The following is a 576,716-nucleotide window of genomic DNA, read 5'->3' on the forward strand; positions in this document are numbered from 1 at the left end:
CTCACCTCTCTGCACTGAAATTTGTTCAAATCAGCTGTACTTTCCACTTGCAAAAGAGTATTGTTGGTGCCATCTAGTGGGACTGTTGGGAATCTCAATCTTGGGGTGGATCCTGGAAGTCAAGATATTTGTCTGTGGCCTGTATTTACATTTGGTCTGTTGTACTGGTTTGTTGACTTTTCTCCTCAATAACTTTTTTTTTGAAATAATATTTGTTCACAGCATCACATAGATTTCCGGGTAACAGACTCATACGGCTGTACATACTTCATTGTCAACATCACTGAGCAGCACAAAGATGCAGAGGCCCAGGCCGCTATGTTTATGTTTAATTCGACATGAATGCTTTCCTGGGATAATTTCAGAGGAAAAATTTGTTATACCAATAGAGGATCTTGGCAATAACTCATTTAATAAATGAACTTTCCTTTTGAAAGGTAGTTACATTTATTTATTTATTTATTTATTTATTTTGCCTCCAGGGTTATTTCTGGGGCTCTGCACTTGCACTACGAATCCACTGCTCCTGGAGGCCGTTTTTTCCCTTTTGTTGCCCTTGTTTATCGTTGTTGTTCTTATTGCTATCGTTATTATTGGATAGGACAGAGAGAAATGGAGAGAGGATGGGTAGACATAGAGGGGGAGAGAAAGACAGACACCTGCAGACCTGCAGGTGGGGAGCTGGGGTTCGAGCCAGGATCTTTACCCTGGTCCTTGTGACTAGCACCATGTGCGCTTAACCCACTGTGCTACCACATGGCCCCCACATTTATTTTTAAATGAGAGTGAACAAAAGTAAGTGATGTTCTACATTCAGATGTTCCCCCCACCGCCCAAAATTTACCAGCTTGGAGTTGTGTGCGTACTCTCTTAAGACTGTATTTCATGAAACACTTATGTAGATGATTTCTGAGAGATTGCGGGGCCTCCGGGATGAAGGGCCTTTTGAGACCCTGATCTCTGTGGCACCAGTGGTTCATATGCAGAAGGTGTGGGCAGCACAGGATGCACATTTCTAGCCTACTCCCAGGCGCTGCTGCTGCTGCTGCTGGGAATGGTGGCGGCTGCAGAACACACCCTAACACAGCCTTTCCTGTGCAGTGAGGATGAGGAAACCATCTAGCTGGAGTTTCCAAGGCAGCTAACTTGCCCTCTTAAGAGTAGGGCTGAGACAGAGTGACTCTTTGTTGCACCAGCATAGTTCACTGGGCAGCAGGTCATAACACAAAGAAGTTACTATTTCCTCTACCTGACTCAGTCCCCAAGAACTATTAATAAATATTCACATGCCAGTCCTTAGAATTAGCCATGCTATTTTATGTTTGTTTTAGCTGAGAGACTTTAAGAAGTAAGAGGTATTTTTCTCTGCTTATCACAAAGAGACCCACTGATTTATATTTGGCATTGTGAAAGACAAGAGGAAGATAGTAGTGTTTTATGTAAACTATTATACATATGTATGTATAGGTACATTTTAAATATAGTAAGTAATTAGTGCTAAATAAAATTAAAGTTGTACACACTAGTAACATAGCTCACCATCCTTATTTTGGTATAACTACAATCTGGTTTTGATTCCCTGTGCATCACCATAACAAAAGCTGCTTTTTCAAGCTGCCATGCTGAAATGGAGCTTTAATGTTTCCACTTTGATTCAGTTCACACAGCCGCACACTGCCAAAATCACCCTGAAGCACTCCTGTGCTCCCCACATTCTGTTCCCTGTCCCAGACACACTCACTTTTGATGTCACTCTGGGTCTCTCTTCCTATCTGATGGAGAGAGAGAGAGAGAGAAAGGGAGGGAGAGAGAGTAAACTCCCTTTTCTTCAGTGTTCTCAAAGCACTGTTTCTTTTTTATTATTTTATTAGTGCCTTAATATTGATCCACAAGGTGGCTCACCTGACTGAGCACACATTACAGTGTGCAAGGATCCAGGTTCAAGTTCCCAGCCCCCACCTGCAGGGGAGAAGTTGTGAAGCAGGCCTGCAGGTCTCTCTCTCTCTCTTCCTCTCTCTATACCTCCCCTTCCCTCTGTATTTCTCTTTGACTCTATCCAGTAAATAAAATAATTTAAAAAAATTAAAGAATATATTAATCCACAAAGTTAGGAGATAATGGGAATAATCCCACAGTGTCCCCACCAGCAGAGCTCTGTGTCCCCAGTCCCTCCATTGCAACCACAGCAGTTCTCCCAAGGTTGCAGATATGGGATGACTATTATTTCTGTAACTACCTGTATATATTTTTGCCCATTTTTTTCTATGGTCCTGACTTCTCTTCCTTTCTAAGTCACACCTACACCTATTACCACTTCCAAATGTCCTTACTTTTTCCCTCTTTTCTCTCTGGGTCCTGAAGGAAATGGAGTTCAGAACTCTCTGGTTATCTTCCCCTATCGTGTCTCCCACTCCAGCAGTATGGGCCAAAGTGTGTATGGGGTGCAGAAGGTGGCAGTTCTGGCTTCTGTAATTGCTTCTTCACTGGACATGGACACTGGCAGGTGGATCCACACCCCCGGCCTGTTTCTATCTTTCTCTAGAGGGGTAGGGCTCTGGAGAGGTGAGGTTCCAGGAAGCATTGGTGAGGTTGTCTGTCCAGGGAAGTCAGGATGGAAGCATGATAGCATCTGCAACTTGTTGACTGAAAGGCGGTAAGATCTAAAGCAGGACAAACTGACTAATACGTAGGAACCAAAAAGTAGTAACAGAGCAGATGAAACTGGGGATTTTAGGGAGGAAAGAAGCTAGGAAGTCTATTTTAGGTATGGTCTTAGGAGTCCATTACTTGTATAACTTTTACCTGAGTTTGATAGCTAGCATGGAGGTGGACAGAAGTATTGTCTAGGAAGATGGTGTCAGAGTTGAGAATAGGGTTAGAAAGTTGGATCAGGGCAGAGGGTATCTCCCAAACTTGAAGAAAATCTATAAGTAAAATTAACTGTTTACCCAATCCACCTGACCCAGGGCCAGTATCTGTTCATATTTAGCACAGAAGCCTGTGCAACCGCTGAACCCTTATAGCTCTGAGCTCACAGTTCATGGCCACAGCTGGGACCATTCCAGGCGCACTCATCGCAGGGCTAGTCTTCCTGGAGTGGTAGGGTGCACTGTTTCTTTTCTTTGTGACATTTATCATAGCAATAATTTAAGCTTATTTGAATAATGTTTGTGTCTTCACCTTGAGTGTGAGTTCTGAGAAAATAATGAGGTTTTGTTGTATCCCAATATCTGTTTAGGTCACTGACACAGAAGAGGTGCTCAATTAAATTAAGCGCATGGAGGGAAGGATGGAGAGATGAATAGGTGGACTGTGTTTTGCCCCTGTAAGAAACCTGAGAAATTAGAAGTCCTATTAAATTCAGAAAGAAGGTGAAAAGTCTCCAGATTGACTTTGGGGGTGCTCTGGTAGAAGAGTTGGATCATTCTCAGTATCCACAGCAAATGCTCATCGCTCCCATGAAACATACTTTACTTACTAAATTCTAACTATTTTGTCTCCTTAGAATATTCTTGTGGGTGGAGACCCTGTTTTTCAGATTCGTTTCAATTTAGATTCCTGACATTTAAAGGTCCATTGATGACATGTTTGAGGATGAGCAATGATTAGGACAATAGGAGGGAGCTCAGTGGAGCCTGAGGGTCCTCAGCAGAGCACTGTGCTGCTCACATACGCAGCCTCATCAAAGCTTCTCATTTTGCATAATCGGAACAATAAGGCCAAAAGGGATAAAGTGACCAAAGTCATATGTCATTTTATCACACAGAAACATAAAATTCAGTTGTCTTAGCTCCAAATCCATTGTTACTTCTACTTCATGACGGGGAGTGGGGGTGGGAGAAGACATTTCTCAACAGAGAAGATTCTGGAATTCGTGTGCTTTGTCTAGAGAAGCCAATCCAGAAAGAAGGGGCAAAGGGGCTCATGAGCACCAGGTGAGCCAGAGTTTCATGAGAGCTTTCCTTGGCATAGCCTGGCACCACAGTGCTGAATTCTGAAATGAGTCTTCTTGCAAAAACAACAAAAACAGTGGGGGAGCCACTTCACCAAGAGACTTTGGCAAAGAGAGGGAATCATTTAAATGGGCTCTCTGTGTGTGAGAAAAAAACTTCAAATTAGACTGGAAGACAAAATATGCCAGCAAACAGTTTGTTGAAAATATTATTTTTATTATAAACAATAAATTTGCAAGTATAATATGTTTTATTTTCTTTGCCTGAGATTTTATGAGCAAGATTTCTTAGCACAGTGGTTTTTCTCTTGGTGGTCATTCATATATTCAGTAAATATCAAGGGTGAACCCTGTAAAAACTGTTGAGAGATCTTTCTAAAAAAGAGAAAAGGGGCAGAGTGCTACATTTTCAGGAGGGCGAGAATCAGCAGGCTGCTCATTCTAGATACCTCTGAGTTAACATATGCTCTTCTGATTCATAAATAAAACTTAGTCTGAGAATCAGCAGACTGCTCATTCTAGATACCTCTGAGTTAACATATGCCTTTCTAATTCATAAATAAAACTTAGTCTGAGAATCAGCAGACTGCTCATTCTAGATACCTCTGAGTTAACATATGCCTTTCTAATTCATAAATAAAACTTAGTCTGAGAATCACCAGACTGCTCATTCTAGATACCTCTGAGTTAACATATGCCTTTCTAATTCATAAATAAAACTTAGTCTGAGAATCACCAGACTGCTCATTCTAGATACCTCTGAGTTAACATATGCCCTTCTGATTCATAAATAAAACTTAGTCTGTATACTGAACAAAAGTTTGTTTATTCAAGGTAATTTGTACACTTCAAGTAATTACCTAGATACAAAGTAAGTTAATACACTACTTCTCATCTTAAGCAGATGATATATGAAAAAGTGATGTTTTGGTCTTAGATTCTTTTGACAACTATTTTGATTTTTTTATCTTGATATATTTGAAAGGCCTGAAATGTCATAATGCAAAGAGATATCACCTTTCTTTATTGTCTATAAATAAATATTTGAAGAAGTATTTATTTGTGTTCTTTGTGGGTAGCCCTTAAGTCTTTGTCAACAGTGAAAGGTAAGTGGAGTTCAAAGACCATATCTATTGTCCCCACCATTAGTCTTAGTCTTCCATTTCGGTGCCTTTGATGGTTCTTTACTGTCTATAGAAAGAGGGGCATTGGCAGAAGCTAGATAGCATAATAGTTATACAAATAGACTCTTATGCCTTAGAATCCAAAGTCCCAGATTCAATCCCCTGCACCACCATAAGCCAGAGCTGAGAAGTGTTCTGGTAAAAAAAAAAAAAAAAAAATTCTTAATGAACACACCAGAAAGAGGAGCATATGCATCCAAAAAGTTTCTGTTCAAAACCCAAATTCCTTTGGAAAGTTGTATACGATATGTTTATCTCAAACAATCCCTTTTGGTTTATCTTTATTCACATATAACTTGCAAAAGTGCCTCTCCCCACCAGCTCCATTTTATAGTACTTAATAAAGGTGGTTCATTAACTATGATAAATTACAGTTTTTGGAAAGTATTGTTATAAATGTATTTTTTAAAATTATGTCCTTTCGTACATCATTCATCCCATTTTTATGCAAAAAATATTGTAAATTACTGCTTTCTACATATCACACAATAATTAGATGATTCCTAGAGGTACTGTATTTCATTCCTTTAAAAGTCAGTGTGGGTCCAGCCACATACATGGTGCATAGATAATACCTGTTCAGAGTTAACTTACTGATGCCTGTTCACAGAACTAAGCGATTCCCTGATGTCTCCCCACACACACACATCTCATATCTCTGGAAGCACTATCCAAAAAGACTTCCAGAATTTAAATGACAATGTTTAAAAGACACTTAACACCACAGTAGGGAATTTGTTGGCATAACACGAACAATACGGTTACTCCAGATGCTGTATTCAAATTGTATGTGCCCATTGAAAAAATAGATGTAACCTATGAGAAAAAGATTAAAAAAGTTTTAGAGTTTTACTACAATAAGGCAAACATTAAAAATTCAGTCTATACCCACTTAAAAAAGTTCCAAACTTTGTGTTTATAAACTCTGCAGTGCTTTAATAAAGTGTTTCAAGTTTAAGGTGGGAAAGAAAGTTTCCCAACTCTTCTAAATTACTGTCTCAAAGTAATTGTCTTGCTATGAGTCCCAGTTTTGATGTTGGATTTTCTTTGGTATTAGTTATTCGTATTCTAGGGACGATCTCCTTCTAAATAGTGAAAGCCAAAAAGCATCCTATCATCAGCATAGTTATTAGTTTTATATAGAAGTCACTGTGCATCCCACTCTCGCTTTGAGCTACAGCAACCATCTCTGCGTCATGACATCCTCAAGCATAATTTAAGGTAGTCTTTACTCCGAACATTAAATCAGTACTTTAAAATTACCATTTATTCTAAGGAATTTATTCCTTGCTTATTATCTACAAAGTAGTCATACAGAAATGGCCAATTTTAAAATATATTCATTTGTTATAAGTAATGCAGAAGAGAAAGATACAAAGAGAGAAGGACCAGTGCACTGCTCATCTCTGGATTATGGTGGTGCTGGGGATTGAACCTGAGACCTCAGAGCCTCTGACTTGCAAATCTTCTGTATAGCTATTATGCTATCTCCCCAGCCCTAGAAATGACTAATTTCTTAACTGCCATGTGCAAATATATCAGCACACTTAAGCCCTTTATAAAATTCTTTTACAAAGAAAATGATTTTAAGGGGATCCAGAAACCTCCACTAAAGTCAATGCAATGAAACTAGTTACCATTTTTCTCGTAGACAGCATCTACCTTATCACCAATCCCTGGGAAGTCTTCTTCTATTAGCCTGGGGGAGTCTTTATCCATTTTATGGTTAGTATCATCATAGCTGTTTAACAAGAAAAACAATGAAGTAGGATGTATTTCGTGCAATTATCTTAGATTTTATACAGAGAATATAATGACACTTGTTAAAATTGGAAAGAGCTTTGAATTTTCAGGTACATTAGAAACATGTGATGCTTTAGTTTTTTTTTTAATTAAGAATCACAAAATGCTGAATACGTAGTAATTGTTCTTCTTGTCTGCAAAGATGTAGGTTATCTTTGGAAAAATAGTCACAAGATCTTTTCCAACTCACAAAATTCACATTTTCTGTTGTAATGATATGCTATTAGGAAGATATTCTTAGGCTGAAATAAGTACATGTTTGTGCTTTGCATATTTTTCTTTTTTTAAATTTTTTTGAATATTTATTCCCTTTTGTTGCCCTGTCATTTTATTATTGTAGTTATCACGGTTGTTGTCATTGATGTTGTCATTGTTGGATAGGACAGAGAGAAATGGAGAGAGGAGGGGAAGACAGAGAGGGGGAGAGAAAGACAGACACCTGCAGACCTGCTTCACCACCTGTGAAGCGACTCCCCTGCAGGTGGGGAGCTGGGGGCTCGAACCGGGATCCTTATGCCAGTTCTTGCACTTTGTACCAGTACCACATGCACTTAACCTGCTGTGCTACCGCCCAACTCCCACTTTGAATATTTTTCTATTGATCTCCCACTATGTATAAGACCACCTACAACATAAAGTTATAGTTACAGAAATATTTAAGATTTAATGTCTCTCCTGAAAGTTATTGTAATTGTGATGGTCAATTTAGGAAGAGTGGCTTATCTTTCTCCTCCAACAACTACATATTTAAAACCCCTCCTCTGCATACAAAACACGCTAGCCAACCACACACATTCTGAGATTAACCTGAGAAAAAGAACTGTGTTCCATAACATACTATTGCCAGCTATGGATAAGAGTCTCTATAGTCTTGAAGTATATTCACAAGGTAGGAGGTAAGAGCCACTGAACTGTTGATATCAAGGAAGCAAAGACATATACTCATGAGGCAAATGGGAAAAGTCTTGGAAGTTTCATGAGAGGATAGATAACCTCTGAGTGGAGTGATCCAAGAAAGACTTTGTAGACCAAATGGAATTTCAAGATGGAGGGTGAGGCAAGGAAAAATATTCCAGAAAAAACAGGTGCATGAAGGAAGGCTAGAGAGAGGTAAGAGCTTGGTGCATTTGTGATTTGATAGGCAATACATCTTGACTGAACCATGGGCTTCGTATAGGGGAACATGAGCGTAGTAGCAGGTAGAGTTTGGCAGTAGTTTTAGAGAGTTGGAAATGCCATTACCACAAATAAACAAGTCAGAAGGCAAGATGTGTGTGTAGGTGCATCTTTTTATGTCCTCTCCTGCTGCAAAAGATGATGGAAAAAAAAAAAGAATCCAGGAAAAAGTGTAGAAGACTTTAGTAAAGATATAAAAGTAAAATAAATGGGGGGGGGTCAGAGGGGTAGTGAAGCGGATTAAGCGTAGTAGTGCAAAGTGCAAGGACCGATGTAAGAATCCTAGTTCAAACCCCTGGCTTCCCACCTGCAGGGCGGGTCGCTTCACAAGCAGTGAAGCAGGTCTGCAGGTGTCTGTTTTTCTCTCCCCCTCTTTGTCTTCCCCTCCTCTCTCCATTTCTCTCTGCCCTATCCAACAACAGTGACATCAGTAACAACAACAATAGCCACAACAACGATAAAACAATAAGGGCAACAAAAGGGGGGGGAGTAGCCTCCAGGAGCAGTGGATTTGTGGTGCAAGCACTGAGCCCCAGCAATAATGCTGGAGGCAAAAAAAAAAGTAAAATAAATGGGTTTGTCATGGTTGAGGTACAGAAGATGGCTAAAAAGAAGAGTGAGAATTCATGTACACAGACGTAGTCCTAAGAGCGCTTGAGATATTTAGTGTGTATTGGTTCACCTGAAGAAGGTAAAATGGATCAGAAATGAGTGTGGTTGGTCTGACATTTAAAATCATGTATTAAATAATAATCTGAAATAGTGAGAGCTGAGGAGGGACAGGAAACAGAACTTTGGTAGTGGGTGCAGTGTGGGACAATAGTCCTGCCATCTTATAAACCATTATTAAAACACTAATAAACAATACAACCCTGTTGTACTGTTATATGGAAAACTGGGAAATGTTATACATGTACAAACTATTGTATTTACTGTTGAATGTAAAGCATTAATTCCCCAATGAAGAAATTAAAAAAAATAAAAGTAAAATACTAATAAAGAGGAATGAAAAAGGGAGTGAGAGCTGTTGTAGGCACACTTTGCTCTGACACAAAACACAGAGTCAGGAAATGTGATTGCTATACCTCCAGACTTGATTTTCTGAAAAGAAGAGAGTCTTCCCTCTGTCCTCAAAGTGAACAGCTGCACTTATCTTTTTAACCTCTTTTGGAAATCCAAGTTCAGATATTTTTTTGGGATAACCTTCCAGAATGTCATAGCCATTAAGAGCCCAAAATTTTCTGCCTGGAATGAATAAAAGAATGGTTTCATTACCCAAATCAATCTATTAGGATTCAGATATGAATATATTTATTCTTCAAAAGATTTATTTTTAGCAATGACTCTTTAACATAAAAGATGCATTTGGAAACAAATTAGTCTTTCTAGTTACCATGTTTGCAAGGCATTTAAACACATAATAGGAGTTAGGGTCCTGATTTCCTCTTTGTGAATATAACAAATCAAATATCACAGTTAATTTGGCAGTTAATACTTATGAGCTTGAAGCTAGGTGAAACAGATAAAGATTTCTACATAAGTAACTTGGGAATTGGCACTGTGGATAAAGCATTGGACACTCAAGTATGAGGTACAAAATTCAACCACTGGCATCCTATCTGCCAGAGTGATCTCATCTGGTTCTTTCTCTCCCTACTCCCTTTTTAAAAAAAATAAATAAATCTTTTTATGAACACTGAGATAGAGTAGTAATTCAGACAGATTTTATGAATTTATATAAAGGGGAACAAGTAGAAAATTAAAATGTGGAGGCCATGAGGTGATGCCTAGTTAAGTGCACACATTACAATGCACAAGGACCTGGGTTCAAGCTCCTGGTCCCCACCTGCAGGGGAAAAGCTTCACAAATGGTGAAGCAGAGTAGCAGGTGTCTCTCTGTCTCTTCCCTCTCTATATTCTTCTTCCCTTCTCAGCTTCTCTTAGTTTCTGTCAAATAAATAATAAAAGTTTAAAAAAAGAAAATGAAAATGTATTTATACTGTAAATATAAATATTTAAAGGCATAATTTCTATCTGTTGAAGGACTAGAAAGAAAATAGGAAAATTAAATCAATTGAATTTTCAGAAAAGGGAATTACAAACACTAGTTTTTCAAGTTTTCAAAATGCATTTTGTTAGAGCATTTTTTCAGTAAATATTTTACAGAGTAAATAAGTGATAAGATGGGCACAATGGCTCTGAGACAGAGTGGATAAAGTGGGACTGTGGCCTGTTTCCCCACCAGGTAGGAAGTATAGCAAGTGAGGATACTTGCTATAGGAGTTTTAGGTGCTCCTGGTTTTCCTTTTATAATACGAGCTTCTGAGTTTCAGCGCATTTTCAGTTTAGGGCACCTTCAAGCTCATCACTGCCCACCCTGGACATGCAGAGGATTCGTACCTCTAAAGATGAAGATACGGTCTTGAGAAGGATGCTCATAGGCAGCGTCAATGTGGTTGGGGAGCTCTGGCCAAAATGATTTTGTTAAGTGCAGGTCTGCGTCAACCTGCTGAGGATGCAGACGCCAGAAGAATCTAACACAAAAGTGAAAATACTGTTATTTCTAAGTGTCAGTCACCTCTCTCCACCTAAGTGCAGATAAGTGAGACACAACAGCCTCTTCGACCTGTGAAGAGAGAAATGCCGTTTCCCTTTGTAGGAGACTTGGTCATTATTACTTAATTGTGTGCAAGCATACAGAAATTGGAAATCTCCAGAGCCATGTTGAAAATGCTGAGTTCTAAAATAAATATTAAAAAAATAAAATAAAATAAAATAAAATGCTGAGTTCTTTGTGGGTTGAGACTTTGTGCAAGCTTGCTTATCTTACAAGCGGCAAGTGAACGTGCCAGGAACTGTGTTGTGCCATGGAGAGGAAGTTGAATCATACAGACGGCCTGCTAACAACTCAGCCTGGGAAAACTGATACGTGAGAAAATTCCTAGAATACAATGTAATTAAAGATGTAGAAGAGCAGATCTATCAGATCACTGAGAAGGAGCCTGTTAATGATGAATAGGGAAATAAGCTTGCTCATCTCAAAATCAAAAAGTGGTCAGGCATCAGTACAGTGGGTTTAAGCACACATGGTGTGAAGCGCAAGGATTGGTACAGGGATCCGTGTTCAAGCCCCTGGCCCCCCACCTGCGGGGGGGGGGGGGTTACTTCACAAGCGGTGAAGCAGGTCTGCAGGTGTCTGTCTTTCCTTGTCTCTGTCTTCCTCTCCTCTCTCCATTTCTCTTTGTCCTATCCAACAACAATGGCAGCAACACAACAATAATAACAACAACCATGATAAACAAAAAGGACAACAAAGGGGAAAAAATAGCCTCCAGGAGCAGTGGATTCATTGTGCAGGCACCGAGCCCCAGCAATAACCCTGGAGGCAAAATTTAATTTTTTTTAAAAAAATAGTGTTTCAGGGGGCCAGGCAGTGGCACTCCTGATTAAGCACATATAGTACAAAGCAGAAGGGTCCTGGTTCAAGCCCCCAGTTCCCTGCCTGTGTGGGGGGATGCTTCATAAGCTGTGAGGCAGGTCTGCAGGTGTCTCTCTATCTTTCTCTCTGTCCTTCCCCTCCTCTCTCAATTTCTCTCTGTCCTATCCAATAAAGTGGAAAGAAATGACCTCCAGGAGCAGTGGATTTGTAATACCAGCACTCAGTCCCAGCAATAACCCTTGAGGTAAAAAATAACAAAAACAAACCCCAAAAAAGTGTTTCATCTAGTTTTGACTGTAAAATACTCACTCTTTCAAATCCTAGTATGTTTTCAGAACCAGAAGTTTTTCCTTAACAGGGTCAGAGAGGTGCTGACTGGGTAGCGCTTGTGTCTTACCATGATCAAGTCCTGCCTCCACATGGAAGCTACCATGACACCAGAGGAAGATCTAGTTCTGTGGTATGGTGTCCCTTCCTCTGTCTTTCTTCACAAAAGAAAAACAAAACAGTCTTTCCATACCAAAAGGAGTTCATGTAGAAAAGGTAATTGATACCAATGTGTGAGTGTGTTTGAAGTAAATAAATTGGAATACTATATTTACTTAGTTCTTGGCACAGGAAAGACTATAACCAAAGATGTAAAAAGAAGGATACCCCTGCACAATACCAGGGATATCCATTGAAAACTATGACAGTTATTCATTTCTTTTTTTTACAGTTATTCATTTCATCTGATGTATATATAAAAAAAAACTACACAAAGGTCTGCACATTTCATTATTAACTTATTTTAGAACTGTGAGCAGATATTTTAATATTTGTAGACAGGATTTCTCAAATGTTTGTTACATGCAAATTTTATGAAATATACCTGTCTTTGAAGATAATCATTTCTCCTCGGAGGCTGGTAATGGCATCAAGAGATAAGGAGGGGTCACATTTCTCTGGTGTTTTGGGATGTTTAGGGTTAGGGTCTTCATCTCCTGGGCCTGCAGTCATGAAATAAGTGAAAGAAGTTACCAAGGAAGACCTTCCTGATGGCCTCACCTCACTAGCGGAGAGCAGGAGAAGCTTCCTCTGAAGGGCAGGCCAGCTGCTCCTGCCTGGTCATCCCAACACCCTGCCATCCTCTCCCCTCCTCCCTCCAGGGAGACTGAAGTCTTCTAGGTGGGACTTCTCCCTCTGCCTCCATCCTTCAGGTCTCCTGGAGACACATCTCAACTACAAGTTTAGGTTTTTCAAAGTTGGCTATAGAAATAGGAAGTTGGGGAAGCAAAAGGCCAGAGGGAATTCTCTCCAAACGTCATGCAAATTATTGTCACATACTGGTTTATGTTGTGGGTGCGCTTGAGAACCTGCCCAGATGCTTGTGAGAAACACACTTTTAAGATGACATGTTGTCCGTGTGCTAGTCCTCATGGCAGTTCCTCCTCCTGCCTATTTTAGCCACTGTCAATATCAGCTATTACTTTTTTTTTCTTGCCTCTAGGGTTACTGCTAGGGCTCGGTACCTGCACCACAAATCCACTACTCCTGCAACCTTTTCTCCTTTTTATTTATTTTTTTGGATAGGACAGAGAGAGAAAATGAGAGAGAAGGGGAAGACAGAGAGGAAGAGAGAATGATACCTCAGACCTGCTTCAACATTTGTGAAGCAACCACACACACACACAAGTGGGGAGCCAAGGGCTCAAACTGGGATCCTTACACAGGTCCTTGTGCTTTGTGCCATGTACGCTTAACCCAGAGCACCACTGCCCGGCCCCCAGCATTAGCTGTCATTGCTTCACCACACTGCCACAGTGCATGCAGTTGCATCTGTGACAAGTTAGACCTTCAGCAACTCCTGGCCATGCACCAGGTGCTTATCAACTCTCCACCAGCTTCAATTAGTGCAAAGAGTGCCGTGCATAGTAACAATGTCTAACTGTTTGTCTCTACCTAGCTCGTGTTCTTTCTGTTATCAAGTCTTTCAGAGCCACAGTATTTAGAAATAATAGTTACAACATTCTTATGTTGTTACAGTGGATATAGATGTTCTGTTTTGAGCAAGTTTTTCTGTTCTATAGACACTTGTGGTGATGACTATGCACAGTGACTTTAACTCTATTTACAACAGATAATTTTACTTGTTTGAATTGAGGTTAGTTATGTTGTAGATGTTTTTGAAAATGTGATGGGAAAAAAGGAAGGTATTCTTACAGTAGTCACTCTAGGTGTTGACTGAAATATGACAGCACATCACTCAAACGATTTTTTTCCTGTGCTGTGTGGGAGTGGTTCCAAAAATACCCAGAATTTATAAAAGCTGATTAACAGCTCACTTTCATCCTCAATTGTGTTACATTAGATAAAGCAATTACAGGCTAGGTTTAGTTTCTCCACCATTTAAATAAAGAGGAAGATAGATCCCTTCCTTAGGTCAGACATATTTGAAGCTAACAAATGGACCTTGCAATATTTAAATTCTAGTAAGACTAGAATTCTGCAGAAACTAATTTAGAGAATACACTACCTACTAGCTGAGCAGCGAAAAAATGGTTCAATAACAAAGGCAGTAGAAGGGCCAGTGGTAAATTCATTAGTAATTAAAAAATAAGTGTCCCTGTCTGTCCTTCTTTTAAACCAGTAAAAGAGTTACCATAGAGAGACTGGATCCCTTGCACATCATCATCAGGAAGCATAAAGTGACTTTTGCCAGTGTAGGTGTAGATGGGAAACATGAGAGCTCCCGGGTCCTTGGAGTGTTCCAGGCCCAAAGAATGGCCAAACTCATGGGCAGCAACAAGAAACAAATTGTAGCCTGTAAGAAAAGAAACAATGAGAAAACAAGGTTCTCCGATAGCTACCTGGTAAAAGGAATGTTAATTCTTGGTATGTTGTCATTTCTGTTTCTTGGTACTTTGTGTGTTACTGCATTGCTATTATTAATAGGTGTGCTTACACCCTTTTTAAAGTTAGTATTCAGTTATTTAAATGAAAAATCAGAGTATGGTTTAACCCCTATGAATAATTTATCACCTACTTTGATTAAAATTGCTGTACAATTATAATGGCAAAGATTTGTTCTTACTGACTAGTAATTAAGGATTTGCTGTGAGCTCAGTACAAGTCCGGCCTTCTTTTTTGTCTTCTTGGGTCAAATGGAGAAAGTAGGGACTGGGCAGTAGTGTATTGGGTAGAGAGCATATGGTACTATGCACAAGGACCCAGGTTCAAATCCCTGGATCCCACTTTCAGCGAGGAAGCTTCATTAGTGGTGAAACAGAGCTACAGGTTTTTCTCTTCCTCTCTCACTCACTCCTAATTTTTCTCCATCTCTGTAAGAAAATGAAAATAAATAAATAACCACCAGGAGTAGTGGAGTCATCGTGCAGCTAATTAACCCCACAGATAACCTTGGTGATAACCCTGGAGGCAAAAAAAACAAATGGTGCAGGGGGGGTGGGTGATAGCATAGTGGGTTAAGCGCACTTGGCGCACAGCACAAGGACCTGCTTAAGGATTAAGGATCCTGGTTCAAGCCCACAGCTCTCCACCTGCAGGGGGGTCGCTTCACGAGCAGTGAAGCAGGTCAGCAGGTATCTATCTTTCTCTCTCCTTCTCTGTCTTCGCCCCCTCTCAATTTTTCTCTGATATGCATTGATAGTACAGTGTACTTCTTCAGTATGCCAAAACGTAATCCAGAGTACAACACCTGGTTAACAAAAAAGGCTTTTTGTTTCCACTTCAAAATTAGTATCCCTCAAGCCACTGAACTAAGATTTTGGCCATTTTTATTATTTTACATTGGTTTGTAGACTGTTGCTTGCAGAGATTAATCAACTTAAGATAAACATTTTTATTTCTTGGAAAATATAATCAAATAACTAAATATAGGTTACAGTTTCTCCATTGCACTTATTAGTGGGTACACTAATATAATAAATAACCTTCATAAGACATACTACCTTTAGAACTACTTGTCCAGGTCTCATCATCATCAAAATGGGCATCTCCTCCATAATTTGGCCCTGGAGGAAATGCATGAGCCAGCAGGCCAGAGGGTCCATCAAATGGGTAGAAGTCACCATGTTCTATATACAAAAGCAAGAGTAAGTATCTGGTTATACCTAGTGATGCCAAGCACAGGGACCTGGTTAGATTTTGTTGAATCCTGTGTAGTAGTAATAGATAACTAAAATGAGCAAGAGAATAGAACCAACTAAGGAACAGAAAAGATGATTCTGAATCATTACCTTTAGTTCCAAAAGAGATCATGATGTCAGCAGTGTCATTGTTAATTCTGGTGAAATTCAGAGGTGTAACATCAGACCAAACTTTTAATGCTTTCTTAATTGCCTTTTCGACCTCGGAGTGAGTCAGGTCAGGGGTGTAATTCACAATTCTGTTCAGTAAAGAATGTTTCAGTTAGCTTTTTGGAAGGTAAAAATTACCTGAGAATATTTTTTTCCTAGGAATACCAGTTTTCAACTGCACTTTTTTTTTTTAGAGCGCTATTCAGCTCTGACTTATGGTAGTGCCAAGGATTTACCCTGGGACCTGGGAGCCTCAGATACGTAAGTCTGTTGCACAACTATTGTGCCATCTCTCCAGCCCCTCAAAGTCCTACTGTTTCAAATAAATTATTAACTGCAATGCTTAATGAAAATTTTTAAATGGAGCTGGCAAAAATGGCTAAGCTAGATGGTGTGCCTGCTTTGCCATTCCTATGGCCCAGGTTCTAAGCCAACCCACACTACAGTGGAGGACACCTTAGTGCTGTGGTATCTTTCCCCCTCTGTATTCCTGTCTCTGTTTCTCTCTATGTGAAAAAGTCAGCCCAGAGCATTGAAACCTCAGCAATAAAATTAAAAGTGGGGAATTCAATAAAATATTTGAATATTTCTAAATAATTGATCATTTGGTACCTTAAATTTTAAATTTTGGGGGCCAGGCACTGGCACAACAGTTTAAACACAAAAAGTACTAAGGACAGGGACCCTAGTTCAAACCCCTGGCCCTCCACCTGTAGGAGGTCACTTCACAAGTGGTGAAGCAGGTCTGTAGGTGCCTATCTTTCTCTCCTCCTCTCTATCTTCCCCCTCTACTCTCAGTTTCTCTCTGTCCTATCCTATAAAAATGGAAAAAAAATCCCACCAGGAGCAGTGGATTTGTAGTACCAGCACCAAGCCCCAGTGATAACTCTAGAAGCAATAAATAAATATGTAGGCATTCAGTAAGAACTTATAATGCTTGCTGAAAGCTTATAATTGTATTAATACAGCCCAATTAAATTAACTAACTTTGGACAATTCCTAGAAAGAGTAAAACTCCCCACTTTTAATCCTGCTATCATAAATATACCTCTTGTATTATATTTGCAACTTATTTTTTTATTTCTGCTAGAAATACTTTAAGATTTCAAATGAAAAATAATATGAGGTTAAAGTACAAAGAATAGATGAGATATTCTCATTGATGGTATGAAAGTTATTCCTAGATTTAACTTCCAGCTCAGTATTTAAAATCTGCCAACGAAGTGTGGTCATACTTAATCTGCCTGTTGCTTATGCATGTTCACCTGTAGCTTTTCCTAAAATTAGACATTTTATGCTGTTGAAACACACACATACACATGCACACAACACATATTAGAGAGAGTGGGTGACTTACCTGTATGTTAAATTTGTTTTGGACCATTTGAGAGTTCTAGGGAAAACATTGTATTCACCCACATCTGGGACCCCACATCTTGGTTTTTTCATGATGTCTAATGTGTTATCATCAAGTTTGCCTGTCACCTCCAAGCCAAAAAAAGATTGCATCTCTCTGAGCCTGTCACCCATTGAGTTTGCTGCTGACTTCCTCAAGATTCCAGCAGGATTCTGGGGGTGGTAGTATGATCTCAGGTAGCGCTAGAAAAGAGACCAAGGCCATCAACTTTTAAAAGGGAAGGGGATTTTTAAGAGTCATGATGCCACTGAGACTGATAGGATACCCTACCTCTGCAAACTGGAAGTCTTCCTCAGACACATCGGCATCATCATCATCATCAGGCAGGGGCAGGGACCAACAGCGAGTCCAGCTCAAGAAGAGGAAGGTAGCCAGGATACCTGGGTGCATCTTGAGTGGCTGTGCCTGCAGGCTGCTGTGTTTCCACAGCAAAAGCCCTTTTCCTTTTATAGGCAGCAGTGATGAGTCAGAGCTCGAGGGCAAGTTTCAGCACCCTCGTCAGTTAAAGGTAAACATGCTTACATGGGGACTTTTTTTTTCCTTCTTCTTCTTCTTCTTCTTCTTCTTCTTCTTCTCCCAAGAAGTGTGGTTTGTGGTAGAATTGGAGGGTAAATGTAAAATGAGGGCATCTCTCATTTCAGCAGGGTCTCAAACCATCTGGCAAAATAAACAACCTCAGCATATTTAAGGATACTGTGGAAAGAAGCAAAGAGTATTAAGTTTTTTACTTTTCTTGATGAAATTGTTTGTTTTTTTTTTAACTCCTCTGTAGGGCAACACATATTTTTTTCTTTTCCAGAAAAGAGAATTAAGCTGTTGCTTCTATAAAGAGAAGCCTAGTCTTCCAGAATGTTTATTGCCTGGTAAGTTCTAAATTTCATTCTCTCCAGACCTGTTCCAGAGGGTGATATTATGTCTACCAAAGGGCCCTGGAATTGCGCTACAACCAAGCTTGGAGATTCAGAAACTCTGTAGCATGTCCACAAAGCTGAATGTTGCCCCTGGGATTTATAAGCAACATTATGACCATTTAACAAATAAATATAGCCTTTTGTACAAACTTCTCACAGGTCTAGGCAAAGACAGAGGAATATATTAGGGTACATTAATGTTGTATTATAGTATAATGACTAATACCTATTATAGGACTACTACTACTATGTGCTAGGTTAAAAGAGGCTTATATTTAATACTTACAAAAGCTTTATGAAGTAGGTACTCTTGGTAGGCATGCTTTCACTTTACATATGAATAATCTAAAGCAAAGAAATTGCATACGTTATTTTTGATATAATAATCATCGACAAGATTGTGGGATAATGGGTACAATTTCATACAGTTCCCACCACTAGAGTTCTGTATCCCATCCCCTCCATTGGGAACTTTCTTATTCTTTATCCCTCTGGGAATATGAATCCAGGATGATTATGGGGTGCAGATGATGGGAGGTCTGGCTTCTCTGCTGGACATGGGTGTTGACAGGTTGATTCATACCTCCAGCCTGTTTCTACCTTTCCCTAGTGGGACAGGACTCTAGAGAGGTGAGGTTCCAGAACATCTTGGTGAGGTCGTCTGCCCAGGAAAGTCAGGTTGGCGTCATGATAGCATCTGCAGCTTGGTGGCAGAGTATTAGAGCTGAATGGTTGACATCCTGGGCCTGGCATCTCTGGCCACAGTCAGAAGTGAAACATGTCAAGGTGGCACTGGCTGCATTGATTTGGTTGAGATCAGCAGATGTAATATCAAATGATATGAATCAAGAGAAGCATGAAGGGAAATGAGCAAAGCCCCAGAGGTTCCAGAACTGGGAGAAATATGAGTTTTCACCTTCTGTATCCCATAATAATCCTGGGTCCCTACTCTCAGAGGGATAAAGAAAAGGAAAGCTTCCAATAGAGGGAATGGGATACAGAATTCTGGCGGTTGGAATTGTGTGGAATTGTACTCCTCTTATCCTATGGTCTTGTTGATCATTTTTTAATTAATAAAGATTTTTCTAAAAAAAGAAATGGAGTAAAAAAGAAATATAATTTTTTAGAGAAAGAGGAAGGTTCCTTGCTATCTTAGAGTTTAAGATAGCAGTAGATAAGTATTATAACCAAGTTATTTGGGAACTTGGTGGCAAGTTTTTTTACTTTTACTTTGAAAATCCCATGTTTAGGATTTGCTGTACCATACAAGACCTTGTCATGATTTATGCCATTTAATGCTATTTACAAATCTTATATATTGACAAAACCAGTTGCTTCTGGTCTCCCTGGTCTAAGATTATAGGTGATTGAATATTTCAAAAAATTATTATTAGAAATGCATAAAAATTTAAGCCCAGTGTTCAAATTCAATCAGTTTACTATTTGAAACCTTAAGTGCTTAGATTGAAGGAATATTACATACTTTTTAAAAAGGTTATGTAGTTAATTAGTAGTGCCACCAGCATTTGAAATGAATCAGCATGACATCTGCCTCTACCTTCTCAGATATGTTTGCAAGAACTGACTTTCTTGGAGTATACAAAAGAGTATTCAGGAAAACTAGGACTGTACCAAGGCTCAAGACCAATTTCAAATTGCACTATTTGTATTTATTTAAATATTTATTTCCTTTTGTTGCTTTATTGTTGTAGCTGTTATTGATGTTGTTGTTGTTGGATAGGACAGAGAGAAATGGAGAGAGGAGGGGAAGATAGAGAGGGGGAGAGAAAGATAGACACCTGAAGATCTGCTTCACCACCTGTGAAGCAACTCCTCTGCAGGTGGGGAGCCAGGGACTCAAACTGGGACCCTTACACCGGTCCTTGTGCTTTGCGCCACCTGCAGTTAACCCACTGCGCTACAGCCCAACTCTCTTTTTTTTTTTTTAATTTTTTATTTATAAAAAGGAAACATTGACAAAACCGTAGGATAAGAGGGGTACAACTTCACACAGTTCCCACCACCAAACCTCCGTATCCCATCCCCTGATAGCTTTCCTATTCTTTAACACTCTGGGAGTATGGACCCAAGATCATCGTGGGATGCAGAAGGTGGAAGGTCTGGCTTCTGTAATTGCTTCCCCACTAAGCATGGGCATTGACAGGCGGATCCATACTCCCAGCCTGTCTCTCTGTTTCCCTAGTGGGGAAGGGCTCTGGGGAAGCGGAGCTCCAAGGCACACACTGGTGGGATTGTCTGTCCAGGGAAGTCTGGTCGCATCCTGCTAGCATATGGAACCTGGTGGCTGAAAAGAGAGTTAACATACAAAGCCAAACAAACTGTTAACCAATCATGGACCTAAAGGCTGGAATAGTGCAGATGAAGTGTTGCTATTGACAAAATGGAAGACCCCCTAATACTTCATCTATTTTTATTTTTTAAATTTAAGTAATAGACTACCTTTTCCCCATAAAGTAATAGTTCTCTAGATGCCTTTAGTCTATCATTTCTTTCAGAACTTCTCACACTTCATACTGTGCAATCAGAGTGTCATTTGAAGATGTAGATGATGGAGCAGTATGAGTCATGGTCTTCATAGTGATTGAAAATGTACATGATTAAATCAACCAGAAACACAGGTTGGAACATACCACAACAAGGAAGCATGAACCCAGACTAGAGCTGTTGGGAAGAGGATGTCCTTATATGTAGGAATAGTTAATCTGCAATAAGTAATGCCTTAGAGAAAACCAGAAAGGCCTATGGAATGTAACCGTTTATTTATGGGTAATTTATTATTACTTTGTCCAGAATAGAATCAAGTATATGATCATAATGGATTATTTCCTATGAGTTCAAGACTAGACTTTGGTTAAGGTAACTATAAAAACATTAATTTTTGAGGTCACTTCCATGTACAACATTTAAATTTGACATTAAGTAAATATTACCCAGAAATTTGATTAATCTATTAAACTTGGGCAGTTAGTGCATAGAAAAGTACTTATTTTTAACCAATGAGTTTTCATAATCTTTCAAAGTTTCTCTAGACAATAATTCCTGAAGAAGTTTAAAGAGCAAATAAGAGTTCAAATAGTCGGGAGTCAGGCGGTAGCGCAGTGGGTTAAGCACACGTGGACCTGTGTAAGGATCCTGGTTCGAGCCCCCGGCTCCCCACCTGCAGGGGTGTCACTTCACAGTCAGTGAAGCAGGTCTGCAGGTGTCTGTCTTTCTCTCCTCCTCTCTGTCTTCCCCTCCTCTCTCCATTTCTCTCTGTCCTATTCAACAATGACATCAATAACTATAACAATAGAATAACAAGGGCAACAAAAGGGAATAAATAAATACTTCTTAAAAAATAAAATAAGTTTTAAAAATTAAAAAAGAAAAGAAGTATTCTTATATCTACAGGGAAGCTTTCCCTTCATGAAGAAGGGATTTCAGAGGTTGACCTGGATGTTTCCACATGGAAATGTATTAGCAAACTGCCTGTAGACACACGTCCTTATCTCAGGTTGTTGACTATTAAAATGAAAACCAGGACTATATGGGTCACCACTAGTGGAGTGGTTTGTAGCTTCAAAGGACACCTTTAACACAGTGAGGCTGCATTGGTATTTATAAAAAGGTTCTAACAAGCCTGCCAAATCACTGGGAAGTCATTAAGTCTGTGGAATGGATAAACAGATCTGTAGACTAAAGAAAGGATGTGTGTCTATTGCTGAATCAGACACAGGCAATATGGGACTTTTTGAAAACTATGTCATCACCAGTGTTTAAGTTCAAGACATCATCCAGGAGGGAACCAAAACTGTCCAGACATAGCCCTTGTGTAAAGCACAAGAGGACCCAAACTTAGACCAGGGACAAGAGAGCTTCGGGCTAGAGTTAAACTGAGAAATGATCTATAAGTCAAAGAACATTTGAGATCAAGATTTCAGTTTTAGCTTATAGTCTCATATGTGATCAGGGATAGCAATAGCAGCATATTTTTCTGCTAATTAAGTGATTTAACTGAGAAAGGACACAAGGATTTTTGTGAACTCTGATAATTGATTTGACTTAATTTCTATTTTTCTTTATTCATGTGAAGTAGACTTAAATACACTTTTTTTTGCTTTTATTTCCTTTTTGCTGCACTTGTTTTGTTGTTGTTGTAGTTATTATTGTTATTGATGTCATCGTTGTTGGATAGGACAGAGAGAAATGGAGAGGGGAGGGGAAGACAGAGGGGGAGAGAAAGATAGAAACCTACAGACCTGCTTCACCGCATGTGAAGTGACCCCTTTGCAGATGGGGAGCCGGGGGCTCGAACTGGGATCCTTATGCTGGTCCTTGTGTGGCTTAACCCACTACACTACCGCCCAACCCCCAATTTAAATACTCTTAAAAGAGAACTACTAAACTAGAATTTTAACATTCAGTCATGTTCAAACTCTAGAATAAGGTGTAAGTGTGCTCCTCCTAACTTACATATACACAACCATGGTTTCATCTACCAATTAGGTACAAATCAGAGGGACCCATTTTAGATACTGCAGCTTTGTCAGGGAGCTCAACAACTTAGGGGATCTTTTACTACTTTGCTTTTACAATTTACTCTAAGTAATTAGAGATTTAACAATGGTTTACAAGACTGCAACATTATAGGGGTGTGGTTCTGCACTACAGCCACCACCACTCCCACTCCAAGGATGACAGCTATCATTTTCACAAAGTCTTAGAGACAATTTGGTTACTTTTTTTTTCTTTTTAAACAAGTTTATTTTTTTCAGTTCCCCCATGTAGTTGTCTTTCAGAAAGATGCAGGTCATTTGGTAACATATAAGCTATAACAATAAAAGTCCTTAAGCATAAATTATTTTGCTTTTTGTGTGATACCAAAATGAGTCCAGGGCCTTATGCATACATAGACCCACTGAGCCACCCCCCAACCCAATTTTAGTTATATATGTATTTTCCCCACTAGGCTTTGTACTGCGTGATTTCATGCCCATTGAAGTCCTTCCCCCCCTTTTCCAGATAGAGTTTGAGAGGCAGAGAGAAGCTACCCCACAGCACTGCTCTACTGCTTATGCAGTTTTCCCTTCACATGTGCTCCCTGTGTGGTGATAGGGGGCTCAAACCCAGGCTGTCACACATGCAAAAGTGTGTGTGTGCACTCAAACAGGTGAGTTATCTTTTGGTCCCTTTATTCTATATGTCTTTAGAAGAAGAGAAAAAGAAATAATGGGTCAGGCAGTGAGTGGGGCACCTGGTTAAGCATACATAGTACGAAGTGCAAAGACGCACATAAGGATCTCAGTTCAAGCCCCCACTCCCCACTTGCAGGGAGGATGTTTCACAAGTAGTAAAGCAGGTCTGCAGGTGCCTTTCTCTCTCCCTCTCTTTGCCCCCCCCCCCAGTTTCTCTCTGTCCTATCCAATAAGATGGAAAAAATGGCCACCAGGAGCAGTGGATTCATAGTGCCAACACCAAGCCCCAGCCATAACCCTAGAGGCAAAAGGAAGGGAAAGAGGGAGGGAGGGAGAGAGAAAAAAAGAAAATGAAAAAGAAGGGGCCAGGTAGTGGTGCAATGGGTGAAGCGCACATAGTACTAAGTAAGGACCAGGGGCAAGGATCCCAGTTTGAGCTCCCAGCTCACCACCTACAGGCGGGTTGCTTTGTAAATGGTGAAGCAAGTCTGCAGGTGACTCTTTCCCTCTCTCTCTATCTCCCTTCCCTCTCAATGTTTCTCTGCCCTATCGGAAAAAAAAAAAAAAAAAGAAGAAGAAGAAAAATTGGCCACAGCAACAGTGCAGGGACTGAGCCCCAGTGATAACCCTGGAGGTAAAAAGAAAAGAAAAGAAAAGGAAATAGCACACATGTACTACTCCACCATCCGTGGAGTTCCCAGGATGCCATCACAGGTGCTGGGGATGTGGTATTGATGTGGTACTGGGGATCAAACCTGAGGTCTGAGGCATGGTAAGGCATGTACACTACCCACTGAGTAACCTCTTGGGTCTTTGGGGACCACTTACTGTTAACATCCAAGTCACATGCTCTTTAGAGCTGCTGTACTCATACTAAGATGATCCAGTGAAGAAAGAGATACATCTGCTAGGGAAAAACGGATTTTTTCTCAGTTCTTAATGTAGTAAGAAATATAAAGATCAACAAAAGAAATAAAATATATCTAGGAATAAACATAACAAAAGAAGTGAAAGACTTGTATACTGAAAATTATGAGTCACTACTCAAGGAAATAGAAAAAGACACAGAGAAGTGGATATTCCATGTTCATGGGTTGGAAAAATTAACATCACTAAAATGAATATACTACCTAGAGCCATATACAAATTTAATGCAGTCCCCATCAAGATCCCAACCACATTTTTTAAATTTTCTTTATTGGGAGATTAATGTTTTACAGATGACAGTAAATACTTGACAGTATTGTACATGAATAACATTTCTCAGTTTTCCACATAACAGTACAACCCCCACTAGGTCCTCTGTCATCCTTTTCTAGGACCTGTATTCTCCCCCCATCCACTCCAGAGTCTTTTACTTTGGTGCAATACACCAACTCCAGTTCAGGTTCTACTTGTGTTTTCTTCTCTGATCTTGTTTTTCATCTTCTGCCTGTGAGTGAGATCATCACATATTCATCCTTCTGTTTCTGACTTATTTCACTTAACATGACTTATTCAAGCTCCATCCAAGATGGGCTGAAAAAGGTGAAATGTCATTTGTAATAGCTGAATAGTATCCCATTGTGTATATAGACCACAACTTGCTCAGCTACTCATCTGCTGTTGGACACCTGGGTTGCTTCCAGGTTTTGGCTATTACACATTGTGCTGCTATGAACATGAGTGTGCACAAATCTTTTTGAATGGGTGTGTTGGGTTCCTTGGGAGAGGAATTGCAAGATCATAGGATAAGTCCATTTCTTGCCTTCTAAGAGTTCTTCAGACTGCTCTCCACAGAGTCCAACAACATTTTTTAGGAGAATAAAACAAATGCTACATATGTTTATCTGGAACCACTTCAGACTGTGTCCAGAGACTTCAGGTGTGGAATGTCAACCCATCAGCCTCATTACTCCAGTGAGACGTTTCCATTCACAGGAGTCTCTAATTCCATTTCAGGTGGTTCACTTCTAACAAAGTCCCAAAACCAAAACAAGGTCCCATGAGATAGGGCATATGTTTACATGTATCTATAAATTAGGGTAAAAAAACATACCTGAAAGCAAAAGTGCACAATAGTCTGCAGTGATTCAGTGTATGCAAGCAAGTAGAAAGACCTAAAAAGAAACCATAAAGTTCCTAATGAAGTCGTTTCTACTTAGACTTAGATGCCCTCCTCACCTACTTCCTATTACACTTCCCTCAGTCACTCCAAAGCTAACCTTATCAAAGCAAGGACTGCAAAAGCTGAATAAGGGCAAGAGTCTGGCATATTTTAACGATGACTCTTTAGTCACTATCAGGCCACCCCATCAGCTGGGGTTTAGTCAGGGAGTCCTGAGATTCCCAAACAGATATGATGGGCCTAGACCTTGAATAAATCCCTCTCCATTGTTTCCTATCATCTCTATCAGGAACAACACAGTAGACCCCTGTCAACCCCCATAGAACCTTGCCCTCAACATAGATCAACAATGGTAGAGAATGTTCCATCCTCCAAAGGGAGGCTGGACAATATACTCTATGCTACACCTGAGGAAAATGAGTTCTGAAATTGAGACAGCTTGGAATGTTCCTAGGCATGACCACAGAATGTGAGCTCAGATCTATAGGGATGCAGAGGTCACATAGGCTCCTAAGCCCAGATCAGATCGAATCGTTGGGGTTTACAGTCAACAATATTTATATACCTTTCCCATATTTGGGAGCTGCTCTCTTCCCTGATACAGATTTTTGGTCTTTTTTCCAGTCATGACGTCATCTCCCCAGACAATAACTTGGGTCCACCTGCATATCATATGTCAGTCTTGGGATAAAAAACCAAACAAACAAACCCACTAGTATAATCATGGACCCTGTGGGCTATATCTAAAATAGGCTTACTAACTATCTACAAAGTGGAGACCCCAACTCTTCATCAGCACTATTCCAGCCTTTAGCTTCATGATTAGTCAACAATTTGTTTGGCTTTATATGTCAACTCTTCTTTCAGCCACCAAGTTCCAGATGCTATTGTGATAACGAACCTGACTTCCCTGGGCCAACAACCCCACCAATGTGTCCTTGAACTCTGCTTCCCCAGAGCTCTGCCCCACTAGGGAAAGAGAGAGACAGACTGGGAGTATGGATCGACCTGTCAACGCCCATGTTCAGCAGGGAAGCAATTACAGAAGCCAGACCTTCCATCTTCTGCATCCTAATGTCCCTGGGTCCATGCTCCCAGAGGGATAAAGAACAGGAAAGCTATCAGGGTAGGGGAGGGGATATGGAGTTCTGGTTGTGGGAATTGTGTGGGGTTGTACCCCTCTTATCCTATGGTTTTTGACAGTGTTTCCTTTTTATAAATAAAAAAAAAAAATTTCAAGTGTTGGGTAAAATGAGTTGAAACATAAAGAAGAATAAAACTGAATCCCTATATTTCACCAAACACAAAAGTTAATTCCAAGTAGATCAAGGACATGGATGTCAGACCAGAAGCCATCAGATACTTAGAGGAAAATATTGGCAGAACTCTTTTCCATATAAATTTTAAAGACATCTTCAATGAAACAAATCCAATTATAAAGAAGGAAAGAATAAACCAATATAAGGCAAGAATAAACCAATAGGACTACATAAAATTAAAAAAACTGCTGGACAGCAAAAAAAAAAAAATGACCCCTCACAAAATGGGAGAAGATTCACATGCCATACATCAGTCAAGAGTTTAATAACCAAAATACATAAAGAGCTTGCTAAACTCTACACGAAAATAAATGACTCCATCCAAAAATGGGGAGAAGACATGGAAAGAATATTCACCACAGAAGAGATCCTAAAGGCCAAGAAACATATGAAAAAATGCTCCGGGAGTTGGACTGTAGCGCAGCAGGTTAAGCGCACGTGGTGCAAAGCACAAGGACCAGAGTAAGGATCCTGGTTTGAGTCCCTGGCTCCCCACCTGCAAGGGAGTTGCTTCACAAGCAGTGAAGCAGGTCTGCAGGTGTCTGTCTTTCTCTCCCCCTCTCTGTCTTTTCCTCCTCTCTCCATTTCTCTCTGTCCTATCCAACAACAATGACATCAATAACAACAATAATAACTACAACAATAAAAAATCAAGGGCAACAAGAGGGAAAATAAATAATAAGTATATAAAAAAAGAAAAAATGCTCCAAGTCATTGACTGTCAGAGAAATGCAAATAAAAAGAACAATGAGCTATCACTTCACTCCTGTGAGAATGTCATACATCAGAAAAAGTAGCAGCATCAAATGCTGCAGAGGTTGTGGGGACAAAGGAACCCTCCTACACTGCTGGTGGGAATGTAACTTGGTCCAATCCCTGTGGAGAGCAGTCTGGAGAACTCTCAGAAGGCTAGAAATGGACCTATTCTATGATCCTGAAATTCCTCTCCCAGGGATATATCCCAAGGAACCCAACACACCCATCCAAAAAGATTTGTGTACACTCATGTTCATAGCAGCACAATGTGTAATAGCCAAAACCTGGAAGCAACCCAGGTGTCCAACAGCAGATGAGTGGCTGAGCAATTGTGGTCTATATACACAATGGAATACTACTCAGCTATTACAAATGACATTTCACCTTTTTCAGCCCATCTTGGATGGAGCTTGAATAAATTATGTTAAGTGAAATAAGTCAGAAACAGAAGGATGAATATGTGATGATCTCACTCACAGGCAGAAGATGAAAAACAAGATCAGAAGAGAAAACACAAGTAGAACCTGAATTGGAATTGGCATATTGCACCAAAGTAAAAGACTCTGGAGTGGATGGGGGAAGAATACAGGTTCTGGAAAATGATGACAGAGGACCTAGTGGGGGTTGTACTGTTATGTGGAAAACTGGGAAATATTATGTATTAAATACTAATTAAAAAAACTTTAAAAAGAAGTCAGAATATTTTGGAAAGCTATAGTTAATTTCAGAATATTATCCATAGGAATTCATGGCCAAAGCCATAAACCAAGCACTGCCTACAAAGACTCCTCTCTCTCTCGCTCTCGCTCTCGCTCCTGGGATTATGTTGTCCCTTTGCCGTGAAGAAGGTGGCCATCCCCTTCTGGCTGGAGCATAGGCAGAGCATCCATCCCTGGGTGTCTCACGGGACTCCCAGCTCAGTCGCCTCCTTAGACAGCCTTCAGCACTAACTGTAGTGGAGAGTGTGGCTGGACCAAAGGGCACTCAGAGCACCAGTCAGTCAGCACTGCAGATGAGAGAAGACCAGCAGCCTCCTTGCTGTTAGGAGCCAGAGAAAGCATTCATCTCTGAACAGGAACAGAGGCTCTTTCGCAGGGTCTTCATAACTATCATCATTTCTGTGTGATCAAGGCAAGTTTAAGAAGTCAGCAGTGGCTTTTCCTCAGGAAACTGGGAATGGCCATGTCAGGAAAAAAAAACTTAACTTTTTTTTTTAAAATATTTTATTTTTATTTATTTATTCCCTTTTGTTGCCCTTGTTGTTTTATTGTTGTAGTTATTATTGTTGTTGTCGTCGTTGTTGGATAGGACAGAGAGAAATGGAGAGAGGAGGGGAAGACAGAGAGGAGGAGAGAAAGATAGACACCTGCAGACCTGCTTCACCGCCTGTGAAGCGACTCCCCTGCAGGTGGGGAGCCGGGGTTCGAACCGGGATCCTTATGCCAGTCTTTGTGCTTTGCGCCACCTGCGCTTAACCCGCTGTGCTACAGCCCGACTCCCAAAACTTAACTTTTTTAAAAGCAAGGTAATACAGTTATATCAGTTGTCAGTGAGAGGCCATCCTAAAGCAATAATAGAGTTTTGCAGCAAAAAATGACATTTTAATTTAATAAGGTCTATTAAAATTGTCATGAGAAAAGTCAGAAGATATGAATGGTTATGCCATTAACAGGAATGAGTCTACTAGGTTCTAGGAGTTCAACAGCAGCAGGTCTGAATAAGCATGATGTATGAAGCTGTGAGCCAGTTCCTTTCCTGGATGAATTCTCAAAGCTTCATGGCATCATGGAGATCCATGGGTGTGTGAGAGCTTGGAGTGACCTCCCCCTGGATTTTGAATACTTTTCATATTTTATTTTATTTATTTTAATACTTATTCATTTATTGGATAGAAACAGAGAGAAACTGAGAGGGAAGGACGAAATAGAGAGAGAAAGAGACACCTGCAGCACTGCTTTACCACTTGTGAAACGTCTCTGCTGGTGGGTCCTCATGCACTGTAGAGTGTGCGCTCTACCAGGCTCACTACTGCTTGGCCCCCAGCACTAGATACTTTAGGCCACATGTATGTGCAGCAGTAGCACATAGGTTAAAGTCTATAAAGAAGTGACAGTCATGATTCAGTAAGTGCCACAAAGTTGGTTTTTCTAAAATAATTTTTAAACAGATTCTCCAGACCTTACTAATTGTACCCCTCCTCTCTTCCACATTTAAGGAAGAAGGACAAAAGTCAAACTCTATAAGAGTATCTTCCTTGGGGATCACGCAGTAGCACAGCAGGTTAAGTGCACATGGCATGAAGCGGAAGGACCGGTGTAAGGATCCCAGTTCGAGCCCTCGGCTCCCCATCTGCAAGAGGGTTGCTTCACAAGTGGTGAAACAGGTCTTCAGGTGTCTGTCTTTCTCTCCCCCTCTCTGTCTTCCCCTCCTCTCATTTCTCTCTGTTCTATCCAGCAACAACAACTTCAATAGCAACAATAACAATAACAACAAAGGCAACAAAATGGCTAAAAAAAAAAAAGGCCTCCAGGAGCAGTGGATTCATGGTGCAGGCACTGAGGCCCAGCAATAACCCTGGAGGCAAAAACAAATAGAGTATCTTCCTTCCTCAGGGGTTTGGGGCAAATAACCCTAATGCAGGACCATGCCCAGTGGCAGAGAGAACCACTGAGACTCCAACATTGATTTTTGTTGCGTTCTTTGTCTCCTTGGTTCTTAGGCAATAACAAATATGAGAAAATTGTGGTTACTTACTTTTAATGGAAAAGTGGCATGTGTGAATATAACACAACTGTACAATTATATCAAAAAACTTAGTTATTTTAGAATATGTAAGAGAAATAGACAGTCCCACACTGATTTGGAATATGGCTCTGAAACCAAACAGACTGGAGCTTGTTTCCTTGTCGTGAAGTGGGGATAATAAGATCGGTGCTACAGGTCTAGGAAGAGACTCTGCTTATAAAGCACGGCCCATATAGGAATTCAGTAGCAATAGTAAAGAGTAGTTCCATTGTTGTTTGTCTTAGTGAAGTCAAAATTGCCTGTCTAAGCATTAATGGGATAATAGCTACAAAGATTAAAAGCTGAGTTAATGATGATGGAATTCATCCAGAGTTTATTTTGCCACTATGAAAACAGAGCCACAGGCAATAATGGACACTGAAGGAAATTTGAATTTGAAGCTTTAGGTTTGTTTAGGTAATATTTTCATAAAACAATAAACATGTCAATTGCAGTCATCCTTGTTGATTCAGCAAAGCCTTCTGCCAAAAAACACTTGTCAAACCTAAGTATCAGTGTGTCGTTTGTATGCACACATACTCCATACCAGTTCCACAAATTCCCAAGTAAGGCAGATGTGGAATTAGAAGCAAGTCCTTCTAGTGCTCATTAGATTACTATGAGAGATCTATTTCTATTCTAGATTGAAGTTTAAGTAATATATTCTTTTTGTTTTATTTTACCTTTTTGGTGCCCTTGTTGTCTTTTTATTATTGTTGTAGTTATTGTTGTTGTTATTGATGTCGTCGTCATTAGCTAGGACAGAGAGAAATGGAGAGGAAGACAGAGGGGGAGAGAAAGATAGACACCTGCAGACCTGCTTCACCGCCTGTGAAGCAACTCCCCTGCAGGTGGGGAGCCGGGGGCTCGAACCGGGATCCTTCTGCCTGCCGGTCCTTGCGCTTTGTGCCATGTGCACTTAACCCGCTGTACTACCACCCAATTCCCAATAATATATTCTTTTACTAAAATAAATAAATAAACTGCAGAGAAATATGTGGTGCTTATGCTAATATATTTATTACTATAATGTTTAGTCAAAATATCAGTGAAGAGCTGGAATATGACACAGAATCATTAATATATAGTAATATATGTTAATATATGATAATATGTTACAATGCTATATATAGCATCTGATAAGAATAGCATGTAGAGCAATGTGATATTGAGAAAGGGGTGCTCCAGGAGGTGGCGCAGTGGATAAAGTATGAGACTCAAGTGTGAGGTCAACCCCAGGCAGCACATGTACCAGAGTGATACCTGGTTCTTTCTCTCTCTTCCTCCCTCCCCCTCCCTCTGACTATCATTCTGCATGAATAAATGAATAAAATCTTTAAAAAAAGAAAGAGTATAATACATAAGAATATAATATAGGGCAAACCATTAAATAAATATTATTGTTTTGTACCTGAAGAGATGATAAGGTGTTTTATTTTATTTTTTATTTATTTATTTTTGCCTCCAGGGTTATTGCTGGGGCTCAGTGCCTGCACCATGAATCCACTGCTCCTGGAGGCCATTTTTTTCCCCTTTTGTTGCCTTTGTTGTTGTAGCCTTGTTGTGGTTGTTATTGTTGTTGTTGATGTCATTCGTTGTTGGATAGGACAGAGAGAAATGGAGAGAGGAGAGCAAGACAGAGAGGGGGAGAGAAAGACAGACACCTGCAGACCTGCTTCACCGCCTGTGAAGCGACTCCCCTACAGGTGGGGAGCTGGGGGCTCGAACCAAGATCCTTACGCCAGTCCTTGCGCTTTGTGCCATGTGCGCTTAACCTGCTGCACTACCACCCGACCCCCAATGAGGTGTTTTATATGTGAACCACTATACATCATTTCTGCCAAACTGAAATTTTAGTGGTCAGCAATTGACAGTCTTGATTACATTTTATTCCCAACTTCTAGGGAAGAAAAACTGAATCAAGTCAGCTTTATAATGTTATCCAACCCCTGTGGGGTCAGCTTAACCCTCCAAGACCTCACTAAACATCTTGTTTGATTCTGTTTTATGGCCTCCATGGCTAATTGTATATGATATGGAAAACTCAGTATTTTCACAATATATAGTAGTTTTCTTCAAAAGGGGGGATTTTTGTAACTTTGCTCTTCACATTCAATGATTACATAATTTCAACAATCATCCTAACTGGAGAATATTCACTTTTGCCTTTGAATGATTTTTCTAGAGTTCATCAGCATCAAAGTGAACACTGCTTCTCACTCAGCACAGAGAAAGCATTAGCCATCCATCCAAAGGATCTATAGATGGAGAGGAATTGCCTCAAACTACACTGGAAAAGGAAAGGAAAAAAAAAACAACATTCACTGCTTAACTGGGAAACTGACCAAAACAAAACCTATCACTTCAGGTGGAATGTCTTAAAGATGGTAAGTCCATAATAATAGAATGTTTTCTTCTGTATTTCCTGCACATCCAGAGATCACTGTGTCAGAAGTGTCCCAGAAAACACTAATGACATTAAATTGTTTCATCACTCCAAACACGAAAGCTAAGTGGACAGTGTGGTCCTCAGTCTCGGTTTCTGACTGGGACACTTCCACACAGGCATTTCAGTAAGCACGTCTTTACCTTTCATTACTTTTTTCTATAAGAATTATGACATTTTTGGGGACCAGGTAGTAGCATAGTGGGTTAAGTACACATGGCGCAAAGCGCAGGGACCGGCGTAAGGATCCCGGTTCCAGCCCCCAGCTCCCCACCTGCAGGGGAGTCGCTTCACAGGCGGTGAAGCAGGTCTGCAGGTGTCTATCCTTCTCTACCCCTCTCTGTCTTCCCCTCCTCTCTCCATTTCTCTCTGTCCTATCTGGCAATTATAACAACAATAAGGGCAACAAAAGTGGGAAAAAGAGGTCACAAGGAGCAGTGAATTTGTCACTCAGTCACTGAGCCCCAGCGATAACCCTGGAGGCAAAAAGAAAAAAAGAATTATGACATAGCATATCAAATTTCCTTTAGAAATAGCCGTAAATTCTGTGAGTCTACAGGTACTCTCAGCTAAAAATGTAGGCTGGGCTAGTGGTGGTGCATCTGGCTGAACACATGCATTACATCACAATCTGGGGTCAGCAAGATAGCTCACCTGGGAAGGGGACTGCTTTGCCATGCATGCAAGCTGGGAAGGAAGGAAGTATATCATTCAGCCTATGCCATGTATACTACAAGATTGAGTTTGTGGCTCCATAATTCTGAGGCACAACATTAAGGCAATATTTTAATCCTTTATTGGTTGACAGTAGTATAAGATTTAGGAGTGTAGTTCCGTGTGTGTGTGTGTGTGTGTGTGTGTGTGTGTGTGTGTGCAATTCATCATACCCACTACTAAAAGTCCTGTGCCTTCACCTCAGTTGGAAACCTCAGCCTATCCCCCACACCCCCTCTCCCTTTTCTTGTTGGTAGCCACCATAGTTTTAACAACCCAAGAGTCAGTTTGGTTAATGATGGAGGGGGGCCAGGTAGTTCAGGCGATTTATTTATTTATTATTTATATCACACAGATGAGTGAAACCATCTGGTAGTTCCTTTTCACCTCTTATTTCACTTCATATAGCCACTTTTAGTCCCATCCCAAATAGTGTGTGTGTGTGTGTGTGTGTGTGTGTGTGTGTGTGTGTGTGTGTACATGCACATGCACAAGAATAACTAAGTCAGTAAATCTTTGGGGGAAAGCCAAGCATGAGATCCCAAGTTAGATTCCTAGCATTACATGTGCCATCTTGACTCTCTTTACTGTCTTTCCACCATTAAACTCTTTTTTTTCCTCCTTCTGTTACTGAGGGGGGTTGAAAAGTCAGTCATTATGACTATGTCATTATTTAACTACCAAGTCACCCCATTTTCATGATTCAGGGCCCATAGTAAGTTAAATCCATCATCAGAATAGCAAGTATCTAGTTTGTATCTTCTGGTATATGTAGTCTGTGAATTTTCCTAACTGCCAAAGAAGTTTGCTTCCAGTTGACAAATTTATACTACTATTTTTTTTTTATTGGAACAAGAAAACACAGAAGGAATCTATCTTTGAGAAACTGAGGAATGTCTAGTAATAAATAGATCTTTAAAAAAAAAAACTCTTGGAAATCAGTAGCTATATTTCTCTAACTTTAGCTTTCATTTAGTTATTAGTAAATCTTAGTTCAGGGGGTTGGGTGGTGGCACACTGGGTTAAGCACACATGGCGCGAAGCACAAGGGCCGGCATAAGGATCCTGGTTCGAGCCCCCAGCTCCTCCCTTGCAGGGGTGTTGCTTCACAAGCAGTGAAGCAGGTCTGCAAGTGTCTTTCTCTCCCTTCCTCTGTCTTCCCCTCCTCTCTCCATTTCTCTCTGTCCTATCCAACAACAACAACAATAACAATGACAATAACAGTAAACAACAAGGGCAACAAAAGGGGAAAAAATAGCCTCCAGGAGCAGTGGATTCATAGTGCAGGCACCTAGTCCCAGCAATAACCCTGGAGGCAAAAAATAAAATAAAAATCTTAGTTCAGAAAGACATTAATGTATTTTTCTCCAACATTTTTGCTGAATGAGACCTATGTACACTATAAAACATTTAACTACATCAGGGCCTTTATTATTTAAGATGTATTTCTAATGAGTGAAAGGAGGAGGAGGAAGAGGGAGTAGGAAAGGAAACCAGAGCATCTGTCACATACCATGTCAGGGAGCCAAACTCAGGACCTCATGCATAAGAGTTCAGCACTTCAGATACTGTCCCATCTCCTGGGTCATTACCAGCAGTCTTTAACTCAGTGGTGTTTTATTTTAAAAGACATACACTTGGATATACCTTTCTGTTGTAGTTGAGATTGAGTGCAAAATTGTTGCCTACACATTTTTATATCCATAATGGTTAGATCCAGGCCTGTCATATGGTGACACTTAACTAAAGTGAGTTCTGTGGGGTCAGAGATGGGCAGCAGCAGTGCACAGGACTTGCTTAGGAGAGATCCCAGGTTTGATTGCAGACATGACCAACAAGCAAAGTTGAGTGGTACTCTGATAAAAAAATAAAGAAACAAATAAATATCAAGTGTAAGAAGGACTGGGCCTCCCCTCTGCCTTAGTGAGGGATTCCTGTTTTCTGAAGCAGATGTCCTCAGCTCCAGCAGACAAAGAGACTCCAGGCCAGAAAGGTCATCTGTACCAGGTAGTTGCCTCTGCTCAGGCATCTGCTGTCACCTTCATTTGGGGGGCCGGGGGGAGTAGGGCTTGAGGGAGATCATTTGAGTCTATCTTGTTGAAGCACATTTTGTTTGTTTGTTTGTTTTGCCTCTAGTGTTATTCCTGGGGCTTCAAGACACCACTACAAATCCACTGCTTCTGGAGGCCATTTTTTCCATTTTATTGGGTAGGACAGAGAGAAATTGGGGCGGGGGAGAGACACCTGCAGACCTGCTTCACTGCTTGTGAAGCCACCCCTGCAGGTGGGGAGCCAGGCTCAAACCAGGATTCTTGAGCTTCCTACTATGGGCACAACCATCCGGACCCCTGTACTGTTTCCTATTCAAGAAAAGAATGAGTGTAATAGATCATCTTGTCCAAAGTAAAAGTTTGTAAAGAATGTAACTTTTGCTTTTTTGTGGGGAGGGGTTAATTTTCATTTGAGCAACAGATAATTTGTAATTTGCCCTCCAACAGAGACAAGAGACTGAGTAGAAATGAAGGGAGAGAGGAAGGAAGAGAAGGACGAAAGAAAAGAAAGTCTGGAGAGAGATAGACTAGAAAGAAAATAGCATTTATTCTGGCGTAACAAAGGCTCAAACTGTACTTTTTGTACTGTCCTGTCTCTTATTTACACTCTTATAAGAGTGTAGCAGACACCCAGAGGAGGGTATGATGAAGGGCACAGGCAGAATGTCCCCAATGGGTCATGATTCAAGAAACCTCAGTGCTGGCCAGGGAACTTGCATTTGGGAACCCATCTAATCACCTGGTTGTCAGGAACATGTCAATGATGCATCCAACCTTAAACGGGATAATATCATCCAGATGTAGGAAATGAGCCATTTGCCTGGCAACACATCACTGAAGATATGTGTCAATTTTTTCCAAAGCCATAATTCTTTCCAAAATTTCCAAAACTTTGACATGAAACACAAATGATCAAGCAGATTTGACTCTTGGTGCACAAACGAGCAAGCTGCTGAAGCTGATCAAGCAGGACATTAAATGCAGAATTTGTCATCATCCTTCTGCAGTGGTAAACTCTGTACATATTTTGAAAAACCCTGCACCTGCCTGTTCTGGGATTTCAGAGTGCTTTCAGCCTGGAGAGGGAAGTTCAGTGCACAACTAATAAGAGCAGAGGCAGTAGGCTTAAGGTTTCATTTGTTTTCAGGATATTTTGTCCAGATTTAACAACTTTGAAATGATTTGCTCCAACATTGATCACCTTCTTATTATAGAGTCTAGTCCATCTTCTAAATTAAGATAACCCACCCCACCCCACCCCCACCATCACCCCTAAATTTAGGTATCAAATCAGGAAATGGTTTGGCCAGATGGTCTGCTAATGGAATCTAGGGAAATCCCTCCAGCTCAACCTATCATGACTATCTCTAGTGATGGGTAACATTCACATGCAGTGCACATGTCCTTGAACTTCACCAGGTACCAACTGCAATTCCACCTCTTCTCTCCAATTAAAAAAAAAAAAAAACAGGTACACCTGGCACAAGGACCTGATTTCAGGCCTCTGGTCCCCACCTGCAGGGGGAAAGCTAGAGTGGTGAAGCAGTGTCTCTCTATTTCTTTCCCTCTCTGTGTCCCCCTCCCCTCTAAATTTCTCCCTGTCTCTATCCAATAAATAAGTAAATTATTTTTTTTTAATTTTCTTTTTTTATTATTTTTTTTTATTTAAGAAAGGATTAATTAACAAAACCATAGGGTAGGAGGGGTACAACTCCACACAATTCCCACCGCCCAATCTCCATATCCCACCCCCTCCCCCGATAGCTTTCCCATTCTCTATCCCTCTGGGAGCATGGACCCAGGGTCATTGAGGGTTGCAGAAGGTAGAAGGTCTGGCTTCTGTAATTGCTTCCTCGCTGAACATGGGCGTTGACTGGTCGGTCCACACTCCCAGTCTGCCTCTCTCTTTCCCTAGTAGGATGGGTCTCTGGGGAAGCTGAGCTCCAGGACACATTGGTGGTGTCTTCAATCCAGGGAAGTCTGGCTGGCATCCTGATGACACCTGGAACCTGGTGACTGAAAAGAGAGTTAACATACAAAGCCAAACAAATTGTTGAGCAATCATGGACCCAAAGCTTGGAAAAGTGGAGAGGAAGTATTAGGGAGGTACTCACTGCAAACTCTAGTATACTTCTGCTTTCTTACTTTGGTGCCATACTCCAAAGTAAATTATTTTTTTAAAAGCAGGAAAAAATGTTAGAAAGTAATGAGTGGCACCATAGGAATAACCTTAGAGTGTGATATAACCCATTTTACAATGTAAATCACACAGTAAGTAATGCAAATTATTGAGTTATTACAAGTGGAAGATTTTTCTTAGGTATAGAAAATGACTACTGTTCAATAAGTTAATACATAAGGTTTTCTATAGGAAACCTTTTTTTAAAAAACTAAAGGATTTTTTTTTTCTGTTTTGTTTTGGTTGCCACCAGAGTTATCCCTGGGGTTCACTTCCAGCAAAGTGACCCTCCACTACTCTTATCAGCCTGTATTTTTTTCTTTGATAAAGAATGTAAGACAGGAGAGGGAGGGGGAGGGGGGAAGGAGAGAGAAGTAGGGAGATAATGAGGGAGAGAAGGAGAGGGGGAGAGGAGGAGAGGGGTAAAAGGAGTGAAATGCTTAATTGTTATCATTGGGGCTCAGTGCCCACATGTTGAATCCAGCACTACTAGTGATCCTTTTTTACTTTTTTAATTACTTTTTTTATTTGATAGGACAGAGAAATTGAAAGGGGAAAGGAAGACAGAAAGAAAGAGAGGAAGAAAGACTTGCAGACCTGCTTCACTGCTCGTGAAGCTTCCGCACTGCAGATGGGGAGTGGAGGCTTGAACTTGGGTCCTTGCTTATGGTAACATGTGCTTTACTGGGTGCACCAGGTTTACTGGTGCCGTCCAGCCCCTCTCTGCACAACTTTAAAATTAGGCTGTTTTTTTTTATTCTTCAGTTGTATGAGTTGGTTATATGTTTTGTTGATTAATTCCTGGTCTGATTAATGACTGGCAAATATCTTCTCCCATCAAACAAGCCCATTGCCTTCTAGTTTTAACAATGGCTTATTTCATTGTGCAGAAGCTTTTTAGTTTGGTATAGTATCATTTGCTCATTTCTCTTTATGTTTGAGAGATGACTATATAGAAACATCACTAAGGGCAATGTCAAAGAGTTTCTTACCTGTGCTTAGTTGTATGTATTTTAGTGTTTCCAATTTTATTGTCAAGCCTTTGATTCATTTTTGAATTAACTGTTGTATACAGCCCATGCATATGGCTCTGCAGTTTTCCCATGACCACTAGAAAGATTCTACTTTCTCTAGAGTGTGTTCTCAATTCCTTTTCCAAAAACCAGTTGTTCATGTGTGCGCAAGTGTACTTCTGAACTCTCACTTCTGTGCCATTGATCTGTGTGCCTGTTTTATTTCTGTACCATACTGTGTTGATTACTGTAACTTTGTTATATTTACATAAAATATGATATTTGATAGGCACCAATATGATTATTAGAGAATCATTTCTAGTCTATGTATTATTTACCACTGAGAGAACCTGTTGTGAAAAGTATAATTGGGCAGAATTTTCTTAGATTATTTGGATGCAGAGCAACAGGTCCTGGGTCTTACAAGTGTTTTCTTCAGACCTACTTTGTTCCACATTTCTTCCTTGCCAGCTAGCTGTCCCAAACAAGAACATGCTAGGGAGTGCTATGAGCAGATTCTGGTTCTTACTGTGTTGGAACTATACAAAAGACATAAAAAATGCAAAAAAATACAAGATATTTAGGAATATGTATTGCTAAACACTTGAAAATAATCAACACATTTCAGAAATGAACAAACTTATAATACCGCTGTGTTGGTATGTATTTTATGAAATTATGTGTGTTGCACTAGTATTTTAAAAAAGGAAACACACTCAGTTAAGAGTGCAGTGGCATTCTTTACAGAAATAGAGAAAAGAAAAAAAAACACTAACTTTTGTATGTCACCATGAAAGACCTCAAATAAACAAAATAATCCTCAGGAAAAAAAATGACCAGAAATGGTGGCATCATTTGTTCCAATTTATGATGAGCTGGGTTCAAGTCTATAGCCACCACATGCAGGAGGGGACTTTCATGAGTGGCAGGGGGCAGCTGGTGTCTCTCCTTCTCTTTGACTCTCTCGCCTCCCCTTGTCCTCTACCTAATAGACATGTTTGAGTTGCAAGAAAACAGTTGAAACTGTGTCATCAGCAGCTCCCTGATCAGAATATAATTAAGAAGTGTTGAACTTTTTTTAAATATTTATTTATTCCCTTTTGTTGCCCTTGTTTTTTATTGTTGTTGTTGTTGATGATGATGTCGTTGTTGTTGGATAGCAAAAGAGAAATGGAGAGAGGAGGGGAAGACAGAAAGGGGGAGAGAAAGACAGACACCTGCAGACCTGCTTCACTGCCTGTGAAGCGACTCCCCTGTAGGTGGGGAGCCGGGGGGCTCAAACCAGGATCCTTACACTGGTCCTTGTGCTTTGTGCCACCTGTGCTTAAACCCACTGTGCTACGGCCCAAGTCCCTGAAGTTTTTTTTTTAATTTTTTTTATTATTTATTTTCCTTTTTGTTGGCTTGTTGGTTTTTAATTGTTGTAGTTATAATTGTTGTTGATGTCATTGTTGGATAGGACAGAGAGAAATGGAGAGAGGAGGAGAAGATAGAGGGAGAAAGACAGACACCTGCAGACCTGCTTCACTGCTTGTGAAGCGACTCTTCTGCAGGTGGGGAGTGGGGGGCTCAAACCAGGATCCTTAAGCCTTGCGCTTCACACCACTTGCACTTAACCCACTGCACTTATCACCCGACCCCCCGAAGTGTTGAAGTTTTTTTTGTTGTTGTCTGGCAAAAGTTCTTTTGATGTTAACTTTCTTATAATTTATAAATTTTCTTTCTGGCATCATACTATATGTAATTTTAGACATTATTTGTGGGAGCCAGGAGGTGGTGTACCCAGTCAGGTGCACATAGTATGGAGCACAAGGACTTGTGCAAGGATCCGACTTCCACCCCTGCTGCCCACCTGAAAGAGGAAAGTTTCACGAGTAGTAACACAGGTCTTCATGTGTCTATCTTTCTCTCTCCCTCTCTGTCTCTCCTCTCACACTCAATTTCTCTCTGTCCTATCCAATAAAATGGAAAAAATGGCTGTCAGGAGCAGTGAATTTGTAGTGCAGGCACCGAGCCCCAGCTATAGCCTTGGAGGGGGAAAAAATGCATTTATGGAATCAGTACCCAAAGTCTGCTGGACTGATGGATAACTTAGACATAAATGTAACCAATGTTTAAGTTTAATTTAAATTATATTGCCATATTCAATTAAGAAATTAGTGACCTAAATATTACTAGATGATTGGCATTAGTTCATACAGTCTTTAAAAGTTATGTATAGGGGGCCGGGCGGTAGTGCAGCGGATTAAGTGCACATGGCGCAAAGTGCAAGGACTGGCTCAAAGATCCCGGTTCAAGCCTCCGGCTCCCCACCTGCAGGGGGGTCACTTCACGGGTAGTGAAGCAAGTCTGCAGGTGTCTTTCTCTCCCACTCTCTGTCTTCCATTTTTCTCTGTCCTATCAGCAATGGCAACAATAACAACAACAAGGCAATAAAATGGGGAAAATGCCCTCCAGGAGCAGTGGATTCATAGTGCAGGCACTGAGCCCCAGCAATAACCCTGGAGGCAAAAAAAAAAAAGCTATGTATAATCTCTTCTAAATTGATAATATTATATGGTACAAAGAGTCTCTAAATAATGTGAGTCACATTGTCTGGCTTCAACTCTAGACACTATTTGTGGCTTAAGCTGAATGAAAATGTAAATGATCTAAAGAGTTGGTGAGCCATGGCCTTGGGGCAGGGAGGAGGAAGCTGCATACCTTAGTACGGCTTGGAAATTGATTTTCCATATATGAATCACCACTGGACTTTCCACAGCTGTATGCACACAAATACAAAGAACTGTAGATAACAAATAATTTAGTGACTTTTCTTTTCCTTAAGAACTATTAAGGAAGAAAAATACTCATTCAGAAATGCAAAGTATTTCAGAAATAAAGTAGAAAACTCAAACCTCACATGTCAAACTTTAAGCAGTAGTACTATTTGAAACAGTGTCCCAGTCTCCTCAGTATTATACCTGAAAATAACCTTGAGTGCACAGTCCTGAGTTTAATCTTTGAATTTAATTTAATTTAAGTAGTCCCACCTGGGTTATTGCTGGGGCTCATTGCTGGCACTATGAATCTATTGCTCCCGACGGCTCCCCTCCCCCCCGCATTTTTGTTCTTTCTATTTGTATTAGATAGGAGGACAGAGAGAAATCGAGATGGGGCGAGGTGATAGAGAGGGAGAGAGACAGTGACACCTGCAGCACTTGACTCACCCACCACTCGTGAAGCATCTCTCACTCATATGGGGAGCAAGGGCTTGAGCATGGTAACAGCTGCGTTCAATGAGTGTGCCACTGCCTGCCCCCACACCCCAGTCTAATCTCAGGGCTGGACTTCAAAACTGTGTGACTTTGGCAAACTCGTTTAACTTTTTCTGAGTTTCTCTTTCTTCATCTGTAAACTAGGAATGACAACTGTTCTCCTTCAGTATCAATATAAGAGAGGATGTACTGCGCCAAAGCAAAAGATTTGGAGGGTTGAAAGGCTGGGAGGTTGTGAAAACAGTCTTGCGTACTGATGTTCCCATATGTCAACAACTGTTTTGTGAATCATTCAACGCTGCCCCCCCACCCCGTAAAATGAAAGAAAGGGAAAGAAAAAGTAGAGACAATATAAGTTAAGCAACAGCATCTTACCGGACATGTCACATGTACTCCACACCTGCTATCATCCAAGTCAGACATGGCTATTACTTGTTGCGACCAAAAATCAGGCAACGCTTACTGACTACAGTTATACCTGAAGCATAGCACCTAATGTTCAGAAGAGATGAGAGATTACTGTGATATTTTTGACACAAAGTCAACAGGATCCTTAGAAAGCATTATTTTTCTTGCCACATACTAATATAGAATAGCAGAAATTATAAAGAGCTAAGGTAGTTGAGGTTGAAATGTGTCAACTGGAAACACTTCTAGGAGGCTGCGAATTTTATGAATCTCTGCAGAAATTTGGTGAGGAGCTTAGAGCAGTAGAAAAGGTAGAGAGCACCTTCGGTAGAGGAAATGGCCCTGTGGCAGATTCAGAGGTCAACAAGCTGCTTCCTGGTGGCTACAGCACAAACTCTTCTTATTTCAATGCATACGTCACATAGGTCTTCTCCTTGACCTTTCTCCTTGCCAAACATTAGTTTTAAGTGCATAGCGCATTGGGACTCTGTAATCAAGAGCAACCTAAAGGGTGGCTGAAGGTCTTGGAACACAGGAAACTTGGGTATAGAGGCTTATGGCTGTTGTCAGACTTTCTGACAGCTAAAGAGAAAGTCAGAAAAGGTTGAGCGATGAGGCAGAACTTGAATGCTGTGGCTCAGCTGGAAGGAGGACTGTTTTGTCTTGCCAACCATCCAGGTTCTAGCCTAACCCCCACTGCCATGGGGGAACCTTCAGTGCCATAGTGCTATTTATTTATTTATTTATTTATTTATTTATTTATTTTGCCTCCTAGGTTATTGCTGGAGCTCGGTGCCTACATTACAAATCCATTGCTCCTGAAGGCATTTTTTCCCCATATTTTTTATTGGATAGGACGGAGAGAAACTGAGAGGGGAGGGGAAGACAGAGGGGGGGAGAGAAAGATAGACACCTGCAGACCTGCTTCACCACCTGTGAAGTGACCCTCTGTTGGTGGGGAGCTGGGGGCTCGAACCGGGATCCTTGTTCAGGTCCTTACACTTTGCACTATGTGTGCTTAACCAGATGTGCTACTGCTACTGATGCTATAATGCCTTTCCCTCTCTCCTTTTGTCTCTCTGCTTCTCTCTCTTTCCATCTGAAAAAAGTTAGCCCAGAACTGTGAACCCTAGCAACAACAAAACAAAGCAAAAATCACTTTCTGTTTATTGTTAATAGTATAAACTGTTACTCAATAACTTGTTTGCTTTGAGAAGCCCAGGTTAGCATTTAACAACTATCCTCAGGGACAATCTAGGAGAGCATGTGATATGTATAATTTATTCCAAATTAATGTGGCTTCCCCAGTAGTTTTCACCCAGAATGCACTCTAAGCACTTTAACCAATTACCAAATACACTTGAAAACAAAGTATACTCTTAGTTATATTACATAATTCTAAAACTGATTGTGTCTTTACTACTACAAATTTTGTCTTCTATAAAGTCAGATTTGTCCATATAAAGAATAAAAGTCCCAAAGTGTGATTATATATATATATATATATTCGACACATGTTTTCAACACAACTTTTGGATAACACTACCCTAAGCAATTCCTGGGGCAGAATTTTTAAAACCTTAGGTAGAGAAAAATTCCAAGGCAAATTAAAGAAGACTTGTTCACTCAGATCCTGTTCTTTCTAAAATCACCAAGAATAAACTAACCAGGAGACAAACACAAGGTTACAAATTAGAGGACTGGGAAATTAGCATAGTGGTTCTGTGAAAATGCAAAGCTGATTAAAGGTTCATCCAGTTCCCATTATAAACTTAGAATATTATTACGGAGGGTCAGTGAAATAGCTCATTTGGATAGTGTGTTTCTTTTCTATGTGTGCAACTCAGAGTCAACTCTGGCCCCCACCTCATTGAAAGTTGTTTCACTGCTGTGGAGTTTCTCTCTCTCTCTCTCTCTCTCTCTCTCTCTCTCTCTCTCCCTCCCTCTCTCCCTCCCCTCCCTCTCTCCCTCCCCTCCCCCTCTCCCTCCCCTCCCCTCTCCCTCCCCTACCCCTCTCCCTCCCCTCCCCTCTCCCTCCCCTACCCCTCTCCCTCCCCTCCCCTCTCCCTCCCCTACCCCTCTCCCTCCCCTACCCCTCTCCCTCCCCTACCCCTCTCCCTCCCCTACCCCTCTCCCTCCCCTACCCCTCTCCCTCCCCTCCCCTTTTCCTCTCTCCCTCCCCTACCCCTCTCCCTCCCCTACCCCTCTCCCTCCCCTCCCCTTTTCCTCTCTCCCTCCCCTACCCCTCTCCCTCCCCTCCCCTTTTCCTCTCTCCTTCCCCTCCCCCCTCTCCCTCCCCCTCTCCCTCTCTCCCTCCACTCCCCCTCCTCCTCCCCTCCCCCTTCCCTTCCTCTCCCCCTCCCCCTCTCCCTCTCCCCCTGCCCCCTCTCTCTCCCCCTCCTCTTCCCCCTCTCCTTCTCCCTCTCCTATCTTTCTTCTCTCTCACCCCTTCTCTGTCTCTAGCTAGAAAAAAAAAAAGGAGGATATTATTATAGAGCCAAATACTTTACTGCTTCTGTTTTGAATAAAAAATCATTAGGAAAACAGTTTAAACTAATATTTTCTTTAGGTTCCTGGAAACTGTAGTAGTGGTACCAACTAAAGTTGGCTCCACTGTGCTGTGGGATGCACTGCCCTCCATTTACGGCTTTTTCTCTTGCTTCCACCACAGCCTATAATTCTCACCATACAGACGTTGAGCAATGCATCAGGTCTGTGTTTGTCTGGTGAGAAACCTGATGAAATTGCTATATTTTATAAATGCAGAAGTGGGAAGGTTTCCCAAAATTTCTAATTCCAGAAAACCCATGAAGTTAATAGGAATAGGAAGTGGTGGTGGTGGTGGTGGTGGGTTAACCACACTGCAAGTCTCTCCTTGACATCTTGCCCTCCCCAGCCCCTATGAAGCAGCATTTTTCAAGCTTTCGTTTTTTTTGCCTCCGGGTTTATCACTGGAGCTCAGTGCCTGCACTATGAACCCACTGATCCTGGAGGCCATGTTTTGTTTTGTTTTGTTTTTGTTTTTCCATTATTATTGTTGTTATTGCTCTTGTTGGATAGGACAGACAGAGAAATGGAGAGAGGAGGGGAAGACAGAGAGGGGGAGAGAAAGACAGACACCTGCAGACCTGCTTCACCGCCTGTGAAGCGACCCCCCTGCAGATGGAGAGCCGGGGACTCAAACCAGGATCCTTGTGCTGGTCCTTGGCTTTACACTATATGCTATATATATGTATATATATATATGTATATATATTTATGTACTACTGCCCAGCCCCCACCCCCCAGAGTTCCTTTTTAAGCTTTAAAGTGGAAGAGTCCAATATAGCCACTAAACTGACGTCTTGACCTCATTCTAGCCCTTGCTGATTGTGATAAATAAAAGCCTCCAGCCCTGAACCTTCACCATTTAAACCTGGTTGCCTCGCCTCCCTGCACAGGGCCACAGAGACCCATCCAGCTGCTGAGTAGGAAAGTCACCACGTTAAAAAGCCACAACTTGAGCCATTGATCAGGAGACAAACCCTGAGGGTGGCAAGTCATTTCCAGGATACTGAATGCGGGGGTGGCAAATGTATAGAGCATTGCTCATTACAAGTCTAAAGCTGGAAAACCACTGCATGGCTGTGCATGGCTCAGGGCTGGCCAGTCCCATTGTGATGGGAAATAAAGGCTAATGAGCAAAGTAGCATGATCCACCTCCTGCTCTCAACATCAGACAACACCTCTGACTTCATTAGGAAGTAAACAGTAGACACTGAGACAATAGCGAGGTACATTTTTAATTTGCCTTGGGAAGGTGAACATATTCCTTTTTCGTGTGTGTGTGTGTGTGTGTGTGTGTGTGTGTGTGTGTGTGTGTGTGTGTGTGTGAGATAGGATAGAGAGAAATTGAAATGGGAAGTAGGAAATAGAGACAGAGACAGAGAGAGAGAGAAGAGAAAAGAGAAGAGAAGAGAGAGAGAGAGAGACCCACAACACTGCTTCACTATTATGAAGCTTCCTTCCAGCAGGTGGGGATGGGGATTTGAACCCAGATCCATGTGCATGATAAAGTATGCACTTAACCACCACCTGGCCCCAGACAACTCCTTTTTTAACTTCCCTGTGGCTTTCATTGAAGACACTGTATTTACATGCCACATGGTCTACTATCTAGTTCCCTTCTCTTCCTGTGCTCTTTCCCAGACTTGAACTTAGGATGGACACGTCTATTACTCTGCCTTTCTTGTCTTCCCTTTTGCCTGCTGCACCATCTGTATGTCATATTGCATCAGGTATCTTTCATCATGATTTTAAGTTCATATATTTTCTTTCTTTGGCCCAAAGAGGCTGTGATTTTTAATGTTTTTGCCACTGCCTGTAATTTTCATATAACATGTTAAAACAAACCATGCAACATTGCTTTTATTTCTTTTTGTAGCTCAAAAATGTTCAATATTGGCAATTTCAAATGAATCACTTAGTATTTGTATGAGTGTGCTCATTTCTTGCATAATGTATATATGGGGAGCAGAAGCACTTTATATATCTTACTTAAATTAATTTTTATTTTCTATTTTATTTTATTTTATATTTTGCCACCAAGTTTATCACTAAGGCTTGGGACCTGCACTACTAATCCACCCCTCCTGGCAGGCATTTTTCCTTTTTTTTTTTTTTTTGCACCACCTCCTGGACCACAAGTGTTTTTGTTTTTGTTTTGTTTTGTTTTGTTTGAATAAACATAATAAGCCCTTGCCAGTGCTATTTTTTAAAATAAGTTTGTGGTCTTAAATAACTAGCACATAGACTGGGCATGAAGCAGTTGGAGGGGATTCACAGCAGTGACAACTTCAGCATTCTTTTTTTTTTTCCTTCTATTTTTATTTAACAGAACAGAGAGAAATTGAGAAGGGAAGGAAGATAGGGAGAGAGAAAGATAGATACCTGCAGACCTATTTCACCCCTTATGAAGCATTCCTCCTGCAAGTGGGGAGTGGGGGCTGGAACTTGTGTCCTTGTATATGGTGATATGTGCACTTAGCCAGGTGCACCACCTTCTGGCCCCCTGCAACTAATTTTTACAACATTCTATAAAGTAGGTCAGTTTCTTTCAAGAACACATAAAAAGAAGAGCTAATAAAATGGGATGGTTGGTCTAGATAAGACCTTCTGAGTTTTTTTAAATTATTATTATTTGATAATGATTGACAAGGCCATAGAAGAAGGAGGGGTGCAATTCCATACAATTCCACAAGCAGAGTTCCATATCCCATCCCCTCCATTAGAAGCTTTCCTGTTCTTTTTTTTTTTTTCTTTTTGCCTCCAGGGTTATCACTGGGGCTTGGTGCCTGCACTAGGAATCCACTGCTCCTAGAGGCTACTTTCCCCATTTTGTTGCTCTTGTTGTTGCCCTTGTTGTTATTGTCATTGCTGTTGTTGTTGGGTAGGACAAAGAGGAATAGAGAGAGGAGGGGAAGACAGGGGCGGAGAGAAAGATCGACACCTATAGACCTGCTTCACCACTCATGAAGTGACCCCCCCTTGCAAGTGGGAAGCCAGAGGCTGGAATTGGGATCCTTACTCTGGTCCTTGTGCTTCACACTATATGCATTTAACCTGCTGTGCTACCACCTGACCCCTAGCTTTCCTATTCTTTATCCCTCTGGAAGTATGAACCCAGGGACATCATGGAGTGCAGAAGGTCGAAGGTCTGGCTTCTGTAATTGCTTCTCCGCTGGACATGGATATTGGCAGGTTGATCCATACTCCCAGCCTGTCTCTGCCTTTCCCTAGTGGGGCAAGGCTCTGGAGAGGTGGGGTTCCTGGACACATTGGTGAGGCCATCTGCCCAGGGAAATCAGGTTGGCATCATGGTAGCATCTGCAACTTGATGGCTGAAAAAGCATTAAGATTTTAAGCAGAACAAATTATTTAATAATCAGGAACCTAAAGGCAAGAATAGAGCAGATGAGATTTGGGGTCTCAATTTTGGAAAAAGCTTTTAGATCTATTTTAGGTATATTCCAAGGACTCATGACTTTACTGATTTTTGCCCGAGTTCAACAGCTAACATGCAGCAGGTGGGCCTGGGGAGATGATGTCAGAGTTGGAAATAGGACTAGAAAGCTGGATCAGGGAAGAGCGTAGCTCCCAAATATAGGAAAACTGTATAAATATCATTAACTTTGAATCCCATTGATTTGATCTGGGATCCATATTCAGCACAGGAGCCTGTATGACCTCTGCATCCCTGTAGGTCTGAGCTCATGCTCTGTGGTCATGGTTTTGGTCATGATATTCTAGGCTGTAATTGTGGGACCCATCTTCCTCGAATGGCAGAGTATGTTGACCCAGCCTCTCTTTTGAGATCTAAATCTCAGCTCAGGCTCCCCATTTTTGAGACTGCTTGGTTGAACCATCTTGACTTCAGAGTTGTCTTGGGAAGAGAGCTAGCCTAGTGCTCCCAAGCTTGCAGATGTCCTTTCTTTCCTGTCCCAGGATGTGGTACAGCACAAAGGAGTAAGTCAGCATGTTTTGCCTCTGTTTGCACTGGGAACACTACTTTCAGATACTTTAATGGTTGTTATACTTATTTCTACAAGAAATTATTTAGACCATTTGGAAGTTGGAACAGGTTTGGGCATGTTTTTCCATTTATTTTGGAGGATCGCAAGTTTTTCCCGGAAATTTGAAAGGCAAAATGTGCTTATAATGTAGTTGAGCAAAGGTGTCCAAACACAGTGAAATCCTGTTCTCTCCTCTTCTAAATTATAGAGCGTGAGAAGTGCTTGGCTGGCTTTCCAGTTCCTACTCTGGGCATTTTGGGAAGTGAGACCACAGCAGTCTAGATTTACATTGTTGGGATTTTTTTTTTCAGTAAATGCTTATGCAAATCCATCCTTTCCTGTTGGTCTTTGACTGGTTTGTTTTCAAGTCACATTCTTGGTTGAACTTATTTAGGGAAAAAAAAAAAACTTTTTGCAATTATGAGGACATTACATTAAACCCTGCTCACAACACGTGTTTTTGGTGACCAAGAACAAGAAAGGAAGCTGACTTTGGGTAAACAATTACAGCTTCTTCAGGGTTCTTAGAGAGGGGAGCAGGGCATAAAAAAGTCAACATAACACAGAAAAGCAAACCAGAGTGAGGTCAACAGGAAAATATCTGTCCCAATGTTCCAGCTCATTAACCGAGGAGGAAGGGCCAGGGAATATAATTCCCAGTGCAGACCTCACCAGATGGAGGCCGCTGGGAATGCGCTTTGCTCAGATGGAGAATTCTAGTGCTTGGTAGTTTTTACATGTGTCATCAGGACTCTGCTAGGGTCCCGTGAGATTTTTTTTTTTTTTGAGTCTTTATTCTAATGGGCACTTAACAATAATAGCATAAGCATTTCTTGAATTGTTTGGATGATCACCTTGTACCCAAAAACAATGGTACACGATTTCCAGTCCAGCAATGGCCGTTGTGTTTATAAATTGTTGACAATTGCTGGGGCGTGGGGTGGGGGAAGAACAGGCGAGTACTGAATAAACCAAGTAAAATAAAATAATGCCATCGGATTTATGGAGGTAGGTTCAAGAGTGGAAGGAGAGTGGCATGGTACCCAAGCTGACTCAGAGTAGCTCATGGAAAATCTGTTAGATTTATAATTTTAAACAAAATGTATGAGGCCTGGGAATCTTTTTCTTTGATGGCTGAAAATAACTGCAGTTCTATGGAATATAGAACTGCTACTGATTTCCTCAAATGTAAGTGGCTTAGTTTGGGAAGTTAGAAATCCCAGATCAAGGTGTCTGCAGCACAAGGCTTCCCTGGAAGGTGCTAGAAAAGAAGCTGTGCCAGGCTTCTCCCCGGCTGCTGCCATGTCTCCACTGCTGGCAGCACAGTTCACTTGTTGTGCTCCCTGCCCACATGTCTCCATCCAGATTTCCCCTTTGTGAGGGCACAGTCACAGTGGGTTAGGGGCCCAGTATGAGCTCATCTTTTTTTTTTTTAATTTTTTAATTTTTTTATTTTTTAATATTCATTTTATTTATTTATTCCCTTTTGTTGCCCTTGTTGTTTTATTGTTGTAGTTATTATTGTTGTTGTCGTTGTTGGATAGGACAGAGAGAAATGGAGAGAGGAGGGGAAGACAGAGAGGAGGAGAGAAAGATAGACACCTGCAGACTGGCTTCACTGCCTGTGAAGCGACTTCCCTGCAGGTGGGGAGCCGGGGTTCGAACCGGGATCCTTATGCCGGTCCTTGTGCTTTGCGCCACCTGCGCTTAACCCGCTGCGCTACAGCCCGACTCCCATGAGCTCATCTTAATCACTTGCGTCTTTAACAACACTGTTTCTAAACTAGAACAGACTTTGCAATACTGTGCTTTGGCATAAGAATCAAGAGAGAAGGGACACAATGCAATTCGTAACAGGAAACAATGGTAAAAAAACACTAAATCATCATTAAAGAGTCATTTTCTCATTAAAAAATGGTCTGCATATAGCCTAGTTTTGAGAGCCATGCTCAAACGTGCATCATTTTTGTAAGAACCAGAAAATAGAACTTCTTATTTGCCCATGGGAAGTTTTATAATGTATTTTTAGCTATTAAAAGTAAATTCCTGATGGCTCAAAGCATAGAAAAGATAACATACACAGAGACACACACACACACAGACACACACACACACCCCACATACAGCACACACCACACACACACACCCCACACAGCACACAGCACACAGCACACACACACACACAGACACACACACACCACACACAGCCACACACACACACACACACACACACACACACACACACACACACACACTAGACTTCCGAAAAAAGATGAAACTTTCAGCCTAGAGGTAAAAGAAGAAATCACAATGGAAATCACAATGAATAGGTGTGATTTCCAGACTGTAGGGAAGATCATGCACAGCTGTAGAACAGAAGATACGGTCTGTCTATCTTGCCAGGAGGTATCTCCCACAGGAGAAAGCATGTTCGTGTGCGGAAAGCTTGGCTTTGAGCCCCCACACCACATGGGAGCAGCACGGCATCAGCAGGGGCTCTAGGAGTAGTGGGGCAGTTTATGTGGCATCACATCCCTCCCTCTGCCTCTCTGAGATCTAGGGTTAAAAAGTCAGTCTGAACATGCAGAGGGATCCAGTCCAAAAGAGAAAGAGAAAAAGAAAGGGAAGGGAAAGGAAGGGGAGGGGAGGGAAGGGAAAGGAAGGGGAGGGGAGGGGAGGAGAAGGGAGGGGAGGGGAGGGGTCCGGGAGATGGCACAGTGGATAAAGCATTGAATTCTCAACCATGAGGTTCCAAGTTCAATCCCGGGCAACACATGTACTAGAGTGATGTCTGGTTGTTTCTGTCTCTCCTCCTATCTTTCTCAAGAATAAATAAATTCTTTAAAAAGGGAGGAAGGAAGGAAAAGAAAAATATATAAAGATGGCAGCTGGCTCCTACTGATTCTACATCCCCAAAACAAAATTAAAAGTCGTCTAAATAAATATTTTCTACGGGATTTCAGATGCTCGCACCCCCTCCCTCACTAAAATCTTTCAGTTGTTTTCCAAATCAATCAAAATGAGCTCTGCTGGGTCCTACCTACCGCAGCCGCAGCCTCCTCTCCACCACAGCCCTTTACTCCCTCAGCCCCTGGCTCCCTCCTGGGGCCGTCCTCCAAGCTGGTGTCCTCCTCACTCAGTCACTACTGCAAGCTGGCCTTTGCCCTTTGTTTACCACATGACCAAAACTATACTCTGGAAATGACTCATGGAAATAATGTTAGGATAAATACCCATATGCACAAATCTTTATGAGGATCTCAGTGGAGAGTCTTAAAAAATTCCTAACATAGATGGCTTGAAACATCTTTGTGCTTTTCTGTACAAGCCAGTGCAAGAAATTGTTATGAATCAGGCCTTTATCTCTGGCCACCTTCCTCCTCCCCGCTCCCCTTCCCTAGACAAAACCTTTTCCAAAGTGCAGACAACTTTGCACCTCTGCTCTTGTCTTTGAATGAATGTGTTTTCTTTGTTTGTTTTTTGCATGGTGACAAAGTGCAAGACAAGACGAGGACATACCCTGCTCTGTGAACCCCTGGGTTGGGGAGGCAGTGCCCTTGCACCTTTGCGTTTATATTCACGAGAAGCTGTAAACGCAGAGAAAGTTTTCTGAAATGACTAGGCCAAATGGGCACCAAGGAAACATCTCCCATTCTGGATTCACACTATTTTCTAAATTCCCCAAGTGGGCAGATAGCATAATGATTAGACACAAAGACTTTCATGTCTGAGACACCAAAGGTCTCAGGTTCAATCTTTGGCACCACAGTAACCCAGAGCTGAACAGTGTTCTGGCAAATGATGACGATGATGATGATAAGAGGCAGATTCTCAGTCACTGGTGGGAAGCAGGTGTTGGTGAAATCCCGGTGTTAATGTTAACATGCTCTCATGCACCTGTAAGTTAGTGAAGCGTGGTACCTTCAGGACTAGGGAGAACCATAGTTCTCTGGGTCAGAGACTGGTGGTGACTTGGACACCTGACCACTCCTGGGTCATACAGAAACATGCAGAGTAACTGTGGACTCTGATGCTGTTTAATGCCAGCAACATACAAGGAAGTAGAGGAGTGAATGTCCATCACATTCACCTCAGTGTGGGTGCCGCTAGAGGAGGCACAGAGTGGTGCCTAGCCCCAGGTAAGAATGCAGTCAGTGCTGTTTCTGTCATGTGGTACCAGAACTCAAGGGTCTCACACACAGCAAAGCCTGTGCTCTGCCAGATGGGCCTGTGACCTGTGTTGCCTCTTCGATTTGAAAATCATTTCACATTTTGATCCAACAGGCTCTTCTTTTTTCCTGGCTGTGATGGAAAGTATTCAGACCAATTACTTAGATTTCCAAACAAACAGCATATTTTTTGTTTATTCAACCCCAATAGGCCCAGATGTGGAAAAATAATCAAGAGTTGACCTTGGTGTCTGTGTTTACACTTAGAAAACTATAGGTTAGCATGTCAGAGGTTTTCCTTTTGCCAGGAATCAGAACCACAGTCATTGTAAAATTGTGAAACATACTTGGAAAATAAATGAGAGAAAAGTCTCTCTAAAAGGAAAGGGGTGGAAGAAAGAAGCATATACCAAATGAGCCAAGGAAAAGGACAATGCAGTACAGAAATTAGTAACAATTAAGTTACCTAAAGAGCTTGTGAAACAACTGCTACATTGGCATGTGGTCATTCATTCATTCTTTAATTCACTTTTCAGATATTTAAGTCATGACTATAGTAACTCAGGCATTATTCTAGCTACTGGGGTTAGAGCACTAAATTAAAAAAAAGCAAAACTATTTTTTTTATTTATAAAAAGGAAACATTGACTAAACCATAGGATAAGAGTGGGTAAACTTCACACAGTTCCCACCACCAGAACTCTGTATCCCATCCCTTCCCCTGATAACTTTCCTGTTCTTTAACCCTCTGAGAGTATGGACTCAAGGTCATTGTGGGGTGCAGAAGGTGGAAGGTCTGGCTTCTGTAATTGCTTCCCCTCTGAACATGGGCATTGACAGGTGAATCCATACTCCCAGCCTGTCTTTCTCTTTCCCTAGTGGGGAAGGGCTCTGGGAAAGCGGAGCTCCAGGACACATTGGTGGGGTTGTCTGTCCAGGGAAGTCTGGTTGGCATCATGCTGGCATCTGGAACCTGGTGGTTGAAAAGAGAGTTAACGGGGAGTCGGGCTGTAGCGCAGTGGGTTAAGCGCAGGTGGCGCAAAGCACAAGGACCGGCATAAGGATCCCGGTTCGAACCCCGGCTCCCCACCTGCAGGGGAGTCGCTTCACAGGCAATGAAGCAGATCTGCAGGTGTCTATCTTTCTCTCCTCCTCTCTGTCTTCCCCTCCTCTCTCCATTTCTCTCTGTCCTATCCAAAAACTACAACAACAATAACTACAACAGTAAAACAACAAGGGCAACAAAAGGGAATAAATAAATAAAATAAATATTAAAAAAAAAAGAAAAGAAAAGAGAGTTAACATACAAAGCCAAACAAATTGTTGAACAATCATGGACCTAAAGGCTGTAACAGTGCAGATGAAGAGTTGGGGGGGGGTCCTCCATTTTGTAGATAGCTAGTAGGCATATTTTAGTTATATTCCAAAAGGCCTGTGGCTATACTAGTGTTTTTTGTTTGTTTGTTTTGTTTTGTTTGCCTGAGCCTGAAATCTGATATGCAGGTAGATCCTAATTATTGTCTGGGGAGGTGATGTCATTGCTGGCAGAAGGACCAGAAAGCTGGATAAGGGAAGAGAGTAGCTCCCAAAAATGAAAAAAGTATATAAATATTATTGACTATAAACCCATCAATTTGATCTGATCTGGGCCCCATATCAGCTTAGGAGCCTATGTGACCTCTGCATCCCTGTAGGTCTGAGCTCACATTCTGTGGTCATAAGTAGAACGTTACAAGCTGCCCCAATATCAGGACCCATCTTCCTCAGGTGTAGCATAGAGTATATTGTCCAGCCTCCCTTAGGAGGATGGAACATTCTCTACCATTATTGATCCAAGTTGAGAGCAAGGTCCTATGGGGGCCCATAAAGGAGTCTATTGTGTTGCTCCTGATAGAGATGACTGGTAACAATGGAGAGAGGGATTTATTTGAGGTCTAGGCCCATCATGTCTGTTTGGGAATCTCAGGACTCCCTGATTCGGGCCCTAGCTGATGGGATGGCCTGATAGTGACTAAAGAGTCATCATTAAAGTATGCCAGTCTCTTGCCCTTATTCAGCTTTCGCAGTCCTTGCTTTGATGAGGTTAGCTTTGGAGTGAGTGAGAAAACTGTAATAGGAAGTAGGTGAGGAGGGTATCTAAGTCTAAGTAGACACTATTTCATTATAAACTTTATACTGACTCACTACAGACTATTGTGTATTTTTACTTTCAGGTATATATTTTGCCCTAATTTATGGATACATGTGAACATATGCTCTCTCTCTCATGGGACCTGGTCTATATCTAGGTTTTGGGATTATGTTAGGAAGTGAACCGCCTGGAACGGAATTAGAGAATACTATGAAAGGAAACGTCTCACCCAAGTAATGGAGCTGAAGGGTTGACATTCCATGCCTGATGTCTCTGGACACAGTCTGAAGTGAAGCATGCTGAGGTGGTACTCGTTGTGTTGATTAGGTTGGGATCGGCAGATGCGATGTCATTTGATATGAATTGAGAGAAGCATGCAGGAAAGTGAGCCCCACCCTAGAGGTTCCAGGACTAGGGGAAATATAGGCTCTATAGAGGAAGAGGGAGGTTCCTGCTGTCTTAGGGTTTAAGAAGGCAATAGGTAGTTATTGCTATAATCACATTATTTGGTGACTGTGTTAACTTCGAAATATCCCTTTGTTAGGATTTGTATCATACACAATATCACCATAATTTATGTCCTTTGACATTATTTGTATATAGCTGTGCCACTGGTTGCTTCTGTTCTCCCTGGTCTAAGCTTTTAAGAGAGCCAACATATCCTCTCTCGAAAGCCTAGACCAGGGAGAACAGAAGCAACTGGTGGCACAGCTATATATAAGATGTTGGGTATTATACAGCAAATCCTAACAAAGGGATTTTTCAAAGTTAACCCAATTACCAAATAATATGATTATAACAATAACTATCTATTGTCTTCTTGAACCCTAAGACAGCAGGAACCTCCCACTTCCTCTATAGAGCCTATATTTCCCCTCGTCCTGGAACCTCTAGGATGGGGCTCACTTTCCTGCATGCTTCTCTCAATTCATACCAAATGATATTGCATCTGCCGATCCCAACCTAATCAACGCAACGAGTACCACCTCAGCATGCTTCACTTCAGCTCGAGCCAGGATCCTTACTGCGGTCCTTGTGCTTTGCGCCACGTGCGCTTAACCCGCTGAGCTACCGCCTGACTCCCGAGACCTTTCCTTTCATAGTATTCTCTAGTTCCATTCCAGGTGGTTCACTTCCTTACAAAGTCCCAAAACCTAGATATAGACTAGGTCCCGTGAGACAGAGCATATGTTCACATGTATCCATAAAATAGGGCAAAATATATACCTGAAAGCAAAAGTACACGGCAGTCTGCAGTGAGTACCCCCAACACTTCATCTGCACTATTCCAGCCTTTAGGTCCATAATTGTTCTACAATTTGTTTGGCTTTGTATGTTAACTCTCTTTTCAGCCACCAGGTTCCAGATGCCAGCATGATGCCGACCAGACTTCAGACTTCCTTGGACACACGACCCCACCAATATATCCTGGAGCTCCACTTCCCCAGAACCCCACCCTACTAGGGAAAAAGAAAGGCAGGCTGGGAGTATGGATCGACCAATCAATGTCCATGTTCAGCAGGGAAGCAATTACAGAAGTCAGACCTTCCACCTTCTGCATCCCATAATGACCTTGGGTCCATGCTCCCAGAGGGATAAAGAATAGGAAAGCTATCAGGGGAGGGGATCTGGTGGTGGGAATTGTGTGGAGTTGTACCCCTCTTATTCTATGGTTTTGTTAATGTCTCCTTTTTAAAGTAAATTTTAAAAAATTTAAAGTAAATAAAAATATTTAAAAAATAAAAAAGTCAACATATCAAAGACTCAGCCTATGTATTAAAAAGACACAGTCTGATTTAAAAAGTTTGAGACATTCAATCCATTTTTCCCCTCTCGTATTAATTAGTGATTTATACGACTACAAATTGATAGGAGTGTACAAAACACCATTCCCACCACCAAAAGACTGTGTCCCTTCCCCCCACCCCCCACCCCCGCCCTGTGAAGCTGAACATCCACCCTCACATCCTCAACCCAGGGTTTTTACTTTGGTGCCCTACTCCAATATGTCTAACTTTCATCAGCTGTATAGTCTTGGGTCAGTCATTTAACTTCTCTACACCTGAACTGTTAACTACATAAAGCTGGTAAAGCATATTTCTTCTAGATTTCTGGAGAGTTTAAGCACTCTGTGCATTGCAAGCATTGTCATCTTGTACTAGGAAGGGTAAAAGGCAGGCAGAAACTAGACATAAGCTGACAAGAGAATATGTAAGCAATGCAAGAAAAAAGCGAGGAAGGAGGACTGCGAGTCTGTGTGTAGGAAAAGGTGATAGAAATGAAAGAGAAATGAACTTTGAAAAGAAGAACATAGTGCATGATTGGAGAATATATCTGACGGTGATAGCAGCGAGTTGAAGCGTAAACGCTGAGTTTCTGTAAGTGAAGGATGAATCTCGACACCATGTTTGCAGGCATGCCCTCTCCTCTGTGTTCTCTGAGCACTCCACCAGTACTCTGAAGTGTGCCCTCCTCCTTGCTGAGGCCTTGGCTCAAAGCCCTTGCCACATGAACTCTTGTCTAACCTCTTAGGACAGACTAAGATCTTCTTTCTCTACTGCTTCATCTCAAGTTGCTTAAGGACTAGGCAGGTAACTGTGTTTTATTCCTAAGGTTTTAGGTCTGATTTGCCAATCACTGTCTAGTTTTAAGAACCAAATCTAGCCTGTTTTCCCCATTATTTCCACCAAATGGTCCATGCTCACTCACTGCTTTTGTGACCTAATATTAAATGTCTCTCTTTGTTCTGGACTGCCACACAGTAAAAGTAGAGAGGTAAAGCAGTAATGCAGGTGTCTCTCTTTCTTCCTCTCTGTCTTGTCTTCCCCCTTCTATTTCTCTGTCTCTATCAAATTAATTAATTAATTAATTAATGGGTTTTTTTAGTAATAAAAATAGGGATTGATAGAAAAATTCCTCAAACTTGTCAGGTCTATATACAGCATACCTACAGCCAACATTATTTTCAATAGAGAAAAACTGAAAGCTTGGAGCCAGGTAGTGGTGCACCTGCAGACCTGCTTCATCGCTTGTGAGACTCCCCCTTCAGGAGAGGAGAGGAGAAGAGAGGAGAAGAGAGGAAAGAGGAGAGGAGAGGAGAGGAGAAGAAAGAGGAGAAGAGAGGAAAGAGGAGAGGAGAGGAGAAGAAAGACGAGAGGAAAGGAAAGAGGAGAGGAGAGGAGAAGAAAGAGGAGAGGAGAGGAGAAGAGAGGAAAGAGGAGAGGAGAGGAGAAGAGAGGGAAGAGGAGAGGAAAGGAGAGGAAAGAGGAGAGGAGACAAAAGAGGAGAGGAGGGGAGGCGAGGGAAGGGGAGGGGAGGCGAGGGGAATCCGAATGTGGTGTGTGCATGAATGCTAGAGGAGATTGTTGAGGTCTGCATGTCAGAGAGCTGGGGCTTGAACTGGGCTTTGCACCATGTGCACTTAACCCGCTGTGCTACCGCCTAACTCCCTATTTAAAAATATTTTATCTATTTATTGGATAAATACAAAGAAGCTGAGAAGGAAAGGCAATAGAGGGGAGGCTCCCCACCTGCAGGGGAGTCACTTCACAGGCGGTGAAGCAGGTCTGCAGGTGTCTGTCTTTCTCTTCCCCTTTCTGTCTTCACCTCCTCTCTCCATTTCTCTCTGTCCTATCCAACAACAACAACAACAATAATAACTACAACAATAAAAAAAACAAGGGCAACAAAAGGGAAAAAATAAATACTTTAAAAAAGAAATATAAAACTCTTTGACTTCCCCACCCCTCCCCCCACTTAGTTTCGTTTTGTTTTAATGTGGAATGGAAATATTAGCAAAGAAATTTACAAGCTAGGATATGATCAGGAAAATGACTAAAAGGAAGGGGTGGATGAGTCATGTACACAGGCTAGCAAGCAAATTCTCCTGCCTTCTGTGGGAAGAACCGTCCCAGCAGGAAATGGGTATATAGTTAGTCAAGATAGGGCCAAATGATGAAGTATCTTGTATGAAATATGCAAAGATCATAAATTTGTACTTGGGACAGAATCTTTGTCCAAAAATTTTCTTAAGTTTGTGCAGACAAACGAAAAGAGAGGAAAACAGCCTAGGATAATATAATATAACATAACATAACATAACAGGGTCATTGCTTTTTTAATATGAACTTTTGAAAAAGAAATGTATGGAATAGGAAGTTGCTGCATAACAGTATATAAAAATCACCTGACCAAAATTAATGTTTTGCTGTATATGTATTACTCAGTGAGAGAGAAAGAGGAGAGGAGAGGAGAGAAGAGGACAGGAAAGAGGAGAGGAGAGGAAAGGAAAGAGGGAGGAGAGGAAAGAGGAGAGGAGAGGAGAGGAAAGAGGAGAGGAGAGGAGAAGAAAGAGGAGAGGAGAGGAAAGAGGAGAAGAGAGGAAAGGAAAGAGGAGAGGAGAGGAAAGGAAAGAGGAGAGAAGAGAAGAAAGAGGAGAGGAGAAGAGAGGAAAGAGGAGGAGAGGAAAGAGGAGAGGATAGAATAGAGGAAAGAGGAGAGGAGAGGAGAAGAGAAGAAAGAGGAGAGGAGAGGAGAAGAGAGGAAAGAGGAGAGGAAAGAGGAGAGGAGAGGAGAAGAAAGAGGAGAGGAGAGGAGAAGAAAGAGGAAAGGAGAGGAGAGGAAAGAGGAGAGGAGAGGAGAAGAAAAAGGAGAGGAGAGGAGAAGAGAGGAAAGAGGAGAGGAGAAGAGAAGAAAGAGGAGAAGAGAGGAAAGAGGAGAGGAGAAGAGAAGAAAGACGAGAGGAAAGGAAAGAGGAGAGGAGAGGAAAGTAAAGGAAAGAGGAGAGGAGAGGAGAAGAAAGAGGAGAGGAGAGGAGAAGAGAGGAAAGAGGAGAGGAGAGGAGAAGAGAGGAAAGAGGAGAGGAGAGGAGAATAGAGGGAAGAGGAGAGGAAAGGAGAGGAAAGAGGAGAGGAGACAAAAGAGGAGAGGAGGGGAGGCGAGGGAAGGGGAGGGGAGGCGAGGGGAATCCGAATGTGGTGTGTGCATGAATGCTAGAGGAGATTGTTGAGGTCTGCATGTCAGAGAATTGGCTTTCTAAAAAGTGGTGGTTGGCATATTGTCTTGATTTATTCCCAGAATGTAAAATGATCTGACCTGATTTACCAAATGCACACATTTCTTAAACTTTGGTTCACCTTCTGGAAGTCTTAGCCAGGAAAAAGCTCTTTGACCAAGAGGGATAAGATTGATGCAGCTCTATGAATTTTTCGGAAGACAATTCCTCTTCTGAGCTCCTAGAAAATAGCAGGGGTATTACAACCTGAAATTATAATAAAATGATTAAATTTTTAATAAACCACATAGGATAATTCTATTCAGATGAGAAATGTTTTCTAAGTAAGCCCATCATGAACATACTCATACTTACCTCCTATGCTCCTGTTTCTGAAACTCATTTCCTTTAATGATAAGAAATGACACAAGGCACATCTAAGATTGGGGTATTTTCTGAGCAGAACTGAGGAAGTGGCTATATAAGAAAAGGGTGCAATTTGAGTGTGTGCCATGTGCCAAGCACTGTGCTGGCCACTTTACACACATCATTGAGCCATTTTAGTGCCCTACACATGTGAACAGAGAGCCTCCAAGGTATTCATCTGAGCCACTCATTTCATGAAATCAAGCCAAGCATTTGCCATGTCTATCAAATTTCAAAATCAGGTTTTTGTTCCACCAGTTGTAGATTCATACTACTGATGACTCTACCATTCCAATAGAAAGAAAGGAGATCCTATCAATTACAAAAAATGGGTGATAGTGAAATATTTTTACAAGAAGTGTGACTACGGGGTCCAGGCCGCATAAGGATCCCAGTTGAAGCCCCTGGCTCCTCCTCACCTGCAGGGGAGTCACTTTACAAATGGTGAAGCAGGTCTGCAGGTGTCTATCTTTCTCCTCCTTGTCTTCCCCTCTTCTCTCGATTTCTCTCTGTCCTATTGAACAACAACAACAACAAAAAATAAAACAACAAAAACAGCAGTAACAACAACAGGGGCAACAAAAATGGGAAGAAATGGCCTCGGAAGCAGCGGATTTGTGATTCAGGCACCGAGCCCCAGTAATAACCCTGGAGACTAAAAGGAAGAAGAAGCGTAACTTACAAGAGATATTTAGAATCAGTTCAAAGTATGTGTAGCCTCATGTAATTACATTAGGTGTAGGGTTGTGCTTGATCACTGAGCTACCCCTCTGGTCACCTGACCTTGTTATACTTTTTGGGTGACAAAACTATATCTGGTTATCCTGTTATCAGATGATGGATGTTTGGATTGTTTCCATTTTTTAATCATTATGAATAATGTGCTTATGAACATTAATGTAAAAAATGTCTTTGTGCCCATGTGTTTACAATTTATTTATTTATTTTGTCTCCAGGGTTATTGCTAGGGCTTGGTCCTGAAGGCCAATTTTTCCCATTTTGTTGCCCTTATTGTTGTTGTTATTGTTGTCCTTTCCTATTGTTGTGTAGGACAGAGAGAAATCGAGAGAGGAAGGGAAGACAGAGATGGGGAGAGAAAGACCTGCTTCATCTCCTGTGAAGCGGCCCTCCTCTAGGTGGGAAGCCGGGGGCTCCAGCTGGGGTCCTAGAGCTGGTCCTTGCACTTAGCCTGTTGCGCTACCACCCGGCACCCGTTTTCAATTCTTTTGAGCAAAAACACAGAACAAGAATGTATGGGTCATAGATAAGTCTGTGCTTAACTTTGCAAGAAACTGCCATACTGATTTCTACATAGGGCACTAGTCGTAATCCCAGTGGTGATGCTCACAGGTTCCGATTTCTCCACCTCTTCTCCAATGTCGGATGCCTTTGTATGTACTTACGTATGTATGTATGTATGTATGTATGTATGTATGTACTAAAGTACCACTAAAGTGTGCCAGTCTCTTACCCTTATCCAACTTTTGTAATCTTTACATTGTCTAACAAGGTTAGACTTTCAAACCATGGCAATAGACACATACTAGCTACAGTGAACAGACAAGACATCAGCTGGAGAGACCACAAGGCAGCAGCCAACTGAACTCATGACGCGCTTCTCGCTGGGCCTCATCTAACTTTTTCACTTAGTGCAGTTTGAAAGGAAATCAGGAAGCATTTCATGAACTTTAGCTATCAGAATTTCAATTATTTTCACTCATTGCTGCTTCTTTTTCTTATTGTTATTTTCAAGATAATTTTTTATTTTTACATTTGGTTCATTTAATCTCTGGCATTTAAAGAGTTGCTCCCCTGGGGCCGGGTGGTGGTACACCTGGTTAAGCATACACATTACAGTGCACAAGGATGTAGGTTCAAACCCCTGGTCCCCACCTGCAGAGGGAAAGCTTCACAAGTGGTGAAGCAGAGCTGCAGTTGTCTCTCTGTCTCTCTCCCTATCTCCCCCGTCTCAATTTATCTCTGTCACTATTCAATAATAATAATTAATAAAAGACTTGAGGGGCTGGGTGGTGGCACACCTGGTTAAGCGCACATCACAGTGCACAAGGACCCAAGTTCTAGTCCACAGTCCCTGCCTGCAGTGGAGAAGTGTGAGCGGTGAAGCAGTGTGGCAGGCAACTCTGACTCTCACACTTCTCAATTACCCCCTTTCCTCTCAATTTTTGGCTGTCTCTATCCAATAAATAAATAAAGATAATACAAAAAAAAATTTTTTTAAAAAGTGGGTTGATCCCCTTTCTGGTAAAGACATCTTATTGATAGTGTTGCCATTTCAAGAGGAAGGTTCTAGAAGGTTTTTCTCCTGAAGCTCAAGGGTGCTGGTGCCCACTGGCCCAGGTCCAGGTAGTCAAGGAAAGCGGTGCCATGCGCCCCTTCTATGTGGGATGGCAGCATCTCTTGAATGACTGTGTGGGAGGCTATCTGGCAGTGGTGGCTGGTGCACTGGCTAAACTCCAGGAGCACCTGAGTTGTCACGAGCAGGATATAAAGTGGTGGTGGCTCTTGCATAAAGGAAGCAGGCTGGAGGTGAGGGTCGTGGGTTGTTCTGAGCAGAATGTGCAGAGTCCTAGGGAGGTAAGCTGAGGATGGTATATTGTGGCCATAGGCTGATGGGGTTGAGTAGTGACTGAGCAGACTGCACGTTGGCACCTGGGTAAGGCAGGTCAGCAGAAGTTGATGATGGAGTGTTGCTCCCAGGGGCTGGTATAGATGACTGGTCCTGAGCAGATTGTAAATTGAATCCTGGCTCACTGATGCTTTCCAGGGAGGTTTTAGTTGTTTGTTTGTTCTTCTTTTGTCATTCTGGGACTTCATTGCTCCAGGTGATGTTTAGACAGACAGAGAAAGAGAGTCTGGGAGAGAAAAAGATAGCACAACATCACAGCTTCCCCTAGCTCTTAGCACCAGGCTCGAAACTAAGTCACACACATGGCAAAGCAGGCCCTTTCTCAGGTGAGTATCTTGCCAGTCCTCTAGGGAATTATTTCCCAGTTCTTCTGCTAATTCCATTTGTTCATTCATTCAATAAATACTTAATTCTGTGCCAGAACTCAAGACTCAACACTTTTCTGCTGAGCCACTTCCCTGACCCAACACTTACTTATTAAACTGATGTTTCTGGTAAAGAGTGATGTGGTAAGTGAGGATCTTTTTTAATTTTAAATGTTTTTGTATTTATTTATTTATTTATTTATTTATTTATGTGGGTAGAGACAGAGAGAAATCAAGAGGGGAGTGGGGAAATAGAGGAGACAGAGAGACACCTGCAGCAATGCTTCACTACTCATGAAGTTTTCCCCCCTGCAGGTGAGGGGCCAGGGGCTTGAACCCAGGTCCTTGTGCATTATAGCACGTGCACTCAACCAGGGGCGGCGCCACCACCTGCCCCCTTGATTCCTTCCATTAATGGGTTTATAATCTTATGAAGGAGGTAGAAGATAAATTTCCATGATAATGATGGTACTACTGTTTTACAATTTTTTAAATATTTTCTTCATTTATATGAGACACACAGAGAGAACCAGAACTGCTCAGTTCTGTCATATAGTGATGCTGGGGATTGAACCAGTGGTTTTGAGGCATAAAACATAATATTTTGGTGTACTACCTCTCTGCTATTTCCCTGACCTTAGTTTAAGCAGTTTTAAAGTATTAATATGAGACTTTTTAAAGATTCATTTATCTATCAAAAAGATGAATGAGTGGAGAAAGATAACCAGAGCATCATTCAGGCATACGCGATACCAGGGATTGAGCTCAGGACCTCATGCTTCTGAGTCCAACATTTTATCCACCACATGGCCTCTTGGACTACTGAATGAGACACTCTTAAATGTTCAATTTGACCTATTCACCATTTAACCATTTACTGAATATCTACCGTATACCTAAAGAATATACTGGGAGAATGATTAGAAGAAGCAGGTTTTCTGACCTCAAGGAGCTTCTCTTAGAACTGTATCTTGGTAGCTCATGTGTGTGTGGGTGTGTGTGTCTGTGTGTGTGTGAGTGTGTGTGTGTGTGTGTGTCTGTCTGTGTGTGTGTGTGTGTGTCTGTGTGTGTGTGTGTGTGTGTGTGTGTGTGTGCAGCTCTTCTTCGTTAGTTAGACTGTTTTGTTCAGCTATCTACTGCTCACCCTCACTGAGTGTTCCACAGGCACCTAAACCTTGCAGATACCAAAACAAAATCCAGTATCATTCAACCTAAGTATGGCTCTGTTCTGTTACTGGCCTACTTGCTTACCCAAACCAGAAGCTTGGAAACAGTTCTTGAATTTCTTTTTCTTCTTAAATTTGTATTGCCACCGGAGTTGTTGCTAGGACTTGGTGCCGGCACTATGAATCCACCACTCCCTGTGGGCGTCTTTCCCATGTTTTCTTTCTACTTCTTTTTTAATTGGATAAGACAGAGAGAAATCGAAAAGGGGGAATCGAGAGGGGGAGATAAAGATAGACACCTACAGCCCTGCTTCACCACTCGTGAAGTGTCCCCCTGGCAGGTGAGGAGTTGGGGACTCAAAGCCAAATCCTTGCACTTGTGAACATGCGCACTTAGCCTGGTGCACCACCACCCAGCCCCCTGGTTCTTGAATTTCTTTCTCTCACTATCACTGTAAGTGTTAAGAACATCTGTGAGTTTTTGTCCTCTATTCATTTCTTCATTCTGTTCCTCCCTCACTGTCCATGCAGCTACTACATTCATTCTTCAGCTTGTCATCTCTGACTTAGACAACCATGACCTTCTTTTCTGTTATCCTTGGTGACAGTCAACTCTTTTCCTTAACCTTCTCCTCATTACTACTGAAAAAGTGGCCTCAAATGCAAACACTATCCTCACTCCTTACTTCCCTGACATTTTATTGACTCCTAAATTCATAGGAAAACATGCAGACAAGACACATGATGACATGCACACATGAATCCTGCTCTTTCCTGATTTTTCTTTTTGTTTTCGGCCCCCAGGGTTATTGCTGGGGCTTGGTGCCTGCACCACAAATCCACTGCTCCTGGAGGCCATTTTTTCCCCATTTTGTTGCCCTTCTTGTTGTTGTTATTGTTGCCATTGATGTTGTTGTTGTTGGATAGGACAGAGAGAGAAATAGAGAGAGGAGGGGAAGACAGAGAAGGGGAGAGAAAGATAGACACCTGCAGACCTGCTTCACCACCTGTGAAGCAACACCTCTGCAGGTGGGGAGCTGGGAGCTCGAACCAGGATCCTTGTGCCGGGTCCGTGCTTCACGCCATGTGTGCTTAACCCTCTGCACTACTGCCCCCCGCCCAGATGATGCAATTCTTATGTGTCTCTTTTTGCCATTTTATGTCAGTATCTCTTTCTGCACTGGTAAGTGCTTTGAAACTGTTTTATGTGTCTCTAAAATAGAGGACTATCACCTTTCTCGAGCTATCATCATCTCTTGCAATTGATTCCAATTCTCCAGCCTCTGTGCTTTCACTGTTGCCTCCTTACACAGATCTAGAAATATACACACAACAGAGGGCAGGACAATGAGTGGTTTGGCCTTCTTTGGGGGACTAGACTATAAATTATTATTTTTTATTTACTTAAGAGGGAAGTGGTAGAGAAAGATCTGAAGCTCTACTTCACCCCTCTTGAAGCTCACCTCATGCAGGTGGGGACCAGGGGCTCAGACCTGGGTCCTTGAGCACTATAATATGTGTGCTTAATCAGGTACACCACTGCCTGGCCCTTGGGAATAGACTCTAAAGAGAACAGGCCAGATGACTGAAAGAGAGCCTGATGATTTCTCCACAGCAGTGAGTCCATAGGAACAAGCGAGATTATGGAGAAAAGAGAATTGCTGTCAAAGCACTAGGCAGAGTCAGGCAAGTAGGCTACTTTGTCATATTTACAAGCCAGTTTTGAGCCCAGCCCCATCACATTGTAGGAATTTTTGTGGTCTCTTTCAACCCCTCTCTATATCTATCTAAAAAATAAAATAAAATGTAGCAAAACAAAACTAGCCAGAGTCTGGAATGTCTGATGCATTAGAAACCAGAATAGATGAGGAGAGGAGAGGACTCAAGAAGATGTTTGGTGAGCAATCAGATGGATGGCATACAAGATGGTGACAAAGACCAAAAGAACATTTTTGCATTTGGCTTAAATGATAATAATAATAACATCAGTCTTTACTTTTGATAGAGCTTCATGAGAAGATTATCAGAACCAAGGAAGAGAATGCCAAGGAGTAAGTTACAATAGTTATTAAAAGCAAAAACAACTTTGTGCTCAGTTTGGGATGTATTTTTGAAGAGTTAAGAAGTTAGATCGCTGTTCACTGATAGACATCCTGCAACACCTCTTTGTACTAAGAAGAAGCTGCCATATTTTGAAAGTAAAGACCACATAAAAATGATTCTAATACCTGGAAAATAGTGTTTTCATAAACTTTTGCCACCTTTCATCACTTATTCAGATGAATATTTGCAGACAGTTATTTATCTGAATTATATCTGTAATCCCATCATTACAACATGCAAAAGGCAGCTGGCTGCTTCCTTCCTGTTGACGTTTTGCTCTTGAGTAACTCAGAGCCCCAGTAGCCTCTTCTCCAGCTATATCTCCAAAAACTTCTTAAAGCTTTAGTGAACAGCCAAACTCTTAGCCATTCATCTGAAATGTCTGTAGAAGCTTGTTGTTTCCTGGAAATGACTTATTCTCAGAAGTGAAGTAACTGTGTCCGACAACCCCCATTAACAGTCTCTGAATTCTGAATGTGCTAGACATGACAGCTTCTGAAAAGATTAACAAGTTCCTGGTCTCAAAAAAAGTCTCACTTTGATTGGAGACAAACCTATTATTTGTCCTTCCACTGCCTTTTCTCCATGAGAGCTGTGTTAAAAGCCCTAGCTCTGTTTATTATAGGCAGGGGAAAAGGGAACTTCATATCTCCTATACCAAAAGAGAAACTCTTCATTATTTTCCCCTGGATCTTACTTTGCATTACAATTGGTAAGTAGGATGTGGACAAGAGAACCAAAGACTGTGAGATTATTAACTTCTTCACCTGAAGAGGGGCATGGCTTATACTTTGTTCTTTTTACTTTGGATGGACATTAATCTTTTCCTCCTGGTTACTGGAAACCTAATTAATATGTTTGTTCTAAAATATGCTAAAATGAAGGTTATGCAAGGGGAAAATACTTGAAAGGTTTTTTGTTATTGTTCTTTGTTTTTGCCTCCAGGGTTATAGCTGGGGCTTCGTGCCCGCACTGCGAAGCCACTGCTCCTGGTGGCTTCCTTTTATTGCATAGGACAGAGAGAAATTGAGAGAGGAGGGGAAGAAAGAGAGAGAGAGAGACCTGCAGACTGCTTCACATCTCATGAAGCTTCCTTCCTGCAGGTGGGGAGCAGGGGGCTCGAACTGGGTCCTTGTGCTTAGTACTATGTGTGCTTAACCAGGTGTACCACCACCCCTTGAATATTTATTTAAACAAGCAAACTTATTTCTTCTTTTAAGTGAAATAAAAAATTAACTCAATTACAATGACCTGGTGCCTCAGGCATGAATTTCTCTTTGCATAACCATTACAGTAGCTCCCCAGCCTCCCAACTTTCTGTGGGGAAATTTCAAGATGAGGAAATCTAGTAAATTAAAAATACATATATTTATCCAACCAGAAAAATTAATTCAGAATCTGAATTTACTGTGCATCTCACTTCACCTCATATAATATGAGGAGGATGCAATTTGAGATGCCCAGGCAGACATTTTTATTCTCTCTGTGGACTGTAGCCTTTCCCGCAAATATGAATCTAGCCATTCAATGTATTAATATCTTTTTTTTTTTTTTGGCCTCCAGGGTTATTACTAGGGCTTGGTGCCTATACTACAAATCCACTGTTCCTGGTGACCATCTTTTCCCATTTTATTGGGTAGGACAGAGAGAAATTGAGAGGGGAGAGGAAGATAGAGAGGGGGAAAGAAAGACACCTGCAGATCTGCTTCACCACTTTTGAAGCACCCCACCCCACACCCACCCCCACCCCCCCGCAGGTGGAGAGCTTGGAGTCTGAACCAGGATCCTTGCATGGGTCCTTTTTACTTTGTACTATATGCATTTAACGTGGTGTGCCACTGCCTGCCCCCCCCCAGTATATTAATAATGACTATGATGATGCCAATACAAAAAAATGTTCTAAAGCTAAACTTGGTTATTATTGGTTAGGTTTTTTCTTCATATGTAATGTACAGAGAAAATTTTATGTGTGAGAGAGAGAGAGGTGGGGTGGGAGTGGACCAGACTACCACCCCAGTACATGTAGTGCCAGGACAGAAACCAGGAATCTGATCTGCAAAGCCTGAGTTCTGCAGCTGAACTATTTCCCTAGTGCCTGGTATTGGCCAAGCTTTCTAAAAGTTAATTTTTATGTGTGCATTTTTAATTTGCTAGTCTTTTGCAGCTTCAAGCCTCTGAATTTCTGTTATGTTCCTGCTCTCGGTTTCGAGGCATACAAAGTACAACTTTGTCAATGGCAGCAAAAGAAATTTTGTTCTACCTTCTTGATAGAATGTCTACAAATTAAAGGTCCATTAGGAACTCTTTAAATTTTTTAAATTATATTTACTTATTTGTCAGATAGAGATAATCAGAAATCGAGAGGGGTAAGGAGATAGAGAGAGAGAGACAGAGAGACACCTGCAGCACTGTTTCACCACTTGCAAACCTTTGCCCCCTGCAGGTGAGGACCAGGGGCTCAAACCTGGGTCCTTTTGCATTATAACACCATTGTAACACTACCCAGCCCCCAATATGAATTCTCTAATAAGAAATACTGACTTTAGGGGGTCGGGCGGTGGCGCAGTGGGTTAAGCGCATGTGGCGCAAAGCGCAGGGACCGGTGTAAGGATCCCGGTTCGAGCCCCCGGCTCCCCACCTACAGGGGAGTCGCTTCACAGGCAGTGAAGCAGGTCTGCAGGTGTCTGTCTTTCTCTCCCCTTCTCTGTCTTCCCCTCCTCTCTCCATTTCTCTCTGTCCTATCCAACAACGAATTGCGTCAACAAGGGCAATAATAATAACCACAGCGAAGCTGCAACAAGGGCAACAAAAGGGGGAAAAAAAAATGGCCTCCAGGAGCGGTGGATTCATGGTGCAGGCACCGAGCCCAGCAATAACCCTGGAGGAGGAAAAAAAAAAAAGAAATACTGACTTTATTTGTAGCTACTTTTCTTTACCTGTATCATGTTAGTTTAAACAGATCCAAGCTGTCATCAAATCACTCAGTGTTTGTTTATTAAGAAAGATAGTACATTTTCTTTACCTGTATCATGTTAGTTTAAACAGATCCAAGCTGTCATCAAATCACTCAGTGTTTGTTTATTAAGAAAGATAGTATATCAGCTTTATATCAAGCTGACATAAAGGTCAACCCACAAACTCACATTTAACTTTTTTGCCAGCACCAGGTTCTCACACATGCATGGCATCACCAATGAGTGGCCTCCTGGGGCCATTATTTTTTTAATTCTTTGTTCTGAAAGAGGAGCACCCCTAATGCTCCTATGTTGGTGGTAGGTCTCAGATTCAGGGTCTCAGGCATGGGAAGGCATGTTGTGAGTTATCTCCTGACATAATTGACTTCCAAGTTGAGCCTTTGTAAGTGAGATTTCAAGCTTCTTTGTCTTCTTTTTAATCCCCCTTAAAAAAATACCTTTTATTGTCACCAGCGTTATCACTGGGGCTCAGTGCCTGCATGATGAATCAGTACCATTTCCAGCAGTCGTTTCCCTCCTTTTTTCTTTCTTCCTTTTTTCTTTTCTTTTCTTTTTCTTTTTTTTTAATATTTGAAAGGATAGAGAAAACGTGAGGGGCGGACGGGGAGAGGGAGAGGAAGAGAGACACGACCTGCAGACCTATTGATGAGTGGGGTGGGGTGTTGAAACCAGCTCTTTGTACGTGGTAAAGTGCCTTCTCTGCCAGCTATTCCACAGTCTGCCACCCAAAAGTTTACAGAAATTATTTGAAATGTTCTCTAAATCATTTATTCTCTTGGGTAACTAATAGGGAATCAGTATTATAGAATATTTAAAGTCACAGAATAGGAGAGTTGCACTTTATATAGGAGATAAAAACAGAGGTTTAGGGAATTGAAGTAAGGACTGATGAACTGAAGGAAAATATTAGTGGGAGGAAGATCAAACAGACTGAAATCACAGAATTTCCCTACTGGTAATGCTGTGATGATTTTTCCCACTTACTCAGCCCACAGAAGTTCTCTTTTTTTTCCCTTCCCCTCTGGAAACTTTAGCCCAGGGATCTGGGTAATGATAATGAAGTCACTGATTTCAAGTATAGACAAGCAGTTGGGTCCCAGGAACTGATGGTGTTTGCCCTGACTCAACCACAAACGAGACAGGAACATTTTACTCCAACTATGGTTGTCACAATCATTTTCTGAATAAAAATTCTTTGATATAGTGACTAATTGCTTTCAAATGTAAAACCAGTTTCAAAATATTCTCCATATTAAGGTCTTCCTTGTCCCATGCATACAAGATTGCCTGTGTTCCTTGCCACTGTTGTAAGGTGGAAGGTTGACAAGTGCAGAGTCATCAAGGTACAAGAATGCAAATAGGAACTAAAAGTAGCCTGATCATATAAGAAACTAGAATCAGTGTTGGCAGTGCCATCTCCTTCTCCCCCTCCTCCTTTTTAGCAGAACATGACTAAGCTCTGGCTTCTGATATCGCTGGGGATTGAACCTGAGACCGTTGGTGCCTCAGCGATGAAGGTCCTTCTGCATAACCATTATGTGTTCTCCCCACTCTAGATCATTAATATTCTAAAGAGAGAGCACAGTAGAATTTGAGAGGTCCTCGAGAGGAAAGGGACATTGGAGATAGTTCAATCCAGTATGTCACTTTACAGATGGGAAGTTGACACCCTGGAAAGATAAGTGATTAAAGTTTAAAGTTGCACAGCTCCATCCCTCACTCCCCACCCCCTGTATGAAATCACTGCACTAGATCAACCATTGCCTGAAGTGAATTCAGATAGTTAGATCAGAATTCTTAGTGAAAATACAAACATGATATCCAAAGTATAATCTGTAAGACCAAAGGATAAATGGAGAACAAGAATTTCAGTTGCTGGAGCACTGGAGATGGACATACAAGTTTTGTTTTGTTTTCTAATTTATCAAACATGAAAGTAGTTTCTTTAAGGTACTGCCTGGTGAAACCTCTATCTTAATTTAAACAAAATACACAACAGGTTAATGCATAATAATAAAGAGGTGATAACAGAACCCAGCATGGAGATACAATTCAATTGCAAACTAACCTTTACTTTTTAAATATTTATTTATTTATTCCCTTTTGTTGCCCTTGTTTTTTTTTTATTGTTGTAGTTATTGTTGTTGTTGTTGAATAGGACAGAGAGAAATGGAGAGAGGAGGAGAAGACAGAAAGGGGGAGAGAAAGACAGACACCTGCAGACCTGCTTCACCGCCTGTGAAGTGACTCCCCTGCAGGTGGGGAGGGGTGGGGGCTTGAACTGGGATCCTCACACAGGTCCTTGGGCTTTACGCCACATGTGCTTAACCTGCTGTGCTACCTTTTCTTTTCTTTTCTTTTCTTTTCTTTTCTTTTCTTTTCTTTTCCTTTACTTTACTTTACTTTTCAACATGGCAAGGAAATTTATGCATTCCAATACTCATTTTTTTCATCATACCAAGAGATGAGTCTGATATTGAACTAAGCATATCTAGAAGTTCAGAATAATACATTGTGCATGACCAAAGCTGTAGAAATTAGAGAGAGTTTTGGGAATGGATGTCCTGAGAAAGCCTTCTCAGAAAAAGCCTCTGTTTCAGGATTAAGTGTATTAAAGGATGTAGGAAAGTTCTCTAAGTGCGCACATTCAGAGGTGGAGAGAATACATTTAAAGGGATTTGCAGAAACCGCATGTAGTGTAGTGCTATCCTGTAACTAAACTTTTTTTTTTTTTTTTTTTTTGAACAGAGCACTGCTCAGCTCTGGCTAATTATGGTGTGGAGGTACTGAACATGGGTGGGACTTCAGAGACTCAGGCATGAGAGCCTCTTTGCATATCCATTATGCTATTTACCCCCACCCTAACTAAACTATTTGTATGTCTGAATAGACAAAAACTATATAGTAATCTGTGTGTATCATGTAGTAGGTAAATAGATTACTAACACACTGAATGGTCCCTCTCCAAGAATAAAGAGCAGGAAATTATTATAGAAGGAGACAAAGGTTTCAATTCACTTTGTCAGATTTGCACACGACCGGTGTAAGGATCCAGGTTCGAGCCCACTGCTCCCTACCTGCAGGGTGGGGGGAGTCACTTCGTAAATGGTGAAGCAGGTCTGCAGGTGTCTGTCTTTCTCTCCCCCTCTTTGTCTTCTCCTCCTCTCTCGATTTCTCTGTCTTATCCAAGGACAACGACAACAGTAACAACAATGATAAACAGCTAGGGCAACAAAAGAGAAAAAAATAGCCTCCAGGAGCAGTGGATTTGTAGTGCAGGCACTGATCCCCAGTGATAATCCTGGAGACAAAAAGAAAAAATAAAAATAAAATAATAAAATTTGGGGATGGGGATGGATAGCATATGGTTATGCAAAGTGACTCTCATGCCTGAGACTCCAAAGTCCCAGGTTCAATTCCCAGCACCACCATAAGCCAGAACTGAGCAGTGCTCTGGTAAAAAAATAAAAATTAAAAAATAAATAAAATTCGGGGGGGAGGGAGTGTGGGGTGGTGCACTCAGTTAAGCAACACATACCACATACCACAACACATACCACATACCAAGTGCAAAGGACTGCTCCCCAGGAGTGGTGAAGCAGGTTGCCAGGTGCCTCTCTTTCTCTCTTCCTCTCTATCTCCCTTCCTCTCTCAATTTCTCTCTGTCCTGTCAAAAAAAAAAAAAAAAAAAGGAAAAATGATGCCCGCTGTGGAGCAGTGGATTTGTAGTGCTGGCTCCAAGTCCAAACGATAACCCTAATGGCAATAAAAATAAATAAATAAAATAAGATAAAATAAAATTCGGGGGCCAGGCGGTGACATACCTGGCTGAGTGCACATGTTGTAGTGCTCAAGGATGCGGGTTCAAGCCCCCGTAAGTGTTGAAGCAGTACTGCGGGTGTCCCTCTTTTTTCCTTCTGATCTCCCCTCCCTCTCTACTTCTGTCGCTGTCCAATAAATAAATACATAAAAATATATTTAAAAATAAAATTCAAAATCCAACTGGCCTTCTAGAATCTGGCTGTTACCCTTAGTTCCTGAACCACAGTAGGACCACAATAAGTGTGTTTTGAGTGACTAAATCAGTGCTATTTCTGTATAGCCTTTGTCCCATGACTGCCATGGGCAACAGAGATAAGCAGGTAGGAAAATGGTCAGCTGTAAATATGTCCAGATGAAAATATGTTTTCTTTTTATTTTAACTTCTAAGAAAATTTATTTATTTATTTGTTAAATTATCTTTATTTACTTACTGAGAAACAGTCAGAAATAAGAGGGAAAGGGGAGATAGAGAGGAAGAAAGACAGAGAAACACCTGCAACAGTGCTTCACCACTTGCTAAGCTTTCCCCCTGAAGGTGGGGACTGGGGGCTCAGACAAAGTCCTTATGCATTGTAACATGTGTGCTGAACCAGGTGCCTAGCCCCCCAAATACTTCCTCCTTCTTCTTCTTTTACCAGAGTACTACTCAGCTCTGGTTTACAGTGATTCAGGGGATTGAGCCTGGGACTTTGGAGCCTCAGGCATGAAAGTCACTACGGAACCATTAGACTATCTCCCCCACCCTACATTTTAATGTTATATACTGGGAAATTGTGTATGATTAGCAAATGAGAACATATGCTTCTTTTCACAGCTTTTATTTATTTATTTTTAATTACAAAAGTAATATATAGCCAGTGAATGCAGAAAACCCAGAGAATGAACAAAAAACCAAAAACTAGTAATTCATTATTATCTTCCTGACCTGATGCCTATCCATGCAGTCTTTTCCCTATACATCTGAATATAAACTGGTGTCCCATAGTGAACATAAGTGTTTTCAAATCTGCCTTGCCTGCCTGCACAGTGCAGCACGGATTTTTCAGGGATATACACTTCATTGCATGAACCGTACCCCATTATATACTAAAATTTTATACAATCATTTTTTAAATTTTATTTTATTAGTGATTTAATAATTATCAAAAAGATAGTGGGATAAGAGGGGTACAATTCCATACCATATAATTCCCATCACCAGAGTTCTGTATGCTGTCCCTCCATTAGAAGGTTCCCTATTCTTTATCTTTACAGGGTGCAGAAGGTGCAATGTCTGGTTTCTGTAATTGCTTCTTCACTAGACATGGGCATTGATCAGTTGATACATACCCCAGCCTGTTTCTATCTTTCTCTAGTAGGTAGGGTTCTGGGGATATAGGGTTCCAGGACACATTGGTGAGGTCATCTGCCCAGAGAGGTCAGATTGGTGTCATGGAAGCATCTGCAACTTGGTGGCTATAATGAACCTGCCTTCTCTGACCCATCTTGGACGGAGCTAGGAGGAGTTTTGTTAAATGACATAAGCCAGAAAGAGAAAGGTAAGTACAGGATGATCCCACCCATAAACAGAAGTTGAGGAAGAAGAGCAGAAAGGGAAACACAAAGCAGAATTTGACTGAGTTTGGAGTTTTGCACCAAAGTAAAAAACTCAGGGGTGGGAAAGGGTAGATTTTCAGCTCCACCGTGGGTGGGGGTGGCAGTAGGGACACAGACTTGGTGGTGGGAATGATGTTAATGATGATCCGGAACTCTGGTGGTAAGAATGGTGAGGAGTTGTACCCCTCTTATCTTGTAATTTTTATAAAACTATAACTTAATTGGAGTGTATATTAACATCATTTTATATGTTGCTGTTAATATATTGCTGTAGCTCTTTCAGTATATGTTTGATGTATTTAAATGGCTTCTCATTGGGTGCATAGATGTTAATAATTAAGTCCTCTTGATTGACTGATCCACTGAACACTAAGTAGTGTCCATCCCTATCTTTTTAAATTTTATTTATTTTAAAGTATATCATGCCAGATATAAGAATAGCTGCCCCTGCCCTTTTTGTGGGCCACTGGCTTGTATGATAGTTTTCCATCCTTTCACTTTGAGTCTCTGTCTTGTTGAGTTAGGTGGGTTTCCTGTAGAAAGCATATTGTTGGGTTGTGTTTTCTGATCCATCTTCCTACTCTGTGCCTTTTAATAGGTGAATTCAGGCCATTGACATTTATTGATATCAAAGACTAAAGATATTTTAACACCATTCTTGTAGATTTTTAGAGTGTCCTGACATATGGCATATTTATGGTGGTCTGACTGTTTATAGGAGACCTTTCAGAACTTCTTTCAGGTTAGGCTTGGTGATAGTTGTTTCTTTCAACTGTTGCTTGTCTGAGAAGGTTTTTATGCCTCCATCTAGTCTGCATGACAGTCTAGCAGGATACAGTAGTCTTGGCTGAATGCCTTTCTCATTGAGCACTCAATAGAATATCATTCATCAGACACAATAGCAACAACAAATGCTGAGGAGATTATGGGGACAAAAGAGCCCTCCTGCACTGCTAGTGGGAATGTAAAGTGGTCCAACCTCTGTGGAGAACAGTCTGGAGAACTCTCAAAAGGCTAGAAATGGACCTACCCTATTACCCTGCCATTCCTCTGCTGGGGATATATCCTAGGAACCCAACACACCCATCTAAAAACATCTGTGTACACATATGCTCTTAGCAGTACAATATGTAATAGCCAAAACCTGGAAGCAACCCAGGTGTCCAACAACAGATGAGTGGCTAAGCAAGTTGTGGTGTATAGACACAATGGGACACTACTCAGCTATTAAACATGGTGACTTCACCATTTTCAGCTGATCTTGGATGGACCTTGAAAAATTCATGTTGAGTGAAATAAGTCAGAAACAGAAGGATGTTTTCTCTTCTGATCTTGTTTTTTCAACTTCTGCCTGAGAATGAGATTATCCCATATGCATCCTTCTGTTTCTGACTTATTTCACGTAACATGAATTTGAAGAACCCATTTCACTAAACTGACATCACATTGATAGGACAAGTTATTGAGTTCCTGGAAAAATCATGATTTATTTCCGTTTTTCTGTACCAAAATGTGTCATGACTTTTCTGACAACCCAACAGTTTATATTACTGACAATTGACACTCACTTCCTAGGAGACAGGAATTTCTAAATATTGAATTAACCTTTATTCATTTGATTTTTTTAAGAACAGTTAAAGAACAGATTCATCCTACAAAATCCAGTTGATATGCTTTTCTGACAAGTCTAGCTTATATTTATTACATGCATTACTTTATTTCATTCTCAAAACAATCCTGCAGCAAGGACCATTACTACGATAGACAAGCTAAAGTAATAGCATGGATAAGTCAGGACCCTAAATGGATGAGGGGAACATGACTCTATGTGGACAGACTTTCTGGGTGATAAGTGAGAAATGTGTGTCTTCATTGCAGGAAAGTTCCATTTCACCATCTATCAACTAGCAGTTCTAAATTAGTGAAAATTGACTATTATTTTATGTCTTCTCTCAGCAATAGAAAAAACATAGTTGATATATGTCATTTGAGAAGCAAGTGCATTCATAAATTAGGACCGAATGTAGATACCATGCACGGCTAGATGAATCCATTTATAGTTCTTCACAATCTAGAAGCAGGCCTGCCCTCTAGTGTTTTAAAATGGTGTCACACGTTAGTCTAATTGAATCAGACTATACAAGTACCAAAGGAATTAGCACTTCAGATATATTCTTCCATGTTTTTCATGAAGTTCCTCATTCTTTTTCTCATACCCTATATTCAGTCTATCAGCATATAGAATAGGCTCCACTATCAATATAGATTGAGAATTTTATCACTTACTACTTACATTTCTGTCTCATGCAGGTTATACCATTTCTTACCTGTGGTATTATCTAATTTTCCTAATACTTTCATTTTTTCACTTTCATTTTTTTTTTTAATCAGAACTCTTCTTTCCACCTCACTGAAATTCTGGCAATTCCTCTCTGTGATTATCTACAATCAGGCGTGGTTATGTGTTTTCTTAATCTCTCTAAATTCACTTTCTAACCATCATAGCCAGTGGTTCTCTCTGTTCAGTGTTTTCAGAAAGCAAGCACATAACTACCTCAAGGCCTTAGTGCATCACAGTCCTACTGTCTGGAATGTTTTTCTCCCAGATATCCATATGGCTCAACTGCTCACTCCGCCAGTGTTCTGCTCATTTCATCAGTACATACTTCATTTAAAACAGCAACTTTGTATTCACACACACTTGATACCCTTTCCCTTAATAACCTTTTAAACCGTGACAAACTATGTATACTAACCATTTAAAATGAAAAGCCCCATGAATGGAAACAAAAATATATGTTTTGCTATATACTTAGATCTAGAACCCTTCCTGACATATAACTGGGAATTGATTTATTGAAATAGTCTATGGAGTAAGTTAGATTATAAAAACAAGTAGTACATAAACAAGAAGTCCTTGTTTGTTTTTCTGTTTGTTTTTTGTTGTTTGTTCATTTCGTTTTTTTCCTCCATGGTTATCACTGGGATTCAGTGCTGGCACTATGAATCCACTGCTCCTGGCAGCCTTTTTTTTAATTTTTTTTTTTTTATTGGATAGGACAGAGAGAAATTGAGATGGAGGGGAATATAGAGAGGGAAAGATAGATACCTGCAGACATGCTTCACCACTTGCAAAGTGACCTCCTGTATGTGGGGAGCCAGGGGCTCAAACTGGGATCCTTGCATGGTCCTTGTGCTTAGTACTATGTGTGCTTAAACCCTGACCACCCCTCCCTGCTGTTTGTATGAGTAGAATTGAAAAGCTTGGGAAAAAAACAAAAGTTTATTTTAAGTAATTATTCAGATGTCAAGATTTATTCATTTAATATTTGCTTGGTTTAGCTGTAGATAGGGTCCTACTTGAACTTCAAAGCAATATTAATATTAATTAGTATCATTATTGCTATTTTACAGCAAATGAAACTGAAGATGAGAGAAATGAAGTGACTCGCCTAGATAAAGATACGGCAGAGGAAACCAATGGAGGTTTCTTCTACTATGTATACTCCTTCTGAATATTCAAAGTACTTTCAGAGAATGCTATTAAGTTCCACACAGGTAAGTCTTCTACATTTGCTGATAAAATTAACTAGCTATATGCAATTTTGTTTGTGTAGTAGACAAATAGGTAACATACTAGAGGTAAACAAGCTTAATTTGAAATTCATAGCTAACTTAGTTAAGACTACTATATCTAACAACAAATTGATAAAAATAAGGTCTTAGTTAACATCTTGACAGCAGTCATGTGAAAGAAAATTTTCTTCAGACCTTTAAGATGTATGAAGTTCTTTTACCTACCATCTATTTTTTACATAAATTATGGGTTAATGCCCTGGTGGCTCACCTGGTAAAGTACACAAGGACCTAGATTAGAGCCCTGGACCACCACCAGGAAGCGCCTGTGGGGAACTTCAGAAACCTTGTCTCTAACCCTTCTGTCTACAGGAAAAGAAAGAACAAGTTGCCAGCAGTGGTAGAGCCATGCAGGTACTAAGCCCTGGCAATATTCCTAGTGGCAGAAATAAAATAATGTGGGGGCCCGGGTGGTGGTGCACTGGGCTACCGTGCACAAGGATTTGGGTTTGAGCCCCCACTCCCTGCCTGCAAGGGGAAGTGTCACTGCTCTGAAGTGAAGGTATCTGCAGTTATTCATCTCCCTCTTTCCTATCCCTCATAATTTCTCTCTGTCTGATCAAAGGAGGAAAAAAACCAAAAAATAGCCACCAGGAGCAGGCACTGAACCCCAGCAAAAATCTTAGTGGCGGAACATAACAAATGTAAAATAATGCTCAATTTATACACACTGTTGAGTTTTAGAGGATCTGACTTTACAGCATATGCATTGTATCCATTGCACTTAGTTTTATTAGCTTTTGAAAATAAGTGTAAGTATAGTATTTCAGTATTTCACAATATAAATTTAATAGTTAAACAGTTTTTCAGTTTGTTCACCCACTTTCACTAACTTTTTGAAGTTGAGAAAGTCCAAAACTTCAAAATGATGTAAATTGGGGTGAAACTGGAACTTTTAAATAAAACTACTTACTAGTAACTCTCACTTATGGACTCTATGTCCATCTTTTGTTTGCTTTTTAAAAGTATTTATTGGGGGAGGAGCAGGCGGTAGTGCAGTAGGTTAAGTGCACATGGTGCAAAGCACAAGGACTGACCAGAGCAAGGATCCCAGTTTGAGCCCCCGGTTCCCCACCTGCAGGGGGGTCGCTTCATAGGAGGTAAAAGCATGTCTGCAGGTCTTTCTCTCCCCCTCTGCCTTCCCCTCCTCTCTCAGTTTCTCTCTGTCCTATCCAACAACAATAACAGCAATGGCAACAATAACAAGGGCAACAAAATGGGGAAAATGGCCTCCAGGAGCAGTGGATTTGTAGTGCAGGCACTGAGAGCCCTCAGCAGTAACCCTGGAGGGAAAATAAATTTAAAAAAAGTATTGGATAGAGATAAATCAAGATGGGAGGGGAAGACAGATGGAGAAACACCTTCAACACTGCTTCACTATTCATGAAATGCTCACTCTGCAGGTGGGAACCTGGGACTTTGAACATGCCAGCTCTACCAAGTGTGCCGTCACCTGGTCTGTATTTGCTTTTTAAGCAGAGCGCTGCTCAGATCTGGCTTATGGGGGTGCTGTTTCTGAACTTGGGACTTCAGAGCCTCAGTGTGAAAGTCTTCTGCACAACCATTATGCCACCTCCCCAATGGATTATGTATCTATAACACAGACACAGTAAAGTCCCAATAAACTTGATATTGTGGCTAGATTTCATGCTCATTCTAAATCTAACCTTATAACTGATTATATATATATATATATATATGTATATATATATATATATATTTTTTTTTTTTCCCTCCAGGGTTATTGCTGGGCTCGGTGCCTGCACCATGAATCCACCGCTCCTGGAGGCCATTTTTTCCCCTTTTTGTTGCCCTAGTTGTTGCAGCCTCGTTGCGGTTATTATTGCCATTGTTGACGTTGCTTTGTTGTTGGATAGGACAGAGAGAAATGGAGAGAGGAGGGGAAGACAGAGAGAGAGGGGGAGAGAAAGATAGACACCTGCAGACCTACTTCACCGCCTGTGAAGCGACTCCCCTGCTGGTGGGGAGCCGGAGGCTCGAACCGGGATCCTTACGCCGGTCCCTGTGCATTGCGCCACGTGCGCTTAACCCACTGCGCCACGGCCCGACCCCCATAACTGATTATATTTTAAAGACTATTTTATCCATGATGAATCAGAATCCATGAAAAAATGAATTATAATAAAAAAAGGTTCTGCTGGGAGTCGGGCGGTAGCACAGCCAGTTAAGTGCAGGTGGCACAAAGCACAAGGACTGAAGGTAAGGATCCTGGTTTGAGCCCCCGGCTCCCCACCTGAGGGGAATCGCTTCACAGGCGGTGAAGTAGGTCTGCAGGTGTCTTTCTCTCCCCGTCTTCCTTTCCTCTCTCCATTTCTCTCTTTCCTATCTAACAATGATATCAATAACAATAATGACTACAAGAATAAAACAGGGCAACAAAAGAGAATATTTAAAAAAAAAGAAAACAAAGGTTCTGCTATATTACAAACCACATTAAGATAAAAGAATGAGTCTGGGAGACAGTTCACCCAGTAAAGTGCAGTTTACCATACTGAGAACGAAGTAACCACCTGGGAGTAGCAGCATAAGCAACAGAGCAGTACTAAGGATTTTGGATAGGACAGAGAAATTGAGAAGGGAGAGGAAATACAGACACCTGCAGACCTGCTTCACCACACAGTGCTGCAGGTGGGAAGTGGGGGCTCGAATCTGGATCCTTGAGCTTAGTACTCAGTATATGTTTAACTGGTACACCACCACGGCTCCTGAGTCTTTGTCTTTACTCCACCACCACCACCTTTTACTTAAAAACAGTAAACAAATCTGCCAGGAGTAGAGGAAGCATACAGAGCCCCCAGAAGTAACATGGTCATGAGAGAGGGGGTGAGGGGAGAATGAACATAAACTGTAACAACTGTTCTGGAAAAAAGCAAAGGGGATGTTGGATAGTATGCCAGCTCCCCCTGGCTTCTGCTTAACCATATGCCTATATAGGGATAGATTGAATCCCATTCAAAGCTTTGGTCTATTTACATAAATCACTTTTACATTTACATAAAGCACTCCAGGGCATTGGTGGTTCAGTGATAGGATTCTCGCCTGCTCTGCCCCCTCCTTGTCACACTCTGATTTTCACCAGTCACTTTTCTCTCCATCCTCTCTATGTCACATCCTGTTTCCACCCTACTTGGCAAGTATATATAAAGACAGCATTGTGAGTTTTAGGGTACTTGAGTTTAGCTTAGCTCGGCTTAGATTGTGCTGCGTCCTGCATGAATAAAGAGATACTGCCTACAGCTCAACCATGAGTCCCTGGTCATCTGTTACCCGCCCGTGAAGCCAGCCCGGCGAAAACAACATAGGGACACTGTCATAAAAGACAATAGACGGGAGTTGGGCTGTAGCGCAGCGGGTTAAGCACAGGTGGCGCAAAGCACAAGGACCGGCATAAGGATCCCGGTTCGAACCCCGGCTCCCCACCTGCAGGGGAGTCGCTTCACAGGCAGTGAAGCAGGTCTGCAGGTGTCTTTCTCTTCTCCTCTCTGTCTTCCCCTCCTCTCTCCATTTCTCTCTGTCCTATCCAACAACGACAACAACAATAATAACTACAACAATAAAACAACAAGGGCAACAAAAGGGAATAAATAAAATAAATATATAAAAAAAGACAATAGACATAGCAAAGTCATTGTTTTATTAAGTTTGAAATTTTGGGGGAAAGTCAGTTATCGAGTTAGACCGGCTTCAGTGACGTGAAAGTTCACTTCAAAAATTTAAAGATTAACTCACTGTGATAAGTCACAAATGTCTTCGGATAGAAATGCTTCTTTTCATAATTTATAAAACACTTTTAGTTAGCTTCCACAGTAGTACTTAAAGATAACTAGTTCTGTTGACAAAGTCTTTAGGCAGTCTATTTCTCTGGTGGTTATGCTTTTTGAACATATAAAACTATACTAATTAAAAATGTTTATGGTCCAGAAATGTGTAATAATTCAAACTTGAATTTCCTATTAAGGAAGTCAATGAAATTTTGATAGCATTTCCATTTTCTGCAGTAAAATAAATTACCGTTTTGAAATGTTTCCTTCTAATGATTTATTTCCACTAGCATTTAAGAGTACTTGGATGGGTTGGGGAATAGCACAAAACTTGCACACTTGAGCCCCAGAGGTGCAGATTCAATCTGAACTTTGCTAGAGCTACTCTTCTCCCTCTCCCACCCTCTTCATGACAAATACAATTTCAGGGGGGAAAAAAAAAAATCAAAAAACCCTTTTTATCAAGAAGGGAGAACCACTCATGTTTTCTTTAGGAATAGGATTAGTTGTTTATTTTGCATTTTGTTACAAAAGAATGTCTGTAAATTCTATATTAAAATGTGCCTGACTTGGGGGCTGGGCAGTGGCACACCCAGTTAAGTGCATATTACCATGCTCAAAGACCCAGGTTCAAGTCCCTTGCTCCCCACCTGTGACTCAGGGGGGCTGCTTCATGAGTGTGTAAGGCAGGTCTGCAGGTGTCTCTCTCTCCTCCCCTCTGTTTCTCTGTCCCATCAAGTATAATAGAAAGGGGGGAGGAGGGTGGGAGAGAAAAGGAAAATGGCCGCCAGCAGTGGATTCACATCGCCAAGCCCCAGCGACAAGCTTAGTGGGGAAAGCTCCTGATTTGATGCTTGTAGCCGTCTGTTAAACATCCCCACCAGGCTACCACTAGCAGCACCTGCGCTGCAGGCCCGCTATTCCTGCCAGCTGCCTTTCTTGGTGGGTCCCTTCTCTGACAGGACAGAAACTAGGAGGAGGAAGGATACAGAAACCTGTCAGACTGAATTATTTTCACAAGTTTTAAGGAAACTTCAAGAATGCAGCAGAACAAATTAAGTCTTATAATTTACATATTAAGAGAACTCATTATTTTAATTCTTTATTTCACAATAGCAGTTAGAAGACAGAAAGGGCATGGTTGTGTGAAGAAATAATGTAGTTCAAAGTAAAATGTGTCACTGTTAATCAACTTGGCATATTCTGAATCTAAGCCACTCTAAACACCTTGCATGCCTAAACACTTATCTTGGATGTCTGCTCTCCTCTCCCCACCCCCTGCACAAAGTGCTGACCTCAAATTGTTAAAAAAAAATAATAAAATAAAATTTTGAACTAGAAAGCATTTGTATTGAAGAGAAATATTCTTCAGTGGCAATCTAACATCCCCAAAGAAGGTCCTCAAAATTCAGTTTAAGAAATACTAGAGTACACCAAATTAATAAATGTATATACTTTATATACAAAAATATCATTATCAAAAATGTATTATGTCAAGAATTGTATCAGCAGCATTTAAAAAACAAGAATTCATTAGACAAGAGACAAACATGGTAAGTCAGGTCCACATACAACACAGCATTTGTATTCCACTAGTCTACTTGAAGGGCAGGCCATTCCTAGAGATGCCTTGTTAAAAGGGACTGGCTGAGGGGTGGGCAACTACCTCTCCATTCTCACTGGGTTCAACACTGGCTCTCCTTCCTTCCAGGAGTATTGTGTTTGCTTACAATTCTATGACTAGCAAATCATTTCCAACAATAGAGCACCGTTGAGTATTTCCTCTCATGCACAGGATGTCTAAGTATTTGTGACAGGACTCCTGGGAAGGCACTTAAAGCTAACTAGTTAGAGGAGAGTCAGAACACTGAGGAGACTCCTTTTTTAATGCTGCGGTCCTTCATATTCTCAGTTGACACTGCACACAACCTCTTAAGCTTTCCCAATAAATGGAATGCAGTTCAAATATAAGTTTAAAAAGACAAGAAGGAGCAAGTCCACAGCCAGTGATGAATGACAGAATGAAATCAATTTGTCTCTGCAGTGGATGAGTTTCATGACTTTAAACAGTGAATTAGATGAAGCAAGAGAGTGGAGCAAGCATGGCCCACACAATACTGCACTGCCGGTTTTAAACAAACAGAAAACCATTTTATTTTAGAATTCAAACTCAAAATCATCTGAGTAAGTAGTTTCAAGTATTTCAAGTATTTCAAGTTTTGAGTTCTTGCATTTTATTCAGAGAGTGAGGATGATAAAGACCTAGCCATTTAGTTTAGGCTTTAACTAAAAACCTTCAAGATTAAAAAAAACAAAACAGAAAACAAAAGACAAAAACTATGTTCTGAATTTAAACAAAAATGAATGAGTAGTCTTCAAGTTGAGACACTTATACCTGGAAAAGTCAAATAAACTACAAAGATTCAAATGTCTGAAAATCTAAATACTTTGTTTATACGCAATTTGATATTAAAACAATATTCATGATGTTTAATTACAATACTGTCAGTAGGCTGAATTCTGGTAATTCAGTGATTCTCAAACTTGCATGAGGACCATTTCAGGAATATTATTCTCATCTTTAAAACATTTAAGAAAAAAAAAAAACATTTCCCCTCTGTTTTTTTTCACACCAGTGCTTTTTACAGTGATTTAATTAAGAAAATGAGTAAAAACAACAATCATTTCCTCCCAGCTCATTAATCCAAAAAGAAACCATAAAAATCTTTAAAACGTTATTTTTACTTAGTCAATACCCATTCAAGAAATTCACCATCAAATTCCAATCTTTGTCCTAACTCCCAGTAGAAATGTACTTTTTTAATGGGAAAATAAGCTACTTATTTCTTTCTTCTCATACAATGAAACTAGGAATTAAAGTTGTGACCAGACTGAGAATGTGAAAAAAGTTCTCGTGTCACTGGGACACTGAACAGTTTAAAAGGAGCACACAAAGCAGTTGTGTTGTTGTTGGTCCAGAAGGTCTTTATGTGACTGAGAGAAGACTGTCTTCTCAACATTCTTTATTGCCGACAGTGAGCAGTTGGTGGTGATTTGCAACACTGTGATTATGCTGACATAAATGACACTCTTGAGTTGTACAGAATTGTTCTCAGAGTTCTCTCATGATGTCTCCTAAGTATGTCATAACTAAATCTACAAATGAGAACTAATGTCCTCTTAAGATGAAAAACGGTTGTTTTCAAAAGAAACTACCACCTATGACAGTGCTGATGCATATGCCACTATAATGAAGATGGTAACATGACTTCAGACTGGTCCTCCATTACAACAATGCTACCTGACTTTGAGAGCACTAACATAGAAGCCTTGCTTTCTCAAGTGTAAATGGAACTTCTTCACAGAATACTTAAAATTACAATCAAGAATATACACAGTGGTGCTTTATATTTGCCTACTAAGCTAAATAATGGACCTTGGCAGTTTTGACAGAAGCCTAGAGGGAAAGTTGGAAGACTTCTAACACCCTGAACTGTTGTCTGTTAGTCGCATCAGAGAATCATCAGCACAGTGATCAAGCTCAGTTGCTGTTCTAATAGCACGAGTCATACCATCAGCAGACTACATTGTCAAGTATTAAGACTGGTTAAAAATCTTCAAAATTCAAAAAAACTCAAACTTGCAAAAATAAATACCACTATAACACTCAAGGGACATCTTTACTTTAAGGCCTTTGTCACAAATCTGAATCTTTATTGTTCTGAAATAAATGTTATAAACATAAAACAAAAACCTCAATATTCAGTCTCAGAGAGGTGTGGCTCAGTGCCTATCACATGTAACAAGAACAATTCCCTTTAAAAAGGGGGAAAAAAGATACTATGAGGAGGTCTTTCATGTGAATGAAAATGCACCCTTTGAGTCTTTTTCCCTCATCTCATAAGCTTGTATGCATGTGAGATTCAAAAGGTTTGCATTTTCTTCATAGTAGTTGTTGCTATGATGTTTGACGAACTTTCTGCCACTCAACAAATTCATCGAGAAGAACGGGCCCTAGAAATGAAGAAATAATTGCTGTTAGAATTTACTGGTCTCATCTCTCCAGCTGTCAAACTCCCCATGAGTCCTGTGGCTTAAGGGGGTCCTCACTCCCTCACCCTGGCTGCAGGCTTAGAACTTCCAGCCTCCTTCTATTATTTAATGGCTCTTTCTCAAGGGATACTCAGTCTTTAGTAACTAAGTTAATTCCATAACACTCTTGTCATTTAGAGCATTCTGCCATTTAGTCATAGAACAACCTGTGAAAAAAAAAATCAACCTAATATTCCTATGTTCTACCTGGGGGTCAGAGTTGTTCAGCTAGTAGAGTAAACATTTACTGTGTGTAAGGACCCAGGTTCAGCTCCTCAACCACCACATGGGAGTGTCTCGGCGGCTTCACAAGTGCTGTTCTCCTTTTTGTTTCTCTGTCTCTTAGCCTCCACTTGGAGGAAAAAAAAAAAAAAGATTGCTGAGAGTGGTAGGGCCATGCCGTGTGAAGCCCCAGTGATCAACTTGGTGGCAAATAATAATAATAATAGTCATTATTATTATTATGTAAGTTTATTGAAGGAGTGGCCATGTTAAGAGACTTACCTTGTACTAGCAGTAGAACCAAGTACAATTCTAAATGTAAGACAAGTTCCTAATTAATACTTGATATCAGAACTATTCTATGAAGCCACTTATTTAACTTACATAAATGAGTTCAAACTCATTAACCTACAGAAATCAGGTTGGCAATTTAAATGACTTCTCTGTTCATTGTTTTAAAATGCTGAAAGATCCAATGCCGCAAAGAAATATTTACCCAAGTTTTCTTTTAAAAAGAAAAGAAAAAAAAAAACACCTGGTAGTTTGTCTCTTGCTTCTAAGACATATTTCTTTGTTATAAGAAATACACAAGACAGGGGGTCGGGCGGTGGCGCAGTGGGTTAAGCGTATGTGGCGCAAAGCGCAGGGACAGGCGTAAGGATCCCGGTTCGAGCCCACAGCTCCCCACCTGCAGGGGAGTCGCTTCACAGGCGGTGAAGCAGGTCTGCAGGTGTCTATCTTTCTCTCCCCTTCTCTGTCTTCCCCTCCTCTCTCCATTTCTCTCTGTCCTATCCAACAACGAATTGCGTCAACAAGGGCAATAATAATAACCACAACAAAGCTACAACAAGGGCAACAAAAGGGGGAAAAATATGGCCTCCAGGAGCGGTGGATTCATGGTGCAGGCACCGAGCCCAGCAATAACCCTAGAGGAGGAAAAAAAAAAAAAAATACACAAGACAAATAATAGCATGGCCAGCATAAGCCACTACTTGGCTCCAGTCTCTTAAAGCACAGACAGTCCTGTCAGATTTTCTCAAACAAATATTAAAGTTGTATTTTTATACAAATTATGTAAGTTTTAGATGAAAAAGCACATACATGTAAGTCATATATGCATATACATAAATACATATATAGGGTTGTCAGAAAAGTCATGATATTTTCCTGTTTTCTACACAAAAACACATCATGACTTCCAACAATACCGTGTGTGTGTGTGTGTGTGTGTGTGTGTGTGTGTGTGTGTGTGTGTGTGTGTGTGTTATATTCCTTAGGTTACCCATTTTCCACTGCAAGCTATTTCTAAAAATAACACATTCAAAACATGAACAGTCACTAAGTACGGGAAGGACACAGTATATACAGGTAGAAATTAAGTTAGCCTGTCCTATCTTTAGCAAATTTATTCTCTTAATGGAACAGAAGCAAGTTCATAGTTTATGATTATAGGAATGCATATGTCTATGCAATTCCTTGTAGAACCTAAAAATAATGTGGGCAGGGAGAAAGCTTACCTGGTAGAGCACACATGGTATCATGTGTACCAGGACATAGGGTCTAGCCCACATCAATGGGAACACCATGCTTGTACCAGACGAAGCACCAAGAATGGTGAAACAGTGCTGTGCTCTAGCCCCAGCCCCCACATCTGAAACTAAACAAGGGCAAGTAGTGCAGTCATGCAGGGCTGAGGTCCTAGAGCAAAAAACACCTTTAGTTCCGGAGATTCACTTAGTCTTGTCTAAGAAATGTATCATTACTTCAGAGATTAGTTTTATTTCATGAGGGTCCACTGTAGAGTGTGGATAGACAATTAAATGTGAAGGATAAAAAAATTATAAATATCGTATTACCTATCTACTCAATAATTTCCAGAGGGAAATGATTTGGCAGTATCTGCCATACTGTGAATGGATATAGATTACCAGCTGTAATGTGTTTTCTCTAATAGCTGATGCTTTGGTGTCCTATTTTAAAAATCAAAACTGCACTTTATATGATATGACAGTACCAGGTTAAGTAAACCAGAATTGTAACTTTTAGATCAGAAAGTGTAACTTAAATTTAATGTTTGGTTACTGGATTAAGTAAAAGCATTTTATTTGCCAACATAGATTTTACAGAATTACTCAATCTAAGTTACTCAATGTCATTTTCCTTCAACTGCCCCCCCGCCAACTTCACACATTATTAAACGATGAAAGTTACTCTTAGGAAGTTTATATTCTTTATTGGCATGCTACACAAAAGTATACTCTCATTTAGAAGTTTTATGAATTCCCTCACCCCTCCTTTGGATTCAGACAGAAATTGAGAGGGAAGGGGGATACAGACAACTGCAGCATAATTTCACCATTCAAAAAGCTTCCCTCCTGCAGGTGGGGGACTAGGGACTTGAACCTGGGTCCTTGCGTGTGGTAATGTATATGGTCAATCAGGTGCACTACCACCAGCCTCACAAGAATCATTTTTGTTGGATAACACAGCATTATACTTACAAGCACCATCTTCATCATAGTTACTAAGATCAGCATGGACGGTTCTACTGAATTCTAATACATTGTACCACTGGTCTTTGTTCATAACCCGATACTTCGATTGCTGTAGAAAATGATACACATGCTTGAATCACAAAACGAGCATCATTTATGAGTGCTTAACTTCATAAACCTAGGTCTAATTTTAAACGTTAGTTTTTCTAAAACTTTTTTCTTTTATTTTTTATTTACTTGTTATTGGATAGAGACAGAGAGAAATTGAGAGAGATGAGATAGATAGAGAAGAAGAGAGACAGACAAACACCTGCAGACCTGCTTCACTGCCTGTGAAGCGACTCCCCTGCAGGAGGGGAGCCGGGGCTGGAACCAGGATCCTAAGCGGTCCTTGAGCTTTGTGCCACATGCGCTTAACCGGCGGTGCTACCGCCCGACTCCTCTAAAACACTGTTTTTTATTTATTTGTGTTTCTGTGGAAAACTTCAGGGGTCTTTATATATTAGCATCACCTAACTTAACTTTTTCTTTTATTTTTGTCATTTTTGAGGACTAAAAATAGCGTCAAGAGCACTGAAACTTAAGACAGAATCAATGACATACTCCAAATGAGATTCAGGAATGCATTTTCGACACCATTAAGTTTTCTTCTATTGCCTCCCACTAAAATCATTTCTTTGTGTGAAATTTACAATTTGGTAAAAAACCTTAACTGGCATATATTTCAAAGTAGTGAAAAGAGTGTGTATATATATATAGCCTTGGGTTCAAATACCACTGCTGCTACTTAACTGAGTAACCATGATAAGTTATATGTATTTGAAAGTAGTTCGCTTCTCTAAACTTTCTTTGGAGGTAAACATTTTGCTGTCTGTCTATCTGATACACACAGAGAGGCTGAGAGAGAGAAAGTAAAAGACACAATGGCACCAAAGCACCTTCAATGTGGTGTGGGCTGGGGTCAGACCGGGGCCACGTACTTGAGAAAACATATACTAGCCAACCGAGCTATCTCACTGGCCCAGAAGCCAGTGCTACGTGCAATCATGTGTACTGTTTGTCCAAAACCACAAACAGGGGGCACATTGAAAGCATGCATCAAAAACATGTACTTAAAGATGTGAGTGTGCACAGCATCCATTCACACCATTCTCTTAACAGAAGTTTCAAACAAAATGGCTATAGAAAACTTTCTGATTAGCAATCAGCTTTATGAAAAATTATTTTATTTTGTACCAGAATACAGTTCTGATTTATGATGGTGCCAGAGATTAAACCTGGGACTTTAGAGTATCAGACAATGAAAGTCATTTGTATAACCACTATGCTGTCTCCCCAGAAGAGAAATTTCTTTTCTTTTTTTTTTTAAATATTTCCTTTTGTTGCCTTTGTTGTTTTATTGTTGTAGTTATTATTGTTGTTGTTACTGATGTCATCATTGTTGGATAGGACAGAGAGAAATGGAGAGAGGAGGGGAAGACAGAGGGGGAGAGAAAGACAGACACCTGCAGACCTGCTTCACTGCCTGTGAAGCGACTCCCCTGCAGGTGGGGAGCCGGGGGCTCGAGAGAAATTATTTTCAAGGTAAAAATAATAATGGCATTATTAATTTTATTTAGAAAAAATATTAAGAACTATACCAAAAGTGGTCAGAGACAGCTCAACTGGCAGAGCTAGGTTCTTTCATGCTCAAGGCACCCATTGTGAGACTCAGCATTGCAAATACATGTCTCTCTCAATGCGCAATGTTATCTAATATAAAATAAATATTTTTAAGTTAAAAAAGAACTCTAATAAAAATTCACTATAAACAGAAAGTTAGGGAAATCAGTAAATTTGATCAATAAGGGGCAGAGGAGATAGCTCCAAGGTCCTGGATTAATTGACAAATTTATGGTGGTTATCACTGGAGGGGTATGGCAAGGGGGGCACAGAACCATGGTGGTGGGAGTGGTGTAAAAAATTATATCCGTTTTTAGGTGGCTAGTAATATAATGAACACACACTATAAACTCATGTCTAAAGCTGGCAGAAGATAGGTACATAGTAACAATTTATTACTACTCAGGCAAGTTTTGTTCTCCTCCTCTCTTTTTTCCTTTTTACCACCAGGGCTATCCCTGGGGATCAGTGCTGGCACAGCTATTCCACTTTCCTCCATTCACCAGAATCCCCAATTCCTCCCCCTTTCTTTGTTCTGTGATGGAGACAGACACACCTGCAGCACTGCTCCACCATTTGTGAAGCTTCCCCTGCAGGTAGAGGCCAGGGTCTTGAGCTCTAGCACCACCAAAACCAGCTTATACATTTAAAATAAAATAAAATAAAGTAGCAGCCCAGGAGATAGCACAGTTGATAGGCATTAAATTCACCACTTATGAAGCAGGGCTGAAGGTGTCTGTCTCTCTCCCTCTCTATCACCACCTTTCCTCTTGGTTTCTGGCTTTCTCTATCCAATAAATAAATAAAGACAATATAAAAAAGCATAGTGCACAAGTGCATTACCTAAATTACAGGTGCATTTTCAAAATCAAGACCACACGCACCTCTAGGTACTGGCAAAATACCGAGAACAGCGGCCACGTCCTCCCCAATCCATTACCTAAATTACAGGTGCATTTTCAAAATCAAGACCACACGCACCTCTAGGTACTGGTAAAATACTGAGAACAGCGGCCACGTCCTTCCCAGCAGCAGAGCCAGCATAGATTTAGCGGTGTCCATATCAAGGCTCCTTTGATCTTTATCCTAGAATAAGTAAAAGCATTTCTGTGAGTGTGGTCTCTTAAATATTTAAAAATATTTAATTACAAAGTATGAAATTTACACCTACCCTTGCAAAATCAAAGGCATATCTGTAGATATTCTTAAATGATGAAATATCATTCAACTGTGAGCGCAAAAAGTCAAATTTGTTCTGTAGTTTTTCTGTGCAGTCACACCTTAAAATAAAAAAAAAAAACAAGCAGGTTATATAATCAAGACTGTTAAATAAAAGTGCTTCTAGGGGGTTAGAAAAAATGTAATAAGGAAAAAGTGATGAAATCAGTTTAAAATTCTCTGCTTCAGAAATTAAGAGGACCAAACACAGTTGGCTTCCTTGTATCTACTAATGCAGTAGAAAAAGAAAAAGGGGCCAGGAGATAGCTCCAAGTTCCCAGGTTAAATCCCAGCCATGACTTTAACCCAGAGCTAAGTAATGCTTTGGACAAAAAAAGAGAGAGAGAGAGAGAGAGAGATGGGAGGGAGGGAGAAAAATGGAAGAAAAAAGTTATCCATGAAAGATCACTCTTAATGGCTTTTCATCAAAAAGAGCATAATTTTTAAAACCCCAGTAAAATTGCAAATATTTTTATAAGAGGTTTATAATGTACAAAGTGAAAAAGATGGCAAAGCAAACAAAAATATAATCAGATTTCTGCCACATATTTGGAAAGTTCTTAAGCAACAGCTTAGCAAAAGATTAGCCATGAGTTATATTACAGTTTAGACTCAAACAGAGGAAAGTATCCTCCCTCTATACCAGTAGTGCAGTCATAAATCCACAGATTCCTACATTTTAAGTGAACTTAAAAAGCAAAGACAAATCATGTGGAACCTAATTTTAAAGAAAGCATGTATGAAAAAATATGCAAACATGCTTACATGAAATAAAAGAAGCTATACAGATGAAATGCTCAAAATCCTCTACTGGCTTTCTGGTTCTCAATAGGTTGAGATAGTTCAGTTTAGCAAGAAGTAAAGCAGGTGAAGCCTTCTACAATTGAACCAAATCTCCAGCCTCATCTCCTGCAAGGAACCAATATCCTCATTGTGCGCTAGCTCTATTTAACTTACCATTTTCAAACATCACAGCTATGCTTTAGCTTAGAGTATTTCTGCTACATAAATGCTGCCCCTCTCAGTACTTGGACAAGATATTACTCATCAAAACCTAACAGTTTGCCATCTCTGAGACCAGCTGATGACCTCACATCCTGCCGATCCACAGTGTTCCATGCAAAACTGAGGTGTAATACTCATCATGTACTACATACAGACACCTACCACTCTCAATTTTAACCTAGACTTTGTTTACTAAATCAATAATCTGATAACATGTAGTAGCATTAAGTTTCAGGAAGACAGGAATGATTCTGGGAAAAAAATTCTAAAGTCCCATATATCTGCCATTATGAGAATAAGCTGAATTTGTGCATGTGACTTGTTCTATAAAAATTATATATATTGCTGTTTTTATAATGGACACCGTTGTTAAATTGTATTCATTTACATTCTTTCTAACAGTTTTGTTAACAAGCTTAGAATACAAATTTCAGGAAAAAAATGAGTATTACTGTTTCTGTTTTCTAAAAAAATTATTAGTCTTGTTCAAACTCTACTGAAAAGCCATCCAGATTTTGATTGAGGGAAGGCTATCAAATCAACATTTTTTTAAAAAAATACTTATTCCCTTTTGTTGCCTTTGTTGTTTTATTGTTGTAGTTATTGTTGTTAATTGATGTCGTCGTCATTGGATAGGACAGAGAGAAATGGAGAAAGGAGGGGAAGACGGGGAGAGAAAGACAGACACCTGTATTCCTGCTTCACCGCCTGTGAAGCAACCCCCCTGTAGGTGGGGAGCTGGGGGCTCAAACCAGGATCCTTACACCGGTCCTTGTGCTTTGCGCCACCTGCACTTAACCCACTGCACTACCACCCAGCTCCCCCAAATCAACACTTTTTTTTTGAAAGATAGAGACAGAGGCAGAGAGTGAAAGAGATAGCAGCACCTAAGCTTCCTTCAGTGTTGTGGGGCCAGGTTCAAATCTGGGCTGTACACATGGCAAAGCAGCACGCTATCCAAGAGATCTATTTCACAAGCCCCCAAATCAACATTTTAAAAAGATGTCATTTATCCACTATAAATAAAATCAGAGAGAAAGACAAAACAAATCAGGTGGCCCAGGAGGTGGCACAGTGGACAAAGCAATGGGCTCTCAACCATGAAGTCCTGAGTTCAATCCCTGGCAGCACATGTACAAGAGTGATGTCTGGTTCTTCCTCTCTTATCTTTCTCATGAATAAATAAATTATTAAAAAAGAAAAAGAGAAAACAAACCAGCATACCACTCTGGCATATGAAATGACAATGATAAACTCAGGACCTCAAACTTTTTTAAATCCAATAATTTTGAATCAAGATGTAATCAGTCTACTAAGAGTCAGTATGCAGATCTAGATTGTGTGGTATTAGGTGGAAGGCAAGACTAATGATGGAACAGAACAGAGAACCCAGAAACACACACATACAAATACACTCCAGTGATTTTTGATAAAGATAAAGTGATTTAGTGCAGGAAAGTGCTTTTTAACAAATGGAACAAGTTAATACTGCTGGGCAAAAACAAAACTTGTCTCATGTCATTTAAAGAAATTAACTCTGGGGCCAGCTGGTGGAACATGGGTTGAGTGCACATATCACCATGCACAAGGACCCAGATTCAAGCCCCGCTCCCCAAGTGCAGGGGGGACACTTCATGAGCAGTGAAGCAGGTCTGCTATTGTTTCTCCCTCTCCCTCCCTCCCTACTGCAGCTTCCCTCTCAATTTCTCTTCCCTGTCAAAAATGCCCCCAGTCCCCACCTGCATGGGGAAGCTTCATAAGCAATGAAGCACTGCTGCAGGTGTCTACCTTTCCTTCTCAATTTCTCTTTATTTCATTACATACAAGAGGAAAACATGAATTCTGGGAGCTATGGATTAGTTATGTAGAACCAAAATGATAACCCTGGTGAAAAGGAAAGAAGAGGGGGTGGGAAGGGGAAGAGGTAGGGAAGGAAAGGGAAAAGGGAGAAGAAAATCAGTCAATCACTATTTCACAAGTGACTTTCATTAGTGCAAAAATTCTCTTATGAGGGAGCCAGGCGGTGGTGTGCTGGGTTAAGTGCACACAGTCTGAAGTGCAAGGATCCCGGTTCAAGCCACTGGCTCCCCACCTACAGAAAGAAGGGTTGTTTCACAGGAGGTGCAAGTCTGTAGGTGTCTTTTCTCCCCTTCTCAATGACTCTCAGTTCTATGCAAGGAAGGGAGGAAGGGAGGAAGGAAGGGCAGGCCATAGGAACACTGGATTTGTAGTGCAGGTACTGGGCCCCAGCGATAACCCGGGAAGCAAATATATATCATGAAAAATAATGCTTTAATGAAAGCTGAAAATGAACTTAAATTTCTACCAGAAGGATGTGCAAAAGATATATTATCTATAAATTATATACTACTAAAAATGTTATGCAAAAATCTGGATGTGAAGTCATCAAGGTCTCCATACCACAGTTAGCACTTGAGAATGTTCTGAAGGTACTATATTTTAGGTATCTAGTTACATGTACTTTCTTCCCATCATGATCTATTTTCCCAGACATGGCCTATCTTAAGTAGTGGTCTCATTAAAACAAACCAAAAAAATTAACTTGTAGCTTCCTAAAGCAGTGTTTTTCACCTTTTTTCCTCCCTTCTTTGTAATGTGACTCACACTTTCACAAAATCTCATGTAGAATCTTACTAGACATGCAATTTAGGAGGGCAGAAAAGATTAAGAATGCTTCCCTATAATCAGAGATTCCATTTCCATCACCCTTGAAAACCATTCACGGTGAGTCGGGCGGTAGTGCAGTGGGTTAAGCGCACGTAGCGCAAAATGCAAGGATGGATGTAAGAATCCCGTTCGAGCCCCCGGCTCCCCACCTGTCGGGGAGTCACTTCACTAGCGGTGAAGCAGGTCTGCAGGTGTCTATCTTTATCTCTCCCTCTCTGTCTTCCCCTCCTCTCTCCATTTCTTTCTGTCCTATCCAACAATAAACAACAACAATAAAAAGGGCAACAAGAGTGTATTAAAAAAGAAAAAAATCTAAAAAAAAAAAAAAAGAAAAGAAAACCATTCACAGCATAACAGATTCCAACAGGCAGAACATTCCAGATTTACTTCTTGTAAAAAAGCATAAATGTGACAGCCTAGGAGGTAAAGCAGTAGCTAAAGCTTTGGACATAACAGCATGAGTTTGACTGCCAGCGGCACGTGTGTCAGAGTGATGCACTGGCTCTCTCCCACCTCTCTCTTGTTAATAAATGCAGGCAGTGACTAATTTTTTTAAGCATAGTGCCAAAAGTAAACACCTCAGTTGTTGAGTTGTAAAGTTTCAAATTTCCATCTAGGAAAAAGTTAGTGAGAAATTTTATTTCAAACAAAATTCTAAAACGTTTAAGTAAATAGTAACTGACAAGTCAGCAGACAATTCAAGACATTACAGTCTTTCCCAAATGTTACTTTCCACCAAGAAACAAAATTACTTAAGGTATCATCTCAGTAAGCTTAAGACAGGATGTGAAGAGCTAAGTTTCATATCAAACTTCTAAATTACAACTACAAGATTGGCAAAACAGCTCACTGGGATAGTACACTCCTTTGTTATGTATATAAGCCAGGCTCAAGCCTGACCCCCCACTGCCCTGAAGGAAGAAACATTAATGCTGTGGTTTCTTTTCCTCTGCCAGTCAGTATATACCAAAAAAAAAAAAAGTCAGCCCATAGCAGTGAAGCCCCAGTGATGACGACACACACACACACACACACACACACACACGACAGGAAAAAGGAAAATACTAGACAACTTTATGTAAAGATCAAATCAAATCAAAATACAAGTGTTCAATGTTCAGCACAGGTCTTAGCTTGATAGACTCCTTTTAGATGGTTTCTTATAAATCTTGAGCAGAAAATGGGCTTTGGGGAAGAGGTTAGAAGGTAAGAGCACAAAATTCCACATTTACTACCAACATCAGAATGATGAGAATAGACATAGCAACATCAGCAATCAAACCCAGGCAGTTACTGTCATTAGACTTCTATTTACTCTAGCTCCCAAGCGGACCCAAAAGAACAATGTCAGCAACTCATAACCGAGATAAGTTTATTAGAGAAACTACTGGGTTGTTGTAAAAGTCATGGCCTATTTTTTCTATGTAAAAATGCTTTGTGCCTTTTCCAACAACCCAGTATTTTCCTTGAAGGGAAAGGAGTGCCTGCTAATTAGCATAGCACAGAAAGCAAGAACTACTTTTCTGGGGGGAAAAAATGAGCAAAACTACAATTTCTTTTTTAAATTTTAACAATATAAAGACACTCTTGGGTGTCGGGGGTAGCACAGTGGGTTAAGTGCAGGTGGTGCAAAGTGTAAGGACCAGCATAAGGGTCCCGGTTTGAGTCCCTGGCTCCTCACCTGCAGAGAGTTGCTTCATGGGCGGTGAAGCAGGTCTGCAGGTATCTGTCTTCCCTTCCTCTCTCCATTTCTCTCTGTCCTATCCAACAACAACAACATCAATAACAACAATAGTAACTACAACAATAAAAAAAAGGGCAGCAAAAGGGAATAAATAAATAAAAAGAAAATTGAAATAAATAAATAAAAACACTCTCCAGACCGCGACTGTGATGGCCGAGTGGTTAAGGCGCTGGACTCGGAAAACACTCTCCAGAGTAACTGTGGTTACAATGAATGGAATGGAATTTAAATTTCATCACTAAGATCTAGAAATTAATTTCCTGCATGGTACTAATTTGATTAATAAGAGTGGTTTCTATGTTTCTGCATCATGAAATGCCTTTAAAATCAGAAGGCATTCTCATTTATGTTAAGTGAAGTTCACCTTATAGTCAGTCCATCAGTAAGTATGCCACGGCACTGTAACGTGTAGCAGAATCACAAGACCTGGATTTACAATGTTCTCAGAGCAGAGGGGAAGACGCTATTGGTGATTAGTAACTGGGCCCAAAATGCTACACAGTAATCACATAATCAGACACACACACCAAGGCACACAGGCTATGCTACACTTCTGCTTTCATCATAGTCATTCATATAATGCTCCTATTCTCCTCTCTCTCCCCCAGAAGCCAAGTACACCATTCCCTTTAATCTTCAAAGTGTGGGATCCAATATAGAGAGCAGAAGTCTGTCACTTCTCACCTAATGGCAGACAGCTGAGTTATTACCACCCTATCAGATGCTGTTCTCCTCAAGCGCTCACAAGTTTCTCTACCTGTGTAGTGTTTCACCCTTGCTTTCAGCTTGTAGAGATTAAGTTCTCCACCCCAGTAAGGTTTTCATAAACAAAAATCTCCAAGTATTCTTAAACTCTTGCATTTGTATATAACAGCATGTGTGTACCTCAGTAGGGTTAAGGCCATAGTATTAATGTTTCTCAATAATCTATGACCTTAAAACACTGAAGCAACTGCTCTAGAGAAAACAAGGGCGGGGGTAGACAGAATAATCTAATAATAATACAAACAGACTCTTATGCCTGAGGCTCCAAAGTCCTAGGTTCAGTCCCTTGCAGACACCATAAGCCAGAGCTGATCAGTGCTCTGGAAAAAAAGACTCCTGTATTAAAAAGCCTATAGTCATCTCCCAGTATCTACATCATGAGGTTTAACTCTCTCAACATGTTAGTCAAAGCATTCCATAATGCCGTCATTAACACAGTATCTGACATTTGAACCTATTCAATTTTATGCACCTAACATAACCAGACAATTTCTTTCACACATAAACTTCCCTTTCTCAAGGATCTATTCATAATTTTTTTTTCTAAAACACTTCCCCCTCCTCCCCAAACATCAAAACGTTAATCATTCTTCAACATCCAATTTGAATGCCTAAAAATGCCCATCTACTTAGCTGAGATTAACCTCACTAGCAGCTGTGTTTCCAGAGTTCTGAACTTTCACTGTAGCACCTGTCACCATCCCTCCCAGGTTTATCGTTCCGGCACCTACTTCTTCCTGGTTCTACCAGAATGTAACTAAAGGATAGGCTCTAGAGCCGCCCCATGTGATCACCATCACATTCCAGAAGATAAGGAATTTCTGCCAAATCAAACTGTTTTGAAGGAAAGTTGGACTATTATAAACATTGATGAAAACTAGATCAAGAAAAATGCCTGGAGGATAAGGCAAATACAGGCTCTGAAAACTGCAAAATGGCCATTTGAGTCTAATTGCATATAAATTCAAACCCATAAATTCTACACACACACACACACACATACACACACGACCTATATATATTGAAAATATGTATAAATAATCTTTTATCTTCATTAATCACTATTATTAAATTGTACTGTTTTTGATCATAGAATATGTTCTAACTCTCAGTCAGATTCTATTCTCTAACTGAATTCTACTCAAAATTTCTAACAGTTCAAATTTAATTGATTTTGGGGCCAGGCAGTGGTGCGCCTGGTTAAGTGCACATGTCACAATGCACAAGGACCTGGGTTCAAGTCCCTGGCCCCAGGTCCCCAGGCCCCCCACCTGCAGGAGGAAAGCTTCATGAGTGGTGAAGCAGGGCTGCAAGTGTCTCTCTCCCCCTTTTATCTCCCCCTCCCCTCTAAATTTCTGACTGTCTCTATCCAACAACTAAAAAGATAATTAAAAACTCACTCTTAAAAAAAAAATTCATTGATTTTATAGATTATCCCCATAGATGGTTTAGGGACTGTCAGATACCTTATTTATTTATTTATTATTATTATTTTTTGCCTCCATAGTTATCGCTGGGGACTGGTGCCTACACTATAAATCCACTGCTCCTGGAGGCCATTTTTTCCCATTTTTTTACTGGATAGGACAGAGAGAAATTGAGAGGGGAGGAGAGACAGAAAGGGGGAAAGAATGACACCTGCAGACCTACTTCACTGCTTGTGAAATGTCCCCCCTGCAGGTAGGGATCTGGGGTCTCGAATGAGGATACTTGTGTGGGTCTTTGGGCTTCATACTATGTGCATTTAACCCAGTGTGCTACCCCAGAGACCCCAGGACTATCAGATAGCAGTCCAAGTGAATCTGATTCCTACAAAAAAAAAAATCTCCAAAGGGAATTAAGTTTCTTATGCTTTACATTTTATGATTATATCTGTTTTATAAAATGAAGTTTATCAGACAACTGAAACATTTTAAAATTAACACTGCATTATAGACACTTGTCTACATTTTAATTTTGTTTTTGCTTTTTAGTGCCACCAGGGTTATTGCTGGGACTCAGTGCCAGCACTACAAATTCACTGCTCTCAGTGACTTGCCCCGCCCATCCCTTCTTTTTATTTTATTGGATAGGACAAAGTGAAATTGAGCAGGAAGGGGTTGACACACAGGGTGAGAGACATATGCAGATGACCTACTTCACCCCTTGTGAATGTCCCCCCTGACTAGTGGGGGCTAGAACTCGGGTCTGAGCATGGTAATATGTGTGCTTTAATGGACTGTGCCATGGTTGGGGTCCCCTCAAGTTTACATTTTAAGCTACTTATTACTAGCACTTTTCCCCCAGATGGCACTCTACATGCTGAGGTAAAAACAAGTATTTCCTCAATCAAGTGTGTGTGTTTATGAGTGACCTCAGGTTCTTCAGTAGTTATAAGCAGGCAGCTAAAGGGCAGTATTTGTGGCAAACTTAAATCCTGACAACGGCTTTTAGCTTTGTACAAGCCTATGGACTTCCTATAAGAAAGATGTGCTGGGTGGAGGAGACAGGATAATGGTTATGCAAACACACTCTCAAGTCTGAGGCTCCAGAGTCCCAGGATCAATCCCCTGCACCACCATAAACGAGAGCAGAGCAGTGCTCTGGATTAAAGACTCAAAGTATGCACAGTCAGTATGTATTCTTATCAACAAAGGCAAATGCTAGTTATTCAAAGCAAACGTGTTTTGCTTCCATGTTTCTTACATGAATGCTCAACAGTGTATCATGATATACAAAAACATAATCTGAACATTTAGATTTTAAAATATAAACTTTGAATGCACATGTTACCATATGCAAGTACCAGGGTTCAAGCTTCCATTCCCCACCTATAGGAGTAACTTGAGTTGTGAGACATGTCTGCAGGTGTCTTACCTTTCTCCTCTATCTCCCCCTTTCCTCTCAATTTCTCTCTATCCTATCAGATAAAATAGAAAGAAAAAAAAAAAAAGAAATAGCCACCAGGAGCAGTGGACTGCAGTGCTGGCACCGAGCCACAGTGATGACCCTTGTGGCATTAAAAAGGAAAATAAAAAAGTCAAAAAATAGGGAGCCAGGCAGTGGCCCACCCCTTTAAAAGTGTACATACTACCATACATAAGGGCCCAGGTTTAGGCTCCTACTCCCCACCTTCAGGGGGGCACTTCATGAGTAGTGATGCAGCTCTGCAAATGTCTATTTTTCTCTCTCCTCTATCTCCTCTTCAATTTCTCTTTCCTAGTAATAATAATAGAGAAAAAATGAAAATAATGGCCACTGGGAGCAGTGGATTCATAGTGCTGCATAAGCCCCAGCTATATATAACCCTGGTGGCAATTAAAAAAAATGTTAGTATGTAGGGAGTTGGGTGGTAGTGCAGTGGGTTAAGCGCACGTGGTGCAAAGCGCAAGGGCTGATGTAAGGATCCCAGTTCAAGCCCCCAGCTCTCCACCTGCAGGAGAGTTGCTTCACAGGTGGTGAAGCAGGTCTGCAGGTGTCTATCTTTCCCCCTCTCTCCATTTCTCTCTGTCCTATCTAACAATGACAACAACATTGAAAAACAATAAGGCCAACAAAAGGGAAAATAAATATATACAAAGAAAAATTTAAAAAATGTAAGTATGTGTATGTATATACTTTTTTTGCTAGTTAGTTTTATTAATCTAAAATGTACAAATCAAACATATAAATCAGCTGTTAGTATAAATGCTTATGTATTCCTTTAAATGCTATTTGATTTGTACTCTAGTATTAATGTTTTTGATTTTTTATTAGTGATTTAATAATGATTTACAAGATTGCAAGATAACAGGGGTACAATTTCATACAGTTCCTACCACCAGAGTTCTATGTCCCATCTCCTCTACTGGAAGCTTCCCTAATACATTCCCTCTGGGAGTATGGACCAAAATTCTTTATGGGGTACAGAAGGTGGAGTATACACTTTTTAACCCCAAAAAGTTCACTAGGATACTAAGAAGAATAGTTTACTATGCTCAGTTTCACTTTCCATGGTTTCTGCTAACTATTGTCCAAATATATTGCATGCGACAAGATGCCTTGAGAGTTCCCCCACAATTACATAGCTCTTATTATAATGGTGCAGTTGCCTTTTTAAAAAATTATTAATAGCTACTATTAACCTCCTCCATTCATTTTTAAGTTAGACTTCATCATAGGCATGTATTATAGAAACAGTCATAGTTGAGAGTCAGGCAGTAGCACAGCCGGTTAAGCGCATGTGGTGCAAAGCACAAGGACTGGTGTAAGGATCCCAGCTCGAGCCCCCAGCTCCCCACCTGCAGGGGAGTCGCTTCACAGGCGGTAAAGCCGGTCTGCAGGTGTCTGTATTTCTCTCCCCCTCTCTGTCTTCCCCATCTCTCTCCATTTCTCTCTGTCCTATCCAACAATGGCGACGACATCAATAATAACTACAACAATAAAACAAGGGCAACAAAAGGGAATACAATAAATAAATAAAATTTAAAAAAGAAAGTAAGAAACAACCAAAGCTTATAGGTTCAGTAGTATCTGCAGTTTCAGGTTTCCAGGGGGATTTCGGAGAGTACCACCTGTGCTTACAGGTGACAGATATATTAAAAAGCAGTAGATATAATACCGAATACAGTTATTAAGTCAAATCAAGTGCGCTATAACTAATAAGTCACATCACAACTGATAGACATTTTTGTAAGGCTGAGTCCTATGGAAATTAGTTTGTGCTCTTTGCACACATATCTCTAAGAAGCAAATAGTGGGAAATTATCGTAAGAATTATTTATCTATCTATCTATCTATCTATCTATCTATCTATCTATCTATCTATCTATCTATCTTGTCCTTGCCGGAGCTTCATGCCAGAGCCAACTTCTTCAGACAGAAAGAGACAGACAGGGGGCCAGGTAGTGGCGCGCCTGGTTGAGTGCACATGTTACAGTGTGCACGGATCCAGGTTCGAGGCCCTGGGCCCCACCTGCAGGGGGAAAGCTTCACAAGTGGTGAAGCAGTGCTGCAGGTGTCTCTCTCTCATCACCCCCCTTCCCTCTCAATTTCTGACTATCTCTATCCAGCAAATAAATAAAGATTTAAAAAATTAAAAAAAGAAAGACAGATAACAGAGAAAGACATGGGAAAACACCAGAGCAGCCAAGTTTACTCCAGTGAAATGGTGACAGGCTCAAACCTAAGCAATGCACATGACAAAAAAGGCACCCTCCTCCCAGTTGAGCTGCCTTCTAAGCAGCCAAGTATGTGGCATGCAATATATCAATATATCTAGGTGAGTAATAGAACTGAGTCTTTATTATATGCACTGTGTGCATTATAAAGTTAATAATGGGGGGGGGGGTCGGCGGTAGCGCAGCGGGTTAAGCACACATGGCGCAAAGCGTAAGGACCGGCATAAGGATGTAAGGATTCCGGTTTGAGCCCCTGGCTACCCGCCTGCACTGCACAAGCAGTGAAGCAGGTCTGCAGGTGTCTATCTTTCTCTCTTCTTCTCTCTGTCCTACCCAACAATAACAATATCAGTGGCAACAAAAACCTCAATAAGAGCAACAAAATGGGGAAAATGCCCTCCAAGAGCAACAGTGGATCCATAGTGCAGGCACCGAGCCCCAGTGATATGATAGCCCTGGAGGCAGAAATGAATAAACAAATATAAAGTTACTAATGCCTCCTGCTTTATGAAAACCATAATACATATACAAAAATGATGCGATACGAAGTATAGGCAGAATGGTAATCAGAGCATTTCAATTCTAGGTTCTAACATGTCTGGCAAATATTTCTTCTACTTCTGAATCTGAGATTCACTGATAAATAATGCAAGTGTAATGGTTTTTTTTTTTTAAAGATTTACTCTGTTTTAATGAGATGGGAGAAGAGAGGAAAATCAAAGCAGTGCTTGGCAATGTCTTCATTTTAATGAGAAAGAGAGTCTCAGAGAGAGAAAGTGATCTAGAGGCCAGAGCACTGCTCAGCTCAGTTGTGGCTTATGGAGGTGCTAGAGATTGGAGCAGAGACCTCAGTGTCTCAGGCATCAAAGTCTTTCGTGTATGACTATGCTATCTCCCCAGCCCTCAGCTCTAGTTTATAAGGATATCAGGAATTGAAACTGAGACCTCTAGACCTTATGCATCAAGTCCTTAGTTCAATTTTATGTTTTATTCTAAAAAGTATGATTTGATTCATATGAGCAAAGGTGCCTCATTAAATATCTCTATGACAATGCTGCTTAAAAGGGAACATTAAAACGATTCCAACATGGGGGCCAGACACACCTGGTTAAACATACACATTATATGTACAAGGGTGCAGGTTCAAGCCCCCTGGTCCCCACCTGCAGGGAGAAAGCTTCACAAATGGAGAAGCAGGACTGCAGGTGTCTCTTGGTGTCTCTCCCTATACTCCCTCCCCTTTAAATTTCTTGCTGTCTCTATCTAATAATAAAAGAAATAGGCAATTAAAAAAGAATAAAAATAAATAAAATTTAAAAAAAAACACGAGAACCTGAGAAGTGGTGCAGTGGACAAGGCACCGAGTTCTCAAGCATAAGGTCCTGAGTTCAGTCTCCAGCATGACATGTGCCAGAGTGATGCTCTAGTTCTCCTTGCCCTCATAAATAAAAAAAGAAGTCTTTTTTAAAATCTAAGGTTCATGTGAGTTCCAGGTTCAAACTCAGCCCCTACAGCACTGAAGTAAGCTCTGGTGTCGTGGTCTCTGTTAACTCTCTCTGCTTTCCGCCTTTCTTTAAAAAAATAACAAATTTCATGTGAACAAAGACATTTAAGTGACTTAAAGAAATTCAAAGATGAGGAGTAAAGACTATTTATGACAACAAAAGCACAATCACAACAGAAAAGCAACATAGTTTTTGTCTCAGAAGTATAACTTAATGTTTCCTTTACCTTAGAATGATAACAACTAGTAACATCCTGCATGAAGATTAAGGAAATGCCACACTAGCATCCTAAACTGAAAATACATGCCTATTCTAAGTGCTAAAGGTTGCATGGAAGCTACACATTTCTACTTTTATTCTTCCTGAAGTTTGACATGGGGGGGGGGGAATCTATGAACAAATCTATCTTTAAATTTTTTAAAAGCTTTTTGTTTATTTGTTTATCCATGAGAAAGATTGGGGGGGGGGGAAGAGAGAGAGATAGAGAGAGAGAGAGATACAGACAGAGAAAGAGCCAGACATCACTCTGGTACATGTGCTACTGGGGATTGAACTCAGGACCTTGTGCTTGAGACTACAATGCTCTATCAACTATGCCACCTCCTGGACCACCTTTTGTTCTTTTTTAAAATCAGTGTATGATTTAAGTGACAGGAGGCCCCAGAATGTGGGACTACTCAAAGAACAAATTCATTACATATAGAACTGCATATCTGAAAATGAAAAATGTACTGCTCAAACAACCTGTAAGTAACTGTAACTTTGTCAGGTTTTTTTTTTTTTTTTTTTTGCCTCCAGGGGTATCACTGGGGCTCAGTGCCCTCACTATGAATCCAACCACTTACAGCAGCCATTTATTCTTTTTCTCTACCCATTTTATTGATATTTGATAAGACAGAGAAATTGAGAGGAGAGGGGGAGGTAGAGAGGTAGTGAGAGACAGACACCTGCGACTGACTTCAAAGCCCGAGAAGCGTGCCCCTGCAGATGGGAAAGGGGAACTCAAACCCAGTTCCTTGTGCTTAGCATCAGGTGCACACCACTGCCCCTGCCAGTAACTTTGACGTAGACCTCTAATTCATCTACAAAGAAAGTCAAACATTTTATAAGAATTATATTGAGGTGCTGCTTTATAAAATAGTTTAAGTAGGGTTCATTATTTTGCCAATACCACAACAGAAATTTTGTCGATTCCCAACCTGATTGTTGTGAATGAAACCAATTTGATTATTTTAAGGTGAAACCTTACTCCTGAAAATTATGAAGCACAAATATCAATTAAGATCTTCAAATAGGCCATCAAATTTGTTTTTCAAAAAAATTTCTTACTGTAATGATGTCATTCCCTTTAACCATTCTTCCTTGGTAAAAAATCCCATGCTTTCAGCCTCCAATTTCCACGCTAAAACTAACATAATAATCTGGAAAGAACAGAACATAAAGGATAGGGGAAAAGTCAGCATAGAGATAATAATATCTATATTTATCACGGAGAGCATTTTTATACAACTATTAAAAGTGTACAACCTCTGGAATTATTAACTATAAATTTAGGTGGGCCAAGTTCTTAAAGCAAAAGTCTCTTACTTAAGACAGAATCTCTCTAACTCTTACACATTTGTTTCAAGAAAAAACACTTGCCCCCATTTAAAATGATTAAAATACCCTAAGTGAAAATCTACAACATTAGGCATAAAGAGACAAAAGTCTTTACATAAAAGTGTCCCAAGTTTTAGAAATTCATGAGCATGCTACAACCCATTTGTAGTCCACACTACTTGAAATAAAACATACATTTTCAGGCTCAACACCGATGTCTTCACAAAATTTTTCCATTCCTTCTGGCCCTACAACTTCATCAGGACCTTCAAAGACAAAAATAATGTAGATATTATATTGCTGCAATTAAATATTAATATAAAATATAAGTCACTGTACTAAAGACATTTTTGTACTGTAATTCTTTTGCTAATGACTCAATTTAAACTGATATTATCTTAGATGTAATATAAAACAGGATAAAAAATTTTACAATATTCTTCAAACACAATGAATAAAAATGAAGGAGCATTAATATTAAATTAAATCAATATATCAATCAAGTATAATAGCTTGAAACCTAACTTAAAAGAAACATTTACAAAAAGCTCTCTGAGGAAAATTTCTGGGAATACATGAAAATAAGGAAGCATGTTAGAGCTTCTCATTGCACTAAAATGTACTGGAACCAACCCACACGATGAGTTCATGATGACAATCAATGAATATTTATTTACTTATTAAAACAGAAGGTCATTCATTGCCCTTCTGAAATAAACTCAAATAAAATTCAATACTTCACAATATATGTATACATACACATATTATGAAACCACACCATGGAAACTGAAATATCCCCATTTCAGATTGAGCTTTTAGAAAATTTTCTTATCATGATTTTGAAAATAGCATAGCACTAGTTATATCTTAATATAGAAATAAAAGTACACTTAGCTTATGTTTATCTTTGTCCAAAACCAGATAATTGTTTCCCTTAGTAACACTAAAAAACATCAATATATTTACATCCTATATTTGTTATTTTTCCCAAAATATAATTAATATGTCATTGCTAGGCTTAGTCTCTGTAACAACATGAATTAAGATAGGAAAGACTTAGTTATTTGTCACCACTGGGGTTGCATCACTCTGGGCTGACTTTTTCAGAGAGAGAGGAAAGCTACCACAGCATCAAAGCTCCCTCCCTTATGCTGAGGTTCGGGCTCAAACCTGGGCAACATGCATGATAAAGTAGCCACAGAGACTTAAAACCTCGCTTAAGTAACCATCAGAAAATTGTTTTCTTTTCTTAAGGAGTCAAAGTAGTACAGCTTTATAAGCCACAAAACAGAAGACCAATAGTTTAGCTACATAGCATTTTATAGCAAGAGCATTGGTTTACAGGCACAACAGAAGCCAATATTATGGTCCTCCTTCATAGGCCAGTACGTGGCCGGCACATCCTTCCTGCCTCAGAGGCGATTCTGGCTGCTAAGAAAACGTTGGCACGTGGTCTGAAATCAAAATCCTATTTAGTTTTGCTTTAAATAAGTTCTGTGCATATTTAAACAGTAAGGTGTTAAAAAGGTAGGAGGGTGGCAATTCTAGGAAAATTCCACTTCCCAATATATATTTGGAGGATTTTTAAATCTAGGCTAGGGTTGAGTGTTTTGCAGAAAATTTAGAAATGTTACACATGTATAAAAATGGTATGTACTGTAAACCATTAGTCCCCCAATAATAAAACAAGTTAAAAAAGAATGTGCTAATTTTGAAGCAAACATATACAATAAAACCGTTACATGAACACAATTATGTGGTTTGGATGGAAGTAAAGCAAAATCAGAAAAAACTAATTAGAAAATGAAGTTATTATTTTTTTAAAATATTTATTTTATTTATTTATTCCCTTTTGTTGCCCTTGTTGTTTTATTGTTGTAGTTATTATTGTTGTCGTTGTTGGATAGGACAGAGAGAAATGGAGAGAGGAGGGGAAGACAGAGAGGAGGAGAGAAAGATAGACACCTGCAGACCTGCTTCACCGCCTGTGAAGCGACTCCCCTGCAGGTGGGGAGCCGGGGTTCGAACCGGGATCCTTATGCCGGTCCTTGTGCTTTGCGCCACCTGCGCTTAACCTGCTGCGCTACAGCCCGACTCCCCAGAAAATGAAGTTATTTTTAAGGCATAAGAAGATACTTTTTTTTCTTTCCCTAATGTAATAAGAAAAGAGCCTTGTGGTCCGGGAGGTGGTGCAGTGGATAAAGCACTTGACTCTCAAGCGTGAGGTCCTGAGTTCAAGCCCCGGCAGCACATATACCAGAGTGATGTCTGGTTCTTTCTCTCTCTCCTCCTATCTTTCTCATCAATAAATAAGTAAAATCTAAAAAAAAAAAAAAAAAAAAAAAGGAAAGTCACATTTAGTGTGGTTACCTGCGTTTGATAGGTTCAATAGAAGAATGTTGGTTTAAAAAAAAAAAAAAAAAAGGAAGAAAAGAGCCTTGTCCTCAAAGCTTCCATCACACAAGCTGAAGACTATGTCAGAAGATGTGAACTAGTGACGTAAAATAGACCCTGCCAAGAAACTGGGGAGTTAATCAGTGATTAAAACCTAGTTAAATTTAGGTGATACCAGTCAGATGTGTCTTTAAATGTGTGGTTTACCCAAAGTAATGCAAATTGTGACAGAAATACTGAATAAACCTAAACCAAAGTTTATATCATTTTCCTACTTCCCAATTGTATAACTAGGCCTTTGGAAACATAGCCTTCCAGTGAAGTAAAACTTCAACTAGCTGTTTCAGACAAAATACAGGCTCCTATTTAATTTAATAAACTTTGGAGAGAGCTGGCGGTAGCGCACAGGGTTAAGTGCAGATGGCGCAAAGCACAAGGACTGGTGTAAGGATCCCAGTTCGACCCCCCAGCTCCCCACCTGTGGGGGGGGGGGGTTCCACTTCACAGGTGGTGAAGCAGGTCTGCAGGTGTCTATCTTTCTCTCTCCCTAACCTCCCCTTTCCTCTCAGTTCCTCTGTCCTACCAAATAAAGTTGCAAGAGAGAAGGGAAAACAAACTCTGGAGATGATTTTTCTCTACAGCTTAACTCCCATCTATGGGTTAAGTATTTTAACTAGGATTATCCAATTCTACTCTTTTTTTAGTATTTTACAAGACTTTAAAAGCCCCTTTTTTATTTTCCATGTTTTATAGTTAGTATTTGTCCAATATATTCCTCAGCCCTGCTTATATAACTATCACTCAAGAATGAAAGGCCCTGTAAAAGGGCAAAGCGATCCAGCTTGTTGTGCAGGACCTATATTATATTATGCTAACAAGATTGGTGAGAAAGTGATTTAAAAAATTAATGTTCTATTTTATAACCATTAAGAAATGTTTCCAGCTATCATAGCATATGCTCAGTGGGAATGAAATGTGTTCAGTGATTAACAGAGCAGCTTTACAAGAGCTCCACAGGGACCTCCTAGTAAATTTTGGCCTAGTGTTACCTCTGCATCTCACCACATCTGTGTGGAGTACCTCTCAATCTCCACTTACCTCACTCCCTGTGTTCCTATTTACTGTCTTCCCCACTAGAACACAAGCCCATGAGGGGAGGATTCTTGTCTAAAGAATGTGCCCTATTATATCTCCAGCACCTAGCACTGTGCTGGACATAAAAACATGATTAATAAGCATATACTAAAGGAATCATTCAGTGAGTCCCAAAAGATAAATGAAGCTCAAGTGCATTTACTAATTTTCTTTCTAAAAAAACTCTTTATGAATTTATACTTTAAAAATATGGGGGGGGGTTGGGCGGTGGTGCAGTGGGTTAAGTGCATGTTGCGCAAAGCGCAGGGACTGGCATAAGGATCCCGGTTCGAGCCCCCGGCTCCCCACCTGCAGGTGAGTCGCTTTACAGGCGGTAAAGCAGGTCTGCAGGTGTCTGTCTTTCTCTCCCCCTCTGTCCATTTCTCTCTGTCCTATGTAACAACAATGACATCAATAACAACAATAACTACAACAATAAAAAACAAGGACAACAAAAGGGAAATAAATACATAATTAAAAAAAACCTTTCTTTAAAAGCATAAGTTCTGGGGGCCAGGTGGTAGTGCAAGGGTTAAGCACACATGGCGCAAAGTGCAGGGACCGGAGTGAGGATCCTGGTTCAAACACCCTAAACCGCAGGCTCCCCACCTGTAGGGGGGTCACTTCACAAGTGGTAAAGTAGGTCTGCAGGTGTCTGTCTTTTTCTCTCCCTCTGTCTTCCTCTCCTCTGTCCATTTCTCTCTGTCCTATCCAACAATGACAGCAAAAAAAAAAAAAAAAAAAACAAGGGCAATAAAAGAGAAAAAAATAGCCTCCAGGAGCAGTGGATTTGTAGTGCAGGCACCGAGCCCCAGTGATAACACTGGAGGAAAAAAAAAAAAGTATGAGTTCTATAGTCAGAATGACTTGGGTTTCAATTTTGACTTTTGTCACTATATGATCTTGGGTAAGTTACTCATCTAAGTCTCAACTTCCTTATCTATAAAAGCAAGAACAAAATAGCCTATATAACAGAGTGGTTACAGGAAGAATCATAATAATTAGCACAATTCCTGGAATAAAGACAACAATTAGGGGGCTAGTTGAGTGCACTTACTACCAAATGCAAAGACTCAGGTTTAAGCCCCTCTCCTCTCCTACAGGGGATCCACTTCACATGTAGTGAAGCAGGTCTGCAGGTGTCTTTCTCCCTCTCTGTGTCTCCCTGTCCTAACTAACAAAAGTTAGAAAAGAAAAAGGGAAGAAATGGCCACTGGGAGAAATAACGCTGGTTGTAAGAGCAAGACAAAACAAAAACAACAGCAATTAGACTGCCTATTACAAATGTAGGATATAAATACTATCTAAAATCTTACACTAACCAAGAAAATCCTGAGAGGAAAAACACAAACACATATCAACTACTAATTATGCTTCTATCTAGTGAGCAACCTTTGTAAGTGGAATGGCTTTCTGATTTTATATTACACATACCAGTAAAACTGGCAATTTTATATAAATAGTGGGTCAACATTTTAAATGGGGGTCAATAAGAAAATTAATTCCCTTCATTTAAAGTGGGTTAGTGGTTGTCTTGGGATGCCAGTAATAGCAGTTTTTCTAGTCTAAAAAGAAACTGTCCTGGTACTAAACAATTTTTAAATTATACTTTTGGGATCAATCAGCTGATTCCAACAGTGAAGCTACTATCCCCCCAAAGATGTTCTATTTTCCTGAGTAAGACTACACTTGTATCTCAAATTCAGAGTACACTTCAGATCTCAGTCTGATTAGTACTAAATATAAGACAATACCTGAACAGGCACTGTTATATTTTAAACACTAAAATACTCTTGAGAATTCAGTGACAAAAAAGCAGGGGCCAGGTGGTGGCACACTTGGTTGAGTGCATACACTACGGTGTGCAAGAGCCTGAGTGGGCTCAAACTCCTGGTCTACCTACCGGGGGAAAGCTACACGTGGTGAGGCAGCGCTTAGTGTGTCTCTCTCTCCTTATCTTCCCTCCTACCGCAATTTCTCTCTATCCAGTTCAAACAAACAAACAAACAAACAGTAAGGTTAGGTAAGAGATAAGAAACTAGAAGGGTGGGGAGGATTCTAAATTCTAAAACACCAAAACTATGTCAAGGGCATATATATTTTTTAATTTGTTCCCTTTTGTTGCCCTTGTTTTTTTGTTGTAGTTATTGCTGTCATCGTTGGATAGGACAGAGAAATAGAGAAGAGGGGAAGACAGAGAGGGGGAGAGAAGGACACCTGCAGATCTGCTTCACCACTTGTGAAGTGACTCCCCTGCAGGTGGGGAGCTGGGGGCTCAAACCGGGATCCTTATGCGGGTCTTTGGGCCATGTGTGCTTAACCCGCTATGCTACCTCCCAACTTCAGTAATTTTTCTTTTTGTACCAGAGCACTGCTCAACTCTGGTTTATGGTGGAGGGGGGAGGTGTTGGACCTAGGACTTTGGAGCCTCAGGCAAGAGAGTCTCTTTGCATAACCATTATGCTATCTACCCCTGCCCAAGGGTATAAAGTTTTTCACAAATGCTTAAGAAGCAGTAATAACTGAGCAAGGAATGTTTCTCAGCCATTTATTGTAAGAGTTCAGCCTCATTTGAGACTGACTTTTATCTCTAAACTATGACCCTTCTTTGGACATAGACTTTGTTTTAAACTAGAGCACTACTCACTTCTGGCATATGGTAGTGTTGGAGATGTAATCTGGGATCTTGGAACCATAGGCAGGAAAATCTTTTGCTTAGCTGTTATGCTATTTCTTCAGCCTGGGCCTAGATCCATTTCGTCCTGCACTACAGGATATTGACTAAATTAGCTCCTTCAAGAGGAGCTCCCAAACACTTGCAAGGCTGGGTTATTTATTCTTGTTATGAACCCTCACAGCATACCTTCCTAATATAGCATTATTATATATACAGCACCGCCAGCCTATTTCCTTATTACTGCATCTCTAGTAAAACTGAATGGCTCAATTAGCAATAACTAAATGTGCTGTGGAATGACAGAATTGAGTTTAAAATTTTTTACTATGTCTCCTAAACGTTTCATTTGAAAACATCAGTTCTGAGTTAGAAAAAAATATATTAAAAAGAAAAACAAGAATTATAAAGCATCAAATATTTATTACATCTTTTTATTTTTCAGAATGTCAACTCTACACAATGGATATGAACTAGTAAGTGAATCTATTTACAGGTTATATTAATGGTAATGAATTGGTTTCATCCTTTCCAATAAGTGCATCATGAATTATATAAACATGTATCAGCTGAAAAGGCACCTAATTCATAGCACGATCCCCAGTCTTAACCTTGGTCCCAGCACACAGCATTAGCACAGAACAGGCCTGCAATAAATAATCTGTTAAGTGAATGAACGGGAAAAACAAACAAAAAAAGTTTTAACACATGTTACTGACATCTTCTTATATTAATGTCATTACCTGCATACTCATAAAACCAAGCCAGGCACTTCTTGCTTGAAAAATGTTCCTCTCCACTTATTAGTCTAGCAGGGGGTTGGGATCTGCAATAGCTTGAAAACACACACAAAGGCCTAAGAATTTTATCAAGTGTCAACTTCTGGTGAAAAGCTAAGTTCAATATGAACTGCTGCAATTCAAATTGAATGAAGTATTTTCTTTTTACAATGGGTGCTACAGGGGGACCCTTGGACTTGGTTAAATGCTTGCAGTTTGGAACAGTCTACACAAAACATCTGGGTAACTAAAGCCAAATGCTACTTTGTTCCCTATTAAATTCCAAAAATATCAACTAAAAAAAATTTACCCAGATCAGAAAAGAATAAATCTTTAGAGTGACTATTCTGATTTGCGTATAAATTTTATTTGTATATAACAATACATTTTGAAAGGAAATCGTGCATATTTTGATAGGAAATTAACTGCTTCAAAATAAAATTTTTTAAGAGGGGATTACCATCTACCAAGCTTAAATAGATAAAATTAAATAGCAACTTAGGATCTAAAGGTCAAATTTAAGTCCACAGATAATAAATGCCCTCAAAGGTAACAGAATAGGGTCAAAATTATTAATTCCAGAGTGCTTATCTTTCTTAAAGTCACCAAAAGTTCTAAGTTCATAACTGCCCTCTGGTATTTAATGAACTTCAAAAAGCCTTTTCTCAGGGAGTTCAAATGACACCAAAAAGCTTCAACTTAGAAACTGAGTAATGAGGTGTACAATAAAGGTATCACTGTACTTATACTTAAAATGACAGGCTGGCAAAGCAGATTATCACCTGACCTCTAATACTGACTGCTCAACTGTTTAATGTGCTTCATGTAAACATTATACAGTTAAGATGGTTACAAATGAGTGTTAAATAATTTGATGGTTGGTAAGACTTGAGCTAGTAGAGTTAAGTATGTCAAACTGTGGTGCGTGCTACCAGAAGGTATAAGAAAAAAAATACTATTTTATACAATAATGGCCCAAGAAATGTCCTCAGGCTCTTTCGCAAAACAAAGTAGCGAGGGAAAGCATTCTACCAGTTACAAAAAGGAAGAAGATGCGGGCTGTCACCTACCTCACATTTAGCAGATTTCCTCTTTAAGGAGGGTTCTCTCAGTATCTCCTCTTAATAATGCTGGCTACCATCTTCTTTTAATGGTAACATCTGAAGTTGTTACATCAAGTGGCAACCACCGATACATTGAAAAACGCTCCCAAAGTGTTTTTAAGACCCACCTCGCACACCTAAATTGCAGTATATATATATATATTTGCAGCATACACTGTTATTGTGCTGTCTCAGTGACAGGCTGCAATGGCATCCAAGAGCTGTAACGACAGCTCTGCTTTTGTCCCCTTTTTCTTCGAGAGGGCACAATAGCGCTCAAATGATTAATATTTATACTGCGAGCTGACTGCCAGCAGACCGCACGCAGTCGGCAGAGGTCTCGGCGCAGGTGAGGCAGGAGGCCTGCGCAGCCGGGGCCGGGCGGCGGGAGAGGCCGCGGGCATGGCCCCCGACTCCCCTAGGTGGGGCCGGTTCCGCGCAGGAGCTACCTGCCCTTCGCCCACCCCCGTGGCAGTTAGTCGCCTGCTCCTTCCCGCTCCGCCAAGACCTGCAGAAAGTGCGGCCCCCGCGGGTGTGCGCTCACTTCCCGGTGGGAGGAGGAGGGGCCGGGGAGGAGCCGGCGGCCCCACGGGCCACGCGGCGGGGCCGCACTGACCCCGCACCGGTCCCGCTGCCCAGGGGCTCGGGGCGGCCGGTGGAGCGGCGGGAGCAGACCCCGAGGGCGGGGGAGGCGGTACCTGGAGATTTTACACTTTTTGAGCGCCCCGTCTTCCGCCACGGCCGAGGCCCCTGGGGATTTCCTCTTCTTCTTCACCGGCATCTTCCGCCCTCCCCGGCGGGGCGGGCAGGGGGCCGGGGAAGAGGGCTCCCGTCCGCCCGGATCCTTAGTGCCGGCAAGCGGCTTCCAGCACTGCAGCCGGCGAGGGGACTGAGGCTCCTGCCGCAGCCGGGCAGGGCGGAGCGGAGCGGCGCGACCCGCCGCCCCCGGGCCTCCTGCTGCCGGGACCGGCGCGCTGCTGGCCGGCGGGCGCTCGCTCACTCGCTGCTCGCTCAGTCCGGGACAGACAAGGCGCCCGTACGGCAGTCCGCCGTCCCAGACGGCGAGGGCTGGAGGCGCGGGCCAACCCGGAAGCGCTCCCTCACGACCGGAAGTGACGTCTCCGAGCCGCCCGCCGAGAGGGGCGCGAATGGGTCGCCGGGCGCACGCGGGTTTCGGAGGCTGGTCGGCGGGTGGTGTGGGGCGTCCCAAGTCCCTTCAGCCGGTGGCAGTGTGGGGCTTCACAGCCTCAGCAAAGGTAGTCGCCCCCCCAAAGTGCCCATGAACTCACCTGCGCACTGCAGCGCGCCCTGGGAGCAACTCGGTACTCCCTCCGACCGCCTCCCTCCCGCAGTGGGGCACCTTTTTGTTTCTACCGAGGACCGTATAAAATTACCGACATAAATTACCAGTTATTGTTGCTATGGAAAAAGTTCCTGCCAGCTAAATGGTTCCCTACAACTGCTTTGCCATGTGGTGACCCAGGTTCAAGCCCAGCCCCCAGACACTCGGCATCTGTGGTGTTGTGGTCTCTCTCACTTTCCTTATGTACCTGTCGCAGTACCCAGATTCGCTCCCTGGGCCCCACCTACAGGGAGGAAGCCTCAGGAGCACTGAAGCAGCGTCTCCCTCTCTTTCTCCCTTCCCTTTCAGTTTCGCTCTGTCTCAAAGAACAACAACAACAAAAAAAAAAAATCGGGCGGAGGGTAGATAGCATAATGGTTATGCAAACAGTATCTCATGCTTGAGGCTCCAAAGTTCCAGGTTCAATGCCCCGCACCACCATAAGCCGGAACTGAACAGTGCTCTGGTTAAAAAAATTTTTTTAAATAATAAAAATTTAATTTAAAAATCCCAGATTTATTGGATGTTGAGTCCCTCTTCGGTTCCCTTGGCAGGCCCAAACAAAATGGTTTGTAGCTGTATTTGGCCCAAGGAACTCAAGTTCCCTACTCCTGGGTTAGGCTCACTAACTTAGTTAAGAGGAATTAGGGGAAGCTTTCTGAGGAGCCTGCCCCCGACCCTTTCCAGAACACTCCTAACCCCTCCACAACTTCAGTGAGACTGCTACTCACAAGTAAAGGCTATTGTACATAAAAATCACATAGCTTTAGTCAACATGAATGTGAATTAAGTCACAGCTATGTAAGACAGCCTTGGTGATAGAGGACCGAAAGTCTCAGAAATTCAGTAGAGACTCCATCCTCAAGGATCCTGTCTCCTTGGTTCAGGATAATGCTGGCTTGGCGGTGGCGCACCTGGTTCAATGCACGTTTCATCATCCGGTGACCCGGTTTCAAGCCCCTGAACCATGAAGCAGTGCTGCAGATCTCTCTATCCAATATATAAAAATGGATTCGATATTTTAAAAAAGGGGGGGAGTCGGGCGGTAGTGCAGCGGGTTAAGCGCACATGGCGCAAAACACCAGGACCAGCGTAAGGTTCCCGGTTCGAGCCCCCGGCTCCCCACCTGCAGGGGAGTCGCTTCACAAGCGGTGAAGCAGGTCTGCAGGTGTCCTTTTTATTTTTTCAATTTTTTTAACTTATTTTTTATTATTATTTTTAATAGACTTTGCCCCTTCTTTTTTTTTTTTAGTGTAAGACTATTTTTTAATTTTTTTATTATTGGGGAATTAATGTTTTACATTCAACAGTAAGTACAATAGTTTGTACATGCATAACATTCCCCAGTTTCCCATATAACAATACAACCCCCACTAGGTCCTCTGAATCCTTCTTGGACCTGTATTCTCCCCACCCCCACCCCCAGAGTCTTTTACTTTGGTGCGATACGTTTTTTCGATTTTTTAATATTTATTTATTTTCCCTTTTGTTGCGCTTGTTGTTTTAACATTGTTGTGGTTATTGATGTCGTTGTTGTTGGATAGGACAGAGAGAAATGGAGAGAGGAGGGGAAGACAGAGAGGGGGAGAGAAAGACAGACACCTGCAGACCTGCTTCACCGCCTGTGAAGCGACTCCCCTGCAGGTGGGGAGCCGGGGTTCGAACCAGGATCCTTATGCCGGTCCTTGTGCTTTGTGCCACCTGCGCTTAACCTGCTGCGCCACTGACGGACTCCCAGGTGTCTGTCTTTCTCCCTCTCTGCCTTCCCCTCCTTTCTCCATTTCTCTCTATCCTATCCAACAACGATGACAATAATAACCACAACAATGATAAAACAGCAAGGGCAACAAAAGGGAATAAGTTAAAAAAAAAAAAAGGCACGTGCCCCAAGTCAGGCCAGTATGAAGTTGAATCCTCAGAAGCATGCTTATTTTCTATGGACTTAATGTGGAAGGTCGTACAAAATGATTCTGTTAATGACACTGTGCTTTTAGTTTGGAATAACATTGTCTCTATAAAGAAAATATGGATGATGAGAATTAAAAATGTTAACTGTATGTAGCATTTAAAAATACTAAACATTTTCAGAGCATTTTTCCCCCCAGGGTTATTGCTGGGGCTCGGTGCCTGACCATGGATCTACTGCTCTCGGAGGCTTTTTTCCCCCTTTTGTTGCCCTGGTTTATCATTGTTGTTGTTATTGTTGTAATTGCTGTCGTTGTTGTTGGATTGGACAGAGAGAAATTGAGAGAAGAAGGGAAGTTTGGGGGAGATAAGACACCTGCAAACCTGCTTCACAGCTTGTGAAGCGAACCCCCTGCAGGTGGGAAGCTGGAGGCACCAACCAGGATCCTTGCTCCTGTCCTTGAGTTTTGTGCCATGTGTGCTTAACCGCTTAACTACTGCCTGGCCCCCTCCAGAGCATATTTTTAATGTAAAAGCAGACAGCTATTGTTCTTTGTACTACTGATTTTACAGTTGTAGTTCTCTTGTGGGCGTTAGGAATATGATAGTCATCACATTGGCAAGGAGCAAAAATGTGCATAGAAGAAAAAACACACCATAACTTTTTTTTTTTCCTTAAGGGCTAAACAGCCAGAAAATTCTCAACCTACTGGGAACTCTCATATACCTCACATTTTCTATGTGGCAAAGGCTTGCATCTGCAGCCTCCTTGTAGAAGTCAAACCTAAAATTAGCTAAGTATATTTGTGGGCTTTATGGCAAATGAAAGTGCAGAACTCTCTGCTTGGATTTGATTTAATGTGCTCTGAGAGCAGACCATTAAACTAAGTGAAGTGTCTTAGGCAAGAGTTCTTGGATGACTCCACACATTCCCATGCAAACAGCCCTGCAAATACCTTGAAGTGGGTTAAGGTGTTGGGAAATTGTGAGGATGTGGTTGAGCTTGGCTGGGCTTGACTTGAGGGGACATCCATCCTCTCATCGTATCAGACTTATCTACATAATCATTGTTTCACCTGAAAGATCCCCACCCATTCCATTCCTTTGATCTATCTTCCTTCTACCCTCAAGACCCTCCATGCCTCCAGGATATTGTTAATCCTACCAGTTAAAACCCTCGCAACAGTTGTTAAGGAAGTTCCTACCTTCCAGCCCTTTTTGCCTTTCTCCGCCCCTTTAATAGCCATTTCCATTTCAGACTCGCCACTTCTGGGTCCAAGCTTTAAAAGTCTGGGCTCTCTGATCAATAAAGAATCGAATTGCCTTGTCACCACGAGTATGTTCCTGAGTCATCTCCCTCGCATCGCTGAGTGAGTAGCAGCCCAGGCTAGCTCCGGTCACATTCTCTCCAACCCAGAGAGTACGCACCCAGGAAGAGGCACCCCCACACTAGCCTGGAATAAGGTTAAGGCCTAAATGGTCTACAAATTCATCCTAGGTAGCTCCAGGTGTCTCTGTCAGAGTGCTATGAGTTTGCTAAGTCAGACATAACTTTGGCAACACAGTAAGATTACATTTCCTACCCTTTCTTGCAGATGAGAATCACTGTAAAAAATCTCCTTCCTAAGGCTCTCTATCTGCTAACCAGAAGAAAAAAATATATATATCTGTTATCTTAGAGAACAGGGGAGCCACAAAATGAGTAAGGTCTAAATTCTTGAGTAATCACATGGGAAGCTGTCTCCCAAATACTACATTGACCAGCTTTATCACTAGAGTTCAGTGTCTGTAAAGTAACTTCACTCTTCAGATAATACATTTTGTTCTTTTTCTTTTTTGGTTGAGGATGGGAGAGAGGGAGAGAAAAAGGAGGTTGGGTGGAGGAGTGTAGGGCACAGAGAGAGCGAGAGACACCTGAAGGCCTTGTGAAGCCTCTCCTCTGTAGGTGAGGACTAGGCACCAGATTCTTGCATATGGTAATTAGCCTGTGCACTCTGCCAGGTGTGCCACCACCAAACCCCAGAAACAAGTTTTGAACATGAACCTGATTCAGTGATGACTGCCTTAAGTCTGTATGAAAGAGATTTGATGAGTGATAGCTCACCTGCTGGAGCACTCACTTTAACTTATGGGAAGACCCGGGTTCAAACCCCTGGCCACTAGATAGGAGCACCAGTCAAGGGAGAGTTTTTTGAGCAGTTCAGCAGTGCTGTGGTGTCTCTCTGTTTCTCACCTTTTGCCTTGAAGAAAGAAAGGAAAAAAGGGAAAGGTGGAATAGTGCTGATGTGAAGTTCCAGTGAATCCAAGGCAGCAATAGAAAAATTAAAAAATTGTGCCTTTTTTTTTTTTTTTTTCTTCCAGGGTTATCACTGGGGCTCGGTGCCTGCACTAGGAATCCACTGCTCCTGGAGGCCATTTTTTTCCTTTTGTTGCCCTTGTTGTTTATCATTGTTGTTATTGCTGTCATTGTTGTTGGGCAGGACAGAGAAATGGAGAGAGGAGGGAAAGACAGAGGGGGAGACAAAGACAGACACCTGCAGACCTGCTTCACCACTTATAAAGCGACCCCCCCTGCAGGTGGGAATCCAGGGGCTCAAGCCAGATCTTTATGCTTCCCACCATCTGTGCTTAACAGGCTGTGCTACTGCCTAGCCCCCATTTTGTTTGTTTTCAAGATTTACTTTGTTACACATAGAGCAGAGAAACCACAGAGTACCACTCCAGTACATGTAGCAGCGGGAATCAAACTGGAAACCTCAGGTATAGAAATCTGAAACTTAACCAATTAAGCCAGCCATCATTTTTTTTTAACGGATCCTTTACGACTTTTGTCAAACTAACACTTTCTTCAGTCTTATATTACTTTTAGACTAGAAATAAAATTCTGATCTGTTTAGTTAATGAAAATTTGAGATTTTTATTATTGCATTTGCCACTTCTTGGCTGTATCTAACATGGCCCCGTTATGTTACAATAACAAATGAAACAAAAATCTCAATATCTGGGAGTCAGACGGTAGTGGAGCTGGTTAAGCACGTGGTGCAAAGCACAAGGACCAGCATAAGGATCCCAGTTGGAGCCCCCGGCTCCCCACCTGCAGGGGAGTCACTTCACAGGCAGTGAAGCAGGTCTGCAGGTGTCTTTCTCTCCCTCTCTCTGTCTTCCCCTCCTCTCTCCATTTCTTTCTGCCCTAACAATGATGACAGAATAACAACAATAACCACCAACAACAATAAAACTAAGGGAAACAAAAGGGAAAATAAATAAATAGAAAATTTTTTTTAAAAAAGCCCAATATCTTAAACAAAAGCATATCATTTATGGTATGCCATAAAGAAGCCCATACTTGGGGGCAGGTGGTGATGCACCCAGTAGAGTGCACATATCACCATGCATGTGGATCCAGGTTGAAGCCCATAGTCCCCAAACTGCAGGGGAGAAGCTTCACAAGAGGTGAAGCAGGTCTGCAGGTGTCTGTCTTTCTTTTCCCCACTGTATTTTCACTTTTCCCTCTCAATTTCTTTTTTCTATAAAAAAAATAAAAAGACCACTGGGAGTGGCAAATTCATTGTGAAGGCAATAGCTGTAGTGGCAAGAAAGCAAACAAAAAATGACAGCTTTACTGTCATCCTTCATTACACTGAAAGGAAAATTAAAAAAGCACTGCTTTCCCAGACTAATGATTATCACATAACTTTGTTTAGGTGCAGCAGACTTCAGTGGGACATTGCGATGCAGCTTTACAAACACGCAGGGCTGACATGAGAACAAAAGTTACATGAGCACAGGGACTGGTCTCTATGATCTACTTCATTGCTTGACCCATAGCAATTTGTAGTAAACACTTCTAGAAGATAATTATTGAGTGGAGTCTTTGATGAACATTGGAGTAAATGTCCAGTGTTTTAATAGTTTATAGTAATGTCATGGGGTAGGAAATGGTGAAGTCCAATTTAATTCCTAAAATTATTATGTTTTAATCAACATGAAAGGGAAATGTTTAATTAATTTATTTATTATTAGACAGAGACAGAGAAAATTGAGGGGGTGAGAAAGAGATGGAGAGAGACAGAGAGACACCTGCAGCCCTGCTTCACCACTTGTGAAGCTTTCCCCCTACAGGTGGGAACCAGGGGCTCGAACCCGGGTCCTTGTGCCCTCTAGTGTGTGCTCCTAACCAGGTTTGTTACCACCTGGCTCCTCCAAAATTCTTTAGATTTTGTTGTGCTTCTTATAGAATACACTAATATACATCATCATATTTGCCTGTGTATTAGTGTAATGACCGCGAGGATAACTTATCGGTTCATTTCCTCCAGAAATTAGTAACGGTGAAAAATAAATTGGCATTTAATTGAACTTTTTCGTCAAGGTCTCTGAGCGGTGACTTTAAAGCGGGGACCTCTTAAAGGGCTCATTCCGGCCTTGGCTGTGTGTGTCCCCTGCTGCCAGTTGGACAGACTCAGGTGCTCAGCAGCCAGGCCGGACCCCTGCGCACAGGCAGGTCCGCACAGGCAGGTCCGCACAGATCTGCGACCCCCCAAGCCCCGCCAATCGACCACCCCGGCGAGCAGCTAAGAGGGAACTCCGAGGTGCTCGATCGTCTCCCCGCGCCCTGCGTACGCGCGCACGAGGCGCAACGTCCACGGGCTCCGCCGTTGCCATAGTGACCGCCCGGGGCAACCGTAAAGCTGCGCGAGTGTGAGCGGTGCGGGGCTGCCTCTCAGCTCGCTGCGGGCCGCGCTTCTCTCCTAGCCCGGGCTTCCGCGGCCCCACGCCGCCCGAGCCATGACGGGCGAGTCTGCGGACGTCCGGAAGCTCTTCATCCTCACGACCACCCAGAATTACTTCGGCCTGTGGCCGGACGCCGGCGACCCGCCCGCCCCGCACGGCCTCCCCGAGGTCAACAACTTCCTGGACGACGGCAACCAGATGCTGCTGCGGGCGCAGCGCGGCGACGCGGGGCTCGTCTTCTCCACCGCGGTGCGCCCGGGGCTCGCGCTTCGGCCGCCCTCCCGCCCTGGGGACTCAGCCCGCCGCGCCCCCGCCCCGCACCCCGGCCTGGGGACTCAGCCCCCCGCACCCCGCCCTGGGGACTCAGCCCCCCGCGCCCCCGCCCCGCACCCCGGCCTGGGGACTCAGCCCCCCGCACCCCCGCCCCGCACCCCGCCCTGGGGACTCAGCCCCCCGGACCCCCGCCTCGCACCCCGCCCTGGGGACTCAGCCCCCCGCACCCCTGCCCTGCACCCCGGCCTGGGGACTCAGCCCCCCGCACCCCGCCCTGGGGACTCAGCCCCCCGCACCCCCGCCCCGCACCCCGCCCTGGGGACTCAGCCCCCCGCACCCCCGCCCCGCACCCCGGCCTGGGGACTCAGCCCCCCGGACCCCCGCCCCGCACCCCGGCCTGGAGACTCAGCCCCCCGCACCCCCGCCCCGCACCCCGCCCTGGGGACTCAGCCCCCCGCGCCCCCGCCCCGCACCCCGGCCTGGGGACTCAGCCCCCTGCACCCCCGCCCCACCTGGCGCCCCCTCCCCTCCACACCCAGCCTAGTGTTAAACTTGTTGGAATGTGCCTTGAGTGTTTTAAAAGTTAGGTGCATGAACAATTTAAGGAATTTTTTTGTGTGTGGGGGGGAGGGTCCCCGTAAAGAGCATTGTGGGAGATAGACAACCTGAATGTCTTCGGGGACCTGTGATTTCAATTTGTATGTAATTTTAAAAAGCTTCTCTTGAAGGCTGTGCTTCCAGGCTAGAGGGTCTGTGTTGTGGTTGTGGAGTCCGCGACAGAGGGCTGTCCGCAGTGAGCACCGCTGCTCAGAGTTGGCCTGTCATCTGGCCCCCAGTGCTGCAGGTAGCAGTGCATGGCCCCGCTTAGATGCCAGATGACCTTTTAAAATTTATTTTAATGAAAGACAAAGGCACGCGGGTGAGCCCTGCTCAGCTCTGGCTTATGGTGGTGCTGGGGATTGAACCTGGGGCCTCAGAGCCTCACGAATGAGCCTTGTTTTGCAGATGATGCTGTCTTCCCAACCTCAGAATGTTTTCCCCCACTAGGGTTGCCGCTGGAGCGCAGTGCAAGCACTACAACTCCTGGCCCCTCACACCAACTACTTTTTCCCTCTCCCCCAACTAACTTTCATTAAGACAGCGAGAATTTGAGAGAGTAGAGAACATGAAGAGGGCGAGAGAAGGGCAAGCACCTGCAGACCTGCTTCACTTGTGAAGCGAATCAAACCAGGTCCTCGCACTTAGTTAATTACAAAGTGCGCTTACCTGGATGTGCCACCGCCTGGCCTCTCGTTGTCAGATAATCTTAAGGAACAGATTATTGGCAATATGATTTTTTTTTTTTGATTTTTTGCCTCCAGGATTATTGCTGGGGCTCGGTGCCTGCACCACAAATACACTGCCCCTGGAGGCCGTTTTTTCCCCCTTTTGTTGCCCTTGTTGCAGTTATTATTGTTGTTATTGCTGTCGTCATTGTTGGATAGGACTGAGAGAAATGTAGAGAGGGGGAGAGAAAGATAGACACCTGCAGACCTGTTTCACTGCCTATGAAGCGACTCCCCTGCAGGTGGGAAGCCGGGGCTCAAACCGGGATCCTTACTCTGGTCCTTGTGCTTGGCGCTTTAATCCGCTCGCTGTGCTACTGCCCGGGCCCCTTATTTTAATTTTATTTATTTATTTATTAGCTTTTTCAAGTTATTCTTTTTTTTTTAAATGTTTTATTTTATTTATTTATTCCCTTTTGTTGCCCTTGTTGTTTTATTGTTGTAGTTATTATTGTTGTTGTCGTCGTTGTTGGATAGGACAGAGAGAAATGGAGAGAGGAGGGGAAGACAGAGAGGAGGAGAGAAAGATAGACACCTGCAGACCTGCTTCACCGCCTGTGAAGCGACTCCCCTGCAGGTGGGGAGCCGGGGTTCGAACCGGGATCCTTATGCCGGTCCTTGTGCTTTGCGCCACCTGCGCTTAACCCGCTGCGCTACAGCCCGACTCCCTTTCAAGTTCTTCTTAAAAAAAACCTATTAGGTATAGAGCGAACTAGAACATCACTCAGGCATATGCCGCACTACAGCGACCTCATGCTGTGAAAGTCAGCTGCTCCACTGGTTGTATCTCCTGCCAGGAATCATTCGCTTTTATGCTTAAAGTGATTTATAAGGGTCGGTGGTAGCGCAGTGGGTTAAGTACCTGTGGAGCGAAGCGCAAGGACCAGAGCAAGAATCCTGTTGGAGCCTCTGGCTCCCCACCTTCATTGCTTCAGCTTTACTGGTGGTGAAGCAGATCTGCAGTTGTCTTTCCCCCTCTCTGTCTTCCCCTCCTCTCCATTTCTCTCTGTCCTATCCAACAACAATGACATCAGTAACAATAATAACCACAACGATTAAAAAAGCAAGGGCAACAAAAGGGGAAAAAAGCGACTTATATAAAGATAAATTATAGTGTTTTTAGAAAACAATTTCTTTCAAATATTAAGTTTCAAGAAGATAACACAACCATATGCTTATTATTGTAGATTGATTTTGCTGATACAAAAGATAAAGTGCTGGTGTTTTTTAAGCTGCGACCAGAAGTAATTACCGACCAGAATCTACACAATAATATACTTATCTCATCTATGTTAGATTCACCTATAAATTCCCTTTACCAAGCAGTACGGCAAGTATTTGCACCAATGTTGTTAAAGGTGAGTAAATTAAAGTAGCTGTGTTATTTTTTTACATAGGTATTTGGATGAATATATTCATAGACAAATATAAATACTGTTCATATTATTAGTATTTTAAGTTTTGATTTAAATATACACCCCCTCACCTCACTCCCTTTGTGCAATTCCACTGCTTCCAGGGGAGAGAGAAGGGAGATAAAACAGCACTGCCTCACTGATTGGGAAGTGTTCCCCCTTTGCATGTGGGCTTAAGCCTGGGTCTTTGTGATGGCTAAAATGTGTGTTGTATTGGGTGCACTCCCCCATCTGCTGTGCCAGGCCAGGCTTCATCTCTAGCAACATGTGAAAGGTACTAACTCATCTGAGGATACTCTGGTGCTGCGGAACATCTTTGTCTCCCATTTCTCTTTGTCACTGGATGAAAAGGTGACCTGAAGCAGTGAGAACACACGTGGAGGCACTGGCTGTGCAAAATAAAACTAAACAAACTATATATATATATATATTTGCCTCCAGGGTTATTCCTGGGGCTTGGTGCCAGCACTATGAATCCACTGCTCCTGGAGGCTATTTTTCCTATTTTGTTGCCCTTGTTGTGGTTGTATTGTTATTGTTGTAATAGCTGTTGTTGTTGGATAGGACAGAGAAATCGAGAGAGGAGGGGAAGACAGGAGAGAAAGATAGACATCTACAGATCTGCTTCACTACTTGTGAAGTGACCCCCCTGCAGGTGGGGAGCCAGGGCCTCAAACCGGGATCCTAATGCCGGTCCCTGTTCTGTGCCATGTGTGCTTAAACCCACTGAGCTACCGCCCGTCCCCACAAACCACATTTTATTAATGGGGCTCCAGAGATTGAATGGGGCTTTGCTCATGTGATCTATTGCTAAGCTACCTCTTGCCCTGTTATTTTATTTTCTATTTTCAAGTCAGAGTAAGGAGAAAGTAGGAGAGACCCCATAGTTCTCCAGCATTCCTGAGGTCTGTCTGTGGTGCTTCTTTGTGGTGTTGGTCTTGTGGTCTCCAGCCCTGGACCTCACAGATGAATAACATATGCTCTGCCCACTGAGCTACCTCCCAAGCCCCTCTTTAAAATTTAAAGTTTCATTGATAAAACTAGAGACCATTATAAAACAGTTTCCATCAACTTGACTTTTTAAATTTATTTATTTATTTTTTTACTATTGGAGATAAAGAAATTGAGAGGAGGAGGGGGAAGGGAGAGGGAGAGAGACAGACAGACACCTGCAGCCCTGTTTCCCCACTAGCAAAGCTTTTCCCGTACAGATGGAGACCAGGAACTTGAACCTGCTTCTCTGTGCATTGTAATGTGCATTGTAATGTGTGCTCTTTACAAGGCAGGACACTACCTGGCCTCCATATCAGCTTGACTTTAACAAGGTGATCTTTATCAAGTGTTTTTTTTTTTTTTTAAACCAGAGCACTGCTCAGCTCTGGTTTATGGTGGTGTGGGAGATTGAACCTGAGACTTTGGATCCTCAAGCATGAGAGTTTCTTTGCGTAAACATGCTACCTACCTTCTGCCCATCTTTATCAAGTTTCAACTGTTGAAGAAGAGTTTTTTTTCCTTTTTTTGTCCTTGGTAAGAGGGAGTTAGTCACAGACTTTAAGTAAAACAAGCATATATTATATATTGGGGTTAGTTCTTTAGACAGTATTTTTAGGAAGTCAATTTTGTAATCTTTTGATCGGTTTGCTCTTGACTTTTATTATTGCTTATTTTTTTAAGGATCAGGAATGGAGCAGGAGCTTTGATCCTAAACTTCAGAATCTCTTGAGTGAACTAGAAGCTGGGCTAGGTGTAGTTCTACGAAGATCAGACACTAACTTGTCAAAAATGAAATTGAAGGAAGATGATGTAAGAGGTATACAATCACTGTTTTAGCACAGAAATTGAGAAATGATTGCTTTACTAGTACATATTAAGTCAATAATTATTTCACAAAATTTTCCCTACATTTCTGGATCATCTACAGAACTTGAGCTTCTTATCTATTTTTTATTTTATTATTAAAAAAAAATTGAGGGCCTTGGGGTGAAGCACCTAGTTAAGCACACATGTTCCCTTGCCCAAGGAAAGGTGACAGTGGTTTTTTGGCTAGAAACACTAGACGGCACAGTCATGTCTCGGTTGTGTTAGGCAGCAAAATAAGCAGGAGAAACACACACACCAGAAACACACACACCTCAGAAATGACCAGCGGAAAGGGCGCTTGAGGACCTTTGAAGTAGTTCACTTGGATGGATGCTGCCTTGCCAGTTACACAAGTCAGGTTTGAGTTTGACCTCGCCTCATTGAAGGGAGCTTTGGTACTGTGATGTCTTTCACTCTGTCTTAAAAAAGAGGGATGTCTGGGGCCAGGGTTGGGGGGTACTTGTTACAGTTGGAGCTACGAGACAAGGCAGAGGGCCACATCTTGTTTATCCTTGTGAACATGTGTAGAGTCAACTTTTCACTGCTCTCTACACATCAATGAATTGTCACAAAACACTATTGATTTTAGCTTATGAATAAATATTAGCAAGTTAATTGTAAATCTAGAATCCACCAATAACAGATTGATTAATTTTGTTTTGTAATGATAAAAGCTATATATGTGTGTGTGTGTGTATTTTTTTTTGCTTCACCATTGTATATTCTCTATTTTTAAAGACTTAGATTTATTTCTCGATAGGGAGACTGAGAAAGGGGAATTTCAGAGAGAGAGGGAGATAGAAGGGGGAGAGAGGTCAGAGTAGTATTGGCATCTGTACTGGACTTCAAACATAGTCTTATACTTGTGAGTTTAGTGCTCTAATGCAGTGCTACCTCCATATACATGTATATATGTATATATATATGTATATAAAATGCAGATACAAAGAGAGAGAAAGCTAGAGAGGGAAAGAAGGAAACCACAACACTGAAATGTCAGTGTGGTGTGGGCTGGACGCAAACCTGAATTGCTCACATGGCAAAGCAGCGCATTTTTCAGATGAGTGATTTTGCTGACCTACCATTGACTCTTATTTTAAAATTATTTTAATTGAAGTTAATTATAATTTTATTGCTAAACAAATTCTATGAAATAATATGAGATTCATGCCATATACAAACCACTGCCTAATATGATGTGTATAGTTTTGTACTTTGCTTGAAAAATTAGAGGAGCTGGGTGACATTTGTAAATAAGAGTGTGGGAATTTGCAAGTGTAAAGGTTCTTTATTTTTAATTGATATTTCTTTTCTCCCATTTACATTTTTTAGGCATTCTTACACCAAGTGATGAGTTCCAGTTTTGGATAGAGCAAGCACATCGTGGAAATAAACAGATTAGTAAAGAAAGAGCCACTTATTTTAAAGAATTATTTGAAACAGTTGCAAGAGTATGTCATTTCTCTGTAGATCTGTGCCACATTTCTAAAAGTATTTTAGGTTTAGGTTTCTACTAGATTTAGCTGTGTTTTCAAATCGTTGATGTCTATGAACAAAATGTCTCCTTCATATAAGTAGAGTATGCTTAAGTAAATATCACAACAACATAGAAATCCAAAATTAAAAAAAAACTTAAATGCTAAGCTCTAGTAATTTACAAAAACTAAACAAAACAAGCCCCCACTTTTTTGTAAGTGGGCAATAGAAACAAAGACCTAATACAATGACAGGTTTTTTCATGTAGGTGCAATTTTGTTTTGCCAGAATGCATTTTTATTAAAATTAGCATTTTGAAATAATCCGATATATGCAAGGTTTTGGTATACTTATTTGATTATAATTATTTAAATTTATTTACTTATGAGAAAGACAGGAGTAGCGAAGGAACCAGACATCACTGAACTGATACATGTGCTGCTAGGGATTGAACTCAGGACCTCATGCTTGAGAGTTCAGTGCTTTATCCACTGGACCACCTCCTGGACCACCTTATTTGATTATTTACAGAGGGATATAGAAATTACACATTTTAGGAATGTGTATGGAAACATCTCTTCAAAATAAATACATAGTAAATTGCACCCAATATTTTAATAATGTCCTCTTAATGAAACATTTGAAATGTTTTTTTTCTGGAACAGACGCTGGTATGTGTACTGATACCCTTTATATTGTTAACACACTGCAGTGCTACATGAGTAGGTGATGACACACGAGCAGGTGATGTTGAGGGATACAATGTGTAGTATATATATGTGGACATAAGGCTTCTTCTGTTAAGTAAATACATTTAAATCAGAATTTAAAGGATATTAGACCAGGGCAGTTATTAATGAAAAACTGTTTGTCAATTGTTGTTTTCTTTTGGCTTAAAGAAGTATATAATCTGGTTGAAAAAGAAGAAGACAGTATGGGAGAAACTATAATTGTAGCAGTTGAAAAAAATTAAGAGGATTTGACTGTTTAGTCCAAGGTACAAATATGAGTTCATTTTGGCTTCTAGGAATTTTATAATCTGGACAGTCTGTCCTTGTTGGAAGTGGCTGACTTGGTGGAGACTACTCGGGACGTGGTAGATGACGTGTGGAGACAAACAGAACATGATCACTATCCTGAGTCTCGGATGCTGCATCTATTAGACATCATAGGTACTAGCAAGGAAAAATTTTTTTTTTTTAATTTTAAAAGCTGGGTAGAGGGTAGGTAGCATAATGGTTATGCAAAGAGAGACTCATGCTTGAGGCTCCAAGGTCCCAGGTTCAATCCCCTGCACCACCATAAGCCAGAGCTGAGCAGTGCTCCGGTAAAAAAAAAAAAAAAAAAAAGAGAGAGAGAGATTTTAAAAGCCTATTTTACTTTGTCATTGTTTTTTTTTTTAACTTATTGTAATATTCCTTGAATTATCACAGCAATCTTAAAGGACTACTTAAGTAAGCATTTCCATATAGTTGGCTAATTTAAATAACAAATTCTTGCAACTAAATTTACATAAATTCTTGATAACTTTACTTAGATGATTTGATAGGACAGAGAAACAGAGAAGGGGGATGGAGAGGAAGAGGGAGCAGGAGATACCTGCAGCACTGCTTTACCACTTGCAAAGTTGCCGTGGAGAGTACGGGCATCAAGCCCCCATAACACCCTAGTGGCAAGAAACAAATACTGGTGGGTGCTGGTGCACCTGGTAGACTGCGTGTATTACCATGCATCAGGACTCAACCCCCCGCTCCCCACATGCGGGGGCTCTATTTCACAAGCAGTGAAGCAGCTCTGCAGGTGTCTTTCTCCCTCTCTCTCTCCTTACCCCATCCTCTCTGTTCTAATAAATGGGGAAAAAAAAAAGACAGAAAAAACAGCCACCAGGAGTGGGGGATTCGTAGTGCAGGCACCAAGCTCTAGTGACTGGAGGAAAAAAAAACACAACAACCCCAACAAAACACAAGAGAACAGCTTGCACACTGCTATACTTGAAACAGATGTGCCAGGACCAGAAAGCTCACCTGGTGGGATGTGTACCTTGCTATTCATGCTCCTCAGATCGGAGTCCTAGCACCACATGGGAATGTCATGACTCTAAGGAAGCTCTGGTGCTATGTTCTCTCTCAGTATCTGAATGAATACACAACGAGAAGCAGTAAAATTGTGTATATGTTAGGCCCTTGTTCTACTAAAGAAAAAAGATGTACATGGCTGTTCAAAGACACAAACACACAAACGATTGTGTGCATGCATTTTTTGGGAAACTGTTCTTGACAGTTTAGGACTTACTAGTATTCTACCTATAGTCTCTTAAATTGCTCATTGAATATTATTTTGATCTTGTTGTAAGTGAATTCTGTTAATTGCTTTAGGCAAAATGCTTCCTTGTCATACTTGTCACAAAAAGGTAAGAGGAAGTGTAGAATTAGTAGCTGTGTGGAAAAAGTCTATCCTACTAAGGAGTGCTGGTTTTGCCTGTACATATACAGAAATCAGGATGGTATTGGGCCCACTAGCAGGGCTCCCTTGGCAGGGAGGACATTCATTTGGAGACAGTAGCTGCTTGGTGGGGATGCTTTTGTTCCCAGAATTAATTGCCTTTTTTTTTTTAAATTTTGCCTCCAGGGTCATATCTGGGGTTCTGGGACTACACTATGAATCCACTGATCCCTGCAGCCGTTTTTTTCCCCCCATTTTATTTGATAGAACAGAGAGAAATTGAGAGAGGAGAGGGAAATAGAGAGGGGGAGAGAGAGGGAGAAAGTTAGACACCTGCAGACCTGCTTCACTGCTTGTGAAGTGACCCCCTGCAGGTGGGGAGCTGGGGGATCAAACTGGGATCCTTGTGCAGGTCCTTGCATGTCGTACTGTGCCACTCCCTGACCTCCAATTAATTGCTTTCTTTATGTGTAGGTGTCTGTAGCCTTAAAGGGGAAAATGGTGTTGCAGGAAAGTTTCACTCAAAAGTTTTGCTTTATGTCTTACTAGGTGGTTCGTTTGGAAGATTTGTTCAGAAAAAGTTGGGAGCTTTGAACCTGTGGGGAGATGCTTACTATGTTGTGAAAGAGAATCTGAACGCTGGCATCTCCATTTGCGAGCAGTGGGTGATGGCCTGTAACCATCTCACGGGCCAAGTGTGGCAGCGCTTTGTTCCTCATCCCTGGAAAAATGAGAAGTATTTCCCTGAAACTCTGGACAAGCTTGGGAAGCGTCTTGAAGAGGTATCATTTGGTTATTTGGATTCTTGTCTTTAACTGTGAAATAGGTGCTCGGTTGCTTAAATGTGCCCTGTAGTCAGTAGTTGCTGCATATCTGGTAGAAGTGATGTAAACAGGTGGGGGAGATGGCTTAGGGACTCATGGTACAGTGATAGCTGGACTTCCAGCTAAGCTATCTTGCTGGCAACAAACTTTTCTTAAACTGTTTATTTTTGCTGAACTAGGACTTCAACATGCATGTGGGACTTGACCACTCTGGGCCACTTTTTATTCATATATATATAGAGAGATACAAATAGAGGGAGACGCACTACAGCATTGGAGCTTCCTCCCGTGCCATCCTACTTTCCATGTGGTGCTGGGGTTGACACATGGGACATGTGCATGGTATAGCACGCACCTTACTCTGCCATCCCTCTGTAAACTTCACAATATTTGGACCATAGATAACCTTCATGAGAATTAGATGCACTTACAGTGCTGTGATGTCACTTTGTTGTTTTCCAATATCACCGCTGATGAAGGATGATTTTCTAGATTATAGTTTTGGTTTATTTAAGAGAATCAATTTGAAAGAAATCCTTATAGACTACATTTACAGTACAGTTGTATTGATTTAGATTTCTTGTTTTAACATTCTAGGTCTTGGCTGTTAGAACAATTCATGAGAAACTTCTCTATTTTTTACCGGAGAGTGAAGAGAAAGTCATTTGTCTGGCTCGAGTGTTTGAACCTTTTACTGGCCTGAATCCTGTTCAGTATAATCCGTACACTGAGGTTGAATATTTATATATTTGCCTATTTTCCTTTTTTGATGGTTTATTTTGAAGACACCTTTAAAAGAATGCTTGAAGGGCAGGGGTAGATGGCATAATGGTTATGCAAAGAGGCTCTCATTCCTGAGGCTCTGAAGTCCCAGGTTCAATCAGTGGCACCACCAAAAAGCCAGAGCTGATCAGTACTCTGGTAGAAAGAAAATGGTGCACCCAGTTACAGTGTTACCTTGTAACCGTTAACATGTTACAATGTACAGGGATCCAGGTTCAATCCCTTCCCTATCTGCAGGGAAAAGCTTCACCAGTGGTGAAGCAGTGCGATAAGTGTCTCTCTGCCTCTCATCCTCTCTTATCTCCCCCTTTCCTCCTGATTTCTGTCTGTATCCAGTAAGTACAATGTTAAAGTCTAACAGTATCATTTGTTTGTTTAGCCTTTGTGGAAAGCTGCAGTGTCTCAATATGAAAAAATTACTGCTCCTGCAGAACAAAAAATAGCAGGCAAATTGAAAAATTATTTTTCAGAAATTCAGGATAGTCCACAGCAGGTAAAAGTTGAAATATTTTTTCCTTTATTGGGAGGGGGATTAATGGTTTAGTCAACAGTAAAATACGGTAGTTTGTACACATGCAACTTTTCTATAAGTTTTCCACATAACACTCTAACCCTACACCTAGGTCCTCCTCTGCCATCATATTCCAGGACCTGAACCCTCCCCCTGGCTCCAGAGTCCTTTACTTTGATGCAGTACACCAAATCCTTTCCAAGTGCTGGTGTACCCTGTTACATACATTACAATGTGCTAGGAGCCAGCTTAAAGCCCCAGGACCCCACCTGCAGGGGGAAAGCTTCACGAACGGTGAAGTGGGGCTGAAGGTGTCTTTCCTTGTCTATCTCCCGTCTTAATTTCCCTATCTAAAAAAAAAGCAACGCTTAATTTGCTGTGCTGGAATTTCATTTTCACTTTTCTTTTAAGAAAATGGAGTATTGGGTTGGATATATTCCATCACACAAAGGGCTGTGGGCATTGAGGATAAAGAGAGGCAGTGGGGACGACTTGGGGTACCAGTGCATGGTGGTGGCAATGGGCATATGTTTGGGGTGGGGTGGGAGTAGTTTTCCCTATTAGTGATTTAGTAATGATTGACAAGATTGTAGGGTAAGAGGGGCACAATCCCATGCAATTTCCACCTGAAATACATCAAGTGGATATTTCTCTTAAGCTCTTTTATGAGATAAATGTCTTTACAAATTCTGTCTACGGGGAATGAACATATATATATATATTTGCTTAATAGCTTCTTCAAGCATTTCTGAAATATAAAGAGCTGGTGAAGAGGCCGACTATAAGCAAAGAATTGATGTTAGAAAGAGAAACTTTATTGGCAAGACTTGTGGATTCAGTTAGAGGTAAACATTTTTTTTTTCTAGATTACAGTACTTCTTGACATTTTTTAGGCTACTTCCCCCAATACATCTTGTTTAAGGTTAAGAGTATATATTATGGGGGGCTGGGTGGTAGCACAGTGGGTTAAGCGCACATGGCACGAAGCGCAAGGACCGGAGTAAGGATCCCGGTTCGAGACCCCAGCTCCCCACCTGCAGGGGGGTCGCTTCACAGGCGGTGAAGCAGGTCTGCAGGTGTCTGTCTTTCTCTCCCCCTCTCTGTCTTCCCCTCCTCTCTTGACTTCTCTCTGTCCTATCCAACAACAACAGTAGCTATGACAACAATAACAACTACAACAATCACAACAACATGGGAAAAATGGCCTCCAGGAGCAGTGGATTCGTAGTACAGGCACCAATCCCCAGTGATAACCCAGGAGGAAAAAAAAAAGTGTATGACATGGGGAATTAGTTTACTACTTCTGTGTTACTTAATTAAGAAGAATTGGTTGGTTATTTTGTTTCTATGCTTCATTTGATATGTTAAAACACTTGAAGATACAGATAAACTATCTTCTTCCTATCAATCACTCTGTTAAGAGTTTTTGGTACATGAAAAGCATTTAGAGAATTTTTGTGGGGGCCAGGCAGTAACAGTAGTGCAGCCGGTTAAGCACACATGGCGTGAAGTGCAAGGATCAGAGTAAGGATCCCAATTTAAGCCCCCAGCTCTCCACTTACGGGGGGGGGGGGGTTGCTTCACAAGAGGTGAAGCAGGTCTGCAGGTGTCTTTCTCTTCTCTGTCTTCCCCACCTCACTCTATTTCTCTCTATTCTATCCAACAATAGCAATAACAAGAGCAACAAAATGGAAAAAAATAGCCTCCAGGAGCAGTGGATTCCTAGTGCAGAGTCTCAGCAATAACCCTGGAGGCAAAAAAAAAAATCTTGCTGAATATGTGTGTTACTGCTTCATTAGGGAAATGCTGATTTACAAGCCCTCTGGTCACGTGGGTACAGTTTAACGTCTTTCCACAATAGGTGTCTGCACACCACTCCCACCACTTGCCTGGGTCCTCCTCCAGCATCATAATGCACTAGGCCTCTATCCACTCAATCTCCTTCCCAAATTCTTCTGTTGCAACAGAACTTGCCTAGTCCAGATTTCAGCCTCTGATCTGCCTTTCTTTCCTTGTTTTATAGATTTTCGGTCAGACTTTGAGAATCGGTGCCGGGGAACTCCTGGCGATGCATCTGGACCACTTTCTGGTAGAAACCTTTCAGAAGTTGTCAACAATATAGTTTGGGTTCGCCAATTGCAGCTAAAGGTACAGATTTAATGTTTTTTTTTTTTTTAGATTTAATGAATTTTAATGAATGCTGGTTATAAAGTCCATTATATAATGTGGATGACACTCTCCATTAAAAGCATTCTGTTCTCCTTGGTATATTCTTGTAATTTTCATGTGGAAAATAAGAATCTGGAAGAAAAAGAAAAGGGGGCAGTGAGAGTTTAAGGATCTGTTATTGCTTACTTAGCAATTAACAGATTATTTACCATTTTTAGAATTTATCTTTAAAAATTTCTTTATTGGGAGATTAGTGTTTTACAGTCGACAGTAAATACAATAGTTTGTATATGCATAACATTTCCCAGTTTTCCACATAACAATACAACCCCCACTAGGTCCTCTGCCATTGTGTTCCAGGACCTGAGCCCTCCCTCCCATCCCAGAGTCTTTTACTTTGGTGCAATACACCAACTCCACTCCAAGTTCTGCTGTGTGTTTTCCTTTCTGATCTTGTTTTTCAACTTCTGCCTGTGAGTGAGATCATCCCATATTCATCCTTCTGTTTCTCACTTACCTCACTTAATGTAATTGCTTCAAGCTCCATCCAGGATGGGCTGAAAATGGTGAAGTCACCATTTTTAACAGCTGAGTAGCATTCCATTGTGTATATAGACCACAACTTGCTCAGCCACTCACCTGTGAAGCGACTCCCCTTCAGGTGGGGAGCCGGGGGCTCGAACAGGGATCCTAACTCTGGTCCTTGCACTTTGCGCCACCTATGCTTAACCCGCTGCACTACTGCCAGACTCCCTTAATATTACTGTATTTTTAAAAATATTCTTCTTGATTCTGTCAGTCACCTTTTCAGTATTTCTATCCTTTAAGATACTCAGTTATTGTTTTAGCTGTTAAGCAGAGCATTTTGCAAAGGTTCAGAATTATTACTTAGCATGTTAAGTACTGCTAGATTTTTGACATTTCCTCATAAAGTCATTGGGATTATTTTTTTTTATCTCACCCTTCAAATTATGTCTTATGCGTAGCTTCCTTTTGTGCTTTGCTGTCAGAAAGTAAGGACTGATTTTTTATATTTAATTATTATTATTATTTTTTTTGCCTCCAGGGTTATTGCTGGGGCTTGGTGCCTGCACTAGGAATCCACTACTCCTGTGGCCATTTTTTTTTCCTGATTTTTTTGCATAGGACAGAGAGAAATAGAGAGGGGCGAGGAAGATAGAAAGGGAGAATGAAAGATAGCACCTGAAGACCTGCTTCACTGCTTGTGAAGTGACCCTTTTTGCAGGTGAGGAGTGGGGGGCTTGAACCGGAATCCTTATGCTTTGAACTGTGTGCACTTAACCAAGTGCACCACTGCCTGGCCCCCTTATATTCACTTTTCAGATACTCTGTTATGCTGTTTGTAGGTGCAGGGAAAATCATAAAGAGATTCATACTAAATTGTTAGAATTGTAATAGCATATTTCCCTTTAGTGGCCTGGAAGGTAGCAGATGGATAAAGCATTGAATTCTCATGCATGAGGTCTCTGCTTCAGTCTCTGCCATTGCATATGCCAACGTGCTACTCAGATTCTCTCCACCATTTATCTTTCTCATAAAGAAAGAAGTCTTAAAAATAAATAATAAATATTCTTTTAATTTGACTTTTTAAGGTAGATGATACTATCAAGATTGCAGAAGCTCTTTTATCAGACTTGTCAGGATTTCGGTCTTTTCATCGAAGTGCTGAAGATCTCTTAGACCAGTTTAAACTTTATGAACAAGAACAATTTGATGATTGGTCCAGGGATATTCAGTCTGGTTTGTCTGACTCTCGATCTGGATTGTGGTAAGTGTTAAGGGACTGAATAGTGAAGTCTATGCAGGGACATTATTAATCCAAATGCTGTGATACAATGAGTCATAATTGCTTCTATTTTCTTGAGACTCTTCTCTTTTTAATATTTTATTTTATTATTTTATTTTTTAAAATATTATTTATTTATTCCCTTTTGTTGCCCTTGTTTTATTATAGTTATTGTTGTTATTGATATCATCGTTGTTGGATAGGACAGAGAGAAATGGAGAGAGGAGGGGAAGACAGAGAGGGGGAGAGAAAGACAGACACCCGCAGACCTGCTTCACCGCCTGTGAAGCACCTCCCCTGCAGGTGGGGAGCTGGGGGCTCGAACCGGGATCCTCACGCTGATCCTTGCTATATTTTATTTTTTAATCAGATAGAGATACACAGACACTGATGCAGAGGAAGATAGAAAGACCAGAGTAGTGCTTTAGTTCTGGTTTGTGGTGGTGCTGGGGATTGAACCTGGGACTTGGAGCCTCAGGCATAAAAGAACCATTATGCTGTCTCCCTAGCTCCTTGCTATTCCTTCTTTAAGCTATGATAGTTTTCATTTTTTAAAGAATTTTACTTTTTTATTCATGAAGAAGCTACACAATCAAACAGAAAAAGAACCAGACATCTCTCAGGTACATGTGCTGCCAAGGACTGAATTTGGGACTTTATGCTTGAAAGTTTATTGCTTTATCCACTGAGCCGTCTCCTGGACCACAGCTATGTTAGTTTTGGTTATGAGCTTTTAAATCTTGGAAAAAGATGATACAGTTAGTTGATTGTGTCACTCTCTGCTTTTTAATGTTTTATAGGTGACAGTAAATACAATAGTTTGCACATGCATAACATTTCTGTTTTCCACATAACAGTACAGCCCACACTAGGTCCTCCGCCATCCTTTTCTAGGACCTGTAACCCCCCACCCCCACCCAGAGTCTTTTACTAAGGTGCAGCCAGCCATTTGTTTTCTGTTAGACAGAAATAGAGAAGGTAAAGACTTTGATACCTGAGACACCAAAGATCTCAGGATGAGGCCCCAGCGCCATCATCAGGCAGAGCTGAGCAGTGCTCTGGTGACAATGAGCAAACTGTTAGGATAGAGCAGCAAAGATCTCAGGATCAGTCCCCAGCACCACCATAAGGCAGAGCTGAGCAGTGCTCTGGTGACAATGAGCAAACTGTTGGGACAGAGCAGTGGCACACCCAGTTAAGTGCCCATGTCACTGACAAGGACCTGGGTTCAGGCCTTCAGTCCATACCTGTAGGGGGGAACCTCGTGAGTGGTGAAGTAATGTTGCCGGATCTTTCTTTTTCTCTCTCTGTTAGCACCCCGCCCATTTTATCTCTATCAAATTAAAAAAAAAAAAAAAAAAGGAAAAAGAATAAGTGGAAAAAACGGTTGCTGGGAGGGTGGGTTCATAGTTCCAGACACTGAACCTCAGCAATATCCCTGGTGGCAACAAAAAGAAATAGGGAGAGAGAATGAGAGACACCTGCAGTAACACTCCACTGCTTATGAAGCATCCCACTTTTAGGTGGGGACTGGGAATAAATTGAAAGGAATAAATTATTTGAATATATCTACAGTTGTTTTGGTGTTCTTTATCATTAATATTTTTGTGAAGTTATTAACAAAGTAGATAGTCTGAGAAAAAAGAAATCGAAGGTATCTTAGAAAATGAATCAAAACCTTTTTTTCTTTGTGTTGTATATTATGTCAGTTTTGATAATTATTTAGTTTTTTAAATTTTTTTGTATATTTACCCTTTTGTTGCCCTTGTTTTTCATTGCTGTTGTAGTTATTGATGTCGTTGTTGTTAGATAGGACAGAGAGAAATGGAGAGAGGAGGGAAGATGGGGAGAGAATGATAGACACCTGCAGACTTGCTTCACCAACTGTGAAGTGACTCACTTGCAGGTGGGGAGCTGGGGGCTTGAACCAGGATCCTTATGCTGGTCCTTGCACTCTGCACCACATGTGCTTAACCCACTGTGCTACTGCTTAACTCCCTGATAATTATTTTTAAGTGGCACTGCAATTATTATTATCATCATCATCACCAGGGTTATTGCTGGGGCTCTGTGCCACCACTACAAAGTTACTGCTCCAGTAGCAATTCTCCTCTTCCCTTTTTTTTTTAATTCTACTTTATTTGATAGGACAGAGATAAATTGAGGGGGTAGAGTGGGAGAGAGAAAGATAGATAACTGCAGCACTGTTTGACTGCACCTGTGAAGATTTACTTATTTTAATGAGAGAGTTACAGAGAGAATCACACAGAAAGACCAGAGTGCTGCTCACCTCTGGATGGTGGTGGTGCAGGGACTAAGCCTCAGCCTGAGACATGAACATTTTGTGCATAACCATTATGCTGTCTCCCAAATCGATAACTTTTGATTTTTTTTTTTTTTTTTTTGCCTCCAGGGTTATCGATGTGACTTGGTACACTAGGAATCCACTGCTCCTGGAGGCTGTTTTGTTGCCCTTGTTTATCATTGTTATTATTGTTGTTAGTGCTGCTGTTGGATAGGACAGAGAGATATGGAAAGAGGAGGGGAAGACTGAGCAGAGGAGAGAAAGACAGACACCTGCAGACCTGCTTCCCCTCTTGTGAAGAGACCTTCCCCAGCAGGTGGGGAACTGAGGGGCATGAACTGGGATCCTTACTACAGTCCTTGCGTTTCGTGCCATATGTGCTTAACCCATTGCGCTACTGCCCAGCCACCTGATTATTTAAAAAAAAGTGTTTTATTATCTTTATTGGATAGAGACAGCCAGAAATAGAGAGAGAAGAGGGTGGTAAAGAGGGAGAGAGACAGAGAGACACCTGCAGCACAGCTTCACCCCTCAGAAAGCTTTCCCCTTGCAGGTGGGGACTGGGGACTTGAACTGAGGACCTTGCACATTATTAACATGTGCACTTAACCAGGTGCACCACCACCCAGCCCCCCATCTTTGATTCTTAACTGAAGGTTAATTGACTTAAAACTTTAAAAATTCCTTGGTTGAAATATTAATGTCGTGATGTATTTTGGGTATTTTAATTTGTTACCAATATTGAATTGAGATACTATTTGGAAAAATGGTAACTTGGAAATTGATTAAAAATAGTTTTTACTTTGAGTTAATTTTGTCTATAGAAAAGCTGTAACAACTGTTGTATTAGGGTTGGAGAGGTAGCATATTGGTTATGTAGAAAGTTTTCATTCCTCAGGCTCCCAAGTCCCAGGTTCAGTCTCTGGTACCACCATAAGTCAGAGCTGAGCCATGTTCTGGTAAAAAAAAGAAAAAAAAAATTTTTTTTGTATTTTTCATAAGTCAAAAGGAGAACATGAAATTTAAAAAGTTAATCATTTTTGTTTTGCAGTATTGAAGCTAATAGTCGAATCATGGAATTGGATCCTAGTGATGGGTCATTAAAAGTGCATTATTCAGATCGTTTGGTGCTTCTTCTGAGAGAAGTTCGTCAGCTTTCTGCACTTGGATTTGTCATTCCAGCCAAAATACAGCAAGTTGCAAACATAGCACAGAAATTCTGCAAGCAAGCAATTATTCTTAAACAAGTATGAAAAAATATGAATATTTTTGAAGGCATGACTTCTAACATAGATTATTTTGTTTTGTTTTTTAACATTTTAGGCTAATACAATGGCACCATTAAGTCTTATGAAATTGTCTTGTTATATTACACAGTTTTCTTTGAATCCATAGGGATTTACTAACTTGAGATACTATTGTTACTTTCATTCTAAAAACTTTTGAAAAAAAAATCTTTCATGTTATCAGGATTAAAAAAAAAAATTATTAATGAGAAAGATAGGAGGAGAGAAAGAACCAGGCATCACCCTTATACATGTGCTGCTGGGGATTGAACTCAGGACCTCATGCTTGAGAGTCTAATTTTTTTATCCATTGCACTACCTCCCAGACCACAGTTTTTTTTTTTAAGATAGCAGTTACAATTCCATATAGTTCCCACCGCCAGAGTTCTATGTCCCATCTCCTCCATTGCTTGCTTCCCTATTTTTGTCAAGATCCTAAATATCCTTGCAAACTAAAAGGTCTTCTTTCTGCCTTGTAGTGGTACATTCTTAGAAAATTACCAGTTTGATGGATTCATTTTTGTTTGATCATTCCTCAGTTGGCCTATTCAACAGTAACCATTATATCAGTTGCCTCTTTAAAATCAGCTATTATCAGCTCACTGCCAGCAAAGTATACTAGGCTCTTGTAAAATCCAGCCCCAACTAACATCCTTGGTTTTGACTTTCACAACCTCTATTCTCATATTGCATCTTAGACTTTAATTATATGAAACTTGACTTCTCTGAACATACTACTATAAAGCAGTATTTATTATTTCAAAGTGGGAATCCCAGTTGCCCTTTAATACCCTATTCAAAAGTCTCTATTATGTCTTCCATTAGCTATTAACTGTTCCTTGTGTAATATGTAAATCACTTTTGACAAGACCATATCATACTGACTTAAAAAAAAAAAACAAAGACGATTGTTTACTAGATCTCTGAGTGCAGGAGCAGTATCTTGTATGTTTTTTTCATTCATTCAGAGATGAACTAAGAACTTGTATGCATATTGTGATAAAGACAGTTACTTGATGTTTGGGTGCTGATTTTCTTGACTTGCAGCACTTTTGCCATTTTGACCATTAGGAGATTAGCTTCAGTCCTGGTCAGTAGGAGCTACCTACTCTGACAAACAGCCAGATGTACCTGGTTGAGTGCACACATTACCATGAGTTGAGGACCAGGGTTTCAAACCATATCCCCAAGTGTGGGGGGACACCTCTCGAGTGCTGAAACAAGGCTTCAGGTGTCTCTTGGTTTTTTTCCCTCTCTAGCCCCTTCTCTTCTCATTTTATCTGTCTTAACAAATTTAATATGTTAAAAATACATAGATATTGTTTTTATATTTTTATTGCCATCAAAAGGCACAGGGTGGGGGGATGGATCAGAAAACATAACCCAACCATATGCTGCTTGCAAGAATCCCATCTGTCACAACAAGATAAACACAGACTTAAAGTGAAAGGATGGAAAACTATCATACAGGCTAACGGTCCACAAAAAAGGGCAGGAACAGCCATTCTCATCTCAGACACGATAGATTTTAAATTAAATAAAGTAATAAAAGATAGGCGAGGACATTACATAATGATTAGAGGATCAATCAGCCAAGAAGACTTAACAATTATTAACATCTATGCACCCAACGAGGGACCATCTAAATACATTAAACACCTATTGAAAGAATTTCAAAAATACATCAATAGTAATACAATAATAGTGGGAGACTTCAATACCCCACTCTCACACTTAGATCAACAAAGCAGAGAACCAATAAAGATACAAGAGAATTGAATGAAAAGATTGACAGACTAGACCTCTTGGACATTTTCAGACTCCTCCACCCCAAAAAACTGGAATACACCTTCTTTTCAAATCCACACAACACATACTCAAGGATAGACCACATGTTAGGCCACAAAGACAACATCAATAAATTCAAGAGCATTGAAATCATCCCAAGTATCTTCTCAGACCACAGTGGAGTAAAACTAACTTTTAACAATAAACGGAAAATTATTAAAAGACATAGAATTTGGAAACTAAACAACATGCTCCTTAAGAACCACTGGGTCAGAGATTCACTCAAACAGGAAATTCAAATGTTCCTGGAAACTAATGAAAATGAAGACACAACCTATCAAAATATTTGGGACACAGCGAAAGCAGTACTGAGAGGGAAACTTATAACCATACAATCACATATTAAACACCAAGAAGAAGCCCAAATGAACGACCTTACTACACACCTCAAGGACTTAGAGGAAGAGGAACAAAGGAACCCTAAAGCAACCAGAAGGACAGAAATCACTAAAGTTAGAGCAGAAATAAACAACATCGAAAATAAAAGAGCCATACAAAAGATCAATGAAGCCAAATGTTGGTTCTTTGAAAGATTAAACAAAATTGACAAACCCCTAGCCAGACTCACCAAACAAAAAAGAGAGAAGACTCAAATTAATAGAATTGTAAACGATGCAGGAGATATCACAACTGACACCACAGAAATCCAGTGTAAGTGACGAAGCTGAGATTTGGTAACAGGTCTGCTTTGCAAAGTCTCTAGTTAGTTCAGTACAGGTTATATAGTGATGGCAAAGGCTGAGCAGACAGGTGCAACGTTTACTTAAACATTTATTATTCATCTCTTGATTAACATAAGATAGAGGCAGTGCTGTCTGGTAAATCTTTACAGAGGGATGGCGCTTGCTGTGAGTCTGGATGAGTGTTCTCTCAAGAGGTGGTTAGTCTTTGACATGTAATCAAAATCAGACATGTTTGCTTAGTTTCATATACTCAGCATTTAGTTTAATACAAAAGCAGCTCAAATGATGAATGGCTGGCTATGGGGCATTTATGTCTACTTCTGGAGAAACAGCTGATTTACATATACCGTCATGTATGAGCAGTGAGCTAGCTAAAGAATTCACACAAAGGCAAGATAGCAGTTTGCTTCTGTTGGCTTTAGTTTTCTTGAATTTTTTTTTTTTGGGGGGAGGCCTCAATACAGAATAAGAAGAATGAGTATCATTTGAGAGCGCCAAAAAAAGTCTGTTTCTGCATAATGTTGGAGAGAAAGGATTCTGTAAAGGTAGTATTTATTCTGAGTCCTTGCAAAGATGAGAAGAGGAGGGCTATTTGGAGAGAGACTAGTTAGGACATCATTGTATTAGTGGGGAGGGTAGAATGGTTGAACTGAAAATGTAAAATGTCAGTTTTTATTTTTTGGTATATCTAGAGCCTCATACATGTGCAGCGTTACTACTTTAGTCCAGTTTTTTTATTCACATAGAGGGAGAAAGAGAGTCAGAGAAGGAGAGACACCACAGCCCTGGAACTACACCATTGCCATCACAGCAATCCCCATGTGGTGCTTGGACTTGAACATGGGCCATGCACATGGAGAGGCAGGCAAACTACCTGGTGCATTATCTGCCTCTCCATCTCCCAATAATTACTGTGTTTTGAAATAACATTCCCTGATGTGGGATCAGAGAATAATTATAAACAACCCAAAATTTGTTTAAGAAATTAATAACAGATGATTTATGTACCAAAAGAGGAAGGAAAAGGATTTGGAAAGTCACAAAAATATACTTTAAAAAATTATTTAGGGAGTCGGGCGGTAGTGCAGCAGGTTAAGCACATGTGGCGCCAAGTGCAGGAACCAGCATAAGGATCCCGGTTCGAGCCCCCGGCTCCCCACCTGCAGGGGAGTCAACTTCACAGGTGGTGAAGCAGGTCTGCAGGTGTCTGTCTTTCTCTCCTCCTCTCTGTCTTCCCCTCCTCTCTCCATTTCTCTCTGTCCTATCCAACAATGACGACATCAACAACAACAATAACTACAACAAATGCAACAACAAGGGCAACAAAGGGAATAAATAAATAAATATTTTAAAAAAAAACCTTAAACAAATATTTAATGTACTTTTTTTTTTTTTTTTAAGCTCTGAGCTAAGGAACTTTGTGCAAAGGACTAGGTTTTGGAAAATTATAGTAATTCATATTTGTTGACTGCATAAGTGCTATGTTGAAGGTAGAAAAAATGTTTTTGTTGTGTTTTAGATTAAAAACAATAAATACTTTTATTTAGACAATTATAAATGAAGCTATTTTTGATTACTACTAATTGAACTTCTAAATTATAGGTGGCACATTTTTATAATTCTATTGATCAGCAAATGATACAGAGTCAGAGACCCATGATGTTGCAATCTGCCTTAGCATTTGAACAAATAATTAAGGTAAGTAGACATTTTCTGTTCGTTTATATAGCAAATGTGACATACTTGGTATTTCTTATATTTCTGGCTAACCCTTCAGCTTCATATAACAATAGATCTAAGGATTTTATTCCTCAGTGTCTTTATTCATCCTTAGCAAATAAGTGTGTCTGTCATTGTAGATATAGATGGCTACAAAGTTTTGTCTATTTTGGTGTTGATTTTAATCAACTGAGTTGACATGCAGTTTGTATGCTCTTAACTTACTTACCTACTAACATGCGAGTTCCTTCTGTATAAGGATCTTTAGTGCTGTTACATCATCCTTTGATTTTATAATTGAAGATTTGGTTTTTATCTGTTCTTACTTAAATATCCACATTTATGAAAGCAGAAAAACCCATCATGGTTTGTAAACAATATACTTCAGTGTTACTTCTATCTTTTTTAAAATGTAGATTTTCCATTCTTCCAGTCCTTGGGCATGAGGAATTAGGTTTCTGCTGGAGGTTCCTTAGTGTATATTAGTGACTCCAGCTTCGAGGCCTTTCCAGCAGTCTGTCTTATCCAAGGGGACACTACGGAAACCAGTTTGGTGTTTTTCACTTCCCCAGCTTCCTAGGATGACTGCCTTCTTTCTCTGACCATTCAATCGTTTTGTCCTTTTTTGTTGTGTTTTTAATTATAGGAGTCATAACTTGGGAGGAGTAGGGCTACTCAGTTTTGATTGCTTGCCGTTTGTATTGGGGAAAAAAAAATACTATATGCTTATAAAATTGAAGGTCAGAGTTAGGGAATAATTGGACTTAACAATAAATACTTTGGAAAAGAAAAATGCATTTCATTATTAACTTCCACTTGTGTCTTAGAATTCCAAAGCAGGAAGTGGAGAAAAATCACAAATTACTTGGGACAATCCTAAGGAATTAGAAGGCTATATCCAAAAACTCCAGAACGCTGCTGAACGACTTGCCACTGAAAACAGAAAATTGAGAAAATGGCATACTACATTTTGTGAGAAGGTAGATTTCATTTCTAAAATGGCACAAGCTATGAGTGGTCTTATTATTTAAAAGATAAGATGTGGTTTTAAGTAATTGTTATTTTATAAATAATTTAAGACTTAAAATTGCAAAGGTAAGTTCACATTTACTCTTCACTCAGCTTCCACTATTAGTGTGGTGTCCCAGCTAGAAAATATTTGAATTTTGCAACTTTCTTCACTGATGCTCTTTCCCCCCAGAATCATATCTTCCAGTGCTTGAACTTAGCCGACCCTTAGTGACAAAGTAAAAAAATTTGGGGTGACTCCTTGGAGACATTTCTGTTTTAATTTTTAACAGGTGGTAGTCCTTATGAATATTGATCTACTCCGGCAGCAACAGCGTTGGAAAGATGGATTACAAGAATTGAGAACTGGTTTAGCAAGTGTAGAAGCACAGGTACAGTATGTTTTGCTTTGTGTCTACACTTTTAACCATTTTAATGGTTAACATAACCATTTTAGAATATGGATATATTAACTAATGAAAAGGTAATAAAGGCCCTTTAAAAATGTCCACTAATAAATTCTCAGTGGTTTTAGAATTTGAATGATTTATACCATAAACATCATAAATTATAAGAGTACTTACATTAAAATGTGGAACTATGATTATGTTTATCTGATAGGAGTGCCATCTTTCAGTTTAGCTTGGCCTTTTTTTTTTATCTTTTTATTTAAATATTATGAGCTTTATTTGGGTGATTGTGACATCTGTAGAACATACCTTTAAACTTAGGCTAAATCCCATTGGTTAAAATAATTCCATGTCAATGCTATACTCATTTTTTTGACCTGAAGAATGACTATCACAAAGCCTATTATATAGGGCATGGTGGTAGGATCTTTATGAGTGAGTTAGGTAGGTATTTTACACTTAGTTTTTAGAATGTTAAGAAAGCACATATGTTTAGATATTACTGTTGATAAGTTTATAGTTATATAAAAATCAAAGAAATAAACTACTCAGCATTTTGATACTTTCAATTTTTGTGCTTCGTCATACTCACAACCCAGCTTTGAATTTGACCTCTACCATATTGAAGGAAAGTTTGGGATTGTGGTGTCTTCCTTTCTTTTTTCTTTTTTTTTTAAATATTTATTTATTTATTCCCTTTTGTTTCCCTTCTTGTTTTATTGTTGTAGTTACTGATGTCGTTGTTGTTGGATAGGACAGAGAGAAATGGAGAGAGGAGGGGAAGACAGAGGGGGAGAGAAAGACAGACACCTGCAGACCTGCTTCATCGCTTGTGAAGCGACTCCCCTGCAGGTGGGGAGCTGGGGGCTTGAACCAAGATCCTTATGTCAGTCCTTGCGCTTTGCACCACGTGCACTCAACCCACTGCACTACTGCCCGACTCCCTGTCTTTCTTTCCCTGTTTAAAAAAGTCAGCCTGGAGTGCTGAAGCCCCACTGAAGACAGAAAGACCCCATTCTTATGTCTTTAAATATGCAGTAGATGACTGAGGGAGTAGATAGGAAAGAGGTATATGTAATGGGGCTTTTTGAAAAAACTTTGAAATGTCCACAATAACAATTGTTATTTTTGTTAATTATCATTAGGGTTTTAAAGTCCAAATATAAGTCCATTTAATATTGATTTGATTCTTAAATTTTAATTTGTTATCTTTATTTATTGGACAGAGACAGCTAGAAATTGAGAGAAGGGGATAGAGAAGGAAACAGACAGACACCTGTAGCACTGCTTCACCACTCGTGAATCTTTCCTCCTGTAGGTGGGGTCAGGGGCTTGAACCTGGGTCCTTGTGCATTATAACATGTGCACTCAACCAGGTATGCCACCACCTGGCTTTTTTTATTTGATTTTTAAAAATTGTGCTGGCCTGTTTATGTATCTCTATAGTAAAGCATGGAGATTATAGGATGCTACTCATACTGCAAGTAGCAATTGAGGAGTTGGCATGTTTTAAATATTTGGAGTGAAGCTGCTTGTGCTTTTTTTTTCTTTTTACACATATGGTATGAAATCATTAAATGAAGACCTCATTCTTCAACTTAAAGTTTCAAAATTAAATTACAATATAAATATATTGATATGAATGCATAATATATTAAAATGTGAATATACTGTATTAGGGATTCCAAGCAAGTGACATGCATGCGTGGAAGCAGCACTGGAATCATCAGCTGTACAAAGCTCTGGAGCATCAGTACCAGATGGGCTTAGAAGCGCTTAATGAGAACCTGCCAGAAATTAATATAGACTTGATGTACAAGTAAGATGCAAAATTCCATTTTCTTGTTTCAGTATGTAAATTTCCAGTGATTTGTATTTTAAAGTTACTTCTCTACTTTCAGACAAGGACGATTGCAATTCAGGCCTCCTTTTGAAGAAATTCGGGCTAAATATTACAGAGAAATGAGGCGGTTCATCGGCATTCCAAACCAGTTTAAGGGAGTGGGTGAGGCAGGAGATGAATCTATTTTTTCTGTTATGATTGATAGAAACGCAAGTGGATTCCTGACTATTTTCAGTAAAGCAGAAAATCTGTTTAGGAGATTGACAGCTGTTTTACACCAACACAAGGTATGGAGCTCATACTTTTCCATACTTATATCATCATAGTGACTGAATTAATATTAAATGTACAAATCAGTAGTTTATCTTGATTATCATAGTGACTAAATTAATATTAAATGTACAGATTAATAGGTTATCTTGATTAACATAAATATTTGGCAAATCATAAAGCCAGAGTTGAGGATTCTTCATTTTACTTTATTATTTTAATGTGAGAGATACAGAAAGAGATACTGAGACAGAGAATGAGATCAGAAGGGGGGTACTCAGCTTTGGTTTATACTGGGGCCAGGGATTGGATCTGGAACATGGGAGCTTCAGAACTGAAAGTCCATTATGCTGTCTCCCCAGCCGGAGTTGCAGATTCTTATGCGTTCAAGACTTAAGCTTGTGTGTTTTTTTTTAATGTGATGATTTGGGCGTTGACCTGACTCCATTGTGTCAACGTTATTTGTAGTTTTGCAGAGTTAGGGTCACATGTGTGATTTCAGTACACTTCAGCCATTTTTTTTCTTACTTATATATTTTATTTAAATGAAGACATATTTCATTTGTTACGTGTCAGAGAGCTTCACGTGAGAAAGAGAAGAGGAGAGAATGACGAACCCAAGCACCGTTCTGGTGTGTGGCTGAACTAGGAATTTCAGACGCGCAACAGTGCTCTACCAATTGCTTCCCAGCTTCTGGACTTGATTTCTTTTCTCTGTCTTTCTCTCTTTCTTTCTCTCTCTCTTTCTTTCTTTCTTTTTTTTTTTTTTCCTCTCTTCCTTCCTTCCTTCCTTCCTTCCTTTCTTTCTTTCTGGACTTTATTTCTTTTCTTTCTTTCTTTCTTTCTTCCTTTCTTCCTTCCTCCCTCCCTCCCTTCCTTCTTTCCTTCCTTCCTTCCTTCCTTCCTTCCTTCCTTCCTTCCTTCCTTTCTCTTTAAATTTTTATATATGTATATTTTCATTATCTTTATTTATTGGATAGAGACAGCCAGAAATCAAGAGGGAAGTGGGTGATAGAGAGGGAGAGAGACAGACATATGCAGCCCTGCTTCACCACTCATGAAGCTTCCCCCCTGCGGGTGGGGACTAGGGGCTCGAACCTGGGTCCTTGCGCATTGTAATACCTGCGCTCAACCAGGTGCGCCACCACCCAGACCCTCTTTCTTTTTAACTCTGGTTTATGATCGTGTGGGGGATTGAACCTGGGACTTTGGAGCCTCTGGTATGAGAGGCTGCATAACCATTAGCCTATCTATACTTGCCCTGGAATGACTTTTTCATTCAGATAGACAGCAGAGAGAGAGAGAGACACACACACACCAAGCACCAGACCTTTCCCTGGTTCTGTGACACTCCCACATGGTTTTGGTGGTTGAATTGAGTCCTGTCATGGCAAGGCACATGGCATAACTAATGAGCCAATTTCTCCACTCTGGGTGTGTCAGTTTTAATTCCTATCTGGAAAGTATGCCACTTTTTTCATTTTTTGAATCAAGAGTAACCCACATGAAGAAGCTTTCAGAGTTAATGAAATTAAGGTTATATAAAAATCTTACTACTTTTATTTCAGTGTATCATACGTACTAACTCCCAAGATAAACCTTAATTGCATCTGTTGCTCATTTGTATTAATCCTGAGAAATCTGACCAGGCTCAACTAACTTCAACCTTCTCTATCTCTCTATTTTATATATTTAATTCAATGAGAAATACAGAGAAAAGGAAAGATATATAAAGATCAGAGCACTGGTTACCTCTGGCTTTTGATGGTGTTGGGGACTGAATCTGTGACCTCAGCGCCTCAGGCATGAAAGTATTTTTACTGGGGCCAGGTGGTAGCTCATTAAGTTAAGCGCACATGGAGCGAAGTGCAAGAACCGGCGTTAAGGATCCTGGTTTGAGTCCCCGGATCCCCACCTGCCTGGATCACTTCACAGGCGATGAAGCAGGTCTGCAGGTGTCTATCTTCCCCCCTTCTCCCCCTCCTCTCTCAGTTTCTCTCTGTCCTATCCAACAACGACAGATAACAGCAATAATAATAATGATAAACAACAAGGGTAACAAAAGGGAAAAAGAGGCCTCAAGGCAAAAAGAAGAAAAAAAGTATTTTTACATAGCCACTATACTGTCTCTCTAACCCTCAGTTGTTTTTTTTTCTTTTCTGCTACCAGGCTTATCATTGAGCACTGGTGCCGGCACTATGAATCCACTGCTCCCAGCAGCCATTTTCCCCTTTTTATTGTTTTTCAGTTGTATAAAATAGAGAGAAACTGAGTTGGGGTGGGGAGACAGAGTAGGAGAAAGAGACACCTGCTTCCATGCTTCACCACTCTTGAAGCACCCTCCTGTAAGTTGGAAGCTGGGGCTCGAACCCTGGCCCTTGCTTATAGTAATGTGTGTGCTTAACCAGATGTACCACCCCCGCCCCCAAACTTATTTTTTAACTGGCATTGCAGTGCTTCTGTATTTTAGATTTCTAGAATCACTGAATTTGATATGCTTTGATATTTATAGCCTTTAGTAGCTCTTATTTTTGTAGTAAAGTGATTCAAACCCTATATATGTCAAATTTGACAATAAAATTGGAAAATTTTTTGTGGTCTATTAAAAATTTATTTATGTTCATTTTATTTTCATTTTTTTTTAAAAAAATTCTTTATTGGGGGATTAGTGGTTTACAGTCAAATGCAAGTTTGCACATGTGTAATGTTTCTCAGTTTTCCAGGTAACAGTTCAGCCCCCACTGATTATTTTATGTGAAATCATTTTCTCCTGTTCATTCTTTAGGCAATGCAGCTAGCTAATTATTATATTTATATACTTCAATTGAGATTTACTTGAATATTTCACATTTGTCTCTTAAAGTTGATCATAATAGTTGAGCCCTAATCCTTTTCCCTCACTTTATGGGGCTCCTTGTTCATGTTTTTTTTGTTTTTCCTTTTCACCTCTAGGGTTATCACCGGGGCTTCAGTGCTGGCGCTATGAATCCACTGCTCCAAGAGGCTATTTATTGTATAGAATAGAGAGAAATTGAGAGAGGAGGGGGAGCTAGGGAGAGAGAGAAAAATATAAACCTGTAGACCTGTTTCATCACTTTTTTAAAAAAGTTATTCCCTTTTGTTGCCCTTGTTGTTATTGATGTCGTCGTTGTTGGACAGGACAGAGAAAAATGGAGAGAGGAGGGGAAGACTGAGAGGGGGAGAGAAAGACAGACACCTGCAGACCTGCTTCACCGCTTGTGAAGTGACCCCTGCAGGTGGGGAGCTGGGGGCTTGAACTGGGATCCTTACACCGGTCCTTGTGCTTTGTGCCTCGTGCGCTTAACCCGCTGTGCTACCACCCAGCTCCCGCTTCATCACGTTTGAAGCTTCCCCCTGCACGTGGGCAGTGGGGCTCAAACCCTGGTCCTTGAGCTTAGTATTATGTGCGTTTAACTGGGCAAGCCACCGTCTGGCCCCCTGGTCATGGTTTACAGTCCATTTGTTGACATACAGGTATATACAGGGACAGGCTCTCATCTCCCCATGATAGATGTCTGCAAGCCATCTCACCCAACCTAGACCCTTTCCCACTATTATGCACTAGGGAAGATACGGTTGGGTGAGATGTCTTGCAGACATCTATCATAGGGAGATGAGAGCCTGTGCCTGTATGTCAACAAAACAATATCTTTCCTAACGCATAATAGTGGGAAAGGGTCTAGCTTTAGTACTTCAGTGCTAATACATTTTATTTCTTTGTTCTGTTTTTCATTTTTTAAACAGGAATGGATTGTAATTGGACAAGTTGACATGGAAGCTCTAGTGGAAAAACATCTTTCTGCTGTACATGATTGGGAGAAAAATTTTAAAGCACTGAAAATAAAAGGGAAAGAAGTAGAACGACTTCCTAGGTAATAGAAGTAAGAGCAGTAGTTGTGCATCACACCTGCTTTTGTTAAGAGGACTTCATTTATTAGTCTCAGTTTCTTCAACTTGAAAATAATTCAGTGATAATGTTTATCTCATACTGTTTTGAGGATGATTTGACTGATTTCCATGCACATTATTGGTACAGGGAAAGTTTCTCCAAAAACGATTACAGTCATTACTAGTAGAGTAATAGTATATACTGAATTAGAAACTGACTTAAAAGTTAGGGGAATTAGGGAGTTGGGCGGTAGCACAGTGGGTTATGCGCAGGTGGCTCAAAGCGCAAGGACTAGTGTAAGGATCCCTGTTTGAACCCCCAGATCCCCACCTGCAGGGGAGTCGCTTCACAGGTCGTGAAGCATATCAGCAGGTGTCTGTCTTTCTCTCTCCCTCTCTGTTTTCCCCTCCTCTCTCCATTTCTCTCTGTCCTATCCAACAACAAGGACATCAATAATACCAATAATAACTACAACAATAAAACAAGGGCAACAAAAGGGAGTAAATAATTTTAAAAAGTTAGGGGAATTAATAAATAGGATGATGTTAGGCAGTGCATTTAGGGAAAGTCAGGAAAATTTCTGCTAAGATAGAAATGCTTGAACTTGGATTTTAACTGTTAAAATGAGATTTGCAAGATTCTAAAAAGAGGACTTGAGGGGTGGGGAGAGAGCTCAGTGGTAGAGTGCAGGCCCCCCCGTCTGACCTCAGCACTAAATGTGCTCAAGCTGAACGGCACTCTGATCACCTTCCTCTCATAGAGATAAGTACTCACATCAAACAAACAAACAAGAACTGGCACACTGCAAATAAGGTGGTGGTTCAAATTTTGATTAAAGTTAATGTTTAATAGGGATCAAATGTAGATGCTACTGGAAAAAGATGGATGTAGTACAGGTTTAGGAGAGTGTTAACATTCCTAAACAAGAAATGTGGATCTTATCTATGTTATAAATAAAGCTAGCTGTTGAAGATGTACAAATAAGAGTGACTGGTCACCAAGCATTTGCAGTGTTTATCTCAGAATACAAGTTGTATGGTAGAATAAACAGATCCTACATGAAGAAATGTTAGTGTGTCACCATCTAGAAAACCAACAGTAATAAAAAATAAATCTTGTGGGAGTCGGGTGGTAGCACTAAGTGCAAGGATCCTGGTTTGAGCCCCCGGCTCCCCACCTGCAGGGGAGTCGCTTCACAGGTGGTGAAGCAGGTCTGCAGGTGTCTATCCTTCTCTCCCCCTCTCTGTCTTCCCCTCCTCTCTCCATTTCTCTGTCCTACCCAACAATGACATCATCAGCAACAACAATAATAACTACAACAACAATAAAAAACAAGGGCAACAAAAGGGAAAATAAATATTAAAAAAAAAATTTTTTTTTTTTTTCTTAACCAGGGCACTGATTAGCTCTGGGTTATGGTGTTGTGGGGGATTGAACCTGGGACTTTGGATCCTTAGGAATGAGAGTTTCTTTGCATGACCATTATGCTGTCTACCCCTGCCCTAATAAATCTTGTAAGAAAATTCTAGAGTTGGCTGGTGGTGCACCTGGTTGAGTGTACTTTTTTTTCCTCTTTTTTTTTGTTGCTGTAGTTGTTATTGATGTTGTCGTCGTTGGATAGGACAGAGAGAAATGGAGAGAGGGGGGAAGACGGGGAGAGAAAGACAAGACATCTGCAGACATGCTTCACTGCCTGTGAAGCTACTCCCCTGCAGGTGGGGAGCTGGGGGTTCGAACAGGGTTCCTTATGCTGGTCCTTGCACTTTGTGCCATGTGCACTTAACCCACTGCGCTACTGCCCAACTCCCAAGTGTACATGTTAAAGTGCTCAAGGATCTGGGTTTAAGCCCCTGGTCCCCACCTGCAGGGGGAAAGCTTTGTGTGTGGTGAAGCAGGCCTGCAGGTGTCTCTGTTTCTTTTCCTCACTATCATCCTCATCCTTCTTAATTTCTCTCTGCGTCCAATAAATAAATAAAACATTAAAAAAAGAATGACTATAAAAAAAATTCTGGGGAGTCTGGCGGTAGTGCAGCAGGTTAAGCGCAGGTGGCACAGAGTAGAGATCTCAATTCGAGCCCCTGGCTCCCCACCTTCAGGGGAGTCTTTTCACTGGTAGTGAGGCAAGTCTGCAGGTGTCTATCTTTCTCTCCCCCTCTGCCTTCCCTCCTCTCTCCATTTCTCTTTGTCCTATCCAACAACAACAACATCAAAAACAACAATCACCACAATAAAAAACAAGGGCAACAAAAGGGAATAAATAAATATAAAAATTTTAAAAATATTCTAATAGCACCACAAAACCATCATCTAATGAAAAGCTTTGTTCTAGTATTAATACGTTTTTGCTAAGTGGTAGATAAATGTGTTAAAAAGTCAAGATAACATGTTTGAGTTAGGTTTTAAAATGTATTACTCGGGGGTCGGGCAGTGGCTCAGTGGGTTAAGCGCACATGGCACAAAGTGCAAGGACTGGCGTAAGGATCCCGGTTCGAGCCTCTGGCTCCCCACCTGCAGGGTAGTCTCTTCACAGGCGGTGAAGCAGGTCTGCAGGTGTCTATCTTTCTCTCCCCCTCTCTGTCTTCCCCTCCTCTCTCCATTTCTCTCTGTCCTATCCAACAACGAACAACATCAACAATGGTAATAATGATGACCACAACGAGGCTACAACAACAAGGGCAACAAAAGGGGGGAAAAATGGCCTCCAGGAGCGGTGGCTTCATGGTGCAGGCACCAAGCCCAGCAATAACCCTGGAGGGGAAAAAATGTATTACTCATAATCATAATACTTAGATTTTCTGTGTCAAAATATGTATTTGGCATTTTCAGCACTGTCAAGGTAGACTGTTTAAATATTAACTGCAATCCAGTGAAGACTGTGATTGATGACCTCATCCAGAAGTTATTTGACCTGCTTATTCTTTCTCTTAAGAAGTCCATCCAAGGTAAGAACAAAATGTTTTTTCTTTATTTAATTTATATAAAAAGATAATAGGGCTCTCAGTGACTAAAATGCAAAGTAATCTAGAAATTACTATGAAATAAAAATGCTAAATGACAATTTCAATATAGTAGAAAGTTCTATTCAATTCCTAAGACTTAAAAATTGAAGACATTTTTTATTTGCTGTATAAGCTAGTATCTGCTGTGTGTTAATAAAGATGTCTAATTCCACTGTAGTGTTTTTCTTTCTCATTGATTCAAACAACTTACTTTTGCAAATTATCCCTGCTTTTTTTTCTTTAAATTGAGATATTTTAGTGTACTTAAAGAGTAAAACGTTGCTAATTTTGAGGAAGACTTTGATTAAAGAGTACTTTCTAACTTCTTTTTGTCTTATGTTCAAGTTTCCATTTGTGCTCTCCCTTTCTGTCCTTGTTTTTTAAGTTCTCCTTGTGAGTGATCTGGTATTCATCCTACCTTTGTAGCATAGCTCACTTAACATCACCCTTTCAGGTTCTATCCAGGATGAGGCAAAGGAGATGACTGCATCATTTTTGAGCAGCTGAGTAGTATTCCACTGCGTATATGTATATATTACAACTTTCTTAGCCACTCAACTGCCCTTTAAAAATCTGGATTGCCTCCACATTTGGGCTATTACAAATTGTGTTTCTATAAACATAGGTGTACAGACATCTCTTTGGAGAGGTGATTTTGTTTCCTTTACTCAAATAATTTTCTTTAATTATTTGCAACAACAAAGCTTATATTTGGAACTACTTAAATAATTTAAGCCCAAAGACAGAATTCATTTTACAAATTTGATACCTCAAAAGATTAAAATGTAGGAAGTTATAGAACTTGAAATATTCAATGTATTTTTCCCCTGGCATAGTGAATTAATAGAGATTTATGAGATTATAAGTCAATATATCCATTTTACAGCTACCATAGTTTTCTTTTAATTTTTATTATTATCTTTATTTACTAGATAGAGATAGCCAGAAATCAAAAGGGAAGGGGGGGTGATAGAGAGGATAGAGACAGAGAGACACCTGCAGCAGTGCTTCACCACTTGCAAAGCTTCCCCCCTGCAGATGGGGACCAGGGGCTCGAACCTGGATCTGTGTGCATTGTAGCATGTGCACTCAACCAGGTGTGCCACCACCTGACCCTGCTACTAGAGTTTTTGCTAGGGCTCAATGCTGGCACTATGAACCCATTGTTCCTGGTGGCTGGTTTTCATTTATGTATGTATGTATATTTGATAGGACAGATAGAAATTGAGAGAGGAGAAAGAGGCAACTGTAGACCTGCTTCACTGCTTATAAAGCTTGCCCCTGTAGTCAGGGAGCAGGGACTTGAACCCAGGTTCTCATGAATTATAATGTGTGTGCTTAACTGGGTGCACCACTGGCTGGTCCATTTAATTTTATTTTTTATTGTCACCACACCTATGAGTGGGGCTCCGTGTCTGCATAAAATATCCCATTGCTCCTGGATTGCTTCTTTTTTTTTCTTTTTCTTTTTTTAATAGAGACAGAAATTGAGAAGCAAGGGGAAGAGAGAGGAAGAAAGAAAGAGAGATGCTGTGGTCCAGGAAGTGGTGCAGTGGATAAGGCATTGGACTCTCAGGCATGAGGTCCTAATTTCAATTCCTAGCTGCACATATACCACAGTGATGTCTGGTTCTTTCTCTCTCTCTCTCCTATCTTTTTTCAGGAATCAATAAATAAAATCTTAAAAAAAAAAGAGAGAGATGAGGTGCTGCTTCACTGCTCATGAGGTCCTCCCGCAGGTGGGGACCTGGAGCTTACACCCAGGTCCTTGTGTTTGGTGCTGCTTGTGCTCTCCTGGGTGTGCCTCTGCGTGAATGACCCTCATTTACTCAAATACACAGTATGATGTGAAATATCTAGGCCTTTGTTAAACTGATCAGAACAGATACTACACTTGATCTAAACCTTTATGACAACTTTTTCTTTCACATGTTGATATGTGCTGTAGAAAAGCAAATAATTTAGTACTTAATGCTTTACTTGTAGTGACTACTAATACTACTTGATTTGAACATTATTAAATATAATGAAATACTTTTAGTTTATAATAGCATTTATTTTAATGTTATCTTTTCAGCTCATCTGCATGAAATTGATACGTTTGTTACGGAGGCTATGGAAGTCTTATCAGTTATGCCACAGTCTGTGGAAGAGATAGGTGATGCAAATGTGCAGTATAGTAAGCTACAAGAAAAGAAGCCAGAGGTGAGAACCACAACATGATTCATTTTACTATACTGCAAATTTTAAAAAATATCTTTATCTGTTCACTTTTGGATAGAGACAGAAACAGAAGGAAGGGAGAGTAGAGAGGGAGAGAAAACGAGTCGATTATAGCCCAGCTTCACCACTTCTGGTGAGTGGGGATTGGAGACTTGAACCTGGGCTCTTGTGTATTGTAATGTGCACTTAACCAAGTGGGCCACCATGTGGCTCCTAACTGGGGATATTTTAACTAAGTAATTTTGTGTCATTATTTAGAAATGCCACATTTTCTCACTACTATAATGAAGTTCTTATAACCTTGTCCAACTAATTCATTAGCTCATGATTGAATTCTTGATGTTGTGTTATTGTAATGAAACAGTAGCAATAAGGCTATTATTCCTTTTTGTTTTAAGAAAGGAGACATTAACAAAACCGTAGGATAGGAGGCATATTATTCCCATTAGGATGAACAGTAGAAAGATCCCAAGATAGAGAACGAACTTGGTATGCTCAAGGAAGTGATAAACATACATGTGAAGAAAGCTAGTGTCAAACCTATAGTATCCATAGAAGAAAATGGTATGTGGTGAAATTGTAAAGCTCAGCTTAGGCAAGCTTTTAATGTCTCATTTTGATAATCATAAGGAATTTGAATTTTTTTTTCCTTAGTGAAAATAATATAAAGTTCTTAGAGGAATTTGCCCATGGTAATGATACAATGTATTTTGCCTCTTCAAGTGACTTCTCTGATTTCTCTGTAGAGATTGAATTAGGGGGGCCAGGTGGTGACACACCTGGTTAAGCACACACATTACAGTGTGAAAGGTCCCAGGTTCAAATCCCTGATCCCCACCTGCGAGGGGAAAGCTTCATAAGTGGTGAAGCAGGCTTGCAGGTGTATCTGTCTCTCTCTATTTCCCTCTTTCCTCTCAGTTTTTCTTTGTCGCTACTCAATAATAAATAATAAAAATATTCTAAAAAAAAAAGAGAGAGAATGAGAAACAAAAGTAGGAGAGAGGGTAATTAGTAGGGTATTGCAGTTGGTATGATGAGAGTTGACGAATGCTGGTACTGTGTAGTGGCAAAGGAGTTGGTGAGAACTGGAGAATCAGATGGTGTATTTTATATCCAGAACTAAGAAATTCTTCTGATGCATCATAGAGAGGACAGTTAGAGAGTGAAAGTAAACAAAAAACTACATATATTGTGTTTGCATATAAAAAGCATTATAAATGTTATAACCTGGAGTTTAAAAGAATATTTTAAAGCAAAAAAATCTTGATTTACAAAAAACAAATCATGAAAGAATAACAGAATCTTAAGAACTTTGATAAAATAGGCTAATCATAACTTTTTCTAACCTTTAGATTTTGCCTTTATTTCAAGAAGCTGAAGATAAAAACAAACTTTTACGAACTGTAGCAGGTGGAGGTTTAGAAACAATTAGTAATTTAAAAGCTAAGTGGGATAAGTTTGAGTTGATGATGGAAAGTCACCAACTTATGATTAAGGATCAGGTAAGATCGTGTAGTCATTTTATTAAAATAGAAATGTCATTTTCACTTGAGTTGTTGTTTAAATTTGTCCCATTACAGCTTATGTCACATTGCTAATTGAGCTCATTTGGAATTTCTGTATTCTAAAACACTAGAATGGTGATCATTTTGGGCCAGGTTGTGCCTCATCCAGTAGAGCACATGACAAGCCTCCAGTCCCTACCTGCAGGGAGAAGCGTCACATGCAGTGGAACAGTGTTGCAGGTGTCTCTCCTCATGTTCTCCCTCTATATCTCTGTCTGTCTTCCACCCTCTATCAAAAAAAGAAAAAAAAAAGCTACACAAAACAGTGGAGTCATGAAAGCACTAAACCCCGAGGGATAATCCTGGCAACTGAAAAAAAAAAGAAAAAAAAAAAGATGATCGTTTCACATAGTATATCATGACCGCTTGGGACTAGAAACTGCTCTCTCCTTAATTAAGCAGCTGTATCCAAGATAAAATGTCAGTCGTTGAAAAAAACATTTTTTAAAATTACTTCAGCATTGATGATAGTTGTGGATTTGCTTACCAAATGAATCTCATTTTTTCTTTTTTGCCAACAGGGTTATTGCTGGGTTTCTATGTGACTCTCTTAACTTCTGGTGACCATTCTTCATTTTTTTTCTTCCTATTTCATTATTTTTGGTAGAGTGTGAAAAACAGATAGGAGATAAGCTAGAAACTACAGTACTACCCCAACAGTCCTGCAGGTGGGGATGAGAGACTTGCACCTGAATCCCTACACTTGGTAGCATGTGCACTCTACTAGCTTAGTGAGCACCCAGCTCCCCAAGTGAAAAGCTTTTTCATCATTACAGATTATCCCCTGTTATTGTAAATTTATGGCCTACATTTGTTTTTGCTTTATTACACTAGAAATCAGTCATTACAAAAGTCATTTAAAATGTGATGATGTTGGCTTTTACCTTTAAATAAAAGTGGAAACAGTATGTGAAAGTGATTGTTTTAAATTAAGTCATATAAATTCTATTGCCGTATAGATTGAAGTGATGAAAGGAAATGTGACATCACGTCTTCAGATCTATTATCAAGAACTGGAGAAATTTCGAGCTCGTTGGGACCAGCTGAAGCCGGGTGATGATGTTGTTGAAACTGGCCAGCAAAATACACTTGATAAAAGTGCTAAGTCAATAAAAGAGAAAAAAATTGAATTTGATGATCTTGAAATTACAAGAAAAAAGCTAGTGTATGTTTTTATTTCCTTAAAATTGGTGCTTACTATTAATGTTTTGGGTTTGTTAAAGTAGTAATTTTTAAATATGTATTACCTTAGTAACGTTCAGTATAAAGCTCAGTGCCTGCACTATGAATCCACTGCTCCTTGAGGCCATTTTTCCCATTTTGTTGCCATTGTTGCTGTTATTGCTATTATTATTACTGCTGTTGGGTAAGACAGAGAGAAATTGAGAGAGGAGGGGGAGGGAAAGACACATGCAGACCTGCTTTACTACATGTGAAGTGACTCCCCTGCAGGTGAGGAGCTGGGGGCTTGAGCCTGGATCCTTAACGCAGGTCCTTGTGCTTTGCAACATGTGCACTTAACCCCCTGCACGACCTTCTGGCTTCCCTGTGATCTCATCTTAAAGATGGAAAATATAAAGCATTATTTGGTTGTTTAAGCAAATGCATCTATGAAGTAGTTGTGCACCTGGTTTAACAAATACACTACTATGCTTAAGGACCCAGATTATAGCACCTGCTCTCCACCTGTGGGGGGAAAGCTTCACTAGAGGTTAAACAAGTCTGCATGTTTCTCTCTTTCTCTCTGTCCAATCAAATAAAATAGAAAGAAAAAAAGCAAAACAAAACAATAAACAGGCTGATGGGAGCAGTGGGTTTGAAGGTCTGGCACTGAGCTCCATCAATAACCCTGATGACAATAATAATTACTTTATAGGTGGACGAGTGGAGGTTTTAATACTATAGTTACTAAGTGCTATTATGCCAGTTAAATGAAGGATATTTTATATTCTAAGTACCCTTTCAACTGAGGACATATTTTTTTTCAATACATTTATATAGTTCTGAATATACTGTAGAAATGTAATGGTGTATATGTAATTGCACATGTGTATTACCATGTCTTGACTTCTCTGGGAAAAATGTGTATTAATGAATTTAGAGGGTCCTTTCCTAGTTAAGTTCTCATGTAAGACCACTCCCACTTCCTTTACCAAACAAATACATACACACTGCAGTTAACTAGCATACTCATCATTTTTTAAAAATTAATATTTCATTTTTGTTCCTATAGTGATGATTGTCATCATTTTGGACTAGAAGAGCCCAACTTCTCTTTGGCATATAGCATCTCTAAGGACATTGAGAGTTGTGCACAAGTTTGGGCCCTTTATGAAGAGTTTCAGCAAGGATTTCAGGAAATAGCCAGTGAAGATTGGATTACTTTCAGGTTTGACTCACAACATTTAGATGCTTCCTATTTGTAGTATTTCTTGGTATGTCAGTTATCTAGCTGTGTTTCTGTTAATTTACAGATCTAAAACATACCTGTTTGAAGAATTTTTGATGAATTGGCATGACAGATTAAGGAAGATTGAAGAGCATTCAGTAATGACAGTAAAATTGCAATCAGAAGTTGATAAATACAAAGTAAGAGTTTTTTTCTATTCTATGTAAAAATTATGTTTGGAATTTTCATGTATCATTTTATTATGTAGTGACTGAGCTGTACTTTTAATTTCCATATATTTTTATATTTATTTATTTATTTTCCCTTTTTGTTGCCCTTGTTGTTTTTTGTTGTTGTAGTTATTGTTATTGATGTCGTCATTGTTGGATAGGACAGAGAGAAATAGAGAGAGGAGGGGAAGACAGAGAGGGAGAGAGAAAGATAGACACCTGTAGACGTGCTTCACCACCTGTGAAGTGACTTCCATGCAGGTGTGGAGCCTGGGGCTCGAACCAGGATCCTCATGTCAGTCTTTCTGCTTGGCACGTAACCTGCTATGTTACTGCCTGACTCCGTAATTTCCATATTTTAAGTATTTCTTTTTCTTTCTTTTTTTCTTTTTTTTGGCCTCCAGGGTTATAACTAGGGCTCAGTGCCTGCACTATATGAGTCCACTGCTCATTATTATTATTATATTATTATATCACTATATGAGTCCACTGCTCATTGTCATTATTATTATTATTATTATTTTTAAATTAAAATATTTATTTTCCCTTTTGTTGCCCTTGTTGTTTTTTATTGTTGTTGTACTTATTATTGTTATTGATGCCATCATTGTTGGATAGGACAGAGAGAAATGGAGAGAGGTAGGGAAGATAGAGAGGGGGAGAGAAAGATAGACACCTGCAGACCTGCTTCACTGCTTGTGAAGCAACTTGAACGTGGGGCTTTGAACGTGGATCCTTATGTAGGTCTTTGCACTTTGTGCCATATGCGCTTAACCCGCTGCACTACCGCCCGGGCCCCCCTTTTAAGTATTTCTTTGCATGAAAACAATAGAAGATATAAAGTATACCATAAAAATAGTGATTTTTTTTGCTACCAATTTGAAAGAAGTTATATAAAATTTATAAATATAAAATATATAAGGGGCCAGCTGTTGGCACATCTGGTTAAGTGTGCACATTACAGTGAGCAAGGACATAGGTTCCATCTCTACCTTCAGGGGGGAAAGGTTCACAGGTGGTGAAACAGGGCTGCAGGTGTCTCTGTCTCTTTCCCTATTTCTGTCTCCCCTCTCAATTTATCTCTGTCACTATCCAATAATAAATAAAATAAAAAGATTAAAAAACATTCTTAAAAAAAAAGTTATATAAATTTTAAAATAAGCCAGAGTGTTTATATATCCCAGGTCAATTTAGGATACAAGTCATTAAGTATTTAGGATATAGGCCATAATCTAAGATCACAGAAATAGAAATATTTAAGCTATAAGATGAGCATTTATTCATAACAATATATAGTATGTTCCTCGGTTCTGTTTGAGCATATGATTCAGGGCTGTGATATAAGGTAACAGAATGCCAATTTCATAGTAATTATTCAGAGAAGCAAATTGTATGCATTGTGATAATGTATGTATATGTATGTAGTTTGCCTTTTCTTTTTTAAACAGACTGTAATTCCTATCTTGAAGTATGTAAGAGGGGAACATCTTTCTCCAGATCATTGGCTTGACCTTTTTCGTTTGCTTGGCCTTCCTCGGGGGACTAGTCTAGAGAAATTACTGTTTGGTGATCTTCTCAGAGTCGCTGATGCAATTGTTGCCAAAGCTTCAGACCTTAAAGTAAGATTCACTGGTAAATGAATCATTGCCTTGACATTTGCTAACAAGGTTTTGCTTATTATTTAGTTACTAGATAAAATGTCGTTATATTTTTTTCTTCCCTTAAAATTATGACAGCATTTCATTTATTCTTTCACTACTAATATGTCTGAATCTAACATTTTGTAGGGAATAAAGAGATAATGACACAAACCCCTTTGAGAGAGAAAAATATGAAGTGAGGAAAAAAGTCTTGAGGGGAGTAAGTAAACTAATGAAAAAGCAAGTGGGGCTGAGTGGTGGTTAACCTGGTAGAGTGCACATGTTACAGTGTGCAAGGACCTGGATTCAAGTTCCCAGTACCTACCTGCAAGGGGGAAGTTTCCCAAGTGGTGAAGCAGGGCTGCAGGTGTGTCTCTGTCTCCCCCTTCCTCTCAATTTCTGGCTGTCTCTATCAAATAAATAAAGATAATAAAAATTACAAAAAAAAAGAGAAATGTTATGTCTAAAAGAAAAAAAAATTAATGCAAGCAGTAGCATTTAGAATCATGTGATATGGGGCCAGGCAGTGGTACACCTGGTTAAGTGCACACAGTACAGTGCATACGGACCCAGGTTTGAGTCCCCTGGTCCCTACCTGCAGGGGGAAAGCTTTTGCAAGTGTTGAAGTAGGTCTTCAGGCGTCTCTCTGTCTTTCTCCCTCTCTATCCCCCCCTTGACTTCTGGTTGTCTCTATCCAATAAGTAAATAAAAATAATTTTAAAAAAAGAAAAAAGAATCATGTGTTATAAATAGCTAAGTTGCTGTATGAATCCAGAAAGGCTAATCCAAGAATTAATTTATCTATCAGGTTTAAAACAGGGATTGGGGAAAAAGTAAAGTTTGTCATAATCCTCTCATACACGGCAGACTTTCTACTCTGTGCTGTGCTTATTTAATATAAAATAAAAACTTTTGATGCCAAGTTATTATATGTTTTATCTAAAATGCATACCAGTATGCTTGTTGATAGTACTGGAACATACTTAAATAACCTTTATAACCATAGGTTATAAAGCATGATTGCTCTAGCAGAAAGGTCTGGATAATTGTTACTCACTTTAGATGTATAAGAACTCACGTAAGTATAATGAAATTGTTGAAGTTCTATTGTGTGATTGGCATTTGTTTCTTTCTTTTTATGAAGTAGAAGTTTATGCAGACCTTGATCTTGTGAACCTGGGTTCTCACTGATATCATGATATATTAACCATTAGTTCTTTTTCACTGTATGTAAAAAGTATCTTACTTTTATCCATTATGATGACAGGTCAGATAAACATGTAAATTACCAGGTAGGCTTCTGATAGCTTATTTATATATGATAATTTATGTTCAAATGTTATTCTATATTAAATAGGATTTAAATAGTCGGGCACAAGGTGAAGTTACAATCAGAGAAGCTTTGCGTGAACTTGATCTTTGGGGAGTTGGAGCTGTGTTCACACTGACAGATTATGAAGATAGCCAGAGTCGAACTATCAAGCTGATTAAAGACTGGAAAGACATAGTAAACCAAGTTGGAGATAACAGATGCCTTCTTCAGTCCTTAAAGGATTCTCCTTATTATAAAGGATTTGAAGATAAAGTGTCTATTTGGGAGAGAAAACTTGCAGAATTAGATGAATATCTACAAAATTTAAACCATATTCAGAGGAAGTGGGTGTATTTGGAGCCCATTTTTGGCCGTGGAGCATTGCCAAAGGAACAAACACGCTTCAATAGAGTTGACGAAGATTTTAGGTCAGTACAACAACATGAAACATACTTGTGGCTATATGGCAATTTTATTTGTAGTGTGAAGTGCTTTGTAGATGCTCAGTAACTTGACAGTTACTGTATCATGTGGATTCTTGTGCTGGATCCTTCAGAGGAACTATTTTCTCCTTCTATAGTCAGTTATTTTATTTTATTTTATTTTATTTTATTTTATTTTATTAAAGAGATTATGTATTGATGAGAGGGAGAAAGAACTCTGGTATATGTGCTACCAGGGAACAAACTCAGGGCTTCATGCTTTAGAGTACGTTGTTCTATCTACTGCACCACCTCCCAGACCACCAGCAGTTTACTTGAACCTTTTTGTACTGGTTCAAAATTGGTATATTTTATTATTCTCAGCTTAAATAATTGTCTCCTGACAGAAGCTGTAGATTAGGGATGGTTTTACTAGCTGTTTTTATAATGCTTTGCACTTTAACTTTTTAGCATTTATTATAATTTTACTGAAATACTGTGGGAAAACATCTAAAGCTGATGTCATTAGGCTGTTATCTTAGTGAGGTAGTGCGTAATGTCTAGTTAGTGAGTAAATTAGAGAATTTGCATTAAGTGAAATTAAGATGTTTATGAGATACTAATTTTTAGCAGTATTTATTAGAAACATGATACAGTACTACTGTAATAGTGCTGTCACTAGTTTAAACAGGCAAAGATATGTCTCATGACTTTATAGCCAAAAAGCAAATAAGTATGTACCTTTTTTCTTTTGCAGATCAATAATGGCTGACATTAAGAAAGACAATAGAGTCGCAACATTAACAACTCATGCAGGAATCAGAAATTCTTTACTAACTATACTTGACCAGCTTCAAAGGTGTCAGAAGTCATTAAATGAATTTTTGGAGGCATGTTTTAAAATACTTCATGTAATAAATTATGAAATACTTAGTGTTTTACTTATTTAAAAAGATATATCTATAAATGTATATATTTCTTTCGTTATTAGGAAAAACGTTCCTCATTCCCTAGATTTTACTTTATTGGTGATGATGACTTGCTAGAAATACTGGGCCAGTCTACTAATGCATCAGTGATTCAGTCTCACCTTAAGAAATTGTTTGCTGGTAAGATTCAACATTTTTTTTTAATTTTTTTTTTTTATTAATGCTTTACATTCAACAGTAAATACAATAGTTTGTACATGCATAACATTCCCCAGATTCCCATTTAACAATACAACCCCCACTATTTCATTCATCATTTTTCATGGACCTGTATTCTCCCCACCCACCCACCCCAGATTTAACATTTATTTCTTGAATTTTCACTATTTTCCAGGCAAACTGTTAGGCTATTAGGTAGACTCTGGAATAAATACAAGGCATATTCCCCAAGAACTTAGAACTTAGTTTGGTAAGGAAGATGGTACATTGACAGTTTATGTGGTTGATCTAATTGTGTGGTGGTATAGCGACATGACATCTGTGAAGAGATTTAGCTCAGTTTGGGGACATCATAAAGAAGGCAAAGATCTCAGGGGTCAGCAAAATAGCTCACTTGGGTGGTGCGCTGCTTTGCCATATGTGACTCAGGGTCAAGCCTAATCCCATTGGAGGGTGGGTGCTGCAGTGTTGTCTTCTCTCCCTTTTTTCTGCCTTCATGCTTTCTCTTTCCTCCCTTCTCTACCCTTCATCTATGAAAAAGCAAAGAGAAAAAATCTGAAGAAGGTGTAGACCTTAGCTGGAAGAAAGGTGGTGACAATGAGAGAATAACCTAGAAATGAAGGGGAACATGCCTGTTCTTTTCTTGACTTTAAGGTCTCTTGAATGACGTGTTACGTGGAAAGATGTGTGATACTGTCTGAAGACAGACTTAACATGGAGTGTAAAGTTGTAGTGTACACAGGTGTATACACACCATATTTAGTTATGGGAATAGTTGAAATTATGTGATAAAAGTATAAATTAATACTGTCATATGCTTCAGTGTCTTGAATCTTTTACCTGATAATTGCACATTAACCCCAAATTCTTCTGTATTGTTCCAGTGCTTCACTGATGAACAAGTTTGATCTTTTTTTTTGGCCACCAAGTCTTTGTGCCTGCATAATTCCACTACTCTTCACTCTTGGCAAACTCTATTTTCTTTTTTTTACCACTTTGAGCTTGAGAGTCAGGGAGAAAGAGACACCATAACATTGCTCCATACTCGAGACTTCATCTGTGCATGTTGTTGCCATGTGCTGACCAGGGGCTCTAATGTAGCCATTGTGCATAGTGTTACTAGGAGAGCAGTACTGTGGCCCTTCTGCTCTGTGTTTATTTCTTCTTCTTCTTTTTTTAAAAAAATATTTATTTATTAATGAGGAAGGTAGGAAGAGAGAGAGAGAGAGAGAGAGGACACCAGGCATTCACTCTGGTGCATGTGCTGCCAGGGATTGAACTCAGGACCTCATGCTTGAGAGTCCAATGTTTTTTTTCCTTGTGCCATCTCCCAGACCACTGCTGTATGTGTCTGTGGGCTGGAGGTGGGTGGGAGAGAGAGTGAGCAGAAGGAAGAAGAGACCAAATAATTGCTCCACCATCCATGGAGTTTCACAAAACTATGTCTATTCTTAGTGCTTTCATGCGGTATGAGGAATTGAACCCAAGGATCTGTGCATGGGAGGCATGCTTTCTACCTACTTGACCACATCTCTGGCCTTAATAATTTGTTATTTAAATTGTTGCTTTATATTATAGGTATTAACAGTGTGTGCTTTGATGGAGAATCGAAACATATAATTGCAATGAAATCCTTAGAGGGAGAAGTTGTACCTTTTAAAAATAAGGTTCTTCTATCAAATAATGTAGAGGTAAGTTATTCATAATCAAGTATACAAATAAAAAAGATTAGTTATATGATCTTTGCCTCAGAATTAATTTAATTTATAGGTTACAATTGGTCAATTTAGGCTTTTTAAGGACACTAACATCTTAAATCTATCTTACACATTAAATTATTTTGTTAGATTTAGAATGTTTTGCTCTTGAGATTTTTTTTTCAGAAGGTAATACAATTATAAAGATAATATTTATTTTGGGTAGAGGCAGATAAAATGAGATGGAAGGGGGAGAGATAGCAAGAAAGACAGATACATGCAGCACTAATTTACTGCTAAGGAAGTTTCACTCTGCAGGTGTTGACCAGGGCCTTGAACCAGAGCCCTTGTGTATTGTATTGAGTGCTTTATTCAATATGCCCCTACTTCCCCCATAAAAAGAATTTTTGCTTTAAAATCAAAATTATTGGATGTTAATCTTATTTACACAGTTTATTAGCTGTGCACATTACTTTTTTTCCTACTGAAATAAGAATGTGCTATCTGTAGAAAAGACTTGCTATTGAAAATTTTAAGACAATTGGATTTATATTGGCCACATAGTCCTTAGAACATAAGTATTCAGTGCATCATCTTCTTTTTTTTTTTTTAAATGAGTTGTGGGTGGAATGGATAGTATAATGGTTCTGCAAAGAGACTCTCCTGCTTGAAGATCCAAAGTCCCAGGTTTAATCTCTTGCACCACCATAAACCAGAGCTGAGCAGTGAAAAAAACAAAAAAAAAAGTGCTAGTGAAAAACCAAGATTATAGTTCTCCCATGTATCTTTTTTAAAGATTTATTTTAAAAACCTTTGTCTATAGCCACACCACCCTAAGTACACCTAATCTCGGAAGCTAAGCATGGTTGGGCTTGGTTAGTACTTGGAGGAAAGAAGCGACACTACTTGGTCTTTATTTATTTTTAATTATTTGTATTTATTTATTAGAAAGAGACAGCCAGAAATTGAGAGGAGAGGGGAGATAGAGAGGGAGAGAGATACTTGTAGCCCTGCTTCACCACATGGAAAGCTTCCCCCTGCATCAGGGGCCTTGAACTCAGGTCCTTGTGCATTGTAACATGTGCACTCAGCCAGGTAAGCTACCACCTTGCCCCAGTCTTTCATGTATGTATTTATTATTTTTATAAGTTGGATAGAGACAGATAAATTGAGAAGGGAAGAGAGAGAGAGAAGGAAAGAGATTGAGATACATCTGCAGCCCTACTTCACGACTCGTGAAGCTTTCCCCCTGCAAGTGGGGACCAGGAGCTTGAACCTGGGCCCTTGTGCACTATAACGTGTGCTTAGCCAGGTGCACCATTGCCTGGCCCTTATCTGTCTCCTTTTTGGACAGAGACAGAGATAGATTGTGAGGTAAGGGGGACATAGAGAGGGAGAGAGGCAGGGTGAAATGAGGAAGAGGGAGGGTAAGGAAGAGGGAGAGGGAAAGGGTGGGAGAGAGAGAGAGACAGAAACAGAGAGACAGAGAGAGAGAGGGGGGCAAGTTTACTGCTCCACCACTTGTGAAACTACCCCTGTAGCTGGGGACTGGGGGCTTGAGCCCTGGTCCTTGCTCATTATAATATGTGCACTTGGCCAGGTGTGCCACTGCCAGGTGTCCTAGTCTTTTTATATTTTACTGTGGTAGTCATATATATATATATATATATATATATATATATATATATATATAATTTATTAGGGGATTGTTTTATATTTGACAGTAAATACAATAGTTTGTACATGCATAACATTTCCCAGTTTTCCATATAACAATACAACCTCACTAGGTCCTCTGTCATCCTTTTTGAACCTGTATTCTCCCCCCACCCACCTAGAGTCTTTTACTTTGGTGCAATACTGTGGTAGTCTTCTAAAGTTAAGTAATGACTCAGTTTTTATTATGTTTTCTTTAGCTAACTTGGCACTCTGCTTAGTTTGATTTTTCCACTTGGTTAAATGAATGGGTTGCTTTATAAATATTCATGTGATACTGGTTTGTATAGGGATTTCTCCCAGTAGTTTATAAATTAATTCAACTGTTTTTACAACACACTTGAATTATGAGAGTTAATAGAAAATTATAACCTCCCCTTCTGAAATAAAAGAATAGTATGGCAGTAGGTACTTGTATCTTATGTCTTGTATATTTAATTTTCAGACTTGGTTAAGTGACTTGGCCTTGGAAATGAAGCAAACTTTGAAATTTTTATTGATGGAATGTGTTACTTCTGGGCGAAGTTCCCAAGGTGCAATTGACCCATCTCTCTTTCCTTCACAGGTAAAGGGACCTTAATGTCTGGAATATATGTAGGTATAGCTTCACAGGGGGCTCTCTGACCCAGATGATCAGAGGTGCAGACATTAAGCATCTTAGCTGTCTCTTACTTGTAAATAAAGACAGGTTGCTGAACTTGAGAATGTAAACTGAGGGGAATGACTGCATGAGAGGTGGAATGCTGAGGTCTGAGTACCCTGGAGTGATTGGGGAGTGGGATGGGAATCAGGTATGTAGTAGCTTCCTGGTTCAGATGATCAATAAGTGCATCAGTGACTAAGAGTCACAGGTCTGTAACACTTTTCTCTACCCTTATGGAATAATCTAAGATGATGGGATGCTGTGTATTTAGCAGACTGTTAGTATGGGTCTGAAATATTTTAACACCATTGAAGTGGAGTATCGGCAGGGGAACTAAGTTAGGTTGTATGTGGGGTAGTAGTGTTTCCTGGGGTGGGTATGGTGTAGAAGTGTTCCCCTGTAGTCTTATACTATTGCAAACCCTATTAAATCATGATTTTAAGAAGTTATCTCTAGAATACTGGGTACTAGACGGGCACCTTGAAAAACTACTCTGGATTTTATTAGAATACTAAGAATTGTGTTACACGTCCTGCTTTGTTTAGGATGTGTTTCATTACAGGTTGAGCTACTACTCAGGTGTAACACACTGGCAGTTTCACTTTTTTCACCCCATCACTGGGGCTTCTCGTCCAAGACTAACTTCAGATAGAAAGGATGGGATAGGGGGTCGGGCGGTGGCGCAGTGGGTTAAGCGCACGTGGCACAAAGTGCAAGGGCCGGCGTAAGGATCCCGGTTCGAGCCCCTGGCTTCCCACCTGCAGGGGAGTCGCTTCACAGGCGGTGAAGCAGGTCTGCAGGTGTCTGTCTTTCTCTCCCCCTCTCTGTCTTCCCCTCCTCTCTCCATTTCTCTCTGTCCTATCCAACAACGAACAACATCAACAATGGTAATAATAATAACCACAACAAGGCTACAACAACAAGGGCAACAAAAGGGGGAAAAATGGCCTCCAGGAACGGTGGATTCATGGTGCAGGCACTGAGCCCAGCAATAACCCTGGAGAAAAAAAAAAGGATGGGATAGTGACAGAGACACCACAACGTTGCTTTTGCAGCAGCAGGGCAGGGGAACAGAGGTTTGAATCTGGGTTGTGCCAGTGACAAAGCATGTGTCTTCTCATGGTGAGCTACCTTTCCTGCCCCGGAGATTCAGAGGATCCTGCCCAGGGTGTGGAAGGTACACATCGAAATGTTCTATGACTTCTGACAGAAAAATCTAATCTACCCCATAACTCACGTTAACTGCTCGAATCGGCATATCTTGTTACTTTTAAACCAGGTTTTTTTCATGTGGATTCTTTTTAAAAGTTTGTTTTATATTTATTTATTCCCTTTTGTTGTCCTTATTGTTTTATTGTTGTAGTTATTATTGATGTTGTCGTTGTTGGATAGGATGGAGAGAGGAGTGGAAGATGGGGAGAGAAAGACACCTGCAGACCTGCTTCACCGCCTGTGAAGCGATACCCCTGCAGGTGGGGAGCCGGGCGCTCGCATGTTGATTCTTTTAAAGTATAAAAAATAAAATAGGAAGCTTAGAAATAGGAATCCTTTATTTTTAGCCATTCTAACTCATGCCGTTTGTACCTGTTCCAGTCAAACTAAAATGTGTATTAAACTATTTTGATGGGGGTCAGGCGGTAGTACAGTGGGTTAAGTGCCTGTGGTGCAAAGTGTAAGGACCGGCGTAAGGATCCCAAGGATCCGAGTTCAAGCCTCCGGCTCCCCACTTGTGGGGGAGTCACTTCACAGGTGGTGAAGCAGGTCTGCAGGTGTCTGTCTTTCTCTCCTCTTCTCAGTCTTTCCCTCCTTTCTCCATTTCTCTCTGTCCTATCCAACAACGAACGACATCAACAATGGTAATAATAATAACCACAACAAGGCTACAACAAGGGCAACAAAAGGGGGGAAAATGGCCTCCAGGAGCTGTGGATTCATGGTGCAGGCACTGAGCCCCAGCAATAACCCTGGAGGCAAAAATAAATAAATAAACTATTTTGACGTACATTTATATACAACTTTATTAAACTAGTAAGTTTTCCAAAGACTGGTATTTACAATGTATGATTCACATTTTCCTGAGCCTTGCTATGATGCCAGTATTACAGCCTGTCAAGCAGTACTAACATTTCATGTTTTATATACCTGTGAAGATATTTTTATGTTCAAGAGTATTAGATTACAAGCTGGTTTATGTTCATAGGTATTAAGGATAAAAGGCTAAGACTTGACCTGGGGAGATAGCATATTGGTTATGCAGAAAGACTTTCATGCTTGAAGCTCCAAAGTCCCAGGTTCAATCCCATGCACCATCAGAAGTCAGAGCTGAACAGCTCTGTGGAGACAGACAGACAGACACACACACACACACACACACATCCATACACACATACACAGTTGGTTTCACAGTATTTTTCTGTGACTTTATTAACACTTAAGGTGCCAATAAGGTATTCAAGTAGAGAGTTCAAATATATGGTTAAAAAGTATCTTTCCATTAATTTATAAAGTACTTCTTTCTATACACACACACACACACACACACACACACACACACACATATGCGCCTGTGTATATACATGTATATACATATGTATATGTGTGTATGATATATATATATATATATTCTTTAAAAAAATTTTAATCAGGGTTATTGCTAAGGCTCAGTACCTACATGATAAATCTACTGCTCTGCTCCTGGTTTTCATTTTTCTTGTTAAAAAATTTATTTTTATCTTACTTTAATAAGAAAGAAAATGAACAGGGAGAGAAAGACAAAGAGAGATACTTACTGCACTGTTTAACTGCTTATGGAGCTTCCCTTCTACAGGTGGGGCCCTAAGGTTTGAACCTGGGTCCTTGCACATGGCAATGTGTGCCCTCAACCACGTGTGTCACTGCCTGGCCCCTATAAAATACTAAATTCACCTTCTGGATTTTTTCTCTTTGTTCTATAGATATTATGCTTGGCAGAACAGATTAAATTCACCGAAGATGTAGAAAATGCTATCAAAGATCATAGTCTTCATCAGATTGAAACACAGCTTGTGAATAAGTTAGAGCACTATACTAATATTGAAACAAGTTCTGAGGATCCAGGGAATACTGGTATGGAAGTAAATATTCTGTTTTCTGATTATTTTAGTAATTTTTGTATATTTCATCTTAAATGACTTCTTGTGTTTCTGTCAATTGACCAGCTTGTTCTACTGCTACTGTAGGAATTATATTGAACAAATCTGTTTTATTGCAGTTAGAATAAATAATTTACTATTGTAAATGACTGACTCATAGAAATCCTTACACTATAAAGATTTCTTTTTCTCTTTTTTATTTTGTAGTTACCTTATATATTGTATATATTGCAGTATATACATTGAAAACTCTTCTAAAATTTGCATTCAACCATCAAACAACAACTCAACAGCATAATAATAATTTGTTATTTTTGCCTAGATACACTTTCTTCATTTTGGCGTTCGGGTATCATTTTCCTCCTGTTTGAAGACCTTAATTTTAGAGTGGGATTTCTGGTTGTAAATTCTTTTAGATTTCCTTTGATTTACATCCTTGCTCAGTTTTATCTTTATTGCTGAAGTATTTACTTGTGAAGTTTATCTAGTATTTCATTGGGTGTGTTTTGTGTTGACATTTTCTTTTTTTCTATTTTTGGGTATTATTCTACTCTGTTCTATATACTTTCTTTTGAAAATATTTTATTTATTTTTAAATTTTATTTGATAATGAAGGACAAGTTCATTGGATAAGAGGGGTACGATTCTAGCGAACAGAGTTCTCCATCCCACACCCCTCCATTGAAGCTCTCCTATTCTTTATCCCTTTGGGAGTATGGACCCAGGATCATTAAATGGGGTGCAGGAGATGAAAGGCCTGATTTATTTCTTTATTGGATAGAGACAGAGAAGCTGGGATGGAAAGGAGTAGAGATGCTGCAGACTCCTCTAGCAGGCATGGACGGAAAGGAGTGGCAGGAGTAGAGATGCTTCAGACTCCTCTAGCAGACATGCAATTCCCACCCATCCCACAGGGGGGAAGTGAGGACTTGAACCCAGGTCCTTGCACATCACCAGCCAGCCCTGTCTTCATACTTTCTACTGAGTAGTCATGCATTTGAGTTTGAGGAGAATTAATGTTATTTCTTTGAAGGTCTTGAATAAATCCTTTTTTTTTTTTTGCTTCCATGGTTATCGCTGGGGCTCGGTGCCTGCACTGCAGACCCACTGCTCCTAGAGGCCATTTTTCCCTTTTGTTGCCCTTGTTGTTTATCATTGTTGTTGCATTAATCCTTTTAAAAATATATTTATTTATTTGCCTCCGGAGTTATTACTGGAGCTTGGTGACTGCACCACAAATCCACTGCTCCTGGAGGCTATTTTTTTCCCCATTTTTTATTGCCCTTGTTGTTTTATCATTGTTGTGGTTATTATTGTTGTTGTTATTGATGTCGTCAGTGTTGGATAAGACAGAGAGAAATTGAGAGAGGAGGGGAAGACGGGGAGAGAAAGACAGACACCTGCAGACCTGCTTCACTGCTTGTGAAGTGACCCCCCGCAGGTGAGGAGCTAGGGGTTCGAACCAGGATCCTTACTCTGTTCTTTGTGCTTGGCATCATGTGCATTCAATCTGCTATGCTACCTCCCAACCGTCTTATTTTGTATTTTTTGCCTCCAGGGTTATTGCTGGGGCTTGGTGCCTGCAGTATGAATCCACTGCTCCTGGAGGCCGTTTTTTCCCCAATTTTTTGTTCCTCTTGTTGCTCTTGTTGTGGTTGTTTTTATTGTTGTTCTTAGAGAGGACAGAGAAATTGAGAGAGGAGGAGAGAAAGATAGACACCTGCAGACCTGCTTCGCTGCTTATGAAGCAACCCCCCCTGCAGGTGGAGAGCTGGGGCCTGTATCCAGGATCCTTACTCTAGTCCTTGCACTTTGTGCCGTGTACACTTAACCTGTTGCACTACTGACCAGCCCCCTAGTTTTATTTAATACTTACCTGTTGGATAGATACAGAGAGACACTGGGTGGGGGTGAGATAGGGAGAAAGAGAGAAACCTGCAGCACTGCTTTACCTCTTACAAGGCGTCCTTCCCTTCAGATGGCAACTGGGGGCTTGAGCTGGGGTCCTTGTGCACTGTCCAGGTGTGCCACCAGTCTGTCCCGAGATTTTATTTATTTATTTATTATCACAAGATAGGGGAGAGACAGAGAAGGGTGGGGGGGGGGCAGAGCACCAGAAGATCACTGTGGCATATGGGGTGCTAGAGATTGATTTCAGGACTTCACACTTCCTGTTTAGTGTCCTATTCAGTATGCTAACTCCCAGGCCATTTAAAAGTCTTCATTATTACTTCTTGGGAGCACTTCCTAAGACTGCTTAAAATTTTTCTTCACAAAAGAGTTGTGCATACAGAAAGAGTGAAAGATAAAGAATGAGAAAGGGAGAGGGAGAAGGGAAGAGAGAGAGAAAGAGAGAGAAGGAGAGGGAGAGAAAGAGAGGGAAAGGACACAAAAGATAGTGAAGAAAGAGTGTGAACAAACCAGAGTGTCACTCTGGCAATTTTTAGTGCCAGGGATCAAACTCAGTATCTCATGTTGTAAGTCTGGGTCTACTAATAGTGCTTTCATGAATTTTTCAGATAATTTCAACAATTGTTTGAGTTTAGTACTAGTACCTACTATGTCTTTTGTTTGTTTGTTTGTTTTGTTTTTTGTCTCCAGGGGCATGGTGCTTACACTAGGAATCCACTGCTCCTGTGGCCATTTTTCTCCTTTTTTTAAAATTAAAATTTTTCTATTGTGTAGGATAGAGAGAAATTGGGGGTGATAGAGAGGGGAGATGAAGATAGATACCTGCAGATCTCCTTCACTGCTTGTGAAGCGACTCCCCTGCATGTGGGGATGTGCTGGACATTTTGAAGGTTGTATTTGAGAATCTCATCTTAACTTCTCTGAATAATGTTATTATTTCTCAGTTTATTAGTTGATTCTTTTGAATTTAGGTTATAAGTTACAACCAGGGTTCTGTGAGTTGAGTTTCTTTTTTTAAATTTTTATATTTATTTATTTATTCCCTTTTTTTGCCCTTTATTGTTGTAGTTATTATTGATGTCGTTGTTGGATAGGACAGAGAGAAATGGAGAGAGGAGGGGAAGACAGAGGGGGAGAGAAAGACAGACACCTGCAGACCTGCTTCACGGCCTGTGAAGCGACTCCCCTGCAGGTGGGGAGCCGGGGGCTTGAATCGGGATCCTTACGCTGGTCCTTGTGCTTTGCACCACCTGCGCTTGACCCACTGCGCTACCATCTGATTCCCAAGAGTTGAGTTTTTCAATGTCGGTTTTGTTTTCAGACTTTGCAGTACTGCTCTGATCTGTCTTGGGTGGGTGCCACATAGTGGCCAGGTGCTCAGAGCCTTTGTTTTTCTGGCTAGTTTGAGGGTACAATCTTGATCATAATCATGAGCAAGATTATGAGACCATTTTCCTCATTCCCTTCCCTCTGTATCCTTTGCAATATGTTCTATCAACGATTCCCTTCGGCTTCCTTTTGGTCCTTAACCCAGAAAGCAAGAGTTTTATGAACTCTGCTTAGCTTCATACTTTCTGTGACCATAGCCATGACCTCAGCTAGTGAAAGACAATAGGGAGAATGAGCTGTTGGGCTCTGTTAGGATCACAGCCCTTCTGATTTCTTCTGTTATCAGCTGCCAGCACTGTAACTACCAGAGACTCCTTTTTTCCTCCTTAAGGCTGAGTTACAGACCTTATGGATCTCTCAGTGACAGTCTGGCTCTCTTGACTAGATTGAGTCATGTCAGAACGTAATGAGATGAGGGGAGGAAGTGAGAGGGTGGGGGAGGGTGTTTGCCACTTGGTGACCCTTCTAGTTCTGTTCATTTGCAATTTTCCTCATAGGCTTTTCAAAGTCTTGAGGAGTAGCTCTTTGCTTGTTTATGCTTTATACTTATATTCAGGAGAAGGAACAGATTGAGCATACTTCCTCTCATGAGTAAGGGACTAGAATCTCCCTCCCACTGAATTTTGAGGCCTTACTTGCCATACAAAATTCTCCTACTTTCTGCTCCCCAGAAAGATCTTTGGACTATACTCCCAGAGGGCTTAAGAATGGGGAATCTTCCAGTGGAGGGGATGGGACACAGAAGTCTGGTGGTGTTAATTATATGGAATCGTATCCCTGTTATCCCACAATCTTGCCAGTCATTATTAAATCACTAATAAATAAAAAGAATAAATGGGAAAATATATACAAATAAAGATATAGAAATAAAATTCTTCTTACTCGAAGACTTGATTTATTGGAATGATGTCTGTTACTATGTATCATTCAAAAGTTGTCTTTAAATTTGCATACTTAAATTTACATAATATGTATGTCATAAACATTGGATAATTTTTCTATGATTATTTTTACTTTTATACAGAATCTGGGATTTTGGAGCTTAAACTTAAAGCACTAATTCTTGATATTATTCATAACATTGATGTGGTGAAGCAGCTAAACCAGGCTCAGGTCCATACACCTGAAGATTGGGCGTGGAAGAAACAAGTCAGATTCTATATGAAGAGCGACCAGACATGTTATATTGAAATGGTGGACTCTGAACTGCAGTATACCTATGAGTATCAGGTATCAGATGTGCCAAGTGTGTGTGTGTTTTTTTTTAGTTAGAAGTTACTATTAGATGAAAGAAATACTTATATCATTTGTAAAGTGTAAGAATTTTTTTTTTTTTACTGTTTGTCTCCCCACATGTTTTAAAAGTTACCATGCATCAGAGAAAATAATTTTTGGAAACAGAGCTCATATGCTGGAGTGCACTTTACCTTGTACCAGAACTTGGGTTTGATCCCTCCCCACAGGAGAGGCTTCACAGAGGTGGGAGAGTGCTGTGTTGGCTGTCCTTCTCTCCCTTTCTGTCTCTCCCTCTCTCTACCCTCTGAGAGAGAAAGAAAGACAGTGAAAAAAGAAAGAAGAGAAAAGAAGGTAGGGGCCAGGCACTGGTGTGCCCTACCATTGCCGTGTGCAGAAAGACTTGGCCCCACCTGCAGTGGGGACACGACATGAGTGATGGACTCTCTCCCTCCCTCCTTCTCTTTCCCTGTTTCTTTTAAAACAATAATAATAATAATAATAGCCACTAGGAAACAGTGGTGGAGCAGTGCAGACACTGAGCCTGAGCAATAACCCTGGTGGAAGGAAGGAAGGAAGGAAGGAAAGAAGGGAGGAAGGGAGGAAGGAAGGGAGGAAGGGGTAGGTAGGATAGGGGAGGGAAAGGAAAGAAAGAATTTGCCTAGAATGGTGGGATCATGTGATAATCTTGATGACAAAACAGCTGCAAAAATGTTAAAGTAACATATTCAACTGGATTCTCTAAATGTATTCTTTGTTTTTAGTAGCATTTACATGGAATTTAAAATATACCTTTTAATCCATGGAGACTTGGATTCATGTGTCTCCCATGAACATGATTTGGTTTGTGCTTTCTTAAATGAGACTAAAGTTAGTATGAATATAAATGTTTGCTAAATGTTTTCTTCAGTTTGTGAGGTAAGAGAAATTTCAAACAAATACCCTAGCTTTTCTAACCTATTCTCAAAAAATTGAGCTTACTCTGTTTTTCATCATAATCAGTCAACAGTTTTGTTAATAAGCATTTGTCAGAATTGCAGCTGGTTCTCTGGAAATGGAAATGCATTTTGAATCCCAAGTGTGCCTATCTAAAGGGAAAATCTCTAAACTGCAGCTGCATCTTAGGAATTTTAGTAGACTTTTAAAGCCTGATTGTACAAGGAATTTTCAAATTACACTCTGAAACCCCCAAAGTAGTTCTAATATGTAAAGACCAGAAGATTCAAGGAAATACTTTATATGAATTGTTTATATGAATTTGTTTGACTTTAGGAATATATTTTTGTGTCATTAAAAGGACACTGAATGTCTGTCTGGAAAACCTTGCAATATATTGAGTAAAATGTATTCTCAGGAGAAAAACAAGTTTGGTTCAGTTTATGTTTTGAAATGTTTGTCTTGCTAAAAATACTTGGATATATATATATATGTTTGTTTTTCCTTTTTTTGCCATCAAGGGAGATAAAGGGGGAGAAAGATGCTTGCAGCACTGCTCCACTGCTGGTGCAGTATTCCCCATTGTAGGCAAGGTCCAGGCTGTTGAAACCCAGGTTTCCATGCATGGTAACGTGTGCACTTTACCAGGGGCACCACTACTCGGCCTTTGAATGTATATGCATATAATTCTTGGTATTTATTTATTTATTGCTACCAGGGTTATTGCTGGGACTTAGTCCCTGCAGGATGAATCCACTACTCCCAGCAGCCATTTTCCCCTTTCTTTTTGTTGCTAGACATTGAGGGGGAAGGTGGAGATAGAGAGGGATAGGGAGACATCTGCAGCACTGTTTTACTGGCTGTGAAGTTTATACCCTGCAGGTGGGGACTAGGGACTTGAACCTGGATTCTTGCAGATGTTTAAGTATTTTTTGGTGGGTGCTCCACTCCCTCTCCCTCCTTCCTTCCTTCTTTCTTTCTTTTATTCCTCCCTCCCTTCCTTCCTTCCTTCCTTCCTTCCTTCCATCAGGGTTATCTCTGGGGGCTCGGTTCCTACATGATGAGTTCACCTCCTCCTGTGACCATTTTTTTTCTTTTTTCTTTTTCTTCTAATGATAGAATAGAGTGGCATTCAGAGAGTAGTGAGAGATAAGCAGAGAGACACCTACAGCCCTGCTCTACTGCTCATGGTCTGGGGGACTCGAGAGTCTCATAGGTGCACCACCATCCTTCATCCCTTGCCCTCAGATATTTTATGTTCAAAACCTTTACCTATTTTGGTACCTTTTGAACTAGCTTTCACTGTATAAATATTTGTAAATGTTGAAAATAACATGAGTGTTTGAGTTATGTATTCTGTTTGTGTAGGGCAATGCTCCCAAGCTGGTTTATACTCCATTGACAGACAAATGCTACTTAACTCTTACTCAAGCCATGAAGATGGGACTGGGAGGCAATCCCTATGGACCAGCTGGAACTGGAAAAACTGAATCAGTAAAGGCATTAGGTGGACTTCTTGGAAGACAAGTTTTGGTTTTTAATTGTGATGAGGTAAAATAATTATTAAACTATTTAATAGTATGTCAGTTTTATGTTTGGTTTAATTTGAATGTACTTATATTTGTGAAATTGCTTCAGAGTAACTCAAATCACAAATAGATTTTATTTGAAAAGTAAAATAAAGGTTTTTGTAATATAGTTTCAAAACTTTTCTAAAGATAACTATTGTAAATGGATACAACAGTAATTTTATGTTATCATGTAGAAACTTTCCTATAAGATGACTAGTGAACAGAAAAGGAAATGTCTTAAATTCATTATAAACTACAATTTTAAGGATAGTTTAGTAGGATTTATATTTAAGGAGTAAATGAGATCTTTTACTTATTTTGTGCACTTTTCAGGACACTTTTACAGACATCTTTTATTTCTTGGGTCTCTCCTGGATTTTGAAAGAGTGGCTATTTTATTTCTACATTAGATTGATAGAGAGAGAGAGAGAGAAAAGAAAACCGAAAGAAGGTCTGGATGGTGGTACACCTGGTTAAGCTCACACATTACAGTGCACAAGGACCCATTTCCAAGCCCCCAGTCCCCACTTGCAGGGGGAAAATTTCACAAGTGGTGAAGCAGGGCTACAGGTGTCTCTGTCTCTCTATCTCCACTGTTCTCTCAATTTCTGGCTGCCCCTATCAAATAAATAAAGGTAATAAAAAAATAAGCACAAATGGATAAAGTAGTAGTATTTACCATCTTGATTATTTCTTTAATGAACATATTTTTATTATTTTAAAGGGCATCGACGTAAAGTCAATGGGGAGAATATTTGTTGGTTTGGTCAAGTGTGGGGCCTGGGGATGTTTTGATGAATTTAATAGACTGGAAGAAGCTGTACTATCAGCAGTTTCTATGCAAATCCAGACAATTCAAGATGCTTTGAAGAATCATAGAACTGTATGTGAACTGCTTGGCCAGCAGGTATGGAGAATGTTTAGAACTCAAAGAATGATAACATAGCGTTGGTCAAACTTGGGCAATATTTTCTTTTGTTATTCTTGTTTTTAATCTGTTACCAGTGTTTAAGCCTTTTCCCTTATGGATTTTGCCTGTGTATAAGGTTTCTTGCTCCCATTTTTGTTCCTATTTCCTTCACTCATATTTACACTGTGAGTTTGAACAATTCAGCTGTAATACTATTTCTAACATTTACTGAGCGCTAACTCTATACTGGCATTATATTGAGTTTTTTCGTGTATTAGTATTCACCACAACCCTATGAATTGGTGTTATTTTATTTCCACTGTATGGATGAAGAGAGACCATTGTTTGGTAAGTTAAGAATAAATACTAGAGGGGGGTCGGGCGGTCTTGCAGTGGGTTGAGTGCACGTGGTGCAAAGCGCAGGGACCGGCGTAAGGATCCCGGTTCGAGCCCCCGGCTCCCCACCTTCAGGGGAGTCGCTTCACAGGCGGTGAGGCAAGTCTGCAGGTGTCTTATCTTTCTCTCCCCCTCTCTGTCTTCCCCTCCTCTCTCCATTTCTCTCTGTCCTATCCAGCAATGATGACATCAGCAATGGTAATAATAACCACAACGAGGCTACAACAACAAGGGCAACAAAAGGGGGAAAAAATGGCCTCCAGGAGCGGTGGATTCATGGTGCAGGCACCGAGCCCAGCAATAACCCTGGAGGGAAAAAAAAAAAAAAGAATAAATATTAGAGCTAGGAATTGAATCCACACCTCTCTAATTCAGAAACAGTGTTTTTAATCATTATTCCATAGAAATGTGAAAACAGTAAACATGTATATATTCCTTTCTGTTTAGTGACATAAGTTCTTACAATTAAAATGTAAGTATATGCCTATAGAATGTGTTTAACTTCTGATATAGTGTGTCTATATTGTTAACATTTGTTAACTTTTATGCTGGCAAAATGTTTAATTTCTTTCCTTCTCTTACAAACACTAGATTGTTGTTTTTCCCAAATGGTGACCTTTCCACTAGTGATTTCAGTTCTCTTCCCTAGAGCCATCTTTATCATCTCCTTTGCTAGTATTTCATTCTTCCCTTTGCATTCCTCATTTAAATCTAGTTATATCTTTTATTTTAAAAATAATATATAATATCATCTATATCACTATAATATGATATTTAATAAAATTAACATACATAAAGTTTGTCTTAATTTATTTTTGCTTTCCAAGCACTGCTGCTCTTTCCTTTCTAGTCAGGTTTCTTGCTGGGGGTATATGTTGTTCCTAATTGCCCCTCTTTGTTTCTGTGTTCTAATATTGTTTCTCTTCTTTGTACTTTGTTGAAAATGCCCCTATGAGGTGGTACTCTAAAAGATACTTTGGTCTTCCCTGTCATTGTGTTAGTTCTACTCTAATTGCTTCATATTAATAATAGCTTGTAAGCTCCAGAGACCCATACATTTCTTTTCTGCCTTTTTTTCTTCTCTTCACTGTTGTGTAGTTGTTTCCCCCCCCCCCCCCCCCAGGGTTATTGCTGGGCTCGGTGCCTGCACCATGAATCCACCGCTCTTGGAGGCCATTTTTTTCCCCCTTTTGTTGCCCTTGTTGTAGCTTTGTTGTGGTCATTATTATTGCCCTTGTTGACGCAATTCGTTGTTGGATAGGACAGAGAGAAATGGAGAGAGGAGGGGAAGACAGAGAATGGGAGAGAAAGACACCTGCAGACCTGCTTCACCGCCTGTGAAGCGACTCCCCTGCAGGTGGGGAGCCGGGGGCTTGAACCGGGATCCTTATGCCGGTCCCTGCGCTTTGCGCCACATGCGCTTAACCCACTGCGCCACTGCCCGACCCCCGTTGTGTAGTTTCTGTATGCTTATTAGTAAAGTAGCTAACACAAGGAATGCTTTTAGTAAAACTATGTTGAATGAATAACCATTTGGACTAATTGTTATCTCTTAAACTTTCATCTTCAGAATATTGATCGTGAAGTATCTTTGTGACAGAGTAGTCTCTGATGAGTTTATTTTTATTTTTTTATTATAACTATTTTAAATGTTCAGTAAGGGCATGATTAGCACAGTCACAGTTACCTTTTCTGAAGGCATATGACTTATATGTAGAAATGTGTTGTATTACTTTTGGAAATATAAATTTATAGTTGCTCTGTTTGATACTTATATTTTATTATTTATTTTAAGATACATTCACTTATTTACAGAGAGATATGGGCGTGGTGGATAGGGAACCAGAAGATCGATCTGATTCCTGTGATGCCTAAGATCAAACTTGGCATCTCATTCATGAGGGCCCAGCACTTTACCTGGGATGTGTCACATTTCAGACCTCAGTGCTCACATTTTAAATTAATATTTTAGGTGGAAATAAATTCAAATTCTGGAATCTTTATAACTATGAATCCTGCTGGGAAAGGTTATGGAGGAAGACAAAAACTGCCTGATAATCTGAAACAGCTCTTCAGGCCAGTGGCCATGTCTCGGCCAGACAATGAACTTATTGCAGAAGTTATTCTCTATTCAGAAGGTTTTAAAGATGCTAAAGTATTAGGCAGAAAATTGGTTGCTATCTTCAATCTATCCAGGTAAGTTTTCCAGTTCTAATGTTAGATTTTTATGGTTTCAGCAATTGACAATCGTTTTAGTGATAATTTTCCTATTTGTCTAATTTTTGTAGTCAGTGATTTTCATTTTGGTTTTTTCATAAGGTTTTGATAGGAAAGATTTTAGTTTGAATAATAAAAAGTTACGGTACAAAATAACATGTTTTTATAAAATGTTATTTTATAAAATATATTATAAAATATTAATAATTTGGTCTTTTAGTCTTAAAAATATTTATTGGTATGTTCTAGTTTATTGCTACTTACTAAACTGATCTACCAGCTGACAACTCAAAACTTTGTTTTGTGGAGGAAATCTTTTACATAGTTTTTTTGTTTTGTTTTCATGATAATGAAATGATAATTTTAATTTCTTGAGGCAATGTAGAACTCTTGGCAGATCATTTAAGAGTGATAGTGAAATAGTGTGAACCTCCCATTATCATGTAGGGGCACAATCAAAGGGGAAACTTCATTAGCAGTGGATGGTGCTGTAGTGTCTCTTCTCTTTGTATCTCACCCGCTGTCAAGGGAATAAAGAGAGGTACTGAGGGAAGATGGGAGGCAGCATAATGGTTATGCAAACACACTTTCATGTTAAGGTTCAGGCGTTACAGGTTCAATCACCAGCACCATCATAAGCCAGAACGGAGCAGTGCTCTGGTCTCTTTTTATCTTTCTCTTTGTAGTTCTCTTTAATTGAAAAATGATAAGTGAAATATTTTTTGAAATACTGAGATATTAGAGTGTCAGAAACTGAGGGTAAAATGGATTGATAACTTTCAAGGTAAAGCATATTCCTTAGTATTTTCATAAGATAATTAGCAGGTTTGTGCTAAGTTTACCAGTTGCTTGAGAACCATCCATTTTCAACATTAAAAAATTTACTAGTTATTTAATATTGATTCACAAAATTATAAGATAACAGGAGTATAATTTTCCACCATTCCCTTCATTGGAAATGGCATTAGTTCTTCCAAGATCACAGATATGGGTTGACAGCTACTTCTTTTTAAAAAATTTTTATTAATTTTTTTATTTATAAAATGGAAATATTGACAAGACCATGGGATAAGAGGGGCACAATTCCCACTGACAGTTACTTTGATAACTATCTTAACTATGTATATATACATTTGCCTCCCTTTATCCTCTGTGGTCCTACCTTCATGTCCTTCCTGAGTCATGCCTACTACTTCTGAGTGACCTCCCCATCTCCCTCCCTTTTCCCCTTTTTCTCTCTCCAGGTCCTGGTGGAATTGGAGTTCAGAGCCATCTGGTCAACTTCCCCTAATATTTCCCCCTCTGGGAGTATGGACCTTTTTTTTTTCTCCCCTAAAGATTTTATTTTTTAATGAGAGAGGAGGAGAAAGAACTAGATATCACTCTGGTACATGTGCTGCTGTAGATTGAACGCAAGACCTCATGCTTGAGAGTCTAATGCTTTATCCACTGCGCCTTCTCCTGGACCACTGTACCAAAATTCTTTATGGGGTGCAGAAGGTGGAAGGTCTGGTTTCTCTAATTGCTTTTCTGATGGACAGTGACATTGTCAGGTTGATCCATACTTCCAGCCTGTCTCTGTCTTTCCCTAGTGGTGTATGGGTCTGGAGAGGTGAGGTTGGGATACAGAGGTGAAGTTATCTGCCTGGGGAGATCAGGATAGTCATAGTAGCACCTGCAACTTGGTGGCTGTGGATTAGTGAATTTCTGGAGAGATTCTGGTTGTATTTTGTTGAGATTTCAGGTGATTTTTTTCAGTTTTTTTTTCTACTTTATCAGAAGCACGATCTGAAATGGCTCTTACTCCATAGCCACTCAATTTCAACATTTTTATTAAGTGATCATTTTGTGTGACTGGTTCCTTCATAATATATATTAATGAAATATCAGTACTGATATCTGTGTGTCAGTTCTGTATCTTAGGACATCATGATGATATAAGTTCTTTCTTTTTTTAAATTTTTAATCATCTTTATTTATTAGATAGAGACAGCCAGAAATCTAGAGGGAAGGGAGTGATAGACAGAGAGACATCTGCAGCCCTGCTTCACTACTCACAAAGCTTTCCCCCTGCATGTGGGGACTGGAGACTTGAACCTGGGTCCTTGCACACTGTAACGTGTGCTCAACCAGGTGCACCACCACCGGGCTCCTCTTCCTTCCTTCCTTTCCCCCTCCCCCCCCCCCGATCCCCCCCCCCTTCCTTTCTTATCACTGCTTAGCTCTGGTGGTTGGGGGATTGAACCTGGGACCTCAGAGCCTCAGGCATGAGAGCCTTTTTGCATAACTATATGCTATCTCCCCTGCCTAATGATAAATTCTTGCAGCTATTTGATGCTTTGTGGTTTCCATGTATTTTCTTAAGGGAACTTTTGACACCTCAGCAGCATTATGATTGGGGTTTGAGAGCTTTGAAGACAGTTCTGAGAGGAAGTGGAAATCTTCTTAGACAATTGAAGAAAACTGGCACTAAAGGTGAAGGTATGATTCACTAATGTAAATATAACCACAATAGAGAATAACATTTCAGGGGCCAGGTGGTGGCACACCTGGTTAAGTGCTCACATTACAGTGTGCAAGGACCAGTGTTCAAGCCACTGGTCCCCACCTACAAGGGGAAAGCTTCACATATGGTGAAGCAGGGCTGCAGGTGTCTCTGTCTTTTTCTCTCTCTCTTTCCCTATCTCCCACTCTCCTCTCAATTTCTCTGTCTCTATCCAATAATAAATAAATACATAAATATATATTTTAAAATAAGTATTTACTAAAAAAGAAAAAAATTCATTTGGAACATTGTTATTTATTATCTTTATTTTTGCCACCAAGGTTATTTTTAGGGCTTGGTGCCTGTGCTACTAATACACTGCTTCCACGGCCAATTTGGCCCTTTTTGTTTGTTTGGTTTTTGTTTTTTCCTTTCTATTTTATTTGATTGGACAGAGGGAAACAGAAAGAAAGAGATATGGGGAGAAAAAGAAAGACACCTGCAGGCCTCCTTCACCACTCATGAAGTGTGCCCCCTAACAGGTGGGACTGTGGAGTTTGAGCCCAAGTCCTCACACTTGGTAATGTGTGTGTGCAGCCGGCTACTCCCCAGCCTGGACCACTGGAACAGGTTTAGATTCAGAGAAAAGTTATTTATTACAATGACTTTCTGAAGATCTTGTCCTCAGTTTTTCTTGCTACTAATATCTTACACTAGTATGATAAGTTTACCAAAAAGCAACACGCAAAACAGATGCATTATTTTTAAACTACAGCCCAAACTTTATTTGGATATTTTCTAGTTTAGTTATTGCCTACTGACCTATTAAGACTTTGACATGAATACTAGTATTAAATAGTATTATTTAATAGATTATTTAAATAGATTAGTATTATTTAATAGATTATTTAAATAGATTATTCCTCTATATAGAGGAATAATCTAATTCACTTGTTCTTTTTTATTTTATGGCTGTTTCTTTAAATTAGTGATTTACAAGATTATAAGATAATAAGTATATGGTTCTATAACACTCCCTCCACCACAGTTCTGCGCACCCACTGCCCCAAAGATAAACCACCATTTTTATCCCAAAGTCTTAAAGATCAGTTAGCTATTACTATGTTTTTAAAACTTATTTATCTATAAAACGGAAACACTGACAAAACCATAGATTAAGAGGGTACAATTCCCACCACCAGAGCTCCATATCCCATCCCCTCCCCTGATAGCTTTCCTATTCTTTATCCCTCTGGGAGCAGGGACCCAGGGTCAATGTGGGTTGCAGAAGGTGGGAGATCTGGCTTCTGTAATTGCTTCCCTGCTGAACATGGGTGTTGACGGGTCGATCCATTCTCCCAGTCTGCCTCTCTCTTTCCCTAGTGGGGTGGGGCTCTGGGGAAGCAGAGCTCCAGGACACATTGGTGGGGTTGTCTGTCCAGGGAAGTCTGGTTGGCATCATGCTGGCATCTGGAACCTGGTGTCACAGGCAAGACCGAGGCCCTCAGCTATTAATATTTTTAGTTGACAAGTTTATGTGCTTCAGTTCTGTATATGCTCCATATGAGTGAAATCACTGAGTAGTTTTTTTTCACTTCCTTAATTCACTAAACATGCTAACCTCCATTTTGTCCCAGAGATCACAATATCTTTTTTTTAATTGCCAAGTAGTACTTCACTGAGTACATGTCTTACAACATCTTCATCCAGTCATCTATTGATGGACATTTAAGATACTTTCATAATTTGGCTATGAATATGAGGATGTATATATTTTTTGAATTATTTTTGATATTTTTGATAAAAGCTTAAGAGTGGTATTGCCAGGTCCTAAGGTCTTTCTTTCATTATTTAAGGATTCTTCGTACTGTTTTCCATAATAACTGAATCAGATTGTGTTCCTGGCAACAGTGTGCATACTTTTGAGCACTTAAAACTGTTTTTCTAGTCATTAAGTTAACAACAACATGGTGTGCAGGACAAAAACAACTGATAATTCTAAAACCAAACTTTCTCTAGTGAATGAAAGTCATATTGTGGTGCAAGCACTAAGGCTTAATACCATGTCGAAGTTCACCTTTGCTGACTGCGCTCGGTTTGATGCACTGATTAAAGATGTGTTTCCTGGGATTGACTTTAAAGAAGTAGAATATGATGAACTGAGTGCTGCCTTAAGGCAGGTCTTTGAGGAGGCCAATTACGAGATCATACCCAATCAGGTAACTGTCAAGAATGCTTTATAACAGTCTTTTCTGGAGTTCATTCTTTACTAATGGCTCTTATCCTTAACTATTCTTATCTTTCATTTTTCAACTTGTCTTTTACTTTTATTTTAAAGCTCAGTTGCTTAGGGGAACTTTCTAACCTTCAGGTCCAGATTAGATTTCCTTACTGTGTGTTTTTGTTGCTTATGTCATATCCACTTCATATTTATTTGTGCATTTGACTAGCATTGGTTCTTCCCCGCCAGTGGCAGTCTCCATGAAAGGTGAGGGTCAGTGGCTCTTTGCTCATCATTGTACTCCTCCACTTCGTCTACAGCCTGGGACATCACAGAGCTACCATAGAGAAAATTCTTTCCAGTAGAATTTTTATGTTTGCAGTGAATTATTTTTCCTTTTCTTCCCTCCTCCAGGATTATCACTGGGGCTCAGCACCAGCACTACAAATCCACTGCTCCTGGCAGCCTTTTTTTTTTTTTTTTTACCAGAGCACTGCTTAGCTCTGCTCTACTGGTGCTGTGGGGGATTGAACCTGGGACTTTGGAGCCTCACTCATGAGAGTCTCTTTGCAGAACCATTATGCTATCTACTCCTGCCCATGGACATCCCCCCCCATTTTATTGGATTGGACAGAGAGAAATTGAGATGGAGGGGAGATAATGGAAGTGTCCCCCTTGTGGGTGGGGAGCCAGGGGCTTGAACCTGGATCTTTGGGCTTTGTATTATGTGCACTTAACTGAGTGTGCTGCCACCCGGCCCCACCTGTTCTGTTTTGAGACAAGATATAAATGAACAAGTGAATAATATATTTTTAAAATTTATTTTTATTTTTTATATTTGTTTATTTTCCCTTTTGTTGCCCTTGTTGTTTTTCATTGTTGTTGTAGTTATTATTGTTATTGATGTTGTCATTGTTGGATGGGACAGAGAGAAATGGAGAGAGGAAGGGAAGACAGATGGGGGAAGCAAAAGACAGACACCTGCAGACCTGCTTCACTGCCTGTGAAGCGACTCCCCTCAGGTAGGGAGCCGGGGGCTCGAACCGGGATCCTTATGCCAGTCCTGGCACTTTGCGCCACGTGCGCTTAGCCCGCTGCGCTACCGCCCAACTCCCCCAAGTGAGTAATAATATTGAGTATATCTGTTTGAATGAGTGAAAAAAAAAAGGTATGATATTGTTAAATGATTTGAAAAGTATCCTTGTTTCCTTAAAAGGAATACTGGCTTTGAGGCCTGGGTAGCGGCATAGCACCCAGTTTAGCAAGTTGGAGTTCCTGAGTTAAATCCTCAACATTACATATCTGGAATAGTGCTCAGGTCCTCTCCTCAATAAATACATCTTAAAAGAATATCAGATGTTTAAAAGTTATTTCTTTGTTGTCAGCAAGATTATCACTGGGCCTGCACAAGGAGCCCACCTCTCCTGCCCGTCATTTTCTTTATTTCTTTGTGCTGATAGAGACAGAGATCAGCAGGAAGGGGATATAGAGAAAGTGAGAGAGACGCCTGCAATGCTTCTTAGCCCCTGCAGTGACCCTGAGCAGGGTGCTGTGTGCTCACTGCTGGGTGCAACACTGCCCAGCGCAGAGATAATGGATGTAAATGTCACTTCATAGCAACCAGCTCAACTGGTGAGAAGATTTGCAGGCCAGAGGCCCCCAGTTCACATCCCCTATGCCACCCATTTTGAGTGGCTCTGGCTCCTTTCTCTGTCTCTTCTCTATTTATTTAATATTGGATAGAGACAGAGAGAAATTGAGGGGGAGGGATAAAGGGGGAGAGAGAGACACCTGCAGCCCTGCTTCACCACTTGTGAAGCTTTCCCCCTGCAAGTGGGGACCAGGGGCTTGAACCTAGGTACTTGAACACTGTAAAGTATGTGCTTAACCAGGTGCCACCAGCACCTGCTTCCCCTTTCTCTTTTTATATTTTATATAAAATAAATCTTTAGAAAGTAAAGTTTATGGGCTGGAGATACAGGATTATGGTTTATGTTAAAAGACTTCCATGCATGTGGTCCTGACATTCCAGGTTCCATCTCCAGCACCATTGTGACCTAGAGCTGAGCAGTGCTCTGGGTGTGTGTGTGTGTGTGTGTGTGTGTGTGTGTCTTTGTCTCATCTCTTTAAGGTCAACAGAATATTTAAAAACAATCAAAGCAAAATACAACTTAAAAAAAAAGTAAAGGCCATACTGTACAGATTTTTTTTTTTAGTGTTTTTAAAATTAAGGCTTTATCTGTTCTCTAAGAAAGTAGAATGATTTGTGTATCATAAAAACATAAATGTGTATGATTGAACATTAGAAGATGTTTCTTATTTGTGAACATGTTTCTTTTCTACTAGATCAAAAAGGCTTTAGAATTGTATGAGCAGTTATGCCAGAGGATGGGTGTTGTTATCGTTGGTCCAAGTGGTGCTGGAAAATCAACTCTTTGGAGAATGTTAAGGGCAGCACTTTGTAAAATTGGCAAAGTGGTAAAACAGTATACTATGAATCCCAAAGCTATGCCTAGACATCAGTTACTAGGTCATATTGACATGGATACAAGAGAATGGTCTGATGGTGTTTTGACAAATAGCGCTCGCCAAGTTGTACGAGAACCACAAGGTTGGTCCATTGTGTGATTCTTTGTTTTGTTTAATAAGTTTTAAAAGATGACAAAATCTTTCTATAATGCTAGCCTTGCCAATTCTCAACTATAACCACTGCTTTGCAGTAATCTGCATGGACGTTCCACTTTGAGGAGGTGTTACGGCCTGTTATCATTTTCACTTATATTCTATAGTAACTTTTATTGTAACAGAAACTTAGAGTATTCCAGGTGAATTGTAATTTAGAAATTATTAATAATTCTTTACTGAGTAAAGAGGACATCTCTGAGTTGGTGTGTCTCATAATCAGGATGGCAAATATTTCTTTGTGGTTAAAACGGAACACTTTTAGGGTCAGTGAAATAGCTCAGTTGGGTAGTATGTTGCTTTGCTCTGCGCTTGACCCAGGTTTGAGTTCAGACTCCACCACACTGAAGAAGCTTCCTTGCTGTGGCTCTAGGTTTAGTCTCCTGTGTCATGCCGTGTGCGCCAGAGTGCTGCTCCAGCTTTCATCCCTCCGTCCCTGACCCCCTTTCTCTTTTATGAAGTCAGTAAGATTAATTCATAAAAATGTAACTGTAATGAACTTTTTATTGGGATTAATGGTTTACAGTCAGCAGTAAAAACAGTGGTTCATACATGTGTAACATTTCTCAGTTTTCCACATAACACTCTAACCTCCCTAGGTCCTCTGCCATCATATTCCAGGACCTGAAACCCCCTCACCTCAGCCCTTTACTTTGGTCCAATACACTAAAGTAAATGTAATTTTTAAAATAGTACATTTCACTGTTTAAAATTTTGTTCTTGCTTTGTGCATAATGGTTAAGAAAAGTTTTGTTAGAATTTGCAAGAACCTCTCTTCTTACAGTTAGATTATAATAAATAGTTTATTAATGCTTTTTTCTAAGTCATCTGATACATGGGAAGAGTTTTATATTTTTAACAGTTTACTATGAAATCTTTTATTTTTTGCCATCAGGGTTACTGCTGGGACTCAGTGTCTGCATTATTCCATTGTCCCTTGCAACTTGCCTGCCTGCCTGCCTTCCTTCCTTCCTTCCTTCCTTCCTTCCTTCCTTCCTTCCTCTCTCTTTTTTTCCCTTCTTTTCCTACAAGTACGAGAGAGAGAGAAAAGATAAAAAGTGAGAAGGGGGGTCGGGCGGTAGCGCAGTGGGTTAAGCACACATGGCACAAAGCGCAAAGACCGGCAGGAGGATCCCGGTTCAAGTCCCTGGCCCCCCACCTGCAGGAGGGTCGCTTCACAAGCGGTGAAGCAGGTCTGCAGGTGTCTGTCTTTCTCTCCCCCCCTCTCGTCTCTCCTCCTCTCTCGATTTCTCTCTGTCCTATCCAACAACAACAACAGCAACGATAACAACAATAATGATGACAACAAGGGCAACAAAGTGGGGGGGAAAGATGGCCTCGAGGAGCAGTGGTTTCGTAGTGCAGGCACCCAGCCCCAGCAATAACCCTGGAGGCAAAAAGAAAAAAGTGAGAAGGGAGAGAGGCAAAGAGAGAGACTGTAGTATAGTTTCACCACACCGCTGCTTGTGAACTTCCTTTCATGTGGTGCCATGGGGTCAAATCCTTGATCTTGGTAATGTGTGTGTTCTAGTGGGAGAGCCACATCCCAATCCCCTGGAAGAGATTTCAGAAGTCTTTTCGTTTTCAGTGTAGTCAATCATTTTGTACTAAATAAAAATGGGATATTTTCTGTGCTCATGTCCTATAATTTTTTGATTTTATTTTTTCTTGTGAATTATTTCAAAGATGCAAGTATAACTAGAAACTACTCTTGCTTTGGGGTGGGTACAAAGATTTTTGTTTGGAAAGAGTTGTGTGCTTAACTGCTTCACTCTTCCCTTTGAAACCATGTTTTTTTTTTAATCAGAGAAATTTGACTAGTGAACTTTTGATTTCTCATGTAGGCTGCTAAAAATGTGGTTGTCCTGCATTTTCTAAAAGAGATATTACATAGCAAGCATCTGTTTGTTTTTATGATGTTAGAAGACAGGTGAGAACATCTCAGAGTAATGGGAACAGAAATGCCAATGCATAGGCCTGGCAAAGCATGCATTCCTTCTAATGAAACTGCCAGCCTTGTGTGTTCAGAAATAGAATATTAGCACATTGCATGTAACTGAGTCTGTGACCAGTTGAGGTAGAATTGCCTATGGGTTCTCCAGCACATTTGTAGATCTACACAAATATGTTTTTTTTTTTTTACCCAGTTGAATTATTCTTTATATGTAGTTTTAGTAATGTAGCACTGATGGAAACAGGAAGTGACTTCTGAGAATTAGAAGTAGTTATTTTAATTATTGCCATCATATTATTTCCTCATGTTTTACTTGTTTTGAAAACAGATATCAGCTCATGGATAATTTGTGATGGTGATATTGACCCTGAATGGATAGAATCTCTAAATTCTGTTCTGGATGATAACCGCCTACTCACCATGCCCAGTGGAGAAAGGATTCAGTTTGGCCCAAATGTTAACTTTGTATTTGAAACTCATGATTTAAGTTGTGCCTCACCGGCCACAATATCTAGAATGGGAATGATTTTTCTTAGGTAATGTACTGCTTTTGTCTTACAATTACATAAGTGCCACCATTCTATTTTAGTGAGTATTATTCATAAGTACATTGCCAAAGTTGTTATTGTTGTTGTTATTATTATGTTGCTTAAGACAAGTCAGGTTTTAATAGTGGTGTGGAATTTATCATTTTGATACAATATTTTTAATGATCTGTATTAGAATGCACTGGACCCTGAACTCTAATGTGCATTTGAATCGCTCAGGAATTTTGTTAAAATTTTGCTTCAGATATTTAATTAACTTGGGTTCAGTGTTTCTAACAGACAACACACTTAGAGAAGGAAGATTACAACTCTGGTTGACTTATGGGTATGGGATTCTTTAATTTTTAAAATAATAATATTGATGAAATTAATTTTCTTGTGTAGAAAATGTAACGTGTAAATACAGGCAGGCATATATATATCCAGAGGTAAAAAAGGTCCACTGTTGTATACTAGCAGGGAAAGCACATCTGTAGGATAATGTCTACTGGAGTGACTATTTGGAAACGTTATTCCTAAATAATTTCTTAAGTGCTAGTGTTTATCTTTTTTTAAATTTCTTAATTGGGGTGTTAATGGCTTACAGTCAACAATAAAATACAATAGTTTGTACATGCATAACATTTCCCAGGTTTCCACATAAGAATTCAACCCCCACTAGGTCCTCCTCTGCCATCATGTTCCAGCACCTGCACCCTTCACCCCACCCCAGAGTCTTTTTACTTTGGTGCAACACATCAACTCCTGTCTAAGTTCTGCTTATTGTTTTCCCTCCAGTTCTTATTTTTCAACTTCTGTCTATGAGTGAAATCATCCCATATGTTTATCTGTTTTAATGATGAAATGTTAATCTATTTTAGTGATGAAGAGACGGATCTTAATTCTCTGATAAAATCTTGGTTGAGGAATCAGCCTCCAAAATACAGGACTAATCTTGAAAATTGGATTGGAAGCTATTTTGAAAAGGCTTTACAGTGGGTTTTAAAGCAGGTAAGTTTACCATAATATTTCATAAGTGAGCATTTAGGCACGAGGTGCAGTACTTGAGAGTGATGCTACATATTTCTCCCCTTGAGTAAACTGTTGGAACATGGATTGCACTGAGAGGTAGATGTCTCTGACTTGCTTTATATCTTGGTATAACTTTTATTCTTGAAACACTTTGACTCTACCAGCAATGCCTTATTAGAATGCTTTTCTAATTTTCACTGTCAAAAACAATCTGTGTCACTTTTTTTCTTTCTCCTTATTATTATTATTTTAAAGATAGAAACAGGCAGCAAAGCAGAGAAAGAGAGTGAAAGAGACCATAGCTTTGAAACTGCAGTGGGGGCCGGGTTAGAACCAGAATGCTACCCAAGTGAGCTTTTTAACCAACCCATGATGTCGTATTTTACTGTATTAATTATATCTACTTGCATACTATTTATTTGATAGTACATAGAGAAATTGAGAGTGGAGGGGGGATAGAGAAGGGAGAGAGAGAGAGCTACTTGCCAGACTTGCTTCACTCGTGAAGCTTCCCCCTTGCGAGTGGAAGCTTGAACCCAGGACTTGGAACATTGGTAATGTGTGTGCTTAACTAGGTGCACCAGTGCCCAGCCCCTTTGCATGATAGATGAAACACATGCTTAGTTGATATCAGAGCAGATAATGGATGGTAAGGTGTCTGCAATATTATTGCAAACATTTTTTTTTCAGCATATTGTTTTTAGATATTTAATAAATGTCTTGTTCAATACATATCAGACTTTGAAAGGTAAATATTAAGAGAACAGTTACTTTCCTTGCAAAGTATTTGTCCAATGGAGGAAAACAATAGGGAAAAAGAAAATCACAATACAACAGAATGAATGGAATATTGCTATCTTCTAGAACAATTCATTAGCTCACACTTGATTTTTAACTTGAAACAGGATTGGAAGATTAGCATGCAAACAAGATAATTGAGGCCTTTCAGATATTCTACATGAGGTTTTCCAATTTTTTCCCTTTCTTCCAGCCTCCCTGCCTTGCTGTCTTCCTAGATTTATTTTTTATTGGGAAGGGAAGCCAGGGTGTTTCTCTGGTATATACAATACCAGGATTTAAATTCAAGATCTTGTGCCTAAGTTGTCCAGTGCCTTATCTGCTATGCTACCTCCCAGGCCACAGTTTACTTGTTTAACTATATTTAAAATGTTAGTTATAGTAGAGGACATACATAGAAATGGAATTTTGAAAGTATGAAATAATCTGACCTTGATTCTAGATGTCAGTACTTGGGATTGATCAAAATGTACAGATAAATGGAGATCTTTAGTTTCCTTAATCTTTATATTTTATGATTTTGTAAGGATGAGAGATGTAAATTAGAATTTGTGAGAAAATGGAGCAAATCAGGCTGGGCTGTGTCCTCCTAGTTCTTCTGCCATCAGGGCACAGTAACTTTCAACTGTGTAACTACCAGAGCCTCGAGGGCCAGGACCACATCTCTTTTACTTCTGTTGTAGCCCCAAAACTTAGCATGAGAGTAACAGAATGGTGAAGGAATGAAAGCATGTGTGCTTAATTAAATGCCTGATGTCTACGTTGTAGCATTTTTTTCAGAAGATAAATTGGCTTTGATTTTCAATAAAGCATAAAGAGCTCAACAGTCTTCTCTAGTGCAAGTACCTGTAACACTAGGGAGAATATATTGATATATAAGTGTTCTGATTGTAAATGTGATGACAGGCTAAGATTATTAAACTGTAGAGTAGGTACCAAAGATTCAATGAGAAAATAAACAAAATAAACAAAAAATAAAATAAGCATGATTTGAGATCATGCCCTGGTTTTTGTTGGAATGTGTGTATTGAAAGGTTCTTTACTTAGTTTGTATAGTTTTTGAGGGATAATCCTAGTGAATGCTTTTGATTTTATTTCTAATAAAGCATATTTTAAATTAATTTGGTAAGTCAGACAACTCAGGAGAAAATAGGTGAATTCCATGTCATCTGTCTTTTCTTCAAAGCCTAGAACTCTTGCATGGCCTAAGCCCTGACCTTGTATCCATCTCCTCCCTTTACCCATTCTTCCTTTTATTTCAACATCTTTCTAAACATATGTCTTCTGCAAATGGATTATTTTGCAGTTACATAAAAATAATTTAATAACCACGAAAACATGTTGAGTGTGATAGGTCAGAAAGAGAATAATGAACACCAAATAATCTCACTTATTAGCGGAACTTAATAGATCCTTTTATTTTTTTTAAGATTTGTAAAAATATTTATTTACTCATTTCCTTTTTGTTGCCCTTGTTTTTATTGTTGTAGTTATTATTGTTGTTGTCATTGTTGGATAGGACAAAGAGAAATGGAGAGAGGAGGGCAAGATGGGGAGAGAAAGACAGACACCTGCAGACCTGCTTCACCGCTTGTGAAGTGACTTCCCTACAGGTGGGGAGCTGGGGGCTCAAACCGCGATCCTTACGCCGGTCCTTGCGCTTTGTGCTACGCGCATTTAACCCACTGTACTACCGCCCAACTCCCCTTTAATTTTTTTTTTATATTTTCCCTTTTGTTGCTCTCGTTGCAGTTATTGTTATTGATGTTGTCGTTGTTGGATAGGACAGAGAGAAATGGAGAGAGGAGGGGAAGACAGAGGGGGAGAGAAAGACAGACACCTGCAGACCTGCTTCACCGCCTGTGAAGTGACTCCCCTGCAGGTGGGGAGCCGGGGGCTCTAACCAGGATCCTTATGCCGGTCCTTGACTTTGTGCCACCTGAGTTTAACCCACTGTGCTACAGCCTGACTCCCCCCAGTAGATCCTTTTTACAACAGGAAGAAGAGGAAAAAATTTGGGGGCCAGTACATAGTGAAATTGTCATTGAATGCACTGCCAAGCATTAACCCCCTCAAAAAAAAAAAGGAAATATACAATAAATAAGCCAAATAACTTTAAAAAAAGTATACTCCTTACCTTACACATACAAGTATACATATAATGGCCTCTGTCTACCTCTGATTTCAACTGTTTTTCCCTTGCTTACTCAGATATGCTTCCTTTAATTCATTAGCTACTCCAATATAGTACTTTTGCTTGCATACTGTTTTTTGCATATTTGGTTAGGTCTGATCATTCAGATTATTAGCTTAAATGCCAACTTTGAAAGAAAGGTATATTTATTCATTTTTTAAAATTTTCTATTCATTTGTTTATATGAGAGAGCAACTAGGGAAATGCTTAGGTCTGGATATTGGTGGTGCCAGGGAGTGAATTTGGGATTTAGAATTTCAGCCTGCTGTACTTTCTCCCTGACCCCATTTTTTTTTTTTAATCTTCAGTCTTAGTTCTCTCCCTACTGCTTTGTACTTCTGACCACAGCTTGTTAACCATCCCTTGTACTAGACTTGAGTTTTATGAAAGCAAGTTCTCTGTTAGGCTCACTTGAGAGGAAAAATGTCTAATGCAGTTGGGGAAATAGATCAACTGATAGAGCAGGGTACATGCAAGCCTGAGATTTCTGGGTTGCTCTCCAATACAACATCTCTTAGAGCAATGCTCTGGCTTTGTCTCCCTCTTTCTATCACAGTAAATAAGATAATGAATAAGATAAATCAGGGCCGAGTGGTGGTGCACCTGGTTGAGTGCACCTTACAGTGTACAAGGACCTAAGTTCGAGTCCCCAGTCCCCACCTGCCAGGGAAAAGCTTTGCAAATGGTAAAGCCGTGCTGCAAGTGTCTCTTTGTCTCTCTTTTATCCCCCCCCACCCTCTCTATTCTGGCAATTTCTATCAAATAAATAGATAAAGATACAACTAACATAAATAAAAAATTACCTGATGTGCATAAGATATCTGGTTTTCGGGAGTTGGGCGATAGCGCAGTGGATTAAGAGCACGTGGTGCAAAGCGAAAGGGCCGGCGTAAGAATCCCAGTTAGAGCCCTTGGCTCCCCACCTGCAGGGGAGTCGCTTCACAAGCAGTGAAGCAGGTCTGCAGGTGTCTGTCTTTCTCTCCCCTTCTCTGACTTCCCCATCTCTCTTCATTTCTCTCTGTCCTAGCCAACAATGATGACATCAAGAACAACAATAATAACTACAATAAAACAAGGGCAACAGAAAGGAAAATAAATATTTTTAAAAAGATATCTGGATTTCAATAAATACTTAAAAATGAAAAATTTTCTCTTAACTTCTCAGTAGTCAGGTAGTAGTCTCAAGACTAGCAGATGAAAATAAATGATAACCACCATCGTCAGAGTTTCATTTAAAGAACCTGCTTAGAAAATTGCAAGTAGTTTACTTATTTAAATTACTTGTTAGCTTCACTTATCCAGTTCCATCAATCTTAACCTTACCACTAGCTTCAGTTAAAAAAAATGTATTTATTTATTTACTGGATAGAGACAGAGAAATCCAGAGAAGACTGGTACATAGAGAGGGGGAGAAACAGAAAGACACTTGCAGCCCTGCTTCACTGTTTTTCCCCTGCAGGTGGGGTCTGGGGGCTTGAACCCAGGTCTTACATTGTCACATGTGCACTCAACCAGGTATGCAACTGCCCAGCCATCATCACTTTCCTTTTTATATAATGCTGATTTTAGAAGAAAACTATGTACTCATTTGAGAAATCAAGTACTTATAGCTAGGAATGAAAAAAATCTTGGTAGTATCATTGCCATTTTATTTTCACAGTTTATATATAAAGTCTAAGCTCTCTAACTTTAATAGATTAATTAAATAGGAGTTTCAGGAAGGTGTGTGAATATCAAACTGCCTGCTTCTAAATTTACTGGCTACTATTGAGCTTTTGTCTATGTCATGGATTGTAATCAACAGAATGACTATGTAGTAGAAACCAGTTTGGTTGGAACTGTGATGAATGGTCTTTCACATCTACATGGATGCCAAGAGTATGACCAATTTGTCATTAATCTCATAAGAGGACTTGGTGGAAATTTGAATATGAAGTCACGCCTGGAATTCACCAAAGAGGTATTGCACATTTGAAACCTAATATTTGGTCTACATTTTTCTTTGTCATTGACTCTTTTCTAAATTTACTTTTTTTTTTTCCTCTTTTGTTGCCCTTGTTTTATTGTTGTTGTAGTTCCATTGTTGTTGTTACTGATTACATCATTGTTGGGTAGGACAGAGAGAAATTGAGAGAGGAGGGAAGATGGGGAGAGAAAAATAGACAATTCACCGCCTGTGAAGCAACTCCCCTGCAGGTGGAGAACTGGGGCTTGAATTGGGATCCTTAGGTAGGTCCTTGCGCTTCGCACCACATGCGCTTAACCCACTGTGCTATTGCCCGGCTCCTGTCATTGACTCTTAACTGTTGAAATACAGTGATTTATAACTATGATGTACAGAACTTACAAAATTTGAAATTAAGCATTCAGTGGAATAATGATGTATTTGTATAGGCACATATTCATATGCTTATTTTGTACTAGCTTATGAAACTATTATTACAATTTTGTAGAATTATTTAATTGATTTTTTCCTTGCCTGCCCCTTCTCCTTTTTTGATAGATATAGAAATTGACAGGGAAGGTGGAGAGTAAAATAGATAGATAGATGGGTACTGGGGACTTGAACCCAGGTATGAAATAATTTTAATAGACTACAATTTGGACCACATCTCTTTTAGATATTTTTGGACCCGCTTAACCATATGAATCAACATCATTATATTAGTTGCTTTCATTATGTAGTAATAGGTTATTTTACTTAGTTTTAACTACTAGTATTACTAGGATGCTAAAAATTATAGATTCTTTTTTATTAAATATATCCTTTTATTCATTTATATTTGATAGGACAGAGAGAAATTGAGAGGGAAGTAGAACAGAGAATGAGAGACAGAGAGACCTGAAGCCCTGCATCATTGCTTGTGAAGCTTCCCCTGCAGGTGGAGTTGAACCTGGATTCTTGTGCATGTAAAGTGTGCCTTTAGTTGGCTGCACCACTGCCAAACCTGATTCATTCATTCTTTTTTTTCTTTCTTCCTCTCTCTCTCCCTCTCCTTTCTTTCTTCCGTCCGTCCGTCCTTCCTTCCTTCCTTCCTTCCTTCCACTCTCTCCCTTTCTCTCCCCCCTCTCTTTCTTTCTTTCTTAATGTCTTTCTTTCTCTCTTTCTCTCTCTCTCCCTCCCTTCTTTCTTTCTTTCTTTCTTTCTTTCTTTCTTTCTTTCTTTCTTTCTTTCTTTCTTTCTTTCTTTCTTTCTTTCCTACCAGGGTTATTGTTGGGGCTGGGTGCTGGCAATATGAATCCACTGCTCCAAGAGGCCATTTTATTTTATTATTATTCTTTTCTTTTTTTTTTTATTAGGACAGAGAAATTGAGAGGGAAGGGGAGCTGGAGAGGAAGAGAGTAAGACAGGCACCTGCAGACCTGCTTCAGTGCTTGTGAAGCTTCCTCCTGCAGGTGGGGAGCAAGGACTCAAACACTTGGGTGTGGTAACTTTCTACTCAACTGGGTGTGTCTCTGCCTGACCCCTAGTATTCTCTTTAATAAATATAAAATGTATATTGCTCCCTGGTTGCAAAAAGCCAAATTTCTACATATTTAGCAAACTTTCCTTTTTTCTACCTCTGCTGAAATTAGTTTCAACATGTTTCTGCATTTAAGCTTTTTCTTTGCAATCATCACTGGGATGGATTTTGTCCACGAGTCTGTTTCTCCTTCCTTGCCTGTTGCCTTACCCATTACCAGATGTCCATTGTTAGCCATTATGCCATATATCCTTGCTGTCTTTAATACTCTCTGGGCAAAGTTCTGAAGAAGATGTTGAAGAGTAATATCAAGGACAGACAGGAGGCTGAGAGCAGGGCAGAGAGACTCAAAATGGCCAGCCAGCTATGACGGAGGTGAAAGGATCTGAAACTCCTGCACTGGGAAATACATAGTATTCTTGAGAACACAGTGAAGATTGAGTTTGTGCAAACCAGATAACCTCTGCTTATTTGCACAAATGATTACTTACAGAATAATACTAGAGATAAAATGTTGCGTGAAAGATTATTTAGACTGGGAGTATGGATTGATTTGTCAGTGCTCATGTTCAGCAGGGAAGCAATTACAGAAGCCAGACGTTCCACCTTCTGCATCCCACAATGACCTTGGGTTCATACTCCCAGAGAGATAGAGAATGGGAAAGCTATCGAAGGGGGGGTGGGGTGGGATAAGGAGTTCTGGTGGTGGGAATTGTGTGGAATTGTATCCCTCTTATCCTATGGTCTTGTCAGTGTTTCCATGTTATAAATAAAAATTAAAAACCAAAAGAATAATAGGGCTGTGAAATAGTTTACTTGGATAGTACATTATTTTGCCAAGTTTGAGCCCAGCTACAACCAAATTGAAGGACATTTTGGTGCTGTGGTGTCTCTGTCTAGTATTTTTTAAAGTAAGTTTAATGTATGTGTGTGTTTTCCTTTAAGTTGATTTGCTTTGAAATTATGTACTTTGCAGAGTATAATTTTAATATATACTTGGAGTATATTGAAAACCTATCACCTTTTCTTCTTAAGGTGTTTAATTGGACACGAGAATCTCCTCCAAACTCTCACAAGCCGCTGGATACCTATTATGACTCTGATAGAGGGCGACTAGAAGCGTATGTGCTGAAGAAGCCGGAGAACTTGGCTGCTGATGATTTCAGCAACAGTCATACCCTCCCAGTGATCCAGACTCCTGACATGCAGCGAGGTCTAGATTATGTCAAACCTTGGCTAAGTTCTAATACTAAACAGCCATTTATTCTTGTAGGACCAGAAGGATGTGGCAAAGGGTAAGAGCCAAAAAAATATTGAGGCCCATGTTGCAGATATGTTCCCTTCTCTTTTAAAATGCAAATGGCTTTTATGTTTCTTTTGGTTATAGGAGTATATTTTCATTTTTTAAAAAAATTCTTTATTGGGGAATTAATGTTTTACATTCAACAGAAAATACAATGGTTTGTACATGCATAACATTTCTCAGTTTTCCATATAACAATACAACCCCCGCTAGGTCCTCTGTCATCCTTCTTGGACCTGTATTTGCCACCCCCACCCCCCCAGAGTCTTTTACTTTGGTGCAATATGCCAATTCCAAGTATTTATATTTTCATGGAAGATTTTTCATTGTCACTGCTTATACAAATAGCATGACTATATTGTCCTATTTTCTGTCATACTGTGTGTATTCTAATGAAAATAGGACAGTCTGAGAACATACTCTTAAAAGAACCTGTGCGTATGATTAAAATAAAAAAGAATACCTTAATTATATGCTAAACCTTAATTATAACTGTTTGCATCAGTTATAAAAATGAATCTTGAAGTTAGCTATATATTTAGAAATAACTTTTGGTCCAGTGAAATGTGGTCTATTTTTAGTGTTCACTGAGCATAGTTTGTGGAAACAAAGGAAACATGGATTATTATTCGCACATTTCTAGTAACAACTAAATAATTTCATAAAAGCATAACAATCAAAATCTTTAGTGACACAATAATAGTACTTTGGACTTGAAAAAACAGGGTCCTGAGTTTGATGCCTGGCACATGTACAAAACTGCTACTGTAGCCTCTTTCCCTTTTCCTATTTTGCTCTGTATCTGATGGAATTAGTAAAAATTTTTATTTTATTTTTATTATTATTTTTGCCTCCAGGGTTATTGCTGGAGCTTAGTGCCTGCACTACGAATCCACTGCTTCTGGAGACCATGTTTTCCCTTTTGCTGCCCTTGTTTATCGTTGTTGTTGTTGTCATTATTATTATTGTTACTGCTGTCATTGTTGCTGGATAGGACAGAGAGAAAATGGAGAGAGGAGGGGAAGACAGAGAGGGAGAAAGTTAGACACCTGCAGACCTGCTTCACTACTTGTGAAGTGACCCCCCTGCAGGTGGGGAGCCGGGGGACTTGAACCAGGATCCCTATGCCAGTCCTCGCACTTTGCGACATGTGCACTACTACCTGGCCCCTAAATTTTTATTTTTATTGAGGGGATTAATGCTTTACAGTGTAGACTTCATCATTCCATACTGTATATATAACTCAATTTTTTAGCAACTTGTTTGTTCTTGGATATTTGGGTTGCTTTCAGGTTCTGGCGATGACAAATTATGCTTCTATGAACATAGGTATATAAGTCTCTTGTGTTAGGTGTTTCTGTTTCCTTTGGGTAAATCCCCAGGAGTAGAGTTGCTGGGTCATAGGGTAGATCCATTCCTAGTGTCCTGATAAGTCTCTAAATTGTTTTCTATAATGGTTGGGCCATTTTGTATTCCCACCAGCAGTGCAGAAGTGTCTCTTTTTCTTCACATCCTCTCTAAAACATTAATCATTTCTGTTCTCTCTGATATATGACACTGTCACAGGTGTAAAGTGGTATCTCACTGTTGTCTCTCTTTGCATTTCTCTGATGATCAGTAACTTTGAGCACCTTTTCTCATAATTGTTGTCCCTCTGGAACTCTTCCTCAGTGCAATTTCTGTCCATGCCCTGGCCCCATTTTTTTTTTTTTTTCCCCTCCAGGGTTATTGCTGGGCTTGGTGCCTGCACCATGAATCCACTGCTCCTGGAGGCCATTTTCCCCCTTTTTGTTGCCCTAGTTGTTGCAGCCTCGTTGCGGTTATTATTGCCATTGTTGACGTTGCTTTGTTGTTGGATAGGACAGAGAGAAATGGAGAGAGGAGGGGAAGACAGAGAGAGAGGGGAGAGAAAGATAGACACCTGCAGACCTGCTTCACCGCCCGTGAAGCGACTCCCCTGCAGGTGGGGAGCCGGGGGCTCAAACCGGGATCCTTACGCCGGTCCCTGTGCATTGCGCCACGTGCGCTTAACCCACTGCGCCACCGCCCGACTCCCGGCCCCATTTTTTTTTAAACTGAGCTCTAATAAAATAAGTCTTAATAAAATCTTAATACTTGAACTATTTCCTGTTATTCCTATTAAATATGACTTTTTGCTTAAAGGACTTTAAGAATGTCTTAAAATAAGAATTTTCTAATCTAAAAATTAGATTATTACTTCATTCTTACAGAAACCTTATCTTTACCAATTTACAAGCAGAAATACCTTTAAAATAGAAATTTTATTTTAAATGTGACAATAGTTTGCCAATTGTATTTCAGTCACATGTCATGCATCTTTTATAGGATGCTGCTGAGATATGCTTTCTCCCAACTCCGGTCTACTCAGATCGCTACAGTTCACTGTAGCGCACAGACAACCTCCCGGCATCTCCTGCAGAAGCTGAGTCAGACTTGCATGGTGATCAGCACTAACACAGGTCGGGTATACAGACCGAAAGATTGCGAAAGACTTGTTTTATACTTAAAGGATATCAACCTACCCAAGCTGGATAAATGGGGCACCAGTACTTTGGTGGCTTTCCTCCAGCAGGTGAGTCTTATCAATCAAAATGTTTTAATATCATTAGAAACAATTTAATTTCAATATCTTTTCGTATCGATAAAAAAAAAATGCTTTCCTTCTTTTTTTTTTTCCTTAACATATGTCATGGAAATTAAATTTAAAAAATTCAGTCTCAAGACTGTTTTCTTTGACATTTCTCTGATATTCCTTTAGTAGTTAGTATTTCACTAAGGCGATGCATCTTAGGAGTGAAAACAATATTTGCACCTGCTGCCTTAATGTTGTTAATTCCTCTAGTAGGTGGAAAGCATAAACTGAGAATAGTGCAGGATTTGAGAGGCTTTTGCTTCATTGTTTTGGTATGATTTGCCCTCTTCCCTCCTTCTTTCCCTTGTTAATGCAGCACATAAGCCTAGTGCATACATCATACTGCCACTGAGTGGTGTCTGAGGGTAAATTTTATTTATTTAGAGAGACGGAGAGAGGGGATAGACACTGCAGTAATGCTTCACCATCCATGGGGCTTTTGTGTGTTACTGAGGCCCCAGCCCAAGGTCTCAATGGTGGTAAGGTTCACCTGCTACCTGGGGCGAACTGAACTTCTGACCTTAGCACTCCTTTTGCTGACAGCAGTTAGACTTCCTCTGTCACACTCTTGTTCGGCTGCTTTAGCAACTTGGCATTTCTCTGCCTGTGTGAGCCCATAGTTTCCAAGTCATTCTGGAAGGTTTGATTCCTTTTTGTGATCCATATGTTGTTAGAGACCCTACATTCTAAATTAGAGCTTTACTTGTTAATAAAAGTTCATATTTTGCTGTAGCTACAAAAATTAAATATTTATATAGTAAAACAAAAATATTTTTCTTATTTTCTTTTCTACTTCTGATCATTTTTCTCCCTAATTACTAGTGAGTTTATACTTTGATTTGGATTCTAGTATTAGGGACAAAAGCATTATTAAAATGAATATAGCTCAGATAATACTACCTGGCCATTGACTCTTTAATAATGTGGTTTTCAGTACTTAGGAAATTAAAATATATTTCAGTATTAGATTCTAAAATTTGGTAAAGCATGGTGTTTGCATTTGGATGCAACTGAATTGTATAAAATATGATTAGAAAATCTAAAGCACAAAATGTTTAAAATGCTTTTTTTCCCTTTCAAATAGGTATTGACATATCAAGGATTTTATGATGAAAATTTGGAATGGGTTGGTTTAGAAAATATTCAAATTGTGGCTTCTATGTCAGCTGGAGGAAGACTGGGAAGACACAAGCTTACTACCAGATTTACATCTATTGTTCGTGTTTGTGCTGTAGAGTATGTATTTTTCAATTTGAAATATTTTTATTATTTTGGATAGAGAGGGGTAGGGAGGGGAAGACAGAGATGTAGCACTGTTTTACTGTTTCTGAAGCTTCCTCCCTGCAGGTGGGCCCAGGGGCTTGCACCCCAGGCCTTGAACACTAATGTGTGCATACAACTGGGCGTACCACTGGTTGGCCCCTGAGAGGTCGTTTTATTTTGAGTCATTGCATAGACAACACAAAGACATAATGTGCCTTTTTAAAAATAGCAATTTATTGTTCTTATTTCAAACTAGAGTTTACAGGTGTTCTTCATTTACTTGTAAAAAAAACATAAATCTGAAAACATTGAATAGATGTTATATTTAGAATAAAAACACACTTCAAAAATGAAAAACAAGAAAGATTTATTTATTGCAGCCTGGAAAGTGGCATAGTAGATAAAGCATTGGCTCCTCAAGCATGAGGTCCCAGGGTCAGTCTCAGCATCAGATGTGTCAGAGTGGTGGTCTGGTATTTTTCTTGCTCCTTTTCTTTCTCTCTCTCACCCTCATAGATAAATACATCTTTCTTTTAAATAAAGAAAAAAAACTACAAAAATACTCATTTATATATGTATAGTAAATGCTTTATTTATTTTAATGTGAGAGATAGAGACCAGATCACTGAAACGGCTCTGACTCATGGTGGTGCTGGAGACCAGATCTGGAACCCTGGAGCTCCAGGCATGAGAGTCTTGTGCACACTCATTGTGCTTGTCTCCCCGCCTTAACAGATACCTTTGACTGTGTAAGTTGTGGGGGTTTTATTTTTCCTCCTTCAGAGCCAGAATCTCATGCATGTGTGATTTCACTGCCCCTTCCAGGCTATTTGCTCATTTTGTATATGTGTTTTGTTAAAAGTTTCTTCAAAATGGAGAGTACAAAAAAAAGTCAAATGTAGTAAGATCACTATTTTTAGCCCTCCACAGTATATTTTTTAAATATATTTATTTCTTGGCTAGAGAAGGAGAGACACTTGTAGCACTGCTTGACCACTTGCAAAGCTTCCCACCTGCAGGTGGAGCTGGGACTTGAACCTGTATCCTTGTGCATTGTAGCGTGTGTTCAACTGGATGTGCTACAATCTGGCCCCACTTATTTAGTATTTAGTAATCGTAGCCTCTTGTATAGGACATATATATCTATACACACACACACACATCAATTTGATTTCACCTCTTTTTTAAAATGCTAATGTCAAAAGCTAAATTGGTAGATTATAGATTTAGAATGTTTAATAGGTTTGGAAAGCCAAGAACAATATCAATTTTTGTAAGAAAATTCAAATCTTAACAAAGTGTAGAGTTAAGTATTTTAGTGTCTCAGGTATTACCCTAGTAATTCACACATCACCACAGCTTATACAGTCTTGACAGGGACTATTGAACTTAATGGTTATGATATTGTTTCTCCTATTATCTTAGTCATGCAAAATCTTACAATTTATGTATTCTTGCTGTTTGCACTCAGTCTGTTAACATTCTTCTAGAAGTGTTACAGTCTCCAGTTGATCTGTATAGAAATAAATTTTTATCTTGGAAAGACAGGTTGGTTTTTATTTGTTGTACTAGTTCTTCTGTAATTCTGAAATGAATTTCTGCTCTATGTTTTATGCTATACTAAATTGAAAATAACTTTTTTTAAAGAATCAATTTTTTAAAAATATGTATTTATTCCCTTTTGTTGCCCTTTTTTTAAAATTGTTGTATTTATTGTTATTGATGTTGTCGTTGGAAAGAACAGAGAGAAATGGAGAGGAGGGGAAGACGGGGAGAGAAAGATAAGACACCTGCAGACCTGCTTCACCACCTGTGAAGCGACTCCCCTGCAGGTGGGGAGCTGGGGGCTCGAACTGGGATCTTTACTCCGGCCCTTGTGCTTTGCACCACCTGCGTTTAACCTGCTGCGCTACCACCCGATTCCCAATGAATCAATTTTTAAAAACCTTATTTTATTTGATAGAGCAGAGAGAAATTGAGAGAGGTGGGAGATAGAGAGGAAAGAGAGACAGACATCTGCAGCACTGTTTCACCACTCATGAAGCTTTCCCCCTACAGGTGGGGACCAGGAGCTTGAACCTGGGTCCTTGTGAATGTTAATACATGCACTTAGCTAGGTGTACCTCCACCTAGCCCCCTCAAATTAACTTTTCTTATGGAAATTTATGTGAATATCACTGTGTGTTTTCAAGCAATTACATTCTTATATGATTACATTGTCTCCTCTAATATACCCATCCTCCCCAGTATGTGACAGCATATGATAATCTAATTTCTTTGGAGCACTAAAGGGTCACTGGGTCTGGTGTTAGTCCCTGGCTAAGCCTTGTTGTGGTATATAGTGGAGTCTGAAAGGCTTTCTAACTTCACATTAAAGTAAGGTAGAATATAGATTTAACTCACTTCTGTGCTCTTTTTAGTTATCCAGAAAGAGAGCAATTACAGACAATTTATGGAGCATATTTGGAGCCAGTGCTACACAAAAATCTGAAGAATCATCCAATTTGGGGTTCTTCATCAAAAATTTATCTTTTAGCAGGATCCATGGTCCAGGTATATGAACAGGTATGTGTGTATACATATGCATGTGAAATTTTCTAAGAGTGTTCGTGTGTGTCATCATCACTCCCAAAGGACTTTCTTTTTTCCCTTTAATTATCTTTACTGGGTAGAGGGAATGGGGTGATAGAGAGATACCTGCAACACTGCTTCACCGCTTGCTATGCTTTCCTCCTGCAGTGGGGATTGGGGGCTCGAATCCCAGTCCTTATGCATTGTAATATGTGCGCTCAACCAGGTGCACTACCACCTGGCCCCTCAGAGGACTTTGTTTCATCCTGACTAGTGTTGCTGCTTGGGCTCTATTCTGTTGTTTATTGGATTTCTTTTTCTGAGAGGGCAGCTACTGTATGTGCTCTACTCACCGTCCTGTCCACAGGCACAGCTTGTATTAGGCACTCAGTAAATACTGAATGGACCAGTCACTGGATGTGTATTCTTTCACCAGCTCAAGTTTAGTATCTTTACAGTGGTGTTCATCTTCTCTTCAAATCCATATCTTTCTGCTGACTTTTATCAGTTTCTGACTTTCGGGTTTTAATCCTGAGAGCAACAAAAAGGTCAATCTCTGTTCTCTGAAATACTACACAGTCTAAAGAGGCACATAGTCAAATGAATTATTAATCCTATGTGATAGAGAAACAGTAGGTCTGCACAAGTTCCAGAGATCTCCTAAGACTGAGCAGTAACTAAGTTGCAACTTTGTTGCCTATGATGTTTGTTAAGGTGAATTGAGATGGGTCAAGTTTCAAAAAAATGAATAGGGATTTACAAAGTGACTGGAATTGAAAGATCTTCCTAGGTAAGGTGACTAGCATGACTAGCATGATAAAGTTGTAGATGTGTTTGTAGGATATGTTTTTTATAGTATTGGATTAAAAGTGGGGAAAGATAAGTTAGGATGTGATAGTTCCTTTTATTTATTTTTCCCTAGAGAAAGTCAAATGTTAAGTGGCCAAGGCAAGGATAAAAGCAATGTTTATCGTCTTTCTGTATCTCTCTTTCATTAAAAAAATAAACACAGGGGGCCTAGGCAGTGGCACACTGGGTTAAGCACACACGGCATGAAGCGCAAGAAAGGCATAAGGACCATGGTTTGAGCCCCTGGCTCTCCACCTGCCAGGGGATCGCTTCATAGGCAGTGAAGCAGGTTTCTTATCTTTCTCTCCCCCTCTCTGTCTTCCCCTCCTCTCTCAATTTCTCTGTCCTATCCAATAAGAATGGCAGCAACAGTAACAATGATAAACAACAAGGACAACAAAGGGGAAAAAGAATAGCCTCCAGGAGCAGTGGATTCATAGTGCAGGCACTGAGTTCTAGCAATAACCCTGGAGGCAATAAATAAATAAATAAATACACACAATATTATGTAAATAGCAAAAATGATAGAAACCAGCATGATGTTTATGCAAAGTACTCAAAGCCTGAGCCTCTGATTGATCCCTAGCAGAACCATAAGCTAGAGCTAAACAGTGCTCTGGACTCTCCTGCTCTGCATCTTTCTGTATCTCTCTTTCATTGATGATAATAGTAATAATGATGATGATGATGATATGTTGAAAAAAAGAATAAAAGTAGTGACTCTGATCACTAGAAGGGTCTCTGGACTATGTATTGACGAGACACTTGTTTGCTAAAGCTCAGTGATTTCTTCAGTATAAGATAGCTCTGGTTTGCCACCATTAGTATGTGAAACTTACACTGCTGAATGCCTTAGAATTGCTACCACTGCTTTTTTTAAAATTTATTTTATTTTATTTATTTATTCCCTTTTGTTGCCCTTCTACCACTGCTTTATAAAGGTTAAGTTAGCATCTTCTGAATTCTTTTTTTAGTAGAAATTTGTAATTTTTTTATTTATGTACAACCTTTGATAATATGTTAAAGTTTCTGAACCCATTTTAGTTTTAAAACATGTAACATATAGTACAAGATAGCAAGTGAAATCCAGTATATTGAAGCACAAGTTCCACTGACTGGTGAACATTATTAGCCTTCATGACAACTACTTAAGAAAATAGACACTGCATTTTCTTTTTTAGGTGCGGGCTAAATTTACAGTTGATGACTATAGCCACTATTTCTTTACGCCTTGTATTCTTACCCAGTGGGTTCTTGGCTTATTCAGATATGACTTAGAAGGAGGTAAGTTTTCCTTTTATGATTCCAAATCCCTTATCTTTCTAGAATTCCAGAGTATGTCTGTTTTTATGGCCCTGTGTGAATTTCTGCTACATATTATGCTTGTAGAAGATACATTAAATGAGTGTTGATTGATATACTAATACTATAATTAAAACATTAAAATTAAGCAATAACATGAACCGTAAATAATTACAAATACATATATTTTTTCTCTTATTTATGATTGTTACTCCTGGGTTCATGCTCCCTGAGGGATAAAGAACAGGAAAGCTTCCAATGGAGAGGATAGGATACAGAACTTTGGCAGTGGGAATTTTGTGGAATTGTACCCTTATAAATAAATAAATAAATAATAAATAAAAGCCCTTGATATCGGCTATGAAGAATATGGCGTAGTGGGTAGAGTGCACGCTTTGAAAACCTGAGCCCTGGAGTGTAATCCCCTATATTGCATATTGCCTGACTTTTATTTTGGACAAAGATGTAAATCTATTTGTAGCTGAAGTGTAATGATACACTTTTTTTAGATAGCTGTTTGATTTTTTATTGAACAATAGAGATAATATTGTTTACTATAAATAGCGAAAACCATAACTGATTAACAAAATGCATTTTTACTTTTTCTCCCCTTCTGTTTTCTGATGCCAAAATTATGGTATGTAGATAATCATTTCTTTTTAATACTATATTGAGACAGGCCATCTAAAAATCTTTTGAATTTTATTGTAATGAAAGGAAATTTTGCCTTTTTAGGTTCATCAAACCACCCCTTAGATTACGTGTTAGAGATTGTAGCATATGAAGCACGACGCTTATTTCGGGACAAAATTGTTGGTGCAAAGGAACTTCATTTATTTGACAACATTTTAACATCAGTGTTTCAAGGAGATTGGGGCTCAGATATACTAGACAATATGGCAGGTAATGCATAATTTATATGAATGTAATTATATGATCATTAAAACGTTAAATAATTTTATTAATGGGATTTGATAGGTCTAAACAATTAAGAATTTTGGGTAGTTTTAATGTTACTTTTTCTTTTTTTTAATATTTATTTATTCCCTTTTGTTGCCCTTGTTGTTTTTTTATTGTTGTAGTTATTATTGTTGTTGTTGGATAGGACGGAGAGAAATGTAGAGAGGGAGGGGAAGACAGAGAGGAGGAGAGAAAGCTAGACACCTGCAGACCTGCTTCACCGCCTGTGAAGCGACTCCCCTGCAGGTGGGGAGCCTGGGTTCGAATCGGGATCCTTATGCCGGTCCTTGTGCTTTGCGCCACCTGCGCTTAACCCGCTGCGCTATAGCCCGACTCCCTAATGTTACTTTTTCTACAGAGGGCTACTTCCCCCCAGATTTTCATTAATTATATTCCAAATGAAATGCAATGACAAGATTGTTTTCTTGAGGAAAAAGGGGGATCTGGCCATAATATTTTACTTTTATTTTTTTTAAGAAATGTTTTCTTATTTATTTTTCCCTTTTGTTATTTATTGTTGTTGTTATTATAGTTGTTGTTGTTATTGTTGTTGGATAGGACAGAAAAGTTGAGAGAGGAGGGGAAGACAGAAGGGGAGAGAAAGATAGATACCTGCAAACCTACTTCACTGCCTGTGAAGCAAACCCCCTTCAGGTGGGAAACCTAGGGCTTGAACCAGGATCCTTAATGCCAGTCCTTGCACTTTGCACCATGTGTGCTTAACCTGCTGCGCCACTGCCTGGTTGCCAATATTTTACTTTTCCAATTCAAAATACTATTTTCTGAGACTGGGTGGTAGCACATCCATTAGAGTGCACATTATCATGAGCACAGACCTGGGTTTAAGGCCCTTGCTTCCCAACTTACAGGCAGAAGTGTCATGAGGGGTAGAGCAGTGCTGTAGGTGTCTTTCTTTCCTTCTCTCGCTCTTGCTCTTTCTCTCTCTCTCTCTCTTTCTCTGTCTCAGAAAAGAAAGAAAAAAAAACTGCTAGGAATGTTGGCATCATCTATCATTGTGCGAACACTGATGTCCAGTGATAACCCTAGTGGAAAAAAATCATTTTGATAATTGTCTTAATAGCCACATGTGTATGGAATTTAAAGATCATTCAGAAGATCCACATACAATTATAACAATTTTCCTTATACTTTGTCACTGCTGATTATCATAGAATATCTATTCTTGTCACTAAATTTACCTATTGCTATTATAAACAAAGTGTAACACCACCGCTCAGTCACGGCAGCCATATTGTATTTGAAACTATTACTGCTTAGTAGCCAATTTACATATTGAAAAGTACTGAAGGAACAGTGCATGTGGTATGAAAATCATCATGGTGAAAGGGCATTTTATAAAGCAAAAGAACTAGTCTGAAAATAATTTCCTAGTGAAACTGTATTCAAGCTACAGAATTACTTTTTATTTTCTTAGATTTTTGTAAAGCTAAGCTTCAAAAATATTTCATATAATATGTTCTGTGTTTTGTACAGTTTGAGATTCTGTATTGGCCCCAGGACTGTAATTATATAGGCCAAAGGGAATATTAAAAATGAGATGCTGAGAAGTAAAAGGGATTTTCTAGGTGCTGCTTGTGTTTTGGATTCAGAACCAAGTTCAAGAGAACTTGGAACCTGATAAAATGCTGCCAAGAGCCTGATAGTTGTTCAGAGTGGTCTAACCGTGTTTATGTCACGTGGCTTTATGTTCCCCATGCTTGTCATAGATTGATTGATTTCATAGATTGAATTCACAGATTTCATTGGTTTCTCAGTTTGACAATTTGTTTAAAGAAAGTGGTATCACCTTTGGATTTTAGATTGTTGTTGTTTTGTATTATTTAAGAGTTTGAGTTTTTCCAAAGTGTCTTTCAGAATCCCCTACATAGGACTCAGTAATAAGTTATTCACCATTTTCTTGTTTGAGATGATCTTGTTTGTACCAATTAACTTAAAAGTAGTATCTGTCCTTTTATTTCAAGTAATAAATGTAAAACCCAAATATCTCTTACTGCTACAGATAGTTTTTATGTTACATGGGGAGCCCAGCATAAGTCTGGAGCAAGGGCAGCCCCGGGACAGCCATTGCCTCCACATGGAAAGCCACTTGGAAAACTCAACTCTGCAGATCTCAAGGACGTTATTAAAAAGGTACATTGTAAATTATGAATTTGACTTGGCATTTGGTTATGATAATAGTCATTCAAATAAGTTACTGCTGGGCTTTTAGGGGGGCGGGATGAAAGAACTACAAAACCCAATTATTTTGGAATCCAATCCTTAGTTGCAGTACCTGACACATGATACTGTGTAAGTTACCAAGATGCCTGGAGAAAAAAAAATTGATGCTGGAGACTATTAATGAGGCTTTATGTTAGTTGGGAAATTGTTCTAGAGCAATTGTGTAAAAATTACTTGGAGAACTAGGGAATAAGCTGATTCCTTAGTCATCACCTGAGGAGTCTATTTCAATATTCAAGTTTCAAACTGCTCCCCAAAGCACTTTGATGTTGCTGATCAATGAAACTTTGAGTGTTACTGTCCAAGAGAAGTGGTTTTTACCCTTAAATTTAGTTATAGCAAAAATGAAACAGTGCAGATTGCTTTATATGTAGTACTTCTATTACAAATGAGTATAGATTTTTGTATTACCAAAACCTTTGTCCATTATATGGTAAACTGTAGAATGGGTGTGGCAGAATTTGGTATGTTGACAATTAGTCAGGGGGCCTGGCAGGTTGCTCACCTGTTAGAGTGCACACCGTATTGCATAGGAGGACTTCTATTCCAACCCAGGACCACCACACTGGAGTGCTTTGGGTGGGGGTGGGTGGGGTGGGGAGATGTTCATAAGGGTTGGCATGGTAACTCAGTGTCCCTCCTTTTCTGTCTCTCTTGCTAGGGAAAAGGGAAAAGAAAATAAAAGTGGGGTCGGGCGGTAGCAGAGTGGATGAAGCACACATGGCGCAAAGATCCTGTTTCTAGCCCCCAGATTCCCACCTACAGGGGTGGGGGTCGCTTCATAAGTGGTGAGGCCGGTCAGTAGGTGTCTTGTCTCTCTCTCCCCCTCTCTGTCTTCCCTTCCTTTCTGCATTTCTCTCTGTCCTATTCAACAACAATGACATAAATAACAACAACAATAATAACCACAACAAGGCTACAACAAGGGCAACAAAATGGAAAAAAGGTCCTCCAGGAGCAGTGGAATCATGGTGCAGGCACTGAGCCCAGCAATAACCCTGGAGGCATAAAAAAAAAAAAAAAAGAAAAGAAAAAGCTGCCAGCAGTGGTATAATCCTATATGTAGTAAGCCCCAGTGACTGGTGCTAAAAAAAAAAAGAGAAAAGATAGTTTAAGCATGTGATGTTTGCCCCCCCCCCCCTTTTGGTGAGTGTATAACAATGAGTTCTTTTTTTTTTTTTTTTTTTTGGCACTAAATCTCTAGAGCTTTGGGTGATATTATAGCCTCTGCACATAGATTTAACTTGAAAGAACTAGTATAAGTGAGGGCTTTTGAAGGCTTCATTATTAACCTATGATGAGCATTTAATTTTTCCTTAGGGTTACCGGATAGATTGTCATGTGTGAGATGATGTCAGTCACTGATCCTTTTCTATGGTATATGAAGTGTGACATCTTAGTGTAGATATGATTTTATTAAGCAACTGTACATTATGTCATTTATAACATATATTTGCATGTGTGTATGTGTCTTTTTAAGGGTCTGATCCATTATGGACGAGATAACCAGAACTTAGACATCTTGCTTTTCCAAGAAGTCCTGGAGCACACGTCCAGGGTGGACAGAGTGCTGAGCTTTCCCGGGGGCTCGCTCCTGTTAGCAGGGCGCAGTGGCGTGGGGCGTCGCTCTGTCACTTCTCTGGTCAGTCACATGCATGGAGCAGTCCTGTTTTCTCCAAAGATTTCCAGGGGATATGAGCTGAAGCAGTTCAAAAATGATCTTAAACATGTGAGCTACCATTTTTTGCTTTATTTGACTTTGGGTTACATTATTAAAAGTCTTTCAAGACCTTTCAGATTCTACACGCAGCACTGTCATTAGTTTAGTTGTCTTGGTTATTTTCCTCATGATTATTAGAAAATTCTTTGTTTGCATATAGGAAAAATATTCCTACCAGGGTGTCTATACCTCAAGTCTATAGGATGTTAGATGGACATAAAAGAAACAAAAAGTTGGGGAGTCCCATGGTGACGCAGTGGGTTAAGCGCACGTGGCGCAAAGCGCAAGGATCCTGGTTCAAGCCCCCAGCTGCAGGGGAGTCGCTTCACAGGCAGTGAAGCAGGTCTCCAGGTGTCTGTCTTTCTTTCCCCCTCTATCTTCCCTTCCTCCATTTCTCTCTGCGCTATCCAATAACAACAACAAAACAAGGATAACAAAAGGGAATAAATAAATATTAAAAAAAAGAAAGAAAAAGTTGGATTTTACATAGGGCATATATGTATATACTAAAATGGCCCTTTAGCCCTTAACTTTTGTTTTAATATTATGATTTTGTTTTATTATTATTGCTTTACCTTTATTAGTAAAATTACTAATCTCCCTTGAGTACTATTAATGGACTGGGTTTAGTTTCCAAACTCTATGACTTAAGTTTGATTTTAATTTTAATTACTCAAAAAATAATAAAAGAATCAGGAGATAGCCCACCTGGTAGAGTGCACACATTTATGTGCATAAGGGTCCGAGTCTGAGCCTTTGCTCACCACTTGGGTGAACCTGCTTCACAAGCTGTGGGGCTGTGCTGTGGCATCTCTCCCCTCTGTGTTTCTGTCACCCTTTATCTAAAAATAAAAAATTATAAATAGCGTATACTGGAAACAAAGGAACTGTGCAAGTGCAGAGCCCCAGAGATAGCCCTGGAGACTAAGGAAAGCCAGAGAAGAAAGAGAAGGCAGGAAGGAGGGATGGGAGAGGAAATGATGTGTTCAGTTCACGTGTAGAATGAAGGCTTTGAATTACGTCAGAAATTCTTAAAAGATTTCAAATGTCCTTGGTGTACAGGTCCTGCATCTTGCAGGCATTGAAGCACAACAGGTGGTTTTACTCCTGGAAGATTATCAGTTTGTTCACCCTGCATTCTTAGAGATGATCAATAGCCTGTTGTCTTCAGGTAAGTGAATGGTTTCTGTCCACTACAAGGAGAGAAAAGTAGTAATGTAAAAATTACTCAAGTAAATTATTTTGTGCAAAATTGTGTTATTACAGTAAAACATGGAGTTAAACATACTCGAGAATCATAGCATTTTATTTTTATAAAGTCTAGACTGGGATAATCTAAAATAATGTTAATAGTGAGTAACATTGTGTGTACTGATTTAGTCTTGCTGAGTTTGTTACCTGTTAGAGGCTTTCAGGAAAGTGACTAGCGGGTACTGGGTACTTACATATAAGAACGTATCATATTCTTCCTTTCTTTGTTTGCTTTGCTTTATCTGCCTATCCCTTCCTGCCTCCCTGCTTCTCTAATTCCCTCCTTTCCTTTAGGAAACTGTTGAGCTCTGACCTATGGCAGTACTAGGGGCTGAACCTGGGACCTTTGATGTCTCAGGCATGAAAGACTTTTTGAATAACCATTGTGCTATCACTCCCAACCAGTCGTATCTTTCTATATGTCAGTTCTATTATGTATAGAGTTTAACCTATAGAAATGAAAGAGCTGGTTGGAAGGAAGTAAACTTAAAAAATGTGATAGAATCCCACTGTCTATCATTAGTAGAATAACTAAATAATTATGATATAACCAGGGCAGGAGTCTGTAGTATAATGGTTATGTAAAGAGACTCTCATGCCTGAGCCCCAGGTTCAATCCCTTGCACTGCACCACCATAAGCTAGAGCTGAGCAGTGCTCTGTTAAAAAAAAAAAAAGAAAGAAAAAAGGAAAAATTATACTATAGTTTTAATATTTAATACTATAGTTTTAATATCCTTATTAGGATATATATTCCAGACAGGAAATATTGATATATTTCTCAAATCGTAGTAAACTCATGTTGTCTTTTGAGCTACCTAAACCTTTTGGTGATTTTCCTGAGTATGACATCTGCATTTCTATTATTTTTTCTGAAGTATTTATGAAGTATTTTAGAAACTTTTTATAATAACCACTCAGTACAGTTTGTATGACAGGTTTTTTTTTTTTTTTTTTTAAGTTCACTGTGTGGCTAATGGTTTAATGGTTTACAGTTCAGTTGTTGACCCATGGCTACAGTTTCTCACGTCTGTCCACTTGAGCTACCTTGCCAGCCCAGAGATCTGAATTTCTCTAAATGCAGGCAGAAGATCTTGGTTTGAGAATAGTGCAGAGCTGATAGTATCTCTGTGGTTTTAGAAAGGAAGATTGAATAAAGGCTTTGTTTCGATATAAAAAAGTATATCAGATATATAAAAAGTATATGCATATCAGATGTGATTTGGACTAGTGTAATGCTGCTGAAATCCTACGGAGCTGTAATCTTCTTCTTAGGTGAAGTTCCTGGACTCTATACTCTTGAAGAATTAGAGCCTTTGCTATTACCTCTGAAAGATCAAGCTTCACAAGATGGTTTTTTTGGGCCAGTTTTCAATTACTTCACATATAGTAAGTGATAATAGAATTCATTAATTATTTCAAACTCTACTTCATGGGAAACAAAAGCCATTTAATTTGTCTTTTTAAAACTTTGATTGCAGCAATCTCTTAAATTGGGTTCAATTATACTAAATGCTATTTTTCCCCTCTTTTTTGTCCACTGGAACATTTTGAAAATAGCACACAAGTAATCTATAGCATATCTGTAGTAAAGTCATGTTGACAAATGCTTCAGCAAAACTCAAGAATGAAACTGCAACATTCTTTGGAATAGTCACTACATCTTTGTTTTTGTACAGTAGTGCTTAGATGCACTGTCTCAGAGAACCGGGGAACTATGTAGATTGTTCAGGTCTTTGTTACATACCTAATTAATTAATTTTACTTACTGGGAAAGAGTAATGGGTTGCAGTGGGATTTCTCAATTCTCTGAGACGCGCCTGCAAAACACTCTCACCCCCATCTTAGGTTCTTCTCCACCACCATGCACCGGGGTCCCAAATACCCCCTCTCCCCCGAGGCCCCGTCTTCTTTGTCATAGTCCTTTGCAATACAGCAAACCCAGCCCAAGTTTTACTTTGTGTTTTCCCTTTCTGTCCTTGTTTCTAACATTGCAACTATGAGTGAGAACATCCAGGACACAGCCTTTTCTTTTAGATTGATCTCATGTAATATACCTTCAAGTCCCATCCAAGATGAAGCAAAGGGGATGACCTGTCTCCAGACTGTTTGCCACAGGGGTTGGACAAATTCGCATTCCTACTAGCACTGTAGACTCAAGACTTCATTGCTTTAAACCAAACATTTTTTTTGTTATTCTACACACAGTTTTATACGAAATGTAGATATTTATAATTAAATTAGCTTAAAAAAAACCAGTACCGCCACCCAGATAGTACTTTTATTTATTTTTTCATAAATATCCTTCTAGAAGGTCCTGGATGGTGACATATCTGGTTGAATGCACATGTTAAACTGTTGTTAAAGTTCGGGGCTCCAGCAGGCCAGGCTAGCTTTGCAGCGGTGAACAGGGACTTGGGGACACACAGCTGGGCCGGGAAGCTGTATTTCTTTATTCACGAACAATTCATAAACTAACCCAAACTAATGACCACACAGATCTGTCCTGCATCCTTCTCCGGTGGCTCCGCCAGAACTCCAGAACTACGTAGCATAGCGGGCGGGGAGAAAGAGAGGCGCAAAACTAGCAAGGACCAAACCAATTCTCCTGGCGGGGGGGAGAGCTAGACCAAACCAATATGAAGCATAGCAACATTAAACTATGCAAGGACTTTGGTTCAAGTCCCTGGTCCCCACCAAGAGAGTGGAGCTTCACAAGTGGTAAAACAATGCTGTAGGTGTCGCTCTCTCTCTCTCCCTTCTCTTCCTATTTGATATTTTCTGCCTCTATCCAATAGACAATAAGTAGAAATATACCAAAACAAAACAAAAAAACCCTTCTATATTCTTTTTCTTTTTTTAATTTGCCCCCTTTTGTTGCTCTTGTTTTATTGTTGTAGTTGTTGTTGTTGTTAATTGATGTCATCACTGTTAGGACAGAGAGAAATGGAGAGAGGAGGGGAAAACAGAGGGGGAGAGAAAGATAGACACCTGCAGACCTGCTTCACCACCTGTGAAGGGACTTCCCTACAGGTGGGGAGCTGGGGGCTCGAACTGGGATCCTTACTTACTGGGATCTGGTCCTTGCATTTTGCGCCATGTGCGCTTAACCCGCTGTGCTACTTGCCTGACACCCCTCCTTCTATATTCTTTCCCTTAGTTTACAAGAACTATCACACATACACATGAGTATTTTTTTCTGACCAGCTTAATAAGCATATCATGATACTGTTTCAGTTTGTTTTAAATAATTGTCATTCCATTTCAATAACTTTTGACCTCTTATAACCAGGCATTTTCTCATGTAGAGCTGTTGTTATATTCTATGATTAGAATGATTTTATATATGTTTCTTAGGAATTCAACAAAATTTACACATTGTTTTGATAATGGATTCTGCAAATATAAACTTCATAATAAACTGTGAGAGTAATCCAGCCCTGAATAAGAAATGCCAGGTCCTGTGGATGGAGGGTTGGTCAGATAACAGTATGAAGAAAGTAAGTTTAATATTTAAGTGTTGTAATTAAATGAGTTTCATATATGTATGTTTTTTAATTTATTTGGGGGGGTTAGGCAGAGGGAAAACAAGACACCTGCAGTACTGTTTCATCACTCAGGAAGCCTACACTCTGTAGGTGGGGGCTGGGGGCTTGGGTCTGGGTCCTTGCACACTGAAATGTGCAGACACAACCATGTGCACCAACAGCTGCCCCAGTATATATTTTTGAAATTACTAATTTTCACAACTTCTTCCGTTTATCACCTAAACTGAGTTCTGACACTAACCATAGCTTGTGTATCTGAATACACCACTATTTTCGCTTGTATACTTTTGCTTAGTTGAGTATAGATTGAAGATCATGGTATTGATTCAAGACCACAGGATTATTTATCGTTCTTTAAAATTCTGTGCTTTCAATTAACTTAATAAAGGCTAGGCTATAATAGAAACATCATGGCAGTAATTTTAGCAGTTTTTCAATAAGAAAAGTATCATTAAATAAAACTATTGCTGCAGGTAGGGGTAGATAGCATAATGGTTATGCAAAGACATTCTTCTGCCTGAGGCTCCAAAGTCCCAGGTTCAGTCCTCCACACCACCATAAACCAGAAATGAGCAGTGCTTTGTTATAAACAAACAAACAAACAAACAAACAAACTGATTGCTACTATGCTGTGTGTTTAGTAGAGATGAGTTTAAGATATGAGTTCAGGCTAATAAGATAGCTTACTTGGGAAGGTGTCTACCATCTGTTATCTGCATGACCCTGCTTTAAGCCCATTCTGTTCTGCCCTGGGTGAAGCTATGGTGTTCTGGTATTTCCTGTTTCTCTCTTCTCTTTGTAAAAGTTGACCAAAGCTGACTAACACTCTGCTGACTACAGAAAAAAAAAAAAAAAAAATCAAGCGTGAACCCATCACAATTTTTTCCAGTTAAATGTGTGTGGTTTTTATAGTGTCCTGGTTAAGTGTGAGCCTTACCATGCATAAGGACCTGGGCTAGAGCCCCTACCACCCCCACCCCCTTTTCTGTCTGTCCTATCTAAATAAAAAAAAAATGGCCATCAGGAGCAGTGGATGTGTAATGCTAGCACCAAGCCCCAGAGATAACCCTGGTAGCAAAAAAAAAGAAAGTGGTTTCTCCTGTCATTTAATGGTTGGTATGTGTCATTTTGTGTAAGTAATTGTATGTTCTGAAGACTGGCATATTGTTTTGTTTTGCTTTCCACTTCACGAAGAACTCTATAACAGTGTAATTGATATTGTGGTGTTTTTTTTTTTTTTTGTGTGTGTGTGTGCATGCCAAAGGTTTTTGAATTCAGATACTGAACTTTAATTTATTCATGCTAAACTGTAGTTTCAAAGATTGCTCTTTTTTAGATACCTGAGATGTTATTCAATGGAGCATGTGAAGATAAGCATAGAGACAAAAAAAGAAAAGAAGAAAAGAAAAAAAACTCAGGTAATATTTTGATGAGTTTAATATTTTTTCTGATTTTTATTGGTGAGATAATTGCCATTTTCTAATATTACATATCTCCCAAAGATTTTTAGTGATGATGAGTTTGAATTGTATTGAGTGTAACAAAATTAGATGTTTTCTTGAAAACCAAGCATGCAGTGTGTATTTTTACCACTCTGGGGTGACTTTTTCAGACAGAGCAGGTGGGGGTTGGTGGGGAAGGAAGCTTCCTCCAGAGGCTTGGAGGCCAGGTTTGAACCTGCGTGCTAGACACGGGAAAGCAGCTTACTATCCAAATGCACCCCCCCCCCCTTTTAAATTAATGTCATGTCTTTCATACAGGAGTATCAGGTTGTTCTAAGATACATTATAACACAAAAAAGTTTCATTCTTTGAGATTAGATAGTTTCTTTTCCACTCCCATGCTTCCCCCTCCTCTTCCCCCCTTTCTTTATTGTAACCAAAGTTATTGATGGGGCTTGCTGCCTGCATAATGAATCCATCACTTCTGGGGGTCACTTCTACCCTTTCTCCCTCCCTCCTTTTCATTTTGATAGAGGCAGAGAGAAATTGAGAGGGAAAGGGGAAATGTAGAGAAAGAGACACACCAGTAGCACTGCTTCACTGCTTGTGAAACTTCCCTCTAGCAATTGGGGTCTGGGATTTGAACCTAGGTCCTTATGCATGGTAATGTGTGTGCTCTGCTGGCTACATCACTGCTTGGCTCCTAGATTCATTGCTTACCTAGCATATTCTCACTATCATCCCCAGCTATAAATAAAGGTTTAAAGTATTTGTTTTGTTTTTGTACCATCGGATGTGCATTTATTTATATGGCCATCTGTCTGATCAATACGTTTTTCTTGGATTTGTATTATTTAGGGTACTCAGCTAAATTTTAGGCTTGACATACCATAGTCTAGAGATAGCAAAATTGTGTTATATGTAAATGTAAAACTCTGGTATAACAAGATAAATGATAGTGGAAGTTAATAAATGCATTGGAAAAGGGAAATCTCTCACATGCAGATATTCTGGGAAATGAAGTTTGCATGAGCAGGCAGTTTGAAGAAGCACATTCCAGCAGGAGTGACTGGCATAGAGAGAGCTTAGACAAACAGGATTTTGAGGACCTGTAAGTAGCCTCAAGGGCTGAGACAGAGATTGCATAGGGTTATAGAAAGAGGAAAGTATGTGGGAAGGTTAAGGTAATAAGAACCTTACTTGTCTTGCTAGGGAATTGGATGATCTGGGGTAAATGAGAGACTTATTAGAGACACAATTAGTCTTATTTTAGAGACAAACTGCTGGGCACATACCTTTCTTTAGTTATTAGAAAAATTGATTGAGGGAAGCCTAAATCTTAAGACTATTTTAGTAGGTTATTGCAGCAATCTAAGACAAAAGAATGGATTCGGGGAGGTGATTTAAAGTTAATTAACTTTGAGGTGGTAACTTAGATGGGAGTTAGTTAAGTGATAAGTTATGTCATATTAGGGAAAGTCAAGGTTTCTTGGGGTTCTGACTTGGAAAATTCATTAAGAGTTGATGTTTTCTTAACACCTTTTGTAGAGAATTCAGAGGGAAATATGGTGAGGTGATGACAGGAATAGATTGTATTTGGTCAGGATACTTTGAATCCTGTTTGAATTTATTCTTCATTTTTGTGGCTTTTGAAGTTCTTTTTCTCATTGTAGCAAATGGTAGTTGATAGATGTTACTTGGTTTGGGATTTTCTTTCCACTTAAGCAGCTTATTGAGCTGCATTCTTGTGTTTTCTTTCCAATTAATCTATATGTTATGACAACCCTTAGATTTAACTTGATTAAAATATTTAGGGGAACCTCTCCAGAGCCTTACCCCACTAGGGAAAGAGACAGGTTGGGAGTATAGATCTACTTGCCAATGCCCAGGTCCAGCGGAGAAGCAATTTTCAGAAGCCAGACCTTCCACCTTCTGCACCCCATAATGACCCTGGGACCATACTCCCAGGGGTAAAAACTAGGGAACGTTCCAATGGAGGGGATGGGGAAATGGCACCGTGGTGGTGGAAATTGTATGAATTGTACCTCTCCTATATCACAGTCTTGTCTATCATTATTAATGAAATCACCAGTTTAAAAAAATTAAAAATAAGAGAACACAAAGCAGAACTTGGACTGGAGTTGGAGGGGTATCAGGAGGGCTCAGGTCCTAGAACATGATGGAAGAGGAGGACCTAGTGGGGGTTGAATTGTTATATGGAAAACTGAGAAATGTTAAACATGCACAGTCTACTGTATTTTACCGTTGACTGTAAACCATTAATTCCCCAATAAAGAAAAAATATTTAGGGAAAATATATGACAGTGAGAAGATAGAGACAGCTGTAATTAAATACTCAAAATTCATAAAGAAAATGGGAACTAGGGGGCCAGGTGGTGGTGCTCCTGGTTGAGTGTGCATGGACCTGGGTTCAAGTCCCCAGTCCCTACCTGCAGGGTGCTAATGGTGAAGCAGGGCTGCAGGTGTCTGTTTCTCCCTCCCTCCCTATCTCACCCTACCCTCTCTTTTTCTGGCTGTCTCTATCCAATGAATAAAGATAATTTTTAAAAATAAAAAAATAATAAATGTTTGTCATAGTTTGTCACCTTTTAACAAAGATGACATCTCCTATTTATGATTACATGGGTGGGATTGCCAGATATGAAACAATTATGTTTTTGCTATAATGTGCCATGGATTAACTATTTGTTCTACTTCTAGGTGATCCTGATTTTCTGAAGTCATTTTTATTAATTCATGAATCTTGTAAAGCATATGGTGCTACCCCAAGCCGATATATGACCTTTTTACATGTGTATTCTGCCATTAGTAGCAGCAAGAAAAAGGAATTATTAAAAAGACAAAGTCATTTGCAGGTATAATATTGGTAGCTGAATTATTTTATCAGTGCACAGAGTACAAGATAGCATCTATTTAGTATGAATAAATATTGTACCGCATGCACTAGCTTTGAAGACAGTTTTCATTTACTCATATACATTGCCTGTGATTTGATATTAATGGCTTTGCCATTTTTTTGTTGTTTACTTTTAATAGTTGTGTCTTACCTTTACTAGGTGTATTTTAATTTTTGATAGCTTTTGCTCTGTAAAAACATCATATGAAAACATTTTTATTAGAAATTCAAAAATGCACATTGTTAATTAAAATAATATCCAATATTATACGCCCTAATAATGTTTAAGGTTAACGTATTTTTGTGATGGGAGAAATCTTACCTGGAGGATGCATTGTCATCATGTGCAAGGACTCCAGTCTGAGCCCCGAGCTGCCACATGAGAGCATCATGCAGAGGGGACACTTCACAAGTGGTAGAACAGTGCTGTGGTGCCTCTCTCTTTTGTCTTAACAGCTACATTTTATAAAGTAGTATTTCTTTACATGTTGGGAGGCTTTTAGTGCAGTGTTGACACGGGTACGATTTCACGTTAAGTGTCTGCAAAACACTCACCCCCAACTTAGGCTCCATTTTCTCTTCCATCTAATGTCTTGGGTAAAACCCCTAGGATTTAAGTTGTCCATTTTGATAATATTTTTAACTTCACCAGGGTACTTTAAAATTTGTTTTTTCTTGTAAACTCTTATGGATTTTCTTGCCTTCAGGGTTATTGCAAGGACTACAAATCTACTGCTCCTGGCGGCCATTATTTTCATTTTATTGGCCAGGACAGAGAGAAATTGAGAGAGGAGAAGGAGATACAGGGTGAGAGAGAAAGACAGACACCTGCAGACCTGCTCCACCACTTGTGAAGTGTTCCCTTTGCTGGTGGGGGAACTGGGGGTTTGAACCCAGATCCATGTGCGGGTCCTTGTGCTTTGTACTATGTGCACTTACCCAGGTGAGCCATCACCTGACCCCCTCCCCCCCCCCAAGAACACTGCTCCGTTTTGACTTACAGTGATGCTGGGACTTTGGAGCCTCAAGCATGAAAGTCTTTTTGCATATCTTTTATGCTGTCTATCCTGTCCTACTTTTTTTTTTCCCTCCTTTTTCTTTCATTTTGTTAGCCAGATGTGAGAAAGAGGGAAATATAGAGGAAAACAGAGAAAGATAACTTGTGAAGCTCCCACCCCCACACCCCTAAGTGAGAACCAGGTGCTTGAACCAGCATCTTCTTGCATAGTAATGCATACTCTGGCTGATCTGCTACCTCTCTGGATGTTGTTTTTCCCCCCCAGGGTTATTGCTGGCGCTTGGTGCCTGCACAACGAATCCACTGCTCCTGGAGACTTTTTTCTTTTCTTTTGTTGCCCTTGTTTATCGCTGTTGTTGTTGTCATTGTTGGATAAGACAGAGAGAAAATGAGAGAGAAGGGGAAGACAGAGAAGGGGAGAGAAAGATAGACACCTGCAGACCTGATTCACCGCTTGTGAAGCGATCCCCCTGCTGATGGGGAAGGGGGGCTCGAACCGGGATCCTTATGCCGGTTTTTGCACTTTGCGCCATATGTGCTTAACCTGCTGCACTACTGCCTGACCTCGATTTTTTTTTTAAGCTTAAGTTTAGTAGCTATATAATTGAATAAATCAATTTAATTAGCTATTAGAAAAATCCAAAGGCCACTTGAAGATGCTTTATCTGTACACATTTACATTTTTGTTTCTTATGAACTTGATTTACTGTGTCTATAAAATTTTCTTTTTAAGAAAGTATTGCCAATTAATATTTTATTTATATAGGCTGGTGTCTCTAAACTAAATGAAGCTAAAGCTCTTGTGGATGAACTGAACAGAAAAGCTGGAGAACAAAGTGTGTTGCTTAAAACTAAGCAAGATGAAGCAGATGCTGCCCTTCAAGAGATCACAGTGTCGATGCAGGTAATGTTTGTTAGAGTGAACTCGCACATGTTCGCAGTGGTCATGTCTTCAGACTGTTCAGCAAGGAGGAAAACACAATGTTTGTTTGTGTGAATTAAGCATTATTGAGCTTCTGCTTTCTTTTTTTAAAGATATGGAACCATAATATAACAGATGACTCCCAACAGTTTTTAAATTAATCTTCCTACATTTTTTACTTCCAAGGAATCTTTAGATTCTATAGATTTTACCTCCGATTATGCCTCATATATGCTGCCTCTCATTTAACTTTAGTATTGATCAGACTTGTGCATTTATTCTTATAAAAGTAAGACTCAGTTTGAAGACATTATTTAAAGATAATGTTACAGTAGTCAAGGCAGTTTGTGACTTGGGAGGTAGCTTAGTTGGAAGAGAATAAAATTTGTGTGATAAGCTAAAATTCAAACTCAAGAGGAATGGATCAGTGCTTTGAAAATATACATTCTCTCTCTCCTCTCTCTCTCTCTCCCCCCCCCATAAGTTAATTTAAGGATTTAATTTTCTCTCCATAAGTTAATTTAAGGATTTAATTTTCATATGAATCCTAAGGTAAAAAGTCTGTTTCTTTTTCATCTCTATATTTGGATATACAAATATTCCAGCACCAATTTTTCAAAAGGTTACCCTCACCTCATTTAAGTGGCAATTTTGTACAAAAGCATTTGACCATGTATGTATAAGTCTATTGCTGGAATCCAGTGTTCGAAAGATCTAGATGTCTATCACAACAACAACATTAATACTGCCTACCCTTGATTTCTGACTCTCTATCCAAAAAATATGGAAAGATAATAAAAAATTAAACAACAAATAGAACAGTTGTTATTCTCTATTAGAATTAGACTTTTTTCAGTTAACGTATTTATCAAATAAACTTAATAGTACTACTAAACTAGAGGTAGGTTGTCACAAGTGTCAATCTAGTGTTATTATAATACTTTTATAAATTGTGCATTTATGACTTGCTTGACTTTATTATTTAAATTTTTTTTATTTATAAAAAGGAAACATTGGCTAAACCATAGGATAAGAGGAGTACAACTCCACACAATTCCCACCACCAGAACTCTATCCCATCCCCTCCCCTGATAGCTTTCCTATTGACCCAAGGTCATTGTGGGATGTAGAAGGTGGAAGGTCTGGTTTCTGTAATTGCTTCCCCACTGAACTTGGGCGTTGACAGGTCGATCCATACTCCCAGCCTGATTACTTGACTTTTTAAAGTTTTGTTCTGGTTTTTTTACTGAGGTATATTTGACAGTTAAAGTGCATTTGTCTGAAGTATACAATTCGGTTAGTTCATAAACTTGTATGTTGTGAAATAACCAATACAGTCAATGTAATTAACACCCATCCTCTCAGATAGTTACGCCTTTCTCAGTTTTATAATATTATAGTCATCTTTTGCTTTGCTATTCAGAAAACAAAGTATAGGAACGTCTTGGTGAATACAGAGTAAATCATCACATTTCCAGTTATTTTATAATCTCACATTGAATGCATTGGGAAAGCATTTAATAGATAGTATTATTGAAAATAACTTATCTTTAATGTTATGCCAATAAACATTGAGTGATTATAAATGATTTAGAGTGACATTTAAACATTTCTCTAGGATGCTAGTGAGCAAAAGACAGAACTCGAAAGATTAAAACACAAAATAGCAGAAGAAGTTGTTAAAATTGAGGAACGGAAAAACAAAATTGATGATGAATTAAAAGAAGTACAGGTAAGTTAAAAAAAAAAAAGGAAAATGGGACTGAGTGGTGGCACTTCATTAAATGCACATGTCCCATGCACAGGGACCCAGGGTCAAGCCTCCAGTTGCTACCTGTATCGGGGAAGCTTCACAAGCAGTGAAGCCCTACAGGTGTGTCTCTGCCTCTCTCCCTTTCTGTCCCCCATCCTTCTCAGCTTCTCTCTGTCCCATCTAATAAGGTTTAATAAAAGAGTTAAAAAAAAAGGGGAACATTGTAAGAGCCGTTTACAGTTTTGGCTACTGGTCATATATATAAGTTCAGATTATTTGGTTAAAGTATGCCCCAGTAGTGTTAAAAGATGTGACTATAAGCCATAATATATTGATATAAGAAAAGCAGAAAGAAATTTTTTCTAGAAGTAAGCAAGTTAAATGATGGGTAGTTAAAACTAATTTTGTTTACTAAGTACTATGTTAATATAAATATGGATAATTAAAATAATTCAGTATTCAAATATGAATAAGTCAACTATGAAATAATTTCTAAGGAGTTAATGCTATATATAAAATAGATATTTTTATTCTGTATATGTATTTATGAAGTACCTATGTCTTTGTCTTTTAGCCTCTAGTCAATGAAGCTAAACTAGCAGTTGGAAACATTAAACCAGAATCTCTTTCAGAAATCCGTTCATTGCGTATGCCACCTGATGTCATCAGAGATATTCTTGAAGGAGTCTTAAGGTTGATGGGTATCTTTGATACTTCTTGGGTGAGCATGAAAAGGCAAGTTTAAAATTTCAAGAGCTTATTTCAGCATATTCTTCCATATCTTAAAATAATTTATACTATTTTACAAGTCTGGTTTTATTTAAACAATCTGGTTATACCCTTTGCCCTCATAATTTAAACCATACATGTACAACATGTATCAAGATCTTTATTTTCTCTTTCCATAAGTTAACATTTATAAAATGTCTATGAGGAGGAAAGGGATGTTTTTAAAAAGTTAAGAATATATGTTTTCTTTTAACATAATCACTCACTTGGGCCTCTTAGAGCACAAAACATTAATTGATGAAAACATAACCATTTTTTTCAAAGTTTTACACTGTAGAAAGAAACTGAGAGCCTCATATATAAAAGAGATAAAACTGGAAGAGAGAATGAATTTTAATTAAACTTGTAACCTTGTATCTTCAGGTTTCAGATTTTAATACTGGTTTTATAGTTAGTAGTGATATGTTATTCCATTTTAGTATTTAGGTTGATAATGGAATCTTTTGTATCTAGAGATGGATTTATATTGAGGCAACACTTCAAAATACCTTTCTTAGAAATGAATGAGAAACTGTCCTTCTGTGCTGTAGAACACCTGAGTACACCCAGTAGTTTACATAAAAAGACATGGGTAGAACAACAGAATTATAACCCTCTTGTTTGACTGTATAATTTTAGACTCAATGAATACCAGAAAGTGCTGTGTAGTTTCTGAATTTTCTTCTTTATAAAAAAATAGCAAGGTAGTAGGCAGAAGTTTAAATATCCTATTTTTGTTAGGTAAGACATTAGAATTATCGCATATCCTATTGTATTAAATTGCCTTGATTTTAGTTTCCTCGCAAAAAGAGGTGTGAGAGAAGACATAGCGACCTTTGATGCACGAAATATTCCAAAGGAAATAAGAGAGAGTGTTGAAGACCTTCTTTTTAAAAATAAAGGATCTTTTGACCCAAAGGTAAATTTTAATAGCTCTGCTATAAATTCCCATTCTTTACTACTTAGTACTGTTTATTAAAATATCCTGACTAATTATTGTTACTTAGGTTACCTGGAACATCAAAGTATGACCAGATAGGCTGTATATATTATCACTGGCAAGCATGCTCCAGTAGCTTTGCATAAACTAGAATCTAGGGGTTCAAGGAAGATTTATAATTTTTTGGGTTCAGTGCAGGCACTATGAATCCACTGCTCCTGGCAACCGTTTTCCTTTTTTTAAAATTTTTATTGGATAGGACAGAAAAATTGAGAGGAGAGGGAGAGACAGAGACACCTGCAGACCTGCTTTTCCTCTTGTGAAGCATCTCCTTGCGGGTGTGGAGTGGGGACTCGGACCTGGATCCTTGCGAAGATCCTTGCACTTAGTACAAGTGTGCCACTGCCTGGCCCTCAGGAAGATGTATAATTGTAACTGTACTTTGAGTACTACTGTCTGCAGCCAATGGTAATTTCATTGCCTGCAGTTTCTTAAACTTCTTGCTTGCGTGCTCGCTTCGGCAGCACATATACTAAAATTGGAACGATACAGAGAAGATTAGCATGGCCCCTGCGCAAGGATGACACGCAAATTCGTGAAGCGTTCCATATTTAAAAAAAAATCAACAAAAAAAAACTTCTTGCTTGCCTGGCATGCTTTTCTTTCTCCCTCTGTACTTACTGCATAATAGCAGATATCTTTACTACCATGTTTGTTTCTGATTTCAAGGAATAGTTTAAATATTGTGATTCTCATAGTTTTTACTTTTGTCTAGTACTCAAAATGGTATATACTTTTTCTTTGACACTGATAGTGATTTTAAAGTTGATTTTATCTAATCAGCTTGTACTATGTGTGTAGAGAATATAGAATTGGTGCTTGAATATTGTTGTGGAAAGCATGTGTTAACAACCCCACAAGAAATCACTTATGTGAAAATATTGTATAAAAGAGTATGGTTAAAATGATTTAAATGAAAAACTAGATGTTATTGGAAATAGCAGTTCAATTTGTTTATTTTTTAGAAAGTCAGGAATGCTGTTTTATTTTATTTTATTTCTTTATTAGAGATAGAGAGAAACTGAGAAGGGAGGTGGAGACAGAGATAGAGACAGAGAGAGACACCTGCAGCCCTGATTCACCACTTGTGAAGTTTTCCCCCTGCAGGTGGGGACCAGGGGATTGAACCTGGGTCCTTGTGCACTGTAATGTGTGTGCCTGCCCTTATTTATTTTTTACTATAAAACAAAACCAGTTTGTGGCTTAAGTTCTTTTGTAAATACTTACATGAAATGTTCTGGAATTCACTTTGCTTTTCCTTGGAGTTAACTGAGGATGCTACATGACTTCTGATGACTTTCAGAATGCTAAACGTGCGAGTACTGCAGCTGCTCCTCTGGCTGCCTGGGTTAAAGCCAATGTACAGTATTCCCACGTCTTGGAACGAATTCAGCCTTTGGAAACTGAGCAAGCTGGGCTAGAACTGTAAGTGGAATAAAACACAATTCTTTTTTTTTTTAATATTTATTTATTTTCCCTTTTGTTGCCCTTTTTTATTGCTGTTATTATTGTTGTTGTTGTCATTGGATAGAACAGAGAGAAATGGAGAGAGGAGGGGAAAACGGGGAGAGAAAGAGAGACACCTGCAGACCTGCTTCATCGCTTATGAAGCGACTCCCCTGCAGGTGGGGAGCCAGGGGCTCGAACCGGGATCCTTACACCACGTGCGCTTAACCTGCTGTGCTACGCACGACTCCCATAAAACACAATTCTAACCTTTGCTTTCATCAATCTGATGAGTTGTATTGTCAACTTTAATTTAGATTTTACTTCTTGTGTACATATAAAATGGCAGCCAACAGTAGTAAACACTGGGATCTGCAAAATAGCTCACTGTAACATACATGTCTTATGCTTTATTTTATCATTGCATTGGTACGTTAATGGTTTACAGTACAAGATGTTGATATAGCATGCATCAGGACCCCTCTGAACCCTCTCTGCCCTCTCCATTCACCTTCCCTAGAGTCCTTTGCTTTGTTGCAATACACAACACCCAGTCCGTCTCACTTTGTGTTTTCCCTTGTTTCTTATGTTCCACCAGTGAGACCATCTGATACTTGTTCTTCTACTTTTGCTTTGTCTTAACATAGTTCCTTCAAGTTCTATCCAAGAGGAGGCAAAAAGAGGATTTTTTTTTTTTTTTGCTTCCAGGGTTATTGCCTGAGCTTGGCGCCAGCACTAGGATTCCACTGCTCCTGGTGGCCATTTGATAGAATAGAGAGAAATTGAAAGGGGAGGAGAAGATAGAGAGGGAGAGAGACAGAGAGGCACCTACATACCTACTTCACAGCTAGTGAAGTGTCCTCCCTAAGAAGGGGAGCGGGGGCTCAAACCCGGATCCTTGGGCAGCTCCTTGCACCAAGTACTATGTGCACTTTACTGGGTGTACCACCTCCTGGCCCCCAAGGATTTCGTCATTTTTAACAGTTCAGCTGTTCTTATACTTTTATCATAGTCTTATCAGTTGAACTAAGGGGAGAATTATCTATACCTTATAAGCATTTTTCTTATATTGTACTTTACACACTGTACCTCTATAAATCAAGAATTTGGAGGGGCTTTTAGTGGCAGGCTGGAAATAGTTTCATCTCATAATTTTGAAGGCTTAATTCAGCTGTATTGGTTCTTATAGTGTCCCTGAACAACCAGCAGCATCATCAACTGAACACTTGGTCAAAGGGTAAATGGTTGGTCTCCATCTAGACTTACTGCATGCAGGGAGTGAGGCCTTGCAATGTGCCTTTTGATAACCTCTCAGGTGATGTGTATGATGACATACACCCTGCTGAGCATGGCCGTATGGACTGGCAGTCAGTGGCAACTTCTCAAACTCTGCGGTCCTATTCTGGGAGACTGTCATTTCTACAACACTCACATTTTCTTCCCATGTGGTATGTGCAAGGTTGAATGGAGACTGTGAGCAGTATAACCTGTCAGGATTGTGTTCAGATATAATTCGTTCTGTTTTCATATATTCCTTTCTTCCCTTTTGTTTATATCTGCCAGGGTTTTAGAAGGTAGAGAAGATGAGTGAATATGCTTTCTCTGCCTTTTTTCACCATAAATTTTCATGCACATACATTTGTTGTTTTATAGTACTTTGTTGAGGGGACAATGGTTTACAGTATAGCTGCTGACACATGGATACAGTGCCCCATCTCCCTGTGATTGGTGACTGCAACAAACCTGTTTTAATGGAGACTTGTGGAAATAGTACAACTAAGCCACAGGAGACTATTTTCATTTTAACAAGCTATTAAGTCAAAGACTAATTAAAGATATTACAACTGCTGTCTTGTTGACAGTTTTCATTATTCTTATTTACTGAGTTTTATATTGTAAGATGCTGTTGCTGCTTTATTGTTAATCTCTGGGATTAATGGCTTAAATAAAGTTGATGTATGTTTCAGGAATTTGAGGAAAACTGAAGACAGAAAAAGGAAACTAGAAGAGCTTCTTAATTCTGTTGGTCAGAAGGTATCAGAACTCAAGGAGAAGTAAGTTAATTTCTGAATGTTTCCAAAAGAAGACAGGTGTCTGAAAATGTCTCAACTGATTTAAAAAAAAATTGAAGCTCTTAGTTGCAATGACTATATTTATACCTTACTGTAATTTATCACTTTAAAATGAAGACCAGTATAAAGTAATATAAATGGTATTTCTTAAAATTGTTGTGATAGTAACAAAATTATTTGATGTCTATTTGCTTAACCACCCCATACCTCCAGTTGAGCAAGAGTAATTTAATACACTAAATTAATTCTGGGAAATTTACATCTGTTCCCTCTTCTTTATTACTTTCACTTGAATAATTTAAAATCTTTTATTTAATGTATTTTATTTATAACCAAATAAAAAAATTATGTAGCTTGGGAAAACAGTACAGCAGTTAGGCAGAGGTGTCAGGTTCTGCAAGCTAGAGTTGAATAGTCCTTTGGTCAAAACAAAACAGTGTTTATATCCATTATTTATATATTTATTTGGTATTAAGATACTCCTAAGGGCCATTTGTGTATTTAATCATAAAACATTTCATGTACCTTTGATTTTCTGTGATTATTTAGTATGGAATATAAAATATGATATGAGAGGATTGTCCTTTAAAAAGTGCTAAATATTGGAGTTAGAGCTTCAGTTTTCTTTCCCTCTGTCTCTCTGTCTGGAAAAAAACCAGTCTGGAGGGCGGCAGCGAGTGACTCATCCAGGAGAACACACATGCTGCCATGCACAAGGATCTGAGTTTGCTTTATTATTGCGGATGGGAAAACTTCATGAGAGATGGAACAGGGCTGCGCATCTCTCCTCTCCCTCTCTGTCTCTCACTCTCTAACTAGAGGAGAGAAAACATGAAAACTGAATAATTTGGAGTTGAAGTATAAGTGTATTAAGTGTAGAATATATATATTTCTATTTCATTGGGAGGTTTATAGTTTACAGTATATTGTGGACACATGGGTAAAATCTCTCATCTCCCAGCTCTTTGCCTTGCCTTCTCCCCCTCTGTCCCCAGAGTTGCTTTGGTGCAGTATGGTAGTTTGCTTTAAGACTACAAACTGACAGTTGAGTTGAATGAAAGTGTAGTCTCTGTTTACAATTTCTAGAGTAGTGCTGAATGAACTCTTATTACTGTACTATCCATTATGGAAAATACTAGCAAGGTGTGGCTAGAGAGTATTCAAATATACTGGGTTATCAGAAAAGTCATGATGCATTTTTGCAGAGGAAAATATGACAGGAGTTTTCTGACCACTGAGAAATTGAAATTTTAGCTTAAATTGACATGTGGCTAATGGTTATCATATAATACAACTGGGCTTTGAGTCCTGTGTCTAGAGGAGGGAGGAACCAGGCAGTTGGGCAATGACATGTATCAATCTTTTAAGGTATATGGAAAACAAAAATAATTTTCAACTACTGTTCAGATAATTTCATGGCATTTTTTGGGGTATTGTTTATTTGATGATGCTTAGCACAGTCCTGGGTATTTCATAGGTATCTTTACATTTATCATAAGGCTGAGTAGTGATATGGAGTACTACCTTTGTATTTAATAAAACATAAAATTGCTAAAGCATTTTTCAAGGAAAATAAACTCTGGTGAATGGGAACATGAGAGAATATAAGCAGTGAACCAGTTATTTCAGTGAGCTTTAAATTTGTACATATATATTTTTTAGTAGGGGGAGTTAATGGTTTATGTAACTAACAGTTATTGATACGTGTGTAAAATCTCTCAAGGGTCCCGGTTAAGTGCACACACTGCAGTGCGCAAAGACCCAGGTTCAAGCCCCTGCCCCCAACTGCAGGGGGAAGCTGCACGAGAGGTGCAGGTGTCTCTTTGTCTCTCACCCTCTCTCCTCCACTCTTCTCAGTTTCTCTCTATCTCTATCCAATAATACATAAATAAAAATATTGAAAAAATAAAATTTCTCAAATTTGTGGAAGACAGTCTCACTTCCTGCCTAGGTTCTCCTCCACCATGATACACCTGGAACTAAAAGTTCTCCTTTTCCCATGAGTTCTTTATGTACGTACATATACTTATATTTTTAGTAGATAGAAATTTAATAGAGTGAAGTGTGATCTATAGGGGTTGGAAGGTATTCTAGGCAATTGAAAATCCTAAAGGTGGTCATAACTAATTATAATTAAATTACTAAAAATCACAGCAGGAAATGAAATGCAGGACGATATTTTTTAAGCAAATAAAATTCTTCAAATGTTGACATTACTGAACTGTCAGATGAGTATCAAGTAGAACTCAGAAGATAAATTTGATGACTCTTGTGATAGGCCTTGAATGTTATAATGAATAGTGTCTACAGAATGCACAGGACATCAAGGTCTGTGAAGCCACAGCACTGTGAATGTACTTCAGTGTGTTTGTTTTAGTAATGGCATTTTGTGTACAAATACCAGTATTATTAACTAAATTCTAATATGCAAGCTCATTTTATTGCTAATTCAACTATATTAAATCTGCTTTAAGTCCCTTTGCCTTTGATTAAGTTTTAATGCTACAACAGATTTCAGAGCAGGACTTCAGAAGCTGCCAAACTTGAAGCTGAAGTAAGCAAAGCACAGGAAACAATTAAAGCTGCAGAAGTTTTAATCAATCAGCTTGATAGAGAACACAAGAGGTGGAATGCACAGGTTTGTTTGAGGCCCTTTATAATACACTGCCTATGAGACACAGGGAAACTAGAATGCACTAAATTTGTTTTAAAAAAGAAGAAAATTTCATTACCTTTCAGCTTACTATAAATAGTGTGGATACTTAAACTCTTCATATGAATTAATATTTAATTGAATTGACCATCAAGGTATCTTTATAGGAATGGGTTGTACACCAGGCAACCTAGTCCTACTTTAATTTTCTGGGAGGGCAGGAGTAGAAATGAGAACATTTACTATGAGAAATGTTTGTGGTTACTGTGTAACAGTTGGTAATTTAGGATTTTAATATTGCTGTTAACATTTTGCTGTCACATGCCTCATGTCTTACACTTAATCAGTTAGGTTACCGTCTTATCTACATACTGATAATGAGCTATCTTGTGGACTAGTGAGCTATTAGCTGGTAGTTTTCACTGCGCTAGTGTTTGCATTTAACTGTTTCAGGAATTCAAATGTAACTTCTTAAATCTACCTACCTTCTTTTTCTCAGCCCAATTTTTTTCTCCATTCCCAGCCCATTTTTTTAAAAATATTTTTGTTATAGAGAATCTTCTAGATACTAAAACTAAAAATGTGGTCATCTTAGATTATTTCTTGTGTTCTATTCCCGTCCATTTATCATTCTATTTCCCATTTGCCCTCTGTCTTCAATACCAACCCTGCCTACCCTTTTCTTTTTTTTCTTTTTGTTTTCTTCTGTTTTTTTATTTTATTGCTGGGGCTTGGTGCCTGCAGTAGAAATCCAGTGCTTCTGGAGGCCATTTTTCCCCTTTTGTTGCCTTTGTTGTTTATTGTTTTTGTTAGTATTATTGTTTTTGCTGTTGCTGTTGGATAGGACAGAGAAATCAAGATGGGGGGAAGACGGGGGAAGAAAGATAGACACCTGCAGACCTGCTTCACTGCTCGAGAGGCGACATCCCCCCACACACACACAGGTGGAGAGCCGGGTACTTGAACTGGGATCTTGAACGGGTCCTTGCACTTTGTGCCACGTGTGCTAAACCTGCTGCGCTGCTGCCTGGTCCCCCCCCCCCCCCCTTCTTCTTTACTTCAACTCTCCAAACTTTTCTCCCTCTTGTCCAACCCTTCAAGTAGGCCATTTGTTGGTGGGGGACTGGAGGAGGGGAAGATAGCCTAATAGTTCCAGGTTCAGTATCCTTTATCACCAAAAGGCAGAGCTGTGCAATACTCTGGTAAAATTAACAATAGTAAACATTTGCTGTTTGCTGAACTACCTGTCTCATATCATTGGCTGCTCTGTTGAGACACTTACAGTAGCTCACTATGACACAGCTCTTTCCCATGACCTGGAATTCTTTTTAAATTTCTTTATTGAGGAATTAATGTTTTATATTAGACAGTAAATATAATAGTTTGTACATGCACAACATTTCCCAGTTTTCCATATAACAGTACAACAATACAACTCCCACTAGGTCGTCTGTCATCCTTTTTGACCTGTATTCTCTCTCACCACCCCCCCCCCCCCAGAGTCTTTTACTTTGGTGCAACATGCCATGACCTGGAATTCTTTCATTCTTTCTCCTTCCAGCCAGCTTCACCTTTCTCTATTTGTTTATTAAATCTTTATTTGATAGAGACAGCCAGAAGTTGAGAGGAAGGGGCAGATAGAGAGAGAAGGAGACAGAAAGAGACAATAACACTGCTTCACCACTTGTGAAGCTTTCCTCCTGCAGGTGGGGACCAGGAGCTTGAACCCAGGTCCTTGTTCTCTATAACGTGTGCTCAGCCAGGCGCACCACCACCTGGTCCTCACCTTTCTTTTTTCATTTCTCTTGTCTTCTCTTTCTCTTCATTCTTTGTTTTTCCAGTAAAGAATTTCCATGCCTTTTGTTGTTGTTATTGATGCCGTCATTATTAGATAGGATAGAGGGAGAAATGGGAGACGGGGGGAGAAAAAGACACCTGCAGACCTGCTGCACCACCTGTGAAGCGACTTCCCTGCAGGTGGGGAGCCAGCGGCTGGAACCGGGATCCTTACGCCGGTCCTTGTGCTTTGCACCACCTGCGCTTAACCTGCTGCACCACCGCCTGACTCCCTCCATCCATGCTTTTTTTTTTTTTCTTATAATGCTTTTGCTCATATTCTCTTATTTAACCAGAGCACAAAAAGTCTATTGCAGAACCGTTTTGCTATTTCACCCTGCTCATACGCTCTTTATTTTACTGATGCCACACCACATTATTTAATCATGATTATATGAAACACCTTTCATCAAACTGATCAAGATCAATATGTGTTAATATGCCTGTTGGACAAATATCTTGGCTTTTCATACATTTGAAAAAATGCCACAGTAAATTCTGAACTCTTGATAATTTTGCATTTTGACAGTTATATTCAAGACAGGTTTTTTAGGCAATAATACATTTTTGTTTTCTGTAATCAGAACTGAAATTTATGAAACTTACTTTGTGTTAGAATGTTTCTGTATTTCCTCCCTCCCCACTCCCCAGGTTGTGGAGATAACAGAGGAGTTAGCAACTCTCCCTAAAAGAGCTCAGCTTGCCTCTGCGTTTGTTACTTACCTTTCTGCTGCCCCTGAGGGGCTGAGGAGAACCTGTTTGGAAGAATGGACAAAGTCTGCTGGTCTTGAAAGTTAGTACTTATTTTTGAATTTGAAATTTAAATAGACTAAAAAAAGAATCTTTCAATTCTTATTGGACTTTATTTTCTATGATAAAAATTTAAAATGCTATTCTAGATTTGCTGAATTATAGTTTTCTCAGATTATTTTTGTGCTTCTAAAATTGTGAAACTGCAACCACTGTATTTTTTCTGATTTGTATTTGATAGGATAGAGAGGAATTTGAGGGAGGAGGGCAGAGAGAGGAAGAAAGACACCTGCAGCCCTGTTCACTACTTGTGAAGCTTCCCTTCTGCCAGTGGAGAATGGGGCCTTGACCCTGGGTCTTGCATGTGGTAATGTTTGTGCACAGCTGGGCGCAACACCACCTGTCCCCTCTTTGATTTAAAGATGCTTCATGTCACTAGGTTGTACGTAAAAATTATAAAATTCCCTAGAATTTTGTGGTTTCCATTGATTTTTGTAGCTGCCAGACGTTCATTTAACTGAGTTCCATTCTATTTTATTTATTTATTTATTTTTTGTATTTTTTCCCTCTTAGCTGTGGTGTGAATTGTGGGAGAATGGATTTCATGTTAAGGATAGTCACCGACTTTTATTGCAGTATAATTTAGTTTAACTCTTTTCCTTTAATCAAGTACAAGATCTTTGTAATAATGTACTGTTGTTATCTGAACTTTTAGAATTTGACCTGAGAAGATTTCTTTGTACTGAGAGTGAGCAGTTAATTTGGAAAAGTGAAGGTCTCCCATCAGATGACCTTTCCATAGAAAATGCTCTTGTCATCTTGCAGGTAATCTAATAAAACGTTTCTCGTTAGAAATATTTTTTTTGGAATTTGCTGCAGGAAGTGGCTTCAACTTCTCATTTGAATGTAGTCATTCTTAGTTCCATAAAAATGACAATAATTTGCTAACGATGCTAATGGAAATCCATCTATAATTTAGTTGATCTGTTATGCTTAGTATCATTTATTTCTGACTAGCAAAAGTGTGAACTTGAAGTGGCATGATTTCCATTGCATGATATCTAAACTGAAGTTCCCACTGCCCCAGTGTAATTAGAAAAAATTACTTTTACTCTATAAAATACATGATATTCCTTACTTTTCCGGACTCTGTAGAAAATGTAGAGTGTAAGACCTTGTGAGGAAGGTGTGACTGGGAAGCATCACAGAAAGGACTTTAAAAATGAATAATTCAAACTTCACACTACTTTACCTTTGCAAATTTAATTTTCACAGTATTATTTTTCTTGTGAAAACATGTAGAAAATATTTGATTTATGTTGTTGATAGACCACTGTCCTGTGTTTTTTCTTGAAGCCACTCTTAAATTTGAGATTTTTTTCTCTTCATTAATTTATGCTGAAGACATGTGAACTAACTTTAAACAGTACAGAATTCGGAAGGTAAATTATATGGGTAAAATTCCTTTTAAAAATAGCACCCACATTAATAATGTCAACATGATGTGGTACTCACTATGTTGTACATAAATAAATAGCATTTAAAGAATCACTACAGGGCCAGATAGTGGTGTACCTGGTCCTCAGCTGCAGTGGGAAGCTTCACAGTCGTGGAACAGTGCTGCAGGTCTCTCTTCCTTTGTCTCCCCCACAGACACACACTTTTCTTGGTCTCTTTAAAAAAAACCAAAATAAGACAGAAAGAAAAAAGGGCCCCCAGGAAGTGTGGAGTCTGTAATAAGGGAGCTCATGTAATAAGGGAAGCCTCATGTAGAGTGGTACAGTGAAGTCTCTCTCCCTTGCTCTGTGTGTCTCTACAAAGGTGAAAATATTGAGTCTTCTGGGAGTGGTGGGAATCCTGCGGCACAGAAGCCCTGGCAGCAGGGTGGAGAGGAGGGTACAGATAAAGCACTTAATCCACTCAGTTTTCATATCAGTCCTGCCTGTCCTTCCCACACGTAGGGAACTTGGGAGTGTGGAAAGGTTGAGTCACGGGCCGTGTGGTGGCGCACCTGGTTGAGCGCACAGATGACAATGCACAAAGACCCAGGTTCGAGCCTCTGGGCCCCACCTGCAGGGGGGAAGCTTTGCGAGTGGTGAAGCAGATCTGCAGGTGTCTTTCTGTCTCTCTCACTCTCTGTCTCCTCCTTTCCTCTCGATTTCTGGCTGTCTCTGTTCAATAAAGATAATTAAAAAAAAAGGTTGAGTCACCACTGCTGTCAAGTGGTAGAGTGAGATCCTCACACTGCCCCCACCAGTCAGTCTGAGCTGCAAAGCCGCTGCAGATGTGTGTGTTTACCTCTGTGTTGTGAACTATTGCGGCTAGTGTGATTCTCTTTAGCTAGTCAAGAGGCTGTAGTTTCACTAATGTTTCTAATGTCATTTACAGGTGCTAAAAGTAAAATTAAGAAGGGAGGTGGCCCATTCAGTAGAGCACACATGTTACTGTGTGCAAGGACCTGGGTTTGACTCCCTGACACCACAAGGGGGCACGATATATAGTTATAGGAACTCTCTGAATGATGGAAGGGTGCTGGGGTTTCTTTCTTTCTCTGCCCCTCCCCCCAGCCCAACTCTCAGTAAGAAATGAAAGAGGAATAATGCAGGTACACACAACACACACACACACACACACACAGCAACAAGAAGAAGACTGGCAAGATGGCTTACCTGTAAAGCCATCTTGGTCTTACTTGGTTTCTACCACACTGGAGAAAACTTGGGTTCTGTAGTAACTTTCACTTGCTTTTCTTCCTTTTTTCCTCCTCCCTCATTCACTATTTTTATCACTTTTTTATTTTCTATTGGTAATTTAATGGTACTACACAAAATTACAAGATTTCAGGGGTATAATTTCACATCTACACTTTGTGTGTCAATTGCCACAACCTCCACCAAAGTTCTGTGTACCGTACCCTTCCCCCCCACAGTCCTCACAAAGTTCAAGACAAATTCTTTACCATTTAAAAAAAAAAAAGATTAATCCATTTAAGGGAGAGAGGAGAGAGGGAGAGAGAGAGGGAGAGACACACACAGAGAGAGAGAGAGAGAATGAGAACACACCAGGGCATCACTCAGGCACATAGCTGGAATCAGACTCAGGACTCCTCCCTGTTTAAAGAGTACAGTGCTTCAGGGTGGGGTGGTGGCATACCCGGTTAAGTGCACGTAGTACTAAGTTCAAGGATCCACGGAAGGATCTGGTTCCCCACATGAAGGGAATGCTACACACAAGCATTGAAGCACGTCTGCAGGTACCTTTATCTTTCTCCTTCCCTCTTTATCTCCCCCACCCCTCTGTTTCTGTTTGTTCTATTCAATAAAATGGGGGGCCAGTGGGTTTGTATTGCCAGCACTGAGCCCTGGTGATAACCATGGAGGCAGAAAAAGAAAGAGCACAGTGCTTGACCCACTGTGCTACCTCCCAGCTGTGATTACCATTGCTTTCAACTTGAATTTTAAATTTAATTTTTTTTATTTACAACCCATAGAGATGCCCTGTTTTTGATATCGTAATGTAAGCTGTAAATCTGCAAGCCATTCTCACCATGTCTTTAATTTTATGTGCAGTTACTTTTCAACAGATTTTGTTAAATATTCTTCTCAAATATGTCATGAATTCAATCCTTCTCAAGCATGTCCACTGTTAGTGTGACTTCCCTTAGCCCCATATGCCTTTATTCCTGGGGAAATGCTTGATTATACTGCTTGGTCTCTTGCCCCCATTACCACTTCCTTCACTGCTGTTGGACTGACTGTATGGTTTCCCCTTTGCCAGACCTCATGTCTGTGCAGCTCTGGAAAGACCTTTTTCTTTCCTTTTTAATTTAAGACATGTAAAAAGAGAAAGAGGCAGAGAGGAAGATCGCCTCTCCCCCCAGCACCTGCTGTGCCTGTGAATAATAGGAGCTTGAATCTAGGTCCTCTAGAATGGAAAAGTGTGGCCTCTGCAAGTTGAGCTATTTTCTGGACTAAGATAATTCATCTGGTAGATTACACTTTACTATGTTCATGGAACTAGATTCACACCCCCGTCACTTACATGGGAGAAGCCTTGTGGTCAGTGGAAGGAGTGTTGTTGTGTCTCTGTTCCTCCCTCCCTTGCTCCCTCTAAATGGAAAAAGGAAAACAAATGAAGTTTGCCAGTAGCAGTGGAATCATACAGGAACAGAACACCGAGGGGGAGGTGGGGGAGGGACAAAATAAAAGTTTTGCTCGCCTAAAAAGATACAGAAACCCCTGATTATTCCTGCCATTTTACTTCAGTTTTTCAAATACTTATTTCTTTATAAGAAAGAATGAGAGGGGAGAGAACTAGAGCAGCACTCTGGCATTTTTTCTTAATCTTATTCTTATCTCTGCTATATTGCTAGCTTGACAAAAATTTGTTTTTTACTTTCACTTTGTATATATCCAGTTTACTTTTCCTGACTTAGTTTATCTTGAATTACTTCCTCACGGCTTCTCCCAACTCTATGCAATTGTGTGTACTGTTTGGCTGCAGGGTTTTCTTTTTGAATTCTATATTGAATGTGCAATCAGAATAAGGGAATGTATTTTACTTGTCTCTGTATTCCACATATTACCTTACTGTAGCAGGTATGCACCATTTCAAATGAACGAATGCTCAGCACTTCTGAATCTGTTTACGTTTAATCATGAACACAAGTCCAAAATATGCCTTATATATCTTTTCTAAGCCTCTTTGGAAAGTAATTTAGTAAGGTGATCACAGACTTAATTAAAAGCAAATGTAGCAGTTGTTAATAAGCATATTTCAGTGATAAAGTTTATTAAAAATATTCTCTTTTTACTAACTGCATCAGATCATTGGTTTGCAGTCATGGGTAAGACCTTTTCCATGTTTTGACTCAACCTAATATATCTGTGTAATGTTTGTTGTTTAATGTTGACATAAGTTGGATCTAAAATCTAGCTGTCATGCTTTGAAAATACTTGAGGCAGGGCTTGTGAGGATAGCTCACCTGCTTTGCTGTGCATGTGACCAGGGTTCAAGCCCTTACTGTGTGTGATGGCTCTCCCTGTCTGTCTGCTTTGCTACTGCGTCCGTCCATCCGTCCATCCAAAAACCTACCTTCACTTTGTGGTGAAGCCCCTGTAATAACAAACAAAACATCTCACGAGGCAGTCCGGCATGCAGATAGTCCCCACTGCTGCCCTTCCCCTAGGACTGCCCCTGAGACGCCTGCTATTCTTAATGAACTGTACCCCAGTTCCGGCTCATTTCACTTTGCCTTTGTTTCTATTATAGCACATGCCTTTGCTAAATTTTCTGAATAAATGTAAAACTTTGTTAGGTTAGTCACTATTTCTTAAATCTAATGTACTAAGTAACACTGACTGTTAGATTAATTTAATCTTAGATGTTTATATTTATTTATTTATTTATTTTCCCTTTTGTTGCCCTTGGTTTTCATTGTTGTTGTAGCTATTGTTATTGATGTCGTCGTTGTTGGATAGGACAGAGAGAAATGGAGAGAGGAGGGGAAGACAGAGAGGGGGAGAGAAAGACACCTGCAGACCTGCTTCACCGCCTGTGAAGCGACTCCCCTGCAGGTGGGGAGCCGGGGGCTCGAACCGGGATCTTTACGCCAGTCCTTGCACTTTGTACCACGTGCGCTTAACCCGCTGCGCTACCACCCGACTCCCCAGATGTTTATATTTATTAATGGGAGTATCTTATGTTTAACACTTTCAAAGATATTTTTAAATGTATCATGTCTAAACATGGTGCATTTATATCATATACATATCTATATGTGTGTAGTTGAGCTCCTTTAATCTGCTTAGTGGTGTTGGGTACATAGGGCATTTTCACTGATTCCCAGCTTTCTGTTTGTTTAATTAGTGCAGGGAATTCTGTAATGAGTTTACTAGTTCCTATATCAGTAGATTTTAAGATAGAGCCTATGTAGTTGTCTAGGATAATCTTTTTATAATATTAACTCTGTATTATAAGAATTAATGTTTTAAATTGTGTAAGATAATATATTGATAATATTTTACTACATCTCTTATGATGGCCTCATATTTCTTTTGTAAGACCTTTGTAATCAGTTCAGTTAGACTATATGAAGTTAGAATCATTGTGTAGCTTGACTGTATATTTTAAAAGCTAAATATGGAAGTGCAAATGGCATCTGCTTAGTACTAAAGCTCTGTTGTTACTTTGCATAACCTGTGTTGTCAACAGAACTGAACCCACTCTAGTCATATTTAACTACTTACCATCAATTCATCTATATGGAATTTCCTAATGTGGCCTCTGGTACAGTTAAAAACGTGTATTCCCGCCTATGTTTGTGAATTTGTGTTCTCTAATATGTAACAAAAAAACTCAGTAAGATTTTTTTTCAGGAAATTGTTTACATTTAATCAAAACGTATAATCCTTTTTTTTTTTTTTATATATATATATATATGAACTAGAGTCGAGTATGCCCATTCCTTATAGACCCTTCTTCCCAAGCTACAGAATGGTTAAAAACACATCTGAAAAACTCACGTTTGGAAGTTATTAACCAGCAGGTGAGTATTACTTGTCCTCTAGGTACCAACTAGTTATGGTTTATGATGAAAAGTACTTTGAGCCTGTAATCATAAAATAGAAATTCAAAGTTGAGTTGTATAACTTGCCTGTCATGGGACTAAAGAAAGAAATGAAATTTTCTTAGCTTTAGTTTTCTAATAAAAAAAAAAAGATGGGGGTTAGCAGGTGGCATATTAGGTTAAGTGCACATAGTACGAAGCACATGGACCTGCACAAGGAACCCAGTTCAAGCCTCTGGCTCCCCACCTGCAGGGAGCCAGAGCAGTGAAGCAGGTCTTTGGGTGTCTGTCTTTCCCCCTCTCTATTTCCCCCTCCTCTCTCAATTTTGCTCTGTCCTAGCCAATTAAAAAGGGGGGGGGGAGTCTGCCAGGAACCGTGGCTCCATAGTGCCAACACTGAACCCCAGTTTATAACCTTGGAGGCAAAAACAAAACAAAACAAAACAAAACAAAACTTGAGTCCTGTGCTAGGCACTGATTTAATCCATGGGATTTAATGAGCAGTTAGTTCATGCCCTCACAGAGACAGCAGTGTAGCATGTGAGAGAGACAGTTAAGTCAGCACAATAATTTAAGCTTAAAGACAAAAGTATAGGCTGCTGTGGAATTAAGAATTACTAACAAAGCTCAGAAAATAAAGAAAACCTCCTGGATAGTTAGCATGCTTATGCTTGCAGTGCCTTTCATAGTTTCATAGTCCTAGTACTCACCAGCACACACCTTTGGAGTCTCCCAAGGTTTGACATACTGGCTAGTGGAGCATATTCATGATCTTACAGTAATGAGTTCTTACTCTTCGATTTATTTTGTCATGAAATTTATTCTAAATGGCTTATTATTATTATTATTTTAAGGAAGATCTAATGTGTGTTTTAGTGCCTTAGACATTCTTTAGATGTTTGGAAAATCACCCCTTTAAAATATACCTCACTTACAATATGAGGTTATTTATCTCGTGTGTTAAGAATAATTGGGAGTTAAATAATAAGTAAAATATTATAATGCAACTATTACTTGATGTAGGGGATCTTATTACTTAGATAAGTGTTTTATTTACTTACTTTACTACAATTGGAAGCCTGCAGTCACAGAATTGTTGCATGCTGATAGACTTTTATCTAAAGGTTCTTTTTATGATTTTTAGAACCACCAAACCAATCAAAGATTAGTAGAATTTATCTTATTTCTTCCACTGAATATAACCAAGGTAGTTTTTATTAATACTTGGGAGAGTTATATATGATATTTGGAATTTACAAGTTCTGTGTTGCCTACTTGAAAATACAGTGCACATTTAAAAACTTTTTGTTCATATAAAAATCTTTTCATTTATATGTCTAATTACATTACTTATGAAATATACCTAGTATTTTACTCAACAAAGATAATTCATCACCAAATACTTAGGACTGGAAAAGCAATCATGAATATTTTTAACTAGTATCCATGTATTTTGCATTTTTAAATATTCATGTTATTGCTGTTAATATCTGTATTCATGATCTGCAATGATCCTTGTAAATATTAAGATAATAAAAGAATGTGTATTCTCTTGCAAATTTTTAGGATAATAACTTTATCACATCTCTTGAGCTGGCAGTACGTTTTGGAAAAACTCTTATAATACAAGAGATGGATGGCGTAGAACCCGTCCTTTATCCATTATTGAGACGAGACCTGGTTGCTCAAGGTAAAACATCTGACAGTCTCCATATAACAAGTATTTTTAAAACTTTTAAAACAATTAACTTCATAGCAACCTTTTGTCTATTTTTGGCCAGTGAATCTAAAGAAGTGGATTTTGAGTAGTGATAGCAAGTGAACATGATCTTAAAGTGTCAGATGGGAGAGGCACTGTTGGGGTCTCTAAGACTATTCTTAGGCACAGTGGTTTTTTTAAATTTTTTTTTGCATTTTATTTATTTATTGGATAGACAGTCAGAAATTGAGAGGGAAGGGGGTGATAGAGAGGGAGAGAGCCAAGAGAGACACTTGCAGCACTGCTTCACCACTTGCAAAGCTTTCCCCCTGCAGGTGGGGACGAGGAGCTCAAACCTGGGTCCTTGAGCATTATAACATGCGCTCAACCAGGTGCAGCACCACACAGCTCCTCGGTACAGTGTTTTCTTAGGAAGATCAAAAGGATTCAGTATATGGTGTCACTCAGGGCTAAGGCATATTGCAAGGAAAGTATGCAAAAGTAAGCCACGTGAAAAGCAACATAGGATTAAGTCAGATGTGAAGAAACTAGTTATTACGGCTGAGTGTTGGTGCACTGATTAAGTGCACATGGTACCATGCACAAATACCAAGGTTTGAGCCCCTGCTCCCCACCTGCAATTTGTGAAGCGAGTACTGCTGATGTCTCTTTATTTCTCTCCCTCTGTATCTTCCCTCCCATCTCTCTCTTATCCAGTAAGAAAGAAAGAAAGAATAAAAGGAAGGAATGAACAAATGAATGAACAAAGTATGAAGTCGGGAGATAGGAAAGTCTGTTAGGACACAGAATCTTTATGGCTGAGACCCCAGACCTATAGTTTTAATCTCTGGCACTGCTGAGCAGTGCTTTGGTTTTTGTCTTTATCATAATAAATCAACAAGATTAAGAAAAAGAGAGGAAAGAAACCATGTGTTGTTTCTTTTTAAAAAAATTTATTTATTTATTGGATAGAAACAGCCAGAAATCCAGAGGAATGGAGAGCTAGAGAGACACCTGCAGCCCTGCTTCACCACTCGTGAAGCTTTCCCCCTGCAGGTGGGGATCAGGGACAACCTGGGTCCTTGTGCACTGTGACATGCACTCAACTAGGTACACCCCCCACCCCCATGTGGAAGTTACTAAGGATGTTTTTCCATTGGAACCTTACAGGATATGTTTAATTCCCCTTGGACTAAGTTATAAAAACACATAACTAACCAAACACATATGAAATAAAAACACATAACCAAAGACATTTATTAGACTCAGTGTCCAGAGCTTTTTGAACCATATGATTGGTGTAGAGGTATCACATGGGGTTTTTAAAGCTGTTTTTCTCTAAAGATGATCAAAGTCAGTGATACTTTGTATGTCTTTGCTACTTGTGTGTCCTTTTTAATAAAGTAATTGTGAATTGTTCACATTAACTAAAAACATAATTAAAATCTTATTATGATGTTCTCAAAAATTCCTTATAATTAAATGCTTTGGATTCTGTCAGTCATTTTTTCCCAGCTTAAAATTATGAGATATGCATAGAGTTGTTGATTTATTTCTGTTTTATAGGTACTATTATTACTTTATAATTTTTAAATATGCCACTTTATGAACCTTATAGTTTCTAACTTGTCTTAAACTTCTTTGTCTGGTAGATGACCACTGTATGATTGATTAATTCAGAGCTAGAGAATAACTATTTTTTGAGAATAACTTAAAACTGAAGTTTTTGTCTTTGCTATGTATAATTAACCATGTCAGAAAAACCTATGGAACTGACATTATAAGTAGCATTCCTCCGGTGAGTCAGTATTTCTGGTTCACCTGGATAAATAACATTTATAATTGCTCGCACGAATACTGATAGAGCATTTTGGTCAATAGTATTTGGAATGTCTTAAGTGTTGCTAGTATTTTTAATTCTGTTTGAAAGCCTAGAATACAGTATATTGAGAAGTATTAGAAAATTAGAGTTTTAGCACCATGTGACAAATCAGAATATTCATTTCAACTATTTCTGTCATTTTGAAAAAAAAATAGGACCACGTTATGTGGTACAAATAGGTGACAAAGTCATTGACTACAATGAGGAGTTTCGTCTTTTTTTGTCAACAAGAAACCCAAACCCTTTTATTCCACCGGATGCAGCTTCCATTGTTACTGAGGTCAACTTTACTACAACACGAAGTGGACTAAGAGGACAGGTATATGTGGACAGTGATAATTTGTTTCACAATTGTTTTGTAGCTTTGTATATTGGGAAATTCATTAGGAATTTTGAGAGGGAAACTTTTTAAAAACAGATGAGCATTTTACCTTGAGTCTGAAAATATACTTTCAAGGTTGAGTAAAGCTTCTCACTTTATTTTTTAGTTGTATCAGATTCATTTACCACATCAAATATAATATCCCTGCTGCTTTTTATAGTATAATAATGATGTACTTTTTTTTTTTTTTTTTGCCTCTAGGGTTATCACTGGGGCTTGGTTCCTATACTACAAATCAACAGCTCCTGTGACCATTTTCTCTCTCTCTGTCTCTCTCTCTCTCCTTTCCTTTCTTCTCTTTCTTCCTCTCTTTCTATAGGACAGAGAAATGGAGAGGGGAAGGGAAGAAGGTGGGGAGAGAAAGACACCTGCCGACCTGCTTCATTGCTTGTGAAGTGACCCCCCCTGCAGATGGGGAGCTGGGGGTTTGAACTGTGATCCTTGCTCAGGTCCTTGTGCTTCATACTATGTGTACTTAACCCAGTGCACCACCACCCAGCCCCCTGTACTTTTTTTTCTTTCATATGGGATAGAGATACTAGAGACCTGGAAGTGGGGTCAGAGAAAGAACTGTCAGATATTTCATTACTTGTGACTGAAGATTGAAGTTTACATGTGATGGTTATAGTTGGCCTAGTCTCACCTCACTGGGTGTTTTTATAGATTTTATAGTTCACATAATTTTTTCATTATACATCTTTTATTTCCCTTTACCTGGGTGTTAATTACTATACTTTAGAAATATTTCAAGATTTAAAAATTGATTTTCCGTGTCAGTCCTTTTGCTTATATACTTCATTTGTTTTTCTTATTTCTGTTCCTTGATAGGACAGATAGAAATTGAGAAGGAAGGGGGCTTGGCGGTAGTGCAGCGGCTTAAGCGCATGTGGCACAAAGCACAAGGACTGGCTCAAGGGTCCTGGTTCTAGCCCCTGGCTCCCCACCTGCATGGGGGTCATGTCTCTCTCTCTCTCCTTCTCCCCCTCTCTGTCATCCCTTCCTCTCTCCATTTCTCTCTGTCCTGTCCAACAACAACGACAACTGTAACAGCAATAACAAGGGCGACGACAAAGGCGACATGGCCTGCAGGAGCTGTGTAGTCATAGTGCAGATAGCCAGTCCCAGCAGTGACCCTGGAGGCAGAGAGAGACAGAGACAGAGACAGAGAGAGAGAGAGGGAGAAAAACATTTGTTTTTCAACTTCACAGCCCATGAAGCTTCTCCCCTGCAGGTGAAGATTGGGGGCTTGAACCCAGGTCCTTGCTCATGGGAATGTGTACACTCAACTGACCCAACCGCTTTATTTGTTTTTCTCTCTAAAGATACGATGCCTATTAGCTTTTTGTGTATCATCTTGCTTGTCCTCACCAAATAATACTTGGGCTTTCTTTTTATTTTTCTTCTTCTCTTCCTCCTCCTCCTTTTAAGTTTCTTTGAAAGATTTTTAAAAATATTTATTTCCCTTTTTTGTTGCCCTTGTTTTTTATTGTTGTAGTTATTATTATTATTGTTATTGATGTCATCATTAGATAGGACAGAGAGAAATGGAGAGGGGATGGGAAGATGGGGAGAGAAAGACAGACACCTGCAGACCCGCTTCACCACTTGTGAAGTGACTCTAGCCGGGGGCTCGAACCAGGATCCTTACACCGGTCCTTGCGCTTTGCGCCACCTGTACTTAATCTGCTGTGCTTCTGCCTGACTCCCCTTCTTTTTAATTTCTGATAAATGTGATAGCATGTTTTTTTCTTTTATTTCTTTGTTGTAAGTTGTAAACTTGTTATTTTCTGTACCGTAAGATCCACCATTTATATATTCTTATGAACAGTATTTATTGACTTGATAATATTTGTTATAAATAAGACAATTGTGCAAATTTCTCTAAACTTAGTAAAATTGACACAATTGCTATCTAAAAGATTATTGAACTAATTACTGAAAGAGGCTTCTTAGGTCTGTATGAAGAATTAGGTAAAGATGCTTATATGACAGATTTTGTATATTTCACACATGCTTTTTGTGTGTGTTGTGTTGTCATTGCTGGAGCTTCACTGTTTTCAGGCTTTCTTTTTCAGGTAGAGTGAGAATAAAAGAGAGAGATGAGGGGCTGGGTGGTAGTGCACCTGGTAGAGTGCATGTTACAGTGTGCAAGGACCTGGGTTCAAGCACCCAGTCTTCACCTTCAAGGGGAAAGCTTCACAAATGGTGAAGCAGTGTTGCAGATGTCTCTCCCTCTCTGCCTGATTGTCTCTGTCCAATAAATAAGTAAAGATAAAAAAACTATAAAAAGAGAAAGGGGACTGGGCGGTGGCACAGTGTGTTAGGCTCACATGGTGCGAAGTACAAAGATGGGTGCAAGGATCCTGGTTCAAGCCCCCAGCACCCCACCTGTAGGAGGGTCACTTCACAAGTAGCGAAGCAGGCCCGCAGGTGTCTATCTCCCTCCCTCCCCCCTTCTTTCTCAATTTCTCTGTGTCCTATCCAACAATGACATCAATAACAACAATAATTATTAACAGTGATAAACAACAAGGCCAACAAAAGGGAAAAAAAATAGCTTCCAGGAGCAGTGGATTCATGGTGAAGGCAACCGAGCCCCAGTGATAACCCTGGAGGCAAAAAGAGAGAGAGAAGGAGATGGGATGGGACGGGACGACGGGACAGGGAGAAGGGAAGACACCATGGTGTTGACAGTCCCTCTGATAGAGTAGAGTCAAGCTTGGACCTGGGCTGTGTGCATGATCAAGTTAAGCAGCTTCCTAGCTCTGTTACTTGCTAACCGTGTCAATTCCCTATTTTAACGTTTCAGAAGCCAGTGTTTTCGACAATGTTATTCAATTCACATGCCATATAATTCACCTTTTTAAGATGTACAATTCAATGGTTTCTTATAGTAACTACAGCTTTTACATGTCAAAGAACAAAGTTTATCACACTAACTTACTTTTTTCAAGCACCATCAGTAACGTTTCCAACATTTGTTAAGTCATTTTAATGTAGCCATCCTATGTAAAGTGTTACATCAGTGTAAGTTTAATGATACAGTATCTTGAAGTTATGCTTAGTAATATTATTATTTATGGTTGCCTGTAGCAGTTAACCTTTTATCTACCAGTCTAACTTCATTTTTTTCTTTTGGTTAGAGATAATTGCCATACTGTGTCATGTTAACTAGATGAAAATCAAGTAAAGTGCACATAATACACAAAGGAATAGAAGCACTGCTTTATATTTGGTTGGGCACATGACCATTTGTGGGACAATTCTGTTTTATATCATCTGAACATTGTTTTGTATTATCTGAACACTAGAATAACCTTGACTTTTTTTTTTTTAAGCTTTTGGCTTTAACGATTCAACATGAGAAACCTGACTTAGAGGAACAGAAAACAAAACTATTACAACAGGAAGAAGAAAAGAAAATACAGTTAGCCAAGCTTGAGGAGTCTCTTTTAGAGGTGAAAGTATAGTTATTGAGGGCATTTTTCATAGTGTATTCTTTTCCTTTACTGAGTATTTGTGGGTATATAATATTTCTTTACAAAGCGTAACACCGCCAGTGTGTCTTTGGTTGTGTCAAAGGCATGTCAGTAATGACATTATGTTAAATCTGAATTCAAGCATGAATGTAGATAACTTCAAATGTAGGGTTTGTTTTATTCCCCCGCCCCCAACCAGGGTTATCACTGGGACCCAGTGCTTACAGCAGTCGCCTTTCTTTCTTTTTGCCACCAGGATTATCATTAGGGCTTGTTGCCAGCACTATGAATCCACCACTTCACCCCTGTTTTTTGCCCCCTTTTTTCTAACTTTTATTAAATAGGACGGGAAATTGGGTGGGGGTAGGAAGGGGAAGGGAGACATAAATACCTGCAGATGTGCTTCAGCACATATGGAGCATCCACCCTGCAGGTAGAGAGTGAGGGCTAGAACCTTGCGCTTGGCAATATGTGTGCTCAGCTGGGAGCACCAACACCTGAGCCCTCCTACCCCCCTTTTTTGTTAGTTATGATAGAGAAAAATAGGATGAAAGAGAGGGAGAGAGATACTTGCAGCCTGCTCCACTGCTCCACTTCCATGCTGCAGGTGGGAACTGGGGGCATGAACCCAAGTCCTCATGCATGGTAATGTGTACTTTACCAGTTGCACTACCTCTAGCCTCTAGACTGGTTCATTTACTTAGTGCTATCAGGGATTAAACCTTGGATCCTAAGCATGGAAATATATATATATATATGATATTGAATTAAACCAATTTTATTTATTTATTTATTCCCTTTGTTGCCCTTGTTTTATTGTTGTAGTTATTGTTGTTATTGATTTCGTCATTGTTGGGTAGGACAGAGAGAAATGGAGAGAGGAGGGGAAGACAGAGAGAGGGAGAGAAAGATAGACACCTGCAAACCTGCTTCACAGCTTGTGAAATGACTCCCCTGCAGGTGGGGAGCCGGGGGTTTGAACCTCGATCCTTACGCGGGTTCTTGCGCTTTGAGCTACCTGCGCTTAACCTGCTGTGCTACCACCCGACTCCCTGATAATCTTTTTAAAAAAATATTTCATTTATGAGAAAGATAGGAGGAGAGAAAGAGAGAAGAGAAAGAATCAGACATTACTCTGGTACATGTGTTGCCAGGGATCGAACTCAAGACCTCAAGCTTGAGAGTTCAGTGCTTTATCCATTGCTCCACTCCCAGACCAGTCTGGCATGATAATCTTGTGCAAGCATTTCTTTTTAAGTTATCTTTTTTTTTGTTTGCCTCCAGGGATATCACTGGGGCCCAGTACCTGCACTAGGAATCCACTGCTCCTGGAGGCTATTTTTTCTCCCCTTTTTTTTTTTTGTTGTTGTTGTTATTGCTGTCTTTGTAGTTGGATAGGACAGAGAGAAATTGAGGGAGGAGGGGAAGGTAAAGGGGGAGAGAAAGATAAACACCTGCAGACCTGCTTCACTGCTTGTGAAGCGACCCCCCTGCAGGTGAGGAGCCGGGGGCTCGAACCAGGATCCTTACTCTAGTCCTTACTCTTTGCACCATGTGTGCTTAACCCACTCAAAATTATCTTTATATATTTATTGGATAGAGACAATTTATTTAAAATGCAGGCTTTTAAATAAAGTTTAATACAAGCAGTTTTTTGTATAGTATTGTCTTTATATTGCATTATTTCATTATTTTTTAACCATTATAGCTCATAATTTTCAAAAATACTTAGTGTGAAATTGTGATCTGTAATTTTTTTGTTAGATCAGTAAAATATAATGCTTTGAAGATGTGTATGATAGAAATAGGCAGAGGGAGTCGGGCGGTATCGCAGTGGGTTAAGCGCATGTGGCACAAAGTGCAAGGACCGGCGTAAGGATCCTGGTTCGAGCCCCCAGCTCCCCACCTGCAGGGGAGTCACTTCACAGGCGGTGAAGCAGGTCTGCAGTAAACAGTAACGCTTATATGTTAATTTTTCCTACAGACACTTGCCACATCTCAAGGTAATATTTTGGAAAATAAAGATTTGATTGAATCTTTGAATCAGACAAAAGCAAGCAGTGCACTTATTCAAGAGTCACTTAAGGAATCTTATAAACTCCAAGTTTTCCTTGATCAGGTAATTTCATCTCATTGTGATCTTAGGTTTTCTTAATCATTTATGATCATTTAATATGATTAAAAACTTTAGAATAAGGATTTCAGAGAATTACAACAAAATGGAAAGCCTTTCAAAACCATCAGAGCCTTGGACCCACCTTATTTTAGAGGGAGAAGTGAGAGGTTGGGGCTTCAGAGAGTATGGACTGCTGGGGCTCTCTGGGCTAGAACACTAAAGAGCCATGATTTTATACAGAAATCGAAAATTAACGTATTGAAATGACTCAATTTTTCTACTCTTGGGACTTTTGATAAGTCAGGGAAAGTTCATTATATTAGCTGAAAGAGTTGTGTTCTATTTTGCTATTGAAGAATCTTTTTAATTTTATTTGTGGGCTAATGGTTTACAGTACAGTCGTTGACACATGGGTACAGTTTCTCATCCCATCTTTCTGTGGTAGGTATCTGCAATGCTGAAGACATTTTACCCAGCTCCTCCAGAACCCTCATTGTGACATTCTGAACTATTTTTTATGGACGATTGGGATTCTTTTACTCTGTTCTCCTGGTGTCTCCTTCAGCAAAGTCCCGATCCAGTAACAGAAAAAATATGCACCCCTGAAAACCTGTTGAAGCGAAGTAGACAGCCATGCACGAGTAACTGAGCCCCAGTGCCATCCTGACCTGGCTCCTCACTGGCGTCCTTGTAGTTCTTTTCCATTTGCCTCTGACTTTTCCAACCTTTGCAGTTTTTTTTTTTCCTCCAGGGTTATTGCTGGGGCTTGGTACCTTCACTAGAATCCACTGCTCCAGGAGGCTATTTTCCCCATGTTGTTGCCCCTATTGCTGCCCTGTTGTTGTTGCTATTGTTATTGTAGTTATAGCTGTTATTGTTGATAGGACAGAGAAATCGAGAGAGGAGGGGGAAAACAAAGGGGGACAGAAAGATAAGACACCTATAGACCTGCTTCACTGCCTGTGAAGCGACCTTCTTGCAGTTGGGGAGCTGGGTGCCTGAACTGGGATCCTTAGGCCAGTCCTTGTGTTTTGTGCAATGTGTGTTGGAGTTCAATGCTGGCGCTTAAAGGAAGCCACCTCTTCTGGTAGCCATTTTTCTCCCCCCCTCCCCCCCATTTTATTTGATAGGACAGAGTGAATTTGAGAAAGGACAGGGATGTAGAGAAGGAAAGAGAAAGAGACACACAGATCTGCTTTACTACTTGTGAAGTGTCCCCCTGCAGGCGAGGAGCGGGGCTCGAATCTGGTTCCTTGTGCAGGTCCTTGCACTTCGTATGCTGTGAGCTTAACTGGGTGTGCCACCAAACACCCAGCCGCCTGTACTCTATTTCTGTACTTACATATTATGACTTTCTTCACTTAGGAAAGAGCTCTGTTTATATTTAAGAGCAGATTTGCAGCCCACTTTCAACCCATCACCCACCTGTTGGGCCAAATGACCACTATTATCTATAAAAAGGCTTTTGAATTTTTAAATTTTTAATAAATTATTATTTTTATTTTAAAATATTTTGTTTATTTTAGATGGAGAGAGAAAAGTTGAGAGGGGAAGTAGGCACTCAACCAGGTGCGCCACCCAGCTCTAGATTTTGAACTTTGCATCCTACTAGTTCTGAACGGGCCTTGCTTTTGCTAATATCCTACAGTAATACTGGTGCTTTTTATCACAATGACATGGAGAACCTTTTAAAGTTTGATTTTGAAATGTCAGGCCACTTAATCCTATTTATTTCATGTTCATCACCTTTGACCTTCAGTCAGAACGAAAGCTCCTGTGGTTAGGCTGAGGCAGAATCAAGTGCTAACTAAGTGCTTTACTGTGTTGATTGGGGTCTGTGCAGTCTTCTCTCTCTCCCTTCTTTTTCAGTGATCTTGTTGACATTAATGCAGCACACTAGGTTCATAGTTGTAGCTTTTCTGTGCTGCTCATACAGCCCAGTGGCACTAAACCTTCTAGCATGACCCTGCTGGTTCTCTTGACATGTGGAATTGTATCACTCACATGCTGGCACCAGCAGTTCATCCTTCCGTCTTACCCTCTTCACCCTAATACGTATATTAAGACCAACACCCACTTCAAGTTATGATCTCAGTGGTGCAGAAGTATTTGAAATGTGTTACCCTTGGTGGCTAGGAGGTGGTTCACCTGGTAGAGTACATCCATTGGCATGTATGGTGAGCTGGCTTCTATTCCCCAGCCCCTGCCCATAGGTGGGAGATTTCACAGTGTCTTTCCTCTCCATCTCTCTTTTCTCTCTCTGGAAAAGAGTAAATCTAGAAATAATAATAATAATAATAAAGGCAGTGGTAGAGGGTAGCTGCTACAAGGAATTGTGGAGACATGTAACCACCAAGCCCCAGTAATAACTGTGATTAAAAAAAAAATAATAAAGGATGCAGGGGGTGGGGTTAGATAGTATAACGGCTATACAAGCAGATTCTCATGCTTGTCTGAAAGTTCAAAGTCCTAGGCTCAATCCCTCACACCACCATAAACCAGAACTAAGCAGTACTCTGTTAAAGAAAAACAACACCTAGCTCGTATGGAAAGAAAAACTAGATTTCACTACTCTGTTATGAATTTGAATTCCTCAGTTTGTAAATACGTAGGAAAAATCCGGCTAGCTAGGTGTATCATCACCTGTAGGTGGCAGCAAAGCACTAGGTGTAAGGCATTTTTCTTTTTTCTCTCTTCCCTCCACCTCTTATGTTCATAGGAGAGGGATGCCTACCTGCCTCTGGCTGAGAGTGCCAGCAAGATGTTCTTCATCATCTCTGACTTGTCCAAGATCAATAACATGTATCGGTTTAGTTTGGCTGCATTTCTTCGACTTTTCCAGCGAGCTCTGCAAAACAAACAGGTGAGATTGAATGAGACCTTGTTTGTCTAGATGCTTGATTTGTAATAATAATTTTCCAGTAAAACTTGACTAAAAGTGAATTTCAGAAGATCTGTGTAATGCTTTTAGGATTTATTTACACGAGGGAGAGAGAAGAGCTGAATACTCATCGCTTTGGCACATGTGATACTGGAAATTGAACTTGAGACTTCATGTGAGAGAGCCCAATGCTTTATCTATGGGACTTCCTCCCTAACTGCTCACATAATACTTTAAAACTGTATATTATCTTCTTTTTTTAAATTAGTGATTTAATGATTGACAAGATTGTGGGACAAGAGGGGTACAATTCCCAGCACCAGAGTTCTGTGTCCCTCCCCTCCATTGGAAGTGTCCCTATTCTTTATCCCTCTGGGAGTGTGGGCTAAAGATCTTTACAGGGTGCAGAAGGTTGGAGGTCTGGCTTCTGCAATTGCTTCTTCACTGGACATGGGCATTGACAGGTCAATCCATACCACCAGCCTGTTTCTGTCTTTCTCTAGTGGGTAGGGCTCTGAGGAGGTGAGGTTCCAGGACACATTGGTGAAGTTGTCTGCCCAGGGAACTCAGGGTGGCATCATGGTAGCTTCTGCAACTTGGTGGCTGAAAAGCATCAAGATGTAAAGCAGAACAAATTGTATAATAATCTGGAACCAAAAAGTAAGATTTATATCAGATGAGTTTTGGGATCTTTATGTTTGAAGAAGCCAGAAAATCTATTTTGGGTATGAGCCAAGGGTCCCATGACTTTACTAATTTTTGCCTGAATTAACATGCAGGTGGGCTGAAAATGCTGTCTGGGGAGATGGTATTAGAGTTGGAAATAGGACTGGAAAGCTGGATCAGGGCAGAGAGCAACCCCTAAATATGGGGAAAGTATGTAAATACTGTTAATTATAGACCCCACTGATCTGACCTAGGGCCCATGTCTTCATATTTTACACAGGAGCCTGTAACCTCTGCATCCCTGTCAGTCTGAGCTCACATTCCATGGTCACAGCTAGAAACATTCTAGGCTCCACTCACGTCAGGACCAGCAGAGGATGTTGATCCAGCCTCCCTCGGGATAGTGGGGCAATTTCTACCACTGTTGTACATTGAATGCAATGTCCTGTAGAGGCCCACAAGAGGGTTTATGATGTTGTTCCTGTTGGAGATGACCAATGATGTTGATGAGAGGGGATCTGTTAGAGGTCTGGGCCCATCATATCAATGTGAGAATCCAAGGATTCCTTGACTAGGCCCTGGATAATGGGGTGGCCTGGTAGTGACCAAAAGAGCCACCGTTAAAGTGTTCTGGTCTCTTGCCCTTATCCAGCTTTTGTAGTCCTTACTTTATCTGACAAAATTAGACAAGGTGAAGCCTTAAGTGCTTAGATTGAAGGAATATATATTCAGAATTGAGGCCTATGCATTAAAAAGCTCAAGATATTCAATCTGTTTTTGCCCTCTCATGTTGATTAGTGATTTATAAGACTATAAGTTAATAATATATATTAACACCATTCCTGCCACCAAAGATCTGTGTTCTCACCCCCACCCCCTATAGTAGAACTGAAAATCTACCCCACCTCCACAATTTTTTTTTCTTTTACTTTGGTGCAAAACTCCAAACTCAGTCAAATTCTGCTTTGTGTTTCCCTTTCTATTTTTGTTTTTCAACTTCTGTTTATGTGTGAGATCATCTCATACTCGTCTTTCTCTTTCTGGCTTATCTCACTTAACATAATTCCTTCTAGCTCCATCCAAAATATGTCGAAGATGGTGGAGTCATGATTCTTTTTTTTTTTCTTTTTTTTTTTATTTCTTTATTGGGGAATTAATGTTTTACATTCAACAGTAAATAGAATAGTTTGTACATGCATAACATTCCCCAGTTTCCCATATAACAATACAACCCCCACTAGGTCCTCTGTCATCCTTCCTGGACCTGTATTCTCCCCACTCACCCACCCTACCCCAGAGTCTTTTACTTTGGTGCGATGATTCTTAATAGCTGAGTAGTATTCCATTGTGTATATAGACCACAACTTTCTCATCTGTTGTTGGGCACCTAGGTTGTTTCTAGGTTTTGGCTATTACAAATTGTGCTGCTATGAATATAGATGTAAACAAATCATTTTGGATGGGTGAGTTTGATTCCTTAGGAGAGGAATTACTTAGTCATAAGGAAGATCCATTTCTAGCCTTGTGAGGGTTCTCCAGACTGCTCTTCATAGAGGCTGGACCAACTGACATTCAGCCCAGTAATGAAGGAAGGTTCCTTTGTCTCCACAACCTCTCCAGCATTTGCTGTTCCTGTAGTTTCTGATGTATGCATTCTCACGGGGTGAGGTTGTTGTCTGTATATTATCTTCTAAGCAAACTACTCAAATGTGATAGTCTTATTGGGAATGATTTGTGCTTTTTATATAAATTAGTGATAGATCATTTGGAAATAACCCCGATGACTTGCTAAAGTATAAAGATAAATTGTCTACATATGCCATTGTTGGGGAAAGGATCATTTATAATTTAATTATGTATTCCATTGCTTGAGGTTGTGATATGTCAGGGATTATTCCAGGTAATGGAGCTGAGCACTGCTTTGAAAGCTTATATTTTCATGAGTAGAAGTGTATAGTAAAGGATATAAACCATTTTAACCAAAAGCTATCATACCTTGCTTTAAAAGGATCAGTCTATCGTACATGACTTTCAAGTCAGTAAGCACAAGCCTAGACAGGCTGCAGGTATAGCTTTCTTTCTTGCTCTCCAGCCCTATGTCTTTAAAAGAAGAATGAAATGATTGTTGGAAGCAGTGGACTTGTTATGCAGGCACGGAGTCTAGTGATAACTCTGGAGGAGAGAAAAAAAAGAAAGAAGAAAACCTTATAAATTAGCCTCTCCTTTGTATCACAGGCCTATGTTAATGTGGCTGTTAAGTAACACTGATGCCTGTGTGTGTATGTACCCCATAGTATATATATTTCTTAATGGTTTTTCAATTTTTGAAATTTTAATCTACAGGAATTTGAAAATACAGAACAGAGAATCCAGTCTCTTATCAACTTACTAAAACATACGGTATATGAATATATATGTCGTTGTCTGTTTAAGGTAAGAAACACCATATTTTCCATGTGTAAAATATCACCTGAACCTTTATTTAACATGCTATTGTTAATTTTGTAGCTAGCATTACTGAATTCAAATGCTCTTGAAATTAGCAATTCTGATATTTTCCCAGAAAAAAACTAATTAGTAACCAGAATGTCTTCCAGCATTATAAACTGGGTTTATAAGTGAAGTGTGAAGTAAGAGACGAGAGAGAGGAGAACAGTCTCTGAGGAGGAGCTCAGGAAACCAGCATTCTGGGTTTATAAGTGAAGTGTGAAGTAAGAGACGACGAGAGAGAGAGAGGAGAACAGTCTCTGAGGAGGAGCTTAGGAGCTCAGCAGGCTGATTGGCCTCCACACTTGAGGCAATTTGGGTGACACGGTGACTTATCTCGGGATGGCTTTTTTCATTTAACTATAGTTTTAATTTTAATTTATTTGGGATAGAGACCAAAATTAAGGAGGGAGAAGAAGATAAAGATGGAGAGAGACACTTGCATCATGTGAAGGTTCCCTCCTGCAGATGGGGACAAGGATCTGAGCAAGGGGCCTTGTGCATTCTGATGTGCACTCTGCTGGATGCACCACTGCCTGGACCCTTGGGGCTGCTTTATCATTAAGGGTGTTGAGTAGCCTCTCTGGCCTCTACTAGCTGATGCCAGTATCACTCCTTCCTCCATGACATGCAAGGTAAAACCACACAACAACAACAAACTCTCAGCGTTGACAAGTATCCCCTGGACCAGGGGACAAAGCAGGTTTTCATTTCTGGGATAAGAAAACAAATTAATGCCTAATCCTGAGTTCTGACAGAAATTTGTTTCAAAAGTCTAGATATTTTTAGGGCTCCAGAGGAAGACTACCAAGTAAGCTTTAAATATTCCTAGAGAATTTTTTTTTTTTTTACTTCAGGATTTAAGAAAGATCAGTCTGGGAATAACTTGAGATATGTCAGAGCAAGGCTTAGGAAAAGATAGTTACTGTTTTATTAAGAATGGGGTAAAGGTGGGGGAGTTAGCATAATGGCTCCAAAATCCCAGGTTCACTCCCCAGCACCACCATAAGCCACAGATAAACAGTGCTCTGATAAAAAAAAAAGAGGGGGGGTTACTTTTTAGCACCGCCACACTAGACTGTAATTCTATGAAGATAATGTGAAACTAACACTATTTCAAGATTTTCAAATCTTTTTTAAAAGTTGGTATGTTATAAATAAGCATTATTCTAGCAAAAACATTTAAATGGACCAATCATTTCTCTCTTCATTCCAAAAACAAGTTTCTTAGGAGTAGATTTATTTTTGGGGGTGGGGGAAGAGCTAGGAGCTTGCTCATGCATGGACTCACGGCTTTGGGTTGCTTTCTTTGGAGAGAGAGAGAGAGAGAGGGAGAGAGAGGAGAAGAAGAGGAGGAGGAGGAGGAGGAGGGAGGAGGAAGAAGGAAGAGAGAGAGAGGGGGGAAGAGAAGGAGAAGAGAGAGGGGGAAGAGAAGGAGAGGCCAGAGCAGCGGAGCTTGGGTTAGTGCCATCGGATTTCCCAGGACTGCCATGGCAACACTTGACCTGGGCTCAGCCCTGAGCCCCACAGTGACCTAGCTAATGTAAGTGCTTTGGTTTGTTTCTAGCCCATTCATCTGTACCTCATCTTGTAGATCTTTATTTTCTGTACTCTAGTATATTTACTGGTGAGAGTTAAATCCTTGTATCAAGATTAGTTAACATATCAGTGAGGAATAGGCACTATTAAGTCACTTTTCCTTCATGAATTTGTTAGAATAAAGCCCAGCATGCTTCTCTCTCCCCTAGGAGGCAGGTTATATAACAACATATGTAATAGTTTTGTGTGCCAGTTAGAATTCTCATTCTCTATCTTGATAAATACTTCTAGCAGTTGAACTAATAGTTCTGAAGATTTTTTTTTTTTTTTCCCTCCAGGGTTATTGCTGGGCTCGGTGCCTGCACCATGAATCCACCGCTCCTGGAAGCCCTTTTTTTCCCCTTTTTTGTTGGTCTTGATGTTGTAGCCTCGTTGTGGTTATTATTATTGCTATTGTTGATGTTGTTTCGTTCGTTATTGGATAGGGCAGAGAGAAATGGATAGAGGAGGGGAAGACAGAGGGGGAGAGAAAGACAGACACCTGCAGACCTGCTTCACCGCCTGTGAAGCGACTCCCCTTCAGGTGGGGAGCTGGGGGCTCGAACCGTGATCCTTACGCTGGTCCCTGCGCTTTGCGCTACATGCACTTAACCCACTGCGCCACCGCCCGACCCCCCTGAAGATTTTTGAACCACCAGCATTATCTCTGAGCCTGCATGACAACTCCACTGCTCTTGATTGTCATCTTTTTTTCCTTTGTTTACAGCAGAGAGAGAAAGACACATGTAGCACTGCTCCACCATTTGTGAAGTTTTCTCCCTGCGGGTGGGTAGAAGGGCTTGAACATTAGTCACACACATGCTGATGTGCATGCTTCCTTGGGTGCCTCCCTGTCCTTCCAACTGAGAATAGAGTATCTGCTTGTAAATGACCTACTTCTGTGTGAGTACTATTAAATCTGTTCAGCATAATTCAGCATTCTATTGCGTTACTGAATTGTGGTGAATAAAATCCAGAAGGCTCATTAATTGTGAAGCAGTAAAGAACATCTTCAATATTTAGGACTAGAATCTTTTTCTGGATGGAAGCAATTTCATATTTCAGTGGAACCTTTTTGGGTGTTTAGTATTCAGCCTCACATTAAACTGTTGCCAGCATTTCTTTCACACTGATTTTGATGTGTTGGTTTCAGCAGTATGAACAAGTGACTCTTGAAATGGAGAGAGACTAGGTTTATTAGTATTCATCCTACATTGAACTGAAAAGAATCTTGACCTGTTGGAACTGGAATGTAGTTCATCAGGTAGAGTGCTTGCCTGCTATGTACTTGACCTGGTTCCACCCCCAGCCCCACATGGATGTGCCATGGCACTCTGGGGGAAGCTCCACTGTTAGGCTGTATTTGTCTGCCTCCTCCCTCCCTCTCTCTATCTGTCTCCTTCTCTCTCTTTCCCCCTTATCCCTTCTGGAATGAAAATAATGAAGAAAGTCAGCCCAGAAGTGGTGAAATAGAACATGTATGAGGCCCAACACTAAAAAAAAGTGATTAAAAAAAGAAAATGGTACAAGTTGATATATTTACATATTCTTCCTCCCCCCCCCCCCTCCAGGGTTATTGCTGGGCTCGGTGCCTGCACCATGAATCCACCGCTCTTGGAGGCCATTTTTTCCCCCTTTTTGTTGCCCTTGTTGTTGTAGCCTCATTGTGGTTATTATTATTGCCATTGTTGATGTTGTTTGTTATTGGATAAGACAGAGAGAAATGGAGAGAGGAGGGGAAGACGGGGGGGGGGGAGAAAGACACCTGCAGACCTGCTTCAGCACCTGTGAAGCGACTCCCCTGCAGGTGGGGAGCCGGGGGCGCGAACTGGGATCCTTATGCTGGTCCTTGCACTTTGCGCCACATGTGCTTAACCCACTGTGCCACCACCCGACCCCCTACATATTATTTCTTTATCCCACCTTATCATTCAAAACAGATACAAAATGGAAGCGTTACTTCCAACTGTTTGGGCTAGAGTATGGAAGCAGGATGAAGGGAGGTCTTAGCACACACATTCACGGTTACCCTTACTTTCTGAAGGAGCTCTGAGGTGCTGTAGGAAGAGTGTCTGGTGAGGTGTGACTGGGAGCTTTCTCCCTGGTCCCTTTTAGGTGTATGTCTATGCGGCTCACCATATTGCTGTCACCAGATGAATTTGCTAGTTACTAAGTAAAGTTCAGATTCTCATTATGTTTAAATAATAAAGTATTAATAGAATCTCATGATTATATTTACTTTAAAAATATTTTAATTTGGATTCTGACACTTTTTGTATCAAAATGTATTTTTCTTATAATAAAGTAGATGCCCTCTGGGCATTTTGAAATTTATAACTTGTGACTTGATAATTTAGGTAATTTGCTTTTTATATCTTTGAAACTTTGAGTATTATATCTAGTCCTTTATATTTTTTCCAGTTATAATTGAATGCATAGAATTGTTCATTTAAATGATTTAGCTTTAAGCACAAGAGTTCAAGTTTTGTGCTGTGTCAACATTTTTAACATGAAAGGAAAACCTTTTTCCATATGGTAACACTTTGTTCATTTCGATGGGACATATTTGAAAGCGATGACTCCTGTAGAGTAGGAAAAAAAAGATTAGTTGTGCTTTCTAAGGCTTCTCATTCTCTTAAAATTGTGGGTTTTGTGGAAGATCTCTGAAAAAAATTTCCTTTCTAACATTATCTAGTTGATCAGTTTACTATGAAATGAATAGTTTTCTTGTCACCTTTGAGACTTGACGTGTTGCAGGCAGTGTATAAGTATCTTACCAGTGCTGTTACGTAGTCCCTGTGCCATGCCTGTTATACAGTGGGCTAAACACATTGGAAGTAGCCTTTCTGTAGGTTAATCAGGTAAGGAGGGTGATAGAATTGTAGTTCAAATGCCTTCTACTTGATCTTGAAAACTTATTAATTATAGGTTACGAGTAAAACAAACCATTTTATCTAGAAATGTGAATATAACATCAGCTATAAACTTGGCTTTATTCCTCCCTATCATAAGATTCCTGCTTTAGTAGTTTGACTCTTTGAATATTTGTGTCTTTTTTTGGCAAGCTATGAAACACCTCTAAGGTGTTGTATGACTTAGACCAGTGGTCTACCATCTCCTCTTTTTATTTACTCATTTTTTTTCCCAGAGTACTGCTCAGCTCTGGCTTATGGTGGTATAGGGGATTGAACCTGAGACCTTGAAGACTCTGGAATGAGTCTCTCTTTGCATAATCATCATGCTATCTACCCCCTGCTCTACCATCTCCTCTTCATTCATTCAGTTACTTACTGAGTCATCAGTCAAGACCAGGTTTGGAACAGATGAGTGGCTGAGCAAGTTGTGGTCTAGGTACACAATGGAATACTACTCAGCTATTAAAAATGGTGAATTCACCTTCTTCACCTCATCTTGGGTGGAGCTTGAAGGAATCATGTAAAGTGAGATCAGCCAGAAAGAGAAGGATGAATATGGGATGATCTCACTCACAGACAGAAGTTGAGAAATAAGAACAGAAGGGGAAACCCCAAGCAGAACGTGGACTGGAGTTGGTGTATTGCACCAAAGTCAAGGACTCTGGGGGTGAGAGGAGGGTTCAAGAAAACAACAAAAAAACACCCAGGTTTGAACCTGGGTCATGTCACGTGTATCTCAAAGGTCATGTGCCGATCCAAGGAAATCTGTCTTGCTGGTACAAAAGATTTTCGTACGTTTCCCTCCCTCCCTCCTTCCCTTCCTCCTTCCCTCCCTCCCTCCCTCCCTTTGCCAGACCACTAAGGTCTGGTTTATGTTGGTGCCAGGGATTGAATCTGGGACTTGCAGTGTCTCAGGTATGAAGATATGTTGTGTTACTGCTGTCTGTGAACTAATACTTAAGGTGTAAATTTTCTATAAATGGACATTTAGGAAAATGAAGATATCCAATCTTTTTCTTCCAGGCTGATCAGTTGATGTTTGCTTTGCACTTTGTCCGAGGCATGCACCCTGAACTTTTCCAAGAAAATGTAAGTAGAAGAGAGGGAAGAAAATGCCAGCTGCATAAGATTTGGCAGTGGGTCACTTGTGACTAGATCAGGAGTTTTCTTTATTCTGGAAATTACATAGCAATGCAATGATTTTTGTATTTATTTTACCAGAGCACTGGTCAGCTCTAACTTACGGTGGTACTAGGGACTGAACCTGGAAACTCAGCCTCAGGCATGAAAGCCCTTTGGATAGTCATCATGTTATTTCTCTAGCCCTACACACACACACACACACACTCCTTTTTTTTCACTAAGTCACATACTTAGTGTAAGAGACCAACTTTCAGGTTTACCCTGCTAGGTGAGTAATGTAATGTAGGATAGTATATAAGGCAGGGAGTCAGGCAGTAGCACAGCAGGTGCTACTTAGTGTAAGAGACCAACTTTCAGGTTTACCCTGCTAGGTGAGTAATGTAATGTAGGATAGTATATAAGGCAGGGAGTCAGGCAGTAGCACAGCAGGTTAAGCACAGGTGGCATAAAGCGCAAGGACTGGCATAAAGACCCAGGTTCAAGCCCTTGGCTTCCCACCTGCAGGGGAGTCACTTCACAAGTGGTGAAGCAGGTCTGCAGGTGTCTGTCTTTCTCTTCTTCTCTATCTTCCCTTCCTCTATTTTTTTCTGTCCTATCCAACAACGACGACATCAATAACAACAACAGTAACTACAACAGTAAAACAATAAGGGCAATAAAACGGAATAAATAAAATTTTTTTTAAAAAAAAGATAGTATAAGACAGGCCACAAAATCTTAAGTACCTCATCACTTTGCTTATTTGTTTCTGGACTCAAATTCCCTTATTCGGAGCACCAGAGAGTTGACTGTTACAGCTTCCTGGACTAAGCAGTTCAGAGGATATATATATATATATATATATATATATATATATATATATATATATATATATATATATATATATGCTGAAGTGTGAGCTGTCAGCACACTGCTTATTGCTTCCACTCATTTGTTAAGAGTCAGAAGGGAAGTGAGGAAATGGGCAGTTTCTGAGCTCCTCTAGACCTGTAAGTTTATGCCAACTTTATGGAATTCTGAGAAGCATTTTATAAATTATATAGTTTGACTGTTAAGTATTGTATAATTATCTTTGTTTTACTGCAGTTACTCCTAGTAGATTTCATGGTTTTTATGTTGCCATATGAACTTATCCTTATGCTATACTAGAAGGGATATGATGTAGAAGGAATTGTTTGCTGTGCCCTTAAAAATGTGCATTGTACACCCCTTTATAAAGTGATTAGTAAGCTTTTAGTTGTTAATATTTTATTAATTTGTGTGCTCCTCGGGTTGTTATTCTGTAGGAATGGGACACATTTACAGGTGTGGTTGTTGGAGACATGTTGCGGAAAGCTGTAAGTTTACAGTGAAATTATTTCACACTTAGGGAGTGTTTTCTGTTTGAACATGTAATGGATATTATTCTTCAAAGCAACATATCCAAATTGTAATAGGAAACTAGATGGTCTGAAACAAGATATCATTTAAAATAATATAACTCATGTCAGTTTCTTACTATATTTGAATTTTTTCAAGTTTCATGGAAGAGTAAGCACAGTGAAAAATGGATGTCACATTTATTTAAAGTTATCCTTACATTATATAGGATTGTACCATACTAATTTATAAAATACTTGAAATTAAACAGCACATGAAATGAAGCTGTGTTGTTCAAAATAGTGTTTAAAAGTTAATACTTTTTGCCTGAACTTTAGCATGCATATTAATGAAATGATTGTTTTTGTTCAAAGGATTCCCAGCAAAGAATCCGTGACCAACTTCCCTCTTGGATAGAGCAGGAAAGAAGCTGGGCAGTGGCAACGTTAAAGGTAGCCATTTTTACTCAGGGCTCTTTACTTTCTTCTTCTAGTTTTGACTCATCTGTGCTCATTTTTCTTTAGGCTTTTTAAAAATATTTATTTTATTTATTTATTCCCTTTTGTTGCCCTTGTTGTTTTATTGTTGTAGTTATTATTGTTGTTGTCGTTGTTGGATAGGACAGAGAGAAATGGAGAGAGGAGGGGAAGACAGAGAGGAGGAGAGAAAGACAGACACCTGCAGACCTGCTTCACCGCCTGTGAAGCAACTCCCCTGCAGGTGGGGAGCCGGGGTTCGAACTGGGATCCTTATGCTGCTCCTTGTGCTTTGCGCCACCTGCGCTTGACCCGCTGTGCTACAGCCCGACTCCCTGTGCTCATATTTTTTATGTACCACTTATTTATTGTCAGTGTTGATATTTCTGTGAATGTAGCATTTAATTTGGTGGGTCAAAAGATCTGAAAGAATTGATTTGATGAGGCCTCTAGTCTGTACTTAATGTATGAAATATTTTACTGACCAGATGTATACTGAGTGTCTGCATTATGCAAAATTCTGTGCTATCTACCCACAAAGACTATAAAAACAAGTAAACATCTAATATAGTCATTGAGGCCTTCCTAATAGAATAACTTAGGATCAGTTATGAGATATAGTATGAAAATTACATTTCAAGGGAGTTTCACATTTCTATACCCCTATTATCTTATAATTTTGTAAATCAACATTAAATCACTAAGAAAAAAGGTAACTGATACACTGCCACTTTTAGTATTCTAATGTTAGTCAAACTGGATTCATAATGCTGTTTTACATCTTAATATAAGTTAATTAGTTGTCTTGCTGGCTAGTTAATATCCAGTGTGAAGGGAGTTGGGTGCAGCGGGTTAAGCACACATGGCGCAAAGTGCAAGGACCAGTGTCAGGATCCTGGTTCGAGCCTGTGGCTCCCCACCTGCAGGGGAGTCACTTCACAGGTGATGAAGCAGGTCTGCAAGTGTCTAACTTTCTCTCCCCCTCTCTGTCTTCCCCATCTCTGTCCTATCCAAGAATGACAACAACAACTACAATAATAAAACAAGGGCAACAAAAAGCGAATAAATAAATATTTTTAAAAAGTTTAAAAATATCCAGTTGAAGCCTTGTTAATGTTGTTCCAGATTATAGTCTAATGACAGTGTCTCATGGATAATAGAGAGGGGACTCCTATCTTGAGTAGGAAATCAACTAACAGGGAAAAAAGATGGTTTCAAGCTAAGCAAATGCTGTATTATCAGCTATTTTATTGGAATAGTAATCATTTTAGATCCTTGTTTTGCCTTCCCCTCCAGTTCAATATGCTCATTGTATCCTTTGGAAGATACCTTTATTTCTCAATAGATTTTTAATGGTATTCATAATTGCCTTAGGAATTAATGTAGTTTTCAGATATTAATAAAAGCCTTCCTAATCTTAAAAATAAGTTTCACATTTAAAGATTTCCCTTTACTTCATCTTTTTTCTCCCCAGGGACTTAGAATTTTATTTGGGAAAATTGAGAACATTCACATGTTAGGACATGAGAGAGAGACAGATGGGGAAAGAGAGAAGCAGAGTCGTTACTGGCATGATGACCAGGACAGAGAGAGAGCCTGAGCAGCCCATTTTGTCAAAGGGTTTCTCTGCACCTATTGCTATGATCCTGTGGTTGTCGGCCGTGCTTTTATTAATGTGGCGGGTCACAGAGATTGATTTACTTCATCTTTTAACTGCCTCTCATTCTCGGCCATCACCCTTACAGGCAGTCACTGAATTGTGTTCTGACCCTCCAACTTTGCTATAGAACTCTTTTGCTTCTGGTTTCCATTTTATAAAACATAAATGTTTCAAAGTTTACTATGTGGTTAGTGCTCTTTCAAAACCTTTTGATAGATTGTGTGTCACTCACAGGATAACATTCATGGCCATTTCATAAATCTGTGATTCACGATTGTCTCTGTCTGATTCATACATGTGCCTCTTGAGTTTTGGCAGCCTGTCCCCTTGCTGTTTCCTGTGTTAACTGAGATCACTTATTCTTCTGCTGTGACATTCTTTGGATTGTTTTCATCAGTTGTCTATTTATTTGTTTCTGAGCAGAGAACTGCTGGTCTCTGTCTTACGGTGATGCCAGGGAATGGACCTGAGAAGAGGGCTCAGGTATACAACTCTGTTGTGTAAACTCTGCTGGTCTCTCCCTGGCTCTAGAGTCTACTTAGATTTCAGGATATAACCATAGCATCAACATTTCTGTGTCTTTCCCCACGTTCTCTTTTCTGTTGGCATATATCCTGGACATCCCTATGTTATAGCAGCCTTTCCCCCTAGAGTTCAGCTGCAGTGAGACTGGGATCCCCGCCTTATTAAACTTTATTCCCCAACATTTCGTATACAACCTAACTTATCTGTTCTTTGGCTCATTCACTTAAGTGCTTACTAAATATCAGATGTCAAACTTCGTTAAATGTTTTTGTTGTTGAGTAAGGGAAGATTATGAGTAGGTAACCTAATGACATGTGGCTAAGTCATCATTTCAGTGCTCATCTTTTCCTTTGGGTTACAGTATTTACCAATTCCATTCCTTCCCCTTTCCCCAGAGTCCTTTGCTTTGGCACAATCCACCAAACCTAGTCCAAATTTTACTTAGTGTTTTCCTTTTCTGCCCTTACTTCTTAGGTTTCACCTGTGAATCATCCTGTATTCACTCTCCTTTTTGACTTACCTGACTTAGTATGATTCCTGTAAGCTCCATCAAAGATTAAGCACAAGTATTGACTTCATCATTTTTTTTTCTTATCTTTTCTTCTTCTTTTTGCCTCCAGGATTATCACTGGGGCTCAGTGCCTGCACTATAAATCCACTGCTTCTGGAGGCCATTTTTCCCATTTTTGTTGCCTTTGTTGTTGTTATTGTTGTTACTAGATAGGACAGAGAGAAATGGAGAAGACATGGAGAGAAATATAGGCACCTACAGTAGACCTGCTTCACTGCTTGTGAAGCGACCCTCCCTGGAAGTGGTGAGCTGGGGGTCTGGAACAGGGGTCCCTAAGCTGGTCCTTGTGCTTAGTGCCATGTGTGCTTAACCCTTTGCGCTAGCACCCAGCTCAACTTCATTTTTAATAACACATTCTCTCTCCCTCTCCCGCTCCCGCCCCCTCTCCCGCTTCCACCCCTCCTCCTCCTCCCTCCCCCCTCCCACACACAGCTTTTTAAATCACTTATCAGTTGTTGGACATCAGAGTTGTTTACAAGTTTGAAGAATTACAAATTAGAGACAAGGCAGTGGCACACCTGGGTAAGCACACACATTACAGGGCACAAGGACCCAGGTTCAAGCCTCTGGTCCCCACCTGCAGGGGGAAAGCTTCACAAGTGGTGAATCAGGGTTGCAGGTGTCTCTCTGTCTCTATCTCCCCCTCCCTCCCTGCTCAGTTTCTCTCTGTCTCTATCCAATAATAAAAACAAACAAACAAAAAGGTATACAAGAATATCTTTGGATGGATGTTTTTATTTCCTTAGGATATATTGCAAGGAGAGGAACTGCCAGGTCATAGGGTAGATTAATTTCTAGCCTTCTGAGAATTCTCCAGACTATTGGACCAAATTTCATTCCTGCTAGCTTATAGAAAGGTTCCTTTTCCTTCACATTTTCACCAACATAATCAGTGACTTTGAGCATATTTTTATCATATATTAGTTGGTCCTTGGAATGGTTTTTTTTTTAGCCTCCAGGGTTATGGCTGGGACTTGGTGCCTGCACTACAAATCCACTGTTTCTGGTGGCCATCTTTTCTTTTTTTTTTTTTTTTTGCATTTCTTTTTTTTTTCTTTTTTATTTTATTTATTCCCTTTTGTTGCCCTTGTTATTTTATTGTTGTAGTTATTATTGTTGTTGTCGTTGTTGGATAGGACAGAGAGAAATGGAGAGAGGAGGGGAAGACAGAGAGGAGGAGAGAAAGACAGACACCTGCAGACCTGCTTCACCGCCTGTGAAGCGACTCCCCTGCAGGTGGGGAGCCGGGGTTCGAACTGGGATCCTTATGCCGGTCCTTGTGCTTTGCGCCACCTGCGCTTAACCCGCTGCGCCACAGCCCGACTCCCTTTTTTTTTTTGTTGTTGTTGTTGGATAGGATAGAGAGAAACTTAGATAGATGGGGAAGATAGAGAAGGGGAAAGAAAGACACCTTCAGACTTGTTTCACTGCTTGTTAAGCATCTCCACTGCAGGTGGAGAGTTGGGGGTTCAAACTGTAATACTTGTGCTGGTCCTTGCACTTTGTACTACGTGCGCTAAACCAGGTATATTACCGCCAGTCCCCCGGATGTTTTCTTCAGTGAAGATTCTGCTGGGGCCGGGTGGTGGTACACCTGCTTGAGTGCATATGTTAGAATGCTTAAGGACCCGGGTTTGAGCTCCTCAGTCCTCACCTGCAGAGGGAAAGCTTGTGAGTGGTGAAGCAGCGTTGCAGGTGTCTCTCTGTCTGCCTTCTCTACCACCCTCTTCCCTCTTGATTTCTGGCTGTCTCTCTCCAATAAATAAAAACAACTAAAAAGAAATTAGAGGTGCAGAGGTGGTATAGCAGTGGAAGACTTTAGGGGCTGAGGGAGTCATTTTTGTTGGTGGTGGAGTTGCTGCTGAGTTTATTGAGTTCTTTATAAGTTTTGGTTATTAGCCCTTTGTCTGATATATGGCATCTAAATATCTCTTCTTCTTTTTTTAATTATTTTATTTTTTTATTTTTGAGAGAGATTCAGAGAGAGGGACACACAGAGACACCAGACTGCTCAGCTCTGGCTTATGGTGGTGCAGGGATTGAACCTGGGACTTAAGAGCCTCAGGCATGAGAGTCTGTTTGCATAAGTGTTATGCTATCTCCCCTGCCCCAAAGAACCTTATTTTTTTTTTGTGCTCATTTAGCACTGCTTTAATGCTTTTTATTTTATTTTATTATTATTTATTCCCTTTTGTTGCCCTTGTTATTTTATTGTTGTCATCGTTGTTGGATGGGACAGAGAGAAATGGAGAGAGGAGGGGAAGACAGACGGGGAGAGAAAGATAGACACCTGCAGACCTGCTTCACCACTTGTGAAGTGACTCCCCTGCAGGTGGGGAGCCAGGGCTCAAACCAAGATCCTTATGCGGGTCCTTGTGCTTTGCGCCACATGCGCTTAACCCACTGCACTACAGCCCGAGTCCCTAGTGCTTTTTTTTTTTAAGATTTAAAAAAAAATTTTGTTTTTGTTTATAAAAAAGAAACATTGACTAAACCACAGGATAAGAGGGGTACAGCTCCACACAATTCCCATCACCAGAACTCCATAACCCATCCCCTCCCCTGATAGCTTTCCTATTTTTTAACCCTCTGGGAGTATGGACCAAAGGTCATTGTGGGATGCAGAAGGTGGAAGGTCTGACTTCTGTAATTGCTTCCCCGATGAACATGGGCACTGACATGTCGACCCATACTCCCAGCCTGTCTTTCTCTTCCCTAGTGGGGAAGGGCTCTGGGGAAGCGGAGCTCCAGGACACATTGGTGGGGTTGTCTGTCCAGGGAAGTCTGGTCCGCATCATGCTAGCATCTGGAACCTGGTGGTTGAAAAGAGAGTTAACATACAAAGCCAAACAAATTGTTGACCAATAATGGACCTAAAGGCTGGAATAGTGCAGATGAAGATGGGGGGGGGGTCTGTTTTGTAGATAGCTAGTAGGCATAGTTATATTCCAAAGGGCCTGTGGCTATACTATTTTTTTTTCTTTCTTTTTTCCCGAGCCTGAAATCTGATATGTCGGTGGATCCAAGTTATTGTCTGGGGACATTATGTCATGGTTGGAAAATGGACCAGAAAGCTGGATCAGAGAGTAGTTCCATAATATGGGAAAGGAGTATAAATATTATTGTCTTTAAACTCTATCGATTTGATGTGATCTAGGGCCCATAATCAGCATAGGAGCCTATGTGACCTCAGCATCCCTGTAGATCTGAGCTCACATTCTGTGGTCATGAGTAGGAACATTCCAGGCTGCCCCAATACTGACCCATCTCCCTCAGGTGTAGCATAGAGTATGTTGTCCAGCCTCCCTTTGGAGGATAGAACATTCTCTACCGTTGTTGACCCAAGTTGAGGGCAACGTCCTGTGGGGCCCACAGAGGGGTCTATTGTGTTGTTCCTGATAGAAATGACCAGTAACAATGGAGAGAGGGATTTATTTGAGGTCTAGGCCCATCATGCCTGTTTGGGAGTCTTGGGACTCCCCGATTAGGGTCCCAGCTGGTGGAATGGCCTGATAGTGACTAAAGAGTCATCGTTAAAGTATGCCAGTCTCTTGCCCTTATTCAGCTTTTGCAGTCCTTGCTTTGATGAGGTTAGCTTTGGAGTGAGTGAGTCAACTGTAATAGGAAGTAGGTGAGGAGAGGGTATCTAAGTCTAAGTAGACACTATTTCATTATGAGCTTTATATTGACTCACTACAGACTATTGTGCATTTTTGCTTTCAGGTATATATTTTGCCCTAATTTATATCCATAAATTAGAACATGTGAATATATCCTCTGTCTTACGCGACCTGGTCTATATCTACATTTTGGGAGTTTGTTAAGAAGTGAACCTCCTTCCAATGGAATTTGAATAAAAGGAAAGGTCTTGCTCAAAGTAATGAGGGTGAAGGGTTGACATTCTATGCCTGGTGTCGCTGGACACAGTCTGAATTGAAGCTGAGGTGGTACTTGTTGAGTTGATTAGTTTGGGATTGGCGGATGCAATATCATTTGGTATGAATTGAGAGAAGCATGCAGGAAAGTGAGCCCCACCCTAGAGGTTCCAGGACTGGGGGAAATATAGGCTCTATAGAGGAAGCGGGAGGTTCCTGCTGTCTTAGGGTTTAAGACAATAGATTATTATTGCTGTAATCACATTATTTGGCAACTGGGTTAACTTTGAAATATCTCTTTGTTAGAATTTGCTGTATCATACACACTGTCACCATATTTTATGTTCTCTGACATTATTTGTATATAGCTGTGCCAATGGTTGCTTCTGTTCTCCTTGGTCTAAGCTTTTAAGAGAGTCAACATACCCTTTGCTTTTTTTTTTTGTTATGGAGACAGAGTGGAAAGGGAGACAGACAGAGAAAGACAGACACCTGCAGTGTTCACGGCTTGTGAAGTTTCCCCTGCAGGTAAGGACTGGGGGCTTGAACCCAGCTCCTTTAATGTGTATGCTCTGCTGTATGTGCCACCATCTGGCCTATTCACTAGTACTTTTAATAACAGTTTTCATCTATATAGATTTTTAAAAAAAATAATATAGGATTATGTTTAAAAACTTTGAAAGAGGGGTCCTGGTGGTAGCACACCTGGTTGAGTGCACCTATTACCATGAACAAAGACCTGGGTTGGAGCTCCTGGACCCCACCTATAAGGGGGAAGCTTCTTGAGAGGTCCAGCAGAGCTGCAGGTGTCTGTCTCTTATCCTATCTCTTCCTCTCCAGTCAATTTCTCTGTCTCTATAAAAAAGAGAAAGGGAAAGGAGTTTAAAAAGAAAAGACTGAGTAAGGCAGAGAGCGGGTGTGAACACTTAACCAAGTGTGCCATTACCTGGCCCCTCTTGCTTGCTTTCTCTTGAGGACACTGCGCACATTGAGTTTACTATCTATGCAGATACCGAAGGGACAGGCCCTCAGCCTAGTGAAGAGATATATGATACATGGACAGGAAGAGTGAGTTGTTTATCATTATCATCATCATCATCATCATCATCTTTATCTGATAGAGACAGTAGATACTGAGAAGGGAGGGAAGAGAGAGAGAGAGAAGGAATCTGCAGCCCTGCTTCACCATTCATGAAGCTTTCTCCCTGCAGGTGGGGACTGGGGGCTTGAACCTGGGCCCTTGTACATTGCAACATGTGTGCTCAAACAGGTGCACCACCACCTGGCCCCAGTGTGTGATGTTTGAGGTAGAGAAAATCTGTGAGAGATTAAGGTGAATATCCAGTGCTTGGTAGATATTTATGAGGAATCTGGAGCACATTTGCAAGTAGAACTCAGGACAGTTAGAGAGTAAGGGAGCACTGTGTCCGTGCATATGGCTTAGAAAACAGGCTTCAGCACTCCTTCCTCCTCCTCCTCCCTCCTTCCTCCATCCTTCCTCCCTCCTCCTTCCTTCCTCCCTCCTTCCTTCCTCCTCCTCCTCCTCCCTCCTTCCTCCCTCCTTCCTCCCTCCCTCCTCCTTCCTCCCTCCTTCCTCCCTCCTCCCTCCTTCCTCCCTCCCTCCTCCTTCCTCCCTCCTTCCTCCCTCCTTCCTCCCTCCCTCCTCCTTCCTCCCTCCTTCCTCCCTCCTTCCTCCCTCCTTCCTCCCTCCCTCCCTCCTTCCTCCCTCCCTCCTCCTTCCTCCCTCCTTCCTCCCTCCTTCCTTCCTCCTTCCTTCCTTCCTCCCTCCTTCCTTCCTTCCTTCCTCCTTTTCTTTTCTTTTCTTTTCCCCTCCAGGGTTATTGCTGGGGCTTTGGTGCCTGCACCATGAATCCACTGCTCCTGGAAGCTGTTTTTCCCATTGTTGTTGCCCCTGTTGTTTTCATTGTTATTGTTGTTACAGCTTCTGCTGTTGTTGGCTAGGACAGAGAGAATTGGAGAGAGGAGGGAAGACAGGGGAAGAGACAGATAAACACCTGCAGACCTGCTTCACCGCTTATGAAGCGGCTCCCTACCTCTGGGGGCTCGAACTGGGATTCTTGCTGGTCCTGTGCTTTGTGTCATGTGCGCTTAACCTGCTGAGCTACTGCCCGACTCCCACCCCCAAGCATTTAATTATAAGAAACCCAAGGGGGGCAGCGGTAGCACAGTGGGCTAAGTACACATGGCGCAAAGCACAAGGACCAGCATGAGGATCCCGGTTCAAGCCCCCGGCTCCCCACCTGCAGGAGGGTCGCTTCACAAGTTTTGAAGCAGGTCTGCAGGTGTCTACCTTTTTCTCCCCATCTGTCTTCCCCTTCTCTCTCCATTTCTCTCTCTCCTACCCAACAACAACAATATCAATAAAAATAATAATAACCACAACAATGATAAAACAATGGCAACAAAAGTGAAAAAGTAGCCTCTAGGAGCAGTGGATTTGTGGTGCAGGCACCAAGCCCCAGCAATAATCCAGGAAGCAAAAAAAAAAAAAAAAAGATTTGTTTGCAGTCTAACATGTAACTCAGCTGTGGCAATAATTAAAATCTGCACTTGTTTTGATACATACGATGAATATAGGCAGGTCCAGGTAAGTTTATGTAGGGAAAAGATCTGTGAACTATACAGTGCTGATTAGAACTACCTTGGAATTAGTGTCATTTATTTAGATCTGGACTGGATAGGTCTACAGAATACTATTTCTCACCTGGAAATGGCAAAATAAAGAAAGTAAGTTATAAATCAAGTAGTAACAGTCTATCGATTCTTAGTTTCCATTTACTTTGTCTCTATTCCACATACATGTTCACATAGATTCATAGATTTTTATATTTGCTTATAACTCATTTTTTTCTTAATTTTTAGATTACTCTCCCTACTCTTTATCAGACTCTCTGCTTTGAAGATGTAGCTCTGTGGCGTACTTATTATCATAACTCCATGTGTGAGCAAGAGTTTCCAACTATTCTTGCAAAGAAGGTTTCCTTATTTCAGCAGGTATGTCATTCCGAACATGTCAAACTTTTTTTTTGTCTTCAGATGCTATTCAAATGACAGATCTGCTATAGTGTCACATAGTCTGTATGTGGCATAATAGTGAAAGGAAGGACTTCCTGCTTTTCCAATCTTATGCAGCCAGTGAAATCACTGATGAAGTTTCCTGGTGAACTCTCTCACCCTCTCTTTCTCTCTCCCTGCCCCCTCTAGCATTTCTGATTTCCTCCACCTCTGAAACAGAGGTGATTTTACAATAGAAAAATAATGTCAGATGGGGGTGGATAGCATAATGGTTATGCAAAGAGACTCTCATGCTTGAGGCTCCAAAGACCCAGGTTCAATCCCCTGCACCACAAGTCAGAGCTGAGCAGTGCCCTGTAAGAAAGAAAGAAAGAAAGAAAGAAAGAAAGAAAGAAAGAAAGAATAATAAAAAGAGAAATAATGTCTGGGGGCCAGGCAGTAGTGCACTTGGTTAAGCACACACACTACAGTGCATAAGGAGCCAGATTTAAACCCCTGCTCCCCACCTGCAGGGGGAAGCTTCATGAGTGGTAAAGCAGGGCTACAGGTGTCTGTCTGTCTCTCTCCCTGTGTACCCGCCCAGCCCCTTTCAATCTGTCTCTATCCAATAATAAATAAAAATAAAACATTTAAGAATAGCTGTATATAATTCAGCATAAAAATGGTGATTTAAGAAATTTAAACAAGCTATTTGGGCCAGACATTGTATGTCCACAAACCCTTATCTTCACAACTTCCCACTCCCAGGTCTGGCCACTTGGGTGTTTTTTTTAACTTTTTAAGTTCTAAAGACACAGATAACCAGTAACATTTGTTGTTGTCACTCTGCCTTCACTACTTCTGAGGGACTTGCACAGAGAGTTACACACACTCAGGGAGGGAAAGACACTATAACCCCAAGGCTTGGACCTGGGTCATGCACATGGCAAAGCAGGTGAGCTACCTGTCTTACTCAGGCATAACTAAAGTTATTGTGTGAAATTTATTATTTAAGAACACTTTGCATTTTATTTTAAGGTTCTTGTTGTACAGGCTCTCAGACCAGACAGACTGCAGAGTGCCATGTCTCTATTCGCATGTAAAACTCTGGGTAAGTAAAGTACTTTTCTAGAATTAGATCACTGACCTGAAGATTTTGTCTTAAATTTACATTTTTGTTGTAATTTTTAAAAATAATTGAGGTGCTGGTTTAGGGGTACAATTTCACACCTCTTCTTTAAAATGCTTTTTCCACACTATACCTACTCCCAAAGTGTCAGCACCCCTCCATTACTGACCACTGGGCTCATTTCCCCCATTTGTTTTATGTTGGCCATATGCTTTTTTTCCTTCATTATACATATAATCCCCACCTTTTGTAAATAATTCTTTTTTATTGCATACGACCTTACTTACAGTTATATGAAATATGTGTGTCTCTGATTAGGATTACAAAATGTGAGCCAGTCTCTAATCTAGAAAATCAAAGCACAGTGTCCCGACTACTGTATAGTCTTAGGGATAAAAAAAAAGCTTCAACGTGAGTTATTTTAATTCTGCTTAAAATATGATGAATTTAGGTTTTAAAATTTTTATATCTTAAATACTTTCTTAGCTGGAGAATTGAAAATTACCATTCATCTGGATAGAACAGACTGCCATATTTTCATCTGAGCAAGATAACCGAAAAATATTTTAAATAAATTTTTAGCATAAAGTAAGTTAAAAGATTAAAATAATTATAATAAAAGCACAGTTACGCAAGAGTGTTTTAAGGTTTATAGCCTTGATTACTTCACCAAAATCCCCACGCAGCAGTACCTAGTTTAGTGTTTGATTGACTAACAAAAGGATAGGAATCTTGAATGGGTTATCTCAAAATTTTGCCAGAGAGAAAAATGACTTCTTTGTTTCCTTTTAGCGGTTTACATATGCTCACTAGACACGGAAACCGAGAGCTATGCATTTCTGTCTCCAACTAGACTTTTTTTGTTTGTTTTTGTGCGTGGCCATAAGAAATAGCTTTTCATCTTCTTTCACAACAGTGAAGTTCTTTAATTGTCATTTGGAAAGCTGTCTCCCAAATGCTTGGTGGAGAGCAGGCACTCAGCTGCCGTTACCAGTGGAGGAAAAGCTGCATGCAAGGGTGGTTGGGTTTAGTGTTGGGAAGGAAAGAATTATTTAAGACCACAAAACTGATGCGTTTTTCTTCATCTGCTAAATATGGTAGTCAGGATACTTAACTACTTAGCATTATAATGATTAAATCATATTGTAACTGATAAGCATTGAGAAAACTGGAAGCTTTAATAAGGATCATTGCTAATATGTGAGCAATTCTAGAGGCAGCATTGATATATAAGGGGTTTGCCTATGTACTGTCTATATCATGTAGTTGACTTCAAAAGTTTTTTTTCCCTGATGTATAATTTTTATTTATATATTTTTTATTTACATTTTAGGATTGAAAGAATTGTCTCCACTTCCTCTAAATTTGAAGCGTTTGTACAAAGAGACATTAGAAATTGAACCCATCTTAATAATCATTTCTCCTGGTGCTGACCCTTCTCAAGAACTGCAGGAGCTTGCCAACACTGAAAGGAGTGGGGAGTGTTACCACCAGGTCTGGACATGTTGCCCTGCTGTCTCTGCTGTTGCCGTTGCCCTTCCTGCTGCACTGGCCTTATTAGTGAAACATTTTTGTTGCGGTGGTGGTGTTTTGATAGTGAGATCTAGAAACATTCAAATCCCGATCCCTAAAACCTGTAGATTGTTACCTTTCTGTGGTCAAAGAAACTTTGTGCATGTAATTTAGCTAAGCACCTCAGCATGGAGGGAGAGATTCTGGGTTGTCCAGGTGGAGCCAATCGGTTCCTTTTAAGAGGGAGTCAGCAGCCACGGAGTGAGGCTAGAGATGGAAGAAGAGGCTGGAGGGGGTGGGGTGCTCTGCTGTGGCTGGGGGAGTGGAGGAGGGACTGCAAGCCCAGTGGGAGGCTTCTAGACTCAAGAAACACAAGGGCATTTCTCCTACCGCCTTCAGAGAGAACACCTTGTGGTGATCATTATTTTCATTTTAAAAATACTTGATTGAATAGAGACAGGGAGAAAGAAAGACAGCTCTACCACTGGTTCTCCACTTGGGAAGTTTCCCCTAAGTTGGGACAGGGGGCTTGAACCTGGGTCTTTGCACATGGCACCATGTGCATTCAACTGGATTCACTGCTCTCTGGCTCCTGCCTTTATAAATTAAAACTCAAACACTTTGAATTTAGGCTAGTGGGACTTATTACCTCCAGAAGTCTGATAAAATAATAAATGGCTTTTTAAAAAACACGATAGTGTGATACTTTTCTATAAAAGCAGTACTAATATCTTTGCTTATTTTTTTGAGAAAAAAACAAAAACTGTTTTTTCACTAATGTAAATTCAGGAGCTTCATTTCATTTATAGTACTTCATTAGTTTGTGAATTTGAATGTATTAGTTTACCCTCAGTTTTTAACAAGTGAATAAATGAATGTAATTATCTAGAAAACAGTGGTGGAAACAAAATATTCTATAACTACAAATCGAAGGATAAGAATGTTTAAGAAACAAGTAGAAAATAACAGTGGATTTGTCCTCATTTGTGTAGGTTCGCACTGTATGTAACTCCAGGAAGCTCCCGTCAGTCCTATTTATAGAATTGTCAAATGTTTACTAGGATAGCATTCCACTGACGCCAGTGATGCCATTTCTTCAGAAATGGGAAGCGTTTTCTGTTGACTGTATCTGCAAACACTGACGCTAGCAGATGAAACCTTGCAGTCATCACAGCGTTTAACTTGCAGAGTTTTGTGCACTTTGCTTGGAGATGGTTTAGTATAGTGAAATCTTTTGAGTGTGGAGATCCTTAAAAGTATTGTTGCTGTGCTAAATAGAAAAGCTAGGAGTAACACTACGTTCTCAATAAAGATGCTTACATTTTAAAAGTTTTCTATATATATTTAACTTGTATAGCCAGCAGGGTTGTCCCTGGGGCTTAGTGCCTGCAGGTGGAATCCATTGCTCCTGGCGGTCTTTTCCTTTTACTTGACGGGACAGAGAAATGGAGAGGGGAGGGGAAGATAGAGAGACAGACACCTGTAGCCCTGCTTCACATCCTGTTAAACTTAACTCCTGTAGGTGGGGACTGTTCCCCCACATATGGTAATAGGTGCCCTAGACTTAGTGCACCACTACCTGGCCCTAGACATTTAGGTTTTGATTCAGGAAACTAGCTGGATGTTGTGGTTCCCTGTCCCCAACCTGCACCTATAGGTGACCTAATCAGAGTGCTTGACATTTTCCTATTGTGCTTTTTTAAATATACTTTTCTTTTTTCTTTTATTTTTCTGTTCTTTTCTTTCTCCCTTCATCTCCTTTCCTTCCTTCCTTTCTTTCCTTCTTTAAGATTTCAGTTATTAATGAGAAAGATAGGAGGAGGGGAGAGAGGGGGGCTGAGGGGAGACATAGGAGGAGAAAGAACCAGACATCACTGGTAATGTGCTGCCAGGGATCAAACTCAGGGCTCACTGTAGAGAGTCCAGTGCTTTTCCGCTGCCAAATCCCAGACCACACTAAAGCTATGTTGTAGGATCTTTCAAATTCTGTTTGAAATGTCAGTGGTTAGACTTGTTTTATCAAGTCGCCTATTTATCCCTGTTCTCCCATCATCATTTCTTCTCCCTTCTCTCTGACTCCTTCCTAAGAGGCAGTGGAGGGGGAAAGACCAGTGTGGATGTGTACAGAATATATGCTAATGCATTTGCTGAATGACTAAGAGCTGAATAAGTGCAGAATTGGAAAAAAAAAAAAAAAGGGGAGTAAACTTGAAGGAAGTGGTGGTTGTAAAATCCTCTGCTAATGCAGCATGACTACATATATCTTCCCAAACTGCCTTACAGCTTGCATGCCTCTAGCAGTAAATTTTTATCTGCTGTTTCGTGAGAGGCCAGAATGCCATCCCAGTTTGTGTGGTGCCTGGGAACAAGCACATACTTCATGCATGGGGGCTGGTGGTCTGCTGGCTGAGTTATTCTTAAAACATTTAAAATTTTTGGGGTCGGGCAGTGGCACAGTGGGTTAAGTGCATGTGGTGCAAAGCGCAGGGACCGGCGTAAGGATCCCGGTTCGAACCCCTGGCTCCCCACCTGCAGCGGAGTCGCTTCACAGGCGGTGAAGCAGGTATGCAGATGTCTATCTTTCTTTCCCCCTCTGTCTTCCCCTCCTCTCTCCATTTCTCTCTGTCCTGTCCAACAACGAACAACATCAACAATGGCAATAGTAATAACCACAACAACGAGGCTACAACAAGGGCAACAAAAGGGGAAAAACATGGCTTCCAGGAGCAGTGGATTCATGGTGCAGGCACCGAGCCCAGCAATAACCCTGGAGGAAAAAAAAAAAAAACATTTAAAATTTTATCAGTGTTTAAATAAGAATATTAAGATCTTATTAATTAAGGACAAAGCAAGCCAGTGATTGGAAATGGGAAGAGTGTATAATATTTTTTATGAAAGATATAGGACCCTGATTACAAGAATTGAGTTAGTTTAATATGTATGTCAGAAGAATTTAGTTTAATATGTATGTCAGAATAATTTAAATCTTATATGCTACAGCATGGTTTTAGGTCTTTTTTTTTTTTCATTTTGGTTTTGCAGGTTGCCATGGGTCAAGGTCAAGCTGATTTAGCAATTCAGATGCTAAAAGAATGTGCCCAAAATGGAGACTGGCTCTGTTTGAAGAACTTGCATCTTGTTGTTTCCTGGCTGCCAGTCCTGGAAAAGGTAGATTGAAATAAACATGATACAAGTAGTTTTGAAGACTAAGTTCAGTACTCTTCAAAAAACAGTGTTAGAATGGCATGCATTTACGATGTTTACAGAAGTTATATTTGAGTAGGAATCGTTTAAAATTTGGTATTAAATATGAACATTTATTCAAAGCAAAATGGATATTTTGTTATTATTTCCAGAGCACTGCTCAGCTCTGGCTTATGGTGGTGTGAGGAATTGAACTTGGGACTTCAAAGCCTCTGGCATGAGAGTCTCTGCATAACCATTATGCTATCTCCCCTGCCCCAAAATGAATCTTTTAGGAGGAAGTATATAAAGCCTTTCATTCTGAAGACACTAAAAAGTAAGCTGAAATTTTAATAACCCTAACTGAAGGGAAGCTGAAATACTGTTTTAGAAGAAAACTAGGGATATGGGTAAGAATTTGTCAGGTTAAAAAAATAATAAAAGGAAAAAAAAAAAGACGTGTAAAGGTGCAGGTCCATGCACATCTGAATATGTGACTAAAATGTGCACAGCTCAGGGCAGGTCCATCTGTGTGGTGAAGCTCTGAATTTATTATTGGCAAAAGGATGCCCTAAACATTGTCAAGAACATGACGGCAGAGGAGGACCTAGAGGGGGTTGAATTGTTATGTGAAAGACTGAGAGATGTTACACTTGTACCGACTATGGTATTTTACTGTTTATTGTAAACCATGAATTCCCCCAATAAAGAAAAAAAAAGATGGTGCACCTAGTTGAGCACACATGTTACAGTGCACAAGAACCCAGGTTTGAACCCCCAGTCCCCACCTGTAGGGGGAAAGCTTTGCAAGTGGTGAAGCAGTGCTGCAGGTGTCTCTCCCTCCCCTCCCCTTCTTCCCCTCTCTCTCTATCTCTCCCCTCTCCTCTATTTCCCCTTTCCCTCTCAACTTTTGATTATTTCTATCCAATAAATAAATAGATAATTAAAAAAGAAAAATATCAAGAAAGGCATTGGTAGCGTTATGTACTTTATGGAAGTATGCATTGGAGCAATGAGACCCTGAAAGTTAGCAGTTAGAGCTAACACTTTAAAAAACAAACAAACGTGGTGGTGGTAGGGTTGCTGGGGAGATAGCATAATGGTTCTACAAAAGCCTTTTGTGCCTGAGACTCTTAAGGTCCCAAGTTCAGTCCCCAGAACCATCATAAACCAGAGCTGAGCTGAGCTCTGGTCTTTCTCTGTCTATGTCTAGTTCATAATAAGTAAAGTAAATAAAATAACTATTTACCTGGCACTGTTTTTTAAAATTTATTTTCCCTTCTGTTGCCCTTGTTTAACATTGTTGTGGTTTTTGATGTCATTGTTGGTGGATAGGACAGAGAGAAATGGAGAGAGGAGGGGAAGACGGGGCAGAGAAAGACAGACACCTGCAGACCTGCTTCACCGCCTGTGAAGCGACTCCCCTGCAGGTGGGGATCGAACCGGGATCCTTACACCGGTCCTTGCGCTTTGCGCCACGTGCGCTTAACCCGCTGTGCCACCACCCGATTCCCACCAGGCACTGTTTTAAATGTTTTGTACAGTCCTGTGAAATATTATCCCCTTGCTTAGAAATGGTTGAAGCTTGGGGGCTGGGTGGTAAGCAGTTGGTTAAGCGCTGAAGCGCAAGGACTGGCATTAGGATCCCGGCTCCAGCCCCCGGCTCCAGCCCCCAGCTCCCCACCCACAGGGGGGTCGCTTCACAGGCGGAGAAGCAGGTCTGCAGGTGTCTATCTTTCTGTCCCTCTCTGTCTTCCCATCTTCTCTCGATTTCTCTCTGTCCTTTCTAAGAACAACAACAACAATGGCAACAATAACAAGGGCAACAAAATGGGGAAAATGGCCTCCAGGAGCAGTGGATTTGTAGTGCAGGCACTGAGCCCCAGCGATAACCCTGAAGGCAAAAAAGAAAAAGAAAAAAAAAGAAATGGTGGAAGCCATGGAACCTATGATAACAGCGAATATGTGACCGAATTTGGATTTGAATTCAGCTGGGCAGCCCAGGTCCAACTGTGTTACCTGTCATACTGATCTAGCTAGAGGGAAGATGAAAAAGACAAAGTAAGCACAACCAGAATATTCAGGGTCATATCAGAATAGCGTACAAACACTTGAATAAGACACACTGCATATTTTAAAATTGAGTTTGTATTTATTTTGTTTGTATGAACAAGGAATTGAATAGTCTTCAACCTAAGGAGACCTTTCGTCTATGGCTTACTGCAGAAGTTCATCCCAATTTTACACCTATTTTGTTACAGTCAAGTCTGAAGATAACATATGAGGTAAGAAAATTTAAAACGTGAATCATGGGAGCTGGGCAGTAGTGCTCCTGGTTGAGCACACGCACTATGCGCAAGGACTCAGGTTCAAGCCCCTGCTCCCCACCTGCAGGACTCATGAGCAGTGAGACAGATGTTTTTTCTCTCTCCCTCTCTACCTCCCCCGCTCTCAATTTCTCTGCCTTCTCAAATAAAATAGAAAGGGAAAAAAGAAAGGAAAAAGGAATAAGTGGCTGCTGGCAGTGGTGGATTCATAGTGCTGCTACCAAACCCCAGCACTAGCCCTGGTGGCAGTGAGGAGTAAAACCCTCCAATCGGGAGCTTTGTTTTTAAATTTTTATTTATTTATTTTTTATATTTATTTATTTATTCCCTTTTGTTGCCCTTGTTTTATTGTTGTAGTTGTTGTTTATCTCGTTGTTGGATAGGACAGAGAGAAATGGAGAGAGGAGGGGAAGACAGAGGGGGGAGAGAAAGACAGACACCTGCAGTCCAGTTTCACCACTTGTGAAGCGACTCCCCTGCAGGTGGGGAGCCGGGGGCTCGAACCAGGATCCTTACACCGGTCCTTGTGCTTAGCGCCACCTGCGCTTAACCCGCTGTGCTGCCACCCGACTCCCCAATCAGGAGCTTTGTGACCTGAGGCCTCAGTGACCTTTTTTTGCCTACTAGGGTTATTGCTGGTCAGTGCCTGCATGATGAATCACTTACTCCTGTAGCTTTTTTCTTTCTTTTGATGGAGAAATTAAGAGGGGGGAGTGAGGTAGAGAGGTAGATGTTTCAGTTCTCTGTTTTATGTCTAGTAGTTGTCTTTTAACCCCTTGCTTCACTAAGCATTCACAACATCATCTTTGATTACGCAGTAGTATTCCATGGAGTATATATCCTTTAACTTTATGTTTTTATTTAAAATTCTTTAAAATAAGGGTGATTTATTTATTTATTTATTTATTTATTGCCTCCAGAGTTATTGCTGGGGCTCGGTGCCTGCACCATGAATCCACTGCTCCTGGAGGCCATTTTTCCCCCTTTTGTTGCCCTTGTTGTTGTAGTCTTGTTGTGGTTATTATTCTTGTTGTTGATATCATTAGTTGTTGGATAGGACAGAGAGAAATGGAGAGAGGAGGGGAAGACAGAGAGAGGGAGAGACAGACAGACACCAGACCTGCTTTACCGCCTGTGAAGCAACTCCCCTGCAGGTGGGGAGCCGGGGGCTCGAACCGGGATCCTTACACTGGTCCTTGTGCTTTGCACCAAGTATGCTTAACCTGCTGTGCTACTGCCTGACCCCCTTATTTATATATATATATATATATATTTTTTTTTTTTGAGTAATCAGCTTGAATTTATTTTATTTTTTATTTCTTTATTGGGGAATTAATGTTTTACATTCAACAGTAAATATGATAGTTTGTACATGCATAACATTCCCCAGTTTCCCATATAACAATACAACCCCCATTAGGTCCTCTGTCATCCTTCTTGGATCTGTATTCTCCCCACCCACCCACTCCCACCCCAGAGTCTTTTACTTTGGTGCAATACACCAATTCCAGTTCAGGTTCTACTTGTGTTTTCTTTTCTGATCTTGTTTTTCAACTCTTCCTGAGAGTGAGATCATCCCATAGTCATCCTTCTGTTTCTGACTTATTTCACTTAACATGAATTTTTCAAGGTCCATCCAAGATCGGCTGAAAACGGTGAAGTCACCATTTTTACAGCTTAGTAGTATTCCATTGTGTATATAGACCACAACTTGCTCAGCCACTCATCTGTTGTTGGACACCTGGGTTGCTTCTAGGTTTTGGCTATTAAAATTTTATGATTTTTGATTTACAAAATTATAAGACAATAGGGTTTCTATAAGGTTCCTACCACCAGAATTGTGTGTCCTCACCCCCTCCATTGGAAACTGTAGTAGTCCACCTAGGTCACCAATATAGCTGATTCTGTACCTGTATTTATGTATGTGTATGTATGTATATATATATGTACATTATTTCTTCCCAGTTTTTCAGTGGTTCTGCCTTGACTTCTAAGTCATCCCTACAGCTATTACTACTTCTGGATGTCTTTCCTTTTTCCCCCATGTTTCTCAGATAAGAGAAACAGTGCCTGGCTTGTTCTACTGTTTTGCAGATTCTCTTCCCTTTCAGTGATGGTATAAAAGTAAGATTCCTGGTGACAAACGCTTCAGGTTATCCCATAGCCTCCTTTTTTTTTTTTTTTTTTTTTTTTTTTTAACCAGAGCACTGTTCAGCTCTGGCTTATGGTGGTACAGGGGGATTGAACCTGGGACTTGGGAGCCTCAGGCATGAGAGTCTGTTTGCATAGCCATTATGCTCTCTACCCTCTGCCCCAGTCCCATAACTTCTTTATGAGTTGTGTGTCTCTGGGCATTTAGGGAGCTTCTGCTTTGTGCCACAACTTGGTTACCTATTCATCTGTTCTTGGATTGTTGCAGACACTGATTTATCAGATAGCAGCACTGTGGACGTAGGTGTGCATAGACATTTTCAAACAGTTGAGTGGCTTTTGTCTAGATGTGTGGGAGAGGAATTTCTGGGATATGGTAGGTTGTTTTTAATGTTTTCAGCAGTCTCTTAACTGTGTTCCATAGGAGCTACACTCACCTGTATTCCTGCCTATAGTGGGACCTTTCCTGCTTCATCCTCACCAGCACTTATGCTCACGGGGGTGAGATAGTCTCCCGGTCCTCTTTGCATTTCTCTGATAATCAGTGATTTTGAACATCTTTTCAGGTGCCTGTTGGCCATCTGATTATGTGTTTTGAAGAAGTGTCTATTCAGTCCTTTCTCCCATTAAAAAAATTTTTTTACTGGGTTTTGTGAAATATATATATATGTATATACATATACATATATATGTGTGTGTGTGTGTGTGTATCTATTAGCCTTTGGTCTGACAAGTGGCATAGCTGTGTCTTTCCCCATCCTGTAGGATGCCTGTCTGTTTGGGTTGATGGTTCTTGTTGCTGTACAGAAACTTCAGCATGTGTCAGGATGGTTGAATGGCTTAAGGCACCAGAATCTTTGCAGCTTGATGTAGTCAGTCCCAGTAGTTGTTAGCTACCAATAATTTTTTAATAAACATAACAAACTTAGTTGGATTGTAGAAAACAGTAGTGAGGAAAGGTAGGAATGATAAGTTCTAATGTTTCATCTCAAAGGGATAGTTACTAGATTATTTTGGTTTATAATTTTGATATAAAATACACATTATGTCATAACTAAATTGAAAACCTCAGGAAACACAAATTTCTATACTATTCTTACTGATTGTCAGTAATGAATCTTAATTATCCTCGACTGTTTTTTATTAGAATGATAATATGTACTGAAAGCCAAACTGTTTCTAGTATTGTGAACGCACAGTAGTGAAAATCGAACAGCAAGACATGTTTCCTGATTGTTAAGTGTGGGGGGTGGAATGAGGAAATCAGCAGCACATGACAACAAAACCCTTTTCTCAGTGACTTGAATCTCAAAGTACACATCAAACTAAATGAAACGAAGGGAGAAATCTTGTGTTTCAACTCTGTTTGCTGTAGCTGATGTTTCTTCTGTTTTTCTTGATGTTGGTCTCAAGACTGAAGACATTTACAAGCAAGAAATCATGCAATGTTCTGCTGAGGTTGCTTATGTATTTCTGGTTCCTGGTCTGCCAGCTAAGTCTTAGAGGCATTTTGAGTTTACCTCTGTGCATGCTGGCACGAGGTGGACCTGTTTTCTTCCACATGTGACCTCTCAGTTGTCTCTTGCCACTTAATTTTCTGGGCCCCTGTGTCTTAGATCAGTTGACCATAATGTGGCTTACTTTTGGAATCTCAGTTCTATCCCGTGGTTGTATGAATTTTTTTTATTTGAAAAATTAGTTTGGATTATTAATTGAGAGGAGCTGTTGAGTTTAAAATTAGTTTTGGCTTCATACATTTTGAAATGCAATGAAATCATTTAACTCATGCTTGGTCTAGCTGATAAATCGTCTTCAAAAGTATGTCAGTGATTTGTGACTTTTAAACAGTAGAGCACCTGTGTTTCTTTAGTCACCTCCAGGTCTGAAGAAGAATTTGATGAGAACGTACGAATCTTGGACTCCTGAGCAAATCAGCAAAAAAGACAATGTGCACCGAGCTCAGGCACTCTTCAGTTTCGCATGGTTTCACGCTGCATGCCAAGAAAGAAGAAACTATATCCCACAGGTGAGAAGGACGCACTAGGTGCATTCTGAGCTCTGCAATTTCTCTCACAACATCTAGACAGTAGAGCATATATAGCTAGCATTAACTCACACCTTGGCTCATGACATATTTCCACCACAGATAGAGCATTTTCTGTTCACTTTTTGTGCTATAGGTAGTTACCTAGTTCGTATCTGTTTATGTAGGACAGTGGGAACCATCCTAAGCCCTCCATAGTTGTTAGATACTATTTGCTATGGGTTGGAGCTCGTGCACATACCAGGATTCATAAACTGAATCTCCCTACCCATTTCTCCTTTCCTACATCTCTCTCAGTAAAATGTATTGGTATCCACTTAACTTTCTCAAGCTTGAAACCTATATGTTCATCTGTTTGATTCTCTTAGCATCTCTATTAGTATTTGCTAAGTCTGTGAAAACAATAAATGACAATGTCATAATCTGTATACTATACTTAATGGGGAAGATATTCTCACTATTTTCAAAGGAGAACACTGAGTCTTGATAAGCAATTAACATGGTGGGACCATCATACCTTCAAAGCTAAAGATCAGGCCCAACTTCCTGTAAAAACATCCCCTAAGTTCTGACACCCAGTGAAGATAGGAAGGATAGCAGTAGTGATGCGCCTTTCTGAGAAGAGTATTGCGTGTGGTTTTTGATTATCTTTATTGGATAGCGACAGCCAGAAGTCGAGAGGGAAGGGAAGATAAAGAGGGAGAGAGACAGAGAGACACTAGTAGCTCTGCTTCACCACTCGCAAAGCTTTCCTCCTGCAGGTGGGGACTGGGGGCTTGAACCCTGGTCCTTGTGCACTATAACATGTGCTCAACCAGGTGTACCACCACCCAGCCCCAGAATAATACTAAAACAAAACAAAACAAAACAGCGTTTGCTGATTAACAAGATCAAACCAGAGCATCACTCTAGCATATGAAACCCCCATCCCTCTTGTCCCTCCCCCTCCCTCCCCTACTCCTTTTCAAACTTCACTTACTTATAAGAGAGAGAGCACAGCCAGAGCAGCACTTGCGCATAGGAAGCAGACTTGGCCTCAAGCTGAAGGTCCAAGGCTTTACCCACTGCACCACCTCCTGGGCCGCCTTTGATTATTGTTCTTGCCTTACTGTTGACTCCCTATGGTGGGTCAGCTTACTGAAAGGAGATGATTGACAACATAGCTGACATATGTCTACGATTTCTACCTATAATTTATTTTGGACAGAGACAAATTAGGAGGGGACGGGAGGTCGAGGGGGAGCTTCACCTCTCCTCACGTTGGTGGCTGGTTCCAAAGAAGGCAGAGCCACAGGCTCTTACTGAGTGGCTGCTCACTGCACCCACAGTTCTGGACCTTCCTTTGCAGATCAGGGCATTCTGAGATTACCAGACTGCCTCTTGGCCTTTTCGAGAAGGGGATACAGGCTGCTGTCACTCACATGTACCATGTGTGGGTGTGAATATATTCCTGAAATATTATAGTTTTGTAAACTCTGCTAAATCACTACTAGAAATTTTTTAAAAAAAAAAAATCAGTAGACCTCAGAGTATCAGGCTTGAGTCCTGTGCATAAGCGTTATGATGTCTCCTCAGCCCTGGCTCCCCCCCACCCCCAGACAGATACAGAGAAGCATATGGACAGAGGAAAAGAAAGACCATAGCACCAAAGCTTCCTTCAGTGTTTGGGGACCAGGCTTGAACCCGGTGGGTCATGAGCATGAGAAAGCAAGTGCACTGTCCAAGAGACCTATGCTGCTGGCCCGCCATGGGCACTGTTAAGAAATCATGAATACTGCCCAAACCTTCTCGGGACTCAGTACCTTTCTGTTGAGTGCTTTCGTTCGGTAGTGTCCTAGTGTTCCCTTTCCAAGCTTGTATTCATCCAGTCAGTCGTCTTTGTGAATGAACAGAGTCATTCTTTCAAATAGGTCTTTTGCCACTAGTGCTTCTTGTGCCTTTGAAATTCCACTGCTCCTGGCAAACTGTTTTCCTTTCAAAAAGTATCAAAAAGAGACGGGGGGGGGGGGGGGGAGGGGGGAAGAGAGGAGGAGATAAGAGAAAAGGACACTTCCCCTGAGCAGCTGCTCCCATTTGCTGCCCTTGACTCAAACCCAGGTCCTACTGCATGGTGAAGGGTTTGCTGGGCTGGGTGAGCTACTGCCAACCTTAGAAGGCATTCTTGTTATTTCTCTTTTTGGTATATTGTTCACTACTGTACAATCCACTGCTCTGCTTTCAGTCTACTTTTAATCTTTCCAAAGTGGAACTTTCCCTTTCCTCATAGATTAGGTCAGATCTTTCTCTTCAGTCTACTTTAATCTTTCCAAAGTGGAACTTTCCCTTTCCTCATAGATTAGGTCAGATCTTTCTCTTCTATGTTCCCAGACTGTTTCTTTCCAGCAAATATAGTACACTTGGCATGAGTCCTTGAATGACCATCTTTTATTCTGAATTTTATTTGGTAAACAAAATTACCAATATTCCTAAATACTTTCAAAAACTTAAGACTTAGTTTGATATTATTTTATCTAGCTGGTTATAGTTAATGGAGCCCCATGGATTATTTTTCTATAAGCTTTGTAGTTACTAGCTGTTATATAGTAACAGCTAGTAATTCTAATTCCACTATGAGTTCATTGTTGTTGATTTATATGAGTGCTTTGTGGGTCAGATGTACAGAAATTGTTACATGCCTTTGTATCTTTACATATTTTTATGATTGTAAAGAAAATGGACAACTCTGAAGGTTGAAACTATAGGGCTATCTCAGTCTGTACATTTAGTAGACTCAAGCTTATTATGCCACTTCTTTATATCGTCACGGATTTGAAGGTTAACTATTCATGGGATTGATTTTTTGCATGTTATAGAGGTAAATAAGATTTAATATCTACTGCTAAGTCATTTTTGTAAGGTGATGTTATTTTCTTTTAGTACTGCTTTGTAACATTATAAAAATAGGGGCATAGCTCCACACCATTCCCACCTCCAAGATTCTGTGCCTCAGTGCCCCCCAGTGATCATCACCAGTCTCCCAAGGTCTTAGCTACAGCTTGGCTTTTTTTCAGGATTATGTGTTTGAATTCTCCATATCCCACATGAGTGAAATCACCTGGCGGCTGTCCTTCACTCCCCTCCTTCATGCAGCACAGGCACCTACAGCCCCATCAGCTTCATCTCCGAGGGCACAGCAGCATCTATCTTCACTGCTGAGCAGTGCTTCATTGAGTGCAGGCCTCTTACTTCTTGGTCCAGAAATCAGCTGATGGGCACGTAGGTTGTTTCCATATTCTGGCTGCTGTTCCTTCAAATTAGTGTTGTCATGTGTGATAACAGTCTTGTACTGTACATCTGTATTTCCCCAACAAAGTAATTAAGAAAAAAGTTGGGCCAGCAAAATTTCTCATCTGCATAGTGTGCTTGCTTTGTCAAGCATATGACCCAGGTTTAAGCACAACCCCTGGTGTACTGGAGGAAGCTCTGGTGCTGTTACCTTCCTAGTCTCTGTCACTCTTGTCTGTCTGTCTCTCTCTCTTTGAAAAAGTTAGCCTGGCATGGTGAAGGCCTGGCACTGACACACACGCACACACACACACCTATTGGCTGAGTTTGGGACATGGTTCAGGCTGTTCACACATCCTGCATGCCTGAGGTCTCGGGCTACAGATTCAATCCCCAGCACCAGCTTCTGTCAGTACTAAGCAGAGTTTGTTTTGCATGGACATGAGAGAGTTCTGTAGACATCTGTCATAAGGAGATGAGAAATTATACCCATGTACCACAGATACACTGTAAGACATTGCATCCCATCCTCATAAAATGGAAGAAGACAACAAAAATTTAGGGATGGTACTATAACTCACCTGGATAGTATCTGTTTTGCCACTCTCACTCTTTTCCTGCTAGTGTGTATCACTGTGGCTCAGTACCTGTACAATCCCCTGCTCTTGGTAATCTCTTCCTCCTCCTCTTTAAGAAAGAAGGTGAGAAATAGAGATCATGAGACACCATAGCACTGTCTTTGCTTGTGGCGTTTCCGTTTGCAAGTGTACCCATTTGCTGGCCTGGAACTCCAAGCTGTGCCTTGTGCTTGTTAAAGTGAGCCATCTTCCCCATCTCTTGTCTTTTCTATCTGAAAAAGTTGAAGACTTGACAACAATAGTGAACATTCTCAAGTATTTTTTTTTTCAAACAAGTAAGAATTTGAAAAGCATTAAAGACAATGATGCATGTACATTCGTGTTTAAAATCTTAATGTATAACTTATAGTTCTTTAATACTTTTAAAATTTGTTTTGATAGGGTTGGACCAAGTTTTATGAATTTTCTCTCTCAGATCTTCGAGCTGGTTACAACATTATTGATAGGCTCTTTGATGGTAAGTTTTAATGAGGAAAATTTTCACCAGCTGTTATGAAAACATTCTGATGTCTTATTAACAAAGAGGATTTTCAGGAAAACCCCATCACTAATTGCATTTTAGTTCTTATTTCCTGTTGTACTTCCTGGCTGCAGTATTTTTATCTTAGAGCACTTATTGTGGTCATTGGGTTTAATATGAACCGTGGCCTTTTTGGCTGATTATAGTTCTGTTTGCTGAGACCTACCAAAGATCTTGTCTCTGTTTTGTGTCGTTGAACATTTCAGACTTTACACTTCAACTGAATTATTCACATGGCTCTGGATTCTAGAGCAGATTACTGTACTTGTGTGACTTTCTGACTTAGGTAACAACCTTTTAAAAATTGTTACCAGGGTTTATTAGTGGGGCTTGGTGTCTACATGATGAACCCATTGTTCCCAATGGCCATTTTTTCCTTCCATCTGATAGGACAGAAAGAAATTGAGAGGGGAGACGTGATAGAGAGAAATACACCTGAAGCACTGTTGCAGTACTCAAGATCCCCCACAGGTGGGGACCAGGGACTTGAACCCAGGAAGCTTATGTTCTCAACCAGGTGTGGCACTACTTGGCCACTGACCAAGCTTTTCTGTTTTTCCATACGTATCATTGGGAAATAGTAGTAGGCCTGCACTTCTTGTGAAATTTTGAGTTGTAGGCATGCAAAATATGGGAAATTCTTACTTGATTAAGATCTCTAGTAACCAATAAAATATTATATTAATATACATGTTAATAAGCACCTTATGATATTTAATGGATAAAATACTATTTCATATCCCATAAATGTCTCTGGGACCTGGAATATTTGATATTTTAGAATATGTTTAAGCAATATTTCTATTAACTTAAAAATCAAGCTAATACAATGTTTTTTAATTATAGGAACAAAGGATATTCAGTGGGAATTTCTACATGGTTTACTTGAAAATGCAATTTATGGAGGACGTATAGATAACTCTTTTGACCTTAGAGTTCTTCAATCATATCTGAAGCAGTTTTTCAATTCTTCAGTAGCTGATATATTAAACCAGTGGAGTAAGAAAAGTCTTTTCCCACATAATATATCTTTACCAAAATCCTGCAGCATATTGGTAGGTAAAAGTCTTCATTTTTAATTTTATTATGTATTTGGATTACTTCTTAAATTGTTAAGTATTTGTTGTTTCTTTTCAAATGCACAGGCATAATTGTTCACAAATATATTTTTATATCCATGCATGACCTGATTCTCTCAACTACAGTTGGGTATCTTCTATGCTTTTAGCAAAAATTGATGAATTAGTAATAGAATATAACATGTGGATGACTCTTCAAGGATGAGGCCAGGGGGTGGGAGGAGTATGGATGCTCTGAAGGTCTGGAATAAGGAAATATGAGATGAGTATGAAAGAGGAAATATTTTCATCTTCTGCTTACAGTTTTTAGTAGTCACAAACACAGGAAGACCCCTCTTTACTGCACTTGAGCACTTCTTTGTGTTTTACCCAGCTGCAGTTTTTTGCTTTGAACCATTACAGTTAAATTCCAGAGTATAGAAGATAAGTATTTTTATTTAGGGGGTTAATGCTTTACAGTGCAGTCACTGTACATGAGTAATATATATGCCGCAGTTTGTTTTTTTGGTTTTTTTTTTGCCACTCACCTGTCTTTGGGCATTTTGGTTGCTTCCAGGTTTTGACTAGCACAAATCGTGTTGCTATGAACATAGGTGTGCATGAGTCTCACTAGATAAGTCTAAACTTACAGCAGTTCTAGGGCTGGAGCATTAGTTCATTGGGTGTTATGCCTGCTTTGTTCTGCATGTAGCACAGGCCCAGGCCCTGGCAACATGGACAGGTGTGGTGGTCTAGGAAGCTTTGGCATTGTGCTGTCTCCTTCAAGCTCAATAAAATGGCCCAGCGTGTTAAAAGTGCATGCTTGCAGCCTAGGTTACAGACATGCACATACTTTTCAGACTGCCACATGAGCCCTTTTGGACAGTGTCTGCTTTGCTGTGTACCTCATCCAGGTTCAAGCCCTGCCCCTACCACACTGGAGGATGTTGCTGTGCTGTGCTGTGCTGTCGTCGCCTTCTCTATTTCCACTGGCGGAAACAGTCAGCCTGGATCACTGAAATCCAGCAATGACAAAAAATAAATCCCCAAATATCTCTATGACAAAAGTACAGATTTCCTCATGAATAATACACACATTTATATTCAGAAATGGATTTCTTTGGTCAGTGTTGTGGTATTTTCTCTCATTCAGGTATTTTTCATGACAATTCCAGTTAGCAAAATGGTCAGAAGCAAAAGCTTAAGAGTCAGTCGTGACTGGGACTCTCTGCATGTCTCTTAAGCTGCTGAGCAGAATCTCTGCTGCTCCTCAGCCCCTCCTCCTCTACTCATTCATGTAGAACGTGCACTGAGCCTGTGACGCGCCTGGGGTGTGGGGGGCCCTTGGAGTGAGTACGCAAGCTGACCTATCGTATGTTTCACACAGTGAAACCCAACAAGTCCACTCTGTTGCTTGGGCCTTAAACTGAAAAATGGAACTCCGGCCAGATGGTAGCTCATCCAGTAGAATACACACATTACTATGTGCGAGGACACGGATTCAAGCCCCAGTCCTCATCTGTGTGTGTGTGTGTGTGTGTGTGTGTGTGTGTGTGTGTGTGTGTGTGTGTGTGTGTGTGTGTGTGTGGTGGTTCAGGCTCATGAGCTGTGGAACAGTGCTGAGGATGTCTCTCCTTTTCTCTGTGTCTCTTTATGTCTCCCTCTCCATTTCTCTGTCTCTATTTGGAAAAGAGGCGAAAATGACCACTGGGCATGGTGACATCCTGCAGGCACCAAGAGTCGGCAGTAACCATTGGGGGATATAAATAAATGAATAGGGAAAAAAGGAAAAATGAAATCCACACAGAAAAATATACATCATAAATGTTCAGTGCAGCAGATTTTTTTTTTTAAATGGGAAGCCCAGGAGTAACCAGCACAAGGCACAAGAAAGGGAATATTACTAGCACCAGAAATCCTCTTCATTGTCTGCTCATTGTTACCTCCCCCCACAGAGAGTTTATTATCCTGACTTCTGCCAGTCTAGAGCAGTGATGCCTGTTCATGTGGTATGTAAGTGATGTCATACAGTAACTATTGTTTCGTGTCCTAGTGAAGACAGGTTGGTCTGTCTCTCATTGAGGAGCATGTCAATGTAGAGAGGAGACCCTAGTCTAGGTAAGAAATCTCATCGCCACTTTGAAATGGGCAAAGTGTAAAATAAAAAATGTAAGAGCACGTTCTTGGTTTAGTGGAGGATTTGTGAGAGCCAGTGAGAACACGCGTCTGTCGTATACCAGGAATATGTGCAGACAGGTGTGTCCTCAGTCTGTACATACATGCACATTATGAGTCAACACCATCAGAAGTTCATGTGCTAAACTGAAGAAGGAAATGTTCAAGAAACAGATGGCTGGAATATTCTGGTAGCAGAATTGCACTTTGAAAATTAGCCTTTGGGAGGTTCTAGGGGAAATAATTCCAGGACTTTGTTGAGAACATCTCTCATGATGGCAATGCATACAGTAAGGACGGGCACTGCAATGGGTTCATTTTCACCAAAGCAAAACACCTTTGAATTTGGAGAATTAGGATAAAAAAGTGTGTCAGCTTTTCTATGAACAAATATTAATGACAATATTTCTTGTATGTAAGTGAGTTAATATTTTACATGGAGGATGAGATTCACCTAGAATGTGAAGGTAGGAATGATTTCATACTTGGCAGCATATATAAATTCAATATTTATTAAAAACTGGTTTTTATTTTATATCTAGGACTATCGTGCTGTCATTGAAAAACTTCCTGAGGATGACAAACCTAGTTTCTTTGGTCTGCCTGCAAATATCGCTCGCTCATCTCAGTGCATGATCAGTTCTCAGGTATCCTAAAATCATCTTTCTTTAATGTATTTCTGGTGTGGATATGGAGAGAGGGAGAGGTGTCAGAGCTTCCTCTAGGGCTTGGCTCAAGGTACACATCCTGCCCAGTGAACCAGCTCTCTCCTGCCCTCCAGCTACCATATGGGACAGTGATGGTGTTGAGTCTGGAAGAGAAAAATGAAGAAGCTTTTCTATCAAGGTTACTTGGTAATATACCAAGTTAAATGTCATGAAACTTCATCTGATAGCAGTTATCAGTTACAGACCCATCGTAACTGGCATTAGTGACAGGTTCCCTCCAGCATGGTCTATACTAAAGGGCTGTTTGCATCTTAACAGGCACATTTCAGCTCCCACCATACAGTCATCCCTTTACCTCGTTTATATATCAGCTGGTCTCAAAGTCTGAACACTGACTTTTGTTTTTATGTAGTTCACCCTTTGTTTTCTTTTTCTTTTTCTTTTTTTTTTTTGCTATTACTGATTTATTTTTGAGGCTGTGGGTATAATTTCCACATTCACAACCAAAACCCTGTGCTTTCACCCTACCAATGGTAACCACCGAACCACCATAGTTTGCTTCTTTCTGTTTTTTTGTTTTCTTTTTTAAAATTTATTTCTTTATTGGGGAATTAATGTTTTACATTCAACAGTAAATATAATAGTTTGTACATGCATAACATTCCCCAGTTTTCCCATTTAACAATACAACCCCCACTAGGTCCTCTGTCATCCTTCATGGACCTGTATTCTCCCCACCCACCCACCCCAGAGTCTTTGACTTTGGTGCAGTACGCCAATTCCATTTCAGGTTCTACTTGTGTTTTCTTTTCTGATCTTGTTTTTCAACTTCTGCCTGAGAGTGAGATCATCCCATATTCATCCTTCTGTTTCTGACTTATTTCACTCATGATTTTTTCAAGGTCCATCCAAGATCGGCTGAAAACGGTGAAGTCACCATTTTTTACAGCTGAGTAGTATTCCATTGTGTATATAGACCACAACTTGCTCAGCTACTCATCTGTTGTTGGACACCTGGGTTGCTTCCAGGTTTTGGCTATTACAAATTGTGCTGCCAAGAACATATGTGTACACAGATCTTTTTGGATAGATGTGTTGGGTTCCTTAGGATATATCCCCAGGAGAGGAATTCCAGGGTCACAGGGTAGGTCCATTTCTAGCCTTCTGAGAGTTCTCCAGACTGTTCTCCACAGAGGTTGGACCAATTGACATTCCCACCAGCAGTGCAGGAGGGTTCCTTTGACCCCATACCCTCTCCAGCATTTGCTGCTGTTACCTTTTCTGATGTGTGACATTCTCACAGGAGTGAAGTGATAGCTCATTGTGTCTTTATTTGCATTTCTCTGACAATCAGAAACTTGGAGCATTTTTTCATGTTTCTCGGCCTTTTGGATCTCTTCTGTGGTGAATATTCTGTCCAAGCCCTCCCCCCCATTTTTGGATGGGGTTATTTGTTGTCTTGTTGTTGAGTCTGGCAAGCTCTTTATATATGTTGGTTATTAAACTCTTATCTGATGTATGGCATGTAAAGATCTTCTCCCATTCTGTGAGGGGTCTCTTGGTTTGGGTAGTGGTTTCTTTTGCTGTGAAGAAGCTTTATAATTTGATGTAGTCCCATAGGTTTATATTTGCCTTAGTCTTCTTTGTAATTGGATTTGTTTCATTGAAGATGTCTTTAAAATTTATGCAGAAAAGAGTTCTGCCAATATTTTCCTCTAAGTATTTGATAGTTTGAGGTCTAACATCCAAGTCCTTGTTCCACTTGGAATTTACTTTTGTATTTGGTGAAATACAGTGATTCAGTTTCATTCTTCTGCATGTTTCAACCCATTGTTTCCAACACCATTTGTTGAAGAGACTCTGCTTTCCCCATGTAATAGTCTGGGCCCCTTTGTTAAAGATTAGATGTCCACAGGTGTGAGAGGCCTCACTTCTGGGCTCTAAGTTCTATTCCACTGGTCAGTGTGTTTATTCATGTTCCAGTACCAAGCAGTTTTGATGGCAATGGCCCTATAATACAGTTTGAGATCTGGGAGTGTGATGCCTCCGGTTCTGTTCTTTTTTCTCAAGATTGTTTTGGCAATTCTAGGTCTTTTCTGGTTCCAGATAAACATTTGTAGCATTTTTTCTATTCTCCTAAAAAATGTGCTTGGGATCTTGATGGGGATAGCATTAAATTTGTAGATGGCTCTGGGTAATATATTCATTTTGATGATATTAATTCTTCCAACCCATGAACATGGAATATCTTTCCACTTCTTTGTGTCTTTTTCAATTTCTTTGAGTAGTGACTCATAATTTTCAGTATACAAGTCTTTCACTTCCTTGGTTAGGTTTACTCCTAGATATTTTATTGTTTTTGTTGCTATAGTAAAAGGAGTTGATTTCTGGATTTCAATTTCTTCTAGCTTAGTGTTTGCATAGAGAAATGCCACTGACTTTTGAATGTTAATTTTATAGCCTGACACCTTACTGTATTTCCTGATGATTTCCAAAAGCTTCTTGCTGGATTCCTTAGCTTTTTCCATGTATACTATCATGTCATCTGCAAATAAGGAAAGTTTGACTTCTTCTCTTCCAATCTGTATGCCTTTAATTCCTTGCTCCTGCCTGATTGCTATGGCAAGAACTTCCAACACTATGTTGAATAGTAATGGTGATAGTGGGCAGCCCTGTCTAGTAACTGATCTGAGTGGAAATGCTTCCAGTTTTTCACCATTGAGTATGATGTTGGCTGTAGGTTTGCTATATATAGACTCCACTATCTTCAGGAATTTTCCATCTATTCCCATTTTTTGTAGTGTTTTGATCATAAAGGGATGTTGTATTTTGTCAAAGGCTTTCTCTGCATCTATTGATATGACCATGTGGTTTTTTGGTCTTGCTTTTGTTGATGTGGTGGATCACATTGATTGATTTACATATATTAAACCAACCTTGCATGCCTGGGATAAACCCCACTTGGTCATGATGTCACCCTCTGTTTTCTCTCTACCATACAAGAATGTGGAATCATTGGTTTGTAACTCTCTTTGATGACCTCTAGGTCTGTCTATCCTTCTTACTGAAGACAGCAGATTTCATATTTTTTATAGCTCATTATGCTATTGTGTATATAAGTTAGTATGTATATTCTTAGATACTTTATCCATCTGTCTGTCAATAGACACTTAGATTGTTCTTATGTTTTAGTTACTATAAATAATGTCAAATGGGGGGTCGGGCGGTGGCGCAGTGGGTTAAGCGCATGTGGCGCAAAGTGCAGGGACCGGCGTAAGGATCCCGGTTCGAGCCCCCGGCTCCCCACCTGCAGGGGAGTCGCTTCACAGGCGGTGAAGCAGGTCTGCAGGTGTCTATCTTTCTCTCCCCTTCTCTGTCTTCCCCTCCTCTCTCCATTTCTCTCTGTCCTATCCAACAACGAATTGCGTCAACAAGGGCAATAATAATAACCACAACGAAGCTACAACAAGGGCAACAAAAGGGGGGAAAAATGGCCTCCAGGAGCGGTGGATTCATGGTGCAGGCACCGAGCCCAGCAATAACCCTGGAGGAGGAAAAATAAATAAATAATGTCAAATGTTAAAAAAAGCCAAACATATCTTTCTTGATGACTCATATAAAAGTAGTGTTTTATTGTCTATTTAACTTTTTTTTTTTTCCATGAAGTTTTGTTTCTATAGAGCCTGTATTTGTTTCTCTAGCCATTGTCATTTCAGAATTCAGTCTTTGTGTCCAGAGGTGGCTAAGAGAATAGCCTTACAACTTGCCTGTGTAAGGCCTCAGTTAGATCTTTGGTGCTGCACATATCAGGGCCAGGGTGCTCTGGGGTCTGTCTCACAAATAACAAACAGGCTGACAGAGGGCTGCAGCACAGTGGGGAGTGGACAGACATGTGGCCAGGAGGTAGAGAGGCCCAGGGAGACCAGGGAATGCCACCTCCTGTGAACTTGGGTAGTAACAGGTTACTCTGTGGCACCTTCCTTGGGAAGAAGTAACTGTGGAGTAAGACTGGAAGCAAGTGAGAAACAGTTAGAAAGCAGTTGGTTTAGGCTGATGCAATTGTCCAAAGGTGGTCAAAGACTTTGGTATTATTATTGATCGTACCGATTTTTAAATTCATTTTTCACATAAAACTATACACACATCTGTCAGAATCCTTTTGCCTTGCGTTTTTTTATGCAAAGCTATAGCAAGCTGCACTATATCCTTACGATACCAAGGTCTTTCTGTTGCCAGAGATGTGCCTGCTTGTTAGGGGGCATCTCTCAGGCACTCAGCTGCTGCAGTCAGCTCGTAAACACGTGCAGATGCTCCTGTTCAGTGCCTGAAACCAGGGAATTCAAGATTTTTCTATTCTTTCATAACTTTTTTTTGAGTATTTCACCTCATTTTTTAGGAAGGTTATTTACAAGCTGTAACTGTCACAATACCAGCACCAGCAAAGACAATATATGCGTGCGTGTGTGTGTGTGCGCACGCGCGCGTGCGTGGGGGGGGGCAGGTGGCAGTGCTCCAGGTTGGGTGCATATGTTACCATGAATGAGGACCTGAGTTCAAACCCCCCAGTCCCCACCTCCAGGGGGAAAGTTTTGTGAGTGAAGTAGGGCTGCAAGTAGCTCTCTCTCTCTCTCTCTCCCTATCTCCCCCTACCTGTCTCTATTCAATAATAAGTAAAGATAATATAAAAAAAATTTAAAAATATATGTGTGTAATTATATACAAAGTAATAAATTCCAAATATAAAGCAGTTCTTGTTTTGAATATTATCACTTGAATTCCAAGACCATTTCTCGTAGCCTTTCTCCATTCCTCCCACCTCCCATCCTTCCTCTCTTTTTCTTGGATGAGGTAGGGGGATATAGAGAGGGAGAAAGAGAAGCCCAAAGCACCGCTTCACTGCTTGTGAAGCAAATCTGGGTCCTTCAGCATGGCTACATGTGCACTCAACTGGGCGTGTCTCTGTCTGGCCCCAAGTCCATTGTCCAAGCTTCTTTGATTGAGGAAATAATGGTCTATAGGACCGCCGCTGCCGAAAGCACACTCAGTCCAAGTCTGACCTTATGTTTCTCTTGACTTCCTTCGTTTCTTAAGCTCTACCTATACATGATGTTAACCTGTGTTGGTCCTCCTCACTTAACAGCTGGCAGTGCTACAGGTCACAGCGCTCAGGGACAAGCTTCTCCAGCACTGAAATAATACTGCAGGTGTCTTTTTCCTTCTCCTTCTGTATCTCTTTCCCTCTCAATTTTTCTGTCTCTATTAAATAAGTATATTGTTTTTTTTCAAAAAACAAATCTCACATGCAATTTTTCAAGTACAGAAGGTATTACCTCTTTTGAGCTAGCTAACATTTTTACAGTTTTAACACCATGCATGAAAATTCTTAGCCCCTTTCCCTTCAGACATCTTTTAGCATTCTCATTTGTCTTCTGTCATGTTTGACAAATTTGAAACACAAATAAGTGATAGCAAATGTTACTGAAGTTAAAATAGCACTTCTGAGCGCCAACTAGTGATGTTTTCTGGTCTCGCAAAGCTGATGAATTAGGTGCTGTTGGAGGGTTCAGCTCGAGCAAATGAAAATCATTTATCAGAAAAACAAAGAAAATGAAACTATGGCTACAACTTTTTCAAGATTAGAGAATCAGTTAAAAGCTCTAGAAGTAACTTGACTTTAACAGAATGAGTGTGGATGTTTACCAGTTAAGTAGTACATTCATTCTGAAAGATCGATGACCCTTATTTTATTATATACTTTACTAATACAAGAACCAAACGAATTAGGAAATACAGTCCACTCTGTTAAACAGGAAACCAGCTGAAATCCCTCAAAAAGTATAAAGGTAGTCGCCATGCCGCAAACCCCCATGTGCGAGAACTAGCTTTGGAAGAACATGGAGGCTAGTTGCTCTTTTTCTGCCAGTGGGATGACAGCTAGAGCTCAGTGCCTGTACAGTGACTCCATTGTTCTGGCAACCAGGCCTTTTGTTGATTTTTTTGATAGAGGGTGACAGAAAGAAACAGCAGCAGAGAGGGAGGGAGCAATACTTGCAGCACTGCTCCAGCTCTTGTAATGTCCCCCCAGGAGGGGGCCTCAGCGGCTTGAACCAGGTTCTTGCGCACGGTAATGTCTAAGCTTTGCTAGGTGAGCCATTACCCCATCTGGAGAAGCTAGTTGTAAGTGGATTGTGTTTCTCAGGTAAGTGAGTCAACAGCACTATTTTTATATTCAGTTAAAATATTTGTGAATACTAGTTGCTAACTTAATTTTCTTACACCCCTCTTAAGACCTATAGTATAAAATTTAGTACACTACTATTTGGATTTATCTTAGTAGAAGATCATGAAGATTAAAGTTTCACTTTTTTAAGATTAACAAGATTGTAAGATAGCAGGAGTACAATTCCACATAGTTCATCCACCAGAGTTCCATGTCCCACCCCCTCCATTGAAAAATTTCCTATTCTTTATATGGACCAGAGATACTCATGGGGTGCAGAAGGTGGGAGTTCTGGCTTCTGTAATTGCTTCTTCCCTGGACGTGGGCATTGGCAGGTGGATCCACACAACCAACCTATTTCTCTCTCTCCCTAGTGGGGCAGGGCTCTGGGGAGGGGAGGTTCCAGGACACATTTCCATTTGAGTTTTAGGAGTAAAGGCTGAGGTGACAACTTAAACTTAGAGCCTTTAAATTTGCAATGATTCCTAACTCACTACGAATATTTTGTTGTGTGGGGCATCTCTACTCCTCGCTATTTAAGGAGGAAAGACAGGACAGCACTGAAGCTCGCTGCAGCGCAGTGGGTCTGGCTGAAGCCTGGTTGTGCACAGGACTGACCAGGTGTACTATCCTTTGAGATATCTTGCGGCCTCCAACCAATAATTCCTTGAATTGGCTTTATGATTTCATACAATCTGTTCTGTTACTTCTGTTACTTACTGTCTTTGCTGTATTGAATCTTAAATGATTTTTCAGCATTTTGAAATTAAGAAATATGCAAATAATTCAACCTGTAAAATATTTTGGATTTTAGCAATGAGAAAATAGAAACAGTGAGACTTTATATTTAGGGCCAGGAGGTGGCACACCCAGTTGAGCACACGTTACAATGCTTAAGGACCTGGGTTCAGGCCACAAATCTCTACCTGGTAAATTTATTTATTTATCCCAAAAATAAAATAAACAATGAAGAAGAAAACAAAGAAGTCATACCTAATGGTTAATTAGAACTTTGGGACTAAGAAGTAAGTTTTTTTTTTTTTTCTTTTTTCTTTTTTTAATGAATGAGAGTCATGAAAATGGGTAATGAGAAAAAGTGATTTTAGGATTGTTTTGTTTGATTAAATCAGTAAAATATTGTCAATGGAACAGAGATCTGGGCTTAAAACTCACTTGTAATACATCCAGTCTTTATTTTTACAAAAGGAATATGACTATGCTTTATACCTGGACTAATTCTGGAATCTTCACTTTTCATTTACTGCTACTTCTCTGATTTAGGTTATCGCACAGTTGAAGATCTTGGGCAGGTCAGTAACAGCTGGTTGCAAGTTTGACAGAGAAATCTGGTCTAATGAACTTTCTCCTGTCCTCAACCTCTGGAAAAAACTAAACCAGGTGAGTACTTTCATGTCGGTAATACTGTGCATTGTTCTATGCAAATATGTGTAGAACACTGGCTTAAGGAGGGGTGATGATCATAATAGGAGTAGTTGAGTGTAGGAAGCCATATTGCGGGGCTGGGCATTGGCGCACCCAGTTCAGCACACACAGTACTAAGCACAAAGATCCGGGTTTGAGCCCCCAGCTCCCCACCTACAGGGGGATGCTTCAAAAGTTGTGAAGCAGGTCTGCTGGTTTCTCTCTTCTCCTCCCCCTCTCAATTTATCTGTCCTATCCGATAAAATGGAAAAAAATGACCACCAGGAGTAGGGGATTTGTAGTGCTGGCACTGAGCCCCAGTGATCACCCTGGAGGTGAAAAGAAAAAAAAATCCACGTTGCTATTATAAACTATCTGATGTTCTGCCATGAGATACCTGTTATGCATTTACTCTCTGACTTTCCCTTTTCTTTCCTCTAGAAAGAGTTAAGGGAGAGGCAGAGAGAGAGGAGAGACACACCAATACCTCTTCTTCACTTGTGAAGCTTCCTCCCTACAGGTGTTCCCATGTGTTGGCTGGGGGTTGAACCTAGGTCCTTGTGCATGGTAACATGAACCTTACCTGGTGAGTCACCTGTCGGCCCTGAGGAGCCAGATGTGGTATAGAGATAATATTAATTTTAATATTATTACCATTAGGTTAATACTGCCTAATAATAGACACTTAGTAAATACTAGCTTTGTTTTCACACTGTTTTTGTCCTTATTAGAAAGTAAGGAATGCAGGGGCCAGGTGGTGGCACACCTGGTTGAGAGCACCTGATACAGTGAGCAAGGACCCAGGTTTGAGTCCCCAGTCCTCACCTGCAGAGGGACAGCTTTGCAAGTGGTGAAGTGCTGCAGGTCTCACTCGCTCTCATCTTCTCTATCTCCCCCTTCCCTTTCAGTTTCTGTATATACATACATACATACACATATACATATACATAAAGAAAATGCATGATTTAGCTTCAACTTAGCATTCTACTTTACTGTTTCAAGTCTAGTTGTTGTCACTGGGATTTCAGTACTCCAAGATGATTTTTTTTTTTTCAATAAAGACAGAGGAAGAGAGAGGCCACAGTATCAAAGCTTCTTCCAGTGTGGTAGGGGCCAGGCCCTCCTCAGACTTGGGTTGTGTGCATGACAAAGCAAGAACACTATTCATGTGAGCTATTTTGTCAACCTTCGGATTTTATACATATTTAGTAGCCGAATAAATATAAAACAGAACAGTGAATTTTTTTCTTTGATGTCATATGCATGATAGTTTCTCTTGGCCATACCAGGAAAGTGCAGAACAGATACAAAATGTGTAATTAAAATATTATTTTGTGCTAATGTCAACACCTATGTTATATAACCTTTAAATTTGTTTTCTTATCCATAATGTACCAGCATCATTTTGACATCTCTACATTTGTTTAAAAAAAACTATGTAGTTGGAGGAATGATTTAGAAAGCATCTGATATCAAAACTAATGTGCTGTTTTGCATACATGTAGCTGAAAGGGCATGTCATGCTTCCTTGCTGCTGGCAGCGTACAAGCAAGCCAGCTTCAGTGCGTGTGCATGATAGTCTGCTGGCAGTTCCCGTCTGCCTTAGCTCTCTAACACTTGGGATTGGAACAGTTATGGATAGGCAGCGTATACTTGTCCTGCTTATTTGTAAGTAATAGACTTTTTACCCCCCCTTTCATAAGAGTGTTGCCAGCTCTAGCTATCGTTGCTGCCTGTGATCAAGTCTGGTTCACTGCCACTTCAATTTCCCTAACCCTCAGTGATAAGTTTTCGGTTGCAATTAAACTGAGTGAGATGAGTTTTACAACCTCTGTTAGCTTCCTTGAGTCATCTAACAAGAGAGTGTGAAAAGAAATAGCTATTACCAGTTTAGAAGTACAGCTGTGCTTGGCCCAGTAGTCACTAGCTTTAGGTGTAATAGAGCAGAATCTTGCTGCCAGAGAGTCTCTGTATCTTTCAGCTCTTTGATCACTCCAAGCTAGTAGAACTGTTTTCATTCCACTTACATTCCCTCCCCTGCTTTGTCTGAGATCCTCTTCTGGATAGACATGATTTAATGCAGATACGTCAACTCTGACTTTTTCTGATCATAAGTGCTAGGGATAAACAAACATTTGTGGAGCTTGAATTAAACAATTAGGACCCTTCAGATTGCAAGGAGCTGGATGCCCAGTCTAAACTGACTTAGGCTGGGAAGAGGAAGTCATGCCTCATATAGGTGAAAAAGTATCAGATTGGTTCCAGTCACAGTTTGTTACAAGAAACTTAAAAGGCTAGCACCAGAACATAGTATGTATATTGCATTAGTGCACACGTCTATGCATATGTGATATACAGTATAGAAACATGACGTGAAGCCATGTGTGCATAATACTGTATAAAAGTATGGATGTTGAAAGGTAAATGCAGTGTAAGTGGTACATACAGATGGGGTTGTTGGAAAAGTCATGATGAATTTCTGCAAAAAAAAAAAAAAAAAAAGCTTAAGAGGTGAAGCTGGTCTGCAGGTGTCTGTTTCTCTCCTCTCTATCTCCCCCTTCACTTTCAATTTCTAGCTAAAAAATGCAAAAACAGGGTATCTTCATGAGTGGTGGTGTGACATCTCTTCTACTGTCTCTCACCCTGTGTCTGGAAAAAAGTGTTGGAATTGTCCAGGTGTGATGCCGTCAGTGTTAGATTTTTCTAGTAGCCAAAAGTTAAGTACAAAGAAACGGATAAAATGGATTTTAGAGTTACTTTATTTAACTTGACACATTTATAATATTGGAAGTTTTAATATATAACTACACCTTTTTATATCATTTCATCTGGGGGCTGGTTAATGGCTTACAGGATAGCTCTTGACATAAGTCCAATTTTTCATCTACCCACAGAATGCGTATTCAAACAATCATCCTTGCACATTTTTATACCGCAGCCTTTACTTGAGCTCTATCTGATTTAGATACTCTTGGCAGTGAATTTTTTTAAGTCACTGAGTTCAGTGCAGTGAGCTTTGTTTTCCTAGATTGTAGATAAATGGAATTTAAGTAGAATGATGTCCGTCTAGCACACAGTATAAAATAAAGTGTATTTACCATACCAACTTAATAGAATGGATGAGTCCATAATCTACTTTTATTTATTTTTTCCTCCAGGGTTATTGCTGGGCTCGGTGCCTGCACCATGAATCCACTGCTCCTGGAGGCCATTTCCCCCCCCCCCTTTGTTGCCCTTGTTGTTGTAGCCGCGTTGTGGTTATTATTATTACCATTGTTGATGTTGTTGGATAGGACAGAAAAAGGAGGGGAAGACGGGGGGGGGGAGAGAAAAATAGACACCTGCAGACTCACTTCACTGCCTATGAAGCGACTCCCCTGCAGGTGGGGAGCCGGGGGGCTTGAACCGGAATCCTTACGCCGGACCTTGCGCCACTGCCCGACCCCCCATAATCTACTTTTAGCTAAATTATCTGCCAATCTGTCTAGACTAAGATTGATACTTAAATACTGTATTTCAAGAATGGTGTTTAATAAGTAGATATAATTAAGAGTTTATAACCTGAATATTGTCACTTATACATTATTGTATGCAGTGCTTCAAATGAAGTCAGTGTCAATTTAGGGGGAATAATTTTAATATTTTTTAATTTGAATCGAGATAAGAGACCTGCTTCACTGCTTGTGTAGCTTCCCCTGTAGGTGGGAACCAAGGACTTACACTTGGGTCCCTCCTCACTGTAATGTGTGTGCCAATAGCTGGTCCCAGTGTTAAAAGCCTGGATTTAAGCATAAATCTTGACTATTCTTATGCTGGTGATATTCATTTAAAGTGATGAGTTGAATGAGGAGCGCCATGCCTGATCTTTGTGGTGAACAGGTAGGTGGTAGTGGTGTCCTTGTAGAATCTATGACTTGAGTACCTACTGGAGCAAAGAAAAGGGCCTTAGCTAGGGCTAACGCAGAATATAGAGAAAATTAAGAGGGACAGTTAGCCTTTTCCCATTTTTTCTTGCCGCATTTTTTTTTAATTAGTTTATTTAGGACAGACAGACACCCCTTCCCCATGGTCCTGGAGCAGTGTGATATGCACGCTACCACCTGGCTGCTGCACATTTCTCTATACTGTTTACTATTCTTGGTGATTTTTCCCACTTTATTCCTATAAGATGTGATGCTGTTCTGAGGTCCTAGAAGTTTCTTTAGAAGTTCACTGGTCTTGAGGACAAGCTCATTATTATAGTTGTATAATATTCATTATGGTAATTCAAACTGAAAGTAGTAGTCTGGAAATGTAGCCACTAGCGTTCCTACTTCTCCATCCTAACAGCCATCCTATCCTGCCCTATTTTTTACTGAACTTACTCTGTAACATTATTCTTTCAGAATTCAAACCTGATTCATCAGAAAGTGTCTCCTCCTAATGATCGACAAGGATCTCCAATGTTGTCATTTATTATTCTTGAACAATTTAATGCCATCCGCTTAGTGCAAAGTGTTCATCAGTCTCTTGCTGCTCTCAGTAAAGTCATCAGAGGAACGACGTTACTAAGTTCAGAAGTACAAAAATTGGCAAGTGCATTATTAAACCAAAAGGTAGGTGAACACCAAATGTGTTTTCATGAACTCAGCTTAATACAGGCCTTAAAACTGTCCTTGGGGCTCTCAGTGCTGATTTCTTCTTCAGTTTTTGTTCCACAGAAAGATATCACATGTTCTCCAGTAACTCAAGCAAAAATCTTGTGGTAAACTTTAAAAAAAAATTTATTGGGAAGACACAGAAATCAAGAGGGAAGGGGAAGACAGGGAGAGAGAGAGACTAAATAGCAAGAAAATCTTTCTTGGCATCTGGAAAGTCTCTCATTAGGGTTCTATAGAAAGGGCATTGAGAGGTAACCTGAAGTGTCTCCTCTGAGTAGATGACACTGCTCGCTCATGACGAAGCTGGTAGCCTTGAAATCTGGAGATCAACCACAAACTAGCAATTCATTGAAGAAATATTTTATTTTTGGATTTGATAGGACAGAGAGAAACTTGCAGACTTGCTCACTTGCCACTTGTGAAGTGTCCTCTTGTAGGTGGGGACTGGGACTTGAACCTGGGTCCTGTGCATGCTAACAGGTGTGGCATCACACCATATTATTTAGAACGTTGTCATTCTCCGCCACCCCTCATTTTTTTTTTTTTATTTGTCTGGTTTGTGATGATGTGGAGGACGGGAGCTGGGAGTTTAGATGGTCTTTTGCACAGGAGCGGTTCATAAAGACCAATTTTCTAGCTTAATCTTTAAAGTGAGTTTGTTAGATGAACGTGATCATACTGCATGTTGAATATAAACATCCCTGCTTCTGAGAGACTGTGAAATGAATTTGCTAAAATTTTCTTAAAAGGATGAAAAATGTGCTTCCCAAAGCACATTTAAATTTTATCAGATAGTCTCTATAGAAATGTTTCAGTGCTTGTTGAAACTCAAACATGACTAGGGTTACTGTCTAGTGAGCTATCCCACAGAAATTAGGTTCCCCGTTCTGTAGTAGGCAATATGATCTAATGCAGTTTAGGAAATAGGTCAGTACTCAACATTTTCTTTATTGTATCTGATATGAATGGAGTAGGAATTTTACTAGACAGAAATGACTCTCAGAGAAAGTCTAATATGTATCTTTTTTTAAATTCATTTTCCCTTTTGTTGCCCTTGATGTTGTATAGGGGGAGAGAAAGACAGCTGCTTCATTGCTTGTGAAGCCCGGCTCAAACCGGGATCCTTAACCCTGTACTACCACTGGACCCTGTATATCACTTTTAAAAACCACACTAGTACATAGGTTTTAAACCAGGTGTAACTGAGCACCAGCAGCACACAGGTGCCAGGGGTAAAGCAGGAAGCTCAAGCATGCTACCCACAATGCTATTACAGTGCGGCAGTTTCCCAGACACTGAAAGCGGACAGGACTCGGAGCCTACAAGTGGGCCACCTTGAATCTTTAAGCCAGAGTCCGTCAGTAGTGTAGTAGAATTGCTCGTGGCTAATAACAACTGATACTTAAGTCTTAAAAATCATTATCACCTTGCCTGATGGAGGGACCTCCCGCAGGGTTCCTAGGGCGAGACACACTGGCAGCCGGTGCCGTGTGGCAGGATCACTGCGAGTCCCTCGCATGGAGCTGGGGCTAGACCAGGATCAACAGTGTAATGAAGGCATGGCAGATATGATGTGTGAATAAAGCTAAAATGCTTTCCTCGTTACTGTCATGATTAATGTTGCAATATGTGTATTTCATCTGTATCGAACTAGTGTCCTCTGACATGGCAGAGCAAGTGGGAAGGCCCAGAAGACCCCCTGCACTACCTCCGAGGCCTGGTGGCGCGCGCGCTGGCCCTGCAGGTAAGTCCTGGCTCAGGACCGACTGAGAATATCATGATTTTGACCTAAAGCATCATGCAGGCATTTAATTTGCAATGCTGCTGTTTAAAAAACGTGTATGCCCAGTCTGAATATACAGTAGTGAAGCAAATAAGCTCCAGCCAACAGAATTTTTCACACTTTATGAAGTTAGCTAATAAAAAATGCAGCTTAGCCAGATTTCTGAGTTAATACTAATATACAACTAAAGTAGAATCACAAAATGTAAGGAGCTCGTTTGTGTATGACTATAACTCACAGCACTGTGTGCTGCACATTGAGGGGTGCTACTGGGGCATCTCCAGACCACGCTGGCCAGCACTCAGGGCCCTAGGGGCGTGACACCATAGCAGCACTGGACCTGCCTTCTATATGACGCTCTCACATGCACTGGTGCAGGAGCTGCCTTACCACAGAGTTGGTTTTCTGAGAAGCATATAGCAGTAAGGCCCTTGCACTGGGGCACATGACATCCATCTTTGCCATTTAAAGACTTACATTGCAAGTGAACATGCATTTTTCCTGCTCTAGAACTGGGTCGACAGAGCTGAGAAACAAGCCCTTCTTTCTGATACACTGGACCTGTCAGAACTCTTCCACCCAGACACATTCCTCAATGCTCTTCGCCAGGAAACTGCGAGGTAATTCAAATGAAATGCAATACTTACGTATACAGAGTCGTCATTTACTAATGCCTGACTTTTTAACTTAAAAAGTAGTGTGGTGTGAAGCACGGACCAGCCTAAGGATCCCAGTTAGAGTCCCAGGCTCCCCACCTGCAGGGGGGTTGCTTCACAAGTGGTGAAGCAGGTTTCTATCGTACTCCCCTATCCAACAGTAAAGGGAAAAGATAGCCTCCAAGAGCAGTGGATTTGGAGTGCAGGCACCAAGTCCCAGCGATAACCCAGGGGGGGGGGGGAAGTAGTGCTTTTAATTGTGTACTATAAATGAAAAAAGGTGAAATTTGATTTTCAAAATACGGACTTATTTTTATCTTGTTTTCACTTCGGTGGACAGAAGCCAAATTACCTGTTTAAATTTAGATGAATTTAAGTTGAATATAGAAAAGGGCATGCATGGGGGTTGGGCGGTGGCGCAGTGGGTTAAGCGCCAAAGCGCAGGGACCGGCGTAAGGATCGAGCCCCCGGCTCCCCACCTGCAGGGGAGTCGCTTCACAGGCGGTGAAGCAGGTCTGCAGGTGTCTGTCTTTCTCTCCCCTATCCAACAACAAAGCAACGTCAACAATGGCAATGATAACCACAATGAGGCTGCAACAACTAGGGCAACAAAAAAAGGGGGAAAAATGGCTTTCAGGAGCGGTGGATTCATGGTGCAGGCACCGAGCCCAGCAATAACCCTGGAGGGAAAAAAAAAAAAAAGGGCATGCAGAAATTCTGTTGGGGCCATCCCTGGTGCTTCACTGCTCTAGGCCTGATTTCCCCAGTGTAGCCTGGACAGTCTGGGTCGTGCCCAAGACAAAGTGTTTGCACCATGTGGCTGACCCAGTTCTAGGTGACACTTACTGGAGGAGATTGAGCTCAGCATGAACCAGTTTCTCCACAGTATTTATTGTCTAGAGCAGGAGCCTCTATCATTCACTGATATTCAACTCTGCATTTTCAGGGCCATGGGCTGCTCTGTGGACAGCCTCAAGTTTGTGGCCTCATGGAAAGGTCGGCTGCAAGAAGCTAAGCTACAGATCAAGGTACTAGACTGAAAGTTACACCATTACCAGCTATGGTGAAGAGTAAATATTATTTATATCCTTGCACAAAAATACATAAGATCCCTAAAGTGAAATGGGCAAAACACACTATATTTCAAACAATGCAGTTTCAAGCTTTAGCCCTCATAACACAGGGTGAAGCTTCACTTCTCCCATATCCATAAATACTGTACAACATTATAAGGGGCGAGGCAGTGGTGCACAGGGACCCAGGTTCAAGTCCCAGTCCTCAGCTTCACAAGTGGTGAAACAGGTGTCTTTCTTACTATATCACCTTCCCTCTTAATTTCTATATCCAAAAATCCAAAAGGGATGATTTCAGTGAAACTCTAGAAAATAATGGTTTTTCCTTTTTCACTTAATCTCTAGACCAATCAGTATTCACTACCTAATGAAGAGAATGCATATCAATCAGTAATGATAGAACTATTTCAGTAGCAGTTCTGAAACCTGGTACTGGAAAGCGCACACATCACATTTGTTAAATGCACGTGCTCTTTCTTGCCCAAGGTCGTGAGAGAATGTCCTCTTAATTCTGAGGTGACCACACACAAGGCAAAACGGGAGGTTTTCTCAACTTTGTTACTAGTGCACATCCCCAAAGGTTGTTGGGAGTTTGCAGTGTAGCAAGTCACTGTGATTAATACATACATATCCCATCTGCCTTCCCAAGAGAACATCTGAGGAGGCATCGGAGCTGGCGGTTGTAACTTAATGGCATCGTTAAGTTGCCCATTGTGACATAGATGCTCTACCGCTTTTACCCAACCTTTTCCTTAGCACAAATGCTGTACTATGGAAAGTATGTGTCAAGGCATCCTAGCACTTGGTCTAGCTAACCCTTGGGGGGGGGGGGGCTGAATATAAAATCCTGACTTGACTTTGTTGCCCAGCAGAGACAGTGACTTAACGAAGCTTGAGCTTTGACAGCGTGCATGGCAGAGCACTGGTGTAGTGTTTCCTATCCTGTCCTTACAAACTAAAACCATAGATATGACCAGCTCTGAATGGTGTATCAAAAATTATTTTTCATGAATCTTTTCAAACTGTAGTCTTTCAAAAATGTCAGAATTCCAAACAGGTAGCAAACACATGTTCTGTAATTCAACTTTTCTCCCTCCCTGCTGGAAAATAAATAGCTTGTTGGCTCTTGCCATTTTATTTTTATTAATCTAATGCCAAGGCACCTGTAATTATGTAACATGACATTTTAAAGGCAAGTCAGTGAGAACTAGTCCAGGACTTAGTTCTCTTTCCTTGTTGTACTGGATAGAGAGAGCCCTGGCTTGTGCACCTGCCCCACCACCTTGCTGCTTTTATCAGCTTGTCTCTGTGTGGTTTGGAATAGAGACTCCTGTGAGCAGCCACTTTGCTTCCATGCCAGGTCAGTGGGTTATTACTGGAAGGATGCAACTTTGATGGAAATCGACTTTGTGAAAATCAGCATGATTCCCCTGGTGTGTCCTCAGTCCCCCCTTGTTTTATGGGCTGGATTCCACAGGTAAGACACTTTAAATCAACTCATTCTTAGATTAGTATTCTTGTTTATTTTCTAATCTCACCTGCATCTGAAGAAATTTATTTGAATTACTTTGCTAATTAACAGCATTTTTTTTTAAAGATGCCGTTACTTTGGTAATATTACTAATTTCCAGAAATGTCCTAATGCTTTAATTACCACAGACTCTTCAAAGCCATACTTCCCATTTTCAAATGAGGAAATGCGTGCTTGTCGAGAAACAGAGGTGTGAACACACACAGCTCATCCAACATCCCATTACTGTGATTCAAAAGCATGTGAGAGTATTAAAAACCACTAACAAAACTGTAGTGGTTAGTGTCTCCATTCAGGGAGCTAAAAGGACACCCTCTGCTACCCTCATAGATCATGCTTGCTGGTAAATTTCCACCTCCTTTGCTTTATTTTCTACTATTACAGTGACACATGAGAAATTATAATAGGCAAAGTTATCTCTGATGGCCAAAAAAGATTATGTAAAGTGTTAATTCTTTGACAGAACTGAAAACCATAAAATGACCTTGATGGAAGAAAGAAAGAGGACATATATAAACAGGTTCACTAAAGGAGAAACCCCAGAGAATGACTGAGTAGGGAAAATGACCCGGAGCAAAAGCACATCACTGACCACAAGCTAAAAGCACAGTAGGAATGTCATGTCTGTCACATTACAAGGCTCAGAAATACCCCTACATTATTTCTGGCCAGTTTTATTTACTGCACATGTTACCATGTGCAAGAACCTGGGAAGTCAGAAACAAGCTGGGGGTGTGGATGCACCTGCTGACGTCCATGTCCAAAGGAGAAGCAGTTACAGAAGCCAGGCCTTCTACACCATAGAGCGTTCTGGTGCGTAGTCACGGTGTGGTGACTGTTAGGGGAAGATGACCAGAGGGCTCTGAACTCCAACTCCCAGACCCAGAGAAAGAAGAGAAATGATAGTGGGAGGGCTGGATTACAGAAATTACAGTCAGCCCACACCTGCAACCTTGGGAGAACTACTGTACTTTCTCTATCGGGGACTCAGGTGGTGGGAACAGTGCAGACTTATCCCCCATTAGTTTTTTTTATTTACAAAAAAACATAGGCAATGCATATCTAAGACCTCAAGAGAATGGTGTAGAACTGTACCCCTAGTATCTTACAAATTGCTGTTAAGTCACTAATAAAAATAAAGAACCCCATTAGTTGAACACCCTAAATCCTAGGAGGATTGCTCACTCCCATCCCTCAGATGGATGACTTGAATAGCAGCTAGTTTGGTTTCTGTCACAGGAAACATCCAAGATGAACTTGTGAGATTTTGACATGAAAGAAAACAATTGGAGATTACTAGGGACAGGTAAAGATCATTTAGAGCCAACTTTAAGCTCCCACTAGAGTGACAGCTTGAGCACGCAGATGATAATAGCTCACATGTATCACGTGCACCTCTCCTCAGAGAGGAATAGCCTTCTACAAGGGGAACATAGCTATTCTGCAAACTTCAGTGTTTACCCACCCTTTTCTTTCTGTGATGGTAAGTGCAACTTTCTCTATTTACTTCCTCCTGCCTGGAAGTTAGCAAGAAATAATACAATTATAGGACTATTTTGTAGTCTCAAATGTAAAAAACAAATTCTTTACCACATTTGAACCAATTCTAGCTTATAGGGAATAGATGAAACTTTTAAGACACTTAAGAGCCATAGCTTCATTTAAATTACAACTAAGAAAACAAGGAAGTGTTCATATTTAATTTCTGATAGTCATATTATGATTACTTATAGATTAATTGCTACTCTGTACAAGATCTGGGTGAGACTGTCCATGAAGTCTTGATCACTCAGAAACTGCAGCTGGTGTGTTACTATTACTCACCTTCCAGACATTTCAAAGCAAAATGTTCAAAGTTCCCCAAATCCTGTGTTGTCTGTGTCAGAATTGACTGCTGTGTTTTAAGATGGATGTGATTTTTTGAACAGGGTGCGTACGGCCCGTACTCCCCCGAGGACTGCATCTCCCTGCCTGTGTATAGGAGTGCAGAGCGAGACCGCGTGGTGACCAACATTGACGTGCCCTGTGGGGGCCAGCAGGACCAGTGGATCCAGTGTGGGGCGGCACTGTTCCTGAAAAACCAGTGAAAGCTGCCCCAGCAACAAGGCACTTAAGCAGCTGCTCAAACGTGAGCATCGATACCTACCCCATGTCGATCTGACTGGGTTTTCTGACTTTGATGGCAGTGGCAGCACTACATTACTTTTTAAAGTAATAATGCAATTTATGCTAAAATGGACTATATTCCTGTGAAGCAATGCACATTTACTGCAGATGAAAATATAATTTGGTTATCTGTTTTGCATCACTGCTATTTATAGTCCTTCCTAGTTTAAAATATAATAGGTCAATATTTACAAAGATGATATAGTTAAAATAGCCTAAAGCAAAATACACAGCAGCTGTAGATTTGGTAAATTCATTTCCAAATAAAAGTCTTCATGAAAAGGTCCCTTCTGTTGCCAGTGACTCTTACTGAGCAAACATCCCCTTTGAAATGAGGAACATGGCAGGGACTTTGGCTGCTCAGCATTGTTTACAAAATTGAGAAGCCTGTCCTCCTGGGAGAGAAGAGAGGAGACAGAAATGACACTGTCCCAGGAGCAGCCGCTCAGTTCTGCTTTGTTATGCCCTACCTGCCTCCGGCGTCTGAGCACCAAGATTCCTCCTACAAGTGCAGGGCTGCTTCACTCCTCCTCCCACACCCAGCTTGAGGTCAGAGTGTCACATGCAGTGTCCTCATGGACTCAGCTCTTTTTCCTGCTTGTCAGTATTGTACAGTCAACGAGTGAGGCTGGGGTCCTTTTTACAGAGTCAGGGCTTTGTGCATTCATGATTTCACTACTCCTGGGGTGCTTTGTCAGGTAGGTAGGTAGGTATAGAGGGCTCATGGCACCTCCCAAGTGGTGTCAGGGCTGAAGCCCAGGGTGGGTGCAAGGCAGCCGCTGTGCCAGCCAGCTGGGTGTAGAGTGGAGAGACCTTCTGCCCTGTGCAGCCAGTCTGGGCCCTCCAGGGCTCACTGTGGGCCTGGCTGGAGTCCCCGGTGCCTTGTGGACCTGATTAATTTCTCATGCTCAGAAAGATGGGGCGACTCCCCTCCACCCCCCAATCTTTCATGAACATTGACAAGGGGGCTCTGGGAAAGCTGAGTGAGACATCAAGAAGAAGAGGGAATGGCTTCCTCTGTAGAACAGCTAAGTCAAGAATGGCTTTAATATTAATAACAAAACACTCAACATGGGCAGCTTCCAGGAATGGGTAGGCTGCCTTCTGTTTCATAAATATTCAAGATAAATGGAGCAAAACTGACAACACAGAAAAAGGCTTTCAGACTTCTGAGCCACAGCTTCATACAGTGCTGATGAACTGCTGTTGGCCTGGGCCCTGAAGAATTCACAGAGGACAGGAGCCGGGCATCCCTGGACTGGACGGGACGCCTTTTAATGAGGTGGCGTCCAGATTACTCTGAGTTTTAATGCTGCTGTAGCCGACGGTGAGTTATGTGTCTAAGTCAAGGGTGTGTTGTTAAGAACTCGTCACTACAGATCTTTAATCTTTTTTCATGGTTGTAGGATGAAGGTATTCCATTCTATAGTTTCTAAAACACTATGACCAAATGTCATAAATGTTAGCAATTTGATTTGAAAGACTTTCTCTGAAAGAAGAGTTACATGAAGACTCACACACTTCTGCTATGAAAGCCTGCAACAGAAGTGTGTGTGTGGGGGGGGGGGGGGCAGGGGCCAGGGCAAGAGAAGAAAAGCCAGTACACTTTTAGCTCTACTAGAGCATGGTGATGTTCCTTGGGGGAAAGTCAGGAACAGACAGACAACCACCAGTTTAATTTGAGAAGGAGCAGCGCAGTTCATGACCAGGAGACAGGCCACTGCCGAGGTGAGAGCACAGGCCGGACAGGACCGGAATGTGGCCGCTCATTGCCTGACCCAGCCGCTCTTCACATCAACACCAGGCCGGACGGCTTTGCTTTTCCTCATCATAAAGAACTGACTAGCAGGTAGACAGACACCCAAACTGGACTCACAGCCTCCTGCAGCCCCTGCTGGGGCAGGTCCTGGAGAGGCTGAGCACCTCAGACAGTGGGAGGCACAGTCACTATGCTCATGATGTTTAAAATGCCAAAATTCATTTCTAGATGGGATGCAGTCGGCATCAAAATAAGTATCACGAGACTTTTGGGGGTAGAAAACTTTGTAGGATAAGGAAACTTATTCAAAACCTTTAGTAAACAAACAAAAAAATTATCAAGGGACTCAGAACAGTCTACAAATTAATCTCACCAAGGTCAGAATTCTTACATTATTCACTGTGAAGATTCATTATGAAGCTATAATTATCAAAATAATAGCAGAAAACATATATCGCCAGGAGAAGCTATAGATTAAGACAATGGCACCTGATTTCACAGTCAATAGAGTCTTAACAGAGCCAAGGTAATGAATAAAGCATTTCTCAGAAATTAACTAGACATTGCTCAGACCTGTATGTAAGCACTGCAACGGTAAAGCTACCTGAGAACATGTAAGGAAGGCAGAGCACAGGGGGAAGCCGGGGCTGAGAGGGCCTCCTGCAGTCAGGCCAAGGGGGGCGTGAGACACACTGAAGATGGTGGAGGACCAAGTGGGTGCTGGCAGTGGTGTACAGATACCCATCAGGGAAAAATAAAAATTTGTACCAACGTGTCAAAAGAAAAAGACCTATGACCTAAGGTAAAACACTTCAGAAAATATAAACCTGACAAGACACATAAAAAACAAGACATAGCGGCCAGGTGGTCGTACCTTACCACGTGCACGGACCCTGCCCCACAGGTAGGCAGGTAGGCAGCTCTGCAGGTGTCTGTCTGTCTCCCTCTCAATTTTTACTTGTTCTATCACTGAAAAGGGGGGAGGGGTGGCTAACAGGAGCAGACTGGTAGATGCATCACGTGGGCACCAAGCCTCAGTAATAACCTGGTGGAAAAATAAATACACAAGACCCTCTCACACCTCAACAGGAAAACAAATTAAAAAACCAACAAAATTCCAGGTTAAAATGGTTGTCAAGGCGCTTCACTTAGCTATGGAGATGGCAGTGAAGCCCGTGGAAAGACGTCCCCCGCACCTTGGCTCCAGCCACACCCCTTGTGGGTCCCGCAGAGACCTCAGCACATCCTTAAGGCAGCTTCGCGGCACACCTGGGCTGCCTGAGCATCCGCCCAGCTGCGACGGGAGGGGCACTGAGCACTCAACAGAAAGGAGCCCGAGCCAGGCTGCAGTACAGAGGGACGCTGACTGGAGCCCTGCCGACACGTGGGACACAGCTGAGGCCGTGCTGGTGGTTCAGGTGAGGTAGGTGCCAGTAGGTTTGAAGGGCAAGAGGGGACTTTGGGGTGAAAGATGTGGCCCCTGCCGCCTTCACTGTGATGTGGCCTCACTGGAGGTGAAGACGTGTGTCTCTGCCAAGACTTAAAACCAGGTGCCTCCACAAACAACATTCATCTGCATTTAATAATAGGTGCTGAATTTTTTAAATTACTGACAAAAAACAGCAAGACCTTCCCTGTGAAGAGGGAAAGGCCAAGAAACACCCTTTCCAGTCCCTCCGTCCCTTCTTCCTTTCCCTCCTCCTCTTCTGTGACTATCAGACTCTGTAGCACTGGTATGATATGCAAGGAGGAATGAAAAGCATGCCCCAGCCCTGCTGGAGACCACAATACACTGCAGGAGTAAAAAAGAAAAAGATGCCAGGGCTTGGGTGAACCCCCACAATTCTGTAAGTCTCCATGAGCACAAGCCAACGCAGGCACTGGCGCTTCCAGCACGGCAGCAAGTCCTGCATGCTCCCTCCCCTTACACACAAAAGCACTGGCCTGGTTTCCCTAACTCTGGTCAGTCCGTGTGATCTTGCATGGCAAGCCGATGAACTCGCCTGCAGCATCCTGAGCCTAGCAGAGCTGGATGTTTCCCTTCAGCCGGCAGGCCAGCCACCAGGACGCCAGGACTAGCAAGCCTGGCGCTGTCGCCTCCTCCTCCACCTCTGCCTCCTTCCTACTTGAGTGCCACATGCACAGCGAGAGGCTAAACAGGTGAGTGCCCCTCACGAGGCCCTGGGCGGAGGTCCTGCTGCCTGTGCTCCTCAGCCCGGGGTGGGCGGGTGAGCTGGCCCATCCCACAGGGAGATGTGAGTGTGCCAAAGCAGTGTCCGGAAGGCTGTGAATCACACCCACCCGGTAGCCCCAGGAGAGACAAGCAGATGCCACTTGAACAGGACCTGACTAGAGGCCATGCCTGCCCATGGTGCACCTGACTGGCTCCTGTGGCTTTGCAGCCTGACCATCTGCTTCTGCTGATGCAGCCTCAGGCGCACGTCTACGGAGAACAGTGCGGCTGCCGCCTCCAGCCACAGGGACAGGACACCGAGGGGTGGACACTGCCAGACCAGGAAGGCAGGCACACGCCGCCACTCTGTCAAGAAAGGCGGCACCACAGCTAAGCTGCATTTTATCTTCCTGGGTGGAGGAGGTGCTGAGTATGGAGGACTGCTGGGCTGGAGCTATGGGGGGTGGGGGTGGGTAGAGATACACCACAAGGGCACAGGAGCCTTAAAACCAGGGATGCCAGCAAGGAAGGACTGATTGGGACAAAGGAAGACAGAGTCATAAGCACCTCTGATCGCGGGGCAATGTCTCAGCGTCAGGACGATGGCCCCCAGACTGCAATGCTCTCACAGGCGTGGGGCAGCTCTGTCCGAGCTGCAGTGAAGCGACACAGTGCACAAAGTGCACAAAGCTGATGCAGAGACTCCCCTAAAGGGCCAGTCGATAACATTTATATAAACGCAGCAGAATGTTTCTCACCAGTTTGTAACAGTCACCTTTTCAGATGATCAACACTCTACCCACACTGCTGTCTGCCTGTTAGAAACCCGCTCGAGGGAGTCGGGCAGTAGCGCAGTGGGTTAAGCACAGGTGGTATGAAGCGCAAGGAGTGAAGGACTCCACCTGCAGGGGAGTCGCTTCACAGGTGGTGAAGCAGGACTGCAGGTGTCTGTCTTTCTCTCCCCGTCTTCTCCCCCCTCTCCATTTCTCTGTCCTATCCAACAACAACATCAATAACAACAATAATAACTATAGGGCAACATTCATTCATTCAAGATAAAATATATATGGCTTTAGAATTATACTGTTTTAAAAATCCATGTCATTTTATTAATAGACCCAGGTTACGAGATCAATGAACATTAATCCTAGTTTTAATATCAAAACCTGTAATTCCATTTCTTCCTTAATAAAAGACTGCTAACACTACCAACTTACATGCTTTAAAAATGTTGCACTTAGGACTGGGGGAAGTAGGATTTGGGCCCATGATTGCTCAACAATTTGTTTGGCCTCGTATGTTAACTCTCTTTTCAATCACCAGGTTCCAGATGCCACCAAGATGCCGGCCAAGCTTCCCTGGACTGAAGACCCCACCAATGTGTCCTGGAGCTCAGCTTCCCCAGAGACCCACCCTACTAGGGAAAGAGAGAGGCAGACTGGGAGTGTGGACCGACCAGTCAACGCCCATGTTCAGCGGGGAAGCAATTACAGAAGCCAGACCTTCTACCTTCTGCAACCCACAATGACCCTGGGTCCATGCTCCCAGAGGGATAGAGAGTAGGAAAGCTATCATGGGAGGGGGTGGGTTATGGAGATTGGGTGGTGGGAATTGTGTGGAGTTATACCCCTCCTACCTTATCGTTTTGTTCATTAATCCTTTCTTAAATAAAAAAATTTTTAAAAAATTACATTGAACTTATTAGTATCTGTAACTGACAATGTGCCAAGGATGCTAATTAATTAACCTGATTTTTCAAGCCAGGCATGGACTATGAGTGATTCTCTTTGGCTATTTCTATCAAGCATGGATGGAAAGGAGAAAAGAAGAAGAAAAAAGAAAAGAAAAGAAAAGAAATAAAGGGAAAAAAAGAAAAAATGTAGTTCACTGAACTGTCCTTGCTTTGACTATGTGCACTTCCCCCTATTTAATTCTTCAAATTTACTTAGACACAAATGGAATTTGGAAATGTTTGAGAATTATAGATTCTTCATTCTTATCCTTTCACCTTGTTTGTACTTGAAATAATTCAAAAAACATGAATTTAATTAGAAGTTTGACTCAGCTTTGGTCATCAAAGCAATTCAAATATCAATCACAAATTACAAACTTCAAAAATAATATCAGTCACATGGAAATGTAATTCTCTTTAATGAATAAGAAAGTCTAATATTTAAACATTTGATGACCTTGCAAACTCTAATAGTGGAGGCTTGCAATGATTCATTCTCAAGTGGTAAAAATTCATCATCTCCAGTTAAATTCTAAGATAATGTATTAAACTAAGCAGGAAAGTTAGAGATGGGTAATGAAATCATTTCTTTTTCAGTTAATGCTTAGAGTCAATGCACTGCTGATTTTTCTGTCTGCTTCCACAAGCATGAAACTAAGTTAAACTCTTACTGACTTGAAGCCACCGCCTGAGCTATAATTCCCTAATGAGATTTCGGAAGCATATGGAATGGGAACCGGGATGATCATACCCTGAAATGTATCATGTGTTACATTTCTGAGTGATTTAGATTCCTGATACATTATTCAGTAGCTAATGATAATCTCTTTTTTCCATCCTCAATTCCCACGCTATCGCTAAATCTTAAATAAAAGTAACTTGAGAACTGTGAGCCCAAACCACTGAGCCGAGACAGTGCATGGCAGGAAGCACTTGGAGCCGCCTGGGTCAGCAGCCTGGCCAGAGCCGCAGGCAGTGCCTCGCCTCCCGGCAGAGGGGGTTCTGGGAGACTGTTCCTACATGAAGGGTCCAGCGTCCTGCGTCCTGCATCCTAACAGGCAGGACGCATGTCCTTTCCTCAGAGAACTCAATGTTAAATGTAGAGAGGGCTTTATAAAATGGCATGCCTGCAATTCTTCAATTCTTTATTTTTAGTTCTCATTTACCCCACTGCACCTATGCATTTCCCAGTTGAAATACTACTGTATTTGCTTGAACCCAGGTCCTCACACAGTGTAACATGTGCATTCTACCAGGTGAGCCATCTCCTGACCCTCACGACCGTATTTGCTTATGCGGTGTTTCCTCTGTACCCACTGCAAGCTTTCCTACGATGCCAAGTGTAAGTACCACACCACCTTCCTACAAGTTGGAAAACACACTTTGTCCCCACACCTACGGACAACTAATTTTTGACAAGAGGGTCCAAAACATCAAACGGAGAAAGGAGAGTCTTTTCAACAAATGGTGCTGGAATATTTGGGCTGAAGCATGCAGAGGAACGAAACCGGACCACCACTGATCACCAGACATAAAAGTCAACTCCAGGAGGATAAAAGAGACGAACACTAGAGCAGAAACTGTCAAGTACATAGGAGAAAACACTGGTAGCACACGTCATAAGCTGTGCTTTAGAAATGTCTTCAAAGATTTGAATACCAGGAAAAAGAAGGTGAAAATAAGCCAACTGGATAAGAAGTGACTGAAAAGGATCTGCACAGCAAAGGCTACCATCACCAAACAGAAAAACAGAAAGATACTATAGAGTGGGAGAAGATCTTTACACAACATAAATCAGACAAAGGACTAGTAACCAAAATATACAAAGAGCTCACTAAACTAAAAAACAAAGAAACAAACAAAAACAGTAGGAGAATGAGGCAAGGTCATGGAAAGAATCTCACCAACAGAAGCTGATGGCCAACAGACATGGGACAAGTGTCAAAGTTACTGATCATCAGAGAGATGCAAGCAGGAACGACGGTGAGAAGTGAGATGCCGCTTCATACCTATGAGTCGTCGCATATTAGAAAGGGCAGAAACAAATGCTGTCAAGGGGCCGGGCTGGCTATGACGTGCAAGGACCCCAGTTCAAGCCCCTGGTCCCCATCTGCAGGGAGGAGGTTTCACAAATGGTGAGGCAGAGTTGTACCTCTCTCTCTCCCTGCTCCCTTCTTGTTTATACCTCACTATTTCAATTTTTGTGTCTCAAAAAATAAATACATAAAATTTAAAGAAGAGATAAAAATGTTGGTGATGTTATGAAGGACAAGAAACACTTCTACTGGTGGGAATAGGAACTAGTCCGACCCCTGTGAAAACCAGTCTGGGGCCTTCTCAAAGATGCTGTTCTCAGCTGGGAGCCAGGAGTCTGTCCTCCAGCCTCTAGCCCCAGAGGATGAAGCGCTTGCCACCCTACACCCACCCCAATGAGCACAGTTTGGGGGCATTCATGGGGGCATGTCCTCTTTCTCATCAAGCAGGTACCCCCCCTGCCACACACACACACACACGCGCGCACACACACACGTGCACACACAGTGCACACACATGCACACACACAAACACACGCACGCAAACACACACATGTGCACACACACGCAAACACACACGCACACATGTGTGCACACACACAAACACACACGTGCACACACACAAACACACACACGCACACATGTGCACACACACGCAAACACACACACGCACACACCCTGGGTCCTCTGCATGGAGCACAAACACCCCCGGGCGCTGCTTGCTTCACAGCCACACCTGTGTGCCCTCCTGCTCCTGGTGCTGAATGTTTGCTGTCTGTTCCTGAGTGCAGCCCCAGATGAACACAGTTTGGCAGGAGTCCGCCACAGAGGAGGGGTGTGTGGGTGGCTAGACACAGGCCCTCCTAGGACTAGAAGCATGGGCTCTGGGCCAGGGGCCAGTGTCGGGGGCCAGCTAGCCTGCTCCTCTTGTGAGCCCCTCTGTTCACAGGGGAGCTGAAAGGCAGGGCGTCCCATAGGTCCCCACAATGGCCTGCAGGAGGGAGGTGAGTCTGTGACAGGTTTTCTCATAAGCAAGGACTTGAGTTAGCCAGTGGTCAACAGTAAGGTGTGGAGGTTAACGGAGAAGGGGGAGGACGCTTTCCCTTTCCGAGGACTCCCTACCCCTCATGTGCTTCTGTCCACCAGCACTCCTGGGGGACTCACTGCCCTTCTGGGAAGGAGGGAACGTCACCCAGGATGGCTCATTTCTAAAGTCCATTGATTTTTTGCCTATAGGATAATTGTTGGGACTCAGTGCCTGCACTATGAAGCCACTGCTCCTGGAGGCTACTTTTTCCCTTTTGTTGCCCTTGTTGTTTATTGTTGTTGTTATTGATGTCGTTGTTGGATAGGACAGAGAGAATTGGAGAGTGGAGGGGAAGACAGAGAGTGGGAGAGAAAGACAGACACCTGCAGACCTGCTTCACTGCTTGTGAGCGACTCCCCTGCAGGTGGGGAGCTGGGGGCTTGAACCAGGATGCTTACCCTGTCCTTGTTCTTTGTGCCATGTGCCTTTAGCCCCACTGCACTACCCTGCCCAGCCCCACTAAAGTTCATTTCAAAACTGTATTACAGAATGACATAAAAGTCCTCTCCAAACCAGATTTTCTAAATAGAACATAATTAACTTGATTGCCTCTGTGGCAGCAGGCTGCTGGGGTGGGTGGGTGGGTGGGTGTGTGTGTGTGTGTGTGTGTGTGTGTGTGTGTGTGTGTGTGTGTGTGTGAATACGTCTACAGAAAGTCTGCAGGGGATACTAAGGGCTAGGATTTTTCTAGTCTGCAAACCCCAGAACAACAGCTTAGAAGAAGGACAATTGGGAGAAAGTAGGGAGGAAGGATGGGGGAAATAAAGAAGGAACAGAAAAGAAAGGAGATGAAGGGAAAGAGAAAGGAGAGAGGAGAGCTGTAAGGAAGGAAGGTAAAAGGAAGAGGAGGAGGAACGAGATTAAACAGCCCTACCCTCTGCCAGACACACCACAACACACCCCACACACAAGTGCTTCAGTTTACAGGGAAAAGAGAGCAAAATATGTCACTACTTTGTGATTTCAAATTTAGTTTACTTGGAGAAAATATTCTGACCTCATTCAAAATTAAGTAGTGACATTTCACACTTGAAATTATAATTGAAATATTTTGCCACTTTGAATTTTTGTATACTATTTTTTATTATTCTAAGTAACCCCTTTCCAGCAGACCCAACTCTTAGAATCAGCTTTCAGCACACCCTCTTCCTGAGCGTTAGACGGGAATTCTGCAGAGGCCCCCCACCCACCCATCTTAAGACTTTTCTTTTGCTCACATAACTGAAGAGGCAGACTGAGGTGCCATGTCTTCTGATCGAGAACTTTGCTGGAGATTACTGCTCAGACCTTGGGAAAACACATCTGCAAAAGTATAAACTGTTTTCTAGGAAACAAAATATTTTGCTTAGCAAAATTTAGGAAATTATCCATCTGAGATGACTTCTAAATCTTTAATGTGCAAACTTTCCTGCTAAGCGTTTTTTCATCCTTTTTATTGAGATCCAGAAGAAGATTCCAGGATCCTAGCTCTTTTTGGAAATGCTGGGTGCACAGAGAGACTGAGCTCTGACAGATGCTGGCGTGAGTCGCTTTGAGGTGAGCTGTGTGTCTCCACAGTGCCTGGTGGTCTCACGGCTACAGCTGGGGGAGCACAGAGCTGGGAATCCCCCATCCTCTCTCTTCTTGATGCAGCTTTCAGCCTTAAATATGAGGAAGAGAGACTGATGGCAACACTTGGCACCAGAACACCAGGCCATGAGAGGCTGCGTGTCTGAGTGGGTCTCTCTAAGGAGAGCTGGGTTCAGCCGCTGCTCCTGACACGCTGCATCCAGTCAGGTGTCCAGGCTCTGCCCAAGCCCAAACTGAACTAACAGCCCACTCGGCACTTCTACTCCTTAACTCAGCGGCCAGTGGCTCAAGAACCACACGGTCGCCGCCCCCCTTTCACTTGTAGTGCACTGCCAGCAATCTGTGATTAAGCACAGATCACATCACTGGCTTCACAGGTTTGCAGTGGCGAGCAGGAAATGCTGACTCTGGCCAAGCAGGACAGATGGCATCACAGACACACAACTTCGGTCTCAGGCAGACGCCTGGAGTGATAGAGATAAGCACACTTGAAACTGCACAATTCCACCTCAACTCCTCTGTGAGGAAAAGCATGGCTGCTGCCAGCCAAAGCCAGGGGCAGCCTCCTGGGTCAGTATCTCTGTGAAGCCAGGGGCAGCCTCCTCAGTCAGTATCTCTGTGAAGCCAGGGGCAGCCTCCTCGGTCAGTATCTCTGTGAAGCCAGGGGCAGCCTCCTCAGTCAGTATCTCTGTGAAGCCAGAGGCAGCCTCCTGGGTCAGTATCTCTGTGAAGCCAGGGGCAGCCTCCTGGGTCATTATCTCTGCTGGAAACGAACTGCTGACGCCTGTGATGTCACCACTGCCCCTACTGCGGCACCACAGACTGGGTGTGGGCAGGAGAGACCTCAGTTCACCCAACAGGGAGCTCTGCTACCAGGCTGCCTGGAGCTCTGTCCCAAAGTAAAACCTCACGTGTCTACTCAGCCATTTTGGGCTATGGGATGACTGCTCTTTATAGCAGGTGAGATTATATAATATAGCCCCTATCTATCTCAGAGGAGAGACTGCCGCCAACACTGTTTCACCACTCTTTAAGTTGCCGTACCCCTGCCCCTGCTTGAACCTGGGTCCCTGTACATGGTGATGAATGCTCTACCCACTGAGCCGCCAGCAGGCCATGCCTAGAACAATCTTAGATGAGGTTACTCCTGCTTTTTTTCCCAAATTATCTTTATTTATTGGCTAGAGACCGCCAGAAATCAAGAGGGAAGGGGTGATAGAGCTGGAGAGAGACAGAGAGACACCTGCAGCCCTGCTTCACCACTCACAAAGCTTTCCTCCTGCAGGTGGGGACTGGGGGCTTGAACCCAGGTCCTTGCACATTGTAACGTGCTCTCAACCAGGTGCGTGGGCCACTGCCTGGCTCCTTGCTTTGTTTTTGTAGTGATACGCTCGTCAACCAGTGCTGACTGTGCCCCTCAAAAGGACAGGCCAGCAGATGTGCTCACATCAGATGGGACAGTGGTCTGCAAGCGCAGTGAGCCGAGGCTGCTGTCCCAGGCTGCTGTCCCGAGCCCACTCTCCACACTGCTCAGCAGCCCAGGAGCCCCTGAGGAAACCCCGAGCTCACAGCCAGACCCAGCCTACATAACTCGACTGCAGAAACAGATGGTCAGTTGGTGTTCATGATTCAAATTTTCTGCTCATTCACATAAATGAATGGAATTTTATATTTTCTTAGGAAAAGCTCCCAGAAAACCTGGCAGGCCTGGGTCTGCATTACCAAGTGGCAGCTACCAGCGCTAAGAAGAGACTGCTTCCTTTAGACAGGGCAGGCACCGCCAACTCACCTGTCACCAGTGGGGCCTCCATTTTGGCTCTAGCTCACTTCCTGTCTTTTCCAGCAGTGGCAAAGCCTTCTGTGTTGGTCAGCCATCATGCTCAAGCTATGTACAACACACATACACACACACACAGCACATTTCAGGGGGCCAGGCAGTGGTGCACCTGGTGAAACACACACATTACAACATATTTCAGACAGGCAGGCAGGCAGGCAGGCAGAGAGAGAGAGAGAGAGAGAGAGAAGAGACTACAGCACTGCCCACTAACTAACTACCCATGGCACTCCCCCAAGTGTTGCTGGGGAGTAGACCTTGTGTGTGTAGGCTGCACTCCACACCCAGGTGAGCTATCTCCAAGTCCAACTCACAGTCTTACTTGTTTCATGCCTGCAGTCTGTTTTTGAAGCCCAGCCCGAGATTCTCTGATGCTGTGTTTCAAAGCCCAGTTCAAGGCTCTCTCTCTATGAAGAAACTTGTCCTAGTCAACTTTGTTATCTCTCATCATATTCAGTGTTCTTTATCTCCTCCTTGACTTCCTCGGGATCATAAAGTATTCACAATGAGTTTCTTTCTGTGACTTTCCAGTAAGACAGCTGGATGCATGAGGTCAGGAGTCTCAGACACCAGAGGTGCACATCTGCCCAACCACCACCCTGCGCTGATACTGGTGCTCTCTGGCAGCCTGATTAACTCCACCAGAGCTCGTGCAGAGCCCTTCCTGTGCCAGGGGAAACTGGCCTGCTTCATTTTAAACTGCAAAGTTCATTTCCAAAATTGAGTTTTATTCCCCCTTGGAATTTTGGAGTCAAGTATGAAAGAATGATTTAGATCACAGACCCTGGAGCTTCACTGCTCAGTCACATTGTTTGGCACTGCCAGTGAGCACCTGTGACAAGAAAGGATGGACCTGCTTTGTGGGCTCAAAGGAACCTCCTGCACTGCTGGTGGGAATGTAAATTGGTCCAACCTCTGTGGAGAACAGTCTGGAGAACTCTCAGAAGGCTAGAAATGGACCTACCCTATGATCCTGCAATTCCTTTCATGGGGATATATCCTAAGGAACCCAACACACCCATCCAAAAAGATCTGTGTACACATATGTTCTTGGCAGCACAATTTGTAATAGCCAAAACCTGGAAGGAACCCAGGTGTCCAACAACAGATGAGTGGCTGAGCAAGTTGTGGTCTAGATACACAATGGAATACTACTCAGCTATTAAAAATGGTGATCTTGGATGGACCTTGAAAAATTCATGTTAAGTGAAATAAGTCAGAAGGATGAATATGGGATGATCTCACTCTCAGACAGAAGTTGAAAAACAAGATCAGAAGAGAAAACACAAGTAGAACCTGAATTGGTATTGGTGTGTTGCACCAAAGTAAAAGACTCTGGGGTGGGTGGGTGGGTGGGAGAATACAGGTCCAAAAAGGATGACAGAGGACCTAGTGGGGGTTGTATTGTTATGTGGGAAACTGGGAAATGTTATGCATGTACAAACTATTATATTTACTGTCGAATGTAAAACATTAATTCCCCAGTAAAGAAATTTTTAAAAAGGCTGTACCTGCTACCTGGACATGACACATTGCTGCCTCCCTCCAGTGAGAAGACTGTCTCATCCCTCTGTGTTCACACTCACATGTGCACATCCATCTCAAGTTGTAGTAGTCACTTTTTCAGATCACATTTATTTATTTATTTTGCTACATGAAGAGTTTGTTACCTTTGACCTGAGCAGAGCTACCAGGAAGAGCTGCACTAGTTTAAGCTTGGGAACCCTCTTGATGCCATGAATGCTGTATGTAACACATTGCACATATCAGCTTTTACCACAACATACTCAGCACAACAGCAGCTTCTGTAGATTTAATTCAGACTGAAACCTATCACTGAACTGAGGACATCAGCTAAAGTGAGTCAGGCTGTGAATAATGAAAGCCAAAATAGTTTGTCTCACAAATAAATCCCATTGGCAGTTTCATTAATGGAACTAGGAAAGCATTGCTCGCTCTTTTCTGTTGTTTAAATGAAATGCTTGACTCAACTCCAGTTTTAGAAGGTAGGTTTTCAAATGCTTCATCTTGGGCCACTGAAAATTAATTCAGCTTTAGTAACATTTCATAAAAATGCAGGTAAAGCAGAACAAGAATCTGTAGGGCATATCAGGTTTCAGGATTTCTTTACAAAAACAGCAATGCACTAGGAAGCACTGAACAATAAAGGGAAATTAGAGAGGTCTGTCGCAAGGGAAGAAATCATAGAAACCATTAGAGATGCAAAGAGCAGAAAGGCTGCAGAGAAGATGGATGACTCCACACAGCTCCTCACGGCTCCCCCAGACACGCCCAGCCACCAGGCAGCATCTCCAGTCAGTGCGATCACTGAAACAGACCAGTTGTGCCCCCAAAGAAGTGAGGGGCCATTTTCCTCTTAGGGGATCTGAAGAAAGCTGTGGGAGCACCGATGCCACTGGCCGCGAGGCTCGTGGGGCGGGTATAGACTGATGTCTAACATGGCAAAGTGGAGGCTCATCACGGTCACGCAGACACGGCCTTGCCTGGAAACTGAGTGGGGATCAAGGCCACAGACCGTTTGACCTTCATCCAGAGAGAGGTCTTAGGTTAGAGTCTGCACAGTCCTATGGGGGCCCACAGAGGGGTCCAATATGCTAGTTCCAGCTCTGACACCATACCTTTAGCCCACCTGCATGTTAGCTGCCAGGCTCAGGCAAAAATTAGTCAAGTCATGGGCACCTGCAAGCGTCAACCCGGCTTTGACCTAGCACGTTATGATTGGGCCCTCCTCAATCGCTATCGAACAGGCCATGGCCGGTGCGCCGCTATGTTCCATCGCTGGGGAGCCAGAGACGACCCGAACTGCCCCTGCGGCTCCAGACAGACTATGACCCACATAGTCAACGACTGCCACCTCTCCAGAGTCAAAGGAGGTCTCGAAACTTTACATCAGGCTCAACCTGACGCTGTTGACTGGCTACGGAAGAAGGGCAAACGCTAGAAGAAGAATGGGCACCTTGGAATATACCTAAAATAGACCTACTTTTTCCAAAGTGGAGACCCCATATATCATCTGCTATATTTTTCCTTTAGGTCCCTGATTATTAAACAATTTGTTCTGCTTTATATCTTTATGCTTTTTTTGTTGTTTTTATATTTATTTTATTTATTTACTCCCTTTTGTTGCCCTTGATGTTTCATTGTTGTAGTTATTGTTGTTGTTACAGATATCGTCATTGGATAGGACACAGAAATGGAGAGAGGAGGGGAAGACAGAGAGGAGGAGAGAAAGAGACACCTGCAGACCTGCTTCACCGCCTGTGAAGCGACCCCCCTGCAGGTGGGGAGCTGGGGGCTTGAACTAGGATCCTTACGCCGGTCCCTGCACTTTGCACCACCTGCTCTTAACCCGCTGCGCCACTGCCTGACTCCCTTCTTAATGCTCTTTTAGCCACCAAGTTGCAGATGCTACCATGATGCCAACCTGAATTCACTGAGAAGACAACCCCACCAAGGTGTCTTGGAGCCCCACCTCCCCAGATCCCCGCCCCACTAGGGAAAGAAACAGGATGGGGGTATGGATCCACCTGCCAACATCATGTTCAGTGGCAAAACAATTACAGAAGCCAGACCTTCCACCCTCTGCACCCCATACTGACCCTGGGCCCATACTCCCAGAAGGATAAAGAATAGGAAAACTTTCAAGGGAGGGGATGAGATACAGAGTTCTGGTTGTGGAAATTGTGTGGAATTGTGCCCCTCTTATCTTATGGTCTTGTTGATATTTTGATTTTATAAGTGATAGTGATTTTAAAAAGCCTATACATCCACTGTGATTATAGATAGTATCTGCTCTAGAAAAGTGGTTCTAAGAGTGATGGGTTGCTCCATCCAGATTCCCATGGGTAGGTTTGAAATGACTCATGGCACCAAAACCAAGATATTGGTGAGCAGATCCCTGGGATATGTAATAAGAATTCCTCAAGTAGAGAATGGACTACAGGGCAAGTATGGGCGCCGCTTTCTATGCTGATACGCACACTCCAAGCCCAAGCTTCACCTGTGGCCTCATCTAGGCATGGCGAGCCCTGGGTGACTGTGGGCCTCCCCTGACCTCTGATGCTGGGGGAGAGCTTGCAGCATGGCCCCCTGTGTGGCAAGCCAGGGCCCTGCTCTCTTCCCTGTGCCTGGAACGGCCCCCAAACGTGAAGCCAGCAGATCTGAAATGTGAGAGAGCAGACAAGGTTGATACATCACTTCTTGAGGAAGTGTGGAGCCTCCAGTGTTCTCTTGTTGAGAGGACTGTGGGTTCAGAGACAGTGTCTCTCTCAACCTGTCCTGGGGACCATGAAGAGCAGTGCTTCCTGCTGGCCAATCGTGCCAGCAGGAAGTGGACGGGCTGCCTGCCCTGCAGGGCTCTACTTGTAGCCGACAGCACCATTCACAACCCATAACCTCCTCCTGTGCTCATTTTTCTTATCCGTGCCAGAGTCTCTCACGTGTGTGCGATTCCACAGTTCTCAGGCTGATTTTTTGTTTGTCTGTCTGTCTGTAAGATCAGGACAGACACTACAGCACTGCGCCAGCATCTGCGAAGCTCCCTAAGATGCTGGGTTCCAACCCAGGTGTTCAGGCACTGTGAAGCTGAGCTCTGCTGAGCCACTAACCGCCCGGCCTGGTGTTTCTGTCTGTCACTGATAGAACCCAAGAACTATTATCCAGCAGCACTGGAAGGTAACAAGTGATGGAGTGATGACCAGCAAACATGTCCTCAAATAACATGTGTCATATGGAGGTAAGAGAAGGCTCCTTTCACCCAAGACAGCTTTCTGAAATGTACACATCCTTGCTAGGCTCCTACCTATGTCCAGATACCTGACACTCCAGCTGTGTGACCTTGGGGGAAGTATTTCATTCCCTGTATACAATGAGGGTGATAGCGTATCTCAGAAAATTGATGTTATCATTAAATGAGCGGTGTGATTCGGTACAGCTATCAATGTAGATCTCCACGGAAAGTGACATGGAGGCACCCAGGCACTGTGTCTGAAGACAAGCTTTGCTTTCTACTTTGCCTAGAAGTCGGACAGGGTCAAGTTGGGATGAACAGGAGGCAGATATAACCTGAAGTGCTGAGAGGGACTGACGGGGAGCAGCCTCCCAGAGGAGAATGCACACTCGCCTCTTCCCTGTCTGGCCTGCTGAGGCAATGGCAAAGCTCTGGCCACTGTGCGTGAGCTGCACACCTGGAGCCTGGAAGCCATGCAGGGTGGAGCAGGAGCAGGAACAGCCAAGGTCTCTGCAACTGCGTGTGGCTACCTGAGCATGAACCCTGGGTGACAAGTCTGTAACAGTCCACCTGCAAGCGTTCTTATTTAGAAGAGGAAGCCGTTGCCCAGTGCCGGGATAGCCTGAGGGTACTTCTTCCCGAGCTAGTGCTCTCTGGGTTGGAGAGAACTCAACTGGAGCTGATCTAGGCTGCTGTGTGGGAGAGGGATCAGGAACTCGTGCTGCACCAACTTCCGCAGGAGATACACTCTGGAACTCTCGGAGCCGGAAAGCAATTTCCAAGTGTCTTTAATCAGAAGAGCAGCTGTTTTTATACTCTCCAAGTAGGGTGGAAACAGGATGTGATATAGAGAGGGTGGAGAGAAAAGTGACTGGTGAAAATCAGAGTGTGACAAAGAAGGGATCAGTGTGTGACAAGGAGGGGGTGGAGCAGGAGAGAATCCTATCATAGAACCACCAATGCCCTGGAGTGCTTTATGTAAAAGTGATTTATGTAAATAGACCAAAGCTTTGGATCAGTAAAATCCCTATATAGGCATATGGTTAAGCAGAAGCCAGGGGGAGGTGGCAACTACCCAACAGCCCAGAGACCTGTGATTGGGAGACAAACCAAGTGTCTTTCCTTTCCTCTTTTGCCCCATCCTTTCTTTCTTAACCAGGATTATGGTGCCAGGGTTGAACCTGGAATCTCAGAGCACCAGACATGAAAGTCTTCTGCATAATCATGTAACTGTCTTTACAGCTGGACAGACCAAGTTTCTGGCTGACATAAGCCAATGGCCAATCTGTTTTTTCCCTGGAGACACTGTGCAGAGGTGTGTGTGCATTCAGCTTTGTGCCACACTCTCTGCTGGGTGACATGAGGGCGTCAGTCAGAGAGTAGTGAGTAATGGAAACCCAGACACTGCACACACTCACACACACACACACACACACACACACACACACACACACACACACACACACACACACACATTACATAGAAATACTTAAATCTAAGTACCAAGGATCAAAACCCAAAATGTCTGTCCCTTCCTGAAGGATACCAGAAACTAAAGACAAAGGCAGACATGCAAATAACTGATTTCTGAGCAATTTAAGGAAAGTAACAAAAGAATAAGAACCGTAGGACCCTCTTACAGAACTAAATTAGATGGGTCCTGCAGAGAAACCAGGCAAGCATGACAGAGGCTGAGGAGGTACCAGGAGAAGGAAACAGAAGTCAGAGTGGAGAGGAGGAAAGGATTAAGAGCTCCACAGACTGGCTTGACAGGACTCAGTGAAAGATCTGACATGGGGGGCCATGGGGAGAACCACGTCTTGCCTGGGAGAAATGGAGCTATTTACCCAGACAGAGGGAGCTGCAGATTTATGGGGCTGAGACAGGAAATGGAATTCAATCTCTTGCCTCAAAAGAAAACCTACAACAGAAATAATCTACTGCCATGCCTCCCTTTCTCCCCTGTTTATTTATTGTGATGTCTGCTTTTATTTAGGAATCTAAAGTGGGAAAGTGGACTTTTACCCAGGCAAAGTCCAAGGTTAGACTAACATTCACCACAGGAACAATAATAAACACATTCACAAACTGTTATTTATAATTCCAACAAAAGGCTAGCAGAAGGGGTTGTGAGCTTATTTTAGGCCATTAGTGTCTGTTACTCAGTTAAATCGTGTTTGTAAGTCTGTACATACTCTGTTTCAGCAGAGAAAAATAGCTCAGCTTATTTTTTATACTGGAAATTCCCAAAGAAAACTTAAAGCACACTTTAAATAAAAAATTCAAACAAGGTTTATCATCAACCATTTAAAGTTTTGGGTATCACTAATGAATGAGCTGTTTGGCTTGACAGACTTTACAACTGCTTTTTAAAAAAAGATTTATTTTTATGAGATAGAGGCAAAGAGAGAAAGGTGGGGGTCTCCCATGTGTGAGCCCTGCCCTCTACACACAGACATATGTCTGTGATCTTGAGATGGGACATGCATGTGACGGGCATGAGTGTGCAGCTGGGGCTGTGTGAATGCTTCCTTGAGCCTCCTGCTCACGTGGTGGCCGGGCTCTCAAGGCCAGGCCCCCCTGAGCAGGAGCAAAGGGCAGTAGAGGTGGCCCATGTCCCTGCCCTCCCTAGACATTATCTTTAAAATGACATCTCCCACCAAAGACTCAACTTCCTTGCCTCTTTACCTCTATTTGATTCACTGCACAGACCTACTTGTGCCACTCCCTTGCCTCAACCAGAGGAAAGGCTTTATGGGCAGCAGTGTTCACTCCTTCCTTCTCTGGCTGCTGAGAAGGACCCTGTGGCAAGCAGCCTGTGAGCACATCACAGAGACAGACGACCCATGCAATGCTCCCGATGGGCCTCACCCCACCTACACTGGTCCGGCCCATCTTCCTCCCTCTTGTTTCCCGGTCTCTGGGTTTACTTTTACCGTCTAAGTCACGTGGCAGCTACACCACAAGGAGCAGGGGTATGCCGGTAAAGGAGGACTTCAGCCAGAAGTGCACTGGGCTTCTCTGTAAGAGGATGCGGTCTGTTAGCCTGGGTGTCTGTCTGGGAGAGCAAGGCAGGTAGGGACCACTGCACAACTGAGCCAGTAGACTGGAGGCATCCGGTGGCGCTGACAGTGACCTTCCCCCTCCGCCTTCACTGCTGCCCCTGGAAGGAAGGAGTGGCCTGGGCCCCGGCATCTTCACCAGCCACATGCTTGTCAAGGGGCTGAGCGGGGACTGCTGACTTAAACCGCTCCATGACAGCAGACACTGTACCACATTCACAGCTGTTGCCAAAAGCACACAGCCTTTTCAGAAACAATCTGTGATGCTACCTGAAAACCACCTTTGAATAACTTTCAGGGGGCCAGGCAGTAGCGCATCGGGTTAATAAGCACAGTTGGTGTGAAGGGCAAGGACCAGTGTAAGGATCCCGGTCTGAGGCCCCAGCTCTCCACCTGCAGGGGGGTTGCTTCACAAGCGGCAAAGCAGGTCTGCAGGTGTCTGTCTTTCTCTTCCCGTCTTCCCATCTTCTCTTGATTTCTCTCTGTCCTATTCAACAACGACAGCAACAACAACAACAATGATAAACAACAAGGGCAACGAAAGGGAAAAAAATGGCCTCCTGGAGTAGTGGATTCATAGTGCAGGCACCGAGCCCCAGCAATAACCCTGGAGGCAAAACCAAAAAAAAACAACAACAAACAAACAAAAAACAACTTTGAAAGACACACAGTAGGATTGTGTCTTAACACTGAAGGGAAAAATACCATCATCCTTGTCACTGGGTTTATCTGCCCCAGATTATGGGACCATGAGCTATAGTGACCACACAGCTCCACCAGTGGCCAGGACTACAGTGCAGGGCAGGGCCACCACATGGCTACCCCTGCCCTGCCCTAGCCAGGCCCCTGTGGAAGCAGCAGGACAGTCTGAGGTTGTCCTCCCCGCCCAGCAGAGCCCAGCAGCAGCCCCTTGATCGAGGAAACCTGCTCTTCCTCCAGGCTCCAAGCTCATGCCTGACAATCCACAACAGCCTGGAAAAAATCAGGCTCCCCAGATCCCTCTGTGCAGTGACGGGAATGCCATACCATCACATGACTTGCTTAGTCTGCACGGGGAAAAGAGGCCCTGCGGTTTGTGTTCAGTAATCAAAGTAGCGGGAGGTTCTCTGCAAAACGGAGCAGTGGCCTCCATGGTGATTTTTAGGGGTGACCCTCTCCTCTCATCAGCAGGGAGTGTGCGGTGTGTGGGGCAGTCCCCAGCGTGCTGAGGCTGCTGGTCACATTTAGGAGGGCAGTGACTGTAGTGGTCCTCTTTACAAACCCCAGGTGACTATAATTTGGTCTCCTAGTTGCGCATGTTTGCACAGCCTGCCTGCTATTCCTCTTGGAGGACTGCGGGTTGAAAGGCTCATCCCTGCAGGTTCTGTTTTCTCAGTAGGTCCTGGGTCTGTTGTTTGCCTGGAGAGAGGACAGAGCCAGACCATGCTCGGTGGTTGGGGGGGCGGGTCTCAGACAGGCCATGGTCTGGCCACGGATGCTGCAGTGATGTCCCTGCCTAGGTGGAGCTGGCTGGGAAAAATCACTCGGGCTGGTCTGAAGGGATAAACGGAAGCTTGACAAGCAGAGAGGATGGAGAGAAAGCTAGTTACGGCAGTATGAACAGCATATGACTTTGGAGCAGCAGGCTGTGCTTGGAAAGAGGAGCAGGGCTCACAGCTGTGATCGCTTCAAGCCCCCTTGCTGATTGCGGGCATCTGGTGTGGTGCACAAACCCCAAGGACAGTGGCATGGCACTCACCTGGGCCTGAGGCTTACAGACACAAGAAGCAAGATCTCCTTGCTCTGGGGATCACTAGCAAGCAAGGCCATGGAATGCCCTCTGAGGACGGGAGGCGTGGCAGTCGGGTTCACTAACCCCTACGGGGGCTGGTGAATGTTCCTGGGTTAAGGAGGCACTGAGAGGCGGCAGGACTTTACTGCTGGGGCCTCTGACGCGCCACCCAGCTGCTCTCTGAGGTGTCTGTGTGCCTGTGCATCCCAAAGCCTTGGCAGGAAATGTCTGGAGCATCTTGGCAATCTAAGACATACACATTCTGCCTTTGCACATACTCTCAGCATCCAGAAAAATTATCTGAGCAGAGAAAACACACCCAGGAACCTCCAGAGGGTCTTTCCAACAGAGAGTGTACAGGTGAGAGCAGGAAGCTTTTACGTTTCAGAGTTAGAGCGATTCTCTGGAAGAAGAGAACTTCAGGGAGTCGGGCGGTGGCGCAGTGGGTTAAGCGCACGTGGCGCAAAGCGCAGGGACCGGTTCCAGCCCCCAGCTCCCCACCTGCAGGGGAGTCGCTTCATGGGCGGTGAAGCAGGTCTGCAGGTGTCTGTCTTTCTCTCCCCTCTCTCTCTGTCTTCCCCTCCTCTCTCCATTTCTCTCTGTCCTATCCAACAACGAACAACATCAACAATGGCAATAATAACCGCAACGAGGCTGCAACAACTAGGGCAACAAAAAGGGGGAAAAATGGCCTCCAGGAGCGGTAGATTCATGGTGCAGGCACCGAGCCCAGCAATAACCCTGGAGGAAAAAAAAAAAAAAAAAGAAGAGAACTTCACAGGGAGTATAAGAGAAGAGTGACTCCCGCCACAGTGGAAGCCAGGGGCTTAGTGATGAGAGTCGACCAGGGAAGTCTCGGCGTCCTGCTGCGATGACACTGGTGCAGGGGCTGATCCTTCACTGTCAGTGACCTGACTAGCCCCACAGCTCCAGCAGGGCAACTCCCAGGGGCCCAAGAGATACCAGCTACCAGGGAGAGGCAAGTCTGGGCTTCCCTGGACAGTGAGGGCAGGGCTCCACGTACTCCCTTGTCTGAGAAGCAACATAAATCTTTCATAAAACCATTGAAGAAGAAAAATAGTAATAAAAATATAACTAATTTACCTGATTTATGAAGGTCATTAACATACTACTTGGATGTTCTGATTCACTTGAGATAGTAAATTTTCTGTGACAAAGATGACAATTCAGAAAAAGGGAGAGAATATGAAGGAACAAACATTATGTTTTCCCCCTGTCCTCATATCACATCTCTGGGCTTCTTCCCATCACAGGAGCTGTAGGTCCCCCCCCACCCCAAGCTGCAGCTGATGGCCCTGCCCTGCACTTGGCCTGTGGGGCCTCTGTCCTCTGCACAGCCTCAGGGTTCGAGCCCCCAAAGCCTTGCTGTACCTAATATATGCACTAGCGCTGGTCCCTGCACCAACTCTGGCACTGGGTGCCTCCTCCATATAGGAGAGGGGCTCATAATCAGCTCGCATGCCAACCCTCTGACTCAAAATGGAGAAATGAAGCAAAATCATGTGGAGATTGCAAAGCTCAAGGTTACTGTCTCTCTCTCCTGCAACTCTCATTTTCCCTGGATACAGCATAAGTGAGCTTGAATTCTAAGGGAACTAGATGGTCATCTAGTCTAATGACCACACGGCACAATGGCTCTAGGTGCACAAAAAAGAAATTACCTTCTAAGCATGGATGCTTCCTATGCATTGTAAATATTTGAGATGGAATAAGGAAACCAAGGTCTCCATGCTATTTCTGTGAAGGATGAATATATGCATGGACGTGGCGATGATCCTAACATTCTTACTGATGACTCAATTCTGGGAAGGTTGTCTCATCACCCTGATTTCAACAATTCACTATTCAGGCACATTTACTCATGAATCAGTGTTTTCGTCCCACCAATCCACACATATTATAAGGTCATACAATTTTAAGGCTTGTAATGTCAGTTTTCTTATACCCAACTTAAAAATCAGAATGGAGCTTAGCTGGTAGAGCACATTCCTCGCTGTGTGTGAGCCCCGGCACCACAGAAGGCACTGGGGAGTTCTATTCTTGAAAAGCCGTGCTGTGGCCTCAACCAGCCCCCAGACATAAATGTCAGAAAATGGTCCTTGCGGTTTGTGCCACGTGTGCTTAACTTAACCCACTGTGCTACCTGCCTGACCCCCAGAATGATTTTATAATTAGGCAAAACTGATGGGATCTGGTGTGGAGGCACAGTGGGAAGGAGAACAGTAACTAGCAAATACGTGAGGACTTGCTGTGTGTGTGTCCACTCACATGCGTCCACTTACCCCTAGAGGAGCCTGCCCTCAGTCTAGCTTACAGGTGAGGAAACGGATTCAGGCTGTGCCGTTAGCCTTGACATGTGGCTGGTGGGACAGAGCTCAGGTCTGAAACCAGGTCTGCTTGTTGCACGCCACCTCCATTCCTACGAGTTTATAGCTGGGGACACCAGGCTCTTTTGCTCTGTTTTTGGCTTAAACTGTTGTGCTGTGTTTCCTCTTGGGATGAGCAGCTGGCCCTCTAGTCCCCACGTCAGCTTGCAGGGTGAGGAGATTTTGTGGCCTCTTCTTGGAACCGGGCTCTAGAAACTTCCTTTCAGGCTCTCACTTGCACAGTTATATCCCAGTTTCCTCAACATTATCACATATTTTAAAACAGCTCTCGTTTTTTTTTTTTTTAATTCTCTTTTTATGGGTAATTAGAGGTTCTGCAAGAAGGCCTTTCCCCCATGAATGACTAATAAGAGGATACTTTTTTCACGTACTAGATAAACTCAACCTTGTTCATTTCCGGCTTCAAAAACAACAGGGATGTGCAATGCTAGAATGCCACCTGGTCCGTTTTCTCTGCAAGCAGGCTTCAGGAAGATGAGAAGTATTTGTCTGGGCTGTGCAGCTGAGCCATATGCAGATCTGCATAATGGCACCCCAGGTGAGGGGCTGCATGGTAATCACTTGTTCCTTGTGAGTTCACAGAGCTGGGTTTTAGCACACTGTCAGCACAGCTGTCCTCTCTCTGCAGGGCTCCTTGTCACCTTAAACAGCACCAAGAGAGAAGACCAGCAAAGACCGAGGCTGTGGAGAAGGCTGGCAAGAAGACTTCTCCAAAGTCACAAACATCCAAGATTTAAAGGGATTTCAAAGAGTCGCACAAAACATCTTTCTTTTTTTATACAGTTTTTTAAAAAAAATATTTATTTATTCCCTTCTGTTGCCCTTGTTTTATTGTTGTAGTTATGACTGTTGTTATTGATGTCATTGTTGTTGGATAGGACAGAGAGAAATGGAGAGAGGAGGGGAAGACAGAGAGAGGGATAGAAAGACAGACACCTGCAGACCTGCTTCACTGCTTGTGAAGCGACTCCCCTGCAGGTGGGGAGCAGGGGCTTGAATCAGGATCCTTATGCCGGTCCTTGTGCTTTACACCACATGCACTTAACCCACTGCACTACTGCCCGACTCCCACATAACATCTCTTTCCATTGCAAATGCTTTGGTTTGATCAGATCTTTGCCAACATGGAACTGTCCAGAGAGAAGAGTGAATGAAACACAAAGCACATGCCAAGCTCAAAGTGCTGGACTGAAGGGGAGGCCACTGGCAAAATGCACACTTGACCCTGTGTAAGGACCAGTGTCCACCTTCCAGCACCACATGGAAGGGCCATGCACAGCAGGTACTGTGGTGTCTCTCCTCTTCTATAAACTAAAAGGGAAAAAATTCCACTAGGAATGGTGGAACATTAAGGCATGAAGTCCTAACCTACTAACGAAAAAGGATAAAAAGTATTTTACTTATTTTTAGGTTCTTGAAATGAATGCCAACATTCATGTCTCAGTGTCAGAGCACAGGACATGCACCCTTGAGGTCCTGGAGGTGCCAGGTTTGATCCCAGCACCACCACACACCACGAGTGACCAATGTGCTGGTCTTTTTCTTTCACAGAAGTAAAAGTAACTGGAAGAACTGTGCTTTCTCCCTCGGGGCAGGGAAAGTGAGAGAGGATGTTACTTTTAGCACATGCACAGGGAAGGGCATGCTGGGGTAGTGGGCAGCCAGGACAGAAGGGGTGCACCAGGCGGGACATCTAGCCGCTCTCTCCTCTCAAAATGCACGGCCTTGTTCTAGACACTGGACATCCACGTGCTTGGACTGGCGTAGTCATTATCATCGACAGAAGTGTGGGTCAGATGACATGCTGGCCAACAAAACAGCCACAGTCAGATGGGGGTCTCGAAAACAGTGCCTCAGGCACAGCGACTTGTATGCTCAGCCTGCTGAGCTAGTCCTGGTTCCTATGTAGCTCTTGGCCTTAGTTTCCTCATCTATTAAAAATGCAAATAGGGAGTCGGGCGGTAGCACAGCGGGTTAAGCGCACGTTGTGCAAAGCACAAGGACCAGTGTAAGGATCCCGGTTCGAGCCCCCGGCTCCCCACCTGCAGGGGAGTCGCTTCACAGGTGGTGAAGCAGGTCTGCAGGTGTCTGTCTTTCTCTCCCTCTCTCTGTCTTCCCCTCCTCTCTCCATTTCTCTCCGTCCTATCCAACAATGACTACATCAGTAACAGTAATAACTACAACAACAATAAAAAAACCAAGGGCAACGAAAAGAAAACAAATAAATAAATATTAAAAAATGCAAACAGTGGAAAACTACTTCGTAATATTTCTGTGGGATAATGTGCCAACTTTAAGCATTCAATAACTAAACCTCCCTGATAAGAATATTCTAGTTTTACCTTAAGTAAAAGATGTCATCACTGTATAGTTTATTTCAACATTCTGATTTGAAGAGCAGTCAGGTGTGTTTTAAATCAAATGAAAATGCCACGTGTTTCAGGTTTTACTGCACCAGAATTAAAGTGATGAAGAAAAGCGAGAGCCTGTGTTGTGTCATTCTAGTCAGTTCCCTGCCTGCCTTGCTGGGTTCACTAAGCAAGATGCCTTGCACAGTTCTGCAGGTGGCTCTGTTGGGATGTGTGGCTCCATGCTGGTCTGGTAACTGATGGAGAGCAGGCCATCTGCACAAGGATGGGAATTGCTTTCACCACGGGAAAAGTGTGTTGGCATTTCTGTTGCTGGTTTTGTTGCCACTCTCTCTGCTGTGGGGCATTGGATGTGTCTGTTTACCCCGGATGGTGCCCACACATTCATGCCCCACACTGGAGAGTCCTGTCCACTCAAGGCTGGGGCTGAGGTAGAGTGGTCCAGGCTAAAGCAGGGGGACAGGGGACTTGCACCTACTGTATGGCACCTGGGTCACCCTGACACTACTCTAGGCACTTGAGACAGTTGTACACAAGACTCCGGTCTCGACAGGAAGACTTGGCTCTCCTTTATTCCTAGAAAGCATCCCCTGGGTCCCAACACAAAGCCGCAAAATTTACCAGAATGTCTCAGCCTGGTGAACCTAGATTCCAATTCTCCTGTAGGACCCAGCTGACCATCATGGATAGTGGTTAGTTTCTCTGCCTGTCCAAAGCTTGGGAATGGGAATCAGTGGGTGCCTCAGTGGGAAAAGCAGCTCCAATAATAGGGCCTCTTTTCTCTCTTGTCTCTTCCTTTCCCCAATCTTGTCATTGCCGATTTTTCTACTTTCTTATTCCCAATGTATCAAGAGTTTAAGAATATTTTCCCTAGTTAGTGGTAGTGGGAGGTCATGACTGAAAAGTCTGCCATTTCTGAAAACAGAAGTACTCTCATTTAAAAAAAAAACAAAATGACTATCATAGCTGCAACTCTACCAGTAGTTCTGATACTCACTTCTTAAGCTGAAATCTCTGACTCTACACCTATGCTATGCTTGCCCACATAAAATGCCCACCTCTTACAGAGCACGTCTTCTGGGTGAGCGTCTGGCCGAAAGCTCTGTCGTGTCTCTGAGAAGGCTGCTCACGCCCACGTCAGGGCAGCGCCAGGACACATTATAGAGACCAGTGCCCAACAGCAAGGAATTAAGGGGGTTCAGACTGGAAGAGAAGAAGTCAAACTCTCACTACTTGCGGGTGATATGATAGCATACACAGAAAATCCTAAAGAGAACAACATAATGGACCCCTTTGGGGGTCCCCATAGGACTTTGCCCTCAATGTGGATCAACAACGGTAGAGAATGTTCCATCCTTCAAAGGGGGGTTGGATAACAATCTCTATCTACCACCTGAGGAAGACGGGTCCTGAACTTGGGGCAACTCAGAATGTTCCTACTCATGACCACAGAATGCGAGTGTGGACCTACAGGGATGCAGAGGTCACACAGGCTCCTGAGCTGAATATGGGCCCCAGATCAAATCAATGGGGTTTACAGTCGACAATATTTATAGACTTTTCCCATATTTGGGAGCTACTCTCTTCCCTCATCCGGCTTTCTGGCCTATAGCACATAAAAATAATGAAATATCTAAGAATAAACCTAACAAAAGAAGTGAAAGAAAAATTATGAGTCTCTATGATACTCCATGTTCTTGGATAGAAGGAATCAGCATCATCAAAATGAATATACTACCCAGAGTGATATACACAGTTAATGCAATCCCCATAAAGGTCCCACCATTTTTTTTAAAAGAAGACTAGAACAAAAACTACAAATATTTATCTGGTACAAAGAAATACCTATACTTGCCAAAATAATCTTGATAAAAAAGAACAGAACTGGAGGCATCACACTCCCAGGTCACTGTAATAAAAACTCCCTAGTATTGAAACAAAAATAAACACACTGACCAATGGAATAGAACTGAGAGCCCAGAAACAAACCCCCATACCTATGGACATATAATCTTTGACAAAGGTGCCCAGACTAGTACATGACGAAAGAAGTCTCACTTCAAAAAATGGCGTTGGAAAAATTGGATTGAAGCATGCAGAAAAATGAAACTGAACCACAAAAGTAAATTCCAGATAGATCAAGGACTTGGATATTAGACCAGAAATTATCAAATACTTAGAGGAAAATAATGGCAGAACTCTTTTCCATCTAAATTTTATAGCCATCTCCAATAATACAAATCCAACTGCCAGGAAGACTAAAACAAAAATAAACCTATGGGACTACATCAAATTGAAAAGCTTCTGCACAGCAAAAGAAACAACCACCCAGACCAAGAGACCCCTCACAGACTTGGAGAAGATCTTTACATGCCATACCTCAGACAAGAGGCTAATAACCAGAATATATAAAGGCCTCACCAAGCTCAGCAACAACAACTAAACCACAAAGGACCCCATCCAAAAATGGAGAATATGAACCGAATATTCACCAGAGATCCAACAGACCAACAAACATGAAAAAATGCTCCAAGTCACTGATTGTCAGAGAAATGCAAATAAAGATGAGATACCACTTCACTCCTGTGACAATGTCATTCATCAGACACAATAGCAACAACAAATGCTGAAGAGACTGTGGGGACAAAGGAACCCTCCTGCACTGCTGGTGGGAATGTAAATTGGTCCAATCCCTGTGGAGAGCAGCCTGGAGAACTCTCAGAAAGAAGGTTAGAAGTAGACCTACCCCATGACCCTGCAATTCCTCTCCTGGGGCTAGATCCTAAGGAATTCAACACACCCATCCAAAAAGATCTGTGTACACATATGTTCACAGCAGCACGACTTGTAATAGCCAAAATCTGGAAGCAACGCAGGGTACAACAACAGATGAGTGGCTGAGTAAGCTGTGGTATATATACACAATGGAATACTATGCAGCTATTAAAAATGGTGACTTCACCTTCTTTGACACATCTTGGATGGAACTTGAAGGTAATCATGTGAAGTGAGATAAATCAGAAAAAGCAACATGATTATGGGATGATCTCGCTCATGGACAGAAGTTGAGAAATAAGAAGAGAAGGGAAACACTAAGCAGAACTTGGACTGGAGTTGCTGTGCTGCACCAAAGTAGAGGACTCTGGGGTGGGGGAAGGGTTCAGGTCTGGAACAGGATGGTGGGGGATTAGAGTGATCTGAGAAATGTTACATGTGTATCAACCACTGTGCTTTGCTGTCTACTATAAGCCATTAATTCCCCAATAAAGAAAAAAATATAAAAAGCAATTGGTGCCAATGGTGCAGCTGTAACTCTCCTGCCAGTGCAGATGATGGGAGATATGAATTATCTTCTCACAATTTATTGGATTTTTCTTCTATTGAACAAAATCTGGATGATCTGTCACTGTGACATTACATTTGATTAATAGCTCTGTGAGGTCTGAAAATTATCATATATATTAAAGCTCCCCCATGAGACATGCCCATCATAGCACCTGCACTTCTGGGAAGGGAATGACGCACTTGTGAAGAATCCTGTGGTTGTGTAGGAAGTGAAGTTTTGTTTCTTCTTTTGTGTTATGTCTGAATTGCGGTTTCTGTGTTTGACAATGTTGTCTGGGTCATGTCATAACTCAGTGTCAGAGAGCATTCAAGCAAGTCAGCATTCAAGCACAGGACGTGTCTGCCTGAGGCTCTGTGTCAGGTTAGATCCCAGGCATCACCTTCTGCCAGAACTAAAAGGCGCTCTGCTTTCTCTCTCTTTGTCTCTGTCTCTCTTGCTCAGGATAAAAAGAAATAAACCTTAAAACTTAAAAGGGGGAAGAATGGGATTGTTCAAGACAAAAGGCAGAGAAATGCCAAGTGCCCCAGGCTACCTTCCAGCAAGGCTGTGTCTGCAGTTACATCCACCATGGAGCTGTGAAAGTGAGGCTCCCATCCCCTCACTCTGCTCTGTTACCTCCCCTGGTGCTTCCCTGGAAGATCATGGAGTCCCATCAGCCTGAGCTCTAGTCTACCAGCAGAAGAGAGGCACTAATAAGATCAACTGTGAAGAGGAGGCAGGTCACCTCAGAGAGTAGAGTGTGACATCTCAGACCTGGTTCATCTGCTATGTCCCTCACTGCTACCTGGGCAGAGGACAAAGACTTGGCAAGAGCTGGCGGAAAGCACAGAAGGGCAGCTGTGGGGCTGCCTGCTTACCACTCCCCGTGACGGGTGTATGAGGATATGTGAGTTTTCCTGGGCCAGTCAGACTTGGTGGAGTGGAGCTGATGAAGATGCTTTCTGCCAACAACCCACTCCGCAAAGCTGGCTAGAGGCAGGGCCCAGGAGCAGAAAGCCAAGGCCTGCAGCTTGGGGATGTCGGCGGAGGGAATTTACCAGGGTTTGGAAGAGGGCAAGCCAGGGGTGGCTTCCCCTTCATTACCCGGATGGAAGGTGGAATGAAGGGCTTTCCAGACACACTGCTCCCTCAGCCATGCCATGTGGATGCCATCAGGCAGATGGCGCTGCAGCTGGTCAGTGCTGTGGGGGAGAGCCAGTCAAGGGGGCGAAGGCAGAGCCAGCAGCTTTTCAAATTATGGACAACCCCCATTTGTTCTCACCTTTTCTGAGCCAACAAGGAGCCTTGATATATATAAAATTTTATAGGTTTAATTAAAAGAAAAAGTTTTTTATGAGAGAGAGAGAGGAGGAGGAGGAAGGGAGGAAGAAAGACAGAAAGAGAATGGTGAAGAGAGACTACTGGGTCAGGCGGTGGCGCAGCAGGTTAAGTGCACATGGCGCCAAGCGCACAGACCCATGTAAGGATCCCAGTTCGAGCCCCCGGCTCCCCACTTGCAGGGGAGTCGCTTCGCAGGCAGTGAAGCAGGTCTGCAGGTGTCTCTTATCTTTCTCTCCCCCCTCTCTCTCAATTTCTCTCCTACCTTACAGCAACAACTAACTATACAACAATAGCAACAACAAGGGCGACAAAATGGGGAAAATGGCCTCCAGAAGCAGTGGATTCATAATAGTGTAATCACTGAGCCCCAGCAATAACCCTCAAGGCAAAAAATAAAGAGCTAAAAATAATAAAAACAAGAAGAGAGAGAGTGCTACCTGCATATGGCTCTCATATGGCCGCACCTCAGGCAGACCCAGTGCGGGGATGTTGAGCTGCTGCCCTGCCAGGCAGACCCAGTGCGGGGGGGGGGGGGGGGGGGGGATGTTGAGCTGCTGCCCTGCCTCTGGCATGAGCACTTTACCTGCCCATGGGCACTTTAAAGAAGGTCCTTGGCGATGCTCACAGACAGCTAGTGTGTGGGGCCGCACACTAATACTGATAGGAGGGACCACAGGAGATGAGCTCCCTTCCTCCACTTCAAAGCACATCAAGGGAAGAGCCACCAGCAAGCTGTCTACATCCCTTTACCAGTCCAGATCTCAGGCCTGGTGGGATTTTTAAGTTAAATTAAATTTATTTATTTACTTATTTATTTAATTTCCTTTTGTTGCTCTTGTTTTATTGTTGTAGTTATTATTGTTTTGCCATTGTTGGATAGGACAGAAAGAAATCGAGGGAGGACAGGATGACAGAGAGGGGGAGAGAAAGACAGACACCTGCAGACCTGCTTCACCACCTGTGAAGTGACTCTCCTGCAGGTGGGGAGCTGGGGGCTTGAACTGGGATCCTCATGCAGGTCTTTGAGCTTTGCACTGCTCAGCTCTGATTTATGGTGGTGCTGGGGAACTGAACCTGGGACTTCAAAGACTCAGGCATGAGAGTCTCTTTGCATAAACACTATGCTATCTTCCCCACCCTAGTGGGATTTTATTTTTATTTTTATTTTTTTTTAAATTTTGATCATCTTTTAGTTTTTTTTGCACTGGGTTCAGAAAATTGAAGTTTACACTATATATATATGATATATATATATACACATATACATCATATATATGTATATAATAAAGTATCTCCATTTCAACCTTTCAAATGGATTTTCTTTTTTTTTTTTCCTTTTTTTTATTAAAGAAAGGATTAATTAATTAATCCTAGTGGGATTTTAAATAGAGTTTAACTAACTTGAAGCCAAAGTGTTTTTCTTTTTCTTTTTTTTGCTTGCGGTATGCCTAGCAGGTCTTCTACCACAGTACAAAGGGGGCTCACCGGTGAAACAAGCAGGGGCTGTGGCTAGAGAAAGGGGGTTGCTCCACATTCACACACCAGGGAGACAGGACGGTTCTCTCTTGAGATGCTGAGGGTGCAACAGTGCAAGCCCTGGAGTTTTATGCGCTGCTCTCTGCACTGATTTCCTCCCCAGCCCAAGCCTGTGACTCAGGGAGCAAGAGTAAGCACTTCAGAGGTCACCTTGGGGTGCAGCCTGTATGGCTGGGTTCAATCTTATGTGATAATGTCTGTTGCCTCAGGACATCGGGCTCATTAACTGGCTGGTGAGCCTCCTTTCAACTCATTTGTAAAATAAGTCATGAATCTTGGGTGGGGGTGGGTGTCTCTTGGTTTCCACATTTCCACGAACATATTTAAAATCTCCAAGTTCCTTTCTCTTGGTAAGAATGAAGCGTAGCCCTCACCTCCTGGGAGGACTTAGCAGCAAAAAGCTTGGCATCCCTTGTCTAATGGGAACTATCTTACAGATGAGAAATAGTTCATTATCCTGCTCCAAATGCTTCACTCCTCTAAGATTGTTTCTCAAACCTTCACCCTCTGAGTTCAGCCATTCATATTCACAATGGGCTTTACAGCCTCCTGGGAATTTAAATTTCCTTCCCTACACCTCAGGTTTGAATGCAGAGTCTCTGCTTTTACATCATTGTCAGGTTCTGTCTCAGAGTAATATTTCATTTTAATAAACTTTAATTGCTACATTAATCCAGTTCATTATCCATGGGGCTTGCCATTTACTGCTCTTTTAAAAATCTTTCCATCTGATTCTGTGTACTCAGCCTGTAAACAAAGGCAGCTGCTAAGCTTGCTCAGACCACTGCCATGCGGACTTGCCATCTACCTTTTGTTGTCAAATTAAATGAGGGCAGGAGGCTGCTCACTTCATAAGTGACAGGCAGCCTCCAAGATGAGGAGCCTCACAGGAAGCAACCACCAGGCCCATCTGTTCACAGTCCCCTGGCCGGCCTGGAGCACTCAGCTATTCAGAGTCCACTGTTTTCCAGGTGATGATGCTCACTTTCCACATTCACGGAGGAACTTTAAGACACGGGGGATGGAGAGCAGGGAAGCCACCTGATTCCAAACATCCAAACCCAGAGCAGCCACAGACAGATCTTCTGAAGGGGACTGAAGGCCTATCCACTGGAGGTCACCCGCTGAGACTGGAAGCTTTATAAGGAGGGGCGAGGGCCTGGCAGTGGGGCACCCAGGAGAGTACACACATTAAGGAAGATGGCCCAGGCTCAAGCCCCAGTGACCAGCTGCATGCAGGCTTCATGAGTGGTGAATCAGGGCTACAGGTTGTTAGAAGCAGTAGCTTTAGAATTGTTTTAAGTATAAGTTTTAAGTATAGTTGCTTTTCTGCTTGCGGTGTGAGATGGAAAATTCCTTGCCCATTCCCCCTTGGAAAACAGGACCTAATCCAGTAAAGGCCATTGGTTGTTTTGCAGGTTGCTTGAAGGACCCTGCATGGGGACAAGCCATATCAGGGCCTTTGCACAGGGTTTGAGGAAGGCTGTTTACCGGATGGTTGCAGCAGATGGCGGGAGGATGTGGTGACCCCACTCTGTCTAGGTACTACTGGTTTGATTTCTGGTGTGATGTTTGAAATAAGCCCGCGCTTTGCTTTGAGCGGACCCCGCACTTTGCTATGTTTGAAATGATTGGAGTCCACGCTTTTTATGGCATTTTATTGGTTGTAGAGTGATAAGATTGTACACCCCCCTCCCTGAGTGTATTCTAAATTCCTATAAACTGTGTGGTTTGAGCCTTGTTCAGGGTCGAGCTGGTAGACTGCTGTCAGTCACCACTCGGCCCGGATTCGAATTCGTGAATAAACATCTTTTGCTTCCTTGCAGTGGATGGTGGTTTGATTTCCGCTCACTAACACAGGTCTCTCTCTCTTCTATTTCCCCCTTCTCTCCCAATTTCTATATCTCACATATATAATAATAATCAAAGAAAAACAAAAGGGAAAAATGGCCACCGGGAGCAGCAGATTCAAAGTGGCAGTACTGAACATGAGTGATAACCCTCGTGGCAATAAAAATTAATAAATGAAATGATGCCCAGCAGGAACTAGTGTAATTGGCCAAATGGTGTTTGTGATGGGCAGTCTGTACCTAGTGACCTGAGGCACTGCTGGTCTGCTGCTCACAGTGTACCCTTTGGCCAGCTTCATGACTCCAGTCACCGCTGAGAACAAAATCAGTCCCTTGTGAATCGTAAGTCTCTCTGAAATGTAGCAAAAGACTAGCATTCCAGACACTGGACTCTGTCCCCAGCAGGCTCACCTCAATCAGGACACTGGTCAGTGTGCGTGCTCCTCCCCAGCAGCTGCGGTGCAGAGGTGCAAACACAGGCACTGAATTCCTGGGGCCTGGCACGTCTGTACTCGGAGCTGGCTGGGGCCACAGACAGGAGGTGGCCTGAACACCTGCACGTGACCTCGACGGTGCTGCTGGCCTTCCTCAGAACACGGTGGTGGAGTCCCATGGAAGCATCCATGAAGACGAGGAAGAGAGAGAAGGCTAGATTCATGACAGAGGATTGGAAGTCTCAAAGCAAGACCTCCATTGGAGGCACATAGCCGCCACACTTAAAAAGGGAGAATGTGTGTGTGTCCCATCTGTCACTGTCACAGCTGGGGAGCAGCAGTGCCACATGATCAGAAAAGCACGTGGGGTGAAAGGTACAACATAAACCCCACTGCAGTGCTAATTAGATGCTATCTTTGGGGAGGTGGGGAAAATGAAGTATTCTAGTGATTTATTTTGTGACTCAATTAAGGAATCAAAAACAGGACTGACTAAGGCAGAAGATCTGGACATTAAGGGTGATAACATAGGGGGTTGGGTGGTAGCGCAGTGAGTTAAATGCACAGGATGCAAAGCGCAAGGATTGGCATAAGGATCCCGGTTCTAGCCCTGGCTCCCCACCTGCAGGGGAGTCGCTTCACAGGCAGTGAAGCAGGTCTGCAGGTATCCATCTTTCTCTCTCCCTCTGTCTTCCCCTCCTCTCTCCATTTCTCCCTGTCCTAACCAACAACAGCAATGACAATAACAACAATAATAACAACAAGGGCAACAAAAGGGGAAAAATAACCTCCAGGAGCAACAGTGCAGGCAAGAGCCCCAGCAATAACCCTGGAGGCAAAAAGAAAAAAAAAGTGCTAACAATGCCTAAATACTCAGGTACTCACCAGGCTCCTTCCCTTTTCAATTAAGACCTGCCATGTGTATGGTGCTGCCATGGGTTTTGGTAAATTAAACCAAAGCACTAAAGTATATTTTTCTGCCACTTTAGACTTACTCTTATTAAAAAATATTCAAACCTTTTTAAGTCCAAGCAACACTTTATCAATTGTAGCCTTTAATTTGATGGAATATGAAGAGGCATGGAGAGATTTGCTTCTATTTTATCACTAACGTAGCTAATGCCTGTTAATGTACTAAGGTGCAAAGTGCTGTGTTTCAAAATGGGAAAGAGAAAAGTACAGTAATTACAGGACTTTTTAGGATGCTCCCAGTTTATCAAGGCGGTATAATTTAATCTACATGGAGTTTATAATGAAACTTATAGGTTCAAAACTCCACTGGCATTTTGCATTGTAATATTTAAAAATTTCACAATAACTGCCAGTGTTTATAGGACATTTATTCTCAGTAAGATATTTTGTTAAAAACTTTGCATGCATGGCCTCACTTTTTTTTTTCTTTTCCTTTTCTTTCCTTTCTTTTTTTAAGTGATCTTAAGGTACAAACTTTAATTATCTCCATCCACAGTTAAGCAACAGAACTGATATTTGAGCATGTTCAATTTGACACAGACTTTTATCAGCTATGCAAGTTCCTCAAACTTCCTGATCTACACAATAGGGGCATTATTATTTGAGAAAACATAAGAATAGATATATATGGAGAGAGAGAGAGAGAGAGAGAGAGAAAGAGAGAGGAGAGAAGAGGGAGAGGAGGGAGGGAGGGGGAGAGAGAGAGGGAGAGGGAGAGGGAGAGAGAGAGAGGGAATTTAGGAAACCCCAAACTCGCATTTTCTTTATGGAAAAATAAAAACTTCAGTTCACCACCTGAGTGGGGTGGACACTAAGAACTGCTGTGTCCTGTAAGTATGGGCTGTTTTTCCAAGGCCTCTTCCATAGCTAGTTCGTCTCCTTGTTTTGCAGCTGAAGAATCGCTAGATTCAGAAAGCTAAGTGACTTGCTGATACTCAGAGAGCTGGCCAGTGGCAGAGCTAGGAACTAACTCCAGACCAGTGTCCTGCTGGTGTAAAAGTCTGCCTTTTAGTTTTTTTTTTTTTTTTTTTGACAAGTGATTGTATTCTAAGAACATGGGAAAACAAGTTAATGATTAGATGTATAAAACGTTCTGTATTCTATGTGGATAATGTTACAACTAAATGTTTTACTAATCAGCTATTCCTAATGCACATGTCTGTGTACTCACAAACGCCTGAAACTGGAGTTTCATGCCATCCTCCACCATTGCTGAGCTGTTAGCCTGTGACTCACCTGACTTGGGTTAATTATTACCCCTCATAACACTCATGCTGGAAAGGCCTGCCTACACTAATTATTCTCATAAATCTCTTTAGAGAAGTGTAAAATTACTTAAAATGATAAAACAACTTATCTTTGCTCCTAGTCCCTCTGTGATAATAAGATTGCAAGACTGCTGCAGCGGAGTGGTGTTTTAAGGTAATTAATAATGCTAGGGTAATCAAGACCCCAGAGGGCTGGCAGTGACGTCTGTCCGGAAAGAGGGAAGAAAACACAAACAGCAAAAGAAAGGAGTATGGAGAGTCTGTCTTTACATTTCTTTGAAGTTTATAATAACTGAGACACACAGATAGTAAACCAAGGAAGATAGGATGGAGGTGATGATTACTGGGGCCCAGGCGGTGGCGCACCTGATTGAGCATACACACGACAGTGTGCAAGGACCCAGGTTCAAGCCCCAGGTCCCCACGTGTGGGGGTTGGGGTGGGGGTGGGGTTTCACAAGTGGTGAAGCAGGGCTGCAAGTGTCTCTGCCTCTTTCACTCTCTGTCTTCCCCCTTTCAATTTCTCTGTCTTTATCCAATAATAAATAAATAAAAATACTAAAAATATTTTTAAAAAGAGGTGATGATCATTTAATTTTCTTTCCCTATTGCCACATTTATTTTTATGCAGAACTGGCGGACAAACCTAGGGCCTCATACATATATAATACCACTGAGCTGCCTGCCTGACCCAATTTTTATTCCATATTAGAGAGAGAGAGAGACAAGTGAGAGGCCAAAGTCCCGCCCAGCATCCACAGAGCCGCACTTGTTTGAGACCCTGGTACTCTGCCATGCTGTCAGGGCTCTAACTCAAAGCCCCACACATGGACGGCATGCACTATACAACAAGCCACCTCTGACCCTTACTGTCACACTGGGCAAGAGAAAAACTCTAAGGGGTCAGGCGGTAGCGCAGTGGGTTAAGCGCACATGATGTGAAATGCAAAGACTGGCATAAGGATCTCAGTTCGAGCCCCCAGCTCCCCACCTGCAGGGAAGTCACTTCACAAGCGGTGAAGCAGGTCTGCAGGTGTCTGTCTTTCTCTCCCCGTCTCCCCTCCTCTCTCCATTTCTCTCTGTCCTATCCAACAACAATAGCAATGACAACACTGATAATAATGACATCAACAAGGGGGAACAACAAGGGGAACAAAATGGGAAAAAATGGCCTCCAGGAGCAGTGGATTTGTAGTGCAGGCACTGAGCCCTGGTGATAACCCTGGAGGGGAAAAAAATAAATAAAGGAAAAAAACTGTGCTGATAATATTTACTTCATTGAGTACGGCCTGGCCACAAGGGAGGAACAGGCTCAACCTAAGTGCCTCTGGGGCACTAAGCATCCTGAAGATGACTGACACCAACAAGTACACCAGGATGTTCTTGTCCCCAGATCGCGCAGCTCTGAAATGGGGGTACCGAAGTGAGTCACAAAGATCTCAAGGATTCATGACTTAGCTACTATTTTTCTGGTGTTCAACACTCACTAGGAGTTCTCTGTGAAGGAAAGTAGCCACACCGTATCTCCTGCCACCTGCTTCAGAAGCACCTGACCTGCCTCTGCCCCCCACAGTCCAGCTGAAGGCCCAGAGTCTGACGCTAAAGCGTCTCTGCACACAGTGGCTTGTCCCCGCCCCAATGCCACAAGCTCCTGGAAGGCAAAGTCGCGTAGCCCAGGCTTATGTGTTGGAAACTGAATGACTTGTCAAGGCCTCTAATCAATAAATGCATCTGAAATCAGCAAAGAGCTGTTTTTAAAGGCACAGCTCCCCCAATACTGCATGCCCTCCCAGGAGCCCTGAGCGATTTTACTTAGGGATTCAGGCTCTGTTCTGTTATCAAATATGCTGTTCTGCGACATCGCCCATCAAGAGGCTGAGGAGAAGAACCTTTCTGAGGCTGGAGAGATGAGGGTGGGGATGTCGTGCTGAGTCCTAGTTCCATCCCTGGCACTGCCTGCAGCCAGAGCTGAGCAGTGGTCTGGCCAGAACAGACCCAGGCCTGAAGGTGGGGCCACAACCCAGCACCTGCCTGCACTGCTCCAGCCCACACCACCACCTCTGGGAGCACAGGCAGAAGCTCCGTCTGTTGACAAACACCTGCACAGGAAGTGACTCCAGTCTAAGAATTTGTCACTCCCTCTTCCCTAAGCCATTTGGGTTTTCGAGGTTCCAAGTGAATCAAGTGCTCAGAAAGCAGACTCTCTGCCCTTTCCAGGAGGCCCATCCCTGGCCGAGTTAGAATAGCAGCTAACAAGCACCACGCTGGAACAGACGGGAGAAGCCAGATTCACGGGCCAGCTCTGTGCTGAGCTCACAGGTACCCACAACCAGGATGTGTCACAGGTCAGATCAGAGCGGGGTAACGTCCAGGGAGCTGCCCCTGCTTTGAAGCTGTGCACTGCGATCTGCTGGGCTGAGGATAATCTGGCAGGTCCCAGCTTCTCTGTACACTTCTGCTTGCCTTTGTGGCTTATGTTCTGGTTTCTGATTCTAAAACCGCTATATTTGAAACAGATTATGACACCCGTTCTTTCCAAGGCATAAGACGGTCACACATGTTAAAGTAAGTTAAAAGTCTCCCAAAACGTCTCATAAGCTACAGACTGATTTTTTTCTTCCAGATTTTGAAGCAGAATGCGGCATGTATATTTCATAAAACATGATTTCCCTTTCTGACTTGCTTCTGAAAGACTGCCTTTAGTGAACTCCCAGGCACTGGCACGACTCAATATTGCCCATGTGGTTTGTCTGAGCTGTAACATGAGAAGATGCTTTATTATTCAATAGCCACTTTTATAATCAAGGTGGTTTTGATACAAAGAGAGAGAAATCACGAAAAGCTTAAGTAAAACAGTATAATCTGTGCGAAAGTTTAATTTGCTATACAGTAAGTGTGATATGTTTTGATCTTATTGAGGCATATTATGCAGTGCCTTGCAAAATCTTATTTGCAAAATTAATTTAAATTGTCTAGGAAAGGAGCTGTCTGAAGGACCAGAAGCCAGAGTGTAATAAAGGGCAGCTGTCAGTCAACCAGAGCAGAATCTGAGTGGCCCCTGCAGAACTGAATGGGGCTGGGGACAAAGGAGCAAAGGAGTCTGGCGACGTAAGTGACCATCACAAAGAGGGAGACATTAAGGGGATTCTCAACATTTTATTTCCCCCCACCTCCAAGACATGACCACTTTTGTTTTTTGTTGTTGTGCGCGGGGCGCGGAGAAGAGAGAGGGGGTCCGGAGCGAAGAGGAAACACAAATCTTTATTTGTGCTGGCACCTCAGAGTTGGGTGCTAGAGAAGCAGGTTGGGTCACGTGGAGGTAGCGAAAATGGCCGCCTCACACAGTAACCTTTCCTGCGTCTGAACACTGGAGTGGAGCGCTGGCAAGAGAACGAGGTGCGGAAGAAGAAGGGCTTTTATAGGAGCAGCTTTCACGAGAATGGGAAGGGGGAGGAGTAACCATAGCACTCCAGGATAGGATGATAACTCTCGTGAGAATGGGAGGGGGGAGGAGTAACCAAAGCACTCCGGATATTGGGGGGATATAGACAATGTCCTGATGGCACAACATGGCTGAACAGGCACTCCCAGAATGTCCCAGCTCTCCCGGGAACTAGCAGTAGCCTGAGTGGACAACATGGCAGATGTGACTGCATCTGCACAATTTCCCAGCAGTTTTTGTTGGCTTTTCCAGAGAGAGAGGAAACTAGGTATTTCCCCTTCCTCCCATTCCTTGCAGGGTACATGCCGTCCAGTCTCTGCACCTCAGAAACACCCAGCACCCCAGGAAGGAGGGTGGTGCCTTTGGCATCAGCTGCCCTGCCAATGTCTCCACCCTGGTTTCAGGAATTATTTCCCCCTTGTGACTAGCATCAACTGGGGCACTGATTTTATACTTTTTGTTGGACAAATGTGAATGAGTGGGAGTCGGGTGGTAGCGCAGTGGGTTGAGCGCACGTGGTGCAAAGCACAAGGACTGGCGTAAGGATCCCAGTTCAAGCCCTTGGCTCCCCACCTGCCTGCAGGAGAGTCGCTTCACAGGCGGTGAAGCAGGTCTGCAGGTGTCTGTCTTTCTCTCCCCCTCTTTCCCTCCTCTCTCCATTTTTCTCTGTCCTATCTAACAATGACATCAATAATAACTACAATAACAATAAAAAACAAGGGCAACAAAAGGGAAAATAAATCTTTCTTAAAATGTGAATGAGTATTAAATTGTAGTCATATAAATCACTATTTAATTAATATGAGAGGGAAAACTGACTGTATGTCTCAAACTTTTTAAAGCACAGACTGAATCTTTTTAATACATAGGCTGAGTCTTTGATATGTTGACTCTCTCAAAAGCCTAGACCAAGGAGATCAGAAGCAACCGGTGGCACAGCTATATACAAGATGTTGGGTATTATACAGCAAACCCTAACAAAGGGACTTTTCAAAGTTAACCCAATTACCAAATAATGTGATGATAACAATAACTATCCATTGTCTTCTTGAGCCCCAAGACAGCAGGAACCTCACATTTCCACTACAGAGCCTATATTTCCCCCAGTCCTGGAACCTTACGGTGGGGCCCACTTTCCCGCATGCTTCTCCCAATTCATATCAAATAATATTGCATCCACCGATCGCAACCTAATCAACGCAACGAGTGCCACCTCAGCATGCTTCACTTCAGACTGTGTCCAGAGACGTCAGGTGTGGAATTACAACCCTTCAGCTTCATTACTCAGGTGAGACCTTTCCTTTCATAGTATACTCTAATTTCATCTCAGGTGGTTCACTTCCTAACAAAGTCCCAAAACCTAGATATAGATCATGTCCCCTGACATAGAGCATATGTTCACACGTGTCCATAAACTAGGGAAAATATAGACCTGAAAGCAAAAGTGCACAATAGTCTACAGTGAGTAACCCCCCTACACTTCATCTGCACTATTCCAGCCTTTAGGTCTATAATTGTTCAACAATTTGTTTGGCTTTGTATGTTAACTTTCTTTTCAGCCACCAGGTTCCAGATGCCAGCATGATGATGCTGACCAGACTTCCCTGGACAGAGGACCCCACCAATGTATCCTGGAGCTCCACTTCCCCAGAGCCCCACCCTACTAGGGAAAGAGAGAGACAGGCTGGGAGTATGGACAGACCTGTCAATGCCCATGTTCAGTGGGGAAACAATTACAGAAGCCAGACCTTCAACCTTCTGCATCCCACAATGACCCTGGGTCCATACTCCCAGAGGTTTAAAGAATAGGAAAGCTATCAGGGAAGGGAATGGGATATGGAGATCTGGTGATGGGAACTGTGTGGAGTTGTACCCCTCCTATCCTATGGTTTTGTTAATGTCTCCTTTTTCAAATAAATAAATAAATAAATTTAAAAAATGTGAATGAGTACCTTCTCTGTGCCAGGCACTAATGGAGATCTGGAGCTACAGAGATGAACACAACCCTAATCCTTTCACTAACTAGACTGAAGTTACTGAAGTATAGCTTTGCTATCATTATACCAGTCGGAGACAATGTCAGTATTAGCAACTCCTGCACAAATAGAATATTGATTGGAAAATTTCCAGGCAGAAAATACATCTAGCTCACAGGACTCCTCAGTTCCATATCTGGTCGAGTACCTCTTAACAAAGCCACAGAATCTAGATACAGCCCAGGGCCCATGAGACAGAACACATGTGCACATGTACTTGTAAGTTAGGGGAACATAGACACCTTAAGGCAAAAGTACACAATAGTGTGCAGTGACAAAAACAGCAAGAAAGCAGAAAGATCTAAAAAAAAAAAAAAAAAGACACCATTAAGTGGTACTTATACGCCTTTCCCATATTTGGGAGCTACTCTTTGCCCTGATCCAGCTTTCTAGTACTATTTCCAATTCTGACATCTCCCCAGACAATACCTTTGGTCCATCTAAATGTTAACTGTCATGCTCAGGCAAATATCAGTAAAATCATGGGCCCCTTGGAATACACCCGAAATAGACTGCCTGGGCCCCTTGGAGTACCCCCGAAATAGACTGCCTGGGCCCCTTGGAGTACCCCCGAAATAGACTGCCTGGGCCCCTTGGAGTACCCCCGAAATAGACGGCCTGGGCCCCTTGGAGTACCCCCGAAATAGACGGCCTGGGCCCCTTGGAGTACCCCCGAAATAGACGGCCTGGGCCCCTTGGAGTACCCCCGAAATAGACGGCCTGGGCCCCTTGGAGTACCCCCGAAATAGACGGCCTGGGCCCCTTGGAGTACCCCCGAAATAGACGGCCTGGGCCCCTTGGAGTACCCCCGAAATAGACGGCCTGGGCCCCTTGGAGTACCCCCGAAATAGACGGCCTGGGCCCCTTGGAGTACCCCCGAATTAGACGGCCTGGGCCCCTTGGAGTACCCCCGAAATAGACGGCCTGGGCCCCCTGGAGTACCCCCGAAATAGACGGCCTGGGCCCCCTGGAGTACCCCCGAAATAGACGGCCTGGGCCCCCTGGAGTACCCCCGAAATAGACGGCCTGGGCCCCCTGGAGTACCCCCGAAATAGACGGCCTGGGCCCCCTGGAGTACCCCCGAAATAGACGGCCTGGGCCCCCTGGAGTACCCCCGAAATAGACGGCCTGGGCCCCTTGGAGTACCCCCGAAATAGACGGCCTGGGCCCCTTGGAGTACCCCCGAAATAGACGGCCTGGGCCCCTTGGAATACCCCTGAAATAGACTGCCTGGCTTCTTCCTAAACTCATCCGCTCTAGTTTTCTCCTTTAGCTTCCTGACTGTTGAACAATCTGTCCTGCTTTACATCTTAATGCTTTTCTTAGCCACCAAGTTGCAGATGCCACCATGATGCCAACCTGACTACCCTGCACAAATGGCCCACCCATGTGTCCTGGACCCTCACCTCTCCACAGCCCTGCCCCTCTAGGGAAAGACAGAGACAGGCTGGGGGTGTGGATCCACCTGCCAGCAGCCATGTTCTGCTCCCCATAATGACTCTGACTCCGTGCTCCCAGCCGGAGAAAGAACAGGAAAGCTTTTAAGGGAGGGGATGGGATACAGAGCTCTTGGGGTGGACACTGTACCCCTCTTATCCTATGGTCTTGTTGATATTTTTTATTTTATAAATAGATTAATAACTATTAAAAAAATAAAATTGGTCTCTCCTATCCTTCGAGCAAGAAAGAAAAAGCTGGTTGAATGGAAAATGAATGACTGTGGAGGAGGACTGGGGAGCCACAGGCTGCCCTGAGCTGCCCCAGGCTTCAGGCTCATCCTGTAGGAAACTGTAGCAGATGTTTGTCAAGTGTGAGAGAAGTGTGATCAGATTCGCTTTTTTTTTTAATCAGCCATAATTTTGTAAAGATTTATTGATATTTTTTCTATGCAAAAATGTGTCATGAATTTTCCACACATATATTCTTAATTTCAGTGCTTGCATAACTCCACTATTTGTGGGGTTTTAAAAAAACCTTTACTTACTTCCCTCCCTTCTTCCTTCCTTTTAAAATTTTTTTTGCCTCCAGGGTTATCACTAGGGTTCAGTGCCTGCACCATGAATCCACTGCTCCTGGAGGCCATTCCCCCCCCCCCCATTTTTGTTGCCTTTGTTGTTATTATTGGAGAAGCAACTACAGAAGCCAGACCTCCCACCTTCTGCACCCCATAAAGATCTTTGTTCCATACTCCCAGAATAGGAAAGCTTCCAGTGGAGGGGAGGGGATGTAAAACTCTGATGGTGAGAATTGTGTGGAATTATACCTCTCTTATCCCACAATCCTGTTGGTCATTATTAAATCACTAATAAAAAGAAAGAAAAGGGGCCGAGTGGTGGTACAGTGGGAGAAGCACAAGGACCAGCTCCACGATCCCAGTTCGAGCCCCCGGCTCCCCACCTGCAGGGGGGGTCACTTCACAAGCAGTGAAGCAGGTCTGCAGGTGTCTGTCTTTCTCTCCCCCTCTCTGTGGTTCCAGATTCGCTTTTATAAAGAACTTGTCGGCTCTACAGAGGAGGAAGGCATGAAGGTGCAGGCAACGGGCCCATGTGTAGGGAGGTGGGATCTGACGCAGCTAACCAGATGAGATGAGTTGAGACTGAGGGCAGGAGCAGCGGGGAGTGATTCTGAATGTCATCTTGGTGATGGCAGTTCCTAATCCTAACTTGTCAGACTGATGTCTGACTCCGTCCTTTGAGATGCCGCTGACAGATGCCACCCATGTGCCTTCTACATACCTGAGGTGTCTCTGATGACTTCACACAGATGGGTCATTAAAACATTTAACAAAAGAGAGATGTTCTGTGCGTAGAAACTGTCTACTCATTTCACATCATACTCTTCTCAACAGAATTAATCTATTTTAGAGTTTTGAATACCTCTTGAGATGCAGTCCTTTTTTTGAGTCCTGACCATAAAAACATGCTCAGTTCTGTGAAGTACGTCTCATCTTGCTTTCTGCAGGTAAGCCTGAGCACCGGGCTGTGCCCAAGCTGGTGGTTCTTGCTCCAGCTAAGCTCCCGGTCTGGCTGCAATGAGCAGGTCTACAATTGCTTTCAGGGTCCTGATGTGCACTTCATCTAAACCTGGAATCCCTTCCTCCTTTGACAGCAATTAAATGCTGTCCCATTACCACCTCACTGCTGCAAGTTTTAAACACTCCTAAGCTATGCTGATTTGAAGGTCACCTTGTCTAGTGGGCAATTCAAAAAATGGTAATGAGTCATCCTCTAGACCATCGTAAAAATGCAGGCTAATGTCTCAAGCTTCAGTTTTTCTGAAGATTACTGTTACCTTCTGACTCAGTTTAAGCTCTTTTCAGACTGCAAGGGACAGAAACTCAACTTGAACAGCTCCACTCATCAGGGGGATGATCTTATATTAACTATTAATGCCAAGGCTGAAATGTTCTTAAGCTGGGCCCCTCTGTGAGTGCCTTGCTGGCTTCACCCATGGAAAGTGACTGAGCTCAAACTCTGATTAGTAGGGAGAGGTAGAATAAGGTCATGAATTTAAAGGTGGAAGAAAACAAACAAAAAATGTACGTCTAGGGACCTGGTGGTGGTGCATTTGGTAAAGTATACACACTATGACACATAGGACCGAGGTTCAAGCTTTGGTCCTCACCCCAGGGGGGAGCTTCACACATGGGGAGCAGTGAAGAAGGAGTCTGTTTATCTCCTCTGCCCTTCTAAATTTCTCTGTCATATCAAATAAATTAGAAGAAAAAAGGAAGCAGTTGATTTGTAGTGTTTACACCAAGCCCTTGAGACAATCCTGGTAGCAACAGAACAAAAAAAGAGGAAAATTAATTAATAATTGGATGTGAGCTTTGCTGGAAGTTATCTAACAGATGAGCTTGAGTGACTGCAGACTTGTTGGTTTTATTGATGCAGGGAACCTCTGCAGGCACCACCACAGAAGGTGACCCTGGCTATAAACCCAGGCAGAGCAGAGCAGCCATAATCCACACAGTGAGTTCTGGAAGGACAGGGGAATTGAAGCCAGTCCTTCACTGAGCAACCACAGGAGGTATAATTGTTTGCAGGGCTTATTAATTACACTGAAGGTCAAGAACTACTTTCAACCACTGATTAAAATGGCCATTCGTTGACATGCACTTGAGTGAGGGAGACAGCGTCCTAAAAACTTCACGAGTTCTGGGACTAGAAGTCTGTGCACCTGGCCGATCACACACGTTACTGTGTGCAGTGAACTGGGTTCAAGCTCCCCGTCTCTCTTTGAAGGGGGGAGGAAGCTTCACAAGTGTTGGAGTAGTACTGTAGCTCTTTCTCTCTAAAGGGAAAGGAGACACCAGAAACGACTGTCACGAGCCTTGGCTTGGTACTGAAGGCGCAGAGCAGGGGAGAGTGTGGCTGAGAAGGATGCTCAGAGAAGGCTAGGAGGATTAGCTGAGCTCTAGCACGAGGGGGCAGCCGGCACACTAGTCTAGGGGGAAGGATGTGTCATTTAAAAAAAAAAAATACTTGCTTTAAGGTAAGAGGCAGAAAGCTTCAAATGCTCTTGTGAACTTTTGGAATACAGATCAAAGAAGGCATCAAATACCTGAAAGGACTCCTGAGGACCCAGGGCCAAGTACTGAAGTACTTAACTCAGTCTGCGTAAAACAACGGGTGGCGATTTTCAAAAGTCAACATCTTTGTTCTATAGATATGAGGTCAAAACTCAGGGTTTCAGCCTAGAGTTTAATTCCTTTCTTAGCATACTATCTTCTCACCTATGATGAAGATTAAAGTGGTATTGCCGCTTAGAGGTCTGCATGAATTATAGGAACATATTCTGCAAACATTTTGACTTATAATTAAAGTGGTGGAAGGAAAGTTGGTTTCCAATGTAGACAATACAACTTTACATTTAGCGTTCTGTCCATTCACCCAACCTTTTTTTTTTTTTTGCAAAACTCTGTGATACTAGGTATATAATAAAAATTCCCCATGCACAAAATGAACGAGTTAGGCAAGATGTCTGAGTTCCTATTAGCTTTAATATTCTTTTGAAAAATTAAAGGTGGGCTCTATGTAAAAAAAAATTAAGTCTACTGGATTATACTTGGCTCTTAAAAATTAAATGTCACATGTATAGAAAAAATGGTGCAATGATGAAATGTTAATAAAAATATCAAGGCAGGGAGAACTGAGCTATGGAAACAGAACTTACAAGGTGACAGATAAAAGATGATCACATGCGAACGTCTAATTTTTTTTAGTCATGAGAATGCTGTTCTGTATCTTAAATGGCAGCTTTGTCTATATGTTCCTTACACCACGATACTATGATGGGAAGAGTGAGGGGCTTAGTATAGAGCCTCTAACCCTTCCAAGATCTTGATAGTGGGACAAAAGAAAATTAAGCAGAGTCAGAGCTGAAATGAACAACAGGAATAATGTCTTGTTTAACTGTCTGTCTTCTTTTCCCAACCACTACTTTAATTCACAGAAAGCTGTACAGCCATCTGGGCTTAACAACACACACCTGACTGACTTCACTGAGCTCGGAGGCCTGTTGAGCACAGACATGTGACAGTGTGCTAGATGATTCACATAATTCCACATGTTGAATTCTCAGAGGAATCACATGAAATTAAGCCACCACCCCCCTTATTTTACAGAAGAAATCGCCTTTTTTTTTTTTTTGGCCTCTAGAGTTATTGCTGGGTGCCTGCACTATGAATCCACTGCTCCTGGAGACCATTTTTCCCATTTTGTTGCCCTTGTTGTTATTGTTATTGCTGTTATTGTTGGATAGGACAGAGAGAAATGGAGAGAGGAGGGGAAGACAGAGAGGGGGAGAGAAAGACACCTGCAGACCTGCTTCACCACTTGTGAAGTGACCCCCTGCAGGTGGGGAGCCGGGGACTTGAACCAGGATCCTTACACAGGTCCTTGTGCTTTGCGCCACGTGCGCTTAACCCACTTCGCTACTGCCTAGCCTAGAGAAATTAACTTTTAAGTCCACCTGAATACTTTGTCTAGAGAACTTAAATGCCAATGCCTAAATCATAAATATGCCATATACCATATGCCATATACAGAATAGTTCACCCCCAAATATGCCAACAAGCATTGAGGATACACCTCATCAAAACATATTAATTGCTTTGTGCTGTGGGCACTTGAAAAGAAGTAGATGAAGAGAGATCCTTTCTCCCTAGGGCCTAAAGAGAGATTTTCTAAGAGGAAATCAACTGGCATGGAGTCCCTAATCAGCAGTTTCATCAGCCTAACAGCTAGCTGACTCATCACAGGAAGAGACAGGTCCATGCCTGGACAAACTCGCCACAAGCTATTCCTGCCTTTTCCTAAAGACTTTCCCATCTTTTTGTAAAAGCAATTCACTACAATAAATAAATACATATGCATTTTCCTTTTCCTTGATATAAGAATTTGGCATTAAATTCTGAGTTCTAAGGCATCTGGGGGGAGCTACTCATTTTCCCTGGGAATGTCCCTTGTCTAGAAATGTTTTTTTTTTTTCCCTTTCCCTTTTGTTCATCTGTCACTGATCACAAGAGTGTCAGTTGTGAACACAGAATCAGAAAGAGAACTATTCTTCCTACCTTACGGCATCTAGGTCATACGTCCCAGTGTCTCTTCCTGGCTCACCATGACAGTGGTGTCACAGTGATCAGTGACAACCGGAGAAGACGGAGGAACTACATGTAGTAAAGACCTACGGACACATAGAACCCTGAGGAGAACCTTGTTGGTGGCGATATGTGAATCAGCTTAATCACAAAACAATTCCTGAGATAAATGTTTTTAAACACTCCATTGGTGGTGATTTAGTACAGTAAAAAAAGATTAAAATCACTTCACAATTGCATTACATCAATGAACAGCCTTTGTGCTGTGGTATGTGTCTACATATAAGCCTACATGAAAGTTGTATCCTCAGGAATTCTCCATTCACTTCCTGAAGGGTCACCTGACATGTTGATCCTTGAGTCACCTCCTGTCTGTCCTTCCTGAGGATGTCTCCACCCAGGCTAGTGACCCACAGGTCTCTAAAACCCTGCAGACTGTATGGTCCATGTTTCATTATCACACATTGTGCACATAGCACATAGTGCTTGGTACTGGTTTATCTGTATTCATTCTATGGTCTAGTTTCCTGCTTTATGGAACCCCTTTGCTAGCCAGAGTTGCATCTGTCCTATGGATTTTCTATAACCTCTAACAAAGTTTTGACTTCAGCAAAAGTTTGATGATGCTAATAGTCCTGTGTGAATTAAATTACTGGTATCCTCTGGTATATATTGGAGGGAATGTTTGGATGAAATATTCTCTCTGACCCCTTAGTCATTTTGAAAATAAAAGTTTTAAATTAAAGCCCTAAGACATATGCAGTCCTATGTCCACAGCTGCCCTGGGAAGAGATGCCTCTCAGCCAGTGTCCCATATCGGCATTTACAACTCCCCACCCAGACTCTTTCAACTTCAAACAATCACACCTAGTTGGCTGGCTTCTTTCCTCTCTTCTCATCCCACAACCCTACTGTATTTGTGAGTGACAAAATAAAACATTACCACAGGGGAGGTTTGCAAGTCATTTCCACAAACATAGTATGTATACTATGCATCTACATATATTAACGTACATGTATACATGCATATCCATAAATGTATAGTAATCAGAAATGTTAAAATAGGCAAGTGTCAAGTAGCCCAAGCATGCAGATTTGTACTGCGCTTACTAACTTGACATTTTGTTTAGTTCATAACTATTCTTATGCAGGGAAAACCATGCCTGGCAAGAGAAACCCAAGACTTCGGTTTACATGATCGCTAGTAGACCTGAAATACACTTGTTTGCCTAGGAAGTTCATCTTAATTCCATGGTGAGGTACTAGGTATTCTTCTCCTCTCCTCCTCTGTATGCTAGATTAAGAAAGATTACTTAGCATACTTTGTGTGCTCAACATTGTGTAAGACCCAGGAAGAACGTACTAGGTGCTGGGCACCTGCTCCTTCTTGTGGGACAGACAGATTCTGAACAGTCTCTGATCAATGAGGAAGGACCTAATACAAGGACGCCTAGGCATTATGGGAGCAGGGGGGTTAGTTTTTGCACCAAACACTTTATAATGAGTTGTTGGATGGCTGGAAGGCCAAGGTCAAAGTGTTTAGAAGGACATTTCTAGATTCCTCTAGGTACCTCCTGAAAAAACTTGTGTCCATCCTCTTTGAAGACAGAAGCCAAAAAAGAGATCTAAATATCTATATTTTTAAATAATCATGCTCTATGTGTGAGATCTAAATATTTAAGCAAGAATAGTTTAGAATGCTAGATTCAAGAAGTGCATCTCCTCACTTAGTAAAGAATAGTGCAGTGAGTGGAATACCCCCCGAGTCATAAAAAACAAGCCATCTAGTCCTTAAAAAAAAGAAAGGACCATCATACTTCTGTACTCAAACAGGTGGAAATCATAGGAGAAAATGAAGCTCCATATTTGACGAAAGTGCCATTCACTTTCTCTAGGGAGAAGGAATTTAGTATAAATAAAGCATTCAAATAGTGTGATGTCAACACAGGAAAAGGGAACTAAATTTAGAATGGCAGCAGGATTGTTTACAAAAGTCTGATTATCCCATGAGGACAACAATTATAAAACTATGCTGAGCAAAATACTTGATTTGTACCTTTGGTTTTAGGGAACTAACCACTTATATTTTTCAAGAAAATTTGCCATCATAGAGTTTCTAAAAGAGAAAATGATTCTAGAGCTTTCTTTTGTAGCTAATTATATATAAAAAAGAATATGAAAAAAAAACTTAAAATACAACACAAAACTACAGCTGTAGTATTTGGAACTGCAGGGGCTAAGACTGCACATCTACCCAATGGTGAGTGGAATCAATACAGATGAAAGTCATTCTGCCTAACTGGCTCTGAAGGAGGTGCCTCAAACTACAAGTCTGCTTCCCCTTTTTGCTTGTAGAACTGTTAGGGCTGAATGTCCACTAAGCTTCTGTGGAAGCTGGTCTGCAAGGCCAGCCGGCACCCACACATCACAGAGCACAGCCCTTTTTGCCTTTCGCTCCGTGAATTTATGAGTCTGATGTCTGTGTTACTAAGCCATGCTCAAGAGAAATGCGTGCACAATCAAGACCGATTCCCACCAGATGATTGTAACTGCCTAGATGTACGTATGTCTGACTGATATTGTTCCTGATTGATGAACAGATCATGGAACCTGTCTGTCCCGTGGTAATTTAATCAAATGCTCAATGCACTGAAACGTACTGGATGAGGAGTGGGGAGGACTCGGTTCTGTCTCGGCTGCCTGGCTTTGCAGGGCCCAGGTAACAGGGCTCACTTGGAGTTCCTGAGGGTGCTTCCTTCAGAGTTGTGTAGAAAGGACTCACTTTGCCTACAAGAATTCTGTCTTTAGCTACTACCTGAGTGGTATTTCGCCTGCACTGGCCTTATCCATTGCTGCTACCTGGCTGGTACGCCTGCACTGCTGCAGTGTGGGCTCTGCCCCCGCCCCATACCATAATTACATGGGACTGGCATAGCTGTAAAGTGAAGCCTGTCCACGTAAAGGCAGCAGTTAGCACTTCTAGATGCAGATATTCTGGTTAAACAGATGTTGTTTTTGTCTTAATTCTACTGTCAGGAACTTGGAAGGAAGTCACATGCACAAGGACACAGAGCTCATAAGGTGTAAATCCAGCCATGGGGCAACCTGCTGGATGGTGGTGGTGGTGGGGGGGGTCAGGCAGCACCATCAAATGAAAGAAGGAAGCAACAAGAGGCCAGGTGGAGCTGTGGCAAGCTTTCTGCTGCAGAGTTGAAGTGGAGACCATTTAAGAGCAGCTACACATCTCCAAGGAGCATGAGCCAGACAGCCATGCAAATGGCTCCCTCTGCAAGTATCTCTCTGGCAGCCCTGGTAAGAGGGGCAGACTGCTTCCACTCTCAGAATCCCAGACACACCTGTTCCAAATGCCTGATGTGAAGTAGGCAGTGGGAGGTGGCAATCAGTCTTCACAAAGAGACTTTAAACACACTTAATATAGCAGAGAATGTACTGGTCTGTTGGAAAACTCATGATCAATTTTTTTCCTTTTCTTTTAAAAAATTTTTTATTATCTTTATTTGTTGGATAGAGACAGCCAGAAATCAAGAGGGTAGGGGACATAGAGAGGGAAAGAGAAAGAGACACCTGCAGCCCTGCTTCACCACTTGCGAAGCTTTCCCTCTGCAGGTGGGAACCAGGGGCTCAAACCCGGGTCCTTGAGCTCTGTAACATGTGCGCTCAACCAGGTGTGCCACCACCTGGTCCCCGATCTATTTTTTTCTATGCAAAAAATGTGTCATGACTTATCCGAATTATAAAATTTGGTTCAGAAGGATGTTCATTCTAATGCAAAAAGACACACAGGATCCCAGTGGTTTCAGTCCCAGAGGCAGAAAGAATGCCTGACCCTTCTTTCTGTAACAAGATTTCTGGAAGCTGTTATGCACTCAAGGCTATGTTTGGCTTTTTTCTCTCAAAAGCAGGGTGGCTTTGTGTACGAGGTGAACTCGGGGAGGGAGAAGACCTTCCCTCATCACTTTAACAAGTTTCTTGAGGGCACAGATCAATAATATTCTAACTGAGTAGACAAAATGCAGCTGAGATGAAGAGGGGACTGGTAACAGCATGGCTGAAATGTGGAGATTAGTGCAGTCAGTCCTGCCTGATTTCTGTGCAGAAATAAGACAGGGCCTCTCATCTAGAATCTCGGAGGCCCGCGGGTAACCTATGGCCTGTGTCCAGCTATGCCGGCTTAACTGGAGCCAATTTTCTTGAGGATGTGCTGATCTTATTATCATGTCTGCTACTTAACTATCCTATTTGAAGGAAAAGGTTTCTATAAACAGCTACATTCATATCAAGAGGATAATTTCTGTAATTGGACTTTTAAAAATGTGACACCAAGGCAGCGCAGGAGGATGTCCACTCGCTGGAACACTGGACTTAAAAGTACAAGGTCCCAAATCCAATCCCTGGCTTTGCATGTGACAGAGTGAGGCTCTGGTTCTGTATTAACACGTAAATTAATCTTTTTAAAAAATAGGGCACCAAGGAATGAACGCAAGGCTTTGGGTATGTGAGATGTCACTGCTGAATAAAATCCCCAGTGTCAGGCTACCATTCTCTATTTAGAAGGAGTGTAAAGACAGCACATCAGTACCTCTGATGCCATCCATGGCACTCCCATGTAGCAGGGGCTTGAACCCAGGACTTCATCATGGTAAACTGTGTGCTCGTGTGAACTATCACCAAGCAAGCCCTAAACTTAGACTTCTCTAAGAACAACTTCAAAAAATTTAAAAATAGAATCAATTGTGTAAAAAATGGCATTCATGGGGGGGGGGGATGGGTAGCATACTGGGTTAGCTGCACACAGTACAAACAGCAAGGACCCATGCAAGGATCTTGGTTTGAACCGCTGGCTCCCCACCTGCAGGGGACGCACCTGCAGTGAAGCAGTTTGTAGGTGTCTATGTTTCTCTATCCCTATCTTTCCCACCCCTCTTAATTTCTCTGTTCTGTGCAAAAAAAAAAAATGTCCACAGGAGCAGTGTATTTGTAGAGCAGATGCACTAGCCTCAGTGATAATCCTGGAGGCAAAAAACAAAACAAAAAAACATGTATTAATTTGCTTATTTTTTCAATATTGATATTTTACTAGTAAAATTTAGTGATTAAAAGTATCAGGCTTAGACTAAACACTATATAGTCCAGCTTATAACAATATGATGTGACCTTGAACAATTTTTCCTTTGATCTTATCTGTAAATGAGATGATTAATAGTATCTATCTCAAAAAAATAGCCACTGTGGTATTCAAATGAGATGATAAAGTAAAATCTCAACAGATATAAACTGCTAATATTAATTCAATAGTCTCTGCATGCCTTAGAGAAATAAGCTTAGTGAGTAACAAAAGTTTAAAAATAAAGTTAACACATTTTATTTCCATTCAGATTCCTTTCTTATTACTTTGGGAATCTCACTAGTTTAATACTCGGAATTTAAAAGTACATTTACTTTACTTTCCATTACTAGTGAAATAGGTTTGCATTCTTGCAAAAAAACACTAAATGGTCTGTTTTCTTCTACTGAAGGACAAATTCCTCTTCCTTGCTCTCACTACTCAATATTCTTGCAAAGCTAAGATCTCTCTTCATTACTGACCTAGACATTAGCATGTCAAGAGGTCGGACTCCACTTGATGTGGTCTCCTATTTTTCTATCCATGCTAAAGATGATGTACAAAGCCAGCATCTTCCAAGAGAGATGGAAGGCAGAGGGGGCTAACGGGGACCCTCCCTGCTGTGCGCCCTGCACTTGTACATAAGCACTTGCACCAGTGCAAACCACAAGGTACTAGGTGATAGTTACTGAGTTCTTATCATGTTCTGTGTGACAAAGTCGTATCCAGAGGCATTTCCTTATTTAATCTTGGTGAAATCACACTTCTCATTTTCTCTTCATTGAAATAAGCTCTCGGATCTGTGAAGTGCTAGTAAGCTGTCTGAAAGCACGGAGGTAGATCCTTGTCTCTGGGGAGCTGTATCTGCCCGCCCCCCGCTCCCAGATACATGGCCCTAGATGATGTGCTGCTGTCCTAATAACTGAAGTCAGAAAACCTGCTATGCAGTTTGTGAGCTTTGAGGCATAACTGGAAAAGCACATGGCTGGAGGAGGAAGGAGAACACCAGTCCTAGCTATACAACTAAAACCAGTTTTGTGATTTTAAACTAAATATTTTAACTGTATAAAATACCATAATCATTATAACTTCATAAAATGATCTAATTGTAACTTTCTTATACATTGTATTTATTTATTGCCTAGAGACAGACAGAAACTGATAAACTGATAGAGGAAAGGAGGATAGAGGAGGGAGGAAGAGAAACACTTGCAGTACTGTTTTATCACTCGTGAAGCTATCTCCTTACAGGTGGGGACTGGGGACTTGAACTCAGGTCATTACACACTGGGCATGTGCGCGTGACCAGTGTGCTCCACTGCACATTGCCAAGACTGATAACAGTAACACTCAATCTCTCTCTCTCTCTGCCTTCAGGGTGACTGCTGGGGCTCGGAGCCAGCACTACAAATCCACTGCTACTGGTGGTCATTTTCCATGTTTTTTTTTTTTTTTGGTCCTGGATGGGACAGAGAGAAACTGAGAGGGGAGGGGGAGATAGAAAGGAAGAGAGACAGAGAGACACCTGCAGATCTGCTTCACCACTTGTGAGGTGACCCCCCCGGGGGGGGGGGCTGGGGCTCAAACTGGTGCAGGTCCTTGTGCCTTGTGCTATGTGGGCTTATCCCAGTGCACCACCACCTGTTCCCAAGAACAGTAACTTTCCAACTAACAAAACAGTTGTAGCTTTCAAATGAAGCAATATAGAACTGCCTCTTGGTCCCCCCCCAAACATTTAAAAAAGCTATTCTGTTAGTAAGATGATCATTTTTTTAAAAAAAGATTTTATTTATGAGACAGATAGGAGGGAGAGAAAGAACCAGACATCACTCTGGCACATGTATTGCCGGGGATCGAACTCGGGACCTCATGCTTGAGAGTCCAAAGCTTTATCACTGTGCCACCTCCTGGACCATGGGATGATCATTTTTAAAACTCTAAACTTAGGAGAAATGAACTGGATTTTATAAAGAAATTAGTTACAAATGAGTAAGAGACCAAACACTCTAACCATTCCTCTTTACCTATTTAGTCCTATCTTGTTCTAAGTTATTTCACAAGTGATCTGTGCAGTGTTCAAGTATCTCAGGTGACAGTTTCTCCATGGTGTGTGCTGATCATCTCAGAAATGCATTGAACATGTGAGGAAGGACTCCACGCTTCCACCCACATTTTTGTATTGCTCATAATTACAGGGAAGTAAGCAATCTCCTTTTCTTCTAGTGCATGTGTTTGGCAGTTCCACAGTAATAGGTCTCTTCTGGAGGTGCAGAATGAGGGTCCTGGAGGCATCACCTCAGCTCTGGGCCCAGGCTGTGGCAGGCCTGTGCGGGCAGAGGCAGCTGGACAGGCTCTGCCTTGACTTAACTGGCATCCAGCTTGTCCCTCATTTCCCACTAAATAACAGTTTGGGATAACAGTTTTCTAGAGGGAATTGGATGGAAAACAGTGATGAAGTCTTACTCAGGTAAACTATGTTTTTATGTTTTCTATCATAAATGAGTACTAATAGAAAAATAATATGATATTTTTGTGTGTTTTTGTGACAGAGCATTACACATAAACAACTTCACTGCTTCTTGGATTTTTTTTTCTTTAAAGTTTACCATAACACCCCTCCATAATTGATAAGAGTTTCCTGTGATGCTGCCATGTGGTGCCAAGAACTTACACCCAGATTCCCGGCCCAACCTGTGCTGGTTTAACAAACCATGTCAGGCTAATGGGGAAAGAGAATGAACTCTGGATTGGTAGAAATGGTCACTATATGGGCTCTGCACAAATCTGGAGGTCTCCGAAGAATTCAGTCAATGTAAAACTTACTTTCCTTTTTTTCAAATGTAAACTTCTGCAAATACTTTTAGCATGGCTAAATCATTTATTTTCTTAATTTTTGTGTTTTGGTCAGTGATCACTATATAAGTAATAGTAGTTTTCATGAACTTTAATGAGTTTTGAAATGTTTGCCTTCACAGCTCTTGGGGGTGAATGAGTGTCTTCACGGTCCTATGATGATCAGAGGCCATGTGCCTGCTGCAATGCTGTTGCCTCATGTGCTGTCTCGGAGGGCACGGCAAACCTTCACAGCACAGCACAACACATGCACAAGGAAAAGACACAGACCCCCCCCCCCCCCATGGAAAATCACAGCGCTCTCTGCATTTAAAAGCTGTCTCCTCAGAAAAAGATATGCAGGATGAAACAGTTATTTTTTTTATGGTCTAACAAAGGCAGAGGGAAATGTCATAGGATTTGAAAGAAATATCCAAGTGATTCAGTGGGAACTGAATCCAAGATAAGGTAGGTCACCTTAGAACCTATGCACAGGTATCTTCTTTCTGTTCAACTACTAAATTGGCCTTTTTGTAAGTTGGTCTTGAAACAGAGTCCAAAGAGCATAGAGCATAAGAATCCAACTCTTTCATATAAAGAGACTCTGTACAAGACGTTGTAATGGTTTTCAAAGCTGAAAAACTCATTTTCCTTGTCTTTTGCCAGACAAGGTTATATTTCTCATTCTTGTCTGCCCACACCCAAATAAACGACTTGCATGAAATGCTAATGAGATCCTGAAAGAAATAAGCAGTGCAATTTTACATTCAGGGCTGAAAATTGGTGAATTTTAAATTCTCCTCTGATCATATATATCCACAATGACCTTGAATAGACTGCTCACTCCATTCTGCATGTCATTTTTGTAACAAATGTAGATGTGACACCTTGCCCCCAAGCTAAGGCTCCAGGCTCTGGTCAGCCCTATTTGGAAACTCGCTGACCCTTACAGTGGACTGGTGGAGAGCGGGGCCTCAGAGTCAACTGCTATTCTTGGTACAGAGCAAAGGAAATGTGCTTGGATTCCCTTAGCTTATGTGTTGCACAGTCATAGGCAAGCTCCCTGCCTTCTTATTTACAAAATGATATATATGTATTTTTTTTGCTTTGCAGAATTGCTGAAGAATATGAAAAGAAAAGAAGAAAAGCTGCAATGTCACAAGACAGCAGACTCTAAAACCAGCCGTCTTCCATCACTATCCAAGCAGTTCACTCTGATATGTGCTCGTGTTTTGTCCACAAGGCATCGAGATAGCTTTGGAGCTGATGATATTAGAGAGAACATGAGCCCCATGCTCTTGACAAGGAGAGAAAAAAAATGTTATGGAAGACATTCCCTCTTTCCACATGACATAGCTTATTTTATGTGTGGACTCGGGTGGGCCATACTACCCAGATGTGGTCACTCTTCTGTGACTTCCCCAGTGAGGTTGTCATTTAACTGGTGACCTTACAATAAAGTGGGCCACCCTGTGGAATGTGGGTGGGTCTGACCTAGTGAGCTGCAGAACAGAGACTGGCCTTCACAGGGAAGGGTGGGCTACCAGACCAGCACCTTTGGACCAGTGCCTTTGGACTCGAACTGCAGCTTCCAACGTGGGTCTTCTGGTCTGTGTTTAGCCTGCAGGCTCAAGCTTGCTAGCCTCTGTACTCATGCAAATTAATTCCTTAATCTCTCTCCACAAATGTGTGAACATGCACACGTGTCTAAGTATGCACATGTGGCAAACACACACACATATCCTGTTGGTATTGATTCTACTTCTCCGTAGCAACTGAACACATGGAGTTTGATGTGTTCTATTCTAATGTCAAATTTCTTTAATTCTCAACTTTGAAAAGGAAATTAATTAATTAATTAAATTTAGCCATGCTAAAAGTATCTGCAGAAGTTTACATTTGAAAAAAAAAAGCAAAGTAAGTTTTACCAATGGTCAAAGTTGGAATAATGTCAGCAACAAGTGAAGTATCCTGGATCTAATCTAAGATAAGGAAGTATCCTTGGGTCTAGTGATATCAAGACTGAACAGACACATGCATGGAAGCAACCACTATCCCTTCCAGAAGGCCTCCTCAGCTCTGCCCCCTCTTCAGCCCTACCCCAAGTGAGGCTGGCACCAAGTACTGTGCCTCCGAAGCACCAAGCATATGGGGCTGGCCAGGAGGTGAAGCCACAGGATGCTGATTAACTTCCCCCGTCTAATGAAGGGGGTTCAACAGCCTTGCAGCTGAGTCACACTGAATCATGTACTCATGTGATGGGATGAGAATGGCATCTTAATCCTACGCTCTTCCTCTTAAACCCATGATTCTGGTGCAAACAAGAGGAAGATGCTGAACAAAGACAGGATAGTCTGCAATAGCTGGCCAGTGTTTCTCCAAATGGTCAGATCATCAGTGACAGAAGTTGTCTGAGAAAAGTGTCACAGAGGAGGCTAAAGAGAAATGGCGACAGAATGTACTGTGGTATCCTGCGTGAGACTCTGCAACAGAAAGAGGACACTGCAGAGAAACGGGTGAGATCCAAGTAAGTTGTTAAACTCAACAAAATAATGCCTCAGGAGCGGAGAGGACACGTGCTGAGTCTGAACACTGCCACCCTCGACAGCACCACGCACAGCACTGGGGGAGCACCGGGCACGGTGGAGTGGTGCTGTACTGTCTTCTATCAGTCGTCTTTTCCCTCTTCCTCTCTGTTTTTAAAATATTGAAAAAGTGGGTGTGTCCCAATGCTTGCTTACTCTTAACTGTTTGAAATGGAGGTATAGAATAATAATAGGGGGGTGTGCAAAGCTTCCCTAGGAGTCTTTATCCCAGCTTTGCTGCTTTTCTGCAAATTCAAAAAAATTTTAATAGATTTTAAAAAATATTTATTTCTTCCCTTTTGTTGCCCTTGTTTTTATTATTGCTACTGATGTCATCATTGTTAGATAGGGCAGAAAGAAATGGAGAGAGGAGGGGAAGACAGAGGGGGGGAGAGAAAGACACACACCTGCAGACCTGCTTCACCGCCTGTGAAGCGACTCCCCTGCAGGTGGGGAGCTGGGGGCTTGAACCGGGATCCTTATGCTGGTCCTTGTGCTTTGCGCCACATGTGCTTAGCCCGCTGCACTACCACCTGACTCCCCTAAATTTAAAATTTTTATATGATTTAAAAACATAGTTTCATGAGCCATAGAGAAATATGCTTAATGCAAACTAGAGGATGTAATTTGAAAATGTCAAAAAATAATGAGTAAACATTCCTGCACTACTCTTGATTTCCATATGCTTTGAAGTCTGGGGGAAATTCTTTCAGGTGTAATTGCTCTTAAACATCAGGATTATGATTATGTTTAGAGACTATCACATACCAGATCTTACACAATAGAAGCAGTGAACAATGACTGAGTAAAGTTGGTTCCATGATTTAGCATAAAGTAGGTATATGACCCTTGTGTCTTTCTTCTGGTGAGCCAGTCTGTCTCCTAGATATCCAGGAGCAGCCTTCAAGCCCTCTCATTCCAGCCACCTGGGCTGTACCTGCACTGAAAAGGTACTTCTTCAGACCATCTGCATTGGTTTGTCTAAGCTTCCACTATAGAGTCCAGTGGTGTGTGGTAAATATTTCGTTGACAGCTCTCTGGGGGGACAAATACACTGACTAGACTTCTACAGGGAAAGCATTTCATTATGCTGTGCTATTCAATGCTACTAACCTGTAAAGACAAGGAATGGGGAAGAGGGCCAGGGAAAGTGTTTAGCGCAGCAGAACACAGGATTTGAATGCTGAGGCCCACGTTCTCATCCCCTCCATCCCTGGCACTGCCATATGCCAGAGCTGAGTGGCACTCTGGTTTCACTCTCATACAAGTAAAATAAATACATTTAAAAAAAATCAGCTGGGCTGATGGTGCTACAGTGAGTGCAGGACTTGCAAGCCTGACGTCCTGAGTTCAGTCCCTGGTATGACATACACCAGAGTGATGCTATGGTCTCCTTTCTCTGACTCTAAAGAAAAAAAAAAGGCAGCTTTCAGAATGGGGAATGAATGAGCATATTCAACTGCCGAACGCCAACTGGAGGGAGCTCAGACACCCTAGTTGTCCCTCCTTCCTGCAATGGGCACTGGCCAGAGGTCTCACTTAAAACGACCATGCTTCAGTTGACTCTCCATGGAGAGGGCTGTCACAGTCAGCCGTCAAGGCAGAGCTCTGCAGAGCTCGAGTCTGAGATGCCCTTTCATCAGGCCAGGGAGATGCATGCTCCAATGTGCACAGCATCTGCAGTGGAGTCATGCACAGAGACCTGGTGTGCGGTAGATACCTGATCAGATACCAGAACAAGGAAAACAAATGCATCTTGATGAGTACACAGAATCTAAAATGAAGAGGAGTGTTAGTGAAATGTACATTTCCTCCTTGCAAATGTCAATAGCACCTTAATTATACGGTCACTAACGTGATCCTTAAAAGTTTCAATGTGAATGATAACACACCATATGTAAGCGATGAATAAAAATAAATTTCTGTGGCTCAATTCAAAATACCAGCCATTCGTTTGCAGCAGCAGTCGCTCCTTGTGAGATGCCACACCGACTATGTTCTGGCATCAGAAGCAAGCCTCCAAGAGGTATGTGGCTTTTAAAAAAGTATGTCCTGACATTGAATTCATTCAGAGGCTGGGCAATGCCTTGTTTACACATTGGCTTCCTGGAAGGCCTTGAAGGCTTGAGGATGACTGGAATTGCACAGGCAGACTAGGAAATGATTGCGTGCCGGATGCTGCAGAGGACACGGACATGAAGCCAGGCATCACAAACAGTCGAGGTGAGGGCAGCTTCTAGGGAGCTCATGGTGCCGCTTTGTTCGCACAAGTGTAAGGAGCTGCTGCTCACCTTAGCAGTAGGGGTGACGTGGCACCTTGGGTCTCTCTGTCCCACGCAGTTTTACATTAACAATGACAATGACAGGAAATTGGTTAGCTTTTGACTGTAAGAAAAGCTGAAGACTCCAAATGTTTGAGTACCAGTAGGACAAGTGAAAACGTGCAAGTTACTGCCATAGTTAGGATTTTATGAAACTAAATCTCCTGAAAATTTTTTTTACAAGATTTTCTATTTGTCTGTACATTTCAAAGCTCTTCAACATGCCAATAAATAGAGGAACACTCACCTGCATTCGTTCTTTTTATGATGTGTGTGTGTGGGGGGTACAGAGACAGACAGACAGACAGACACTAGGGCACTATTCTGAGACACTGCATAAACCCAGGCCCTCAGGCAGGCAGGTCTAGCACAGTGAGATCTCTCTATAACCTGCATTATCATTTTTTAGTATGTGGCCATATATATATATGTATATGTGTATATATATTATACGAATGATTGAATTAACCTGAAAATATTTTTGACAACTGTGATGCTTAATTTTATGTGTCAATCTGACAGTCTAGGTAAGTGGTCAAATACTGGTCTGGTCATTACTGTGAAGATGTTTAAGATGAGTCCAGAATTTAGACTGACAGTGTAATATAGACTGTGCTTTCTCTCATGTGGATGAGTTTCAGCCAACAGAGACAGGCCACAACACGGCTGTACAATTACATTCTTAGGCATCCATTAAAGAATATAAGAGATACTAGGTGAAAAGATGCACAGAACTGTATTTGTTACAGTGCTATTCACAACAGCCAAAGTCAGGAAACAACCCAAATGTCCAACATAAAACGCTTACATAAAAGATGTGGTAAAAGCATACAATGTACGACTGCTCAATTATAAAGACAGATGGGGTCCTACCATTTACAACAATATGGACGGGGATGGATCTCCAGTTAGTTCACATGGAAAATGAATTAAATCAGGAGACGGACAAACACTAGATGTCTCTTATGGGATATACAGAAAAAAAAAATCAGACAAGTAAAACATATCAAAACAAAGCCTTAGATTCTGACTACGGAACTGAGGGTACTGAGGATGGGGGGCAAAGTTGGAGGAGCTCAGGGGCTACTGTAGAAGGCTGCTGGTGACTTGCTGATGGGTGATGTCTGGTGATGTACATTTGAAAAAGTATAAGCTCAACTTGTGCTTCAGAAACACATACAATATTGTGATCCAATACCAACCACCCCAATTAAAAAATGCTAACCAAAAAAGATCTCTGCACACCTATGTTCATAGCAGCACCGTTTTTAATAGCCCAAACCTGGAAGCAACCCAAGTGTCCAACAACAGATGAGTGGCTGAGCAAGTTGTGGTCTATATACACAATGGACTATTACTCAGCTATTAAAAATAGTGAATTCACCTTCTTCACTTCATCTTGGATGGAGCTTGAACAAATCATGTTAAGTGAGATCAGCCAGAAAAAAAAAAGGAAGAATACGGGATGATCTCATTCACAGACAGAAGTTGAAAAATAAGAACAGACAGGAAAAACAGCCAAAGCAGAACTTGGGCTGGAGTTGGTATACTGCAGCAAAGAAAGAGTCTGGCGTGGGGGAGGGGCGAAGGGGAGGGCTCAGACCCTGGAACATGATGACAGAGGAGGACCTAAGTGGGGGTTGAACTGTTGTTAAAACACAAAGCAGGGGGGTCGGGCGGTGGCACAGCGGGTTAAGCGCATGTGGCGCAAAGCGCAGGGACCGGCGTAAGGATCCCGGTTCGAGCCCCTGGCTCCCCACCTGCAGGGGAGTCGCTTCACAGGCGGTGAAGCAGGTCTGCAGGTGTTTGTCTTTCTCTCCCCTTCTCTGTCTTCCCCTCCTCTCGCCATTTCTCTCTGTCCTATCCAACAACAAATTGTGTCAACAAGGGCAATAATAATAACCACAAGGAAGCTACAACAAGGGCAACAAAAGGGGGAAAAAATGACCTCCAGGAGCGGTGGATTCATGGTGCAGGCACCGAGCCCAGCAATAACCCTGGAGGAGGAAAAAATAAAAATAAAAAATAAAACACAAAGCAGAACTTGGACTGGAGTTGGTATATTGCACCAAAGTAAAGGACTCTGGGGTGTAGGGACGGAAGTATGTTCAGGCCCTGGAACATGATGGCAGAGGAGGACCTAGGTGGTTAGAATGTTTTAAGGAAAGCTTGAAAATGTTAGACATATACCAACTACTGTATTTTACTGTCTACAGTAAAACATTAATCTCCCTAATAAAGCAAAAAAAAAGAATCCCAATTATGTCTGCAACCTATGATTTAGTTGTGTCTCATTACCATGAGAATCCTAGCTTGACTTGGCGTACAGATGGATAGTCTATTGCACGAATCTCTATGTTCACTTGATGAATGTTTAATATCTAGCAGTGTTTACCCCAATTAATTAAAAAAAAAGCATGGGGGCTGACCTGAAGTTTGACAAACTATACATTTCTTCACATGACACAGGCAAAGGCAAAGACATGGCTTTGAGTTTTTTTCCTCCTCCTTTCTTTCCAGTCTCCATTCTCTCCTGCTTGCTCACCTGCTCTGCAGGCTCCAAGTGCATCGACAGAATCCAGACACAACATGCAGCCATGATAAATGCAGCTGCTCTCCCCAGAAGGCAGCTGGCCAAGGCTCCCCCACTCCTTCCCTCTTCAACCAACATTTGAGAAGTCGTTCATTCTCTGTGAAGCCCTGTGTTTATGTGAAGACACCTGCTTAGACTTATTTGCAGGCCCGAGGTATGTTTTCATTCGTCTTGCTTTCATGTATCATAGCAACTATTTCAATGGTGCTGTTGATACTATGATTTACCTGATGCATTTTCAGTGTCCTCTCTAACTCTTTCAAACCAGGAGGAAGATGAGATCAAAATAGATTTATAAAAAATATTGTACATCATGTTGCCTCCTAACCGAGTGCTTTATTAGCTTACTAAATGATCCCACATTTACAGCCAATAGCCATCAACAGATAACACATCAAAAGTAAACTCCAATTTCACATTGCAGAGGAAGATACTGCAATTTGAATGCTGTTTATCAAAGAGAATATATTACTAAATCCAGTTTATGGAGAGATTATGCTATTTAATTTACTTTTAGAGAGAGGAATATGCTTTCATGAGAAACTGCATTAGTGATTATGAGAGTCTTCTCTGCTGGTTCCTGCAGTTTCCAGGCTCAGGCAGCAAAAAGCAGAAAGAGAGTGGAGGGGGGAGGGGGAGGGGAGGAGGAGGGGGGAGGAGAAGGACAAATAAAAGGGAGGGGGAGGGGGGCAAGCCAGAGCACCACCCTGTCAGTGTGGGACTAGGGGCCGCACCTTACACATGTGAGTCCTGCACTCTACCTGCTGAGCCACCTCCCGACCTGCCCATCCTTTCTTTACTCTTTCTTCAAACTGTGGGGAGGTCAAACTTGTTTAGCCTTGCATCTCATCCTGCTTTTTGAAGCCAGGGTCCTTACAAAACCTCTGATTCTGTATCCTCACCCAGGCACACCAGGCAGGGCTGTAGAGTAGCCGTCTCCCCCTGAAAGTCTCCCCACCACTGTACCATCCAGACTGACCAGCCTTAGGCCCTGCCACACCACAACCCCGATTCAGATTCAGGGAGCACCACTCATAACCACCACCCAGGTTCACTACAGATTCACTATGAAAGAGATTCTTTGCAAACAGTAAAGTAGAATAGCGTTCCTACACAATCAACAAGTGGGCAGAAGTGACACCCTTGGGCCAGACCTTTCCCGACACCCTTTGTTCTACTTTCCAGCTGACCCTCCATTCTACTGGTTACAGGTCTAGATGCAGTTAGTTCCACAACCCACGCTGAATCAATGTGGGGAAGAGTTGGGGCAAGTCAAACAACTAGTGGGACCTGATATATTTTAACTAGTCTTCTCCTCCTCCTATATCAGAGCCCTGTTCAGTTCTGGCTTCTCATGGCACTGCGATTGAACCTGGGACCTCAGAGACCCAACTAGGAGAATCTATTGTTGGGGGTTAGGTGATGGTGTACCCAGGTAAGCGTGAATATCACAAGGACTTGGCTCGAGCTCCCACTTCCTCCTACAGGGAGTTCTCTTCATGAGCCATGAAGCAGGTCTGCAAGTATCTTTCTCTCCTTTCTCTCTTTAACCCATTCTCTCTCGATTTCAATGTCCGATCTAATAAAAATTAGGGGGAAAAAAAAGGAGGGGGTTGGGCGGTAGTACAGTGGGTTAAGCGCACGTGGCGCAAAGCACAAGGACTGGTGTAAGGATCCCGGTTCGAGCCCCTGGCTTCCCCCCTGCAGGGGAGTCGCTTCATAGGTGGTGAAGCAGGTTTGCAGGTGTCTGTCTTTCTCTCCCTCTCTCTGTCTTCCCCTCCTCTCTCCATTTCTCTCTGTCCTATACAACAACGGCGACATCAACATCTATCCTATCCAACAACAGCGACATCAACATCAATGACAACAATAATAACCACAACAAAGCTACAACAACAAGGGCAACAAAAGGGGGGGAAAGTGGCCTCCAGGAGCAGTGGCACTGAGCCCCAGCTAACCTGGAGGCAAAAAAAAGGGAAAAAATGGTCACCAGGGGCAGTGGATTTGTACTGCTGGCACTCAGCCCCAGCAATAACCCTGGTGGTAATTAAAAATAATTAAAAAAAAAATAAAGGAAATCTATTGCATAACCACTGTGCCTTCTCACTGGCCTATTTTTTAAAATTTTTTTCCTGAAATCCATTATTGTCCTTTGAACCATAATACAGATAAAAATGTAAACTTCTACATATTCCTCACTCTCTCTCAAAAGCATGCTTCTTTTAGATTTGAGAGACTGAAGATGGAGGAAGGCATTTGAATTCCTGGGATAGGAGATGCAGGCTAGGTTAATTTTCATAATAGTTTGGCCATTACTATATGATACCAGTCACATGTCAAGACCAGTCAAGAGAAGGGTCATGTGGCCATTTTGAAAGTCTTCAGAATGCCCACATTGATGCTATGAGTCTAGAGAACTGCTTGGAATAGGGGTTCAGGAATAAGTCACTGTGTGCAGCAGACGATTCTAGAAGCAGCACCTACACCTTCTCCTCTCTCTCCTGTTACAGCTTCTTCCCAGCCTGCAGTCTCCCCTCTTACAGAGGTGATCACGTCAGGATGAACAAAACGCTAGACTTGAAGAGACATTTGTAATAAAAAAGGGGGATAAAACACTGACACTACTTGTTGAGAATTTTGTGAAATAAGCCGTCCCATTATGTACACCACTCTGCAAAGTCAATACTTCAAAGCAAGGCTCTTCATTAAAATAAAAGCAGCAGTGCAGAGATTTTGACAATGTCGCAGAGACATAGGCTTTGCCAGAAAAAGCACAGGTTTCTCAAGTCCTTAATCTAAATGACAAGTACAACTGCCATGACAAGTCCTCACTGAGGAGCTGGTGAGGTGGCTCAGTGGTTGAGCACACGCCCTGCAAGCATGAGGTCCTGGGTCTGATGGCAGCACCGTATTCACAAAGAACACACAGATGATTTTTGTAAATGATACACTGGTGTCTTGGTTCCAGATCTCTCTTTTTCTTGCATATGTGTCCCCTCTCTCTCTCTCTCTCTCTCACACACACACACCCACCCACCCCTATTGGGTTGCTAGAAAAGTCATGACATATTTTTTTTGTTACTCTATGAAAAAAATGCATCATGATTTTTCTGGTAACCCGATATTTAAAAACCTTGGTGTGGAATTGTTTTGTTTTTGTTTTTTAAATGAAGTACTGGGGGATCCAGGGTCTTACACATGCACACCACTGAGCATCATTCTTACTCCATTTTCTATCCCCCCTTTTTTCCCGAGAGACAAAAGTGGTGAGACAGAGACAGAAGGGAGACACCTCAGCACTGCTCTAGTGAGCCCCTCGTGCTGTCCACGATGCTCCCTGAGCCAGAGATGAAACCTAGGGACTTGTGCGGACTGAGGCAAGTGCTCAGTAAAGTGAGCCATCTGCAGTCCCTGAACACGGAAGGCTTTACATGTGTTCTGAACAGCTGCAGTGGCGTAGCTCCGTGTCTTAGCGTCTGGTGAAGTAAGAGTTTAAACCAACCAACAAACTCGAATTCTCCACAAGAAAACCAAAAGGACTAGGTTGCCCAGACTGCTCTGAGGGTGTTCACGATGGGGAACGGGGAACAGTCTGCAGCCTGCAGAGGGCACCAACAGGGAGAGGGCTCTTCAGTATTCTTCAGGTGAACACAGACTGGGATTATACTTACTACCTTTTACTTGTTTGTGTGTCTCTTAATGCATCACAGTTCTGAAACTAAACCCCCTAGGGCTAATGACTGACTTAGTTTACAAAAAATATAAAGAAAATGGTAGTCAGAAAACCTGGATACACATTCTGCACAGAACATTTAGGAGACTCTAATTTTACACAAGTTGTTCACTATCACTGTCATCCCTGTGAAATGCATCTGCTACAGGTGCCTACTTTACAGACTTATATGAGGATCAATAGGCAATGTGCGAGGTATGGGCCGTTATCTGACAGATGTGGAATACAATCCTTATCTCCCCAGAGGCTGAAGGTGTATACGTACTCATGTGTACACGCACACAGAATCCTGTCTGTACTATGTCAGTAAGCCCTGTGTCTGCCCTGAACTCTGAGGCCCATTGATTCTGCCAATGCTCTGGGGACAATCCGTTCTTCAGTTACACAATAATCCAGCTCATGGGAGGGAGGACATATCAACAGGAAAAACTAACTAGAATCGTAATGCCCATGTGGAGAAGCTTTCTCTGAAAGCAGTGCTGTTTTCTGCACATAAATTAGCAGGGAAAGACGACTCATGATGGGCGCAGTACGTTTCAGTACAGAATGTGGATTAAATATTTGCTGGCCTGGTTCAAGACAGCCAAACACCCACCTACCCTCAGGGACAGACTACTGTCGGGACTGAGCAACTAGAGCCCTTGTTGTCACTCTGTTGCAAACAGCAATATTTACCAATGGCCTCTCATAGGCTATGCCCCAGAGAGATCACTCATCTTTTCAATGACACTCCACACTTTTTGAAGGAAAATATATTTGTATTTCATCCTTAAATTACTGAACACTCGGGAGTCAAGCAGTAGTGCAGTGGGTTAAGCATACGTGGCGCCAAGCGCAAGGACTGGCGTAAGGATCCCAGTTCAAGCCCCCGGCTCCCCACTCCAGGGGAGTCGCTTCACAGGTGGTGAAGCAGATCTGCAGGAGTCTATCTCTCCTCTCTTGTCTTCCCCTCCTCTCTCCATTTCTCTCTGTCCTATCCAACAATGACGACATCAGTAACAACAATAACTACAACAAAAAAAAAAAGACAAGAGCAACAAAAAGGAATAAATAAATTACTGAACACTCAGTGCTTTTGTGGAATGACTGTGCTTAACACATCACACCTTTCTCAAACCTCAGAATCAGGTTCAGCACCACAACCCTCACTTCCCACTCCACCTTAATGCTCATGAAACGTGTTTTTAAATCACAACAACTTTGTGAAAACACTGCATCATCTAAAAGCATGAGTGAATGTTAAAAGTGTGACTTACCTGGGTGTGGTTTCTGTCAGACCGGCTGGTCCCCACTTCCACTCTGTTGGTCTGTGTTTTGGTGACTAGACCTACAGAGGCAAAGGAAAGGAGTGTCAGTTCCCACTGCGGACACAAGTGCTTAGTCCCCTCAGAGGAAGACAGGGCAAGGGTGCTACTGAGTACAGGTTGAGGCCAAGAAACAGGTCAGCAGAACCTGCAGGTTTGAGGCTCTGATCCCAGCAGCACAGAGTGCCAGAGCCCAGTGTCGGTGGACCAAGGCCTGCTAGTCTGGTGACAGGAAAAGAGGGGAGTGCAGGAGAGAACAAGATGGATACGCAGATGAATCTCATGCCTGAGGCTTCAAGGTCTCAAATTTTTTTAACTCCCAGCCCCACTTTAAGCCAGAGTCGAGCAGTGTTCTAGTAAGAAATGTGACCAAGTAACAAATAAAAGGAAAGGTGGGGAGCCTGTGGGTCCGCCTTGCTCGTGTCGCTGCCCTTTCTTACAGGTAGAGACAGAGCGCAGCGTATATATAAATGCTTCTGCATTTGTTCAGTGCTTTGCGGTTCCTTCTCTACCGTTGAATCATTCCTACCATCATGCAAATGCATTACACTTCTCTGAAAAACAGTTCTTCTCCAGTCCACTGTATAATCTCCCTTTACTCAGTTTGAGAGTTTAAAGCGAGGCCTCCTCTCACTGCCTCTCCTTTCCCTAAGTGAGCAAGCACCACTGCCAGTCCATCTCTCAGCAGCACTGGGCCCAGCAGATCTCATTTTCTAACTTGGAGTCTGGGTTACGATGATCTCCTTGCCCAACTCTTAGCCCAACAGCTGCTCTACCTGGATCACACTCTGCCTGTTCCTCTGGGGGCTACTGGGCAGGACTGTACAACTGAGATGTAAAAGGATCTATGACAACGCAGAATTTAAAAACCTTCCAAAGGCTTCTTGCTTTGCTGGTCCATTTCTCCAAATGAAATGTAACTTCTAGGCAGGAAGAAACCTTGCTTTAAGCCTTCTCCACTTGAATCTGTCTCTTCCACTGGACTCAGCTAGTGACTGTTACTTGAAAAATATTGTTCAGTAAATGAATGGGTAGGCTTCTCAAGTAACTCTGTCCTTAAAATACCTGAAGCATTTCTTAGCCCCCCTAGCCCCACCCCCTAACCAGAATCCCTGGAATCTTTTACTGCTCTCTGACCGGTTTGTGCATTTGCTGTTCCAGAGAGGACAAGCCCTGCAAAGTCCCCTTTACTGTTTTGGTGACTGCCACTAGATGAGGGTGGAAAGTTCTGGACCAGATGCTCATGTTGAGGAAGCCAGTGACAGTGTCTGATGCCAGATGAACTGATCACGACTTGTGGCTGAACCGACGTGAGTTCCTTCATGGCAATCTGCCCTCTGAATATGGGTATGGCGTCTGTACTTTATTGACTTACAGCAGGGTTATGCTTGAGCACAAGAAGAAAGAGACACACCAATTATTCTCTTGCGCAATTTTAAATAAGTATAAATAGAGAATAGCCTTGTGGCACGAGTGACTTGAATCCCTGAACTGTCTTCATTAGAGGGACTGTAAAATAGCAGGGATAAAGCCTGCAACCAACAGGCTTCGGTATCAGTGGCGCAGGGTTTATTATCTGCAAGTTCAGAGCTGGCTGTATTAATTTGGAAGCTTTTTACAGAAAGGGAAATGGGTCCCATTTCTAAAACTTGCAATTATGAGTTCCGTGATGCTTTTAAGCACACTGATATGTATTTATACATGTTGCTCCACGGGACCATTTGCAGTTGTGGAGTGACTGTATGGCTCTGAGAAGAGTGCTACTTCTCCACAGTCCAGCCTCCTCTACCTCTCCAAAGGGGCCAGGCACAGTTCCTCCATCTGCTTTATGTGGAGTGAGCCCAGGATGACACATGAGCTGTGTTTGGCTTTCATAGACAGATACAATCTGATCTAAAATGATTTCATAAACCACGAGCGGAAGTCATCTTGGACTGAGACTTTAGGGTCAGGAAAGGGAAGTTAGACAATTTCGGACACCAGTAAGTTTGAAGAGAGTAAGACTGCAGACTCCTGGAGGCAGAGGTTCTGCAGGAGACTTGTAAGGATAGGCATTTGTGCAACTTGGCTCAGCTGGCAGAGTGCAGGACTTGCATGCATAGAGTCCTGAGTTTGACCCTAGGACACACATATGCCAGAGTGATGCTCCAGGGCCCTAATTTATTAAGCGAATTAATTTTTAAGAGTAAAGGCCATTTGTGAGCTGACTGCCCAACCATGGGGTGGATCCAGAGCCTGCCACATCCCACCCCACTCTCACTGGGCCTGGTCCTCTTCCTGGTCCTCTTCCTCAGTGGGCCCTCACTGTGGCCTGCTGTAGAGGTCGTGAGCCAGGTATGAGAGCCTGGGGCGGGAGTTCATCGCCCTCTGCTTTTCTGACCAACCTCTACTATCCTGTGCGCATTTCCACAAAGAGCCAGGATGGCATGTAGTGGGGCTCTCCACTTCTGCCACATAGAATGTCACCAGGTATAAATAGCAATAGGTAGGAAAGAGTCTCAAATTTCTGCAAACTTTGATTTTCTTTCTTTCTTTCTTCTTCTTTTTTTTATTTTTTTTATTTTCTTCAAAAGCAGCAAACCTTGGCATTTACTCAGAGCCAAAGATCAGGTCCTGGGCATCATGGCTGCAGAATATTGAACCTACCAAATAATTCCACAATTGGCCTCCCACTTTTAGACTTATCTGAAATGACAAACTTTCCCAATTACTTGAAAATAGCTACGATTTCTTTTGCAGACATTTATTGGCAATTGTGCTCTCTCCATGAAAAAGAAATATTGAGAGATGAACTTTGATGTGGGGTTTTATTGTTTACTTCAAGGTAAATTGCTCTATTTGGAAATTATGTCCATACAAATAGCATGGAGGTAAGCCCTCGGTCTTTCTTTGGCCAGGTTTCTACTGATAAGAAATCATGCTTTTAAAAGCATTATTACTGGGAGACAGACGCAATAACATAAAAGGTTGCTTTTCTATAATGGAGTCAGATGACCTGGACTCTTGGTTCAGGGGCTCGAATGAGGAACACAGTCTCTTAGAGTTTCCATTTGCAGAGTACAGAATTGGCGTAAAATTAAATTCTGAAAGCACACAAACATACTCTGTGGATGGGAAGGCTCTATCAGTATGGAGTCACACAGAGACCACCTTGATTGACTTGAATATATCTTAAAACTCACGACCTCAAAAATTGCAGCCAAATAAGACTATCATTTTTCTAAGTATATATGTTTTTATGACATAATTGCCAGCACACAATATTTAAAGTAAACCGTTTGCTAATTTTGAACAAATATGGACATCCACAACTCCAGAAAGCTTCCTACAGCCCTTTCTAACCCCTCTCAAGTTCTTAAGGTCGAAGTACGATGCGTGCTAGTGGCCAGGCCTTGGGCATCTAACACCTATTACTTCAAGTCTTTAATTTGCCACAAATATAGCTAGGACACTCCCCCACCCACAGTATCATCATAATTCTCTGCCTGCCACAGAATCTACAGACCATGTGTACTCGCCTTCCTCTCCTCTGTGTGAACAGGGTCCCCGTGACCATAACTACGTGGGTGACTTCTTTCTAAGGGCACTTAGTAGAAAATGAGATGGCGCAGGGTGTGCCAGTAGGGCTGACAGAGGCCTTGGCATCAGCTCACCTGCTTCCCCTTTACCTGGAAAGGTGTGACCCAAGACCCATGTGAGAAGCAAACACAGCAGGCTACCCATAATTCCTCAAACCATCCTGCCCATGAGACAACGGTATCCACTGACCTCAATGGTCTAACTTTTTTTTTTAATGCCAATTTAACTACCTATGAAAACAAAGAAGAACTCACAGTAAGATCATTTATTTGTTAAGTCACTAAGTCCCAGCTTCAACCTCTGGCTACCATCAAATAATAATCTTTTTTTTTTTTTTTTGCCCACCCTCCGCACCCACAAATAATAATCTTGAGTGGTACTCTCCTCTCTCTCATTCTTTATCACTTTCTCTCTCACACATTCTTTCCCTCTGCTTCATAAAAATAAATGCTTCCTTTTTAAATTACTTAAAAATAATTTTTAAAATTTTTTAATATTTATTTTCACTTTTGTTGCCCTTTTTTTTAATTGTCGTTATTATTTTTTTAATTGTAGTTATTATTGTTGTTATTGATGTTGTTGTCATTGGACAGGACAGAGAGAAATGGAGAGAGGAGGGGATGACAGAGGGGGAGAGAAAGACAGACACCTGCAGACCTGCTTCACCGCCTGTGAAGCGACTCCCCTGCAGGTGGGGAGCCGGGGGCTGGAACTGGGATCCTTACGCTGGTCCTTCCACCATGTGTGCCTAACCCACTGTGCTACCGCCTGACTCCCTATTTAAAAATATTGTATCTATTTATTGGATAAAGGCAAAGAAACCGAGGAGAGGCAATAGAGGGGAGGCCAGGCAGTGGTACACCTGATTAAGTACACCTAGTACTAAGTGCAAGGACCTGGGTTCAAGCTCTTGGTCCTCACCTGCAGCAGGGACGGTTCACAAGTGATGAAGCAGGTCTGCAGATGTCTTTCTCTCCCCCTCCCCTCTCAATTTCTCTCTGTCCTATACAATATAAATGGGGGGGGGGGGAAATGGCCACTAAAAGCAAGGGCTTCATAGTGCCTGCACGAAGCCCCAGCGATGACCCTGGAGGCCAAAGAGAAAAGAAGTAAGAAAGGCCATGGCGAGGCAGAGGAAGCGAGACATGTGCAGCACTGCATCACTGTCTGTGAAGCTGCTGCAGGTGGGGACCAGGGGCTTGAACCTGGGCCTTTCTGCACTGTAATCTGCACTCAACCAAATATACTACTACCCAGCCCCAATAAATATTTTCTTTAAAAATTTTAATTATCTTTATATATTGGATAAAGACAGCCAAATTGAGAGGGAAGGGGGAGGTAGAGAGAGAGAGAGGGAGAGAGAGAGACACCTGTAGCACTGCTTCACCGCTCACAAAGCTTTCCCCCTGCAGGTGGGGACCAGGGGCTTGAACCTGGGTCTTTGCGCACTATAAAATATGTGTTGTTGGCGTATTGCACCAAAGTAAAAGACTCTGGGGTGGGTGGGTAGGGAGAATACAGATCCAAGAAGGATGACAGAGGACCTAGTGGGGGTTGTATTGTTATATGGAAAACTGGGAAATGTTATGCATGTACAAACTATTGCATTTACTGTTGAATGTAAAACATTAATTCCCCAATAATAATAAAATAAAAAAATAAAAAAAATATGTGTCAACATGTGCCCCCCCAATAAAGATTTTCTTAACACACACACATACACACACACACCAAACAAAAACCAAACACCTTGGTGCCAGCAGAAAAGCTCCTGGACAGTGTGATGCTTTGTCGTGTGCATGACCCAGGTCCAAGTCTGGCCCCCATTACACTGACGCAAGTTTTCTTGCTCCCCTCACCCTCCGCCCCCGTCTTTCAAACAGACCTGAATTGAGACAGAACCTCCATGACAAAGACATCCTGGAGCAATACCAGATGGAGGCCACTCATTACTAAGGCAAATGGCTACCTTATACTGAGGGGAAATTATAGCAGATACAGGCTTGGGTGGTAATTATCTACTCCAATCTATAATTTGACATATGAATAGAAATAAAGCCAAGAAACTCTTCCTGAACTACCTATGATTTTCTATTTATAAATAAAACTGCCCATCTTAGCTTCACTATACCACTGTGGCATCCTGGCCAGCACTATGGCCCTCTGTGTCCTCTGCCAGAGTCCCTGAGTCTCAGCTTTTTTTCTTTTTCTTGTTTTAAAGATTGCCATGCTGTAATCACAGAACACGAGTGGGGGTCTTTCCCATAAGCAAGCACAAGCCTCCCTCCTCCCCTCCCCTCCCCTCCTCTGCCCTCCCCTGAGCGGCCTCCTCACCCTGTCTCTACCACTCCCAGGCCAGACAGGGATGGCATCTTTCGGGTCTCTTATGCACAGCTGTTCAAGAGGACTGAGCCACCTTTAGCTTTCACTGACTGACACTAATGGAAAAGCAAGGCCAGACGTGATTGCTGTTCCACCGACCCAACACCAGGGGGTGACCAAAGCACATCGCATCAGTGACCACTCCTGCAGTACCCACAGAAGAGGAAGAGCTGCAGGAGTTGGGCTCAAAGAAACGCTGGTCAGCGGAACAGCCTGTGAAGAGACTTTGCAACAGTACAGCACTAAGTGTTCAGCTCATTATAAACTCGGGGAACTTGCTGTTTAGTGCCAAAAGGAGAAAACTGCTATGCAATGGTCGGCAGTGTTAAGATGCCAACAGAAGGGAAAGAACCCTGGCTCGTGCCCCATGGTTCCAGTAACTGACAGGAGCCATAGGGGCCTGATGCTGCTGGCCTGGCGACATGCAGCCTCCATGGGACTCACAGACTCACGCTGGCCACCACTGCAAGCTGCCAACAGCTGCTCGAGTGCCCACAATCCCGCAGGCCCGTGACTGCGGTCATCTCCAGTTCTTGACAATTCCCTCCTCTCCTCCCCCAGCAAATCTCCTTTTTAAAAATTGCTACTGGGTTATCGCTGGGGGTTAGTGCTGGTGCTACAAGCCCACAGCTCTCATGGTCACGTATTCCTTATGTCTCTATTTTAACATTTGATAGAATAGAGAAATGATGAGTAGGAAGGGAGGGAGAGAGAGGGAGGGAGGGAGAGAGAGAGACAGACAGCGACAGCTGCAGACCTGCTCCACTGTTCGTGAAGCATCCTCCCTGCAGGTGTGGAGTGGGGGCTTGAACCTGGGTCCTTGTGCATCGCAGTATGTGTGCTCAGCCTGTGCGTCACTTCCCGCCCCCACAAAGCACCTGTTGAACAGAAAACAAGAGGACACAGACCAGTTCCTTTGTCCAGAAAGTGCTCTGTGGTTGAGAGAAGCAGTTTGGGATGGTCTTTTAATGCTCAAGATGTAAGTAACTGCTCCTTTGAGGCTGTATTTTTCCATTGACAAACTCCAGATCTTCCTCTCCTGCTCCCCTAAGTCCAAAACAAATGTGCGCACTTATTTTCTCTTTCCCCTTTATCTGCAAAGCATCAAGAACATCCTATCTTATTGGATTATAGTGTCTGAGGCAAGGACATAAGGCTAAACATCTTAGTGAACATCCATTTCTTCCTGTACCAAGTTATCGGGTCCGCTAAATAAAGCCAATGTGCATAATGTCCAAGGGTACTGTCTAGACAGAAGTGAGCCAGACATTTCTGACTTCTTCTAAATAAACTGTACTCTATCACGACATATACTGATACCTGCAAATGTTTCCGTTGTTATTTTGGTCTCATATATAAGGGTCTCATATATAAATGACTAATTTCACTGCTCCTGATTCAACTTTCCCCCCCTTTTTATTTCAGAGGGGGGATTATAGCACGAAGCTTGCCCTGGTACCACGCTATCTCCCATGTGGTGCTAAGGTTCTAGTCTGGGCTGTGCACATGGCAAGGCACACACCCTACTGGGTGACATACCTATTAGCTTCCCGATGCACACTGATCTTAAATGCAATCTCAGTGATAGCTTCTAAAACGAACAGGCCTGTAAGCCACTACTCACATGGAGAAACAGACCAGCAGCCCTCTTAAGCTGCAGGCTAACTTCTTAAGAGCAAACATCCACTTTGTACAGAGTGAATGTGCTTGGCAACTTGGCCTTTCTAGAGCAGAGGTCTTCAAAGTGTGACCCTGGTGGCAACTGCATCAGCATCATGGAATTTTCCATCAGAAATGTGAACTCCTGGGCTGGCAGTCCTTAGCTACTCAATCAGCAGTGTGGGGAGCAAGCCTATGGCTTTGAGCTCAGGGCAGAGGCTTAGTCTGCAGTGAGAGTGTGAGTCAGGTGGCAGATAAAGTTGGACTGCTTCAAGCCATCTCACTGGATGAGGTCTCCAAGGAGTTAGCTGCCACCAAGACTTAAGTCCTTGGTTCTCTGAGGTTTAGGAGTGAAGAAAAGGTAACAGAATTGAAATCTATAAGTTGTTGGGTCATTTTAAAAACAACTTGACACTCCTTGTATGCTTTCGTGCTACTACGTGGAAATCCAGCCGAGTGATTCATAAAGAGCAGCATTCATCTGGAAAGGTGTCTGCAACAGGGCCTTCAGCAGAGCCTATCATGAAAGGACACTGATCGTTCCAAGAAGGCCACTGTGTGTCAGAAACTGCCAGCCATGCAGTGCACATTCTATCCCCATGAATAAGCAGGGGTAAAGCAGACAGATGTGACTGAGTTTTCAAGAAGACCAGGGCAGCTAAAAGAGAGTTAGCCTTGAAGCACCCTCCTCAGAGGCAGCAGAGCTACTTAAATGCCACTTATTTCAGCATGCTGCTCTCGTGTACACTATTTTGGGGATGGCTACTGAGGAACTATGAACTGAAAACATTTGGGGGGGGTCAGGTGGTGGCGCAATGTGTTAAGCATGCGTAACACGAGGCCCAAGGACCAGCGTAAGGATCCTAGTTCGATCCCCCAGCTCCCCACCTGCAGGGGGGTCACTTCACAAGTGAAGCAGGTAAGCAGGTGTCTGTCTTTCTCTCCCCTCCTATGTCTTCCCCTCCTCTCTCCATTTCTCTCTATCCTATCCAACAACAATAGCAGTAGCAACAATAATAGCAATACCAACAACAACAATGAAAAAAAAGATGGCCACCAGGAGCAGTGGATTCATGGTGCAGGCACCGAGCCCCAGTGACAACCCTGGAGGCAAAAAAAACAAAACAAAAAACCAAAACATAGTTTTTAAAATTTTTATGGGTGAATAGTACTGCGATGACCATTAACACACCTGTATCACTCTTTGTCTCTCTATTTCTTTTTGAAATCCACCTAAAGCAGTATTACTAAAGCAGCCATACAGCGCGCCTGTGCAGTCTCCTAAGTGATGGCTGCAGTACTTTGCATCCTCACCAGCAAGAAAGATGAGCTCTTATCACTCTGATGCCATCATCTGTTTTCCATCTACACCATGCTTCGGCCTCGCATGAGCTTAATGTGCAGCTTGGCGATACGAGAATCCGGCATGAAGCCCAGCCAGTCTATCTTGGCGTTACTCTCGATCGCACTCTGTCATTTCACAAACATCTCATAAAAACTGCAGCAAAGGTGGGCGCGAGGAATAACATCATTGCAAGACTGGCCAGCTCCTCATGGGGCGCGAGCGCTTCCACACTACGATCATCATCTCTGGCATTATGCTATTCCACTGCAGAATACTGTGCCCCAGGATGGTTCCGTAGCCCCCGTGTCCACTTGGTCGATTCCAAATTTTATTCCTCCATGAGGATAATTTCTGGAACCATCCGTTCCACCCCGGTTCCATGGCTGCCAATTCTTAGCAACATCGCCCCGCCAGATATTTGTCGGGTTGCGGCATCATCTAAGTTCACTTCCCACGTCTACGCTCGATTGGACCTGCCAATATACGCGGATATCTTCGCCCACCCTGTCCAACGCTTGACGTCTCGTCACCCAATCTGGTCCCCTACGCCTACACTGAACTTCTCTGTTCCAGTCTCTTGGAAACAGAGTTGGCAGTCAGCTGAGGTAAAGAACAAACACCTCATCACAGACCCCTGCAAGCGTCAACCCGGCTTTGACCTAGCACGTTATGATTGGGCCCTCCTCCATCGCTATCGAACAGGCCATGGCCGGTGCGCCGCTATGTTCCATCGCTGGGGAGCCAGAGACGACCCGAACTGCCCCTGCGGCTCCAGACAGACTATAACCCACATAGTCAACGACTGCCACCTCTCCAGATTCAAAGGAGGTCTCGAAACTTTACATCAGGCTCAACCTGACGCTGTTGACTGGCTATGGAAGAAGGGCAAACGCTAGAAGAAAGATCACTCTGCGCCCTCACCAACACTATATTCTTCTGATTTGTGTATGTGAGCCTGCTTGAATGGCTCTGGTTTCTCGTTCCTTGATATGACTAATGGCACTGAGCATCCTTTGTTATTATTATTATTATTTTGATTTTATTTATTTTTCCTTTTGTTGCCCTTGCTGTCTTTTTATTGTTGTTGTGGTTATGATTGCTGTTGTTATTGATGTCGTCATTGGATAGGACAGAGAGAAATGGAGAGAGGAGGGGAAGACAGAGAGGGGGAGAGAAAGACAGACACCTGCAGACCTGCTTCACCGCCTGTGAAGCGACTCCCCTGCAGGCGGGGAGCCGGGGGCTTGAACCAGGATCCTTACACCGGTCCTTGCGCTTTGCACCACGTGTGCTTAACCCGCTGTGCTACTCCTGACTCCCCCTTTGTTATTAAAAATTCATTCCACCTTCTGGGGCCAGCTTCATGAGTGGTGAAGCTGTGCTGTAGGTTCTCTCTTTCCCTACTCATCTCTACCCCCAATTTCTGTTTTATCAAACGAAAAAGAAAAAAGGATAATATGGCCACCAGGAGCCATGGATTTGTTGCCCAAGTCCCAAACCCTGGTGGCAAAAAATAAATTATTCAGGATAGTGACCACAGATCTCTTTTGAGAAAAAAAACTTGTTAATTGCTTTACCCGAAAACCATTTTAATTCCTGATTTGGAAATTTAGAATATCTTTTTTGTGCTTACTTGAAATTTTTTTTAAAGAAATATCTGTCTTTGGAGCAATATCTGTTCAAGTACTTTGCTCATTTTTTATTTGGGCTTTCATTTTGTAGTTAAATTATAAGTATTGGGGGCTGGGCAGCAACACAGTGAGTTAAGTGCATATGGTGCAAAGTGCAAGGACTGGCATAAAGATTCCGGTTTGAGCCCCTAGTACCCCCCACAGGGGAAGGAGTCGCTTCAGAAGCAGTGAAGCTGGACGGCAGGTGTCTATCTTTCTCTCCCCCTCTTTATCTTCCTGTCCTTTCTCAATTTCTTTGTCCTGTCCAACAACGATGACTAAAATAACAACAATAACAATAATGATAAACAACAAAATCAACAAAAGGGAAAAAATAGCTACCAGAAGCAGTAGATTCATGGTGCAGGCACCAAGCCCCAGCAATATCCCTGGAGGTAAAAAAAAAAAAAAATATATATATATATATATATATATATAGCTTTATTATTCACATAGTTTGGGGCTTATTTCATTATCATATATTGTTTCCAAATATTTTCTCCTATTTTGTAGATTTCCTTTTTACTTTCTTACTGATAACACAGAACAGATCAATATTTCCTTGTGACCTTTTCTCTTCCTCTTTTTCTTTTTCCTTCCTTCCTTCTTCCCTTCCTACTTGATAGGAGAGGGAGAGAGAGGGAGAGAGAGAGAGGGAGAAAGAGAGAGGGAGAGAGAGAGAGGGAGAGAGAGGGAGAGAGAGAGAGAGAGAGGGAGAGAGATAGAGAGAGAGGGAGAGAGATAGAGAGGGAGAGAGAGAGGGAAAGAGAGAGAGGGAGAGAGAGGGAGAGAGAGGGAGAGAGAGGGAGAGAGGGAGAGAGAGGGAGAGAGAGAGAGAAAGAGGGAGAGAGAGGGAGAGAGAGAGGGAGAGAGGGAGAGAGAGGGAGAGAGAGAGGGAGAGAGGGAGAGAGAGAGAGGGAGAGAGAGAGAGAGAGAGAGAAGGAGAGAGAGAGGGGGAGAGAGGGAGAGAGGGAGAGAGGGAGAGAGAGGGGGGGGGAGAGAGAGGGAGAGAGAGGGAGAGAGAGAGAGGGGGGGGAGAGAGAGGGAGAGAGAGAGAGAGAGGGAGAGAGAGGGAGAGAGAGAGGGGGAGAGAGGGAGAGAGGGAGAGAGAGAGAGGAGGAGAGAGAGAGGGAGAGAGAGAGAGGGGGGAGAGAGAGGGAGAGAGAGGGAGAGGGAGAGAGAGGGAGAGAGAGAGAGGGAGGGAGAGAGAGATCTGCAGACCTGTTTCATTGCTTGTGAAGCCAACCCTCCCCCCCACCCACAGTCGAGATCAGGGGTTGAACCTGGGTCCTAACATATACTAATGTGTGCACTCAGCTTGGTGGGTCACTTCCCAGCCCCTTCTGATGTATTTTTTAAGTACCACAGTTTTTATTTCCTTGAACATTAATTAATCATTTTTGTCCTTTACATATTTTTGATATTATATCCTAAGAGTTTATTGTCAAATCCAAGGTTATAAAGATTTGATTCTTTTTTTCCCTCCATTTTTATTATTTATCTTTTTTTGCTACCAGGGTTGTCACAGGGGCCCAGTGCCTGCACTTGGAATCCACAGCTCCCTACATCCATTTTCTCCTTTTTCCCCCCTACTATATCTGATAGGATAGAGAGAAATTGAGAGGGGGGAGGTTAAGAGGGAAACAGGGACACCCACAAACTGATTGACCTCAAGCAGCAGCCCAGCTGCAGGCTGGGAGTGAGAACTTGAACCTGGGTCCTTGCTCAGGCCTTGCACACAAGTACTATGTGCACTTAACTGGGTGTGCCACTGCCTGGCCCCCAAGATTTAATTCTAAGATTTCATGATTTTATGTTTCCATCTAAGACTGACTTTAGCTGATGAATTTTTAAAAGCCCCCTTTGTATGCTCAAGATCCATGTGACTTACTATACCCTAACTCACTACTGCACAATAAAAAATCTGGAAGTGAAATTCTCATCATTGTAATCCACCGTTGCATGTCCTACCTTTTAAAAAGAGTAGGAGAGGCACAGTGCTATACAAGATGCTGGGTGTTATACAGCAAACCCTAACAAAGGGACTTTTCAAAGTTAACCCGATTACCAAATAATGTGATGATAACAATAACTATCCATTGTCTTCTTGAACCCTAAGACAGCAGGAACCTCATATTTCCACTATAGAGCCTATATTTCCCCCAGTCCTGGAACCTTATAGTGGGGCCCACTTTCCTGCATGCTTCTCTCAATGCATATCAAATAATATTGTATCCGCCGATCCCAAACTAATCAACGCTACAAGTACCACCCCAGCATGCTTCACTTCAGACTGTGTCCAGAGACTTCAGGTGTGGAATGACAACCCTTCAGCTTCATCACTCGGGTGAGAACTTTCCTTTCATAGTATACTCTAATTCCATTCCAGGTGGCCCACTTCCTAACAAAGTCCCAGAACCTAGATATAGACTAGGTCCCGTGAGATAGAGCATATGTTCACACATATCCATTAACTAGGGCAAAATATATACCTGAAAGCAAAAGCACACAATAGTCTGCAGTGAGTACCCCCCAACACTTCATCTGCACTATTCCATCCTTTAGGGCCATAATTGTTCAACAATTTGTTTGGCTTTGTATGTTAACTCTCTTTTCAGCCATCAGGTTCCAGATGCCAGCATGATGCCAACCAGACTTCCCTGGACAGACGACCCCACCAATGTGTCCTGGAGCTCTGCTTCCCCAGAGCCCCACCCCACTAGGGAAAGAGAGAGGCAGACTGGGAGTATGGATTGACCTGTTAACACCCATGCTCAGCGGGGAAGTAATTAAAGAAGCCAGATCTTCCACCTTCTGCATCCCACAATGACCTTGGGTACATACTCCCAGAGGGTTAAAGAATAGGAAAACTATCAGGGGAGGGGATGGGATACAGAGTTCTGGTGGTGGGAATTGTGTGGAGTTGTACCCCTCTTATCCTATGGTTTTGTTAATGTCTCCTTTTTAAAATAAATAAATAAATGAATAGTAAAAAGAGTAGGAGAGCTGACGTGGAGACGCTAATCAGTTCTGTGATGCAGCTTTTCATTTCCTCATATCTATGGAGACTCATATGTATCGAGTAATGGCCATTCACTCTGATCTTGAGGAATATGTTTTTTCTTCTTAAAGCTAGTGCCTCTTTCATGTAAGATTTTACCATTTATGCTGTTTCTTCATCCCCAAAGAGATCAATTTAGATAGAGCAAGACACCACAGCACAGGAACTTGCTCAGGTGCCACAGTGTCTTCCATATGGTGCAGGGGTGGAACCTGGACTGTGCTGACGGCAAGGGCCTGCTTCTTTGTGGTCTTCGAGGGATTTTACTGCATTGCGTCTCTTGAGGTCTCCAACCACAGGCTTCATTAACATTTTCTCTCATCCAGTTCTTTTGGATGACCAGAGGATCTTTAATATTCCTGAGCAGTCTGCTTTATTCTTTCCCCGAAGACCTTTTTCTTAGACTAGCCTTTAGTGCTCCGTCATTTTCTAGAATGATAGAACCACCACTCAAATGTTACCCGTGTAACTATGATGTGTCAATAAAAACAAAGCAAGAGTCATTTTCTTTCAGTCACGAACATAAAGTCAGTCTGGGACAGAGTGGGATCCAAGCCTTCTGTATTTGCATACTGCTTCCTAAACCTTTTCTTAAAAGAATAACAACCTTTTTTTTTCTTTAAAAAGAAAGCAATAAACAGACTACCCAATTATAAACTTGGGAAGCAGAACTACTCAGACTGAAGTCATTCTGGTGGGAAGAGAGTGTGAGGAACCAAGAGCATCTGCTCTGTCCCTTAGTCTTTATTCCACAATCACAGCTCCCAGATATTCTTGACCTTGACTTTCTATTAGAATCATCAGTGTGTGGGGCCAGGCAGTGGTGCACCTGATTAAGTGCACATGGACCCAGCTTCAAGCCCTCCTCCCTACCTGCAGGGAGGATGCTTCATGAGTGGTTAAGTAGTAGGTCTACAGGCATCTTTTCCCTTTTCCCTCTCTAACTCCCCTGCCCCTCTCAATTTCTCTGTCTTATTAAAAATTAGAAAGGAAAAAGGGGGGATGGCTGCTGGGAGCAATGGTGCTGGCACTGAGCCCCAGTGATAACCTTGGTGACAGGCAGAAAAAAAAAGTGTGTGAGTGTGTGAGTGTGTGTGAGTGTGTGAGTGTGTGAGTGTGTGAGTGTGTGAGTGTGTGAGTGTGTGTGTGTGTGTGTGTGTGTGTGTGTGTGTGTGTTAAATCCTATTTGCCAGGTTTTCTCCAGAACATTTAAATTTGACCATCTGTGAAGAGGACAGAAGCATTAGGGTGTTAGAAGAGTCCCCCATAGGATTCAAATTTGCAGCCAAGGAAGAAACTGAGTCTGAGGCCATTTCTCACTTAAAAGCAGTCATGAACTTTGTTTCTATAATACAGAACACTTACGGATGGTCTGAACTGTTAGATAGATGGATTAATATAATACTTTTTGCTTTGTTGCAATTTCAAAAACAGGGAAAATGGACTTTTTATAGGTTGCAAAAATATTAAGACTTCACTTAAAAAGCCCATATATTTAGAATAACTGGTTCTTTTGAGCTCCACTCCTTTTTTTTTAAATTTTCTTTTTTTTTACATTAAATTTTTTTTATTTTTTAAATATTTATTTTATTTATTTATTCCCTTTTGTTGCCCTTGTTGTTTTATTGTTGTAGTTATTATTGTTGTTGTCGTTCTTAGATAGGACAGAGAGAAATGGAGAGAGGAGGGGAAGACAGAGAGGAGGAGAGAAAGACAGACACCTGCAGACCTGCTTCACCGCCTGTGAAGCGACTCCCCTGCAGGTGGGGATCGAACCGGATCCTTATGCCGGTCCTTGTGCTTTGCGCCACCTGCGCTTAACCCGCTGCGCTACAGCCTAACTCCCTGAGCTCCACTCCTTAAAAGAAGATTTTCAGAGTAAATTATGCCATAGGTCAAAAGAAAGATAAAATTAAAAATCACCTCGTTTACTACTTTGAAAAGTCACGTGATTAAAGGAAAGTCTCTGAGGAATCATGCATTCCTCTCATCATGTCTATCCTCTATTCCATCAGGAGTGGACAAAACGAATTAATTAAGAGGGTCTCTGTAGTATCATTACAGAGAACTCTTCTTTGTCTGATTAAGATGCTAAGAGATCAAAATGTTGATCCCATGGAAGAGGAGACTAGTAAGCCCCCACCCCATCCCAATTGGGAGTATTTGAGCTGGAATAACTTAGTGGATTGCCTTATAATTTTTTAAACTCATGAAGAGAAGCTACAAAGGCATATATAAGCCAGCAATGAGCATAGTTTGGAGAGAAAAGTTATAAACTGATGAGGTCTGACAGTAGTGTGCAGACTGAATAAAGACAGCTCTCCACAGGAAAGAGACTTAGGCCTTTTAAGTGTTAGTCTCTCTCATGTTTTGCTTTAAATGAGTCTCACTGCTGTAAAGCACACCTTGTCAGGAGCTCTTGTGGATTTTGAGAGCACTGTTGTAGGGAGCAGGAGTGAAGTCCCAGCCACTATCCTTCCTTACCCTTCTTATTGCCTGCATGACTGATGGGACTGACGGCATACAGACACTTGCTCAAGGCCTCACTCAGGGGTGCCCATGCACCCCATCACTACAGGACAACACTGGCACAGCCCCTCAGCACACTGTCACCGTGCCTGCCCTCTGCCCTCTCTAAGGCTGGAGGGAGGGGTATGTGACTGGAGCCACCCTTCTGCTGACTCTCTGCGACACGCGAGTGCCCAGGCTTTGGCAGGGCTCATCATCTGGATGTCATGCATAGACAAGTTCACATTTGAAGGTGGTGGAGCTGGGAATTTAGCTCTCACGAGAACCAAGGCTTCGCTTGGGGCTACTCAGATAAAAACAAAAAAACATCTTTCATCTATTAAAAAAATAAAAATATTCACAGAGTAGGATGCTTGCAGTAAGTGGAACCTCTGACTTGCAAGTACGTGGTCCTGGGTGTGGTCCTGGTGTTGCACGTGCTGGGCTGACGCTCTGGTTCTCTCTCTCTCTCTCATTAATATAAGTGAATCTCAGATAATACTACATATCAGCATTTATTACATCTTTAGAGTTTATATATATTTATCCTTATTATTATTTATTTGTAAAATGAAAATACTGACAAGACCATAGGATAAGAGGGGCACAATTCCACACAACTGCCACCACCAGAGCTCCGTATCCCATCCCCTCCCCTGACAGCTTCCCTATTTTTTCTTTCATGCATCTTCATAATGACTATGGTGAAGTCCTATCTCTTTTTAGATGAAAAACTGGATTTTCAGAAATGCTAGGAACTTCTCAAATTCGCACTGTTAACAGGTTAGAATTTCCATTTTCTATACTTTGTTTAGCGGGGAGGCAGGTCCTCAAGTAATTCCTCTCACAGTATAACACCTTCTGGACCAGATCTACTCGGAAGCAAACCACTGTGTTATGTGGCTGGGACTTACAGGTTGTCAGGTCTAAAGCCCCTTGCCATCCTGGTCCATCAAGCCCCCGCCATTAGTAACTGAACTGTAACAACACAGGGGTCTGGGCACTGGCTAGGAGGCTCCTGAAGGACATTCGTAACATCCCCAAACATCCCTGCAAACACACCCCGATAGATAAACTACTTGGTTAATGACTTGGACTCTGAAATAAGACAAACATCAAGGTGTAGAAGGGAGCAACATAGAAGCATGGCTGAGCCTGGAGCAACTTCCTTGATGGGGGAGGAGAAAATAAACACACAATCAAGATGAGAGAAGGAAGAACTGTACAATTTAAAAGCACAATCTCAGATATACTTCACTTGGTTTTCAAAAACTATTGAGGTATAATAGAAACACCTTGTGTTTCATGTCTGACAACATGCTCTGTGTATCATGAGGCAGCCACCACATTAACTCTAGTTATCGTCTCTCTAGCTTCTAGGATCAGTTCTCTGCAATTCTAACCATAGTTTGCAAGGTTACTATTGAGACCACACTGTAACTCACACCCACATGGTTTATTTGGTGTCTGGAAGTTTGCCAGCTTGGCCCTCTGAAGCCATTTCACCCATCTTCCAACTCCCTTCCTCTCTGGCAACCACTACCCTATTCTCAGTATCTTTGAACTTTGGTTGTTCTTTCACTTTGTGAATTTTCTTTCATTTGTTTTTTGCCACCAGCCTTATCACTGAGGCTCAGTTCCTTCATGACAAGTCCAACACTAGTAATGGTCATTTTAAAAATTATCATACAGACAAGCAAGGGAGGAGAGAGGGAGAGGGGAATTCGCAGCCTGGTATGCCACTCATAAAGCTCATGAAGATGCATGTGGTGACCAGGAAGCTGACCTTGTTTGCCTTACCAGTTGTACCAATGCCCACCCCATATTTATCTCTCTCTCTCTCTCTCTCTCTCTCTCTCACACACACACACACACACACAAACGTGCATTTCAACAAAAACAAACGCAAGCTCACATGTCATTTGCGTTTCTGACTTACTTCACTTAGCACAATTACCTCAAGGCCCATTCATGTCATCAGAAAACTTGCTTTGGTCTCAGCCTTTACTGGTAAAATGCATGAAATAATCCTTGCTGTGTAGGGTTGTTAAAGAGGATGAATGTTGATAAATCAGACCAGGTTAGAGGCGAGACACAGTCCATAGTAGTTTAATCCAAGAGTCCAGGTCTGACAAGTATAGAGGCCCATGTGGTAGCTTGGGGAAGGAAGCTCTTTGTGATGGAAGAAAGACTGATCACTTTTTCTTTTTTCTTTTGGAATGGGAACTCCCTAAAGGTTAGAGCCTGACAGTCTAGTTCACTGTGAATCATGGTGCTTCATGCAGGAAGGAACTGACTGCGCACAGTAGGTGTCTCTCTCAGCAAGCAGTTTGCTATTTCTATTTACTAAATCTACAGAAAACAAAATTCCACACCTCCTTCAGTCATCTGTTAGGTATTTAAGTGTCCTATTAAGGACTACTGCTTGAATTTTTTTTTTCTAACTTCCTCTTGTAACTAGAACTCATTTCATTTTGCTCAATTCTTAGGGCAGCATTTCAGCTCGCATTTGTGCTTGAAAGGTGTGCTTCTCTGGGTATAGCTGTTGTAGATTTTAAGTCCCTTTAATAATTAATGTCAGATCTCACTACACCCAAGCTGACAGGCTCCTCTGCCTAGTCTCTTGCTTTTTAATTGGCACCTTGTGAGCTGCAGCCTGCATAGTGAAAACGAGTTAAACACCAGGCTCTGGCTGACATTTTCTTGTTGACAAAATTCAGCAAGCTCAACCTTGGGAATATTCCCAGGAAGATCTGAAGAAGTAGTGCTGGTTGGATAAACAAGAACGTTCCTGTGAGTCTTCCCCTAATGATTTTATAGCTGTACAGTCAAGGGTTGAAGTGTAGGTGAGTGACGGTAGGAGACAAAGCCCAAGTGAACGGACAGAGGGTTATTATTTCTTACTGCCAACAGTCAAGACCATGCATTCCTAACACAGGCCTAGTATAGGCTCCTCCTGCCCACAGCTACAGCAAGTGAACGGATAGAGGGTTATTATTTCTTACTGCCAACAGTCAAGACCATGCATTCCTAACACAGGCCTAGTATAGGCTCCTCCTGCCACAGCTACAGCAAGAGAACGGATAGAGGGTTATTATTTCTTACTGTCAACAGTCAAGACCATGCATTCCTAACACAGGCCTAGTATAGGCTCCTCCTGCCACAGCTACAGCAAGGAATGATCAAAATCAAGTCTGCAAAGGTCAACCAAATATCTGTTATTAAGCTGAGTGCTGGGGTCAGCCCTGTCGACTCCTAGAGGCAGAGCTGGATGAAGATGGAGCATGCTGTGGGACACTGTCACAATTACATGTCAACAATGAAAAGCTACAGACAGTGAAGACTGCAGAGTACTGTGGATATTGATACGGGTCGCAAGCATAAATCCCTCATGTGCAAGTGCTTATGTGCCCCTCACACCTGCATTGATCAGCAGCATGCTGACATTCAGGGGCCTGTGAAGAAGGCACAAGTACAAGTTTGAGTATACACCTAAAAGAGTATAAAGTAAGTTTAAATGTAATTTAACTTTAGATCTGTAAAATTGCATTTTAGGTGATCATCCTAATATGAATTTTTCCAAATGAAAAAATATACATTTTCATGTGGTTTGAATTAAACATTTACCAGACACTTAGACTAATGACTCATTTTAACCACAGTGCCCATTATTCAGAGAGGGTTTACAGAATAACTATTTTTTGACCAATTCAATGATGTATTATTAAGATTATACAAAAAGATGAACTACATATGCTCCAACTCATGTCCCCCAAATGAAGGGATTTCATCAAAATGTTACATTAAGATTGAAAGAGAAGGGAGTCGGGTGATAGCACAGCGGGTTAAGTGCACGCGGAGCAAAGCACAAGGACCGGCGGAAGGATCCTGGTTCCAGTCCCCGGCTCCACACAACAAGGGCAACAAAAGGAAATAAATAAATATAATACATAAATAAATAAAAGATTGAAAGAGAAAAGCAGTTATCATATATATGAGTGATTAAAACAGTAAATCTTCAGATTCTTTTTTCTTTTTTTTTCTTTTCCTCCAGGGTTATTGCTGGGCTCGGTGCCTGCACCATGAATCCACTGCTCCTGGAGGCCATTTTTCCCCCTTTTTTTGTTGCCCTAGTTGTTGCAGCCTCATTGCGGTTATCATTGCCATTGTTGACGTTGCTTTGTTGTTGAATAGGACAGAGAGAAAATGGAGAGAGGAGGGGAAGACAGAGAGAGAGGGGAGAGAAAGACAGACACTTGCAGACCTGCTTCACCGCCTGTGAAGCGACTCCCCTGCAGGTGGGGAGCCGGGGGCTCGAACCGGGGTCCTTACGCCAGTCCCTGCGCTTTGCGCCACGTGCGCTTAACCCACTGCGCCACCGCCCGACCCCCCAGATTCTTTTTTCTAAAGGATTTGTTTTTCTACTTTATTTTTTAGACGTGATCAATTTTACTGATCTCAAAGAACCTTCTTTTGTTTCTAGCATTTCACTTTCATTTTTTCTCTTTTACTCATTTCTGCTTTGATCATTATTACTTCATTTCTTCTGGTAGCTTACGATTTGGGTAAATTTATTTCTATTTTTAACTTTTTGCTAAAGTACTATTCCTTGGTTGGTAACACAGCAGACATTACAGTTATATAGCCTATAAATTTTGACATTGTCAGTCACTGCATTATGACATACACCAAAACGCAAAAACCATCTAGTTTTCATCCACCGTCAGTTTTACAACTGACCTTGACTCATTTCACCTACCTTCCCTATGCTAACTACCACTACCTTCTCTCACACTCCAATTTCTCTTCCATACTGTTGTCAGAATCTAAGATTGCATTCCATTTGCTTCCATATTCTCAATATAAGTGAAACGCTATGCTATTTTCTATGTCTGACTTATTTCACTTTGCACAATCTCCCCAAGGTCCAATTCAGTGGTTAAAAAGGAATAGAGTTTTCACTTCCTGTACAGCCGAACAGACTAAGGCCCTTGTGATTTAAGAAGACACTTCACAGCTGTGTACTCCCAGCAGACACTTCATGCTACAGAACTGCACTGACTTTCACTCTCTCTTATGTTGCTTGCGTAAGGGCAGCTGTGGGTCCCTATGTCTTTCTGTGCTGGGGAGAGGCTGAAGGAGCACTTTCCAGTAATCTACCTCTTACATGGAAGAGGGGAACGGCCAGCGGGTAGTGGGAAATGATGGCGTATTGCAAAGCTTCTGCTCAGAAAGAGATTCTGTCCTGTCCCAGGATCTAAGAGGGTCATGCAACCAAACCCAAAGTCAATGCAGCAGTCACATGCATCACGCTTAGGCCAACACAGTGGGTCTGAGGTTATAGAATGCTGGCACTTCTGAATTTCAGTATAGACAGTGGGTTTTTTTGTTCAATTATGTCTCAAATATTGCAAGACACACTTATACTATTTACTGCATGTTTACTCATCCTAGTAACCCTACTGAGGAGGCATAATCCTCCTAGAGGAGACAGGAGGCAGGACATTATTGAGGAGAAGAATGCAATCTACCACTGGCTTTGTATATCACCACACTTTTGCAATTGATTAATGACAGATCAAATGTTAAGTATTAATCAAAGCTCTAGGAGTCTGCTCTGCTTGGTTCTAATCTCTGTGCTAATCTAATATGAAGTCATCTGGGCTTCATATTAATGACAAAATTAGTGACACCCTCTGCCCCCAGCCTTAATCCAAGAATTTGGCTTTCCCTGAAGTGTTTGCACTTACTCCCACCCAAATCCTCAAACAATGAGTCATCTGTGGGTACCAGTCCACAACTGCCATATTCTCTTCCGTAATCCCACTAACCTCTCTACCTCAAGGACACATGGAGGAAGTTGCCTTACACGCCACTCACGCCAACTCTAAGGGCACTATGTGGCAATGGTACTGAGTCCCAGTGCCAAGGCTGAGCTGCCCAGAGCACCAGGTGGGAGCTGGGCCTCACAGACAGAGGGGAACTAATTCCCCTGCTGTCACTGCAGCTGGGTCAGGGACCAGCTCTAACCACTCTCCAAGTGCCAAAGAAATTTTCACAAGGACACATCTGGCTGCTTTTGACCTCCACTTCTCTTAACCATCTGGAACTTGGTCCTGTCACAATTTCACACCTGCAGCGGAGCACACAGATATAGATGCAACTGGATGGGGGTCATTCTGCCATCTCTTTCTCCCTGTGTTTCCTGTCCCCTCAATTATAACTTTGTCTGCTTCCTCTCTTGAGTCTTCTGCCCGTGTTTGTATTTCCCACACTCTGCTCTGCCTCCAAGAGCCCAGAGGTATTGATTCCTGCTCCAGGTATGTTTCATTACCCTCTTTCCCACGCTGTAGTGAACTTTGTGGTTGATCCACTCAATCAATCCTATCTACTCAGTGAGGAGCACAAGGTAGGGGGTTGGGATTTGGCCTGAGGGTGATCTACTCCGTGATGTCTAATTGGTTCACAGAACCCGGTTCTAGGCAATGTGAAATGGAGATTTGCTAGAAGCTACTGGAAAAGTCTTTCTTGCTCTAAAGAATTATGCCCACACTGATATAAGGAAAGGTGAAAATCACCTGGTCACATCAACAGATACTCCAGAGGGGGAAACAGTGAGACTTTCATGTACACTGTGTGAAGTTATCATTCTGAATTTATGGAGTATCATAAACCAATGATAAATCAGTAAGTTTTAATTGAAAGGATAATGTGTTTATTTATCTCTTTAGTTTGACAAAGGAAGCACACTATAGTGAATGCTGTGAATACCCTTTTGTGGTCAGGAGGGGAACTACAGCCAGGGAGAGTGAGGCCATACACCTGCTTCCTTCACTCCAGCACTAAATCCAGGGCTCAGTCAGCATTGAAGCAAGCAGATCTGCAGACTGCTCTTTGTCTTCTAGAAAATGTGCTTAGTTTTCAAGATGTAAATTTATACTCTTTACAGTGAAGGACACTGACCAACATGCCCTACCCTGTTCCTCTCCCTGTGAACTTTCTTGCAATTCCTGAGTCTCAAGTTCTAGAAGAAGCTTTGCCTTTGCTTGCATGATACACCCCTGGAAGGTACTTCCCACTGCAGGGACTACCTGCCTTGTGCACTAAGCTCCTGCTATCACAATGCCACTCAGAGGAGACACTTGTTTAGGCTGGATGAGAGGGGATCCGGGGCTGGCCTCTTCTGTGTGCTGTTGTGGTCACAATTCTTTCAGATTCAGCTCCCCAGTGTGGCCTGACTCCTGCTCTGGCTGTTCACGACAATGTCGGGTGCCTTTTTTAATTGAACTGACATGGCTTCTGATTACCCTTGAAGGCATACATGCTTCTCACCCTCCATGCCACCCCAGGCTCTCTGACTGGTGACTTTCCACTCCACAAATTGTCCTTGAGATATCTGGTCAGTGTGGCACCCATGGTGTGCCCAGCTCTCATGCCTCCATGTCCTGCTTTAGCCTTCACAGATGCCCTTCCTGAGACCACATCAAAAGGCTAAGGTGATGGAAAGAAAATAAAATAAATTTTGTTGCCCTACACCAAATTTAGTCTAATCCTGCTTTTAGTTTTCCTTTCTGTTATTCTTTCTCAACTTCTGCTTATGAGTGGGATCATCCCATACTCATCTTTATCTGACTTAGCTCATTTAACATAAATTTGGAGTAGGGCACCAAAGTAAAAACCCTGGGTTGAGGGTGAGGGTGGATGTTCGGCTTCATGGGGCGGTGGGTGGGGTGAGGGGATGGGACACAGTCTTTTGGTGGTGGGAATGGTGTTTATGTACACTCCTATTAATTTGTAGCCATATAAATAACTATCTAATTAATAGGAGAAAAGAAAAAAATATAAAAAAGAAAACAAATTATAAGGTGCACTGCACTGCTTCCTTTAAATCTAACAAATGGATATATTAATGCAGTCAACAAAGCTCAGATCCCAGAGGGCTGCAGTTATTCAGGTACTCTTTCTAGTAAAAGTTATGGCTTTCCTTCCCCCACAATGTGGCCCAGATGGCAAAGCTAAAAAAATATTTGAAAACAGAAATGCAGCAAAACAAAGCCAAACCAGAACTTTTCTCAAATCATTCTCTCACACGTGGGAATGAAAAGGTGTCTACACTGTGCCAGATTGTCAGACAATATCTCCCGACAGGAACAGTGTAGCAGGCTGGGATGCCTTGCTTCCTGAGCTGTGATGGCTGTAATATCTATCTGAATGGTACTTCTTCTTCTTCTTCTAGCGTTTGCTCTTCTTCCATAGCCAGTCAACAGCATCAGGTTGAGCCTGATGTAAAGTTTCGAGACCTCCTTTGAATCTGGAGAGGTGGCAGTCGTTGACTATGTGGGTCATAGTCTGTCTGGAGCCACAGGGGCAGTTCGGGTCGTCTCTGGCTCCCCAGCGATGGAACATAGCGGCGCACCGGCCATGGCCTGTTCGATAGCGATTGAGGAGGGCCCAGTCATAACGTGCTAGGTCAAAGCCGGGTTGACGCTTGCAGGGGTCTGTGATGAGGTGTTTGTTCTTTACCTCAGCTGACTGCCAACTCTGTTTCCAAGAGACTGGAACAGAGAAGTTCAGTGTAGGCGTAGGGGACCAGATTGGGTGACGAGACGTCAAGCGTTGAACAGGGTGGGCGAAGATATCCGCGTATATTGGCAGGTCTGGTCGAGCGTAGATGTGGGAAATGAACTTAGATGATGCCGCATCCCGACGAATATCTGGCGGGGCGATGTTGCTAAGAACTGGCAGCCATGGAACCGGGGTGGAACGGATGGTTCCAGAAATTATCCTCATGGAGGAATATAATTTGGAATCGACCAAGTGGACATGGGGGCTATGGAACCATACTGGGGCACAGTATTCTGCAGTGGAATAGCTTAATGCCAGAGATGATGATCGTAGTGTGGAAGCGCTCGCGCCCCATGAGGAGCTGGCCAGTCTTGCAATGATGTTATTCCTCACGCCCACCTTTGCTGCAGTTTTTATGAGATGTTCGTGAAATGACAGAGTGTGATCGAGAGTAACGCCAAGATAGACTGGCTGGGCTTCATGCCAGATTCTCGTATCGCCAAGCTGCACATTAAGCTTACGCGAGGCCGAGGCATGGTGTAGATGGAAAACAGATGATACCGTTTTTGCAGTGCTAGGGATTAGTCGCCATTTTTTACAGTAATCATATATCAGAGACATGTCTTTCGTGAGTGTTTCCTTGAGGATGTCGAACTTGGATGCCTGAGTTGCACAGCAGATGTCATCGGCGTAGATGAACTTCCTTGAAGAAGTTTCTGGGAGGTCATTGATGTAAATATTAAATAGCGTAGGAGCCAGAACAGAGCCCTGGGGGAGGCCACTTGAGACAAGTCTCCATCTGCTAGACTTGTCACCCAGACGTACCCGGAATCTTCTGTTTTGGAGAAGAAACGATATAGTGTTGGCCACCCATGGAGGCAGGAGACCACGGTGCCAGACCGTGTCATAGGCTGCTGTGAGATCAACAAAGACAGCACCCGTCTTTAAATTCTTCTGGAATCCATTTTCAATGTAAGTTGAGAGGGCCAGGGCTTGTTCGCAGGTAGATCTTCCTGGGCGGAAACCAGCCTGGGCGGGTGATAGGAATTTCTCTGTAAGATGAGAAATACGTGATAGAAGCAGCCTCTCAAGGAGTTTGTAACACACGGAGAGAAATTGGTCTATAGCTGGCGGCCAGTGTTGGGTCTTTCTTTGGTTTCAAAACCGCTATAATCTTCGCACGACGCCAAACTTTGGGCATAGACTCAGATTCCAAGATGTGGGACAGGAATGAAGCGAGCCACTTCTTTGCCGCGGGGCCCAGGTTAAGAATGAGTTCTGGGGTGATGTTATCATAGCCAGCAGCTGGTTCCCGGTTTAACCCTCTTCAAAGCGTCTTCCAGTTCAGACAGTGTAAAGGGAGAGAGTTTTGGAGATGGACAAGATAACCGGAAGTGGGATGATCACTCATGGGAAATTTCTCTTTTCCAGACTGGGTCGATCTTAGCACGTCCAACTTGAGTTAGGTGACTGGCCACTGAGTTTGGAGATACGGGAGGATGGGAGACGGGAGGGGGTTGGCTACCGGCACCCAGTCTGTGAAGAAGCTTCCAGGCCTTCCTGGAAGTGAGTGGGTGAAGTTCAGACTTTCCGTGAGTTGTTGCCAGCGGGCTTGGCGTGCTGCATCCAGGGAGGTAATGAGATGGTCAGCCACATCTGGGTCGCCCGACTCATCATACTGCTTTAGTAGTTGCTCGCATTCAGCATCAAGACAAGGCATATAGTTAGCACGTCTCCCACGAGGAATAGCTTGGGAAGCTGCTTTGAAGATGGCTTGGCGGAAGCGCCTGTAGGAATCTTCAGAGGGGATAGAGTTAATTGGAATTGCAGGAATAGATTTGTTGGTAAGATCACTGAACAGATGCCAGTTTGCTTTCCGAAAGTTCCATCTTAGTTTCTCCGAGCACAGAATCAGTGGGAGCTGGAGACCAATGTGGATGATAGCTGGGCGGTGATGACTGTGCGGGAAGATCTTGAGAACTTGTCTCGTAGCGGGAAAGGCTTGGCCGTTGACTGTGCTAATCCAGCACAGGTCGGGTGACGAGTCTTTATTCCATCTAGCACTGTGAAAAGAGCCTGGTTGTTTGGGATCGTATAATAGGGAGAGGTCATTTGCTGAAGCCCAGTCGGCTAAGATAGAGCCATCAGCATGAGTGGAGGAATATCCCCAGTCTTGGTGATGACTATTAAAGTCTCCAACGTAAACGGCTGGGTGATTCGGGCTAGGCAGGACCTCGTTATCCCATGAGGCACTGGGAGGCTTATATACGTTGACGAGCTGAATAGTTCCAACAGTAATGGAGTCGTAGAAGGTCGAAGAGGCCGTATGGTAAACGTCCGCAAGACACGATTTGGCGTAGATGGCTCGGCCATGTTTACGATGGAGATTATAGCATATTAAATCGAATCCACTGATGGTGAATCGAGCAGCTTCATCGACTGCTATATGTGTTTCTTGTAGGCAGATAACATCTGCCTGATGCTGTATCGCCAATTGACCAATAAGAACGCATTTGGCAAAGGACAGCCCCTCAACATTAAGTTGGAGGACTCGAAGAGCAGGACCAACAGCTTGAAAGCTGGCAGGAGCTGCTTGTTGCTGGCTTTGAAAGTGACTGGGGTCCATGCGGATTCAGTCAGCTAGGAAGGATCGTCAGTTTCCCCAATGAATGGGGACTCACAGGATGCACCACGGGAAGGTCGATCCAATGCATCTGAATGGTACTGTGAGAACAAATCATCACTGGTCCTACTTTTCTATCACAGGAACAAATCTTGTGAAAGTATATGCCATTGTTGCAAAGTATGGACACTTAAATAATGTGGGTGTATAGGGTCTCTGTTTCCAGGAGAACAGGCAGAGTTATTGGTCATGTATTCATTTAGGTGATATTGATTTTTGCAGTTTCTCCAATGCATTTGATATGTTAGAGTTTAACTTAAAAATCCAAAATCATATAGATAATAACCTAAATTTAATATCATTTTTATTATTATACTTATCTATTTAGTGGATAGAGACAGCCAGAAACTGAGAGGGACAAGAGAGGAAGAGAGACAGAGAGATACCTGCAGCACTACTTCACCACTCAGGAAGCTTCCTCCCTGCAGGTGGGCCCCAGGGACTTGAACCCGGGTCCTTGTGCACTGTAATAAATTATTGACATTCTAAGTTCTTTCTAAGACAACAAGAAACATCTTTCATTCTCTTTAAGATCCCCATTTCTCCTAGTCCTGGTACCTCTAGGACTATGCTCATACTTCCTGATATTTCTCTGGTTCCTCACCACCATACCACCTCTGTCGACTTCAACCACATCAGTACTTGTGCTGCCACTCCACTCCACATTACACTGCTATTGAATTCCTACTGTGGACTGTAACCAGATACGGAGCCTGAGAAGACAGCCTTGCAACTCCTCAAATCTGGTGAGGTCTTTCCTAACACATGAGACTACCTACATCCACATCATTTAACTAAGCAACAGATACCAGATACAGGCTAGGGTTTAGGATACTGGGGACAGGTGTGCATGTTATCAATAAGCAAGGGGCAACTATATAAATCAAAACTGAAGTGCTCATGAATAGATGAAATGCCTTAAGAATGCATCATAAATTCTCTAATCGATTGGACTTAGATCAAATTAGCTAGGCCCACAGGTGCAAGACCAGACCCCCCTCCCCCCCAAAAAAAGCTAATTCTGGTTAGGAACATGCCTAAGATGGACTTTTTAGCTTTCTTCTACCCTAAGATCCCTAATCTCATCTGCTCCATTCTTACTTTTTGGTTCCTATTCATTAATCATTTTGTCTCAATTTATGACCTACCACCTTTTCAGACACCAGTTTGCAGATGTTACCATGATGCCATCCTGACTTCTCTGGAGAGATGACCTCACCAGTGTGTCCTGGAATCTCCCCTCCCCAGAGCCCTGCCTCACTAGGGAAAGACAGAAGAAACAGGCTGGGGGTGTGGATCAACCTGCCAACAATGTCCACATCCAGTGGAAATGCAATTAAAGAAACCAGAACTCCTCCCTTCTGCACCCCAAAAACAACCTGAACTCCAGCTCCCTCAGCACCCAGAGAGAGAGAGGAGGAAAAGGAGAGGGACATATGGAGGTAGGAATGTTGTCATGAGTGGCTCAGAGGGGAAGAGAGAATTGGGTCAGGAAGACAAATGGGCAGTTACGTATAAATGTGGACAGTTGTGAGATGATGGCTGGTCCATGTGGTGGCTTCCAGTGGGGTGACTGAAGATTCAGAACCCTGGTGGTGGGAATGAAGTGGATTTATACACTTGTTGGCATATGATTTTGTAAATAAATACTAAATCACTAATAATTTTTTAAAAAGGCCTACACAGTGCCAGGTGAAATTGCTATTGGAAATTCTTATCCTGAAAATAACTCAACAAACAAAATTTTAACCTGTGTTTTTCATAACTGTGTATACTGTTCATATCCTTGTAAGAATTTCAGGGTCAGGTGGTGGCACACCGGGTTAAGTGCACAGAGTAAGAATGTCAGGACTGTTTGGCATTACAAATATTTCCTGCTTTGGGCCAAAACTGATGAATATAGGTTCTATTTCTGTACTGACTGTCTGGAGTTCTGGTAGATGTTGCGAAAATGCTCAAACAGAATTTATAATGTGAAATTTAGGGTCTATGGTCAATTCTCAGTCAGATCCTTAGCCTGACTTGTAAAAACATTAACTTCAGTTTAAAACAAAAAGAATATTTATTGAATTGACTCTTTTTTATTTAATTATTTATTTAAGAAAGGAGACATTAACAAAACCATAGGATAGGAGGGGTACAACTCCACACAATTCCCACCACCCAATCTCCATATCCCATCCCCTCCCCTGATAGCTTTCCCGTTCTCTATCCCTCTGGGAGTATGGATGGACCCAGGGTGATTGTTAACTTAAGGGTCCCTGAGCAAATTCTTAACTTTAGCTTCTCAGTGAAAGATGAATTTTTGCTTTAGTACATAAAATATGAAAACACTTACTGAACCCCAGAGGAGTAAAAAGCAACTCGTTTTCAAACTATTAAATTCAGACTTTAATTGGAATTGGATTGGCAGTCTAGCCCCATAACCTAGCAGCTTGGAGTCTGACAGGAGCTTCTCAACATGGTAAGCAGGGATGATAGCAATTAACTATCTCCCAGGGCTCTTGAAATCCAGACAGAAGGTAGTAGCCATGGTGCTAGGTGCATGGTCTGGCCAACAGTGAGCAGGTACCAACTGCAGACTACTGCATTAGTCTGCCTCACAAAGATAAATGATAAAATGGAATGCTCAGTGCCCTAGTCAGTACTTAGATAGTGACAATCGGTTCAGTTCATTTATGTTTAACATAGGAAAAATGATTATGACACAATTAAACTTGGAGAAAACAAACAAACAAAAAACTGTGTAAGACAAACATATTTGCATTTATGTGTGCTGCCCAGCAAAATATAAGTAAGTGGTCTAAAGCCTATAAAATCATGGTCATGCTACCATCGTCACCTAGGGCTGGTGACAAATAAGCATGCTCAGGTCTCACTCCCAATCTTCTGGGTGAGAATTCATTTTAATAAGCCCCCTCCCAATGATAAGCACAGAGAAGCTAGAGAAGCAATGGTGTAGCCAGTCACAATGTTTTGTAGTGGCAAATCGTAGGGTTGATCAGGTTAAACTTACACTGCAGCCTGCATATGACTGGCTTAAAATAGAAGGACGGTCAGTATGGTCAAGGATGAGGAAACAATAAGAACAAAAGTATAATGACATGGCATTTCCTTTCCCCTAAACATGGGGGAGGTCTAGGGAGCCGCCACTAGTAGTATTTCATAAAGTAGACTGTAGAGGATATGAAATATAATGCTAGGAGAAGCTACAAAGCTTAGCTGTTAACAAATAGTGACTTGTGATCAATGCCATGTGAACCAGTGTGGCAAATAGGGCTGATGTATGCAGAGGCATTTTGGGATGACTTGGAACTTAAGGCTGAGTTGAGCAATTTCTATGTCCATACAAGCTGGAATTTTCACAGTCAACCAAACAGTAAGTATAGTGTAAGGAAGAAAAGAAACCAGGTATAAAATATTGAAGACCATCTAAAAATAGGAGCTAAAAAATGAGAAAAAAGAAATGGCAACATCCATTAACCACAAAATACCCCCACGAGTATTTAGAACCTAACAGTCCCACTCCTGCTCTGCAATACTCTTTCCTTTTGAGGTACCCCTTGACACGGACAGTAAGTTGCCGCAAAATCTCCAGGAACTTGTCCAGGTTTTGCACTTAGTAAGTATGGTTCTGAACACCACTGGGAAGTGGACACGGGATTTCTTCAATGGCTGCAACACAACCCTGTGAAGGAAAAGCTGTTTTGTTTTTATTTTTTTTTTTGATGTCACTAGAGTTCTCTGTGGGACTCTGTGCTGACACTACAAATCCACTGCACCTGGCGGCCATTTCTTTCTTTCTTTTCTTTCTTTCTTTCTCTCTCTCTTTCTTCTCTTTCTTTCTTTCTGTCTGTCTTTCTTATTTATTTAACAGAACTGAGAGAAATTGAAAGGGGAGAGGAGATAGAGAAGGAGAAAGAAAGAGACACCAGCAGACCTGCTTCACCACTAGTGAGGTGTCTCCTGCAGGTGGAGATTGGGGACTTGAACCCAGGCCCTTTCACCTGTTGATATATGCACTTAACTGGGTGCATCATTGCCCGGGCCCCCTCCAGAGAAATTGTTTTTACTCCTATTTACAGATATGGCAATTGAGAATTTCTGTAATTTTTCCTATAACTGCAAATTTAGAGTATGGTTCAACCTAGGTCTTTTAATTCTCAATCCCATACTGTTTTCCTCACTTTGAGCTCTTACACTCAGTCTGTTAGCAGACCACTGGCATATGTGAGCTCAGTGTTTTGGTCGGTTTGCACTGCTATAACACGGATCTGGAGGCTGGAAAGTCTATCAGGTTATTGGCAACTTCGCTATCTAGTGAGAACCTGCTTCCTTGCTTCCAGGTTCACAGTTCTTGGCTATGACTTTACCTGATGGAAGGTGTGAAGAGTTAGTACTTTGAGGTATCTTGATAGGGGCACAAATCTCACTTATGAAGGCTACCCCCCTCAAGTCTTAATCACCTCCCAAAGTTTGACCCTATATAGTCTTGGGGGTTAAGTTTCAACATAGGAATTCGAGGGGACGAGTTTCTAGATCACAGCACACAGAAGATGCATTCCACCAGATCAGACACAGTGGTCCAGAGGCGGCACAGCGGTCTGATGGTGGCACAGCGGTCTGATGGCGGCACAGCGGTCTGATGGTGGCACAGCTAGGTGGCAGTGCACACACACACTGTCAAGCACAAAGACATGGGTGTGAGCCCCACTTCCCACCTGCAGGGGAGACACATCACAAGTGGTGAAGCAGACCTGCAGGTGTCTCTTTCTCTGTCTCTCTCCATCTCTCACAGCCCCAGCCAATTTCCTTCTGTTGTATCAAATTAAGGGGGGGGGGGCACGAGGGAAAAAATGGCCGCCAGGAGCAATGGCTTTTTTGTGCCAGCACCAAGCACCAATGATAACCCTAGTGGTACAATAGATAAATAAATAACCAAATACCGTGGTTCGGTTATTTCCTCTGCTAGAGATTAGAATTAGCATTGGGTTAATTCTCCTCTGGGAAGGGAGCATCTACTCCCACTGCTGCTAACTGTACTTTCTCCTCAAAGCTACTGATACATCAAGGGCATCCTCCACTGATTAACATGTGGTGACCCACATAAGGCAAACCACTAATTGGAAGCAGCAATGCATATAAAGTTTCTTTTATTAAAATACCCAAAGTATATTATAGTAAAACAAGGTTGATTTGTTAGCAAGTGAGAATAAGGTCTACCACTTATCAGAAGCTATGAATGTGTCAACTAATGAATTTGGGGTTATCTCAGGAACTATAAGATGACCAAATACTGTTGGTGAGAATGAGAAATAGCATGCCAAAGGTGGAGTGACCAAGAAAAAGATCTATTAGGCAGAAAGAAGCAGTGTTTTGAGAGGTCATTTTGAGGCTCTCTATAAAGCCCAAAATATGCTTTACAGATTTCTTTTTTAAATTTGCAAATTATTTTCTCATACTCAAAACACTTTGTTTTTCTACATCTTACTTTTAAAAGATTTTTTATTTACTTATTTACTGAGAGACAGAGAGAGAGATGTCAGAGAATCATTGGAGTGCATGTGGTGTCTGAACCAGGAGCCTCATGCATACGAGTGCTGTGCCAGTTGAGTTATTTTTCTGGCCGCTACATTTGGTTTTGTGATGAGTGCACCAAAAGGAGTTACTGTGTACAAAAGTAAGTCCATCTGTATACAGATCTTTAAAATGCAATGCAAACATAAATACACAGTGGGAGGAGGAATCTGGTAGAAAGGCATAGTATCTTATAAAATTACAGTGCCATTTTTAAACCAACCATTCCTTAAGAAGTGATCTAATAGCTGAGATGAAAAAGTACTGGAGAAATATATTTTACATTCTTATTATGGTACAAGAATTAGTTTTAACACTTTTTACAAGAACTCAGAGTTTCCAACATTTTCACAATGTATAATTCATGGGATGTATGGTGTAGATATGCTTTCCTTTAACGTAGATTCAGGGACTTTAACACACTGAATAGTCCAAAACTACAAACTGGTAAAACCAGAGGCACTGCCAGTCGCTCTAATGACCAATGACCAATAAGCCCTCTAATGACCAATGCTCTGCTCTAAACCATACCACACTGGCCACAGTGACAACCAACACCCAGCTCTGCCACTCCTCTCCTCTGGGTTCTGTTCTGTGGTTTTCATACAACTAAAGGTTAATGTTTGTTTCTAGAAACCTCAGCAAATATTTCAAGACTTCCCGAGTTTCCAAGAGCTCTGCCTGTAGGTTCCTTGGCAGCGCAGAGTACTCTTCCCAGAATGGCAATCATCACTGAGTTTCCAGGACAGATATCAGGATAAGGTCAAGCTCAAGGAACTTTAGCAGGCCATGACAGAGCTGCTGACGGTCAGCTGAGAAATCAAAGCAAAGCAAGCACCTCCCCCACGGACACACCCGGGCCAGTCCTTGAGTGTGCCTGCCTTGTTAAGGCTGCAAAGGCCAAGTGGATGGCTGACAACACCTCCCACCCGCACTGTTGTTCCAGATCCTATTAGATCTTCTAGTGGTCACCCAGAGGAAGGATAGGATATGACCAGAGAAACAGGATGTGGCGTTGTGGCTTAGATTCTGCCTCTGGGACAAGGGCCTTAGGTCTTGATATGAATCCATTAATTTGATATTATAAATTTTATATTGTGACATGCTTATGTATTGTTTAAGTATGCATTTACTTTATATTTTATCAGTGACTTAATAATGATTGACAAGATTGTGGCATAAGAGGGGTACAAGTCCATATAATTCCCACCACCAGAGTTCCTTATACCCTCCCCTCCATAGGAAGAGTCTCTATTCTTTTTAAAGGTTTTTTAAAAATTTCTTTTTATCTTTATTTATTTATTGGATAGACACACCCAGAAATCAAGAGGGAAGGGGGTAAGAGAAGGGAGAGAGACAAAGAGAGACCTTCAGCCCTGCTTCACCACTCGTGAAACTTTCCTCCTGCAGGTAGGGTCTGGGGGCTAGAACCTAGGTCCTTGGACACGGTGACACCACCCAGCCCCAGTTCACTGCTCTTTATCCCTCTGGGGTTATGGACCAGAGATTTTTATGGGGTGCAAATGCTAGGAGGTCTGGCTTCTGTAATTGCTTCTCTGTTGGACATGGGCATTGGCAGGTCAAATCATCCCCCCAGCCTGTTTCTGTCTTTCCCAAGTGGGGCAGGGCTCTAGGGAGGTGAGGTTCTAGGACACATTGGTGAGGTTGTCTGCCCAGGGAACTCAGGTTGGTATTATACTATGTATTTTTTCCCCTATTGTTGACTTGTTTCTTTATGTAGAAATATATGTGGTGGAGCCAAGGTGGCAGCTTAAAGACAACTCTGGGCTTACTCTCTGCAAGGTTGCAAGGTGGCTGCTTAAAACCTGGGGATTCCAGGTGAGAGCAGGGTTTCCAGGTCAGTGGTGGAGGAAGTATACAGGAGGGGTCAAAGTGGAACCAAGGCAGAGAATTACAAGTCATATGTAGGCTGGCAACGGGCTATTGGAAAAGGACAATGCACATACAGAGCTGCTCCACCAAGTGCAGATGCTACCATGCCACCAACCTGACTTTCCTGGGCAGATGACCTCACCAATGTATCCTGGAACCTCACCTCCCCAAAGCCCTGCTCCACTAGGAAAAGAGAGAGACAGGTTGGGAGTATGGGTTGAGCTGCCAACACCCATGTACAGCGAAGAAGCAATTACAGAAGCCAGACCTTTCACCTTTTACACCCCATAATGATTCTGGGTCTATGCTCCCAGAGGAATAAAGAGTAGGAAAGCTTTCAAGGGATGGAGATGGGATACAGTACTCTGGTGGTAGGAACTGTGTGGGGTAGAATTGTACCCCTTTTATCCTATGGTCTTGTTGATATTTTCATATTTATTTATAAAAAAAGAAAAAAACCATTTAAAATGCATACATACATATTACCACAGGCTGGGAAAGTACCTCAGTATTAGAACATTGAAGTTGCATTCTGGGTTAGACACCAGAACTGCTGTATTCCAGAGGCCAGTAGCACGCTGCTATCTCTTTCTAACTCTCATACAAATTAGCAAATGTTCTTTAAAATACAGATTGCAAACATACATACCTAAATATGTTCATTGCATAGAAAAGAATCTTTAAAATGGCCATAACACAGAATACAGCCATGATTTGGGGATGTCTACATCACTCAGTCTTCTATACTGCACAGTGTTCTTCCTGGTTCAGTCAACAGATTTGTACTTTAATTTGGAGATAACCTCAAAGAATAGAATTTTTGTTTTTTAAATTTTTTTCAAGATAAATGAATTTTATTTAAAAATGAACCCTTTCACACTAGAAGAAACCAAGAGTCTCTCCACCTTAAGCCCATACAAAGAGAACTAAAAGCGCAAGCTCATATATAGAGCTCTCTGTGCCCTATCTTATTTGTACACATCTCAATGATTCCATGTAAATATTACATATAGAGCTCTCTGTGCCCTAAGTGTCTTATTTGTACACATCTCAATGATGTAAATATTACAACATTTTTACTTAGACTTTAAAGCATAGGTTAAATACTGGAAGAGTGTATAATACAGTGACCAAAAAAGTTATCTCTAGAGAAGGGACTGATGGTATCTTTACTGGGAGCCTTCACGGATTTAAAAGGTGGAACCTTAAAAGTCTAAAGAGAGCCCTGCAGCTGTACTCATGTCTCGCTCAGCAGATTATGCATTCATGGATAGGTGGATATCATTTGTGAACTCTTTTAAGCTTTCATCTTGTGCAAAACTCTTTCTGCACTTGGTTCACAGGCATTGTTCTCTACTGTGCCATTTCTTGTGTCTGTAGAGATCCCTTGAATAGGTGTATTTCTTTGTGCACTTGTTTTTTATTTTTTATTCTGTTTTCACAGTTTTATTTTATTCAATTCAGACCTCCCAGTCTGTCTTGATAATTCACATTTCAAAGACTAAGAGTAAAAAACAAATGTTTCCATCTATTGAGTTAGCTCAAATAATTTGAGAAGGAATAGGTTCTTTTGTAAGCTCAATTTTTTTCTGGGAGTCATCTAAAGAATTCTCAGACAGGCTTCATCAAGATGGGTTTATATGCTGTTTCCTGAAGAAGGACAAATACACCTGCCTTCTGACTGAACCTTGGCACATTGATGAACTCTTTGGGGTGATTTTTTTTTGAAGGAATTATTGAGTCTCATGAAGTCAGGCAGTGGTGCGCCTGACTAAGCACTCACATCACAGTGTGCAAGGGCCTGGGTTCAAGCCCCTGGACCCCATCTGCAAGAGGAAAGCTTTCCAAGTGGTGAAGTAGGGCTACAGGCATCTCTCTCTCTTTCCCTTTCTGTTTTCCCCTCCCGCCTCAATTTGTGATTCTATCCGATGACAAAGTATTTTTAGGAAGTTGGTGAGTCTCAGAACACTAACCTGTGTGCTGGAGGTCCCACACCTTGCTTGTTCAACCCCCTTCATCACCTTACGCAGAGCTCATCAGTGCCTCGGTCCTGTCTCTCACTCTCATGATAAATATTTTTAAATGAGTAGATATAGAAAAATGAATATCTGTCAACAGTTCTGCTCCCTGGCTTTTCCTTTTATCTCATCTTTCTACATTTTAGGAAACATATTTTTAAAATAGTTTAGCCTCTGGTTGTATTTCAGGCACCTGACTATTCATTGCAGCTATAGAAACATATTCCAGCTTTCAAAGTATCTATATAGGTCAGCAAGGAAGATAAAATAGAAACAAAGCCCGAGGGGGAGAATCTTGTCTCACAAAGCAAATGCTGAAATAACTTTAGATGTTGCCACAGAATTTCTGGTGGGAAGGGACCTTAATGGCTAGCTGACAAGAATATTCTGGTTTCCTGATAACTACATTTCATGTGAAAGAATAAAGAGACATGTTGGCTTCTAGTCAGTGTTCTGAAGTTTGGTGTGTGGTCACAAGTGGCCACAAGGTGCAGTGATAATGTAGCAGGGCAGTCTGCCCTGTTGAGGGAGGAGTCGGAAACCCTCAGAGATTCTAGCAAGATGTACAGATGTTGGTACCCCAGTGGCTGGTGAGCTCAGATCAGCAAGGTGTGGGGCTGTCAAGTCTGCTTTGACCTAAGACTCCAGCTGGAGCAACATTTAGGCTGGGAAAGAACAAGAAACATTGAGAGTTTTCATTGCTTTATGTGCTGGCTCAAAGCAGCTGTTCATTGTCCCCAACTATACATTCAGCAAGGAGCAGGCCTGAAATGAGAATCTGATGCCTATTTTGTAGTGTTTTTTTTTTTTTCTTCAAATTTAGGTGATGTATCACAAAGCATAATTTTCTATGCAACCTAGCATATCTCTAAGTTTCCCTAGAAAATAAATGGATGTGCATATGAAGAGGGTTTAGCTGAGCTCATTACCATGAGACTTGGGACTTGAACTCGAGTGGTCTTTTCTGTCGCATCCCTTCCTGACCTTATACACCCTCTTTCCAGAGTCTGCATGACTGCATGATTAACCCAGAATCTCCTAGGACCTTCCTCACTGTCAGTGCCTGAGAAAGTCAGAGATAGAGCTTTGTGTGTATCCAGTTCCACCCTTCTGTTCCTGAAGAAATGCTGGAAGAATGAGAACTCTTTCCCTGTGGATAGATGCACCACTGTCTATCAAGATGACACTTTCCAACTTGCAGGCTCATTAGAAACAGTAAGCAACAGTAACTTCACTGTGGTTACTGAATCCTGACCTATTTGTGAGTCTTAAGAGTTTAAACCAGACTTTGAAGTTCATCGTTCAAAGGAAGGATGCATAAGCCTACATGTAAACTTTTCTGAATATGGATTATCCAAAAGCCTAAGTGATACTTTGTGTCGCTTTATCAGTTACCTTATGGTGCTAAAATTAATTGCTGAATTGTTCAAGGAACCTAAGGTATCTGTGATTCAGCAATCACTAGGATTTACAGCCTATTCTATTTTTTTTCTAACCAAGAGATAAAAAGCACTGCTTCACACTTCTTGTAAATGATGGTAAATTAAAGTAGCCTGCTTGATTAGTGTCAAAGCTAGGTCAAAAAATTAAAATTTTGTCATGCCATTGTATTTCATTTTCCTGAAGGATTAATTGGCAATTATTTTCTGTGGCTCTGAACTCTAAAGTTGAATGAAAATTAAGTTTGGCACAAAAATACAGTGCAGTATATTTAATTTTCTCTGAATTTCTCTGGTATAAAAAAGTATATGATGAAATAGAGTGTGTAGACTCGATGATTAACCATGTTGCATTAGTGAAAAGCATGATAAAATTGCAGTGTATGGATAAGTGTAGTGATTTCTGATAACCTAGACCTCCAGGCAAAAGGAATCTAAGTTTTAGAAAGCAACCGTGTTACAGTTCAGGATACTGAAAGATGATTTAAACAAAAACTTGCCTTTCTGGGGGATGCGTGGGAGGTTAAAGATCAAAGTACTGACAAGGTTTAATCTTAGTAACAAACTCTTTGCTTTGCCTTCAGGTGGCTTTACCTCAGTGCATGCCTACACTGTGCTGGGCAAGGGGTCTTACTGCTCTGCTAGCCTGAACATGATGGCTGTGCCCTCACTACCTCAACCAGTCTAGCTACCCACCAGAAAGTCCCTCCTCCAGAAGGCTTCACACCGGGGTTGTGGCTTCTCTGCACGAAAGGGAGAGGGTATGGGGGACGGATCAACCTGCCAATGCCCATGTCCAGCAGAGAAACAATTACAGAAGCCAGAACTCCCATCTTTTGTACCACATAAAGAATTTTGGTCCATACTCCCAGAGGGGGAGAAATGTTAGGGGAAGATGACCAGAGGGCTCTGAACTCCAATTCCATCTGAATTCCAATTCACCCAGAGAGAGGAGAGGAAAAAAGGAAGGACACTCAGAAGTAGCAACAGGGGTAAGTGCGACTTAGAAAGGAAGAGAAGGCAGGACCATAGGAAAAAAGGACAAATATATACAAATATAGAAAGATAGTCATAGAAATAATAGTCAACCCACATCTGTGCTCTTGGGAGAACTACTGTAGTTTCCAGTGAAGGGAATGGGGACACAGAACTCTGGTGGTGGGAATGGTGTGGAATTATACCTGTTATCTCATAATTTTGTAAATCACTAATAAAGAATACATTCACACAAATATATAGTATAATACTGTAACCAAATAAAATTTTGGATTTAATCATTAAAAAAAAAAAAAAGAACAGGGGGAGTAAGAACAACAAGTCTCTAACAGCCTGCATGGACCATGAAGAGCTAATCCGACTTCCATGAGTCAGTAAATCCAAGGAAATACCAAGAGAAGGGAAAATGTGTTTCTCCCTTGAATGGAGAGGAGGGCAGTATGTGCTCCTGCTGGGTCTGCAGTGGGCGAGTTCTCTTCCTGTACCTCTGCTCTCCAGCTCAGAGACGTGCTCCGTGGAGCCAGTGCGCAGGGCAGTGCCTCCATCCTGACAGAGGGGCAGGGACAAAGGGGAGGAAGGACAGCCACAGAGTGAATTGTCAAGGATAAGTTAAGATCTGTTGTCAGTCCCAGAACACACTAGTAGGTATTTTTCATCCTTCATTAGATTAGATGACACTCAACTGAGTTCTCTGTAGTAACTCTCGCAGTTCTACACTCAGTGGAATTTGCAATGGCCCCTCGAAGTGTACTGTTTTAAGAATTTTAATCTTTTCTTTTACTGAGTGTCTTAATAAAAGTGTAGGGAGTTGGGTGGTAGCGCAGCAGGTTAAGTGCACGTGGTGCAAAGCACAACGACCGGCAGAAGGATCCAGATTCAAGCCTCCAGCTCCCCACCTGCAGGCCTGCAGGGGAGTCGCTTCACAAGCAGTAAAGCAGGTCTGCAGGTGTCTGTCTTTCTCTCCCCCTGTCTTTCCCTCCTCTCTCCATTTCTCTCTGTCCTATCTAGCAATGACGAAATCAATAACAACAATAACTACAACAACAACAAAAAACAAGGGGAACAAAAGGGAAAATAATCAAATATATAAAAAATAAAAAATAAATGAATAAAAGCGTAGTTAGAATAGTGTGCACAGCCTACGGCCATACCATCCTGAATATGCCTGATCTCGAAAGAATAGTGTGCACATTCTCCTATGTGAAATAAGCAATGGCATTTATGCCAGCAAATGACACTTGAGGTTATTATATTTTAGCCCATTTTATTTATGGAGCAAGGCCTTGAGAATTATCTCTAGGTTCAAGGATTCATGCTTTGATCAGACTAAGTTCAAGGATAGTATGCCTCAATAAATAAGTCTGACTTGCTCCATTTTCCTCTAAAAGAACCAATGATTCAAGTATGTTTTCCTTGGATTTTAAATGCTACCTACAGAAAAAGCTAGAAAATAAGTGTTGATCTTTTATGTTCCCTCAGTAGATAGATTTTCTATGGTGTCAAGGCACAATCTCAAAGGATAAGTGGAGACTGAATTTGTGCAGGGTGAAAATACTTAACTTGGCAAGGTCAGAAAGCAGATCAGTGTAAGATGGTGCAGACAGAGCTGTGTGCTTTAAGAAGGGAAGAGATTAAGATTGATTGTGGACCACTCTTGAATGAAATTATTATTTTTCCCCCTTCAAAACAGAGATAGAAGGGCCAGGTTCAAGTCCCTTCCCGGTCTCCAGCTGCAGGGGAAAGCTTCACAAACGGTGAAGCAGTGCTGCAGGTGTCTCTCTCTCGCTCCCCCTCTGTCATCCTCTCCCCTCAATTTCCCTCTGTCACTATTAAATAATAAATAAATAAATACTATTTAAACAATAGAGACAGAGGCAGAGAGGGAGGCAGAGAGTGAGAAAGAGAGGCCATAGGGGCAGGATGGAGTTCTTTTATGGGACTGGTGCCTTTCCATAAGAAAGCCTGGGAAGCCCCTCCTCTGTGCCCCTGTCCACCACAAGAGGGCAAGGTAGCAAGGAGCCCAGAAGCAGGCACGTGGCGAGTGCACATGGCGCCAGCGGATGCCATGAGCACCAGGGTCCCCAGAACAGTGAGGGTGACAGCCTATCGTTTGTGAGCCAGCCAAGCCACGCTGTTTCTGTTATTGGAGCCTGAACAGAGGGGAAGGTTCTGTCCACAGTGTCGGCCATAACTGTGCTAGGGGTTCTCTGCTGTAAATGTTCTTGTATCGCCCGCCTGGGGTAAGTCTCAGCGTCCATGCTGTACCCCATCAATCACGGCTAAATCTCGGGGGTGGGACCCACGCATCTGAGATGACTGCCATGCTTGAGTGCGTGTGACAACTACTCCCAGACGCGGCTCCTCACTCCAGTCTGTCCCTGCAGCAGCTGCCCTGCTGGCATTTCTGTAAATACAAGTAATGGAGCTACACAGATAGCTGAAGCTCAAATTCCTTCCAGCAGTTTTTTTTTTTCTCTTTTTCTTTAGTTCTGAAAAGGCATTGTCAATTATCAGGTAAAAGTCTCAAATCCAGGGCATACACAATTATTTAAGTATGCACTTTTAATTTCTCTTTCTCGTTATCAGGGTTATCACGAGGGCCCAGGGCCTACATAACTCCACTGTTCCTGGAATAAACTTTCCTTTCTTCTTTTTTTGATAGATGGTTCTTCTTCTTCTAGCGTTTGCCCTTCTTCCATAGCCAGTCAATAGCGTCAGGTTGAGCCTGATATAAAGTTTCGAGACCTCCTTTGAATCTGGAGAGGTGGCAGTCATTGACTATGTGGGTCACAGATAGATGGTGAAAGACAGAAAAAGGGAGAGGGAGAGAGAAAGACAGAGATACACAGAGAAGAAGAGATACTTTCAGCGCTGCTCTCCACGTGTGAAGCTTCCCCCTGCAGGTAGAAAACAGGTTTGAACGAGGCACTTCCCATGTGGTAACTCTGGGCTCTACTGGGTGAGCTACAAGCTTAAACTGTGCCTGACATTAGAGGGGCATGAAATCTGAAAAAAGCTTTAATTTCACCTATGTAATACAACTATCAGATTTTAATGTGTACAGTGGCAAGACTGACATCTTTTAACGTTCTTTGGAACAGCACATTATTTTCCCCCAGTGAATCAATGCAGGGTTCATTCTCTCCCGATACCTGAGTAGACAGATGAACGTGCCACCCCATAGGAGGCACTGCAAATGCCAGGTGAAGACCACAGGTTTCACATTCAGAGTGCGGGGTCCTCCCCAGCTCCTTGCAAGGCCATTCTCCAGGCATGCACAGCCTGTGCTTTTACCGGCTGAGTTACTTCTCAGGTCTCTGGCCACCTTAATCTTGCCCATCATGGATACCTGGGCATTTGCTCTCTGGTCTAGCTCAGAAAACAAGAGCACCTCGTGCAAATACTGTTGAAGAATTCTGTGCTAAACTGGGTGCTGTTGTCTCCCTGTCTAACAGGAATTCTGAGGAAGGAGGTGACTTGGGCTGTGGAACCACAGGTACTTTTTTGAAATGAGATGGGACTGAATCCAAGTTTTGTGACTTGCAATTCTGCTTCCTCCTTTATAAGAAGTGCTGTTATCTTTTCTATGCTGAGACACACACAAAAAAAAGTCTTAGGATACACATTTCAAACAGAAAGGACAAGACATCTGTTTAATAATTAAATTGTTTTTTAAACTTTTTATTTATGAGACCAATTAACATTAATCTAGAATAATAAGTGTTAAAAATACAATTGTGAACAAAGTGTGGCTCCTGACCTATGTGTGTGCTAATCTGCAGCCAGGTGCTCATCTCTGTGGGAAGAGGCCCAGCACAGAGGCACTCGGAGTTAGTTAGTTTTCTACCCAGCATCTTCGGCATTTAATACTAAACACTGTTGCTGAACACCCTTACTGTAAGATAGCCAGGTAAAGAAATTTGATTTAATGTGCTTGTAGTAAATTTAAAAATGGGGGAAAAGTCCACTGACTATTATTAAATCTCACGCATATGCTTTTAGGCTATTGCGCATAACTATTATATCTGTCAAATTCATCTATTATGTGTGTACTCAAGACAAACCTGGATAAAGCCAGATGCTCTTATCAAGAGTGAGTCTCCTCTGCATGACATTCATCTGAGGGTCAGAGTCACACAGGGAATTTTTTGTTTGTGAGAAGCTTGGGGTATTTAGGTAGGTGAAATCACAGCAGGAATTTTTTTCTCCATTTATTTTCATTTTACCTCCAGGGTTATTGCTGGAACTCGGTGCCTGAACTACGAACCCACTGCTCCTGGGGGCTATTCTTTCTCTTTTGTTGCCCTTGTTCATTGTTGTTGTTATTATTATTATTGGTATTGTCATTGTTGGATAGGACAGAGAGAAATGGAGAGAGGAGGGGAAGACGGGGGTAGGGGTGGGGGAGAAAGACAGACACCTGCAGACCTGCTTAACCACTTGTGAAGTGACTACCCTGCAGGTGGGGAGCCGGGGGGCTCAAACCAGGGGCTCAAACTGGGATCCTTATGCTGGCCCTTGCATTTAGCCCCCTGGCCCCTGGAACTATTTAAGATGAAGAGTGCTAGATCCCGGGTGGTAGCACAGTGAGCTAAGTGCATGTGGTGCAAAGTGCAAGGACTGGCTTAAGGATCCTGGTTTGAGCCCCTGGCTCTCCACCTGAGAGGGTGGGGGCTCATTTCACAAGCAGTGAAGCAGGTGTCTATCTTTCTCTCCCCCGTCTCCCCTCCTCTTTCAATTTATCTCTGTCCTATCCAACAACAACATTAGTGGCAACACTAACAATAATGACAACAAGGGCAACAAAATGGAAGGGAAATGGCCTCCAGGAACAGTGGATTCATAGTGCAGGCACTGAGCCTCACCAGTAACCCTAGAGGAAAAAAAAAAGAGTGCTAGACCTTTATGAATTATACATGCTATTGATAACAACTGGAGAAGGAGGAGTTACAGATTCAGTACTGTGCTAGGTGCTAGATTCTTTTTATTTATGTTTTTATTGCCACCACGGTTATTGCTAGTGCTTGGTGCTAGCACTATAAATCCACTACTCCTGGTAGTCATTTCTTTTTTTTTTTCTTTCTATCTTATTGTAGGACAGAGAGAAATTGAGAGAGGAGGAGACAGAGAAAGAGAGAAGATAGATACTTGCATACCTGTCTCACTGATTATGAAGCGTACCCCCTGCAGGTGGGGAGCAGGGCTTGAATCCAGGACCTCGCACATGGTAATATGTGCACTTCACCAGGTGCGCCACCCAGCCCCAGGAGCTAGATTCTTATTAAAGATGTTAAGATTTGGTTGGATATGAAAAAGGAATTTAGAATGCTATATACTGTTAGATACGTCAAATATAGACTGTACGGTTGGTGTAAAGGGGGGTAAATGAGCGAAAAGGGTCAGAAGACTACTGGACATAATTGTGTCTGGAGGCTTAGAGCATGGCGGAGAGAAAGCCAGGAAAAGTAAATCCCACCTCACTGACACTGGCAGTACGTTTGCTAATGATCAGTGACATGATCTCTAGATACTAAAAGGCAAAACATCACGGTAGCAGGTCAAAGCATCTCAGGTGACATAAGTGCATCACATGCACAGCCAACAGGCAGGAAGATGGACCCTGAGGGCCGTTGACATGTGTTTCTCTCAGCTTCCGGAGAGATGCAATACCGTGGACATGTTTTAGCTTACAAGGAGAAGGAACATTTTCCTCCAGGGATCTGTCTTCCTGCCTGTTAAGTGTGTACAACATGCAGGGGTGGACAGAGAGCAGGGTGCTGGTCCTCCCCAGGTGCCCCAGAAGCATGTGAAGGAACGGTCTAACACTCTCACTGAGGACTTGTGCCCTCCTCAGGCGAGTCAGGGGTTCTGCCAGGGTCTGGCATTGTAAAGCAGCAACACACACCTCAACAGGAAATCTGCGTGCATTTCGACGGTCTCCTGTGGAGACTTAGTCTAAAATGTTGATCATTCTACGTCTGATTTCAGCAGTTGACTGAAAAGCACGCGACCCAGACAAGATGTTACTGCATCTAGGCCTGACTTACACTTCTTGGATACTAACCAGCTGTTGGTATCTTTCCCTGGACTCCAGCCATGTCTGTATCCTGCCATGTGACCTCCGGGGCAAATCTTGCTGATGCACCCCAAGAGTGGCACTTTGTGCTCTGCACTCAGAAAGACCTGGGTTTGGAAAGCAGAGTCAATGCCTGACTCTGTCACTTATCAGCTGATAAATGATTTATCTGTTCTGTTCTATTTGGGTGGGATATGCTAACAAAATTATATCTCACAGAGGAACCGGAAAGAATTGCACAAGATTATGTATGCAAAATACTTGGATTATTGCCTGACCTGCAAGTAATACTCAATGAATACTATTTTTGCATGCCCCTAGCTCAGGCTGACCTAACTCCCAAGTATCCAATTGAGTGTGACCTGTACATTGAAGAGGATGAATTCAGTACACAGGCACAGGCAGAGCCTGCTGCAAAGGCCAGAAACCCTGCTGTCCCAGTGAGAACCTTGCCAGCTTCAATCCCAATTACTCAGAGCAAGTTCCATTCAGTTAATATTAGACACTCAGTTCATAAGCCCTCTGCTCATCTCGAGCTCCTCCTGAAGGGGGTTTGTGGGCTTAATGTTTGGGGCACTCTGACTTAGAATGCAGATCACGGAGGGACTTGCAATAAAGGGTCAAGGTCAACTGACTGGGTACCAGCCCACTGTAAGACACACTTCAGCCAGGCCCCCTAAATGCTCTCCAAGCCCTAAGGGCACTGCAGCACAGGCTGTCTTGTTGTAAGTTTAGAGAAAGACATTAAGGCTGTTTCATCAGCATTTCCTCTTTCATATTTGTTTGGGTGGGGGGACCTGTAAAACCTATTATTGGTTTGCTCCCCAGGCTTCCTGTATTTGCATAAACATGCCAATCAATTCAGAATCTTTTGTTTATACCTTTCATTTGGTAAGGAAGATAAGAGATTTAAAGAGGTCGTCTTCCTCCCCCGCCAGCCACTGACTCTGAGTTCCAAGCTACAGCAGCTGACAGTGGGGAATTTTATCTGCTCTAGTCCTTTGCTCTTTGTAGATCTAAGATTGGCTAAGTTTTAACAACATTCCCTAGGCCTTCTGCACAAATAATTCACATTTGCAACCAAACCCACAGACACCACAGTGTGGTGTCATAAATACTTCAATTCTGCAAGAGGCATTAAATTTAATACCAGCCGTTCAGGAGCTGAGCGCCATTGCTCAGCCCTTTGCAGGGAGAATCGACTTAAATAATATGTTTTATTTCTACGTTTACACTTTTAAACGGAGGAACTTAAACATCTATGATACTAAATTATTCTGTCCCTAGATGCATGCTTTTCTGAAAATACAGACTGACAGGCTTTCATTTACACAAAATACTCCACCCTCCAGTCATCTCCTTAGCTGCCAGGCTTCACTGTCTCAGTAAATTAGCAGAATGTAAATGAGCCCAGCTCCATGAAAAGTCTCCACACTGATTGCTTCTCCTGGTTTTGCATCAAACCCTTCAGGGCTCAAATATTCTGCATATATTTTCAATTTATGCATATTTACATGAATGTGACCAAGCTACTCTTTTTTTAATCATCTGAGTGCCTAGGAACATTCACAAGTCTTCTGACAGTCAAAGATGAGCCTTTTATCAAGGGGTATTTGCTTGGAAATGGTGCAATGTAATCAGACAGGAATGTACTACCTTAGCTGAGCCGTGGCTACTTAGAGTCCAGGGAGCTCTTGGCAGGTCCTGGCAATGGCTGGTGACGCTAGGAATCTACATATGAGTGCAGCACACAGACAGACACAAACACACATGACTCGTCCTAATCCAGCTGGGTCCTGTCTGATCTTACCTTGCTGATAACCCAGCCTCTGAGTTATCAGTTTCAAAGGTGACAAGTTATTATGGAACTAAAGACAAAAAAAAAAAACCTCTCAAATAGGAAATGAGGACCCGTTTCTAGTCCTGATTCTGACACTGAGCTGGGACACGTCATCATTCCTGACATCAGCTTCTCCAGGGCTCTTGTTTTGGAGAAATACATAGCAGCCATGCACCACCACAGGTCAACCAAGTTCAGAGACATGTGAAGCAGGGGGGTGCGTGGGGGGAGGGTGCAGTGACAGGCACATTCCAGGTCTGTTCACCAGCACCACCAGTACACCGGTAGCAGAGTTAAGTGATGTCTACCATAAAAAATAATAATAATAATTTTTTAAAAAGTGAAGAAAAAGGGAGGGAGGTTGGAAGTGTGAGCTGGTTTCTTTCTTTCTTTTTTTTTCAGAATTGGAAAGTCCTCCATCCATGATTTTACTGCTCTCCCACCATTTTTTGATTCATTCATCAAGACAGAGACAGAGAGACACCAGGACGCCAACTTTCCATGTGGAGCCGGGTGGAGCTCCAGCCATGCACACAGCATGACACACGCCCTCCCTGGTGAGTTCTTTCTCGAAGTTGTCTTCTTATAGAACTTCGAAATCAAGCACATATATATTTTAAAATTAAACTACTCACATGCATTTCACTTTATTATTAGCATCAGATTACTTACTGTACCAGGTCTGGGAGCAATAGACAAGAGCACATCCTGGGGCTGGGAACCACTAGGCTGTCTCCCTTTCCTAGGCTTGCTGCCTCCTGGGAGGGGAAGCTTTGACTTTTTAAGAGATACTTTAATAGGGAAGTTCGAAAAAGTAAAGGCTGAGCTCTCACTGTCACAGGGAATCAATAATAATGGCAACATCCTCAAGGGCTTGTGTAAGGAGTAGTAAAATGCTATTGAATATATTGAGTGCTAGGCATGAACTGAAAGGAAGTCTCCAGATGCCAGGATTGATCTGTGCTGGCTGCAATGATCAGAGAGGGCACAAAGAGGCACATGTGTGATGTCTTCAAGAGGCAGGTGTATGAGACCCATGCAGAAAATCAAGGACCCAAGTACTGTCAGCCCAGCAGAAAACTGGGCAGGTTAGTCAGATCAGGCCTAAACTATTCTTCACAACTAAAAGGATGATTATAGGAATGCCAAATGTCTCCTAAGATCCTCCTATAAAATCTTTTATCTTATGAGAGGATGGATTGTGGGCTAGAAGGGAGGGAAAGACTAGAACATTCTTCAGCTCCACGGTACGTGGGATTGAATCTGTGACATGCAAGTCCTTTGCTCAAACAGCTTGATATTTCTCCCAGGCCTTCTCCCGCTGACTCTTAACTTCTTCAAGAGCCATGTTGCCACTTCTAAGTACATATGGAATGTCTACACAAGATAAAGAAGGTGTTCATGCTTGAGGCTCTGAGGTCCCCGGTTCAATCACCAGCCCCACCATAAGCTAGAGATAAGCAGTGCTCTGGTAGGCCGGTTTCTCTCTCTCTCTCTCTCTCTCTCTCTCTCTCTCTCTCTCTCTCCTCTCCCCTCTCTCTCTTATCCCAGAAAAACAAATTTCAACAGATCTGAGGCCATGTTCCCCCACTCCCCCTAGTAGCCTTTACTTATACCCCTAACCTTGTCCACCTGGAGCAAGAGAGTGAAGGGCTGAGGAAAGGCAGAGGCTTAGGGGCAACCCACACATATCACATCGAATTCTACTTGGAAAAGCTATTCTAGCTACAGGCATAGGACTGACCTCCACTATGAGCATCATTCTATCAATAATCTGTTCATCCCTTCATCATATCTATGCCTCAGTCAGCTGGCTTAGGCCTCATGAGCAGGACCTCTGGTGGATTTCCATGTATATGTGTGCACGTCCGAGGACAGATCTCAGGAGTGGCTTCCAGAAAAATGAGCGTGTGTGAATGGCTACAAGTTATTCTGATGTTTGTACTGAGCACACAGCACTGCTTCCTGTTCCCAGATCAGGTCCTGCTCTCCTGCCCCCAGTCACTGCTGTAAAGCAGAGTGGGGTGCAGGTATTTGTCTCAGACAAAATCTTTCCTTACTCACTGTGACCTCTGTCGGTCACTTCTCCCCTTCCCCTGTGTCAGTCTGTCCATCCTGCTCCCTGATGGGATAACTTCACTTCCCACAAGGGCTGCAACCACATTGGCCTAAAACCTCTGCATCTCTCTTTAATTTGTCCACTCTTGATTGTGCTCTAATTTGTCTAAAGGACTTAGGTAGCACTAGCATTTACTTCTTCTTGCTTGGGTTAATTGGGTCTCATAGGCTTAACCCAAGTACGGTGAAGGAAGCTTGTCTATCATATCGTATCTACTATTTCATGCTGGGGAGCAAACCCATGGTCTCACATATGGGAAGCATGCACCGTACTCCTGAGTCACAGCCCTGGGTTGAATCTTGTTTTCTTGAAAACTCCTGCTGCTTTAGCACTAACACAAGGGTCAGAACCAGTGCTGAGGGAGTGGCAGTCTGGGACAGAGTCTCTCAGGCTCCTGTGCATCCTTGGGCTCAGACTGTGAGTCTGTGGGAGGCCTGTGCTTCAGCATCTGAATGCAGGTGGACAGGATCTGCCTCCTGTCTTCGCACACAGGTTGTGAGTGGTGTCCTGATTCGCTGATTAATGTAGCTCCAGTGTTGCCAGAAAGCAATCAGAATTTTTCTGTAAATTGGCTTATGGCTGCCTAGTTTTCTTTTTAAATCATATAATCATAAGCTACTTTTTAATAGAACAGGGTGAAACATGTCAGCCTAGTTATCCCGAAACAAACAGAATGTTTGCACTATTACTGTCCTGCTCTACATGTTTAAATTAATCCAGAGACTTCATCTGGACAACACGGTGCCCCCTTACTGGATCTAGAAGAGCAAGCGTCCGCTTACTGGATCTAGAACAGCGAGCGTCCCCTTACTGGATCTAGAACAGCAAGCGTCCCCTTACTGGATCTACAACAGCAAGCGCCCCCTTACTGGATATAGAGCAGCAAGCGCCCCTTACTGGATTTTGACTGAAGGTTACTGTCTGGGTTCCTCTGAGTGGCCCCCTCCTTCGGACAGCACAGCCCAGTAGCCTCCTCCTCCCCCAAGGGTTCCCTTCCCCTAATAAAGACACCTACTTTCCTGCAGGATCCCACAGCTAAAGGCTTAACTCCTGACAGGACCCTACAGCCAACATCTGTCCTGATGATGACTGATGTCCCTAGTGTTGAATGTTTGGGCAAAACCCCTGACTTTACCCACTAGCAGATGCAAAACTGAGAGTTTAATATCTGTGGGGAAATGGGGTGCCAGTGATCAGACCCATGTCTCATACATATTTTTACTACTGAGCCAGCTGTCTTGCCCAAGTGCTATTGTTTGAGAGAGTGACAGAGAGGAAGTGGGCACAGGGCACTGTTCTACCAAGAACAGCACTCCATCACTGGACTCCCTCCTTATGGTTTGTTTATTTTCGTTTTTTAAGTGGCTTCAGATGCCACAGGATCTTAGAGTAAGTGCTTGAGTGACTGCGATATGTGTCCCCTCCAAAGAAACATGAGTGAACTCATGTGGCTAAGTGGCTCTGAGACAAGATTCAGTTAACAATCATGAAATGGAAAAGTCATCTAGGTGAATCTAAGATGTCTTCACAGATGCCTTTGAAAGAAAAAGGAAGAAAAAATGTAAAAAACAAACAAACAAAACCCCATGTGCCACAGAGACTGCAGTGACACAGCCACAAGCCAAGGAGTTAGAGAAGGAAGGGAGTGTTCTGTTCTAGAGCTTCTGAGTTTGTGTGTTTGGGGGTGCCGGGGGGGGCTCTGCTATTACTGTATTTCAACTGAGTGGTTGAGTTTAGGCTTTCAATGTCAAGAACTTTTAAGTTTAAAAATATACTTTTAAATTTTTATTTATCGGATAGTGACAGAGAAATCAAGGGGAGAATGAGGCAGAGAGGGAGGGGAGGGAAAGGGGGGAAAGGAAGAGGGAGAGAGAGACCTTTAGCACTACTTCATTGCTCATAAAACTTTGCCCCAGCAGGTGGAGACTACGAATTTTGACCTGGGTCCTTGCACATTTCATATGTGCACTAAACCAGGTGTGCCATCACCTGGCAACTGTGCTAAGTTTTAAGGTCTCGAAAATGTATAAATTTTTCATAGGACTCACAAGAAGCTATTACAGAAGGACCGTGTGCCCTCAGACACAAGGATCTCTGAGTGGTACAGCAGTGGTAGTGCTCCAGGGAGCATTGTCAGAGGTTTCAGGGAGCTGGTGACATTGAAGTTGAGCATGAAGGGTGAGTAAGGACTGGACACACAAGTGCAGGTGTGCACACAGCCCTAGTCAGGGGCAGTCACATGCATCTCAGTGAAAGTGCTTCATAGCCCTCCTGGCATTCTAATAGAGTGGCCTAAAGAAGGCATCAGAAATAGTCTAATCATATATTTATCACTTAGGCCTAGACACCCTCCTCTCCTACCCTTACTTCACTCTCCTCAATCACGCTACTCAATCAGCTCTGCAAAAGGAAGTCAGTCAACTCAGTCAATTCTGCAAAAGGAGGTCAGTTATATTCTTCCATCTTTTTAAATCTCTTCTGACAGAGCATCAATGTTACTATTACTCCTTGATAAGCTTTAGAAGAAACACTATACAACTGGTCAAGAGTAATACTGACAAAAACTATACCAAGTAAAGGACAATTATCGTCCCTATGACAACCTTTATTAGAATTATCAAACAAGTACATGCAGAAAAATTTGAGGCTAACTGTAAGTCCCCACTGAAATCCTAGGTCTATTCCCTCCCTAACTTTAGGCCAGATCCCACGAGTCTAATTTGGATACAACAAATGATATTCAAGGTTTTAACAATTGGAAGAAAGTCTAAGCTTGTCAGAGAAAGAAGTGACTACAAAAGCTGGATAAAACTGACTCACTTAATGATAGCCTTAAATTTTTTATTGTCTTTATTTGTTTATTGGGTAGAGACAGCCAGAAATTGAGAGGGAAGGAGTTGATAGAGAGAGAGAGACAGAGAGACACTGCAGCCCTGCTTCAGCACTTGTGAAGCTTTCCCCCTGCAGGTGGGGACCGGGGGCCTGAACCTGGGTCCTTGTACATTGTAACATTGTACATTGTAGCTCAACCAGGAGCACGACCACCCGGCTCTCAGTGAGAGCCTTTTTAACCACTATCAGTCCACCCCATCACCTGGGGTCCTAGACAGGGAATCCTTGAATTCCCACATAGATAATTTGGGCCTAGATCATATTCTCTCTCTGTCTCTCTCTCTCTGTCTCTCTCTCTCTCTCCTTTCTTTAAACTTTTTTGGATAGAAAGATCTAGAAATCAAGATGGAAGGTAATGGTAATAGGGAGAGGGAGAGACAGAGACTCTTGCAACACTGCTTCACCACTTTACCAAGATTTCCCCCTGCAGGTGGTGAACAGCGTTTCAAACCCAGGTCATTGTACCTTGTAGCATGTGTGCTCAACCAGGTATGCCACCACCTGGCCCCACAGGTCCCACTCTCTACCATCACTGGTCATACCTGTTGGGAACATCACCATCAGCCCTTCTCTAGGCTTCTTCAGGACTGTACCCTCACAATAAACTAGCAACAGTAGGGATGTCCCTACTGTTGGCACAGGCTGCTTGAGCACCAGAATTCTTCAGGCAGAGGCCAGGTTTCCACCTGGTTACTTTGACCAGGTGCGCCTCTGCGCAATGCAGGCATGGGACAGATTAACACCGCCTACAGGCGAGAGTCCTGCCCCTATACTCACCCTATGCCAGGAGCGAGACGAGTCTTTAAGTAAGTTTATCACCAGAGTACAGGCCAGCCTAGAGAGAAAATTTTCTGATCCAAATGCCCGTCAGTTATTAAAAACTCTAGTATGGGAAGGAATGCTTCCAGACTTCCGTCAGGCATGTTCGTCTCTAAAGAATGAGACCCCAAGTCAGTGGATTTTAGCCACTCAAGAGATAGGGTCCAGCACTCACTAGGCCACCACTATGGTGCAAGCTTTTGCAGCTGCCCTAGATAAACAGAAGGGAGCCTGCTTTCAGTGCGGTCGCGAGGGGCACTGGAGTAACCAGTGTTTTAAAGGCAACCAGAAAGCTAAGACACTTTGTCCTAGGTGCCAGAAGGGCTATCATCAGAGAAAAGAGTGTCGCTCTAAAATGCATAAAGATGGCACACCTTTACCAGACTCTGACAAAGATTTAAACTAGATTTGGGGCAACCCTTAGCCCTTGAAAGAGGGAAAGATATGGAAATAATAAAATGCTCTGTAGATATCACGCCTCCATCCAGCCAGGGAGCCTGTCCGCTGCCCCATGCACTGCTCCCTGCTGAGCATAGGGGAGAGCACCCAGTCCACAAGAGGACCCAGGATAAAGATAGCCAGCTGGAAAGGGTAGGTGCTAGTCCAGAGCCAGAAGTATTGTGGACTACCCCCGTTATTGAACGAGGTCACCCAATTATGACACTCCTGATTGACAAGAAACCTTTTAAATGTCTGATTGATACTGGAGATGACAGAACTATTTTAAAACAGAAGGAGGTGCCCAGGCACTGGAATCTCCTCCCTGGACTTCATGGGGTGGGCGGCCTTATATAGGCCTTTCAGACCCAAGACCCACTTGTTTGGGAAGATCCCGATGGGACTACCAGACTTTTCCGCCCTTTGATCGCTGACATCAGCACTAACCTATTGGGCAGAGATTTATTAGAATCTTTAAATGTGATTATCTGTTCTGACCCCTCTACAGGGCATCTCTCCCACGAGGGTGAAAATTCTAAATCTTACCAGCACCCCGAATTCTAAACGCCACTGTTCTTCACGAAACCCCTCACCTAGAATGGCTTTCTGATGATCCCGTCTGGGTGGAGCAGTGGCTCTTGCCAGGGGAAAAACTAAAAATCTTAAAAGAACTTGTTCAGGAACAACTGTCTTTAGGACACAGTCACCATTCCCGAAGCCCATGGAACTCCCCCGTTTTTGTAATTAAAAAACGCTCGGGAAAAGTGTCGCCTCCTTCAAGACCTCCGCGCAATTAGTAAAACAATGCAGGTCTGGGGAGCCCCCCAGAGAGGCTTACCTCTTGCTTCTGCGATTCCTGCAGGAATCCCGATTATGGCAATTGATATTCAAGATCGCTTTTTCTCCATTCCCCTCCACCCACAAGATTGTAAGTGTTTTACTTTTTCTGTTCCTTCTATTAATGCCAGCCCTGCTGATAGATTTGAATGGGTGGTATTGCCTCAGGGCATGGCCAATAGCCCCACATTGGGCGCCAGATTTCGGGGTGTCTCTCTCCTTCTCTGGCAGGGTGGCCTCCAGGGGAAAGGTAACAGGCTGGTTCTTTCTCACTCACGACAGGGGTGACACGAAGTAAAAGACACCAGGGGACTCTTAGCGTATCTAGAATCTGAGTGCTAGAATCCCAGAATCCTAGAATCTGTTTATTATCAAAGTGGACATGAGTTAAATAGAAAAGCAATGAAGTTAATTATTGTTGAAATATGACAGAAATTACAGGTTTCTTAACAGTCAGCATGCCCCTAAGGTAGGGGGTTGGTATGACAGGAATTGATGAGATACAAGACAGTTATTTTCCATGACACAAGCAACTTAACTATCCAAAGGTATCTGAGAGAAGCATAGGGGTTAAACCCGTAGGGTGAGACAGAGAGAAGATGAATATCAAAAGGCCATATAGTTTGGAATTTCTCTTGTCTGGGGTCTGAGGTGTGTGATGAAGTGTGTGATAAGGTGTTCTTCTGTGATCAGAAGGTGACTTTGAATAAGTGAATCTGCGGCCATGTGGCCTGTGGTTAATGGAGGGAAGTACTGGGGTATCTGTGGGCCTGAGAGTCAAGAAGGAAAGAACCAAGTCTGAGTTTCCCCCCTTATGCTCACCTCGGTTGAGAGAGACTTACCAAGAGGTTATCTTCTCAGACCTCCATCCAAAGATGGGGGTGGTTCTCCCTAAGCTCTATCAGGCTTACACATGTTCCCAACACCACTCTCCAAATAGAGGCTGGATCAGCTTACTCTGCCATTTGAGGAAAACTGGTCCTGAAAAGAACGTAGCCTAGACTATTCCCAGCTATGACTATGGACTGTGAGCTCAGTCTAGCAGACAGGGACGAGGAGGTTGTGCAGACTCCTGTGTTAACCATGAATAGACATGGGCCCCAAGTTTGATCATTGTGGTAAAGAGTTAATTGCATTTACGTATCTTCTTCAGGTCTGTGAGGAACTCTCTACCCTAATGTTGCTTTCTAGTTCTACTCTCAATTCTGACGTCTTCCCAGACAATATTTCTAGTGCACTCCATGTTAGCTATCAAGCTCAAAGATCATTAAGACAAAGGCTCCTAGGAACGGTCCTAAAATAGACTTCCTAGCTTCCTTCGACCTAATATCACTACTTTCATCTGCTCTACTCCTTCTTTATGGTTCCTGTTTATTAGACATTTTGTCCTGCTTTATAGCTTACAGAATTTCAGGTAACAAATTCCACATGCTAGCTGCTATAATTCCATCCTGACCTCCCTGGGCAGATGACCTTATCAATGTGCCCTTGGAACCCCACCTCACCAGAGCCTTGTGCCACTAGGGAAAGACAGAAACAGGCTGGGGGTGTGAATCAACATGCCAGTATTCCTGTCTAGTGGAGAATCCATTAAAGAAGCCAGAACTCCCACCTTCTGCACCTCATAAAGAATTTTGGTCCATAATCCCAGAGAGATAAACAACAGAGAAAATTTTCAGTGAAGGGGATGGGACGCAGATCTCTGCTGGTGGGAATTATATGGAATTATACCGCTATTATCTTACCATCTCGTAAATCGATATTAAATCACTAATAAGAATAAAAGACAGGGAGAGAAAGAGTAGGGCAGTTTAAGATGTGGTTGGTAGGACCATACTGAAGAGTTTAATCCCCACAAAGAGGGGTGAACACTCAGTTAAAAGCAACTATGAGGGAGCTGGGCAGTAGCACAGCAGGTTAAGCACACATAGCACGAAGTACATGGACTGGCTTAGGGATCCCAGTTCAAGCTCCGGGCTTCCCCCCACCTGTAGGGGAGTCGCTTCACAAGTGGTGAAGCAGGTCTACAGGTATCTATCTTTCTCTCCCCCCTCCTTCCCCTCCTCTCTCCATTTCTCTCTGTCCTGTCCACAACAACAATAACAACAAGGGCAACAAAAATGGGAAAAAATGGCACCAGGTGCAGTGGATTCCTAGTGCACCGAGCCCCAGAAATAATCCTGGAGGGGAAAAAAAAAGGCGCAACTATTAAATAATACAGTGCTAACCAGATACACCTCATGCCTGGGCTCAACCTTCTCACCACCCTGGGTAGGTAATGGGGCTAGTTAGTTAAGGGCTCTGTTTACACAGGAGATTTTATACAGAGCATGAGCAGCCTTGCGTGAGAGGATGAACAGTGTGGGTTAGATGCAGAAACTGGTGAAATAAAGAGCTTGGCTGCAAGAGGTCATTCCTTTGATCTGAACAATAACGTGGGTGCACTGGTTCTAGAAGATCACTTTACAAGTGTGTGCAACACAGGAAAGCAAAAAGAAGAAGTGTAGAAAAGAAAGCTTCCTGGATAAGGATCAATTCTTTTGGTGACTGCTGAAAAATGACCCTGGAAGTCTCAAAGGTGGGAGTGAAGAGAGCCCTGAAAAGGGTCAGAGAGGGAGAGGCTAGGTCTCAGAGGAGGCACGGCATTGTGTGTGAGGCCTTGCAAGCACTCAGAAGCACATGTGACAACAAAACATGACTGTCCATGGTCAACTACTATTACTGGAGGTACTTAAGACAATCCAAAATCATGGATTTGGTTTCATGGGCACCTTGTCATTCACCTGTGTCAAACCCCAGGAACCCCATTCTTGAACTGATATGTTCAAGGTCAGGAGGCTTTTTGCAGTCATGTGTAAGACTGTTTTTAGTTTATATGTGCATTTTCTGAGACAGAAGAAGGGAAATGGCACTGACTGCTATGTTTTAAGAGTCCCATCTAAAAAAGTTCATCTCACCCAAATGATTAATCTTGGTAAAAATGCTTGTCATGCCATTCTCACATACTTCAGATTGCAATTACTATTACTAGCTGGATTTCTATGTTCTAAGAACTCATAATAGATTTTTAATTAAGTGCCAAACTATTTCCAACTGCCGCATATACCCTAAGGATTTCTTCACCACTTCTAATTTACCTCTAATACTCGCCTGGTACACAAGGGGATACAGAAACACATTAGACTACAAGAGGTATGGCAGTATGCGCCTAACAAGGGTTTAAGCAAACCAAAGTACACTCTTCAAAGCAATCTCTAAGATATGCCCAACTTTAATATGCTTATGTTCATAGCTACCAGGTAATTACTCTGGAATCATAGTTAACAGTTTGTTTCAAAAGTCAGCTTGTAAAACAGCATGAAGATAAAATGACCCATGGCATTCCTCAATAACCTATCAACAAAAGATGATGGCCACAAGTACATGGGACATAGCACAAAAGAGACAATGAAGTGGCAATATGTAAAACAGAATTCTAAACTGTCAGGTGAAAAGAAGACTCATGACAAGCTAGACAATAAACTGTGAAAGACACAGAGCTGAGCCAAGGAAGGAAGCCCAGATCAGTATCTTCATGTCTTCGGTGATGCTGCCTACTTACAACCACTGTGACTTTAATACGCTTACGTTCACAGCTACCATAGGGCCTTCTTCCTTCCAGCACTCCTCCCACTCCCACAGTTCTGACCAAATGCCATTATCACAGAGACTTCTGGATATCAATACAAAGTCAACCACTTCATTTTTCTCCATATAGTGAAAGTAATTAACAACGAACAACAAATGCTAGTAGAATTAACAATATTTTCTAAAGGCATGATTCAAATTAGCATGTATTCATAAAACTCTGGAATCTAAATCCAAGTTTAGTAAGACTTTTTTTTTAGATTATTTTTTTACCTTTCTTAATGTTTATACCATTAAAACTGCTTCTTTGCAGAAAAAGAAATTGTTGCATCTGAATTCTGCAATGGTATAATGGTTCTGCAAAAAACTTCCATGCCTGAAACTCTGAGGTTCCAAGTTCAATCCCCAGCACCACCTTAAGCCAGAGTTGAGCAGGGCTCATTGTATCTTTCTTTCTGTAGTTCTCTTTCAAAAGAATTAGTAAAACATTTAACAAATGGAATTTTTTCACCAATAAGGTTATAGATGGGGCTCTGTGCGTGCATGACAAATTCACTGCTCCTGGTAATTCTTCTTCTTCTTCCTCTTCCTCTTCCTCTTCTTCGTCTTCTTCCTCTTCCTTGTCCTCTTCCTCTCCCTCCCCTTCCCCTTCTCGTTCCCCTCCCCCTTCTTCTTCTCCTTCTCCTTCTTCTCTCCTTTCATCATTTATTTTTGATTGAGACAGAAACTGAGAGGAAAGAGGAAGAGAGAGACACTTGTAGTGCTGTTCATGAAGCTTCTCTCTCCTGTCGGCGGGGACCAGAGGCTTGCATCTGGGCTCTTGCACATGCTGTGCCACTGTTTGGTTCTTGAAAATGACTTTTCTTCAGTACTTGGAATTCATTATTCTACTGCCTTCTAGAACATAGGGTCACTGTTGATTGGTCTAAAGTCATCACCATTGTGCTATCTACCCCCACCCTATCCTGATCTTTTGTAAGATGATTTTTTTGTTGTTGGTTTGTTGGTAGCTTTGGAATGTTCTTTTCCCTGATGTTTAGGAATTTCATGATGACACCTCAGTATGGGTTATGTTCATCCACTGGCTAGGGTTACTCCCATTTTATCCTTCAATCATCTCACTATTTATCCTTTTTTAAAAGTGATACAACTCCTCCCCTCAACCCCCATGAGAAAAGCCTGCCCAACCACCTTGCTAGCAGAACATTTCCAAATATACAGACACTCTGTAAACACTCCCAGTTGTGCTCCTGCCTTCTCCACCTGAACCCAGGGACTGCATGCAGCAGGAGTGGGTGGCACCCTTTCCTGACCCAGTCATGCCCTGCAGGGATAGCCTTCTCTCCACTTGCTGACAGGGTGAGCTGTGCTGCTCTGTGGGTAAACCTTCGAAGGATACTTTCATCTAGAATAGGGTAGGGCTTTCTGAAAACTGCAACTCTGCCAACAATGAAATGTACTGCAGCTTGGAATGAGTGACAGTTTATGTCCCATGACCAATTTAAGGGAAAATTATGAAGCTTATTAATTCAAATTGAAATTAAGTCAACTCTATTGATTTCTATAGGTGAATCAAATACACTGTGGACCCGTGTGTGTGCCTATTTGCTGATGCATACCTCTTATAACTCAGCTGTCAATACTCCGGAATAGGAGACAAATAGAAGAACAAGAAAAGACAACTAGCAACACTTTGCAGCCAGTGAAGTATTACTATTTGAAGGCAGGTGCATTTGGAAATTCTCCTTTGCAAGGCCCCAGCCTCCTGTTGTAAGGAACACTAAAACAGGAATTAGAGGTGTCCCTCCTAATGAAGGCAGGTTAATGCTGCCATCCCAGGTCCTTAGCTAGCATCATCTTTGAGAATTATTCCCAGTTCCTGATTTTCCAGTAGCCCACAAGGAACTGAGTAAAGCAAGGGAACTTTGGAGAAATGAATCACTAAGGAGGTCGTTTCTAGTGACTGATCAAGCTTCCTCATTTGCATTCAAGAAAATAGTACTGAGTTGATTGTCTCGGTTTTGATTTTGTGGGCCTGTTTTGTGATTATGACTTATGTTAAAGGAAACTACATCTAGGGTGTCTTGCTCATTTTGCCTACAGGAAATTCTGTCAAAGGATGTAGAAACAGAAAAGCCAAGAGAAAGAGAGACTGGCAGATGGAGGACCGAACAGAAATGCCTAGGTCTCCTGGCATCTAATCCAAGCACAAAGTCAAGAGTTCAAAACCCAGAAGAAGAGGAAGACTCAGAGGAGGCAAGAGACCTTGCTTAGTGAGAGTTGAGGTCCTGAATTGCTCAGCTAATGAATGTCCTGAATCTATTAAAGCAGAAGTTGACTGGACTGAGGATTTGTCTGTTTACTGAGAATCCTGTGATTAAGTCTATCTAGAACTTCAGCAAGTAAGGGGAGGGGGAGTTTCGGCAAATGAGGGGGGGAGTTCCAATTGTAAGAAATGGGCTAGAGAAGGAAACTCGGCGCACAAAGAGCAGGCCCAGTAAGCACAAGTGCTAGGCTATTTCACTTAAAACAGTGACTTCCTTAAATAGTAGAGGGAAAACGGCCAAGCCATATCCCTGCATGTGAGCATGAAGCACTGCCGACACCACCTTCCTTTTTAGTGTCTCTTCTTACCTGACCTGACTTAACTTTCCCCCTCCAGAGACAGGTTTCAGTTAAAAAAAAAAAAAAGGAGGTAAGCTCCTGGTCACAGATGTTCTTCTATGCGGCAGTACATGATATCAAAGTCTGAATTTCAGGTGTCCATACTGTTCTTTTTTTATATTTATTTTATTTATTTATTCCCTTTTGTTGCCCTTGTTGTTTTATTGTTGTAGTTATTATTGTTGTTGTCGTTGTTGGATAGGACAGAGAGAAATGGAGAGAGGAGGGGAAGACAGAGAGGGGGAGAGAAAGATAGACACCTGCAGACCTGCTTCACCGCCTGTGAAGCAACTCCCCTGCAGGTGGGGAGCCGGGGTTCGAACCGGGATCCTTATGCCGGTCTTTGTGCTTTGCGCCACCTGCGCTTAACCCGCTGCGCTACCGCCCGACTCCCGTCCATACTGTTCTTATCAATACATCTTCATCTTTAACTGCAAACTGAGAGAAGCACCCCAAAATATTTAATAAGTACAGGCTAGAGGGCAAAACTCACTTGTAGGGATGGTGGAGGTGGGGGGAGAGAGAAAAAAAGAAAGAAGAGTAAGTCACAGAGGAGGGGAAAGAGAGGAAGGAGATAAAGACAACAAGGATGGAGAAAAAAATTGTTTTTGTAAACAAAATGAACCCAGGAATAGGAGGGAAGGACCTCTGTGGCCTAAGATAGACTCCAGGAAAGCCATCCATGAATTTGAGGGCATCTTAAGATATAGTAACACCAATATTTTATAGTAAGATTTGGCTTGTAGTCAAAGCATCTTTTAGTTTGAGTTCTGGCTGGAGAAATATACCAAGCTTCAAAAGACAACTTCTAGGTGGTCACCAACATAACCAAAGATACTGAGTGGGCTGGCCTAAGTTATAGAGGACACAGTCCAATAAGGAACTCTATACATATAACAGACTGGGCTAATGCTATGGTCTGCCTGCCTCCCTTCCAGCCAGTAGGTATTGTGCCAGGCAATAGTATCTGTGTGAGGAGAGGAAAGGGGAAGGGGGAAGAAAAGGGTCACTGTCACAGCAGACTTGGAGAGTCAGCCCCCAAGAACTGGAAGACTGCTCATGACTTTATCTTAAAACAGAATTGAGTTCTGTCTAATCGAAATTCTGCTGATATCTTTTGTGGGCAGGGGACAGGTCATCATTGTTTGTTCCACAGATGTGCCTGGAAATTGCTAACCAATTAAAGTGCACCAAGTTAACAATACTGGTTACTTGTTTCCCCAAAACTGTATCCTGAATGTTCTGCAAATGAGTTTCCTTTCACAAGTTCAGTGGAGTATACAGATCCCAGTTACTGGTAATGACTTAAAATAAGGCAATAAAAATGCCACAGCTGAGTGTGGTTTTCACCCTTTACTTTTAGTTCCTGATATGGCTCACTGAAAACTCAATTGAGATCAAGAGCTGAGTTATGGCTGCCAACTCTGTTTGTTAAGGTGGGAGCAGGCGAAGGTGTTGAGGAAAGGGCTGTGTAGGGACCCGGCTGAGTGGGTGAGGGAAAAGCCACCTTGTTTCTGACTCCTAGACGTAATTAGTGGTGTGTAGGCCCCTAGGGACTTTTGACAATCTGTCTGCTCCATAAAGATTGAGATTAGAATCTCTCTAATATCAGATAATTCACACTCTAATTGCATCTCATTTTAAAATCTCTCCACTTGAGCAATGTTACCGACTTTACAACATAATGCACAGTGGCTGTGAGCGATCTAACCTTCCTTCTAGCCATGTGGGTCCATCCACCCAGAGAACAAATTAGAGCACTTCATCCCAGGGGATTTTAAAATAAATTAGCAGAGAAAACTGAAACAGAATATTAAAAATATAAAAACTAAATTAATATGATGCTTAAATAAGGTTAATTAAAAAAAAAAGCAGTGGTCTGGGAGGTGGCGCAGTGGATATGGCACTGGACTCTCAATCATGAGGTCCTGAGTTGGATCCCTAGCAGCACATGTACCAGAGTGATGTCTGGTCCTTTCTCTCCTTTGATCTTTCTCATTAATAAAAAAAAAATAAAACATTAAAAAAGCAGAGTCTCTGAGTGGTCATTGCTTTAGGTCTGTGGTCACCAGCTGGTTGTCACAGTTGTGGGAGGGTTTCCTGGAACCCATGGGTGGAGGTCAATGATGCTGGTCAGCCTCCAGCTACACGTCTCCATTTAATGGGTGAGTTTGTACACACTGGAATTATTTCTTCCTTAAATGTATGTAGCATTCATTGGTGAAACCATCTTGGTTTCACAGACTTAAGAAAAAAAGTTATGGGCTAGAGAGAAGTAGGTAAACAGTGTCAAGTCTCATTCAGGCTACAGGTATGCATATTCTGCACCTAGTATTGTAAAATTACTAGGACTGAACTAGATACATAAATATGAAGAGGGGAAAATAGAAAGAAAAACAAAAACATGCAGAATACAACAGTTAGCTGGAGAATACCTGACTGCATCCAAGAAGAAGTTAAGTCCCATAAACGCCTGCACACGCAGATGGACGGCCATCGACCGTCGCTGACAGCTGCCACTTTCTAAGTTCCGAAGTTCACACTTTTACAGTGAACGTGATAGAATGCGAGACCTTAATCTTACAGCAGAGACATCTGTTTAATCTCACGCTACATAACAGTCTTCAACCTACCTTAAACCTTTATGTTTCTGAAGAAATTAATTTTGAGTGGTCTGTGAAAATGAGGTATTGGGCTGTCAGAAAAGCCATGATGCAGTTCCTATGTTTTTTTTTTGTTTGTTTGTTTTTAATGCAAACATGCGTCATGACTTCATTAACAACCCAGAAGAGGTGGGTGAAGTACTTAAGATATACTTTTCTTGAGAGGTCTATCAGAACATCACTCAGTTCTGGCATATGGTGATGCCAAGGACTCAACGTGGGTGCCTCTGTGGCCTCAGACATGCCAGACTGATAGGCTAATAGACCAGTCTGAATTTCAGATATTTCATTATGTTTTATCCATAATTCTGTCTTTTATTCTGATTTACACAATACTTTTTTTAAAAACTGCACTATCCTAGTAGGTGAGATTGTTTGACTGCCTGTGAAGCCTCCTTCTGTAGTTTGTGTTTTTTAAAAGTCATGTCAATTATTGAAAAAGAGAACGGTAAAGAGGCAACTCCTAGGTGCATCAGTGGACCTCTCCTAGTGGTGAATAATCAAGGTGGAATCACAGAGTATCTATAATGAGGGTTTTAAAGAGCTTATTCATGAATTTGAATCTTTCTTCACCAGACTCTCTTCCCAAATGCTGCAGCAGGCACTGAGGCTATATTTATGACTTCTTAATAAAGGTGGCTTTCTAAAGAGCTTGTCTTTTACATAGTCATGAAGATGAGAGAATTTTCTAAGAACTATATCCCTGCAAAAGGGACTGATGTGTCTCATCAGTGGTGATTTCGTTCCTAACTGAGATTTTTTTCCCTGAGATTTTATATTTGAATATCTCCTGCAAGTTTATCTTCTGTGCAAATGCATTTCAGATTGGTAAAATGTGTTGTTATTGGTTATTTAGTTTTCAGCTTACAGACTGATCTGATATGATTCTCAGTCTTTTATATGTTGCCTTGATCGACATCCTAAAAGCTCATGTTGAAAGCCAAAAAGAAATTGTCTGACACACCACCTGGAGGGATAATGTGAAGAAACTGTAGACAGTGGATGAAATAGTCACTCAGGCAATTATGGGAAGTGAGAAAAATGTGCTTTTCCCTGTGTTTCAGAATAGGGAGAGAAATTTCTATTATGTACATGATTTACTCAGATCAATCCAAGAATCTTTCAAAAAGCCCTATTTAACAGTTTATAAAGTAGTACTATTGAAAAATCTTTATGAATATTTACAAAACTGAGTGTCTAAAATAATATTCCCAGAGTAGGGCCAGACAATGATGAACCTGGCAGAGCACATGTTGTCATCTGTAAGGACTGGGATTCAAACCCCCAGGCTCCCCAATCTGCAAGAAGAAACTTCAAAAGTGGTGGAGCAGTGCTCAGGTGTCTGTCTCTGTTTCTTCCTCTCTGTCATTCATCCACTATACAAAAGGAAAAAAAAATAGCCAGTGGATGGACACAGTGATGAATCACTCAGACACTGAGTCCCAATGGTAACTGTGGTGACAAAAAGAAAAAGATTCCCTGAGTGAAACACACACACACACACACACACACACACACACACACACACACACACACACACACACACACCTGTTATTGCCAGGCTACTGATGATCACCTTTGATGTTTCCAGTCTTCATCATTACCACCATGGTTACTAATACATGTGGGTCTACTGCCAGCTGCCAACACTGGGGGCACCACACATCCCCTGTGTGCCTGCATAAATTATACCATAGAATCCTGTGGAGCTAGCAATCTAATGGAATCGATTTTATATGGACCTTTTATATGTGAACAATCAGATTTAGATAAAGCAAGTTACCTGAGTAAGGTAACCCAGGGAAATTGCTGGCAGTCCTGGGGCTGGGTAGTAGTACATGGTGCTATCATATGGAAGGGGCTGGACTCAAGCCTCTCCTCACCTTCAAGGGGGAAGCTTCACAAGCAGTGGAGCAGTCCGTAGGTGTCTGTCTCTCTAGCCCTCCCTGTCTCAACCTCTATCAAAAAGAAAAGTGGAAAAAAAAAAAGGTCACCTGGGATGGTTGATTTATCACATGGGCACTAAGACCCTGTGGTAACCCTGGAGGCAAAATAAGAAACAAACTGGCGCAGGGGTTGGGCGGTGGCGCAGCGGGTTAAGCGCACATGGCGCAAAGCGCAAGGACCAGCGTAAGGATCCCAGTTCGAGTCCCCGGCTCTCCACCTGCAGAGGGGTCACTTCACAGGCGGTGAAGCAGGTATGCAGGTGTCTGTCTTTCTCTCCCCCTCTCTCTGTCTTCCCCTCCTCTCTCTATTTCTCTCTGTCCTATCCAACAACGAACAATATCAACAATGGCAATAATAGTAACCACAATGAGGCTACAACAACAAGGGCAACAAAAGGCGGAAAAAATGGCCTCCAGGAGCAGTGGATTCATGGTGCAGGCACCGAGCCCAGCAATAACCCTGGAGGGAAAAAAAAATAAACAAATAAATAAATGCATAAATAAATAGTTGATAGCATTAGGGGTTTAGCCAAGGCATTTTGATTTTCAAAATTCAGGGCTTTGTTTGTTTGTTTTCTACTAGGGTTATCACCGGGGTTCAGTGCCTGCCCTATCAATCAACCACTTCCACTGGCCTTTTTTTTTTTTCCTTTCCTAACTTTTATTAGATAGGATAGACATAAATTGAGAGAGTAGGGGGACATAGAGAGGAGGAAAGATACCTGCAGACCTGCTTCACTGCTTGTTAAGCACCCTCCTCCCATGCAGGTGACAAGCAGGGACTTGAACCTGGGCCCTTATGCCTGATAACAGGTGTGCTTAACCAGGTGTACCAACTTCCAGCAACCCCAAAACCACAGGCTTTAAAGTCACTAAGGTGGCCTACTTTTATCTACTGTGAATTTGAAAACTGTCCGTGGGAAATCAGAGAAGACCTGCACTTTTCAGATTTGTGTCTTTAAAGACAGCAAGGGACTTTCAAGTGCTCCCGAGCTCATGGTGGAAGGAAGTATAAAAGAACAGTGTGGAAATACACTAGGGGACTGAAGTCAGACACTGGGTTCAAACCTAGTTCTGACCTTTTCCAGCTGGGTGGTCTTGGGTCTCTAGTTAAGTTACCTAATCTCTGACTCTCAATATCTTTATATATAAAATGACTTTAGCAATAGTAAACACCTCTAGTCATCCATCCATATTCTACCAAGATAAAATGGATTAAGTGCCTGAAACTATTAGAACACTTCCCAAATCAATGGTAAGAAGCTCTATGAGTTTTCTTGGGCGTCAAACCCCAACTGCCTAGCAGCCTGCGACCATCACTTTAGATTACGTGCCTCCCTCTCAAAACCTTGAGGGGACACTGCTATAGAACAGACATATTGTGGCAGCTTGTCTGATTGCTTCACAGGTCTTTAATTAATCTAGGCTATGATTCACGCTCTGGATAAACATCCTACAGTTAGAAGTAACGACGTGTTAGGAATTTGCATGTATTTGACTTGCTCGTATGTGCTGAATCAAAACCAATTAAAAATGACCTCATCTCTGGAGATTCGCCTTCAGTGTAAAAATGATATGCCAGGTCTAACCCAAATGCAATGGACAACAAGAAAACTTAAGGCAATACATATTTCATTCATGCTTTTTGTTGTTGTTTTGTTTTTGGGAGGGGAGGGGAGTAGACTACTCTTTTATTCCACTGACTATATAAAACACTTCACTTCCTGCCTGTACATATCCATAAATAAATCACTCTTATCAACAGAATTTCGATTCAAGATTCTGAAATAATTGCCAGTTTTCATGTCTAGTGAAAAACTGGCCTATGCTCTACCATTTGATAAGTCTTGCATTTATTCCTATTCATAGACTCTGCTGCTGTCTACTAAAAGTAACTTCTTGGCAGCCTGGAGTAACTGCAGATGAAAAGGCTGAAAGAGTAATTTTCCTACAGGAAAGTAAAGATACTACTGAAGCTAGGTATGATTCCAATCCAGGAAGACATGGAAATAAAGCCAGGACCAACAATTTGACTGGATTATATCTCATGCAAATTAGAGGGTCTGTTGGGGAGTCATTAAGAAAATTGTCATGGTCAAGGATGAATATGGGATGATCTCACTCTCAGGCCGAAGTTGAAAAACAAGATCAGAAAAGAAAACACAAGTAGAACCTGAAATGGAATTGGCATATCGCACCAAAGTAAAAGACTCAGTGGTGGCTGGGTGGGGAGAATACAGGTCCAAGAAGGATTCAGAGGACCTAGTGGGGGTTGTATTGTTATATGGAAAACTGGGGAATGTTATGCATGTACAAACTATTGTACTTAGTGTTGAATGTAAAACATTAATTCCCCAATAAAAAAAGAAAAAAATAAAGAAAAAAAAGAAAATTGTCATGGTCTATGCTTTAGAAAAGTCTTCAAAAACTTAAGGCTAATAGTAAAGAAAACAAAAACACAAATGAATGGGACTACATCAAACTGAAAAGCTTCTACACATCAAAGGGTACCACTTTCCACAGAAGTATGCCCCTACAGAATGGGAGATGTCTACACAGTCCACACCAGATAAAGAACTAATAACCAAAATACAGAAATAACTCCGTAAACACAGCTTCAAATAAATAAATAACCCCATTAGAAAATAGGGTGAGGACATGGACAGAAATTTCACTGAGGAAGACATCCAGAGTGTCAACAGAATGGAGAAAGTGCTCCAAGTCACTGATTATCAGAGTAATACAAATAAAGACAATAAAATACCACTTTACCACCATGAGAATGTCATATATTAGAAAGAGCAGAAACAACAAATACTGGAGTGGTTTGGGGGGAAAGGGACACTTCGGAATTGCTGATGGAGAGTAACTGGTCAGGGCTGGGCAGGGGCGCACCTGGTTGAGCCACTGTCATAGTGCGCAAGGACCCAGGTTTGAGCCCCGGGTCTCTACCTGCAGAGGGAAAGCTTTGTGAGTGGTGAAGCAGTGCTGCAGATGTCTCTCTGTCTCTTTCTATTATCTACCCTCTCAATTTCTGACTTTCTCTATCCAATAAATAAAGATAATACTTTTTTTAAAGCTTTTATTTAATTTATTTTTTATTTATTTTCCCTTTTGTTGCCCTTTTTTATTGTTGTTGTAGTTATTATTGTTGTTATTGATGTCATTGTTGTTGGATAGGACAGAGAGAAATGGAGAGAGGAGGGGAAGACAGAGAGGGGGAGAGAAAGACAGACACCTGCAGACCTGCTTCACCGCCTGTGAAGCGACTCCCCTGCAGGTGGGGAGCCGGGGGCTCAAACCGGGATCCTTAAGCCGGTCCTTACGCTTTGTGCCACTTGAGCTTAACCTGCTGTGCAACTGCCCGACTCCCAAGATAATACTTTTTAAAAATGATTTTAAAAATTATACGTATATAAAAAACAGAGTAAAATGGCCCAACCCTTGCAGAAAACAGCCTGGAGATTTCTCAGATCTACCCTATGATGCAGCAATATCTATCCTAGGGATTTATCCAAAGGAAGCAAAAGCACCTACCAGAAGAGATATATGTACACCTATGTCCACAGAAGCACACTCCGTTATAGCCAAAACTTGGAAGCACCCCAGATGTTCAATGACAGATCAGTGGCAAAGAAAATTGTGAGATGCATACACAACATAATACTATTCAGCTGTTAAAAACAATGAAGTCATTTCCATTGCCTCATCTTGGGTGGAACTTGAAGGCATCATGGTGAGATAAGCCAAAAAGAGAGGGGCAAATACCAAATCATTTCACATACTGGTGGATCAGAAGTAGTAACCATACAGAGGGAAAACGCAAAGCAAAGCTTGGGCTAGGTATGGTGCATTGCACCAAAGCAAAGGACTTTGAGGCCTGAGGGGGAAGGCAGGGGGGTGAAGAGAGCCTTGGGGTCCTGCTGCTTGCTGGTGAGGAAGGACCTAAGTTATGGGTCATAGGGTCCTACACAGAACTGTCACGAGGAGCTGAGGAATCGTACTGATATGCCAAAAGCTACACTGTAAACAACTGGCTCGTCAATAAAAATGATAAAAAAGAAAATTTTCATACACACACACACACACACACACACACACACACACACACCCTGCTCAGTACAAATCAAGAGTAGAAAAATATCCTGCTCAGACGTAAGCATCTCCAAGCCTGGAGAGACATCATTTGTGTAGTCCTCACTCAAGCAAATGAGAGCATTTTAGAAGAAAGGGGTATTGTTCAAGAAACCTCAACACTGAGGTGAGCTGAAGAAAATGCTAAGTGTTGTATATCCCCTTTCACATAGACAATGCACTCATTTCTGATATGAGAACTGCAAACAGCAAGTGTGCGTTCCTAGTATGTGGCAGAGACAGGAAATGAGTACAAGCTGTCCTACAAAGACTAGCCCCTCACCCCCTTTGAAACCAGAGTACTCAGCTATAATACTTCCTAATAATTTTCAAGCTCTCTAAACACCTGACACTCTGTCTCCATGCTCAGCTTGAGACAGTTATTTCCCCCAGATGATGACTGGCTGTCACACACGGGGTGGAGGGTCTATGCTGGCACGTAGGGGCACAGGTCAGGAGTGCTGTCATCACAACACATTGAACAGCCCACGGCCAGGAACTGCCCAGTACCCATGATCAACAGCATCTCCACCCCACCTTCCTCCAACTCTCAGATGATGACCATTACTTGATCTCACTGGAAATGTCGCTGCCTCCTCCATTCTCAAACTCAAATATTAAAATGTATTCTTACTTGTTTGGTTTCCTTTCTGCAAAGAGAGAGAGAGAGACAGTCCCAAGGTGCTCCTCCTCCAATTCTTTATCATGCAGACCATTTCTGGAAGGTAAATAAAAAAAAAAGAAAGGAAGAGAGCAGGGGAGTCGCTTCACAAGTGGTGAAGCAGGTCTGCAGGTGTCCATCTTTCCCTCCCCTCCTCCTCTCTTCATTTTTCTCTGTCCTATCCAACAATATCAATTAACAATAACTATAACAACAATAACTACAACAACAATAACAAAAGGGAAATATTTAAAAAATTGTTAAAAAAATATGGTAAAGTACAGTGATCAGTAAGAATAAATGTCTTTTTCTTCAGTTTCTTTAGTTTGTAATATGAACTTTATCATTTTCTGCCTGGGCATTAAGTCTTTTTTTTTTTTAAGTTTTATTTACTTATTATTGGATAGAGACAGAATTTGAGTGGGGAGGGGGAGAGAGAGAGAGGGAGACAGAGAAATACCTGCAGCCCTGCTTCACCACTTGTGAACCTTTCCCTCCTGCAGATGGGGACCAGGGGCTTGAACCTGGGTCCTTGTGCACTGTAACATGAGCGCTTAACCAGGTGCGCCACCACCTGGTCGGGCATTAAGTCTTATGTCAAGCTGAAGAACTGTTGAAGAAACAGCAGAAACAACTTCACAAGAAGAGCAAGTATACTGTTAATATCTAAACACTCTCTTGTAGGTGCCAAATGATTATTACTTTTGTTTCTCTCTCCCTTCCCTATCTTTTTAAAAATATTATTACTATTTATATTTACTTAATTGAAGAGGCAGCCAGAAATCAAGAGGGGAGGGGGAGACAGACACCTGCAGTTCTGATTCACCACTTGCCAAGCTTTCCCCCTGCAGGTGGGGACTGGGTCCTTGCACACTGTAGCATGTGTAGGTCCCAGATTACAGCAACTACAGCTCATTATAAAAAGTAACCCTTCACAAAATGTGAGCTTTTCCCAACCTTCAGATCTGATGGGAAAAATGTGTGTGTGTGTATGCTCACACACATCCCTACACCCTGTGGAGAGAAAGTGCTGTAACTATCATTTTATCCCTTACATATATTACATTTAATACATCTTAAAACCTTCATAAAATGTGTACTACTTATAAAACATGTTATACATATATCTGAAAATGTCTATTACACAGATGACACCCAGGGAGGTGAAGGGTGCCTCTCACATGATGTGTGGGGTTCTCCCAAGTCATGCAAATAAAGGAAGATCCCTATGTCAAGACATTATCTTCATGGTCTTTACTCTAAACTGTCTACAGATTCAGGAGAGGCCTTGCTTTTACACTTGACCCATGACCCAAAACCTCAAATTTTCTCTCTGGTTCCCACACTGGGCCAATTTGAGACACCAAATCCCCTAAGACCTAGATGAAAACTCTTGAACCCTGTTTATTCTGTTACCAGGGCAGATCCTATTCCTAATCTTTCTCTACAAGATTTTGACTTTCGTTCTCTGTAATGCCTATTGCTACCTCCCATGAAACCAGTCTCAAATGTCCTGTCCTCTTGGAAGCTTCCCCTTTACTCCTTGAGACCCTGCTGAGCTCTATCAGTTTGTCTCCAACTGTATCCTCTCTCTTATGTTAACAGTTTATTTATTTATTTATTTATTTATGCAGGTATCTTCACTTCCTTTTAGATTTTAACTTTCTGGAGAAAGAAAATTCACTGTATTTCACCAAATACCCACATGAAATTTCAGTATAGTGAACTATGTATCATTATTTAATTGAAGTAAAATGAACTAAAATGAAGGTCTTACTTCATCTATTGGGGTCCCTGTCTCCTTATACATTTACAAATTGCTTCCAAAAATGATACCTGGTACAAATACACATCAAGATACTGTACTGTTTAAATATGGACATACAGTTGGTTAAAGCTTCCATAATGTCAACGAGATGCATGACAGATATATATGCCAGTTCACATTCTCAGCAAACTCGCTTCTGCCAATAGCGGCAATCCAAACCAGCTGCGCAGTGTAAACCAGTAATACATTGGTCTGGGACTAGAACAACAAATAAAAATAACATTAAAGCAGTGTGCAGCTTTTTTTTGTAGTTGTTGCTGTGCTTCAATTTTGGTTTTTACCTAGGGTAACAATTTCTGCCCTTTAGTTAGACAATAATTTCAGCTGTCTACATGCCATTCACTTATTCTTCACTTGTTTAACAAAGTTATTGGGCAATTGGGAACAGGAGATCAAATTTTACCTCCATTATTTGCTCTGAAGTCTACAGAAATTTGAGGAAAAGGTGTATTGGAAGTTAAACCTAGTGCGTGCTGACTTCCCCTTGGACACACAGCTGCTCAAAGGAATGTAGAATGGGGCAGACAAAAACCCCGCAGCCGTGTGCAAACATTGGAGCAGAGACTTGAAGGCTTCAAGCGCACTGCACAGGCCAGGGAAGTAGCACCCTTCTAGAGAGGAAGTGCACGTGTGAGGAGGGCTGGTGAGCACCCTGTCAGATGTCAGAGCAGGACACTGCCTCTGCATAGCTGGGACCCAAGGAACAGGGCAGGCTGAGTGTCAGTAGGCTGGTTGAGACAGCTTGGGGAAGGCCTGATATTCCCTGTGAAACACTCTGGACCTTCTCAAGGTTTCAAGATATAGAAAGATTCCCAACATAGGAGATGTTTCACATATATCACAGATAGAGTACTCAGATATTTGGCTTAGTGCAGAATGTAGTGAATGAATGACCCCACACCAACCAATAAATCAGTGAAAAATGTATTATTATTATTGGTGTTAGTAGCTTCAACAGACAACTCTTACAAAGACGGAATTCCATCAGGACCACAACTACAAGGCAGAGGAAAGCAAGCCATATCAAAGTGGCATTCGATCATTATTTAAGGTCTGCAGAGACTGCAGGTCTTCTCCCAGCTGGGCTGTGTAGGCTTCATGTCAGATGGGTGAATGTGCACAAGGTCTGACCTACACAAGGTCAGAGGGGGAGATGAGATGCCACAACCACTGGTCGTGCACTGTCACACACAGTTCAGTCTGGAATCCTCCAGTTGAACCTGAATTTATTTTCCCCGAGTTTAAGCTAATTTCCTCTCAGAAAAAATCCTTGAGAAGGGTGAAGAACATAGTTATAAGCCACCAGACGCTGACCCTTTACAGACAAGACACATATTAAATCATCTCCTAGCCATCATTTTCCTGGGATGGACAACAGAAACTCCCTATCAGTAGGGAGTTTATTATTTTTAGATTTACTGTTCTAAATCTGTATATTTGTTTTCTTATAATGGTTGTCCAGTTCCTTCTCATCGTGCTTAGATGTTCATCCAGAAATAGGACAAGAGCCTTAGAAAAATCCGTAATTATTTCCAAGCACAAAGGAAGCATTTGTTCTGGGATCTCTGATCCTGTAATAGCCATTACATTTAAAAACAAGGACAAAAACAGCACTGGTGTGGTGGTGATTGTGATCTCGAGGTCACAAGTATTTCCACACTTTTGTTAAGTCTGTACTGAGGCAGTATGTCCATTTTATGTTCATAAAGTAGAAACTCTTTTGCTACTTAACTTTAGTAAATTGCTTCACTTCTTTGAGCCCCTTTTACCTTTTGCTAGTCTCCCTGCCGTCCTCCTTACCCCCGGCATTTCTCTCCTTTGGCATTGCTTGACAATGATTATTTGTTTTACCTTGCCTTGAGTTACAGCCAGGGATAATTCACATTTTCTGCATCTCTGCACTTCTAAAGATCTTGCAACTCCTTAGACTTCTGAAAATATCATGTGCGTGGGACAGAGATTACAATGAAGCCTTTGACATCATGCTACTGCTCACTACTCCCACTCACTCCCAAGTTCCCCACAAGAGACAGTGAAGACGGAGCAATGATGAAGTACTGAACTCTCATTTTGGGCCAGACACCTTGATGGGCAAACAACAACTGAATACTCCATCCTTCTCCTCTGGAATCTGGGTTTGGACAGAGCAGAATGTCTCAGGAGCTTGGGATCCAAATGACTTCCTTTATAAGTATAGTATATTATTTCCTAAACTACAGAAGGAGGAGTGAATGTGAAATTCTCACCTATATTATTCCAAAATGAATCATTACTAAGCTTGTCAACACAGCTATCCTTTATTATAACTGTTAACCATAAATTAAAAACAGGCCAACTTTCCAAGTTTTATCTTCTCGAAAAACTGGTAATTAACAAAATACTTTAAGTAGGAAAGAAATTCCAGGGAAAATAGTTGAAATATGCTAAGAACAAATCCTATAACCCTTCTGTGGTGACATTCAACACAACAGTACATTTTTTTAAATAATCCCATTATTTTTCTTAATCTCCTCAATCCTCACACTCTCACTGCATCCTTATAAGTTTAGATTTCTGACAAAGTCTTTGGAGAGATTCTGAAAAACAGCTTCCTTGGTCTTCTATCCACAAAGCCATTACCAAGTGAACAATGGAACCCACAGCTTCAGGTCTTGCTCCTGCAGCCAGGGATCACCCCAAGAAAAGCCCACTGGCAATGGGACCTGAGGAGTTACTTCATCAAGAATGCATCCAGGAAACGCAAAGCAGAACTTGGACTGGAGTTGCTGTAGGGCACCAAAGTAAAAGACCCGGGGGGGGGGGGGGGGGGGCTGAGGTCCTTGAATACAGAGGAGGTCCTAGTGGGGTCTGAACTGTTATGTGGAAAAAGAAATTTTAAAAAGGCACGGGGCAGTAGTGTAGCAGGTTAAGTGCAAGTGGTGCAAAGAGGCACCGAGTCACAGCAATAACTCTGAAGGCAAAAATAAAATAAAATAAAAAAATAAAATAAAAAAGAATTCATCCTAATGCAAAATAGAATCAAACACCCTGATTTGTAGCCAAATATGGAGGTTGAAGGCATAGTACTTTAAAGAGAGAGGTGTAGTCTTTGATGTGGAGAGGTTTTTTGTTTTTGTTGTTAGTTTTGTCTATTCTAGTGGAGCCATGTCTGGGTTCTAAAAAAACAAAGAATTATAATTACAACTCTAAACAGTGAAGGTAGTAAAGAGATCTCTTAAGAATTTAATTGTAACTCTACCTGAGCATCCTCCGACCAAAAAATCACAAAATAAAGGATTTCAAAGAAGCATGAAACTATGAGCACAATCTCATTAAGGCAAGAAATCAGTAAGCCCTGGAGAATTGCGTAGTCCGTCAAGTCACTGATCTATACTGCAAATCCGAGGCTGGTAGGGCCCATCCCATCTTTCAGATGAAGTCTGGAGGCGACTATGGGTTTGCTGCCCGACTCCAGGTAGCCTCTCATCACATTTCAAGAGAGTGGTGCTCCCCTCGGCACCGCACACAGGGAGCTTTGACATGGAGGGTTGGTCCTACAGAGTACAGCTTTACCCAGTTACACAGTCAAGGTCTGTGTGGATTCCAATCACCTTACTCTTCTGCAGTTGACAGACCCAGGACTTCACAACCAAAGGGTTTATAGGGTTTGTCAAGTCCTTGTGACAAAGGAAGTCCCTTACTTTGTTCTCAAGGAGAACACTTTTCCCCCACTGAAATAACTCAGCCTTTGAGCTCTGTTTGTTTACTTCCTTTCCCACATTCTTGGTTGAGTTCCTGGCTGGCTGGGCTGTCTCTGCTTTTTTGTTTGAGATTATTACCTGTGTCATTTGTCATTTCCTTTATCTCAGGCATGTGCTTTGATATTTATAGCTGGGTAGCCTAAGGGCAGTGATGTGGGTGAGGATGTGCAGACTTGGGGTCTGAGGGCTAGAATATAGCAGAGCAGCTCAGCTCAAGAAGCTAACAGATGTTCAGGTCCTGAATAAACAGTAGCCTGAGTTTCTGCTACATCTGGACCAGAATCTCCTCAGTCCAGTGAACAAGCATCACACATTCCTACCAGCTGTATATACATTTCATTTCCGCACTAAGTCAAGTATCTCTTTCTACTGGGCCTCTTTTCACACATGCTGTTGGTATTTTTTTTTCCTGTTTTATAAAAATCACATTTTATAAAGACAGGAACAAACAACTTCATATTTTTGAAACTACTGACGCTTCCAGTGATTTCTGAGTTCAGTCTGTCATCTAAACATAAAATTTAAAAACATTTTCTAGCTATAAAAGTTAAGATATATTCTTTATAGATAGCTTAAAAATAAAGTGTTAACAAAAAAAACAACCTCTAATCCCACTAGCCCAACACAATGACCACCATTTATATTCCTATTTATATGATTTTACCTTTAAGGCACAGACCCACAAACTTGTGAAAAATGGAATAATGCTCCCATGTTTTTTGCTGCAGTGGACTTTTACTTGTTTTTATTAACCAGAGTACCACTTATCTCTGGCTACTGATGATGCTGGGGCTTAAGAAGTAAAAGACAACAACAATGAAAAACAACAAGGGCAACAAAAATAAAAATAAAAATAAAACTTTAAAAAAAGTGAAAAACAATTACCAGACGGGCCCTTCACATATGAAATACAGATAACTACAGTAAATGAACCTGCAATAATATACTTCTAACCACTCACTAATCCCTTCCTTTTTTTTTTTTTTTTGTATTAAAAACAAGAGACAGAGTAGAGAAACACCTGCAGCATTCCTACATCACAGGTGTTGTCTGGGGGGGGCCATACCAAGAGTGCCATCACCCATCCCCTCCCAGACTGTTTCTTAGACTTGGCGAAAACAGCATAGCAGTGATTGTCAGAGGAAGGGAGGGCACTGTGGTATCTGGTGTGGTGAACTGTGCACACACATATCAGTGTTCAATTGCACCGCTAAGATTTAGAGTCCTGTAAACCGGTGCTAAATCACTAGTATTTTAAAACTTTACAGACAACTTTATGTAAAGTTCCACTCTGCATTTGTCACTGAAGAATTATTTTAATACCAAAAATGTTACTACCATAGTACCATTTTCCCATCTTCAAATTTATATATTTGTGTGATTAACATCACAACCAAGATTAAAGGTCTACTTCTTCAAAAAGTGACCCTGTGGGGGCCAGGCGATAGCACAGCGGGTTAAGTGCACATGGCATGAAGCACAAGGACACATGGGATCCCAGTTCGAGTCCCCGGCTCCCCACCTGCAGGGGTGTCGCTTCTCAAGTGGTGAAGCAGGTCTGCAGGTGTCTTTCTCTTCCTGTCTTCCCCTCCTCTCTCCATTTCTCTGTCCTATCCAACAATGACATCAATAACAACAATGATAACCACAACAATGATAAGAAACAACAAGGGCAACAAAAGGGAGGGCGGATGTCCTCCAGGGGGCTGGGCAGTAGCACAGCGGGTTAAGCGCACGTGGTGCGAAGCACAAGGACCAGCATAAGGATCCCAGTTAGAGCCCCCGGCTCTCCAGCTACAGGGGAGTCGCTTCACAGGCAGTGAAGCAGGTCTGCAGGTGTCTGTCTTTCTCTCCCCATTTCTGTCTCTCCTCCTCTCCATTTCTCTCTGTCCTATCCAACAATGACATCAATAACTACAACAACAATTAAACAACAAGGGCAACAAAAGGGAAAAATAAATAAATAAATAATAATACCTCCAGGAGCGGTGGATTCATGGTGCAGGCACAGAGCCCCAGCAATAATCCTGGAGGCAAAACCAAACCAAAACAAACAAACAAAAAATACTGACCCTGTGTCCTTCCCTAGTCAATGTCCATCTCTCCCCCTAGTTCAGGCAATCAGCCATGTGCTTTATGTCTCTAACGATTATTAGATCTGCCCTTTCTAGAGATTTATATATGTGGGACCATGCAGCATATACTCCTGTGTCTAGCTTCTTTCAGTCAGCATAATTCTTACAGATATAATTATACTCATATATACTTTGAAAGCTGCCTTTTTCATTATGAATACATCATAAACATTTTCCACATTATTATTCTCTTAAAATTTAATTTTTAGTCACTATGTTTTAAAACTTTATTATAATTCAATTCATAAGTAAGGTCCTGTTAAATTTTTCAATAGTTTTTTTTAAATAATCAAGAATGATTATTTTCAATGCATGACTGTGTCCACTGTCTAGTTTCTGATGGACACACCTCTTATGAAAGAGCTTCAAAGGGAAAAATATTTGTGTTTCTGTTAATGGTGCCTCATGCATGCATGTACAAGTTCATTGCTCTTAAGTTTTTTTTTTTCCCCCAGAGACAAAGCGAGAGAGAGAGAGAGAGAGAGAGAGAGAGGCTCCACAACACTGAACACTGAAGCTTCCTCTGGTGTCTTAGTACTACTAAGTACTTAGTACTTCCCCATGAGACAAAGCGAGAGAGAGAGAGAGAGAGAGAGAGAGGCTCCACAACACTGAACACTGAAGCTTCCTCTGGTGTCTTAGTACTACTAAGTACTTAGTACTCCCCCATGAGACAAAGCGAGAGAGAGAGAGAGAGAGAGAGAAAGAGAGAGAGGCTCCACAACACTGAACACTGAAGCTTCCTCTGGTGTCTTAGTACTACTAAGTACTTAGTACTCCCCCATGAGACAAAGCGAGAGAGAGAGAGAGAGAGAGAGAGAGAGGCTCCACAACACTGAACACTGAAGCTTCCTCTGGTGTCTTAGTACTACTAAGTACTTAGTACTCCCCCATGCTGTGCTAAGGCTCCTACCTTGTGAGCACTTGTTGTCTCCCCTCCTCCCTCCCCTCTCTCTCTGACCCCAGAATAATTCCTATGATTTTTTTTTCTTTTTTTCAAGAGCACTGCTCAGTTTTGACTTATAGTGGTGCAAGGGATTGAACCTGGGACTTTGGAGCCTCAGGCATGAGAGTCTCTTTGCATAACCATTATGCTATCTACCCCTGCCCTCCTATGACTTATTTAATATGTACAGTGGCAATTTCATCTTTCACAAGTAGCATATAATTAATATGTGTTTAAGATATGAAAATATGTAAGAAAAATAGTATTCTGAAATTGGCAAAGAATGTGGAGAAAATTCTGGTTCACTTGTTTCTTAACCAATGAAAGGATACACACCTTTAAACTATGCCTGCCTTTTTGTTTAGAAGACTCAAGGGAGTCGGGTGGTGGTGCAGCAGGTTAAGCACAGGTGGTGCAAAGTGCCAATGACTAGCGTTAAGGATCCTGGTTCCAGCCCCCGGCTCCCAACCTGCAGGGGAGTCGCTTCATAAGCGGTGAAGCAGGTCTGCAGGTGCCTGTCTTTCTCTCCCCCTGTCTTTCCCTCCTTTCTCCAACAACAATGATATCAATAACCACAACAACGTTAAACAACAAGGGAAACAAACGGGAAAAAAAAGACTCAAGTAGTTGTTTGTTTTGCTATTTTAAGGTCTAACTTGCTTTAAGTCAGAGTAAGTTTGACCTGATACAGAAAATTCCTTATGTAAATAGATAGCTATCCACCAGCTGAGAGGTGGTCTAGACAAACCTAGCAATGGGGTTAGGGGTGGGAGGGTAGAGGGGCAGATTGGCAGGGTTGATCCTATTTAAGTCTACCTAGCTCCGTAGCATTCACACACTCATCACTCAGCATTCCATCAATTCCTAGGATCACAGAGTTTCTTTCAGGTTCAAAATGCAAATAATTATAAAGCCAAAGAAAACTATTTCTGGAGAGAAATGTCACAACATTAACAAGTAACAACTCACAGAAAGTAAAGTTCATGTCAAATCACACAGACTCCTAACAGTATTTTTTTACTACCTATAGTGACATCTCAGAGGCCAGAAAAATCACACCTGAGCATGGTGGGTGGCACTGGGAAGCTCCGTGGACAATGGAGCGTTACTGAAGTGCCTCTCCTTTCTCCCTCTTTCTCTGAAATAAAAAGCTCATACATCAGTGAAACTGTACCTTGTGTACAGGCTGAGACTCCAAAAACATTTTTTAAAAAAGGGGGTTGGCAGAACCAGCCCATGTCACTTCCATCAGGAACATCATCATAAGCCTTCCTGTGGGCCTTCCCAGGAATGTGCCCTTACCATACAGCAGTGGTGGTAGGGACTGTCCCAGTCTCCGCAGGGAGGCCTGGGTGTCCTGCCCTGCCACTTGGTAACGACTTGGTCCTGAAATGAGTGCAGCACAGAATGTCCCTAGCTCAGACCAATAGGGACTCAGCTTACACAGACTCTGGTGCGATATATATGTATATGCCCTGGGTCGGGTGGGTTGGAGGTAAATAGTTATTTCTATCCACAGAATTTTTTCAAGAATGGGAGCTACTCTCTGCCCAAATCCAACTTTCTAGCCCTTTTCTCTACCCTGACACCATCTTCTCAGACAGTACTTTTATCCAACGTCATGCTAGCTATCAAACTTCTCTCCCTACTACTTTTTTTGTAATGGTTAACCCCTAAACTTCCTAGTACTGCTACCTTCATTCCCTTTTATAAGTTAATATTGGAGAAGCCTCAACAATGAATCACTTATCTTTTTTAATTGACTAAATTATATTTTATAGAAACTTATCTAGTTAACTCAAGATCTTTAGAGAAAGGGGAAAAAATGAACATGTTTAATCTTAAAAAATTGGAAGCATCAAAACTGGAATCACCGAAGCAACAGGGAACGCTTTAGGCTGTACGTGTCTATATTAGGGCCTCTTGGCTGACCTTTGCAAGTATGTTCATGGATGCATGGCCCTCAAGTCACAGGCACCATTGTGCTTTCTGCTTTCCTAAAAATGGAATTATTGTCTATCTACCTTGAACCCTATTTCTGTAGGCTTCTCTAGAGTGACACTAGTCATGCTGTGATCTCTGCCTGTTAAGAGGTAAGCTTAAGCCATTACAGTAACCTCACCCTACGGTGGCATGCAGATCTAAGCTAAATAATGTACACAGGATAAGAAGGGAAATAATCAGTTTAGCAGAAACCTTTTCCAAAAACTTTTCAATTCTTCACTTAGATCAGAGGTTTTAAGCTTAAAATTAAAGATATCTACTCTTAAGCTTTGCTTCCAGTTCCCTCTAACAGACAATTTCAGCCTCATGTCTCCTAGCTCAGAGAGGAAGGGGGACTGTTGCAGGATTAAGGTAAATAAAAGGAAATCTCACATTTTCTGTTGTGTTAATGTTATGTCTTACCCACTGCGTAATTCTGATCAAGCCTGAGAAGGTGACGTGAACAGGAGTGAGCAGGTGAGGTCGTAAAATTTCCTGCAGCTTACCTCCCCACAACCCACTGATTTCCTTGAAGAGATGGAGGGGTCTGAGTGGGGCAAGCTGCTCCTTCGTCCTTGGATTTGCTGTGTGTCCGGCATCAGTAGCAGTCCAGTCCCTTCAGGCTCCCTTCTCCATAAACACCCACCTGGGCTGTCATGAGCCAGGACCCTGCCCCCTGACCACTAAGCCCCATTCAACTCTCCTGCATTCACTTCCTTCTGCATTAACACCCCCACATGCAGACCCTGCACCTCCTAATATGATCTATTAATGTTTGTTTAATAATTCTCCTTATTTCTCTGCAGTTCACTGTCATGTTTCCCATATAATTTCCTCTGGCTGTGACATATCTGACAAAGAGTAACAGTGGCATGCATTCAACTATGGCTGTTAATCTTTCTCTTCAGTTACATGGTGAAGTCTTTAAAAGTACAGACCATTTCTGATTCATGACTGAAACTCAGTCCTCTGGGCAGAAAACTTAACTTAATGGCTCAATCCCCTGGTCCCCACCTGCATGGGTGGGGGAGCTTCCTGAGTGGCGGAGTAGTACTAAAGGTATCTTTCCCTCCCATTCTTTCCCTATTTCTTCGGTATCACTTATTAAAAAGAAAATGGCAAAGATGAAAGGAGGAGGAAAGAAGAAAAAGGAAGAAATGGTCACTGGGGAACAGTGGAACTGTCATACAAGAACCAAGATTCAGAGATAACTAACCTTGATGGCCAATTCAAAAAAAAAAAAAAAAGGCTCATTTGCTTATCATGCATAAACTCAAGGCAAAAGCCACAGGCAATCTGCACTCATTTAAATAATTTATCATAAATTACTCATTTGCTATAAAAGGAGGCTTATTTAATCTTTTTCTTTTGCCTCCAGGGTTATTACTGGGGCTCCGTGCCTGCACCATGAATCCACTGCTCCTGGAGGCTATTTCCCCCCCTTTTTTTTCAAGCCTTGTTGTAGTTATTATTATTGCTGTTGATGTTGTTGGGTAGGACAGAGAGAAATGGACAGAGGAGAGGAGACAGAGAGGGGGAAAGATAAGACACCTGCAGACCTGCTTCACTCTCTATGAAACTACTCCCCTGCAGGTGGGGAGCTGGGGGCTCGAACCAGTATTTAATCTTTTTCTAAGCAGGAGACTTTTAAAGGTCCACACAGCAAGATAAGAGTCAGCATCCGGGAGCTAAGAGCAGCAGGTAGCTTTCTCTCCTCTCCTCTCCTCTCCTCTCCTCTCCTCTCCTCTCCTCTCCTCTCCTCTCCTCTCCTCTCCTCTCCTCTCCTCTCCTCTCCTCTCCCGGATCAACTAGGAATACCAAAGGAGACCACCCGGACCGAAACAAGACAGACTAGAATGACCACAGGAACCCAGTAAATCACCCGTGAGTACAAACACACGTGGCTGGTGACAGAGAGGAGAGAGGGGCCTAAGGAGAGATTAAGTGACTGCTAACAGTTCGACAGTTTGTCAGTGGAGACACCACCTCCAGTCTGCTCCACAACAAGGGGACAGCTGAAGGGAGGAAAGGACTCCCCAGAGACTCACCAAGTACAACTCTTAGTCTCCATTGCTACTACCCTCAGAATCTGGAGCAGTGGCAGGGAGGGACACCAGGGGACAGAGATCTAACCGGGAAACTCAGGAGAAGACCTATACCTCGGTGGCATAGCCGAGGGGCTGTGAAAGTCTCTTTGCATAACCACTGGATTATCTCTGCCACACCCTGCTTTATCTCTTGGTCAGGAGTCAGTGACTAAGCTAAGAAGCCTATTGATAGTTTAAAAGCCCTCAGGCTCTCATATCCTACAGGGAAGAAAAAAAAAAGAGGCTTTTACACCACTGAGCTCCAACTCAGGGATTGAAATAACTGTTAACTTCCACCACTGTAAACCCTTTAATTAAATTACTTAGACACAAGTCAATCCAGGCAATAGTAATCAATAATTTGAAAAGTACTGATAAAGGGAACTCATAACATAATATATAAAATGGTTAAAACAACAAGAAAAAATATTGGAGACTCGAACCAGGACAAGAGTCCAGCTAAAAGTCCTCCAGAGGGTGAAGCACAAAACAAGGAGTTCAACATCCAAACATTAGCTAAGGAAATAATAACAGGAGTGAGTAAAGAATTTGAAAAAATTGTAATCAGAAATTCAGGAACAACAAATGAGAATATGGAAGAAAATTCTAATTATCTCATGGTTATTAGAGAGCTGAAAGCTGAAATCGCTGAGCTAAGAAGGCAACTAACTGAACAAGCTAAAACAGTATCAGAGCAGGGCAACAAAATAGATGAACTCTAGAAAGCAGTAGAGGGCAGAGAGAATAGAATCTATGAGGCTGAAAACAGAATTGGCAAGATTGAGGATGAATTAGAGACAACTAAAAAAGAAGTAAGATCTCAAAAAGAGATTAAGAGATGCTGAAAACAACAACAGAGTCCTATGGGATGACTTCAAAAGAAACAATATATGCATTATTGGCTTACCAGAGGAAGAAAGAGAAGGAGAGGAAGAAAGCATTCTCCAGGCCATAATAGCTGAAAATTTCTCTAGTCTAGACAACACCAAAGACATAAAGATTCAAGATGCCCAGAGGGTCCCAAACAGAATTAACCCAGACCTAAAGACACCAAGACATGTCATACTTAGAATGGAAAGGAATAAGGATAAAGAAAGGATCCTCAAGGCTGCAAGAGAAAAACAAAGAGTCACCTACAAAGGAAAACCCATAAGATTAGCAGCAGACTTCTCCATACAAACACTACAGGCCAGAAGAGAATGGCAAGATATCTATCGAGTGCTCAATGAGAAAGTCTTTCAGCCAAGAATACTATATCCTGCTAGACTGTCATTCAGACTAGATGGAAGCATCAAAACCTTCTCAGACAAGCAACAGTTGAAGGAAGCAACCATCACCAAGCCTGCCCTGAAAGAAGTTCTGAAAGGTCTCCTATAAACAACCAGACCACCACAAATAGGACATATATCAAAACACTCTAAAACTCTACAAGAATGGCGTTAAAATATCTTCAATCTTTGATATCAATAAATGTCAATGGCCTGAATTCACCTATTAAAAGACACAGAATAGGAAGATGGATCAGAAAACACAACCCAACAATATGTTGTCTACAGGAAACTCACCTAACTCAACAAGACAAACACAGACTTAAAGTGAAAGGATGGAAAACTATCATAAAAGCCAATGGCCCACAAAAAAGGGCAGGAACAGCTATTCTCATATCTGACACGATAGACTTTAAAATAGATAAGATTAAAAAAGATAGGAATGGACACTACTTAATACTCAGAGGATCAGTCAATCAAGAGGACTTAACAATTATTAATATCTATGCACCCAATGAGAAGCCATCTAAATACATCAAACTTCTACTGAAAGAGCTACAGCAATATATTAACAGTAACACAATCATAGTAGGGGACTTCAACACCCCACTATCTCAACTTGACAGATCATCCAGGAAGAAAATCAGTAAAGACATAAGGGAGCTAAATGAAGAGATAGATAAACTAGAACTATTGGACATTTTCAGAGTCATTCATCCCAAGAAACTGGAATACACATTTTACTCAAATCCACATGGGTCATTCTCAAGGATAGACCATATGTTAGGCCACAAAGACAGCATCAGCCAATTCAAGAGCACTGAAATCATCCCAAGCATCTTCTCAGACCACAGTGGAATTAAACTAACACTTAACAATCAACAAAAGATTACTAACAGTCCCAAAATGTGGAAGCTCAACAGTACACTTCTTAACAACTTCTGGGTCAAAGAGGAAATCAAGGAAGAAATCAAAATGTTTCGAGAGTTCAATGAAATTGAAGACACAAGCTATCAAAATATTTGGGACACAGCTAAAGCAGTCCTAAGAGGGAAGTTCATAGCTATACAAGCACACATTAGGAAACAAGAAAAGGCACAAATAAACAGCCTGATTGCACATCTTAAAGACCTAGAAGAAGAACAACAAAGGAATCCTAAAGCAACCAGAAGGACAGAAATCACTAAAGTTAGGGCAGAAATAAATAACATTGAGAATAGGAAAACCATACAAAAGATCAATGAAAGTAAATGTTGGTTCTTCGAAAGAGTAAACAAAATCGACAAACCTTTAGCCAGACTCACAAAACAAAAAAGGGAGAAGACCCAAATAAATCGGATAGTAAATGAAAGAGGAGATATCACAACAGACACTGAAGAAATTCAACATATCATGTGAGGCTTCTATGAACAACTATATGCCACCAAGCTAGAGAACCTGGAAGAAATGAATGATTTCCTAGATACCTACCAACTTCCAAAACTAAGTAAAGAGGAAGTGGATAACATGAACAGGCCCATCACAGCTAATGAAATTGAAACAGTTATCAAAAATCTCCCCAAAAATAACAGTCCTGGACCAGATGGTTTTACAAATGAATTCTACAAAACCTTCAAAGAAGAACTAATACCTCTACTTTTAAAAGTCTTCCAGAAGATTGAAGACACTGGAATACTCCCTGCCAGCTTCTATGAAGCCAACATCACCCTGATACCAAAAGCAGACAGGGACACAACCAAAAAAGAAAACTACAGACCAATATCTCTGATGAACATAGATGCAAAAATATTGAACAAAATTCTAGCCAACCGGATACAGCAGTATATCAAAAAGATTGTTCATCATGACCAAGTGGGGTTTATCCCAGGCATGCAAGGTTGGTTTAATATATGTAAATCAATCAATGTGATCCACCACATCAACAAAAGCAAGACCAAAAACCACATGGTCATATCAATAGATACAGAGAAAGCCTTTGACAAAATACAACATCCCTTTATGATCAAAACACTACAAAAAATGGGAATAGATGGAAAATTCCTGAAGATAGTGGAGTCTATATATAGCAAACCTACAGCCAACATCATACTCAATGGTGAAAAACTGGAAGCATTTCCCCTCAGATCAGGTACTAGACAGGGCTGCCCACTACCACCATTACTATTCAACATGGTGTTGAAAGTTCTTGCCATAGCAATCAGGCAGGAGCAAGGAATTAAAGGCATACAGATTGGAAGAGAAGAAGTCAAACTCTCCTTATTTGCAGATGACATGATAGTATACATGGAAAAACCTAAGGAATCCAGCAAGAAGCTTTTGGAAATAATCAGGCAATACAGTAATGTGTCAGACTATAAAATTAACATTCAAAAGTCAGTGGCATTCCTCTATGCAAACACTAAGTTAGAAGAAATTGAAATCCAGAAATCAGTTCCTTTTTCTATAGCAACAAAAACAATAAAATATCTAGGAGTAAACCTAACCAAGGAAGTGAAAGACTTGTATACTGAAAATTATGAGTCACTACACAAAGAAATTGAAAAAGACACAAAGAAGTGGAAAGATATTCCATGTTCATGGGTTGGAAGAATTAACATCATTAAAATGAATATATTACCCAGAGCCATCTACAAATTTAATGCTATCCCCATCAAGATCCCAAGCACATTTTTTAGGAGAATAGAAAAATGCTACAAATGTTTATCTGGAACCAGAAAAGACCTAGAATTGCCAAAACAATCTTGAGAAAAAAGAACAGAACCGGAGGCATCACACTCCAAGATCTCAAACTGTATTATAGGGCCATTGTCATCAAAACTGCTTGGTACTGGAACATGAACAGACACACTGACCAGTGGAATAGAATTGAGAGCCCAGAAATGAGGCCCCACACGTATGGACATCTAATCTTTGACAAAGGTGCCCAGACTATTACATGGGGATAGCAGAGTCTCTTCAACAAATGGTGTTGGAAACAATGGGTTGAAACATGCAGAAGAACGAAACTGAATCACTGTATTTCACCAAATACAAAAGTAAATTCCAAGTGGATCAAGGACTTGGATGTTAGACCAGAAACTATCAGATACTTAGAGGAAAATATTGGCAGAACTCTTTTCTGCATAAATTTTAAAGACATCTTCAATGAAACAAATCCAATTACAAAGAAGACTAAGGCAAGTATAAACCTATGGGACTACATCAAATTAAAAAGCTTCTTCACAGCAAAAGAAACCACTTCCCAAACCAAGAGACCCCTCACAGAATGGGAGAAGATCTTTACATGCCATACATCAGATAAGAGTTTAATAACCAATATATATAAAGAGCTTGCCAGACTCAACAACAAGACAACAAATAACCCCATCCAAAAATGGGGGGAGGACTTGGACAGAATATTCACCACAGAAGAGATCCAAAAGGCCGAGAAACACATGAAAAAAATGCTCCAAGTCTCTGATTGTCAGAGAAATGCAAATCAAGACAACAATGAGATATCACTTCACTCCTGTGAGAATGTCATACATCAGAAAAGGTAACAGCAGCAAATGCTGGAGAGGGTGTGGGGTCAAAGGAACCCTCCTGCACTGCTGGTGGGAATGTAAATTGGTCCAACCTCTGTGGAGAACAGTCTGGAGAACTCTCAGAAGGCTAGAAATGGACCTACCCTATGACCCTGCAATTCCCCTCCTGGGGATATATCCTAAGGAACCCAACACATCCATCCAAAAAGATCTGTGTACACATATGTTCTTGGCAGCACAATTTGTAATAGCCAAAACCTGGAAGCAACCCAGGTGTCCAACAACAGATAAGTAGCTGAGCAAGTTGTGGTATATATACACAATGGAATACTACTCAGCTGTAAAAAATGGTGACCACCGTTTTCAGCCGATCTTGGATGGACCTTGAAATAATCATGTTGAGTGAAATAAGTCAGAAACAGAAGGATGAATATGGGATGATCTCACTCTCAGGCCGAAGTTGAAAAACAAGATTAGAAAAGAAAACACAAGTTGAACCTGAAATGGAATTGGAGTATTACACCAAAGTAAAAGACTCTGGGGTGGGTGGGTGGGTGGGGAGAATACAGGTCCATGAAAGATGATGAATGACATAGTGGGGGTTGTATTGTTAAATGGGAATCTGGGGAATGTTATGCATGTGCAAACTATTGTATTTACTGTTGAATGTAAAGCATTAGTTCCCCAATAAAGAAATAAATTATTAAAAAAAAAGAGTCAGCATCCTGATTGGCTGTCAGAATTTCTCACTTTCTAATATCACAATTGAGCCACAATACTGCTATTTCAGATAAACTCTAGTTTTTCCCCTATCATCTATAGATGAACTGCTAACAGGTATTATGAACTAGATTCCCTGCTTACGCTGTCTCTGTTACCATACTACACAAAAGACAAGAAAACAGGAGGCCTGGTGGTGGTGCATCTGGTTGAACACACACATTGCCATGCACAAAGATCCAGGTTCAAGGCCCCAACCCCCACCTGCAGGGGAGAAGCTTTGTGAGTGGTGAAGGAAGTCTACAGTTGTCCATCCCTCTCTGAAGCTCTCTATCTCTACACTTTCCTAAATTTCTCTGTCCTACCACATAAAATATAAAGGAAAAAAAAAGGCTACTGGGAGTAGTGGATTTCTAGTGTCAGAACTGATCCCCAGCACTAACCCTGGTGGAGAAAAGAAATGAGAAGAAAAGGAAAAGAAAGGAGAGCTGGAGAGGGGAGGGAAAGAGGAGAGAAGAGGGGAGACAAGGTCAGGGGGGAGGAGACAGGAGAGAAGAAGGGAGAGGAGGCCAGGGGGGAGGGGAGAGGAGAAGAGGGGAGGGGGTGGGAGAGGAGACAGAAGGAGAGAGGAGAGAAGGGAGAGGAGAAGAGGGGAGAGGAGAAGAGGGGAGGGGAGAGGAGAAGAGGGGAGGGGAGAGGAGAGAGAAGGAGACAGGAGAGGGGGGAGAGGAGAAGAGGGGAAAGGGGACAGAAGAGGGGAGAGGGGAGAGAAGAGGGGAGGGAAGGGGTGACAGAAGGAGAGGGGAGAGGAAAGAGGGGAGAGGGGGAAGGAGAAGAGGGGAGAGGGGTGAGGGGACAGAAGAGGGGAGAGGGGAGTGGAGAGGAAAAGAGTGGAAAGGAGACAGGAGGAGGGGAGAGGAGAGTGAGGAGATGGGGAGGAGGAGAGAAGGGGAGAGGAGGAGGAGGGGAGGGGAGGAGAGGAAAAGACAGATAAAACCACAAAAAGTCACACAACCCTCAGCCCAACATTTGCACTGTGGCTCAATTAAAGAAATTCCAAGCACACTGTGGGTTACATCTCTCTTTCAAATTCTTTTAGTGATGCATTAACTTGAACTTAAAGTCGAGCAAGCCAACATCTGTGTTATGAAAAGTGTCCAGTTACAAAATGTAGGCAGAGAGAGAAACTGCTTTTGATTTCCAAAAGTCTAGACATTTGCAATCTAGAACACTCTTTGATTATACTGTTTCCTGGAAATTACTTGCACCAAATGATAAAGGTTTTAGTACCCAAAGGAATTAAAAACAGGGCAAGAAGATAAATATAATTAATTCATATTATAAAACTGTGAAACTTGTAAAAGCTATTGCAAATTCTTACAAGTCCTGTGTTTTATTATGTTATCTATTTTTACATCTAAATGTTCACTGGATAGTATCAATTCATTCATTCTGATTCCCTGAACAATGAAATGCTGTGACTCAATGCTAAACCAAAACTTGTCATCTTAGTTGATAAAGTCTTAATAAACTTAGTGAGATAATATTCATAATCAAAATGTTAATAAATACCAACTGACCTTACTGAGAAAGTTAGAGATAATAGTGTTACTTATTAAAGGATTTGCTCCATCAATGAATACAGCTAGTTCTTACCAATCTAAAGTAACGGTACACAGTTGACACTCTGCTGCAATGTTTAATACTTTTTCAGACTGTCAACGTTACTCTCAGTAACAATAGTTTTATGGTTAACAAAAATCTGGAAATTTTTCCAGTCAACCCACCCAAATACAGAGCAATTATTTAGTGTACTGGCTGACTGCTGCAACTTGTCCAATCCGGCCATGCCGAATTCTGAGAGCCTTTAGCCTTCTGAGAACATCACAAGTCATGGATGACAGAGCCCAGTGGCTAGAAGCCTCGGTTATAATCCTTGCTCATCACTTCACTGGCCAAGTGGTTCCTTTCAAATGGCATAATCTCTTTGAGCCTTAGCTTCCTGACCTGCAAAATGGGGATAAGAATGCTTGTTCTTCCATAAGGTTTATATGAAAGAATACCAGTGAAGTGCATTTACCATGGGGACAGCTAGTATTGTTGAAATAATATTGGAAGGCGATTTTTGTTAAGGGCAAGTTCTCCAGATGTGGTTCTCATTCTGTCTGACCTTGAGGCAAGGCAGTGAGAAGTCACGAGTACACTAGAGCTAGGAGACAGCTCAGCACGTGGAGCAGGCTGTGCATCACGCACTAGCGGACACGCCACATGGTGACCCACGGTCAGTGAAGCGGTGATGTCCTGTCTTCCTCATATGACTCTCCCTTTCTCTTCTCTCTCTTCTTTCATAAAAGCAAAACATGAGAATGTTAGTTCTGAGAAGTCACCTGACAGTAACACTGCACATGTATGAAGCCCTGGAACTAAATTAAAAAAAAAAAAGCAGTAGAGTAGATGGCTTGGTTAGTAATTTGAGAGACTAGTCATGTTAGTTAGAAAATGTTAATACAAGAAGGTAGGTAATGGAAACAGAAAGCTGTAAGGGAAGCAGCCTATACGTAAGGCCAGGCACCATAAGAAGTGCACATACTGACTCAACAAACATTTATTATGTGTCTACTACAGGGGTCAGAGTAGTGAATGAATCCAATTCTCTGTCCTCCTGGAGTTTATCTTCTAGTTTAATAAATATAGATGTGTTTACTTTCTTCAAGGTATTTGCTACTTTTGAAAGGAGACATGAGTTTTTACATTAAAAACAAAAAAGAATTTAACAATGAAAGATGTAATACATGTGATTAGGAGGCTCTGTGGAGCAGTAGAAGGAACCATGGTATCCAAGAAGCCCAAGTTCAAGTCCAGGCTCTGACAGCACCTTTGGACAAGATTTAGTCTTACATATTCCTCTACAAGTAAGCAAAATAGTTACTTTATAAGACTTTTCATGACTGCATCAAATGACAGACAAATCTCTTTGTAACGTGACATGGATCCCAGAGTACTTTCGTTGAGAAGGAAACGTAATGCATATCTGAGATGACAGCAGGATTTACTAGACAGAGAAGGAAAGGCTGCATTCCAGACCAAGGAATCTGCATGCTGGAAGACATGAATCTTGGGGAGTGCAAGGAGTATTGGGGGGAGGTAAGCTTCATCATAAGCTCACAGCGAAGTGCACAGAAGTAAGCAGTAGCCAGAGAAATAAATCAGAAGTGAACTCTGGATGGATGATTCACAAAGGCATCTCCCAAAGGTAGAACAGTATATGCAGACACTGAGATCCAGGATGACTGCATGCATTGCACCAAGTTCTTCCATTAAGAGTGAAAACAGAATCCCAAGATCCATCTGGCACTTCGCTTCCTTGACAGTCTGGCCAGTGGTTAAGACAATGACCGAATCCTCCTCCTCATCAATCCATGTCTGAACACTCACAGCCTGTTAGCCATTCTTCATAATAAACAACAGATCTCCTACCCGGCCCTCTAGTTTAAGTTTTGCACTTACAGCAAGAAAAAGCAATTCTAAAACAACCAAGGGGAATAATAATAAAAAAACAACAAGGGGCTATTTCTCAAAAATGAGCTGGTACTTTGCAAAAATGAACAGACTTTATGATGCCATCTGGAAGACACGCTTTTATATTCCCGACACGACACAGTGCACTGAGCATGACTTAAAGCTGACTAACCAGCTCTGAAATGCTCTCTTCTGCCCTTCACATCTGGATGTAGCCTACGGGAATACAAGTTATCAGTCCTTGGACAGGACATCTGGTGTGACTTCTCAGCAGGAAGGTGTACGATTCCTGGGTGAATTTCAACACATCAGCCTAGTTTTGGAAACGTTTTTGGGTTGAGCCAATACCTGATTACACTTGTTCAGAACTAGTGTCCTGAGTCAAACCTTCGTCAAAGAGGATATGCTGTCCCCCTCCCACTTTACTTCCTTTTCCTTTCCTCTCTTTCTCTATTCTTCACTCCTCCCTTCCTTCCCTCCATTTCAAGAATGGTTTTGATATGTAACGCACTGTGTTATACTCAGCCAAATCCAGTGATTTTCAAATACATCTGACCCCCAAGACTGTCTCTGCAGTCAGACGTGCCAGCTTTTAGGGTTGGTCAGTACTCTCCAGTTTCCTTCAGAGTGATTTGCACCCCTTTCACTGAATTTATTGTAACTATGGAGAGAGGAATATTTTTCCTTACTCAAATTTAGTAATGGAACCTAATTTTACTACCGGCGGAAAAGATTGGGAATCTCGCTAGTGAGGGAAATTCTCATTAATTTGAGTAAGAATTAGCTGAAGCTAACTGTTTTATAAAAAGGTTTCCTAATAAAACAGTTTACCACTCACATAAAAGAACATCTAATTTGCCAAATAGAACAAATTACTTTCAAACAATTAAAATACCTATTGAAGGATAAACAACCAGGATGTTAAGTACAAATGATTCTTCTCTATTAACTGAAGTAGCTTCCCAACTTCTTTGCCTGATAACACTTTATTAGCCTGACTTGAATTGCTTTATTAATAGAAAAAGTTTCTTCTAAAAAGTACTATTTTGGGAGGAATCGGGCGATGGCACAGTGGGTTAAGCACAGGTGGTGCAAAGCGCAAGGACTGGCATAAGAATCCTGGTTCGAGCCCCTAGCTCACCACCTGCAGAGGAGTCACTTCACAAGCCATGAAGCAGGTCTGCAGGTGTCTGTCTCTTTCTCCCCCTGGCTTCCCCTCCTCTCTCCATTTCCCTCTGTCCTATCCAACAACAACAACAACAACAATAATAACTACAACAATAAAACAAGGGCAACAAAAGGGAATAAATATTTTTTTTAAAATATCTTTTTTAAAAACTACTGTCTTTTGAGGTTGATGCTTATTTTGGTCTACCTAGTGAAAAATACAATTTTTTCAAATGATTATTGTTTTCTTTGTAATTGACAATGGTCTACACACTGCCTATTCATATGAAGCTAATAACTTGGTTGTGTTATTGATGGAAAGTTGTTTGCCTCATTCTAAATATGACAGCCTTTTTTAGGGGGGTGACAGGATGGTTGAGGTAGAGTAGACTTAGTCACCTCACACTAAACTATGAAGCAGGTATTTTTTTATAAAGCCATTTCATAGATAAGGAAACTGAGAGGCTACCTGCCTTGCCATAGGAAGGGAGAGGAAGAGAGGGGACTGGAAGAGAAGGAAGTAAAAAAAAAACTTGGATGGACTTATGCTCTAATGTAAGTTTAATAAGGTATAAATGTATAATGCTCGACTTGACTTTGTGAATTATGGAAGTCGAGTCGAGGATTAAAGTGGCTAACCAATATGAAAGACCAGTGCAAAACCTTATAGGTACAGGATAAGGCTTATTTAAGGGAGTTCTCTCACATAACTGGCCTCTTCTCAGCTCCTAAGAACTTAATTCTGATACTGTCCACCTGGACTTTATATCTGACCTCACAGGTTTAGGGGGCAGCTCTTCACAACTGGCCTACCTACCTCAATTTTAATAAGACTTAAGGGTTATAGACTGGAGTTTCCTTGAGCTCTTCTTGAGTTCAATAATTTGCTAGAGGAGATTATTACAGAACTCTAAAAAAAATTAGCAGTCTATGATATCAAAGAATGTGATAAAGGATTCAGGTGAACATCCAGATGAAAAGTGACAGAGGGTGAGACTTGAATGGCCCTGACCCCAGGTGCTTGCTTCTGTTTCTATGGAATTAGGGTGTAATAGTCTGTAACCATTCAGTCAGACCAACTAGAATCTCTCTGTGGCCTATAATTTGGAAATTTTTGTGGATGCTTCAGGACACAGACATGACTGTGATCATTAATGTATCTCTTCCTTGAAGCCTGAAGAACTTTTTTTTAACTTTTTTTTTTATTTATTCCCTTTTTGGTGTCCTTTAGGTTATTTTTATTGTTGTGCAGTTACTATTGTTGTTGTTATTGATGTCATCATTGGATAGGACAGAGAGAAATGGAGAGAGGAGGGGAAGACAGAGAGGAGGAGAGAAAGACAGACACCTGCAGACCTGCTTCACGGCCTGTGAAGTGACTCTCCTGCAGGTGGGAAGCTGGGGGCTTGAACCGGGATCCTTATACTGGTCCTTGCGCTTTGCACCACGTGTGCTTAACCCGCTGCGATACCGCCCAACTCCCGAAGTCTGAAGAACTTTGATGTTCTTCCTATGAAGCCTGCTTTCTCCATAATCTCCCACAATGTCAGTTCCCTCACTACCAGTTCTACTAAAGACAAAAATCTTTGATTCATGACCTCACATCAACAACTTGTGCAGATCCAACTTGTGCATCATCTACCTGCGTGTTTGCCCACTGGGACTCAGCACACCTGCACCACCATCACATGCTTTTGTCTCCAATAGACCGCCAGTGACTTTCTCCTCAGGTTCTCCTTGCAAGCACTGTGCCTACTAAAAATATAGCTCAAGTTAGTCTGTTCCTTAAAGTCCTCAAATATCTTCCTACTCCACTTAAGGTAAGTTCAATACATGAAGAACCACTCAGCTCATCTCCAACAAAGTTCTAGCCCCATGCCCACAGCACTTTTCTGTCTCTTATCCCAGTCTCTCTGATATCAGTACCTTGGGCTCATTTCTGGTTCAGGACTTGTACCCAGCTTTTCCTCATTCTGGAAATATGTTCTCATTGATCACCCAATGACCAATTCCTTTTAAAAAAAATTGTCTTTATTTATTATTGGATAAAGAAAGCCAGAATTTGAGAGCTTGTTTGGAGGTTCTAGCAGGGGAGCGCAGCTACTCGTATACCCTCAACCAAAGACCGGTCCATCTCTATTCAGGGAAGGCCGTCCTCTTCAACCGAGCCCGTAGCTTCGGGAGGGATGCACATGGAGCAGTGAGGGAGGAAGGGGACACCCGCCTAGCCAGCCAGATCAGCCAGATCAGCCAGAATCAACCCTGGCGATCAATGGGGTGACAGATGTCGCAGCCAGATCACCCTCACATCCAACAGCCAGAATTTGAGAGGGAAGGGGGAGATAGAGAGGGAGAGAAACAAAGGCATGCAACACTGCTTCACCACTTGTGAAGAGGTGAAAGGGAGAAAGAGAAATAGCTGCAAAACTGCTTCACTGATTGGGAAGCTTTCCCCCTGCAGGTGAGAAGCAGGGGCTTGAACTCAGGTCCTTGGGCATTGTAATATGTGCACTCAACCAGGTGCATCACCGCCTGCTCCCCTCAATTCCTTTATGTTAGTTCACACACCATCTCAGGAGAAGATTACCACCACCCACTCTGGAGGAGGTCTATGACGTCAGTCCTTACAATTCTTATTCTGTACTTATAACTGGGCTGTAAGCCACTACCAACACCTACTCGCTGAGGCATACACACCTGAAAGTGCAGCCTCCATAACTGTGGGAATCGTATCTTTGTTACTGTTGTTCTGATTCCGACAGTGATACTACTACTGGTGTTCAGCAGTCAATACAAGGTACTTATTGAGCTAGTGAGTGTATTAAACTGTAGTCACTGCTATCAATGTCCTTAGGGTCAAGGACAACTTGAACACCCCCCCCCCCATCGTGTTCCCTATCAGGGTTGGGTTGGCCCCATTAATCATATCAGGTAGGGTGAAAAGTACAAGGGGGAAACAGTCTGCCTGCAGAAGATAAGCAGCCATATGACCACTACAGAGAATTCTGCATCTGGCGAAGCAACTCTGATTCCTAAGCAATACTTATTGGCAGCACCTATGCCAATGTGAAGTGACGGCAGTGTCCAACCCACGCCAGGAGCTTAGGATGGAGCATCAGGTGACAGTCGGAGTTGCATGCAGACAGGCAAATACGACAGTCTGTGCAGGATCCCAATCATGTGACTGCATTCAGAGGCCAGTTTTCAAGTACAGGCAGAAAACAAGAAAAGTCAGATAACAAAAGCACAGCTTCGTCTCTAGATGGAATGCATATTAAATGTACTGGCAGATCTGAGATGCCCAAGCTTAAGGAGCAAAGTAGAGGGAAAGTCTATTAGCAGACCTCACAGAAGGTGAAGTTGACTCGAGTCCAGCAGAAGTGCACCCAAGGGTGGGAGAAGGTAAAGGAGACATAGTGTCAGGTCTCCAACTAAAAGACTTGGGGTGACGGAAGGAGGTCACCATGCCAGCCTGTGGCCCTGGCCTTGGGCAGTCCACTCAGATGGGAGGGCATTATCGATTTCCTCTCACTCACTACATCATAACGCTGGCCGACATCAGACCTGAAAGCCCATCTTTCTGCCTGCTGCTCTCGATCAATATGATAGATCTTTCCCTCAGAGGCCTGGCTGAATCCTATTATTCTGCCTCCACGCATGTGGAGCTAAATTAATGACAGTGACACCTGGACTCTGGAGCAGAGCACCTGTAAACGGTCATTATCAGCATCCACACCAGCACTTTATTGATCTCCTCTATTAGGCACAGGCTCCGTTTATGGCCGTCTTTTTTTGTTGTTTGTTTAAGGAAGTGAATAGGTTAACCTCTTCTTTTCACTGTACCCACAGTCAGAGCACTCACTCTGACCCACTCTCATCCCAGAGGGTGTCTGTGTCTGCCTGAGCAGCACCCAGGGGACACTGGTCACAGGAGCTGTGTGGATCTAGGTGTGTCTAGGAAAAGCTAAACCTCCCTGAGCATCTTTCCTCCAGGCACAGGGCAATAAGAAGTTTTCTAGGAGAGAACTGCATCACACTGGTGAGAGAACGGAATGTACTGAAAAAGTAGGTACAATATTAGAGTTCATTATGAACAGACAAGAACATATGCTGGTTGGCCACTCATAACTGGCCGTGTGCTTGGCATTCTCTAGTCATGGAGGTTTAGGAAAATATTCCATAAATGTCCTGGCTTTGATATTTGGGGTGGGGAAGGATATTTGACAGGGGTTTACTGCCTCTATGGCCCAGTGTTCGCTTACTTGATTTCTCTCAGATGTCCAGTACCCTCTATGTAGCCATCATCTTCAGCACAGTGGGCTTCAGTCAGTATATAGCACACAGTAAGCACTCAAAAAGCAATACTGAAAAACAGAGTGTATGCTCTTTCCTTGGGAAGCCTTATTCTATCCATGCACACTCCAGTAACTAGTCTATGATCAGAGCTCTAGCCAAGGGTTGTTAAGTATTTCACAAATCTAGAAGGTCTGGATGCAGCAGTGCTAGGATACTCTGCCAAGTCTTCATAAACACTGGCTGAAACCTGAGGTCCTTAATTCTGGGAGACACACAGACACAGGCATGTGTGGGAGACACACAGACACAGGCATGTGTGGACGTGGAGAGGCCTCTACTGCACAGCCAGCCAATGAATTCAGGCATGTATCTGAGTGTACGCACTGCATGGTGCCTCTAGAGGAAAGTCTGTGTGGCGTTCCTCCTTGCCAAGCCCTCTTCTCTGCACTTCAGTTTTCCAAGTACCTGAACTATGATACGTTCTCAGAATTCAGTACTTGTAAAAACATGTTGTGAAAAGAACCATCTAGAAGGACTAAAGTGCTAAAAGCAATTCGAGCACTTTCTCATCAGAGTCAACAGAAAGATCTGAATGGATTTGTGAGGAGGCGAATCCACTGGTGTCAGCAAGTAAAGGGTTCCAAATAAAGGGGTGACAAAAAGGAATTTGCAACTAAATTGAGAAGCAAAGTCCTCATGAAGTGGATGTCCTACTTGACTGAAACATCACCTCTTATTTAAAAGGCCATTCAAACATTTTCCAGTGTTTCAAGAAAGTGCTGATATGTATGCTAGACAGATCAGAACATTACAACCACGTATGTTTCTATGGAGCCTTTTTTATGTGGCTAAGTCAGAACTGTGAGTAATAAGTAGGGAATGTTGGGTCTGAACATCTGTTCAACCAATACGTAATCGCCGGATTGTAATCTACTTTATTCATATTTATGTAATCGCCGGATTGTAATCTACTTTAATCATATTTAAGTAATTGCCGGATTGTAATCTACTTTAATCATATTTGGTTCACAGTTAATCAAGAACCTCAAAATTCTGCCTTTTACAATAGCATTTTTTTTAGTAGTTTTCTTCATGGTCTAAAACTAAGAATGCATATTTAAATAATTATCAGGCGATAAGGCCTCATGAGGTTTTCTGCTGTGAAAGGTTCATGCTAGGGATTTTTATGATCAAATGTTACTCATCACAAAGATAATCTGAAAATATAAAGACTAGGAAATGAATGGGCAATTATATGATCATTATTTACTCCCACCTTGTTAATATACTACAAATGAAATTCTGCACTATAAGATAAGGGTTACTGGACAAAAACATACAGAATACATTAATCTTCCCTCTTTTCTGACTTTCCTTTAACGCAACAGATTGAAAGTATTTTTCCTAAAATCTATACACGTATCAAGTTGTCTTTTAAAGAAAGTCAACCATCAGCACCTCAGTCTGTGGGACTGCTGCCCAGTCAGCAGTGACATCCATCCACAGGTGTCAAGGCAAACCCAAATGAAAGACAATGCATCAGAGACCACATGCCTTGATCAATTTCAAGCATCAAAAAGTGAGGACTTTTTCTTCTTTCTGTCATTTGAGCTTGGTTTTGTTTTGTTTTTGTTACTTTTAACAGAAATAATCACTACACTTCTTTTTTTTTTTTTTTTTGGTGGTGGTGTTAACTGGGACATGATTGCTTCAGACCAATTTTTTCAGACAGGAAAAGAGGCAGAGGGAGAGATGGAGAGAGGGTAAAGTAATGCAACCCCAAAGCTTTCTCCAACACCATCAGGGCCGGGATCTCACATGTGTCAAAGCAGGTGGGCTATCTTGCCCACCCTGAACATTTCTTGCTAATCTCTTTAAAAGATTTTTCTAGCTTCTTCACACCGAAAAGGAAAATCATTTTATGACAGGATTCTCTCAACACTCAAAGGAAGTGAGAGTAAAACAGAAGTGATGGGAGCTCATTCCTGTGAGTGATAACTGTATAGGCACAGTTGAATCTGATGGGAAAAGGGGACTGAAGCCCAACTGAAAAATCAAGTGTAAACGAATGATTCATTAATGCTACATTAAAAGTGTGTGTCGGGGCCTGGCATTGGTGCACCTGGTTAAACAAATACATCATTGTGCGCAAGGACATGGGTTCAAGCCTCTCGCCCCCACCTGCAGAGGGAAAGCTGCGTGAGTGGTGAAGTAGGGCTGCTTGTGCACCTCTGTCTCTTTCCCTCTTTTTCTACCTCTCCATTCTCAATTCTTCAATTAAAAAAGAAAACTTCACTATTTATTCAGGTGCAACCTGAAACTTTGTTGCCATTTCCAGGACTTCACTACCATGGGATGACTTTAAGATGGCGATTTAGAGAGAATGACACCACACAAGAGAAACTGCCAATCTAGTGAAGGCATGGATCAAACTTGGTTCTTAAACACAACAATGTGGGCACACTATCCAGAGAAGCTATTTTTTAAAGACAGTTTTATTTCTATTGAGATGACTGAGAATTAGGGACAAGTAAACTTCACACTGAATTCTTCCTAGGGTGACAACACTAAGGTTCACCTCTCGCAAAGGGTCTCCATGCTTACTGAGCTCTGTGGTGTGTCCTCAATTAAAGTTCAAATGGCACAGCGTTTGCTTCTAAGAAAAGATCACTATTTTCTCATGTAAGGAATCATTCTCTCATAAGTGGAAAATAAATCTTTAACATTAAGAAATATACGGTTTCTCAAGCATGATGTGGGTTATTGGTTCGTCCCCACTAACACCAAGGGGGACAAGGGAAATTGACATATACACACCGAGATTATACGCACAGGAGTGCACACACATGGTATACTGCCGATGCTGCAAGGATTGCACATGCGCAAATCTGCTGACTGGGTAACAAGCTGAGGTGCAAGCAGACAGCAGCTGTCCTGTCTTACAGCTTTCCTCGGCATCTGTATGAACTCTTAGCTCCCATGGGACTCTCAGCCATATTAGATCTTAACAAACTGTGCTACATATAATTTTGTAAAGTAAAAATTATGTGCTTTATAAATAAAGTTTCAGGTTTCAACAAACTATGCTACGCCACTCTAATACCCATCCTCAAAACCTCATGGGTTTGAAACTCTGGCCTGAGTGGGTGGGCACCTTATCTCAGTGAGTCAGATGAAGACCCCTCACTCAGATGGGCTCTCCCGCTGCTCCCTGCTTTCTCTGCCTGACTCCCCAGGGTGGAGAGAGGGGGTGAAGATGACCCCGTGTGACTGTAGCAGCTGGGCATCAGACTCTGAAGAGCACTGCATCATGGCTCTCCATCCTGTTCTTCCCCCTCTTCCAGCCCTAGATAGCCCCGTCTCTACACACTTCAGGGCATGAGGTCCATCCAAGTCCTTCATTTCTTGAACTTCAGGGTGATTCTATGATATCCTCTCTCTCTTGACCTATGAGAAGAGAAAGTGCCCTTCTTTCCCTGAAGAGGAAGGGGTTGGTGACAGTGCTCCAATAATACACTCTCTCTTCCAATGAAACCAATCTTCCGCAATCACTACACTGATGCCTGACTTGTTCTTCATCCGGGAGGTGAGAGGTGGCCTAGTACTTGCAGGATCTGCCCCTGGCCAGCTGAGAAGACAGTAAGGAACAAGCCTTCAGACCTCTCTCCTCATGGTGATGTTGAAGTGATAACGCTGAGAAGGACAGACAGCTCCAGCTCCAGCTGCAAGGAAATCTGGAATGACATTTATCTTAGTTTCCAGCTTCTGTGTCTTGTAGACAAGGAAAACAAGGTTGGGATGGATGGATGCCAGACAAACATGCAAGCAGAGGCCACCAAGTTGGGGGTTAGAAAACTCACCCCAACCTCCACCTTCTACTCTCCAACTATCCATGTTATGGGTATTTACAGACCACCTATTGTGCTTATATGCCATCCTTTTGCTGCAAAAATTAACAAGAAGTCAAAGAAAAAAATCCTTTGATTTGCTCTTGCTTACTTCTACCTTAGACAGAGTTTCTTGGGGTAGTAGAATTTGAGGTTGTGCCTGTTTTTTTCTAAGAGGTATCTGTCTCTAGAGAAGAAAGGCAGCCAGAGACGGACAAGTTGCCTAAAGGGACAACAGGCTGAAAGCTGGCTGCACAGATCTGACTGTATTCTCAGCCCTGGGTAGAGGGCAGGATCAGGAAGCTGCTGCATAATCCAAGTCTGTGCTCCAGGTAAAGAGGAGGAAGGGGCTGAGACACAGACTCCCCTCAGTAGAGAGGTTTCCGCTTTAATATCTGACTATAGCAATCAAAGTGAAGACTAGAACACAGTGGAAAGGCAATGCAGGCAAGCTCAACACTTTAGGTGGCAGGCTCAGACTTGACGCAAGTGGACAGAGAGGCAGGACCCCAGACAGGTGGTGCAGGATGGTGAGGGAGGCAGTTAGGACGTCTGGGTGCAGGCTGTCTGCACATGTGCACAAGCCGACAGAAAGCCGCCTAGTGCAGAAGAAAAGCAACGACTTTACAACACGATTCTGCCCACAAACATGTCATTTTTTCCGTTTCTGTCTCAGACTGGAAATAAATATGAATAAATCTGGATTTTATTTCCATCAAGAGTGTGAGAAAAATAAAAAGGACAGTCAAAGTTTAGTACTACTTTAAATTTGGGTGAAACTCATTTTAAATAAGATTCATGTGCTCATTATATCTAAGCTTTACTTCTGGCCTTGATTAAAAAAGATTTATTACATTTGAAAGAGAAAGAATCTCAGGAGACATATGCAAAGAGCAGCCAGGGCATCACTCTGTTACATGCTGTGCTGGGGGTGGATGCTCAGCCATCTCCCTAAGCTGAGCCAGGGTTCTTAAAGAACCCTGTGAAATGGAATCGTTCAACACGGACCTGATGGCTTCAAGCTCATTAGTATGTTTACAGCCCTTTTCTGAGACAAAGATGACAACATGTTTCTCATTTGATGGGTTTGAAAGCTGTGGAGAGGGACTGAGAGAAGGGTCCACTGCAGTATGATGTCATGGCCTGTAATGGGAGGGGCTGTCAGTTGCAGTTGGTGAAGTCCTTTGCTTTCATCATTGGTCATCCTTGCAACACTGCCACAGTGGATAGGTGCGTCCTCCTTTTACAGCATGATAAACTAAAATGGAGAGAAGCTACAGCAATTACTAGCAGCCAACACGCCACCGAGGGCTAAACAGCATTTGGGACTAGGTTTGGGTGGTTTCAAAGTCTCTGGTTTTCTCAGAGCACTACACAGTTCTCACCAAGCCACTGCACAATCGTCACCAGAACTGCAGTTATCGTGGGAACTGTTAACAGAATCAAAATCTTGCTGTTCAGGTCAGCACTCTCCTGACCCCATATGACGACATTAGCATCCCTGTGGATGACCCCCATGCCTAGACCACCTGTACCTTGGAGCATTCTCATTTTGTGTGTTTTCCTCTTGTTTTGCTCAATTATAAAGTCAGCTGTATGACAGCGCAATGCTGAGAAAAAATGTGGCAGTCATTTGGCTGGTGGAAGTGAGCGTCCTCTCAGAATACTAAGCTGCCTGCTGCACGTTAATATTTACACAATACTTGAAGGATATGTCTCTTCTGACCAGGAGCTGGCACGGTCCATGAATTTCAACAGCTGAGGAAAGCGGAAGACAGCTTGAACAAGTCAGTATGCAAAAACAATAGATCTACTCATTGCTAGAGGTACCTACTCAATTCTATAATCTGAAATCCACCAGATAATTTGAACTACACAGTCTCAAAACTCAGGAGCCATTTCTTGCTGCAGCCCGATACTGGAGGCTGCCAGTGGCCCAAGTTGGGAATGGGAAATAGGTGATCTTAGCAAAGCAAATCACCCCAGCCTATGGCAGTTCCAATGTTCCTTTGGTGCTTCTCCCCATGTAGAGAGTCTGGGACTAGGAACCAAGGCCGTTTCAGCAAATTATACCTCTATAGGAGGAAGATTCATTGTAACTGATGACATCATAAGGGATGGTACTGAAGATGGCACTTAGTTGGGTTAGGGATGCTTAGCCATGAGTCTTATGGTTCTTAAAGAAAATCTGGGGGGTCGGGCAGTAGCACAGTGGGTTAAGCGCACGTGACGCAAAGTGCAAGGACCAGCGTAAGGATTGTGGTTCGAGCCCCTGGCTCCACACCTGCAGGAAGTCACTTCACAGATGTCTATCTTTCTCCCCCCCTCTGTTTTCTCCTCCTCTTTCAATTTCTCTGTCCTATCCAGCAACAACGACAGCAGTGCTAGCCATTTTTCTCCTTTATTATTTTTTTTCTCTGTTTGATAGAAACAGAAAGAAACTGAGAGGGAAGGGGGGAGGGAGGGAGGGAGGGAGAGAGAGAGAGGGGGGCACCATGCAGCGCTTCTTCACCCTTTGTGAAGCTTTCCCCTTGCATCTGGGGACTGGGGACTTGAACCCAGGTCCTTGCACATGGAGTGTGTGAACTCTACTGGGGGCACCACTGCCCAACCCAATTTTAAATATTGTAAAGTTAAACAGACACCAACACATGACTCTTCCAAAAGGCAGAAAACAATTCAAAAGCAACTGCCCCAAATGTCTTATGCCAAGTAAAGCAGATTGCACTGAATACAAAAAGGCAAATGGGTACCTGAATATCTTAGGACAAACACCAACAAAAAGACACAAGGAGCCCCGGCTCCCCACCAGCAGGCAGGACACTTCACGAACAGTGAAGCAGGTCTGCAGATGTCTATCTTTCTCTCTCCCTCTCTACCTCTCCTCCTCTCTCAATTTTTCTGTCCTATCCCATAAAATAGCAAGGAACAAAAAGACACTATGTCTAATATCTACAGTGTAAGCATTTAAAGGCTAAGGAACTCCACCATTCCAAAGCAGACAGACATGATTTTTTTTTTTAAAGAACCAGTTTAATAAATGCAAAAGAGATTGCACCTGGGGGGCTGAAACTAGTCAGCTATAATTAAGACGTAATCGCTGTCCAGGTGAGAGACAAAGCATGTGAAGCTGGATGTTCTTTCTAGAATATATGTGTATACAAGGACAGAAGCTGAAAGGATGGAAATACACCAGGTAAACATTTTTTTAAAAGCTTCTCAGATTGATCCTGGTAAAAATAATTACTAAAGAGGTCTGAGCACATACAGATACAAAAAAAAAAAAAAAAAAAAAAAAAACAGGACAAAACTGAAAATTACCAGGACAAAATAACTCTAATGTTAAAGCATTTGGAACCTCACAATATTTCTTCAGAATATATGGGGTGAAACTAATGGGCTGCAGCGGAAAACAGGTAATGTCACATTGACAGAAAAAAACAAACTCAACCTATCTGTTTCAGTTATCAAAACAAAAAGCAAGCCAAAGCTCAGTGACAATGCAGGAAGTGTAAGACACAGCAGCACTCTTGAGCGAATCAATCTACACAGAATATTTTATCCAGTTGTTGAATAATTCTGACACAATAAACACTTAACCAAACGTATTACACAGCAAACCAAAAAAAATCTATAGATTTCAGTCAGTATTAAATACTGATTTCGCTCATCACAAGAAAGTTAGTTTAGCTATCAATAATAAAATACTATCTAAGAGAACTCCATACATCTTAAGATTTACAAGCAAACTTTTAAATGTCTGTATCTCCTAGCTGAAAATTATAATGAACACCCCAATCTAAGGACAACTAATTCTTGTCAATAAGGCCAAAACATTAAGTAGAGAGAGCCTCTTCAACAAAAGGTCCTGTGAAAATTGAGTTAAAATGTGCAGATCAATGTAACAGCACCACTACTAACTAGCACATAAAAAATAAACTCCAAATGGATCAGTGACTTGGACATTGGAGCAGAAACCACCAAATATACAGAAAAAAGTATGATATTTGTTTTGGGAACATCTTTCAAGAAACAAACCCAAACAGCAAAGAAAACAAACAAAAATAAAACTAATGGAACTACATCAAATTGAAGAGTTTCTGCACACAGTAAATGGAACCATCATCAAAAGATAAGACAGGGGATATATATCTCATGAAATTCAGAAAACAAAAATGATCCCATTAGAAAGTATGGAGAGAAGATGGACAGAACATTAACCTAAGAAGATACCCAGAGAGTCAACAAACACAGGGAATATAGACATTAAGATGTTACTTCACAACTGTGAGAATGTCATACATTAGTACAGAAACAAGCGCTGGAGAGGATGTGGGGATAAGGAGCCCTCTACTCTGCTGTGGGAATGTGGATGGGCCCAACTCCTGTGGAAGAGTATGAACAATCCTCAGAAACTAGAGATGGACCTACCCCCCATGATCCAGCAATCCCTTTCGGGTTTCTCTTATTTTGCTGTAATTTACTATATCTGTGAGTGTAACAGGTTCACTGTTCTATGGTGAATTATTAGGCAGAACAGAGGTGCTGGAACCTCCCTCTCCCAACACAGACACCATTTTACAAAAGCAATGAAACAGTCTGGGCAGTGGTGCACCTGGTTGAGCACACATATCACAGTGCACAAGGGCCCAGGTTTGAGCCCCCAGGCCTCACTGAGCTGCAAGGAGAAAGTTTTGCAAGTGGTGAAACAGTGGCTCTAGCTCTCTCTCTCTCTCTCTCTCTCTCTCTCTCTCTCACCCTCTTCCCTCTTGATTCCTAGCTGTTTCTATCCAATACTAAAAAAAGATAATACACAAAAATGAAATATGGGGGGGCGGGTGGTGGTACACCTGGTTGAGTGAACATATTACAGTGAGCAAGGACCCAGGTTCGAGCCCCCAGTCCCCACTGCAGGGGGAAAGCCTCACAAGTTGTGAAGCAGGGCTGCTGGTATCTCTGTCTCCCTTTCTTTCACTACCTTCCCTCTCTGTTTCTGGCTGTCTCTAACCAATAAATAAAAATAAACATAATAATAAAAACAATGAAACTAAGATGAGTCAAGACTGACAATTATACAGCTTCACAGGAAAAAAAATGAATGATACAGAATGATTTTAAAGCTATTTCACATTTATGCAAAAGATGACTCAGTCTTAAGGATGTCAAATTTGGAGTTACTGAGTTATGGTAAAATTTTAATCACTATTTCAATAAAATATTAAGATTTGATGATTCAGAATTTTTTTTAATTTTAATTTAATTTTATTTATTTATTCCCTTTTGTTGCCCTTGTTGTTTTATTGTTGTAGTTATTATTGTTGTTGTCGTTGTTGGATAGGACAGAGAGAAATGGAGAGAGGGAGGGGAAGACAGAGAGGAGGAGAGAAAGATAGACACCTGCAGACCTGCTTCACCGCTTATGAAGTGACTCCCCTGCAGGTGGGGAGCCAGGGTTCGAACCGGGATCCTTATGCCGGTCCTTGTGCTTTGCGCCACCTGCGCTTAGCCCGCTGCACTACAGCCCGACTCCCAGATGATTCAGAATTTTATGTAGAACAGCAAAGGCAAAAATACTGAACAAGATGAACACTGGAGCTATTTGGCACACCAAGTACCAGGAGCTATAAGTCCATGTCATTGAAAGCTGGGAGGTGCCGGTGAAAGGACAAATTGATCAGTGGGACAACAGACGATTCATCTATATCAGTATCAGCATTGTTAATGATCTTAATTTAAATGTAAAATTAGCAATTTTCAAAATGAAACATTGGACATTATATGCCTGCATTTTATTTATAGAGAAGTACTTCTAAGTAAGGTTCCAGCATCATCATCAGCCACAGCCGAGCAGTGCTCTGGTCTGTCTCTGTATCTCTCATTAAAGTGAACTGATTTCTTAAATGGAGAGATCATGTTCATCAAAAGATATCACAGAGTGAGTGCAGATGTGATGAGCACAGCTGAGTATCATCACGTAAGGTCTAGTGTGCAAGATACAGAACCTTGAGACATCAGTAAGAAGAGGCCCACCAAAACGGTGACTCGGGGAACATCTGATTGTTTTCTCCCACAGGTGAAGGTAAAGATCATTTTGTTCTGAGAAACCAGATGCTTGGTGACTCCTGTACATCAGGAAGTGAGAAAACGCACACTGGAATGGCAGAACAGACAGAGGCACTCACCACCAATCCCACCCCAACACAAAGCCCAAGCTGTTTAATGGGGCAAAAAGGACTACCAAGAAAAAAGGACTAGCAAAACTCTGCCCCCCAGGTCAGTATACAAGAAAAGGCAGTAACAGACCTTTCATAGTTTTTTGTTTTTCCTGAAGAAGGTTTGACTGGATATTTTCTCATTTACTACATAAGGGGCCAGCATCCTCTCAGCCTGTACTGAGGTGCTGACTGGGAGACATCTCACCCAGTACACACCTTTACTAAGTCTGAGAACCTGTGTTCAAGCCCCAGCACCACATGGTAGCAACATGGACAGTACCAGAGGAAGGGCCATGGCTAGCAGAGTAGTGGTGTGGTGTCACTGCTCTGGTTTCTACCAGAAATAATGAGTAAAATGGCTCTGCGGGCTGCTGAGAGGTTGTTTCCTGCAGGGGAAAGGTTCTGGGTTTACCCCCTCTTCCTCCCCCCTCCCCTTCTCCTCCCCCTCCCCCACAAAAGACCCAATGAGCTCCCCCTTGCCTTCTTCCTTTGGCTCTTCCAACAATAAAACCAAGACATTAACTTCTCCCTGGATGGAATCTCAATTTCTTTTTTCTTATACATTTCTGCCACTCACAAAAATGTAGTCAACTAAATATTAAGCTCAGTTTCTGTAGAATTATAGAAAACATTAGGATAGTAGCCAGTAAAATTGACCATTCATATCTGCAATAAGCCCACCAATAGATATATACCCTAGAGAAAGCTTTATGCATACAAACTAGAAGTCATATACTAGGAAAAAAAAACCCAGAATGCATACAAATGTTCACCTATTCAAAGTATTAGAAAAGCAGATTTATAGTTTGTAATGTTACGCAATTGTACCTACTAAGGGGGATTCTGAGCCAAGTTTGTGTTAAAAGTTATGTCCTTGAAGGTTATGGAAATAAAACTGAAAACAAGCGAACTAAAGCATCTACTGTTTATCTATAAATACACAGGTATGGTTACCTTTTAAATTGCCACCAAGTTGATTAGTGGGGCTGTTTCTGCATGACAAATCTACCACTATCTTAGGTCATTTTCTCCTTTTTTCTTTTTCTTTATTGACAGGACAGAGAAGTTGAGAGTGTAAAAGAGACAGAGCTCCTGCAGACCTGCTTTGTTGCAGGTAGGGAACAGGGCCTTGAACTCTGGCCCTTGCATATTGTAACCTGCATGCCTAACTGGGTATAGCATCCCTACAGATAACATTTTTAAAGAAAGTAATTTATATACACAAAATATTGGATGATTGCTACCTAGGTAACAAGAGATGTTAAGGTAACTGCTAATGTTATTCCTTTTGATTTTTGGTAAGTTAACTTAGTATTCATTTTAATATTGTCTAAGCTGTGTGGTTCTATATACTCTGTTTTTAGTAGGATTTATTTCATAATAAATGAATAAAACTAGCATTGTAAAAATAATTAAAAAGATTAAATGTGATTAATTTTCACAAGATTGAACAAGTCTCTACAGCAAATAACTGCATTATGAATTATGGGGATGTTTGTTTCTTTTTTCTCACTTACTTTGTATCATTAAGAGAGCTATTTTTTTTAATCCCACCCTGAAGGTGGGGATCAGGGGCTTGAACCTGGGTCCTTTATATGGTAATTAATGTGTGTGCTCATGTGGATGCACTGCCCCGCTCGGCTCCCTGAGGGGCTTTTTTTTTTTAATGTCTTTATTGGGGGGTAGATAGCATAATGGTTATGCAAAGGGACTCTCATGCCTGAGATTCCGAAGTCCCAGGTTCAGTCCCCCACACCACAATAAGCCAGAGCTGTGCAGGGCTCTGGTATTTGCCTCTGTGTCTTTCCCTCTCTGCATCTCTCTCAAAAATAAAGTAAATACACCAGTTTCTATGAGAGAGAGCATATGTTCACACGTATCCGTAAACTACTGCAAAATATATACCTGAAAGCAGAAGTACACTAGAGTTTGCAGTGAGTACCTCCCTAACATTTCCTCTCCACTATTCCAAGCTTTGGGTCCATGATTGTTCAACAACTTGTTTGGCTTCCTATGTTACCTCTCTTTTCAGTAACCAGGTTCCAGATGTCATCAGGATGCCGGCCAGGCTTCCCTGGACTGAAGACCCCACCAATGTGTCCTGGAGCTCCGCTTCCCCAGAGACCCACCCTACTAGGGAAAGAGAGAGGCAGACTGGGAGTATGGACCGATCAGTCAACGCCCATGTTCAGCGGGGAAGCAATTACAGAAGCCAGACCTTCCACCTTCTGAAACCCACAATGACCCTGGGTCCATGCTCCCAGAGGGATAGAGAATGGGAAAGCTATCAGGGGAGGGGGTGGGATATGGAGATTGGGTGGTGGGAATTGTGTGGAATTGTACCCCTTCTACCCTATGGTTTTGTTAATTAATACTTTCTTAAATAAAAAAATTTTTTTTAAGTAAATAAAATACAAAAAAAATTAAAAAAAATGTCTTTAATGTTTTACATTCGACATTAAATACAATAGTTTGTACATGCAGAACATTTCTCAGTTTTCCACATAACAAAACAACCCCCACTAGGTCCCCTGTTATACTTTTTGGACCTTTATTCTTCCTCCTTAAAAATTAGATAGCTGGGAGTCGGGCGTTAGTGCAGTGGGTTAAGTGCATGTGGTGCAAAGTACAAGGACTGGATTAAGGATCCCGGTTTGAGCCCCTGGCTCTCCACCTGCAGGGGAGTCGCTTCACAAGTGGTGAAGCAGGTCTGCAGGTGTCTGTCTTTCTCTCCTCCTCTCTCTGTCTTCCTCTCCTCTCTCCTTTTCTCTCTGTCCTATCCAGCAACATTGACATCAATAATAACTGCAACAATAAAACAATAAGGGCAACAAAAAGTAATAAATAAATAATATTTAAAAAAATTAGATAGCTAACTTTTACAAAAAATATATTTATTTATTTTCCCTTTTGTTGCCCTTGTTTTTTATTGTTGTCATTGTTGTTGTTATTGATGTCGTCGTTGTTGGATAGGTCAGAGAGAAATGGAGAGAGGAGGGGAAGACAGAGAGAGGGAGAGAAGGATAGACACCTGCAGACCTACTGTAGACCACCTATGAAGTGACTCCCCTGCAGGTGGGGACCCGGGGGCTCAAACCGGGATCCTCCGGGGTGGCATAAGTAGTCAGCATGCCAAAGTCTCTTTCCTTATCGGAGTTAACCAGACAAATCACTCCACAGCTGAGAATGGCCATGCACCACCACCCATGGAATCGTGGAACCGGGATCTTTACGCCAGTCCTTGTGCTTTGTGTGTGTGCTTAACGCACTGCGCTACCGCCCGACTCCCTAGATAGGTAATTTTTAAGGATTTATTTTTAATCTTTTTTTCTCAAACTTAACAATATCTTCATATTCTGACTCTAGATAAGTGTGGCTTCACATGCACCTAGTTACAAAGAATACTATTCTTCAAATGGAAACATATGCACAGATCTTCCTCCAGATTGCTGTTAGTGAAAATATTATTGCCAATGTCCAAGTTCTGAAACGGGCATTACTTAATGTGTTTTAAGCCAAAGATATTTCCTTGGCAATGTCTTTCATAAACAAAGATAGCTTCATCAGGAAAAAGAATTACCAAGTCCCCAAGGCTCATAGACAGAACTAATCAGTCTGTTAGATGTCACTGCCTGGGCTCCCAAGTGACAGTATATTTCACAATGAGACAGTGGGTGAACCCTAAGCACGATTTGAAAATTCCCTCCTACATGACAGGATTTACTTCTTTGCCAAATAGATATGAGGTGAAATACTCAAATCACACTACGTATTTATTTTTTAAGATTACTGAAAGTACACAGGCACATCTAGCTGACTCAGTGGTTACTCCTCTTTGCTGCTTAATGAAGAACAAGAATTTTTCTCAAAGTGACATTCACAACAAGATCTCCTCATGATGTTTCTCAAAGGATCAGGGGAAGGACGTTACTATTAGAGGTCTGTGTGAAAGGTGGTGTCTGGGAGGCTCTGTAGCTCACCAAGAACACCTGTTTGGGGATGCTGGCTCTCTAAACGGAAACAGATGCTGGATCTCAAGAGCCAAAGAGCAGATGCACTGACCGCCACGCCTGCGGTCTCAGAGAGCAGGAGCAGGCGCTCGTCCTTCCCAGAATGTCCTGTTCTCTACAGCATATACACCGGGAATTTCATCAGGGTCATGTAATAGCAGAACAGTCCACTGTTTAGGGACACGGCAGTGTTTGGAGATACTGAAAGTCATAGAGTAAATACCACACACACAACAGAAGTCTTAACATGACTCTAAAACATAGACTGACAGCGCAGGTAATTTAGCTTGGTAGGAAACTAAAATAATCCTTCGCAGTATAACAGAAATTATAGGTTAGGTATCATATTATGAAGGTTTTTTTTTTTTTGCCTCCAGGGTTATTGCTGGGGTTCAGTGCCTGCACTATGAATCCACTGCTCCTGGAGGTCATTGCTCCCCCCCATTTTTGTTGCCCTTTGTTGTTATTGTTGTGGGATAGAACAGAGAGAAATTGAGAGGAGAGGAAGACAGAGGAGGAGAGAAAAACAGACACTTGCAGACCTGCTTCACTGCTTCTGAAGTGACCCCCTGCAGGTGGGGAGCTGGGGCCTTGAACCAGGATCTTTGCGCTGGTCCCCTGCTCTTCGGGCCATATGCACTTAAACAGCTACACCCTCTACACCTCCCACAAATGCTTTTTAAAAGGTGAACCATCAGACTTTATGTACCCACACACACATGCACATTTTTATCCAACCCCTTTGGAATTGTGCTCTTAGATGCCTCAAGCTTTCACCTATGGTAACACACCTACCTTCCACTACTGTGACAGGAAAAGTTGGATACATCATATTCAATTATTTCTGGATTAGAAAAGACAGGATCTCCCTCAAGGAAGAATCTGTGTTAGTGTGTAAGGGTCAGGGTACTCCAGGGTTTGTGGCCTAACCGGGGACTGGGAATACTCTAAAACTTTTTCCTGCATGAGTACACACTTCATTGAGCTGGGAAGATAGCATAATGATTATGTAAAGACTTTCATGGCAAAAAAAAAAAGTTTCATGCCTGGGCCTCTAAGGTCCCAGGGTCAATCCCCAGCACCACTGTAAGCCACAGCTGAGCAGTGCTCTGGTCGGTTGGTCTATTTTTTTCTCTATCTTTCTCTCTGTATCTCTTCCATTAAAAATTTAAAAATATATATATTTGCCGCATGTGGTGCAAAGCGCAGGGACCGGCTTAAGGATCCTGGTTTGAGCCCCGGCTCCCCACCTGCAGGGGAGTCACTTCACAGGCGGTGAAGCAGGTCTGCAGGTATCTATCTTTCTCTCCCCCTCTCTGGCTTCCCCTCCTCTCTCCATTTCTCTCTGTCCTATCCAACAATGATGATATCAATAACAACAACAATAGTAAGTATAACAATAACAAAAAAAACAATGGCAACAAAAAGGGAAATAAATAAATATACAGGGAAAAAAAAGCACTTCATCTCTAAATAAATCCCTGAGGTTTATGTGCACAGCAGGCAGAGAAAGAATCTTCTTTTGATGGTTGCACTCAAGACATCGCTCTTTCTAGCCAATAAGTCACTTTTCAGACAAAGTGGACCTTTGCTAGATGGCAAAGTAACCTGAGAAATATTCCAGGTGAAGAGAAGGGCGATCTGCCTCAGGACAGTGGAATCAAGAAAACTGCTTATTTGAAGCACCCAGGATTGTCCTAAGGCAAGGAATGGCAAGAGGTTGTCACCCGTAATAAGTGGCGAGTCAGGGACAGGAAAGAGATGGCAGAGAGGAGCCTCGATCTAGCTGGCAATGAGCTGAGGAGGAAGAGAACCAGCAAAACAGCTGCTTCTTTTCTCTAGTTATTCAAGATAAACAAGTAGGCTGGAGCAAATTTTGAGATGGTGGTGCCTATGTCTCAACTAAATTCCTGCATTTAAGAGTATGGATCCTTTGGATTCAAAGAGGTAACTCAAGCCAGTAGCACAGTGGCTGGTCTGAAGTGCTCACTTTTATCAGTGGTGGCTACCGTGTTTGATCATTGATATTTACTTCCGTGAAATCTATGTAGGCATGCAACGTGCACAATAAACCCAAGTAAAATGATGTTCACAGAAAGACTACGAAAAGTGTCAAACACCAGATATGAGCCAAGGGAGGCCTCCATAAAATCTGACACAGCAGAGAAGAGTCAGCCTGCAGGGCACTGTGTGCCAGTCTGCAGCTAGTCTGCCAGACAGTCCTTCTCCTGTTCAGTCCTCAAGGAGCTTCCTGCAGGCACTGCCCGTGGACACCAGGACGTTCCTTACAATTCCCAAAAACCCCAGAATGGTCTTCACAGCAGGTCTCCCTGCCACTAAGGAAGTTTACTTACTGAGCTGTGCGGATGCTTGTTGACAAGGCTTGCTAAATCTTTAACATCTCATATTTGCTTTGCATTTACTTCTAGTGGCAGGACTAAAATTTTCAGGACTAAAATCCTGAAATTTTCTCCCATTGTAAGGATGGCTTTGAAAGTCCAGGTCTGTGAGCACAATGCACATAGACCAGTGCTTCTATAACTTGAATGTGTGCAAGAATTATCCTAGAGCCAATTCCAGTGACAGTGTGAAGTTCTTCCCGACACTCATAATTCAACACAAATCTGACACTACTACCTAGAGACACCATCAGATTCCACAGGTAAAGGACCCAATCTCCCAAGACCACCTACCCCCCCACCCCGACACCAGGGGTCAGCCCACAGGGCTGCACAGGATTCTGGCCAATTGATACAGACAACAGGTTCCCACAATGCGCCCCTCAGATTTTAGGTAACAGTTGCAGATTAGGTTATCAAATAACAATTTACTAACCGGCCAACTGGCTATTAATCAGAGGTTCCCAGAGCCTTTCTTAGGGTTCAAATTAATTTGCTACTGCACTAGACAGAACTATTTACTCACTACAATGATTTACTATGAAGAAAGTAACTCAGAACAGCCAGACAGATGACCCACACAGGACAAGGTTCAGGGAAAAGGTGGAGATCTTTCTGGTCTCCAGTTTCACCACATACAAATCAACCCAGAAGTTTCCTGAAGTCCTGGCTTTTCATGGAGGCATTATTACTTAGATATAGTTGATCAAATCATTGGCTACTGGCAACTGAACTCTTGCTTCCCTCTGTGGAGGTCTGCAACTGAAGCACAAGCCCCCTCTTCCATGCTTCTGGTTTCCTAACATTCAGCCTCTACCTTCAATTGTTGATGCAACGTTGCTAAGTTAACATGTGTCTTTGGGGACAGGATGGATGGAGATGGACTAGAATAGACATGATAAGTGAATTAAAGATGTGGTTTCCCTTTTAAATAGCACTTTTATTAGTGATTTAATACTGTTCTACAAGATTCCAAGGTTACAGGGTTGTAGTTCCATACTGTAACTAACACCAAGTTCTGTACTCCCACCCTACCCACCCAATAGTCACCACAGACCTCATAAAGCCCTAGAGACAGCCTGGTGGTAGTAGCTGCTGCTGCTACTATTTCTACTGTTACTACTACTTTGCCTTGATTTGTTTGTTTATTTGAAAGACCATGTGTTTCAGTTATCTATATTCCACAATGATCTGTTTTACTTTTATATGGAATATAAAAAACCAAAATGCAAAATAATAATAAAAACTGACTTAGACGCTAGATACTAGAGTAACTATTAGATAGGAGAGACTCTTTGGCAGGATGGCACTGGAACTTTGGTTTTGGTGCGTTACATACACATATACAGGTATGAAAATGCACTCCTGAAATTGTACACTATATTAAACCAATAAAAATTGAGTTACTTTTATTAACAGAACAGATAGGGAGGGAGGGAGACACCCGTAGCCCTGCTTCTCCACTTGTGAAGCTTTACCCTCTGCAGGTGGGACTAGGGGCTTGAACCTGGATCTTTGTGCACTGTAGTGTGTGCGCTTAACCAGATGCACCACTGCCTGGCCCCTCCAGGTTAATTTTTTCAGATAGAGAAACAGACAGAAAAAGATGCCTTTGACATTCAATTCTGATGGAAACCCAAGGTTTTAGGAATAGGTGAGCCGGAAACAATTGATGAAGACCAAATATACATAAGAAATTTACTCTGTCTTAATGACCAAATATCTATTTTTACAGCTTTGAGTACCACCCTGGGGGCTCAGTGCAAACACAGACCAGGGCTCAACAGCCCTAAGGGGCACCAACAAGCCTGCACTCCCATCATGCTCCCTGGCAGAGCACACTGAAGAGCCAGTGAGCACACTACAAGGCAGATGAGCTGCATTTCGGGCTCATCAGCTGCTTCCTCACCAATGGAATTGTATGTTTTCTGTGAGAAGCTCAGCAAAGCTCCCACAGTGGCCCCCAAGAGGCCCTTCTTTGCCATAATGTCAATCACTACTCAAAGTCCCAAAAGGTCAGGCTAACCTAGGCTGCAGGGACTCCTGGATATACCCTGGTCACTTAAACCAGAGAGTATGTGGCTCCTGGTAAGTGGTGAGGTCTGCTCTCCTACTTGTTTACAGGAGAAGGGGCATGCAGATGTTGTGACAGCAGTCAACTATGCATCTGTGATTATAACAGATTAAGAAGAAAGTCAACTCAAAAGTTAAAAAAAAATCTGTTAAATATACCACTAAGCATTTAGCTGACTCACATCTTTGAATCTTTTAAAAACCTATTTATTTATTTATTACTGGATAGAGAGAGAAATTGAGAAGAGGGGGGAGATAGAAAGGGAGACAGAGACACCTGCAGCCCTACTTCACCACTCATGAAGCTTCCCCCTTGCAGGTGGGGACCAGGCGCCTGAACCCAGGTCCTTGCACACTGTAATGTGTGCACTTAACCAGGTGCGCCACCACCAGGCCCCTGATGATTCACATGTTCAGTTTTCATCTCTTCTGTCTTTCTGAAAAATTTGCCAGTCTAACTACAAAATGTCTCTGGGAAATTCAGGTCCCAGAAAAGTAAGGAGACAAGGATTCTCCTCTTTACAAAATTGCCCTTGTTTGCAAAATCACTTACTTAAAATGCCTTTGCTATTTTCATTATCAACCCTAAAGTTTATTTTCCAGCAGTGAAAAAAAAATATATATATAGTAATCAGCATTATCTCAAGAGGATATGCTATATTCTAATTAATGGTTCAAGCAATTGTCCTAAGCTTAACAACTGCCCGGCTGTCATAGATTTGTGTTAGCTGTAAAAATTACTGTTTGTGCTTTGCTTATTCAACAGTCAGGTGATTATCCTCTCCAGTTAATCAGCAACGACTTCAGCATTCAGAGCACACACAGACAGTGCCCTTTTATTTATCCTGCCGCATTGCAGCAGCTCAGAGCCAATGCAAGGAGGTTATGCCAGCTCTGTTTCCTCTGTGATGGGGATCAGGGCTGTGACAGGTTACATTCTGTGATGCTTTAATGAAGCATAACACATTAAAAGGAAATCATGGAGTACCCAACCTATACAACAAAACACAATACTTCTGTTTCTGTTCTTATTTTTCCTATAGTTCAGTCTCACATGGGCGAAACCTCCTCTGGCTTATACACTACTCAATTCACGCAGTCAATGATATTGAGGCATTCAATGTCTGAAGGCAATGTCATTTACCAGTGCTGTGCTGAGCCAGGTGGAAGTGTGTGGCAATGATGCTGTCCGTCTCTATGTCCACTGGACCTTTGGTGATGATTCTAGTGTAGCCCATACACGTGCTGGCTTGAAATGACATACACCTTAAGTTTATATAATGCCATACTGTCATATTACTGTGATTAAAGAAAAAAAATGAATCCACAAGGGTCAAAAGACAAACACACAAAACGCAGCTCAGTTCAGTATTATGTTGTGCAGCAAACACATACAACACAGACAGAAGCTCTGGAGCTGGCTCACTTTATAATGAAGGACTTCCATGTGTGAGGTCATGAGCCCCATTCCTAGCACCACATGACAGAGTAGAGCCCTGAATTTGTAATTAGAATTTGGATCAACATTAATGCTTCCTGCCGAAGAACATGCTATCTAAAGATACAAAGTAAATTTAAATGTCTAACCACAAAATAAAAGTGATATTTTGTTCACTGTGGATTTGGGGGCATTAATTTTGATTTTTTTAATTCCTAACTAGTTTTTATTTCTCTTAATACCTTATTAAATATTGTAATCAAACTAGTCTTGGCATCATCATCAAAAATAAGATAATCTATTTAACAGTCATGGAAAAATAAAACTTAACAGGGAAAAACTGAATAAGTGTCTTTATACTTAACAACAACAACAAAATACCATGTTGGATTTTCATGAATTGGAAAGCAAAGTTAGTAAGTTGTGAATGTTTTGATGATCTTGAAACTGAAAAGACAACTTTGTCAAGAGATGCTTTTCTATCTTCACTTGAAATCATCTTATAAAAGAAAAGGCCTTGTTATGATCTGACTGAAAGTACCTTATTCAGATGGACTTCCCTGGTAATCAGCCTTCTACACAGTAATTGCAATTCATCAAAGTTGAACTTTGAACAAAGTTGCATATATTTTAGGTTTATAACTGAAAATGGAGATATAAACATCGTTCTGGCTTATGTGGTGGCAGGAATTGAACTCTTGACCTCACACACATAAGTGCAGCACTTTACCAGGTGTGCCACCTTCCAGGCTATAGTCCACTTGTGCTAAAACTCAGAACTCACTGCAGCCATTAGAGGACTTGGGCATTCCTCACACATGCCAGTACAACTGCTCCCCACTCACTCTCAACCAGTTTCACCACTCCGGGTTGATTTTAAAAATATTTTTATTTATTTATTAATGGATATTGACAGAGAAAAATTGAGAGAGGAGGGGAAAGTAGGGAGGGAGAGAGACAGAGAGACACCTGTAGCCCTGCTTCTCTCCTTGTGAAGCTTTCCCTCTGCAGGTGGGACTAGGGGCTTGAACCTGGGTCTTTGTGCACTGTAGTGTGTGCGCTTAACCAGGTGCACCACTGCCTAGCCCCTCCAGGTTGATTATTTTTTCAGATAGAGAAACAGAAACAGAAAAAGAAAGGGAATGGTACCATATTACCCAAGCTTCCCCCAGTGTGGTGAGAGCCAGGCTTGACTCCAGGTAGTACAACAGGCAAAGCAGGTGACACTGTACAGATGAGGTATCTCGCCAGTCCTGTGTGCTTGCAATTTCTCGAGTTCTCCTTTTTTATTTCTTCGGTAAAATTTTGTAAACCCCTTTCCCCATTTTCTATTGTGTGCTTACTCTCCATTTCAGCTTAATGTCATTTTCCCTGTTGCCTCTGTGTGGATAATTCAACTTTCTCCCTCACTTAGCATCTTGTTTCTACTATTTTTAATTTGTGCCTCAGTTTTCAGTGGGCTCCCTTTCCTCTCTCATGTGAGAACAGGAACACACTTATTTAACCTCTCCGAAAGTCCTGTTTGATGAGAAAACCCTAGCTTTCCGGCAGTGCTAAAAACAGATTAATACCTTAAGGAATGCATGATCAGGTCAGACAGTAATCTAATAAATGAAACTTGGCTCCAAGATAAAGATGTGATCATTGGGAAAAATAGACTCTCTTACCTGGTCCAGCATCACAGTCAGAATAAGCTGCTGACTTATCTTGATCTTCAGGCCCCAGATCCATTGGTCTTTGTGTTCTCTTGGCCTAGGAGGGAGACTGAAAGTTAGTCTTTAGGTAGCAATCAAACATCCTCAAGGGCGGGGTGAGCAGGTCTGGAGAGGAAGAGAGTGCTGCTGCAGTCCAGGCAGAGGCAGTGGGGCAGCAGGTCCCAGGCGACACAATACATCTCTTAGACAGAAAGCACAGAGCTACTGCACCCAACTTGCCTCTTGCCAGTTAAACTTACTATTTTCAGTACCCATTTTGGTATACATTTTTTTAAATTAAGAACCTTTATGAATTCTCAAATGGAGACTATGAAGATAATTCAATAAAGAAACACATTACTCGCATGTCCTGGACCCCAAGTTCAATTCCTGCCTCCATCAGTATCAGAGCCAAGAAGTGCTTGTCTGTCTCTTTCTCATACAATCTAGAGACTGGCATACTTTAATGATGACTCTTTAGCTGGGGCCCTCGTCGGGAGTCCTGAGATTCCCAAACAGACATGATGGGCCTACACCTCGAATAAATCCCTCTCTCCATTGTCACTGGTCATCTCTATCAGGAACAACACAATAGACCCCTTTGTGGGCTCCCCATTGGACCTTTCCCTCAATATGGATCAAAAATGATAGAGAATGTTCCATCCTCTGAAGGGAAGCTGGACAACATACTCTATGCTACAGCTGAGGAAGATGGGTCTTGATATTGGGGCAGCTTGGAATGTTCCTACTCATGACCACAGAATGTGAGCTCAGATCTACAGGGTTGCAGAGGTCATATAGGCTCCTAAGCTAAATAGGGGCCCCCTATCACATCAAATTGATGGGGTTTACAGTCAATAATATTTATACACCTTTCCCCTATTTGGGAGCTACTCTCTTCCCTGATCCAGCTTTCTGGTCCTTTTCCCAGCCATGATATCATCTCCCCAGACAATAACTTGGATCTACCTGCATATCAGATGTCAGGCTCAGGAAAAAAAAAAGAAAAAGAAAAAACAGCTAGTATAGTCATGGGCTCTTTGGAAAATAACTAAAACAGGACTACTAACTATCTACAAAACGGAGACCTCCCTAACTCTTTAGATGAACTATGGCAGCTTTTAGGTTCATGATTAGTCAACTATTTGTTTGGCTCTATATGTTAACTCTTTTTGCAGCCACCAGGTTCCAGATGCTAAGATGATGCCAACCGGACTTCCCTGGACAGACAACCCCAGCAATGTGTCCTGGAGCTCCACTTCCTCAGAACCCTGCTGCCCCACGCTCAGCAGGGAAGCAATTACAGAAGCCAGACCTCTCATCTTCTGCATCCCACAATGACCCTGGGTCCATGCTCCCAGAGGGATAAAGAACAGGAAAGCTATCAGGGGAGGGGATGGGATACAGAGCTCTGGTGATGGGAATTGTGTGGAGCTGTCCCCCCTTATCCTATGTTTTTTGTCAGTGTTTCCTTTTTATAAATAAAAATTAAAAGAAAATATATATATAAACCTTTAAGAAAGAAACTAAATCATTTTTATCCTGATTGACCAAAGCACCAGTATTAGCCTTTATAAATAGAATTATAAGGACAGGAAAGTCTCTTCATAACAAAGGGCTTCAATCAAGAACAGGGCTTACAAATTCAAACAAAGAAAAAGTGAAATCTGCAGTATTTAAGGACCTGGTCCTTACTGCTCCTGTTCTTCGTGGCTGACTGTCTTTCTGGTCCTAATAGTGAACACTTTAAGGGTTCTTGTAGGAACTACATGAGAAAATTCAGGGAATGCCTGCCACAAGGAAAGCTTAGGTTGGCTTTCTCTTCAAGTGTGAAACAGCAGGCATGTATTATCTCACACATTTGTCCTGGGTGGCTGGTTCTTATGCTCAAGACCTCAGGAAATTAACACCACGGTGTCACTTCACTGGCAGCCCCCTCAGAGACTCCACTAGGGAAGAATTCCTATCCAGTTCTTTGTGGGGGGCTGCTCTCCACAAATAGGCCTCTGTGAAGTGAGTGCTTATCACGTAGCCCCTTCCATAGTCAAAGCCCACAAAGGAGACTCCCCCTCACACAGAATCTCTGGAATGTTTTCACCTTCTGATTTCTTCACGGGCTCCCATGCCTAGGACAGGATGCTAGAATCACCTCCTTCTCCATCATTAGCTCAAGACAACTAGCTAGTAACACTAATTAAGGCAGAGATATTCTATCATATTACTAGCTAGCCCACATGGAAGGGAAAGGGACTGATTTTATAAGGCATATACATAGGACTGAGGGAGGAAGACAAAGTGGGAGTGGCAGATGGAAATCTTGGTATTCATCTTAGAATTCTGCCCATTCAATGGTTACCACTGGTTTCTGTTACTGAGATATAAATAATGCAGACTCCTAGATGGAAAAATGCCACTACTCTGTGAGAACTGTCAGTACATGGTGAATCACCCCATAGCAGCAAAGCAAGCACCTAACACATTCTCCTGCATAAGGGCACCTAGAGAAGTTGAGAGGATTAGGGCTTAACTTAGAGGTATGAGAGGCAACTTGAAGGTGTGAGAACATGTTTAGCTTCAAATACAGCATGGGAAGGACAGACAAATACATTTATAGTAGAGCACACAGGCCAGAGATTATCTGGAGGGAAGGATAAAGTGAGGTATATCAATTGAAAGGTTAAAATTAGTTGCCAAAGGGACTGCTCCTATGTGTTTGATCTGCAAATCTTCTCAGCCAGGGTAAATGATCCTGCGTTTGAGGAGGTCTGGTATGGTCCTGCCTGGAGCTAAAGGGGAGAGACTCAGTGTTGTTATTCCTTCTGACTAATGATTCTGACCCCTAGGGGCAACACACCTATTGGATCAGTGCTTTCCCAAGGTCCATGGAAACATTAACTGTGTCTATGAGAAATAATAAGGTTAAGTCAGGATTCCAAGCCTGTGTGTACTGTCAGCAGTAACAGTGGAGATAGAACTGTAACAGGACAACAATAAAATAACGCCTGGCTCTCCTTCTCCTCCACCCCTCAAATCCCACTTGGTGATACAAGGATCAGCACTGTTCAGTGCTTGGATGTTTGGCTCTCATTTGTCACGTTGTATTGAACCTTTCCCGGCATGTGCAGAGCTCGCTGCTCAGGAGATTAAGTTCCTAAAGCCAAAATGCTTGACCAGCTTTAAATCCATTTGTGGAATTTATTACTGTTTTCATCATCGAACTGTGAAAAAAAATAATAAACTCAACAAATAGAGCCCTAATACCTCACTCATTGTGAAATATCTCTAACTTGTTGAAGAGCTGGAGTGAGCTGGAAGATGTGTCATTATCTTAGTCTATTTATACTTACCTTCTTTTCTTAGTATCTGGGATCTTTCACTTGAGAAAAAGGCACTGTACTTAGAGTTCTTGGTTTCTCTGGCTGATATGGTCTGCTCATCAGAGAATGTAGGCATAATTCTTTTTGATATGAAGGCAAAGAGGAATTGTTATAGCTTCCTCTGACATAAGCTTAACCAAACGGGGGGGGGGGGATCTATAAAATCAGAATAAGAAGACACAAACGATGTTCTTGATCCTCATGAGGTGCATGGTTTCTCCTACCTTAAGAGTCAAATATCTGATCTTGAATTTCAAAAAACAGGTATCACTCAGTGATCTACTTATGGGTGGTTAGATAATAGCCTAAGAACACTCTCCAGTCTTTAAATAGCTATTTAAAGCTAAGAAAATGGAATATGAAAATGACTAAGAATTTGTGAACAAGGCAATCTTTGAATTAATGATATGCCAGTAGCAGAAGGATTATGAGTATACCTCTGAATAATGTCTAACGAGGTGTTCTGGGAATACAATTTTATAAACAATGGGCCCAAAGGGTCAAATCACTGAGATTAATATAAGAAGTATGGCCTGGGGGTTGGGCGCACGTGGCGCAAAGTGCAAGGACCGGTGTAGGGATCCCGGTTCAAGCCCCCGGCTCCCCACCTGCAGGGGAGTCGCTTCACAGGTAGTGAAGCAGGTCTGCAGGTGTCTATCTTTCTCTCCTCCTCTGTATTCCCTTCTCCTCTCCATTTCTCTCTGTCCTATCCAACAACGAATGACATCAACATCAACAACAACAATAATAACCACAAGGCTACAACAACAAGGGCAACAAAAGGAAAAAAAAAAAGGCCTCCAGGAGCAGTGTATTCATGGTGCAGGCACTAAACCCCAGCAATAACCCTGAAGGCAAAAAAAATAAGTATGGCCTACAAAATCCCTTTAGTAAGATTACTTATTGAAAAGTCAGTGGACAGTGGAGAGAAGGAATGTTTGAGAACCAATGTGAGGTATAAACACTCTGAGACTAGTAAGTACCACCATATGTTTCTCACATCCATCCAAGAAAGAAGGATGGATGCCAGCTAGGCATTTCACTGATGGACACCGTTATCTTTTGTTTTCAAACTCCTTTGTTGGGGAATTAATGTTTTACATTCGACAGTAAATACAATAGTTTGTACATGCATAACATTTCCCAGTTTCCCATATAACAATACAATCCCCACTAGGCCCTCTTGGGCCTGTATTCTGCCCTCCACCCACCCCAGAGTCTTTTACTTTGATGCAACATGCCAATTCCAGTTCAGGTTCTACTTGTGTTTTCTGATCTTGTTCTTCAACTTCTTCCTGAGAGTGAATTCATCATCCTTATGTTTCTGACTTATTTCACTTAATATGAATTTTTCAAGGTCCATCCAAGATCACTATTTTTTATAGCTGAGTAGTATTTCATTGTGTATATAGACCACAACTTGCTCAGCCACTCATCTGCTGTTGGACACCTGGGTTGCTTCCAGGTTTTGGCTATTACAAAGTGTGCTGCTAAGAACATATGTGTACACAGATCTTTTTGGATGGATGTGTTGGGTTCCTTAGGATCTATCCCCAGAAGAGGAACTGCAGGATCATAAGGTAGGTCCATTTCTAGCCTTCTGAGAGTTCTCCAGACTGTTCTCCACAGAGGTTAGACCAATTTACATTCCCACCAGCAATGCAAGAGGGTTCCTTTGACAACCTTTTCTGATGTATGACATTCTCACAGGACTGAAGTGGTATCTCACTGTTGTCTTTATTTGCATTTCTCTGACAATCAGAGACTTAGAGCATTTTTTCATGTGTTCCTCAGCCTTTTGGATCTTTTCTGTAGTGAATATTCTGTCCACGTCCTCCCCCCTTTTTTGGATGGGGTTATTTGTTTTCTTGTTGTTGAGATTTGCAAGTTCTTTATATATTCTGGTTATCAGCCTCTTGTCTAATGTATGGCATGTAAAGATCTTCTCCCACTCTGTGAGGGGGTCTCTTGGTTTGGGTAGTAGTTTTTTTAGCTGTGAAGAAGCTTTTTAATTTGATGTAGTCCCATAGGTTTATGCTTGCCTTAATCTTTGTAATAAGATTCGTTTCATTGAAGATGTCTTTAAAATTTATGCAGAAAAGAGGTAAAGAGGTATGCCAATATTTACTTTTGTATTTGGTGAAATATAGTGGTTCTGTTTCATTCTTCTGCATGTTTCAACCCATTTTTTCCAACACCATTTGTTGAAGAGACTCTGCTTTCCCCATTTAATAGTCTGGGCACCTTTGCCAAAGATTAGATGTCCATAGGTATGGGGACTCACTTCTGGGCTCTCAATTCTATTCCACTGGCCAGTATGTCTATTCATGTTCCATTACCAAGCAGTTTTGATGACAATGGCCCTATAATACAATTTGAGATTTGGGAGTGTGATGCCTCCGGTTCTGTTCTTTCTTCTCAAGATTGTTTTGGCAATTCTAGGTCTTTTCTGGTTCCAGAGAAACATTTGTAGCATTTGTTCTATTCTCCTTAAAATGTGGCTGGGATCTTGATGGGGATAGCATCAAATTTGTAGATGGCTCTGGGTAGTATATTCATTTTGATGATGTTACCTCTTCCAACCCATGAACATGGAATATCTTTCTACTTTTTTTGTGCCTTTTTCAATGTCCTTGAGTAGTGATTCATAATTTTCAGTATACAAGTCTTTCACTTCCTTGCTTAGGTTTACTCCTAGATATTTTATTGTTTTTGTTGCTATAGAAAAAGGAACTGATTTCTGGATTTCAACTTCTTCTAACTTAGCGTTTGCATAAAGGAATGCCACTGACTTTTACGGATACCATTATCTTCGTGATGTAACGCTTCATCCACAAGGAAGGAACTTCTGCTCTTTTCTCAAATTTGATGATTGCAGTAAAATATTTAAATTCCCAGTTCTGTTTTGTTTTGCCACCATGATTATCAGTGGAGCTCAGTACCTGCACAACAAAACCACTACTTCTGGTCATTCTTCTCCTCCTAATCCTTCTCCTCTTTTGTATTAGATAGGACAGAAAGAAATTGAAAGAGGGAAAGTGTAAAAGGCAGTAGCCTTGAAATTCCCTTTTTATGCAGTTGTTTGTTAAGTGCTTTTAGTATGAGTTGCTTGTAGTATGAGGTGTAAAATTCCTTGCCCCTTCCCCCTTGAATAAGCAGGACCTAATCAGTTAAGGCCACCCATTGTTCAAAGGACCCTGCCTGAGGACAAGCCTTATCAGGACCTCATCAGTTAAGGCCACCCATTGTTCAAAGGACCCTGCATGGGGACAAGCCTTATCAGGACCTTTGAACAGACTTTGTGGTGTGCTGTCTACCGGATGGGTGGTCATAGCCGATGGCAGGAGGATGTGGCGACCCTGCCTGGTTGAATTCTATTGGTTGTGTGATCTTACTATATTTGAAACTAGCCCGCGCTTTGCTTTGAATGGATCATGCTTTTGCTAAGTTTGAAATGATTGGATCTTGTGTTTGCTATAGCCTGTTATTGGATGTAGGTTGATAAGGTGATGTGCTCCCCCTCCCTGAGTGTAGTCTGAATTCCTATAAATTGTATGGTTTGAGCCCTGTTCGGGGTCGAGTTTGGTAGACTAACACCAGTCACCATCTCGGCCCGGATTGCAATTCGTTAATAAACATCTTTGCTTCCTTACAGTGGATGGTGGTTTAGGGAGGGAGAGACACACACACATCTACATCAATGCTGCAGCAATTGAGAAGCTTCTCCCATGTAGGTGGAGAGCAGGGGCTTGAAAAATTCCCAGGTTTTATCACATCTGTGCAATGTTCAACCTCTTGACAGGTCTTATCATAAGTCACATGTTAGAATAGCCATGACTAGGAGATAGAGATGAGGCTGGAATGGGATAAATGGTGAAAAGCCCCCCCCCCTTTATAAAAACCAAGAGAATTCACAGTGATTAGTGAGTTAGCTAGTCCCCTCCTCCCACCCCACCCCCAGAACTGTGCTCTAGGAAAAAGGCTGCACAGAAAGAAAGGAGTCTTTAGGTCTCAGGAAGCCTTTTGTTGTTAAGAGGGCCTGTGGAAAACTGAGTAAGATACTATTTGATTTAGCTGATAAGAGCAATGAGCTGGTAGTGGGAGCTGACAAGTATCAAGTACTCTTATCAGCATTTTCACATGATTGTCCCATTTGCTATAGGTCAGGCTTTATCTTTACTTTGTTGATAAGAAGCCAGAGACTCAGGAATTTCAAGTGACTTAATCCCACCACACAGGGAATAAATGGAATAAATGGGGCAGCTAAGACTTATGAGCAGACTTCTGCCCCAATTCATCACACTGTCCAGAGTGCCAGATTCTCCCTGCTGCCAGAACTTAGGTTTCTTGATGGCCTGGCAGACAGAAAATGTCTCCTCTATTCCAGGCCCCACATTATCACTATTTAGTCTTGAAGTAGCAGTCGATTGGATCATTTTGGTTTCTACCGACTAAATTAAAACTGACAACATCATGGATTTAATTTATAAAAGTAGGCCAAGGTCAGCCTTTTTAAACACATCACCCCCTCTTGTAGACACTACTGACAGATTCCCATTTCACACAGGCTAGTAGAGCCCAACTTCTTCAGCTAGCTCTGCCAAATTCATTCTCATCCCACTATAACCCACTGTTAAGCTTTCTCTTATCTTCACTTCACCTACATCAACAGGACTAGCACACGGTCTAAAGCCTCAGATAAAGTTCAAGGCTTTCTCTGTACAACCTGATCACATACTCAGTTATATATCAGTTATACAGGACGCCTGTATAGAAATCAAGAACTAAACAGACTTTCAGAAACAAACAAACCCAACACTGAGCACCATGCTTTGGAGTAGCTCTTCTAATAGCAAAAGCACAAAATGCACTACCACAATTGAGGGCACCGCTATTTGCTTCTCATATAGTACCTTATCAGTTCATCTACTGATCTGTTCATATTCGAGTGGAGTGCTAAGTCAGTGTGTCTAGGATAACTTCTTTCTTGACTGGATACCTAGTAGGACTAAGGATACTAAATGGAATCTAGGAGAAAATGCATTTTAGTATATTTTGTGCCAGCTTCCTTTTAGTTCTCATTCTCTCCCTCTCTCTCTCTCTCTCTCTCTCTCTCTCACACACACACACACACACACACACACACACACACACTGAACAGGTCATCTTTTGCTTTATTTTTTCACTGAAAGACAGAGATAAGAGACTTGGGTGTAAGCCTGAATGAAATAGTCCAGGTTGAGGTCAATCAGTCTCTAGGTATACATTGTACTAAGGTGGCAAAGGAACTTCCACATACTATTTGCAAACAGAAGACCAATATACAAAGATAAATAAAGCAAGTTCTGTGGGAGTCTGGCAGTAGCGCAGTGGGTTAAGCACACATGACTTGAAGTGCAAAAACCAGTGTAAGGATCCTGGTTCAAGACTCCCAGCTTCCCACATGCAGGGGAGTCACTTCACAGGTGGTGAAGCAGGTCTGCAGGTGTCTATCTTTCTCTCCCCGTCTTCCCCTCCTCTCTCCATTTCTCTCTGTCCTATCCAACAATGAACAACATCAACAACAGCAATAATAACCACAATAAGGCTACAATAATAGGGCAATAAAAGGGGGAAAAGATGGCTTCCAGGAGCAGTGGATTCATGGTGCAGGCACTGAGCCCCAGCAATAACCCTGGGGGCAAAAAAAATGCTGCTATAAATCACTTTAAAAGAGGTCCAGGGACTTGATGGTGGTATACCTAGCAAAGTGCGCATAATATCATCCATGAGGACTCTGGGGGGGGGGGGGGATGGGATCCACAGAAAAGGAAAGAAAAAAACCAAAAAATGGTCACTAGGAAAAGTGGTGTCATACATAGTGCAGGCCCTGAGACTCAATGAAAAAAATCCTGGCCACCCAGCACTAGAAAGTTGTAAGTGAGGAAGTTAAGAGTTTGCCCTATTACTCACCTGAGGGTGAGTCATGCATTAATGTAGAACATATTTTCAAGTTACTGAGAAAGGTCTTCATAGAATCTCCCAAATCACAAATCTTACTAAAGAGAAAAATCTCTGTGCCTTGTATGACTGAAACGGGGACTAGGAGAGTGGAATAATAGCACTGGTGAGTTATACTATTGCCTCGCTCTAGAACTGGAGTTTCTCGTCTATAGTATAAGAAAGGGAGATCAGACCATCCACTAGGACGGTCTAGGCTGTGTAACCTGTTTGAGAAGGACTGATCATATACTGAATGAGCACAGTGAACTTATTTTAGCACTGTTTAGTGATTTTAAAATCCTAGCATCCCAGCTTCCTTTCCTCTCACAGTACAGTTTCTTGGGCCTCATGTAAGTCTTTCTAGGATGAAAGGGAGCCTGTGAAATACAGTGAAGGCAATTCTTCAGTGAATGCCATTACAACATTACAGCCCCAGAACTAATTCATCTCTCAACCTACTTTCCCTAGAACTGGTAGTAAAGACATACTGCTGTTCCAAGCCCCTTTCATCTTCCAAGCTTTTACTGAAACATCCAATTCATCTTCAAATTGTCATGAAAATAGGTGGTCCAAATAACCGATCCTCCTCTTGCATTCCCTTTATATTTCCTTACTAATCATTTTGCTAGAGAGAAAGCAGCAGGGTAGACCTGAAGGGTTGTTTTGAAAACCATATTTAATGCCTGATTCTTACAAACATTCCTGCCACGTGCTCATCCAGTCTACAGATAATCTTAGCACGGCCTCCCAGTCCAACCACCCAGAATGCCCCCGTCTGCAAACTGTTACTCAGCCCAAGTAGAACTGTGAACACCTAGGTGAGAGCTGACACTTTACCCAACGAATGGACTTAGGTGAACAGCTACAGCATCTGCACCCATCTGAGAACCATCCCAGGGGAAGCGTTAGTGCTGTAGCATCTCTTCCTATCTTTCTCTCTTCCCACCTAGTTTTTTATCCCTCCCCGTAAACACACACACACACACACACACACACACACACACACACAAAAAGTGAAAAAAGTCATCTTGAAAGTGGTGAAAGATAAAATTGTGCAGACATGGCAGTTCCTGCACTACAAAAGATAGTAGAATGCTAAGTCTCCCCACTGTGAATTAAGTGCTCCATAAAAATAATGAGGGTGGCCCGGGAGGTAGTGCAGGAGATAAAGTGTTGGACTCGCAAGCATGAGGTCCCGAGTTTAAGCTCTATTATCCAATATGCCCGAGTGATGCTCCAGTTCTACGGTTCTACCTCGGAAGTAATGACTCTTAAAATGACGATGGAGGAGCTTGCTCTGCCCGAGAACTTGGGCTCAAGGCCCTGCTACCACATGGGAAAAGAAGCTTCAAGAACAGTGCAGCAGTGCTGTGGTCTTCCCCTGCCTCGTGTCTCTCTATCACTCTGTTTTTCATGATGGGTGGATGGATGGATGGCTGAAAAAGAAGGAAGGAAAGAAGGAGGGAAGGAAGGAAGGAAGGAAGGAAGGAAGGAAGGAAGGATGGATGAATGGATCCATCAAAAGCAGAAAGAGCATACATCCACAGAGACCTAGAAATAAATCTGGTATTGAAAAATAAAAAATTTAAAAGGCAATGGGCAATTAAGACATTCATTTTCACTCCCAGCTTCACTATGCCAACTCTACCTGATCTCAGCATAGGAATACTTCACTCATTAATTCATCCATTCATCCATCCATTCATTCACCTAGTTCAACAGAAATATTTCTGTTTCAATGAGCTTCCTACTGTATATGGGCTTAACTCACTATATAAAAAGCTGCCTCTACAGTGGTTCCTAAGTGTGGTCCATGCATCAGAAGCAACACCCTTACCTTGCTGTCCTTACCTTACTTGTTAGAAATACCCATTCTTGGGCCCTGAGCAGTGGCACACAAGGTACAGCACATGCATCACCAAACACAGGGACCTGGGTTCAAGCCCCTGCACCTTACCTACAGGAGGGAAGCTTCATGACTGATGAGGCAGTGCTGCAGGTCCCCCCGTCTCTCTCTCTCTCTCTCTCTCTCTCTGTCTTCCCCTTCCCTCTCAATTGTTCTCTTTCATATCAAATTGAGAAAAGGCCACCAAAAGTGGTAGATTCATGGTGCAGGCCCTGAGCCCCATCAAGAACTAGGCAGAAGCGCAAAGCCTTGGGCCTCTTTTCAGACCTGCTGAGAAAGCTATTCTGGGGCTAGATTTCCACAAGCTCTACAGTTAGTTCTGATACACACCACAGTTGGGGAACAAATATGCTTCCCTAGAGACCTGGACTCCAGCCAGGAAGCCTGTTTACTCTAGTCCCTGAATGATGTGCTTCCACTTCAACAGTGAAGTGAATAACTATGCTGGAGTTTAAGAAAAAAGTCAAAATCAATACACTGACTTTGTCTTCAAAATTTAGAATTTGGCTCAGAAAAGTATCTGTCTTAAGTTTGACTTCCTCCTCCTCCATTTTGTTTTGATAGTGGATGAGACAGAAAAGGAGAGACATCTGCAGCATGGGCCAAGTTCATGAAGCTCTCCTGCTACAGGCAGAAACAAGGGGCATGAACTGGGGTCCTCACAGACATAGACGTACTCTACCAAGTGCATCACTGTGGGGTCCAAGTTTTGAGTTTTCAAAAAAATATTTATCTTCATTCCTGAGTTCTTCAGTGATCTCATTAATGAGCGAGTCTGCCTTTCTGTCTGTCTTTCTTTCTTTCTTTCTTTCTCTTTCTTTCTTTCTTTCTTTCTTTCTTTCTTTCTTTCTTTCTTGCTTGCTTGCTTGCTTGCTTGCTTGCTTGCTTGCCTGCCTGCCTGCCTGCCTGCCTGCCTGCCTGCCTGCCTGCCTGCCTGCCTGCCTGCCTGCCTGCCTCCCTCCCTCCAGAGTTATCGCTTGGATTCGGTAACTGCACTACGAATCTACTGCTCCTGGCGGTAATCTTTGCCCATTGTTGTTGCTGCTGGCATTGTTGTTGGATAGGACAGAGAGAAATTGAGAGAGGAGGGGAAGACAGAGGGGGAGGGAAAATGGACACCTGCAGACCTGCTTCACCGCCTGTGAAACGACTCCCCTGTAGGTGGGGAGCCAGGGGCTTGAACCAGGATCCTTGCTCCAGTCCTTGTGTTTCGTGCCACGTGCACTTAACCCAGAGCACTACTACCCAGCCCTGAGCTTTTAAAAAATATACATATATTTTATTTACTGGCTAGAGACAGAGAGAAACTGAGAGGAGGGGTGGGTAGAGACGAAAGAAAGACACCTGCAGCACTACACTGATCGCAAAACATTCCTGCAGGTGGGGCTAGAGGCCTTAATGCTGCAACCATGCATTCAAACAGGTGCGCCACTGCCTGCCCCCACACTGCCCGTTTTTCATTATTCATTACCTATTTGGGGTGAGTGTCTCTCACAACCACCCAGGCCTGCACTTTGAGAAGAGACTTTCCGAGCAGTTGCTAGCCAACCGCCCTTGTGGAAGGGGACTTGGGAGACTGACACCTCAGCTGCACTGCAGTCCTGTGCAGCAACCTCACAGACCCTGAAGTCTGCTATGCCAAGTCAGGGTAAAAAAAAAAAGCCCACCTGATTTCAAGGTCAGGAGTATTTCACCAAGTTCGTGAATATCAACAATGCTTTCTCAAGTGATCAAAAAATCTTCAGACCTCCCTCCATATGAACAACAGGTCAGCCTTCTGCTTGAACCCATGTTAGTCAGGATGAACTAACTTTTAGATTTAAGGAGCGTGTCATGTGTGCCCAGAGTCACTAACTCCTTTCCCTTCTGAAGTAATGGCTGATGAATCACCCAACTGTGACCAGAGGGAGGTAGGTTCACACTGTGGGCCTACACATCTCACATCTCCACCTTTAGCTTTATCTACAGAAGGGCAGAGTTTCCAGGAAACGGCAGCCACCAGAGTGCTCCAGCAATCAACCATTTTCCTTCCTGCCTGCCTTCATCTCGTTCCAAACTGGAAGAACAAGATGAAGAATATGAGATCTGTGCATATAAAAGTTGTGATTTGTGGGCTGGCAAGATATTGATTGGGTTGTCAGCAAAGTCATTTTGTACAGAAAAACAGAAAAGGGGGCTGGCAGTGGTGCACAATCAAGCGCACATATCACAGTGTACAAGGATCAGGGTTTGAGTCCCACTCCCTCTGCCTGCAGGGAGGATGCTTCATGAGTGGTGAAGCAATTCTGCAGGTGTCCATCTCTTTCCATCACCCATTCCTGTTTCCTCTTTCTCTGTTCTGTCAAAGAAAAATAAAGTAGAAGGAAAAATAAAAGGCTATTAGGAGGCAGGGATTTACAGTCCTGGCACCAAGCCCCAGCAATAACCTTGGTGGCAATAAAATTAATTAAAACAAAAAAATTAAAAAAGGAAATCAGAAAAGTATGTCATGACTTTTCCAGCAGCACAAGAGCTCATTTGGACAGCGTGCTGCTTTGCCGCCTGTGCAGCCCAGGTTTGCGCCTGCCCCCGACTGCACACGAAGCTCTGGTGCTGACATCTCTATTTCTAAAACTTTTAAAAATAAGAAAAAAAATTAAAAACATGTAATTTAATTAAATGAACTAAATTGCTCTTTCCTAGCAAGTCTGTATTGTGGAACAGCTAGAAGCCATCACTCCTCCCTGTACACAATGTCTGTAAGCACTGAGGGCAGTGAAACTACTAGCTTGCTCAATAAGCAGAGGAGATAGCTAATGGTTATGAAAACAGATTTTCATGCCTGACACTCCAAGGTTCCAGCTTCAACTATTTGCATCACCAGAAACCAGAACTCAGCAGTGCTTTGGTAAAGTAAATACACACACACACTGCCATTACTGATCCTGGTAGTGATCCAAGCATTAACTCTCAAAATGTTTACGTTACACAGTGACCTGCCATTTTGTTATTGTAGATTTCACTCATTCTAGCACATGTTGAAGTATTAAGGAGAACTGAAGAAGTCTATTGGATAGTCAACAAAACTCTCAACTTCACTGGATAGTAACTCAATTTCCTCTTGATAGCTTTCTATTTCCAACAGGTACAACAACTGCATTTCTGTCTGCTTGTTCTAGAGGTATAAGGAGCTCAAAATGGCCCAGAAGTATTATCTTCCAATGGAGTGAATGCATCCTATGTACTCTGGTCAGTGTTCCCCTTTTCCTAAGAAGGAATGTTTGGATCACTTTACCAGTAAATAGTCCACCAGCTAAGATTCTTCTGGTTGAGGGTGGAAGACACACAGAAATACTAAGATGCCCACCTTAATAGCTGTCCCCTTGGTTTTCTTAACTATGGGCTGTATTTAGCATAACACCTCATGCCTGCTTGTTTCCCTAAGAGAGACATATGAAAACACACCACCTTGCAATTCTCCTAGTGTATGTGCTATTCTCATGGGTGAGTGTCCAGAGCCCAGAAAGCACAGTATGATTTGACTGTGGGTCTAGTGGCAACAGAATATGATAATTACTTTTCTTGAAGGAAGTGAGAATTAATTTCAAGTCTTGCCCTGGTAAGCTTACTACAGATTTTCAAGCAAAGGAAGACTACTATCTTCAGACACTGAAGAGGAAGCCAACTTCCTTGCTTCAGAGGGAGGTTTCAACGGGCATGAAGATTCAAGGTCACCAGCTTGTCAGCGTCCAAGCCCACTATCCCCATTCTGTGTGTCACTCATGCTGTCCTAATTCATGATCTAAATTTCCCATGAGAAAAGTGATGAAACTCTCAGCTACTATTCTAATTCAGCAGTTGATGCAGTTAAATGCATCTTATTTGCAGCAATATTCACCCTGTGACTGCAAGAAAAAAGAAGGCCCTCCAAGGTTGCTGTGGAAATTCTCAGACAGCAACTTTAGTAAAAAGTTAAAGGAGAGAGTCGGGCGGTAGCTCAGCGGGTTAAGCGCAGGTGGCGCCAAACACAAGGACCAGCGAAAGGAGCCCGGTTTAAGCCCCCTGGCTCCCCACCACCTGCAGGGGAGTCGCTTCACAGGCGGTGAAGCAAGTCTGCAGGTATTTATCTTTCTCTCCTCTCCTCTCTCCATTTTTCTCTGTCCTGTCCAACAACAATGACATCGATAATAACTACAACAACAACACGGGCAACAAAAGGGAATAAATAAATAAATATAAAAAAGTTTTTTAAAAAGTTAAAGGAATTAAAAGTGTATTGTGCTATCTTTTTGTAAAATTTCCAGTGTACTGGAGGAATTCAATTCTAAATTGCAGTCCTTATAGCCATTATTACTGCAGTGTAAGTCAAGTATGCAACCACTAAGGATTTCAGGGCAGTTGTTTCACTTGGCACTTCTCTATCAAACACAGGTTGTAGCCTGATTTAATCATACTTAGACTTTATGTTGTGGATTGCTATTCCCATGTCAAGAAGCTCAAGCCGTAAGACCAGTGTGGAGACATGACTGAACCAATCACTCAATTTCATCTTTTGGGGGGCCAGGTACACATCCTACTAATCAGATTCCAGATAGGAGACAGAAGTCACATCAGAAGGGTAAGATGCAAAGCACTAACTTGTGATAATGTGGGAGTAACTATAGCAATGGAGAAAGAGCACTCAAGCTTTCCTTAGGGTTGAGAAAGAATATCCCAAGAAGAAAAAACTTGGAAGGGAAGCTGGGATTTAGCCCTTCTTGGAGGTTGGAGATGTGTGTCAGTCCACTGGACAGCAGCTCCGGTCCAGACAAGCAGGAAACGACCCTCTGGGATGCGGCTAGAAGAAGTGGGTGGGCAAACAGAGGGCCTACTCCTCAGCGGGCAGCACGTGCATGGCGCATGTAGCTCAGATTGCTACAATTTCATAGTTGGGGTCAGAGCCAGGGCTGCCAACCAGCCAGAGACTGAAGGCTGCTGGAAAGAGGTTGCAGAGAATGAACCTGGGTGTTCCTCACCTGCAGCACACCAACAGCCACACGACAGGGGCACGGTATGAATAAACAAACTGCACTCTGGAACCACAGAGAGAAGCGCTTGCTCCTGCCAACACTTCCCAATGCCAAGTCTCTCAACAAAGTCTTCTCTATGCTCTCCCCCAAAGGAGTCAAAGCAAAGGCCTAGTTCCCCTGTCACAAAAGGAGGTGATAAATTGTGAATTTAAACCTGGTAGTAAGCTGTAACTGATACCGAACCTCTTTCATACATCCTTTGCATCCCTACTTCCCTTCTTCACTCCAATGTGACCCAATGTGATACAACCACACATACAACTATACAGATACTACTCTAATATTCTGAATCATTCACACTGCCCACTATACCAAAGAAGTTGCAAGAGGTGGAGGGAGGGGAGATCTAGTATAAAAACTCATTATTTTACACATAAAATTTCATTAAATGATATCGAGACTAAATCCAGAGGTAAAAGTGTTGCTCTAATCTTAATTGTCTCTTTCCCCTACTCTTAAGCGACACTACAAATGATTCAGTTCTAAAAAAAACTGAGACTCCCTTAGCCATTCTTCCTGTTCTGCAGCAGTAATGATTGGAATTTAGCCCAAAAATACTGTTACAATTACCTGGCTCTGTGAAGACCCGTGGAAGCATTATCATTCAACAAGACAGATTCTCCTAACGCTGGCTGCCTGCTCATGAGGGCCTATCAGATACAGTGGGTGTGTTTGCCTGCATCAAAGCTGTTCTGGAGCTCAGTCTGATACAAACCCCTCTTTAAACCTTATGGAAATTGTTTGTGGGGAGGGAGGGGTCATTGCTGAGGAGAGCCCACAAAAGATTTCTGTGACAGGTCTTTTCTGTTAAATTGCATTCAATTTCAACTACAAATATCATTTTTCAATTTCAACTACAAATATCATTTTTCAATTTCTGAGTCAATACACAATAAGGTTTTCTAGTGATGGAAACCATTTGCTTGTACCTATAGCTGAACCCCTGCTGCTTCTATGTGAATGAATTTTCTATCAATTTTAGAGCTGTACTTATTTCAGTAGATGGGTGTCCGACAGAGCTGCTATGGCAAGAGATACACACACAGAAAGAAGTCTGTTCTGAGTTGTGGCTTTTTGGCTGCAGTTCTCAGTGAGGGTTAAATGCACTGTGGTTCTCTTTCACTGCCCTTTCATTTCCAATGACTCCCACAATTTATATCAGTCAGAGTTCTTGATTGCAATCTACAGAAAATGTCTGGCAATTTTAAGTCAAAGAGGGAGTATGTCAGGAAGGATAACCAGGACTCACAGCCCAGATGATACCATCGGTGGATACCAGGGTGCTGAGGGAATTGGCAGCAGGCTGAGCAGCAAAGAGCATGCAGAAAACAGCTGACCTGGCACTGCTGAAGCTCAGCCAGCTGTGAGACCCCCACAGGCAGCTGTGAGACCCCCACAGCTTACTCCCCACAGCCAGTCTGACAGGCTCAACATCAGCCACTTGTCAGACACTGACTTGGAGGAAGCAGACAAAATAAGGGGCACTCTGGCTTCTTTTGGAAAGGACACATGCTCATGCCACTTATTAAGAGACTTCGGATGTTGATAGCGATAGAGGGCTAAAAGCTCGGCAATCAAAGAATGACAAAAGTCCTAAGCAATTCCTGTTTCTTAGACCTCCTTCCATGGGACTTGAAGAGAAACACTCTAGGAATGTATCGTTTTTGTTAAGGCAGCATGAACCTGCACAAGTAGAGCTAAAGAAAAACAACCACCAATCCTCAGTCAGGCACCCACATAGCAAGCATGTGGTTAGCATGGTAAATATGCCAAACCCTGTATCAACTGTGCCCCCCTACCCCCCCACTTACATACATATGCTATTTATTGACTTTAAATGTTCTATATTGGTGGCTTGACAGTTTTTACCAGATTATCAGTTTATAGGACTATTAGATTTTTTTTTTTGCCTCCAGGGTTATTGCTGGGGCTCAGTGTCTGAGCCACAAATTTACTGCTCCCGGAGGCTTTTTTCCCTCTTTTTTGCTGCCCTTGTTGTTGTAGCCTTGTTGTGCTTATTATTGTTATCACTGATGTCGTTCGTTGTTGGATAGAGAAATGGAGAGAGGAGGGGAAGACAGAGAGGGAGAGGGAAAGATAGACACCTGCAGAGCTGCTTCACTGCGTGTGAAGTGACTCCCCTTCAGGTGGGGAGCCAGGGGCCTCAAACCAAGATCCTTACTCTCCTTACTCCAGTCCTTCTGCTTTGCATCACGTGCGTTTAACCTGCTGCACCACTGCCCGACCTCCAGGACTATTAGATGTTTTTAATGTACACAAGAGAAAGAAAACTTTTAAACTATTCAGTCTCTTGCACACTGTCAAGTTTCTCTTTTCAAACAGAGAGGCAGCTTACTGGGTAACCTGCAAATACTTCCATGTATGTGAAAGGTCTGAAGAAGCTTCGGTACTGCAGAATGTCTGTTTCACTAAGTAAGTAAGTTCCCTTGGGTAATGAAATCACACATGCACAAGGTCCCAGTACCACCAAAAATATGATAATAATAATAAAGTTCCTCTTTCCCCAGTTGCCTCCTCTACCTTCTCCCCTGTTGTGTGATTTTAGTCACTTCAGAGTTGCTTTGAACCCTTGTTCCCAGATGGACAGACAGGGATGTGAAGTAAACCCAGACACAATTCCAAGGCTATTTTCAACACTTCTGGTAGGAAATCTAAACATGGGACATTGTATTAAAACCATGTTTTATGGGCTATTTTTGAATTTCAGTGTCCTGTGCTCTCCTTGGCCCCAATCACAGGAGCTAATTGAAAACTGGTGTTGCTACAAATTGTCTGTTAGTTAGAGCTGCAACTAACAGCGCTCAGGAAGTCAGCTGTTGTGTAATGAGGAGTTCAGGCCTAATTAAAAGTTCTGGCTGTGTCGCTCCCTAACTGCATGAGCTGTTCTGTTTCCTGAAACAGTCAAGTCAGAAACATTCTCTCACAGGCATGTACATAGGTGCTTGCATGTGTGCGCACGCGCGCGCACACACACACACACACGCACACACACACACGAGAGGGTGGCCATTCAATATGTATGCTATAGATTCAGAAATAGGATTGAAGTCTGCTAACTTTAGAGATGTTACTAATATTCCTTATGCATTAATTTCTGCAGCTATGAAATGAGAATAGTAATTTGTACTTATTCTGAGTTGTAAGGATGGAAAGATATAATGTATCTTACTAATTATTTTGCATGCAATAAGTACGCAATGTTGTATGCATTCCACATATACATATATCCTTGAATTACTGGCTTTATAACCTTGAATTATCACCTTAAGCTCTCTGGAGCTATCTTTAAATTTGACAATAGTAACCACTACTCAGGTTTATGTCAGGATTAAAGGGGGAAAAAGTGTAGCTAGCATTTATGGAGCCCATATTCCTGTGTATTTCAAGGATTCCATACAATATGAAATACTAAAGGGTAGAAGACATTATTGAACACAGCAGCTGGTTAGAGGATTCTCAACAGAAGAATGAAATTCACATTCATTTCACAATCACGTCTGATTAAAATGCCACTTGGGAAGTGAGGACCTTTCATTCTGAAATGATCCACAGTCCAAACAAAAGGTTAAATAGCAAGTCATCGCTTTGACTTTGCAATCAAAGGCAAGATCAATCTGTCAGTCTGTATTTATGAGGGAGAGAGGGAACAATGACAATACTGGGAGATGAAGTTCACCTTGTTCAAGAGGTACTTTTCTGCTCAACACAGAAATCCAATACTATGAAGTCTCCGTCTGGTCTGAATGCTCCCTGCAGGTGACAGGGAACACAGAGCCACTGAGGGACAGTGCCAGGGTCTGGGTGAGATTTGGGGGAAAGAACCTGAAAGGTAAGTGGTCTTTCAGTGGACTGCTGGTTCTATAGCATTATTCAGTACCAGGTCACTGAGCTGCACTCTGGAGTTACTGCAAAAAATCCTGCTGACAGGAAACAACTGAGTGCGGGAAGCATGTGTGCAGGCCACCACCAGGCCGCAGGGCTCTGGGGAAGCCTAGAGGGACAGCCTGGGTCTGTGCACAGCGGCGCCCTCCTCGCCTGGAACAAGAAACCCTGGGGGAGAGGAGGAACAGCACACCTCATTAAGTGCACGTATCACCATGCTCAAGGACCCACGTTTGGGCCCGATGCTCCCCACCTGCAACAACAGAGACACCTTGCAAACGGCGCAGGTGGTCTGCAGGTGTCTTTCTCCCTATATGTCCTCCCTTCTCAATTTCTCTCTTCCTGTCAAATAAAATTGAAAGGAAAAATAGAAGAAAAAAAAAAAAGGAAAAAATGGCTGCCCAAAGCAGTGGATTCGTAGTGCCAGCACCAAGTCCAGTGATAATCTTGATGGCAATAAAAAAATAAAAGGAAGAGGGAAGAGAGGTAGCACAGCAATTAAGTGCACATGGCATGAAACACAAGGAACAGCATAAGGATCCTGGTTGGAGGCCCAGGTTCCCCACCTGCGGGGGGGGGGGGTTGTTTCATGGGTGGTGAAGCAGATCTGCAGATGTCTTTCTCCCCTCCCCCCCATCTTCCCCTCCTCTCTTGATTTCTCTCTGTCCTATCCAACAACAGCAGCAATAACACAGTAACAAGAGCAACAAAATGGGGAAAATGGCTTCCAGGAGCAGTGGATTCGTAGTGCAAACACCAAGCTCCTGCGATAACCTTGGAGGCAAACAAACAAAGCAAGGAAAAAAAAAAAAAAACCAAGAAACTCAGGAGGCGCCCTCACTCAACTCAGTTCTGCTGGCACCAAATGCAAGGCAGGCAGGCAGGCAGGCAGGCGGGATGGGTCTGAGAGAGGAGCCCCAATCTATGGAGCCAGCTAGGGGCCTTAACTACCAACTGCACTGTGTCAGATGTGGGGGTGGGGCCGAAGGCACCTTCTCTAGTGGAGAAGTCAAGGGGGGGGCGGTGACACCTGCAGGGCAACTTCCTGGTGTCCAGAAACCCAGCCTCTGTGGGCTTGCTGACTCTTTGCACTCCCACCCCCTGGGCCGGGAGGGCCCAGCACCTTTCCGGGGGTGTCCTGCCTGCCCAGCAGCGGAGCCACCCCACCCACCCCGCACATGGTGCCGCCTGCAGGCAGACCTCCAAGTGGGTCCCTGGTCACCGCCCAGCAGCCTCACAAGAGGAGCAGACTGTGCCAGGGGCTCCCACCCGAGGGTTCAACCCACCCTGTCGTCCCACCCGAGGGTCCTCCCATTCTGGGCCTGCGAGAAGGTGCAGAGGCCGCGGGAGCACAGGACGGGAAGGGCGCCGTCGCCTCAAGGTCTCCTCGCAGCTAGCATGTTCCATGCACACGTCCTTGGCACGCACGTACACGGCCCACACGCGGGGAAATGGAGCAGATGGAAGAGGTCGGCCCCTGTCACCTGTCACCTACCCCGCGCAGGCTGGGTCTGCAGCTCCACCGGTCCCGAGAAGCCAGAAACATGGCGGCCACCTCGCGGAAAGCCACGGGCCGCGCATGCGCACTACCAGGCGGCGCCGGAGCCACGCGGAGAGGCCCACGTGCGAGATGCACCTGGGGGCCCCGGATCCCGCCACCCGGAGCTGATGGGCCCACCTGGGCCGGGTGATCTCCTGCCAGCCCAGGGTCACCTGTCAGGCCAGTAAAGGCACAGACTTTTTTTCTCGAAAGCAAAGAAATGAAATGAATAGGTTACAGGTACGGGGACATACATCAATATTTACATATGCCAGAGCAGTGCTATGGTGTCAGCCCTCTTTGCGTCTCTCTTACACGCACATACACACATACACGGGGAACCAGTATGGCGCAGCCTCCAAGAACACTGGTGAGGAAGGAGAAGCCACACTCTAATCTGCCAAGTGGGAAGCTGAATTCAGGTTGAGATCAAGGTTTTTGGAGGTGGGAGGCATAGACTCAGAGGGAGTACAAAAGAAACTCGGATTGGGAGTCCAGTGGTAGCGCAGTGGGTTAAGCGCAAGTGGCGCGAAGCACTGGGACCGGCGTTAGGATCCCGGTTCCAGCGCTGGCTCTCCACCTGTAAGGGAGTCGCTACACAGGCAGTGAAGCAGGTCTGCAGGTGTCTTTCTCTCCCCCTCTGTCTCCTCCTCCTCTCTCCATTTCTCTCTGTCCTATCCAACAACAACGACGACATCAATAACAACAATAATAACTACAACAATAAAAAACAACAAGGGCAAGAAACTCGGATGGCCATCACTTCTTACAGCCCTGACAACCCCTTAGAACCCTTTTCCTGGTCCAGCCTGTCCCTGTCAGTATCCACCTGGAAGGGCATGTGTGTCTTGAGACAATCACGCACCATGGTAACATCTAAGTTCTGCAGGACTGGATCTCAAACTAGAGTGCATAACAGAAAACTCTCAGCATCTCCATCTCGATCCTACTGTCTGTAGGCCCTATGAGAGGTGGAATGCTTGGGACATATCTCTACAAGCATTTGTGAGTCCTGTGCAGATGCTTTGGAGTTCATGCTTTGGGAAGTCTTGTTCTGGAAAGGTTAGCACTGGTTGCAGAGTGGAAGAACTGGATGAGAGACTGGTTATGTCGGGTCAGGGAGCTTCACTACCCATCTGTTCTCTGCACACAAGTTGTGCTGCTCTGGGGAGAAGGAGCGCAGCCTTCTCTGCAGACAGGTGTCCTGTGGGCTCACAGGCTGTCTTGGCCTTCACTGGGCTCTTACTGTATCACTACTTGTTGCACATGAATATGACAAAGTAGTGATTCATTTGCTTTACTGTCTTACAGGCTGGTCAGAAAAAGCATCCCTGGATTTTCTACTTAGAACCTTCCCCCCGTAGATGTCAAGTTCCCAGAAGAACCAGGTGGGGAGACACATCTAAGTGACAGCAAATCTGCTATAAGCATCCAATTTGTTTCTTGGCTAACTGTAAGGAATGGGAGTGGAAAAAAATGAAAGTTTCCATTCTTATTTTTTAAATCTCCCTTTTTAAAAGTCTCTTTTAAAAAAACATTACTTATTTGTATATTTATTATAGAGACAGAGAGAAATGGAGAGGGAAGGAGAGAGACCTGCAGCACTGCTTCACCATTCATCAAGCTTCCCCCTGCAGGTGGGTACCGGGGGCTTGAACCTGCATCCTTGTGCTTGATGCTTCCATTCTTTTTTATAGAATGAGTTTGCTTCCACATTTCTTGGCTCCTGATACAGATTCTTTTCTGATGGTCCTTTCCCACTAGTTTATTCAGAAGTGATCTGGCATTTCTAAATTCCAGTGGGGAGCAAGGTTCTGTGGCAACTCCTAGCCCACATAAATAAGTGCCAGTAATTTTGTGCAGTGTATAATGAACAGTTTTATCCTCCTCTCTATTCTCTGTATACTTTCCTCTTCCACATAGAGCTAGTTTGGTTTAAATATGAACAAGAAGCCTCAGAACCATATTAGAGCTGGGTATACTCTGGCCTGATCAACTCTTGGCCCCCACACTTTTTATTTTTTATTTATAAAAACAAAACAATGACAAAACCATAAGATGAAAGGGGTACAACTTCGCACAACTCCCACCACCAGACCTCCATATCCCATCCCCTCCCCTGATAGCTTTCCTACTCTTTAACCCTTTGGGAGTATGGACCCAAGATCACTGTGGGATGCAGAAGGTGGAAGGTCTGGCTTCTGTAATTGCTTCCCCACTGAACACGTACCCTTTTGAGATCATAATCATCTGATTATGCTTGGGCTGTGGTCTACTCAAGGGATATCTATATCTGTAAGAAAGAAGTTCTTCCCTGAACTACATTCATTTAATGGGGATGACTTGCAACCAAACTCTCTCCCACTCCCATCAGCCATCTACTCCAAATACAAGGGCACCATCAGAATCCACAGGCTCCTTTCTGCTTCCTTGTGTTCTTGGTACCATGATGCGGCTTGACCACTTCCAAGGACTTGAATGATGCTGTTGGGTTGGGCTAAGCTATTTATTTTGTTCCTTTGAACAAATGCATTTCTCACCCCTCCAAAGTGATATTAGCCCCAGAACAAAGGTGCTTTTTTCCAGCCCATCCCTTGCAAGGTGATAGATGAGGTAGCATTACACAAATTGCTGTGTAATACTATTTCAAAAAGATTAAAGACTAAGATTATATTTTAAGTAGACCCATGAAATAGCATAAAGGAAATCCCTACCTGTGCATTGATGTTTACTGTTTTGAAGACCCAATTAGAAAAGCCTTTATTCCCCTGTGCATTGATGTTTACTGTTTTGAAGACCCAATTAGAATAGCCTTTATTCCCGCTTCCTCCTTTGGAACTATGACTAGTTTGTGATTATGAAGGGGTAGAACCTGCTCTGTGAACACAACTATCTAAATTCCCGGGAGGAGAAATAGCAGCCTCTCTCAGACTTGCAATCTGGTTTTTATTCTTCTCTTTGATAACTATTACTTGTGTGTCCAGCTCTTTTGGTCAGAACTTCATAAACAGATGGGCCATTGGTTGGGTCTGGATACCAAAGCTTAGTCTGAACACCGAGACTATGTATTTGAATGTAATTTGTAAGCTCCAGAGCACTCCTCAAACCATGATATCACAACTGCTTCAGACTTCACATAAATGCACCAAAGAACTCTCCAGCTGTCCAGCTGTCCTGGATGATAAAGACTATTTATCCACTGTCTTTCTAAAAGGGTTGGGATGTGCCCCCTCACTCTCTCCTATGGAGAAAAGTCATTGCTTTCTATGGCGTCCCAGTGGAAGTATGGAGCAAAAAGATATTGCTAACAGATGTTGTGAACTCTGGCAGGAAACCACCATATGGACACCATGTTTCAATATTATTTTCCAGTGTTCAGGAAGGGAACACCTTTACATTGTCACTTTAGGGACAAAGAAAAAGCAACCATTTTATTAGCACCTGTGACACTATGTCACAGACTCTTCCTCCAGAAAAGCTCTGAATTGTGATAGACCATCAATCTTCACTCTTGGGCACTTAGCTTTCACCTATGCTGATGTGGAAAGTTGATCTTGATTCCCAGAAGGCAGAGCAACTGCTATCAAAGGTCACATAACAATTGCAGATGTTTTTATTTAGCAGTGAGTAAAAAAGGGTTTCTACCAACCTTGGAGATGTGTATTTCTCTGCTCCCCCTCCAGCTCCTCTCATGGCCAATAACCATTGTATGTAGTGTTCTATGAGGTTCCTCTCTCAGTACTTTTGAGTCTACTGATCACTCTTGCCTGGATTGACGTGTCTAAGTAAGGTGTTTAAAGAGTTCACAGCTGTGGAAATTAACAGTTAATGTAATGTAATTACAGTTAATTCATTAATTAATTACTGTTAATCTCAATCCCTGAGTTGAAACAGTGGCTGGTAAGGCCTCTTTTGTTCTTTTTCTTCCCTGTAGACTATGGGAGCTGGAGGGCTTTTTAACTGTAAGTAGGCTTATTAGCTTAATCACTCACTCCTGACCAAGAGATAAATCAGGGTGGGGGAGAGATAGCACAGTGGTTATGCAAAGAGACTCTCACACCTGGAGGATCCAAAGCCCTGGGCTCAATTCAGCTGCTCTGCCTGTAGCCAGAACCAAGCTGGGTAGCACTATTTGGTTGGTCCTGTGAGTTTCCAAACAAATCCCATTTATACTCCGTGGGTTCTGTGGCAATTATTCACTGTATCTTCCAATTCATCAGGAGAACAATGTGGAAAGGTTCCCACTATACAGCCCCACCTCTAGACCACCGGGGTGTAGATCTTCTTCTGAGTTTCCTGGCCAGTTCTCTGCCCCCCTATGTTAGCGCAGGGCCTCCCGGCTGCTGCTCCAGCCTCCGAGGGGCAGTAGCAATGAAGACTCATAGTTGCATTTGGTGAGCCTTAGAGGAGTCTTCTAACCCCTTCAGCAGCCTTTTTGTTGGTAAAACAGGCTGGAGGTGGTGCCTCAACTAGCACACTGCCGGACTGTTAGCAGCAGCCTGGGAGTAGATACGGGCTTTAGCCCCAGGAGTCTCTCCTTAGGCTCCTCTGTCCACGATTCAAACGTGATTGTACTCACTGGTGATTTGGTGGGTTCCTAAAGTAGTATAGTCCTGTCTTGTTGTGGTCCCAAGTGATCTCCTTTGATATTCCTAGTTGGCCAAGGAGAGGAGAGGAAAGGACTCTCCTGGCCAATTCAGGTGAAGGCATGGTGAAGTTCAAATTACTCTAAGTGGAAAAGTCAAGGAAAAGGCTGTCACTGAAAACTGTTTAAACAAACAACAAAAACACTGTAACAGAAGTAACACTGAACACAGAATTATAAAGTCATGCTATCTCAAATCTCTCATGTGTCTCCTGTGGATTCAGCCTAAAGTCAAATTCAGTACATCTGAGCTGCTTGAACACAGTGCCTTTCCCTCTCCCTCTCTATCTCCCCCTCTTCTCTCAATTTCTCACTGTCCTAGCCAACAAAAGGGAATATATATCTATATACATATATATCTGCCAGGAGTGGTGGATTCATAGTGCCAGCACGGAGCCCCAGCAACTGGGGGCAAAAGAAAAAAAGTGTAAAGACAATTCACACATTTGCCATTTCTCAGCAACCATTCTAATAATTCCTCCAGTATTTGAGCCATCCCCAAAACTTCTTTTGACCTAGTATATCCCTATTTCCACTTAAAGCCCAAATGTCCTCCCAAACCTTTCTAGAAAGGTTTTCCCAAGTTCTGAAGCTGCTGCCTTACCCTGCACTACGGAAGCATTTGCAGTCTGTACTGTTGGTTTCATGCAGTTTACAAGGGCTTGGTCTCACTCTAGACCCGCCCCCCCCCCAGGGTGCATACAGCCCCCACCAACCCTCACTGCCCAGGCCAGGAGACATCTCTGTTTGAACAGCTTGATCTTACTTGACATAATGTGAACTAACGGTTTCCTAAACTCAACTTTCTGCACCTTTACTGCTTACTCCTTTCTCCCTGGTGCATTTTTCACTGATTTCCACTAGGTTCACTTACACTAAAACCATTAGCGCTCTCATATTCTTCTCCCCACTTCCTATTAGAGCTCTCACATTCTTCTCCCCACTTCCTATTCAACTACAATCACAATTTTTTGCTGTATGTTTCAGCCTACTTGTCTCTTCCCTTTTTCAAAGTCATCATCTTAATTTAAGTCCTTAGTACCTCATCCATACATAGCGCCTTGCATCCAGTTTCTACTTTAATTTGAACATAAATCTAACAGATAAAACTCCCCTCCGTGAGTTGTGTATCAGTCTGTAAGGTAGAAGCCAGATCTCTATTTCATAACTAGTTTATGGGTTTGCACATATGCACAGGTCTTGTGTGATAGAACTGAAGTGTAAATTATATATGACCTTGTGTTCACACTTCACAGAGACCTGTTGCATTTCTTGGGTGAATTTTATTCCCATTTCACTTCATCTTGAAGCCCCGCAGTGTACCAGCTACCCATTTTAGCATCACATGGTTTTCTTGCCAGGCTCATCAATACAACTTTAAATGAACTGTCTTCATGTTTCCCAACCTTGCTTTGGAAAACCTCCCCATGTTTTTCCTACCATAAATTTCACTGTTCCAAAAAAGTGAGTATTCTTTTTTTATTTTCTCTCCTTCCTTCTAGGCTTTGTGTGTGTGTGTGTGTGTGTGTGTGTGTGTGTATTTCAGAGACAGTGTAAAATTGAAAGGGAGAGAGGCAGAGAGAGAAGAGAGCCATCACAGCACTAATGCACCCTTTGAGAAGCTTCCCCTTTGCATGGTGTCCCTATGAGTCTTCACACATGATAAAGTGATTTCCTTGCCCCCATGTGTGATCTTACTTCCCCAGACTGATTTCTTACTGAGGAGGGTTTAATGCACGAAGCACACAGGAGCAGAAGATGACAGATTTTTTTTTTTTTTTTTACTTGGAGAATATTTCCTGGTAACTCAGGAGAGGTTCAAACTGATACTTGGCCCATGAGTCCACTCCTCTACCCAAGATCAGCAAAGCCACAGCTCACAAGGGGTCCTAGAGACAGCATGTAAGGTGGAAACTATGCAGAGCATTCACAAAAAATGTTGGGCTGACACACTCCCCCTTAATAAGCTGGTCATGGCCATTTCTCTCCCCTTTTTAATTTTCTAATTGGAAACTAGATGAAATCATTGGCTTGAATTTAGGACATATGTTACAGAAGAAATGTAACTTTAAATAACTGGCATCATTCATTTCAGCAAAATGCTCACAGCATGAGAGGAACATGAGAAATGATTCCCGCCTGAGAAAGAGCAGATTCATATTTACTTGTTTTTTTTTTTTCCACTTTGCTTTCTTTTTGCTTGAAAGTGAGTGGTGGGGGGGGGCAGAAAGGAGAGATATCTATAGCAATGCTCCCCTGCTCATGAAATGCCCCCTCACCCCCGCAGGTGGGGGCGAAGGGCTCGGCCTGGGTTCTCACACATGGAAATAAATGTGTACTCTCTGCTGGGTGAGCCACACCACCCCCGGCTCTTTCCCATGACTTTCTTTCACTGTAGAGAAAGTCAAGGTCAGGAGTAGGCGCAGTGTCACCTTCACACCACACAGTCATGGAGCTGCTGCCTTTTCCAAAGCACCTACTGAACACAGCAGGCTCTCCATGAATGCCTGTGATTACAACCCTTAATGTCACCTTTGCAGTTGAAAAGTAAGGCCCCTCCCTCATCTCTCCTCATTCCCCACCTTCAGCCTGCAGGCAGCAACATGCAGTAGTATCTGTCTGGCTAACACCAGAGTCTTACAGAGCCACACAAATCCTGTTTTGTCCAGGTGATGGGGATACTAGCATTCATACTCATCACTCAGAGCCAGAAACATAGAAGCCAGAAACACAAGGCTTCCATGTTTCGTCCCTCTGGACAAGCTAAAACCACGTATGCTGAGGAGAGAGGGGCTTAAGTGCTGCCTGTGATGGAGCTCTTGAATATGACCACCACTTTATAGGCTTCAGAGAAAGTACATTTCACTCATGTGAGTGATAAGAGCTGAAGGAACCTGTGAACTTCCTATGTCTGAGCAGTTTTCAGTCTTCATATTCTTAAGTTTTTATTAAGGAAGAAAGTATACTCTTATCATTGCTATGTAGGCTATCCCCAAATGTATGAATGGCAGAGTTCCACATATATACTTGCAAACCACTTCTTTAGAGTTTGGAAGCATTTCCCAGAAGAAACAGAGTGAGCTGTGGAAGCTCCTGGCCCAGACCAGTCCACGCTGAAACCGGGCAGGTGGAAACCCAAACCTTAAGTAGCACTAGACTTAACCGTAGGTAGGGGAGACAGCATAATGGTTATGCAAACGGACTCTCATGCCTGAGGCTCCTAAGTCCCAGGTTCAATCCCCTGCACCACCATAAGCCAGAGCTGAGCAGTGCTCTGGTGTTTCTCTGTGTGTGTCTCTCTCTACATCTCTCTCAAAAATAAAAAATTAATAAAAAAACTTTTAAAAAAAAAAAAAGACTTAACCGTAGCAGCCTAGGGCGAGCGTTCAGCACCAGTCCTGCCCCTCTGTTCTGAGCCCTGGTTCAGAACTAAGGAGGGTAAGATTACAGGCTGCCTGGAGGGGCTCTGGATATATCTTAAAGCAGCAGGAGAAAATGTTCAAGCAAAAGAAACTGGGGGAGGGTAGTGGTGGTGCACCGGGTTAAATGCACTAGTATGAAGCACAAGGACCCATGCAAGGATCCCAGTCCAAGCCCCCAGCTGCCCACCTGCAAGGGGCTTGCTTCACAAGAAGTGAAGCAGGTCTGCAGGTGTATCTCTTTCTCTTTCCCTCTCTATCTTCCCCTTCCCCTCTCAATTTCTTTCTGTCTTATCAAAAAAATCTTTAAAAATATGGCCACAGAAGCAGTGGCTCTGTAGTGCAGGCACCTAGCTAGCCCCAGTGATAACCCTGGAGTAATAATAATAAGAAGAAGAAGGAGGAGGAGGAGGAGGAGGAGAAGGAGGAGGAAAAGGAGAAGGAGAAGGAGAAGAAACAAAAAGAAAGAAAGAAAAAAAAATAAATTGAAGGGTTGAAGAGGTAACTGGGGAGGACGTGCTGCCAGGTGACTCTTGCATACAAATGATGCTTAAAATGGCAGAATGGAAATGAATGCACAGACACCTTAGAGGAGAGAACAGAAAGAATCAACTGGGCTGCAGAATAAGACTAGCACTGGCCTGCTGAGGACAGCTATGCTGACCCTGCTTCGATAAGTCAGAAAGCAAGCCGGAAACTGCTCCTCCAAGAAATGAAATGGCTGGGATGGCCAGAACCCCTCTGGCCCCTGTGCTCTGCGAACATTAGCAAGACTCAAGCATTAACGCATAACCTCGCCCTCATCATCAACACCTACCAGCTAGAGATGTTGCCTGGGCCTGTCTCCTACTTCCTATATCTAAACTTGTGGAATGTTCTGCTTATCCACCTTGGTCTTATAGGCCTTCCAACACACATGCATAAATTAAATTCTTATTGCCCTATGTCAGGCAGCCCTAGCAACCACAACTGTTTCCCTTTTTATAAGCTCCTCAGAATTCTGTCCCCTGTTCAAAATTCTAGATTCCTTGATTCTCTATCAACCGCTGGCCTCAGAGATGGGGCCATTACTAGAACAACAGTAGTAGTCTTGGGACTGACTAAGAGTGTAGCTGATGGCAATACAGTCTCTGTTACAGTTTTAACCTGACCATTTGCAACTGTGGTTCTCTTAGGTACACAGATGACAGTTCTGCCATCACTTAAGATGCCACCCCAAGCACATACCTTTTTCCTTCACTGGACTTCAATCTCATTATCCGAAGAAGAAATGATAATAATGCCTATTCTCCGCAAAAAGTTGAAAGGTAGGTAAGACTATTTTTTTGGAAAAACATATGGCATGTTAAGCCAACAAGGCCTATTAGAATGGTCCTTATAAAGCTATTCCACAGACTTTTGACTGCTCTGAAGACAAACGCTATGCTGACCTCCACTGTTGCCAGTGGCTCTCCCAGAGGAGACGCTCACATTTTGGAAATGGTTCCTATTTCTTGGTTTCGTGCACCCCCTATTTATCGACCTATGTCTTGCCTTGTCAGCAGCGATCAGCTTCCAGCTGTTTCCAAACTTCTCTTTCCACTTAAGCTTCTTTTCGATGTAACAGCATCAATTCATAGGTGGTCACTAACCACCTACTAGACGTGGTCCACACTTCACTGGTTCTTGGGGGTGCAAAGTTGGCTGGAATTCATTTCTCTTAAGGTTGGCACAGTAAGAGAAAGAAAATCAGGACATGCATGAAGAATATACTCAAGGGATATGTTTGGAACAGTTTTCACCACTTCTGTTTTCATGTTTTCACAGGTCAGAAGATAACATATGTCCCCAACACAGCAATAAAGGAGAATGACTCTTTCCCTGAATGTTCAGGAAAAGAAAAGTGAGACAGGATGTGCTGACCACTTAGCATCGTCTCTGGCCACGCCATCATTAAATAAAATGTGATATTGGTCACGGTGTTCACAGAGCATCGAAGGACCAAAGATACATACACTCGTTCTAATCTACTGAGGAGTTGGGGAAATTGATATTCAAGTGGAGCCTTGGAGAGAAGCGCCCTTTTCTAGATGTGCAAAGAGGAAAGGTACATTCACAGGGGACCAGTGTGGGGCTGTTGTGAAGACTCAGAGATAAAGAGGATTTGAGGGAGAATCCCACAGTGCTATACAATACTGAGAAACAGGAGTAAAAGTAAAGTTGAAATAAAGTTTTGAATATCTTTGAAAACCAGGTTAGAATATAAATGTGTTTTACCATGCCATGGGACACCATTAAAGATTTTAATGAGAAACTTTGACATAATTCAGAGGAAAAAAAAAATCCTTCTGACAGCAAACTACAAGGGAAATTGTTGCACGGGAGACTAATTAATGGCTGAGCAACATGGATGGAGTCCAAAACTAGCTGCACAGGAGAATTTCCTGAGAAGCTTGACAAAGGAGGATGTATGGGCCAGTCACTAGACCAAGTCAGAACTTCTGAGTTAAGTCCTGTATTTGCCACACTTACTTGGGTACCACTTGCATAAGCATCAGGGGTTGTAGTCACTGTGCAAACCAATGGAATTTAAATTCTTCCAAAGCAGTGCTACCTCTGGGTATGCCACATGCTGGATTTGGCAAATCTCCAGTAATGAAAGACTGACACTTTCCTTTCCTTTTCCTCTTTCTTTCTTTCTTTCTTTCTTTCTTTCTTTCTTTCTTTCTTTCTTTCTTTCTTTCTTTCTTTTTTGACTCCAGGGTTACTGCTGGGGCTCAGTGCCTGCACCATGAATCCACTGCTCCTGGAGGCCATCCCCCCCCCTTTTGTTGCCCTTGTTGTTGTAGCCTTGTTGTGGTTATTATTGTTGTTGTTGATGTCGTTCATTATTGGACAGGACAGAGAGAAATGGAGAGAAGAGGGGGAGACAGAGAGGGAGAGAGAAACACAGACACCTGCAGACCTGCTTCACCACCTGTGAAGTGACTCCCCTGAAGGTGGGGAGCCAGGGGCTTGAACTGGGATCCTTACGCCAGTTCTTGCGCTTTGCGCCACGTGCGCTTAACCGACTACGCTACCGCCCCACCCCCAGACTGACACTTTCATTGCTTGACTACTACACCCTCTGATCCTGAGTAGAATGTCTCCAGCCCAGGTTGGTGTAAAATGTGGGTTTGATTGGCCTCCACTCACAGAGACACACGGGACTCTAAGCAGCCACTCACACTGGGTGGTGAAGTGAGGCAGGTGAGGATTTTTTATGGACACAGACTGTGCGAGGCACTTTCAAATACCGTAGGTGTCATTCTTAAATGCCCCTCCTGTGGGCATGAGCCGGTAATATGACGTGTCAAGCCCACTGATGATATCCAAACCCCTTCTAAAGCCTCATCTGTTGGGTACCAATTGCTGCAGAAATGTAAACAAGGACTCAGCATCACAGGCTCTGTGTGGGCTTCCTTACACCTGTCCCTTCCAGGAAACTCATGAGCTGTCCCAGACCCCATCCTCTAAACACATCTATCCCCCCTGCACCCCACAATCCAAGTTCTGGTGTAAGCTCAGTTCTCCTGCTTACCAATTTCCTCCCTCTGGTGTATAACTGCTACCCTCCCCAGGGTAATCACCACTGACAAGAGCTGAGCTGCATCCTCCCCATAAAACAGGCCCTCAAGTACGGAGTCCCTCTGGAAATCTCTTGAACAGATGAGGCCTGGGTGATTCTTTATCTTTTTTGGAGTTAAGTGACGGTTTGTTGCTCTGCCATTGGCTGACACAGCTGTACAACGTTAGGAGCAGTGTTTCACCTCCTCACGTGCACATGCCTCAGCTCACCCAGCACCAAAGTCTAGTGTCATCGCCCCGTCCTAGTGACCCCTACTCACTGTCACCCAGCCCTTCTCCTCTGGTAACCACCCCTCCCCAGTCTGAGTCAGTTCTTTTGTATTTTGCTAGTTCATTGGCTTCAATTATTTATATTCCACACACCAGTGAGATTATCCAGCAGTTGTCTTTTGTTTCTGAATTTTGTTCCATTAACACATCCACCTGACGTCCCACCATTGTTGTTGTGAAAGGAACGATTTCATGTGTATGTTTTTTAATAGTTCCGTAAATACAGCCTAGGTTGTATTTTGTTTTGTTTTTTTCCCCAGTTTCTGAGACTTTACTGCTTCAGAATGACTTTTTCATATATATATATATATATATATATATATATATATAGAGAGAGAGAGAGAGAGAGAGAGAGAGAGAGAGAGAGATACTAGAGAAGGAAAGCTGTCACAGTACTGAAGCTTCCTCCAGCACAATGAAGAGCAGGCTCAAACCTGGGTCACACGCAGCAAAACAGGCACACTATGCAGGTGAGCTATTTCGCCAGCCCAGTCGGGGAGTTCTTGAAGGGGCCTTTTCTCCAAGGCCATCCTTTCATGTCTTGAACTTGATTCTTTGGGTAACTCTCACTGCCCTGTTCTACTGGCTGTTCCACCACAGGCCTCATGCTTGCTCACAGTTGTAGAGAATCCACAACATCCATGTTTGCTTCTGATCATAGGCAATTCCTCCTTCTGTGAGCTCTAGCCTAGGATCATTGTCGACGAGACTTCAGGCTTATTCCCGTCAGAGCTGTATCTCTAGGAGTTTGCGAGGGATTGGTGCAGTGCTGCACAGCTTCAAACTAATGAAACTCTCCTAAGCCCCTAATTTCACTAAGGAATCTGGACTGTGGATGTCATCAGGTCTCCCCCTCCCCCTACACACACACACACACCGAGAGCCAGAATGCGGCCACACAGCCTTCAGGTGTGGCGGCAGAAATCTCATTAGCACCTGCTGTCAGTACAGCCTCATGTCATCTCCCTCTTCAGCTACCCCACAGGTCAGAGGAAGGGCACAGAGAGCAGCAGTCTGGAGGCCCTCCAGGTTCCCTCAGGGCAACAGGCAAATTAAAACTCCGGAATGTCCCTGCTTACAGTGCTTCCCTATTAACCAGCCTGCCTCTTCTGTGAGGTTCTGGTTGTACTTTCAAATGTGTTCTGTGGTTACCAAGAGTGGGGACTTGGTGATGTGGCTTTCCGTAAACCGTGGTCACTGAGTTTCTTCCCGCTCTGGGTAGCTATATTCACTTCGTAAACACACAGCCACTTTCCCCAAACAATGAGCCAGATGCCACAGAGGCTGCCACAGACTCTGCAGCTGTGGGTTTGTTTTCAAAAGCTTGTGACTGGCTTGTCCCTTCTCCCTGAATTCCTCCCTCCCTCCCACAAGTGCGAGATGTGGGGGAGGGCTGCAGCAGTCCTTTCTCCAGACCTCTGCAGAGGGACCTCCTGTCTGTGGCTGGGTCAGAGGCTGTAGAGCCCAGATGCTAGAAAGAAAGCTCCTGGCAATAACTGAGGCTACTCGCCATGTTATGGGGTCTTCCAGTCTGGAGTCTCCCAGTCTTCAGAGAAAACATGAGTGGAATACAAATAGTTGGCATCACACTTACATCTCTTGCAATCTTTCAACACTGCTTTCAAAGCAAAATAAAATTTCCACTTCGCAGGAATCTGAGGCTTCCAAGTGTGAAGCCTGTTGTTCTCGTTTGCATATCGGTTCTAGAAAGTCTGCTGTTTCTGAGTGTGCTGTTTCAGGCAGAACACAGATTAGATGGAAATTGATACCCTCCCCCCAACTCCCAGTTCTGTGTAAACTGGATCTCTGATATGCAAACAAGGGAAATGGGAACATAGTGCAACAAAGTGAGAGTTGGGAATAAGCAGCAACGGTTCACTCATGACATTTCTGAAGTCACCTCTGAGGGCCTGGGTTCTAGCCACCTCGGGCTACCTGTTCCTAAGCTCTCATTTTGGTTGCATTTATCCTGGATTGGGGCTGTTGAGAACTAGGATGGATCTTGCAGACATTCTCATCAAGAATAGGCAAGGGTCACCATCAAGTGGGTGTCCCCCAACTGGTCTCTGTTGTCAGCCCTGTTCTCCGAGCTGGGAGGGGGAGACTAATAGGGAAAAGAAAGAGAGACACCTGAAAAATTGCTTTGTTGCTGGTGAAGCATCCTTGCAGCTGTGGGGCAGGGGCTAGAACCTAGGTCCTTGAAGATGCTGATGTGTGCACTCAACTGGGCTGCCACCTCCACCACCCCCTTCTCCAAGTCCTTTTCATTGACAGAAGTGCACTTCTATTGCCAGTTTTGAATGGCTTACTCCCTCATGTGTTTTTTTTCCTCCTGCTAAGATGAACTTCTTTCCTACAAGTGAATTACAGAGCTGGGGACATAGCATTGTATTAGAGTATGGGACTTACATGCCTGAGACACCAGACTCAATCCCCAGCTGAGCAGTGCTTTGGTCTCTCTGCTCATATGAAATAAAATAAAATAAAACCTTTAAAAGAGCTAAGGTTTAAAAAAAATCCCGTGGCCGGGTGGTGGCAAACCCAGTTAAGCACACATAGAGTGAAGCACAAGGAACGGGGTCCAGCCTCCCCTCACCCCCCTCCTGTAGTGGGTCTGGTTCATGAGTGGTGAAGTGTTGTGACCCCAATAGTTTGGGACTATTAGCATACGTCGGCCTGAGGAGGTGCAACAGACCAGGGAATATATAAAAAGCACGGACTTGGAACAGGTTGCTCTCTTGGGTTATTGCTTCTTCTGGTCAGAAGCATCTCCAGAGGAATGCTCCAGCTATCTACCATGGCTACTTCTCCTGGGAACTGAACACGTGTGACTCTGCTAGCTGGTAAACTTAGACCCCTCTACAGCCATGACCAACCTTTACCTCAGCTAATAATTGTTTATCTTATGGGACTAAACTTTTGATAACTATACTCAGACTTTATGGACCTAGCGTATTCTCCCATCCAAGTACTAACCAGGCCCGACCCTGCTTAGCTTCTGAGATCAGACATGATCAGGTGTGTTCAGGGAGGCATGGCCATAGATGGCCTAGTGTATTCTTAACCCCTGATGATAATTGCTTATTTTGTGTATCTACAATATATGTCCCATGCTTTTTTAAAAACAGATTTTATTTATTTAGTATTGGATAGAGATAAGAGAAATTGAGAGGAGGAAATAGAGAGGAAGACTCAAGAGATACCTGCAGCCCTGCTTCATCACTTATGAAGCATTCCCACTGCAGGTGGGGGCCAGGGGTTTGAACATGGGTCACTGCACACTGTAATGTGTATGCTTAACCCAGTGCGCCACCACCTGGCCCCTTGTCCCATGCTTTTGTAATGCCCTAATAAACCTTGTATTGTTTAAACCCGTTCCCAGCTCCCCGCTATGAACCCTTTTACATGCCACAGCTCCCCAAACCCCCATTAAGTTAAAATTACAACAGGAAGCAGATCTGCAGGTGTCTTTCTCTCTGTATCTCTCCCTCTCCTCCCAATTTCTCTCTGTCCTATCCAGTAAAATGGAAATAATGGCTGCCAGGAGCAGTGGATTCGTAATGCCGGCACCAAGCCACAACTATAGCCCTGGAGGTTGGAGAAAATAACTGCATTCCTCTGCTGCTGTACCCTTCCCCTGCTTCCTGAATCTAAGGCCATAGCCTTTACTGCTTTCTCATAAACTGTATGGAATGTACCTGCCTCCTCCCACCATGAACTTCACTCCAGGACACAGCTTTTTATCTGCTTTGCTCATCACTGCCTCCAACACCTGTAATTGTGTTTGGCTTGAATATGAGAGCAGGAGCAGACACTGAATAGCATGAATGTTGAAGAAATAGATGAATAGCCTAGTCTGTACTTGTTGCTCTTTTTACTCTTGTGTTACAAAGGCTGTCTGAGGGATTTTTTTTTTTTTTTTTGCCTTCTAATCCCTGTTACACCTGATATGGCTGGACAACCATATCCAAGTTAACTCTAGTCTCCTCTGCTGGCAACACTGTTTGGCAAAGGAGAGCCCAGAGAAGTCAGAATTTTGTGGCCAATATCATTCTCCAGAGTCAGTGATTATTACATGGTGGGGAGGTGGTAACTGGCTGGGGACATTTGGCAATATTCCCACTATCTGAAGAGATATTCTGGTTGGCCCTTGTGGGGGAAGAGTGCCTCCTATATGTGAAATATAAAGGCCAGAACTGTCATGCACACCAGCAAACACACCCTCTCCACCACCCCAATAGACAGACAGACAGACAGACAGACACACACACACACACACACACAGACACACACACATCTAACACACAGCTATGTAGTGTCAAGTGCAGTGGAACTGAGCTTGAAATCTCTGGTTTTGAGGAAACACACAGCCCCAGACCCTATGGTTCTAAAGTCACTTCAGATAGTGAGTATTTTACTACCTCTCAGTATTAAGATTTTAAGTAGCACAAGGGAAAACTCAAGAATATATTCATCATTGGTATGTCCCTAGCATCTTGTACAGTGACTGAAATATAGTAGGTAAGGTGCCAGGTTTAGTGCACATGGAGTGAAGTGCAAGGACAGGCACAAGAATCTCGGTTTGAGCCGGGGTTCCCCATCCTCAGTGGGGTCGCTTCACAAGTGGTGAAGCAGGTCTGCAGGTGTCTGTCATTTTCTTCCTTTCTCTGTCTTCCCCTCTTCTCTCGATTTCTCTCTGTCCTATGCAACAACAGCGACAGCAATGACAACAATAACAACAACAACTAGGGCAATAACAATGCAACAAAATGGGAAAAATAGCCTCCAGGAGCAGAGGATTATAGTGTAGGCACTGAACCTCAGCAATAACCCTGGAATAAGAAAAAAAACCCAAGAAATATAGTAGGTTGTCAAACAGTAGTTAAGCAAATGTATGAAAAACATATTAGATGGACACACTGGATACATTCTAAGCATGGTATCATAAGGATAATTAAGCTCTCCTTGCTTCCTTTCTCCTAGCTTAGGATCTGATTTAGAACTATAGTAGTCATAGCTCTGTGGCTTTTAGTATTTTCAATTTCTATGAGAAGGAAAAAGAAATTCCTATTAGTCTCAGTCTTTTGGAAAAGCTCTATTTCATTACAGCCTACTAAAGGAAAAAAAAATTCCTTCTATGAATCAAAGAGAAAATGATATTAGTTCCCATAGAATATAATTGGGTAAATTTGAGGTATAGAATTCAGAGAATCATTCTGGTTTGTTTTAGTCCAATCCTAGGTAAACAGTTGACCAAAATGGTCTTTTCCTCCTCCTTTTGTTCAATTAATGTATTTGCTGATTAGGCCCAAGATTTTTGTTCCCTACTACAGTTATCAGAAGAGGGAAAGTTGTATTTTTGTTTGTATATTTATTTATTTACCAGAGCACTGCTCAGCTCTGTCTTAGGGTGGTGCTGGGGATTGAACTAAGGACCTCCGAGCCCCAGGCCTGGATGCCTTTTCCTAGACCAGTAATGCTATTTCTCTGACCCACAGAATGCATTTTCCAGCAGAGCTCACTGGTTCATCTGCTTATTTCTTGTCAGAGTTTTCCATTGTATCCAGTGTCCTCATTTAGGTATGTGTGTATGCAGGATAGGGAATTCACCACACTGACCTTCACTTCTTTATTTATATAATACCCTGCCTAGATTGTATTTGGTGTGCAGGTAATTTCCCTATGTGAAATTATATGTTTTTATTTTATCTCTACGTCGGTGCATACTCCGTGAGAACTAAAGCATGTGCCATTTATTGACTAGCTCATTATCGCTGGTCCTCAGAGTTGAACCTGCTTACAGTGAATGTTCAATTATAGTGAATTAAATGGATGAAGCTTGATGAGAGTGTTCACTGATGACCTCAGGGCCCAAGGTTGTGGCTGTAGGTGAGATGGCTTTGTGAAGAAATGCTTTACTTCTGCCTTCTGTCCAAGGACTCAGACAGCTGGGGTTACAGTGCGATTAAAGATTCCAGTGACAGAACTGTCTGAAGTCTACTATGTGCTGAATTTGGGTAAGTTAACCCAATCATTTGTCTCTCCATTTAATCTTTATGAAATACAATAAGCATGACAGCATTACTTTATTATAAAAGTTTTAAATATATTAATTTTTTATAAAACCCACTTGTCACTGGGTTTTTGTGAAAATTAATTAAATCCATGTAAATGCCAGAAAAATTCTTGGCTCACTGTAAGCAATCAATAAATGAGTACTGTCATGATTGTCTATATTCATTATCGGCAGCTTTTGTATTTGCAAAAATTGATGACTCCCTAAGAGGTTTATATGATTCCCAAAGCAATGTACACAGCAATTTGGGGGGGTCATTCATGGACATGTGTTGAGTGATAGACATTTTGAGTTTTCTAGCAGTCATAGTTCAGCTGAACTCAAACAGAATGACACCCTGCCCTTTGGTTTCATTTCTCATACTCTAAACAAGTCATCTTCCTGCGGTCTATTTAGTGCCATGGTTTTCACACTATTGTGCTGTTTAGGTGATTTCATGGCTTAAAATGGCCTTCCAGGTGACTGCTAGCACCCTGTGTGATGTTCCTAAGTGAGAAAGGCGGTGATGCAACTTGTGAAAACAGGTGTATTAGGTTTCAGTTAGGCATCAACTATGGTGCTGCTGTTATGAGTTCAAGGATAATGAATCAATAAAATATGTTAGGCCTGGTGAGATAACATTGTGGTTATGCAAGACTGTCATGCCTGGGGTTCTAAAGTCCCAAGTTCAAGACCAGGCACTACCATAATCCAGAGCAGAGCAGTGGTAAACAAACAAACATTAAAAAAGGTGTCCTTCATTAGGAACACACATGCATATTGGTCAGTTGATGAAAATGTAACCAGAGGTTCCCAGAATTCAGGATCCCCAATTGAAAGGCCATAGTTAACTCCATAGGCCAGAACTATCTCCACTGTCAACTTCTCCAAAAAGTTGTTTTCACTCAAAATCTCCATTTTACCCAATAGTTCCCATTTCTCTACAGGATCTCATACTTACCTTCTTTCTGAGACAATCCAGGAGCAGGACTTTTCCAGACCTTGGGAGCTCCCAGGACTTGTCTGCTCTCTGCCTGTTGGTGTCACTCTTTCTTCTTCACTGTGACTTCCTCTGGATTTCTGCTTTATATGGACAGAACCTGATTGCCAATAACCACAGATTTCTACATTGACCATTCAAATAATCAAAGAGAGTTTCTTCTCAGTTCCATATATCCTGAGAGAGATTGAACATACCACGTTGTGTCAGAGGCTGCTGCTACTCTCTCTCTCTCTCTCTCTCTCTGTGTGTGTGTGTGTGACTGTAGTAGCTAGTGTGGCATCAATTCTGTAGGTGATGTCTGATGTCTAGATGCACTCAGTGAACTTGTAGCTACAAGTCACTGTGATCATTTACATTTAATGCAAATTATTACAGTGAACTGAACTGAAAAAGTCAGCAACTACGCCAGTCATGTTCCAAGCGCTCAACTGTCACATGTAGTTAACACTGGGCAGTAAAGCTACAGAACTTCCACTATGGCAAAAAGTTCCACTGGACAGTTGCCACAAGAGACAGGGAGATCTTTTCTCAGAGATGGAGTGAAAGCTGGGGTTAGGGACAAGAATCTCTGGAAAGATAAGATCATTAGATGTTCCTATACATACTCTGCACTGCTAGATGCAATTTGCCTAGTATCTCTTGAACAACTTCTTCCTCTGACATTCATAATATTTTTACACTCTTTTCAATTGAGTGCAATCCTTTCCCACCTCAATCTCTACCCTCCCCAGAGTGACTCAATCCTTCTTGTGGCTTGGAATATCTGCATGCTAGTCAATCTCCACATGGACTTCTCACTCCCAGACCTTTATTCTGAGACTTGGCCCAGTCTTGTCTGTTTAATTTCTCCAACTGGCTTTACCAACGATCCCCTTGGCTTTAGCTTCTCATAATGAATATTTCACCTATTGTAAATCTCTTTCCATGCTCTCCACCTTAATAAATGGTATCTCTGTATGCCGAGTCAGTTATGCCAGAAATCTAGTAAAACTCCATGTCTTACTCCTTCATCTCCCTCTCAACACCCATTCTATTACCAACACTTAATCATTCAAAATATTTCTCCAATATAGTCACATTTTCAGCTATAATATGAGCATCTTGATTTATTCTCCTCCTACTTCTTCCCTCCCTTGCCAATAATTATTCAACTTCTGCTCATGATCCATTGTCAGTTGTCTTAAGAATTCCTCCCTGTATTTAATCTAAATTCTACATTTTAATGCCATCATAAATTAATCCTTTGCTTTCTATGAATAAAATAAAGAATTTATTTAATTATTGGTTTAATATTGGCCCTCCGTTTTCTAGGCTGTTAAGAAGAGAAGACATGACTGGTTTATTGTCCTCTAAATCTGCTATGTCCAGTATCGGGCCAGACACTTGATTCATCCTCAAGTATTTACCAAGCTTGAATATAATGCATTTGTTACTTTGAGTTCTGTTCTTTACTTTCTCTCAGCATCAACATCACCTATATGGGTGACTCCCAGTCACACTTTGGATGAGAGATGTGATCTCGGCTCCTAAAACTGGTCTATCTTGCCTTCTTAGTTTTCCCAAGAAAATAATCTTGAAAATCCAACTTACAAAAATACTTACCTAAAGAGATTTATGCATGCCTGTGGTTCATTGCAATGCTATAATTAATAGCCAAGCTTTTGAAGCAACCCAAATGCCCCATATCAGATAGGTAGATAGAAAGCTATCCTTCTACCCTCAGGTCCCTATTTCATCTGCTCTATTCCTACTTTACTCTTTCTGTTAAACATATTTCCTTGCTTTACATCTTACTGCATTTCACCCACCAATTTCCAGCTGCTACTATGAGTCCATCTTGACTTCTCTGGGCAGACGACCATACCAATGCTTCCTGGAACCTCACCTTTCTAGAGCCCTCCCCCACTAGGGAAAGATAAAAACAGGCCGGGGCTATGGATCAACCTACCATTGCCCATGTCCAGCAAAGAAGCAATTACAGAAGCCAGAACTCCCACCTTCTGTACCCCAAAAAAGAATTTTGGTACATACTCCCAGATGGAAAATAGGGAAGTTTCCAATGGAGGGGATGGGACATAAAACTCTGTTGGTAGGAACTATATGGAATTACACCCCTATTATTAATTATACCCTTTAAGTCGGGAGTTGGGCAGTGGCGCAGTGGGTTAAGTGCACGTGGTGCAAAGCACAAGGACCGGCATAAGGATCCCGGTTTGAGCCCCGGCTCCCCACCTGCAGGGGCATTGCTTCACAAGTGAAGCAGGTCTGCAGTTGTCTGTCTTTCTCTCCCCCTCTCTGTCTTCCCTTCCTCTCTCCATTTCTCTCTGTCCTATCCAATAACAACGACATCAATAACCACAATAATGTTAAAAAACAAGGCAACAAAAGGGAAAATAAATAAATGTAAATAAATATACCCTTTAAGTCTTGTAAATCAATATTAAATCACTAATAAAAAATACAAAACTTGGGGCTGGGCAGTGGTACACCCATGTAAGTGCAGGTACTATCAAATGCAAGGACCTGGGTTCAAAGCCCTGCTCCCAAGTTGCAGGGTGGGGAAAGCTTCACCATTAGTGAAGCAGGTCTGCAGGTGTCTTTCTCACTCTCTGTCTCTCCCTCCACTCTCAATTTCTCTGTCCTATCTAATAAAACAATTTTAAAAATATAAAAACAGGGGATTCAGGCAGCGGTGCAGTGGGTTAAGCGCACACGGTACAAAGCGCAAGGACTGGCTTAAGGATCCTGGTTCAGGCCCCTGGCTCCCCACCTGCAGGGGGGTGGGGGATTAGTCGCTTTACAAGCAGTAAAGCAGGTCTGCAGGTGTCTATCTTTCTCTCCCCCTCCTCTCTTGATTTCTCTCTGTCCTATCCAGCAACAACATCAATGGCAACAATAACAACAAGGGCAACAAAATGGGGGAAAATGGCCTCCAGGAGCAGTGGATTTGTAGTGCAGGCACTAACCCTGAAGGCAATATATATATATATATATATATATAATTTAAAACATTTAAAAAATAGTAAGAAGCTATATACACACAATTAAAGACTACTCAGTCATAAGACAAGATGAAGTCTTTTGCTGCATAACTGAGTTAGTCATCCTAAGTGAAATACGTCAGAAGGCGAAGGATAAGTATTGGATGATCTCACCCATCAGTGGGGCTTAAAGAACAAGGAAAATGAATAAAGAAGGAGAATTAACAAACTGTGGATAATTTCAGTGTAATTATGGCATAAAAGGAAGGAGGCAGAAGGGTGCTGAAAAGGGGTTTGGAGCCCAGTGTCCTATGGTGGAGGAAAACGACAATTTGGTGAGAGTGATGAGGTGTGCTGACGCCTTACTTGGGGAGATGTGAAACGGTATGTGCACATTACATCTTCTCTGCTCATTGGATACCGCACAGCCCTGTATGTGCACATTGCATCTTCTCTGCTCATTGGATACCGGACAGCCCAGTATGTGCACATTGCATCTTCTCTGCTCATTGGATACCGGACAGCCCAGTATGTGCACATTGCATCTTCTCTGCTCATTGGATACCGGACATCCCTGTATGTGCACATTGCATCTTCTCTGCTCATTGGATACCGGACAGCCCAGTATGTGCACATTGCATCTTCTCTGCTCATTGGATACCGGACAGCCCAGTATGTGCACATTGCATCTTCTCTGCTCATTGGATACCGGACAGCCCAGTATGTGCACATTGCATCTTCTCTGCTCATTGGATACCGGACAGCCCAGTATGTGCACATTGCATCTTCTCTGCTCATTGGATACTGGACATCCAAATTGTTTCCGTATCTTGGCTATTGTAAATATTGCTTCAATGAACGTAACTGTGCACATATCTTGTCAAGTTATTTTTATGTGTTTTTTTCATATCCATAACTATGAGTGAAATTTCTGGATCATATGGTAAATCTATACTTTGAAAAAATAAAACATTCATACTGTTTTTCATTGATGCTGGATCAGTTTGCATTCCCACGAATAGTGCACAAAGCTTTCTTTTCCTCTGTAAGATAGTATCTTACTACTGTTCTAGCATGATAGTAATATTGAGTTTTTTTTTTCATGTTGTCTGTTGGTCATCTAGATGGGTTTTTTTCTTTGTGTGTGTGAAATATCTATTTGGCTCTTCTTACTTTTTATTTTCCATTTTGTTGTCTTTTTTTTTTTCTGGGACCCTCTACTCTTACTCTAAGATAGTCTTCCCCATATCTATGATCTCCTTCTTCTTACTTTTCAATGGGGTTGTTTTGTTGAGTTCTTTGTAAAACTTGAACAATAGCTGTCAGGTATGTGATAGACAAATATATTTTTTATTTATTAGAATTTTCATTTTAATGATACTGACTTTCAGTGAATATATATTTCTAGTTTGGCATGGTTGCATTTGTTTATTTGTATTTACTTGAACTTCAGAGTTAAATGCCTGAAAGCACTATTAAAATCAAAATCTTGCAATGTCTTTCCTTATGTTTTCTTCTATACATTTTAAGGTTTCAAGCCCAACACCTAAGTCTCTAATCCACTTTGAGTTAACTGTTGTGCAGGTCATGACAATGTAATCCAGTTTTGTTCTTTTGCATGTGGCTATTCAGTTTACCCAGCACTATTCATTGAGGAAAGTTTCCTTTTCTCATTCTATACTCTTGACTCCTTGGATATCAGTTAACTGTGAGGATTTGATACTAGTCTCTCAGTTGTATTCTGTTGAGTGTGTCTGTTTTTTATTTCAAGGTCCTACAGAGCATTTTACCTATCTGAGTTCAATACTTAACTGACATAGCATTGCTTTACACTATCCACCTTTTAGATGAGGGATCCTAGGCCCAGAAAGTAGCAGGTTTGTCTCTATACCCAGACCTTTTAACTTTCTCTTTGCTTTAAGACACTTGCAGTTGGCACTATGCTCAGAAGGTCCAGCAGCTTCTTTTTGGCTAGTTTCTTTATTAGCCTCCACATAAAACTCTGCACAAAGCTGGTGCTTATCTCCCTTCAAACATACCCAATTGTCCCACTGCAGGTTCTCTTCCTTTGTGCCATTCACTCTGTTCTCCACTATCCACGTTTTATCTTATGTATTATGCTGAGGGAATCTGTTACTTCTGTTTATCCTACCTATAAGATTTCTCCCTATTTTTCTTCATTTCTGAGGCTCTTGTATTGTAAACACAAAGCATGCTTCATGCAGACTGCTTCTTAAATACATTTTATTGTTGTTGAAAACATAAAACATTTAATTTTGTTGGCTTTCTCCATATTGAAGTATGGCTTTATTTCCTTGGATAGACATCAACAATTATCCACCACCATATTCTGCAGTTTGCATCAAAATGCATAATATTGGGGAATATCCGCTCAAAACACCTTATTCTTCTCAAAACAGTTACTTATTAACATATCTTTTCCCAAAAAGCAGACATATTTATTTATTTGTTTGGTCCCTGTAAAGGCTTTACTGCTCCAATCTGACCTTTTACACATGTCATAAGAAAGATACTATAGCACCAGAGCTTCCTCCAGCAAGATGAGAACAAGGCTCAAGTGTATTTTTTTTTTTTCCCTTGACAAAGCAAAGTCTATGTCTGGGTGAGCTATCTTGCAGGGGCCAGAGGCAGATTTTGATTCCCTCTGACTAAAGATTTGTGGGTAGAAATGGAGAGAAAGGTAAGGAATATGGAAATAGCAAGGGTAAAAAAGAAAGGACAGACTGTACTGGAAGGACAAATTTGTGATAGGGTATTGAGAACAGAGTCCAGCAACTTTGTTTTTTAAAAAAATAACGTGTATTTCTGACAAGATGAGTAACACTTGGTTCCTGACCAGTTAGCCTTAAAACCAATATTCTGTAGTTTAATCTAATTAGAGACAAATGGTTCTTATTAGAAAGTGAAGATTATTTGGCATACAACATGCACTACAGAGTACATTAACCTTTATTGTGAACTTATCTTTACTTTCTTCTAATGTCAACTGCTTAAGGACTTTTGGAGATTTCCAGAGAAATAAAATTTATTTCAAAGAGATACAAATTAGCTTGCAAAATTCAGAATTATATTATGAGCAGCAAGCATAACATTTGAAATTAAGGAGTTGCTTATCTGTTGTACATGCCTGCCACATTTAGATCGCCATGTGCTAACGTTTAAAGGTCTCTTGTCATTTTTAACTTGATCTTTAAAAGCAACAGAATTTGAGGGACTGCCAATAAAAACCAGTGAATATTTTAGTGTATTTTATTAGAGCTGTCAATAAAAAGAGCTGCACTTCCTAGCATTTCAAGCGTGGACACTAATCTACAAATTTTCATTTTCATTCTCTACTATAGGACCTCAGGAAGATATGGACACACTGGACATTTGCTGAACCACTTAAAGAATAAAAACCAGGGGCTGGGTGGTAGTGCAGCAGGTTAAGCACACATGGCACGAAGCTCAAGGTCTGGCGTAAGGATCCTGGTTCGAGTCTGGGCTCCCCACCATCAGGGGGGTGGCTTCACAAGCAGTGAAGTAGGTCTGCAGGCGTCTATCTTTCTCTCCCGCTCTCTGTCTTTTCATCCTCTCTTGATTACTCTCTGTCCTATCGTCAACAATAACAACGATAACAACAATAACATCAACAAGGGCAAAAAAAGGGAAAAAATGCCCTCCAGGAGCAGTGGATTTGTAGTGCAGGCACCGAGCCCCAGCAATAACCCTGGAGGCAAAAAAAAAAAGTTTATAGTGCAGCAGGTAAAGCGCAAAGCACAAGGACCGACGTAAGAAACCTGGTTCGAGCCCCCGGCTCTCTACCCGAGGGGGGGGTGTCACTTCACAGTCAGTGAAGCCAGTCTATGAGTGTCTATCTTTCTCGCCCCCTCTCTGTCTTCCCCTCCTCTATTTCTCTCTGTGCTATCTAATAAGGACGACACCAATAACAACAACAATAATAACTACAACAATAAAAAAACAAGGGCGAAAAAAGGGGAAATAAAGTAAATATTAAAAAAATAGCAAGCCAACACAGGAGCAACCACAGCAGCAACACAAAGGGCAAGTTCCTTGTTCCTCCCCAGACTCTGGGACAAGGACAGAGTCTGCTACTTTGCGGCAGCCTGTCAGGAATCAACCACTCCGTCACTCCAAATAGCGCTGTGCATTTGTGAATGAACGTTTGAAACACCTTTTAAAACTGCAACTAAATGTTAAATAATGGAGTAGCTGAGTCATGTTCAAAAGCAGTATTTATTTTTCATGAAGATAAGAGGCATATTACATTTGGCATAGAAAATACTATGAGGAACATGCCGCGTGTTACTGATATGACAAAAAATCTACTTATGACAGTGTTCTGTCCTCTAACAACATACTGAAGAAATTTTTTTTCCAGGTGAGTGAGTGAGTCATACAGAAACATGTATTAGGTTTTGTTTTGAAATGGCAAGATTTTATTCCTTTGATAGCAATGAAACAGGCTTATTGGCTACATGTTGGGAATGTGATAACAGATAAACAAAGAATGGCTTTATTAAAACATTTGAGAAAGGAAGAGGGAGTGAATACGCCTGCTTATATTTCAGCTAATAAATAAAATGTACAAATAGGGTTTTAGATGAAAGCCATCTTGGTTATTGCAGCCTGGGAAGTTTGACTGAAAACTGGGCAGAACATTCCTATTTTTCGTTCTTAAAGCAACAACAAGCTGGAATGATGTAACACACATTTTGGTTTTGGTTCAGGAAGATGATGTTTTCATAGGCGCCTTGCAAGTGGTTCCTGATTACTTGAGTGGCTGCCTCGGCTATTTCAGCAATTTCTGGTTGTGTGCTGGGACACTGGACAACCAAACACTAGAACATTTAATCTGACCACTCATCCTCTGAGGTCAAAACACTGGCTGCTTTGAGGGATGTTTTGAAGGTACATCTTTAATAAGCACTGGCCTTTCATCTCAAAGAGCTGAGGAGAAATGAGCTGCAAGGACACTTGAGGACTTGGTCTTGAGGGCATCATGCTTAGAAAGCCAAGTAATTTTAGGCCATTTATCTGAACAAGCTCCTGTCACATAGCCCTCACCCAAACTGGTTGTAGTCAGTATGGCACTGGGCTCAGCAAGGTTCTTCTTTTCTCTTTGAAGGCAGAAGGGAAAATGTGGTTTTCTTTAAGCTACCTCTGAGCTATCTTGGGTTTAGGGCTGCTCTTTTTAAGAGTCTTGTTTTGGAGGGTGATGAATCACTTCCTACTCATGGAGCCAGTCTCCTTTAACAGCAACACTAAGGAGCCAGAGAGGAAAAGTCACTCTAAATGCCAATAATACCCACCAATGTAAAAACAGTCTTCCAGTGGAAGAGCAGGAGTGCAAGTTTTTGCTGTCATGATTTGCAGGGTGGCTTCTTAGAATGAGCTCTACAGATTTAGGAAGAAACAATATTCCCAGATCTAATTTCACTCATCTTAGAAACAGGGATTCAGAATGGTGAGGATCTGATTATGGGTTTGCTTCAGTACAATTGGATTGTGGTACTACACAAAAGCTTTTAGGTTATAAATAATCCACGATGCCTTGTCAAATACAAAATGCCACTGTGAAGCCACATCTGTCTATCAAAGAGACAGGGGCACAAAAGCAAGACACACAATATTAATTAGCACAGTTTGGAGAGTTTGAATCCATTATTAAATATGGGTCCTATCAATGATTCCACCAGACTTCCAGTTATGTCAGTACTTCAATGCTCAGTTTGGGGGCTTTCAACAACTCAGCTATTTCAACAAAACCATTTTGACTGGCTCATTGCAAGTCTCCATGCCATTATCCAAAGGATTTACTTTGTGGAGGGGCTTTGGGAAAGAAGACAGCTTAAAAGTCCTGCGATAGCTTATATATTGTCTCCTACAGGATTATGACAACAAACCCTTTGAAGAAAAAAAATTGAGACTGGTGTTGAATGAATTAGCATGCCTCAGCAAAAACCATAAAAAGAAGACTTAATGACAACTTCTAAAGCACCTATGTTACTAGGGCATGCTTTATGGGTACACAGGTGATTACTGCCTATATAGGTTAAACATGTAAAACATCTCATGGGGAAAATGACTAGATTTTTGCCTCCTCCCTAGAAACCATAGTTCCCCTTTTTCAGAATCAACTAAGATCCACCATAAGACAAGTTCATCTAGTTATTTTTAATACACAAGGTGTTTTCGCGGGGAGAGCAAGATCTGAAATTGTATTCTGATTCAGAAGTAAAATAAATGCATCTCCTGAATCTTCTAAGACATGCTTCATGTATTTAATAAGTTCCTTCTTTTGACAAAAGGTTTAAAGCACAGGTAAGCTTTGGTGCACTTGGCTTACAGACTAAACCATCGGATCTATTTACACATCGACATGAATTCATACACATGTCCTCAGGCACTATTATTAAATGCAATCCTGTTTTCCTGGATATGGAAAGGAAGACACTTGGCTACTTGCCACAGCGCTAACAAAGCTAAGTTGAAACTCACCAACCACTTGTATTTATTGCTTTGCAGGCTCTGAATGTTTGGTTGCGGGTGGGAGAAGGGTCTCTTACCACACACCCTTCCTTCTGACACTAAAGGGTCTCTCTCTCGTGCTTAATTTGAGTACGTATGTATTCATTTATCGAGGAGGTCTTGAGCTGCAGATACAATCGCACCGCTCGTGGTGATCCAACTGGATGTCAATGAGAGCCATGTGCTTGTTAGTCCGGCCTCTCCTTCTGAAATGGCCAGGCTCAAACTTCAACACCTAGGGCAGGAAGCATATTCCTGTTAAGACAGTCCTGGGATTTGTGATTCAACAAGAGGTCATATTTCTCCTTATGATAGCTGGTTCTCACCCTCCTGAGAGTCCAATGATTCTCTTGCTAATGTGGAAGACTTGTCAATATTCTATAGCCCTCAACTCCTACAATCAGAGGGGTCCAATGATCAGAGTAGTGACCCACTCCCCATCATCTCTCTGCTGCACCAGACGGCCTGAGTTTCCTAGCAGTCATTTACCGATGGTTTTTTTTAGGGCTTTCTATGTGCCAGTTTCTGCCCCCAAATGCTGTAGACAGTCTTTCTGACCAAAGCATGTGTTATGGGTAAGTATAGCTCTATGGAATGTTAATGGCCACTGTGAATAGGACAATAAACAAACACATGGGCACAATCTGCCAATATAACTAAATGCTTGGTTGATGTGAATAATTTTACCCTGATGAAGACCTTTATGTTTTTATGTGTCTATTTCATGACACGTTTGTTAAGATAAAATATCTTCTACAGCTCAGAACAGTTTAGGCTCCTCAATAATCTTTGTATACTGTGTATCAACTCAACATGCTTGAATTTATAAGTACATTATCAATTTCTTAAAACTAATACATCCAGATACATTTTTTTTTTTGCCATCACGCTTCAATATGATTTTGTTTCTGCTTTGATGTCACTGCTCTTGGTAGGTTCTTTTTATTTTTAAATATATTTTTCCCAAATACAGGGTGAGAGACAGAGAGAGATACTACAGTCTTGCTACTCTGCCCCTGAAGCTTTCCCTTTTGTATGACACTTCTGTGTGGTGCTCCAGAGACAAATCCGGGTCCTCACGTATAGCAAGTCAATGTGCTTCACTGAGTGAGCTATCTCCCAGCCTATAAACACACACACACACATACACACACACACACACACCACACACACACACCACACAAACACCACACATACACACACACCACACAAACACCACACACACACACACACACACACACACAAACTATAACTCTAATGAGAAGTTGAATCTCCTTCCTAGCTACAGTCCTGTGGCCCTTACTAAAGTAAAACATTAGTCAAATCTGCACAAATACTTAGATAATTACATACCTAATTTTACAGATACTGTGAATTTATTTTTATGATGATTTTACACCCACTGGTTCTTGATAATCTTTATTGTTTTTATTTTGTTCTACTTTCCTTTTAGCACTTGAAACTCTGTCATCATGGCACCACACCATATACTTATGTAATATTTTAGTGTTCCAAGAATTTACGCTATTTATTCCACTTGCCCAGACAAATACTGTCGCATACGAGAAGTGGTCTCCTAACTCACGTTTGGACATTTGAGAACTAAGATCCTAAAAGAGAGTGAACACCTAGTCCAGAGTCTACTCAGCTTGGGAGTAGGACTTTTCCTTTCGCTAGGGGCACACCCTAGTCAGTGCTTCCTTAACACACTTACAGTTTTTGTTGGTGTCTAAAAGGTATGTTGAGCCCACTGTGAACTTGAGTGAAAATTTTATTTATTTTGCCTCCAGGGTTATTACTGGGGCTCGGTGCCTGCACTATATAAATCCACTGCTCCTGGAGGCTATTTTTTCCCCTTTTGTTGCCCTTATTGTTCTACTGTTTTTGTTGCTGTTATTATTATTATTGTTATTGCTGCCACTGCTGTTGGATAGGACAGAGAGAAATTGAGAGAGGAGGGGAAGACAGAGAGGGGGAGAGAAAGACAGACACCTACAGACCTGCTTCACCTGCTTGTGAAGCGACCCCCCTGCAGGTGAGGGGCTGGGGGCTGGAACTGGGATCCTTACACCGGTCATTGTGTTTTGTGCCATGTGAGCTGAACCCACTGCGCTACCGCCTGGCCCCCAAGTGAAAACCTTAAATGCTTTCTTTGGTATAAGTTGGCCGTTGGTGAAAATTATTGTGATCTAGTCTTGCTTTCAACAACTGTATAGCTCTTCATGGCACCCCTAGAGCTTTTTGCAGTGCACTGTTCATCTTAGCAATTTTTTTCCTCATCTTTGCATTAATGGCTTCAATCAGACCAAACCATCTACTAGGGAAAATCGGCTGGGTGTCCTCAGCACCGCCGCATCCTAGTCTGTGCAGCCCCTCTGAGCTGGCACTGAGTCTTGTTGCTCCTTGCAAATCTGTTGAGGCAGAAAGTAACTCATGGCACTTATCTAAGGGAAGTCATACCGGGGAAGCTGGACTCAGCTAACGCAGCACAGCAGAGTCCCATCTGGAGGACAGCCCCAAAGTATACCTTGGAGTTGCAAAATTGGGGACTAGAGAAACAACACAAGGGAGTTCACCAGGGAGTGAGTGCTAAGAAGCAAAATAACTTGATGTTAGTAAGGTTAGTCCAAATGAACAGTTTGAATAATTAATTGCATTATTGTAATTTTCTCCTGAAATTCTACTACACTTACAATAGGTATCACTCAATTTCACATGATTTATTATGCATTTTCTCCATTAATTCAAGTATAAGTACCTGGAAGGCAAGGACAGATAAAAAAAAAGTTCACTAGTATTATTATAACCAGGATTTGCTTCCATGTGGTCTAGCTCCTGTTCTTGTTAATAAAATAAAAACTTTTGTTTGTAGAGTTCAACAGCATGTTAGGACCATCCTAGCTGCTTAAAGAGACGCCCTGGGGAAGTGTGGTGGGTGATATAGACCAGTGCACAAGTCTGCGACAGATGTGAATGGGCTCTTATTTCATCCTTCTCCTACCTCTCCTCTATCCCACTGCCAGCTCACATATGTGGCAAAGCACACCAGGAAATAAAGCAGAGGCCTGCTTTTTTCCCCCCTTTCTTTTTCTTTTTAAATCTTTAAAAATATTTACTTATTTTCCCTTTTGTTGCCCTTGTTGTTTTATTGTTGTACTTATTACTGTTGTTATTGATGTTGTCATTGTTGTTGGATAGGACAGAGAGAAATGGAGAGAGGAGGGGAAGACAAAGGGGGGAGAGAAAGATAAACACCTGCAGACCTGCTTCACCGCCTGCCACCTGTGAAGTGATTCCCGTGCTGGTGGGGAGCCAGGGGCTCAAACTGGGTTCCTTCTGCTGGTCCTCTTTGCGCCACGTGCACTTAACCCGCTGCACTGCCGCCCGACTCCCTTTTTCCCCCCTTTCTACCAGAGCACTATTTAGTTCTATCTCAAGGTGGTGCTGGGGGTTGAACCTAGAATTACAGACTCTCAGGCATATACGGTTCTTGCATAATTACTAATATTATTTTCCCCAGCTTTGGACCATGTTTAATACTCTCATGATGAAAAAAAACAAAAAAATGTCTGAAGAGTAGCATGGCCAAGATATCTGCCTTCCCCTGCCCTCATAGTCTTTCCTATTTGGTCAATAGAAAATAACATAGATTGCTTTGCTTTCCCATAAAATAAAATAAACACAATGGTTCATTAATATATCAAATAGCCCTGCCTGGGACAGATATGGAAGCTCTCCCATGCTATATGTGGTCAGAGTGCCTTGGAAGGGCTGGGGGCTCGGCTCCTACAGCTTTGCCAGTGACCTCTCTTTTGCTGCTCTTGTCGGAAACTGTCTGCATGCAAACCAGACTTGGAACTTGGCAGATGCAGGTAAGAAAATTTATTCTTAAGAAGTTGAGCCTATGAAAAACATTCTCTGAGTAAAGAAGACTGTGATCAAAGTCTAATGAGCTGCAATGACAGGCACCTCTAAAGCCTGTGCTCTGATGGCTTGCTTTCTCATTTGATGGCAAACAAAGCTGTGTGCTTTGGGATGAGAGCACAGCCTGCACAGAGTTTCTCACTGGTCTCTTGACTGTCTAGGGATTTTCGCCGTGTTTCATATTAAGCACAGTATATATGTGTTCTACTGATAAGGAGAGAAAAAATGAATTGGCAGACACTTTCCCAGACAAGACAGGAAAGCACTGTTTGAACAACGTGGAAATTGGACTGCTTTACTGCTGATCACAGCACTGATGTTCAAAGCTTTCAGACCATGTAATAGTCTTGGGTTCAGGTACACAACATTGAAAGGCACAAGAAAGCAAAGCTGATTCGAAGGAGCACAGAAAGTTAAAAGAAAAATGAAAAGCCTTTATTCGAGAAAGCAAACTGCCCGGCTGGGGGTTATCTGGTCACCTTTAAAAAGAAGGAACCACTGAATTAATTACAGCCACTGAAGGGCTAACACACACACACACACACACACACACACACACACTCACACACACACCCCTCCTATTTTCTGAGCTATTATTCACAGCTGCAAGCACACACAACACTGAAATAAAAACTCACCGAGGAGCTGCCAACAGCTGCATATCACCTATGGGTGAAAACAGAAATCTTGACTTGTCTTCACCACTTGGAAAACCACACCGAGTCCAGCCAAGTTGACTTTTACTAAATGGAAAATAACTGAGCCAGATGATGGCTCTCATACCACTACACAAAATCAAAGGCGCTCAGTTTTCAAATTAGCATATCACAAAATATATTTAACTACAGTGACCCGCCTTGTTGCCAATGAACCACTGAATGAATCACTGCATAAAGCTGTTACACGAATAAAACAATACCAGGCAGAAAGCTATCTGCTGAGTTGGGCTCCTGTTTATTGGTGAATATAAAGAAGGTTGTTATGGCCTTGTAACAGTTTCCAAATTAATGGCTGGCATAGAAACACAGGTCTGTATTTCAGGACAAATGTGTTGTTTCAAACCACATTAAGAATTTATTAAGATTCTACCCAATTGGTAAATCAGCACTTAATACAGCTTCTTAGGAAAAAGAAAAAATTCCTACTTTCCTTCCATTTTAACTTCTCATGCTTACATACTTTATGAAAAAATTTGAAAAGGACAGTTCCCAGGCAACTAGGTTCGAAGGAGACCAATTACTGGAGTCACAGGGAGGGTCCTAACAGTCTCATGAATTTTGAAACTACATCTTGACATATGGGGGCATTACCTTCTTGTAGAAAAGTAGGCTATGGGGGCCTGGCGATAGCACAATGGGTTAAGCAATGTGCTTCTCCCAATGGTGAGAAGCTCCAACACCAGCATAAGGATCTCGGTTCCAGCCCCAGGCTCCCCACCTGCAGGGGGTCGCTTCACAGGCAGTGAAGCAGGTCTGCAGGTCTATCTTTCTCCTCCCCATCTCTTTCTTCCCTTCCTCTCTCCATTTCTCTCTGTCCTATTCAATGACAATGATAGCAATAACGACAATAATAATAACAACAACAATGTTAAACAACAAGGGCAACCAAAGGGAAAAAATAGCCTCCAGGAGCAGTGGATTCGTAGTGCAGGCGCCGAGCCCCAGCAATAACCCTGGAGGCAAAAAAAGTAGGTGGTTATTATTATTATTTGCCTTCAGGGTTATCACTGGGGCTCTGTGCCACACTACAAATCTACTGCTCCTGGGGGCCATCCCCATTTTTATTGGATAGAACAGAGAGGAAGGGAGAGGGGAGGGAGAGATAGGGAGAAAGAAAGACACCTGCAGACCTGCTTTGCTGCCTGCGAAGCATCTCCCCTACAGGTGGGGCGCCAGGGGCTCCAACCGGGACCCTTGTGGGAATAGTTACATTTAGTAATATGTGTGCTTAACTAGGTGCACCTCCACCTGGCCCCCTAGAAGTGTAGCTTGTCAGCACACAGGGCTTACTAGCTGTAGTTCTACTTTACAGAATGAAATAGGTAAATATAGATATGTTTTTTGCCTCCAGGGTTATTGCTGGGGCTCAGTGCCTGCATCTTTGTTGTTCTTGCTGCTGCTGTCGTTAGGGGCCCACTTTTGCAGTAAGTGAGTCATCAGGCCTGTAAGAGAGTCAGAACTATGACTGCCAGGCCCTAAGGAGACTCTTGGCAAATTCTAGCACATCTGTTCCATGTTTTACAGCCTTCAGATGTTCCCCTTTGCCCAGTCTCCCCTTAGGTAAGTAGCACAGGTGTTACTATCAAGGAGTTAATTAGATTTTTTTTTTTTAATAAGCAGTCTCCAAGTACTAACACATGCAGATCAGACCTTTTATTCACTTGCACTTAACACCTCAATTTGGCCATATTCCTTATACAGTTTCAATAAGATAAGATTTAGGTCCAGGAAAGAGTATGAAAACTAGTGAATCAGGTAAGTTTAGGTGGGTTTGGGGACACTGAAATGTAGGTGACAGTGGGATTTCATTTGAGGAAACCTAGAAGGTTTTCAGGGCCCTTCCCACGTGATAGTGCTAGAAGCAGAATTCACATTGTCCCTTTTCTGACCCTAGTGCCCCGTCTCAGAAGAAAACAGTGGAAGGGCCTATGAGACAGCTGTTTGAGTCTCACCCAAAGAGGGAGGAAGGGAGAGAAACCATGAGACTGTGTGCAGACTACAGAAATGCTATTTCTAGGAGAAGCATACAATGAGAAATTTCTGAACTTTTGTTATAGTTATTTATAACCTAAAATGGTACTCACTTTGTCAGAGAATAGAAATTTTTGGAAAAAAAAATGACTGTCTCCTTGGCTTCAATTTGTCATTATGGCTAAATTTGGTCCAATGACCAGCTGTTTAAAATGAATTAAAAAAAAAACACCTAAAAATACTGGGCCAGGCGGTGGCTCACCTGGTTAAGCATTCGCATTACAGTGCGCAAGAATCCAAGTTCCAGTCCCCTCTGCCCACACCTGCAGGGGGGAAGCTTCATGAGTGGTGAAGCAGGGATGCAGGTGTCTATCTCCTCCCCTCCTCTCTCAATTTCTCTCTGTCCTATCCCAAAATAAAAACAAAACAAAAAAAACCTAAAATACTAATATGTGTGTGTACACGTGAACCTGGAGCCTCCTACCTATGAAGCACCTACCACAAACTCCACCCTTTTTGGTCCTGAAAGCTCAACATTTTATTACTTCTTAAACAAACAAACAAAAGCAAGGGAGTCGGGCAGTAGCGCAGCAGGTTAAGTGCAGGTGACTCAAAGCGCAGGGACCAGCGTAAGGATCCTGGTTCAAGCCCCCAGCTCCCCACCTGCAGGGGAGTCGCTTCACAGTCAGTGAAGCAGGTCTGCAGGTGTCTATCTTTCTCTCCTCCTCTGACCTCTGACTTCCCCTCCTCTCTCCATTTATTTCTGTCCTATCCAACAACGATGACATCAATAACAACAATAACCACAACAACAATATAAAACAACAAGGGTAAAAAAAAAAGGAAAATAAATAAATATTTAAAAAATCAAGTTGACAGGGTTTCACACAGCTCTGGACTGACTTTTTCAGATCGAGACGAGACAAAGGTATAGAAGGAAGAACAGTATAGCGCAAAATTTCCTCTAGTGTGGCGGGGACTAGACTCAAACCTATGACGCACGCATGGTGAAGCAGGCACACTATTCCAGTGCTACCTTGCCAGTCCTAAAAAAGTACTTCTTATTAAAGGTTCAAGGCGCCAGCTCCAATCTGCAGTAGGAAAGCTTCATGACGGTGAAGCAGTGTTGCAGGTGTCTCTCTTTCTCTCCTACTCTGTATCTTCCCCTTCTCTTTCTCTGTCTCTTTTCAAACAATACAAGATTTTTTTTTGCCTCTAGGGTTATTTGTGGGGCTGGGTGCTTGCACTAAGAATCAATCCACTGCTTCTGTTTTCCACTGTGGTTGCTGCTGTTATTGTTGCTGCTGCTATTGTTGTTGAGTAGGACAGAGAGAAGTTGAGAGAGAAGAAGACAGAGATGAGGAGAGAAGGATAGACACCTGCAGATAACTGCTTGCAAAGTGATTCCTCCCATCCCCCCCAATTCTCCCCCCCCAGGTGGGGAGCTGGAGGCGTGATCCCTGATCCTTGTGCTTCTCACTATGTGTGCTTAACCCAGTGCACTACCGCCTGAAACACACACAAACACACACACACACACACACACACACACACACACACATTTATTATTAGTATTATTTTTCTTTTTGGCCTCCAGGGTTATCACTGGTGCTCAGCGCCAGCACTATGAATCCAGTACTCCTGGAGGATATTTTTCCCATTTTGTTGCCCTTGTTGTGGCTGTAATTATTATTATTGTTGTTATAGCTATTGTTGTTGGATAGGACAGAGAGAAATCAAGAGGAGGGAAATGCAGAGAGGGGGAGAGAAAGGTAGACACCTGCAGACCTGCTTTACCACCTGTGAATCGACCTCCCTTGCAGGTGGGGAGCTGGGGGCTCAAACTGGGATCCTTACGCTGTTTCTTGTGCTTTGTGCCACTTAACCCGCTGTGCTATCGCCTAGCACCCCCCCCCCCTTAATGTGCTGTTAGTAGCACCACACTGGGCAGCATGAGGGAGAACGTCCTACACTGCAGAATTCTCTAGTGGACTGGGCCATATCAGCCTATAGACAAAACTGTGTGTGGAAGGAAAGACAGAGCCAATGTTCTCCCTTCTTTGTTGTTTCTGAAATAGGCGGGATGTTGACTGAATATACAGTTATAGGAGCAAATGATGGAAAGCATCAGGACAACTTTAGCAAGTTTCTAGGGAATAACCTTTCCCATCATTATGTATTGTCAAGGGAAATGTAAACTGAAATAACAGCAGCCACTAACTTCAACGCACTATGTTGTGTTAGCTGCCATCAGGATCATCACTGGGGTTCCATACTCACAATGTGAATCTACTGCTCCCAGAAGCCTTGGCCTTCCCCCGCCTTTTTATTTCTATTTTGTTGATAGGAAGGAGAGAAATTGAGAGTGGGAGAGAAGATAGTGAGGAAGAGGGAAAGACACCTGCAGACCCACTTCATTCAATACTCTTGAAGCGTCTCCCCTGCAGGTGGGGAGCTGAGGCTGCAATGCCGGGTACTTGTACACAGTGACCCGTGTGCTTAACTGGAAGCGCCGCTGCCCAGACCTCACGATGCTCTATTTTCTGGAGACTTCCCTTTTTAAACACCACTATCTTCATATTCAGTATATTTCCAGGGGCACAGAATGCTTGGTCCTGGGTTAAAAGGCAAAAATACAGGGGCTGGGAGGTAGAGTAGGGGTTTAAGCGCACATGGCAGGAAGTGCAAGGACCAACATTAGGATCCCAGTTCACATGTGGCGGGAAGCACAAGGACCTGTGTAAGGATCCCAGTTCAAGTCCCCGGATCTCCTTCTGCAGGGGCTCACTTCACAAGTGATGAAGCAGGTCTGCAGGTATCTATCTTTCTCTTCCCCTCTGTCTTCCCCTCCTCTCTCCATTTCTCTCTGTCCTATCCAATAACAACAAAAGCAATAACAACAATAACAATAACAACAAGGGCAACAAAAATGGGAAAAATGGCCTACGGGACCAGTGGATTTGTAATGCAAGCACTGAGCTCCAGTGATAACCCTGGAGGCAAAAAAGAGAGAGAGAGAGAGAGAGAGAGAGAGAGAGACAGAGAAAGAAAGAAATAAAAAGACAAAAATACCCTATCAGGATATTAGGAAAGGTTTGAGAACAGGATATAAGCAATGCCACGTGGCCTTACATAGTGAGCGATGTTTATAGGCCTACGGAGATAGCAAGTCAGTGAAAAGAGCAAAGGCAGTGGTTTCCCTGGCACATGGAAATGTTGGTGGAGAGACACGCTTGCAAGCTTCTGTTAGGAGTTCTAACAAACCCCTTATTGATGCTCATGCCTTCTTTCCTCCTCCCCAAAGATTAAGTTTTCTAAACCATATGAGAACATTTCTGAGTCAGAGGAGGGGGGAGGGAAGGAAAGATAGATAGATAGATATCATAACACTAATGATCAGGAATCAAACCAAACCCTTACACATGCAAGCCTTGCACTTAACTCTACTAGCTAAACTATTTCCCAGACACTAGATGTAGCAAAAACAACAAAAAACCTCATCCCATACCTCATTTGTTACAACCAGAACCTGGTAAAACTAGTTTCTCATTTCTCTGGGGTCAGAACACAAAACTAACCCACACAGAATTAAGAAGACAGCACAAGGGGTTTTTTCCTCAAGAGACTGAGTATTTTTCTCTTGCATAAGGTACTCAGGCTGACCCCGGATGTGCCTTGGAAGGACATGCTGGGGGCCTTGAGAAATCTGACAGGCCTGTGTGCTCCAGGGCTGCAGCTGCTGACTGAGTGATGGATGCTGCTTTGTCCCTTTGTCTAGACAGAGTGATTGTGTATACACCTCTGCAGACTCCTAGCAGCAAAAATATTATGACACATGTTTCAAAGAGATGCTTTAGACAGCAGTTTCAAAAAGCTGCCAACGTTTTAGATGAGCTCATGTGACTGAACAGAGATCAAGGGCCTCTCCTCTAGATGAACAGTGAATAGAAATGTGCAGGTAACATCTATTGTGCATGAAACAAGAAGGAATCTAAGAGAAGGATCCTTGAGTTGTTCAGAGTCACCCGTCTGTGAGATGAAGGTCCTCTGGGTACATGTATAGCGTTTCCATTTCCACAATAGCAACTTAGAAAAAAAAATCAGGCTGTAACTCCTATCAGAGTGAAGGTGAAAATCAAGCACTCTACAAATAGTTTCAAGATCTGACTTGAATAATGCTTCCATAGTTGTGCCAGATCTTGTTATTACTACTTTTTTTCTACCAGCTACCACAAGATTGCATTCTGAAGTAGCCCTAGGGTATGACTCAGTATTACAAAACTCAGGTTTTAAACACAAAGACAACATCTGATCTATAGTTCACCAGGTCATAGAAAAATAAAACACAATAAATACAGATGATAGCATTCTCTGGATAAAATAACTTTTTCCCCCCTTTGAAAGCAGTGAAGTAAGAAATTCTTATGATTAATAAAATATATACTGCAAAAGTTGATTTTTTTTTCTTTCAGAACTGGGGCTTCATACATACATGACGTCACCACTCAGGGACACTGATTTCATTCTGATAGAGAGACAGAGAGAAACATCACAGTACAGGAGCCTCCTCCATTGCCACAGTAGTCGAATGTAGTGCTGGGGCTTACACCTGGATTATATGCATGACGCCCAGGTCATGCTAATAGCAAGATCTCTCTCCATCACCTCAGCAGAGGTCTAGAGCAAGCAAGGCTTCTTCACTCTCAGAGAGACATGGGCATTGTGACTTCTGATTTCCTACATTGCCCACGTTGAAAATACCATGTTATGATACACCTAGTTTCATTTATTCCAGACTTTCCCTTCTAGCTCATTGTTCTTGATTTACTGTTTCATGTTTTAAAGAAAGTGCTCCAAGCTTTAGGAGGTTATATTCAAGGAAAACTCTCATTTCATTTTGGTGAGTACTGATTAAAAAGTAACCCAAGTGCCTGGGGAGATTTTTCAATTGGAAGAGCTCAGGATTCCAGGCCCCTCAGGCTTCATGTACCAGAGTGGTACTCTGCCATCTCTCTCTCTCAACTCCATCTCATATGAAATATGTACTATACAGTTTTTTTTCAAAAAGGCACTGAATATCATTTAAAAAGCAACTCTATAGTTCCCTAAAAATAACATTTGCTTTATACTTTATTCTTCAGTCCTCTTGTTTTAATTTATCTTTTTATTGGCTCAGTGTTTTTATTATGTATATGGATGCTAATGGTTTACAGTGCTGTTGTTGGCACATGGGCAGTTTCCTATCTTGCTATGACAGGTATCTGAGAAACACTCTCACCTCCTCTTAGGCCCTTTCCCATCATCATGTACCAGGACCTGAAAGCCCCCCATGCCCCCACCCTTCTCCCTGCCCTCCTTCCCAGAGTCCTTTGCTTTGGTGTAATATACCAACCCAATCCAACTTCTACTGTATATTTCGTCTTGCTGGTGGGAATGTAAATTGGTCTAACTCCTCTGGAGAGCAAGTTCATATTTTTAAACATATTTCTGTACGCTTTATCATGTCTTACGAACTGCTTGTCATACTACACACACACACACCACACAGAGCACACACTAAGATGCTTATTTCTGACTTATATTGGTGGCAAGGACTGAACCTGGGACCTCAGAGCCTCAGACATGATAGTGTTTTGCATAACCATTATGCTGTCTCTCTGGCATAACATTTTATTTGATTCCCAGAGCTACCCTGTAAAAGTCTGGTATAATTTTCTCTTTTTTAAAATATTACCTTTTTTTGTTGCTGTTCCCTTTTTAAAACTGCTTTATATTGAGAAACTCTTGTTTTACAAGACTGCTATTGTTTCAGAGCTGCATTTTCACATCTCCCTAAGACATGAGCTCACCCACCTGGTTCCCCACCAATGTCCTCAGTGTGGGGGTACTGCCCTCACCCCTGGCCCCATTTTACCCATGTGACAAAAGAGTCACTCAGCTTTTATGGCTCATTTGTGCTCCCAAGGTCATGGAGTTAGGAAGCTGCTGGCAATGTCAAAAGCAGCTCACCTCCTCTCAGCCTCCTCTGATGCTCAGCAGAGTGCTAGGCATTTCAAATGAGAGAGCACAGTGTTATGAGTGATAAGAACAGACTTTGGAACTAGAGTTTGAGTCCCAGCTCTGTGGTTTATGAACTGTGTCTATCTGGCCACGCACTGAGTCTTTCAGGCCTCAATGCACTCATCTAAAAGAGAGAGGGAAAACAGGGTCCTCCCCTCCTCGCCCCATACAGCACCACTAAGAAGATGCTGAGTGAACCATGATCAGACGTGGCTCTAGCACGCAGTAAACATGTGTGCTTCCAATTATTCACAGGAAGGGGGCGTTCTTTTAAAATTCTCCTTCCTCTTAAATCTTTGTCTTGTTATTGTTGCTTTTTTTTTTTTTTTTTTGCATGATTTGAGAACTGATCTCCAGGTAGCATTCAGTTTCATTAGGGGGGAAAAAATGTATTTCTGTGGAAAAAAAATTATCTAGAGACTGCAAAGGTCTCAACACTGTATATTTTCTGACAATTCGTGTTTTCTGACTTTGGTTAATTTTTTAATGGCTTGATGAATGTCTGGCTCTTAGCATTTTCTTTCTTTCTTGTTTGTTTTTGATTATCCTTGCACTCTGCAGTGGTCCTTGTGCTCTGCGCCATGTGTGCTTACCCTGCTGCACCACTACCCGATCCCCAGCATTTTCTTTAAAAAATAAAAGCTCCATTGATTTATTTTTTAGTAAAAATGTTTTAATAGTAGTGTTATAGACATTTCACACTTTTAACAGATTTATTTATTAATGACGGAGGGAATCAGAGCATCCTTTTGGGCTGTGTGGTGCAGTGACTGAACTCAGGACTTCACATATGCAAGTTCTTTGCTCTGCCTACCTCTAGGACTGCTTGTCACTTTTTAAAAGCAACTGATATTGGGCAAGACAGTCATAGGCCACAGCAGAAAGCCATCCCAATTCTGCACGATGAACCCTAAAGTTGCTGCATCATTCATTTCATCACAAGGCAATTGTGACCCCCATATGCATTACAGGAATGAGAAAAATGGAGCTCCTGCTTCAAGATCGTAGCCACTCCCAAGGGCACTTAGTCTGGCAAATTCAGCACAAGTATAATTTCAGCTCCTGACCATCTCCCTTCCTGTAAGGCTCTCTTGTGCAGGGAACAGCCTGAGCAACTCTCTGCTATTGCAACAACAGATGACATTAGAGAAGGGCTAAAGGCAGCATCACAGCAAAGTCCTCAGGGAACAACATACCTCGTGGTATTTCTTGACAGTCTTCCCTGAGTTGCAGGTGCAGGACTTCCAGCTGGCAGTGCCACAGCCACAGTTCCCTCCACAGCGCTGCACAAGGAGGCAGCGGGGGAAGAAGACCACGTTGGTCAGCTTCAGCTCTTCTCTTAAGTTGACCGAGTAGTTTCTGGGTGTGCAACTGTACCTCTTGACATCATCATTGAGCCTGTCCAGGTCAACTGTAAGAAATACACACACACACACACACACACACACACACACACACACACACACACACACACACGGAGAGAGCTGGGTCAGATAGCTGCATGCCCATCCTGCAGGAATTTTGTTGTAAGAAGGAAACACATCACTCAGCAAAGGCACTCAACACATGTGTGGGCAATAAGCTGGGGGAGAGATTCTGGGAGGACAACCTTAACCCATGGGATTGAATCTGTATCTGCCCTGGGCTTTCATACACTACTACCCTGGATACCAAAGGTGGATAATCAGATTTCTTTTCTAGTCCTAGGTGTCCTTCAAAAAAAACAACAGCAAAACTAAAACTAAAAAAAAATAATAAGTAAATAAATAAAAGCAAAATGTAGTTCCTTCTACATCTTGATTCAGATTTCCAGGTATTTTTGCAATGCTAAAAAAATACTTCAAGAAAGAAAAAGAAAAAAAAATCAGCAGTTTAGACTGAATTGCACTTATCTGAAAAAAAAAAAGTTTCTAGATTCTCAAGGGATCTTGACTAAGTCATTACCTGAACAGAAATTTAATTGTATCAGGTAAACACTATGGACAATCACTGTAATGTGTTTATCTAAAAATGAAATTTTACAAGTAAATGTGAAGCAGAAAATAGTTTCATTTTTTTACTCCAAGGTCAACCAAAACAAAGTGGGCTTTGTGGGCTGGGTCCTAGGTGGCAGCAGAGCACAGCAGTAGGTGTTGGGCTGTGCAGGGAATCTACAGGCCTCACAGCACGGCTGTGCCTCCTTTGAGTCGGACTGCTACTTACCAGCTCTGGACATTGGTTGCCTCATGTCTGAAAACACAAATACTTTAGCTTTATCTATCTAGAGCACTATTATTCAATTATGGCTGTTCATATGCACACCTCTTTATTCATTTAGATTTTTTTTTCTATTTTCTCTTTAAACAGTCAAAAATTGAGTGAACAAGGCCAGGAGACAGTTCACTTGGTGGAGTGTATGCCTTGCCTAGTTCAAGGCGCCAGACTTGATCCATGACACCACACAGAAATACACACTGGAGAACACAAGGGATGCTTCACGGATGGTGGAGCAGTGCTATGATGTCTCCCCTCTTTATCTCTCTCTCTCAAGGATTAATAAATTGGGCCCAGAGGCCGTTCATTGTTATTGCACATGCACAAGTGCTTTGATTCATTTTATGAAGCTGTATTTTTAAAAAAGAATATGGAAGGAGATAACATCATATCTTAAAGTACAAATTTGCATTTCTGGGGCCCCAGACGCCCCAAGTTTAATTCCAGGCACTATGAGAAGCCAGAGCTGAATAGTGCTCTGACCTTTTCTTTTTTTCTGTGATTCTCTCTCATAAAAAATAACTGTTTTTAATATTTATTTATTCCCTTTTGTTGCCCTTTTTATTGTTGTAGTTATTGTTGTTGATGCTGCTGTTGTTGGATAGTACACTGAGAAATGGAGAGAGGAGGGGAAGACAGAGGGGGGAGGGAAAGATAGGCACCTGCAGACCTGCTTTACCGCCTGTGAAGCGACTCCCCTGCAGGTGGGGAGCCGGGGGCTCGAACTGGGATCCTTCTGCTGGTCCTTGCACTTTGTGCCACATGCGCTTAACCTGCTGTACTACCGCCTGACTCCCAATAACTGTTTTTTTAAGCATGTGCTTTTCTTTTATATTTCAATCTTTCAGCCATTATTCCAAGCAAGCAAATGCCTATCAAGTATAGTTAGTGGACTCATATGAATGAAGAACATCACCTTGGCCTGGGACAATAGCATGATGCATATGAAAAATAAAACAAATAAACAAACAAAACCCAAAAAACAAGACCTCTCATACTTGAAGCAATTAAGGGCTCAGGTTTAGTCCCCAGCATTACCATAAACCAGAGCTGAACATTGTTTTGGTTGAAGAAGAAGAAGAAGAAGAAGAAGAAGAAGAAGAAGAAGAAGAAGAGGAAGAAGAAGAAGAGGAGGAGGAAGAAGAAGAAGAAGGAGGAGAAGAAGAAGAAGAAGAAGAAGAAGAAGAAGAAGAGGAAGAAGAAGAAAGAAAAAGAAAATCTTCATAAAAGCCCTAAATATTGTCTTGAATTCAACGTGCATAATCATAGTACTTAAATAGCATTTTAATTGAAGTCCTCTAAGCCTCACTATGCACCCAACTATTTGGTAGCCAGATCCTCAGCTCACTCAGTTAGCACAGGCAGGGCTGACTTCCCACAGAAATGAGCGGAGGGGCAAGTTCTTTGCAGGATTCCACATCACTTCCTAGGACACAGGCCTTGTCAAATCCCACAAATATAGGGCAAAGGTTGCACAGGTCCCAGGTGATCGCCCTAATGCATGCCTCAGCATAAAGCAAAGCTGTTTATGGACAAAGACCAGTGTTCAGTGGGGATACAACTAAGACATTGTCAGGATTTCTTCCATCCAGGGAAACTGAAAGAAAACAAAGCAAGAGGGGGTGGGTGAAGAGTCCACTGGACCCCATAAAGTCAAAGTCACAAAAGACTGGCCAGACAACCAGTTGACCCTTGCACAGGGAGTGACGTGGCAGCAGGCAGGAAGCCCTGCCCCAATCAGTGCCTTCTCCTTTGCGCCACTACGCAGATCCTCAAGGGCAGGGCTACTTCTCACTGTTCTGTGCTGAGCCGGGCAACACCGTGGGGGCTCAATAACTACAGAGCATAACTTACTTCTGTGTTTTTTCTTCCTCAGTAAAGACATGTCAAAAGTTTAGCTATAATCAATCCAGATTTAAATTGAATGAACCCTATCTTGAGAAAGGAACCATTTTATTGCTGTGAGAGCCCTGGAAATAACTGCAAGCAAAGCAGGAAGGATTACATAAATGGATTAAGAAGTGCAGCAATCATCCATTACAAGTGTCACCTTGAGATAAATTGTGACGCTGGGCTGTGTGGGTTTGTGGACAGGGCAGAAGCGGAGGGCCAACTCCACTGCTTGTGATAATGGCTACGTGTTCTGCCCAGCCGTGGGCCCTCTGTAGGAGATGTGTGTGGAGACGGGCTTCTCACACTTCAGCTGTCTGTTAGGCTCTTTGCAAATAGGATATCTTCTTGTCCCCAGGCTCTTGAGGTGGTTTAACTAGGGAGTTGGGCGGTAGCGCAGTGGGTTAAGCGCACATGGCACAAAGCACAAAGACCGGAGTAAGGATCCCGGTTCGAGCCCCCAGCTCCCCACCTGTAGGGGAGTCGCTTCACAGGTGGTGAAGCAGGTCTGCAGGTGTCTGTCTTTCTCTTCCCCTCTCTGTCTTCCCCTCCTCTCTCCATTTCTCTCTGTTCTGTCTAATGATGACATCAATAACAACAACGATAACTACTACAACAATGAAAAAGCAGCAAGGGCAACAAAAAGGAAAAAAAATAAATTAAAAAAAAAAAGAAGAAGACCGTGAGTGGAGAAACTGGAATGGAAGCCCTTCTCCCTTCTGCCCGAAGCCTCTCTCCTGTCAAGCAGAACGGAGGATGCAGCAGTTATTCTATAGTTCCCTCCCCCAATCATATCAGCTGTTCTTGCCTGGTGGTGTACTGGGACTAGGGCTGGGAACAGTCACAACTTTATTTCCAGAATGCAGTCAAGAGAACCTTTCCTATGGGAATTTAGCTAAA

The 576,716-nt window shown here is 41.9% G+C and overlaps 4 protein-coding genes, 2 long non-coding RNA genes and 1 other non-coding gene across 17 annotated transcripts in view; 3 read left to right on the forward strand and 4 right to left on the reverse strand.

Annotated features, from left to right (window-relative positions):
- Nucleotides 1-4,759: 4,759 nt before the first annotated feature.
- On the reverse strand, nt 4,760-17,682 carry MMP13 (matrix metallopeptidase 13). The gene is made up of 10 exons (XM_007520627.2): nt 17,540-17,682; nt 17,210-17,451; nt 15,793-15,941; nt 15,505-15,630; nt 14,196-14,357; nt 12,426-12,543; nt 10,516-10,649; nt 9,201-9,360; nt 6,774-6,877; nt 4,760-5,952 (listed from the first exon to the last, which is right to left on the reverse strand). Exons 1-10 carry the CDS (start codon nt 17,657-17,659, stop codon nt 5,852-5,854), a joined length of 1,416 nt encoding a protein of 471 aa, XP_007520689.1. The 5' UTR covers nt 17,660-17,682; the 3' UTR covers nt 4,760-5,851.
- A 68,768-nt stretch (nt 17,683-86,450) lies between these two features.
- Nucleotides 86,451-116,090, reverse strand: DCUN1D5 (defective in cullin neddylation 1 domain containing 5). Of its 7 annotated transcripts, XM_060179745.1 has the most exons (9): nt 115,687-116,087; nt 114,956-115,045; nt 113,850-113,941; nt 107,100-107,170; nt 106,635-106,726; nt 92,414-92,522; nt 92,224-92,328; nt 89,587-89,689; nt 86,451-86,785 (listed from the first exon to the last, which is right to left on the reverse strand). In XM_060179745.1, exons 4-9 carry the CDS (start codon nt 107,139-107,141, stop codon nt 86,730-86,732), a joined length of 507 nt encoding a protein of 168 aa, XP_060035728.1. In that variant the 5' UTR covers nt 107,142-107,170; nt 113,850-113,941; nt 114,956-115,045; nt 115,687-116,087; the 3' UTR covers nt 86,451-86,729. The 7 variants fall into 7 exon arrangements, with proteins under 7 accessions (XP_060035728.1, XP_007520690.1, XP_016042580.1 ...); XM_007520628.3 differs by lacking the exon at nt 114,956-115,045 and having other exon boundaries at nt 115,687-116,088; XM_016187094.2 differs by lacking the exon at nt 113,850-113,941.
- Nucleotides 116,091-122,914: 6,824 nt separating this feature from the next.
- On the forward strand, nt 122,915-320,131 carry DYNC2H1 (dynein cytoplasmic 2 heavy chain 1). 4 transcript variants are annotated; one of them, XM_060179749.1, is made up of 90 exons: nt 122,915-123,218; nt 125,755-125,925; nt 127,657-127,792; nt 129,175-129,293; nt 130,346-130,490; nt 132,310-132,542; nt 133,182-133,316; nt 133,747-133,860; nt 134,612-134,723; nt 135,902-136,026; nt 137,661-137,836; nt 141,211-141,406; nt 145,579-145,674; nt 146,523-146,675; nt 146,997-147,095; nt 148,793-148,932; nt 149,015-149,243; nt 152,992-153,119; nt 155,963-156,078; nt 158,213-158,340; nt 159,711-159,860; nt 160,883-161,088; nt 162,157-162,312; nt 162,398-162,512; nt 163,991-164,161; nt 165,540-165,922; nt 166,674-166,806; nt 166,908-167,025; nt 168,643-168,755; nt 170,923-171,042; nt 174,075-174,225; nt 178,576-178,781; nt 181,089-181,271; nt 182,016-182,198; nt 184,570-184,793; nt 187,180-187,295; nt 189,319-189,518; nt 191,867-192,131; nt 194,485-194,692; nt 195,565-195,694; nt 200,512-200,667; nt 203,207-203,466; nt 205,821-206,067; nt 207,212-207,363; nt 209,811-209,955; nt 211,992-212,094; nt 212,848-213,015; nt 215,093-215,223; nt 216,794-217,042; nt 218,096-218,204; nt 219,559-219,672; nt 221,641-221,783; nt 223,168-223,249; nt 225,995-226,149; nt 227,975-228,112; nt 229,749-229,862; nt 230,458-230,618; nt 231,447-231,570; nt 232,955-233,076; nt 235,065-235,151; nt 237,681-237,807; nt 240,310-240,451; nt 241,124-241,233; nt 245,234-245,254; nt 246,857-246,955; nt 248,543-248,666; nt 250,713-250,876; nt 254,278-254,397; nt 256,403-256,537; nt 259,254-259,397; nt 262,425-262,514; nt 268,085-268,150; nt 269,491-269,541; nt 269,938-270,015; nt 279,554-279,685; nt 280,724-280,796; nt 282,148-282,308; nt 285,369-285,494; nt 287,684-287,794; nt 291,858-292,013; nt 296,315-296,390; nt 297,300-297,508; nt 300,229-300,333; nt 307,856-307,972; nt 312,382-312,591; nt 314,291-314,380; nt 314,930-315,039; nt 316,022-316,103; nt 317,509-317,625; nt 319,608-320,131. In XM_060179749.1, exons 1-90 carry the CDS (start codon nt 123,024-123,026, stop codon nt 319,764-319,766), a joined length of 12,942 nt encoding a protein of 4,313 aa, XP_060035732.1. In that variant the 5' UTR covers nt 122,915-123,023; the 3' UTR covers nt 319,767-320,131. The 4 variants fall into 4 exon arrangements, with proteins under 4 accessions (XP_060035732.1, XP_060035733.1, XP_060035735.1 ...); XM_060179750.1 differs by lacking the exon at nt 245,234-245,254; XM_060179752.1 differs by lacking the exon at nt 319,608-320,131 and having other exon boundaries at nt 317,473-317,609.
- LOC132535203 (U6 spliceosomal RNA) lies at nt 232,100-232,206 on the forward strand. Its single transcript, XR_009546972.1, has one exon. It is a non-coding gene; the product is annotated as a U6 spliceosomal RNA (small nuclear RNA).
- LOC132534955 (uncharacterized) lies at nt 259,268-458,701 on the reverse strand. 2 transcript variants are annotated; one of them, XR_009546724.1, is made up of 3 exons: nt 458,526-458,701; nt 389,645-389,715; nt 259,268-259,382 (listed from the first exon to the last, which is right to left on the reverse strand). It is a non-coding gene; the product is annotated as an uncharacterized LOC132534955 (long non-coding RNA). The 2 variants fall into 2 exon arrangements; XR_009546723.1 differs by lacking the exon at nt 259,268-259,382 and adding an exon at nt 333,791-334,363.
- An 80,906-nt stretch (nt 458,702-539,607) lies between these two features.
- LOC132534900 (uncharacterized) lies at nt 539,608-540,825 on the forward strand. The gene is made up of 3 exons (XR_009546662.1): nt 539,608-539,707; nt 539,740-539,839; nt 540,339-540,825. It is a non-coding gene; the product is annotated as an uncharacterized LOC132534900 (long non-coding RNA).
- Nucleotides 540,826-556,685: 15,860 nt separating this feature from the next.
- PDGFD (platelet derived growth factor D) overlaps nt 556,686-576,716 on the reverse strand; it is a 178,171-nt gene continuing 158,140 nt past the window's right edge. Inside the window, 2 exon segments of the mRNA XM_060179823.1 lie at nt 556,686-559,234; nt 572,870-573,084. Of these exon segments, the coding sequence (XP_060035806.1) occupies nt 559,106-559,234; nt 572,870-573,084 (344 nt within the window). The 3' untranslated portion in view covers nt 556,686-559,105.

Source organism: Erinaceus europaeus, chromosome 20, assembly GCF_950295315.1.
Source record: "Erinaceus europaeus chromosome 20, mEriEur2.1, whole genome shotgun sequence".
Classification (NCBI taxonomy): domain Eukaryota; kingdom Metazoa; phylum Chordata; class Mammalia; order Eulipotyphla; family Erinaceidae; genus Erinaceus; species Erinaceus europaeus.

Bases quoted from the DNA above. Each gene is read 5' to 3' on its own strand.
- MMP13 (XM_007520627.2), bottom strand. From the start codon at position 17,659: ATGCACCCAGGTATCCTGGCTACCTTCCTCTTCTTGAGCTGGACTCGC. The intron at 12,544-14,195 runs GTAACTCTTTTA...TCATGACTGCAG, and splicing joins AGGGATCCAGTCTCTCTATG to GCCCAGGAGATGAAGACCCT. The intron at 10,650-12,425 runs GTATATTTCATA...CTTTTGTGTTAG, and splicing joins ATGATTATCTTCAAAGACAG to ATTCTTCTGGCGTCTGCATC.
- DCUN1D5 (XM_016187090.2), bottom strand. From the start codon at position 115,769: ATGCCGGTGAAGAAGAAGAGGAAATCCCCAGGGGCCTCGGCCGTGGCG. The intron at 106,727-107,099 runs GTATGTTTTATT...TGTTCTTTCCAG, and splicing joins TCGGTGTTGAGCCTGAAAAT to ATTATTATGTTAGTTTTAGC. The intron at 92,523-106,634 runs GTAAGAAATTTT...TTTTATTTTAAG, and splicing joins AAGGGAATGACATCATTACA to GTGTGACTGCACAGAAAAAC.
- DYNC2H1 (XM_060179749.1), top strand. From the start codon at position 123,024: ATGACGGGCGAGTCTGCGGACGTCCGGAAGCTCTTCATCCTCACGACC. The intron at 256,538-259,253 runs GTAATTTCATCT...TTATGTTCATAG, and splicing joins TCCAAGTTTTCCTTGATCAG to GAGAGGGATGCCTACCTGCC. The intron at 259,398-262,424 runs GTGAGATTGAAT...TTTAATCTACAG, and splicing joins GAGCTCTGCAAAACAAACAG to GAATTTGAAAATACAGAACA.